This window comes from Periplaneta americana, chromosome 4, assembly GCF_040183065.1.
Source record: "Periplaneta americana isolate PAMFEO1 chromosome 4, P.americana_PAMFEO1_priV1, whole genome shotgun sequence".
Taxonomy (NCBI): Eukaryota; Metazoa; Arthropoda; class Insecta; order Blattodea; family Blattidae; genus Periplaneta; species Periplaneta americana.
In genome coordinates this window covers 58,938,659-59,515,374 of record NC_091120.1, presented here as the reverse complement: position 1 = coordinate 59,515,374, position 576,716 = coordinate 58,938,659, and the positions used below count along the sequence as shown (strand labels likewise).

Sequence of the window (576,716 nt, the reverse complement as noted above, 5' to 3'; positions counted from 1 at the left end):
GGAAAAATAAATAAACGAGTTTTTGTACGGTCGAGAATCAGCGACAGGTTAGCTCCGGCTTGTTGAGGCTTCTGGCATGCCTTGCACATACGCTTTTTGGTAGATAGGTAAACAAATTTATCATGCACCGAAGAAAGGAGTGTTTTCCTGCGTAGTGCTTAGTGGTATTATAGATGGGGGAGGGGGAGACCTGGCATGTGAGCTGTGCGAAAGAGAAAAGAATGAGCCATCTAAAAGAGAATTTGCTTCATGATGATTAATATAATACCAATCTACTGACATCTCAGACTAAAACATACCTTCTCCCTCCACCCCACTGGTGATATAGCTACAGCACAGGACAAGTACACAGGACAGGTCTTGCCTCCCCTACTGTACTACTGGGTTACGTGATAATTTAGTGTGAAAATATTTTAGAAAATTAGCGCTCGAATATATGTATAAGAAACGAAGGTATTTGGGAGGTTAGGTGGGTTTCTATCTTTATTAGTGATATATTATATTGCCTTTAGAGTGGTGTGTTGTTGTCAATGATTTAAGTAGCCTACTTTTTTCCTTCTCCTGTGTATTGCGCGTAGCGGGATCTAAGATTAATGAAAAAACTATAATTAATATATGTCCCGCGCCGTGAAGTCGTGGTCTAGAGCATGCTGCCTAGGACTCGCGTTACGGAATGCGCGCTGGTTCGAGTCCTCATAGGGGAAGAAATTTTCTCATAACATTTCGGCCAGTGTATAGGACCGGTGCCCACCCAGAATCGTGATGCACTTGGGGAGCTACGATAGATAGCGAAAATCCGGTTTCGCAAACCGGCTACAACGGCTGGGAGAATCATCGTGCTAACCACACGATACCTCCATTCTGCTTCGGCATGTGGACGTGAGGCCAGCAGCCGGTTGGTCGGTCTTGGCCCTTCATGGGCTGTAGCACCACGGATTTACTTACTTTTTATAATTAATATATGAAAAAATCCTCTCATTAGGGTAGAAAAACTATTTCTCGCCTCTTCTTCAGTCACCTGTATTTTAGCCTATTGGAAAGTAATAACATTTTCTAACATAGTTTAAATTAAAATTCATGCTTTGTGGGACAAAATACGACGAAATTACGATAAAATGTTTTGCAAGTTAATGTTACAATAATAATAATAATAATAATAATAATAATAATAATAATAATAATAATAAATTATTATTACTAGGCCTATTATTATTATTATTATTATTATTATTATTATTAGGCGTATTATTATTATTATTATTATTATTATATTTCAGAAATAAATTTCTAAATAGGTACCGTATCATAAAATAAGAGTAAACCTTAAATATAAAATAAATAAATAAATAAATAAATAAATAAATAAATAAATGAAAGTGGGTAGTCATTAGGACTCGAACCATTATTATAGTACTACTTTGAAACTTCTTAATGTCCAAGTCTAGTCGACCTGGTTGGCGAGTTGGTATAGCGCTGGCCTTCTATGCCCAAGATTGCGGGTTCGATCCCGGGCCAGGTCGATGGCATTTAAGTGTGCTTAAATGCGACAGGCTCATGTCGTAGATTTACTGGCATGTAAAAGAACTCCTGCGGGACAAAATTCCGGCACATCCGGCGACGCTGATATAACCTCTGCAGGTGCGAGCGTCGTTAAATAAAACATAACATTTAACATCCAAGTCCAGCGCCTTCGTTATAAACTACCGCAACGTCTGTAGCAGCTGTCTCTTTCAGTGTGAGACAATACCTAACAAATATAAGAGCAATACATTACTCTTCTAAGAGGTTCGAGCCATTTCCCCATAGAAACGCTCACATGTAAACCCCGCTGGAAACAAAGCGAGCCGAAGCTCCAGCCAGACGGACAATTTTTTTAAGTAAAAGACAGTGGCACGTTTTTTCTGTCCTAAGCTGTGCATATTGTTGAATACACGTTAGGAATAAGACTACAACAACTTTAAAACAAAAACATATCCGTACCAATATAAATATCACATACTGTATCAACAATTAAACACATTTTATGGTATACGCATAAGATATCTTCTATTGCACTGCAACAACTTTATAAACTCAGCAAGTACTATTTCAATTACAATAGCAACTTCACCATAACTACAGCACAAACTGACGTAACGATTGTACAGAACTATCCGCAGAGTCGTTATGGTAAAACTTTACGTACAAATTCTAAAGTGGGTAATGGAGAATTAACGAAGTTTTGAAGTTCTTGTTCTTCCATTTGTAGAACTTCCACGAAGTACTGGGGTCTACAGTCATTAGTTGGCACATCGTAAAAAAAGATGTAACAGTCTTAAATCTACACCATATTTATGTTCAGTACAGAAGTAGCGCAGATGACATACAGTATCTAATATCATCGGAAAAATATAAGATGTACGGGTACACGCTTACACAAACGACGATTGAATTGAAGCTTTGAAGCACAGTTTAAAAATATATACAGGGACATCATTTTATTTTTACAAACATTTCTAATATTAACCTGGCTATACCTTTGGATCAACGATTAAGAACCGGAAACACCGTTTGCTACCCCCTTCCACGACTGGAATTCGATGATACTGGTATAATATACAAACAAATCACTTTACTAGGTATAGGAGGGAAGAAAAGTAGTTCATCCACTTACGTAAACTAGGAAATATCGCGATTTTGAGTTTGATAATTTTCATTAGGTTTTTGTTTAATCAAAATACAGTACAATATTAACAATGAGTGTTTTTACTCACGAACTGAGCTGTCCATGCGGACGTATTCATTATGCAATGTATATTATACTGTCTACAACACATTAGCGTACAATATAGAGAATGAAGTTAAATTGAAAAATAATCATAATATGGATATTTAAACACATTTTTGAAAATGGTGGCCGTTCATTTCGATACAGGCTTCAGTTCCAATGTGCATATTATCGGACTATAGACTATTGTACGTAATTCCAATTACCAGATTTGTACTTCGTATCAGTAACTCATGTTGAAATAATTCTGTACTTACTCTATAAAAGAGACCTCACGTACTGTAAATTCAATCTTCATTTCTGCCCGATCCGAAAAGATAAAATTACTCAGATCTGTTATCTACTGTCCGTCCAAGTGGTTATGTCGCAGCGTCGTAGAAAAGGAGGAAATCACGTGACAGTTAATTACTTAACGAGGCCTTTTTATTTAAGTATTTTAAACAAATGTATGGGTATAATATTACGTAGACGTCCAATTCCTAACAGAAATTAATGTTCTCAGAAAAGAGCTGAGACAGCCCAGCCACTAGCATTTACAGAGAGGCGAAGAGAAGCAGGAGGGGGAAACCGGGATGCAACGTAGGCAAATGGAAAATGATGCAATGTTGAAAGCTCTTTCGCCACTGGAAAACGCGAATATATTTTTGGAACGTAATGTTTACTAAGGCTACTATGACTGTATATGCAGTCTTGGATCTGTGTGGAGAACGGTTGAACTTCATTAGTAGAAGGGGTGGGAGTGAAGTACATTAAAAAACTAAGGTACAATAAAAATTGAAGTAAAAATAAAATGATGTTCCTGTGTAAGAAAAATAGTAGGCCTACATCTCAAGACTAATAACTTTTAAAATTATTAAGTTCGATTTGTGGCAGATTCTGCGAGACCTTTCGTGGGCACACGAGACAATTTTCTCTTCATTGTATATCGCATATTCTACAAATTGTCATTCCAGCAATATCATAAGATTCTGAATTTCTCTGAAGTTAAAATTAAAGAATTGATTTATTTGCTAAGAGAATTTAATAGAAATTTCTAAATTACGAAAATCAATTTGGTCATACTATATCGTAGTCATACATTTCTACCAAACTTCCGAAATAATAAAAATCCTTTAAAACTCAAATATTAATTAATTAATAATAATAATAATAATAATAATAATAATAATAATAATAATAATAATAATAATAATAATAAAGTGCATACATTTTTCATTTTTATCTTTCCGCGCTCGCACGTGTGTAGCTTCTTTGAGCACTGCCGCGACCTCTCTATATCCGCTAGTGTGATAAGATGAAGTTAAAGCCTTACAATTTATTATTATTATTATTATTATCATCATTATTATCGCTATCATCGCCACCACCATTAGCCCTCACGGTGTTCCGAATTTCAGCGATAACATCACTGATGCTCCACCGGTGTCGCACCAGTTCCATCACCTTGCAGAGGTGGCAGTATCCACCAACCACCATCAGTGAATCTGATTGGTTCTTATATAGGGCGGGAAATAGCAGACGAATAATGACATCGTGCACTGTTGTGTCAGGGCGGTGTGTTCTGCTGTATTGTTTGTAATGAGCACAGCGTAAAAAAATGTGTTAATGGCTTAGCCTATAAACGAACATGTCAACGGACCAGTTATTACTATTATTGGTTCAAGAAATAAATTGTTTATGCTCTCTTTTCTTTGAGCGAGATGACAGTATGCAAATTTCGAAAAATCTTGGTAGCGTAACACAATAACAACTTGTACAGTCGCCATGATAGCCATTGAACCTTCCAGCAGTTTTGTTCCTATTCCGCTGCAGCGTGATGTCATTGGTGAGATTCGGAATACGCTGCCTATCATTATAATCAAATGTGGTATCATAATAAGGCGCCACTTAAGAGAATATTTCTTTGGTTGTTTATAATAAACATTCGAAAGTAACAAGACCTCATATGCAGGTGGTTAGCTTGATTCAAGAAAACCATTCATGAGAACACCTAACACAAGCCCAGATGTGCACATTCCGCCTCGATAATTCAAGAAGACGATCACTCCAAAATTGTCTAACTTTTTTTTTTCACAAACGACGACTTTACGCTCCATTTTCGAAAGGATAACAGAAAAAAATTTCGGAAAACCATAATTTCGACTGTAACCTAACATAACTTATCATAACCTAAACTAACCTAACTTTAACTAACCCTAACTAACCAAAGTTAAAGTAAGCTAACCTAATCTGAGCTAACAAAACATTACCAGGTTAGGTTAGATTAGGTTAGTTCAGTTTACCTTGGGTTGGTTATGCTTATGTAAGGTTAGGGTAGTTTAAGTTGTGATAGGTTATATTAAATTACAGTCGAAATTGTGTTTACGAATTTTTTTTCTATTATCTTTCGAAAATAGAGCATAAAATCGTCGTTTGCGAAAAAAAATTCGAAAATCGTGGAATGGTCGTACTCCAGAATTACCTCAGTCTCTATAAAGGTAGATAAACTTTTGTTTTCAAACATATTTATGTTGATATGTTACCTCCTGTAATACAGTGGAAGACAAATCTGGATTTCTTTATTCAACGTTCCTTTACAACTACAGAGGATGTATAGAGGCAATGACATTATAATGCTAGTGTCGAGTAATTCTGAATAGAGAAGAGTAGGGGAAAGCATGGTACTTGGGGAATGCATAATCTATCAAAGCTTTGTCCATCATAAATATAATATATTTCTACAATCGAATCCAGATTCCTTTGGTGAGTGTTGTCAACTGAGTTGCTAGTTTTGCACCTCCCTGAATTTATACTTCTTCAGGAAGCCGAAGAATTGTTTTAGATATATAATAAATACCAGTAGACCTATCAACGTTAACAGTTCTCAACAAAGTCTCGAAATTACGATAAATATACAAAAGCTTAAATTTTAATAAATAACGTAGTAAAACAAGAGAATTAATGGTCAATTAACACTTCTTCAGGGAGCCGAAGGTTTGTTTTGGCTGACTAATAAATATCTGGTGTACTTTAATAGTTTCTAACGAAGTCCCGATATCACGATAAATGTACAAAAGTTTAAAGGTTTTATAAGCTACTTGGTAAGACAAAAGAATTGATAATGAATTTATACTTTTTCAGAAGACGAAAGAATTGTTTATACTAAGTAATAAATATCAGTTTCAATTGTTTTTAACGAAGTCCCGAGGCAAAGGTAAATGTACAAAAGCTTAAAGTTATTTATAAACAACTTGATGAAACAAGAGAATTCATAATGAATTTGTACTTCTTCAAAGGCCGGAATAATTGTTTAGACTAACTAATAAATATCTGTTTTAATAGTTTTAACGAAGTCCCGATGCCAAGATAAATATACAAAAGCTTAAAGTTTTTATAAACAACTTGATAAAACAAAAGAATTCATAATGAATTTATACTTCAGAGGACGGAAGAATTGTTTAGACAAACTAATAAATATCTGTTTTAATAGTTTTTAACCAAGTCCCGATGCCAAGATAAATATACAAAAGCTTAAAGTTTCTATAAACAACTTGCTAAAACAAGAGAATTCCTAAATAATTTATACTTCTTCAGAGAACGGACGAATTATTTAGACTAGCTAATAAATATCTGTTTCAATAGTTTTTAACGAAGTCCCGATGCCAATGTAAATATAAAAAAGCTTAAAGTTTTTATAAATAACTTACTAAAACAAGAGAATTCATAATGAATTTTTGCTTCTTCGAAGGCTGGAAGAGTTGTTTAGACTAAATAATAAACATCTGTTTTAATAGTTTTTAACGAAGTCCCGATGTCAAGATAAATATACAAAAGATTAAAGTTTTTATGAACAACTTGCTAAAACAAGTGAATTCATAATGAATTTATACTTCAAAGAACGGAAGAATTGTTTAGACTAGCTAACAAATATCTGTTTTAATAGTTTTAACGAAGTCCCGATGTCAAGATAAATATACAAAGGCTTAAAGTTTTTATAAACAACTTTCTAAAACAAGAGAATTAATTCATAACGAATTGATACTTCTTCAAAGGACGGAAGAATTGTTTAGACTAACTAATAAATATCTGTTTCAATAGTTTTTAACGAAGTCCCGATGCCAAAATAAATATACAAAAGCTTAAAGTTTCTATAAACAACTTGCTAAAACAAGAGAATTCCTTAAAGGATTTATACTTCTTCAGAGAACGGACGAATTATTTAGACTAGCTAATAAATATCTGTTTCAATAGTTTTTAACAAAGTCCCGATGCCAATGTAAATATACAAAAGCTTAAAGTTTTTATAAACAACTTGCTAAAACAAGAGAATTCATAATGAATTTATACTTCTTCAAAGGACGAAGAATTGTTGAGACTAACTAATAAATATCTGTTTTAATAGTTTTTAACAAAGTCCCGATGCCAAGATAAATATACAAAAGCTTAAAGTTTTTATAAACAACTTGCTAAAACAAGACAATTCATAATGAATTGATACTTCTTCAGAGGACGGAATAATTGTTTAGACTAACTAATAAATATCTCTTTTAATAATTTTTAACAAAGTCCCGATGCCAAGATAAATATACAAAAGCTTAAAGTTTTTATAAACAACTTGATAAAACAAAAGAATTCATAATGAATTTATACTTCAGAGGACGGAAGAATTGTTTAGACAAACTAATAAATATCTGTTTTAATAGTTTTTAACCAAGTCCCGATGCCAAGATAAATATACAAAAGCTTAAAGTTTCTATAAACAACTTGCTAAAACAAGAGAATTCCTAATGAATTTAAACTTCTTCAGAGAACGGACGAATTATTTAGACTAGCTAATAAATATCTGTTTCAATAGTTTTTAACGAAGTCCCGAAGCCAAGATAAATATACAGAAGCTTAAAGATTTTATAAACAACTTGCTAAACATGATAATTCATAATTAATTTATACTTCTTCAATGGACGGAAGAATTGTTTATACTAACTAATAAATATCTGTTTTAATAGAGTTTAACGAAGTCTCGATGCCAATGTAAATATACAAAAGCTTAAAGTTTTTATAAACAACTTGCTAAACAAGAGAATTCATAATGAACTTATACTCCAAAGGACGAAAGAATTGTTTAGACTAACTAATAAAAATATCTGTTTTAATAGTTTTTAACGAAGTCCCGATACCAAGATAAATATACAAAAGCTTAATGTTTTTTATAAACAACTTGCTAAAGCAAGAAAATTCATAATAAATTTATACTTCTTCAAAGGACGGAAGAATTGTTTAGACTAACTAATAAATATCTGTTTTAATAGTTTTTAACGAAGTCCCGATGCCAAGATAAATATACAAAAGCTTAATGTTTTTTATAAACAACTTGCTAAAACAAGAGAATTCCTAGAGAATTTATACTTCTTCAAAGGACGGAAGAATTGTTTAGACTAACTAATAAATATCTGTTTTAATAGTTTTAACGAAGTCCCGATGCCAAGATAAATATACAAAAGCTTAATGTTTTTTTATAAACAACTTGCTAAAACAAGAAAATTCATAATAAATTTATACTTCTTCAAAGGACGGAAGAATTGTTTAGACTAACTAATAAATATCTGTTTTAATAGTTTTTACGAAGTCCCGATGCCAAGATAAATATACAAAAGCTTAATGTTTTTTATAAACAACTTGCTAAAACAAGAGAATTCCTAAAGAATTTATACTTCTTCAAAGGACGGAAGAATTGTTTAGACTAATTAATAAATATCTGTTTTAACGAAGTCCCGACGCCAAGATAAATATACTAAAGCTTAGCCTAAAGTTTTTATTAACAACTTGGCAGAACAAGATAAATCGTAATGAATTCATACTTCTTCAGGAAGGTGAAGGTTTATTTGAACTAACTAATAAAAAGCTACTTTAATAGTTTTTATTAAATCCAGATGCCATGGTAAATACACAAAAGCTGAAAGTTTTATAAACAACTTGGTAAAACAAGAGCGTTTATAATTCATAATTCGGGGGACCGATGAAATGTTTCAACTAATAATAATAATAAATACTTTAATAACAAAATTGTTAAAGTATCGATGCCACGATAAATATTAAAAAAAAAAAACTAAAGTTTTAATAACCAACTCTGTAAAACTAGAGAAACAAAACAAATAAAATGCGTTGACTCACCGCTTGTCACCATGACCACGCAGAATATGGCGCGAAGAGCCGTCATATGCCGCGGCCGTGGACACACACACCTGAAGAGCAATACTTCGGGGCTGCCGCCGATCAAGCGGGGCATCAGTGATTGACTGATGCTTTCCGGCGACGGAATGAGTGAGTTCATCTCAACGCCGCGCGATCCCGCCGGCACAGCGCGCAGGTTCCAGCCGAGCGAGGCGGGCTACCACCCCCTTCCCCTCGTTGGAGGTACAACCAGATTCTCTACCTCGCACTTTATTTGTTTACGTCTACGACTTTAAGGCTGCTATACCAGCGAGAATTCACTTGCTCAGCGTTGTGTATCTGCAGAGAAAACAAACCACAACAAAATACAGAAATTAATTGAAATAATTAGTTATTTAATTATTTAATTTTAAATAATCAATGAATAATTTAATTCACATTCTTTGCTTGACATTACACGCTGAATAATGACGCAATAAATTCAAGTTTGTAATACGCTGGAGCATTTTACAACAAATTAATCAATTTTTATTGCAATCATATTAAAAAAAATAAATAAATTTTCTCACAGTGATATAAATGTTGTAAACGTTAGTGGTTTTTCACTAGTACACTCCTGTACCTCCGTATACACTCACTTCAGTACAAAGGCAAGTTACTACTTACAAATGGCTTTTCAGGAACCCGCAGGTTCATTGTCGCCCTCACAAAAGCCCGCCATTGGTCCTTATCCTGAGCAAGATTAATCCAGTCTCTATCATCATATCCCACCTCCCTCAAATCCATTTTAATATCTTCCCATCTACGTCTCGGTATCCCCAAAGCTCTTTTTCTCTCCGGCCTCCCAACTAACACTCTATATGCATTTCTGGATTCGTCCAAACGTGCTACATGCCCTGCCCATCTCAAACGTCTGGATTTAATGTTTCTAATTATGTCCGATAAGAATACAATGCGTGCAGTTCCGCGTTGTGTAACTTTCTTCATTCTCCTGTAACTTCATCGCTCTTAGCCCCAAATATTTTCCTAAGAACCTTATTCTCAAAGACCCTTAATCTCTGTCCCTCTCTCAAAGTGAGAGTCCAAGTTTCACAACCATACAGAACAACCGGTTTTATAAATTCTAACTTTGAGATTTTTTGACATCAGACTAGATGACAAAAGCTTCTCCACCGAATAATAACAGGCATTTCCCATATTTATTCTGCGTTTAATTTCCTCCCGAGTGTCATTTTTATTTGTTACTGTTGCTCCAAGATATTTGAGTTTTTCCATCTCTTAGAAAGATAAATCTCCAATTTTTATATTTCCATTTCATAGAATATTCTGGTCACGAGACATAATCGTATACTTCGTCTTTTCGAGGTTTACTTAATCCCATCATATTAAAAATAAATAAATAACTTTTCCCACAGTGGTATAAATGTTGTAAATGTTAGTGATTTTTCACCAGTACTCTCCTGTATCTCCGCCATAATGTATACACTCACTTCAGTATAGAGGTAAGTTACTACACGTAAATTAAATCAAAACTTGATCGATTTTCCCGAACTCTATCTTTTACAGAGCGTCAAAAAAGTTCGTTTACAACGTTTCAGGGATGATAGAGGACGTGAAAAACTACTTTTTTATGTGACAAATCTGGCAGACGTATTATTTTACCAGCAGGTGTTCTAAAAGGGTAGGTCGCTTGGCTTCCGTCAGACCACTGTTTGTACTGTTTTGCCTGCAGCACGTTGTAAGGCGAATCGTGTTACAAACGCAGTAAGTGGATTTCTAAGAAAAGTAAATTTGCATTCTGCTAGTAGTATCGTGGCCACCTCGATCGCCAGACCTAAACCCTATGGGTTTCTCTGTAAGGGAGATATGAAATGTCTGGTTTATGACACCGCGATAAATACAGCAGAAGAGCTGGTTGCTCACGTCGTTGAAGCTGCAGCGATTATTCGACAAACTCATGACATTTTTTAGCGTAGCCTATAAGACAGAGAGTGGTACGTAGAAATCAATTGTGCATTCGGTCAAAATGGTAGGTAGTTTGAATTACATTTCTGAACAACACTTTTTTCACTTAACTGCATTCAGGTAACAGCGTCTGAACACAAATTTGTCACATCACTTATTAGCTCGTACCTCCTCTATCATCCCTGAAACGTTGTTAATGAATTATTATTACACCCTGTATAAGCACCCACAGAATTGTACTAATTTGCTGCTACGCGATTGCTGTTTTCTTCTTCAGATGCCCGACGTGATCACTTCATAACCTGCCCACCACTAGCGTACAATAACAGTAGCGATCCATTTTTCCGGAAGCGTCAAATTCGTAAACAAACATACCAACAAAGAATCGGACAGCACATCATGTTTTTATTTTCGAAAGAAGCTGACGCTTGAGTGGAAGGGAGGTTGATCATTTTGATACGAATTTGAAAACTCACCTTAAGGGAGAAAAATATGTAACGGACAGACTTCTCTACTGCTGTGTACCGACTGCTATGAAGGGCGCCTACACAGAGAGATTATTTCCTTTAGTGTATGCCAACCACGCACAAAATATCTGCTTATCAAGTGAAATTTTGACATTCTGCACTTGCTAGTCCACTATTACACGAATAGGATAAATTTAACATAAAAAATTAGTAATTAAATTTATTAAGCATAGGCAAAACATTTCATCAGTTGAGCTACACAAAAATAAGCAATGCATAGCAAGTAGATTAATTCAATTTATAAGCACATATATAAAATTGTACAATAAATATCAAGTAGATTAATACAATTTAGAAGTGTGAACGATTTACGAGTTGAGCTATATAAAAATATACAATATATAGCAAGGAAATTAATTCGATTTAAAGAACGAACAATTCATCAATTGAACATTACAAAAATATACAATTTAAACAATTCGTCAGTTATGGTATACAAAATTGTACAATAATTATCAAGTAGATTCATTCAATTTGCAAGCATAAACAATTCGTCAGTTGTGTAGGAAGTAAGCCTGTAGTATTAAAGAGATTAAAAGAAGGAGAAGAAGAAGAAGAAGAAGAAGAAATGAGAAATTGATAACTCGGCCTCCCCAAAGGCCTTTTTCGCTCAGGTCTCCCAACTAACATTCTATATACTTCTGGATTCACCCATACGTGCTACATGCCCCGCCCATCTCAAACCTCTGAATTTAATGTTTCTAATTATGTTAGGTGAATAATACAATGCGTGCAGTTCTGCGTTGTGTAACTTTCTCCATTCTCCTGTATCTTTATCCCGCTTTAGCCCAAAATATTTTCCTAAGCATCTTATTCTCGAACACCTTTAACCTCTGTTCATCTCTCAAAGTGAGAGTCCAAGTTTCACAATCATACAGAACAACCGGTAATATAACTGTTTTATAAATTCTAATTTTCAGTTTTTTGGAAAGCAGACTAGATAAAAAAATCTTCTCAACGGAATATTGACAAGCATTTCCTATAATTATTTATTCTGCCTTCAATTTCCTCTCGAGTTTCATTTACATTTGTCACTGTTGCTCCAAAATATTTGAATTTTTCCACCTCTTCAAAGGATAAATTTCCAATTTTTATATTTCCATTTCGTACTATGTTCTGGTCACGAAACATAATCATACACTTTGTCTTTTCGGGATTTACTTCCAAACCTATCTCCTTATTTGCTTCAAGTAAAATTCCCGTGTTTTCTCTAACGACAGATAAATAAATACTAGATTATATATTTTATAATAAATTCTTCTTCGTAAAAACGTAATTTTGTATACGATTTAAGAAATAAATCTGAAACATATCTTACAACACAAGACAAGATCTAACAGAAAACGAAGAAGACTTCAAAAGTAAGGCAATAAGTGACGTATTAAATTGATGGAGAGTAAAGCGGATAGACACTTGCAAGGACGTGTACAGGCGTAGCATTACCAACTGGGAACGACAGGACCAATTAGACGTGAGGTAACGATCAGAGCTGAAACTAGTCTTGCGGGGTGTGTCTGATCTTGTCTTGTCTAGCTCGTGGCATACAAGCCCTGCAGCTGCGAGCTTTATAACAAGACTGATGGATCAGAGTTAAGCAGCTAACACACACAGACTTAAGTTCTTGTACTTCATGTTCAGTGCATTCCCTTCCTTTCTGTACTGCATTTGGATTCTCTACTGCGGATCTGGTTTAATGCGACAGATCCCGGTTCTATTCCCTGATGTGGAAAGTGAAGATTTGGGGTTCTTTCGCAATAAATGAGCTTTTACTTGTTTTGTGCTGTCTCAACCAGTGGTCTGACGCTATGTTAACATTATTGCGAAGTGTAGTGGAACTTAATACATTTTCATTTGAAAGGAACGGGTCAATTTACCGTACGCTCGAAACTGCTTATTTAAAAAGATCTCCGTGGGATAAAAAAAAAAGTCAGTACATGTTGTTTAATGATCCTAACTTGAGTGGAAATTTTGTTTAATAACGCCACGGAGAGGAGGAAGGAACTGGCCACCCTATCCCATTATCTCCTGGCTTAGTTTCCTCATGAAGGATGCCTTTATGAGCAGAGCTGCGATTCCTTTAACCAAAACATTGAAAATAGATTAATGGTGTCTAGACTAGGCCTATAGCTGCAGTCTCACGTACAGAGTTAGGAGCGTACAGTAGTGGCAAAAAAAAACCGGACCGACCCTTGTAGCTGATTTCAGAGCCTTGTTCACTCCGGAGCACGATAGACTGGTAACTAAAACTTTCGCGGTTCGAATCCTGCCTGAAAAGGAATCTTTTTTTTTCCCCCTTATTCAAATTTATTCCCAATACTTCTAGATTGCTGGTAAAATTCATGTTCTTGAAATAATAAGTTAATTAAGGAGCAAAATATCGCTACAAAATATCGTAGTAGCCCTCTCCTTCTGAAATTCAATTCAATTCAAATCCCATCCCGAAAGACGTATTCAAACATAAAACTTGCGACTATATTTCTTCTCTTCCTTAATTATTTTCCTTCTTTCTTGATTTCTTCTCTTCCTTCGTTACTTTCCTTCTTCCTCGTTTTTTTCTCTTTCTTCATCACTTTCCTTCTTCCTGATTTCTTCTCTTCCTTCATTATTTCTTCTTCCTGATTTCTTCTCTTCTGTTACTTTTCTTCTTCCTTATTACTCTTCTTACATCTTATTTTTCTTCTTTGTAATGTTTTCTCTTCCTTTGTCACTTTCCTTCTTCCTGGTTTATTCTTTCTTCATTCTTATTTCTTCTCTTTTTTCATTACTTTCCTTTTTCCTGATGTGAGGTTTTTCCTCCAATTCTTTTATCTTTTTTCTTTTTATCTTAACTCGCCTTTTCTTTATCCTTCTTTTTCATTCTATTTTATTCATTTGCCCTGCTTTTCCCTCTATTTTTTTATTCGTACTTCCTTCCTATCTTTAATTCTTCCCTTTCATTTCTCCTTTCATTCATTATCTCTATTCGTTTTCTTTTCTTTTTAGTATGTTATTTTACGACGCTGTATCAACCTCTCAGGTTATTTAGCGTCTGGATGAAATGAAGGTGATAATTTTTTTAGTTGGTTATTTAACGACGCTGTATCAACTACTAGGTTATTTAGTGTCGATGAGGTTGGTGATAGCGAGATGGTATTTAGCGATATGAGGCCGAGGATTCGCCATAGATTACCTGTCATTCACATTACGGTTGGGGAAAACATCGGAAAAAACCTAACCAGGTAATCAGCCCAAGCGGGGATCGAACCCGCGCACGAGCGCAACTTCAGACCGGCAGGCAAGAGTCTTAACTGACTGAGACAAGCCAGTGGCTAAGGTGATAATGCCAGTGAAATGAGTCCGGGGTCCAGCACAGAAAGTTACCCAGCATTTGCTCATATTGGGTTGAGGGAAAACCCCGGAAAAAATCTCAACCAGGTAACTTGTCCCAACCGGGAATCGAACCCGGGCCACCTGGTTTCGCGGTCAGACGCGCTAACCGTTACTCCACAGATGTGGACTTTCATTTTCTTCGTCAGTACCTTGTTTCTTCCTTTTTTCTCTTCTTGTACATCCTTCCTTATTTCGCTCTTTCCTCCATCCATCTATCCTCGTTTTATTCATTTCTGTCATTCTTTTATTAATACATAAGTTATCCGTTTTTAAAGTATTTTCAAACGCTATATAAGTGTATAATAATAATAATCCGTGGCGCTACGGCCTACGAAGGGTCAAGACCGACCAGCCGGCTGCTGGCCTCACGACCACATGCCGAAGCAGAGGAGGATGATCATCCAACCAGAATGGAGGTATCGTGTGGTTAGCACGATGAGCCCCCCAGCCGTTATAGCTGGTTTGCGTAACCGGATTTCGCTACTTATCATTAGCTCCCCAAGCGGATCACGATGCTGGGTGGGCACCGGTCACATACACTAGCCGAAATTTTATGAGAAAATTTCTTCTCCCATGAGGACTCGAACCAGCGCGCATTCCGTAACGCGAGTCCCAGGCAGGATGCCTTAGTCCACGACGCCACGGCATGGGACATATAAGTGAATAGGTTATTGAATATTAAATGATAAACACAAGGGAATAAAGAAAACATAAATCTATGAGACATTCTAATAAACAAAACATTAGGATTATATGACAGCTAACTCTTGACAATCTATTCGGGAAGAACTGTCTGAACTAAAATGTCATCTGCAATTACTTGATTTGGTGCACATTTCATGTAACATTCATCCTTTCGTTAGGAGCGCTATGACGTAATGTGATAGGGAGAACTCGCGCGTCTTCAATCTGAGGCACAGAATTGCCCCAGGCGTCGCTCTTCTAGTAACTGATTACTACGTAGTGGTGTCTGAGGGTGGCGAGGTATTCCAGTATGCAGATTATTAACAAGGAGTATCAGCTCACTTGGATATTCAGAACAATTTCTTATACCAGTGGACCGCCTCTCGTATATCTGCATCCTCCGTCAGTTGCTGTCATCCTTCCATTCTGAATCCCGCAAGCTCGCCCGCCGTGCGTGACTACAGCAGTTAATTAAGTAAGCTGAGAGCAATGACGGATATTTCTAGGTGTACGAGGGCAAAGAAATAAGTAGGCTTCGTAATTCAGCTACCTGTAAGCTGAAATGAAGTTGCTTGATTCGAAGTATATGTGACGTCACAGCGCAGGTATAGTTATGTTCATATACAAAATACTGGGTGTTCAGTTCAAAGTGTGTCATGGCTCGCTGTATGCCGTCATATGGCTAGTCGATGAGCCTAGAGAATTCAATCTTCCTACACTTCCGCAGAGGTGTATAACCTATGTGTCAGAGAAATTGCATAGCAAGTACGGCGTTCATTCTGAAGAGTACTTACTGATATGTACGGTAACGACGGTAGTGGCAGGAATGTGAACTGTTTGGAAACATGTACCGCGGTGGATTTTTTTTCTTACTGTCGGGATATGTGGAGAGGGTTAAGACGATTACTTACGTATTTGTTGACATTAACTTTGATCGATGATAACAAATACCCTGCGTACGACTTGGCCGCGCAAAACACAGTTCGAAAGAGGTTATGGTAGCACACAGACAGTACAGACCGCCATCTGTTGCTACGACGTTCAAGTTATACCGTACACGTTCTCAAGTTCAGATTGAACGCCTTGATTAATAGGCAACTTCTCTGACATAAAAGCTGAAACTCGCTTCAAATCGCTGACTCACAACAGTGACGTCATGACACACTTTGAAATGAACACCCAGTAGTTACGTACGCTCTGCCTTTCGCTATAAGTCGAAACCGGGACGCAGTCATAGTGAGTAGTCTTATCGATCACTGCTCTTACTAGTCGTATTATTTAAATAACTACGTCTTTGTGGCTGATTGAAGGTTCATTGCAGAGGTAAAATGCTCAAGCGTGTAATATTGCAGGGTATAGTTGAGGATATCTGAACTAATATTTTCACTGTCAATATAAACAACATTATATATACATTATGTAAAATAAACCTAAAAGTGAGACAAAAAAACAGTGCACTAAAAGACACTGCAATTTTATCAAAAGGCACGAAAGTATGTTGAACATAATCCAAAAGAACCAGTACCATCAAAATCTGAAAATTATTAGGATATTAACTTGGCGTTTAGCATGAATTTGTGTGTGTTCAATGCCAAGATCCCAATTAACAAATTAAATAATCTACATTTCAGGGGATTTCTAGAAAAATACATAGTAAATTAATGAGTTTTCAGTGATGAGCGATATATGCAATATCCTAATGAAACATGAAAAAATATCAGGCAATAGGAGTATCTTGTACTAAATCATGCATCAATAACGTCATGTGCTATTGAAAGAATTTCTTACAATATAAAATCATTTCAAGTTCCGTAACTTACGAATGCACATTATTATTCACTGCACAAAGGTCACGACGAAAATGAACATCACGGCTCAAGCATGTGTTTACTAGTGGGCCTATAGCTTCAGAATGACAGGAGTGGACTGTACTCCACGAACACGAAGCGAAGACCTGTTTGTTTATATACTTATCTGTTGCATCACCTGTGTTCGGAGTACTATGTACCCAATGTGTCTTTAACTTCAGTCTTTAGGTAGCTGGAATACGAAACCTAGAAATAAGAGTTACTATGCTCCCATGACTAACACTACCAATTAGTTGTGGTCATCACCATGCTCCGGTTGTCTCTTGTCTACAGAAAGATTCGGTTCTTAGTTTGTAGTTGGATACAGTGTACAAAAGGAAATCAATAAGTTTCCGCACTGCCCTGAATGTAGGCAAAACACAGGGCATAGGAAACGAAGACATCTAGAACCATGGAAACGCCTGGAATCTATACCAAGTGCATCACTTGAAAGGCAGAGAAGACTAGCTAAAAAGCGTATATGGAGATATTCCAAGAAAAATCACTATAGGTCCTTGACATGTTTGCACAAAATCACGTGTAGGAGCTCAGTTCTTAAAGACAATCTGACGCTGTTTGATAGACTGACTAAACACTCAACAGGCATGGAAGGAATGATTTTTAGTGGCACGCCCATGTATGTTTAACGGTACAATAAATACAGTGCAATTCGAAAATACAGGGTGTTTAAAAAATACGGGGCATAATTTCAGGTATGTATTTACCACATGTAGACAATCAAAATAGTTCATTACAACATGTGTCCGGAAATGCTTCATTTCCGAGTTATGGCCTTCACAACATTGAAATTCACCGGAACGTTTTTCTTTCCGCAGGTCGTTGTCATTACAGAAGATGTTCAAAAATGCCCACCTCCTGCTTGAATACAGATCTCACATCGATGTCTCATTGACCTGCGAACACGATCCCAAACTCCAGGAGTATTGCGTATGTCCTCAATTCGATTCCGAAGGGATTCCAAACCAGGCACCGGAGACGAATAAACCAATGATTTTAAATGGCCCCACAAGTAGAAATCGAGAGGGTTCAGATCAGGTGAGCGTGGAGGCCAAGCAATTGTCCAAGTAGGGTCGTCCCCTTCCCAAACCAGGAGAGTTAAATTTTCCATACTCGCACAGACGGTAATGGAGACGTACAAATGTCTTCCGATCTGAACATTGTCGCTGTGGGTACCTCTCCTGGTACAAACGACGAGCCAGCGCAGCATTGCCGTCCGCCTTACCGTACATGAAGTGTATCTCTACCAGCTCTTGATTTGAATACATGTCGCACAGTCTAACGCCTACACAACACTGAATGTAACCTTCGCCTCGGAATGTACTGTCAGAGTGCCCTCTTAATGTGTCCTTTGACGGCAACGACCTGCGGAAAGAAAAACGTTTCGGTGAATTTCAATGTTGTGAAGGCCATAACTCGGAAATAAAGCATTTCCGGACACATGTTGTAATGAACTATTTTGATTGTCTACATGTGGGAAATACATACCTGAAATTGTGCCCCGTATTTTTGAAACACCCTGTATATATGATGCGGAAATATGAAAATTGAACATTTATCCTTGATAAAGTGTAAAATTTCAAAACCTTTGAGCAACAGTAACAAATATAAATGATATTCGAGAGGAAATTAAACGCAGAATAAATATAGGAAATGCGTGTTATTATTCGGTTGAGAAGCTTTTATTATCTAGTCTGCTCTCGAAAAAACTGAAAGTTATAATTTATAAAACAGTAACATTACCGGTTATTCTACGTATATAGTTGTGAAACTTGGACTCTCACTTTCAGAGAGCACCAGAGTCAAGGGTGTTCAAGAATAAGGTGCTTAGGAAAATATTTGGAGCTAAGAGGGATGAAGTTACAAGAGAATGGAGAAAGTTACACAACGCAGAACTGCACACATTGTATTATACATCTCACATAATTAGGAACATTAAATGCAGACATTTGAGATGGGCAGGGCATGTAGCAGGTATGGGTGAATCCAGAAATGCATATTGAGTATTAGTTGGGAAACCTGAGGGAAAAGGCCTTTAGGGAAGCCAAGACGTAGACGGGAGGATAATATTAAAATAGATTTGAAGGAGGTGGGATATGATGGTAGGGACTGGATTAATCTTGCTCAGGATAGAGATAGGGACCGATGGCGGGCTTACGTGAGGGGGGCAATAACGTAAGAGTTTCTTAAAAGAGATTTGTATGTAATATTATGCAGGGAGTTGCTTTGTTACTTACGATCGCTACATGGAGTTAAAAAGGCGATGACGATGGCGACTTGGATGCAATGACTACACGACGACAGAAATAACTACAGCAGGTGATACGATGATGATAAAGATACTATGATGACAATGCTGAAAACTACGACTACAAAGACAGTAACGACGGCGGCGATGACAACTGCAATGATGATGAAGATGATGATGATGGTGATGGTGGTGATGGTGATGGTGGTGGTGATGATGGAGAAGATGATGGCGATTGTGGTGGTGGTAGTGGTAGTAGTGATGGTGGTGATGCTGGTAGTGATGAAGATGGTGGAGGTGGTGATAGTGGTGAAAATGATAGTGGTGGTAGTAATGGTGGTGATGGTGGTAGTGATGGTGATGATGGCGAAGATGGTGGTGATGGTGGTAGTGGTGAAGATGGTGGAGGTGGTGATAGTGGTGAAAATGATAGTGGTGGTAATAATGGTGGTGATAGTGGTAGTGATGGTGATGATGGTAATGATGGCGAAGATGGTGGTGATGGTGGTAGTGGTGAAGATGGTGGGGGTGGCGATAGTGGTGGTGGTAATGATGGTGAAGATGGTAGTGGTAGTGGTGATAGTAGTGATGGTGATGATGGCGAAGATGATGGTGGAGGTGGTAATGGTAGTAGCGACGGTGGTGATGGTGGTAGTGGTGAAGATAGTGGAGGTGGTGATAGTGGTGAAGATGATAGTAGTGGTGGTAGTGATGGTGGTGATGGTGGTAGTAGTGAAGATAGTGGTGATGATAGTAGTGATGGTGATGATGGTGGTGGTAGTGGTGAAGATGGTGGTGATAGTGGTGAAGATGATAGTGGTGGTGGTAGTGATGGTGGTAGTAGTGAAGATAGTGGAGGTGGTGGTGATAGCAGTGATAGTGGTGAAGATGATGGTAGTGGTGGTAGTGATGGTGGTGAAGATTATGGTAGTGGTAGTAGTGATGGTGATGTTGGTAGTGAAGATGATGGTGGTGATAGAAGTGATGATGGTAGATGTGTTTATGGTGATGGTAGGAGTGATGGTGGTGAAGATGGTGGTGGTGGTAGTGGTGATGGTGGTGGTGATGAAGATGATGGTTGTGGTATTAGTGATAGTGGTGATGATGGTGAAGATGGTGGTAGTAATAGTGATTGTGATGATGATGGTTGTGGTGAAGATGATGGTGATAGTAGTGATGGTGGTAGTAGTGATGGTTGTGATGGTGGTTGTAGTGATGGTGAAGATGGTGGTGATGGTGGTAGTAGTGGTGGTGGTGATGAAGGTGGTGGTAGTGGTGGTGGTGGTGGCGTCAGCGAGGCGACGATGGCAACGAACTCCTTTTGATAATAGTAATAGGTTTATTTTTTTGAGTTTATTTTTATTATTTCATATTTAGATTTTTTCATTGCTGAAAGTGTAAGTTATTTACATCTCTTAATAGAGTAGGCCTATCTTTCTGGAGCCATTAGAAATTACAAGTTAATAAACTTGACGTCACAACTTTGGAATTGTATTAATGTTTGCAGATTTTCTTATGCATCTGTTCCACTAATTCACCACTCGAGTGACGTGTTCTGCCAACTCTTACTATTCGTACATGAAATACTACTGTAGGTGGAGGCGGTGACATTTGCGGGATTGTATTACATAATGCACGAAGTAATTAAATAGTGGAGACCTTTCAGTTTGACAAACATTACAGCGAAGTGCTTTTACAGCTACTAAGTCCTCAAAGAGGGTATTAAGATCTAAATCTTACATTTGTGTAAGAACCATGACAAATTGAAGTCAAGTCTTGTGCCAGTCGCTCAGATAGCGGAGTGTCTTACTCGAAGCTGGCTATTTGGGGATTAAACGTCGTCTGCTTCTGCAAGACACCCACGAGGAAGCCAATGCATGTAATCGCTACATTTACAAATTAGACGTCCTACACAGTAACAGACTGGGCAATGGGTTCAAATACTGCTGAGAGTGCATGGAGCAATGATGATGATTACCCTCCATGCTTTATACGGCAAATGTAACTGTCACTGAAATAAAAAATAACGCAACATAACCCACAACTATGTACAATCTACACACTCTCACATATATTTACTTATTTATTCTATCAGTTATTATACAGAGCGATCAGTTTTGCTTTACGCCTGAGTGTTTTGCCTATGGGCGAGCGCGCCGCTCGTTAGCCGGTTAGCCAGTTAGCCGGGTCTCAGTGATTAGCGGGAGAGTAAAAACAATAAAACAAACCAACCATACAATAATACACAAACAAATTTACGCCACGTAAAGATTATTATTTTTTTGGTCCTACAGAATATATCTGTTATAGTAACAATATTAATATTACAGGAGAAAAATTCGCTCCGGCGCCGGGGATCGAACCCGGATCCTTGGTTCTACGTACCAAGCGCTCTCACCATTGAGCTACGCCGAAGTCCAATCCACAGCACCGGCTCGAACTCCCCTCCTCCAGTGTTCGCCCCTCTTGGTGGCCTGACTTCAAGGACCAATAAAATAATAAGCTTCAGTAAATTATTCTAGGAACAGTGCATATTTCTGTACACATTATTGTGCATATTACTGTGGAATCCCGGCCACCAAGTCACTCAGCTGAGTGCGCTCCTCGTATAATGGCAGTTGACTTAATAAAATCTCAACATACATGCCCAACTTGGAGTCAGGTGAATTTAATATTATTATATGTTTATACTTTGGCATTATATTTTAATAATAGAAATAATGATGACAAAGAATTTAATTACGATTTTTTCAGTATTTCATCATTTTCGAGAAGTTTTGGATAGTAGGCCTACATATTTTCTGGGTTATTAATGCATATTAGTGTCCTGCAATGTTCGAACATGAGAGCGGAAACCAAGACATTAAACATTTCTTCTTAATTCATATGAAAAACTAATCGCAAGATGTATGCTAAAATTCTTAAAGGCATTAAAACATGAATGGAGAAAAACGAATATTTTTATAATAAGGTGGAAAAAACACGACAGACCTCCTTCTGCAAAGCCAACGAACATCGGCGAATATCGAACTTCACCATACTCGACAAATTTAAACCAAACATAGCGCCTGTGATGCACGACGCTAATGCATATTTCCCTGATTTAAATCGCATAATTACATACTTATTTTTCACTCTTTAATGCATAACTTTTCGAGCCTGAGCGTGAGGCAGCGTCGCTTTGTGGATAGACGACTTTAAACCTACATGCTTGCCGTTTTTACCGCCAAGAATAACACCCTGATATTCATTTCTGTTACGGCTATGTAGACCATGGCCATAGTCCTTCCGGAAGAATTAGTTCAATTAAGAAAACATTCCTCTATCGAGAATCGAACTCACTCCGTCAGCTTCGTAGCGTAGCTACCGCATGCCAATATTTAAAATGTATGATAAAGAATCAAATTAAGAAATTTACTTTCTAATTGAAGGCTTCAGAGCCATAGTGGGCCAAGCGCCATTTATTAAAAATGGAGAAAGCAAGGGTTAAAGTTAAGTGAATACCAAAGTTTAATGAAGATTGACATACCATTTAGTTTTAATGTGCATACCTCATATTACTTGCTATATGTTTCATGGAATTATGGCATTCACTTAATTTTAACTCTTGTTTTCTGCATTTTTAATATATGGCGCTTGGCCCACTATGTATGTATGTATTTAGTCACACTGCAAATGGGTATACACCCGGTGGCAGTGGCAACTAATTACACTCAATAATGACAATAATAAACACAATTATTAAAAAATATAATTAATAATAAATTAATAATAATAATAATAATAATAATAATAATAACAACAATTGGGAGAACCTAAATTAAATGAAGCACGGTCACTTAAAATAACATTTAAAGTAAATCTAATTTGTATCTTAACCCAAATTCGAACTAAAACTCACGAATATGATATGTTCATACCTGCACAAGTACCTTTCAGCACTACACTCATTTCGCTTACAACACACTCACTGCACTGGAACTGCGACACATTTCACTGATTCTTTCCTGATTTCACTAACACTTCAAAAACATTTCACTATTCAAATACTTTGCACTGCCACTATAAACTATAAAGCTTCACTGACAGAAACACACTTCACTTACACAACACACTTATTTACTGATATAACACTTCAATAACAAATATCAATTACACCCTTTAAATAGTGTGTATAATATACTACCATCTATTAGTAAAGTCCTTAAGCCTATTTTTAAATACATTTTTAGTTATTGGTAAAGCCTTTAGTAAGCCTGCAGATATAGCATTCCAGTCCCTGATAGTACGATTGAGAAAAGAAAGCTATGGCTCTGAACCCTTCAATTTTTCTACTCAGAACATCAGAACATTACTGCTCTTCAAAATCAATAATTATTAGATTATTACAATGGATTAAGTAAGCAAAACGACTTAAATCTGTGTGTGCTTGTGTCTAATGCCTACCCACTTCACTTAACGTGATTCGGATCCCACACACTGTGAATAGATGGCAGGACTGACCCATTTTCAAGTTTCACGCCACTTCGGTGGGCCACGTTATGCATGATGTGTATCTGTGAAGAGTTATGTCGTGTACTAGGTAAGTGTATGTGTAAGTGTAGTGTAGGGAATGGGTGAGAATAATGATGAAGGTGAAGAAGGGAGAAGAAAAAACCCGATGCCGGCACGTAGCCTACTCCTGTCGAATAGCACCCAAGGGGCCGCCAAGCTTAACGTCCCCATCCGACGCACGAATCACTATCAACAGTGACATATGCCTTCTCTTCATATGCACTGCGGAGAGATTTGGGATTTAACCCAGGCATATTGGTGCACAATTTAGTGATTAGAAATTGTGCACCGCCACCTCTCCTAGTCCCGAGGTAGAAATGCTACATGAAAATTTCTGACCGCACCGGGAATCGAACCCGGGCCGGCTAGTCTGAAGGCAGACGCGCTACCACAGAGCTACCTCGGCGGACATGACTTAAAACTGAAATACTATAGCATGATAACAAATGACAACTGAGCAACGCCAACCTACGAAACCGGACAGCAATAGTAGATTAAAAACTGTATTCACAAAGATAATCAAATACACAGAAATGCATTCACAGCAATATTAGGCTACAGCTTTGTAGTCGCTACAATATACTGAACAGATAAACGTTTCCTGTATGATCATTTTAAAATTTAAATATTGAGTGAAATATTGCACACTGACTGCACATGAAAGCAGATCCAGACATCCTCATTAATTTTCAATGCATGCACATTCAAGGTAAATTCAGGTCATGGTTGTAGTATACCCTTGTGTTGCATGTAGGTCTACCAACCTTAAATAATTGTGGTATTGTATTCATTCCTTTAATGGCAAAAATAAAAAAAGACAGAAAATTCATAGCATCCCTTTAATTGCGTGAAACTTTTATGCTCTTGGTTCAATGTTTCCGTAATACTAACAATAAAATTTCCATTTGTTTCATTTCTAATGATAGTGTATCAGATTCAGAGTGCAATAAGTGTAATGCTATTTATGTGTTGTATTATTAATTTTTATTACATTATATCCTTTCTTTCTTCACTGAATATATATGTACAAATATCTGAACATATCTGTACAAATGCAAACAAGACGAAGACTTGTAAGAAAAATAAAGAAGGTAAACTTGCGAATTCTAAACGAGGCAGTAGAGCAAGTAAATAGCTTGAAATACTTGGGATGTACTACTATAAGCAGTAACATGAGCTGCAGCCAGGAAGTCAAAAGGAGATAGAAATGGCAAAGGAAGCTTTTAATAGAAAATGGAGCATCTTCTGCGGGATCTCTGGAAAAAGTACTAAGGAAGAGATTAGTGAAGTGCTTTTTGTGGAGTGTGGTATTGTATGGGACAGAAACATGGACATTACGACGAAATGAAGAGAAACGAATAGAAGCATTTGAAATGTGGATATGGAGAAGAATGGAGCGTGTGAAGTGGAGAGACAGAATAAGAAATGAAATTGTGTTGGAAAGTGTTGATGAAGAAAGAATGATGTTGAAACTAAAGAGAAAAAGGAATTGGTTGGGTCACTGGCTGACTGAAGGATGCACTGGAAGAAATGGTGACCGGGAGAAGAGTTCGGGACAGAAGAAGATATCAGATGATAGAAGACATTAAAATATGTGGAGCATATGCGGAGGTTAAGAGTAAGACAGTAAATAGGAAAGATTGGAGAATGGAGTGAAAAACCTGCTCATGGGCAGAACACTTAAATATGTATGTATGTATGTATGTATGTATGTATGTATGTATGAATCATTCTTTAGGCCTATAGATCAACCAGCCTGTCTCAAAAGTATTACGTTGTTTTTTATTATTTTTTAGTTGGTTATTTAATGACGCTGTATCAACTACTAGGTTATTTAGCGTCGATGAATTGATGATATCGAGATGGTATTTGGCGAGATGGGGTCGAGGATTCGCCATAGATTACCTGGCATTCACCTTACGGTTGTGGAAAACCTCGTAAAAAACCCAACCAAGTAATCAGCCAAAGCGGAGATCGAACCCACGCCCGAGCGTAACTTCAGATCGGCAGGCAAGCGCCTTAACCGACTGAGGCACGCCGGTGGCTTTATTATTATTGTAGCCTATGTATAAAGTATGGTGATCTCCATCGTATTGTATTGTAGTATTGTATTGCTTTGTATTGTATTGTATTAATTGTGTTATATTCATAGCAATGTAGTAATTTTCTATCATACTGGTTGAGTGGAAGAGAAAGACGAATGGCCTTAACTCTGCCAGTTAAAATAAACCATTATTATTATTATTATTATTATTATTATTATTATTATTATTATTATAGTAAACGCATTCTGAGCATTCCGGACACAGAAAATCCGGTTTTGTGGTGTACCATCTCTCTGTCGGTGCATTTGTGTACCTTCTTGTTCTACTTACTGCAATACAATAATTATTTCATCTGGTAAATATTAGTATGAAGCAGGGATGCAGGTCTGTGGAAAAGAATGGTGGAAGCATGGAGAAAGAGTTTGTTCCCCTCCACACTTCCCGGCCTTGAATTACGTATCTGTGACGTCCGTAAGCACAATGAATACATATTTCCTCTCCCACTACCATATCCAGTGACATGTGGGGGTGAAAGGACAGGATGATTCACGTGTTCCGGCTTGTGACGTGTGCCACAATTGGGGCACAGTTTTTATCCCTGATATGGAGTAAAATAGTAGTTACGCGATTGAAAATTGTTTACTTAAAACAGCATAAAATGAGTATAATTACTCGAAATAAACTGTAACAATCGTATGTTACCTTTAAAAGAAGAAACTACGAAATCGCACAATATAGATTGTAAAACGCACAATCCAGAGAATTATTACAAACCAGAAACTTACTAGTAGTCGTCAAAGTACTAAGTAGAAAGTTCGTCGATGACAGCAAGCTTCCTTCGCGCAGTCCAGACCGTGACAGGCTCATCCTGACAGGCTCGTCCGTTCCTCTTTCCCGAAGTAGCAGGCAATGCAACGCAGTGATTTTTATTCAACGTGCCTTTTAAACTACACAATATATCAAGAGACAATTATGCGATTTCATGGCAATAATGACACAGTCTTGGATTGGAAAAAGCGAAGCCCAAATACCGGAAGAAAAAAAAGAACCCTACTGTCGCTCTGTACAGATCGGAATTAAAATTTAGAGCGAGTCTTGATGGGAGTCCACCTGTATGTAGGCAACAATTTCGTACGCCTGCCCAAATTAGCACATACACAGGGTCTCTTGATTACTGCACATACCCAGTGTGTTGTAAGCGAAACTTACACAATGAGGGAGCTCCAAATTTTATTTTCGTATCTGTATATCACAAACCCCAGATGCACTACTTGGTATAGATCCTAGGACAGTTTCCTGAGAAACTCCATGGTTGGCTAGCTAACTGTCTCTCTGTGATCTTACTGTGATGTGTGCCCGTTCTAATTCACACTTTTTCTGCCTATGTTTCGCATTCAAATTTTCTGTGTCTGGAGTCCCTATCTCTATTCTCTGCGGTGGCTGAGTGGTCAGAACTTCAGCCTGTCACGCAGGCGGTCCGGGTTCGAGTCCCGGTCAGGTATGGAATTTTTCATTGAAAAATCCATAGCGACACTTCTGGCGGACAAGATCGCAGTCGAAGTTTTACTGAGGACTCTCCCGTTTCTCCATTTCCCCATATTAGGCATCGACATCATTCCGTTAACATTTCTCCATTTCGTTATCTTTCCATAGCATTCCCCAACGCCGGCTGGCGACGCACGGAGGAGGCTGGCTTAGGAACGAGTACGTCCAACCGTTGCACCTCGATTGCCCCCACACTTTTCTCCTGACCCTTCTGTAAAGGCTAGTGAATAAGCTGTTAGGCTTTTTCCTGAAATTAGTTGCTGTACGGAATTAGAACTGTACGTAATATTATACAACTGTTTATAATAATTTAAAGAAAAGAGTCCTGTTAAGTAAGTAACTGTCACGTGACTTCCCCCGTTTCGACGACACTGCGACATAACCACTCGGTCGGACAGTAGTGTGGCTTGCTGGAAACTTGAGTAAGCAGGAAACCTTAGTGTAGTAAGCTGATGTGGGTTTGGGAATGCGCCTAGCTTGAAGGTTAGCGCAATAAATCGTAAAAGGAGACATAGCTGGGCCATAGTGTCCTTTCCCAAAAATTCCATTCGATTCCCTGTCTGTCTGTCTGTCTGTCTCTCTGTCTATCTGTGAGGACTCACTTACTCTGTCTATTTTTGAACTCGTTAACTGTATTTCTCTTTCTTGACTGTAAATTTCTAGACTCACTCACAGTCTGTCTGTTTCTAGACTGACTGTCTGTCTGTTTCTTGTCTCATTATTTGTCTGTTTCTGGACACACGGTCTGCCTGTCTGTCTATCTGTCTGCCTATTTCTGGACTCACTGTCAATCTGTCTGTTTCAGGACTCACTATCTGTTTGTCTGTTTCTAGATTCACTCACTGTCTGTCTATTTCTGGACTCACTGTTTGTCTGTCTGTCTGTCTGTCTATTTCTTGTCTCACTACCTGTCTGTCTGTTTCTGAACTTACTGACTGTCTGTCTGTTTCTGGACTCACTATCTGTCTGCTTCTGTAATCACTGTCCTTCTATCAGTCTGTATCTGGAATCTCGATCTGTATGTTTCTAGACTCGCTCTCTGTCTGTCTATCTGTTTCTGGATTCACTATCTGTCTGTCTGTTTCAGAACTCACTATCTGTCTGTTTCTGTAATCACTGTCTGTTTGTCTGTATCTGGAATCAAGGTCTGTATGTTTCTGGACTCACTGTCTGTCTGTCTGTCTGTCTGTTTCTGGATTCACTATCTGTCTGTCTGTTTCAGGACTCACTATCTGTCTGTCTGTTTCTACTGGACTCACTATCTGTCTGCCTGTCTGTCTGTTTCAGGACTCACTATGTATGTCTGTCTGTCTGTTTCAGAACTCACTATCTGTCTGTCTGTTTCTGAATTCACTATCAGTCTGTTTCAGAACTCACCATCTGTATGTTTCTGTAATCACTGTCTGCTTATCTGTCTGTATCTGGAATCAAGGTATGTATGTTTCTGGACTCACTGTCTGTCAGTTTCAGGATTCACTATCTGTCTGTTTGTTTCAGGACTCACTATATGTCTGTCTGTGTCTGACTTACTGACTGCTTGTCTGTTTCTGGAATCGCTGTCTATCTGTCTGTACCTGGAATCAAGATCTGTATGTTTCTAGACTCACGGTCTGTCTATCTGTTTCTGGACTCAATGTCTGTCTGTCGGTTTCTGAATTCAATGTTTGTCTGTTTGTTTCTAGACTTACTGACTGCGTGTCTGTTTCTGGAATCACTGTTTGTCTATCTGTCTGTATCTGGAATCAAAGTCTATATGTTTTTGGACTCACGATCCGTCTGTCTGTTTGAGGACTCACTATCTGTCTATCTGTTTCTGGACTTACTGACTGCTTATCGTTTCTGGAATCACTCTCTGTCTATCTGTCTGTTTCTGGACTCGCAGTCTGTCTGTTTCTGGACCCACGGTCCGTTTGTTTCTGCATTTACGGTCTGTACTCTGTCTACTTCTGCCCAGCCACACTCGCTGTCTCTTTGTGGTCTGGATTGACTGTCTGTCAGGTATACACTCGTTTTTTTCTTTCTTTGGACTCAATGGTTTTCTGACTGGACTCGCTGGCTGACGACTTGTTTCCGAAGTATCGTGGTTATGGAGTGATTACGAATTTATTGACAGAATGGAATTTGAAAAGAGGTCGCTACAGGCGATTCATATGACCAAAGTTTAAAATATAAATCTAAATGGTCTCTTTGTAGAATATGTGATGAGAAATATGTTCAATTTACAGAGCACAGTTTGCTATATGTTGTTTTTTTCTAATCTGGTATTCACAAACCTCCGGGATAAATTTATTTCCTATTCTCATGTAGTTCATTTGCTCCGCTAATTTGCAAGATATAAAAAGTTACCTAATAGATTGATTTTATCGCATACGCGAAAGCTGCATCGTTTATTTTATATCTGTCCAAATAATTTACATAGATTTTTGTTAATTTTCAATTCTTTCTCTAAATTCTGATCAACTGTATAAGTCTGAACGTTGTGCGGTGAACTCGCACGAGCGGATGTGCTCTATCGCCGATGTAAATTCAAGCTGTGAATATTCATTGTACCGATCAACATGCTTCCTTTTTTCCAGATGAAAATATAATAATTCATTCTGTTCCTCACGGCGGATGATGTAGTGCAGAAGTTGAACTTAGTTGTATGACAGGCCAACCAATCCGAAAACTCAGAGTTCAAATAAGTTTCACTTATTTTGTCTGAATATCTATAAATTTAAAACTTTCACATTCGTTTTCCGAGCACGGTTAACACAGTCTCTTTTTCACTGGAACATTTTAGAATTCCGGAACACTTCATACGAACGTGGTGACGTGCGGTTTCACAGACTCTTCTGTCTTTTAACTACCGACTTTAAAATAATAAAACCCCTTCCAAAAATTAGTAATTTTATTATTTTTGCTTCCCAACTTTTTAAAAATTGAATGCTGATATATTGCACCGCTTTTTCTAAACTCGTCCTTTTCATTGTTTTGTCAAATGGAGCTGTACTAATTTCATCACTACCACCATCGCCCACTCAAAATTTAGAACTAACCCAACAATAAAACGATTTTAAACCACACAATAAATAACTACAATAGAATTTTCAAAGATATACAGAATGAGTACTAAATACTGTCTTCGAAGACCGGAGTGTGATAGAGGATATTGTGGCGACCGAAATTCGAGACAAGAACCATCATGGTATGATGATTATTTATGGAGATATTAGAGACAATACCCAAAAGTCAAATGGGTAATAGTTACTTTTTATCCATAGCTCATAGGAATTGGGGTTAAATGTCAAGAAGACAACAACGCTGTGATGTGTACTACATGTACATCTCTGAAATGGTCGAATTTCTTGGTTCAGCGAAAGAACTGCGAAGAGCTGGTTTGTTTTAAAGTACTGTACTGTGAGTTCCCTGTGCAATGTCCCAGTTCAAACTGATGTTACAATATGTATCTGTTCCGCACGTGATGTTTGCATTGCGTACGCCAAGGAAGCGCCGGTTTTCAAAGCGTGGTGCGTGACCTATCGTTGTCCGGCATTGACCTAAATTCTAGAAAACCTGTGTGCGTGATGCTGGGAGTGAAAAAGTGCAATTTGTAAGAGCGGAATGTTCGAGGACATGTGGGAGTTACTGTCTGAACTTAAACCCGTGGATACAGAAATGTTTCTCACCGATATAATAATTGTCCCATTATATATTTGAAAAAATTACAAGATAGAGCATCAATTCCTACCTTATTTATGGATGTTTTGATGTGGTCTATTATGCCCTAGTCTTCGAAGACGGCATTTACTATTCACCCTGTATATTAAAACTGAACTACCGAAACTAAATAAATCCTATGCTTTACTGGTCTTATTCCAATAGAGTTTTTGTTTTTATTAGTAAATAAAATTAAAATATCATTAAATAAAGAAAAATATATTAAAATATCAAATAGAATTTTTATTCAAAATGAGAAGTAACTAATATCAATAGAATTTAAAAAAAATAAACAGTGAAACTAAGCCATCAGCATCTCTCAAAAGTAATTTTATTATAATAACAATAAAAGTCTGAAATTTGATAATAAAATTCATAAGCATAAAATTCATCATTACTGAGAATTACTTAACAATAATACACTGTCGAAAATCAAATAATGCTATTATCCAAAAATGAGAATTATGTAGAAATATAATGTTAAAAATAAAATATGCCATAAAAATCATCTTCCAAAGTGAGACTTACGTCAACATTTTCATTATCATCATCATCATCATCATCATCATCAACATCATCATCATCATCATCATCAGCTTTATTTCGTGATTCTTAATAGTTCCGTCCCTTTTAAGCCTTGTGTTCTTTAACCTCTAGATAGCAAAAGACTGAGTTGTAAGTGCTGTAGCAAACCAGACAAAAGAGAGTGGCACGACTCTTGCTGAAGTTATTATGTACTCATGAGGAATATATTTTCTAAAGTAAATAAAAGTACTGTTGAAATTCTATAAGACGGTGGCCGTACAAATTCTTTTGTATGGCTCAAAATACTGGACGTTAACTGAAGTAAAAGGAATGCGGAGAGGCGAGTTGTCAGATCGATAGTGGGATATAGATTAACAGACCATAAACGGAATAACGATATTAGAAAGAAATTAGGGCTAACGGAAATAAATTAATTAATTCAAAGTTGTAGAGAAAAACAGAATGACCACTTAAGAATGCCACTAACAAGATTCCCAAAATGAATGTTAAATTAAAGGCTTCAAAATAAAAGACTGCACGGAAGACCTCTTAAACGTTGGAGAGACAAATTGGATATATGGCCATGTGAATCAACTTCGCCTAGTGCAGCCATCGGTTAAAATTGTCACCTAAGGGCTCTTTCACACGGTATGGAAATTTCTCGAAACGGGCATTTATTCAAATCCACTTTTATGCGAATAGCAGCGTACGCACGGAGTTGGATTGTGATTTTTATCCATATCGGTAGAAAATATAACAAAGAATAACTTATCCCTCTGTCGTATTTCAATAACGTGAGCGGTTTTCGTGTAAATTTAATTTAAAAACCACTAATTTCAAGCCGCTGAACGATGCAATCACATCGCAACGTTGTAGCTAGAGAAAGAGACGCGAGGCAATTTACGTACGCTGAGGTCCTTGACATCTTACATCTGTATTACGATACGAAAGGTGACATTTAGCGGCGATGTTGCCAGACTGCTGGAACTTGCAACTTAATTTTTTAATTAACCGTTCATTTAATCACAAAATGTAATATAGGTTATCTGTTCATTTAAGTGTATCCTATCGTTCCTTTCAATCTGCAGGACTATTTCACTTCCACCTTGTATATTTCTACACAATATTGGTTTTGAAATTGAAGATCTATTCTTTTATCTTGTCATCTTCAAAAATTTTACTTGACCTGACTAATCTGCTCTAAAAGCTTGGTCGTATTATTTACATAAAATCTTAAAGACATTTTATGTACTTTTCAACGTTACTTATCTCTTTTGTTGGCCTCACGATTCACTGTCAAGTACTGTTCTACTGACATATTATGTATTCTAATTCTCGTTGCAACTGGCATGTGTTTACCGAAGCTTCTCTTCATTAATATATTCATTTTAATATATGCATCGCAGTTTCTATGGCGTGGTGTTTTTTAACATTATAATGATATAAAGAGATACAAATCATAAAATTCTCAGATGTCAGTTTTACCATGTTAAGTATGTAGTAGAGATGAACAAAACTAACTGCCGCTCTCGCTCGCTGTGTTCGTTGCACTTGTCTTTCGAGTCTCGTTTCGCAACTCTCGTGGGCTTTGAGTCTTGCTCATCATTCTCGAAATAGCATTTGGTCGGCGTAGAAATATTTCGTAACTTTGAATAACATACAATATTGTGATAAATAACATTGTTGTTGTTTAGTCAATATTTAGAGACGTTTAATTGAAACAAAAAGACAGAACAAAACAGTATCACAGTTATCAAAATGTTCTGGTTCTATTATTAGATATTACTTATGGTTATACATATAAATAAAAAAAATTCTCAAATAAGTTTGCATTTCTAAGAAACATAAAACATAGCGTTAAATAAAGTGTTAATTTTTTTTACTTGAGATTGTACACTTGATCTCAAACATACGAAAAAAAATCCTAGCCTTTTAATAAGGGCCTAGTAGAAATTGCAGAACAATAGGCAGATCTACAACAGCTGCCTTGCACCTGTACTTCTATATGGGGCGCAATCCTGGTCACTCACCAAGATACAGGCATTAAAATTAGGAAGATGCCAAAGAAGAATGGAAAGGAAAATACGCGGAATAAGCCTGAAGGACAGAATCAGAAACGAAGAAGTACGGCGACGAAGCGGCGTAGAGGACGTGGTAACACTCGCTAATAGGATGAAATGGCGCTGGGAGGACACGTGGTACGAATGCAACCTACCAGATGACACGTGGTACGAATGCAACCTACCAGATGGGCACACACGGCGACACTGTGGGATCCAAGAATTAGCTGGAGAAACCGTGGACGACCGAGAACCAGATGGGGGGGACGAGTTCAAGTTGCAGCTAGGAAACTGTGGACCAGAATAGGACGCCAAAGAACACGGTGGAAGGACGCAGTCAACCAACTTTGAGCGGGAGCAACAACCAGTGCTAGTGAAATTGTGGACAAAGAACTAGGAATGCAAATAGACCATCAGGTCGGCTCTTCTGATGGTCAAGATTTGAGCCACCCCTGCCCAAACAGGAGGCCTTGCCCCACTGGGGATTTATGGCTTTTATTATTATTATTATTATTATTATTATTATTATTAGGCGAATTAAATAAGGATTGGAAAATGGATTATGGATGTTTCATACAGGCTATTTGAATGTTTATACCTGTGTAATGCTTGACAAAACATAAAAGTTCAGCCTGGTATAAACAACTGTGACGATTCAAGGCTGTTTGACGTTCGAGAGTTGACCACTCTCGATGTCTTGATTGTTCGTTACAAGCAGTCAACGACGTAGGCAATATTGTTGTGAGGGTTTTCGGCTTTGCGGGCGCTGTTGGGCTTGATTTCTCGATAGTTGTTCAATTCTACTATATAGGCCATTCAGAACCAATGAGAGGAAAATACGTAGATAGAAGAGCAATGGTGAAATTAAAAGTACTCTGTGAAAATGTGTGTCGCAGCCGCTTTGTCCATCATAAAACTCACAGAAACTGACCAAATGGTACTCCGACATCTAGATCCTGAACTGTTCACTAATCTGTAGCTAAGCCTTAAGGTAGATAGAAGACACGCAGGCCTAAGTAGAAACACATCTCTATAATCTCGGGACTAACATGAATAACTTTTATTGGTTTGTTATTCAATAACGCATGCTGATCTCTATTTTATATTCATACCTTTTACACAATCTCCGTCACATGAATTTTCAAATCTGACTTTAAAGTCACATTTTATTTATTGATATTATTTCTACAACAAAGAGGAAAGTGAAATGGACTCTCTGTTTTGTATAGCGTACACTGTGGACATGTTTTAATATCCTTTTCTAAATATTTCAATTTCCTCTGAAGGAAATAACACAAAGCAGAGGATATTTTCATTATATTTCATAACTGTCGACGGAAAAAGCCGAGCACAAGCGTGATTAATTTTTGTATATATTACTCCATATCTCCATTTATAGACTCAGAAAATTAAAACATAAGAGAAGGGATGAAAAGGGGGATTAAACATGCCACCTCCCATGGTCGACGCGGAAAATATTACATGGTAACCTTCACCTTACTTCCACGATAATTAAAAAGTGAGCGAAAAGTGCCTACGTAGATTCCACTCGAGCAAAATAATATACGTAAGAACTGAATATACTAAATGAAGTTCTAAGGTTTGTTTTGTATACAGGTCGAGCGGCAAGTACCTGTGTGAATATGTGTTGTGATTATGGGGCATTCAAGAAGCAGGACAAAAGGCTGTTATTGAATTGAAGGAGTGCTATTTCAGCTTTCAAAAATTCATTTATCATTGATTTATATAGGCCAACTAGCTATGTTATCTATAGGCTTACCTTTCAATAAAGGTATAGAGCACTGCACTCTTTCAAATGCATTCAATTAACCTCACGTGTTTTCGTTGCGTGTATGTGTGTACGAGAGAGGGAGAGAGAGGATGTGTGTTTGGGAGATAGAGTACCCGACTATATGATTGTGAGTGTCGGTTTGATCGATAATCTACATATCCTATCTTTAAAAACTCTTCTAACCACAACCGAAATTGAGCACATACAGAATGGAAAATGTTCGGTGACAATAACCTCACAGATATTTCCTTTACCATTTTGCTAGATTTCTTCTTATTTAGCGGGAAATCGATTTTGTTTCTAGAAAATATTGCAACATCACAATAAATTTATTAGCACTACCCAATGCAAGGAAATATCACTTCTCCGCAGCAGTGAGGGCGGTTTTGTAGTTATTGCCAACATCATATGAATACATAACTGGTTTATTTTAAAACAACTTAGGGTTTACAAATTAAATTACCATTTACATAAAATGAAAACTTTTTCCAAGAAATAAATTTCTGTTTGTAATCATCTTACATAACAATAGTAAACTTAACTCATGCTGCTCGGGTTTGCCTCATTTCATAAATCTGTATTTATAAGGAATGTTTCTTTTCATCGGTGACAAATTTTCCCTCAATTCTGCTATCTTATTTTACACAGGGTGGAAGTGAAATAACCCTACAGATTTTCAGAGCAAATAACTCATGCTATATGTAACAAAAAAGTGTAATAATACCATATTGGTAGAAAGTTTATAGTTTTCTCACAAAAACAATTTTTCCTCAAATGCCCAACAACCTCTGATTTGGTATGTACTGCGAGTAGAATTGTAATTTTTTGTCCATATCGATAGAAAATCTAATGTAGAATAATTTATCCTTCTGGCATATTTTAATAGCATGTACGGTTTTCGTGTGGGCCTAAATTTAATTTAAAAACCATTAAATTCAAGCCACTGAACATGCAACCAGCTTGTAACGTTGTAGCCAAAGAGAGAGGTTTGCATAGCGAGGCAGACCTGAGTTCGTTGACTTCTTACATCTGTATTACGAGAAGAAAGACAAATGTGTTAGCGGCGACGTTGCCTGACTTCTGAAACTTCCAACTTAATTTGCAAATTACTGTAACCTTGCATTTAATCATAAAGCGTAATACAGGTTTTCTATTCCTTCAAGTTTACCCTATAATCCCTTTCAATCTGCAGGATTATTTCACTTCCACCCTATATACTGTTTCAAATCACCTAATTGATGGAGACATGTATAATTTCATAAAACAATTGAATTGAGAAAAAAAGCGAAATACATGATAATATAATGTCAATACAAAAGAAAGTGAACGGTATACCTAAGACAAAATCAAAACAGAAAAATATATGCATAAGCCAGAGGATTATCGAACTTAAGTACTTAGTCTACTTAAACTAAGGACAAATTACTTACTTTCTTACAAATGGCTTTTAAGGAACCCGAAGGTTCATTGCCGCCCTCACATAAGGCCCGCCATCGGTCCCTATCCTGTGCAAGATTAATCCAGTCTCTATCATATCCCACCTCCCTCAAATCCACTTTAATATTATCCTCCCCTCTACGTCTCTACCTCCCCAAAGGTCTTTATCCCTCCGGTCTCCCAACTAACACTCTATATGCATTTCTGGATTCGCCCATACGTGCTACATGCCCTGCCCATCGCAAACGTCTGGATTTAATGTTCCTAATTATGTCAAGTGAAGAATACAATGCGTGCAGTTCTGCGTTGTGTAACTTTCTCCATTCTCCTGTAACTTCATCCCTCTTAGCCCCAAATATTTTCCTAAGAACTTTATTCTCAAACACCCTTAACCTATGTTCCCTCTCTCAGAGTGAGAGTCCAAGTTTCACAACCATAAAGAACAACCGGTAATATAACTGTTTTATAAATTCTAACTTTCAGATTTTTTGACAGCAGACTAGATGATAAAAGCTTCTCAACCGAATAATAACACGCATTTCCCATATTTATTCTACGTTTAATTTCCTCCCGAGTGTCATTTATATTTGTTACTGTTGCTCCAAGATATTTGAATTTTTCCACCTCTTCGAAGGATAAATCTCCAATTTTTATATTTCCTTTTCGTACAATATTCTGGTCACGAGACATAATCATATACTTTGTCTTGTCGGAATTTACTTCCAAACCGATCGCTTTACTTGCTTCAAGTAAAATTTCCGTGTTTTCACTAATCGTTTGTGGATTTTCACGTCATCCGCATAGACAAGCAGCTGATGTAACCCTTTCAATTCCAAACCCTGCCTGTTATCCTGAACTTTCCTAATGGCATATTCTAAAGCTAAGTTAAAAAGTAAAGGTGATAGTGCATCTCCCTGCTTTAGCCCGCAGTGAATTGGAAAAGCATCAGATAGAAACTGACCTATACGAACTCTGCTGTATGTTTCACTGAGACACATTTTAATTAATCGAACTAGTTTCTTGGGAATACCAAATTCAATAAGAATATCATATAATACTTCTCTCTTAACCGAGTCATATGCCTTTTTGAAATCTATGAAAAACTGATGTACTGTACCCTTATACTCCCATTTTTTCTCCATTATCTGTCGAATACAAAAAAATCTGATCAATAGTCGATCTATTACGCCTAAAACCACATTGATGATCCCCAATAATTTCATCTACGTATGGAGTTAATCTTCTCAAAAGAATATTGGACAAAATTTTGTACGACGTCAACAAAAGTGATATTCCTCGAAAGTTACCACAGTTGGTTTTGTCCCCCTTCTTAAAAATAGGTACAATTATGGACTCCTTCCATTGTTCTGGTACAATTTCCTTTTCCCAAATAGCAAGTACAAGTTTATAAATTTCGCTTCCACCCTCTTGTATTAATTCTGCTGGAATATGATCGATACCTGGAGACTTGTACTTTTTCAGATTTTCTATCGCAATTTCGTACATAATTATTTTATAAATTAAGTTACAATTGTGAATTATAATATATGCCCTGGGACACTGTGCGTTCTAAAATAATATGTTTCACTTTGGACTTGAAAGTGTTTAAGGTTAGGCAGCCCCTAACATCAGTAGATAACGAAATCCAAGAACGGATAATGTATATTGTAAAGACGAAGAATGCGTGGCTTTTCTGTGGAGAAAGATTGACAATAGAATGTCTTGTTGTGACCGGATGTACAGATTACGAAGTCTGGATGTATTATGAAATCGTGATGCAAGGTATTCAGGAGTTTATGTATGAAAAATCTGATACAGAAGAGAAAAGCAATGCGAACTGAGTCTGTCAGCCAGCCAGAGCCAAGAAAATTCATTGAAAGACGCTGAGATATAATCATACAGACGGATATTACATACAAACCGAACACAGGCATTAAGTACACGCTGTAATTTTTGGGTCAGGTCATATCTGAGGTCACTTAATAGAACGTCGCAGTAGTCGAACTGTGGCATGATAAGTGAACTAAGGTTTGTTTTAATTTAAAAGAAAGAACATTTTTTATTCGTCCAAGTGAGTACAGTATGGAAAATACTTTTGTACATACATGTTTAGTCTGTATGGTCCAGTTTATGTGACAATCGATATGTCTACCCAGATTTTTCACATTTCTACTAAACAGAATTTCAGTGTTATTTACAACTACTAATTTCAATAGAAGTCTCTGATTCCCCAGTAAGATAGCCTGTGATTTTTTAGGGTTCTGAATCAATCCAAATTTCTATAACCAGGAGGTTAGAAATTTTAAATCCGAATTTAATTTAGTTATACTGTCATTACCGAATTGGTACTGGCGTGGATATACAGTTGTAGATCTTCCGCATAAAGATGGTACCGACAATGTATTGCCTCTGAGACATTGTTTATATATATTGAAAATAGAAGAGGCCCTAAAATAGAACCTTGGGGAATCCCAGTCTCCGCGATGCACCATGATGAAAACCGATCATTAACAGAAACACTTTGCAAGCGATCGCGAAGATAAGGTTCCATCCAGACGATACTGCTCTCAGAGCAGTATAATACACAAACTTTCCCAAGGATATCTATGCCAACTGAATTAAATGCCTTCATGAAATCAAGTAATGTTAATATTGTCACCTGTCAATTGCTCATTGTTTCGCATGCATCTTCAGTAATTTTGAGAAGGGTTGTAGTTGTGCTGTATCCTGAAGCCTGACTGGAAGAGAATCATAAGATTATAAGAATTAAGATAATGTGTTATTTGCTTGTGAACAATATTATTACAAAACTTTTGAAACAGCAGGAAGGATGCTGATTGGTGTAAAGTCACTCGAGCAGAAGGGAAATTAGTTTTTTTTTTTAATTTTAGGGTAAGTGGCAGTTATATGTAGAGTGGCTAAATGTCAGCAATAAAATGCGTGAGTTAAAAAAGATATGGCGAAAGCAAGCGTGAAATGAAGAATATGTTGAGTATATTGAGTATCGTACAGTCAGTGAACACAAATTTGTGCAATTGACAAAGTCAGTAAAATATATAAGATAAACAACAGAGACATAAAGAACAATAAAATTGTATCAGAAACACTCAACAACATTAACATTAAAAAAACTCATTAATATCATAAAAGGATTTGTTGAACAACCAAGCAGAGACAAGTCTGTTAAAATACTTCCTTTCCAGATTGAAAACATGTGTCGGAAATTCATTTGCAATTTTTAAAGATATAATAAAGTAATTATTCATTATACATCTTGATTACACAACTTTTAACACTGTATCACTTCGGAATATGTATGATAAGAACTTTCTTATGTTAAATATTAACGTACCTTGTTAACATGTTTCGACCTATTTTTGGTCACCTTCGGAACTGGTCGTTGTTGGTCTTGGCGCCTCTTGTTTCCTGTGTGGGTGCGTTCGTACTGTAGAGTCAAAGAGTGTGTTGAGAATATCGTTGGGGTGTGTTTTCGTGTTTCTGTATATTTCATATTGTTCTAGTGTGTTGAGTTTCTGGCTTTTTGGTTGGATGTGCAGTATTTCCATGTCTGTGTTGATGTCTCTGTAGGTGTGGTTGGCATTTGTAATGTGCTCTGCATATGTGGAGGTGTTTTGTAATTTTGTTATGGCTGTGATGTGTTCTTTGTAACGTGTTTGAAATGATCTGCCTGTCTGTCCTATGTAGAAGTTGTTGCAGGTGTTACATTTGAGTTTGTATACGCCTGTGTGGTTGTATTTGTTTGTTTGTGTTGTTTGTGCGTTGAGATGTTTTTGTATAGTGTTATTTGTCCTGTATGCGATGTTGTAGTTTAATTTCTTGAATGAGGTTACAATTTCATGTGTGTTTTTGTTTTCGTATGTTAGTGTGATGTATTTTTTGTGTTCTTGTGTTTGTGTTGTATTCTTCTCTTTTTTGTGGTTTTGTTTTGTCTTACGTATTATGTTGTCTATCATGTTGGGGTTGTATCCGTTTTCTTGTGCTATGTATTTGATTGTGTTTAGTTCTTCGTTGTAATCCTGTTGGTTCATTGGTATGTTGAGTAGTCTGTGTACTATTGTTCGGAATGCAGCTTGTTTGTGTTGTGTGGGGTGGTTGGATATGTTGTGTATGTGTGTTGTTGTTGTGGGTTTTCTGTATACTATGAATGTGTGTTTGTTGTCTACTTTTGTTATTGTGATGTCTAGAAAATTTATGGATTTGTTGTTTTCAATTTCTAATGTGTAATGTAGCTTTGGGTGTACTGTATTTTGTTTATGTGTTGATGTAGGTTTTGGATCTGTCTTTTGTTTTCTTTGTATAGTATTAGTATGTCATCCACGTATCTGTGCCAATATATGATGTTGTCTGCGTGTTTGTTATTGTCTTTGTTTAGTATGTATGTCTGTTCTATGTGGTGTAAGAATATTTCTGCTAGTATGCTGGAAATGGGTGATCCCATGGGTAAGTCTTCGGTTTGTGTGTAATATTTGTTATTGTATGTGAAGTAGTTTTGTTTTGTTATGATGTCTGTGGTGTGGATGATTTCTTTGATTTGCTCTTGTGGTGTGTTCTTGTTTTTGAGCATTTGTTCTAGTATCTGTAGTGTATCTTTTATGGGTATGTTTGTGTACAGGTTAGTTATGTCGAAAGTTGCTAATGTTGTACTGTGTGGGATATGTTTGTCTTTTATTTTATGTACTATGTCTATGTTGTTTTTTATTGTTGTTTGTTTTTCGAATTTTATGTTGTTCCTTATGGTTTTGTCCATATATGTGGCTAGTTTGTGTGTTGGTGCATTTCAATGATTGACTAATGGTCTGAAGGGGTATATTTTCTTTATGTATTTTCGGTAGTGCGTTTAGTTTTGGTGCTTCTGGTTTGATTTGTTTTAATTGTTATTTCATGTTGCTTGGAATTATGTGTTTGTTTTTGTTTATTGTGTTTTTATACTACGTTGTGGTATTGTGTAATGGGGTCGTTTTTGAGTTCTTTGATGTTGTTTTCCTTGAAATATGTTTCTATTTTGTTGTGTAGGTCTTGTTTGTGTAAGATGATAGTGCAAGACCTGGTAAGTTTTTCATATTGGATCAGTGCTTTTTCTTTTATTGTCATTTTGATGTCGTTAATATTAGTGAGGAATTTCATAGAATCTATTGGAGTTGTTTTGATACCATCAGTAATGAGCCTGAGAGCTTGGTTTTGAACACGTTCTATTTCGTTTATGAAAGGTGAAGTAATTAAAATTTCTCCACAGTACGTCAGAAAAAGTTAATTTCCATTACTATATCAAAATAATGTTTTATACCATCATGTTTTATATAATGAAAAAGTAGAAATGGTACGGCAACAATCCTAAAAGTTTGGACGCTTTTAAGGCTCTAAAATAGAGATCATTATGTATGTGTATATTAAATTTATAAAGTATTTTCAAGGATCAGGAATTCGTAACCTCAATATACAGTAGCCTATATTTTGCTTCTCTCTGTAACCATTCAAAATATCTTCATTCTTAAGGGGGATATTTCATTCCGAGAGGCACCTGTAGCTGTGAACTGCTGCCCAGTTCCACCCCCAACCGTGGCTGCTACTTTAAAGTGCTAAAGGTTTATTGGATCAAAGGACTTGATTTTTGACAAGGACTAATCACCCTTGGATGTGACTTGAAGCGTTGCTAAATCCAGCCATAGAACACGAGTTGTGTGGCTTGGGAATTCAGTGCTTTCACACAAGTCTTTTCTCATAGATTGCCTTTGCTTCGACTTCATTAAGCTATCAAAATCTGATTCAAGAAAGGTGGCTGTCACCTACAGGAGCCGTGGGAATGCAAATGGAGCAATCACTTTGACGTCCCTTCTCTTACACCCGACAATTTAAATTGTGATATCAAGTCTCTGGATCCACTGGGACTTAACGCAACCATATATCTAAATTGATTTATCATTAGCCGAAGAATTAAATGTCGGATTTTAATAGACGAGACTCTAGTTCAAATACCGGCAAGTTTAAATGAAATTCTTGATAAACAACGAAGGTTTTAGGGCTAATTTTCTCGGGGTACTAATATTTACCCTGCTATTTTGTACTATCTTCCTAAAAACTGTCACTCATATAATGAAGTTTTGTAGTCTGAATATATGGGACTTGGGATTTAGGAAATTACTATCGAATAAAAAAGAGTTATTTTTAGGAAATTAATTGTTATTAGACAGTGGATACGGGATGACTTATTGTTGAATGTAGGTGCATATTTACTATATGTTACATTTTTTTATTCAGACCATTCTCTCAACAGGTTTTAAACGTAAACAGGCGACGTCAACATGCTACTGTATCTCCATACAGCCAGAAGGAAAAGAAAAATAACGTACTGTAGTAGTGTAGCACATACCTTGCAAGTTCAGTCCTCGTCATCACTGATGCAATTACCAGCGTTGCAATAAACGACGATATATTCTCGTAAGTTGTCGAAGCTGAATCGTTTTCGCCTATCGCTTAAACAGTTTTTGTATCGAGAGAATTTCTGAAGATAAACTCTAAAATGGGGATCACTCAATTTCTTTAGAGGAATATTTGCACTGAGCATCATGTTGCACGTGTCGTTTAGACCCGCACAACATGATGATGATGATGATGATGATGATGATGACGACGACGAGTCCACACCTGTGGAGTAACGGTCAGCGCGTCTGGCCGCGAAACCAGGTGGCCCGGGTTCGAATCCCGGTCGGGGCAAGTTATCTGGTTGAGGTTTTTCCCGGGGTTTTCCCTCAACCCAATACGAGCAAATGCTGGGTAAATTTCGGTGCTGGACCCCGGATTCATTTCACCGGCATTATCACCTTCATGACATTCAGACGCTACATAACCTAGATGTTGATACAGCGTCGTAAAATAACCCAATAAAATAAAAAAAAATTATGACGACGATGACTCCTCAGATTTCATTTCAACGCATTTCTTGTGCGATGTACTGTTGCAATGTTTCTCTATAGCCTGAGTTGTTCTGGTTTTTATTTCAATTTCACATACATTACACACGATATCGTCTTCGTTAGTACATAAAATGTCACTCTCATACTTCTTAATTGGAATTCGTATCTCTAAGCGAATTTAACGTTTTGACTTCGAGATTATGAATGGATCAGCACTACAATATTCAACTCTTACTAAATACTTGAGCAGGATAACACAACTGCACACATTGCGTTGCAATGTGGACCGGGGTTCCTTTGTTATGTACGCTGCTGTACTCGCCAGGTACACAAAAGACGGACGACGCGGCACGTGCCATATACTCCGATACGAAACAACTTCACTTTTTCTTAAGTCATCCCGCATTCACTGTCTAATTATTATACAATTAGCCTACTTATCGTTGCAAATTCTTTAAGTATCGAAACGTCCGACAAGAATGAGGTAGCGGAGTAGGATTGAGGAAATTGTCTTATTGTTTAAAGGATTACCGTAGTTGTAATAATTATTGTTACAAATGAGTGAACCACTGAGATAACGATTAATACATTTCATCCACTTTGATTATGTAATGTGGACTTTACATCACTAATACAATATTGTAAACATATTCATTACGCAATTCGTTAGGTAATGATCTTCTGTTACGCAACTAGTCAGGTAATTATCATCAAATAACGTTTGTCATCTGCTTCCAGTAGGAATCTGTAAATGTCCTCTTTTGAAAAGATACTAGATTTCTTAGACTGGTAGTCTTCACCTTTTCGTTTCAAAAACGCGTACAACTGCATATACTTACTTATGTTGACCTTCATTTCAATGGTACTAAATATTCAAATGCAGAATTTGCAGCATTTTCAATATTTTAATCCTCGATTGAACCCATTTTAACAATGTTTGTTATTTCTTATAGTACTGCTATTCTTCTGTAATAAACAAAAACCTATCGTATTCAAAACTAATAAAACAAACATAAACGAATCGCCTCTAGCATGAAGAAACTAATAATAATACAATCGCCTCTTCATAAAAGATACGTTCAAAACTGATAAAAACAATGCAATTAGGTTTATTAAAATATTAATTTTTATCAAAGTGGGTAAAATATCGTAACTTCATATTACAATACTCGACTGGTTATGAAACTCGGCCTGCGGCCTCGTTTGACAACTTTCCAATCTCGTATTGTGATATGAAACGTTACGATATTCATATCGTAAATAACTATTATGTGTATTACTCCAGAAAGATGCAATTGGCATATCATCGTTGTTCCTGCAATAACTCCTATGTGCAAAACAAAAAATTTGTCATAGGAAGCAAAGACACATTTATTCATCCTATGGCAGCCGTACATAGGAGACTGTGAATTCTTACATTTTTTAAAAAAAGAAATATAATTACATATAGGAAATTTTATTATTTGCTGTATCACTATTTAAGTTATTTAATAGAGCAAAAATCTGAAAATCGATAAATATTTTACATAGGAGTTATTGCAGGAACAACGACGATATATCGCAAATACATAGGTCTAATTCGACTAAGAACTTAGATAAAATCGCTGTACATAGATATAAAGACAGACAGAGAGACAGGTAGACAGACGGAATTCCTAAAATGTGTGCCAAGCGCTGTTACTTACTTAAAAATGGCTTTTAAGAAACCCGCAGGTTCATTGCCGCCCTCACATAAGCCTTCCATCGGTCCCTATCCTGTGCAAGATTAATCCAGTCCCTATTATCATATCTCACCTCCCTCAAATCCATTTTAATATTATCCTCCCATCTACATCTCGGCTGTTACTTTGTGAAAATATAGATATGTAATTTTTTCTAAATCTAGGCACAGTAGACTCTCCTAAGTTCGACAGAAGAGAATTGAAAGTTCAGTCGAATAAGGGTAGTGGGTGTGGCAGGTGAAATGAATACAAATTCTTATTGGTTGTCTATCAACGAATACAGTACTGTACTTGCATTTCCTGCCCGCCACGAGACTTTATGTATGCGCTTCTAGTACACAGTCGGTGTCGACAGTTCCGTCTCACAAACGGCACAATTCTCAAATAGAAAAAGAAGAGTTCATTAATTTAAAATCATGATCAATATGGCTGTCCTAATCAGTAAAATATTCTGTTTTCCTTTAACAAAAGTATCATTACAAGACACAGATCCAATTCCCAATCAAATGGCAAACCCATTTCTTAGTGCCCGTATAGGGGCGTGTCTAATTCCGGTTCCGGACAATTGGCCACAGAAATTTGAGAACTGGGACAATTGGCCACAGAAAATTGGAAACAGGGACAATTCGCCACAAATAGACAATTAGCCACAAAGAGACAATTTGCCACAGATAGACAATTTGCCACACTGAGGTACAAAAATAAATCTATGACTTCCAGAAGCTCTATATTGTGCGAATGGATACAGAGATTAATAATTGCAAATTCCACTAAGTACGTGAATTGCTATGTACATGTAATTTTGGCTTCAAAAATGACCTTCTACGTTGTGGCCTACAGCTCTCAAGTACCGGATGACGGTGCCTTCTCCTTGTACCGTGGGTATTCAACTATGCGTGATATTCGTCTGTCCATGTCAATGTACTTCCGCTTCTTTTTGGTAGGAGAATGACCACCTTCCAATCTCTCTATGTATCTGTCGGCTATAACGTTCAGTTCGTCAATATTCCTTGGTTCAGGTGGTAGGTGCAGCTTCCTGGCACGGCGCACAGTTTTTTAATAGATATTTTCTTCGGTAGATTCGCATTGGCTTCGCTTGCAATACGCTGAAACTCATTTTTAGTAATGACAGACGTTGGTTCTCGGGCAGTCCCAGCCCTTGCCTTCATGTTCTCTACACATTCCTTTGCCTTAATCCTTCCCCAGTCTGCAGAATGATTCTTGTGTTCAGACGGTTCTTTGACGACACTGCTTCCATCTTCTGATAACGTGACTGTTGCATTACACACGCCACGCATGTCACAGCGCCAAACAACTCCATTCTTATTTTCTCTAAGTCTCGTGTACATGTAGCCAAGATATATCAATTTGTCAGAGCCTCTTTCTGATTTTGTGAAGCGAATTTCTTCTCCCATAGTTCCGAATTAGTTTACAGCTTCTGGATTTGTCTTGTGTTAAGAAATATATTATAAATTGTTGCGAATTTGAGTATTGCCTTGACTTTTAATGTGTGGCTAATTGTCTTTGATACGAATTTCAATTATGTGGCGAATTGTCTTTGATACGAATTTCAATTATGTGGCGAGTTGCCTCTGTGGCCAATTTTCTGTGACGTGTTGTCCCCAACCCGTCTAATTCTCCTACGTAAGCAGTCGAACTATAGAATGTCGAACTTGTTTTCTATCGAACTTAAGAGCTTCCACTGTATTTACTAATCATTGCAACATTGTAAAAACGAGGCGCAATAAGCTTTGCAAAAACTGCGGCAAATTGAGCAGGATTTATGTTCAGATTGTGCTACAAGAAATATTATTGTGGTGAACAGATAAGTTGGCAATAATGAATCAGTGATGAAATTAAAATAGGAGAGGAAACCGAAGTAATCGGTGAAAAACCTGTCACATATTCGCTTTATCCACTACAATTCTCCTCGCAGTGTTCGTTAGGAATCGAACCCTGGTTTCTGCGGTCAGAAGCCGTCAAATAGCTATCTGAGCTACAGCTGGGCCAGCCAGCTAGTAATTATCTCCATTTATAGCTAAAATATATCGCAGTCCTCATTCCCCATTGATGTACACGGAATTTTGAGGTTAATAAATCTGCGGTAAAATTGATTTATGCAAATCCTCTGATTTCAAATCCACAGTTTCTCCATCGTTCATTATGGTCACATATTGCTAATCCCATCATCCTCTTCCGCCCTCATTATAATTCAATAATATGCGTTGTTGAATTTGCTACGCCTACTCCTGTGACCCGCAAGATCCCTGATCTTGGAGCAGGGATACGATAACAATACAACTGTATGTGCTAGAGCAATTCTCATGGGTCGCTCTACTGTATTCGTTAAGTATTAACAAGCGAGGGCAAGCAGAATACTTCCAAATTGTAGCTTCAAAGGGTTGGATCCAGTCTTTATTTAGCGGTGCTTCTGAACTGTAGATTTCAAGCGTTTGTGAAACTACGACGTTAATGACAAAACTAAATTTGAGTGGAGGCTAAAATACTGTAGCTGCTCTTACAGCTCTAAGGCCTGGTCCACAATAAACCAGAAACAGAAACGAGAGCGCGAACGAAGAATTGTTAAAGTACATATATTTAAATGTGAGCATTTGCAATTAACGAGAAGTTTGCCGGGAACGGGAACGTGCAAGTTAGCGAAGTTTTAACTTTGCCGCTCTCGTTTCCGATCACAGCCTACTAGATTCTTTCTGTTGCCATCATAAAGCTAATTGGTCGTCGTATATTTTGTAGCACAGAGAGGGTTCGGAATTGAACGGTTTATATTAGCTGCTTGTTTATGCGGATGATGTGAATATGTTAGGAGAAAATCCGAAAATTATTAGGAAAAACACGGGAATTTTAATTGAAGTAAATGAAAAGACAGGTTTGGAAGTAAATCCGAAAATGACAGCACATATGATTATGTCTCGTGACCAGAACATAGTACGAAATGGAAATATGAAAACTGGAAATTTATCGTTTGAAGAGGTGGAAAAATTCAAATATCTTGGAGCAACAGTAACAAATATAAATGACACTCGAGAGGAAATTAAACGGAGAATAAATATGGGAAATGCCTGTTATTATTCGTTTGAGAAGCTTTTGTCATCTAGTCTGCTGTTAAAAAATCTGAAAGTTAAAAGTTTATAAAATAGTTATACGTGTATTACCGGTTGTTCTGTATGATTGTGAAACTTGGACTCTCACTTTGAGAGAGGAACATCATCTCATTACAGCTCCCCAAAATATTGTAAAAAAAATTGTAGAAAATTACAAAATTGTAAAACTGTAAAAATTGTAAAATATTGTAAAATTTTAAAAAATTTGTAAAAATTGTAATTGTAATATTGTAAAATTTTGACTTGTTCCACATCTTAAAGCTTCATTCCTCATGTAAGATCTATGGAATATAATAAATGAAATGAAAATGAAAAAATGGAACAGAGGTTAAAGGTGTTCGAGAATAATGTGCTTAGGAAAATATTTGGGGCTGAAAGGGATAAAGTTACAGGAGAATGGAGAAAGTTACACAACGCAGAACTGCACGCATTGTACTCTTCACTTAATATAATTAGGAACATTAAAGTCAGACGTTTGAGATGGGTAGGGCATGTAGCACGTATGGGTGAATCCAGAAATATATATAGAATGTTAGTTGGGAAGCCTGAGGGAAAAAGGTCTTTGAAGAGGCGAAACGTAGATGGGAGGTTAATATTAAATAGATTTGAGTGAGGTGGGATATGATGGTAGGGACTGGATTAATCTTGCTCCAGGATTGGGTTAATGGTGGGCTTATGTGAGAGCGGCAATGAATCTTCGGGTTCTCTAAAAGCCATTTGTAAGTAAGTATATGATGTAGGAAGGAGGCCGTGACAAGAATAGGAGTTCGCTTGCACGTCTTGACCTCATGGGGAATAGAGAATGCGAACAAAAGACTGGATTGTTCCTCTTGAAGGCGAGACAGATTAGAACTTCAGCTGTTGAAGTTCATTATGCGAACTGACGAAGGGATAATGAATGGTAAACACTGAATTATACACTTATATGCCTGTCTGTATGTTAGGTTAGGATATATTATATAATGTGTTTTGTTTGTGCCATTTTTATATTAATCTGTGTGTTCTTTTGGAGAGTGGTTGGATCTAATCATAGGTGAAGGATATGAAAACTACAAAGTAGGACTTGTTTTACACAGCACGTACAGTCAGAAGACCCGTGCTTTGAATTTAAGAGAAAAGTCTGATAATATAGTACATCTGTACGTATGATACTGCACAATAAATCCATCTAATTTCTTATTCATACATCGTGTCTAACTAAAAACCTTAGCAGAATCACGTTCAATATATGCTACGTGTATATGTGACCATTATCGCAATTGCAATTATTAAATATTCTGTATCATAAATTTTGAAGTTGGTTAATCTGTATTTTATGTTGGCTGGCTTGTAATTATGAGAAAAAGTCATTGTCAATTATACACGAATAACATCAGAATACGTAATATCGACTTTATGTATCGCTATTGACATGCATATCGATATGAATAGTCATTTCCGTACTCGCTTTATTGTGAATCAAATATCTTCACGTTCGCGTCCTCCGCTTCCCGTTCTCGTTCTGGTTCTCGTTCCCAGTTTATTGTGGGCCAACCTTAAATCTCATAATACTTAGTCGCCGAACTAGTGCTGTTAGACATTATAGAACAGAGGTAAGGTGTATTATAGCTCTGTTATCATTTTCATTTTTAACATTGTTATTGCTGTTATTGTTTGCAATAGTTATTAAAAATACATGAAAATTAATAAAATTATTAATTGCAGCAGACCCCGTCTAAAGTGGAAAGAGAAACACTCTTCGTGTAGCATTGTTACGCATTTCTAAGATCTATCTATCTATCCATCCATCCATCCATCCATCCATCCATCCATCCATCCATCCATCCATCCATCCACCCACCCACCCACCCACCCACCCACCCACCCACCCACCCATCCATCCATCCATCCATCCATCCATCCATCCATCCATCCATCCATCCATCCATCCTTCCATCTATCTATCTATCTATCTATCTATCTATCTATCTATCTATCTATCTATCTATCTATCTATCTATCTATGTATCTATTTATTTATGTATCTATTTATTTATTTATTTTGTTGCCAGTAAGTTTGAAATGAATACAAATTAATAAATACAATGAAAGATAAACTAGCCCACTCCTGAATGAGTAAGACTCGTGCTCAGAAGGGGATTCCAATACAGACAAAAATAAAATTAAAATTGAGAGTGAATACAGATTAAATAGTGTTTAATATGTTTAAACCCAAACTATAAATCCATTACAAATTTTGTTATTTTTTATTAATTTTGAGAGGATTCGTGGTTAAAATAATATTGAAATAAAATTTGTTTAATAATCTGGGACCTTGACTCATGCAATGATAAAAACCTGCGTTGGTTTTACATTTTGGTTCACACAAACACAGAGAATTCATATTTTTAGTTCTATATTTATGTACATGTATTTGTTTTTGTTTTTAAATAAAACATGAAATTTGCGGAATGAAGCTATAAAGTGAGCCGTTTAGAGCAGAAGTGTTGTAAGTCAAAATTGGGTAATGAGGTTTAAAGTAAAATTTCTGTAAAATACATCGCAAAGTAGCAATTAATATGTCCTTCATGCTATCCACTGACTACTAATACTTTAAATAAATTCAATATTAATTGCTACCTTGCGCTGTATTTTACAGAATGTTTACTTTAATCCTCATTACCATTTTTGACTTACAGCACTTCTGCTCTCTACGGCTCAAGTAAAGAAAGTATTAAATCCAAGGAAATATTTTGATGACAGACACTTGACTCTCGTAATTCACTCAAGGGGCGAAGCGATGAATATGTATTTTTGTTATTTTAATAGCCGCCCATAGGCGTTGCCCTGAAGGCAAACTACAAAGCATCGCATGGGATTATGATTATTGAAACAATGATGGACTGCCGGTAAGGAACACGGGAGTACCGCGCGAAAACCTACCACCAAGCATAACATTTGTCCATCATAAATTTCACAAAAAGCCACCATAATTCCAAGCGGGTTACCAGCGACCACAGCCAAAGCTCTGGCCGTTCGGCTAACGGTGCTCCCCATGAAAACATGTTTCAAACAGTCGGTATAACAAGTGACAGATCGATATATTTTGTCTTGTTTTATTTTTCGTAGAATGTACTACATTCGTTACACATCCATCTATCAGGTTTTATAATAGGCCTATACTACGAGTTCACTAGTTTTAATCTCTCTAAGTCCTTACTTACCGGATTTTGCATTGAATATTATAAAATACGCATTTCCTGTATTCCCATGTTTTAAGTCTTACTTATTTTGTATAGTATTTTTTTTCAAATTCTGTTTCTTTGCAAATCTGAAAAATGTCAATACCTTTTAAATATTTACATTAACTTATCTTCATTTCCTCGAATTCATCTATACGAAATACGAAAAGTCTGAAATCCCATAGGGCAGCGGGCTCCAACAGTAGTGTAGGGTGAGCTGAAGGTCTACTACACTTGGGGAGCCAGTCCAAGAGAGCTTACACTATACTTACAAACTAAACACATAACTAAACTATACCAATTAAACACGAAAAACTATACAGACTAAACACACAGATTATGCAAACTAAACATCCGCAAAAAAATATGCAAACTAAACACATAAACAAACTATACCAATTAAACACGAAAAACTATACAGACTAAACACACAGATTATGCAAACTAAACATCCGCAAAAAATATGCAAACTAAACACATAAACAAACTATACCAATTAAACACGAAAACTATACAGACTAAACACACAGATTATGCAAACTAAACATCCACAAAAATCTATACAAACTAAGCACATAAACAAACTATACCAATTAAACACGAAAAACTATACAGACTAAACACATAGATTATGCAAACTAAACATCCACAAAAAACTACACAATCTAAACACATAAACAAACTATACCAATTAAACACGAAAAACTATACAGACTAAACACATAGATTATGCAAACTAAACATCCACAAAAAACTACACAATCTAAACACATAAACAAACTATACCAATTAAACACGAAAAACTATACAGACTAAACACACAGATTATGCAAACTAAACATCCACAAAAAACTACACAATCTAAACACATAAACAAACTATACCAATTAAACACGAAAAACTATACAGACTAAACACACAGATTATGCAAACTAAACATCCACAAAAAACTATACAATCTAAATACATAAACAAACTATACCAATTAAAAATGAAAAACTATACAGCCTAAACACACAGATTATGCAAACTAAACATTCCACAAAAAAACTATACAAACTAAGCACATAAACAAACTATACCGATTAAACACGAAAAAAATATACAGACTAAACACAAAGATTATGCAAACTAAATATCCACAAAAAAAAACTATACAAACTAAACTCATAAACAAACTATACCAATTAAACACGAAAAACTATAAAGACTAAACACATAGATTATGCAAACTAAGCATCCACAAAAAACTGTACAAACTAAAGACATAAACAAACTATACCAAATAAACACGAAAAACTATACAGACTAAACACATGGATTATGCAAACTAAACATCCACAAAAAACTATGCAAACTAAACACACAAACAAACTATACCAATTAAACACCAAAAACCATACAGACTAAACACATAGATTATGCAAACTAAACCTCCACAAAAAACTATGCAAACTAAACACATAAACAAACTATACCAATTAAACACGAAAAACTATACAGAATAAACACATAGATTATGCAAACTAAACATCTACAAAAAACTATGAAAACTAAACACACAAACAAACTATACCAATTAAACACCAAAAACTATACAGACTAAACACATAGATTATACAAACTAAACATCCACAAAAAACTATGCAAACTAAACACATAAACAAACTATACCAATTAAACACGAAAAACTATACAGAATAAACACATAGATTATGCAAAATAAACATCCACAAGAAACTATGCAAACTAAACACATAAACAAACTATACCAATTAAACTCGAAAAACTTTACAGACTAAACACATAGATTATGCAAACTAAACATCCACAAAAAACTATGCAAACTAAACGCATAAAAAACTATACCAATTAAACACGAAAAACTGTACAGACTAAACACATAGATTATGCAAACTAATCATCCACAAAAAACTATGCAAACTAAACACACAAACAAACTATACCGATTAAACACGAAAAACTATACAGACTAAACACATAGCCTAGATTATGCAAACTAAACATTCACAAAAAACTATACATACTAAACTCATAAACAAACTATACCAATTAAACACGAAAAACTATAAAGACTAAACACATAGATTATGCAAACTAAACATCCACAAAAAACTGTACACACTAAAGACATAAACAAACTATACCAATTAAACACGAAAAACTATACAGACTAAACACATGGATTATGCAAACTAAACATCCACAAAAACTATGCAAACTAAACACACAAACAAACTATACCAATTAAACACCAAAAACTATAAAGACTAAACACATAGATTATGCAAACTAAACATCCCCCAAAAACTATGCTAACTAGACACATAAACAAACTATACCAATTAAACACGAAAAACTGTACAGACTAAACACATAGATTATGCAAACTAAACATCCACAAAAAAACTATGCAAACTAAACACACAAACAAACTATACCAATTAAACACCAAAAACTATACAGACTAAACACATAGATTATACAAACTAAACATCCACAAAAAACTATGCAAATTAAACACACAAACAAACTATACCAATAAACACGAAAAACTATACAGAATAAACACATAGATTATGCAAACTAAACATCCACAAAAAACTATGCAAACTAAAGACACAAACAAACTATACCAATTAAACACGAAAAACTTTACAGACTAAACACATAGATCATGCAAACTAAACATCCACAAAAAACTATACACACTAAACACATAAACAAACTATATCAATTAAACACGAAAAACTATACAGACTAAACACATAGATTATGCAAACTAAACCTCCACAAAAAACTATGCATACTAAACACATAAACAAACTATACCAATTAAACACGAAAAACTTTACAGACTAAACACATAGATTATGCAAACTAAACATCCACAAAAAACTATGCAAACTAAACACATAAACAAACTATACCAATTAAACACGAAAAACTTTACAGACTAAACACATAGATTATGCAAACTAAACATCCACAAAAAACTATGCAAACTAAACACATAAAAAACTATACCAATTAAACACGAAAAACTTTACAGACTAAACACATAGATTATGCAAACTAAACATCCACAAAAAACTATGCAAACTAAACACATAAAAAACTATACCAATTAAACACGAAAAACTTTACAGACTAAACACATAGATTATGCAAACTAAACATCCACAAAAAACTATGCAAACTAAACACACAAACAAACTATACCGATTAAACACGAAAAACTATACAGACTAAACACATAGCCTAGATTATGCAAACTAAACATCCACAAAAAACTATACAAACTAAACTCATAAACAAACTATACCAATTAAACACGAAAAACTATAAAGACTAAACACATAGATTATGCAAACTAAATATCCTCAAAAACTGTACATACTAAAGACATAAACAAACTATACCAATTAAACACGAAAAACTATACAGACTAAACACATGGATTATGCAAACTAAACATCCACAAAAACTATGCAAACTAAACACACAAACAAACTATACCAATTAAACACCAAAAACTATAAAGACTAAACACATAGATTATGCAAACTAAACATCCCCCAAAAACTATGCTAACTAGACACATAAACAAACTATACCAATTAAACACGAAAAACTGTACAGAATAAACACATAGATTATGCAAACTAAACATCCACAAAAAACTATGCAAACTAAACACACAAACAAACTATACCAATTAAACACCAAAAACTATACAGACTAAACACATAGATTATACAAACTAAACATCCACAAAAAAAACTATGCAAACTAATCACACAAACAAACTATACCAATTAAACACGAAAAACTATACAGACTAAACACATAGATTATGCAAACTAAACCTCCACAAAAAACTATGCATACTAAACACATAAACAAACTATACCAATTAAACACGAAAAACTTTACAGACTAAACACATAGATTATGCAAACTAAACATCCACAAAAAACTATGCAAACTAAACACATAAACAAACTATACCAATTAAACACGAAAAACTTTACAGACTAAACACATAGATTATGCAAACTAAACAGCCACAAAAAACTATTCACACTAAACACATAAACAAACTATATCAATTAAACACGAAAAACTATACAGACTAAACACATAGATTATGCAAACTAAACATTCACAAAAAACTATACAAACTAAACTCATAAATTATAATCTGAACACACAACTACCCACACTAAACACACAAAACAATACAATTGAACACAAAAATTATACTAACTAAATACACGAACTATACCAACTATACACGGACTCAAACTATCCAAACTAACACACACAAAAATAACTACATATACAATACACAACTGTACACAGTTTACACAGTGTTCGTAATTTTTTCAGTCTTTTACATGCCTGCCTGTCCCTCGCTGTTCTCGTCCACTGCGCTCCACTTTCTCTCCGGAACGAATTCATCTACAGGCCACTGTTAATACCAGCAGAGTAGAGAATGAATTTTCATATATCCTAGCTAGGCTAAAAAATCGGCTTCATTAAAAAAATGTCCACATATTTTCCCATCTCATTTTCTTATTTTTATATGACAGTATTCACATTCCTGCTGTTTTAGAGGCCGCAGCAACATTTTTACGCTTCTTTGAACTTAATTATTCTGAAATTTCAATGAACTGTACAATTTATAATTCTCGGATGTCGTCATTTCCACCATTCATTTTATATAGACCTGAATATTTACGTCGTTTTTAGCATTCTCTCTATGAAAGGAGATAAATGGAAGTTACGGTCACTTTTCGTTATTCATAATGCATAATAATAATAATAATCCTCGACGCGACAGCCCACACAGGGCCAAGGCCGACAGTTTGCCTTACGTCCACATGTCTCATCAGAGAGCAAAGATTATCTGATTATCCAACCAGTAGGGCAGTATCTATTATGATCAGCAAGATGATCTCGCCAGCCGTTACAGCTAGTTCGCGAGACCGGATTTGCTACCTACTGCAGCTCCTCAAATTAATCACGATTCTGAGTGGGCACTGGTCCCATACACTGGCCGAAATTTCACAAGGTAATATCTTCCCCTACAAAGACTGAAACCAGTGCTCATTCTGTAACGCAATTCAAGGCATGACGCCTTAGACCACGACGCTACAGTGCAGAACTCGTTATTAACAAGCATTATTAAATACCGGCATTGCTATTTCCGTGTGTCTTCACTAATAAAAACCGAATATCTTGAGCCGAGTATGTTGATTTCTGTGTAAGCTTAGCAGCAGTTTCACAATATTGATGGATGTCTCCATTAGGTTTATAATTATTATCATTATTATTATTATTATTATTATTATTATTATTATTATTATTATTTTACCCTTACAATTTATAAAGGCTATTTCGCTGCAAAACAGCCAATGTCATTCATATTATATCGTTATTGCCTAAGTCTCTAATATACTTCTATGCCTAATTGTTTGAAATCTTATTAGTAAGGTTCGGATAAAGTAGCTGTATCGGTATAGGCATCCTTGGTCCGTGCGTTTTGTTTACAGACGTTAACTAGTTGTCGCGTGTCCCCCAGCCGAAATTGGTGACGATGTTTTAGCTAGGGGATAGGGATCGCTCTTCCCAGCAGTTAAAGTTTTAGCTAGTGTAATGGAGTAGTGTTTACTTAGTCTGAAGCAGTCAATACAGCTATATAGCTTATCCTGACACAGTTACTTTTTCCGAACCTTATTTATGAGTTAATCTCAGTACTGATCCCCTTTGCTATTTTTTTTAGGTAATTTGTCCATATTTTTTTAACTTAATTTAATTAATTTATTTAATACTTTACACTTGAGCTACATTAGGCATTGCAGCCCGAAAGAGCAGAAGCTCGTGCTCGGGCGCAGTTCAGATCAGTTATACAAAAGATATCACAAAATTAAAAGAGTTCATTGAGCACAATAACATTAATAAATGATAAAATACATACAGCATGTAATAATAGGGTCTATATACAAATAGAAAATACAAAAGTACATAAATATTAGAGTATCAATTTTTAACTCAATTAGCTTAAACAATTAAATAATTAATCTGACTTGTTTCTTAAATCTATGTATTAAGTGTACTCAGCTCAGGGTAAGCTCTAATTAATGCATTATATATTTTGGGTCCAAAATTTCTGCTGTGAATTAATTTGATCTTTCTTGTGTATGTCTCATCCACTTGTGCAATCCACTTGTCATCTTAATTTTTATATTATACATGTTTATTACACCTCCATTTTGTTTATTACTTTATCGACTTCAATTGGACACTTTTAGTACCTAAGGTACATATTTAATTGAACATTTACACATATTTTCATGCAAATTTTAGTATTTATGGTTTATTATTAATCCGGTTCCCAATGTTTTTCATACGAATGAACTACACATAAATTTTATTCATTTACTCATTCATTCACTCATTCATTCACTCATTCATTCACTCGTTCGTTCGTTTCTTTATCTATTTCTCTGTCTGTCTATCTGTACACCTCTTCCTGTTTGATTTTTGTTGGTTTGTCTACTTATCTATTTAATTATTGATCCATTTATTTTTTTACCCATTTACGTATTTAGTTATGTTGTTCCTAATTCATTTGAATCGGGGATTGCAGAAACAGCACATATCATGAAAACTAAATTTTTCAGTAGACACAAAAAACGGTATTACTGGTGGTAGACCACATCATTGGTTACCGTTTTCTACCAAATTTATTGGAATCTAACGAATAATTGTTAATGAAATAAATCAATAATTATATATTAGCTTGACATGTACTGTTTCTGCAAGGTATCAAAATTGTAGTATAATAATTTCAGTTCAACTAAAGTTTATTTGTCAAATTAGGGATATAATATATGCATAGGCCTACTGTGTACTTAATACATAAGTTCAGCATATAAATGAACTTATTTTTCCACAATAGGCCACTGAAGAATATTATTGTAAAATTCTTGATATTCATGTGGTATGTAACGCATTTGTTTGCGTATATAATCAAGCTTCTCTCTTTGAATTGGTATGATTTTGACTGGATATGCGAATGACGAAGGTAAATATGGTATTCTCCTTTGTACATACAAGTAAACATTTTCATGGGGGCAGATAAAAAAAATATTTTTTTTTTCTTCCATCATTTTAATAATGTCAAAAGAAGTGCTTGCACAAATTTTGGCCATTCGAGCGCAGTTACGAAGGCCGTAAAAAATAAGTTTCCCAGAAAAAGAACAAAATTTCATGGAAAGTTTTATTGGAACAGATATAGCAATATTGTTGAGTTATTTTTCAACATATTCATCACCTGAGTTGATACATTTGTCATTCAGTAGGATCAATATTTGTATCCTTGTGTCATAGATGTCCGCCGTCTGAAATCGGAACCAATGTGTCGGCACATGTCTTTGACATGAGTTGTTTCTGCGCGCTTCCAGGATTTCACAGTCTCCAAATTTGAGACGGTTATGCTGACATATGTGGTTACTGCATGGAATGATAGCCCTGTATTAACAGTTCATAAAACTCGAATAAACTCATTTCGCAACAAATAGTGACATGCTGTTCCTGTAATTCCTGATTTATTTACTTATTTATTTACTTATTTAATTACTTATTTACTTATTTATTTACTTATTTACTTACTCATTCATTCATTCATTCATTCATTCTCGCGGAATTAAGGCCATAAGGCTTTCTGTTGCACACAGATTATCAAATATGTAAGAATTTGTAACTATCCTGAGATGAGAAACCGAAATATAGCATTAAATCCTGAAAAATTGTACAACGAACATTGTGGATGGTGCCGTCAACTTTTCCAAGACGCTTTTAACATATCGCCTCCTAACGACGTCACTTTCATGTTCAGAGCTTTGGCTTAATCAAGATAAGCTCTGTTTACCGATAATGACTCGCATAATGGGAGTGACTCAACAGGCTCTCAACTTGAGTGTCATTAGCGAGATTAGTGGTCTATATTTTATGACGTGAGGACATTTTAAAATCTGGAACGGAAGCTCTGTTTCAATAGAGTAACATGAAGTGGACTACCGCCTAACTACTACGAAGCAAAATTGTCGTACTGCAATATGTCAAAGTTTTCAGTTATCTACAATTGGCTTCACCGATCACACAAGAAGAAAAATTCACTCGAAATAACGGAGTATGATGTTATTACCGATCCTACTCCACCTAGTTTTCTTGTCTGTTGTCGCTGAGAAGGAAAATAGCGAGATGAACTTGAGTGACGGCAATAAACTTGTATTTACTAGGACTTCAGATATCCATGTAGTCATCACCATCATCATCATCATCAACCATCAACCATCAAGGTATGGACCATTGATCCGTTTTTACTCCAATCTCAAAGCTGCTAACTCCATCTCTTCCAATGCCGTCTCTGACTTCTTTCTCTAGGGATGTACTTAAAACTTTTTTAAAGGTGTTCTTTCACTATCCATTCTACGGACATGTTTATTAAATTTTTCCTGTATTTTTGTACGATGAGAATAAGAAGAGAATAAGACCATGAGAAGTAAGAAGAGAAGAAGACGACGAGACTAAGAAGAGAATAAGACCATGAGAAGTAAGAAGAGGAGATGATGAGAATAACAAGAGAATAAGACCATGAGAAGTAAGAAGAGAAGAAGACGATGAGAATAAGAAGAGAATAATACCATGAGAAGTAAGAAGAGGAGAAGATGATGAGAATAACAAGAGAATAAGACCATGAGAAGTAAGAAGAGAAGAAGACGATGAGAATAAGAGAATAAGACCATGAGAAGACGATGAGAATAAGAAGAGAATAAGACCATGAGAAGTAAGAAGAAGAGAAGACGATGAGAACAAGACGAGAATAAGACTATGAGAAGTAAGAAGAAGAGAAGACGATGAGAATAAGAAGAGAATAAGACCATGAGAAGTAAGAAGAGAAGACGATGAGAATAAGAAGAGAATAAGACCATGAGAAGTAAGAAGAGAAGACGATGAGAACAAGAAGAGAATAAGACCATGAGAAGTAAGAAGAAGAGAAGAAGATGAGAACAAGAATAGAATAAGATTATGGGAAGTAAGAAGAAGAGAAGACGATGAGAATAAGAAGAGAATAAGACCATGAGAAGTAAGAAGAGAAGACGATAGAATAAGAAGAGAATAAGACCATGAGAAGTAAGAAGAGAAGACGATGAGAATAAGAAGAGAATAAGACCATAAGAAGTAAGAAGAGAAGACGATGAGAATAAGAAGAGAATAAGACCATGAGACGTAAGAAGAAGAGAAGACGATGAGAACAAGAAGAGAATAAGACTATGAGAAGTAAGAAGAAGAGAAGACGATAAGAATAAGAAGAGAATAAGACCATGAGAAATAAGAAGACGATGAGAATAAGACCATGAGAAGTAGGAAGACGATGAGAATAAGAAGAGAATAAGACCATGAGAAGTAAGAAGAAGAGAAGACGATGAGAACAAGAAGAGAATAAGACCATGAGAAATAAGAAGACGATGAGAATAAGACCATGAGAAGTAGGAAGACGATGAGAATAAGAAGAGAATAAGACTATGAGAAGTAAGAAGAAGAGAAGACGATAAGAATAAGAAGAGAATAAGACCATGAGAAATAAGAAGACGATGAGAATAAGACCATGAGAAGTAGGAAGACGATGAGAATAAGAAGAGAATAAGACTATGAGAAGTAAGAAGAAGAGAAGACGATAAGAATAAGAAGAGAATAAGACCATGAGAAATAAGAAGACGATGAGAATAAGACCATGAGAAGTAGGAAGACGATGAGAATAAGAAGAGAATAAGTCTATGAGAAGTAAGAAGAAGAGAAGACGATGAGAATAAGAAGAGAATAAGACCATGAGAAGTAAGAAGAGAAGAAGATGAGAATAAGACCATGAGAAGTGAGAAGACGATAAGAATAAGAAGAGAAAAATAGGATGAGAAACAGGAAGAGAGAATTAATTATTCCCTATTTGAGACAGAGCGAATAATCAATTATTTTAATGCAACTCAAATGTTGTACTCAACTACTATCCTCTGATGCTCATAGCAAAACGACGAGAAGCCATGAATCAAGAAGAGGAGTGGAAGATGAAAAGTAAGACAGTAGAAGATTATGGGAAGGAAGACAAAGAGAAGACTGTGCAAGCAAAACCAAGAGATAGCCGTGAGAAGCAAAAAGAACAGAAGGCGATGAGCAGAGAGAAGAGAAGGAAATAGTGATAAGAAAGGAGAGAAGACGATGAGATGGAAAAGATAATGCAAAGGAAGAAGTGAAGATAATGAGAAATAAGAAAAGGAGACAATGAGAATGATGAAGATAGAGAGATGAAGAGAAGGAGATGAAAAGAAGAAAATAAGGAGAAAAGCAAAAAGAGAAGCGAAAATGGGACTTAACAGAAACAAGAAGAGAAGACGATGAGGAAGTTAAAGAGGTAAGGAGTTTACTGAAGAGTAAGACAAGGAAGAGAATATAGTGCAGAGAAAAACGAGAAAATGGTCAAGTAGAAGAGAATATCATGAAACTAAGGAGACGATGGTAAGGAAGACTGAAGACTGTTGGAAGAAGAAGAGGGAATACAATAAGAAGAAAGAAGACAGTGAGGAGGAAAAAGAGAAGATAATATACACATTTCTAGAGATATTTTACCTTGTAGAGTGCCATGCATTTTGTAAGGAAGAGCTCATATTGTTTCCTATAAAACTCTGATCACAATAAACTGCATCGCAGCCGTTTTCTAGCCACTAACTCAGGCTAAATCAGCTATAATCCTCTTAGCGGCAGTATGAGACACTAAGCTATAGAAACAAACAATAAATTACTTGAGTGAAGAGTATTGATTCTTCGGATTGAATCTTGTGCAAAGTCCTTATAAGAGGCCATTCAGCGCAGGAGTGAAGCGGTTATATAACTCACCCTTAAAGTAATAAAAACAGCTTTCCCTCGTCATTTATTTGAAGGGAAGTAAGAAAAAGGAAAAGAAAATTGCTTTGGAGTGGTGTGTGTTCTTAAGCAACGCTCTGTACAATGAATGACCTCTGCTCTGGTCTTTTTTGCTGCGGGTTCGGCGCTCCGGGAGATTGTTTGTTATTAATGTGCGGTCGTTTGCTATGATGGCGGAATTAATCGACAGTGCGGGCTGCTGTCCGACGCCTGCAGGCGCGCTCTACAGTAATTCCCTTCAAACCTCCGTGTCTTCATTGACATATTAACCGACATGGATAAACAGGCCATGACACCATTCAAGAAGCCAACGTCTGATTGGAATGAGATTTATTTCCACATGTTTCAAATAGATGTTACGACATAATTTCGATCCTGTGATGTGACTTCAAGCGATAGAGTATTCTGTAATAAATACAGATGATCAGAACTCGATTCTAAGAAACAGTATCGAGATAATCCCACTACCCAAGAACTAGTAATGTAATATATGTATATTATTTCATCTGTGTTTTTATAAGCGATGTTTCCAGAGACAGACAACATCTCATTCAGGCCTGCCCATAACTGTTTACCTTCTTGAGTGGGCTTACGCATGGTATCGCCTGCCGTCAACCTTCCCTCACAAGCAGGCAGGCAGTGTGGTTGCACGTGACTCTCAAATAGTCCTAATAGTGACCCGAAAGCACTGTTTTATTCAATAGGCTATTGCTGGGTTGCAAGAAACCTGTTCTATAAATTGCTATTCTCTCGTTAAGTAACGGACTTTTAAATTATTCCAGTCTTTAAAGTATAGGTCGTTGCAAATGTGATATTTAACGATCTGTTAGCTATTCCATCTTTAAACGGAAAAGATTCAAAACGACAGAGCCATCGTAGCCGGCGCAAATAATTCGCTTATTATACGTGCATGTTGCTATGGTAATATTGTGTTTTTTTGATAGACATTGTTTTCAAACTTTGCACAAGACAGGCATCAAATACTGACCCAGGCCAACATGCATCGATTCTTGGTATAGATTGTTAGGGAAGTAACCCTTCCGGTTTCGGTACATCTCATTCAAGTATCCATTAGGGCTTTGAATTTTCATATGGCTACAGTCTGTGCACCAATAACATTTGAAAAATTGCAAATTGAGAAGGAATCCTGTTTTACTGTTTGCACAGAATTTCCTTGAGGCATAGTAATGTATTGTTCTCTCATTCTTGCAATGCAGTCACACATCTTATTATTCTACAAACTGTAGATTTATAAACATGAATATGATCCACTATCACATTCTGAAACGCTCCTATTGCGTAATAGCGCAAGATAATTTACTGTGTGCGATTTGTTTTCCAATATAATGCCCTATTTCATGCAAGAGAGCCATGAATGTGTCTTTCGATAAACTAAATCTAACCTCAAAATCAATAGTATCGTATTCTTCTAGAGGATTCGAACTGTCTCTCAGTATTCTTGGTCTTGGTAGATGTTGTACCATATCAAACATAACCTCTATATCAAACAATTCTACAAGAGTAATAAAATTGTTTTATTCACAAAACTTTTCCTATACACACATGAATCTCGAGTTCACTGTGATATGTATATTACATTTCACTTACTTACTTGTGATGATAACATAATCACGAAATTACTTAATACTGTCAGATACAAAAACAAGAAATATACAGTCGGACACTAAAGTCTACATACACCCCAATTTTTTAGCATATTTTGTACAACCCTGAATGCACAGATGTTAACGTGAAACTCTACGTCTGCGTCCACTTCCATAACAACAAAAACCAAGGTATTCAGACCAGTATCTTGCACTACAAGCTTGATAGATGCAACTGTTTGTGTTTACTGAAGTACAGAAGTGAACATACACTGCGATTCTTTCGTCAGTTGTAGGAGAGACGTTGCAGTGAACATAGTGAAATTGGTGCAGTTTGTTAAAACAGTAGATGTGTATTACAATACATAATTTGATCGCGTATCATGGATCCAAAAAGAACTGAAATATCAGTGGAGGTAAGAAAAAATATAATTGAGCTCAATAAAAAGGACTTTTCACTGCGTAAAATTGAGGAAATTGTTAGAAGGAGCCATGCAAGTGTCCAAACCGTAATAAGGAACAACAATGAATGAGGTAGTGTAGAAAACAAAGCCAGATGTGGAAGACCAACAAAATTATCTAACAGGGAGCAACGGCACATCATTAGAAAAGTGAATTCAGATCCCAAAATTACAGCTACGGAGTTGGCAGTAGATGTCGCAAATACTATTGGAAATATTGCTCATCCCATCACAGTACGAAGACTTTTGAAAAAGCATAAGTTTCAAAGTAGAATAGAAAGGAAAAAACCATTCATAAGCATTGTAAATGAACGGAAGCGCCTAGAATTTGCAACTCTGCATCGAAGTGAAGATTCCACATACTGGAATACAGTGCTTTTCACGGATGAGAGTAAATTCAACATATTTCAATGTGATGGAAAGCAAAAGGTGTGGCGAAAAAGGAATGAAAGTTTGAAAAAGCAAAATCTTGTTCCATCAGTGAAGCATGGTGGTGGAAATATTCTTGTATGGGGTTGCATGTCTGGAGCTGGGGTTGGGAATTTAGTATTTATTGAGGACATTATGGATAAATGGAAGTATCTCACCATATTAAAGGAGAATTTGAAACAATCTGTTGAGAAACTGGGACTAGGAACAGACTGGGTGTTTCAGCAAGACAATGACCCCAAGCATACGGCCATTGTCATAAAAGAATGGCTACTTTACAATGTACCAAAACAGTTGCATTCGCCTCCCCAGTCACTAGACATCAACCCAATTGAACAGCTTTGGGGAGAAGTAAAGCAGAGGATAAAAAAATACAAAAGAAAAAGCAAGAAGGATTTGAAAGCCGCCTTAGTGAAAGAGTGGAATAAATTTACATCAGCGGACACAAAAAAATTGGTGGAATCTATGCCTCGACGTTTGGAAGCTGTGATAGAAGCAAAAGGTGGAAATACAAAATATTAAATGGTGCCTGAAAGTGAAAATAATCAAAATGTATGTTGACTTTTGTAACTGATCGGTTTTTCTTTTGTGTGCTTAAGATGTTATTATATGGAACTGTCATTAATAATGCAGTATATATGTTGTTTTTCATTTCCTAAAATGTCTGTTTATGTCACAGAAAGTGAATACATAATATTTTCCTTATTGATTTTGAATTTAAGTGTTATTTTTAGGGTGTATGTAGACTTTTGTGTCCGACTGTACGTACAATATGGCGGCTAACGATTCGTTAACAGTTTATAGCTCCGATTTTCGATCTATAGTTTACAGAGTGCTTTAACGAACCAATAGCTTTAAAGGTCGTTCTTGCACGCTTACTGACGCTAAATGAACAATTATAGGACCAATAACATTTAACGAACCTATAAATGCTTTCTTGCAACCCAGCATATGGCTGATAGATACACAGTCAGCTCTGTACTAGTAGGTGCAAGAATTTTAAATTAGAGAACCGTGTGATAAACGATAGTGTACTTGTACACTTTCATCTCAATCGTATTATGACTAAAAGAGCAATAATCTTGATCATCGGGGTAAATAATACTAGTGCAGAGAGGGCTAGATGAACTTTCTCTGCAAAACTGGAACCCTAGTCAGCTGTGGTGACTATGGCAGCCATATTGATAGACATATAAAAATACTTTACATTCGTCCATATTAATGCTTTCATGTGTTCAAATGAACTTTTCGCAGGCCGAAATACTATTAGCATTAGTAGAGCTCCCAAGAATAAAATATTCCTTAACTGACGACATAGAATCTGAAGTTGATGACGAAAATTATGCTTGAGGTATTCGAAATTGTCTTTGAAAACACATCATTTATCCTAATATGTCATAGAAAGTAGAACATTTATTGTAAGTTACGTAAATAAAACGCCAAATTTGTTTAACTATTCAGATAATATTGTAAATTGATTTACTGTGGTCTATATTATTATTTAAATCAGTTACTTAGGCCTATTACCAGGCTTAGGATCTGAGACAACTTAAGAATGAAGTGAAGTTACAGTGCAACGGAGTATAGATGGAGTGAGGTGGCGCGTTGAGTTTTGTTTACCTGTACGTTAGTGTACAATCAGGTTCGTGATCAGAGGTACATTATTCTTCCGTTTCTCCTACGAAACGCACTCAGGCCATCACAGTGCATTTTAAATTCATAGTGAACAGTGTTTACAGTAGCTAGTGGCAAAGAAAACCGGACCGACCCTTGAAGCTGATTTCAGAGCCTTGTTCAGTCCAGAGCACGATAGACTAGTAACTAAGACTTTCGTGGTTCGAATCCTGCTTAGAAAGGAATTTTTTTTCCTTACTCAAATTTATTTCCAATATTTTTCGATTGCAGCGATATTTTACAACTTAATTAACTTATTATTCCCAGAACATGAATTTTATCAGCAATCGAAAAGTATGGGAATAAATTGAGGAGCGTTTTTGCTAAACTCGATAGATGCAAAATTTTGCGAAAATGAGTTACATATCACAATCATATGATGTCTAGCTTCTGTATCACCCTATGGAGTCAGAATTTGGATAACTCGGTTCATAACTTACGTAGAGAATGACTATAAATATCTCCTTCCCACAACATAAATGGAGTATACAATAAAACTCGTTTTCTGAGAAAAGTAGTTTTGTGCATCTATCGAGTTTAGCAAAAACACTCCTCAATTTGAATAAGGAACAAAAAAAAGTTTTCTTCCCAGGCAGGATTCGAACCACGAAAGTCTTAGTTATCAGTCTATTGTGCTCTGGAGTGAATAAGGCTCTGAAATCAGCTACAAGGGTCGGTCCGGCTTTTTTGTCACTACTGTACGTAGTTGTTTATTGTAACGCTAACAGTATGTCTGCCTACGAGGTATGTTCAAGAAACTCTATAGTCAAGTTGTGCGTATATTGGTTGCTAAAGTGTCCCGGATCCTAAGCCTGCTTATTACCTAGGTATAGTTTACGAAACAGTAATGCTGTAGGGTTGCATGTCGATATTTATTTGAATCAGTACTAACAGCCAGATAACTATAGACCGAGACACATTTACCAGTTGAAGCAAAGATATATATAAAGATGACGATAAGTGTTGTTTTGGAAACTCATTTCAAACATATCAGCACGTTAAATCGTAGATAACTCTGTAAGTACAGGTAAATGTCTTTCCAGAAACCGGGCATTAGATTGGCAGGTCTCGGAATTTGAGCCCAAGCCTCCTGAATGCCAGTCCGAAACGATACTACCTCAACCAACCGGCTCGGTTGTTGATTAATGTTAAGGGGATAAATTAATTTCTGAAAGATACGACAAAAACACAAAGCGCTTTTAGTAGGTCTATATATCATAAATGAACAGATGCATTTAAAAAAAGTCACAGTTCTAAGTGAATGAGAAATGAGGTGGAGCAGATATCCATTGCGTCCACTGTAATAATTCGCAGCTCTAGCCCGAGGTCTCAATGGAAGATAGAGGACCGCAATTCGGACATCGGTCCGCCCCCATTATGCCTTGTCCTCCGTCACTTTCCTAATTGCATTCCGCTATACTTGAATAACTTGTGAAATATGAACTTTCCCCTCCAGCACCGGACGGACCTATCTAAAGTTCAGCGGAGACATTTAGTGTGACCAGAAACCCTCGCTTCGGGTATTCAAGTTGTCACCAACAGACATGAATCCCACCGTCCTTGCTCACAACTTCTCCATCAATGATTCAAGCATGTATGGGCCCTAACGACAGCGTCGCAGCGTCCTATAGTCAACTGCAATGTTACAGATTATACCACGGTCGTTAGCTTGAATTCAGAAATCGTCTACATATTTATATTGTCAGAATACACGAGGATGTTTAGACGCTATGCCAAAGAAACTTGTGCAAAAATGCAACAGCTACATATTAATGTTATGTTTTATTTAACAACGCTCGCAACTGCGGAGGTTATTCAGCGTCACCGGTGTACCGGAATTTTTCCCAGCGGGAGTTCTTTTACATGCCAGTAAATCTACTGACATGAGCCTGTCGCCATGGATGAATATATAATAGCATGCGAATCTTACTGAGTTTCCCGTAACACATGCTAGAGACGCTAATGTAGAAACTGATCTTACTGCCATCTGTTGGACGGTGGAGAACTTATTACATCTAGCAGCGCACCAAGTAGCGAAAACAAAAACTAATTACTCAATGCATTTAGCAGCGCACCTGGTGACGGAAATGTTAAACTATGCAGAAAATATTCCTTTCCTCCCACCCCCTCGATATTCTCAATTAACCCAATTTAAAATAAAACATTTACATTTTTATTTCCCACACCATCTTCCACTGAAAATTCTTAACGGAGCCAACAGGAAGATAAAAAAGACGATCTAGTTTACACTACCCAATTAAAATATAGCCAAACAGAGACAGAAAATAAAGCAAAAGGTTAGATAATTGGGATTGTATTCTTTGGGTATTTAGTGTACAGCGCAATGGAAAAGTCTGCAAAAACTTCTTAGATAGTTCAATTTATTCTATTACTATTACTTTACAATACATTCAACAACACTATTTTTACAACGTCCATAAACATCACTGTTTAACATTCACTGCTTAAGTTATACACACACGTAGTATCACTTTATGTCCACTTATTAGCAAGTTTCTGGCTGCCATCTTGTCTTCTCGAGCAACGTCTCGAACGAACGGATAAATAGAGAACTCTGTGTAATCTACCAAACACGTAGTTCTAATGTTCACCACATACGACGTCGGGCGCTGATCATCTTATTTGAACCCCCTTCCGTCAGATGGTGCTGACCGCAGTTTCGCATCCTATTATATATTCATCCATGCTGTCTCATTTAAGCACACTTAAATATCAACGACCTGGGCCGGGATCGAACCCGCAACCTCGAGCATAGAAGGCCAGAGCTATACCAACTATAGCTACATATACTGATTTTTCATTCATCAATAGTCCACAATTATTATCATTTTCTTTTCCTTCTCCATGTTTGACCTTCTCTATACCATAAATACTTGCAATGTAGGAGTGGTATATACAAGGTATTTTAAAACTGGCGCACAAATGCTATTAAAATAGAATAAGAGGATTAGGAATAAAAATCTCACACACTCCAAACTTTGCGTTTACAAAAGAATACTTTTATCAAAACAATATATTTTTACGACTACTGTTGTGCGAGTTATGACGTCATCGAGAACATTTTTAAATGACACCCTATAGCTTTTGACAGGATACCTTGCGTTTAGAAAGGAATATTTTTATCAATAGTAATCTCACTAGAGAGTTTGATTTATTTAGAGAAAATCAAAACTCTAGTGGGATTTAATTGACTATTACACGATTAGAAGAAGGTATACAAAGATTAGAAGAAATATAGTACTCTAATACAATACAATATTAATCGACTTACTAAAATTCTATTCGACTAATGTTAGCTTTACCGAAACGTTTGAACGGAGCCGCCATTTTCAGTTGACTATATATGCGGTAAACAAATGACGATCGCAAAACATGTTTTATAGTACCGTAAAGAATTTTCAGTTTGACATGTTGCCAAACAAAGAAACAAATGGTAAGAAGGTTTTAAAAACAGAAGAAAGTATATGAATATTAGAAGATATAAAGTACTCTAATACAATTAAATAAGTATTAATTGACTTACTAAAATTATATTTCACTAATGTTAGCTTCACCAAAACGTTTGAACGGAGCCGCCATTTCAGTTTACTATCTATGCAGGAAACAAATGACGATCCCAAAGCATGTTTTATAGTATCATAAAGAATTTTCAGTTTGAAATTTTGGCAAACAAAGAAACAAATGCTAGAGAAATGATAAAAACAAATGCTAGGGAAGTGATCAAATTGTGCGATAAGCAGCCATGATTGTTTGAAAGACGTCCTTTCGTACCGTTTTATTGGTCAAAAGTAGTATGACGTAGTAAAAGTGTAATAGTCAAAATAAATATATTTTTACGACTATTGTTGTGCGAGTTATGACGTCGTCGAGAACATTTTAAATGACAGCCTATAGATTTTATATGGATACGTCTATTCATTCGGTCTTAGTTATGGATGGTAGTATGAAAACGACACGCGACACTTTTCGACATGTCGTGGTCAACGCTTATATCTCAGAAAGTAAGAGACATAATTATACCATCGTGTAGAGGACATAATTATGCATCCTGATATATAACAGATTGATCAGCCTAATGGACTTTCTCTTTTCACTCTTTCACTCACAATAAAATAAACTGCCATGTCTTTATTGGTTCCATTATAGTACTATTTTTTTTTCGATAGTTATAGTCCCGTCGCTCTAATTTCCGGCAGCCAATCGCGTTGCAGGTCGGCTACATTTAAACTTGGGCGTCTTGTGATTCGCTGATGATGACGTCATACATTTCCTAAAGCTCGATAAATACTTAATATAATCGCCCGCCATTTTGACTCTTTCGTTGGTCTTCGCAGAAAGGACACGAGGACGTTATTTGCCGCTCAATTATTTGCTCAATTACAGAGCGTTTGATTTATTGTCATAGGAGCTACGACATGATCATGTTTAACGGTGTAGCAAATAGATTCCTCATCTGGTAGCTCGGCAACGAAAGAATAAAAATGGCGAACGATACTCCCTACCTAGACTTTATAGAGCCTTCACTTCCTATGACGTAATCAAAGAGGAGGAGTCACGCCGGGAATAACAGCGTCGCGACTATAGTATACAACGAACTTGCACAAGGAAAAGAAGTAAACTCTACAGGAGCTGCACAGCGACAAACTCATACACCCCTTTTTTCCTTATTAGTATGAAATGGATTTGCCTGGTTTACTCAGCAGAATGTTATGAACAGCCAAGCTATCTAAACACAGCAGAAGTTATTATGCGTCCAAGGGACGAGCAGTGCTGCTAGCCGGGCGCTGTTGTCGGATATCTTGAATAATAGCCTATTCGATTTACAAGTACTAAGGCTAGTTCACAATAAACCGGGAACTGTAACGACGAGAACGAGAACGGAAATATCGCTAAATACATTTATTTTAACAATATTTCCGTTCTCGTTCTCGTTGTCGTTTCCATTCCCGGTTTATTGTGAACCAGCCTTTAGCCCACGACTTCCGCTTTCCGCTTGATACGAAAATATTAGTAGCGACTTTTTCTCTTGAAAGAAAAATGCATGGACAGATTTACTTGGATACTTAGATTTTTGTTGTTAGTTTCTTTCACCATTACTCCATTCTCGTCATCGCTCATCTCTGAATACTACTTGCAGTATAAAAAGAACTTTGAATAAAGAATAAATCGTATCTTGGTTATCACTGCCCACAGACAGGAACTTCGTTGGTGAAGACCTCATCCATTGGCTGTCACGTTAGTTACCCGTGATATTATAGCCCCCGCTACTATTAATTATTAACGATGTTTAACGTCATTGACAAACTTGTACATGACAAGAGAGAGGGAAACCCAAGCAAACACAAAGCAGCCGATCTCCGAGCTACACGCGAGTGATGCATCATCCCTGTCAACACATAAAATACTGAACAAGGCCATAGCACAATTCAGTATTTTAATATTTGCATTCAAAACTCTTATGCTTTAGTTTTTGGTTACACAAAGGACTAGGAAAGTATGGTGGACACAGGGTGTAACAAAAGTAGACGTAACAGTTCCTATGAGATTAAATGTGTTGGGCAAAGCGGCTGTGGGGTTGATTTTCTCTTACTTAGTGGCAGTGATCTAGAACAGGTCTAGAAAAATTTCGTCACAAATTTTTCGTTACCATAACGAGGGCTATCCAGAATAGAGTTATACTGACATGGCGGGACATTCCCGATTTTAAGAGAATACCCTCCTACCATTTATTTATTTCAATGTATTCTATTGCTACCTTGAATCTGGACAATTATGTCATTTCCACTATGTTCACAGTATACAGAGTGATTCACGAGGATTTACCGTCCTTTACGGAGCTTATTTCTGAAGACATTTTGAGCAAAAAATGTTGTCATATAAACATAGTTCCTATTCTCAATATTTTCAGCGTTACACTAATTTAAAGTTGTTTGTAAAATACGTTTCTTCTTTAGTTTGAAGGTAAAAGAGTAATACAAATGGAGAATGAACCATTCAGAAGTATCATTTCTTTAATTGGCAAGTATTATGAACGATGAAAGAGTAATGGAACGGAGAAAAATTCTCTCCGGCGCCGGGATTTTTACTAGTCACTCAAAACGAGTGCAGCTCAGCACATGTGTGGACTTCAGTCCTATGTTCATAGACATCTATGACGTAGTACAGAGGGCGGCCACTAGAGGGAACCCAAGAGTTGGAACTTAATCTGAGACGATTCTGTCCGACGCCGGGGTGGGTATCCGTGTGGATTAGTGGATAAAGCATCAGCACGTAGAGCTGAAAACCCGGCTTCAAATCCCGACGCCGGAGAGAATTTTTCTCCGTTCCATTACTCTTTCATCTTATGATGACGCAGAATATCTGCATGGAAATATCATAATACTGTATGTACTACGGTACATTAAAATAATATATAAGTATTATGAAGCTAAAAATGTGCTGTGAACTCCTTAGTTGCTTCGTACAGACACCTTTTTCTATTTTTAACTAGAAAATTATATTATTCTTACGCACTTATCACAACAATTATTACAAGTCACACCACTTCCACCGACTTCATTATTTGCAGTTCAATTTTGCATCCTAATTTACAGTCTTGGAGAGTTTACAACACATTTTAAAAAATGTCGCCGTCCGCTTGAGTACATTTGGCCGCAAGCTAGTGAACGGCACTCGTCGCTCTACGTAACTGCATGCGGCTATCTTTGATTTCAGTAGCGCTCGCGCTGGCTGCTAACTGCACGCTGACCAAGATCACGCGTTCACAGCAATGCGTTCCAATAACGAAACGTAACTCTGTAAATATTGAGAATAGGACCCATGTGTATATGACATTTTTTGCTCAGAATGTCTTCGGAAATAAGCTCCGTAAAGGACGGTATATATAGCTGTCCCCACTGTTACTGTTAAATTAAATTATGATTTCAGCAGATAATGAAAATGTATTTATGTTCTAATAATAAGAGAAAAGTGCAGTACATGTAATTAACATTGTTAAACCTGTATTTCGCTTTTCGCAATTGGTATAACTGAATAATAACATCGAATTTCTTATTACAGTAATCGATATTCATCTACGAGTATTTCAACTTCACAATGTCTGAATAGGTTAAGTATTCGTTAATATACAATTATTAACATTTTGTGATCGAATTTTAGGGATATATTATTTAAATTTTTATTTGATTCATGAAATAGTCCTAATAAATGTCACTCGAGGTCTGAGATTTCCCAGATAAATCTCAGACCTCTCGTGATATTACTACAGAAAAATCTTGACTGTGTTTATAATATATTATCGAAAATCATTATTTTGGTATGAGTACAGTTATTTAATTACCGATAATAAGTAGCAATATTCGGGATGTTGATGTTGGAATTTCTGATTAGCATTATTAAAGATTCTTAATTTATCAATCACATTTTGCCGAGAGTTCTTTCGACTATTCCTCCGTGTTACACTGTATATCCTTTGACTATCATGAGAGATTATTTTAAAAGGTGCGCGTTTAGAAGCATGGGTAGATTTTTTCTGTAGTGAGAAGACGAGGATGGAGTAAGAAACATGAAATACGGCCACGATTTTGAAGGTAGAAAAGAAAAATAATAGCCGTGATGCAAGAGGAATGGTCAAAAGGTCATTTCCTTTCGTCTCGCTTTTCTTGTGTAGCGTTTTACTCGTAGCTTAGCAACGCACACAGAACTTTAAAAGATAGACTTTCCGGCCCATCATCGCATTAGCAGTATATATACACTACCACGAGTTCAGAGGTTACAAGTTCGTATGGATCTCAGTTTTTAAGGAAAAGTTTCGGAACGTGTACGCGTGTCCCCTTACTAGGTCGCAAAAGTTCAAGACGGAGCGACATATGAGTCAAATACAAGTGTTGTTTATTTAGTAAAGGTAACCCTTCACATGCCATGGAGACAATTGGGGGAGTGGAGGTAGAGCCACGTGCTTTCTTGACCTCGGCACTATAATGAGTTGATGTGGTCGGCACCACGCTACGACCGCCTTTTGCCTCCTGATGAAGCCGCAACGGCGAAAACGTTCGTCTTCCACGCTTCCATAAATATTTTAAATATTTGACCAAACTTATACAGTAGTCGAGTTATATGTAAGATAAATTACAGACTAAACAATTCATCAATACATTTCTGATTACTTGTAACTTCTTCTTCTTCTTTTTGTTTAGTCAACTGTCCGAAGACAGGTCTGAATCTCACAAGTGATACCAAGAAGACACCACATATGAAGCAACTAGGCCAGGAGATAATGGGGGTAGGGTGGCCAGTTCCTTTTCCCCTCCATTGCATACATCGCCGACTAGCTACATATTACACTAGTCACACTTCAGATACTTACAAACAATTATTACTCCTCTGATACATATTACTTGTAAATTATCGTATTAAAATGTTTAACTATTACTCTGAAATAAACCTTTCTCAGAGTGTGTGTCATCGGATGTTTTTGTCTCATTGTGACTTTGAAATCACGCTCTTAACATGTTTACGCTAACTATTTTTAACATTATCATGTATACTTTAAATAGGCCTAATATTTAAGCAATGAATGACATTATTAGACTTCGTGTAACTACATTACACATAATATATGTATAGGCCTATGTAAATTTACATATTCCTTTGCACTAATGTTAGTAGTTGCATATTGCTTATATTAATAACTGAAATATTGTTTTATTATTCTTACGATCGTCATTTGAGCACAAACATAGATTTAGCAGGCAGCCTAAAATATCTACTCAGTTGTATTTAACAATTATCTTCTTTTTATTCCGTGGAACAACAGACCCTGAAGGGCTAAGGCCGACCAGCCAAATGTTAGCCTTGCGTCCAAATGCATCAACAGAGGTGAACGATCAACCAACTAGAACCCTCTCGTTACCCCCCTAACGTGTGGACAGCTCGTTGATCTTCCGTGCCTTTATACAGGGTGAGTTTTAAGTCCACCGACAAACTTCAGGGGGCGATTCCTGACTTAAAATGGAGCACTAAAGTTCATATCATCTTGTGTCCGGAAATGCAAAGTTCCCACGGTAGATGGCACTGACGCCATTCTCTCATAACTTGCAGTGTGCGTTTTGTGTGTTGCAGATACTGTGATTTAAGCAACGTAGAAGCACAATGATCCGGTATTCATTCCAGAAACAAGCCGAGATGGTGTTCGTGTATGACCAAGCAGATGGAAATGGTCGAGAGGCAGCACGGATGTACCGAGCCAAGTACCCTGACAGACAGCACCACCCACATCACACAACATTTGGAGCCATTTTTCGATGACAGCGTCTCGCCATCCTAACGGCAAACACCAGCCATCTCCTCCTCGTCCCGTTCCGTGATCACTTGATCAAATCTCAGTCCCCCTCGCGTATGTGGTACCTAAGAGGTTACGTCCAATTTCGGCTTCCCCTTCAAAATTTTCTAGAGCTCCTTCAGTGGAGCAGCGTAACCCGGAGTGGGACTAGTGGCCAACAGGCTTGGAGCTCACATACTTAGTTTTGTACAGCCCCCAACCCCTTGCAAGGACGCGTTTTGCGTACCTTTTAAATTTGTCCTCCCAATTATCTTTCGATTTTTAATTTTCATTTTCATTTTCGGCGTTTGCAACCGCCTTGCATGTTCGTCTGTCTCAAAGGACCCATGCTCACACAAACGCCGAAAAATGGCTCCAAATGTTGTGTGATGTGGGTGGTGCTGTCTGTCAGGGTACTTGGCTCGGTACATCCCTGCTGTCTCTCGACCGTTTCCACCTGCTTAGCCATACACGAACACCATCTCGTCTTCTTCTTGTAATGAATACCGGACCATTGTGCTCCTACGTTGCTTAAATCACACTATCTGCAACACACAAAACGCACACTGCAAGTTTTGAGAGAATATCTTCAGTGCCATCTACCGTGGAAACAATGCATTTCCGGACACAAGATGATATGAATTTTTTTTATCCATTTTCAGTCAGGAATCACCCCCTAAAGTTTGTCGGTGGACTTAAAACTCATCCTGTAGATTGGTCGTCAGCACTCGCTGAAATGTGCAATGGGTACGCGGTGCCGTCCCGTGTGCACCGTCGTGCAACAGGGAGAGATAGAGAGCATACCCGCTAGCAGCTACGCGAGCACTATAGTGCACTGCGTTTTCCGCGGGTAACAGGGGCTAGCCCCAGCGTGCTCTGGGCTGACGACCCCTGCTGTAGATGGACAATTGCCTTAATCATTACCATTATTATTAGGTCTACACTTACATTATTACTTAAGTGGCAAGTGAGATTGCAATCCAGCAGTGCATCCGTATTCGATTCCTGTGAAGTAAGTGAATATTATAACTAGAATCCCGCGTTTGCTTATCTAAATCCTCCGAACAGCGCTCAACAGTGTAGGTATGTATGCTCAGAGCATAGCGCGGCGTACACACTTCAGGTCTGCTGCTGTTCAGTGAACCATGTCTAAACAAAACAAAGCTAGACGGTTGGAAATGAGTGCTCCAATACAAGAATTTAGTAGCGAGCATTTCATTAGGAAAGAAGAAAACTTATGTTATCAGTAGGCCTGTGACATTGGAGCATGTTTACAGTGAAAGGAAGCCAATTCACTACAATATATACACAGAGTACGCAACTGTATATGTGTACGTAGACGACACAACCGCCGCGGTACAGTTCATTCAATGTAATACAAACTGTCGTGAAGTGTAGTGCGCTCAGAAGGAAAGAAACAAGTCTTGGAAATTAGAATATTTAGTTTCACATTATGGTGCAGATGTATTTTGCATTCTAAATAACAATCTGTATTGCAAACTTTGCAATGTCAGCATTACGTCTGCTACAAACAAGGAATATAACGTTCAAAGCACGTACGTACAGGGACATCATTTTATTTTTACTAACATTTCTAATATTAACCTAGCTATACCTTTGGATTAACGTTGACAACCAGAAACATCGATTGCTACCCCCTTCCACGACTGGAGTTCAATGATACTGGCGTAAAATACAAACAGATCACTTTACTAGGTATAGGAGGGAAGAAAAGTAGTTCATCCATTTACGTAAACTAGGAAATATCGCAATTTTGAGTTTGATAATTTTCATGAGGTTTTTCGTTAATCAAAATACAGTACTATATTAACAATAAGTGTTTTTACTCTCGAACTGAGCTGTCCCTTCGGACGTATTCATTATGCAGTGTATATTGTACTGTCTACAGCACATTAGCGTACAATATAGAGAATGAAGTTAAGTTGAAAAATAATCATAATATGGTTATTTAAACACATATTTGAAAATGGTGGCCTTTCATTTCTATACAGGCTTCAGTTCTTTTTTGCATATTATCGCACTATAGACTATTGTACCTAATTGCAATTACCAGTTTCGTCCTTCGTACTAGTTTTTTAAGTAAGTTATTTTACGACGCTTTATCAACATCTTAGGTTATTTAGCGTATGAATGAGATGAACGTGATAATGCCGGTGAAATGAGTCCGGAGTCCAGCACTGAAAGTTACCCAGCATTTGCTCATATTGTGTTGAGAGAAAAACCCGAAAAAACCGCAACCAGGTAACTTGTCTCGACCGGGAATCGAACCCGGGCCACCTGGTTTCGCGGTCAGACGCGCTAACAGTTACTTCACAGGTGTTGACTTCGTACTAGTAATTCATGTTGAAACAATTCTGTACCTATTTATAAAAGAGTACCTTAAATGCTGTAAGTTCAATCTTCACTTCTGCCCGATCCGAAAAGATAAAATTACTCAGACATCCTATCTACTGACCGTCCAAGTGGTTTTGTAGCAGGGTTGTAGAAAGGAGGGAAATCACGTGACAGTTAATTAATTAACGATGCCCTTCTTTAAGTTATTTCAAACAGTTATATAATATTACGTAGACGCCCAATTCCTAACAGAAACCGGGATGCGACATAGGCAAATGGACGACAGTACTGTGCGAGAATATGATTCAATATTGAAAGCGAACATATTTATGGAACGTACTATACTCACTAACTTAGTACTGTTTGTGTTTACTATGACTGTAAAGCGACTTTGGCTGTATACGCTTGGTTCTGTGTGGAGAACGGTTGGAAGTTTACTAGTAGAGGGAGTGGGAGTGAACTACATTCAAAATCTCAGGTACAATAAAAACTGAAGTAAAAATAAAATGATGTCCCTGTACAATGAAACATAAACGGCTGGAACAAGGAAATGTGTAGAAGGACCCTATATCAAATTCAACATTTTATGAAGACATGTGTAAGGCATTTATATCTGCCGACATACCATTTAACAAATCCGCAAATACGGCGTTCCGCGAGTTTTTACAGAAATACACTTGAAGAGAAATTACACATCAGACAACGTTACGGAAATACTATATCGAGAATATTTACAACAAATGCATTACTGAGATCAGATGTAAACTAACAAACCAACACATCTGATGTCAATTGATGAAACGACGGATGCTGTTAGACGGCATGTATTTAATGCGATTGTTAGGGCTCTGGATCCGGAAGGCCCAGCTGGATTATACAGGGACATCATTTTATTTTTACTTCAATTTTTATTGTACCTGAGTTTTTGAATGTGCTTCACTCCCACCCCTTCTACTAAGGAAGTTCCAACTCCACACAGAACCAAGACCGCAGATAGTAAGCAGTACAGAGTTACTGGGTATAGTACGTTCCAGAAATGTGTTCGCGTTTTCCAATGACGAAAGAGCTTTCAATATTGAATCATATTTTCGCACAGGTACTGTCCGTTTGCCTACGTCGCATCCCGATTTCCCCCACCTGCTTCTGCTCGGCCCTCTGTAAAAGCTGGGCTGTGTTAGCTCTTTTCTGAAAACATTAATTTCTCTTAGGAATTGGACGTTTACGTAATATAATACAGCTGTTTAATTTAACTTAAATATAAGGGCCTCGTTAAGTAATTAACTGTCACGTGATTTCCTCCCTTTCTACAATCCTGCGGCATAACCACTTGGACGGACAGTAGATAGCATGTCTGAGTAATTTTATATTTTCGGGTCGGGCAGAAGTGAAGATTGAATTCACAGTACGTAGAGTAGGTACAGAATTATTTCAACATGAGTTACTAGTACCAAGGACGAAACTGGCAATTGGAATTAGATGCAATAGTCTATAGTGCGATAATATGCATGAAAGAAATGAAGCCTGTATAGAAATGAACGGCCACCATTTTCAAAATTGTGTTTAAATATTCATATTATGATTATTTTTCAATTTAACTTCTTTCTCTATAATGTACGCTAATTTGCTGTAGACAGTATACACTGCATAATGAATACGTTCGCATGGATAATTCACTTCGTGAGTAAAAACACTTATTCTTAATACAGTACTATACTTTGATTAAAGAAAAACCTAATGAAAATTATCAAACTCAAAATCGCGATATTTCCTAGTTTACGTAAATGGATGAACTACTTTTCTTCCATCCTATACCTAGTAGAGTGATTTGTGTTTTACGCCAGTATCATCGAACTCCAGTCTTGGAGGGGGGAGTAAGCGGTGTTTCCGGTTCTCTAAAGGTATAGACAGGTTAATATTAAAAATGTTAGTAAAAATAAAATGATGTCCCTGTACTTACTGTCGTGTGATGTGACAAATGCTGTGAACAATTCTACAATATGTGAGATTTTTCAATATGCAATGCAGTTATTATGGTCATCAGGTATAGAGCATAACAAAGTACTTATAATAATTGTTACCGATGCAGCATCCTATATGTTGAAGGCAGTAACTACGTTGAAAACAACATACACATCACAGTTCACTCTGTCAGGTAGCTAATATTCTGTCGGGTGACAAATACACTGTAGATAATTTAGATGTCGAATTGAATGATGTCAAATATTTCACATATGCACCTGTCGTTTCGCAGCTTTCCTGCATTCAAATCCATACTAGACAGTAGTAGATACGCATTCGCTTTCGAAACTTTGAGAATGCATCTTGTTGTTCACTGTAATTACAAACTATACACGTAATAGACAATACATCTAAGCCCACATGTGTTGAATGGAATTTTCCAATAGTTGAAATGAAGTTAAATAAAGATAGACAGTAATTCAGGGGGATGTGTATATTATTCTCTTCTGCAGACTGTACTGTACAAGACGGAGCGGTACTGCATACTCTGTGTATATCCTGAAGTGAGGTGGCTTTCTTTCACTGCACACATGCGCCAATATCACAGGCCTAGTTATCAGAAAGAAGGATAAATTTTCCTTTTAAAACACTTGAAATGTTTACTGTTACTCGTTGTGATGTATAGACTCATAAAGCAAGTAGTCAGTGTAAATAATTTTGATTTTGTGGCGATTTATTGTATTATTGTAATTTCCATCATTTATTTCCATAGAAAATATTACCCCATCACGTAATAAACATTTAAAAATTACACCTCATTCTAATCACTACAAAAGAATCAAATCCTACAGAAATAAGCTGTTATACTGACGGATTGAACTTACCTGAGACCAATATGCTTTCTTTGCCATTAAACTGACGTCGCAAACTTTAGTAATTTTAATGATGTCAACTGTACGTACATCCACAACGAAAGACTTTCACTTAGTAACCAAAAGAGATGTCTTGATTCTTGAGTGCACGTGTGCTTTATAGCTACTCATCTGTGCCGGAGGGAGTTTTGAGAGGGGGTGAGGGACTCTACCTCAGCAGCGATTTTCAAACTCTGACGGAACGCGTTCGTCTTCCTCTATTCAAATTACGTCCATTAAAACAAATTTTCCTAGATCATATTTTAAAAGCGTTAGCCATTTCAATCGGGTACTTAAAATGTAAACTATGATTCATTCCAGTGTCTACTAGATACAGTGTAATAATGGACTAAATCCAGTTTTAGTTTAAAATAAAACCATATAGAGACGAATACTTCATATATTTAATTACGAAACTGACTGAAATTCGTAATTAAAATTATAGAAAAATCCCTTATATTGTAAAATATTAATTTAAAAACTAATGAATATAATCACTATTGAATGAAAATCAAACTCCTTAGAAATGGAGAAAAATACTCATTCATTACTTATACTTAAGATTCGTATTTTTATATTTTAAAATCTATCATTTAACGAGACTATCTGATCTACAAAGATTGGGTTAGTGATATAAATGGTTCTTGACGTTATGAGACCTGAGACCTAGTATTCGTCGTAAAATTTCCTAACATTCGCTTTGTAGTTGGGGAATCCTTGAATAAACTACAATCAGATATCGACCCAAGCGGAATTCGAACCCAACACCCAGCGCAACTTCTGGTGAAGAGTCACAGTTTTTACCTCGAGACGACAGTGGTGACCATGTTTTATAATACATGTGTATCTAATTTAGAGATTAAATTTAGTGAAATTCAAACACTACGAACAGATACAGATAGTCATTTAACACTATAGAGACAGATATCCATTAAACACTTTAGAGACATACAGATATTCGCTAAACATTGCAGAGACAGATAAAGATATCCATTACTAGACAATGTAGAGACATACAACTAACCATTACTAAACACTGTAGAAACAGATACAGATATCCGTTAAACACTTTGGAGACCAAGACATCCATTACATGCTAGAGAGACAGATACAGATATCCGTTAAAAACTGGAGACAGACACAGATATTCATTGAACACTGTACGAACAGATACTCATTAAACAATGTAGAGACAGATATAGATACCCATTAAACACTGTAGAGACAAATACAGATATACGCTAACACTGTAAAGACAAATACAGATACCCGTTTAACACTGTAGAGACAAATACAGATATCCGTTGAACACTGTAGAGACAAATACAGATATCCGTTAAACACTGTAGAGACAAATACAGATATCCGTTAAACACTGTAGAGACAGATACAGATACCTATTAAACACTGTAGAGACAGATACTCATTGGCCATTGAACACTGTAGAGACATATCCATTAAACAAAGTAGAGACAAATACAGATATCCGTTAAACAGTGTAGAGACAAATACAGATATCCGTTAATACTGTAGGGACAGATACAGCTACCCATTAGCACTGTAGAGACAGAGACAGATATCCATTAAACTGCAGAGACAGTTACAGACATCCATTAAACACTGTAGAGACAAAATACACAGATATGTGTTAAACACCGTAAAGACAGATACATATATCTGTTACGTACTGTAGAGACAGATACAGATATCCATTAAACGTTGTATAGACAAATGCAGATATCCATTATACAATGTAGAGACAGGTACAGATATCCATTAAACAAAGTAGAGACAAATACAGATACCCATTAAACATTGTAGAGACAGACACAGATGCTCATTAAACATTGTAGAGACAGACACAGATACCCATTAAACACTGTAGAGACAGGTAAATCCATTAAGTACTATAGAGACATGTAGATATCCATGAACATTGTATAAACATAGAAATAGCCTTTAAGCAGTCTAGATACATACAGATATCCTTAAACATTGTAGATACATACAGATATCTTTATATGTAATTTAACGTATTTGTTTTTTAAACATGTAATTTAATATTGGAACTTTGTGAATTTCGAAATGAAACTGCATATAACTTAATACAAAAATACAAACTTTACATTATTCAAAATAATTTAAGACCGAGAGTGATGTCCCAGTGGTAACGCACTAGACTCGAATTCTGCGGGATACGAGTTCGATCCCTGTGTTGAACAATTTTTTAGTTTTTTTCCAAGGTTTTCCTCGACTGATTATAACTAATTTTCAGTTCAATGAAAGCGAATGTCGGATTTGACTCCAATTACCACTAAATAATAGGCACAGTACAACAGCAACAAGTATTTCCAATAGTAAACTACAGGCAATCGCGATATGACCTAGGAGTTATAATGACTATAAATAAAGTAGGCCTAATAAAAATAACAATTTTAAAGAAATGCAACCAATCAATTATGCGCTTTTATAAGTTTTAAAATAAAACTATACAAAGAAACATAAATTATTACTGTATAATATTCTTATAAATATTTGTTTCTCTAACACACATTATGTAACTAATTTAGTCATGCAATTTAGTGAAAGTTAAGATAAACAGCATAGAAACATCTGAAGTACGAATATTTATCCTAATTTTTTATGAACACACGTAACAAGTATATTTTATTTTGTGAAATTCAAGATTAATCCGCACAGTAATGGACACAAATTGCTTTGAAACACTGATATACAGGGACATCATTTTATTTTTAATATTAACCTGGCTATACCTTTGGATTAACGGTTGAGAACCGAAAACACTGTTGCTATCTCCTTCCACGACTGGAGTTCGATGATACTGGCGTAAAATACAAACAAATCACTTTACTAGGTATAGGAGGGAAGAAAAGTAGTTCATCCATTTACGTAAAGTAGGAAATACTGCAATTTTGAGTTTGATAATTTTCATTAGGTGTTTGTTTAATCAAAATACAGTACAGTATTAACAATAACTGTTTTTACTCACGAACTGAGTTATCCATGCGAAGTATTCATTATGCAGTGTATATTATATACTGTTTGCAGAACAGCGTACGATATAGAGAATGAAGTTAAATTGAAAAATAATCATAATACAGATATTTAAACACATTTTTGAAAATGGTGGCCGTTCATTTCGATACAGGCTTCAGTTCTTTTGTGCATATTATCACACTATAGACTATTGCATCTAATTCCATTTACCAGTTTCGTCCTTGGCACTAGTAACTCATGTTGAAATAATTCTGTACCTACTCTATAAAAGAGTACCTTACGTACTGTAAATTCAATCTTCACTTCTGCCCGACCTGCACAGATAAAATTACTCAGACATGCTATCTACTGTCCGTCCAAGTGATTATGTTGCAGGATCGTAGAAAGGGGACAAATCACGTGAAAGTTAATTACTTAACGAGACCCTTTTATTTAAGTTATTTAAAATAGTTGTATAATATTATGTAGGCGTTCAATTCCTAACGGAAATTAATGTTTTCAGAAAAAAGCTAAGACAGCCCAGCCACTAGCATTTACAGAGGGGCGAGCAGGAGCAGATGGGAGAAATCGGGATGCGACGTAGGCAAACGGACGACAGTACCTGTGTGAAAATGTGATTAAATATTGAAAGTTCTTTCGTCACTGGAAAACGTGAACATATTTCTGGAACGTACTACTCCGAATTATCTGTTATCGCACTTTCAATTTCTTACAACTCTTCGAAACCGACATCAAGCACTTCTTTCTATCCCTCATCATAGAACGTCTTTATACTCATCTTCCTATACTGTAGAAATACCTCGCCTCTGGAATTCGTTACCTAATAACGTCAGGGACTGCCGGACTTTATCACAATTCAAAATTCAATTGTAAAATTTTGTCTTAGTTAATGTTTCTAGGTATTGATTTGTGTTTTTTTTTTCTTTTTCTTTTTTAATCTAGATTAAAATTGCAAGTTTCTTGTTTATGTTAGTTAATTAGTTAGGATACAATTAATTAATCATTTAAAGTTTATGTATAATTTTGTGTGGCTTTACTTTGTTTATAGTGTTTTTTTCTCTCTCTTTTTATTTCTTGTGTAGCTTTACTTTGTATATAGTGTATTTTTTTCTGTATATTTTTATTATTGTATTTGTATTCCTGGTGTTGTGGAAGAGAAGGCCTGATAACCTTAACTACACCAGAATAAATAAATAAATAAATAAATAAATAAATAAATAATACTCGCTAACTTTAGTACTATTTACTATATGCGGCCTTGGTTCTGTGTGGAGGACAGTTGGAACTTCATTAGTAGAAGGGGTGGGAGTGAAGTACATTCAAAAACTCCGGCACAATAAAAATTGAAGTAAAAATAAAATGATGTCCCTGTACTTCATAAAATTAAGGAACTTTTCGAAACGTGCTGTATTTTATACGACCCATCTAATGAAATTTACATACCATAGCATACGATTCGTTATAAATGTACACTTTGTTAGTTACATAAAATGTAGAGAAAATTGTAATAAAGCTAACATTGTTTAAGCTAATATTGAACATGAGTGCAGCAGTGTATTATTCAGAGTTATTCAGAAAATTATAATTGGAAATAAATCCGGACAGATCGCGTCAAGGGCTTCGTATCTCTGAACTCCGGTTAGCAGAGGAAGACCCGGCCGATATTAAACGAGCCGGAGCCAGGCAGAAGCTCCTCTAGTGAGGCTCCCTGGGGACTCGCTAATCATCCAGCAGGCCGGGCAACGAACGCCTGGGAACAACCCTATACGGTCAAGATTCAAACTCTCCGTCGATTAAGGGAGGAAAATATTGTTACCAGATTCCGCGCCTTGCGATCTGATTTTGAGGCGCTAATAACAGAACAGGGCCGACCGTTGAGTTAGTTTATAGCCTGAACTCTGTATGGAAGCCACAGTCGTGAGTTCAAAACACATCTAACGTATGGTTTAATGGTTTCTATTTCAGTCATTAGACAATTACAAAAACAGCAATGGACACTGTCCTATACAGATACTGGGTGTAAGGGGTATAAGTGCCATTACTTTAACTGATAATTTTTCATGTCATAAGGAAGAAAAAATTATCTCATAATTTTTCTTATAATTGCAATATTTAACTAATTATTCAAGTTTACAATATTAGGCGTTTGGCAACGTTGCTGGGTGGGGAGGAGGGAGTTTTTACAAGCCGGGTAGCTCAGTTGGTAGAGCAGCTGGCTACGGACTGGAAGGTCCGGGGTTCGATCCCAGGTGATGACAGGATTTTTTCTCGTTGCCAAACTTTCAGAACGACCCCAAGGTTCACTCAGCCTTCTATAAAATTGAGTACCGGGTCTTTCCCGGGGGTTAAAGGCGGTCAGAGCGTGGTGCCGACCACACCACCTCATTCTAGTGGCAAGGTCATGGAAAGCATGGGGCTCTACCTCCATGCCCCCCAAGTGCCTTCATGGCATGTTACGGGGATACCTTTGCCTTTTACCTTTACAGTGGAACTCCACAAATAGACGCTCACTCTCGTATACTTCACGATACAAGGTAAGTCAACGCATCCTGTCCCGCGCTGCACAGTGATAACCAGTTGAACCAGTGCAGTAGTGTGCAGATACTCGTACACGTTGGCAGCAAGGCAGGGAATAAAAATGTGTACTTATGTTGAAGCAGAAGTTACAAATATTGGAACGGTTTAAAAAAGGTGAATCAATCAGAGCCATCCCTCAAGAATTTGACATTTCGATCAGAACAGTGCATAGGATAAAACAAACTTCGTCTAATTACGAGGCATTCTGTAGTGATTATAAGAAGCTTTGTTATTATCAGTTGATTGTAGGATGAAAACACAGCTTACTGTCCACACCTGTGGAGTAACGGTCAGCGCGCCTGGCCGCGAAACCAGGTGGCCCGGGTTCGAATCCCGGTCGGGGCAAGTTACCTGGTTGAGGTTTTTTCCGGGGTTTTCCCTCAACCCAATACGAGCAAATGCTGGGTAACTTTCGGTGCTGGACCCCGGACTCATTTCACCGGCATTATCACCTTCATTTCATTCAGACGCTAAATAACCTCAGATGTTGATACAGCGTCGTAAAATAACCCAATAAAATAAAAAAAACACAGCTTATTTTATGTATTTCCTAAATTTAATTAATAGGGATGATTTATGTTCTCTCTTGAAGGGTATACACAATTTTAAAATAATTTAATACACAAACATAACTATTACAATAGATGCTCAATAAGTATTTGTAGCTTTATTCTCTTCGGCTCTAATCTAACATAACAAAAATCCAGGTTATCAGGCGACGATAGAAAAGAAAAGACACGAAAACAAATGAATGTGGTGTATAAACAATATTGAATGCTCTTTCCTATTCAAGTATAAAAATATAGGGGTGCCATTTAAAATTTCAAAGTGGGAGTGGCTGGGGGTGGGCGGTGAAATATAAAATGCAATTAAGCTTTATTTAAGACTTCCCCCTTGATATCTAAATTCACGTGGTTTTTTTTTATTTTTATTTTATTTTTTTATTTATTTATTTATTTTTTTTTTTGTTTAAGTTGAATTCAATTTAATTAACTAGTTATTTAGAGTGAGAAGTTTTGAAATGAAAGCCCCCTATGTAGATATGTTTAGAGAGTTTTTCCTCCAGTTTTTGTTTTATGTTTCAGATGTATCACGTATATATTATACTTCATCACGGATTTGTTTTGTTATATTATATTTTGCATATACTACAATGTATTATTTAAAATTATGTACGTTAATTATTTATGTTTCGGTCCGCACGCCATAAAAACATTGTACAGCCCTTATGTTTACCAATGTCCGCAGTACTCCGTAGAAAGACAGCGTTCGTACCTCGTCTCGCACACGGACCATTGCTGTGTCTATTTGTGGAGTTCCACTGTACACGGTACAGTTCAAACGGATACAGACTTACCGGTACAAAACAGATGCTCTGTTCTAATGCAGGGGCGGACCGTTGTTTACATAAAACAGCAAATACAAATTTTCAATCTCATTAATAGAACTTCATGGTAAATTTCCATTTTATTTAACAATATTGGCAATATTAGTTCATTTTTTAATTGTGCATCTAAAAAATAAACAATAATGGTTTACTGCACAAAATCACACGAACTTTTTTAAATGTAACATTTTAATCTCTCCCGCTTCCATAAAGCCATACTATTTTTAAAGAAATTTCTGTTTGTGTGATTTTCGAAACGAGGTAGGCCTAAGAGACTCCAGATGCACTTGGGGAGTCACGATAGGTTGCGAAATCCGGTTACGAAAGCCAGATATAACGACTGGGGGGATCAATAGTAGCAATAATAGTAATAATAGTTCTAGTAATAGTGCTGCTTCTTTATGCGAATGTAGTGAATATGTTAGGAGAAAAATTAACAAATTATTAGAGAAAACACGGGAATTTTACTTGTAGCAAGTAATGAAATACGTTTGGAAATAAATCCTAAAACACGCCGTATATGAATGAGTATGTCTAGTGACCAGAACATAGTACGAAATGGAAACTTAACCTTTGAAAAGGTGGAAAAATTCAAATACCATGGAGCAACAGTAACAAATATAAATAACACTCGAGAGAAAATTAAACGCAGAATAAATATGGAAAATGCTTGCTATTATTGTGGTGAGAAGCTTTTGTCATCCAGCCTGCTTTCAAAAAAACTGAATTTATAAAACAGTCATATTACCGGTTGTTCTGTATGGTTGTGAAACTTGGACTCTCACTTTGAGAGAAGAACGGAGGTTAAGGGTGCCGAGAATAAGTCGCTTAGGAAAATATTTGGGGCTAAGAGGGATGAAGTTAGAGGAGTATTGAGAAAGTTACACATCGCAGAACTGCACGTATTGTATTCTTCACCTAACATAATATTAATAATAATCCGTGGCGCTACAGCCCGTGAAGGGCCGCTGCTGGCCTCACGCCCACATGTCGAAGCAGAGGTGGACGATCATCCAACCAGAATGGAGGTATCGTGAGGTTAGCACGATGATCCCCCCAGCCGTTATAGCTGGCATTCGCAACCGGATTTCGCAACCTATCGTAGCTCCCCAAGTGCATCACGATGCTGGGTGGGCACCGGTCCCATACACTGGCCGAAATTTCATGAGAAAATTTCTTCCGCCATATTACTCGAACCAGCGCGCATTCCGTAACGCGAGTCCTAGGCAAGATGCCTTAGACCGCGACGCCACGGCGCGGGACCCGAACATAATATTAGGAATATTAAATCCAGACATTTGAGATGGGCAGGACATGTAGCACATATGGGTGAATCCAGAAATGCGTATAGAGTGTTAGTTGGGAGACCTGAAGGAAAAAATCTTTGGGGAGATCGAGACGTAGATAGGAGGATAATATTAAAATGGATTTATATGAGGTGGGATATGATGCTTGGGACTGGATTAATCTTTCTCAGGATAGGAACCGATGGCGGGCTTATGTGAGGGCGGCAATGAACCTCCAGATTCTCTAAAGCCATTTTGTAAGTAATTAAGTAATAGGCCTAGTATTTCATTTAACGATGTTATTTTAAGTAGGTTATTTTACGACGCTTTATCAACATCTTAGATTATTTAGCGTCTGAATGAGATGAAGGTGATACTGCCAGTGAAATGAGTCCGGGGTCCAGCACCGAAAGTTACCCAGCATTTACTCATATTGGGTTGAGGGAAAACCTCGGAAAAATCCCAACCAAGTAACTTGGCCCGACCGGGATTCGAACTCGGGCCACCTGGTTTCGCGGCTAGACGCGCTAATCGTTACTCCACAAGTGTGGACTAACGATGTTATCAACTGGTGTCCAACATAGGCTAGAAATTATCAATTTTGTTTGAAGCTATCAAGAAGAGATTCTTTTACATGCTTTAAATCAACATGTCAGACCACAACATGTCAGAGACTGTCGGACATTGTCTAGTTTCAAAAATAAATTTAAATTGCACTTTTTGAATTAGATTCCTTTCAGTTATAAGCCCCTTTCTCTGCCATAGTTTTGTAAAAATATAGGGTATATATTTCTTTTTCCTTCCTTTCCCCTTTTTGTTCTCTTTATCAGCCGATGAATTTATTATCATAGCCTTTTTATCGTGAATTTTATTTAATTTTCGCATTTCTTTTCTTTTTTATTATTATTTTATTACATTCCATTTTGATATATTCTTCCTTACGTTTTTCCATATTAACCATTTGTACTAAATGATTTGCTTTCACTATATTCCAATGTATTTTACTTTCTTTTTTTTTTCTATTATGGTATTATTTTCATGTTGTTTAGTGTCGATTTTATTATGCTATTATTATTATTATTATTATTATTATTATTATTATTATTATTATTATTACCTTTTTCTTTTTTTGTAATATGTTAGTATTCTGTTCTTTAACTTTTTGTTAAATTTTAACTGCTTGTATGCTTTGTGACCTGGTAAAGTGTAAGAGAAGGCCCTATGGCCTTAACTGTGCCAGTATAAATAATAATAATAATAATAATAATAATAATAATTATTATTATTATTATTATTATTATTATTATTATTATTATTATTATTAAATCTATGAGACGGGACCCCATAGTATTACTCCCCGATCTGACTTTAAATCAACCACCTTTGGCCAGGTTTGAACCCGCAAACTCGTATCCAATGGCCAGTTTAGTAACAGCAAGGCTGCCGAGGATGACAAGGTTTACAGTACTTTGTTCACAAAAAATTGAAATACAAAATAAAATTTGAATGTCAAAGTTAACAATGTGAGAGTAATATTTAAAAACCGGGATATAGCTATCTAATTATTCCCTTCCCAGAGATGTGAACTGAACTAAATTAAGTTGAAAGTTCTTCCCAACTTGACTTGCAAAGCCGACGAGCGGGCGTTCTCGGCCTTGTGTGTATTTAACGTGATTACATTTCACTTTCACATGTTGAAACAGCCCGAGTCCCCTCGTTCGATAATGGTTCAGAACTCGCACTCAATAAGCATGAGTCGTTATAGTCGATAGGACGGAGTATGGGAGAATGGAGCACTGAAACGGACTTCACACGTACCCCGTGATTTAACCCGCTCTGCTCGCAATTACAACACTTCATTATAACTATCAATTCACAAGCATTGAGTGCCAAAGTCGCACTTCTGAGGATAATTTAGCTCTCTTGAAGTTTGCGACGTTATTTACCAAGTCGCTAATACGTGTCATATTTTCTTCGAGAAAAATAATCGCATGAATCTAGCTAATTTGATATAAAGTTCTGTAACTAGCTTCCTTTCTATTATCCACCTCGGCTTTTCTTGCTTCTTCATATCCAATCACACGTTTCTTCCCATTTTCACTCCTACTCACCCATTTTGAGTGTCTCCATAGTCTAATGAAATATCAGAAGTGTTGTTATAGTAATATGCGTTACAAGAGCGTTATGTTGAAGTTTTCATGTTCGAGGAAAAGTTTGAAAAAGCGAAACGTAGTTGAGCTTTTTTAATTTCCGAAATTGAAAGAAAACATACCGCTCGTGTATCGTAGATTATTTTGTGCGAAGATCGCTTATTATATACCTGAAAGAGGAATTTCTAATTAGTTGCAATGAAATCTCCATCTTGGTTTCTTTTCAATAACGGCAAATTTGCAAAACAAAAATATCTATCTTCAACATTGTTGCTTTAAAATGTTTTCTGTGTTTACTATACTCCAGCAGGCCGTGATGTACGTCTGTCTTTTTTTTCCCCCAGTCTATGATGAGTCTGGAATCTTGTTGATTTTTTCACGGCTTCCTTAATGTTATTTGCATCACGAATGCAGTAACTTTAGTGGAGTTGTAGAGTTTACTTAATTTTTGCAAAATATTTAAAAACAATAATTAACAGTGCAATTTAGGTGAAATTGCAGTGGTAAGTTTCCAATTTATAATTATTACTATATTGAACGTCTCTAAAAATAATATGTTAAAAGCCTAAAGCAGTAAAATCAATATGTCACTTAAGCGGTAAGAAGAGGAAAATTGTTGTGTGTGTTAGGTTGGGAATACTGAATGTGAATTTTAGACTTTCCGCGGATTGGTTTTGTGCGGAAACCAAGCAAATACGCACGATCTCGCACAAATGTAATTTATTGAAGAGGAATGTGGGAAGTATGAAGAATAATACACTACAGTATGTCCCTAAAGTAATGAATGTACGGTATGCGCCAAAACAAACAGTACTGAAATTATTGCTCATCTGCTGGCCACGTTTCCCTAGCAATGAAGTATTCATGTTTTGTATACAAGAGTCTGACATATTGTGAATTCAGTGTTGTGTTGATTTCTGTAATTATGGTTCTCACAACAAAGGGGAAGGTGTTTATCATCGAGTATCATTTCCTGCCATACGGAATGGGGTGTCAGAATGGGTCGAACTTGTGTCACGTTAAAGAGCAGCACCAGGAACGATTTAACAATTCGGCACGAAATAATACAACAATTTTAGCTATCGCCTAGAAGTTCCATCGTACGGGATCAGTTTTATATCGTGCATGTTATAATGACATCTTGATTTTCAGAGTATGTTTGTAATTTCAGTACTCCATATGACCGGAAATAATGCTCGACAATAAACACCTTCTCTTCTGTTGTGAGAACCATAATTACAGAAATCAGTATAACACTTTATTCACAATTTGTCAAACTGCTGTATACAATAAATAAATACTTCGTTGCTACGGAAACGTGGACAGGCAGATGAGCGATAATTGCAGTGTTGTTTTCCCGCATACTGTACAATAGTACGAGGCGCATCCAGAAAGTAAGTTTCCCGATTTTTTCCCCTTGAAAGTAAACGTAATTAGTCGTGTCAATTGCGCATTCGTAACAGATCTATGACGTATCAATCATATGCCAGCCGGACAGGTCCCGCCTGGTGCCAATAGCGTGGCAGCAGTGATCCGAAATGGAAGCTCTTATTCCTTCTCCCACCGCCTGCGAGGTTCGGTCGGTGATAAAGTTCTTTAATGCACAAAGCATTGCACCAATTGAAATTCATCGGCAGCTCTGTCAGGTCTATGGGCTGAACATCATGAGTAAGCAGATGGTGCGTCGCTGGTGTAGGCAGTTTTCCGAAGGTCGTCAAAGTGTCCATGATGAAGAGCGCAGTGGGCGACCGTCCCTCATCAATGATGATCGTGTTAATCAGGTGCGGCAGTGCATCATGGAGAACCGTCGCTTCACGATTACGGAGCTGAGCAGCCATTTTCCGCAGATATCGCGATCCTTGTTGCATGAGATTGTCACTAAGCACCTGCTGTTCAAAAAAGTGTGTGCCAGGTGGGTGCCGAAAAACCTGACACCCGAACACAAAATGCAACGTTTAGGAGCAGCACTGACATTTCTGCAACGGTATCACGATGACGGCGACGAGTTCCTCGACAGGATCGTCACGGGCGATGAGACTTGGATTTCGCACTTCACCCCGGAAACCAAGCAGCAGTCAATGCATTGGCGGCATAGTGTATCTCCGGTCAGGACGAAATTCAAACAGACGTTGTCGGTACGGAAAGTGATGTGCACGGTGTTCTAGGACAGGAAGGGCATTCTGCTCATTGACTTCCTTCCAAGAGGTGAAATAGTGAACGCTGACCGTTACTGTGAAACACTGCGAAAATTGCGACGTGCCATTCAAAACAAGAGGCGTGGAATGCTTACTGCAGGTGTTGTGCTCCTCCATGACAATGCTCGTCCACATACGGCTCGGCGCACAGCAGCTGTTTTGACGGAATTTGGCTGGGAGTTGTTAGATCACCCACCCTACAGTCCTGATCTTACTCCCAGCGATTTTCACGTTTTCTTGCACCTCAAGAAATTCCTGTCCTCCGATGAGCGTTTTAGCAACGACGAAGAGCTGAAGACGTCTGTCACACGCTGGTTCCATTCACAGGCGGCAGAGTTCTACGAGAGAGGGATAGAAAAGTTGATCCCACGATAAGACAAGTGTCTCAATTCTGATGGTGGCTATGTTGAAAAATAGCTGAAACATTGCTGTACCTGTTGCCAATAAATGTTTTCCTGAAAGTGTGTGTTCTTTTTTTTTAAAAATAGGGAAATTTACTTTCTGGATGCACCTCGTAATAAAACATGATAGTGATCTGAAACAGGCACTGAATGAAAAAAAACAGCTATAATAGCACGAAAAATTTCTGTAAAAACACAACCAAGAACGTCAGAAGTGAAAGATGTGATAGTTTCGCTCTTTCAAGTATTCGGGTTACTAAAGTGTACAAGCCATCGGCGTCGCTCAGTCGACTAAGGCGCTTCCCTGCTGCCGATCCGGAGTTACGTCGGGCGTGGGTTCCATTCCCATTTGGGCTTATTACCTGGGTGGGTTTTTCTCGAGCTTTTTCCCAACCATAAGGCAAATGTCAGGTAATCTATGACGAATTCTCGGCCTCATCTCGCTATCACCAATCCCATCAACGCTAATAACCTAGTAGTTGATACAGTGTCGTTAAATAACCAACTAGAAAGTATTCACTGTACACTCTTTACTTAATATAACCCCGTAAGTAAAAATCCAGAGATAAATCCGGAGATCGTGATGGCCGTGGATTCCGTCCGCCCCTTAAGATCCATCTATGTGGAAATGATTCATTTAGGAATTCCTGAAATACACCAGAAGTACGTAGGAGCAACGGCATTCATACATTGCTATTGGGAATTCGGGGTACAGTACCTTAAATAGCTCCAGCATGCAGAGATAATTCTGTGAGATTACAATGAGTTCCGTGAAGAATAAAAAGGGACAATATAATTTTATCTCTTGCAAGAGCACACAATATTATCGGGCCATTGCATTGCGCTTATGTTGAAGAATGTCATGTGAGCTATGAGTCCATATTTTCACATTGTATCGATGAACATGCATGGATACATGAAAAATAGTTTTCATCACTGAATACTATCACAACTAAAAACAGTAACTGTTCGGTATATAACCATGGCAACCACATAGGACAAAAACGTACTGGTAAAGAGTTTTTTATACGCTCTCTAACATCTTTGGTTATGTCGCATGTGTAGGACCTTTGGGTATATCAGTAAGCCAGGAACTATTGTGATTTTGTTTCTATTTTCGTGTGTTATAGATGACAAAAAAGTTGAGAGTATTTTTTTTTCATTTAGTGCCTATTTTTCATCGCTATCGTGTTCAATTCCAACTGTAAAGTCATTAAAAACCCTACCATAATACGGGTGCAGTGTGCTTCAAGGATTATTATTATTATTATTATTATTATTATTATTATTATTATTATTATTATTATATTTCTGGAAATTATAACAGCGACACACACTTTAAATTCTGTTGGTCCCATCTGTTCAATAACCCTTTCCAAAGTCTTGGAACAGAATATTGTTCTTAAAGATAAAGCCAAGTTTCAAAGAGCAGTTAGTATGAACATTTGCATTCACAAGTACACAACCACAGAGACAATGTTAGATAAAATCCTATCTCGTAACTGAATATGTTTACACACTCGAGACTGCACATATGGGTGTCAGGGGACAACAAAGAGTAAGTCGGAGCACAACTGGAACTTTTGGAAATCACGTGAACCCATATATTCCCTGAAAATGTTACGAGAGAATTTTCCTTAATCTGATAACAACTACGCGGGAAATAATTACTCGTTCAGCTTACCAAATTAACAATTTTACTATAATCTCTAAGAAAAAAAAAAGATTGGTTGGGTCACTGGCTGAAAAGAGACTGGAATGCACTGGAAAGAATTGTGAACGGGAGAGGAGTTTGGAGCAGAAGAAGATATCAGATGATAGACGACGTTATGATATATGGATCATATGCTTAGACTATTACGAAGAAATAAAGTAGGAAAGATTGGAGAATGCTGGATTTGCAGTGTAAGACCTACACTTGGGCAGAAAACTATGAATGAATCTGTCTATCTGTCTGTCTGTCTATTTGTAGTTCCCTTGGCTACAATGATGGACAAATTCCTCCGGCATGACGGAGCCCCTATACATTTTAGCCATCAATTGACACATATCTATCTCACATTCTCCGAACGAGGGATCGGTCACAGTGGTCCCATATTTTGTTTTTAAGGTATATCAAAGGCGAAATGTACAAAGCAAAACAAATACAAGGAACGCATTGGTCGCTCGCATTGTGAACATTGCTGCCCTCATAAAAGAACGACAAAAGGACTTCAAAAGAGCAACACTTACTGTTGTCAACAGAGTGGAAAATTGCACTAAACTGATGATATGTACTGATACAATGTAAATAATCATACATGTAATCATTAAGTAATGTGTATTTCTTTCTTGCCACTTGTTGACATGTTATGCATAACATTCAATCAATTGTAACTTTACACCCGTTGAAAATTGGACAAATGTTTATATGAACTTTTGTACTCAGAGTACTACCAGTCCCTAAAACACTTCCCACTCCTGTCTAATAAAACATTTATCATACTTGTAAGATTGAAGGTAGGAAAGGAATTTCATCTGATCATAAAATGTCATTCATGCAAACATGTTCCTGTACAGGCCATTAGGGTAACGAATCAATCCTATAATTGGAGGTTGATAGAAGGCAGGAAAAGCTGGATATAAAATATGCCCAGTCTTTCTTGCCGTACGGCTGAATTTAGACGTTGGTTTGATTTCTGCTTCGGTTGATTATATGGTTTTTTCGAGGTTTCTTCCAAGCGAAAGGAGAAAGTCAGGTAATCTATAGCAAATCTTCGGCCTCATCTCTAAAAATACCATCTCGCTATCATAATTTCCATCGGCGCTAAATTAATAATCTAGTAGTTGGTACAGATTCTTCAAATAACCAAATAAAAAGGAAATAAAATTGTTCTTGTCATTATTATTGAAAGTTTTACGGGTAAAATGTCAGGGAAAGACAAAATCTCTAATTTAATACACAGTGTTGACAGTACCAAGTTTGGAATAACCATGGACGTAAAGCAATGTCCAACTCCTCTGAAAAATTAATCCTTCTACTCATTCTATAAATAGAACAGAACTCAAAAAGATTTATTGAACCCTTTTAGAGTTTCAATCAGTGAATGAAATTCAACCTCGCAACTGAATATGTCAAATCGCTCGAAACTATTATATGGGGTCAAGAAACAAAACAAATTAAGCTGGAGCATAATTTAACGCAATTGCTCAAATCCTTGTGAGTCCATGTTTTTGTTGAGACTACTACAACATAGTTTTGATTAACCAAATAGGAACTACAACGAAATGGGGGCATTGATTCAAAGTTCAGCAAGCCAAATGAACTTTAACGAATGTCACACCAGTGGTCTCTCGATATAATTTCGAATATTTTATCACCATCTAGTTCTGTCAGTCTGTTCACAAAGTAGGTCAAACATGAAATCTTAAAATGTGACGTAGGATTTGTCGTTGACAAGACATACTCCGCATCACGGCTTCATGAGAAAACAATGAAGTCACAAATGAAGTGAGAAATAAATTTTAAATACTTTTTCATGAAAATTAAACCCATACCTTCAGTACAGTTTCTAATATCTTGTCATCATTTATTTTCGTAAGTCTCTGGATTTCGACAAACATAAAATCCTGAAATGTGACACATTTGTTTTTGACAAGGCAGATCTCTCAGCAAATTAATAAATACCCCATAGAATACTACTGTCCAATTACATGAGATAAAACTAAATTGAGAAGGAAGAAAGAATAAAATCGGTGTTGGCTGTATCGGAGACACAGCTGAAAGTTTGATGCATGAATACACCGCTGATAAAATTGCCGTTAAAGTATACGTCAGCAGTGACAATCAACATCTCTTGTTTCCAGATACCCTGAAAACACGATATACCTTCACTGCCCTGGAAGTAGTCATCTTATATGCATTGAGAGTAAACATGTCGATTGCTATAGTAACCATCGTGCTCTATCGCTTGCTTTTCATTGCTTATACTTCCGCTTCCATTTGCATTGCATATGACTCGATTGGCATATCATGAATTTTCTTCTTTGAGCCGTGCACGACGGCTCAGCTCTTGAAACAGCCTACGACAGCGCCGCGACAGTCGACTAGAGTTATCTTGACGTGAGAGCCCTCTATTCTGAGTGCATTTCCTTCTTCCCTTTTTCATTGGTCAGCAGGAATTATGGGTATCTGAGAGAGGAAGAAGCCGAGTTTAGCTGGAAAGTCGTCACAAATAGATATGTTACTCGGAAATCTCCAACGATATAGTGAACATTGACTAGGGGAGCGTATTTTGGGTTGTAACAACGTTTGGTTAGATTCGGAAATCTCCAGCGAAGTAGTGAACAACTAGCTTAGCATCAATTAGGTTGCTTATACTCCCGCTTTCATTTGCATTGCATATGCCTCGATAGGCATATTGTGAATTTCCTTCTTTGAGCCGTGCACGACGGCTCAGCTCTTGAAACAGCGCCGCGACAGTCGACTAGAGTCCATCTTGACGTGAGAGCCATCTATTCTGAGTGCATTTCCTTCTTCCCTTTTTAATTGGCCAGCAGGAATTATGGGTATCTGAGAGAGGAGGGAGCCGAGCGTAGCTGGGAAATCGCTTGAATACATATGTCACTCGGAAATCTTCAACGATATAGTAAACATTAACTAGGGTAGCGTCTATAGGGTTGTAATAACGTTTGGTTATACTTGGAAATCTCCAGCGAAGTAGTGAACAACTAGATTAGCATCAATTAGGTTGTTTATACTCCCACTTCCATTTGCATTGCATATGTCTCGATAGGCATATTGTGAATTTGCTCTCTTGAGCCGTGCACGACGGCTCACCTTTGAAACAGCCTACTACAGCGCAGCGACAGTCAACTAGAGTTCATCTTGACGTGAGAGCCATTTCCTTTTTCCATTGGCCAGCAGGAATTATGGGTATCTGAGAGAGGAGGGAGCCGAGCGTAGCTGGGAAATCGCTTGAATACATATGTCACTCGGAAATCTTCAACGATATAGTAAACATTAACTAGGGTAGCGTCTATAGGGTTGTAATAACGTTTGGTTATACTCGGAAATCTCCAGCGAAGTAGTGAACAACTAGATTAGCATCAATTAGGTTGTTTATACTCCCACTTCCATTTGCATTGCATATGTCTCGATAGGCATATTGTGAATTTGCTCTCTTGAGCCGTGCACGACGGCTCACCTTTGAAACAGCCTACTACAGCGCAGCGACAGTCAACTAGAGTTCATCTTGACGTGAGAGCCATTTCCTTTTTCCATTGGCCAGCACGAATTATGGGTATCTGACAGAGGAGGGAGCCGAGCTTAGCTGGGAAGTCGCCATAAATAGATATGTTACTCGGAAATCTGCCACCGGCGTGGTTCAGTCGGTTAAGGCGCTTGCCTGCCGGTCTGAAGTTGCGATCGGGCGCGGGTTCGATTCCCGCTTGGGCTGGTTACCTGGTTGGATTTTTACCGATGTTTTCCCCAACCGTAAGGTGAATGCCAGGTAATCTATGGCGAATCCTCGGCCTCATCTCGCCAAATACCATCTCGCTATCACCAATCTCATCGACGCTAAATAACCTCGCAGTTGATACAGCGTCGTAAAATAACCAACTTAAAAAAATACTCGGAAATCTCCAACGATATAGTGAACATTAACTAGGGTAGCGTCTGTTGGGTTCTAATAACGTTTGCTTAGACTCGGAAATCTCCAGCGAAGTAGTGAACATCAATTAGGTCGTAAAGTAACATATTGGTTAGACTCGAAAACTTGTAGGGATATAGTCGGTCAGTGTAAATTGCGATAGTGGTAGTAATCCGCCAAGACGTAGTGAGATGTCGGAAACAGCATTGAGCTTATTTAGAAATCTGACTCTCGTAATTGTGTGTGTTAAGTTATATTCGTGAGATAGGAATATGGTTGTACGAGTATTCTGGTAAAGCAATAGTCGTCGTGGAATACGAGAATATCGTCGTGTTGGTTATAATTTCGAGAAATAATATATGAGTATTGTGAAAGGTTATTTTGGGGACGTTATAGTCGCTGAGAATAATTATGAAAGTACTATGAGAATACTGTGAGGATATATTGTGGTATTTGGTGAATATTAATGTCGTCGTGGAATTGTATTATAATATACTGGGGACCAGTGAGTGGGTATATTAATGATTGTAGTCGGCGAGTTTAGATGGGGAATATTTTGAGGTTCGACGATTGTATGGGTATAACGTCGCGAGTAGAATTACGCGGAGTTTAGACAGAATACTACGTAGTATTGAGAATAGGCGGAACGCATGAGAATATTGTTAGTTATGATATAGAAGTTTCTAGATCGCAACGAAGTAATGGTAATTGAAAAGAGTAGTCAATATGGGAAAATAGATTGACTAGGTGATTGGATGTATGAGTATTTCTTTCCTCCTCTCGTCATGATGTACTAGAGTTGTAAAGTTTATTGTACAGATGTGTGGACATAGTTAGGAATGTCCGTAGTTAAAATAGTATGATCCATATTGTACGATAGTCAAAGTTTATATTGTATGATCGTGTTGTATAGGAAGTTATTTCAAGGACTGAATTGTATGAATGTTTTTATAGCAAGTTCACTGAAAATAATATTGTAACAGGATCATATTGTATAGGAACTTATCTGAAAGGAATATTGTGAGAGGATCGTATTGTATAGAAGTTGATTGAAAGGACATTTTTGTAAGAGTGGTGACCATTGGATGTATTAGATTCAGTATTATTCTATGTTAACAGTTTCATTGTTCAATTATACGCACCCTTGTTATTCTTTGATCAACTCGTACATTGTTGTTGTAATTGTTACTCATTCAATTAGATTATATTTATTATGTTTCTAGCCGTACCCGTGCGCTCCGCTGCACCCGCTAGAAATAAATATAATGTAATTACATAATTAAAATAGGACACTTGATCCAGGGAACATTAGTGTTTGATAGAAGGATAAATCGTTAATATGTTATTTAATTTAAATTGTATTTAAAAAAAATAAAATGCGATCATTTTGATCCAGAGAGCACTCATTTTGTCCATGATAATTCCTTTAACATGTTTCTTAATTGTTATTACATGCAACCATAGTTTAATGCAGATTGACATATCATTTAGTTTTAATGTGTAAACTTTATATTATTACTTGCTATATGTTTCCATTGAATTATGGTAATAACTTAATTTTAACCATTGTTTTTTACGTCTTCAGTAAATGGCGCTTGGCCCACTATGGTTCTGAACCCTTCAAATAACTTAAATAGTGATATAGCATATATTATAGTTATAAATAATTATAGTTCTTTCTTCCGAAAATGTAAGAATTCACGATCTCCTGTGTACCATTGCCATGGAATGAATAAATGTGTTTTTTCATCCTACTCAAAAATTTTATATTTTGCACATAGGAGTTATTGCAGGAACAACAACTCTATAATCTGAGGTGGCGGTGAAAATGTATTGTATTGTTACTTTAAAAGTCTTGTATATAATTAGCTTTCGATATTACTTCATACAAAAACAGAAACATTCTCTGTAGGCTATGTTTAATAGCTTTCGATTGTTGTTGTCCAAGACCCCTTATAGATGAAGTCATTTGTTTCCATTTCATTACAGGCCAATAGGTGGCATCGTTATTTTAATTTTAAAACTCATTTATCTCATTAAATATCAGTCCTATCAAAATTTTTCTTAGAGTAAAACTTATCGGAAATCATTTTTGAAGAAACTTTTGTTATGTAACATTTTTCACGAAAATCAATAATAAGGGAGATATTTCGATTTAATTCAAGCCCCCTTATAACCCCCTTTTAAATAAAGTATTTTAAATACCATATAGCCTAAAATCTAAGTTACAACGAACTTAATTTATATTCCAATTTTCATATAAATCGGTTCAGCGTGAAAAGGTAACAAACATCCAGACAGACAGACAGACAGACATATAAACAAAAATTTCAAAAAAGCGATTTTCGGTTTCAGGATGGTTAATTGTACATGTTAGGACCAATTATTTTTGGAAAAGCGAAAATTACCAGAAAAATTTCGGCTACAGATTTATTATTAGTATAGATTAAAACTACTGCATTTATTGTTTATTGCTTCCACTGAGCAAACCAACGAGACCAGTACACCAGAAACATCTGATTTAGCAGCCTTAGGAAGAAAGACGTATTAATGGAATCTATGGTAGATTGAGACATGGTAAAACATCGGTAATCGGCGGTCCCGTGTCACCCTTCGCTCAAATTCACTCGCAAATTTTTTCATTTTAACTTGTCAACTGCTCATTATTGCTCAATTGAGATTGTAGCCTGGTTAGTTACGAATCTTTTGACATCGCTGCGAACGTTCTATTGCTTCGAATTTTCGAGTTACACTCCCTCGGCTGACGCACGACCCGCCATTTCTACATCAAATTCCCCCCTCTCACTTATCACTAGATGATGTCATCCGCTCCAACCCGATACGCTGATTCGCCTGTCGATCGTCGTTTACTTCAATCGACTATGTCGCGTAGTTTAGAAATAATATGCACGATAAAACTAGCTGAAAATGCGTTGGTCAAATTTCTGGGATGGCATCCTAGTACTGGACTTAACTTATATACGTATTCACGTCAAAATATTTTATGTAAGAGCTTAGCGAATAAAATAAACATAAGCATTTGTTAATTTAAATGAGTTTCAAAATTACTTTCACAAAAAATGTGTAATTCTTTCATAATTAAAATTAAACTAGAGTAAAAAGCATTATAACAATTACGTACTACATTTTTTTGCACAAATAATACACGTTCTAAAAACCTGTTAAGCATTTCAGTTCATTTGTCTCTGTGAAACTCATTTCAACTCATTATTTTCATTAATCCTATTTTTAATTTTATAATAATAATGAAAATTCGCAGAAGTTTCTGGCGTCCGGATATCAAGGCAGAATGCTTGATGACAATGCTAACAGCTGGGGCCAATTACAGGCACTCTCCATCCTGCAATTCATCTCAAGTCCGTCCGTCTACCGTCTTCCCCCCTCTTCTCGTCCCACCAAACTAAAATGTAGACTGAGGGATGAAATTGGTCCAATTATCACGCGAACACGTTCATCTAGTGTACAGACAGTATCATAAAACAAAGAATTTACTCATTTCTTTGTAACTTTAAGGATAAGTGGAGCTGGGCAATCACGTATATATCCATTACTAGACCTAAAGGAATGTAACAATTTAAGAATCAATAAATGATCGTGAAATTATTGTCTTACGGACTGCCTAGTTCACAGAAAAAATGGGATATCTGCTAATAATAATAATAATAATAATAATAATAATAATAATAATCATCATCATCACCAGCTTCAAGGGTTAGACCCTTCGTCCTGTTCCAGTTTCATTTCAGTGCAGGTCTTCCTGTTTTTCTTTCATCTGGAATTCAATTTGCGACATTTTTGGGGATTATATTGTAATCTACCCTGTGTAGGTGCGAATATCAGTTTTACTGGCACTTCTTTGTTTTATATTTGACATTTTATCTACCTATCTACCAATCTATCTATTTATTCATTTATTTATTTGCCTATAACAGAATAAAACCCCAATTAATTACAACAGACAGCACAAATAGTTGCTTATAACTAGAGTCGTGTGTTTGGTTACCCAAAGCCCCCAAGCGATCCGTAGTAGTGTAGAGTCGACGGCAATTCGGAAGGCAGTAGTCTGCTAGCGTTTGCGTCGAGAAAGACAGATAGAGAGAGTAAGGCGGCGTACAACATTGCCACATCGTACTTCACGCGCACATGCGATATAAATAGCACAGGAGAGAATTTAAATTCTCAAAAGACGATAATGACCTTAGTCGTTGACTACAGTAAGCATGACACCAAACAAACCCTCTTTCCTTCACTAACAATATTCTTTGCACGTTTCTCAATCCCACACCACATGCTTCTGCAGTCGTTTCTTGCGCGTTGGCAACGTTGCAACCAGCATCAAGATGGCCGACAGCATTCTGCTCGTCAACGTTTTAAAAATAATTTTATACCTTAAAGACTATTTCCCGCGCCTATCTGTGCAATACTTGTCTTTTTACAGTCTCTTCTTCCATTTACGTATAAGGTAAAGTACCCAAATAAGAGACACTGTTTTTAACTGCTTAGGCCTATAAATTAGGATGGGAATAGACATTTTTAATCTGAATGAGTAGAAGACATACAGCATTTCGTCTATTTTTAGAATTGACAATAAAAAATTTTAGCCAGTTTTTATTATTACTTTAAATTATAAAAAGAAGTAAAACTGGGAAAAATGATGTTTTGGAAATGGGCTCCAAATAAGAGATAGGTGTGTTATTTAAGTTTATTTTAGAACATGGACAAAAATTATTATCATTTGGCTGAAAAATGAAGCAATATATAACATTGTGAAGTCATGTAGATACTTCAATAAATTCAGGAACATTTTAAAATTGAAAGGGTCAGTGCAACAGTGGTCTAACTCCTCTTAACAGAAATTCTGTTGTTTATTTGGCATTTTTCCATGTGAAATTAAGATGTTTTACGAAAAGAACACAAAGTCGGTCAAATCGGACATGAATATACTAATATTATTTCGGCTACTATTGCTAACGTTAATATTTTGCTAGAGAAAGAAAAATTATAGAATAATAAATTTCGAGCTCCGTATTTTCATTTTAAGTTGATTGCACTTATTTTGCCGACCCCTTTAATTGACACAATTCTTATTTCGGTGTACTGAGCAAGTTGGACAAATGAAAGGTACTTCATCAGTACTGCAGTCTTCGTGTGCCCAACGATGACATTTTGAAAACTGGATCTATTTCTCCCCCCTGGGCCCTGATGTCCTCTGAAAAAAATTCAGTGCAAAACAAACACTCTCTATCAACATAATTTTCTCCATATTCCGAGTCACTAGAGTTAATTAATTCCATTTCCACATCGGATTCTTCATCACTTGACGCACTCAAGCAGTGCTTCTTGGATTGAGTTTTTCTGTGGTTTTTGTTGTTTTTCGAACAACTTCTTGCGAGCTCCATTTTTTTTTTCTTCTCTAAACTCTCTCTCATTTGCTTCTGTTAAGAGTTGATATTATGATAGCTAATTTTTCTGTCCTGGATGACTTTACATGCGACTACCCACTGGTTGAAGCTTGCGGCTTTTGAGGTTGTGGATGTTGTGCTGCTTCTGTAGGCATGACTGTGGTATAACCAAAGTCACCGTTTCTGACGTGTGAAGTAAGTAATGGGAACGTTGAGAGCGAATAACTTATCTTTGCCACAGCCTGTGGGCATTAAAGCTGACAACTGTGATTGGCAGATTGCTTACGTCACATCTGTTTAGGAGGTGGTACCACTCTCAGCCGAAGTAACAACAGATGCCACTGACTGGTCAATGTACTCAAGGACACATCCCTGAAACGCAAAGTGCGATTGTCTTGCCTTTGACGCAGTCAGACTGACAACTGTGATTGGCAGATTGCTTACGTGAGGTGTTCTCAGCTACACTGGCAACAAGTGCTCACTGACTGGCTTTTTACTCAAGAACACGTGCCACAAACGCTGTCACTGGCTGTAATGGCGACATTTAAACGGGTCCAACGAAGTTTTCGAAACCAGGAATCACAATGAAATTTAATAGTTTTAATAATTACACAAGATTTTTATTAGAAATGTATAGAGAATATTTTACGAATTAAGGACTTATGTTTTGATCTTTAAGTAAGGTAAATATTGTCGGACTGGCCAATTTTAATTGACTTTAGTTATTGATATTATTGTCATCTCAATGAATAATTAATTTTAGTCATTAATAATAATAACTTAATCATTTCAATTAGTAATTTTTGTAATGAATAATTGAGGACAATGGATAATTAATGATTGGCCTAATTCATAATTAATTTTAATTAATAATTCAATTAATCTTTAATTGGTTCTTATGTAGTTACTGGCAGACAAACTGACACGGCTGGAAGCATTAACGCTTTTCGTAAACTCTCAAAGGTGAGCATCCTAATAATACCAAATAAGGATTCTAAATTAGAGACACTATCTCTTAATAGGACCTCTAGGCATCTCTTATTAGGGAACAGAGTAAGTAAAAGTGAAATAGCTACCCAAGGTCATAACAATCTTCCTTATTATGTGCAACATTTTGCCAGCAATTTTATAAAAGTAATAATAAATGTGTTGTAGCTTACATTAACTGCTGTTCTCTTCCTCAACAAAACCCAGTAAAAAGTTCAAAGCATAAAAATTACTTTGCTTGCTCTCAGCTTCGTTGCTTACTTTCAACTGAGGTTAGACAAAGAACACGATGCCTTAGCAGCACAAACATTGATTTATCATAGTTGTCGAGAGATGGTAAATTATACCGGAGAAGTTAACAATGTATCTCTTATTAGGGCCCTGCCTCTTATTTGGGTACTTTACCTTATACACACACAGTAAATGTTAGTTTTACTTATTCAAAGTATTAAAACTACTCACACATGAACAAACGAACTCGGGAAGTACTTGTTATAGACTGATTCTGAGTGGTTCTACTGTACAAGTTTGTGACGTCACATACCAGAAATGTTACGGCGCATGTAGCAGCTGACCTCTTTCCGAAATGCCGTATAGTCTAGGTATATATGAAGTATAGATCGGCGGCACTCAACCCTACTGCACAGTTCAGGTCTGCTCTTCAGTGAACATACGAAAACAAAACAAAACTGGGCGCTTGGAGATCAGTGCTGTAATAGAAGAATTTGGTAGCCAGTACTTCGTTAGGAAAAACGAAATGTACTTTAACAAAATGAAGGAGAAAAATTTTATTTGAAACACTTAAAATATTTGCAGTCATTGATTTTTATGTGTAAAGGCTCGTAAAGCACGCACTCATAATTTGTTTTATTTCAAGTTCGTGCTGACAATTATGTTTCTTCAATAATTAGCCTAAATCTGAAGTATATTTATGAGTTTTATTTATTATAAAAATCAAAGGTAGACAAAATCCGGCTAGCATGTAGTCATGGTGACTAAAACATTTTATGTGGTGCTTGAATTGTTTATACAGTTTAAATTTGTTTAAGACTCGATTTCTTTCACGTCACTACGACTAATACATAGCCTAATGTTAACAAAAGCGGTTGTAGGAAGAAATTCGAATCTGCTTAATGTTGTTAAATTTGTTATGCAGCTCAAGATTTTATCACTACACTGCTTCAGTGAAGAGCACAGAGCGTTTCCGAGAGTGTGTGTTTGCACTGCATAGATATGCAATATTGTTTAATATATTTCAGGAAGTGTAGGCAATATTTATTTTAGCTCGAATGTTTTTGTCATTGCATGCGTATGCAAAATGTGCTGGCTCCCGAAAATAAAGGACTGGCTCCTAAAAATGTTTAGTTTTGTCTAACCGTGATAAAAAAAATATCTTTCATTGCATATAAGTTGCCTTTAAATAAATACTTCGTTATTTTTGTTATTAAAATCAAGTGATATTTTGTACATGAGTACTATTCCTGTTGTTCACCGACTTGTGTACATAAATACACGAATAAATAGATGTAAGCACACGGTACCGTAGCGTGCGCATGGAGACAGCAGCGTGAACTGTTCACTCGCAACTTGCTCTCCGAACTAAGAGTATGCTCGACGTTCATCTAACTTGTATTCAAAGTAACCAAACGCAGGACTCTACTGATAACGTTATGGTAAATCTATAAACCAGTTTCATTTTTCACAGCAATGACATGTTATAATATAAAATAACATGGTATTTATGTATTTTCTGATTATATTCAAAAGCTAAAACTTAAAAATATTTTGGGGGTCCGCCAAATGAAATATGTTCTTCAAAGGGTCCGTGACACTCAAAAGATGGGGAACACTGATCTAACGTTTACTAATATGCACAATTTCGTAAAGATAAGGCTGGTTCACAATAAACCAGGAACGAAAACGACAACTAGAACAAGAACGGAAATAATGTTAAAATAAATGTATTTAAATGTGAGCATTCACAATAGTTAATTGTGAATGTTCTCATTTAAATACATTTATTTTAACAATATTTCCGTTCTCGTTCTCGTTTCCGTTCCAGGTTTATTGTGAATCACCTTTTACGGTAATTCACTACAAGAAAGTTTTTCCTGGTACTCCTTTCTTCTATAGCAATTAAATAAAATTTTAAGTTAGATTTCTTAATTTTGTCTTACGCTTTGAATTGAATTCAATTGAATTTACGGGAGGGGGGCACTATGGCCCAGCACTGCGACCTGTTACGATCTATTGCGCTAACCCTCAAGCTAGGCGCACTCCCAAACCCACACCGGCTGACTACACTAAGGTTCGCTGTGTACCCAGGTGTCGAGCAAGCAAACCCCCTCGTCTCTAGGCCAGCCCCCTCCGTGCATCGCCAGCCGTCGATCGGGGAATGTTATGGAATGATGACGAAATGGAGAAATGGTGACGGAATGCCTAATATGAGGAAAAGCGGGAGAACCCCGAGAAAAACCCCAACTATGACCTTGTCCGCCACAAGTGTCACTATGAAAAATCTGAGACATGACCTGGTCTCGAACCCGGGTCGCCTGCGTGACAGGTCAGAGGTCTGACCACTGAACCACCGCAGGGGTTTCTCTTAAGCTTACTTTGTTAGTATTTGGTTCAAACTTTGCAAATATTCTTAAACCACTTCCATGCTTAGGCCTACATACGGATGACTGTGTCAGATCATTTACATTTTTTGGTAATCGATGTGAAAGAATTGAGTACAAAATCAAAGAAAAGTCGCATTTTCTTTAAATAGCCATGCTTCCCAGCATTTCACTTACGATTCGGAAATACATCCATCCCTACAACTTCCATTCTTCACATTAATTTGCAATATTGCTTCACTCCAGTGTACTGAATATGGTTCCCGCTGGACCAATACTCTTTGAAAGGGAAGCCTATATCAGTGGGACTTCCCAACTCTTCCATTAGAAAATGTGATTGGTGGCCTCTTTCAAGTGTTGCACTCTTCAAAGGCTGACGTAATTTTCAAATGCTTTCCGAAAGACCAGATTTTTCCTAGAGGTAAAATAAATCAACAGTTTTCGCCTATCACTAACCAGGTTTAGCAAATCACTTTGAGTTACAAATTCTTGCCTGCGAAGGTTCATAGTATATAAATCAAATACGTTTTAGCATAATGCAATACGTCTTGATAACAGCGATCAGCTATATGCCATCCAAAATTGAAGAGGTGGATTCCAAACTGGCCTAAGTCCAAATGATAAGTTATGTGGACAACGACAAAAACTGTTAAAATAAATTTTACGTACTTATTTTCTGAATATATTTTTTTTTCAAAGGGATCTAAGACAATACTTAGGATAATCTGTTAAATAAACTTACATAGGCTTGAAAAGGATAAATTAAAACGTGAATAATAGTACATTATGCAACGAGCCTATAATGGTAGTAATTAAGACGCAAGTATGATTGTTTATGAAACGAGCGCAAGCGAGTTTCATTATTTTCATACGAGCGTCTTAATTACCATTATAGGCAAGTTTCATACGACTTTTTATGCTCGACCATATTTCTAACTTGAAAGTATTGAAAATTAGGTCTTTTTATGGTTATGTGCGAACTGACCTGAATTGTGAGATGTGCGCAGACGCGAAAGTATTGATTTTTTCCGAGGCCGAATGTCATTGACCTTGGCACAGAATAAGAATGAACATTAGTCTGATATAACCTGGAAATTGATTTAGAATTGAAAAACGAGATGACAAATTGAATTTATTTGAATATTATTTACAATTAACGCTCATTATTATAGTAACAGAACATAACCTTCTGCGACAGTATTGGATTTCCAGCTTCCGTGACTTTTCGCTAATTGTCTGTAGATTGCATATCCGAGAATAATCGATATAACGGTACAAAGCTGACTTGTGATTGGCTGAAGACCTGTACTTTAATGAGTAGTTGTACTTTAATGACATGCATTAAATGACTGCTACCAGGTGTATAATTACTACATTTCGGCATGGTCGAGCATAAAGTAAATTAAAATCTTAAAAAAGAACTTAGGACACTTTGGAATCTACCTCTTCAATTTCTTAATACATTTCGTTATATAATATTGAAAGCCAAAATTATTCTGTAGAATAATGAACGTCAAAATCAGAGCTTATCACATACAGCCAGCCACTTATTAATCAAACAATAAATAACACTCTATTGCCTTCCAGCTTTTTTCTTAAGCATTCACATGTACAGTACATTTAAGAAATGTTAATACCCAACTGACAAAAATGATGCAAAATGTGCTATACCTTCATTTTAAATGCTGCAGGGTCCGGCAAGATGATCTCCCCGATTAGGGACATAAATAACAAGGGCAACATAGATCCTATTCAACATTTTATTTTACCATCTTACAGAAGAATGTTTGCCATTTTGACATCACTTTGTTTTAAAGATAATAAGATAATATCGTCCAAATCTATGTCCATTGTTATTGCTGACATTTACCTTAACAACAATAAAATTCTATCGGCGACGTATTCATGCGTAAAACTTGCGACTGTATCTCCAATACACACCACCTCGAATTTTTGTCATAACGAATGTAACATTTGCTATTGTAACTTCTCCAAGAACAACTACAAAAGTAATAATTCGCATATAAATGGCCAAACCTACGTATCAACACACTCATACAGAGTGAAACGTATTCTTTAAGATACTTCAAACAAAAAAGTTTAATACAATTTTGTTCGTTTTTTCTTCCTTTTCGAGACAAAAATTATTTTGTATGGAACATTTCGTAGCGTGTTTTGGGAAAGCCATTGATTTAATTCCAAATATATTCAGTCAATTTAAGAAAGCAGTGTATTATGATACATCATTGAAAGAACTTTAATTTTGTCCTTTAAATGTGTAGAAATTCGATTTCAACAAATGTAATTTTTCGTTCTGAAGAGGAAGTTTAAAATTTTACATTTGTTGTGATTAAATTTCTATCCATTTAAAGGACAAAACTAAAATTCTTTCGATAATTTATTATCATAATACACTGATCTCTTAAATTGACTGAGCATATTGGGAATTAAGTCAATGGCTTTCCAAAAACACGCTATGAAATATTTCATATAAAACAATTTTTATCTCGGAAAAGAGGCAAAAACGAGTAAAACTCTACTAAACTTTTTGGTTTGAAATATCACAAAGAGTAACCTCCTGAAATTAATAACGTTACTTATGTTTCAGACAGTATTTTCCTTTATATCTAAACATATTTTGTACAATTTATCTTAGAAGAAAGTATGGCAAGGAGCTTTTACTTTAACCACTTCTCTTAAACGATGTTTAGATACAAATAATAGATCTACTTATGTAGGCCTATTGAAATAGCTCTTTCGGCATACCCTGCACAGAACATGGAACAAACAAAAGGAAATCGCGCTCTGCTTTAAATGTCAATATCTGCATAATGTAATCCGCCCATCTTGTGTACAATTGTAAAACTGACTACATTAACTAAGTAAACTGATGTGGTCAAATGGTATAACTGTTTATGTTCCTGGTATGAGAAGCAAACCGAACTGAATTAGCATCAATAAAAATGAAGAGGAGAATAAAAGAAAATGTTTTCCGAAGTACTGGTAACTTGCCGTACTGTTTATTTTCAAGCAGAATATGATCAAGGATCCGCTATACGGTTTTAATAATGAGATTTTAGAAATACAATACCGATTAAAATTTTGAGCAATAAACAACCACCATTTTAAACCAAAATTCGTGAATGACAAATGAAGCTGGTTTCGTCTACAAAGTCTGAATTCAGGATGACGTAATGATATAATTATAATAGCTAAGCTGCGGATTTATGCCTATATGCCTATTTTAACCCTTAACCTGAAGGCGTAAGAGTTTAGGTTACATATCCATTTTAAGACATTGAGTGTATTATATGCGAATTCTATAGTGCCTATAATTGCCTATTTCACTAGTAAATGCCTATTTGCTTATAAATGCCTAAAAGTTGCCTAAATATCCGTACTATATACAGTATTATATATTATTTGTTTCTTTTTTATCCAGCAGAGGGAAGTGATCTAGAACTATCGATAATTCTGTGTGTTACGTTTTACTGCCACCAGAGCGCGGAAAAATCGAATAATTTAAAATCAACCAATAAGGAAAAATGTATTTCGAAAGGCACATGAATCATTGTGGTAGTTGATTTGGGTAGTTATTTTAAACTGTGTATCCGTTTTGTGAGTTTTTGAATTGAGTATGGAGTTGAGTTTTCTGCTATAATAAGTGACGTATACCGTGGAGATATGCCAAAGCAAAAGTCATCAGAAGCACTGATTGGAAAATACGTTGACATTACTGCGTTCCCACTGGTTTGATCCCCAGCTGAGATTGGATCCCTGAAGTATTGCCCCATCACTTCATGTGAAGCGGAAGGGAGTTTCTCCCAATTTAAGAACATTCTTACAGACAATAGACATCAGTTCTCATCACAACATTTGGGTGAATATTTAATTATTCACTGCCATAATGACATTCCTATAGAAAGTAGTAGCCAATATAATGCTACGCTATGGTCGTGTTAGCCATTAAGAATTAGAAATTTGTTAGTGCCTGTTTAATGCCTATTTTAGAATTTTGAATCCCTATTTTGCCTGCCTATTTCAACTGTTTTAGTGCTCAAAAGTTCGCAGCATGATAATAACTATAGTATGACATTTATAATACAGAAAGATGAATGAAGTAAATGTGGTATATTATCAACAGGCTTCGGCCTAGGGACACAGAGTAACCAGTATGAGGTTTAGAGTACACGGAGTATAAATGACGTCATGACCCGTGTGCAGTCACCCGACTGCAACAGCACAGGTCGGTTCGTAATGTGCATTACCGTTGTGTGTATTGCTGCTTGGCTGCGGTACGTGAAACAGGCTTCGGCGTAGGGACGCCTGATTGAAGGTTACAACTCACGTTAATACTTTAATGGTAGACATTTATTGTCTACACAAGGAATGTACTGTATATACTGCATCTGTACAGGGTGAAATATATTTTGTGCCATACTGTGACGGACTGTTTACATGTTGAGACACGAAGTTACGGCGCGCTCTATCTCCCACTACACTCGACCAACACAATACTATCCTCCGTGCGTTCTGAACTTCATGCATTTCTGTGCCCAGGACCGAAGCCTGATTATCAACTTCACTACTAGATTTTAACTTCTCAACTTGAAGTCAACTCGGAAAAGCAAAACTATTTTTAAAATAATATAGTGACAAGTATCACCTCAAAAATTTAGAGGTAATAGGGCACTAATTAAAAGATGCACGTGGAACAATTCCTCGACTTTCTATGAGCTTTTGCAAAGCACTCTGTCTAAGAAAGAAACACAGACCTGCAGATTTTCAGAGCGAAAAGCTCATGTTGTATGTAACAAAAAAGTGTCATACCATATTGGTGGAAAGTTCATACTTTCTCAGAAAAAATGTTTTTATCCTTAATGTTTAACACCCTCTTATTCGGTAACTATTGCGAGCAGGATTGTGATTTTTGTCCATATCAATAGAAAATTTAATAGAGAATAATTTATCTCTCTGGCGTATTTCTATAGCGTAGACGGTTTTTGTGTAAATTTAAAAACCACCAATTTTGAAGCCACTGACCGATGCGACCAGCCTGCAACACTGTAGCCAGAAATGGAGATGGAAGATAGTTCACTAAGGTAGACAGACCTGAGTTCGTTGACCTCTTACATCTGTATTACGAGAAGGAGGTGGACTGTGTTAGCGGCGATGTTGCCAGATTACTGAAACTTGAAACTCAATTTTTTAATTAACTGTGCATTTAATCACAAAACGTAATATAGGTTTCGTATTCATTTAAGTGTACTCTATCATCCCTTTCAATCTACAGAATTATTTCACTTCCGCCCTATATTTAAGACATAGGGCTCAGTGCCTTTACAAGTTCGTTATTCATATTTTGGAATCATTGTTATTCTATTACTATTTAATTGTGTTATTATACTACTTTTATATTATTAAAAGAAAATTAGTGTAATTTCTAACAGACAAAGTAATTTATTTTGTTTCTTATGCTTTATCATACTTGGCAACCCATTATTATGGAAAGGTGTTGGTCTCCTGAACAAATTATCGTCACATATCTATAAGATAAAATGTAAAGTAGGTTATTTACGACTCTTTATCAGCATCTCAGGTTATTTAGCGTCTGAATTAGATGAAGGTGATAATGCCGGTGAAATGAGTCCGGGTTCCAGCACCGAAAGTTACCTAGCATTTGCTCATATTGGGTTGAGGGAAAACCCCGGAAAAAGCCTCAACCAGGTAATTTTCCCCGACCGGGAATCGAACCCGGGCCACCTGGTTTCGCGGCCAGACACGCTAACAGTGTGTGGATGATAAAATGTAAATTATCATAGGTAATGGTAGAAGAGGTTTCGGTTTTACTGATAAATTTAAGAGCAATTTTGGCTGCGAATAAATTTACGTAGGGAAAATCAAAACCCCCGAGCTCTAGAATATTTTATTAGGATCACTTAGGAATATAATAATTACAAATTATTAATAAAATGGAGATAAATATTATTATCAAAAATATATTTAGATTACTAATCTAGAATTAAACTGCATTTGCTTCCATGACCTACCATAAATTTTTAAAGAAAGAGTAAACTTATAATTAACTTATAAGTTATATTTACAAACGTGATCGTTTAATGTTAACTATGCCATATCACTGAAGGTAATCGATAGAAATAAAAGAATGGACAGTAGCGACGCTGGTTTCTATTAGGAAGACAATTACATTTATGCGTAAAAACTATTAAATTAATGTAAGAATATCACTACATAAGAATGTTATTGAAATTGAACGAGGATTTAATTAAATGTGAAATTATTCAAGTTACATTTCCTAAAAGAAAACTTCTTTGATACGTTTAACATAATTAATTATTTTGTCAATTTCTTACTCGCAAGCTTCACGAAATTTTTTTGGGCCTTCATCCACTGTGGAAATGTTAATTTTACATATGCCTACGTACTATTAGCCAGGTTTTTGTAAATTATCAATGCTTGCTTACTTACTTACTTACTGGCTTTTAAGGAACCCGGAGGTTCATTGCCGCCCTCACATAAGTCCGCCATTGGTCCCTATCCTGAGCAAGATTAATCCAGTCTCTATCATCATATCCCACCTCGCTCAAATCCATTTTAATATTATCCTCCCATCTACGTCTCCGCCTTCCCAAAGGTCTTTTTCCCTCAGGCCTCCCAACTAACACTTTATATGCATTTCTGGATTCGCCCATACGTGCTACATCCCTGCCCATCTCAAACGTCTGGATTTAATGTTCCTAATTATGTCAGGTGAAGAATACAATGCGTGCAGTTCTGTGTTATGTAACTTTCTCCATTCTCCTGTAACTTCATCCCTCTTAGCTCCAAATATTTTTCTAAGCACCTTATTCTCAAACACCCTTAACTTATGTTCCTCTCTCAAAGTGAGAGTCCAAGTTTCACGACCATAAAGAACAACCGGTAATATAACTGTTTTATAAATTCTAACTTTCAAATTTTTTGACAGCAGGCTGGATGATAAAAGCTTCTCAACCGAATAATAACAGGCATTTCCTATATTTATTCTGCGTTTAATTTCCTCCCGAATATCGTTTATATTTGTTACTGTTGCTCCCAGGTATTTGAATTTTTCCACCTATTCAAAGGATAAATTTACAATTTTTATATTTCCATTTCGTACAATATTCTCGTCATGAGACATAATCAATGTAGTAAGAAAAATTACCAAGCAGCGGCGATAAAGCAATTATCTATAATTAATTATATTATTTCAATAATAGATTGCTCTGATTAGTTGAAATCCAACGGATTCTTATATTATATTGGTGCATAGGTATTTGAGTGAAAAATTTAACCTTGTAGGAAAATAATAATTTTGTAAAATTTTTAAACCAAAGATTTAATTCTGTTTCATAGTCGAGTGATCTGCAGGAATACGCTTACAACGTAGCACATAGCAGATCGGTAGCGAAAAATCTTATCGATTTTACAGTTTCAGCTAGTTGTTTCAAACGTAGCTAGTAACTCATATTGACAGATCTGACTACGGAGTTGATGTGTTTCAAACTCATCTTCTCCTCCATGAGGAATGGTGAATTATTTATTACATGCCTTGCATGTGAAAGTTTCTAACACATAAAATATTAATCATTGAACACTGAAGATAAACTGTGACACAAACTCACACATATCAGCATATTGGGTAAGACTATCGTGTCAGATATTGGAGGTGAATAGGGATTTGACCAACATAGTTCAGTGGAAACATGCAGAAATAAACCAACGCTGGATATGATTTAGTTTGTAATAAAATATAATTCAATAGAAAATACAAACGTGTATAAATGTAATATATGATGCTGTAATAGCAATAATTAGACAAACTATAATTGAGAAAACAGAATATAAATAACGTGACAACGGCCGATCTGCACAGAACATGCCTGAAGATACATTTAACTGTGCCACATGCAATACAAAATCTACTATTGGTTTGTATCAACTACGAGGTTATTTAGCGTCGATGAGATTGGTGATAGCGAGATGAGGCCGAGGATTCATCATAGATTACCTGGCATTCACCTTACGGTCGGAAAAAACTCAACCAGGTAATCAGCCCAAGCGGGGATCGAACCCACGCCCGAGCGCAACTTCAGATCGGCAGGCAAGCGCCTTAACCAACTGAGCCACGCCGGTGGCTACAGTATATATATCCTATATCTTTATCTGTATATAGCCTATAAAGTTATCTAATATTTTCTCTTAATAGACAGAGTAAAAACTCGGAGAAACCTCAACCAGGTAACTTGTCCCAACCAGGATTTGAATCTGGATCCCTTCCTTCCACGGTCATACATGCTATCTACAGGAACATCATTTTATTTTTACTAACATGTTTAATATTAACCTGTCTATACCTTTAGAGAACCGGAAACAGTGCTTGCTCCCCCCTACAAGACTAGAGTTCGATGATACTGGCGTAAAACACAAATCATTCTACTAGGTATAGGATGGAAGAAAAGTAGTTCATCCATTTACGTAAACTAGGAAATATCGCGATTTTGAGTTTAATAATTTTCATTAGGTTTTTCTTTAATCAAAGTACAGTACTGTATTAAGAATAAGTGTTTTTACTCACGAAGTGAGTTATCCATGCGAACGTATTCATTATGCAGTGTATACTGTGTACAGCACATTAGCGTACAATAGAGAGAAAGAAGTTAAATTGAAAAATAATCATAATATGAATATTTAAACACAATTTTGAAAATGGTGGCCGTTCATTTCGATACAGGCTTCAGTTCTTTTGTGCATATTATCGCACTATAGACTATTGCATCTAATTCCAATTGCCAGTTTCGTCCTTCGTACTAGTAACTCATGTTGAAATAATTCTGTACCTACTCTACGTACTGTAAATTCAATCTTCACTTCTGCCCGACCCGAAAATATAAAATTACTCAGACATGCTATCTACTGTCCGTCCAAGTGGTTATGCCGCAGGATTATAGAAAGGGAGGAAATCACGTTACAGTTAATTACTTAACGAGGCCCTTTTATTTAAGTTAAATTAAACAGCTGTATAATATTACGTAAACGTCCAATTCCTAAGATAAATTAATGTTTTCAGAAAAGAGCTAAGACAGCCCAGCTTTTACAGAGGGGCGAGCAGAAGCAGGTGGGGGAAATCGGGATGCGACGTAGGCAAACGGACAGTACCTGTGCGAAAATATGATTCAATATTGAAAGCTCTTTCGTCACTGGAAAACGCGAACATATTTCTGGAACGTACTATACTCAGTAACTCAGTACTGCTTATTATCTGCGGTCTTGGTTCTGTGTGGAGTTGGAACTTCCTTAGTAGAAGGAGTGGGACTGAAGTACATTAAAAAACTCAGGTACAATAAAAATTGAAGTAAAAATAAAATGATGTCCCTGTATTACGCCACAGCGGTGGACTTAGGTGTGTCTTACAACTTGGGATTATAATATGAGTTGTGTTGAAGTGAATTGGATTAGAGCTAGTGTCCGAGATACAGACGGTCGAACGAATTTAGGACAGTGGCCGGTGATATAGTTAGAACAGAGTTTTTCACAATGTGTTCCGCGGAAAGTGTAGGCCTCACGCGAGTCCTAAATGAGTTTTATATTTCATTTTATATTTACAAGCACAAAATACTCTAAAATTATTGTAATTATTATAAGTAGCCTAACATTGTCACTATTATTATTATTATCACTAAACACCTGCGTATGTGTTCACCAAAACAAAATACAGAAACGGAATAAATGCAGAAGGTCACAACTTTCCACCATAAAATTAGATATAAAAAGAATCTGCAGGCTTAAAAAAACAGATAAATTCATTAAACTGAACAGAACTATTGAGGTACTGGTTTTCATATGTTTGTTAAATATTAATAAAAATATAATAAATTTTACATCGTAAATATGATTGCATTTTTATATTTTTTAAGTTCTTATAAAACTAATCATAGCACATCTGTAATTTCAATAAAACTAGATATGAACATTTAAAAAATGTATATACATTAAAATTTAATGGACTCGTAATTAATTTATTTAAATCCCCTACACTCAGATTTAATGTCCGTTTGCGGATGAACTAGCAGTGTGTTATAAAAATAATGATAAGAAATAATTACGCAAGATCTTTTATGCAGAAATTATCAGAGGCCAAAATTTAAACTTCGCAGTTGCGCCCATTTCAATAAATGTAATCCATGGCGCTACAGCCCGTCAAGGGCTAAGACCGACCAGCCGGCTGCTGGCCTCACGTCCATATGCCGAAGCAGAGGTGAACGATCATCCGACCAGAATGGAAGTATCGTGTAGTTAGCACGATGATCCCCCCAGCCGTTATAGCTGGTTTGCGAAACCGAATTTTCGCTACCTATCGTAGCTCCCCAAGTGCATCACGATGCTAGGTGGGCACCGGTTCCATACACTGGCCGAAATTTCATGAGAAAATGTCTTCCCCATGAGGATTCAAACCAGCGCGCATTCCGTAACGCGAGTCCTAGGCAAGACGGCTTAGACCACAACGCCACGGCGCGGGACTCAATAAATGTAACTTATAATAATAATAATAATAATAATAATAATAATAATAATAATGATAATAATAATAATAATAATAATATTAATAATAATAATAATAATATTAATAATAATATTAATAATAATATCAAACCAAGAAATGCATTACAATAGTTACGCGGTGGAAATAGCTTGAGAAACACTGGTCCAGAAAAGTCATGGACAGAATGATATGCTATGGAAACCAATCTTAAATAGCAACCTTTCAAGTCAATAACTCAGCGCAAGGACTTTGATTTCTTCTCTTGTGGAGACTCTCCCCATTCGCTGCCCAGGATGTTAACGTCTTCGGCAATTTTTTTATTTATTTTATTGGGTTATTTTACGACGCTGTATCAACATCTAGGTTATTTAGCGTCTGAATGATTTGAAGGTGATAATGCCGGTGAAATGAGTCCGGGGTCCAGCACCGAAAGTTACCCAGCATTTGCTCGTATTGGGTTGAGGGAAAACCCCGGAAAAAATCTCAACCAGGTAACTTGCCCCGACCGGGATTCGAACCCGGGCCACCTGGTTTCGCAGCCAGACGCGCTGACCGTTACTCCACAGGTGTGGACACGTCTTCGGCAAACCTGTCCAGCTGCTATTCTGTCGGTCTTTCAATTTCTCTCCCCTTAATGTGGTAATTACTATGGAACGACCATTTTCGGCTTTCCTCTTCCAAAAGTCTCTAATATTTTTTCAAAAGGAACGGCGAAAATCGGAGTGAAACAAGTGAACAATAGACTTGGAGATCACACAGACATTTCCTCTCAGTCCAAATTTATCTTGCAAGGACAAATTTTCGCATACCTTTTAAACGTTTCTCCTCCAATTTTTCCATTTAATCACTGATTTTAGTCAACAATATATAAAGTTTAATTTAGGACTACTGTAGGCCTATTTAGTGTAAATAGAATATAAATAATATTGTATGCGTTTGGGCAAGCTTACGACAGCGATCAATCTCGGAAATTGGCTCGCCTTGTGAGACTACTTCGGTAAGCCCTACTATTGAGGTAGAAGGCCCTTAAGGGGCAACAGGCTTATCTTATCTCATTAATATATCAACAAGTGCTTGAACTGTTTTTAAAATTCTGTGGCCGGGAGGAAAAAGGTCTTAAGTAAAAATTTTATACTTTTCAGGAAAGCAGTAGAAAGATTGAAATTGGTGTCAATTATAGAGTTTTTTTAATTAAGAGATTTTTCCTGGATATTAGTTGTTTACATTTCTTCTGAAATAGGTAATGCTGCTCATTTAACAATTGTCTTGATTATTTCCAAAAATAAACGCACTTAAGCCCTTTTAAGACTAGAAGCCAAACTGAGTAGAAGGGATTATTAAACATAAGACCTTTTTCATGTCAAAATAAATGAGAAATGTAAATTATTATGAATGAAAAATGGGTCTTAAACAAATGTAGGACTGTTTACCCTGGTGCTTAAAGTTTTAAAAGGAAAGGACATCAGTATGTGATAAACTGGCTAAAATACAAGTTAGACCTTTTTGATAGGGAAGCATGGAAAATAAACATGTGATGGTTTGTAGGGAATAAAGTATTAAATATTCTTAATCCTTTATCCTGTGTGTGCTCGATTCAAATAGTACTTAGGACATTTGTTAACGCTCTATAAATCCAGTCAGGAGTCTTATTTCACTTTAGCCGTTTTACCAGATTATAGGGAATTATTTCCGCTTTCAGAATATATAAAAATCTCATTTTCACAAAAAATTGACTTAAGACCTTTTTCCTCCCGGCCACAGAATTATAATCATGTAAATTCTTATTCTTCATTTATTTTTTTCTGTCACTTTAACAATGTTGTATTCTTAACTTGGTATGTTTATGTATACTATAGGCTATGGTACCATTGGTTTGTTTGTTTTTTTTTTTGTTTTTATTCTTATTCTTTTTAAACTTCATGTATAATTACATTTAACAGTTTTATCACAGTTGTGATTATTATTATTATTATTATTATTATTATTATTATTATTATTTTTACTACTACTATTATTATTATTATTATTATTAAACTATTATTTTATTATTATTTTTTCTTCTATCCAGTTTTCATTCTTTGTCACACACGACCTCAAGCATCTTGTTTTTTCGGGTGTGACCCAGTTATATTGTATTTATACAATAAATTGCAATATGTAGGCTATTTTACTATGAGATTGGTAATCAATTTCGAGTTTATTTATTCTTATTTTATTGGGTTATTTTACGACGCTGTATCAACATCTAGGTTATTTAGCGTCTGAATGAAATGAAGGTGATAATGCCGGTGAAATGAGTCCGGGGTCCAGCACCGAAAGTTACCCAGCATTTGCTCGTATTGGGTTGAGGAAAAACCCCGGAAAAAACCTCAACCAGGTAACTTGCCCCAACCGGGATTCGAACCCGGGCCACCTGGTTTCTCGGCCAGACGCGCTGACCGTTACATCAATTTCAAATTTTGAAGAATATTCATATACGAGTATTACAATAATATTGTAAAATATTTGTTATTTTATGTAATTTTTGCTTGCAATAAAATCTTGTCTTGTCTTCTCCCGTTTGAGTACCTTGATGGACAAGATTTAGAACACAAAAAAAAAATCATTCACAACCTAATAAAGGAATAGAACTGTCCCGCAACAAATAAAACGCATAACGAAAAAGCATCTGCCAACTTGTTGCAAATAATTTTATGACTAACCATCAAGCTTGTAACTTAGTTGTTAGTCTACTCTCCAGACCCCACAACTCGATATGAATTTCGTTAAAATATTGCATTTCCCAGTCGCGACCTTCCCTTGCCCGTCCCCTTGGCAAGCAGATGAAATCTCATCTTTTCTGCCGGGAATAGAATCCGGCTCCACTGGATTTGTAACTAGGAACGCTACCGCTTGAGTCACCGAGGAAAACCATTAACTATTCCATGAATAATAAATAGTAACAACACATGGGAGTATCACTGATATTCCACCATGCCGAATTTATTTATTACTTTTGTTTTCCTCCTCATCAGTATGAAGTTTCATTCGAAATCTTTGTAAGAAAAATAGACAAAAATTTAAGATTAAGTATTCAAGTCTGGAATGAAAACACTAATTATCCTTGTTTGTACAAAATGACGCAAGAAGTTTACGATCAGCATTACAAACTAGAATTTGTCATGAATAGATACTCCCCACTGCAACGCTTCCCTCACTGACAAGAACTGACACTTGTTGGAGTCTTCAACAAACAGAATGAAATTGGATTCAACTGTCGATTTTCATAAATCCACACTCAGGGGTTAGCAAAATCGTACCAACAGCGGCAGTGTGCAAACATTTAGATTTTTGCCGGAAAGAAGCACATTTAAGACCACTATACTAAAAGCCAGGTTAGAGGGGTAGCCTGTGCAGCGATGACAGGTTGAGTATGGCGGGGCGGAGAGGGCAAGGAGAACGGAGCTTTTCAGTGGACCTCATGTGAAAATGTCGTCTGCTAACGAAAATCTGGCAACGGAATCACGGAGACAGTGTAGCCAAACTTCCCAGTTCATTTGCAGTACCACGTGCATTACGAGTCGCATTTCGTACCAGTGTCATTAACTCGTGTTTTCTTAAAAACAGTAATTTTAATTACTAATATTGTTGATAGTATTATCGAGAACTGTAGACAGTAGTTATTTTAAATATATCGGTGACAAACGCTGAACACGCTTTGAATCTCGCGCCACTATTTGGCAATAGAGCTCAGAAAGAGAGCAACAGAACGTTGCTTCCGGTTTAGTCGGTTCATAACCTGGCTTTTAGTATAGTGTACGAACACATTGAAACAGCATTAAGAATCTCCTATATTAAAACTTCAGATGTACAAAAAGTTGCAACCATAATTTGATGCAATTAACTGATATATTGTATTGGCTATATGCACATGAGATTATCCCGTAAAATTATTATTATTATTATTATTATTATTATTATTATCGGTATTATTATCATCAGTATTATTATTATTATCATCATCAGTATTAGTATTATTGTTATTATTATTATTACTATTATTATTATTACTATTATATCCATCTGTATGTGAGTAATGCCAAAGTTATTCATTAATTTTTTATAATATTATGCATCTATTATGCTCGCGTTCATGTCAAAGTACAACTCAATATTTTTCTTTTTAAATACCCCCATGGATTGTAATAAACTCTTCCAAGAGGTTATGTATGCAGAAAGTTCTAAAATGTCATGCCCAAACTTCTACGGATGATGAAGAAGACCAAAACAAATATTTTTGTTAAATAATCAATGGTCGGAAACTCATAATGACTGAGCACTGGGAAAGTACAGTTTAAATGCGATAGTGAAGGGGTGACTGAGAATAAAACGTTACCTTTCTTTCGTATTAATTTATTATGATTGTAAGTTTTCAGTTAATTTCAGCGCCACTGTACAGCCGAAATCGGCGCATTAGTGTTCAGTGTTCGCTGAAAAACAATGTGAGCTGCGTTCGGTATTATGAATTCATACAAAAAATTACATATCTGAGTTAACAAGGAAAGAATATGCTGTGGTTTTCATGCAGCTCCACAGAAAGAAGTCCAACTGGGAGAGGTCCGGGTATATTGCAGGCCAATTTACAGGTTCTGCCCGGCCGATTCATCGATTGTCTAAAGTGTTGGTTATTACCAAAGCTCGGAACTGGGGACTTGTGTCTTTGAACGTGGCTAAGCGACCGGACTTCAATGTCAACAAACTCCCGCTTCCAGCACAGAGGTACTGTCATGTCTGCTATAAAAGTGGTTCCTGGCAGGAACAACATATTGATAATATTATGGTAGGTTGAAACACGTAATTTTATAGCATATATATAAATAAACATGCAAAATACATCAAAATTTACAGTTCTGCTCTGTACATTTTATTATAGTGTATGACTACATACATTCGAATATTTTCGAACCCATAAATTCTTCGTCTGTTAGTTAAACATGATTTGAAACGAAGGAAACTTATTTCCACGTCACATGAAATGACGGGAGCAATCTTAATTTATTTTATTTTATTTATTTTAACTAGCTACCTAGTGAGTACAAATTGCATTTATAAAATAAAAGTGTTTCTAGCCACTACCGTAACAGCCAGGCTCGTGTACGGTGTGGTCTTAGTCAATAATACAACATAAAATTTACAAGGACACTTTACTAAAGACAGTAAGTAACTTAATTCAAACCAATAAATACAACACAAGAGCAAGAATAAAGAAGAAAGAGAAAACGAGAGAAAAATACACATTTAATATAAATTGACAATCCGACAGAAGCTAGTGATATTCAATAAAACATAAATATAGTCGATAGAAATAAACGGTAAAAAAAGTACATTTGTTACTATTATATATCATGGATAATTTTACAAATTTCTTTTTTAAAAGTTTCAATTTTAAAAAATTTCAAATTTGGAAAATGGTTTGAAATTTTATTATAAAGTCTTGGGCCTAAATAAAATACTGAATATTTTCACTGTCACTGTTTCGTGTTCGATTTTCAGCAGATCTCGTATCTGAGAAAGATAAATGTATCCTAAATTTTTCTCGCAATTAGTTTTCAATTAGTGTATCACTACTAGGGAAGGTCCCTCTACGACTTGATCCATGGCTATGGACAAATTTTCCATCAATTTAAAGGGCTGCAATGTCTTTCAATGTATGCCCGTTTCCAGCTCTAGTTTATGTGTGGCACAACTTACAAAATATAAACTCTGCATTAGAAGAAAATAATGTATCTCCTCAGAATTTCTCCACGAAATTCTGCACCTAAAATTTAAGAAATGTATTTTCAAACTTCCATAACACCCATTCGAATAACACGTATTTTCTCATTCCTGTAATTCTCTTAATGTCATTGGCTTCGACATGACACAGTTTCTTCGTTCGTCTTCTTGCCATCCGATGTGACCACTTTCTTAGTACATGCGACTGTCCCTGAGCACTTGCAGCTTGAGCTTTGTGTACGCTGTACCTGTAACCTTACTCAAGCGCACGACACACAAGTCCCCAAGTTCCGAGCTTTGGTTATTACTTCACGAACTCGCTCCGCAAAACGACTTGGTAACCATCAATGTGCCGATCTCTTCCAGTCGATGGTGGATTGCAGAAAATCTGCGATAATGGGAATATTTTCATTCAGGGAAACAATTGCGGTACATTCTCATAGAGACACCATAAACAAAGCGCATGTCCCTAAATTTTCTTCATATGTAGCGCTCCCTACTGACACTCAACTGTGACTGAGTTACAAGTAATACACACTATTTATTTACTTACTTCGTGAAATATAAGAGTATGACATCAACGTAATACGTAAATCAAATCAGCATTTAGCATCACGATTTGTAAACATAATCATGTGTTATGGTCTCCTCCAGTCTCGTATTTCATTCGCGCATACTCAGTACTCACCCAATATGGGTTTACGGCCCATGAGATTGAGCATGGATGTTTTTAACACACTGTATATGCGAAATCTCCATGTATATAGGAATGGACTCGTTCACATTGTTGAATTTATCGGATCTGACGTAAAGATTTCCATAACAACCAAAGTCGAACGACGTCAGTGAAAATTCCGTTCCACAAAAAAAATATTTCACTTTTTATTACTGTAGGTCAAATATAGAAGTTACACGTCAGAATATAGAAACTACTGGTTCGGAATATATCATTCAAAAGAGTAAATAATTTGATTATATTCTTTACTTTGAATTTCTAATTTATTTATAAAATATATTTGTGTCTTTTACAGTGCATGTTTGAAAACATGTGATTAGCAAACCTTGTTTTTACTTAAATACAGCCCAGTTACTTTATGGTGACAGCTCGTCGACGCGAGAGAGAAGGTTTGACTGTGGGAGGGAGACCGATCCGAGACGGAGCGAATGGAGGGAGGGAAATACAGTCATATTAGAAATGAAGTCTCACGTTGATCTCGCACGTTGCGGCGTCTGCATAATTTTGAGCTCCTGTCACTGTGTTCACTTCATACTCCGGAACAATAGTCACTAATAAACACTAATGTGGAAATAAAATGAGCAGCAATCGAATCATTATATTTAACAGTTAATCACTAATTAACAATTAAATATACTCATGCGGAAATACCGGTAATGTTCATCAGTGCTTCACTGTTACCTTTCCCATCATCATCATCATCATCATCATCATCATCATCATCATCTTCAATGTGAATGATGGGGCGGCCTTCTTCTCTGTATTTCTTTATTTTCCTCAAATACTGCAAACTTTTGGCCCTAATGCTGTGATTCTCCATCACAATTAGGCGATTATTTTGTGTTTTTTTTTCCAATGAAATCCTAATTTGAAAATAACTTTCCTTAAAGTCGAGATACCTTCCTGAAAGTCGATAGTCTTTTAATTTCAATTCTTGTATCGTCTCAAATGCAGGTAGTAAGGCCGTAAAGCATTACGAGAGGGCTTCGGCCGGCGCCGTGTATCGTGTCCCGGCATATCTCAGTTGGAAAGAGCGCTCAGCTGAGAGGTCCTGGGTTCGATTCCCGGTGCCGGTACGAACTTTTCTCGTATTAAATAGTAATAACGGTAGGTTTTGTATACTCTATAACAGATTAGAGTGAGCACATTGTCCAGCAAATAAAATAGTATTAGAACTAAAGAAAATGTAACAAATATAATTTAAATAAATATATGATATTTTGTATGTAATGCATACTTACATACAAGTGGCTTTTACGGAACCCGGTGGTTCATTGCCGCCCTCACATAAGCCCGCCGTCGGTCCCTCTCATCTACGTCTCCGCCTCCACAAAGGTCTTCTTCTCTCCGGTCTCCCAACTGACACTCTATAGGCATTTCTGGATTTACCCATATGTGCTACATGCCCTGCTCATCTCAAACGTCTGGATTTAATGTTCCGAATTATGTCAGGCGAAGAAAACAATGTGTGCAGTTCTGCGATGTGTAACTTTCTCCATTCTCTTGTTACTTCATCCCTCTTAGCCCCAAATATTTTCCTAAGAACCTTATTCTCAAATACCCTTAATCTCTGTTCCTCTCTCAATGTTTCACAACCAAACAGAATAACCAGTAATATAAGTGTTTTATAAATTCTAACTTTCAGATTTTTTGGCAGCAGACTAGATGACAAAAGATTCTCAACCGAATAATAACATGCATTTCCTATATATATTCTGCGATTAATTTCCTCCCGAGTGTCATATATATTTGTTTTGTATGTAATGCAACAAAGAAAACATATCTTATTATTCGGTTGTAAAGTTTTATTTGAAATGAGACTGTTAAATTTTAATGGAAAATAAACTCTAAAAGGAATATGTGTAATTCGCTAAATAAGAAAGTGGATTGTTGGGAAAAGTGTAAAACATTTCAGCTTCGTGAAAAAATAAATAGGGTGTACAAAACGTACTTGTACACCCATTCGAAAAAATTAGATCTTTGGTTACTATGTAACATAAAAAATGTTCAACAAATATTTGCTGTCAATTGCATCCCATTGCACACTGCACTTTTCTATCGTTATGTCCCGTTGCTGCAGACACTTGAATACTTTCGGTGCCAATATTGACAATCCACAGTACTGTAGGCAGAATTAAACTATTCTCAGGGTATCCAAGGAATGTTTTGTATCCGTTACGTTTGAAATTAGTAGCAGGAAGTACAAAAAATGCTCACAATGGGGAAACTCGTTGAGTTCTACAGGCTGGGTTCGTTCATAAGAGATATTCATGACTTTGGTCTCTTAGGTGTAACCCAAATCATACACAGAAAAACAGACTTGTTTTTCCATTTTGTTTCCCTACCGAAAATGTAAATTTTTTCGCTCCAAGTTCCGCAAGGATTATGTAATATCAGAGACCCGTTATTGAGAATGAATGATACTACATTAACAGACAGTAAACATTGATGTTTAAGCGCAACTTTAATTGACTCGGTCATTGCAGAAAGGGGATAAGTCATATAATCTTACTTTTGAGATAATGAATAAAAACTGTTTTCTTCTTCCAATACTGCAGTAATCATTATAAATATATTTTCTTACTTTCTTTGTGAATAGTGAAGTATAATACATCATGTTAGACATCTCACATCTCAAGCACTTTTCTTTAAAGTTGTTTAATAGAACCATGACTTATTCCCTTTCTGCAAGGAATTGTTAAATATAAAAAAAATATATATATAATTTACAATTTTGGGCTAATGTAATATTTGAAAACAAACTAAATGTTAATAATTACAATGATAACGATGTTTTTGTGTGTAATTACTACATTACTGTCACCATTTAGATAATTATTTTTGCATTTTAATCATTATTCCTACTACAGAAATGTGATTTTATATCACAGTTTTAAATCAAAACTCTACTTTTAAACTAATACTTAAAAACTGCATATAGGAGAGCACAATAAAAATACACTAAATCACTACACAAAATCATTTGTTTCAATTGTTATAGAGTGTATTGTTAGACGTTGGCAGCCATGTCATTTGTAGATTCCTTGTCCCAAGGTTCAGGATCTCTTCGTAAAAGAAAGTGTGTTCCAATGGAATTTATTGCCTCACATTCGATACATCTCCAAGTTTTTTTTTTCATATTAATGGGAATTTTCCCATTGTATGCTTTTGTGTAGGCATTACTATGCGTCCAGAACCTGGTTTTTTCATACGGAATCTGTGTTTCCTCAATTCACTCACACATCCTGGATCATCTTCAGAGTGAACAAATTCACTGAGTTGTGCTGAAGAAAACATATTCTTATCTTTCCCTTTCTTTCTCAGTGTGTCTAATGAGCAGGTGGTTTTCCTGTAAAGCTCTGGCCACCAGTGTTTAAAATTCAAAATATCATCAGTAGTAACTGATTCTACAGAAAATCTGTTGTATTTGTTTGCATGGTGAATTTATTTTACTTTATTGAGTTATTTTACGACGCTGTATCAACATCTAGGTTATTTAGTGTCTGAATGAAGTGAAGGTGGTAATGCCGGTGAAATGAGTCCGGGGTCCAGCACCCAAAGTTACCCAGCATTTGCTCGCATTGGGTTGAGGGAAAACCGGAAAAAACCTCATTTAGATAACTTGCCCCGACCGGGATTCAAACCCGGGCCACCTGGTTTCGCGGCCAGACGCTCTGATCGTTACTTCACAGGTGTGGACTGCCTGGTGGATCAAGGTATTGTATTGGTCTGGCACATATACCCTATCTTCCTTAGTTTGTGCTTCACTACACCAAAGTTGCGGTCACAGGGAAGAAATGAATGGCCTGTTGTGGAAAATAATGAATGATTTTGTTAAATCTCCCCACTTGGGTCAGTGCAAGCAACAATCGAATTAAGGTGTGATTTTTATTTTGCCCTGCACACTTATCAGAGAAAAGATATAATTCCTTGACTGAAGAAGGGACATTTTCAATGTGGTTCAGAAGGAACACACTTCATTTGAAGATTTGTGTCCTATACATTCATGATACGAATAGAAGTGCACCGTATGGTTTTTGAAATTGTGAATGTTGAAAATTGATGACCCAAAGTTGCATCTAAACAAACAAAGAATAGTTTCTTACCCACATTGTTCTCCTGTCGTACGGGCTGCTACAGCCTTCCCAATGGAATTGACGTTTCAAAGCCTTCAGTTTACTTTTCTTATTTACATTTCTGCAGTAGTTAATTTCATTGCGTTTACATTTACCACTAATAACACAGTTTTCTTCCCCTGGGTCACTTACTACTTCTAGCTTATCTGTCATTTTCCTTATCAGCTGATGGGCGTGTAACTTATTAGATCCGTGATACTCAGTTGCGTCACGTCGTCAGTCAGTGCAGAAAGAAGGAAAGTCGCTGACTTGTCCCCTTTCTGCAATGACTGCACTGCTCATGGTACTCTGCTTTGCGTTGAGAATGGACAAATTTGTCCCATTTCTGTATGGAAATTTGTGTGTAGGTCTGGAGAAAGCAATGGCACTCTTAACTCATTTTCGCGTTTTTGATGACATCCCCTTTCTGCAATGACCGATTCAATTAAAATCACACAGCTCACAAGACATTTGCGGAAATTGCACGGACTCATCCTGATATTGGCATTGGATTAATTAATGTTTACAGAATTTAAAGCATGCATATTAAGAACTCATGATCTCAGATTGAAACTGTTTTATAATATTGATAACACGTGTAATTTTATTCATATGTAGAAGAATGTGTCAAGTGTCCAAGACGAAGTCTGGCATCTGTGTAATTCTAAGTGAAGCTCGAATTAAGGAATAAGAAGTTATCAACACAATAATTCTTTAATAAACATGTAAATTAATCACATAAGTATTTTATTACAGTCACTGCAAAATTTATTTTAAGAATAAATATTTAATCAATTCATAGCGAACTTAAATTTTGCCAGTAAATCGTTAATTTCTTGAATGTGTTACACCGCCGCATCTCCGAACTGTTACTCCGCCGCTTCTCACAGCTTTTATTCCGCCGCATGTCTCAACTGTTATTCTGCCGCTTTTCACAGCCTTTACACCGCCCTATGTATCAAGTGTTCTTCGCCGCTTCCCACAGGTTTTACTCCGCCGCATGTCTCAACTGTTACTCCGCCGCTTCTCACAGGTTTTACTCCGCCACATGTCTCAACTGTTAGTCTGCCGCTTTTCACAGCCTTTACACCGCCATATGTATCAACTGTTACTTCGCCGCTTCTGACAGGTTTTTCTCCGCCGCATGTCTCAACTGTTACTCCACCGCTTTTCACAGCTTTTACACCGCCCTATGTATCAACTGTTACTTCACCGCTTCCCACAGGTTTTACTCCGCCGCATGTCTCAACTGTTACTCTGCCGCTTCTCACAGCTTTTACACCGCCACATATCTCAACTGTTACTTCGCTGCTTCTCACAGGTTTTTCTCCGCCGCATATCTCAACTGTTACTCCGCCGCTTCTCACAGCTTTTACTCCGCCTCATGTCTCAACTGTTTTCTGCCGCTTCTCACAGCTTTTACACCGCCACATATCTCAACTGTTACTTCGCTGTTTCTCACAGGTTTTTCTCCGCCGCATATCTTAACTGTTACTCCGCCGCTTCTCACAGCTTTTACTCCGCCTCATGTCTCAACTGTTACTCTGCCGCTTCTCACAGCTTTTACACCGCCACATATCTCAACTGTTACTCCGCTGCTCCTCACAGGTTTTACTCCACCGCATGTCTCAAATGTTACTCCGCCGCTTCTCACAGTTTTTACTCCGCCCCAAGTCTCAAATGTTTCTCTGCTGTTTGTCACAGCTTTTACACCGCCGCATGTCTGAACTGTTACTCCGCCGCATATTTGAACTGTTACTCTGCCGCTTCGCACAGCTTTTACACCGCCGCATCTCTCAACTGTTATCCGCCCCTTCTTACAGGTGTTACTCCGCCCTAAGTCTCAACTGTTACTCCGCCGCTTCTCACAGCTTTAACTCTGCCGCATCTCTGAACTGTTACTCCGCCTCTTTTCGCAGATTTTACTCCGCCGCTTCTCTGAACTGTTTCTCCCCCGTATCTCTGAACTGTTACTGAGCCTCTTACGCTGAAGTGATACTCCATCACATCTCTTAACTGTTACTCCGCAGCATTTCTGAACTGTTACTCGGCCCCTTCTCTCAAATATCAGTTCGCCGCATCTCTGAACTGTTACTCCGCCCATTCTCTCAAGATTTACTCCGCAGCATCTCTTAACTGTTACTGAATCTCTTCTCTCAAGTGCTACTTCGGCTCATCTCTCAACTTTTACATTGCCGCTTCAGGCTACCGCTGCATCGGAGCATCTGGTAACGCCGATTCCGTTGCCTCTGGCAACACAGAAGCCGCTGCCTCTGGTAATACCGAAACAGCTGCCTCTGGTAATACCGAAACAGCTGCCCCTAGCAATAGCGAAAAAGCTGCAGCTATCAATAGCGAAAAAGCTGTAGCTAGCAATACCGAAACAGCTGCCCCTAAAAATACCGAAACAGCTGCCCCCAGCAATAGCGAAAAAGCTGCAGCTAGCAATAGCGAAAAAGCTGTAGCTAGCAATACCGAAACAGCTGCCCCTAGAAATACCGAAACAGCTGCCCCCAGCAATAGCGAAGAAGCTGCAGCTAGCAATACCGAAAAAGCTGCAGCTAGCAATGCCGAAAAAGCTGCAGCTAGCAATACCGAAACAGCTGCCCCTAGAAATACCGAAACAGCTGCCCCTAGCAATAGCGAAAAAGCTGCAGCTAGCAATAGCAAAAAAGCTGCAGCTAGCAATACCGAAACAGCTGCAGCTAGCAATACCGAAACAACTGCAGTTAGCAATACCGAAACAGCTGCAGATAGCAATACCGAAACAGCTGCCTCTTGGAGTACCGAAAGAGCTGCCACTAGGAATACCGAAAAAGCTGCCTCCAGCAAAACGTAAACAGCTGCCTCTGGCGACACCGTTGACACTGCCTCCGGGAACACCGACACCGCTGTCTCTGCCAACTCTGGCACTGTTGCCTCTGGCAAATGTGACATCGCTATCTCTGGCAATTGCAGAACCGCTGTTTGGCGCAAAGGTTTCGCCGCTGACTGGAATTGAATTGAAACATGTGTTGTCACTATCTCGAATTGAAACGTGTGTCATTGTTCATTTGAACTTAATTGAAACATCTTTGTCGCTGGTGACTTGAATTGAAATATCTGTCTTTACTGACTCGAAGTGGAACATATGGTCGTTGCTGTCTCGAAACACAAGATCTCTGTTGTTGCTGTTTCGACAGCTCTCTCTTTGCTGTTTCAGAAGATCGAACAAGAAATAGTGAAAATAACCACTAGAAATAGACACTTCAATCTTGTAGAGTTTGAACTAAATATGTTATTTTATTTGGGCTGCAAGTTCTACGCGCTTAAAATAACTCTGGAATCATATTAGGACAACTCATTATTTAACAAATCTTTTATTCTGCAAAAATAAGTGTCAAGAAATGTTGTGGGAACAGATGCATTATAGGACCCACCCTTAATATAAGAATATGCAAAGCCAGAGAAAAATGTTAACGGAAGTAGTGTTTCGATCAATTAAATTATCGATATATATCGTTTTTATTATGTTGCCAACCAACGAATATGGTTGTAATTAGTTTGATTTTAATCATGGAAGCAATTTTGAATGCTATAGTTAAATATCAAAAAGAAGTGGATCAAATTCTTCCTGTTGGCATAAAATGTAACCTAGAATTTGAAATTATGGAATTATAAAGCGAACCTTTTTACTTGGTTTATCCATGAATATAAATATGTTCTATGTTTTTTATATGATTGTGGTTTATTTAAGAGTGAAATGTTCTGTGAAACATGTAATTCCGGGATGAGTTTGAAGAAATGTAAAAGTAAACGAGATGCACTCATGTGGAGATGTCATCGGAAATTACAAGGTATTAAATGATAAACAGAGAAACACAGTATCGTAGTACTTTGTGAAATCACTTGGATAATGGAGAAAATGAAACGGAACATCTCCACTGAGGTCCATGGTAAAATGATAATTTTTAAAACAATTTGTTATTTAAATTTTTTGGTCCAGGGAAAATAATTTTTAAAACAATTTTTATTTACATTTTTTGGTCCAGGGAAAATATGTTTTTAGAAAGACTAGTATTTTCTCAGGGCTAAAAATGCAGCATAAATGGAGTAAAATTAGTATTTTACGTGGACCATATTAAATTTGTGGTAAAATGTATTAAATTTAGCTTTGGTTTGTTTCTTTAACTTTATTTTGAATAAAATATAATATATTGTATAAGAAAGGTGACAAATATGCGCTTAATTTCATTTTTTTTGGTTTTATTAAATGATACATGTTTGTAGTATGCTTTAGTTTTGTTAAGATGGCATACTTGATATAATAATCGAAACTATATAATATATAATCGATGCTATGGAATACTCGGGGTGGGTTCTATAATGCATCTGTTCCGTGTTGTGTTTGTTCCATTAGGTAGGTAATGATCATATGTTGACTTAGAAGGAATTCTTGTAGAGATTTGAATTCAAGTGCCTAGATGTGAACAAGTGATTGACTATAGTCCAAAAATATCGTAACTGTATAAATATATTCGGAAGGCTTTTTTATTTTTATCAAGTTCTTGTCACCATTGTGGCATTTTTTGATTTGGAAATATTTATCGTCTTGGTATTGGACGACCATCGAGTCACCACTGCGCCCGCCTGGGGCATAGCAGAACGAGTGATGTATTTGTAAGCAAAATGTGCCCTGGTTCTGGAATTTCGGTAGTATCGGTAGTTGTTGTTTATGTAGTCACGGCCACCACCAATTTTTTATTAATCTTTTTTGGTGCAGGTTTTCTTTACATTTTTATTAGATATAGACAAATTTGAATGTATTGTTATAGTATTTATTGTCATTTTTGCGATATTTATGAGAATATTTATTACTTTATATTATATTGATTTCCTTAATATTTATTAACAACAGACTACCATTTACGCAGGAATACTTACGTAATGTGAGACGAAAAAACATGGAATCAAATCTAGGTTGTTGGTCTGCGGAGTACAATTCACTGTGAAAATGTTTAAATGTGAATAAAATACAACTTTTGGGAAAAGAAAAAGAAATAGAAAGAAAAAAAGTGTCCTGGTGCCAACTCTCCTCGAAAAATATACCTTGACGCTGCCTGGGCCAACCAGATCTGAAATACATCCCTAAGTACAACTAATGATGTCCTATCAGTGTGTTAATAAATGCTTACTTACTTACTTACTTACTTACTTATTGGCTTTTAAGGAACCCGGAGGTTCTTTGCCGCCCTCACATAAGCCCGCCATTGATCTTGAGCAATATTAATCCAGTCTCTACCATCATATATCACCTCCCTCAAATCCATTTTAATATTATCTTCCCATCTACGTCTCGGCCTCCCCAAAGGTCTTTTTCCCGCCGGCCTCCCAACTAACACTCTATATGCATTTCTGGATTCGCCCATACGTACTAATCCATCTCAAGCGTCTGGATTTAATGTTCCTCATTATGTCAGGTGAAGAATACAATGCGTGCAGTTCTGCGTTGTGTAACTTTCTCCATTCTCCTGTAACTTCATCCCTCTTAGCCCCAAATATTTTCCTAAGAACCTTATTCTCAAACACTGTTAATCTCTGTTCCTCTCTCAAAGTGACAGTCCAAGCTTCACAACCATATAGAAGAACCGATAATATAACTGTTTTATAAATTCTAACTTTCAGATTTTTTGACAGCAGACTAGATGACAAAAGCTTCTCAACCGAATAATAACACGCATTTCCCATATTTATTCTGCGTTTAATTTCCTCCTGAGTGTCGTTTATATTTGTTACTGTTGCTCCCAGGTATTTGAATTTTTCCATCTCTTCTAAGGATAAATCTCCAATTTTTATATTTCCATTTCGTACAATATTCTGGTCACGAGACATAATCATATACTTAGTCTTTTCGGGATTTACTTCCTACCCTATCGCTTTACTTGCTTCAAGTAGAATTTAGGTGTTTTCCCTAATCGTTTGTGGATTTTCTCCTAACATATTCACTTCATCCGCATACACAAGAAGCTGATGTAACCCGTTCAATTCCAAACCCTCTGTGTTATCCTGAACTTTCCTAATGGCATATTCTAGAGCAAAGTTAAAAAGTAGAGGTGACAATGCATCTCCCTGCTTCAGCCCGCAGTGAATTGGAAAAGCTACCCTGTAAAATGTAAGATTAGTGAATTAGCATGTTTTTTGCGTGGATCCTTCAAATTTAAAAGTAATGGATAGAGACTGGACAGTCATCGCCTTCCGAAAGCAGTACTGGAAGTATCAGCCTAAAACTAGTTTAGGAAGGTGAAGAATGTTGGACCAGAGTCGGCCGCGTGGTCTAAGTCAAGATGGCGGCGGTGGTTTACCGATACCCGATCGTAACTAGAATTTAATAATGTGAGGAACTCTAATGTAGCCCCATGGAGAGAGTTGAGTGGGATGACGGGTAACTCACCTTCTATAATATGAAATTAGCGATTTTTCTTGATTGTCTTCCATGAACATCACGCCTCAGCTTAAGTTTGTCTTGAAGTTTCCATAGAAACAGCCGGCATTGTGAGATATTTATTATTACGAATGATTGATATGGAAACATTTGTCATTCTTTACACACACGACACACACAAATCCGTGTAGTTTGACTTACTTTTAGTTTGTTACAGTACGAAGTGACAGCTTTGATAAAGTGAAAAATAGCTAGTTATTATATCAGCATTGCTTTGTTAGAAACTTACCACTGTTTTGTCTTTGTAAATTGACTTTAAGTGTCATCACAACTAACTAATTATAGACGTTAATTTCGGAGGATTTTCTTCGTGAATTTGTTATGTCGTGCAGAATAAACTGACAAATATGAATGATAGCTTAATTATGGAATATTCATTCGCGGAAAACAATTGATTGGTATTAATTCATGAATCACTTTAAATCACAATTTAATTACTAATAAATTCGCAGAAAATTGTTTATGATTTGGCAAGTAATAAAATAAAAAAGAATTAATTTTATATTAAATAAAAGCGTACCGTAATATACTGTATTATACAATATTATGAAATCTATAAATGTTTAATTTTATTGGATGAAAAGTGAAGTATTGTCGTGACTATGAAATCTATTTGTCATGTAACAATATCCCCATATTTATTTAAAATTTAGAAATACAAATAATTTTATTAGAATGTAGGCTACTAGTATAATGTTTGTTACCGAAAATTAGGCGGAAATTGCGTCAAAACATGTATAGAACCTGAAGATTAACTTTATTTTAACAAAATATGTTCAGACAACTATTGTATGTGTTAAATTTTATGATATCAATGGTTACTGTAAACCTGTGGTCAGCGAGGATTAAGTCATATAAAGTACAGCCCGCAACACACAGCAAAGGGGAAGATAGGAGGCAGAGTATTCCCAAACTGCGTAACGTTGAATGAACAAGTGACGGCTAAGGGGACGGAGACCATGCCTTACTCCTCCGCCCTGCTGGCGTAATGTGGGTTTGTCACGCGAGTGAAGTAATGCCGACCACTGTTGTAGAGCTATATTTAAATGTGAGCACTTTATGAATTGTAACTCATTTGTCTATCTCTTTATACCTAAAAATAAAGAAAAATAATTCCTTCATTCATAGAGTTCTGCCCACGGCAGGTCTGTCTTTCACAGCAAACCCAGCATTCTCCAGCTTTCCTATTTTCTGCGATCCTCTTTGTCTCCCCATTTGACCCATATAACTTAATGTCGTCTACCATCTGGTATCTTCTTCTGCCCCAAACTCTTCTCCCGTTCACCATTCCTTCCAGTGCATCCTTCAGAATGCAGTTTCTTCTCAACCAATTCCTTTTCCTCTTTCTGCTCAGTTTCAGCATCATTCGTTCTTCATCCATTCTTTCCAACACAGCTTCTTTTCTTATTGTGACTGTACATTTCACATGCTCCATCCTTCTCCAAACTCACATTTCAAATGCTTCTAATCGCTTCTCTTCACTTCGTCATAATGTCCATGTTTTTGTTCTATACAATGCTACAATCCACACAAAGCACTCCTCAATCTTAGTTCTTTCTCCAGGAATCCGCAGAAGATCTCTTTTTTCTATTAAAAACTTCCTTTGTCATTGCTGTACTCCTTTTTACTTCTTGGCAGCACCTAATGTACTACTTGTACATCACCCCAATTATTTCAAGCTGTCAACTTGCTGTACTGCCTCATTTAGAATTCGGAAGTTTACCTTCTTTACTTTTCTTCCTATGGCCATGGTCTTCGTCTTGTTGGCATTTATCTTTATTCCATACCGCCGTCGACCTCTGTAGTGCAGTTGGTATGGCGCTGGCCTTCTGTACTCGAGGTCCCGGCCCAATCTGTGCTTAAATGTGACAGGATCATGTCAGTAGATTTACTGGCATGTAAAAGAACTCCTGCGGGACAAAATTCCGGCACACCGACGAGCTGATGTAACCTCGGCAGTTGCGAGCGTCCTTAAATAAACCGTAACATAAAATTGTCCATACTGCCGACAGCCATCATTTAGCTCTAGTAGCATATCCCTTAGTATCATCTTCTCTTCTGCTAACAACGCCATATCATCAGCAAATCTTATACACATCATTCTTCATCCTGCTACTATCACTCCTCCCACGTTCTGAAAACAATTCTTCACTAAATCCTCCAATTAGATGTAGAACAGTGTAGGTGATAAAGGGCATCCTTGTCGTACTGCTGTCCCTGTTTCACTTCTTCTGTTGTCTCTTCTCCTACCCTGTGAATTGCTGTGTATAGGTTTGATTAAAGTAATTGTCTTTTCAGTTTTCTTAGTTTCGAAAGACTGAGGCTGTAACACGTTAGGTTTTACATCACATATTCATTTTGTATGAGGTCTCGCCCACCTCATTGAATACTACACGTCTACTATGAAGTAGCCAATATGTATTATTACTATTTAATACGAGAAAAATTCGTACCGGCACCGGGAATCGAAGCCAGGACCTCTCAGCTCTGCGCGCTGAGCGCTCTTTTTGCAACTGAGTAGTCATTTAAATATGCGCTCCTGCATATATATTATATATATATATATATATATATATATATATATATATATATATATATATTTTTTTTTTTTTTTAAGTGTGGGCCGCCATTTCTGTGAAATATAGAACTCGTGCTTTAGTTCGTCTTATGACAGCTTCATTAAAGTTGTCCACAGTTGATTTCGGCTCCGATTATCAATGTCTTTACTCTCCCTTATTATTTAGCTAACACAGCTCTCAGACAGCGGTAAACTCTGCTACAAGTTTTCCAACATTTGTTATGTTTTTTTTCTTCCGACGCTATCTTCATAAAGCGCTACACGTTGCTCATGACTTCTCGCGACTGCGAATGCAGTACCCGACCTTTTAGTTTGCTTCTAACAGGCAGCATTTTCACAAACAGAACATAGCATAAATACTACATACTAAACAATACAACACAGAAGAACTACAACTATTTAAGTAACTAAATGAAATGTACGTAACAAACACACTAAATTGCAATATACAAGACAGTGGTGGTGTAGTACGTCCTTAGCGCGACTGTACGCCCACACTAACGCTCCCGAGATGTGACCGCTAGCGCAGCCAGGGGAAGACTAAAATGAACACCCCTTCGAACAAACAGTGAACTCGCCCAAACCACTGCGTCGCCAGGCCAGAGCTGTCACCATAAAGTAACTGGCCTGTACAAAGAAGACGAATGAAGCAAGAGGAAATGTTTCTTGCGTTTACAGCCTAGATCATATATACTAACAGATAACTCCTTTATATAGACTTTCGACTTTGCAGTTGGAGGCCGACTCGATGTAGTTCAATAATCGTTAAAGATGGCACAATGACCAACACCATCACGAGACACGAACTCTGAACCGGTCTGGTCGGTCTAAATCGATTATTTCTTGCTTACGAGATAATCTCGTAAGCAACGGTATGTACTGTCGACAACTGATGACCATGGATAAATATTATTGGCCTATATGACCTTGGCAAGTTCGGAACGATGCAGCTAATTATAGTTGTCACGTGGGCGAAGCGAAGAGATAAGATAAAGTACGCCTTTGTATTGAATAGAATACAATACAGTCTCTCGGCGCAAAGCCAGTGTAGCCTACCTATATAGAATATAGAATATGTAGACCATGTTATAAAGTTATCGGTCGGCTAAATTATGATTCGTTATCTCTTCTGTTTTTATATATTTGTCGTGAATATTATTTATATTATCAACTGAGTGTATAACATAATTTATCCGTTAATTGATATTTTACTAATGATAAATCCAAATAACAATGGGAAATAAGGGACCAAACACTGAAAAATAAATAAAATAAGAGAATTTGACGTTCATAATTATAATGTTGTCGGAGTTTCGTTATACTTTACTTTGAATTATTTTAACTTGCACCACAAAAACGTGTGGAAATTAATGTTAACATTACCTATCTAGTTATGATAGTAGTATATTGGAAAATTTGTGCATATAGCCTGATTACAATATATAAGTAATACTATCCTAACCTAAGCAATAGTAGTCTTGTTTATTTCATACATGTTCGTATAATTATACAAAAACAAGAATAATCTAGTTTGCAGCCTGTGATGTCTCGTTTACAGTATTATATAATATACATATTACGATATTTACTAGGTACTTTAACAATATATAGTTAATAATATTATAAAATATACAGGCCTAATCCATTACCAAGAAATACCTCTTCCCTCACATTTTCAATACTGTTTACCTCAAAAGGCCTTCAAACCTTAAAAACATTCCAAAATATAAACAGAAAATCTTAATGAAAAAGAATAATTAATAATGTAAAAAATATGAAATATTATATGGTGTGACGAACATTTTCTTGCCACTTAATTTATTACCAAAATGGAAAATGTTCATATTATTGTGCCAAATGACATAAATAGTTGTTTTCCAAAGAATTAAGACACTTGTGTAGTATATGTAACTGCTGACATACTTTAATAAAAATAACAGTGCCATTAACAAATAAAATATTACGAATTATATTGTGACACACGAACATTTCTGCCAAGTTGATTACTATTTTTTTCAGATGCATATCGAGATTTATACATAGTGCCTACAGTTCTTATTATACAAAGCAACACTTGATTACACTAAAATACACATTCAGATTTAAAATGTCCTTGGTTATTTACAATCATATGTGGTGATATCTCCTGTGTAATATCCTAGAGTAATATGTTATGAATACACCAATATAGGCTATCTACCTTTCCTCCCATTTGTAGTACTTTCCTTTCTTGAACATCACGGAAACTTTAAATTCGCCACCACAAGCTTTTGTAACTTCCTCTGCTTATCTGACGTCTTTTTTTTTAAATTGATTATTTAACGATGTTGTCTCAACTACTAGGTTATTTAGCCTCGATGGGATTGGTGATAGTGAAATGATATTTGGCGAGATGAGGTTGAGGATTCGCCATAGATTACATGACATTCACCTTACAATTGGGGAAAATCTCGGAAAAAACCTCAACCAGGTAACTTGCCCCAATCAGGATTTGAACCCGGGCCCACTCATTTCACAGTCAGATGTGCCTACCATTACTCCACAGCAGTGGACTGAACATGGGTTATGTACATTAATTCTTTAGACTTTCGGTTAGCTTTCTTAAGAATACGCATAAAGAAAATGTAGTGCTTTCCAGGCTATCCTTGTAATATTAGTGACTTATTTCAACCAGTTTGACAATTGGAGAGATAGAGAGAGGAGAGTAAAATATATTTCAAGGGAGAAAACAAGGGGTGGGGTGCATGGCCAATAAAAAATTACCATGACAGCACTGATCAAACCTAACCTGTTACAGACTCATGTATGGAAGGTGAAAAAGCTGAGTATGAAGGAAACTACCTCAGCGCTAGTTTAACTCTTATAGATGAACTATATATATATATATATATATATATATAAAGAACTTTAAGTGTCAATATTGTCTCAAAGGTTTCTGTGTAACAAACTTCATTTAGGAATGTCCATCTGCGATTATGTTAACTGCAGAAGAAGGAAGAAATATTGTCGTAATATGAAGTTACTCAAATTTCCAATTAAGGACAAGAAAAGGCTACAAACATTATTTTTGATTTCACCCTTATAAATTGAACGATTTTCACTTCAGAAATCACCGTAACTACCTCAGCACTAGTTTAAGTAATTTAAGGACCAGTATAAATGAAATTTGATTAAAGTGAGAAAGAAATTCGTAAGGGAGGCGGTCAGGAGGGATTGAGGTTGTCTACTAATTAGTTACAAACAACTATTATTATACCCTATTTCATTTGACTAACGATGATTTGTAGAGAGCAAAATACCTACAGTAGGGTAAAGATTCTAAATCAGTACATTTATGAGAACGGATATAAATGTGTCAGGAAAATAACAGAATTACCGTATATTGCAATTAACTCTGCATTGGCAGAGAAACCGCACAGGGTATCGTAAATCTGCTGAAAATTAGAAAATTGTGTAAAAAAATGCATTCAGAGCGAATTTTCCAGCCTGATAATATCTCGCCCACGTTATGGACATAATTCAATACCGTAAGACTGATATGAAACGAATACTAGAACAATTTGTTAACCAAAGACGATGTTCAGTAGTTATTTAACAACATACAGAGCAAATAAAAACACAAACGCATATTCTAGCAATAGTTCAGATGGAAAGAAAATGATTAGTACGACCGCTTATTCGTAAAAAGAACACTGCCAGCTGTGTAGCCTACATGAAGCAATGTATCAGGCCTACGTTATGAACACGTTGAATTTAATGTGGACGAGAAACGTACAGTTATTACTTATCTGCTTCCATATCGCATCATATAATACACCTGTAAAATGAAAACATGTAGGCCTAGCAAAGAGGAAACATGTTTGGGGGGGAGGGAGTTGTAATTCTTCCCCTATCGGATAAATTTCAGAAGAGGGATACCTGCTTTTCCTTCGTATTCAAAAATTGTAATCTTGTGCACACAAAATAAATTAGTGCCTTTTCGTGAGCATCATGATGTGCATTCAACAAACGCAGACAATCTGCTCTTTTTAGTATTTTGTCATAATTGTTGCTAGTGAGGTCTAGTGGTCAGAGCTTCTGGCTATAGTTCATGAGGTCCCGGGTTCGATACCCGGTGAGAGCACAGGAATTTTTCCTTAAAGGGAATTATTCCTGTATTCGTCCATGGTCTGGAATTTAGGTTAAGTTTAGATTTAAGACCTCTCCTGGCACCACATCATCATAATCATCCTATCACATCATCGGGGTAATGTAACTCCGCCTTCCAGGCGCCCCAACCTCAGAAGTGGGTTACAACTAAGCCATGGCCAGGAGAGAAGACCAGAAATGTCGAAAAGACAACCTGAAGACAACCTGGTGGCATTGGATAAAAAAAATACTGAAAATTAAAAACAATTAGATATCGTACATCAAATGATGACAGATTATGTATTGAACGCAAACAACATTATATCAGCCATGTACCAAAATGTCATCTATGTGTGTTGATGAATTTGGGTAAAACAAGCTTCTGTATGCTACAATTTAGCGACACATCAAAGTAACATAACCTCACATTACAATGAGAAAGAAATTTGGAGGTGGCATGACGTAAAAAAGTCATCCCACAGTCGTATTACTCTATGTACTTTTCAGGTACTCTGCCATCTAGTGTTGGTTATTGCAAGCTCATTTCTCGACACTAGCGACGCATAGCGTCCGTTATTTTCCAGTTGCGTCCAAATTTAATATAAGCTTGGCTGATCTGTTTTATATATGATCTAGGGTTTACAGTAACATATCTTCCATCAGAAAGACAAGCCTATACTTGCCTTCGCACACTGCTCTCAGAATACCTTTTCATCTCCAAGACAACCAAGGACACAGTTACGAGACCCGGACAGAAGATCTGATTCCTAAGTCGGGATTGCTTTCTCCGTCAGGTGACTGCTGCAGCTCAGCCTCATAGGCGGAGAGAGAACAGTTTCCTTGGGGGGGGGGGGGAAGCAAAACCACAGAATCCCCATATAACGGGGTTATGGGGGGGGGGACATCATTTACTTTCCAACCCTGTTATAGCTTGACCGTGGTACAGTTTATCGGAATATCATTTAATAAAGGTATTTTCCGTTGGCATGTTTCTTACAGTGTTACATTCATATCCGTTATGTTTCGGACCGAATTATATAAGCTTGAACTGTAGATCTACTACAAATTAAATAGGACATAATTTAAAACAATCTCCCTTTTTTATCTCTCGTACAGAAACACATATACATCAATAAAACTACATAACAGTGCTAACAGAAACTTTTTTATATCAAGCTTTCCTGAAGATATCATATGAAATGTAAGAGTGCTGCATTGGAGTTAAATCGCTCGCTTGAACTCGGTCGAATGTCGCACCCTCGAGCGAGATAAGATCGGTCGTGATACTCTCGTAATAAATAGAAGCACAGTACAAGGTCACCTCACCGACATGTCTTATCTTGTATGGAAGGCGACAGATAAGATACACATATGTTTTGCTCACACGGTAAAAATAAGGCTTTATTAACTGCGTTTATGACGAACGTCAATGGAACAGTCTAATGGAACGTACCAAAACAGTAACATGAAGTTATAAATAAAATAGTATGAAAAACTTCGATATGCAGTTATTATTGCTAATTAAAATTATTCAATATTTTATTTACCACATATATAATTATGATAGGTCCATACATAGTGTTCAGCCTATATACTGAGACAATGTAGAAACGTTTTACAATAGTAATATACGTTGCAAGAGCGGTATGTTGACGTTTTCATGGTCGAGGAAAAGATTGAAAAAGTGAAACATAGTTGAGCTTTTTTAATTTCCGAGAACATGAAAACAAACATACCGCTCGTGTATCGTACATTATTTTGTGCGAAGATCGTTTATTACATACCTGAAAGACGAATTTCTAATTAGTTGCAATGAAATCTCCATGTTGGTTTCTGTTTAATGACGCCAACTTCGGAACACCAAAATATCTTTCTTCAACATTGTTGCTATAAAATATTTTCTGTGTTTACTATACTCCAGCAGGCCGTGATATACGTCTGTTTCCCCCCCCTCCAGTCTATAAATGCGAACTTAAAACAAACGGTACGGTTATGTAATGATTTATTTTTCATTTTAATATTTTAACAATATTATTTATATAACATATTGCAGTAATAACATCGGCATCTGGAATCTCGTTGATTTTTTCACGGCTTCCTTAATGTTACTTGTATGAGGAATGCAATAAGTTTCGTGGAGTAGTAGACGTTACTTAATTTTTGCAAATATTTAAAAACAATAATTAACATTGCAATTTAGGTGAAATTGCAGTGGTAAGTTTCCAATTTATAATTATTACTATGTTAAACGTCTCTAAAAATAATATGTTAAAAGCCTAAAGCAGTAAAACGAATGTCGCGCTTAAGCGGTAAGAAGAGGGAAATTGTTATGTGTGTTACGTTGGGAATACTGAATGTGGTATTTCACACTTACTGCGTATTGGTTCTGTGCGGAAAACAAGCAAATACGCACGATCTCGCACAAAATATTATTGATATAGCAGTAGATTAATAACAATATTAGTACAGAGATAACGTCACAGAAAATATAATAAAACGAATAATCATGCTGCACAACCGTTACAGACGCAAAGATTGATACACTAATTATTAGAGATTATGATTATTATGATTATTATTAATTATTATTATCATTATTATTATTATTATTATTATTATTATTATTACTAGAAATCTTGATACGGTTCTTGCATTATCGTGATTGTGTTCTCCGTTTATAATAATTACATTTACATCTAATAACATCTATCAGATGTGGCAAAAACAAAGTCAGTCCTGTTTGAAAAAAAAACATTTATATACAACATTTATATTACATTTAAAAGCAAGTTTTGTAGTTGTACTATGGAGAGGTTAGTTAAACACTGCAAAATTTTGAAATGATAAACATTTATGATGTTACTACACAGTTCACCACTGTAACAAGAACGAATGCCTAACGCTCGGCTTATACCGTTCGAGGATTTATCGCTCGCGACAATTTTACCCATCATGCATGTGCGCTACCTATCGGATTATGCTATGAACTACTTGGCGCTCCAGCGAAAATGTCCGATGCAGACCTCTCTAAACACTAATTATTTTAATTAATCTCGTCTTTAAGAGCATATATACCGGGATAACTTTTCTTTTTTCTGCATTGTTGTGCAGTATGTTATTCATATTTCTCCAAGTGGCGGCCTGAACACCTGCAGACTTCTAACACATGAGTAGGTATAGGCTGTTACAAAAGAAACATAGTGCTTTCATTTCTCATGAGGTATAGAAATACTTATACATTCAAAAATTTAAAATAAATATTATAGTCCAGACACATGATCTGAAGACATTAATTAATCAATTTAAGCACAGAAACTTAATCATAAACAAAAGCAAAAAATATCTTTTGAATTCAATATTTTCTAACGTTAATAAAAGAAACAGAGTTCAGATAAGTTTGGGGGGAGGCAGTCTCCCTCATGTCCCCCCCCCCATAACTCCGCCTATGCTCAGCCTTCGTAACGACTGAATCGGAAGCATAGTGATGAAACAACACTTTCTTATTGGCCATACCCGGCCACCTCTCGAAAATTTTGCCTTCCAGTTACTGCAGGATATAACTTCTGCGGTATTAATCCAGATATATTTAAATATTAATGTAACGTGTATTGAAGAGCTACTTCGAAAATAAATGCATTCATGGCATCATTAATAAAATGCTATAGAAGATGTTTCAAGATTTATTTAGTTGTACGAGTAATATCTGAACATATGTAAAAAATAATGTTTTTCCCTTCTAATCTAGTGCAACATAGGCTATTAGTTCCTTTTAATCTAACGTCAATTCAGCAAATGAAGTTAATTATGTGGCAGCTGTCATTTTCACGATATAGAATTACAATGTTCTCTAGTCTAAACACTTGCATAATTGCACTGGACACTTTTTTGAACACAACGACTACTACAACTGTCGCTATCTAAAAAAAACTAGATACCGGTACATGGCTCATTTGCGGAGACTAAGAGGAAAGCAGAAAGTAGGAAAGATTATAGAATTCTGGGTTTGAACTGAAAGACCTGTCCTTGGGCAGAATACTATGAATGAATGATAGTGTGAAGATGAAAAAAATAAGAAAACTGTCTTGTGATTAATCCTGACAGAGCTAGCGAAGTTAAGACCATCAGGCCTTCTCTTCCACTTAGCCAGTACTTACAACAAACTTTCAGAAAATATGCATGTATAATACAAACGGCATTTTAGTTGTATTTCTTGAAGAAAAATACAGATGTTTTCTTATTAACGCAATTCTTTGTGGATCTTTTCTTTTTTGTGCCGGAAGTTAAGGAATTGTACCATTTATGACCCAGAGGGTCGTTCACAAATAGTAATGCCCCACATTTTTACGCAGAATATGTTTAATGAAAAGTGTTGCAGTTTGGTACAATGTAAATGACTATTTCTTCTTCACGTACTATTTTTCTACAAACTCTCCCTCACGTTGTACGGCCTTACGCTAGCCTGAAACAAGTGCATGCATTCCGGTACCAGCTCGTCCTGCTTGTTTACCCACTTGCTCACTGAATCAACTACGAGTCGACCTGGTTGGCAAGTTGGTATAGCGCTGGCCTTCTATGCCCAAGGTTGCGGGTTCGATCCCGGGCCAGGTCGATGGCATTTAAGTGTGCTTAAATGCGACAGGATCATGTCAGTAGATTTACTGGCATGTAAAAGAACTCCTGCGGGACAAAATTCCGGCACAGCCGGCGACGCTGATATAACCTCTGCAGTTGCGAGCGTTGTTAAATAAAACATAACATTTCAACTACGATGTTGTCACTTTCAAAATGAGTTCCACGCAAAGCATCTTTAACAGACCCAAAGAGATGTAAATGTGACGGTTACAGATCTGGGCTGTAGGGTGGAGGGGACAGCATGGTCCAACCCATTTTGGTGATATGTTCTCAGGTTCGCAGACTAGTGTGAAGGAATGAATTTTCGTGCTGGAGTAACATTTCTGCTGCATTATTACTAGGCTGAACTCGATACCTTGGACGACCAAGAAAACGGTGGAGAGACCAGTTTTCAATCAGCGTTCAACTTGAAGCGGAACAGACCAAAAGGCTTAATACAAGATTGATGATGATTATTTTTATTATTTTCGTGGTGGTGGTGGTGGTGGTGGTGATGATCAAAATGTCTTCAAATGCAGTACTTATTCAGCGTCGGTGAAATGAAATGAACTAAAAATTACCTCAAAATTACGAATCAGCTCGCATGATAGATTTCCTGAAAAACAGAACAGCACAATATTCCAGGCTTGGACGTCTGAATTCTGAGAATATAGCTATTCATAGACTAATCATGACTCAATTATTTTGTTAATTTCCAAAGCATGCGAATAATAACTGCAATTATGTTTATATTTATTTTGTTCGAACCAAATGACAAAAGGGTATTTGTGACATTGTAGACATATAGCCTGCAATATTGTATACAATCTACATTTTCATACAAGTCTGTCCTGTTTATTCTTATGGAGGAAAACAAACGATCCTCGCAAAACAATAAATATTTACATACTACATTTCCGAGCTGTCCGTCAATTTATTGTTATGCACTGTAAAAACCAATGATGTTTTATCATATACATTTCCTGGCCACCGCTCGATTTTTATTCGAAGCGCTTAATTAAAGTTACATGGATTCATTAATTGGTTCCGTCAAATTTACGATGAAATATGCATTACCTGGACTTCCCTGCCGTTCATACGTGTGATTCACAGCTCTGATTAAGGACAATCATATCGCAATATATTCCATAAAATATGTATTGCATATTAATTGTGCAATTTTTAATATCAATAACAGCAATATGTTTCTCACTTTCAGAAATCGTAACTTCTCCATTGTGGCTCAAATCGGTAACCACAACCCGGCTTATCCGAGTTATGATATATTTGTAGCAGGAAAGAAAAGCTTGATTTCACTTCAAAAAATATATATCCATATATATAATGTGAACTGGTAATGGAAATTACGGGAAAACGGCTCAATGGATTTTAATGAATGAACCACCATTTTGGAGCTTAGCATCCAAGGAGTTGCAGAAAAATAGTAACTTTCAGTGAAGCGTTAGTTTTCCTACAAAATTTTCCTATTTTCTAAAATCCATCTTTCGTCAGTCTTGAGAACTAATTGCATTTCCGAATAAAACAAAACACACACTACAATAAACAATAGGCTATTACACCAAGGCCATGGCCTGCAAGATTGCTGACATATTTAGACTTAAAATTCAATTCAAGACTTACTAAAAATAATTTACAGCTGTGATTCTGCGGTGTGTAATTTTCTGAGTACACTGTGTATTGGATATTAAAATGTACAAAACTTGAGGTGGTTTGATGACATTATTATAATTAGAAATGAAATATTACTATAGTTAGTGCCGTGATGTGACTATTTTTCATTAATTATACATATTAATGCAATATTGATGATATGAAAGTGAAACGTTTTGGGGTTATGTAAGTAGATGTAGAGAATAGATCTTCACTTCTATAATTTACTGAGTGGCGGGTATTATAACTACAAAACTTACGTAAGATAATAATATTGTTATTAAAAATCAAATATTTTTATAGTTATTAATCAAGTGGGGTTAGGTCTTTTCCATATACTTAATGGCGATGTGGTGTATATATTTATATACGTTATTCTCTTCTGTATTGGTTCGAGAGAGCGCAAAAATTACAGTTCCTAAGGAAAGACCAAAAGGTATTACTTACTGATAAAATAAGAGGCCTACAAAATTTTGTACTCTTCCGAACATTTCAGTAAGATCTCTTAGCAAGATGAAATGATTTTACCCTTTACATTTCAAGCTCTACATGCAGAGCTATACCAAGATGTTATGTCTATTGTTTGAAAGCATAGCAAACCTGACTTTTTTTTTTTTCAACTTTCATCTACAATCCACAATGACCTGAAACAGCCATTGCTTTACTCCCACATGAAAAGCCCACTGATCGTCCTGACATTGTTACTTGTATTTTCGCGTTGAAACTCAAAAACCAAAGTGGATAGGTTCAAGAAAAAGTATTTGGCATAAAAAAATCATTCAGAACAGGTATGTTTCATTATTATGGAAGCAAAAAACTTCCAAAATGTCTGGTATTCTTTATTGAAGATACATCTGAACAATTTTTATTTGAACGTCTAATGAACTTAGTTTGCAGCATTTGCTGCACAAGCCACTAGTATATAAGGTGGGTGAGCTATTTTCCGACATGGTCTTAATTACGACAGTGGGCTCTGCTGAAAAAACTTGTGGTCTAAACCGACAGAGGACTGCAGTTTCTTGAAGCAGTCTTAGAGCAATATCAGTTCCGTAATAAACAAGTTTGCAGAAGCGTTTCTCTGCCGGTCAGAGCGTGAATAGACATTTTGCGTGATGGAAGTATTATCTGAAGGAGGCATATTTTTCTCAGTATTCTGCTTTTGACAAAGGCATATAATTCATATTGGACATCATTCACAGTGTAAAGTATTGTAGTTTGATATGACGTTCATTAATTTCAGAATCTATCGATAAGGATTGTGTAATAGCGCTATTAGTAACAGCAAACGAGGTGCTCTTAAATCCGACACATGTCGGAATTATGAACCCTGTTGCACTGACTTCAGTTATGCCTACTACAGGATTTATGATAAAGCATCCCAATATAAATTCGAGTTATTTAATGCTCTTTAGCATTGGAACGGCATACTTAGCAGTATTAATGCATTTTACCAAAACTACTGCATGTTTAGCTCAGAAATAAGGTGCAAAATTCGTTATCTTTAATACCTCTTCTTTATTTTATATTTAGACGTACGAAAATTTCTGAGGATGTAATGGCACGGGCTGTTGCAGCTGTGAAGAATGGTATGCCTCTTATCACAGCTGCTACACGCTACGGTATAGCTAGGAACACCCCTAGGTATCATGTCAATGCCGGGGCTGAGAAGAAAGATATTGGTCGTCCCGCAATTTTGAGCTCCGCGCAAGAAAGAGAATTGTGCAGCCGACTTTTCCGACTTGCAGATGTAGGGATGCCGTTGACTAGTGAACTTGTGAAAAGAACTGTTTTCACATTTCGTGAAATAAAAGGCATGAAGAATAATTTTAATAAAAACTTAGGGTTAGCTGGTAGGAAGTGGATGAAATTATTTCTAAAGCGGCATCAAGATGTGTCAAAAAGGAAAGCGCAAACTTTGAACCAGGGCAGGGCAATGAAACTAAATCGTGTGATTGTGAAAGACTATTTTGATAAACTGGAAGCCATAATGGTCGAACATGGATTTATGGGAAAACCTGAGAATATTTACAATATCGATGAGAAGGGGTGTCGATTGACTCTTCATCATACACAGGAAGTTTTTGCAGTTTTCGGACCCTTCGAACAATACTGGGATCCGGCAGTTTTGCGGTACTGGAGCAATCATGGCGAAAGAACTATTACGAAAGCAAGATTTGGGAGAATTTTTTCCGACGTTTGGTTGAAGTCCATGACACCTAACAATATCATATCTGGGTTTAGGGCCACTGGGATCTGTTCATTTAATCCTGAGATAATACCAGATAGTGCATTCGCTCCCTGTGATTTATATTTTCTGCAACCATCCAAAAAAGATAGACAGGGGTTAGAATTCGACAAGGAGAGTGACTGTAACAGTGAGCTTTGCAACTTGCAACTCATCAGTCACTGAATGTGCTAATGATAGTGGAGCTCCTGTTAATGACGAAAAGCTGTCAACAAGCTTCACAGAAATTTTGACTTCACCCAAACTTAAGGAGAAGATAACCAAGCCAAGATGTCCCGCTATGAACGCAAAAGCTCAACGTATAGTGAAATCCTTATTGACGAAACGAAGAATCTTCCAAAGACTATAGCATCAAAATTTCCAAAGAAAACTTCCGAATGTCCCAGTAAAATTACGTCTGTGCAGGATTATCAAGAAGCAGGACCAAGTGGAATGCCTTCAAAGAGAAAAGAAAGCTGGTTTTTCACAATATGTATGGTGGACAGAGTCGCCGATATGCGATTGTGCTGCAAGTGTAAGAAGCATGTGCATGAAGAATGTGCTGACATAAGTGCTGATTTTCGAGGATCCTTCGTTTGTCCTGATTGTGGAGAACACTGATAATGTATTTCTCCAGTCAAAGGATTTTTCTACCCAGTTTCTATGTACCAAAGTTTCAATCAAGAATATGTGTTAATATTTTCTACTTTGTTTTTTTTTCAAATCATCCTGCTTGTATTGTGTCACCATATTGAACGTGTTTAGCTTTATTTAACTTTATGATTATAGTAATAAATATAATGAAAATGGTCTAGAAGTAATTAATTTCACTTATGTAAGGCTGCCTTAATGTTTCATAAGGTTATTGTTAAATTTGTTTATGTGTCGGAATTAAGGTACATCATGTGTCAGAATTAGGACCACAGGGTCGCAATTCCGACACTTTGTAAACTTTTCAAATTCCTTCTACTGTTTGAATTTCACTGTACGTATGTACCTGAAATTTTTTTTCTAAGTATTTGTGTAAATATACTAAACGTATACAAATTATAAAGTTTCCACGTTGAATGAAAAAATAAATATAAATTTTCAAAGCTTAGAGTGTCGGAATATAGCTCATGTACCTTATATATTTTTTATTTTTTATTTTATTGGGTTCTGTATCAACATCTAGGTTATTTAGCGCCTGAATGATATGAAGGTGATAATGCCGGTGAAATGAGTCCGGGGTCCAGTACCAAATTTACCCAGCATTTGCTTGTATCGGGTTGAGGGAAAGCCCCGGAAAAAACCTCAACCAGGTAACTTTCCCAGACCGGGATTCGAACCCAGGCCACCTGGTTTCGCGTCCAGACGCTCTGACCGTTACTCCACAGGTGTGGACTGTATGTGTGTGTGTATATATCACAGCCACCGGCGTAGCTCGGTCGACTAAGGCGCTTGCCTGTCGATCCGCAGTTGTGCTCGGGCGCGGGTCAATTCCCGCTTGGGCTGATTACCTGGTTAGGTTTTTTCCGAGGTTTTCCCCAAACATCAGGTAAATGTCAGGTAATCTATGGCGAATCCTCGGCTTCATCTCGCCAAATATCATCTCGCTATCATGAATCCCATCGACGCTAAATAACCTCGTAGTTGATACAGAGTCGTTAAATAACCAAGTAAAAAAATATAATCATACAGACTGGGGAAAAAAATCGGTAAAACACTATCTCGTACTACATACCGTTATTTCAGTCACTATATTCTGTCACATGGCATTAGAGTATACCGTATCAATAAACACGTTCTTGCAAAAACTAATTACTTAACCGCTCGCACACGACCGGTTAAAATGTCATACACTACAAGAGCATTTGTGAGTTATATGTCTTTGTTACAAGTACACAATATATATGTAAACATTTGAAATGTATATATTTTTTTACTTGGTTATTTAACGACACTGTATGAACTACTAGGTTATTTAGCGTCGATGAGATTGGTGATAGCGAGATGATATTTGGCGAGATGAGGCCGAGGATTCGCCATAGATTACCTTGCAGTCACATTACGGTTGGGGAAAACCTCGGAAAAAACCCAACCAGGTAATTAGCCCAAGCGGGGATCGAACCCGCGCCCGAACGCAACTTCACACCGGCAGGCAAGCGCCTTAACCGACTAAGCCACGCTGGTGGCTCATTTGAAATATTTGTTTGTGTACTGAAATAACTTCTATACCGTTGGAGTTTGTCACACCCCACCACAGGAGCGAAGTAAATTTTATTCACCACAGTAACGCAGGGCTAACGCGGTCCAAAATCACCTGCCATGACAACTGAGGAAAAAGTGCAGAAGAAGGGATTCTCAACTAGTTTATATCTGATTTTGAGCCGCTAAAGGAATACTACTAGAGGCCAAGTTACAGATAAACTGTTTTATTTATAGACGTCGTAGTGTTGATATGAATGGGAATGGTCTTGACTAGCTGCGTCAGTAGCCTATAGACCTACATGTCGTCTTGGCGGTAGAAGCGCGGTCTCCCACCGGGTAAGAGGCCGGTCAATCTTCGCGGACATATGGCCCAGACGCACTGTATTACGTTGTTGTTTACTCCCCAAAGGCTTGAATCTCTCATTTTAAAACAAATATTTCATCGCTAAGGAGAACTGGAGATCTATCAACTGAAGTTCCACACAAGCAGCTACAGTAAAACCTCCCTAAAACGAAACGCGATTGTTCCAGATTTTTTTTTTTTTTCCGTTTTCACAGGTTTTCGTTTTACAAAGGGTTGAATAGACTACTGCAATATGCTCACTGTATGAAGAATACAATGAAGAAATAATGTAAGTAGAAGTTACTACAGTACACGCAAAGTGAACTGGGGCCTGTTTCACAATGTTTACAATCTTTGTAAATTGTAAACTCTGCTTGTAAATTGTAAACTTCTGTTTCACAATCTTTGTTTGTAATGTTGAACTTTACAAAGGAAATCAAATCTTCACAAATTAAATTTTGCTCACTTTACAAGTATTCTGTTCCACAATGAAGAGTAATTTTACAAACGTGTAAATTTTACTTGTAAAATTAGCACATTTTCTACAATACCTCTGAGATGTGTAAAGTTTGATATTGCAACAAATTATGAATAAATACAATAAAGAAATACTTATTAAATTAATTTTTTTGTAACTGGATAATATTAAGAATTAAACTAAAGCAGTTTTGATGTTATTAAGGAGTTCTAATTACTCAGACGAAGATATTGAATTTAGGTCTAATCAAACGAAGACGTATACGTAAAATTCCGGGCAAGAATTAATAACAACACGTTCGTATCATTGTATAAATTTAATGAAAGGTTTCGAATGAGTCCCGCGCTATACTTCAGAATACCGGGTAAATATTTATATACGAAGATTGTACTTAATAAATACTCGCACTTAATAAAGAAGTTCCCTGCACCAAAAATAAATAATTCAATAATGCAATAACGTCACTACTTACACGGTATTCTGACGTCGTTTCGAGTCCCGTTTCGCTGGAATCTCTCCTACAAGATATGGGACATCATATCCAACATCGAAAAGAGAAAAGTGAAGACCTAGCCCCTAACCTCAAAGCGAGAACTGTATTGTTTTGCATTGGATGCATACTAGCTGTCAGTTCCGTGGGTTAGCATATAAGCACGGAATTTCTAAGATATCAGTGTGCAAAAGTGCCCACAGGGTAGTTGATGTTGTTAAAAGAGTTAAATTCGGGGCAGGTTTTTGATCACCAAAATGTTATTTACTATAGCACAGAATTTTTATGCTGCTGATGGGATCACTAATGTTTGTGAGGTTATGGATGCAACATTAATAAATACTGATGGATCAACACTAAAAATTAACTTGATTTTGTGGTTAGACATCGTAATTATTTTATCAATTGTATGTTAGTACGTGGACCAAATCTGTTATTTACTTATTTGACTGAATTTTGTGCTAACTTTGTTCATTTAAGTAATAGACGTATTGGTATACTCGACCAATCACATCACATGAAACTCCATTGTCGCCAATATATAAAAATGTAAATAATTTTAATTTTTTTAACAATACATTATATTTTCTGTTGGTGAAATATGAATCCGCAAGCTTAGAATAATCTATTTTAGTACAAAATATAAGCATATGTATCGATAGTAGTAAAATACAGCGACTTTAGCTCTGCTCCTTAGCGATTTTTGTAAACTGTCGTTGGCGATATTGTGTAACCAATAATGCGTATTAGTAAATTTCTTTAGCTGATTTTGTAAAGTTCGTCAGACTTTACAAACTAATAAAATAGCATTGTGAAACACAATTTACAAGCATTTGTAATCTTTTACTTGTTATTTGTAAATTGTTAATTTGTAATTTGTAAGGATTGTGAAACGGGCCCCTGGACACTAGGTTTTTTTATTAAATCGCACAGTTTTACTTTATTCGCACTGTATTGGAGTATTAACACAAAACTCTGAATAAATAAACGGAAATGTGAAACTAAATTGACACTATACTACAGTTATTCACAGTTTTATTCTACTCGCACTGTCCTTTATCACTGTATTGGCTTGTTAGCACAAAACTGAGAATAAGTGAAAGAAAATGCAAGAGGGCTGGAAGAAGTAACGGTACAGGAGGTCAGTAAACTACTCGGGTCCTTGACAATAAGCACAGAATAGTGACATGGTTTGAGAAGTTTCACCCCCAACGCCTGACAAAGAAAAGCAAAAGTCTTCCAGATCATTGCATGTAGAGTCACACAAAAAAGTTATGTCATGCTTCGTACAGTATTATCGAAAAATTGAAAACGGTTTGAAAGGTTTCAGCAACAGTTACGTTTAAAATTATCCGTTTTAATCAGGTTTTTTTACCTAAATGGTACCCAAAAAGATTCCGTTTTCGTGTTAGACAGTTTTCCGTTTTAAAGTATTATTTCACATAGGAAATCATTCCGTTCCCAAATTTATTTTTCGTTTGTGCAGGTTTCCTTTTTATAGAGGGTACATTTTAGCAAGGTTTTACTGTATATTATTCTCTTGAATAATTTTTATTTTTCTGAGTAAGTCCACACTGGATTTAAAAGGGTTGTACACCATGAAATACGAGAAGGCGTATCAGGTCTCTAATATATTATAATGGATAGGTAGGAACAATATTAGTTCCGGTACGTACAACAAAGTTTAAATTGAAAACAGAACCAAAAGAGCATTCGTGCTCGTGAGCACATTTTAACTCGCATGACGAGAGCACCAAATGTCATTAAAAGAGCACCATGGTGCTCGTGAACACCACGTTGAGAACGACTGCTTTAGTGGAATAGGACCCTGGTGATATCTATTTTGCTCTGATGATGGAACGTGTATGTAGTCCCGAAACGTTGGAAATGTTAAATTCCATGACAAGGTGGAGTCCCAAAGTCTATTTGTAAAAGTAAGAAAGTGTCAAACATCGCAATAAATGAATACTCATTTTTACTTTATCGAAGAAGAAGATAAAAAAAAACTTATGTTACGTTGCGTCGTGAAGTCGTTAAGAAAGTGCAAATTTTCACAATTTTCTTTTTATAAAAATAAATACAAATGTCATTCAATTATGTCGCAAAACTTGACTCGGCAGACTCCTCAGACTGCAGACATCATTAACAATCGCAGTCAGCGACCCATTCAGCAAAATCCCTTTGCTTTTCCTTACATCATTATTATCATTTCACAAGTATAAATAGATCGGAGCAAGGCGCAAGCAAAACATTCAACCGAACGCTTAACTAAGTTTTATGATCGAATCTGTACATGCAATTCAAGCAAAAAGCTGAGTCGACAAAGTTTGCAAGAGAAAAAGAGAATAAGAAAATCTCTTCCCCTCCGCCTTCCTTCATCCTCTGTGTGTAAAGGTCTCAGTTCCGTCCGTTATTGAACACAGATTCAGGAGAATAGCGTCCTTTTCCTCGCCACACAGAGCCTGCAACCATGGACACGCTACCGGGCCGACAGATAGTTTAAGATGTTTGTTTAGTTCTACACAAATTATAACATATCCTTTCTCCTTATTGTGTATAATACACTAACTTACTTACAAATGGCTTTTAAGGAACCCGCAAGTTCATTGCAGCCTTCACATAAGCCCGCCATATACTGACTATTAAAAACTCCAAGACTTACTAAAAATAATTTACAGGTTTGATTCGTGTGTAATTTTCTGAGTACAGCTGTGTATTGGATATTACGAACTATAAAACTTAAGAATGTTTGATGACATTATTACGATTAAAAATGAAGTATTAATATATATTATATAGTTACTACCACGACGTGAGTATTTGTCACTAATAATAATTATTATACACATTAATGCTATATTGATAATATGAAACTAAAACCTTTTGGGATTATATAAGTAGACGTAAAGAATATCTTAAATTAGGTTTTCATTTCTATAATTTACTGAGTAACGGCTATATACTATATACATGTATGTTACTGAAAACTACAAAACTTACCTTACTTGAGATAATAATATTGTTATTAAAATTAAATATTTTTATAGTTATTAATCAAGCGGTGTGGGTATTTTTCATATATTTAATGGCGGTTTGATGTAGATATTTATATGTATGCTTCTCTAATTTTCCTTGATGCGGAATGCAGTATCATGGAAGAATCATTAGTAGGCCTAATTGCGTCAGCTTCCTATTTCTGTTGCGTTTTTTAAACTACATCAAAATTAATTTCATATTCTTTTGGTTTAATCTATTAGATTTGTTATCGCTACCAAGCATATCATTTTGTTGTAGGGAGAATAGCAGGTCATTTCACTTCCTGCTGCCGTGATGAATTAGTTTATTTCTCGCAACCAGCAATGAATGAAACACTGAAATTGCTAATGATTTGCGATGAACAATTTTATTTACGGCGCATACAAGATTTTCCTCATTTTCCACATCTCAGCATTAGATTCTTCACAACAGCTGAAAATATATGGGATTGGAGAAAGCTGGGTTTGCAGTGAAAGACACTAACACAGAACACTAAATGAATGGAATGAAATGAAATACATAAATGACTTAAGTCTTTGATTTTCCGACATTAACAATTCATTACGAGCTGATGGCCAATTTTATTATACGTCATTCATTCAACATCTTATGTTAACATACATTCATTAGTAGGCTCCGTATTCCAGCTACCTAAAGACTGAAGTTAAAGACACATTGGGTATATAGTACGCCGAACATAGGTAAAGCGACTGATAACGATATAAGCAAACAAGTCTTCGCTTCGTGTTCGTGGAGTACAGTCAACTCCCGACATTCTGAAACTATATTAGTAAACACATGCTTGAGCAGTGTTGTTCATTTTCGTCGTGATCTCTGCAGTGAATAATAACGTGCATTCGTAAGTCACGGAACTTGAACATATGCGGATGTAACTTAAAATAATTTTATATTGCAAGAAATTCTTTCAATAGCACATGGAGTTATTGGTGCATGATGTAGTACAAAATATTCCTATTGTCTGATATTTTTTCGTGTTTCATTAGAATATTGCATATATCGCTCATTACTGAAAACCCACTAATTTTCTATGTACTTTTTCTAAAAATTTCCTAAAATATAGACTATGTAACTTATTAATTGGGATGTTGGCACTGAACATTATGGTAGGCTACACAAATACATGCTAAACGTGGAGTTAATATCTTCATAATTTTCAGATTTTTATGGTACTGGTTCTTTTGGATTAAGTTCAACACATATTTTGGTATTGCAATGTCCTTCAGTGCATTGTTTTTGTCACTTTTAAGTTTATTTTAAATAATGTATATGTAATGTTGTCTATATTTACAGTGAAAATATTAGTTCAAATATCTTAAACTATGTCCTACAATATTACACTCTTGAGCGTCTTACCTAAGGCACTTTACCTCTGCAATGAACCTTCAATCAACCACAAAGATGTAGTTATTTAAATAACACGACTAGTAAGAACAGTGACCGATAAGACTACTCACTATGACTGCGTCCCGGCTTCGACTTATTATAGCGAAAGGCAGAGCGTACCTGTACCTGTACCTGTGCTGTGACGTCACATATAATTCGAATCAAGCAACTTCATTCCAGCTTATAGGTAGCTGAATTACGAAGTCTATTCATTAGTCACACAAGTTAATCCAGCAATATTTGGTAGACCAATATTGCCTGGAGGAAGCGCAAAAATGACAATTCCTAAGGAAGACCTAAGGTTATTCGAAGAAGACTAAGGAAGATACATGGACCATATGAGGAGACCAAGAATGCAAACATTTAAACGTTACATCAGTGTTCTGGTTGGCAATATGCGAAAATCGCACCATCTGAGAGAAGTATGGAATCATCCTGAATATTCTATTCTCATATCTCACCGGTTGTTAGGGTTAAAATTCCAATTTACTCTATCCAATTTATACTGACCGTGTTCTGAGAATTTCATGACAAAAGTTTTGCCGCTCGTGCAACGGAAAATCAACTGTAACAGTTGGAAATGAATGTTGCTTTTTGTTAATTACTACTGTTTATTCCTAATATTGTTAGAATACCCTTATCTTTAATTGTTTATATACTTAGGACTGATAAAAAAATATATCAGGCACCCACGTCGGAACAATTCTGTGAAATGAACGAGTGGTAAATACATTTCCAATTACATCGTCTGTTTTAATGTAACTTTGTAAAACACTCAACCGTTTCACGTACTGTCTACTGAAACGACCATTAAAATGCTCTACAGCCTTATTTAATTAATTCTGAATTACACTCCCCAACAAATTTAACTTTTTTTCTGTTTCAGACAAGAAAATGTGTGATTAAGGGATAATCTCACCTTCTGAACTGGAAAAATGCATCAGTTTTACACTCTGGGGTCACGTTTCTGAGATATGTGCTAGAATCTATAGTACAGTATGTTTCTCTTCATTACTGCTTTCTTAAACTGACAATATTATGTTATCGAAATGATACTATTTCCTTAAGTAACATTCTACACAATACGGATAATATCAAAGAAGAGACATTAATCTAAGTACATAAGCACTCTATAAAAGAGAAGTCATTACAAAATATTTACCACAGCATAAAAATGCGTTATTATTAAATTTCTCTTACACGACGAATAAAAACTTCCCACATTAAGTGAAGTATCCGAAACATTAGGCATTAAATTTGTGTGACTTTCTACGAGGGATTCATTCATTCATTCATTCATTCATTCATTCATTCATTCATTCATTCATTCATTCATTCATTCACTTATTTATTATTTATTTATTTATTGATCGATCGGTCCATCGACTGCCTTAGTTATTTTTACTAAGTAATTTACTTACTTATTTACCTATTTATTTATTTATTTATTTATTTATTTTTATTTTTTTACTTATTTATTTATCGATCGATCCATCGACTACCTTAGTTATTTTACTAAGTTATTTACTTAATTATTTACATATTTATTTATTTATTTATTCATTTATTTATTCATTTCATTTTTTCAATCATTCATTCATTTACTCATTAATTCATACATTAATTAATTTATTCATTCATTCATTTATTCGTTTAGGCTATTCATTTATTTGTCAATTTATCTACTTATTCATTTATTTATTTACTTTTTACTTATTTATTTACTATTTATTTATTTATTCATTCATTTATTATTTATTTACGTATTTTTATTTTTTATTTACTTATTTATTGAATTATTAATTTATTTATTACAATTATTCCATTGTATGTATCTCAAAAACTTATACAGACTTTCCCCTTTCTACATATTGTACGAAATGGAAATAAAAAAATTGGAAATTTATCCTCTGAAGAGGTGGAAAAATTCAAATATCTTGGAGCAACAGTAACAAATATAAATAATACTCGGCAGGAAATTAAACGCAGAATAAATATGGGCAATGCATGTTACTATTCGGTTGAGAAGCTTTTGTCATTTAGTCTGCTCTGAAAATAGTTTAAAGTTAGAATTTACAAAAGAGTTATGTTACCGGTTGTCCTGTATGGTTGTGAAACTTGGACTCTCACTTTAAGAAAGGAATAGAGTTTAAGGCTATTTGAGAATAAGGTGCTTAGGAAAATATTTGGGGCTAAAAGGTATGAAGTTACAGGAGAATGGAGAAAGTTACACAACGCAGAACTGCATGCATTGTATTCTTCACCTGACATAATTAGGAACACTAAATCCAGACGTTTGAGATGGACAGGGCATGTAGCACGTATGGGCGAATCCAGAAATGTGTATAGAGAGTTAGTGGGAAAGAGATTTTTGGGGAGGCCGAGACGTAGATGGGAAGATAGTATTAAAATGAATTTGAGGGAGGTGGGATATGACTGTAGAGACTGGATTAATCTTGCTCAAGATAGGGACCGATGGCGGGCTTATGTGAGGGCGGCAATGAACCTCCGGGTTCCTTAAAAGCCATTTCTAAGTAGTAAGTAAGTATATCTTCCATATTTCCCATTTCACTACTCTTTCTTATGTTTTTTCTGTTTTTAATGTCGTTTTCTCCATTCTTCCTTCTCTCCGTGTCTTTCTTCTTTCTCTCCCGTCCCCTCCTTCCTTCTCTCCCATTTCTCATCCTTCTCTGCCGTTTACTTCTTCCTTCTCTCCCGTTTCCTCCTTCCTTCTCTACCGCTCCCTCCTTCCTCCTCTTCCGTGTCTTTCTTCCTTCTCTCCCGTCCCCTCCTTTCTTCTCTCCCGTTTCTCATCCTTCTTTGCCGTTTACTTCTTCCTTTTCTCCAGTTTCCTCTTTCCTTCTCTCCCGTCCCCTCCTTCTTTCTCTCCCGTTTCTCATCCTTCTCTGCCGTTTACTTCTTCCTTCTCTCCAGTTTCCTCCTTCCTTCTCTCCCGTTCCCTCCTTCCTTCTCTTCCGTGTCTTTCTTCCTTCTCTCCCGTCCCCTCCTTCCTTCTCTCCCGTTTCTCATCCTTCTCTGCCGTTTACTTCTTCCTTCTCTACCGTTCCCTCCTTCCTTCTCTTCCGTTCCCTCCTTCCTTCTATCCCGTCCCCTCCTTCCTTCTCTCCCGTTTCTCATCCTTCTCTGCCGTTTACTTCTTCCTTCTCTCCCGTTTCCTCCTTCCTTCTCTCCTGTTTCTTCCTTCCATCTCTCTCGTTCCCTTCTTCCTTCTCTCCCGTTTCTCATCCTTCTCTGCCGTTTACTTCTTCCTTCTCTCCCGTTTTCTCCTTTCTTCTCTCCCGTTCCCTCCTTCCTTCTCTCCCGTTTCTCATCCTTCTCTGCCGTTTACTTCTTCCTTGTCTCAAGTTTCCTCTTTTCTTCTCTTCCGTTCCCTCCTTCCTTCTCTCCCGTTTCTCATCCTTCTCTGCCGTTTACTTCTTCCTTCTCTCCCGTTTCCTCCTTTCTTCTCTCCCGTTCCCTCCTTCCTTCTCTCCCGTTTCTCATCCTTCTCTGCCGTTTACTTCTTCCTTCTCTCCCGTTTCCTCCTTCCTTCTCTCCTGTTTCCTTTCTTCTCTCCCGTTCCCTCCTTCCTTCTCTCCCGTTTCTCACCCTTCTCTGTCCTTTACTTCTTCCTTCTCTCCAGTTTCCTCCTTCCTTCTCTCCCGTTTCCTCCTTCCTTCTCTCGCATTTACTCTTTCCTTCTCTCCCGTTCCCTCCTTCCTTTTATCCCGTTCCCTGCATCCCTCTCTTCCGTACCCTCCTTCCTTCTCTTCCGTTTCTCTTTTTCTTCTCTCCCGTTCTCTTCTTCCTTCTCTCCCGTTCCCTCCTTCCTTCTCTTCCGTTTCTTTCTTTCTCTCCTCTTCCCTCCTCCTTTCTCTCCCGTTTTCTCCCTCCTTCTTACCCGTTTTCTCCTTCCTTCTCTCCCGTTCCCGCCTTCCTTCTCTCCTGTTCCCGACTTCCTTCTCTCCCGTTCCCTCCTTCCTTCTCTCCCGTTCCCTCCTTCCTTTTATCCCGTTCCCTCCATCCCTCTCTCCCGTACCCTCCTTCCTTCTCTTCCGTTTCTCTTTTTCTTCTCTCCCGTTCCCTTCTTCCTTCTCTCCCGTTCCCTCCTTCCTTCTCTTCCGTTTCTTTCTTTCTTCTCTCCTGTTCCCTCCTCCTTTCTCTCCCGTTTTCTCCCTCCTCCTCTCCCGTTTTCTCCTTCCTTCTCTCCCGTTCCCTCCTTCCTTCTCTCCCATTTCCTTCTTTGCCTTTCGTTTTCTTATTTGCCCCTTTTCGTCTTCTCCCTTTTCCTTTTTTCCGATTTCCTTCCAGAGAGCAATGCATATTTACAGACAATATACAGTGGAGCACGTTGAATTGAGAGTAGTCAGTGAATACAAATATACGTGATTAACCCCGTCGCACAGTTTCTTTGAACACTGATAACTTTCGAGGATAAACCAGAAACCGAACTATTGCCCTTTTGTTGAGCTATAGCCGTGTTTTTAGTAAAACTGACCAGCAGTACTAACACAGAACTTTGTAGTCGCATTAGTAACAGTTAAATCCACCATTTTTAATGTCATTTATGTTGTAATTTAACTACAAATCCCAGAACGAGAGGAATTTACAACAGTTTAAGTAATTTTCTGTTGTTAATATTTTATACCAGTAGCACATACGTGCTTTGCATTAAAAAAGATATCGCTCTGGGCTTAATTGCGAGGATGTAAAGGAAATTGCAGCTAGTGTCATCGTTACTATGCCAACACGCGTGTGAAAACTTCGTGTAATGCGTATTACATCGACAGTAATTTTGTACGTATGTCAGCTGCCAGTGTTGAAATTTTCACCTCGTATTCCGGAGACATGACGCGTAGAGGAAACGGAATTGGAGCACAGTTTGATATCCCGGTTTAGAATGGATTTATTTTTAAAACTGTTGCTTTTTTCACATTAAATCGTCTTTTATTGCTCCTCAACCAAACGACTAGAGCAACAGTTTTCCACGGCAAAGACCCAGGTTCCCAATTCGCAGAGACAAAGTGGGATAGAAAGGTAATGGGGACAGGTATTACTGAGGTGTATTTTCTAAGCTTCATCAACTTGAAAAATATGAAATACTCTTATAGACGTTGGAAATTAATCTAAAGAAGAAAATTGTCAAATACACTCTTTTGATACTTCTTTAAACCCGAGCAGAGCGCCCGTGTAACTTCTCTTTCTGCACAACGGAGAAACAAAATCGGATTTCGACGCTTTCTATTGGGAAACAATCAAAGCCTACAACGCATCAAATCTTTAACTGTTCCTTTCTTCGTTGATTCTATAAAATTCCTGGATAACAGATTTCCGCTTAAAACATGTGTCAACGTCGCTGAAACTTCACAAAAGAATTTTACAGGACTGAAACTTCACAACATTTCCAAAGTCAATCTTTAACATAATGTGTTTTTGAGTGAAGTAAATTATATGGAATGGAATGGAATTTAAGTGAGGGGGGCACGGATGGCCCAGCACTGCGACCTGTTGAGATCTATAGCGCTAACCCTCGATATGGAATGAGTTGCGTGCCATAGATCCCCTACGCGCACCAACCCAACCGCACGACTCCCTAACGACTAGTCTCTACAGCCAACAGAAATCCATATACCATTCCTGCGTCGGCAACTTCCCCCAAGGCTCCCCCCCCCGCCGTCGGTCCGAGGCGAAACTCCTCCCCCTAATAGGTCCGCCTCGGGTGCTCGTTGCAGAAGCCATCCAACGTCGGTGAACTACATTCCACGGAGGCCGGTCGAGAGAGCCAGTAGTTCCGGGAGGCCGCCTGTAGAGTGATCTGAAAAACCAGAAACGGGATGAGGAAAGGATGACGGGGGAGGAAAGGAAGGGTTCGTTCCTCGCGTCCAGTATCTATTTAATAAAAGCAAGTGCAATTTTCGAGATACTTTTTTTACGCGTCTCCTTCCTTAACTAGTCTTACTACGCTGTTACTTTTATCAGAAATGTAACGTTACAGATTTGAGATTACATATTTTAAGAATAGCATGAAACATAGAGACATATTTTAGTGCTTACAAGAATTAATCTTGCAACTACATGAGTAATTAATACCTTAGAACTAACTTAGATACAATAATTGTTAAAAGATACTTGGTAAGCATAAACGTAAGCTGTTTTGGAGACCGACAGGTAGAAATTCGACGGTGGAAATTATTTCTCTAAAGATAGTGTAATATAATACAAGAATGATAAATTAAAGGGCTTGAATTTTTATATGTGCCTAAATAGTGTATAGAGTCATAGGGAAATTGTTTTAATTTCATCATCAGCAACATTATCAGCAATAATTTAAAACAATAAAAACATTATTTAAGCACTTATTTTAAGGTAAACTAATAAATTACATCTGTAATGTAATGTAATATAATAATAATAATAATTATTATTATTATTATTATTATTATTATTATTATTATTATTATTTATTTATTTATACTGCCAGAATTAAGGCCATAGGGCCTTCTCTTACACTCTACCAGGTCACAAAGTATACAAGCAGTGAAAATTTAACAAAAAGTTAAAGAACAGAATACTGTACTAACATATTACAAAAAATAATAATAATAATAATAATAATAATAATAGCGTAATAAAATCGACACTAAACAACATGAAAATAATACCATAATAGAAAAAAAAGAAAGTAAAATACATAGGAATATAGTAAAAGAAACTCATTTAGTAGGTCTACAAATAGTTAATATGGAAAACGTAAGGAAGAATATAACAAAATGGAACGTAACAAAATAATAATAAAAAAGAAAAGAAATACGAAAATTAAATAAAATTTACAATAAAAAGGGTATGATTATAAATTCAACTGGTGATCAAGAGAACAAAAAAGGGGAAAGAAAGGAAAATAAATATATATATAATTTTACAAAACTATCGCAGAGAAAAAGGCTTATAACTGAAAGGAATCTGAATTTAAAAAGTGCAATTTTAGTTTAATTTTTTAACTACACAATGTCCGACAGTCTCTGACATGTTGTGGTAGAGAGTTTCAGAGATATATAATTCGCGAGATTTTATTGCCGAAAGCGGATGCGCTAAATCACCGCTGGCGGGCTGTTGCTAGCCCACGCCACTTTTCGAACGGCGCCGTATTAAGAGAAATCTGTTTTCAGGCGTACACCCGCTATTTTATTCGTACACGATAAATGAAAAATGTCACATGCAAGGTACTGCAGTTCGTATTAATTTATAAATTTAAATTACAGTATACTTGAATTTAAAAAAAATCTGGAGATAATCATAAAACATAATTTATTGGACGTTATACACAGACAGCGGATTTTCGGTCCCGATAGCTACTGAATGTTAGGTCTACGTCAGTTGCAGAGTGGTCATTGAACTCATTGCTATGCGCCGTCTATAGGCACCGTGCAAGCTCCTCTGGCGGCGACTGTTGTTACTAACTGCAGGACAGCAGCGATAGAGTTATGCTTGAAACGTATGAATGTACTTTAACGTCTCAGGTTAAATGATTAGAAATATGGATAATCCTAAAAAGCGGAAAGGTAACACAAATTGCTGTGTTCTTTGGTGCAGTAATGCTTATAGGAATATTCATTCCCAAAACAGAAAACTGAAGCGGAACAACGTTAATTGTGGATCCAAGCAGTATGCAGACGAAAGTAAGTAGGCTACACTGCTTGTAAATAACCATAGTATTATCATATACTAATGTAAAATATAGAATCTATATTTATGTTTATAAATAACCATTAAGTCAACAATGACGGGAATTTATAATTTAAATTTTAATGCTGTATGTGCTATTATATTAAAAAAAACATAGTACATAATTACCGAGTTCTTTACATATATATTATGTATAATATTAGAAACAATAATATATATTTATTTTTAAATGTATTCATATCGATATTTAATTCTTGACTTCAAGTGCTGATGATTCACCTTGGGAACCAACACCCACAACAAGAATCTGCAGTATTCATTTGATTGGGAACGAGATCAGGACACTTCCAAAACCAGCATACCGTTCCCAGTATTTTTCCACAAGATTACAAGAAAAAGTTGCTTCATCTCAACTAGCTTAGAAAAGGTATGAAAGAGACGCAAAAAGAAGAAGAAAAGATGAAAATTTAAGTATTATGGAAGGTGAATGCTCAACAAGTGTTATTTCGAAAAATGAAGTAGTCAGCCATAGGAAGAAGCAAATGAAACCATTCTTAGTGATTTTGGGTTTTCTTTCACAATTGAATTGTGAGAATTCTCTACTCAAGTGTCTATTCCATTACATCCCGAACTGATGTCACATAAGAAAAATGTTATGACAAGAGTTCAGGAACAGATTATATGTTTAATGAAATGCAAGGTTTCTAAGATTATTCTTCAAAAAGAGATGAGACAGATCTACCAGACTTAATGGGAGTGACATTTGTGGTTTTGAATATATTGTTAAAATTGCTGCCAATTGAAACACAATCATATAGTAAGATTAGTGAAGAAAATAGTCTACTCATATTTTGACATTAAATTGAAAACTGGATTGTCGTATTCTGCTATGACGGTGATGTTCGGAGGTCATCGTACAACTATAATTATGATGTATTTTTACCACCACTTTAATGCTGTTTGTTACTGTAGTTTTGTGTTTTGGCCTAGCAGAAAAAATATTCAGGAAACAATGCCCGCAATATTGCAAAGAAAGTAGACTACCCAAAATCCAGAGTGACAACTGATTGTACTGAAGTTAAAGCGGAACAGCCACGTAACGTGGAACAAATGGTGGCCTTCAAATCTAAATGCTACGGTGGCAGATCGAGTGACACATTCATAACAACTGATTGCGGATTATTTACTCTATTAGAAGGTGGTGATGAAGTCGGGTTTTCCCGGAATAAAAACAAACCTCTCCGATAAAGTGATCATTGTTGTTACTTCACCGTATCTGCATGATAACAGATTAACAGCTGAAGAAGTCGAAACTACTCGGCAGTTTCGAGCGTCGTTAAATAAAACATAACATAAAAATGACTACTTTTAGAATTAAAACACATTATAATACGTAATTTGTAGAGATATTATACACATATAAATATTGCACACATCATGACATCATAAATATATCATTGTTTTCGTAATACGACTATTCCTCCCTCATTCAATAGTCTGAAATCTAATTTAAATGCCAAACGACTACACTGATATTTCAGGAACTATGTAGTTACATTTTTACACTCCTAGAGTACTGAACTTTCGACTGCGTCTATTAAATAATTAAAGATTGTACAATGCTGGGTTTGCAGTGAAAGACCTGCCCTTGGGCAGAACATTATGAATGAACGAACTTATTCTTACTAATATTACAACTTTTTATCGGCAGAAAGCCGGATGTAATTTCTATATCACACATGACTAGTGAATGAATGAATGCTAGCCTGTAGTTAATTACGAATTGAGACACTGCGCGGCGCCACCAGTACGATTTCTAGACCCATGCACGGTGCCTATACGTCTTATTGATGAATAGAGACCAAAAATCCGCTGTCTGATTACAAACATGTAAGTACTGTTCTCTAAAAAGAGAACTATCCTGTGGAGTGACAAATTTGGTCGAGTAAACATTCAGAATATTGAAGAATTTGGAGACCTAGATCTCTATTCGAAATTCATGAAGTTCCTTTGCTTACAGAACGAGTCACTCACTGCTTGTTGGGGCTTGTCGAGTAGTTTTATCATTGACCCGCCTTTCTCTGAAGAGACGGTAGTCCGAGAGCCAAGGGCGTGTAAAAGCTACAGGCGAAAAATTACTGCTAACTGCTACACCAACGTGCAAGAAAGATATGTTTTAAACACAGCAACTGTATTTTTAAACACTTTTAATGGAGTTTTCTGTTCATCTTTTCCTTCCGCCTGCCCAACAAAATATTTATATAAAAGTTCCACGTAACCCCGATCGATAATTTTCATCCAGGGCTAGTTACGTAGGCGTGGTACATTAATGTCCAACTGGTATGTCATATCAATTACAAAAATTGAAAGTCGATTGTGAAGGGTAAAATTTTTTTGGGAATGTGCTTGATAAGACACAGGTTTCTACACATTAACGTGAAACCGCCAGATGTAAGTTTTATTCTTGTATATTTTTCAGAAGTAGTAGTAGATAGGGGCCACCGGAGTGGCTCAGTCGGTTAGGGCCCTTGTCTGCCGGTCTGAAGTTGCGCTCGGGCGCGGGTTCGATCCCCGCTTGGGCTGATTACCTAGTTGGGTTTTTTCCGAGGTTTTCCCCAACCTTGAGGTGAATGCCAGGTAATCTATGGCGAATCCTCAGCATCATCTCGCCAAATACCATTTCGCTGTCACCAATCTCATCGACGCTAAATAACCTAGCAGTTGATACAGCGTCGTTAAATAACCAACTTAACAAAAAAGGAATGGATAGGTACTATAATACATTTATACAGTGGTGAATGAATAAAGTAACGGAAATATGCCACGGAATGCAGAGAAATTTTCAACAAGCCTGAACCGGATAAATGTTATTAAAGTAATGTATGCTTTGACGTGATTTCTAGTCACGTGTCAGTTTAAAATGTTCGCATTTTACTTTCATTACAATTAGAAAAGATTTTTTAGACAACAACTCCTTAAAGTAGATCTTTTAATGCCGGGCAAACGTGTTAAAAATTGATTATAATACGGTAGAGTATAAAAAAGTTCTTTCAACACTAGTGCGAAAAATAATTTAACATTCACCCCCCTAAACACCCGCAATACCGCCAAATGCCGCACAACTGCTGGATTAAAACACAGCAGAAAGTTTGGACCCAGGATATATAATGCATTAATTAGAGATTACCCTGAACTAAGTACACTGAACACACACAGATTTAGGAAATAGATTAATTATTTAATTGTTTTGTCTTTCTTTAAGCTATATGAATTTAAAATTGTAATCTAATACTTGTGTACTTTGTATTTTCTATATCTGTATATGTCAGTACATGATCTGTATTTTACTACATATTGATATTATTGTGCTGAATTAACACTCTTCAATTTTATATAAGCAGACTGAACTGCGCCCGAGCACGAGCTTCTGCTCTTTCGGGCTGCAATGCTTAATGTAGTGTAAACCTTGTGTATTAAATAAATAAATTTGAATTTGAATTTGAAATTGACTTTTCAACTGTTTGCGCCGACTGTCAATTGTTTGCCACCAGATGTCACAAGGCAGCAATCGCAATAAATCGATTCAAATAATCCCAGACTTACTTTTAGGAACGACTTTTTGGTTAAGAAATATACATAAATTAAAAAATTACTTCAATAAATATTTTACTGATAACTACTTGTATAATAACAATAAGAATTAATATAATTATAAAAAATTGGAAAGTACCCTGATACCAACAGGGGAACTTTCGATCTGCAGTTAAATGCTCAACAACTGACCTACCGGTACATCACCGCTTGCTTCAATGTGATAAAGTTTAGCTATTACAATGAGGAGGAATACAGCAGTAGAGAAATTGGAGGAATTGTTCCGATGTGAACACGGAAGAACGGCTGTTTAAAAAATAGTTTTTGCACGGTAGTGTGTTTTTTCGTAGTTACAGCAAAGGATCGCCGCTATTGGAAGTTGATTTTACTGAATTCAGAGTTTTCAACCTAGATAAGTATATTGCAATATTACAAATAACTGCTCTAAAGTTGTAATTACAGTGTAATTAAAATTACTCCTGCCATCTACCGACACCTATGAAAAACTTCTTGCAGACAATCAGTCAGCTATCTATTTTCTAAAGTACATAGGTACTGTATAGGCCTATTATTTACAAATGGCTTTTAAGAAACCTGCAGGTTCATTTCCTCCCTCACATAAGCCCGCCATCGATCCCTATCCTGTGCAAGATTAATCCAGTCCCTATCATCATATCTCATCTCCCTCAAATCCATTTTAATATTATCCTCCCATCTACGTCTCGGCCTTCTCAAAGGTCTTTTCCCTCCGGCCTCCCAACTAACACTCTATATGCATTTCTGGATTCGTCCATATGTGCTACATGCCCTGCCCATCGCTCTGCTCGTTTTTCAAACTTATCCTCGATTTATACAAATCTGGCTTTCAGGTGGTAGCTCCCTGTAAAGCAGGTTTGAATAATTTCAAGGAAATATTGTTCCGGAGCCGGGAATCGATCCCGGGACCCTTCGCTTAGCGCGCGAACGCTCTTCCGACTGAGCTACCCCAGCAACTATACACGACACCGTCACAATTTTTCCTTTGTATCCACACAACTCACATGAGCTGACAAGACACCAGAACTCAACTGTAAGTGCACACAAATATTGTGTGACTTTAAATTGTGGCTTTCTGTTAACGTACCTCCAGTAACGAATGTATTACACAAATCTGGCTTTCAGGTAGTTATCCTCTATTTTGCAAAAAGCACTTCCCAGTCTTGTATCTTAATATACTATTATGACACACATGTTAAAAATAAAGTTATATTTCTTATGATGAAAGAGAGATGGAACGGAGAAAAATTCTCTCCGGCGCCGGGATTTGAACCCGGGTTTTCAGCTCTACGTGCTGATGCTTTATCCACTAAGCCACGCCGGATACAATCCCGACGCCGTTTAGAATCGTCTCAGATTAAGCTCCATCTCTTGGGTTCCCTCTGGTGGCCGCCCTCTGCACTACGTCATAGATGTCTATGAACGCAGGACCGAAGTCCATACATGTGTTGAGGTGCACTCAGATGAGTGACTGATTGGCCGGGATCCGACGGTATGGGCGCCGTCTTAAATCACAAAGTGATTTATTACGCATATCATATATATGTATTGATGTACCGAAGTACATATGATATTTCCATGCAGATATTCTGCGTCATCACATGATGAAAGAGAGATGGAACGGAGAAAAATTCTCTCCGGCGCCGGGATTTGAACCCGGGTTTTCAGCTCTACGTGCTGATGCTTTATCCACTAAGCCACGCCGGATACGATATGCGTAATAAATCACTTTGTGATTTAAGACGGCGCCCATACCGTCGGATCCCGGCCAATCAGTCACTCATCTGAGTGCACTTCAACACATGTATGGACTTCGGTCCTGCGTTCATAGACATCTATGACGTAGTGCAGAGGGCGGCCACCAGAGGGAACCCAAGAGATGGAGCTTAATCTGTGGGTGTAATCGTTGTTGAGTTCCCACGTTGGAAAGCGCCATTTGAGGGTGAGTGGTTATTGTGACCACACGTTGGGCGCCATTTGAGGGTGGGTGTGTCTCGATGTTGCGTGAGATTCACTCAGGGTAGCCGAGGTACGGTTGTGGTGTAGGTTGATGTCGGGAATAATACCAAGCCGGCTACTTAAATAAAAGGCAGCGTAAACTTCAAAACGATAAGTTTATTGTCGTATCCACTTGGTAAACCCTAGAGTATGTATTTCCGGCTGACTTATAATTCAATCGTTGGTCGCACTTCTGTATTGACTCTATGGCGGCTCTGAATAAGCTCTATCCGATACTACAAATTCAATACTCTGTCCAGTACACTATGACACGAAGCGAAATAGTAGTCCTGTCGACACCAAACGAAGTAGTTATTCTGCCCTGTATGTAGGGCCGCCGACACGATGTAAAGTCGTTTTGATGATCTCCGCTCCGAAGCGGAATAGTAGTCGTCTTGATACCAAACGAAGTAGTTATTGTGCCCTGTATGTAGGGCCGCCGACACGATGCGAACTCGTTTTTATGATCTCCGCTCCGCGGCGGAATAGTAGTCGTCTTGATGATCTCCGCTCCCCGTCACCCTTATTTATAAAAACCTATCCTACGCTAAAACTAACTATCCTATTGGTTAAAAACTACGTCACTAACTGGCCTAAAATCTATTCCCTATTGGTCCAAAGTGACCTCATAAGCTGGACCAAGATCTCTTCTTATTGGGCGCGAAATATGTCATCTCTAAATTTAAACTTTGGATTTCCCATAACATCTAATTAGTTTGTATATCTCACAAGAATACCCGTTCTTTGGAAAACCCAAGCTTGGCAGTATCTTTCCCACGGGTCCAGTCTAACTCCGGCTTTAGAATTTTATGCTTCATCGAGTCTCTATACGAAAACCCCGCTCAAGGTGGCCCTAAATCTGTCCGATGCTGACAAGTGAAGAAACACCTGTGTGAGGTAGCTAATTCTAACGAAGTCGCCAGAACATCCCCGCGAATACATGTAATAAAAATATGGAGATATCACTTCGCTAATAAATCGGTCTCTCCCCCTCCTAATTACTGCTTCAAATCTGAGACGATTCTAAACGGCGTCGGGATTGTATCCGGCGTGGCTTAGTGGATAAAGCATCAGCACGTAGAGCTGAAAACCCGGGTTCAAATCCCGGCGCCGGAGAGAATTTTTCTCCGTTCCATCTCTCTTTCATCATGTGATGACGCAGAATATCTGCATGGAAATATCATATGTACTTCGGTACATCAGTACATATATATGATATGCGTAATAAATCACTTTGTGATTTAAGACGGCGCCCATACCGTCGGATCCCGGCCAATCAGTCACTCATCTGAGTGCACCTCAACACATGTATGGACTTCGGTCCTGCGTTCATAGACATCTATGACGTAGTGCAGAGGGCGGCCACCAGAGGGAACCCAAGAGATGGAGCTTAATCTGAGACGATTCTAAACGGCGTCGGGATTGTATCCGGCGTGGCTTAGTGGATAAAGCATCAGCACGTAGAGCTGAAAACCCGGGTTCAAATCCCGGCGCCGGAGAGAATTTTTCTCCGTTCCATCTCTCTTTCATCATGTGATGACGCAGAATATCTGCATGGAAATATCATATGTACTTCGGTACATCAATACATATATATATTTCTTATGTTTTGTTATACAAGGCTTGCGGCCTCGTTTTACAAATACAGTGGAAGCTCTTAAGTGCGACAGAAATCAAGTTCGACATCCTATATTCGACTGCTTACGTAGGAGAATTAGACACGCCCCTATACGGGCACTAAGAAATGGGTTTGCCATTTGAATTGGAATTGGTTCTGTGTCTTGTAGTGATACTTTTCTTAAAGAAAAACAATATGTTATTGATTAGGACATCCATATTGAACACTGACTTTAAATTAATGAACTCTTCTTTTTCTATTTGAGAATTGTGTCGTTTGTGAGACGGAACTGTCGAAACCCACTGTGGTACTAGAAGCGCATACACAAGTCTCGGAGCGGACAGGAAATGCAAGTACAGTGCTGTATTCGTTGATGGATAACCAATAAGAATTTGCATTCATTTCACCTGCCACACCCACTACCCTTATGGGACTGAACTTTCAATTCTGTTTTGTCGAACTTAGGAGAGTCCACTGTATAACTATTCACAAATTAAATTTCAATTTTTAACAGTTGTATCGTACAAACATTTTAAATTTTCAGGTATAAATGAACCGTTCAGAGCAGAAACGGTGTAAGTCAAAAATGGATAATTAGGGTTAAAGTAAATATTCTGTAAAATACAGCGCAAAGTAGCAATTAATATTCAATTTATTTAAACTATTAGTAGTCAGTGGATAGCAAGAAGGACATATTAATTGCTACTTTGCGCTGTATTTTGTAGAATTTTTAATTTAAACCTCATTATCAAATTTTGACTTACACCACTTTTGCTCTGAATGGCTCAAATTATGATATATCCTATCTCCCACTGTAAGAACAATAATTGGTACCAAATATCTGTCGTCGATTTGCAAATGAGGACATGTCCAAAATAACGAAGTGTTGGAAAATCGCAAAAACTACAACTAAGTTAATAAATTAAAATGTATATATATGTATATACTTACTTACTGGCTTTTAAGGAACCCGGAGGTTTATTGTCGCCCTCACATAAGCCTGCCATTGGTCCCTATCCTGAGCAAGATTAGGCTAATTCATTCTCTATCATCATATCCCATCTCCCTCAAATCCATTTTAATATTATCTTCCCATCTACGTCTCGGCCTCCCTAAAGGTCTTTTTCCCTCCGGCCTCCCAACTAACACTCTTTATGCATTTCTGTATTTGCCCATACGTGCTATATGCCCTGCCCATCTCAAACGTCTGGATTTAATGTCCCTAATTATGCCAGGTGAAGAATACAATGTTTGCAGTTGTGTGTTGTGTAACTTTCTCCATTCTCCTGTAACCTCATCCCTCTTAGTCCCAAATATTTTCCTAAGCACCTAATTCTCAAACACCCTTAACCTATGTTCCTCTCTCAAAGTGAGAGTCCAAGTTTCACAACCATAAAGAACAACCGGTAATATAACTGTTTTATAAATTCTAACTTTCAGATTTTTTGACAGCAGACTGGATGATAAAAGCTTCTCAACTGAATAATAACAGACATTTCCCATATTTATTCTGTGTTTAATTTCCTCCCGAGTATCATTTATATTTGTTACTGTTGCTCCAAGATATTTGAACTTCTCCATCTCTTCAAAAGATAAATTTCCAATTTTTATATTTCCATTTCGTGCAATATTCTCGTCACGAGACATAATAATGTATATATATATTTTTTTCTAATAGATTACTATGGGTACATACATTCAGGATCCATGAACATTTTAATTTTTTGTAAGTCTGTTATGTTTTTTTGCGATTTCCCAACACTTTGTCTTCTTGGACATGACCCTTTTTGCAAATCGACGACAGATATAATCCATGCACGTTTCCCGTTTTTATCGCCGTCGGCCAGGTTTGAACCAGAGAGTAAGATATGTAATATTTGCGAGCACAATAAGAATATCACAGAGGGGAAGCCTGTAGAAACTAACTCGACGTCTTGTCTGCAATACTTGGTCAATTTCTCGGAAGTACAATCGGCAGCGTCTTCTTATACATAGTGAACTTCTATATGCTCCGCTCCCTCCTTGGAATGTAGATAACAACAAAGACAATAGAGTCAACTCCCATTTCTTCCTACTTCGGTGTAAAGCTGTAAGATTGGGACATTGCCAATGCGTCGGGTGAAAACACTGAATTCAATTTGTCTGATTTATCGTTGTTTGAGGGACTGTAGTCAGTAAGTTATGCCACAAGCAATGATGTTCAGTGTCAATAATGAATTGAATTACCGCCAGAGTCTGTGGGCTTGACAAGGGGCGCTGTCATGACAAATCGCACAGCTCTGTACGCTGCTCGCTAATGTATTCACAGTAATGCCACTGACACAAAAAAGAACCCCACGTCGAAGCCGTAGAACAGTATGCGGTATCTGTGTAGTCGCGATTAAATGAGGAAGTTTCGCTTTGATGAAAGTCGAAATTAGAAATGGTATTATTTCGCTCTCCCGTTCACACCTCTTCCATAGCCTTCAAACTAGATAAACGCATGCAGTCATCAATGGTGAATTCTATGGTACCTCGCAAAACTAGTATGTGTTTTCTGACTCATGAAAGACTTCACGAAAATAACTTACAAGGAGAGGACACGCTCTGTATATCACCGAATTAAATAAAATTTTATGCTCGACCATGCCCAAATGTAGTAATTATACACCTGGTAGCAGTCCTTTAATGCATGCCATAAAAGTACACCTACTCATTAAAGTACAGGTGTTCAGCCAATGACAAGTCAGCTTTGTACCGTTATAAAACCGCAAGTATCGATTATTCTCGGATATGCAATCGAAAGAGAATTAGCGAAAAGTCACGGAGGCTAGAAATCCAATACTGTCGCAGAAGGTTATGTTCTGTTACTACAATAATTAGCGTTAATTGTAAATAATATTCAAATAAATTCAATTTCTCATCTCGTTTTTCAATGTCGAATTCAATAGTCAAGGTTATATCAAGTTTAACGGGATTACATCAAGGTCAATGACATTATTGTTCCTCGTCTTTCGCGTCTGCGCATATCTCACAATTCACGACCTAGAAAAAGGTCACTTCCGATCTTGTCAGATACAAATAAAATGTATACATCTGAATAATTTCAAGTTAGAAATATGGTCGAGCATAAAAAGTCGTATGAAACTCGCCTATAATGGTAATTAAGAAGCTCGTATGAAAATTATGAAACTCGCTTGCGCTCGTTGCATAAACATCCATACTCGCTTCTTAATTACTATCATTATAGGCTCGTTGCATAATGTACTATTGTGACATAAAAGTACAAGACGTACTGTTTAAAGCCATACCTGGTATGGTGGCCAATGACCCCTCGTTTTGAAAATACTGGCTATTGTTTGTGACATACTTCCGTTAGGTGCCTAATAGGAAAACATTAGCCTGTGTAACGGCGTAGCTTATATGGTTGGATGCTGAGTTCGAATCTTGGTGCCTTCTCATTTTTAAAGCTTGATATTATTATTATTAGTATTATTATTATTATTATTATTTCTTTTTTTCTTTTTTTATTCACTTTCAGTTGTCAGCTCATATATTCAAAGCCATGTTGAAATATGCGTGCTATGCATCAAAATTAATAAACGGATGAGAAGTGTTTGTGAATGTGAATGATATCTGTTTCGCAGTAGAAGTGCGGAAAATGTGTGCGACTGTGAACAACCTTCTTTCATTAGCTGTGCATGGTGCAGGAAATATGTATGTTTTGTGTGTTTTTATAACGTTTATCATAATGAATCGGGTACAAAATGAAGTGGAATAGCTGCTACAAAAACAGAACAGACACCAGTGACACATCTTACCTGCCTACATGAGTAATATTTCATTGTTTATCCTTTACAATATAATTCTAGTTAATTATAATTTGTTTAAAACATGATGAAGCGCTCAATACATTGAGAAATATGATATATGTAAATAGATAACTGTGATCACAATATTAATCATTATTAAAAGAAAAAAATATAGGACCAGTTAAGATTCGAACTTAGGTTGTCTGGATAGCAACTCAGCATCCAACCATATGGGCTACGCTCTTACACAGTATAATGCTTCCCTATTAAGCACATAACGGAAGTATGTCACAAACAATAGCCAATATTTTCGAAACGAGGGGTCATTGGCCACCCATACCAGGTATGACTTTAAACAGTACGTCTTGTACTTTCATCTCACACAATCTTATTCCATTCGGTGATATACAGAGCGTGTCCTTTCCTTGTTAGTACATTTTGTTATAAAATATACTACTAATAAGTCTATAGGAAAATAAGTGTCTGAATTTGTTTGCAAACAGTAATATAAGCTGTGTTCAATTTAACATTATTATTATTATTATTATTATTATTATTATTATTATTATTATTACAGTAACTCTGGCCAACGTCTCAAATGGAAATGGGATGGACACGTGATTAGGATGGACTGCAGTAGATGGACCTATGCCTCGACCATGTGGGACCCGCGCTTTGGGAAAAGGAGTAGAAGACTTCCAAGCAGAAGGTGGTCGGGCACTTTCCGGAGAGATGCTGCAGCGCAGTGGACGGGAACAGCAAGGGACAGACAGGCATGGAAAAGACTGGAAGAATTTACGAACACTATGCAGGCCTAAACTATGTATAGTCGTGTATTGTTTATATAGTTATTTTTGTGTGTGTTTACTTTGGATAGTTATTTAGTTGTATAGTTTTTTGTGTGTTCAGTTTGGATAGATTGTGTGTTTAGTTTGTATAATTTATGTGTTTAGTTGTATAGTTTTTTTTGTGTTCAATTTGGATAGGTTGTGTGTTTAGTTTGTATAATTTGTGTGTTTAGTTGTATAGTTTTTTTGTGTGTTCAGTTTGGATAGGTTGTGTGTTTAGTTTGTATAATTTATGTGTTTAGGTGTATAGTTTTTTTGTGTGTTTAGTTTGTACAGGGACATCACTTTATTTTTACTTCAATTTCTATTGTACCTGAGTTTTTGAATGTACTTCATTCCCACCCCTTCTACTAATGAAGTTCAACTGTCCTCCACACAGATCCAAGACCGCATATACAGTCATAGTAGCCTTACGGTTATAGTAAATAGTACGTTCCAAAAATATGTTCGCGTTTTCCAGTGACGAAAGAGATTTCAATATTGCATCATTTTCCATTTGCCTACGTCGCATCCCGGTTTCCCCCACCAACTTCTATTCGCCTCTCTGTAAATGCTAGTGGCTGGGCTGTCTTAGCTCTTTTCTGGGAACATTAATTTCTGTTAGGGATTGGACGTCTACGTCATATTACATCCATACAATTGTTTAAAATTACTTAAATAAAAGGGCCTCGTTAAGTAATTAACTGTCACGTTATTTCCTCCCTTTCTACGACGCTGCGACGTAACCACTTGAACAGACAGTAGATAGCATGTCTGGGTAATTTTATCTTTTCGGATCGGGCAGAAGTGAAGATTGAATTTACAGTACGTAAGGTCTCTTTTATAGAGTAGGTACAGAATTATTTCAACATGAGTTACTGATACGAAGTACGAACCTGGTAATTGGAATTACGTACAATAGTCTATAGTGCGATAATATGCACATTAGAACTGAAGCCTGTATCGAAATGAACAGCCACCATTTTCAAAAATGTGTTTAAATATCCATATTATGATTATTTTTCAATTTGACTTTATTCTCTGTAGTGTACGCTAATGTGTTGTAGACAGTATAATATACACTGCATAATGAATACGTCCGCGTGGAAAGCTCAGTTCGTGAGTAAAAACACTTATTGTTAATACTGTACTGTATTTTGATTAAACAAAAACCTAATGAAAATTATCAAACTCAAAATCGCGATATTTCCTAGTTTACGTAAATGGATGAACTACATTTCTTCCCTCCTGTACCTAGTAAAGTGATTTGTTTGTATATTACGCCAGTATCATCGAACTCCAGTCGTGAAAGAAGGTAGCAAACGGTGTTTCCGGTTCTTAATCGTTGATGCAAAGGTATAGCCAGGTTAATATTAGAAATGTTACTTACTTACTTACAAATGGCTTTTAAGGAACCCGAAGGTTCATTGCCGCCCTTACATAAGCCCGCCATCGGTCCCTATCCTGTGCAAGATTAATCCAGTCTCTATCATCATATCCCACCTCCCTCAAATCCATTTTAATATTATCCTCCCATCTACATCTCGGCTTCCCCAAAGGTCTTTTTCCCTCCGGTCTCCCAACTAACACTCTATATGCATTTCTGGATTCGCCCATACGTGCTACATGCCCTGCCCATCTCAAACGTTTGGATTTAATGTTCCTAATTATGTCAGGTGAAGAATACAATGCTTGCAGTTCTGCGTTGTGTAACTTTCTCCATTCTCCACCCATGTTAGTAAAAATAAAATGATGTCCCTGTATAATTTATGTGTTTAGTTTTATAGTTTTTCTGTTGTCAGTGATAATGAGGAAGTTGTGATACGGAAAAAGGAATGTCAGAAATAAATCTACTTAAAAGTCTTTCCAGTTCGCCATGAATTTTACTGAATGGCGGCTCAAAGTTGAAGAACGGTTAAAACTGTAGTCTAATCTTTCAGCTAACGTCTATATAATATTACCTCTGTACAACAGTAAATGTCAAACATACAAGTAATTCTAATATTTATTTCCAAAATCTGATCGTCGCTCAACATTATTTCCAGATATTTCTTATAAAATTACTCGTTTGGAATCAAGCCCTTTCATGACTTACAATTTATACGTTTAAATTTTCTGATAAACCGAGGCTCAACTGCAAACATGCTTGTGAATTATCCTATACTTACAGCCATCGGAATGTAGGTAATGCTATCGTTGGTGAATGCAGATATATAAAAGGGTCAGAACAATTTTAATTACACAGGCCACGTCGGGCATTGTGAGCAGAGATTGTAATGATGTAATGGTGTGCCGATGTACCAGCGTGGAAATGCTGGAGGGACAAAGCGTTTTGATTCGTCATTGGTAGACTCTTTTTTATTGTCCGTACGTGTATGCATCACACACTGATAGCACACTTTCCCGATTCTCACCTCCGCCATTGGGTTGTTTTAGTGCCAGAGACATTGCCGTCGATAGCGCCACGAGTAACGATTGTTGACGGGGCCCATTTGCCTGTAGAAAACGGAAACTGAAATACGTTTCGTTTGCTACGAAAAGACAAATTTAATGTTGAAAGACTCCATTTCACTTCTCGCGTCACATTTCTCTTCACCTCAACTTATCTGAACCGAAAGATGATAAAAGTGCATAAGTAACAAACTTTAATTTTCTGATTTTTTAGTAGTTAAATAGCAGACGCTTCATAATACGCAGGATTCGACATTCACAATATTCTGTCACTGTTTAATCTTCTTCTGCAACAAGCAGCAGGCTTTTCAACCTGTAGCAACTCCTTTGCAACCTATCCTTTCATATTTTCTTTGGTCGTCCTATGTTTCGTTTGCCTCAAGTTTTGTATTTTGATATTACTTCAGGGAATCTCTTCTTATCAAATCTAATCGTTTATTTCTATATTAATGTATTTTATTACACATATTTTCTGAATGACACTGTTCTTAAATATATATATATAATTTCTGTTGTTTATCTAAGAAATCTCAATACTGCTACTTGCAACCTATTAGTTGTCTTAACTAATGTTTCGCTCCCACAAAGCAATTTTGGCACCGGCATTATTTCATCCTTTTTTTATTACATAGGCTACAGGTTTTATCCTTCGAAGAGGTGGAAAAATTCAAATATCTTGGAGCAACAGTAACAAATATAAATGGCACTCGGGAGGAAATTAAACACAAAATAAATATGGGAAATGCGTGTTATTATTCGGTTGAGAAGCTCTTATCATCCAGTCTGCTGTCCAAAAATCTGGAAGTTAGAATTTATAAAACAGTTATATTACCGTTTTTCTGTATGGTTGTGAAACTTGGACTCTCACTCTGAGAGAGGAACATAGGTTAAGGGTGTTTGAGAATAAGGTGCTTAGGAAAATAGTTGGGGCTAAGCGGGATGAAGTTACAAGAGAATGGAGAAAGTTACACAACACAGAACTGCACGCATTGTATTCTTCACCTGACATAATTAGGAATATTAAATCCAGACGTTTGAGATGGGCAGGGCATGTAGCACGTATGGGCGAATCCAGAAATGCATATAGAGTGTTAGTTGGGAGACCGGAGGGAAAAAGACCTTTAGGGAGCCCGAGACGTAGATGGGAGGATGATATTAAAATGGATTTGAGGGAGGTGGGATATGATGATAGAGACTGGATTAATCTTGCACAGGATAGGGACCGATGGTGGGCTTATGTGAGGGCGGCAATGAACCTTCGGGTTCCTTAAAAGCCATTTGTAAGTAAGTAAGTAAGTAAGGCTACAGGTTATCGTTGTACATAAGTTATTAAATTTGTTGTTTAATCAATTGTCCGAAGACAGGTCTGAACCTCACAAGTGATACCAACAAGGCAACATTTTCATTAAGTTTGTCTAGATTATTATTAGCCCTTAAATTCACAATGTATCCTATAGGATACAACAGGTTAATTGGCTATATGCTATAATTTTAATAGAACAATAGAAAAATATTGGTTGGAAAATTAAATTTAACCAAAATTCCATAATACTATAATATTGTACAACATATAAAATATGGCCATTGTGATATTTGTTTTCTGCTCGACCATGCCGAAATGTAGTAATTATACACCTGGTAGCAGTCCTTTAATGCTTGTCATTAAAGTACACCTATTCATTAAAGTTCAGGTTTTCGATTATTCTCGGATATGCATTCGAAAGACGAGTGAAACGTCACGGAGGCTGAAAATCCAATACTGTCGCAGAAGGTTATGTTCTGTTACTATAATAATTAGCGTTAATTGTAAATAATATTCAAATAAATTCAATTTGTCATCTCGTTTTTCAATTCTAAATCAATTTCCAGGTTATATCAAAATTAGTTCATGTTACATTACATCAAGGTCAATGACATTATTGTTCCTTGGAAAAAATCAATACTTTCGCGTCTGCGCACATCTCACAATTTAAGAGCTATGAACAAGGTCACTTCCGATCTTCTGTCAGATACAAATAAAATGAATACTTCTGAATAATTTCAAGTTAGAAATATGGTCGAGCATAAAAAGTCGGATGAAACTTGCCTATAATGGTAATTAAGACGCTCGTATGAAAATTATGAAAATTATGAAACTCGCTTGCACTCGTTTCATAAACAAACATACTTGAGTCTTAATTACTATCATTATAGGCTCGTTGCATAATGTACTATTCTTCACAGTCCGACACGGTTTAATAAACTATTATGAGAAATGAAGTTATACCAATTTAAGGTTTCAACTTATAACTGTCCGAAAACTCATTATTGTTCATTTTAACAAGTTTATGCATGAGCAACAGCCACAAGAGGTGTGTCGTGAAAAACAAGTCATATATGAGCCTTGTTGTCAGCTTCTCGGAGCACAATACCACATCACACATTGGACAGTTTTTGGACTCATGTTCGGTGCCCGTGACACGATCCCACGAGAAACTTTAAATCAACTTAAACAATTTAAAATTTCTGATGCAACGATTGATGCCATAGGATGTCATTAGTTAAAATCATCCTTAGCTATAATTAGTAATCATTTGTACCCAACAAACTTTTATTGTAAATGATTTCCTATATTTTCGTATAATTTATCTTAATGTTTTCTTTTTCCTTTCAAATTGTCACACAATTGGTTTCAATGATTATTCCTTATGAATTGATTAGCAGGCCGATCTATTCGAACCTTATTTAGGGCGGCTTTTTTTGTTAAAAAAATTCTCCCTTGTTACAATTTATATTTATTTAAGGGTTAAGGACATTATTTCTATTAGAGCGGTGGTTCCCAAAGTGTGTATCGCGACCCTCTGGTGAGTGTAAAGAGCTAAAGGGGATTGCGAGATGATTTACAAAACAAAACAAAAACGTCTTATTAACTTAGGTGTACATTTATTGACTTATTTTTAATTAAATCCAAAGATAATGATAATTAAGTACATTAAACTACTAATTGTGAGTCATTAACAAATTAATTATTGAAAATCTTAAGCAAAATCGTAAAAAATAACATTGTTCCATATTATAAAATCAATGTACCGGTATGTTACATCAAAACTGTGTTCCGAATTAAAAATAAATAAAATTATATATATATATATATAGAGAGAGAGAGAGAGAGAGAGAGAGAGAGAGAGAGAGAGAGATAGAGAGAGATAGAAACTTCAACTTCCTGAATCAAACAACATGGTAAAAGACATTTACTTGACAAACCCCGTGACAAAATGATTCAGCCTTGCTCTTGTTTCATGTACTAATTAATTTAAGTTCCAGTTCTCAGTTTCTAGTACTGAAAAATACTTTGATAAAGAATGTTAGGCTATAAAAGAAATATTCTTACACTACTACGGTGGCCAAAACAAGGTATATTTATTAACTTTCTTGAACAGCTATAATAGGTTCTGATTAGCACAACACTTACTTGCAGTCATACTGAGAAATTAGCTTTAAAGAAGTGTTGTATGCCATTCAGATCAGATCATCTAGAAAAGTGAAAAGTGAAACTTTACTGTGCATTCATTCTCTACCTCAAAATATTTGTATAGGTGTCGCCTATAGACTACAGTAGACCCCGATTATGCGCCACCCTATTAACCGATTGACGGATTATCAGATTGTCTTTCTCTCGGATTTTTTTTTTTTTTTTTTTGCTACAGAAATACACTATCTACCAAAAAGTAATTGGGCACTGTTTCTGTCCCTTTAGAACCTCGTGGTACCACCTCTTGTTGCTATAACAGCAGCCACCCTGTCAGGCATGCTCTCCACTAGTTTGTGTAGGATATCCACTGGAATGTGTCGTCATTCCTCTTGCAACATGACACCCAGTTGGACAATGGAAGTTGGCCGCATCTCCCGAGACCTCAATCGCCGGTCCAATTCGTTCCAAAGGTGCTCAGTGGGATTGAAATCAGGACTCTGTGCAGGCCAGTCCAACCGGTGAACATTATTGTCTACATACCACTGTATAGTAGTCGCCGAAACACGGGGCCAACTTCCATTGTCCAACTGAGTGCCATGTTGCAAGAAGAATGGCGCATTCCAGTAGATATCGTACATAAACTAATGAAGAGGATTCCTGACAGAGTGGTTGCTGTTATTGCAACAAAAGGTGGTACCATGAGGTTCTTAAGGGGCAAAAACAGTGCCCAATTACTTTTTGGTAGATAGTGCCTATGAAGTATTGTATATTATATTACCACGTTATTTTTCTAGAGAGGGTTATTACAAGATTTTAACCTTTACACAGTATGGTCTACTGTTTGAGGTGTCGTACTGTATAACTTCTATATTAAATGTCTTCCACGGTATCAAAAGGAATCGTGTTGTGCTAAGTATAAAAAAGTACAAATAACTGTGTGGTTTAGGGAACGAGAAACTGTAGCTCATCTTAGAATAAAGCCTGGCGTCACAACTGTGTGCAGTTTAATAAAAATCAGGGCTAAAATGTATAAAGTATGTAAATCTACAACTTGAGGCCTCCACTATTCCTTTCTTTCCACAGTCATTACAAAGAGTTTTCTTGCCCGTTAAAAACCGTCGTTAACAACCAGACATAAATCGGTGAACTTCTGATACACTGCCTAGCCGCTAGCGTGTTGAATACAACGCCATAAAGAAAATTACGTTAGTGTAAGCATTATTCACTAAATTTACGAAAATGTTTTATGATACGGATTATCCGATTTTTCGATTAACTGTTCAGCCCGCCCGTTCATTGCCATGGATAATAGAGGTTCTACTGTATTCCCATAAAACATTGCACTGTCATTCTGAGTCACTCTATACAGCACTTAATTTCATCAATAAAATGTTAGGAAATAGTTTTGCTTCAATAATTTGGCCACTCTATAGAGCGGATGAGAGATGAAATAAGAGGAAGACCGCAAAAGAGATAAGTATCGGAAGTTTAGACCTTGTAGTGGAGGAGGAGAAGCTGTAAGCAAGAGAAAAGCGGAGAACACCAACACTACTATTTGGCTATCTGGTTTATATGGACAGTCTGTTTTATGGTAGTCCGGTATTGGGTCATCTGTTACTTGGTTACGTCATCCCTGTCGCAATAAAATCGCCCACCTGATCGTCGTCTTATTTCCTGGAGCACGTGACGACGCAAGAGTTCTGAGACTTTACACGCTAAGACCCAGATCTAGTGCTCAGCTGGAGCAAACATACTCAAGCATGTTGAAACACGAATGTAGTATGCTGCTGCATAGTAGGCCTGCATACATGTAGAAATGTCATGCAAAGTTCTTGCTCAAATTTGTAACACTGAGAATAAAAGCAATGCTACTACTGCTACTACCACTTTATTATTATTATTATTATTATTATTATTATTATTATTATTATTATTATTATTAAAGAATATTTATCAAGAAACAAAGATAAATGGATACTTAACAGTATAAAGGTGCAAAGTGCCAAGTTTATGAACAGTATTTTACTTTTGATCTCGAACAATTTTAAGAAAATATTTTTAGAATTAAATTGATAGTAATTACGACAACTTTTCACTAACCTTTATCAATAGTTTGATGATACTACTAAAATTAACACAATGAGATACAAACAAACACCACAATTTATGAAAGGTGTTAAATCCCTTAAACATTTCTTAAGTACTGTGATCCATTTATTATCCACAGACCTGTTAACTTCTGCGAATACATCCATTAAAGTGGTTGTGTAGACTTGAAGCAAATCACCCTCACCACTAGGAAGTGAATATCGCGACTTTCATCATGATTACCTATCATAAGTTCTATATTATGGATGTCCAAACGCCTATAGAACCAGGAGATACTGCACGTCAAGCATGCTCTGCTAAGGTCAATAACTTTCCATATAAAATAGGAAAAACGAGCTTTAAAAATATGCGCTGCGGGTTGCTTACGCCAGGGGTTACCTCGTAAGAGTTACAATTGGATATCTATGTTCTATGTTGACATCGTTGTACTGGTACGATAGTAAAGAGATCCAACAGAAATGTTGATAGTGTTGATGAATCTTGATCATCTAATCGGATGTCAGTTCATTGTATTTTATTCTTCATTTTCATGGCATTTACAATAAAGAGAAACGTGCTAATTTAATTATATTTCCTCTATTTTCTGGATTTTAACACTAGAAGTTGAAAAGTTTAAAAAAAAACCAGTTGTGTCATCTAGATGTAATACATTATGTTTCTACGTAATCCATAGCCCTACATTTCCTACGTAATATGTTGTTTATAAGATTTACCTACGTTGATATTCCTGTTTGTAGAAAACATCACGGTATATAATCAATAATGCCTTTCGTCATAACTTCACTATTAACAGAACAAATAAACGACGGAGAGAAATCAAAACGAATGGCATATCCCACCTTTTTGTGAAAGAGCCCTGGTAACTTTGCACCACTGCCATCTTTTGGCGGTCTTAATAACACTCTATAATCATCTGTGGACCTAGCCCTGTTGATATGTAATGCCCCTTGGCAATTTGCACCATTCTAGTGAAATACCACTTTTTTATTTTGGCAGTTAGCATTTTTCTACTGTTAAGTAGGCCTATCCAAATATTGTATTAGGACATGGACGGCTATCTCAAGATATTATTTTTTTTAATATGGTTTATTTAACGACGCTCGCAACTGCCGAGATATCAGCGTCGCCGGTGTGCCGGAATTTTGTTCCGCAGGAGTTTTTTTACATGCCAATAAATCTACTGACATGAGCCTGTCGCATTTAAGCACACTTTCCTACAGCCAGCGCTATACCGACTGCGCTACCCAGACCAACTGATATGATTATTAACAGTGGCTTACGACAAGGATGCATCTTGTGTCCGCTATTATTTAATATTTATATGGATGATATGTTCTCTATTGAGGTTCTGGCTGATATGTACATCTATTATCAAGCAGTACACCTCACTTGACGGTGTCAGAGGAAGAGCAATTGTTTGTATGCATCTTAAGTCTGACTAATGTAATATGTAGCTAATGGGGGATGTATGCAATGGAGGGGGAAAGGGACTGGCCACCCTACCCCATTATCTGCTAGCCTAGTTAGCTCATAAGTGGTGCCTTCTTGGTATCACTTGTGAGGTTCACACCTGTCTTCGGACAGTTGACTAAACAACATGGGCGATATTCTCCGAAAGTTAAAAGAAGGAATACCACTTGGAATTAAGTTAAATAAAAATAATGCACATAATAATCTTTGCAGATGATATGATGTTAATTCAAAAGAATGAGAATAAATTACAAGTATGTATAAATTTAACCATATTATGCAAGGCAAGTTTAGTAAAATTAAGTTGAATTTAAAGGAAAATAAAATATTCACAAAATGACTCTCATATTTATCAAATTCGTATTATTTGGAATATCTTTTACCCAAATATTGAATTCATAAACGTTGCATAATGGGAGAAATGAAAATATAAAATGGAGAGATTTAGTAGGATGAAAATCTTGACATTAAGGGAAACGGAAATACTTCAGGAAAACAAATTCCTCTCTCTTGTTCATTATAAATATCATTATAGTACACGCCGAGGATCGAAGTCGAATTCGCGAGCTAACACCGGATGGACCTCGTAGGGAATAGAATTCCAGATATTTCTATTACGAATCCAGTACGCCTTCCCTTTGTCTGTCATTCAATCACCAGTCCAACTGCAGTGAGTCTATATAAATATTGCACGTTCAAAATTTATGCTGATAGATGGGGTAAAATGATATTTCTAGTATTATCTAATTATCCGTTATGAAACTTCTCCTTCCATGGACACGAGGTTACCTACGCTTCAACCATACAGTGTGGGTGTCTCTGAACTCTGCACAGCGGTCAGATGTAAACAAGAGCAGGTTACAAGACATACAAAGTATACTTCGATGGCTCATAAACGTTGCGCACTAGGTACCTGTTCGGAGTGAAATATAACCAATGTAAAGTTGTTACTCTTGGCAGTCCTCTATGCAGTGTACAATTCAACTAAATTTACTAAAGATTATTATTTGATTGGTCCTACAGAATATATCTTTTATGGTAACAATTAATATTAGAGGAAAAAAATTCGCTCCGGCGCCGGGGATTGAACTCGGGTCCTTGTTTCTACGTACCAAGCACTCTCACCATTCAGCTACGCCGAAGTCCAATCCACAGCACCGGATCGAACTCCCCTCCTCCAGTGTTTCCTCCCCCCTTTGTGGCCTGACTCCAAGGACCAATAAAATAATAATCTTTAGTAAATTCTTCTAGCAACAGTGCATATTTCTGTACAGATTACTGTGCATATTACCGTGGAATCCCGGCCACCAAGTCACTCAACTGAGTGCGCTCCTCGTATATTGGCAGTTGACTTAATAAAATGTCCACATACATGCCCAACTTGGAGTCAGGCCACAAAGGAGAGGCGGAAATCAACTAAAGCCTACATATACTGTATATAAGAATGACTTAATATATAAAGTAATGACAGTAACACTGCACTACAGATTATAAATCGACTCGCTCACTTTCTACCGTACTGGACACGTAGCACCACAGTTCAGCACTGTTGCTGTAACCAGACGGTACAGAAAACAATTCTAATCGCCTTCCCTCTGACGTCACGTACAGTAGTGGCAAAAGAAACCGGACCGACCCTCGTAGCCTTGTTCACTCCAGATCACGACAGACTGGTAACTAAGACTTTCGTGGTTCGAATCCTGCCTGGGAAGGAATTTTTTTTTTTGTTCCTTATTCCAATTTATTCCAATATTGCTGGTAAAATTCATGTTGTGGGAATAATAAGTTAATTAATTAGTAAAATATCGCTGCAATCGAAGAGTATTGGGGATAAATTTGAATAAGGAACAAAATTAAGTTTCCTTCCCAGGCAGGATTCGAACCACGAAAGTCTTAGTTACCAGTCTATCGTGCTCTGGAGTGAACAAGGCTCTGAAATCAGCTACAAGGGTCGGTCCGGTTTTTTTTTTTTTTGCCACTTCTGTACAATACTCGAGTCAAATATCGTGTTTACGAAGAAATTGTTTCATCTCTACTAGTCATACAGTTCTTATATTTAATCCCATGTCCATTGCCGGACCTAGTTTGAATTTTGAAACGAATGGATATCAGAATTTGTTACAGCTCTCTCCAATAAATAATTTCGAGTCCGAATGTAATGTTCCAAACGCTGGGTGAGTAACTATTAAGATGCTATGAGGACACGCGTGGAATAACGTTTTGTGCTACATTTCAATTCGAAAAAAATACAATAACACTTTCACAGTTATTCAGAGAAGTTTTAGAAATCGAAAACACACATATATAAAAAGAGATAGATGGAGTCGTTGAACTGTGAAGACCATTGAGCCGCGAATGTTTCGAAGAGTAAGCTGGAACCGTACAATTCAATTTACACCGGAATTTAAAGCCGCGCCATGGTTACAGCAGTTCTGTGAATTATAACGTCGAATGCTCCCGCTTCTTCATTCACACACAATATCCCGTTTTGCAGGAGACGTAAATATTATTTGCGTACATGTCGCAAACATTAAAAAAATACTAGAGGCAGAGTGATATCTAATATACAACAAAACTTTCAAGTAACAAACATCATGAACACGTTCTGAAAAATAAAACGATTTTTTTTTACTTCTTTCTATTTACACTAGTGGCTTGTGAAGCAAATACTGCTGCAAACTAAGTTCGTTAGACGTTCAAATAAAAATTTTTCAGATTTATTTTCAATGAAGAATACTTGTCTTTTTGATAGTTATTTGCTTCCATAATAATGAAACATACTCCCTCTGAATGGATTTTTTTAGGCCAAATACTTTTTCTTGAACCTATCCAACTTCAGTTTTTTAGTTTCAACGCGAAAACGCAAGTATCAATGTCAGGACGGTAGCAGTAGCTATTTCAGGTCATTGTGGATTGTAGGCAAAAGTTAAAAAAATGTCAGGTTTGCTAAGCTTTCGAACAATAGCATTTTCGTGTAGAACTTGAAATGTAGAGCGTAAAATCATTTTATCCTACTAAGAGATCTTGCTGAAATGATCTGGAGACTACAAAATTTTCTAGGCCTCTTATTTTATCAGTACGTAATACCTTTTGATCTTTCCTTAGGAACTGTAATTTTTGCGCTCTCTCGAGCCTATACTGAAGACAATGACACATATCAAATCTACACTACACCGCCATTAAGTATATGAAAAAGACCCAACCCCACTGGGCTAATAAGTATAAAAATATATGATTTTTAATAACAATATTATTCTCTTACTTAAGTTTTGTAGTTATATATAGCAGCCACTCAGTAAATTATAGAAATGAAGATCTAAATTAAGATATTCTCTACATTTACTTACATAACCTCAAAACGTTTCACTTTCATGTCATCAATATAGCATCAATATTATGTACAATTAATGAAAAAATAGATGCATCATGATATTAACTATGATAATATTTAATTTCTAATGGTAATAATGTCATCAAACCACCTCAAGTTTCGTAGATTTGAATATCCAATACACAGCTGTACTCAGAAAATTATACACTGCAGAATCAGTTTTTAATAACAAATTGAATTGAGCTCTAAATATGTCGGCAATCTGCAGGTCATGGCCTTCGTGTAATAGCCTATTGTTTATTGTAGTGTGTGTTTTGTTCTGAAATTCAATCAAGTCGGCTGTTATTGAATAAAACTAGTTCTCAAAGCTGACAACAGATGGATTTTGGAAAATAGGAAAATTATGTAGGAAAATTGACATTTCACTGAAAACTACTACTTTTCCGAAAAACTTTGGGTTCCAAGCTTCGAAATGAGGGGCCATTTATTAAAATCCGTTCAGCCGTTTTCCAGTAATTTCCATTACCAGTTCAAATTATATATATATAGATTTACGGGAGAAATTCACTGTAAGTTATGTACAGACTGGTAACAAAGTCTCGATCCATATTTATATGAGATGAGATGCATCAGTAATCACTGACATGTTATGTAGACCCACACAATTTGGATAATAATGTTAGCCATATCCCAGTGTGCTATTTACCTGTAGAGGACAATAGCTTATTTACTTTTTTAGCAATCATAATATCCTAATTATGCTAACTGTGTGTATCATGTTATAAACTGAACTGTTTTGATGTACGACATAATATTTTGAGCTTGGTTTATTTTTTTTTTTAGTTGGTTATTTAACGACGCTGTATCAACTATGAGGTTATTTAGCGTCGATGAGATTGGTGATAGCGAGATGGTATTTGGCGAGATGAGGCCGAGGATTCATCATAGATTACCTGGCATTCACCTTACGGTTGGGAAAAACCTCGGAAAAAACCCAACCAGGTAATCAGCCCAAGCGGGGATCGAACCCGTCCCGAGCGTAACTTCAGATCGGCAGGCAAGCGCCTTAACCGACTGAGCCACGCCGGTGGCGGCTTGATTTCGATTACAATTTTATTTTATTTCATATTTTTTCTTCACCCTACGCAATTGTACTTCGTATTATAGCCTATCACTGCCAATATCATCCGAGATTTTGGTAATGTAATTACTGTTTTGTGAATATATGTAGCAGGTAGTTTAGTGTTTCAATCTAATATACGGAGTGTATACAAATGATTCATCAGGTTTTGACACCGTATGGCTTAAAATTTATAATGACCACTCATTTGTACTCACAGCCAATAGAAAGAGCACATTCTTAAATTTGGTATCTCATTTCAGATTTCATTCTGACTCTTCAGTGACTCACTTTTGGCGATTGGTAAAATGGTGACTGATCAACAGAAAGCATTTTGTGTTTTGGAATATCAGAGTACTCAATCCATCATCACTGTGCAGCGTGCGTTCCGAAGACAGTACAGAGGAGACCCACCAACCCACAAAGCATTCTGCGGTGGTATCGACAGTTGAAAGACAAAGGGTGCTTGTGTAAAGGATAAAGCTCAGGTCTACCAGGTGTTTCAGCTGAAAAGGTGGAGAGCATCCGAGAGGCAGCAAACGATCTCGTCATCAGAAACGAATTTTGTTATCGTTTCCAGGCAGCGTTGGAATATGACGAATTTGCCTCTCGACTCATGTTCAGCGATGAGGCGACGTTTCACCTGAGTGGGAAGGCGAATCGTCACAATGTCCGAATATGGAGCACAGAAAATCCCCGTGTTACAGTGGAAATTGAAAGAGATTCTCAAAAATTGAATGTTTTCCGTGCTATCTCAAGGAGAACGGTTTACGGACCCTACTTTTGTGCTGAGAATACCGTGACGGGTGCGACGTACCTACAAATGTCGCAAGACTGTTTTTTCCTCAACTGACAAATGACAACCCAAACTTCATCTTCCAGCAAAATGGAGCTCCGCCTCATTGGCATAGAGAAGTGTGTCGATATCTGAACGAGGAACTTCCAAACCGGTGGATTGGGCGATGTGCTCAGGATGATTTGGCACTCCTCAGGTGGCCCCCTCGGTCTCCTGACCTCACAGTTTGTGATTTTTTCTTTGGGTGTAAGTGAAAGATAATGTTTACATGCCATCTACGCCGACAACATTGGCTGAACTCCGGGATCGCATCACTGCTGCGCTGAGGAACATCGACAATGACATGCTGCAACGTGTATGGGTCGAACTGGACTACCGCATAGATGTGTGTCGGGTAACACGAGAAGGGCACATAGAACATTTGTAATGATTAGACTTCGTTGAATTGCCACACGCAGCATGCAATCAGGTTGTCGATGTACGGTAGTATAGAGGAGGTGAGCGACCTCCCGGTCTCGTAGTATAAGCAGTTCATGTTAAGAGATGTGACCGGTCCAAATAGATAGAGCAGTTACAGTTAATATATACCTATGTAAGCACTTGTTTATGAATTACTGTGGTTGGAATAGTCAAAGCTTAACATTTGTTCAGTGCAGACAAGAATTCAATCAAACGTACAACAATGAGAGTGTTACTGTTACAAACAATTGCCCCTGGAATACCTTTACCTCCGCAGCTAGTCTTGACCCGTTGGGGAACGTGGTTGGATTCTGTTAATTATTATGCAGAACAGTACGGAAAAATAATGGAGGTAATTGATGTATTGGATAGCACAGACAGTTCCGCTGTTGCAGCTGTAAAATCATTGCCTTCTGAATATTGGAAGATATTGTGTTCATTGACTCTAATTTTAAAATCGTGTCCAAAAGCATCACCCTGTTAGAATCGTCTAAACTACAACTCTCAGAAGCCCTTAATATAGTGGATAAAGTATCACAAACTGTTATCTAAAATAACAATTCACTAATTTCAGAAAAAGTGAAATGTAAGTTGAGAAACATTATTGCTAAAAATTCTGCCTATTCACAACTTCGTATTATAATTATGTATCATCAGGTCACGACATGACGTCTGAAGTTGGTGTACTAAAACGTAGTGACTTTCCGTTCTTCAAATATGCACGTATTACATCGTGTGATGTTGAACGTACATTTCCCAATATAAAAACTGTTTAAGTGACCATCGGAGGAGATTACTTTGCAGTCGCTCAAAATGTACGTAACTCTTCACTGTAGTGCACATATTCAAGAATTATGTATCTTACATCACATTTTAAAGTTAATATATCTCACTACAAAATAATTGCATATTTACATTAGCTACTTCAGTGATCATTCACTATATTTCTTGAATGCAGGATACAGTTTTCATTGTAACCGCAGTATACTGCTCAGTGTTTACATCAGAGGCATACTCCATCCTTTGCATGCCCCTTCTCATACAGCCTATACCGCGTGCGCAGTAAACCTTGCGATTCTCGTGGCAATTCCACGAAGTCTAGTTATGATATGTACAGAACTTGAAAATGTGCTCTTTCGATTGGCTATTAGTACAAATGGATGGACATTACACATTTGAAGATATACGATGTCAAAACCCGATGAATCATTTGTATACACTCTGTATAATCGTTATCATCAACAATGCTAGCTGACTCTGACAACAATGCAAATATTGGTGTCCTCTAAATAGGATGCTGGGATGAAGTGTAATATAATATGACACTCCTCTGACGGCATTCCGTTTGTTACGAACTTATGACTACCCAGTATTTAGTGATATTATTATTATTATTATTATTATTATTATTATTATTATTATTATTATTATTATCATTATGTTGTGGCGGGGTGTGTTCATGATTGTATCGGAAAGAGTGTGTGTTCTGAAATTCAATTGAGAGACTTAGTGGAGAACTTTATTAGATGTCTTGTTTTTATTTTAATCGATCGACAAATTATGACACCGTAAATCTCACAGTACTGAAGACCTACAATTCCCACATGGAGGTGTTGATCATCAAGACTGGCTAGTAGGAAAATACGCAATTGGTGTCCGAGGAAAAAAAGTATTACTGGTCCATATTTACAAGAATGATAAACGTGGCACTGGTGAATGCATGACTCCTATATAGACACGTACATGGGGTATGTGCACTAGATCCTATATCTGATAATAAAATCACCAACGGTTTTAATATATCGCTTAGTAATTAAACATTCATCAAAACAATAGTAATTCTTTACATTTTTTTTCCATGATTACTTATTAAAAATAAGGATTCGTACTAATACTAATTCATAATGCATGTCATTATCGCCTACTTCAAGTACTTAAGCACAGCTTCTTCAATGTTTCATATTTCCTCTGGAGTTTTCAAAGAGAAAAAAGCAAGGCTATACAGTTTTTGCCTCATTATGCAATACTTGGAACCGTTCATCGTTATTAAATTTCCGAGGTAATCTTAGCACATCCTACAAAATTTTCCTTAAATCTTAATATCCGTCCGTGACCTTAGGGCGTAATCAAATAGCATAGAAAAGCACAGGGCATGTCAGAAATCGGTGTACAATTTGCAACGCAATGGTATCGTGAGAAGTGAAGTGGCATTGATCCAGTGCAGCACTCGCTTCGTGACCTACCATGTCGATGAAGGTGTTCCTTGTTGAAGCTCTTCTACTTCCTGGACATACGCTAACGTTCAGAGTTAGTATCAGAGTTTGCATAACTATGTACAGTCTTAGAAAAAAGTTTTATTGCACAAATACTTTATAAGCTCCAGAAAGTAGGCAGTGCGCATAGATACAATTTCCTCCAGAAGTTTGTTTTATGATTCAGATGTATCACGTATATATTATACTTAATCACGGACTTTTTTGTCATATATTTTGCATATCGTCGTCGTTCCTGCAATAACTCCTATGTTACATATTTATCGATTTTCAGATTTTCGCTCTATTAAATAACTTAAATAGTGATATAGCAAATAATAAATCTCCTATATATAATTATATTTCTTTCTTTCGAAAATGTAAGAATTTACAATCCCCTATATAAGGCTTCCATAGGATGAATAAATGTGTTTTTTCCTCCTACTGAAAAATTGTATATTTTGCACATAGGAATTATTGCAGGAACAACGACGATATACTACAATATATTATGCAAAATTATGTACGTAAATTATTTATGTTTCGGTCCGCACGCCATAAAAAACATTGTACAGCCCTCATGTTTACCAATGTCCGCAGTACTCCGTAGAAAGACATAGTTCGTACCTCGTCTCGCACACTGACCATTGCAGTGTCTATTTGTGGAGTTCCACTGTATTATTTTTTTTTTTTTTAACTTTTAGTATGTTATTTTAAGACGCTTTATCAACATCTTCGGTTATTTAGCGTCTGAATGAGGTGAAGGTGATAATGCCGGTGAAGTGAGTCCGGGGGCCAGCACCGAAAGTTACCCAGCATTTGCTCATATTGGGTTGAGGGAAAACCCCGGAAAAAACCTCAACCAGGTAACTTGCCCCGATCGGGAATCGAACCCGGGCCACCTGGTTTCGCGGCCAGACGCGCTAACCGTTACTCCACAAGTGTGGACGTATTATTATTATTATTATTATTATTATTATTATTATTATTATTATTATTATTATTTATTAAGGACGATTTACAAAGGTCCATATACAATTTGAAACCCATAGCAGGTAAACTCTATGGAAATTTCTACCGACAAAACTAAAATTGCTTTTTGTGACAAAGAGCAAGATTTATATTAATGGAAGTGTTTTGGAAAGAGTTAAACAATTTAAATATCTTGGCTACAAATTATCTTTCTTAGCAGATTTAGACATCCATGACAAAATTTTACAGTAGGCCTATAATAAGTCAATGGGGATCATAAACTGAATCATGAAACCATCTCCAGTTCAGCAATATACCTGCACTCGTCTGTATAAAACCTTCGCTATGGAAGTGAAGCATGGACTCTAAGGAAATGAGACGCAAGTAGAATCACTGCTAGTGAAATGAGATTCATGCGCCGAACAGCAGGCTATACTAAGTGGGACCATAAAAGAAATGAAGACGTCTTAAAGGCACTTGAAATGAACTCTATACTGGCAGACATATATGTCACTATCAAGATAACTGGCATCAGCATGTGAGGCGTATGTCTAGGACTAAAATCCCTCATGCAATCCTGCATTACCAACCTAGAGGCAGGAGATCAACTGGACGTCCAATGAAGGGATGGGCTGAAAACTTTTGTGGACCGTAACAGTCCTTCTGGGATTATAGCCTGTATGGCTGATGATGATTATTATTATTATTATTTTATTATAATAATTATTATTATTACAATTAATATATCCTCTGATTGAGGTTCTGGCTGATTTGTATATCTATTATCTGGCAGTACATCTCACTTGACGATATGTGTCAGAGGAAGAACAATGTTTATATGCATCTGAAGTCTAGCTAGTGTAATATGTAGCTAGTCGGCGATGTATGCAATGGAGAGGGAAAGGAACTGACTACTCTACCCCGTTATCTCCTGGCCTAGTTGCCTCATGAGTGGTGCCTTCTTGGTATCACTTTTGAGGTTCAGACCCGTCTTCGGACAGTTGACTAAACAACAATAACTATTAATATTTGTATTGTTGTGCTTTCGATTTGTTGTAGATACTTTAATCAGTAGTACTTTCGTATAGAATATATTTTCCAAGAAAGGCACCAGTTTACAAAATAATGAATGACACGGGGGTCCTCGAAACAGAAACGAGAATGTCTCACAATTTACAAAAATAATTCAATAAGGTCCTATGTATATATAAATATATAATTTATTTCCAAGAAATAGTCTGCCCAGGCATCCTGGGTTGCCAAAAACACAGAATAATACACATATAAGAATAATAACGATTACAGTAAATAGAAGAGTCAAATTTAAATGTGAACTTAGAGCTTAAATTTAAGAATTAATAAATGTGTACATATATTGTAACAATCACACAGTAACGGATAGAAAGGGGGGGGGATTATGATATTCCGTATAAATGATTTTTGAGAATTGCCACAGACCCTTTAATGCTAGAAGTAATTATTTTTGGAATGATATCATGGATTCCAAATGTTTTGATAGTGTTTACAGTTGATCGTGGTATGGTGCCCCTCGCTCCGATCATTAAACCATGTACTTCCCAGGTGCCTTCCATCTGATATTTTTCTCGAAAATACGGAATAGTAGGCTCATAAATATGTTGTTTCTCTTTGTTGACCTCAGATGGTTGGGTTTGACTCATCTCAAATCTAACAGTTGGGTCCAGTATAAAACCTTTACTATTAGTCTTGTCTAGAGCCACGATGTTCGCTCTTCTAATTCCGCCGCCTTCAGACGCAACGCAGTGCACCTCTTCATGGACCTCGAAGGATCTTTTTCTAAGGGCCTGTACTATTAGTTTTCGGATGTTATGATGGCGTGAATTTCTCAGGAGTTCTTCATACTGACAGGATCCTAGGACGTGTGCTAAGGTTTCAATCTCGTTGCCGTATCTGCAACGGAAACTGTCCAAGGATCTCTCATGAAGACTTCTCACTGGTGCTACGTTAGCATTCATCTTAATTGCGTCACGCCATTCAGAGGAAGACAGACCCTCCTTAGAAAAAATACATTCATTTCCGGGAGTATATTCTTGAAATAAAAAAACACTTTTTCCTTTATGTGGAAGCGCACACCATTTATCGTACTCCTGTTTCCTAAGATTTTGTCGTAGTTTATGGACAATGATGTTACTTATATGGGAAGAATAATTATATTTGTATTAAATTTCTTTCGATATGTTGTAGATATTTTACTCACAGTCAGTAGTAGTTCCAAGAAAGGCACCAGTTCACAAAATAGTGAATGACCCGAGAGTCCAGAAAACAGAAACGTGAATTTCTCACAGTTTACAGAAACAGTTGCATAAGGCTCTATGTCAAAGTTTTTGAGCAGAATAATTATATTTGTATTGAATTTGTTTTGATTCGTTGTAGATATCATTCTGAATTATAATTCCGTGTTTGTATTTGTAGTGTATTTATATTTGAATCTCTGATGGTGTAGAAGAGAACGCCCGACAACTGTAACTCCACCAGTAAAATTAAGTAAATAGATAGATAAACAAACAAATAGCCATGCAGATTTTCAGAGCGAATAACTCATATTTTATGTAACAAAAAAGTGTAGTACCATGTTGATGGAAATGCCATAGTTTTCTCAGAAACAAATGTTTTTTTAATTATTTTTAACACCCTCTTATTCGGTAACTATTGCGAGTAGGATCGTGATTTTTGTCTATATAGACAGAAAATCTAACAAAGAACCATTTATCCTTCTGACGTATTTCAATAGCGCGAACGACTGTCAGACTGCTGAAAACTTCCAACTCAATTTTCTAATGAAGCATGCATTTAATCACAAAACGTAATATAGGTGTTCTATTCATTTAAGTGCACCCATAATCCCTTTCAATCTGCAAGACTATTTCACTTCCATACTTTATTAAGAAATTTCGACTGAAAGCAGTAGCGGCTCGCCGTAAAAAAAAATAGGTGAAGTGCTGTTCACATACACAAATGCATGAACAGTTTTACCAATATAATGAGTAGGCCTACTATTCGTAAACTACGCACAATTTTAATAGTTCTAGAACATATGCAAACAGGAAATTAATTTATTTCAGGACTAACCCAATTTCTTGCATACCAAGTCAATCCTCCTACATGTTAAAGCAACAAACCTGTCGATGATGTCTTCATAAAATTTCTGAGTTTAACTGAAGGTGGACAGTATGTCTCTATGCAAAGCTATGGGACTAATAATGAAAGTCTCTCCTGTGATTTAGCATTCTGAGTGAAATTTTCAATCTTTTCAAACAGAAAAGCTTCTTTCATCGGAAGAATTTTTTTAAGTTATTTTATACAACTTCTCTATTTTCTTATCACTTTTTAAAACAAATAACAAATGGAACTGTAGGTCGTTCAGAATTTAGAACATCTTCTTTATCGTCATATTTAAGTCTACAAAATGACATTTCTAATAAATTACAAACTGTGTCATTTTCGGGATACATATTTCGCACTCATTTATCAAAATTTTCTATGTACTAGTACCTAAGTATTTGTATAATAGCACTATAGTGATTAAACATATAATATACAGTATGATGTAGGATTAATACACTATATACACTTATCGCTAATATACTCTAACAGTCTTACTAATAAACAGTGTATAGTTTTTATACTAGACTTATGCAGAGTTGAGACAGAAAACTTTACTAATAAACCATGCATAAGCGATGGACGTATAAACAGCCTGTAACTATACAATGGGAATTGCTTTGCAGTAGTTATATATACGAAACCCCTTGTTTAAGCGTTGTATATAGAGAAAAAATGGCCGCCCCTCTAACAGCTGTTCGTATCGACTGTCATTTTATGATGATGGTTGCCTAGTAACCAAAGAAGAACAAACCAAAGAGCATAGTAGAATAATTAGAATAATATTACTGTAACTTGTACTCTTTGACCAAAATATGGTATGGTAATCGATTAGAGCCAGTTGTACTATCGATACTTAACACGCCACTCTAGAGCGCTCTACCGGATGCAATAGAGAACCTCAGATATTCTATTATCTTTCGTAACGAAGTAATGACGAAACTATGACGTAGCTGTGTAATAGTTATACAGTTATACACGACGTATGTAGTGATTATTAGTAAGGAATTTACACACGACTTATAAACGAGCTACTCATTGTATAAGTATAAGACAGTTAAACGTCTGTATATAGAGTTTTTATTAGTAAGACCGTAAGTACATTAAATAAAAAGTTAATATATACGTACACAGTATTAAACTACATGTGTACATTTACGCGTGCGTTAAACTTTCAAATACAAGAGTTGGAACAAAACTGGCAAGGTCATGAGCTCACGAGAAAAAATAATACACGCGGCGGAAAATCAACTTTTAAACTTTGCGAATGTATGTGGGGTGTATTCCTGGTAAAATAACATACAGCCAGCTAATTTACCACTGCAGGGGTGGCTGCTTGGAAATAAGGAATGAGGATACTATTCTCGAGTCAGGTAGTAGATACTGTAAAATCTCACAGCCCTTAAACAATAGCCCTCGGCCTTGGAGACCAGCTTCAACCCTTCTCTATTATTAGTACCGTTAGATCTGCAAACTGGTTACTCCACCTACAACGAGTCTGACAATTCTCCGTAACTGAAAGACTCAGAAACGCACTTCACTCATACAATCTTTCTTTAGTGCGTGACGTCACGTTTCCATGGAAACCAAGTGCTGTATGAGAATGGGAGCCCAAATAATTTCACCTTTACAGTATTGTAAGTTCCAATAGTCACCGCTCGGCGCTCGTAACAGTTGACATTATTCTATTCAGCGGACGGTTACAGGTAGTATTTATACAACTAAACACTGTTTATACCGACTGAAAAGATTTTTTTTTATTTTAGAAATATGGTATCGGCAATAACTAGAATTAATTATTAATATGAGATAAAATTGTGTTTTACACGTAAATACGTGAAGTGGCACTTCACCTACTTCACCTGAATAACCGCCCCTGACTGAAAGATACTTCTTCAGAATTCTCTACTAAAGAATAATACTTCAAGCCTACCATCCTTACCTTCCTTCTCCTCCACGATTCTACTCGCAATAGTTACCGAATAAGAAGACGTTAAACGCTTGAGAAAAGTATGGACTTCCAATCAATATGGCACTACACTTTTTTGTTACCACTTCCACTCTGTATATTACTTACTGAAATACTCCCTACCAAAAATAAAGCGGAAAGCATCGAATACGAAAAAACTAATTTTGATATCAACATCGGACAGAGAGCATTAAAAAAAATGGATTCCTCTCAACTCACGTCAGCCTATGACACAAGTTCGCTCAGCGACACTTTGAGTGTTGGCCGGCGGTGTTCTCTGATATTAGGCAGGCCTTCATTAATACGCAAATACGTGTAGCCTATACGGTGACATGTTCAAAGGCAAGCAGGAACACGCGCCTCGAGGGGATCCCAGGCAGCTATTCCAGTTTATGTCCGACATTATCCGACCCAGAGGACTTCTGGGGTCGACTAATTCCAGTATTGATTGAGTAAATAAAAGATTGTCCCTCCCTAAGAATATTGGAGGCACTTCCAAAGCGCCTCCGCTCCGTTTACCTTTCATAAATATTCATTTCGAGTCCTGTGAAAAGAGAATGGTTAGGGAAAAGTCTTCAGTTCTAGATTAGGAAACTTATCTTCTTAGTCAGGCCTCAACTGGTACTTCATCGACGGTCAGCGCGTCTGGCTGCGAAACCAGGTGGCCCGGGTTCGAATCCCGGTCGGGGAAAGTTACTTGGTTCAGGTTTTTTCCGGGGTTTTCCCTCAACCCAATACGAGCAAATGCTGGGTAACTTTCGGTGCTGGACCCCGGACTCATTTCACCGGCATTATCACCTTCATATCATTCAGACGCTAAATAACCTAGATGTTGATACAGCGTCGTAAAATAACCCAATAAAAAAGTTACTTCATCGTTTACATTAAGCGGTGCGCCAATATTTAGTTTTTCTTTTGGTTTGCAAATAATTCTTTTTGTTGGTACTCTTTCTATAGGCCAATTTATTCTTGAAATATATTTTTTCCAGATTTATTTATTTTCCCGAATTCTTATTAAATACTGAACACACAACTTTTACATGGCATATACCCAATTGTTCTTAAGTGTTGACTTCGAATTTTATCTAATTTGGAACATCCTGATACCATTCATTCATTCATTCATTCATTCATTCATTCATTCATTCATTCATTCATTCATTCAGTGTTCTGTCCAATGGCAGGTCTTTCACTCCAAACCCAGCTATCTCCAGTCTTTCCTATTTTATGCCTTCCTCTTTGTTTTCTCATATCTTATATCATATATCTCAATGTCGTCTACCATCTGATATCTTCTTCTACCCCGAACTCTTCTTCCGTTCACAATTCCTTCCAGTGTATTCTTCAATAGGCAGTTTCTTCTCACCCAGTGACCCAACCAGTTCCTTTTTCTCTTTAGTTTCAGCATCATTCTTTCTTCACTCATTCTTTCCAACACAGCTTCATTTCTTATTCTGTCTGTCCACTTCACACGTTCCATTCTTCTCCATATCCACATTTCTAATGCTTCTATTCGCTTCTCTTCACTTCGTCGTAATGTCCAGGTTTCTGCTCCATACAATGACACACTCCATACAAAGCACTTCACTAGTTTCTTCCTCAGTTCTTTTTCCAGAGGCCCGCAGAATATGCTCCTTTTTCTATTGAAAGCTTCCTTAGCCATTGCTATCCTCCTCCTGACTTCCTGGCAGCAGCTCATGTTACTGAATATAGTACACCCCAAGTATTTGAAGCTGTCCACTTGCTCTATTGCCTCATTTATAATTCGCAAGTTTATCTTCTGTATTTTTCTTCCTATGACCATGCTCTTCGTCTTATTTGCATCCTGATATCAAACATTTCATTTCGGATGAGTGTATCCTGTTAATGAATGAGATGGTTTGGCCAGAGTAGTTTAAAGGCTGATTCACAATAAACCGGGAACGGAAAGGACGAGAACAAGAACGGAAATAATGTTAAAATAAATGTATTAAAATGTGAGCATTCACAATAGTTAATTGTGGATGCTCACATTTAAATACTGTACATTTATTTTAACAATATTTCCGTTCTCGTTGTCGTTTCCGCTCCCGGTTTATTGTGAACCAGTCTTAACTCTTATGTTGAAAGTTGTATACACACAGAAGTTCCTTATTTTGCCGCACTGAATCGAAGTATGATAGCTTTGTTCCGATGGGGATGATGGGAAGAAATTGGTTATAAATGTTGCCAACCTGACAATCTTAAACAGATATTATGAATAACTATTATTTACAAGTTATTTAAGTTATATGACATTGATATTCTTATTGAACTATAAAAATCGTATTTTTATATAGCTAATTAGAATGTCACTCCGAGAAAAAGTAGCTACATTACATTTGTTCAGTTGGTTAGTGATAAGATGTTGCCAAATCTGTTAGGCTTGTATATTAAAGACACAGTCTGTTGATATGAAAGATCGGATAGCAGAGGGAATGTGTTGTCAATGGTTTTCAGTTTAATGTGCAACCAATATATTAAAATCCCCTTTGGGGATTAGGCCTAATATGAAGAATATTAGTAATAATAGTTCGCATAATGGGTACCTGTACTACCGTTTGAGTTATGCAACGAGATATAGTTCCGGTTTTTGCCACCATTGGCTTGGCTTTAACATTACTTCAACAGTCTCTCGAAAATACACATTGAGTTGGAGGTCTTTCCATGTTATTTGCCTATGGGTTTGGCCACGTAAATAGAATGAATAGAAACTTGAGGGCTGGGGGAGGGCTAGAACGAAAAGAAGTAAAAGAAGAGAAATAACTAAAATAGAATGGAGAGGGTATATTGAAAAATTAATAAACTGAATAGGAAATACGTTACAGAGACAAAAATACTAACACAGGATACGGTAAAATATATAAAATAGCATACAGCTAGCTGAGGGAACCCAATGTCTGAAAGAGTGTAGAGGAAAGCTAAAGAAGAAAAAGTTGAAATATCCTCGATAGATATACTGGGTGTTCAGTTCAAAATGTGTCTTGGCTCGCTGTATGCCGTCATGTGGCTAGCTGATGAGCCTAGAGAATTCAATCTTCCTACACTTCCGCAGCTCAGGTGTATAATCTAAGAGGCAGAGAAGTTGGCTAGCAAGTACGGCGTTCATTCTGAAGAGTACGTGCCGATACGTACGGTAACGCCGGTAGTGGCAGGAATGTGAACTGTTTGGAAATACGTACTGTCGGGATATGGGGAGAGGGTTAAGACGATTACTTACGTATTTGTTGACATTAACTTCGACGGTCAACATGGACACGGAGCATTTGATTTGTGTTGTGGAATGTTACCGTACGCAACCGATGATAACAAATACCCTGCGTACGACTTGCCGGCGCAAAACACAGTTCGAAAGAGGTTATGGTAGCACACAGACCGTACAGACCGCCATCTGTTGCTACGACGTTCAAGTTATACCGTACACGTTCTCAAGTTCAGATTGAAGAACGCCTTAAATAATAGGCAACTTCTCTAACATATAAACTGAAACTCGCTTCAAATCGGTGACCCAACAACAGTGACGTCATGACACACTTTGAAATGAACACCCAGTACTGTAAACCATGTACTTCATGGTACCCCAAATGAAAAAGTTACACGGTGTCAAATCAGAGCAACGTAGAGGCCATAGCCTACTATTGGACCACCACGTGCGATCAACCTTTCGTCAAATGTTGCGGTTAAGTGATTTCTGACTGCACAAGCAAAATGTGGAGGTGCGCCGATAGGTTGTAACTAAAGATTTTGTCTGCAAGTGGCATAGTAAGCAAGTAAATAACAAAACATAAACAATGATTATTGTATTCCCTCCATGCAAGTATCCCATGCCGAACTGTTACATCGTCCGACATTCATTTCGCTGGCTGTACGAGTACAGTAATTGTTTATAAACGTATTTCTCAAAACTATTACCTCTTCAATGTTGACACGTAGATACTGAAGCGCCTGAGACCACTTCTTCCTATTACTATTAAAACAGTTTTGTGTCCTCTTCCTACTCTCGAATTTATTGTGCGTATTTTTCCCCCACCCTGTATATCTTGATGTTCATTACCCAGATTTTCGACGGAGTCCTCATGATTCGACAAAAAGTTTCAAAGCGTTTTGATCAATGTCGAAACTCTTAAGAGGTTTTTGAGAATGAACCCACCCAAAAACTTCAAGTAATTATAGTTAGTAACAGCAGACCTATAAGTTCGTAATAACGATGTATCGTAACATTTAATTTCACTCCGATTCTTCCATACAATAAGTTCACTGTTGGCAGTCATTCCAGGATGGAGAGTTCAGTGCGAGACGCTTGTTGTAGAAGTCTCTAAAGACGGCTACGACCTTGACTCGCAAGCTTGAGGGTATCGATTTGCTACATCTCGGTACTAAACGCAGCTAACCACAATACCTTCGCTATATTGGTGTTCTCTGAATCCGCTGAGTTGTTAAATTTTAATTTAATCAAATGTCCATGCACGTGCATGTTACATATTATTAATTTTGTCTAAAATGGCTCATACTGAAAGAACACAGAGTCATTATTTGTAGAATTAAAAGAGAAGCCGTTTTCAGACTGCACGTATGAAACAAAAAATATGCTTAAAAAGATAGGTCATCAACACTACATTTACATATTAAAATAGCGGATGGAGGAAGACAAATTATAAATTTTCAATTTCCATAGTATAAGAAATATCCTTAAATAACAACTTGCTCTCAGACAAAAAGTTATATTGTTATTATAGTTTAACAACAATCGAGAAGGCAAGACTAACAGCGCCCGCAAAGCAGAAAACTCGCACGACAATGTTGTATACGTCGCGTCGTTGATGTAAAGACTGTTTCTGAGAGTTGATCACTCCCGAAGTCCCGAACGCCAAGCAGCCTTGAATAGCCACAGTTCTTTATACCAGACTGAACTTTTATCTACTTTAGCAACTGTTATATATGTATAAACAATCAAGTAACATCTCTAACTTTCAGTGTATAATAATCCGTTCCCCAATCTTTATTTAATTATTGGGCTAGGAATTTTCTTTTGTATGTTTGAGATTAAGTATACAATCTCAAATAAAAAATATTAACGCTTACTTAACGTTATGTTTTATTGATAAATGATATCTATTCAGTCAATACTTAACATATGTTAAGTATTGACTGAATAGAACTCATTTATCAATTAACATTGAACTTAACGGAACCAATATGCCTTTAAAATTAGTTGTTTTATGTTCTTAGGAATGCAAATTTATTTGAGAATTGTTTTTTCTTTATTTATATAACCATAGGTAATATTATATAATAGAACCAAAATATTTTAATAACTAAGATACTGTTCTGTTTTGTCTTTTTGTCTCATTTAAACATGTATAATGTTATTTATTTCAATTATGTATGTTCGAAGTTACGAAATCTTTCCACGCCGACCAAATGCTATTTCGAGAATGATGAGCGAGACTCGAAGCGCACGAGACGAGACGAGGCTCGAAAGACAAATGCAACGAACACAGCGAGCGAGAGCGGCAGTTAGTTTTTTTCATCTCTAATTGTTATACCTGTATTCTATCTGGGGGAGGTGGAAATGAGTGGTCATCTTCTTCTTGTGGGATCTGTATCACAAAAAAAAATGTAGATTAAAAAGCGGAGAAACATCTGTTCTATAAAAAAAAATAAAAACAGATTTTTTTTAGCCTACCCAGTATACACCTTAGCTTCACCACTTGCGTTTTCTAATACTTCTGTTTTATCTTTTAAAACCATATGATAATTTTGGGAGAATCAACAAAGAGCAAAAGAGGATGAGAATGGAGGTAAAATATGAAATCAATGACGTAGAAGTATCTTTACCATGTGTGGAATGCACATGGAAATTCACCAACTCCTACTCCTCTTCGGTACCTCGCCGCAGTAACCACAGCTGCGTGCCAATAATCTGTTGCGGGAATTAATTCCGCTCCATCAAAATGTTTAACATATTCTCATTAAGCTAATGCGACACAGTTAACCTATCACGCACCTGTTCGAAGCACTTACACTGTTTTGAATAATACAGCACATTGTCCAATGCCTCTCTATTTTTGCCGGTAATTTAACGACTCTGTATCAACTATTACGTTACTAAGTGTCGATAGAACTGGCGAGTTAGTAATCGGCGAGATGAGGCCGAGTGTTCGCCATATGATTTCAGACATTTGCCTTTAATTTGGGGAAAACCTCGGAAAACACTCAACCAGATAATCAGCCGAAATGGGAATCGAACTCGCGACCGAGCTCAGATCCAGATGGCCATCTATTTTTTAAGTAGGTTATTTTACGACGCTTTATCAACATCTCAGGTTATTTAGCGTCTGAATGAGATGAAGGTGATAATGCCGGTAAAATGAGTCCGGGGTCCAACACCGAAAGTTACCCAGCATTTGCTCATATTGGAAAACCCCGGAAAAAACCTCAACCAGGTAACTTTCCCCGACCGGGAATCGAACCCGGGCCACCTGGTTTCACAGCCAGACGCGCTGACCGTAACTCACAGGTATGGACCGCCATCTATTAATTTCATACAAGACAACATAAATATATTATTACATTACTATTATTACTAGAGACCCAGGGCGTATGGAGGTAAGTTAGTTTTCATAGACAATATTGGCGTGACGTCATTATTTGGCGCGTGGCACAAGTACTATCAGATAGCACTTGCATCGTCTTTGTACTGCAGTTGAGATTCTATTCATGATTCAAAACTAGACGTCGAAGACTGTTGAAAATGTATTCTATTGATAAAGATTGATACTACGATGAACCTTCCTACAATATAAATTATTTGCTCATTCATTTACTTCATTTATTTTTACTGTTACTGGCAGAGTTAAGGCCATAATACTTTATCTTCTATTCAACTAGTAGGCCTATAAAAATACAGGGTGATTCAAAACCTCTGCAACAAACTCTGAGGGGTGATAGATCTAACAATAAGGAACATTTCTGTTAAGCAACCTATGTCTTTTGACGTGTCGTTTCGAAGTTACCGTTGAACATGTTTTTTTTTTTTTTTTTTTTTTTTTTTTTTTTTCGCGGGCGTGCGTCAATGTATGCGAATGTGTGTACTCCTGTTTGTTTGTTGAGGTGTTTATAAGAGAAGAGAAGGGTTGTTGTTTGTTTACGTTTAATGTTCAATCTCTTTTCCTTTCAGTTCAGTGTAATCATCAATTGAGAATGGTGTCTACGCGGTCTTCCACCAATGCGCCAGGGACGAAGGGACCCATCGTCTCGAAGGCGCTGAGAAAGTCGAGCAAACATTGTGTGGTGAGAGTGATTTCTGTTTTGAAACTGTTGCTGGTACATGTGGAGAGCTCTTCTTCCGTTTCCGCGAGCCTCCCCATAACACATTACCATGTCGGCTAACTCGGAAAAGTGTAGACATCCATTCTCAATTGATGATTAGACCGAACTGAAAGGAAAAGGTATTGAACATTAAACGTAAACAAACAACAACAACCCTTCTCGTCTCTTACAAACATCTCAACAAACAAACAGGGGTGCACACATTCGCATACATTGACATACGCCCGCGCAAACACATTTTCAACGGTAGGCTAACTTCGAAACGACGCGTCAAAAAAACATAGGTTGTGTAACAAAAAGAGTTCCTTATTGTTAGATCTATCACTCCTCAAAGTTCGTCGCAGAGGTTTCCAATCACCCTGTACATAGAAAATATAAATAACATCAATACAGAGAACAAAGAAATAATAATAATAATAACAATAATAATAATAATAATAATAATAATAATAATAATAATGAGAAAAATATAGGTGTGTTTAGTTCCTAAAGAGTTAACGAAATACAATTTAGTGTTATATAAGGCAATTTGGATTGAAGGAATGATTAACATAATGAAGGAAAATTGATAAATTAAAAATAATTAAATATTCTACAAAAGTAATATTTAAAGAAAGATCACATCCTAGAAGAGAAAAGAAGTCTTTCTGACAATCGGGTTTTGAAAGTAGTTCATATCTGACAGACCTTTACACTATGTAGGCCTACACTAAAATACGCTATTTTCACTATTTACACTGTCATAAAGAATAAAGGCTGATATTGATTAAACATTATGTGCACTACTGTACACTATTTATAAGAATAAGTACGCTATAGTATTATGAAATAAAATACCTTTCATTACAATACACAAAACTGTACATAAGCTTGATATAAATATATATATATATATATATATATATATAATTATAGTGTAAATAGTAAAATTAGCTAATTCTAGATTACATAGTGTAAATAATAAAATTTAAATTTTAAGTGTTAGCACAGTCTAGTGTAAACAGTCACGAAGCTTGAGTTGTGAGGGTGCTAGAAACAATAGACTGTGCCGATACTTTTTCGCATTATCTGTAATGAGGCGATTTTAGCGATCCTAGTGGTTAGCAACTATCTATGGATCCATATATACTACGTATTGAGCTTCGTGACTGTATATACTAGACTGTGGTATTAGTTCAATAGTTAAAGTGATCCACGTTTTGTTCTGCCCCACTTCACGAAACAAGACTCGCGTGGGACGTTAGTCAAGTACTTCTCTTGCTAGATGCACGGGCGCCGTTCACATAAAAACTCCAGTACAGTAATACTTACTTTAGAAGCTCCTGGGACATTGTACGTCCCTAATTATTATCATCATCATCATCATCATCGCCACAGCTCAAACATTTCTAGCTTCAAGTTCGGTATACCCGGGTTTGATTCCCGGTAGGAAAGAGGAGGTGTTTCTTATATTGTGTTTGTTCCACGATGTTTTAAGGACTTTTCTGTTGTAGAAAATAGCAGTTTGTACACATATACCAAAGTCAAATATACCAATATTGGGACATATTTACAAAGAACCTGAGTAGAGATGCAGCTAGAAGATACACATATACAGGGACATCATTTTATTTTTACTAACATTTCTAATATTAACCTGCCTATACCTTTGGCTTAAAGGTTGTGAACCGGAAACACCGTTTGATACCCCCTTCCACTGGGGTTCGATGATACTGGCGTAAGATACAAACAAATTACTTTACTAGGTATAGGAGGGATGAAAAGTAGTTCATCCATTTACGTAAAATATGAAATATCGCGATTTTGAGTTTGATAATTTTCATTAGGTTTTTCTTTAATCAAAATACAGTAAAATATTAACAATAAGTGTTTTTACTCTCGAACTGAGCTGTCCGTTCGGACGTATTCATTATGCAGTGTATATTATACTGTCTATAGCACATTAGCGTACGATGTAGAGAATGAAGTTAAATTGAAAAATAATCTTAATATGGATATTTAAACACAATTTTGAAAATGATGGCCGTTCATTTCTGTACAGGTTTCAGTCCTTTTTTGCATATTATCGCACTATATACTATTGTACCTAATTCCAATTAGCCTACCAGTTTCGTCTTTCGTACTACTAACTCATGTTGAAATAATTGTGTACCTACTCTACAAAAGAGTACCTTACGTACTGTAAATTCAATCTTCACTTCTGCCCGATCCGAAAAGATAAAATTATTCAGACATGCTATTTTTTGTCTGTTCAAGTGGTTTTGTCGAGGATCGTAGAAAGGAGGGAAATCACGTGGCAGTTAATTACTTAAGGAGACCTTTTTTATTTAAGTTATTTTAAACAGTTGTATAATATTACGTAGACGTCCAATTCCTAACAGAAATTAATGTTTTCAGAAAAGAGCTAAGACAGCCCAGTCACAAAGGGAGGGCAGAAGTAGGTGGGGGGAACCGGGATGCGACATAGGCAAACGGATGACAGTACCTGTGCGAGAATATGATTTAATATTGAAAGCGAACATATTTCTGGAACGTACTGTACTCACTAACTCAATACTGTTTGTGTTTACTAAGACCGTAAGGCGACTTTGACTGTATACGCTTAGTTCTGTGTGGAGTGCGGTTGGAAGTTTACTAGTAGAGGGGGTGGGAGTGAAGTGCATTAAAAAACTCAGGTACAATAAAAATTGAAGTAAAAATAAAATGATGTCCCTATACATCTTGTATAGTTACCAACTATAAATATGCGCAACCCCTGCGGTGGCTAAGTGCTCAGACCTTTGGCCTGTCACACAAGCGGTCCGGTTTGAGTCCCCGTATGCCCTGAGATTTTTCATAGTGAGATTTTTCAGATCCATAGTGATACTCGTAGCGGACGAGGTGGCAGCTGGGTTCTTTTCTCGCGGTTCTCCCGTTTCCCAATATTAGGCATCAACATCATTTTGCCCGCTCTCTATTCCGCCAACATTCAATAACATTCCCCGAACGGCGACGCACGTAGGGAATTGGTCTACGGACAGGTGAGGTTGCCTGCTCGAAACATGGATCAACAGCGAACCTTAGTGTAGTCAGCCGATGTGGGTTGGGAAGTATTAGCGCAATAAATCTAGAACACAGTGCTGGGTTATAATGTCCCCCTTTCGAAATTCAATTCAGTTCATGAAAAGGTTAAGAAATTAAACATGCTGAGATACAATATAGCAGCGGTGACCAAAACGTGTAATCACAGAAATTCAAATGGGTGCAAGGAGTTTCCTGTACATTGCTGTGTGTTTCATTCAAATACTGAAGGCAAACAGTGGCGGTATCATGTCGCTCTACAAACTCTGTCTCTAAAAGAAGTAAGAGGTGATTTCGTAAAGAATGAGAAGGAGAACTTTTTTGTTGTTCTGTCGGACAAAATTGCTCAAGGTTCAATTAGGAGTATCTATATAGAAACATTGTCACGCTGAATAATAATAATAATAATAATAATAATAATAATATTATTATTATTATTATTATTATTATTATTATTATTATTATTATTATTATGTATTACTGACCACTAAATATGTGTTTCTATAATTCTTCTGTACGTGTATGAATATTGATATTTTTAGATCTTCTCCCTAGAAAGATAAAATTATTAGGTTTTATCTCAATTTTAATTTTCTTAGTCTTTAGATGAGGGTACTATTTATTAGTTAGTCATTTAATAATAATATTGTAGAAAAACTGATTCAATATTATGTGTCAACGAACTGTTAAACGCCAGGAATTGACATGTCATAAATCATAGCCAGGAAGAGAAAGATGAGATAAATAAATGTAAGGAAGTCAGCTACCTAATGGGGTTTGAAATATCTCGTGCTCTAAAGCCTTTTAATACAACAGCATTTTTCAAAAGAGTAATTATTAAAATAGCTTAAATAACTTGTCCATAAGAAGTTTTTAATTTTGAAAAACTACGAATTTCTCGACCAAATATCGAGAGAAGAATTTAGAAAATTCCTGATTATACTCAACAGGAAGGTTAAACAATGAAGCAAGAAAATCGCATATTATTCACTGGCTCTTGATGACAGCAGTTAGAAATTTTTATACGCGGGACTGATCAAGACATTAGTACAGGAACCATCACTGGTTGTAGTTTCATGCCAAGCACATTTCCTCCGTCTCCTTATTTCATAGGCTGTCTGTCGCATGTAATTACTGCAGCTCGAGTTTTGGTCACCGCTACAAAGAGAAATCAACTTTGGCAAAGAGATAATTTGATGCATATGAAACCATGTAGCGAAGAACTGATACGCACGATACAAAGTACACAGAGTGGAAATAATATGTGTGCTGATTTAAGGAGGCGGTAGAATACAACGAAACAAGCACATAGTTCCTAACATTTTTTTCTATCGTCAATAAGTCACTAATAAATTCGGTCTAAAGATTTGTAATTTAAGTTTCATGTGGCAACGGCGCGGATAAGCTGAACCTCAGGTGAAATGACCTCTCGAGCTCTGTATTGAAAGAGGATTGCCAACCGCTGATATAAACGAAATAATTCGAAGTAAAATTGCGTATACACATTCATACAACAATTATAATTTATTATATTTAATAGCAAGAAATACAGGGACATCATTTCATTTTTACTAACATTTTTAATATTAATCTGGCTACACCTTTCTATTAACGATTGAAACAGGAAACACCGTTTGCTACCCCTTCCACGACTGGAGTTCGATGATAGTGGCGTAAAATACAAATCAATTTACTAGGTATAGGAGGGAAGAAAAGTAGATCATCCATTTATGTAAACTAAGAAATATCGCAATTTTGAGTTTGATAATTTTCATTGGGTTTTTGTTTAATCAAAATACAGTACTGTATTAACACTTAGTGTTTTTACTCACGAATTGAGCTATCCATTCGGACGTATTAATAATGCAATGCATATTGTACTGTTACAGCACATTAGCGTACAATATATAGAATGAAGTTAAATTGAAAAATAATCATAATATGGATATTTAAACACATTTTTGAAAATGGTGGCCTTTCATTTCGATACAGGCTTCAGTTCTTTTGTGCATATTATCGCACTATAGACTATTGTATCTAATTCCAATTACCAGTTTTGTCCTTCGTACGAGTAACTCATGTTAAAATAATTCTGTACCTACTCTATAAAAGAGTACCTTACGTACTGTAAATTCAATCATCACTTCTGCCCGATCCGAAACGATAAAATTACTCAGAAATGCTGTCTACTGTCCGTTCAAGTGGTTTTGTCGAAGGGTCGTAGAAAGGGGGAGAGAAATCACGTGACAGTTAATTACTTAACGAGGCCCTTTTATTTAAGTTATTTTAAACAGTTGTATAGTATTACGTAGACGTCCAATTCCTAACAAAAATTAATGTTCTCAGAAAAGAGCTAAGACAGCCCAGCTACTAGACTTTACAGAGGGGCGAACAGAAGCAGGTGGGGGAAACCGGGATGCGACGTAGGCAAACGGACGACAGTACCTGTCCGAAAATATGATTCAATATTGAAAGCTCTTTCGTCACTGGAAAACGCGAACATATTTCTGGAACGTACTATACTCAGTAACTCAGTACTGTTTATGCGTCCTCGGCTCTGTGTCGTGAACGGTTGGAAGTTTACTAGTAGAAGGGGTGGGAGTGAAGTACATTCCAAAACTCAGGTACAATAAAAATTGAAGTAAAAATAAAATGATGTCCCTGTACAAATGGCCAGATCGAATATATTGTAAATCCTCGTTACACGTCAAATTACATTTACTTACTTACTTGCTTTTAAGGAACCCGGAGGTTCATTGGCTCCCTCACATAAGCCCGCCATTGGTCCCTATCCTGAGCAAGATTAATTCAGTCTCTCATCCCACCTCGCTCAAATCCATTTTAATATTATCTTCCCATCTACGTCTCGGCCTCCCCAAAGGTCTTTTTCCCTCAGGCCTCCCAACTAGCACTCTATAAGCGTTTCTGGATTCGCCCATACGTGCTACATGCCCTGCCCATCTCAAACGTCTGGATTTAATGTTCCTAATTATGTCAGGTGAAGAATACAATGCGTGCAGTTCTGTGTTATGTAACTTTCTCCATTCTCCTGTAACTTTATCCCTCTTAGCCCCAAATATTTTTCTAAGCATCTTATTCTCAAACACCCTTAACCTATGTTCCTCTCTCAAAGTGAGAGTCCAAGTTTCACAACCATACAGAACAACCAGCAATATAACTGTTTTTCAGATTTTTTGACAACAGACTGGATGATAAAAGCTTCTCAACCGAATAATAACAGGCATTTTCCATATTTATTCTGTGTTTAATTTCCTCCCGAGTATCATATATATGTTACTGCTGCTCCCAAGTATTTGAATTTTTCCACCTCTTCAAAGGATAAATTTCCAATTTCTATATTTCCATTTCGTACAATATTCTCGTCACGAGACATAATCATATACTTTGTCTTTTCGGATTTACTTCCAAACCTATTTCTTTACTTGCGTCAAGTAAAATTCTCGTATTTTCTCTAATCGTTACATTAACAAAGTTGGAAAATTAACCCCACATTCATTTCCATTAAAGACTTTTGCATTTAATTTAGCAATAACTGTCTAATAACTTACATGTGCTTAAGACTTACCAGAACATCAGGCACTATACAATCTTCAAAGAAAATTTTCAAAGTCAAATTTTCTCTTCATGCTTCAGATCGTCTCAACCAGTTTTGACGTTTCACGTTGAAAGCAATTCTATTTTTTTTTCTTATTTCCTGATTACTACGGTAACGGAACCTTACAACCGGTAAAAAGAACTCACTGACACACTGAAATGAATGTTCTTCAATTTTAAATAGTCCTCCCTGAAAATCTTTCACTGTACAGAAGTTGTACTTTACGTGAATTGCAGTTATTTTCACTATAAATTAGAACTCTGCCTAAATACTCATTTATAAACTTCTTAATTTTCAGATTATTTGTTCGCTCCGCTGAAAAGATACGTCTTGCATTGACGTCTTGCGTTTAGGATCTGAACTCCTGACGTCTGAACCATCCCCCACCCTGAACTTTACTGCAATGTGACCGAACCTCTTTACCCGAACGTAATCACAAATGTTATTTGTCTATTCACTCAATTTCTGCTAAACCGACTACAGGATAGCAAAATTCCAAAGGAAAAAATTATTCCATTTCAACTCTCCTAACTATTCTATCTGTGTAAAAATGATTTTCCAAATCACTGCGGGCTAAAGCAAGGAGATGCACTATCATGAAGAGGGGCGAGAATATGTCCTCTTTGCGGTAGAGGCGAGACATCACACCACATTTTGTCGGAGTGTGAAGCCACAGAAGCTCTGAGGAAACGATTCCTGCCAGAGTCCTTCATTACATCTAGCAGGGGGCACTTGGCGACATACGCTGTATTAAATAACGTTAAATCCTATGACAGTGTGGGAAAATTTTTGGCAAAAGTTCGACAGTTGAGGGTGGAATTGGCCGAGGGGGAGGGAGCCGATGGATAAGAGAAAGATTTATTAGTGTTGCAATGAGTAATATTAACATTGAGCGAATGATAGAATTAGGAGATAATGTTTTTTTTTTTTTTTTTTTTTTTACTGTGTATTTTGTATTTTATTGCGTGTGTATGTTTTTATTTATATACTGTATTACCTTTATAATTATTATTTGGATTATTTGGTGCAGCTTCAACAAGAAATTGAATTGTTTATACTGTATATATATATGTGTGTGTGTGTGTGTGTCTGTGTGTGTGTGTGTGTGTGTGTGTGTGTGTGTGTGTGTGTGTGTGTGTGTGTGTGACACTGTGCGTGTCTGTTTTTCATATCTCCCTTTTATTTTATTTGTATTATTTTTGTGAAGTTTGGTATAAAGTTAGATTAGTTATAATAGTGGTAATCAATGATAACGGTAGTAATAATAATAACTGTTGTTTCACTATTTTATTATTAGTAGGCATTATTTTCGTTTTGAAGATTCAAACTGTGCATAGTTACAGCACGAATGGCCGTATGAGCTCGTGCGAAGGATCTTGTGTACATGAGTTTGTATAATTTATTATGCATCAATAAATGCACTTATCTATCTATCTATCTATCTATCATCTATATTTTTTAACTTTGCTCTAAAATATGCCATTAGGAAAGTCCAGGATAACAGAGAGGATTTAGTATTGAACGGGTTATATATCAGCTGCTCGTCTATGCGGATAATGTGACTGTGTTAGGAGAAAAACCACAAACTATTAGGGAAAATATGGAAATTTTACTTGAAGCAAGTAAAGAGATAGGTTTGGAAGTAAATCCTGAAAATACAAAGTAGACTATATGATTATGTCTCGTGACCAGAATATTGTACGTAAGGGAAATATAAAAATTGGAAATTTATCCTTTGAAGAGATAGAAAAATTCAAATAGGCTATCTTGGAGCAAAAGTAACAAATATGAATGATATTCGCGAAGAAATTAAACGCAGAACAAATATGGGAAATGCCTGTTATTATAAGGCTGCGCAACTTCTGCCATCAAGTCTGCTCTCAAAAAAACTGAAAGTTAGAATTTATAAAACAGTTATATTACTGGTTGTTCTGTATGGTTGTGAAACTTGGACTCTCACTTTGAGAAAGAAATAAAGGTTAAGGATGTTTGAGAAGAAGGTGCTTACGAAAATATTGAGGCTAAGAGGGATGAAGTTACTGTACAAGAGAATGGAGAAAGTTACACAACGCAGAACTTCACGTATTGTATTCTTCAGCTGAAATAATCAGGAACATTAAACCAAGATGTATGAGATGGGCAGGGCATACAGCACGTACGGACGAATCCAGAAATGCATATAGAGCATTAGGTAGGAGACCTTTGGGGAGGCCGAGACGTAGATGAGGGGATAATATTAAAATGGGTTTGAAAGAGGTGGGATATGATGGTAGGGACTGGATTAATCTTGTTCAGGATAGGGATGGCGGACTTATGTGAGGGCGATAATGATCCTCCGGATTTTCTAAAAGCCTATAAAGTTAAATAATGAATAGAAAATTAATCTGAATATGAATTAGTCTCAAAGACAGAAGCATAAATAAAGCTAATATATTTCTTTGTGTCATTCAAACGGTGCTGACGCTGGAAGATACTACTTCAATTAGTTAAACAGTTCTCTCCATCATACCTTGTAAAGTAAACATTACACGGAGCAAACATAACTCACATAGTAACTAAATACGAAATCGTGACGACACCTCTTTCTGTTTTCTCAGATTGATACTCCAGATTCAAGGCTAATATTTGTTCTAGTAGTAATTCATCAAACACGCACCAGTTTGTTCGCACAATCCAGACCTCGCCGACTATGTAGATGTGTGTTCAACCCCTGCAGTCTAACCACAGATATCGCTTCCATCTGTCCGTCCGGAGTTCATCCATTTGTCACCCATTCCAAGCTGTCTAAAGGTCAGCAGGACAATGCTTCCGAGACGTACAACATATCTATTTCAGAACTTGCGAATCCTGGCACTGCCTTCTTATTCTGACGTTCGAAATACGTTTCCAGAATCTAGCACACTAGTTTTGAGATGACAGGAAATCGATTACAGCGTCTTTCATTGTTCTCAAAAGGTTCGAAATCGATTAAAGAGTGGATACAGATACAGAATTAACAGTTTCATAAACAAGTACTGTTTTAAACACAGAATATCACGACATCGAATTAATAGTCCTGTAGACCAGTATTGGTTTACGGTAGATCGATTACAGACAATCCTGTCATCGAAGTAACAGCCTTGTATAGACGAGTACTGCTGATATTTTCAGAATGCAGGCATCGATTTCAAACCCTGATAATAAACTGACAATCTTTTAGACGATTACTTCCTTTGTTTTCAGAATGCAAAACATATGCAGGCATTGAACGGACAATCTTCTATAACATTTAAATATTTTATACTCTACTTCGCTCATTAGTAAATCCTTTTATGGCGTACAATATTTTTTTATTCTGAGTTTTATTGCTGTAGTATAAGATTGACAAGATCTATAACATTATTTTGTTCTATGACTGTCCCGTAAATAAATAAATTATAGACGAGGACTGACAGAATACAAGGCATCCATTCCAAACATTCATCCATTCATTCACTTTATTTATTTATTTATTCATTTATTTATTTATTCATTCATTTATTTATTTATTTATTTATTCACTTTATTCATTTATTCACTTTATTTATTTATTCATTCACTTTATTTATTTATTCATTCACTTTATTTATTTATTCATTCACTTTATTTATTTATTCATTCACTTTATTTATTTATTCATTCACTTTATTCATTTATTCATTCACTTTATTTATTTATTCATTCACTTTATTTATTTATTCATTCACTTCATTAATTTATTCATTTATTCATTCATTCACTTTATTTATTTATTCATTCACTTTATTTATTTATTCATTCACTTTATTCATTTATTCATTTATTCAATTATTCATTTATTCATTTATTCATTCACTCACTCACTCACTCACTCACTAATTTATTTATTTATTTTTTCATTTATTTATTTATTTATTCACTCACTCACTCATTTATTTATTTATTTATTTATTCCTTCATTCATTTATTTATTCAGTCATTTATTCATCCATACATCCATCCATTTACTTAATTTATTTAATTTATTTATTTTATTTATCTATTTAATTTATTTATTTTATTTATTTATTTATTTACTTATATATTTATTTTTATTTATTTATTTACATATTGTTTACTTATTCTTTATTTATTTATGTATTTATTTATTGTATTTTTTATGAATTTATTTATTTGTCCGTCTGACCGTTTATGTATTTATATAGGTATTTATTTATTTATTTATTCATTCATTCAACATAGTTATTCATTCATTCATCTTATTTATTAATTCATTCGCCTTATTTATCATACATTTATTTACCGGTACCTTATTTCTTCTTTCGTTCGTTCATTCATTCATTCATTAAACTTATTTCTTCATTCCTTCATTTTATTTCTTGATTTTCATTCATTCTTCTTATTTCTGCATTCATTCATTGATTGATTCATTCATTCATTCATTTCATTTCTTCATTCATCTTATTTATTTATCCATTATTAATATTTATTTATTTATTTAATTATCCATTATTAATATTTATTTATTTATTTATTCATTCATTCATTCCTTTATTCATTCATTCATTTATTTATCCGCCCTCCCACCCACTCATCCACTCATTTATTTCCAAAGGTGCTTCTGAAGTTGAAACCTACAAGATATAGATCTATTTAAGAGTGAGCTCTCAATATGTTTTAAGAACTTACGGAAGAAAAGGGACAACTTAATACAAAATATTAAAAAAAAATAAAAAACGCACAAATACATATTTTAACAAAGAAGAGAAACTGATTGGAACTGAATAGTCAGCAAGCCTCATTCGTGACATCAATGGTGGTGGTGGTGGCTATTTTTATTTACTGCATTGTTGACAACATTATATTCTTTTTTACTTTCTGATTCGTTGCCTCTATTTCACAGTTTTTATGTCTGTCACATAATAATTATCTCTTAAACCTTGTCGCTTGAAAAATACAATACAAAACCACAAACTCGTCGTTATCGAATTTCGATCCCCGACGCTAGCAATGCCAACTCTGCTTCTCTTGAAGTATATCGATGACGTCTAATCGAAGCGCATTACCATTATAGTCGCTTGTTTTGACGAAGCTAATTCACGATCCTTTTATTTGTTTAGGTAAAGTGCGTTGCGAGAGAACTACCTTTAATTGAAACGAACTCGGGCAGATAGCGAGGTGAGGGAGGAATGAGAAAGAAAGCTCTTGAATACAAGACACGAAGCCAGAGGTGAGCTGGGATTATATCTGTACAAGGTGTTCATCAATACTCCAGCAAGAGCTGGAATCTACATTATTGTGTTTGTCTATCCGTCATAGGGCTGATTTTCATAAAATTTTATTCAAGTAATCAGCACTAATTTCCTGGCCAGCACTGGAGTTATTATTATTAGTATTATTATTATTATTATTATTATTATTATTATTATTATTATTATTATTATTTGTACTTTTCATTTCACAGAATCCAAAATTTCAACGGCTGCTGGTATGAAACATGGCTTCAACTATGGCTTAAAATTATAGTACAGCAAATTAATTTCTCAGTACCCTGTTTCATTTAACATAAGCACGATTAAATTTAAGCTTAAAATTAAAGAAACTATTAAGGGAACTTAAGAAAAGGTTAGATATTAATTGCTTAATATTATTCTTATATACTTGTGAATATTGGTTATAAACGTTGTGATCGCTTTTTATCATAGCCTATAGGTTCTTGTTATTGTAATCTGTGTTATTTTATTGCTCAAATTAATTGTTCATTTTGTCTTCTTCTTTCTGCTTATCTACAGTGCGGTTTTGAACTCCCGACAACGAGTGTTTGCTTATACGAGGGTAAATTCTTTAATTTATACTTCTGTTTTCTTTAAATATTTGACTTGTTCATTTATAATGTAGGCTATACAGGCTGTTTCAAAAATACGGGGCATTATTTCAGGTATGTATTTCCCATATGTAGACAATCAAAATAGTCATTAAACATGTGTCCGGAAATGCTTTATTTCCGAGTTATGGCCTTCACAACATTGAAATTCACCGGAACGTTTTTCTTTCCGCAGGTCGTTGCCGTCAAAGGAGACATTAAGAGGGCACTCTGACAGTTCATTCCGAGGCGAAGGTACGGCTCGCCGGTACTTGAATCGAAGGTTTCCTGATCGACGGATAGGTAGAGGTGGCCCAATTGCTTGGCCTCCACGCTCACCTGATCTGAACCCTCTCGATTTCTACTTGTGGGGCCATTTAAAATCATTGGTTTATTCGTCTCCGGTGCCTGGTTTGGAATCCCTTCGGAATCGAATTGAGGGCATACGCAATACTCCTGGAGTTTGGGATCGTGTTCGCAGGTCAATGAGACATCGATGTGAGGTCTGTATTCAAGCAGGAGGTGGACATTTTGAACATCTTCTGTAATGACAACGACCTGCGGAAAGAAAAACATTCCGGTGAATTTCAATGTTGTGAAAGCCATAACTCGGAAATGAAGCATTTCCGGACACATGTTGTAATGAACTATTTTGATTGTCTACATGTGGGAAATATATACCTGAAATTATGCCCCGTATTTTTGAAACACTCTGTATAAAAGCTTTTATCCTCGACCATGCCGAAATGTAGTAATTATACACCTGGTAGCAGTCCTTTAATGCATGTCATTAAAGTACACCTACTCATTAAAGTACAGGTGTTCAGCCAATGACAAGTCAGCTTACAGGTGTTCAGCCAATGACAAGTCAGCTTTGTACCGTTATAAAACCGCAAGTATCGATTATTCTCGGATATGCAATCGAAAGAGAATTAGCGAAAAGTCACGGAGGCTGGAAATCCAATACTGTCGCAGAAGGTTATGTTCTGTTACTATAATAATTAGAGTTAATTGTAAATAATATTCAAATAAATTCAATTTGTCATCTCGTTTTTCAATTCTAAATCAATTTTCAGGTAATACCAAAGTAATTTTCATCTTATTCTGTGCCAAGGTCAATGAAATTCGGCCTCGGAAAAAATCAATACTTTCGCGTCTGCGCACATCTCACAATTCAGGTCAGTTCGCACATAACCATAATTTTGAATACTTTCAAGTTAGAAATATGGTCGAGCATAAAAAGTCGTATGAAACTTGCCTATAATGGTAATTAAGGCGCTCGTATGAAAATTATGAAACTCGCTTGCGCTCGTTTCATAAGCAATCATACTTGCGTCTTAATTACTACCATTATAGGCTCATTGCATAATGTACTGTTAATGTATTTTGTTTCTATTATATTTAATATGTATTATATTAGGGCTTATAGTTTCTTTTGCAATATAAATATCACTAATACAACGACTATTAATAATATAGTTAAGAGACGATGATATAGCAGTAGCTCTGATATAAACTGTTTTAAACACAACATATTTCTTGTCATAGCGTCTTCATGATATTGAATCGTCCTTTCTTGGGACAGAAGCTACTAGGACTGTATAATTAATTTTGTTACACTTTTAGCAAGTATCACCTTCCAGTGGCATAGTATTGTATTTTGATAGTAATAAAAGCGCTATGAGACACCCTGTGGGGAGATGAGAAAGGGATGTTGTCCTGCATGAGATCTACACAGACAGCAACAATAAGAGAAAGATAATAAGGCAAGACCGTCTGGGTACTCCAGTCTATTGTCCTTCCCCGTCAAATGGAAAGAATTCCTGCTGCTCCAGACTGAATGAAGAAAACACACTGCGCGAGAAATTCCGTCTGTCTGTTTCTCTAAGACGCTAACATTATTTCGGGATGTAATTACAGAAGAGCGAGACAGACTTCAAGCATTATAATAATGACTACCTCTTTATTTTAACTGAGTAGCTACAATATTAGCAAACACTTACTAAACTAACGGTCAATTCAACTGATTTCATTACCGGCACTGAAGACAATCCTTACTGCAGAGACTGCTGATAAAGCATTACATTTAACTCATCGCAGTCACCAATACCGCCATATTCATTTATTTCTCTTTCTCCTTACCCATCGCAATAGTCGTTCTTCTTCTACATCATGGAATTAGGCCTTAGGCATATTTCCACATCAAGAGATCGAGTCTCTCTACCTTGTCATCGGACGTCCAACATTCCTTCTATCTTTAGCTTGGTAGTGGAGTAATATCAGTGGAAGCCTGTTGGGTGGCAGTCCAGTTCACATATAGATTGCTCATTCCTATGTTAAAATCGGTTGCACTTTGAAGAGAACAACCGCCAGGATCGCCACCCGTCCGCCGCAAACGAACACGAAATGGCAGTACAGTCGCTAATGCAATTCAAATGGGAGTTATGACGTGACTCCTTATGTAACAACTAGATGGCAGCATAGTAAACCTGACAAAAGTTGTTACTGTCAAAACCTATAACACAGAGCAATCTGGATATACAGGGTGATTAAAAAATACGGGGCATAATTTCAGGTATGTATTTCCCACATGTAGACAATGAAAATAGTTCATTACAACATGTGTCCGGAAATGCTTCATTTCCGAGTTATGGCCTTCACAACAATGAAATTCACCGGAACGTTTTTCTTTCCGCAGATCGTTGTCATTACAGAAGATGTTCAAAATGTCCACCTCCTGCTTGAATACAGACCTCACATCGATGTCTCATTGACCTGCGAACATGATCCCAAACTCCAGGAGTATTGCGTATGTCCTCAGAACATGCCACAATTCGATTCCGAAGGGATTTCAAATCAGGCACCGGAGACGAATAAACCAATGATTTTAAATGGCCCCACAAGTAGAAATCGAGAGGGTTCAGATCAGGTGAGCGTGGAGGCCAAGCAATTGGGCCACCTCTACCTATCCATCGATCAGGAAACCTTCGATCCAAGTACCGGCGAGCCGTACGACTGAAGTGTGCAGGAGCGCCATCATGCAAGAAGTGAATGTGTTGACGATTGATCAGTGGAGTGAGTGTCTTCTAAAACATGAGGTATGGTGTTTTCCAGGAAGTTTGTGTACGCCTGCCCAGTAACTCTGTTTACAAGTACATGGGGTCCAACTAATTGATCACCAATGATACCGGCCCACATGTTGAGGGAGAACCGCACCTGGTGATGAGATGGAACAGTTGCACGTGGGTTTTCATACGCCCATACATGCTGATTGTGGAAATTTGTTATGCCATCTCGTGTGAACTGTGCTTCATCTGTAAATAATACTAAGGCAGGAAAGTTCGGATTTACACCACACTGCTGCAAGAACCACTGACAGAACCTAACTCGTGCAGGGTAATCTGCTGGTGACAGGGCCTGTACACGTTGCAAATGATAAGGATACAATTGATACTCTTTCAACAGTCTCCAGACAGTCGTATGAGGAACATTGACTTGCAATGCTAACCTTCGTGTGCTGATAGAAGGAGTCATATTCACAGCTCCAGAATCTCCTCCTGTACTTCTGGAGTTGTAGATCTTGGTCGTCCCCTTCCCAAACCAGGGAGAGTTAAATTTTCCATACTTGCACAGACGGTAATGGAGACGTACAAATGTCTTCCGATCTGGACATTGTCGCTGTGGATACCTCTCCTGGTACAAACGACGAGCCAGCGCAGCATTGCCGTCCGCCTTACCGTACATGAAGTGTATCTCTGCCAGCTCTTGATTTGAATACATGTCGCACAGTCTAACGCCTACACAACACTGAATGTAACCTTCGCCTCGGAATGAACTGTCAGAGTGCCCTCTTAATGTCTCCTTTGACGGCAACGACCTGCGGAAAGAGAAACGTTCCGGTGAATTTCAATGTTGTGAAGGCCATAACTCGGAAATAAAGCATTTCCGGACACATGTTGTAATGAACTATTTTGATTGTCTACATGTGGGAAATACATACCTGAAATTATGCCTCCTATTTTTTAAACACCCTGTATATGATCTAGGGTGGCAGCTATAGTCATTATTGCCATAATTATTTTATAACCATGTAATTTTATTGTAATCATCTAATCATTATTATGCAATGCTTTCTTCTTCCTTTCCTTCCTCTTGTTTCCTTTTCCTCCTTTTTCTTTTTCAATATTCTTTCTTCTCTTCTTCATCTTACACTTTCGTTCCCTTTCCACCTTCTTCTCTTTTCTCCCCTTCCTCTCATTTTCAAATTCTACACATTTTCCACCAGTTCTTACTTCTCTTCGTCTTGCTTCTCTTCCTCTGTTATTTTGAACTTTCACCTCTCTCTTCTACCTTCATTCTTCTCACTTTCTCACTTCTTGCTTTCCGTTTCCTTTCCTTCTTCATTTTTCTTCCATTCATCATCGTCTTCCCCAGTTCTCCCTCTTCCTCTTCTCAATTTTTACCGCTCTCACTCTTCTTTCACTCGTATAATTCATCTCACTCTTCTTTCCCTTCCTCTACTTCATCTTACTCTTCTTTCCGCTTCTCTGCTTCTTCTTACTTTTCTCTCCTTTTCTCTACTTCCTTTCACTCTTTCTTCCGCTCTTCTGCTTCCTTTCACTTTTCATTCCGTTCCACTGCTTCATCTCACTCTTCTTTTCGGTCCTTTGCTTCCTTTCACTCTTCTTTCCGTTCCTCTGATTTCTCTCACTCTTCTTTCCTCTCTTCTACTTCCTCTTACTCTTCATTCCGCTTCTCTGCTTCCTCTCACTCTTCTTTCCACTGATCTGTTTCCTCTCACACTTACTTTCACTGATCTGCTTCCTCTCACTCTTCCTTTCGCTTCTCTGCTTCCTCTCACTCTTCCTTCAACTGATCTGTTTCCTCTCACTCTTACTTTCGCTGATCTGCTTCCTCCCTCCCTTCCTTTCGCTTCTCTGCTTCCTCTCACTCTTCCTTCAACTGATCTGTTTCCTCTCACTCTTACTTTCGCTGATCTGCTTCCTCATTCTTACTTTCGCTGGTCTGCTTACTCCCACTCTTACTTCCGCGTCTCTGCTTCCTCTCACTCTTCCTTTAGCTTCTCTGCTTCCTCTCACTCTTTCTTCCATTGATCTGTTTCCTCTCACTCTTCCTTTCACTGATCTGCTTCCTCACTCTTCTTTTCGCTTCTCTGCTTGCTCTCACTCTTCCTTCCACCGATGTTTCCTCTCACTCTTACTTTCGCTGATCTGCTTCCTCTCACTCTTCATTTCGCTTCTCTGCTTCCTCTCACTCTTCCTTCAACTGATCTGCTTCCTCTCACTCTTCCTTTCGCTTCTCTGCTTCCTCTCACTCTTTCTTCCATTGATCTGTTTCCTCTCACTCTTCCTTTCGCTTCTCTACTTCCTCTCACTCTTTCTTCCATTGATCTGTTTCCTCTCACTCTTCCTTTCGCTTCTCTGCTTCCTCTCACTCTTTCTTCCATTGATCTGTTTCCTCTCACTCTTACTTTCGCTGATCTGCTTCCTCACTCTTCTTTTCGCTTCTCTGCTTCCTCTCACTCTTCCTTCCACCGATGTTTCCTCTCACTCTTACTTTCGCTGATCTGCTTCCTCTCACTCTTACTTCTGCTTCTGTGCTTCCTCTTAATCTTCCTTTCGTTTCTCTGCTTCCTCTCACTCTTCCTTCCACTGATCTGTTTCCTCTCACTCTTACTTTAGCTGATCTGCTTCCTCTCACTCTTCCTTTCGCTTCTCTGCTTCATCTCACTCTTCCTTCCAATGATCTGTTTCCTCTCACTCTTACTTTCGCTGATCTGCTTCCTCTCACTCTTCCTTCCACTGATCTGTCTTCTCTCGCTCTTACTTTAGCTGATCTGCTTCCTCTCACTCTTCCTTTCGCTTCTCTGCTTCCTCTCACTCTTACTTTCGCTGATCGTCTTCCTCTCACTCTTCCTTTCACTGATCTGTTTCTTCTCACTCTTACTTTCGCTGATCTGCTTCCTCTCACTCTTCCTTTCACTGATCTGTTTCCTCTCACTCTTACTTTCGCTGATCTGTTTCCTCTCACTCTTCCTTTCGCTGATCTACTTCCAGTCACTCTTCCTTTCACTGATCTGTTTCTTCTCACTCTTCCTTTCGCTTCTCTGCTTCCTCTCACTCTTCCTTCAACTGATCTGCTTCCTCTCACTCTTCCTTTCGCTTCTCTGCTTCCTCTCACTCTTTCTTCCATTGATCTGTTTCCTCTCACTCTTCCTTTCGCTTCTCTGCTTCCTCTCACTCTTTCTTCCATTGATCTGTTTCCTCTCACTCTTCCTTTCGCTTCTCTGCTTCCTCTCACTCTTTCTTCCATTGACCTGTTTCCTCTCACTCTTACTTTCGCTGATCTGCTTCCTCATTCTTCTTTTCGCTTCTCTGCTTCCTCTCACTCTTCCTTCCACCGATGTTTCCTCTCACTCTTACTTTCGCTGATCTGCTTCCTCTCACTCTTACTTTCGCTTCTGTGCTTCCTCTTACTCTTCCTTTCGTTTCTCTGCTTCCTCTCACTCTTACTTTAGCTGATCTGCTTCCTCTCACTCTTCCTTTCGTTTCTCTGCTTCCTCTCACTCTTCCTTCCACTGACCTGTTTCCTCTCACTCTTACTTTCGCTTCTCTGCTTCCTCTCACTCTTCTTTCCATTCCTCCGCTTCCTCTCACTCTTACACTTGAATTCCATCGGCGTAGCAAGCTCCTTAACATGTAAATCATGTTTACCCGAAAACACCATTTTTCGTTATATGTCCTTACTCGGGCCATGTCCTCAATTTATCATGAAGTTTCAGGTCAGTGTATTTATGATCCTTGCCCTTTTCAAGAAGTACTGATATTATATCTAATAGAAAGCTATTTCTCAACAAGCTAGACCTACACGTTAGAACACAGATGGCACTACGATAACAAACACTAAATGCGGCAAGTTAATTATACTTACACGCTGATGTGAATGTGTGGGGATACATTAATTTGAGGATGTTGAATTTTCGCTCAGAGCAACATCAAGTTTTAATGCCAATTTTATCGTCGACTACATCTGCTATAAATCACTCCGTTATCAAAATTGTCAAAGTGTTCTCATTGTAATTATATTAGTATAAGATAAATTGAATGTGTTCAGATTCCAATTGCTGGCCGTGTTCGCTACTGCATGATATTGATGGAGGGTACAGCCACTGTATCCAGACTATAGGTCCCTTCCAAGAGGATTTGTTCTGTTTTCTAGATGGGATGTTATTGGCGAAACGTTGGTTTTCAGACCCAGTGAGCATCAATCGAAGTGGAAATGCACTGGATTGCTAATACGACATGCGTACGGTTGGAATATTATTTCTGACTCTATGACTGCCTTCAGCAAATTTCTCAATGTTTTCTGGGATTTACTCGACTGCTATTTCACAACGTCATGACCCTGGTACACTTAACTTCTTATTCCAGAAGACTGGGATCCTGAATGTCATCTATTGCAGGTCCTTTGTAATGTCTAAGACATACTTTTTTCTTCTTTTCCGCTTACACATACGCAAAGTACACACAGTACAGTTCCTAAGACATTTCGTAGTAGCTAAACATGGCATTTATGTTGCATCTGCATGTGCCCTTAAAGAAGAAAAAATTAATAACTATATTTCTTGTCAAAAATAAACATGAAAATGGTGACAAGAGAAAGAAACCTGCATTATTTACGGTGGAAATTTATTTACATCTTTAGAGCCATCTTCGAGGTTCTAGGCCAGTGATGTCAAAGCAAACGCATTTTTCTGACCTTGATGTCGTGCGCGGGCATTATGTGCTAGGTATGCTAGGAGGAATAAGCAGCCTGTTGGATTAGGAAAACAGTGGTGCACAAACTTCAAACGGGACGTAAAATTTTATGTCGTTATTTTTATATGGCTTCTTTCTGTTTGTTATTTTCTATATTGTCTGTAAAACAAAAGTACTAACACCTATTTCTTAGCCTAATATTGCAGTTGTGTTTTAAACGTTAATAACATCATAAAGAGTAAAGAAGGAATATTCACACAAATTCCATAATAACTACAACTGTACTGTACTAAGTGAATTAAACACATCATTCATAAAGAAAGTGTTATCCCAAAGAAAGACACTGAATATGACATGATAAGTTGAAATTGATATTGATTGTATCTATAGCCTTATAAAAGTAATCAAAACAATATTATAGTACAAAGCAAAGTTGTCTTGGTATATGTTTTAACTGTAACTAATATTACATAATAAAATTCTTATCGCATTATGTTTTTAGGTGATATTGGTGGCAACTTTCTGTTATGAGAATATTAAATTGTCTCGAAATCTGCTGAAGCTATAGAGCTGACGTTTTATCAAAACATAGGCACATATCTTTTGTTTGTGATGTAACAGTATTTGCTTTGTTAATTCATTTCCTTACAAACATTTTCCATGCGAATATTTTCAAACATTTTAATATACTCTCTTCAATATTACGTATTTACGATATATTAGATTTACGAAAACATTGTTTTAGTATCTGTAAGGCTACTAAACAAACATATCTGAAAATTTCACTTTTCTGTAAAAAAGTTGAGAAAATATTCCTTTTGAATGAAAAAGCAAACTTGTGAAAAATGAAATTTAAAATTAAAACTTACATTCTTATAATGCACTTATACTTCTCAGACAAATCTAAAAATTAACATGGACACAGTTTTAATAAGTTCTCTTCCCTTTATCCATTGAATCAGTGCTGGCCATCACTGTATATAGCTCGACCAAGCGGCATATACTACCTCTTTCGTCTGTCTCTTTCCTTTCCGCTTTAAAGCGCTCAGGCTCTCCTGGGCTCTAAAGCGCGCGCTTGCTTCTATAGGCATCAGTTGACATCACTGTTCTAGGCATATATACCCCACTTAACTTATTTGAGAATCCGTGGTCTTCGACTGTCTCTTTTCTTTTGCCTCCCCCTTGTAAGTATGGGTGAAAGTGTTCCATTTTTCCTAAAAGTTCAAGCCAATTACCTCTGGTATTCGACTCTTCTACCAATAAAACCCTCATTGCTCCTTTCTTCCGGTTTTTCTTGCTCCTACTCCTTCTCTCCTCATTTTCTCCATATTTTCTTGCTCTTTCCACTTTTCTTCCTATTTCTCATCGTTTTTCTTACTTCATCTTCCGTTTGTCGTTCCCGTTTTTCCTGCCCCTACTGCTTCTCTTCCTCTTTGTACCTGTTCTTTCTGCTGCAACTCATTTTCCTATTCGTTCATCTTTTTTCTCACTCAGTGGTTCACTAAGTGGAAAATAAAAATAGATGGTGAAAAATCACATTTTGTTGTCTTCACTAAATGCTTCCTCCGTGTTTTAACAAACCTCAGTATTCAGAATCAGACTATTCCATTCAATACATCAACTAAATATCTTGGGGTCATATTGGACAATCGTCTCACCTTCAGACATCATATTCAAGCTGTGAGAGTTAAGTCTTTTCAACGATTTATGGCACTATATCCATTATTCAAAAGCAGTTTGCCAATGAACACAAAATTACTGTTATACACGTCTCTGATTCGTTCCTATATGCTTTATGCCTGTGAAATTTGGGCACAAAGTCACATACGTTATCTGAAGAAACTAGATGGCATTCAACTTTCAGTTTGTCGAACCATCACAGGAGAGGACACATAACTTTATGAAGATTTGAACATCAGCTTATTTAGTGACCTTATAAAGTTAAAGAAATCAGTCTTTCTCCATTCCTCAAGATCTCACATCAATCCATTGATAAGAGAACTCTTTCCTAATACTTGATTTTTATTTTATTTATTTTGTCTAATGCTCATTATATTTTGATCAAGTTGCTAATCTCTGTCTCTGATAGAGTTCTTGTCTTAATTTCTCGCTTTTGTTATATATGTGTACCATTTGTTTTCTTCTTCTGTTATTTCTCATTGTTAAAAGGCAAGGGTCCTTGTGATCTGGTACTTACAATAAATGTTAACTTGTAAAAAAATAAAATAAAAAATAAAATAAAATTGTCTTATGAGCAGACAGTATAAGCAGACATCGGATGCGTTCAAGCAGACAATGATTGTATACAAAAAACTTCTTGGAAATAACAGGCAGTGATGTCATCAAAAGTTAAGCTAAATGCACATACCGATTTCCCTTTCTTTAAAGATATTCTTCCGGTATATCGTAATAATCAGTCCATTGAAAGTCGGTACATATTGTTATCAAAAAATTAGGTTTGCACTTATCTTGCATTGTACTATCAATTTTTAAAGTATTAAAATCTGGATGTAGGAAATACGAGAAGTGCGATATTTTAAATTGAATTCATTTTGATGGCATGTTGCTGTTACTGTTATAATATTGTGATCGAAATTATTGCGTTTAAAGGACCTTCATTTTTTCTAAAGAATGTAAGAGGGATTCCACGGGTAAGTGTTTGAATATAAGAATACCAGGACTGTAAATTTTTGTTCGGATTTCTTAACGTAAAAATTATAATCTTCTTCTCACATTTAGTACATTTTCTTAATTGTCCACATGGCAACATGGCATGATAACAGGAAGTTGAAGAATTTTCATTTAATACAACAATTGAATTCGCTTGAGAAGGTATTTGTAAAAGCCGTTATTTATTTTTATCTTCATTCGACATGGCATGAAGTACAAAATCTTGAAGTATAAGAATGGTATTCATATAATTATTACCGATAACCACAAAAACATTTTAAATTTAAAATGCCTAGTTTTTAATATCAAACACAGCTAAAATGGACAACCAACAAAGAATGTTACTAACAAACATCCAACAAAGTATTGTGCCAGCAAACACCCAAAGGAGAGTGGTGCAAACAAACACTCGTGATAGTATTTTGCAGGATCCTCATTTTCAATCAGCTCGCCAGATTTTAAATCAATCTCTGCAAGACTTTAGAAGAGCGGCTGCAAGATTAGGCGTTCCAGTCATGGCAGGTCCAGAAGCCATGCATGAAATGTTGAGTTGTATGGGTATGTATTAACGACTACAACGGCTGTAATTCAATATATTAAAAATCGTGTCAAATTCATTCGAATAAAATATTATATTACAATATTTTCAGGAAGCCAGCTATGTTACCAGCCTACTAGTACTACAAGTCGTACCGGTAACCTAAATCCTTTGAGCATTACTATGCACACAGATAACATGGAATTCAAACCTGAATGTTTTCAGGTAAGTGAAATAATATTGATGTCCCCCTCTCACTTAAGAACGCACGTTTGAAACCCTATCAGGGGTGTAGCGTCTATGGATGTGGTGGAAGCATTGCTTCCCTTCTCATTTTTAAAAGAAATATTTTTATGTGTATACGGGTGAATTAATTATTATTCGTTTTTTTTTTCTTATATTTCGTTATTGTGTGATTATACTGTAAGCTTATAACGTTCGACTCGGGATGAATTTGAACGTGCGGTCGATGTAAGATATTAGCTTCCGACTACCTGGCTTGTGACAATAATTTGCTGGGAAGAAAAAGGGAGACAGAGAGATACAGAAGCATAATGCTTTCCTCCTCTTTAAACCTCTCACGGTATGTAACTTCGGATTAGCTTCCAGCCTCGTTTCTGACATTCCTTCGCTATATTGACAAGAATCTACAAACAGCATGTGGTAGTCTTCATAACGCGATGTGTAGCGTTTCAAAAAGTAAATTACTACGTCATTAGTACTCGTAGTCACATAATATTAATACAACAACTATAAAAATATAACATTACCAGTACTAGTAAATAATAATAAAAATTAATACATAACTTAATTACTAAATACAAATAAGTGGTTTTCGTGATTCTGTCCGTCCATCTGTCTATGCCGATAACACCAAATTTATTCAATGATTTTAGTCCTATTTATTAGTATGTCTTGGATATTTTAACTCTGAAAAAAGCACGTTTAGACACCTAAAGAAGATTTTAAAATATTAAAATAGACTCTAAAATACTCTTTTTAGGCATTTTATAGGCACATCAGAAGAGGACAGCAATGTTAGAATTGTTGTTTTGCCAACTGTCCGAAGACAGAGTTGAACCTCATAAGTAACACCAATAAGGCATCACTCACGAGGTAATTAGACCAGGCGATAATGGGGTAGGTTGGCCAGTTCCTTTCCCCCTGCAATGCATACATCGCCGATTAGCTACATATTCCACTAATCAGACTTCAGATGCATACAAATAATATTATTCTTCCTCTGACTCATATCGTCAAGTGAGATGTACTGTCTGATAATAGATAGCCTATACATATCAGCCAGAACCTCAATCAGAGGTAATGTTAGAATTAAGATATGGATAACTAAACTTACAGTATGTACCTAAATATAATTATGCAAATTTTACTTCATTATAGGTACGGTACTTTAGAAGGTGACAGCAATGTTAGAATTAAAATATAGACAGCTAAAATTATACATCTACATTTAATTACATAAATTTGACGTCATATAGCCTATATTAGGTACTTTAAAGTAGGACAGTAATCTTTGAATTAGGAAGGCAGGAGATTGGGGGATCGTAGAATCCCTGTAACTGCGTACAACGTGGCTGCTCAAGCCATTAGTAATGTTCTGATTGTAATGTATCCATTCATTCATTCATAGTGTTTTGCCCAAGGACAGATCTTTCACTGCAAACCCAGCATTCTCCAATCTTTCCTATTTTCTGCCTTCCTCTTTGTCTCCGCATATGATCCATATATCTTAATATCGTCTATCATCTGATATATTCTTCTGCCCCGAACTCTTCTCCCATTCACCATTCCTTCCAGTGCATCCTTCAGAAGGCAGTTTCTTCTCACTCTGTGACTCAGCCAATTCCTTTTCCTCTTTCTGATCAGTTTCAGCATCATTCTTTCTTCATCCACTCTATCCAACACAGCTTCGTTTCTTATTTTGTCTGTCCATTTCACACGCTACAATCCTTATCCATATCCACATTTCGTCGTAATGTCCATGTTTCTGCCCCATACAATGTTACACTTATATAGAATGATAATAATCAAACTCCATTTATTTTTGCAATAATATGTTGTGATTTGCATCAGCCCGCTTCCCCTAAGGAGCCATGATATGTTGTGAGTTGTAAGGAGTATTACAGAAATGGCAACAGTTTTTTTTCCCGAACAGGCGCACTTAAAATTTCCACGATAATAAATAAAAACTAAAATTAAAATTATATCCCTCGATTTAATTAAATTATTAATATTTGAAAAATGTGTATTACAAAAATAATTAAAATATTAAAAAGTATCATTCATAATATATTTAATCAAAAATCCTAGTAAGAAACTATATATCGACGATTTTCAGGTAAAAAGGGCTTATCCCACAAAAGAATTTTTTTTCAGAAACAGCTATAATTAAATTTTTGCACATTATTATTATTATTATTATTATTATTATTATTATTATTATTATTTACTTTATAAAAGAGAATGTAAATATAATTGTCAAAAACATATCTTCAAGTTTTCTAATTTTAACTAATTACACTAATTACAGCAAAAAAAGTCATATTTAAATAATGAGGGTTAAGCCTTTTTACCTAAATATCATCGATATGTAACTATTATATTATAAGAAAAACATTTACCGGTACCGGTATGCATTTCGATGGATATTGTAAAGGATTATAACATAATTGAAAAAAAACACCTACCTTTTAAACAAACATTTAAACGTGATACACTGCATTATAAACGATCAGGTAAGACTGCTAGCAGAGTATTACTTTACTTATTCAAACATCTGTGATGTTTAATTATTGATTAAAATTATATACTTATCTTTAACGAATATAAGTATTTGCTACTAAATTTTGGTTGCTTCTCCTGCTTTGGAAGCTACGCTATACCACTGAATCCTATGGAAATGTGAAGTCTGCAAAATGCTTAAAATAGCCTATATAAAAGAGAGGTACCTTGCTCACTTTTCCTTTATTCTGTATCTAAATCCTGACACTATTTGAAGGCTTTCAGACTTCTTATCTTCCTGTCCACACATTGGAAGAAAATTTTCAAATGGATCACAATGAGTTCCTACGATATAACTTCTAATGATGTTCAATAATATTAATATTAAAAGTGTCATTAAATAAAACAATAATGCTCAACACTTTACATGAATAAGCTTACAGTCAAAGTTTTTATCAGTGAGTAAAAAAAAACAGACCGCGTCTGTGATTCAAGTGCTAGTGCGTTGGTCTTTCGTTCAGGCAGCCCGGGTTCGATCCCCCGCCAAGTCGTGATGGAATTTGTGGTAAACAAAACAAACGTTGTAAATGGTTTTTCTCTGGGTACTCCCTCTTTATGTAACTCCAAAAAAAATCAAGGGATGTTAAATCTGGAGACCTGGCCGGCCATTCTACTGGTCCACGCCGACCAATCCAATGTCCAGGGAACTGTTCGTCCAGTCTGCTGCAACATTCCTGTGGCTTAACCTATCAGAATGAAGAATGATATCAATTCTTTCCTCTTTCGATAATTTCATCATAAAAATCGGGAAATTTGTTATAGGAAAGCTTTAAATATTCACAACAATGCATTGAAACTGTCACAGGTTAACGAAACAGTAAAGCAGGAAAAGTTAATTACCACAATTCCATAAAAGTACCTTTTCAAAAGCCTCTTTAGTACTGTACCATATTACAAAATATCTGTAGATGCAGTAACTAATGTTTGTGTCATTATGACAGTTATCTTTAAATAACTTGAAAACGATTAGATATATCTCAAAACGGATTGCACCATTGATTTTTTCAGAAAATTTCGCATGATTTTGAGTACCTACATGACCCCCTTTTCATTTAAAATTTCAAAGTTGCATCCAAAATGGCTGCTTTTGAGATAGCTGAGAGCATTTGTCACTGGTAGAGCATTTGGTCTTACTGGTAAAACCTATAGTAATCGAAAATCAAGCATATGGAAGATATGTATATGGTTCCAGACTTTTGATTCACTCTGTATACTAATTTCTTTCAGGCGAGATTATGTTGCGCAGAGGGAAAAGAGATTTACCTATTACAATCCATAAGGAATAATTTCAAGTACTGCGGAACAAAAAGTGACATTTTATATGAACTATGTGATTATGTAAGCGTACAGAGAAAAAATTTCATTACAGGAGTGCAGTGTTGCTAGTGTTAAAGTTACCAAAAATACAAAAAAAGATTGTATGTTTTTCGGAAGTTCTGAAAACAGCTGAATAGGAATTAACATATATTTTTAATGAAACACCAAGTCTGGTTAAATTGTTTAGTACAATTTCCTACTAGTATCACATAGTTATAGAAACTACTTTATGCCACTGAGGCTATTCTTCAAAAGTAGGAAGACCGTGTAAATCTTTTCATGAAGGTAGTGTCAAATGTGTCAATGTTAAGTACAGACTGATAAAATTCCTTACCAGAGAAATTCGAAAGATTTTTTTTTTTTTTTTTTTTTTTTTTTTTTTGCAAGTCAGCTGGCTATGCTACCTTTAACTTCTGTTCAGTTTCATAAAAATTTGTTAGATAGAAGTCATTAATTTTATCTAAATACACCCCTGATAAAGGGCTTGTTCCTCTTATACAATCGTAATCTAGAGTTTGTACACACAAAAATATAATATGCTACCAGCAACTTCACAAAAATCAGTTAGATAGGAGGCAAACTATTAATTTTGTTACATTCACACCTATAAAGGGATAGTTTCTCTTATACAATCGGAATCAAAGTTTGTACACAAAAATATATTAACGCAGTGAAGAATTATTGTTAATCAGTGATTATACAAGTGTTAAAAAAGTGTACGAAACAATGAAGAAAATATATTTTATCTGTAAATTCTGTTCAAAGTTTCATAAAAATCTGTTGGCTACGAGGTAAGTTTTTAACTCTGTATAAATGCACCCCCAGTAAAGGAGTAGGTAGTTCCTCTTATACAGACGTAACCAGAGTTTATAAACAAAAAAAAGTATGCTCTCAATAATTTCTGTACAGTTTTTCATAAAAATCTGTTAGATAAGAGAGAAGTTATTTTGTCTAAATACACCCCTGTAAAGGGGTAGTTCCTATCGTATACAAGAAACTAAGAGATTTCACACAAAAAATATATGCTACCTCTAACTTCTGCACTAAGTTTCACAAAAATCTGTTTCATAGAAGAGAAATTACTAATTTTGTATAAATGCACTCCCTTTAAAGGGGTAGTTCCTCTTTTAGAAACGTAACCACTTTGCATACATAAAACATACGTACCTGTAACTATTGTACAAAGTTTCATAAAAATCTGTTGGACACGAGAGAAGTTATTAATTTTGTCTCGCTAGATTTGCATTCTGGCCCAATGTACAACGGTCCCAATAATGCTTGAACAATGAAAGACTATTACTTCAAAATAATTAGTACCTACTACATAAAATTAAATACTAAGTTCGTTTTTTATTTGGAAATTACAGCAATATTTATATTTTCTTCAATTACTTTTAAAAAAATTCTGTTAATAACCGATGCTTTACAAACTATTGCTTTGTGAAGTATGACTGAGTAAGCCTAATGTTTGTGTTACAAATGTCAAGTACAGACATTGACAATAATTGTGTCCTTTACCTTCCGGTAAGTGTATTTTTATATAATGTCAATTTAATCCAACTCCTGTATCTTATATAAGAGACACTTGACATAACATTAGCACTATGTATTACTACGCCCAGCATGTGTTTTTTAAGTACATGTGACATCAATCCTACCGATGTTTGCATGTCAGCCTTACTTTCATGATTAAAAAAGAAAAGTGTACAATAAAGAATTTAAAACATGCAGTTACTGTATATCACAGACAATAATAAATTAATTTAAAGCAAATATTAATATTATCAACTTACGAGTAGGCCTACATCATTAGGAGTCGCTATCGCTTGTAGGTAATGCAGGAACACCCATATCTGTTTCCGAATCAGAACTCTCCTCCATATTAATAAGTAGACGATCGACCATTCATTTGCCACATTCTCTCTTCCTCCTTCACGATGTGATGAATATCCGATTCGGCCGTGATTTGGGTTAAGGCTCTGTCTTGACGCACCTCTTTCAGTTTTAAAAGTCTTGTTTCTTGCGACGTAATTAACCTTAAACACTACTCCACAAGAGTTCAATAGGCGATAAATTACTGTGATAAGGTAGCAGTCTTCATACAGTATAACCTGCTTTCTTTGCCATGTCGTCTATAACATACTTTTGTCAACTATACTTTGAGCTAACTGCAATAGTTCAACTTTAACAGGGGAAGCATCAAACGACACACCATGTGATTTTAACCATCCATCATTTCTTGCTTTCGCCATGCAGAATTAGGGCGACGTGATAACCTTACACTGTGATAGGAAGCGTTGTCCATCACAAGCACACTCCCGGGTTCGAGCTTTGGCAAGATACTTCACCAGTCATTTCTTCATGGTAGTCACCGGTTTTCTTAGACTCAAAAAGAAGAGCATCACCGTTCACGAAACCACTATCACTACCGTACCGATGTGAAAGTCTTCTACCTTTACCAGTCGGATTTCGTAACTTCTTGGATTTATAAAAATACCAGACGAAAGGGCTTGCTTCTTGTTTTCTACTGTAGTATCAGTCCATATAAGTACAATGGTTCTCATTAATCCAAGTCTCGTCAAGATAATAAATCTTATGTTCTGTATTCCTGTACTGCCGAATTTGCCTCAAATATTTCCGTCTCCATACAATAATATCGTCCCTATCTAATATTACGTTAACCGTTTTTCTTTTTACAAAACCGAAACCTATTACTAATAAAAGACTGTGAAAGCTTGATCATTTAAAGGCACGTAAATCAGGATCACTATTTAAATCACTTAAACACTTTGTCTAAAGTTGACGATTCATTCTTGAAAAAGTATGCATGCACTTCAGATCGGATAGCACATTTAACAAAATCGTCCACTTTTCCCAAAATAGTCCCAGGTTTGTTTTTCTTCTTACAAGGCGTCCTTAAATTACCACTTCCTTTAATTCTTTGCGAACATTCACAACACTATGTTCAGACACGTCTGTAAGCTCTGCGGTTAATTTTACTATATCATTTATTACATCAGAATTCTTCTCTGTCAACTTTTCGAACACATTTAAAACTATTTGTCTTTCACCACCCTTTAGCAATTTATACATCAGACGGTTCTTACAAAACTGGTCTCACGTTTTCACATAGCAAATTTGAAATCGATCGCGTTCAGTCACAATCTTGTTTCTCACTAACGTTCGTCCACTCCCACTTCTACCTCCAAACCATATGCCATGGCAAGTTTCATTAAATAATTTTTCTCCTGTCCTTGAGGAGGAAACTACACAGTTATGCAACGTGTTTTACTATTAAATTTTGGTAAAAATAACAAGTAGCAATAATATTTAACAACTAATGCAGTGGTCGTCAGCACTTGCAAAAATGGGTAAAAGGTAAGCGGGGCCATCCTGTGTGCCCTGTCATGCAGCAGGAAGAGGTAGAGAGCATACCGGCTGGCAGCTACAATTGCACCATAGTGCAGTGTGTTCTCTGCAGGTAAGAGACGCTAGCCCCAGGGTGTTCTGTGCTGATGACTGCTGAACTAATTGATCTATTTTGTCGCTTATACTCAGCTGTACGCAGAAGTCCACATGCATTTCTTTAAGTCAAGTGCCTTTCTTGTATTGCGTGGATGGATGTCTATCGGGGCACATTTTCTGCTGTTAAAAACTTGATCACAGCACGCTGCTTCCGACATAGTGCTGATACACGCGACCATGTTTCAGGCTATAACTCAGAGCTCTCTATTAACGGAGATACAAAACTTACGTCACTGAAAAGCAGAAATTTCACTGAATACAATGTACTATCACTAATATTTTTAACTATATTCACAGTGACAAAAAAAATTGGTTAGCATTACTTTTCAGCATTCCTCATACTTCTGACATGGATGCAGTAAGAGATGGACGGAAAATTTCTTGCAGACCATAATGATTCTTTCAGGACAACATAAAAGGATGATGACATTGCATGTGAAAGTCTGAAATTATAAAAATTCATCAAACTTTGATACCATCAACTCATGATCTACAATCTATAGCAGTGGTAACCAACTCACTTTTATGAATGTGTGCACTCACAAAATGAGCAACATTGGCATTACAAGCAAGTTTTATGAAAGAAGCCACTCAATGAAATAATAATTATGCGCGCAATTAGAAACAAACAGCTCTGTGTATTATCGCTCCTACCCATAGTCGAACATTTCAAATACGCAATTCGAGTTTCATCTTTGTTGCAGCAACATGTGGGAGCAGGCATAAAAACATGGACCATCGGATCTGTGCCCCAGTAAGATATGCGAACAGAACCCTAATTCCTTCTCAGCCTCGGTAATTCATTTCTCTCCCAACATTCCTCTCTCTCTCTTCCCCACTACTCACAATTTTAGCCTTCTTGCAGGACAGTTTATGTGCACTTGCAGTCCAGTGTTGTCAATTCAACATGAACACTGTAGCAAGGAGTGGTAGAAGAAATATTATTAAGTACGTAATAAACATTTTGCGATGAAGAGAAACAGATCAATATCTGTTTCCTATAAATCAGGCAATGAAAAGAGCAGCTGCGATCACAGGTGAGGCTTATTTTATTTCAATTGATTACATATTAAAATTACTTAACTAATACTGATAATACAACTTTGTTATGTAATTTATATAGGCAGGTCAGAGCGAATAATAAAGAAAATCAGGAGAGAGGGAGTTTGTGCAGGAGATGAAAAGTTAGAATCTCTAGGGAAGAACAGACCAAGGGATCCTTTAATTCTTGTAGATGATATGAACTGATGTATTTTAAGAAAGATACAAGAATTTTATACCATGCAGAAAAAAGTTCCAACATTGAAGATATTACTGAAGGTTGCGAGAGAAGCAATAAATTCCAAGGTTGGAGAGAAACGCTACGGAAAATGATTCAAGACGTGGGATTTAGCTTTAAAAAATGTAGAAATACAAGATGTATTTTGATTGAAAGAAATTATAGCATCGAGGACCAGTTATTTATGACACAGTTTGACGGAAGTTTGGCAACATCCCTATTCGGCAAGGTTCGTGGCCTGCTGTTTGAAGTGGTGGGAGGAAAGCGGGTGGAATGGAGTACACGCATTAACTTTTCTAAGAACGACGACAGCGCTGAAGGGGCACAGATCCGATGGTCAGACAATACTTAGTGCAGGAAGCAATAAAAATGCAGTAAGCAGAGTAAGCTCGAGTTATCAAAGAATTACCGATGTTAATCATTTGAGTAGGATATGCTCTTGCACAAAGAGCACAAAATCGTCTACATTACAGAAACTCTTCAGATCAGAGGAAATGATCTCTTCAGAAACAATTCAAATTTTCTGCAAGCAAGCATTAAATTTCATAATCCTTATCTAGTGTAATATGTAGCTGATCAGATATATCCAATGGAAGGGAAAAGGAACTGGCTACTCTACTCCATTGTCTCCTGGCCTAGTTGTCTCATAAGTGGTACCATGTTGGTGTTACTTGTGAGGTTCAGACCTGTCTTCGGACAGTTGACTAAACAACGAACCCTTACCAAACAGAACAAAAAAAACATGTGCAAAACTAACTTTTTTTTTTTTTTTTTCAGATCGTTATGGATATGAAGGGCTTTACTCCTGAGGATATTACTGTAACACTCCAAGGTAATGTCCTTGATGTATCTGCAACAACGGAAGTGCAAGGACCTTCATCAATTGAACAGAAAGCCATGCAGAGACGTTACTATCTACCTCGCAATGTACAAGCAGATGCACTTCAAAGTAATCTATCCAGTGATGGCATTTTAGTGCTGTCAGCACCTTGGCAAAATGCTTTACAATAACTCTAAACAAAAAAAAATGATAATAAATAAATGCCTCTTGCCAAAGTATTAGCCACATTCCATCCAATAAAATTACCTACAACAAAAGCTATTAAAAACATAATACATTGTAAATCTTCATAATAGAAACAGACTAGTATCAAAGCAATGTATGGGGAAAATAAAAAAATTCAGTTTTCATTTTATACCAGTTTTATTTCTCAACCATATTTCAAAAATTTACATTTTATTTCTTAGGAGGTGCTGCTGCTGCTGGTGCTGGTGTTGCTGGCTTCTTGGCTTCCTTTGCTGGTGCTTTTGTAGCCTTAGCAGGGGCAGCTGCAGGTTTACCCTCCTTCTTTACTTTAGGTTTCTTAGGTTTGGCTGCTTTTGCTTTCTGCTTGGCTGCACGTCTGCGCTCCTGCATCTTTGCATATTTCACTTCAGATGGAGTTGGAGTCAGCGTGATCTGAATATAAATATGAAAATACAAAGTATGAGCAGAATTCTTTTCATGTTCTTGGTATGCATAAACCATTTCACATAACTTACAACTTCCCATTTTTTTTTTTTTCAAAATCCCTTTAAAAGTGTAAAATAGACTATATACTGAAATTGTAATGGTGATCAGAATGTCAAAATAATCATGGTTATATATCATAACCCAATGCTCTGTAAAAAAAAGTATCATCATTTCACAACTACATTTGCACTTCTTCACTGTCAGAACAATGAGATTGCAAATATTGCAATTTTTTTTATCCCAGCACTAGACAAAAACAATATTTATATCTTATTAATATTTATCATAACGAAGTTAATCTGATTTAAAGCACATTTAATACCAGTATATTTCCCTTCCTTCAAGTAATGTCCACACGAGGACTCGGAAGTTTATTAAATTTTTTTTTTCTGAGACATCGCAGACAATGCAGGATGCAATAAAAACTCGCTTCACTTCAACATGAACTAATATAGCCTACTTTTATTTTGCATTTTTCGGTCTGTTATTGTCTGTTGCATTTTTGTCCTTTTCTGGTTCAGTATAGCCATAGTCTATATTATTGAGAACATATTGCAGATTGCTTCCATCCATTCAACGAACCACAGTACCTGCAGTCAGCATATTGTACCACAAGTGAAGATATAAAAATGCCGAGAGTAAAACAAAGACAATGATTCTTTGCGACAGTTAGTGTGAGTTTGGTGACAATGTTTTTTATTTTATTTTAATTGGTTATTTTACACTTTATCAACTGCTATGGTTATCTAGCATCTGAATGAAAGGGTGATAATGCAAGTAAATTGAGTCCATGGTCCAGCACCAGAAGTTACCCAGCATTTTTGCTCTTAATGGGTTGAGGGAAAACCCAGGAAAAAACCTCAAGCAGCAAGTTGTACCAACCAGGATTTGAACCCAGGCCCGCCTATTTCATGGTCAGATATGCTAACCATTACTCCACAGAGGTGGACAACGATGTATTTTCCACAGATGGAAGTATACTATAATTTTGTATTTGACTATTAAAATCAGGAGTTTTTTTTTAATGTAATATTTACTGGCTTTTAAGGAACCCGGAGGCTCATTGCTGCCCTCACATAAGCCCGCCATCGGTCCCTATCCTGAGCAAGATTACTCCAGTCTCTACCATCATATCCCACCTTCCTCAAATCCATTTTAATAATATCTTCCCATCTATGTCTCGGCCTCCCAACTAACACACTGTATGCATTTCTGGATTCGCCCATATGTGCTACATGCCCTGCCCATCTCAAACGTCTGTATTTAATGTTCCTAATTATGTTAGGTGAAGAATACAATAGTTCTGTGTTGTGTAATTTTCTCCATTCTCCTGTTACTTCATCCATCTTAGCCCCAAATATTTTCCTAAGAACTTTATTCTCAACCACCCTTAATCTCTGTTCCTCTCTCAAAGTGAGAATCCAAGTTTCACAACCATATGGAACAACCAGTAATGTAACTGTTTTATAAATTCTAACTTTCAGATTTTTTGACAGCAGACTAGATGACAAAAGCTTCTCAACCGAATAATAACAGGCATTTCCCATATTCTGTGTTTAATTTCCTCCCGAGTAGCATTTATATTCGTTACTGTTGCTCCCAGGTATTTGAATTTTTTCACTCTTCAAAGGAAAAATTTCCAATTTTTATATTTCCATTTCTTACAATATTCCCGTCACGAGACAATCATATACTTTGTCTTTTCGGGATTTACTTTCAAACCTATCTCTTTACTTGCTTCAAGTAAAATTCCCGTGTTTTCCCTAATTGTTTGTGGACTTTCTCCTAACATATTCACGTCATCCGCATAGACAAGCAGCTGATTTAACCCTTTCAATTCCAAACTCTCTCTGTTATCCTGAACTTTTCTAATGACATACTCTAGAGCAAAGTTAAAATGTAAACGTGATAGTGCATCTCCTTGATTTAGCCCACAGTGAATTGGAAATGCAGCTGACAGAAACTGGCCTATACGGACTCTGCTGAATTTAATGTAATATTTTCAGAAATTTAAGGTCATTATATAGGTGATTTTTCTGTGATTTTTATGTCATCTTCCGAGCCCTAATTCACATAATCTAAAGAATCTTTCTTCCAATTATCTTGATGGAAAAAATTTAAACAGTTATGTTCTTACTGGCAAATTCTGCACTGTTTCCTTGTCATTACACTATTACTTAGATATAGAAACCATACTAACCCCTCTCTTCTTAGCAAGCAGTTCATCACGCTTGCGCTTGCTCTGGATTGCTGTCAATATTGCTTTGCGCTTCAGGACTGCTGCATATGGGTTCAGTTTCAGCATTGCACGTGTGTTAGTTAGTGGGTTCAGTTTCTTCACACGACGCTTTTGTCTCCTGAAAAATTAATACAATGGTCAATCCAAGTATCAGCCACACAATAAATGAAATAGTTGTTACTAAACACAGTGCTTGTGAAAAGATTGTGCGAGACAGGTTTACTAGCACTGGCTGAGTACTGTACAGTAAAACCTCTATTATCCGTGGTAATGAAGGGGGTGAGCTGAATGGTTACTCGAAAAAATCAGATAATCCGTACTATAGAAGACGTTCATAAATTAAGTGTTGCATAATGCAGTTTCGTAATTCTCTCCGTGGGCATGTGTTTTAACACATCAGGTAGTGGATCAGAAGTTTTAAGTACAATAGCTGTGTTGGAAAGAGTGGGTGAAGAAAGATTAATGCTGAAACTGATCAGGAGGAGAAAAGGAATTGGCTGGGTCACTGAATGAGAAGAAACTGCCTACTGAAGGATTCACTAGAAGGAATGATGAACGGGAAAAAATTTTGGGGCAGAAGATGATATCAAATAATAGACGGCATTAAGATATATGGATCATATGCGGAGACTAAGAGGATGGCAGAAAATAGGAACGATTGGAGAATACTGGATTTTCAGTGATAGAACACTATGAATGAATGAATGTCAATGACGGGTTTCTAAGAGTCGAGGAAACTTCCTATGATGAATTTCAGTGAAAAGATATAGACTTAAGTAATTTATACACTTTATCCTTGTTTTTTATTAAATCTCGCATAGTTAACTCTAATCTCGTATTCCGATGTGAGATGAACCACAGTTCCTTTTTTCCAAAACCACCCAATTATATGCACTTCTCTTCCATACTTAGCACAACATGTATTCTTTTGGCACTTCTGGAAGACGTTTTGCAGAGAAATTGAACAGGTCAATCGAACAGTAGATCATAATGCGTAAGGGAAAAGGCTTATAATACCACCCTCTATAAAAAAAAAAAAAAAATACGTAGCCTACTAATGTATTGTGCACTACTCAATACTTTTTCTGCAACAAAAATAGGAGAGAATGACGGACGGATAATCCAACAATCGGTTAATAGGGTGACGGGTAATCGGGGTTCTACTGTACTATGTTGCCACATAGTCTCAAGTGCAAAGTTAGCTTTGATAACGACAAATTTCAGCAACACTGTACTACAATTTTTAAGATTTGTAGACAGAATAAAGTGAATGTTTTCATCTGTCTCATACCCTCTAATCTTGCCACACACAATCTTTCGCAACATTGCATTTTATCTGATCAGGCCATTATAAAATAATCATGGATTTTCATAACCCAATGCTCTGTAAAGATTTTTTCATCATCTCAGATTTTAAGGCCTATGAAGATTACTCAATGAATTTTGAAGACAGCAAATCATTTGCAAATATTTTTCATGACAGTTAACATTAATGAACACGATTTTAAATAATGTGATTTCTATATTTAAAAAAAAAAAAAAAAAAAAAAAAAAAAAAAAAAAAAAAAAAAGAATTGCCACTGGCAACAGTTTATTTTACTGATTGCAGAATTGACACAATGAAAATATTCTCGCCGAACAAAGAATCAACTCTTCATACTGGTAATGTAATGTATTAAGCACAGATGTGCAAAAACGAATCAACAAAACTGAAAAATATCAGTAAATAATTAAAGCATTCCTCTTAACCAAAATAAGGCTTAACCGAAGTAGTGGAGTAAAAATACTGTATTTTTTGGATCACAACATGCACAAATATTTTTTCTAAACAAAGAAAAAAATAAAAATAAAATGCAAATAAAAAATGTATAAAATATTATCAGTCATTGTTTGTAGTAGACAGAATTTTTACTGTAGTGTATTTTTGGTGACACTCTTATGCACATGCGCTAATGCAAGAAAAGTGTATATGGAGGAATGTTTTTGCTGTGATATTTTACTACAGTATAATACTTGTTTTATTATTAGTTCTTTGTTATTCTGCATTATCCTACATTTTCCCTTATCCGACCTTTCCAGATCCAGTTTAGGTCGGATAATCGAGACTACTTTATTAATACTGTACTGTCAATGTAACTGTATTGATTTCCAGTTTATATTAAACACTTACATTGGAGCACGAAGGACAGAGCGTATCTCTTCGGATTTCAACAAACGAGATAAATCTGTATTTGCCATTTTGGGCATAGGTAAATTGTATCCCTTCTTCAGTTTGGCAGATTTACGCCAAGAACCATAAAGATCATCCAATTTGGCAAATGCAGATTGAGTCCAAATCACAAAACGTCCAACATGACCACCAGGAGCCAGCTTTAGCAAGTTCAATTTTGATACATTGATCAAATCAACACCAGGGATGTTACGGAATGCCTTTGATAAACCCTGAAAAAGAAAAAATAAATAACATAAATATGTACATCCTCAAAGTATATTTAAAACAAACGGCAAAGGTTTTTAGAAGGCATATGAGTTCAGCCAATACTAATGCACTGTTGCCAAACTACTAGCGGAAAAGAGAGAGAAAGACAAAGAGAATTCACTACATGTCGAATATTCAATTAATGCATATCCACGTCACACTCCTATCATATGTCAGTCATCCTGGACAAGCTCTACCAGTTCCTGCCCAATGTGTCTTCTAAAAGTATATGAACTATTGCCGTTAACAAATGCTGAGTTCTTGGCAATAAAGCCATTGACTCTCCTGCTTTCCAATATAGGAGACATATAGCAAAAAGTATACCATTTTATGTTACAGCATTTATATCATCTACACACAACCCGCCAAACTTGAGTATCAAACACTCCATTTCTATACCGCAACATTCTAAAGTTACAATAGAAAAATGTGCTGATAGTTTCAATACTGTACTCTAGTCAAAATTATGTGTAAATGAAATGATAGCAGCTTGTCGAAGTAGCTAGACAACTTCTTATTTAAATTAATTCAACTTCGTTTCTTACAGCAACAGAGGTCTATTTTACCATTTGAAAGTAGAACACTTTTTTTCTTCATTAAGTAGGCCCTATTTGAGCAGAAGAATTGATTAAAACTCCATAGTGAAAAAAGAGTCGAGAAAGACAACATAATTCCCAAGTTAAGTTGCCGTATTATTGTTCGAATAGTACAATCCAAACAAAAATAACTTCAATATTGATAATGCCATGCACATCTTATGCAACAAAAACATGTCAAAATGAACAAGTTTTCAGCCATGCACAAAGCAAAAAAGCAGTTATGTTTTTCAAACGAATCTAAGTCAAAACTCAGAATAATCTGGAAAACAAACTTACACAGGTATATATGAGCTTAAAAAGGATTAATTAAAATTTGAGCAAAACAGCTTAAAATGTTCTGAGAAGGAGCAAATTTCATGTCCGAAATCATTTCTTTTACATTTTCACAAAAGTCATAGCTTTTTAACACTGAACTTACAGAAGGAAGATAGCATCTTGCACTATTTTTTCCTGCCATAACGGTTGTCCCGACATTACAGTTCCGAAATAAATGCAATGATCAAATCTGAGACGTGCACATCACTTGTAGTTACTCTGCAAGCCTCATTCTTTCTATCTACTGTGACCTTAATTCAAGAAATACCTACAAAAAAGCATTTATTCTCTTCATTCAACTTGGGTGAACGATAAGAATATTTTCAAGCAAACAGTAACAATTAGCCTCATACAGAAACTGTTTCGTAACTGTTTATTTTAAAAATATGTTACATCATCCTTTGTCAAATTGCTGGAATTACAATCATGTGTTTATTTATGAGAATAGGTTACGATCGGTTTTTTTCTCTTACATCTGAAACTGAACCATTTCCCGCATACTTAGAGCGATTTCCACTGTACACCAGTCAAAGTCATTTCTTACTGGTACTCTTCGAGATTGTAAAACAGCATCACACATTCTTCAATATAAATTTCATTCATATTTCACGCATATCATGTGTGTCCTAGCCAAAAGTGAAAGTGACAGTTTTATATACAGTCTATATTGCGTGTGTGCATACATGCCGACTTAGATCAGTTTGGAAGCAATAAACACAATACTTAGGATGGAATAAATTTAATATTTATCACTGCATGTAACGAATGATTTATAGCATTATAAAATATATATTTATATCCTTTGATAGAAGATGAAACAATAATTCTGAACATTGAATAATTTCAAGGGAAAAATTGTTCCGGGGCCGGGTATCGATCCCAGGACCTCTGGTTGAACGTACCAGCGCTCTTACCAACTGAGCTACCCAGGAACTCCACCCAACACCATCTCAACTTTTCCCTTTATATCCACACAACTCGCGTGGGCTGACAAAATGCCAGAGACACACATCGAGTGTACACAGCGAGTTGTGTGGATATAAAGGGAAAAAATGAGATGGTGTTGGGTGGAGTTCCCAGGTAGCTCAGTTGGTAAGAGCGCTGGTACGTTCAACCAGAGGTACTGGGACCGATACCCGGCCCCGGAAGAATTTTTCCCTTGAAATTATTCAAATTGCTTTACAGGGAGCCTTACCTGAAAGACTAGATTTGCATAATATATATGTCACTGTGTACGTTAACAGAAAACCACAATCCCAAGTCACACAGAGATTGTGTGCACTCTATGTGGGTCTCTGGTGTTTCGTCAGCCCACACGAGTTGTGTAGATATAAAGGGTAAAGTTGAGACGGTGTCAGGTGGAGTTCCCGGGTAGCTCAGTTGGTAAGAGCGCTGGTACGTTCAACCAGGGGTCCTGGGATCGATACCCGGCCCCAGAACAATTTTTCCCTTGATATTATTCAAATTTGCTTTACAAGGAGCCTTATCTGAAAGACTAGATTTGCATAATATATACGTCACTGTGTACGTTAACAGAAAACCACAATTCCACGTCACACAGAGATTGTGTGCACTCGATGTGGGTCTCTGGCGTTTCGTCAGCCCACGCAAGTTGTGTGGATATAAATGGAAAAGTTGAGACGGTGTCGGGTGGAGTTCCTGGGTAGCTCAGTTGGTAAGAGCGCTGGTACGTTCAACCAGAGGTCCTGGGATCGATACCCGGCCCCGGAACAATTTTTCCCTTGAAATTATTCAAATTTGCTTTACAGGGAGCCTTACCTAAAAGACTAGATTTGCATAATTCTGAAGATGCCTTCAATCTTAAAAAAAATTTGACTTTGGACACTTTGGAATCCACTTATTCAATTACCAAGGCAAAATTAATCATTCAAATAGTTAGAAAAACCACTGCACTGCCACTCTACCTGACAAAGTCAGTTTCTTTTATTTTATTGGGTTATTTTACGACGCTGTATCAATATCTAGGTTAACGAAGTCAGTCAATAATAAAATTGTGACGAACAATACCAAGTACCACTACAACAAAACTGCTGCTTTAAGCCCATATTCCTACTATAAATGTCAATACCAAAGACATTTCATTCTAACTCACAATAAACAATTAATATGACCCTAATTTCTCTTAAAATGAAAATTGTGATAGGCCAGATATGCTAAATACTGCACTACCAAAACTTCTGTGGCTTTGACCTAAAAAATCGAGCACTAGTGCAGTACTTATCACCTACCAGCTGGGGCTTACAGTGCCAAGCTACTTGCAACTGGAGTACGATTCTCACGATTGTGTCAGTTACTGTGTTGCCACAACTGATAAAATTATCATTAAGGATGGTGAAAACTATTTATGTCGACAACTAATCGAGAATAGGTAACACTGGAGACACTGAAGAGAAATTCAACAACCTGACAGCTCGACCAAGTTAAGTCTGCGAGCCGAGAGGGGAAGTTGGAGGCAGTTCTGGAGTGAAAGGAGGCTGTAACGAGAGGAGACCAGTACAGTCTCATATGACAGCAAAGTTTTCCTACTGCATTTCAGTTTATAGAGCGGTAACAATTTAAGACGCTTTGAAATAGACTGTACTTCTACTTCTGCTTGGCAGTGAGGTTTGGCATTCTGATTGGCAAGCGTGGGCGTAGGAGAGAAAGTTGCATGAGGGGGGAGGCTGGGAGACAACGTAACTGTTGCCTTTATCTGAAGACAAGGACAAAAAATTCGTGCGCTCCGTAATGTATTTTAAACGATGTGCACACGTTGAAATCTGAGCGTCAAGTGACCTATATGGCAACTGTGTTTTGCCCCTACATTCCATCCCGATATCCCTACTCGCAGACTTGTCTTGGACAAGCTGAAGGACGAGTTTGAGACTTAGCGGCTGGGTGAAGCCAGATGTCAATCGATCTACAGTAGTGGTTCGCGTATTTTCAACATTGTCAGAAGTTTGTCGCATCAGTATAGCTGGACACCTAGGCTATATGAAAATTCCACGAAATTATTTTGCACCAGGAAAAGCTCCTCATGCACGGACTTCAGTAAACACTTATAATCAAAAACATATACACATGCTTTAGAAGCTAATAAAGTCATAATTTGTTCCCAATAAGTACACCCTCAATTTTAAATGTACGGCTTATTTTTGAAGTACAAGCACATTGCATTAAATACGAAAATAAATTTTACAGAACATTACAAATGTATACATCAATTTTCCTACCTGGTCTTGTCCATAGATGATGAGTGGACCTCTTCTTTGGATGCGACGACGGTTTCGCATCTTTCCCTTACCAGCACGGAACCTCCTAGACTTGTATACCTAATGAGAAATACAAATTGAGATATCTTAACGTTTTACTTACATCCCTATGCTGATATGAGTTGTTGATCAAAATAAAATCAGATTTTAAATAATTATCAGTGTACTATCAAAAACACAGACCAAAAAACAAATCATCACATTTTCTTTTAATTAGAGCAAACATATGTACCACATAAAAACGGAATAGACTTGACTGCAAAACAAATTCAATCGAAATTATAGGCTACTTTACTATCTTTTAACACACATTTGAAAGTACTTCTAGTAAAATAAAAAAATATTGCATTCAGTTGATTAACTAAAAATACAATATATAATACGACTTAAAACATAATTTCTTAATTACAGAATGAAATGTCTTACAGGTGAAAGTATCAGCTGCAGATATCTAGTAATGAGGAAATTCCAATAGGCTTATTAATAAGTAAATCCAAAGGAATGACAGTTCTTACTTTGCTGTAAGTAAAATACCTTCTGAATATCAGTCCAAGCCTTGATGCGGCGCAAGAAGATGACAGCTTGCTTGGTCTTTGAATACTCTTGTATCTTGTCCTCAACAACAAGGGGCAACTCAGGCACATCTTGCACCATATGGCCTAGAATAGCAAAATACAATATTGTTTTATTTCTATAAGCATCATATTCAATTTCTTAATATCTGTTGTCTACGAATTTCCTGCCACCAGATTTCCCTAAACCATCTTTGTGTAACTGATCAGGTCCATTTGTACTATTGATACTCAGCATGGCACACTATCAGATGCAATAGAAAATCCCAGTTATTCTGTTACCTTTCGTAATAAAACTATGACGTAGCTGTGTAACAGTATTCTTATAAACGACGTATGTAGATTATTAGTTAGGAATTTATATGTGACTTATAAATGAACTATACACTGTGTAAGTATAAGAGAGTTGAACATGTGTATAAAAGTTTTCATTAGTAACATTTATTTACCATTTCGGTCTCCTCTGTGTAATCAGTCCTATATAGGATTATATTTCTCTCACTTTGACAGAAATGATTTTTTGGTGGAACAAAAGAATTTCTATAATAGTTACAAATTAGAAACATAGTCAACATCACCTGAAGACAGATTACAAAATTAGTCCTCATATGATTGATGTGGATACAAACAAGTATATGACTTGTGGCTTACCTAGAGATCTCTACAGCAATAAGAGCATGAAGAGAATGCCAAGGTAATCCAAATTTAATATAGCACATTTCAAGGAACATCCAAGCAAATTATTCTTGCAAAGATGTGGACATTTACAGTGCATCATGTTAACTAAAATACACCTCTAATTGACACTTTCCAGCATGATGTACGATAAATACTGCGTTATGAACTGTATTCATTTTTTAGTTGGTTATTTAACATCGTATCATCTACTGGGTCATTTAACGTTTATGAGATTAGTGACAGCAAGGTGGTATTTGGCGAGATGAGGCCGAGGATTTGCCATACAGTTGGGGAAAACTTCGGAAAAAACCCAACCAGGTAATGAGTCCAAGCAGAAATCCCACGCCCGAGCACAACTCCGGATCAGCAGGCAAATGCCTCAGCTGACTGAGCTACGCTGAGCTCTATATATATATATATATATATATATTTTCCAATGCCAGGGACAAAAGTTTATAATACAGAATTTATCGTGCATATATTTCAAAGTAAATTACAAACAGTTCTACCTATACAAAGTCTGTTACTTACAAAAGAACTTTCCACACTCAACCAATTAATATCATAAACAGAACTGGCATCAAATTTTTAGTGCTTGCCAGCAGGTATTAGTTTCACGTGCTGATTGCTCCAATAGCTCTAATCTCACTGTTCATTGTAGTAGACTAGATGGAACTTCGAAGGCGGTCAGCTGCTAATGCGCCATAGCATTTCTGGTATGTGACATCACAATCTTGTACAGTAGAACAAATCGGAATAAGTCTATAACAAGTACTTACAGAGTTCTTTTGTTCACGTGTGAGTGTTTCAATACATTGAATAAGTAAAACTAACATTTAATATGTGTGTGTATAAGATAACTAAGTGTAAGAAGAGACTGTAAAAAGATGAGTACAGCGAAAAATAGTGTCTAAGGTGTATAATTATTTTAAAAACGTTGACGAGCAGAATGCTGCCGGCCATCTTGATGCTGGCAGCAACATTGCCAATGAGCAAGAAACGACTGCAGATGCATGTGGTGTGGAATTGAGAACCATGCAAAGAATATTGTTAGTAAAGGAAAGAGGGTGTGTTTGGTGTCATGTTTACAGTAATCAATGGCTAAGGTCATTATTATCTTTTGATAATTTAAATTCTCTCCTGCGCTATTTGTATTGCACGTGCGCGTGAAGTACGATGTGGCAATGTTGTACGCTGCCTTGCTCTCTCTATCTGTCTCTCTCGATGCAAACACTAGCAGACTACCGCCTTCCGAATTGCAGTCAACTCTAGTTAGACATAGAATCTATTTGTGACAATTCCCAAACATCGTGTTGTTTCCGAACCCTGTAGATACTGTGTAATTAGTTGATATTTCTACACACGCTAAACAATTTCATTTATTTTTATCACAGGGAAGTTGTGCCTTTTAACAACAAATTACAAAAAAATCAGCTACTCCTCCAGAAGGCAACATTTAGTTAATAATTAATCTAAACATTGAACTTTTCTATAACCAATCTTTGTTCCGATACACTCGACAGAAACTGGTAATGCCAACAAACACATGGCCAATAATGTCACTTAGACTTTCGTTGGTTTCCAATACAAAACATTTGACAACTAAAATGTTAGCTTTTCTCAATTGATTTTGGATAGACTGATAAGTGATAACCATTTACAATATGTAAAATTCTCACATGTACATATGCAGGTATCATGAGACACAGAATACAGTGAATGAGAGATATTTTGAATAGACATATTTCTACTTTCTTCTACCAAATAGTCTCTTAACTATCACCTTCACTACAGTTCTGTGACTTTGGCAAAATACGACACAGTAAATACTGTGTGTTATTTCTTGCAGTTTTTCAGGAGCGAGCATTTTAACAACCGTATATCATCACAGTAATCATGTTTTGCAACAACGAGTTAGAGAGAAAAATAATAGATATATGCATGACATCTTTTTCGACAATAAAGATACCATTAGGATACACAACATATCAAAAAAAAAAAAAAAAAAAAAACTCATTTTCGTCAAAAAATTGACCTTCTACTGTAGTTACCCTCGCCACAGAATTTTAAAGTGGGTGGGAGGGGGGGAGATGTTACTTGGTTTCAAATTCTATGGTCCTTTTGACCACATCTCACTGGAGACCTTACCTTTAGACATTACAAGAGCAGGAACACCACTAGCAGCAATTGCAGACACCAAGGCATAACGTTTTTGATTCACATTTATACGTCTATGCCAACGACGCCATGGTTTAGTTGGAGCAAACATTCTACCACCTCGACACATGTTTCCAAAAGCTCCCTGACCAGATCGATGGGTGCCTCCACCTCGCACACGAGGAATACGTGCAACAGCACGTCCAGTTCCCCATGACTCTGCACTGGTCTGATGACCTAGATGTACACAACCATGTTGATATGAATCATCTCTTTAGAATACAAATGGAGAAAATGGTGATTCTCACAATCAAAAGCACAAATGTAGAATTTATGATCAGAAGAGAATACAGTCTTACATGTAAACTATGTTTCATTACAAAATGAATCCATTAAATTATTATACGATAGACCAGGGTAATTGTAAACACTTTGCACTGATTTCCAATATATTTCAACATTATACAACCCTCAGTAATGGTAAGCATGACAAAGGAACATTGTGTGTTATTTTTAGATCTTTCTTTTCCCTGAAAATGGGTTTAAAATATTAAGGTTGACTTTTTTCTTCTTTTAATTGCTAGTTTACATTTACCCCTTTGAGACGGGTAATTGTAAACACCAATTTTCGCACGGGCTATCAGACACTGAACGTTCTGTTTCAGAAGAAAGAGTTGTACTCCTTTCAACTAAAACTTTGGTCACTGGTACATTTCGTCCCTTTAACCTATGACATATGACGGATATAGGAACTCAGCACCTCTCCTGAGCTTCATGCTAACTGTAGTTACTATTTTTCACATCTGTGACAACCCTCTCTAAATCCTCTACAGTGTATAATTTCTTGACATTTTGATTACTGAAAAGTACGAAATGTAATCATAGTAAAACATGTTTTCAATTACCCCCAAGCAATTAAAACTAATGTAAACACGTCATAATTTAGTGAACTGAGGTTATGGGAGATCTCAAATAAATGTTAACTACTATACATTACTCATACAAACAACATATTCTTAAAAAATAGCACTGAATGTTTACTTACAATGCCAAAAAAAAAAAAAAAAAAAAGGTAAAGCAAAATTCTTTCTCAACTTTTTTTTTGTAGAATCTTACAAAACATTCGTTCACAACTAAGAAGTTACTTCTATTTGGCACCAAACTGCTTTGTAGGTTAGCCAACATGTTCATTTAAATATTCCCCGAATAAAAATTTTTTATATAGACAGTTTTGTATTTCTCACAGCATTTGTTTACAATTACCCTGGTCTACCCTACCTAAAAAGATCAACAGAACAGTAATACCAGGGCATTTGAAAAATAATGGCAACACAGTTACTGTTTCACACTAAATTTATTTAGTTTACTTTTGGTATTACATACTTCAAATACTTCCTACCATGTTAACAATACGTTACTAAATTCTTGGGAGATGGCAGACTCCATCTCCAACATCATTTCTGGATCTCTCTCTCTCACTGATTGATCTAAAGCTCTTTGATTGGAAGTAAATGCCTCACTTCCACCCATCTTGCAACAGTTCATAGTGGTAGGACTTCTCTCCCATAAGCTTCTCTTAATACTCTAAAGCACCAATTTGGATTTTATCCCTCTTGCAACTTGTATTTTTATGAAGCCTCTTTGTTCATATCTACTGAACATTTTTAGGGCAGTATTACTTAATACAAACAGACCCTGTATTCACAAAATATGGTTACTTAAAGACTTTTAATATTCACATTTATGCAACAATCGCTCCTCTATTACGTACTAAAGATTCTGATGCTCACCACTAGGAGCACTGATTTACAGTATTGTTGCCATTGCTTACTGAATGCCCTAGTAATATACATAAATAATACTGTATAAAACAACAAAGATTGGGGACAAAATCCTTTATGTACACTAAATTATCACCTAAGTTCTTTGTTTTAAAAAATCAAATTAGGAGAACGAAAATTAAGAAATTGTAAAAGCAATAAAAATAACTTGAATAAAGACTTAATATCTTTACCTGCCAATAGTAACAATACTCTCCCATAGGTATCTAGTATCAAATCCACAGAACAAAATGGATTATGAATGAAGTACTGGAATTCATTAAATGTTTTCTTTCTATACTAACTTTGTACGCAGTATTCCACCACTGCCTTGGGAAAGTAACAATGCATCACTGCTGGGCAGAAGGATGAATAAGCTCATAGTACATTTAACAAGAGGTCAGAATCATGGTCTAGTGGTCAGAGCTTCTGGCTATAGTTCATGAGGTCCCGGGTTCGATTCCCGCTTAGAGCACAGGAATTTTTCCTTAAAGGGGATTATTCCTGTGTTCGTCCATGGTTAAGTTTAGATTTAAGACCTCTCCTGGCAATACATTATCATAATCATCTTATCACATCATCGGGGTAATGTAACTCCGCCTTCCAGGCGCCCCAACCTCAGAAGTGGGTTACAATTAAGCCACAGCCAGGAGAGAAGACCAGAAATGTCGAAAAGACAACCTGGTGGCATTGGATATATATAAAAAAAAACATTTAACAAGAGTTCGAATTCTAAGCTTATAGTACATTTAATAAGAGTTCGAATTCTAAGCTTATAGTAAATTTATTAAGAGTTCGAATTCTAAGCTTATAGTACATTTAATAAGAGTTCGAATTCTAAGCTTATAGTACATTTAATAAGAGTTCGAATTCTAAGCTTATAGTACATTTAATAAGAGTTCGAATTCTAAGCTTATAGTACATTTAATAAGAGTTCGAATTCTAAGCTTATAGTACATTTAATAAGAGTTCGAATTCTAAGCTTACAGTACATTTAATAAAAGTTCGAATTCTAAGCTTATAGTACATTTAATAAGAGTTCGAATTCTAAGCTTATAGTACATTTAATAAGAGTTCGAATTCTGTGACTAAGGCTATACTCATAATGCAAACTCAAATATAAATATAAAAATCTGGCATAAACACTTTAGGAAATATGAACATTCAGAAAGAAGAAAATACAATACATAAGGAACAACCAATTTTATTGTTTCCCAAGTAGTACAGTAAAACCCCGAATATTATTATTAATTTATGTACGTTATTTATTATACTTTTAATCAAAGTTGCATGTTGAAATTGTAATTCAATATCCAAATAAATTTCATTCATTTTCTTTTCGGCGGAAATTTAAATTAATCTCTGGTTTATTATTCATCTGCACTGTCACTTTCCATCTCAACCTCAATAATGTAAAGAGTTAATCATGTCTTTCTTCAGTATCCAGGGATGTTTGTGAGTCTATGCGCATGTGAGAGACACTCACTCATCAGACAAGCCTCAATCTGCTAACTACATCTGACCATTCCGGACCCGTGTCAAAAGTTTGTTGGAACGCCCGACTGCAGTACATGTTTCCAGTTCACAACTGGTTTGAAGTATGTTGGAACGCTTTTCCTGTACTGCGCATGCTCACAATAGTTATGGACGGTTACTGACTATTATTAGCCTTTGCGCTAACATGAAAGCATGGGCTACCAATCTTATATGTCGTTATGGCAAAATTCGTACCAAATTATTATGCTGATATTTAAATTTGCACTCGTGTCCACCACTTCAGAGTAGTGGTCACCATGTCAGACTGCGAAACTAGCAGACCTCAGATCGAATCCTGATTGGGACAAGTTGCCTGGTTGAGGTTTTTTCCAGGATTTTCCCTCTACCCATTAAAAGCAAATGCTGGGTAACTTTGAGCACCGGATCCTGGGCAAATTTTTCGTTATCATCACCTTCATCTTCATCTATCTTGCCTACTTCCATATTCATGTCATCCTAACATACAGGACTAACAGAATCCAACCTAATGGGTCCCCTAGCCTCAAGTACAAATGGCTATGGGCGTTGTTAGAAAAAATTGAACTGTAAAAGAGAGATCTTACAGTCACAGGTTTGAACTCATGCTGAAAGACCAATTAAACATTCCAGGACTTCATTCACTCTTCTGTCCAGCAGCGATACTTCATTGCCCATTGGGCAAATCTGGCAGCAACACAAATATATGTGTTCGTGCATATGATGAGGGGTCACTTGGTGGCTTCTAGTTTCAGATATAATCTTAAAAAAATATAAAAACCAAGGGAGGATTTATGTCTTTGATGTGATCACATCCTAAGCAATAACCTGCATAAATATAAAGTCCTGCATCAACTGAATCACGCTTAAATGACGACTGTCTATACCTGAAACTAGAAGCCGCCATGTGGTCCCTTTTCATATGCATGCACATATATGTATATTTAAAAATGTGAACTGTTCAATAGCTAACTAATATTATATAAAAATTATATTTTAAATGTTAACACCAATAATAATTACAATGTTGCGTAACACTGCCCTCGCCCAATCATAGGTGACTGGAGGGGAACGCCTAGTCACGCACTTATTATTGCACTCCCCAAGAACACCAAAACAAATAAAATGTAAAGGCGAGGATATTAGAAGTGCAAATATAGCTTAACAGAACCATAATTTTACATAAAAACTCTGCAAATCATGGAAGCAAAATTAGTCAAAATATGATTCTTAAATGAATGTCAAAAAAACGTTTGCACTAATCAAATGATGAACAGATCTATTAGGCTAACATATATGAGGTCAGAAAAAAAACAAATTAAATTTCTATTTATACTGGAACATAAATAAGGTTGTGATTGACACTATGTGGGCGAACTCAAATGTATGGAGCTCAGCATTAACTTGTCCAATAACAGTATTCATGACCCGTGGTGATGTATGGGGGTAATGAACTGTTTGTTATTGGGCAAGATAATGCCAAGCCTCCACACATTTGATTTCACTTACACAGTGCCAATCACAATCTTACATCTCTCTTAGTTTAATACTTTACCTGCATCTTTATTCACACAATATGGCTGGCGACGGTTCTTAGCCATGTTATCATGCACGAAGTTAACAACATCGGGCCGAATTGGAGCCTTGAAAACTGCAGGAAGTGCGAGGCTTGTTTCCAAGGCTTCATTTTTGTCGCTATATATACTAACAAGGGGGCGGGCTGCCGATAGTGACTGAAACAGAATCAACACATAGGCTACAGACTCGTCTTTCTTTTTTAACACCTCTGCACCTCTTGAATGACCTCTAAATGATAACCAATTTTTCAAATATGTTTACTTCCTTAAATTGAATAAAATGGAGTAAGAATATGAAATTTATAACTTTCATCTTTTTGCGGACCACCCAAATGTACGTATTGTAACGTGTTTATGATGTTAGTGAGACCAGATTTTCCCATCCCATCGTACCTCCTCATACTCATCCTCTTTCACAATAGCCCTGCCAAGACTCTGGAATTCTTTACCTGCTAGCATCAGTGACAGTCGAAATAAAATTGAATTCAAACACAAACTTACTAGGCAGTTGGTCAATAATTGAGACTCGTTCAGACATGGTTTCTTGTAAATAGTTCTCTTAATCTATCGCAAAATATTTCCATATCCGGTAATTTCATCACTATAGATTTTTGTTATTGTAGGTTTAATTTGTAATTCAGTAAATACAAAAATATTCTTTGTTCTTAACTTCTAGGATAAAATGTCTAGCTTTCACTAATCAGGTAATCTTGTCGTACTTTAATTTTTATTGTAATTGTAAATTTAATATTAATTATAATTTTATTCATATTATAGTTGTAATCCCTCGGTAGAGGGGCAGAGAAGGCCTGACGGCCTTATCTCTACCAGGTTAAATAAATAAATACTAAATTTTCAGACACAAAAAACAGAACCCAATCCTAAAAGTGTTCCTTTTAAGCATGGCCTGAGTTTTTGCAATTAACCTCACAGCAACCAGTTTTAATATATATGTAGACTAATAGTATAGTATACAACTGCAGCAAAGGAAATAATGCATCAGTAATAAAAAATATAATAAATTTTGAGTTGTAAATTGATATATATATTTATTACTCATGCTCACTATGAACTATTTTCTAACATTAATTAGAAAAATTCACATAGCCTACACAATGTAGCTGCTGTAGCATGATTATTCTTCAGCATTTACCGAGCAACTACACATTTCTGATTTTAATGTACAGTATTACTTTCAGAAACTGCTGCTGTCCAAGAAGGAAGTTACAGAATTCAACACAGATATAATTCAGATACACTTTGTGATCAACAAATGTTTCAAAGTTTCCAGTTTCAGTGTAGATTTTTCATCTGTCCACGTATCGTCAAGTATTTTCTGTTGTTTTCCTCTCCATTTATTCTCTCAGAGAGAACAGAAAACAGAAATTTTCACTTAAAATTCTAATTTTGCAGGACTTTTAGCATATAAACTTAAAAAGCAGGATATTTATAGGGATTTCAACCTTTTACGCAGGCCACAGGATAAAGAACTAAAAAAACAGAGTATCCTGCAAAAAGTAAGACTCTCATCACCCTAATGATGTAGAGATGAGTCAACTAAAGAAGTAAGAATTAACAAACTATCCGAAAGTGAATGCTAACAAAAAGTTCATTATATAATAAGTGTTAAACAATAAATTTCAACACATATATTCTTACTGAGAATAAATTGATAATGGGCAAGTTCGGAATGTTAACCTAGAACAGGCGTTCTCAACCTATGCTCTTTTAAATGGTATTTGGTGCTCTTGTCATACGAGTAAAAATATAACATTCTGGAGGTCCTTTTTAAATTCAAAATTTTCTATATGTGCCTATCCGTCCATTATAATATCTGACATGCCATCTCATATTTATAGTGTAGAAACCTTTCAATTCGTATGGATGTAATCAAAGAAATCAAGATTATTCAAGAGAATAATATGGCTGCTCTTGCTGAACTTTAATTGATGGATCTCAGTCCTCCTTACTGCTGAAATATTTGTTCTAAAAGGAGAAATTCATATTCTTTGGGAAATAGAAGATACAAAAAGACTCCAAATACTGCTAAGTTTTTCTCTCAAATGTATGGCTATGTTTGGGACAATCTACCTACCGGTATAGGAAGAAACTTCCTCACTTACCAAATACCTCGAAGAACAAATCAAGATCATGAATAACAAATTCACATCTGCAGGACTGTTTACATGCAGCTATAAAAGAGACTTCTCCTGATCACAACAGAAATTCTGAGTAACATTCAAGTTCAAGGATATCATTACCCAGGTGATTGTTTTCAAAATTTATTTAGGTTTGTTTATTTATTTTAATTAATTTTATTTATATAGGCCTATTAAACTTATTCGAATTCATGGTGCTCACTTACTTAAAGTATTACATGTGGGCGGTGCTCACAATCTTCGAAAGGTTGAGAACTCCTGGTCTAGAAAGTCTGCACATGCCTTGGTAAGAAAATGATTTCTAGGCAAAAAAAAAAAATAAGGTTGTCTGAAGATAGAATTATTAGTGTTGGATTATGGCCTCTGCATTGAACCTACATTGACCCTAAAAACAATCCTTGCACACTGTAGGAACTAAAAGTCAATATTCAGAAGGATATACCATAAATTTCGAACAATGATATTTGCTGTGTGGTTTTTTTTTTTTTCCGAAGATGTCAAGAAAGTGTACATGCGAATGGACAGCATTCCCATCAAAATCAACTACAGCTAAGTGTCGATGTAACCTATATCTGTTCAATTTATTGAGTCCACACAGTCAGTGTTTTCAGCCACAAGGAAGCCATTGGCAACAGTGCAAATGGACAGCATTTCCAGCAAAATCTACAATAGATAGATGTTCATGTATCTTGTGTCAGGGTAATTTTTTACTTCAGCTGATAGGGCGTTTTCTCGACAAAATTTATTCAAAACTCCTTGAATTCCCTTCGGAAATAGGTACGAATGGGCGTGCTTCCAAACAGGGGCAGCAGCATTTCCTCTAAGGTTTGAGCCCAGTTTAGGTGTATTAATTGAGAATTAGGGACTAGAAAATATTGAGAATAGGACGCATGTTTATATGACATTTTTTTTCGATTAATACACACACACCTAAACTGAGCTCTAACCTTAGAGGAAATGCTGCTGCCCCTGTTCGGAAGTGCGCCCATAAGAACTACTGAAACTGAATGGAAAGCAATAACTAAATCTAACTAACCTTGTCAGAGCGCTCGGTCTCCTGACACTTATCCTCATCTAACCCACTCTAACCTTGTCATAGTTCTCGGCCTCATATCACATAGCCATCTTCTAATTCAACCCACTCTAACCCTATCACAATCCTCGATCTCATGTCACTTAGCTATCCCCTCATCTAACCCTTCTAACTTTGTCATAGTCCTCGGCCTCATATCAATTATCTATCCCCTCATCCAACTCATTCTAACCTTGTCACATTCTGCGGTCTCAGGACACTTAGTTATTCTATCATTCAATTTAACCTAACATTTATCTCATAATATTTACGGAAATATACGCCAGCGGAGGGTATTACTGCTTTCCTCTCAATTTTAATAGTTTCTATGTATTCTCAAAGTCAAATCAGGTGAAGTCCTTAATAAATCTTGTCGATTAAGTAAATTAGGTACCAATTAAACCCCGACTCGAGCGCAGTTCGAAGCAGCTGGTAAGAGCACCTACCACTTAAGCTATGCTGGTGCCTATAAAGAAAAGAACTCACTATATTTCGTAATATGTGCAGCATGCATTTTGCATATGAATTCGTGATGCAAACTACTTAAAACTTATAGCAGATAAATAAAATCTTGCATTTTAGGCTAAATAAAATAAAACAATCACCGTGATACAATTCACATAATAAATGCGGTAACACACCAATACCCACTCTTTACAAAACATTACAGGGAAATCTTAATATGCCAGTGTTGGTTACCGTGAGATCCCTGACACTGTGTGAAAGAGAATGCCTTGGTAACCTGATGTAATTTAGCACATTTCAGGAACATCCAAGCAAATAGAATATGCAAGAATGTGGACATTCTACAGTGCATGACAAAGTATACAATATCTTCACAACATCTAACACAAACAACAATAAATAAAGAAAATATTGAATCTTCGATCTCGCTACACATCATACACTGAACTGACATCCAATTTATGTTGCGTTATTTCATGATGAAATAAAACAGTTTTTGTAACTTCACAAATCAACAAATTTTGGAGAAAAAAAAAACGAGGATCAGTACCAGGTTAGTCTGGTTTTTGGTATGCCTTACATATACGCTTTTTCATAAATAGGCCCTATGTAAAAGACAGAAAGCGAGTTTTCGAACAGTAAGGTCTAGGTTCAGTAACAGGTTAGGTTTGCTTTGTTCAGGCTTTTGGTATACCTCGTATATACTCCCCTTCTTTTGGTAAATAAGTACACAGATTTACTCTGAACTGAAAAAACGAGTGCTTTCCCGCATAGCGCAACATTATTGTGATATCACAGAGTTATTACGTGATCATCGTGAAAGTGTCTGAGAAAATCAACAGTCGGGTAAGTTATATAACAAACGAAGGTCCTATTTAGGCCGGGATGGCTGAGTTTATAGATTTCGTACCGATCGCATCGTCTCTCTAGAGAGGTGTGATAGAATTGAGTATTTTAAACGATTTCAGTACTTTTTTACATGTGTAATGCATAGCGGGATCGAAGTTCCACCAAGAAAATCAGCACTTAACCAAAACAATTTTCTACCATGAACTACTGTGTTCCTTAAGTTCACACCCCCCCCCCCCAATACTAAAGAGCTCTTAAGAGGGCGTATACACCTTTCCAACTGTATAATTGTATAGCCTGCTCAAAACATTCATATTCAAGTAGCTACCTTTCAGTTCTCTCCCCACGCTGCTGCTTGTGTTATTTTAAGAGGTATTGAATGCGCATTACTAGTGAGTGACTGTAGGAGAACTAGCAGCAGCAATAGATATTGAGTTTTGGAGCATTCAATAAACATGATATGCATGAAATTTTTCCCTCTTTGTTTTTCCTAGTTTTAACTTTTTTTTTTTTTGGATAAACTCCAGAACATGGATTGAACCCTTTCCCTCTTACTTCAAAATTCCAACCTTGTGCACACAAAATAAATTATTGGCACTGAAACGTGCCTTTTCGTAAATATAATGATGCGCATTCGACAAACGCAGACAAATCTGCTCTTTTTAGTATTTTAAGACATAATTTGGTAGGTGCAATCCGTGTTCTAATTTTTTTTTTCAAAAGTAACGCATAGCCCAATTGCAATTAAAATTAAATTAGGAAATTTTGGGCAAAAGGCTCAGACACATCAAACGTATATTTGGAATGGAATATTTTTATGGAAACAAAATATTTGAGACTATTGTGAGAGTTATTACGTCACAGAAAACATTCTGAGAGAAAAACATTTGAAATGGAACCTACCCTCTAATTTTTAATATCCCACACTTCTCATTCTCCTCTATCTGTCCACGATTTCCTTGAACAGCAAATTGTCACTTTTTAATACCGTCCGTTAACCTATCTTTACTTAATACGTATGCAATGCCCAAATCACTTCTAACGGTCACTACTAGCGTTCTTAAAACTTTCCAAATTGCTATCACTTTTAACGGTTAGTACTAGCGTTCTTTAAACTTTCCAAATTAAACTATCTTAATTCCCGAACTTGATAATTCCATACTGTTTCGTATAGACGCCGAAATTCAGCATTTTTATACAATAAATCTGGAACAAGACACTAATGCTGGCAAGTAGCACGTGGGAGACAACATAATACTAAATCTTACAGGTACTAAATTAATTACTATCTGCAGTCATACACTGAATTAACATTGTTTTAATTATTATAAGTAATGTAATACAAGAAATGATATTAACTTACCATCTTTAAAATAGCTTTCTACTCAATCTCTTACAATTCTCTGCCCGGTAGGCAGTTCCGCCATACCACAAAAGATCAACGGGCTGGATTACACACGTCGGAACAGTTTCCCCATCAGGCTTTCGTCTAACACCAACATTTGAACATGAAATAATCATAATAATGTTGAAGAATAAATTGATAATATTAACAAAGCATAATAATTTTAGTGTGAACAGTGAAAGTATATGTTCCGACTCTTTCTCTTGTTGTAATTAGTATGCATATAGTTAATTTTTATTGAATTTTAGGTCCAAACAATATAGTTATTTATTAAGAATATTGCCAACATTGTTGTAACCGTATATCCTGTTTCTACGTTTATACGGGGTCTACAGAACTTTCGCCAAGGTTTTGGCTGATTTCCATTAGGTATGCTCAATTGCTCAGCGATGCTTTGTTCGAAACTTCGAAATCATTTTTCAAACTTGTCTACGACTAAAATCAGCTGTTTGCTCTGATGATACTAGCGACATAGTTGTGGAAAAACAATAATGTATGGACCGTAAAATCACAGTCTACTATATACAATCACGAAGCTTGAATTTTGAGGGTGCTAGAAACAATAGACTGTGACGGTACTATTTTGCATTGCCTGTAATGAGGGATATTAGCGATCCTAGTCGTGAGCAAGTACCTAATGTTTGCATATTTACTACGTATTGAGCGACTGTATATACTAGACTGTGGTGAAATGATAAAATGGGGGAGCCTGGGTTCAAATCTTGAGGTTTTTTTTTTTTTTTAAGGGTTTTCCCTCAATCTATTACGAGCAAATGGTGGGTAACTTTTCGGTGCTGGACCCTGGACTTATTTTGCTGACATTATCACCTTCATTTCACTGACATTAAGATAGCCATGGCAGTTGATGTAAAATAAACCAATAGTAGACCTATCGACATTGTTTTAATGCATTATTGAGAATTGACTATTATCCTTAGCTTATAGGCCGAGACGTAGATAGGATAATATAAAAATGGATACATCTTGATTACAAAATAAATGGATTTGAAGGAGGTGGGATATGATGGTAGAGATGGATTAATCTTGCACAGGATACGGACAGATGACTGACTTATGTGAGGGTTGCAATGAACCTTTGGGTTCCTTAAAAACCACAAGTATGTATTTATTTATTTATTTATTTATGTACAGTACATATATGTACTCAAAATAAATGTCGATGAAATACTTAAATCTCTTATTATTTGTAATGTCTCAACTCTAAAGTCCCTTTGTAATGAGAGTCGAGACATTTCATGAACTCTGATCGCATCTGCAATTAAAATATATAAGATATTGAAAATTGAAAAACAAATCTATGAGTATGAGTAGCAGTAGTCTGTGTATTGTATGCAGATATTAAACAAATTTGACACAATTTCATAATATATATTTATAATATAATTTATATTACAATTATATTTATAATATAATTTATAATAGGCCTACATAAAAAATTATTACAGCTAGTTTTTATCACTGAGGAATAAGAAAAACCTGTTAACTTGTATTTACTAGAAGCAAAGCCACAATAAATATGCCCCCCCCCCCAAAAAAAAAGAAGGTAGGTGATGTATGGATCCTGTTTCCCAACGTTTATATTCAATTATCATCAACGAATTCCAGGCCATTCGGCCATATCACGTCATCTGTTGTCGATCTGTGAAACTACTCATTGTTGCCAAGAATTCTATTAGAGTGGTCAATCTGTTATATGTCATCAGGGTTAAAAGAAAAGTTAAAATTAAATTAATATGATTAGGAATCTTGGACTACAAATAGGAAGTAAGATATTTATTAGGGTGCACTTATTCAAAATACGTCGATAAAAATTTCTGGAATAAATATTGAAGTCAGAGGTAAGAGAGTTGAAAAGGATACAAAATACAGGAAATTCTAATAAAGGGCCCCTTCAATGCAAGAATACAAAATGAGCATATTGAAGGTTTCAAAATACTGGACAAAGGTAACAATAAGGTAAGATGCAGTAAAGACAAAATATTAAATGACAAGTGAAATTTATTATTAACGTTTTTTTAATGAACAGAGTTCTCAGTTATTTTGTAATTTTTTTTTTTTAGTTTTCTTTTCTCTGTTGCAAATAAGATGGCATGGAAAAGCCTGTCTCATCATAATGTAGAAAACAATATACGATATTAAAGACAATGCAATGAAACAAGTTACAGAAAAGAAGAGCGTGAAAGGAACTAAAAAGAGTGAATCATTTCTCTTTGCACCATCAACAAACAATATTCTTGTTGAAATTTGTCAGAATCACCTCTTCCAGGAGATAGCAACATAAATACAATAGAGTCATTCCACGTCAAATCGCACACCAATAAAACACGACCTTCTCGGAAATGGTCGAATTTTTTTTCATGAATTCCAGATATCAAATAAGGAGACCCGTATTGTTTTATTGTCACAATTATTAATTGTGTAGTTATGACTATTTGAAATTACGCAAATTATGCGCGCACGGTTACATAAATTCACTTGGAACTCTGTGTCTACATGTAATTGAGATTTGCAGTTTGGCACATTTGAAAGACTAAATACAATACTTTTTATTACTTTACGCCTATCACAAATAAATTTAAAATTTGGCCTATTTTTTTAATCATTTCTTTTTCAAAGCAAAATTACTATATTAAATAGCCAAGTTAAAAATCTGAAAAATATAGACTTATTCGCTGATGTATTATCTGTAAACTACTGCATTTATAAATGTGGGATCGGCACCCATACATTTGTAACAATTTATTTTTCGGAGGCATGCACACGCTTGCGATGCCCAGCTAATGAACTGCTTGCAGCCGTAGGCTAGAAGGCTGCCCACGGAAAGATTTAGGAAATTCTCCGTTGCATCTGATGTCACCATACTAATCATCAAATGATTAATACCTTAAGGAACAGTAAATATCTTATCTAAAGTTATTTTATTATTGTCAGCTCAGCTAAGAGGGGAAGCCCTTCACAGTACTGTATGTTTATACTGTAATATAGCCAAGTGTTTAATGATAGCAAGGCTGGGTAAGGCAGTAAACTTTATGACAGTAAACAGATGGCAAGAGACAAAATATAGAAGAGAAAAAATAATCAGTTTGGGTTTGAATTTCACGGAGTGATGTGACTTCTATACAACATGAGTGATGGTAAAGATCGCGTAATATATAACAAGTGTTTAAATCCATTTACCTTCCTAATCACGCTTTTAAAAAGAAAAGTACACTAAGACGCGTAAGTCGCGACTTATTGATAAAGCTCAATTTAAAGGAGTCTTTGAATGTGCAAATATGTGATTCGTCCCGTAAAAATCAAACAATTTCCGGATAGGTCAGGTGAAATTATATGTGAAGCCGGTAGTTCTTGTGATATTAATAAACATGAATCAAATGAAAGTGCGGACAGAGAAAGTGATTATCCCAGTTCTTCTTCTAGCAGTTCTATGGATACAGTGCTAGAAATCACTAATATTGAGGAATTAAACAAGAGTTTTATGTCAATAGAATCCCCTATCAAGAAAAGAAAGCTACAACAAAAACGATACTCCCGTGAAAAGTTTAAAAAAGTAAAAGGCTCCCTAGCATGTAAAGTTTTTCATGTAGAAGATGCATCGTCATCCCTTCAAAAGTCAGCCATATTTTATTTTTGACGGAATGCAAATAAATGTACAATCTGAAAATTACATAGTTATTGCAGACTTTTCTGAAAATTATTCATTTGTAATGCAAGATTCAATACAAGGTGTGCATTGGAACATATGCCAAGCCACAGTACATCCCTTCGTAGTATATTTCAAGGGAGATACAGAAATTCGTCACAAAAGTATTGTCATCTCAGAAACCATGAAACATGACACCGATCCCTTTCACTTTTTTCAATCCGAGCAATCAATTTCTTAAAGCAAGAATTCAACGATATGAAAAAAATCATCTACTTTTCCAATGGATCAAGTTCACAAAAAAAAAAAAAAAAAAAAAAAAAAAAAAAAAAAAATGCTTACATGAAGACGATTATGGAATTAGTGCTGAATGACACTTCTTTGCAACGTCGCATGGTAAAGGTCCATGTGATGGCATTGGAGAAACTTTTAAAAGACTTGCCACGAGAGCCAGCCTATACAAGATCCTATAACAACACCAAAAAAAAAAAACCATTTGGTCACAAAAAATATTTCTAACCTGTCATTTATATTTTGTCCATTGAATAAGCACAAAAACCACACTGAAAAATTTGCAGGCCAGATACAATCTAAAACCAATAACTGGTACATTAAAATTACATTCTTTTATTCCGTTGTCAAAAACTGAAGATTTATCAAGAGAGAAGGTAGGCAAATGAAAATTTAAAGTGTGAATGAAAAGAAACATTTAAAAAGCATAATGAACAAATATTTGAAGATATCATAAGTAAATTAGCAGCGTTTCCTCGAGTGACTTGATCCGTACTGGATGTAATGTTGCAACGTTCAGTCAATCATCCAGCGCAGATAAACCTCCCAGCACGCTGTAACGCTTCCCGTCCACTGCTGCTGCACTGACCGCTACACATTGTGTCGTAAGTAATTAAATTTCAATTAAACTATTGAAGATCCCATTCTGATTTTTTCTTGGAATTATTAAGAATACTTCAGTGCACCTAGTAGGAATTTTTTTACATTTTTAATAGGGCTATTTCACATTGATATATAACTTTTAAAAATTGAATTATAAAAAAATATTTGTAATGATTATATTAAAATTAGTTATTAAATATTTAATAAAAGACAGTACTTTAAGCTTTTAAATGCATTTTTCAAAAACTTTTTAACATCAATATCATCAGAAATATGACGCTTTAAATGTTGCATTGTGCAACATTTTTAACGAATTTTAACATGGAATATTTTAAAAACATGTGGACTTAGGCGGAAATAAAAATACACTTGTTGGTTTATTAGACCCATAGAGTTGGTAAAAAAAATATAAACGCAATCAGAAATATGAAGGTCAAAATTTGTATAATTTTGTTCGATTTGACGTGGAATGACTCAATAGGGTCATCTTCTTCAGAAGAAAATATTAAAATGAAACAAGTAATATAAAAACCAACTAAAGGAAAAGAAAGCATGGACTGCATCAAATAAACCTAAGAGAGTTATAAACTCAGCTTCTAAGAAAAGAAAATTACTGCTCACACATGCTTTCATATTGAATTAAAATTGCCTGAAATCGCCATCTCCAAAAGATAATAGTGAAGTAAATAAAACATATGCAATTACTTCATCACTGTTTTCAGACGAAAATACAAAGAACATTGAAATCACTGATAGCAAAAGAAAGCTTTGATTGTCCATGTTGAAGAGAGCACTGTAAGCTTAGCATCTTGGAAATGAAGTTCACTATTCAACAACAATGCATTACTTTAAATATAAATACATAAAATTAGAAGGTACATCCATTTTATGTTACTAAAATGGGTTTTCTTTATTCCTGAATATATTACGGAGAATTTATTTACAGTCCAGTCTTCAATAATTTTTTATGTACTTTGATTCACATTTTATGTTACTGTTTTGAACCTGATGTAACAGTTTCTGTACAAAATATTTTATCACTAAAGAACGTATCTAGATCAGATTCATTTTTATTCATAGATTTGGTGTTTTTGGAACACGATTTTTGCTTAGTTTTTCGGTTTGAAGAGAGGGTTTTTCGAACAGGGCTGTCAATGGTGAATTCAAATGCCTGACAAACTTTCGAGAGTGATTCACGCTCAGTTACAGTACGTTTTGAACGGAGATTTCTATGAGTAAGAGGTGATGCCTTTTTCCTTGCTGTCCGTACAGACTTTCTTTCTTTCATATTACTCTTTCGAGCTTCAGTTTTTTCATTTGTGACAGGTGAATCCTCATAGATAGTCACTTGTTTTGATTGATTGCGTTTTGAAACACGAATCTTCTTCTGGACAGATTCTTCTTTATTCTCTTTTTCTTCAATCTCGTCTTCACCACCAGGCAGGAACAATTTTCTTGGTTTTCTTATCACTGGACGATCATCATCTTCATTTGAATTATAAGTAGACGAAGGTACAGGAAATATTCTTACTTCCGACGAACATGGATTCAAGGGGGTCTTTGCAAATTGATCTGCAAGTTGAAGATTTGTTGAACTGATGTGTGATGCACACTGATCTTCGTCTTCTACTGAGGGAAAAAGGAAAGAAATCATTAACAAGGATATAAATAACGGAAGTGAAAACAAGCAATTTATTAGGATGTAACTCCCAATTTTGTGAAACTAACAGGAATGCACAAACATTTGAGATAATTATTAATTAACTGAAAGTTTAAAGGAAACTGTCCTACAATTATATTCAGAGTAGTGTGCATGCATGTGTACATTTGTAAATACACACTTATTTCTATGTTTTGAATGCGTTTCCTTTTTGTTTTGTTTTGTCCTCGGTCTCACTTCATTTCATGCCTTTGGTCTGATTACCTGGTTGGGTTTTTTCCGAGGTTTTCCCCAACCACAAGGCAAATGCCGGGTAATCTTTTGGCGAATCCTCAGGCCTCACCTCATCTCACTACATCTCGCCAAAATATTGTAAAAAAATTGTAGAAAATTACAAAATTGTAAAATTGTAAAAATTGTAATTGTAAAATTTTTTCGGAATATGTATGGTAAGACTTTCCTGTGTTAAATTTCAACGTACCTCGTTAACATGTTTCGACATATTTATGGGTCATCTTCAGAACTGGTCGTTGTTGGTCTTGGCGCCACTTGTTCTGTTTCCTGTGAGGGTGTGTTCCTGTGGTATAGTGTAGAGTCAAAGAGTGTGTGTGTTTTGAAGTTGAGTTGTGTGTTGAGAAGTTCGTTGGGGTGTGTTTTTGTGTGTCTGTATATTTCATATTGTTCTAGTGTGTTTAGTTTCTGGCTTTTTGGTTGGATGTGTAATATTTCCATGTCTGTGTTGATGTCTGCATCTCCTTGCTTTAGCCCACAGTGAATTGGAAACGCATCTGACAGAAACTGACCTATACGGACTCTGCTGTATGTTTCACTGGGACACATTTTAATTAAAGTCAGAAACTAAACACACTAGAACAATATGAAATATACAGACACACAAAAACACACCCCAACGAAATTCTCAAAACACAACTCAACTTCAAACCACACACACTCTTTGACTCTACACTATACCACAGGAACACACCCTCATGTTAACGAGGTACGTTGAAATTTAACACAGGAAAGTCTTACCATACATATTCCGAAGTGATAGTGTTAAAAGTTGTGTAATCAAGATGTGTAAAATTTTGACTTGTTCCACATCTTAAAGCATCATTGCTCATGTAAGATCTATGGAATATAATAAATGAATGAAATGAAATAGAGTTCTTAAGAGTAACGACAACTGATCCTAGCAAAAAAAAGAAAGAAACATTATCTAGTGGGATAGTAGAGGAAAGGAAAAGAAAATTAACAGAAACAAACTCATGCCAGTGAAATGTGATTGTGATTATGATGATGGCAGTAAGAGTAAGTATATTCTGAACAGACGGTCAAGATAAACTGGTAACTAATTGGTAACATTGTTTTCATTTTACCAAGGAAATTATGTTACAACCTCCAAAGCAACACAAAATAATTTCGTTGAATTCTTTCTGGATGAAGTAATATTGCATATAATCATCCAATGTAGTTTATAATTTAAAATTTAAATCAATGACATCATTTAATTCTTCTCCTAATACGAAAAAGATGTGTTAATTACTTTAATAATTTCATAAATCAACTGACTTACTTTTCTTTGTAGCTGGTCCAAGAACTTGAGCATGTTTAATACATAATGTCTGATTCATAACATCTACTACCAAATGAGGGTACATAATTTTCAATTTTTGCACCTCTTGCAAAGCTTCAGAATTTAGTTTCAAAGCTAAGTCATAGGAACTGCTTGCACCCAAAAAATCTGCGTAACTTTTTGTCACATGGATGTAGCCTGAAACACAATTAAAATATTAATTTAATTTTGTAGCAAAACTGCATATTAAAACAGTAATTTACTACACGCACATTTGCTGCCGTGTGAGTTGTAATAACTAATTAAATTGTGCGTCTAATCATAGTTTTAGGCGTACTAGATCAACTATTGATCAGATATTTTGTATTCGACAGATAATGGAGAAAAAATGGGAGTATAAGGGTACAGTGCATCAGTTATTCACAGATTTCAAAAAGGCATATGACTCGGTTAAGAGAGAAGCTTTATATGATATTCTTATTGAATTTGGTATTCCCAAGAAAGTTCGATTAATTAAAATGTGTCTCAGTGAAACATACAGCAGAGTCCGTATAGGTCAGTTTCTGTCAGATGTGTTTCCAATTCACTGTGGGCTAAAGCAAGGCGATGCACTATTACCTTTACTTTTTAACTTTGCTCTAGAGTATGCCATTAGGAAAGTCCATGATAACAGAAAGGGTTTGGAATTGAATGGGTTACATCAGCTGCTTGTCTAAGCAGATGACGTGAATATGTTAGGAGAAAATCCACAAACGATTAGGGAAAATATGGGAATTTTACTTCAAGCAAGTAAAGAGATCGGTTTGGAAGTAAATCCCGAAAAGACAAAGTATATGATTATGTCTCGTGACGAGAATATTGTACGAAATGGAAATATAAAAATTGGAAATTTAACCTTTTAAGAGGTGGAAAAATTCAAATATCTGGGAGCAACAGTAACAAATATAAATGCTACTTGGGAGGAAATGAAACACAGAATAAATATGGGAAATGCCTGTTATTGTTCGTTTGAGAAACTTTTGTCATCCAGTCTGCTTTCAAAAATACTAAAAGTTAGAATTTATAAAACAGTTACATTACCGGTTGTTCTGTATGATAGTGAAATTTAGTCTCTCACTTTGAGAGAGGAACATAGGTTAAGGGTGTTCGAGAATAAGTTGCTTAGGAAAATATTTGGGCTAAGAGGGATGAAGTTACAAGAGAATGGAGAAAGTTAACACAACGCAGAACGAAACGCATTGTATTCTTCACCTTACATAATTAGGAACATTAAATCCAGACGTTTGAGATGGGCAGGGCATATAGCACATATGGAGGAATACAGAAATGCATATAGAGTGTTAGTTGGAAGACCTGAGGGGAAAAGATCTTTGCGAAGATCGAGACGTAGATGGGAGGATAATATTAAAATTTGAGAGAGGTAGGATATGATGGTAGGATCTGGATTAATCTTGCTCCGGATAGGGACGATGACGGGCTTACGTGAGGGTGGCAATGAACCTCCATGCTCTGAAAGGTCATATTCAAACTCACTGCAACAAATTACTACAGTATAACCACGTTAATGTGCTTATCAATGGACTGTGGCCTTCAAGCATGATAGGCAGGACAGCATTATAGATGAGAAATGGTTTATGAAAAGGGGAGAACAATTTAAACACCATTTCATAGAAAACCAATGACCAAAATTGAAGATCAATTTAGTGAATACAAATATATTGATATAGGTGTACCGCAAGGAACAATTTTGGGACCTATTTTATTTCTAATATATGTTAATGATCTGCTAAATATTAATTTAGAAAAATTTAATGGGTCTATATATTCATATGCGGATGATACAGTAGTTATTTTCGGTGGTTTTTCTTGGCAGGAAGCATACAGAAATGCTAATATAGGTGCTAACATTGTTAAAAAATGGCTTAATTCCAACTTCCTTTCTTTAAATATATCTAAATCAACTTTAGATCCTTTTTCGTTAACAGCTGCCAGTGTTCAAAATTAAAAATTTAGCGATAAATATAGACTAATAATACACAGTGAAAATTGTTTAGATCCCAAAAGTTGTAAATGTCCACCTTTGAAAGAAGCCACGTATGTCAAATATCTGGGTATCATTATTGATCAGAATTTAAAATGGCCTCATCACATTACTTATCTTTGTAAGAGGCTTCGTAAAACAATTTATAAATTCGTTAATCTTCGATGCTACTTACCTATTAGAGTTCTACGAAATGTTTATTTGGCCATTATTCAGTCTATCATTCAATATGGTATAATTGTTTGGGGTGGAAGTACAAAAATTAATCTTAGTCCGTTAAATTTACTACAAAAACGAATAATTAAAATTTGTTTGAAGAAACGTTTCGATTATCCAACTAAATTCATTTATTCTGAATTTAATGTATTTAATATTGAACAAATTTATAAGTATACGCTGTTAAAATTTTATCATAAAAATCGTAATAAGTTTGTATTACAGACACACAATTATGACACAAGACGAAATATTAATTCAACATTAGTAGAACCTAAATGTCTCACATCTGCTGGTCTAAAGCATAGCATAAATTTTTGGCCCTCGGTTGTACAATGCTTTAACTAAATTACACCCAGAACTTCTAACATGTAACCCACTAACATATAACAAGAAAATTAGAAACGTGTTAATATCTTCAATTTGATTAAATAAATTTATAGCCTATGTGTATGAATTAATCAACCTCTATTATATTTGTATTCTATAATTTTGAAATATATATTAGTCCTACTTTTCACGTGCGATATTATTCTTCTCTAGTGTTAATATTATATTATATAATTCCATTGCCGCTGTAATTATATTTTAGTTCCTGTTTTATTTTACTTATTTATTTTTATTATTATTATTTTTATTTTACTATTATATCTGAACTGCGACCGAGCACGAGCGCTGCTCATTCGGTCTCAAATTTTGTTAATACTACTGTATCTTCTTTTTATATTGCTTGTATTATTTTATTTGTATTTCTCTTGTTTGTTTTGTAATTATATTCTTTATTCTGTATATTTAAATTTAAATAAATAAATAAAATAAAAATAAATACAAAGTGTCCAGGGACCATATAAGAAGATATTGAACAGGATAGTGTTATAAATGGAAGCATATTAACGAGGTTTTACCAGTCTAGTATATACAGTCACGAAGCTTGAGTTGTGAGGGTGCTAGGAACAATAGACTGTGCCGGTACTATTTCGCATTGTCTGTAATGTGGCGATATTAGCGATCCTAGTGGTTAGCAACTATCTATGGATGCATATTTACTATATATTGAGCTTCGTGACTGTATATACTAGACTGTGGTTTTACTGTATATTATAATAATGTGTTGTCATCCTTGATGATCAAATACACAATCTACCAAAAAGTAATTGGGCATTGTTTTTGCCCCTTTACAACCTCGTGGTACCACCTCTTGTTGCTATAACAGCAGCCACCCTGTCAGGCATGTTCTTCATTAGTTTGTGTAGGATATCCACTGGAATGCGTCGCCATTCCTCTTACAACATGGCACTCAGATGGACAATGAAAGTTGGCCGCATCTACCGAGACCTCAATCGCCGGTCCAATTCGTTCCAAAGGTGCTCAATGGGATTGAGATCAGGACTCTGTGCAGGTCAGTCCAACCGGTGAACATTACTGTCTGCATACCACTTCACAGTAGCAGCCGAAACATGGGGCCAACTTCCGTTGTCCAACTGAGTGCCATGTTGCAAGAGGAATGGGGACGCATTCCAGTGGATATCTCACACAAACTAAGGGAGAGCATGCCCGACAGGGTGGCTGCTGTTATAGCAACAAGAGGTGGTACCGCGAGGTTCTAAAGGGACAAAAACAGTGCCCAATTACTTTTTGGTAGATAGTATAGTTTCAATGCTTGTCATTAAAAACGATTTAAATCCCAGTGTAGGTTATAAAAATATTCAGCATTGCTTCCTTTGGCATATAAGTAAAACCTGGAGGTAATTGTAATACATATTTTATAACATTATGATATTTAGTCAACTGTCTGAAGACAGGTTGGAATCTCATACATGACACCAATAATGTATCACTCATGGGGCAACTAAGACATGATGATCAATGAATAGATAATGAAGGACAATATTTAAAAATATTGAAGTTGGAATCATGCAAGAATTGAAGATTGGACATAAAAAAAACTACAAGGGCCAAAGAGAGAAACCGTAGAAAACAGAGCTTTCTTGTGCAACTAGTAATGTAATATCATACATTTTGCACGTCTATGGGAGAAGCTAGGGCTAAATAAAATTACAATGGGACTTGTCATTTTTCTTAGTGGATTGAGTCAGGGACATAAACTCTTTTATTTGGAAAAATACAGCTTTTTTATGTCCAGTCTTCAATTATGGACAACTAAAGTTGGTCATAATAGAAATTTACAGCAATATGGTGATATGATAAGAATCAGATTACATCAGTATTACCTATTTTTAAAGGATGAAGAAAAAGTGACAAGTAGTCTTTGTTATCACCCTGATCTAGTGTCAGTTCCTCAACTTCATACATCAGCTTGTTTATGACCTCCTTTTGTAAATCCAACAGTTGCTGATAGAGTCTTATTCCACCTTCAAAGAACTCCAGAGCTCTCTCTAGTTCTGACTGATTTCTGTACAGCTGAGCCTATAAAAAATTAGTAGTTGGCGAATATTTACTGGCACTGTATCACATATATGTTTAGAAAACTTTAATAAAGAATTATGATTATACATATTATTAATAAAGTACACATAAACAAATGCAGGAACAATACAAAATAATTTGTACATTGTTTTCATAATATTTTAGATGAATTCATAATTTAATATTCTCACCTTTCTTTCTTCTGTTAAATTTAGATTATATAGAATATAATCTAAATTTAATAAAAGAAATACTGAAATCAGAAGTAAACATTGAAATAATGAAACAATTGTCTTTAGAGACAATTAATGTTAGGTATCCTCCACAAAACTGGCCTCATTTATACACTGACGGATCCTTGATTTCCAGGGAACAAGGTGCTTGTGCAGGTGTTATGTGCTGTCTCTTCTCACTTTATAGATCTCTGGGATATGGAACAAGTTTTGATGGAGAAACCAATGCAATAAGTGAAAGTCTCAGGAATCTTCTATGCCACATCAATAAATTTAAAAATGTAGTTACAGTAGCGTGCAAATTAATCTGAACACGACATATTTTTACATTTTCTGTCATTGTTGGCCTCACAGCTACTCATACCGCTTTAATTGACATCTGTAGTACGTGTAATTCCATTGTTGAAGGTCTGTCATTATTTTTTTTATAATATGTGACATTTTGCCTGTCATTTTGTACTTATAAGCATTTCAGTTGTGTTGAAGACTTAATACTGCAATCCTGTGTACATTCTGTCATCTTCACAAATGGATACAACTCCACGAAAACGGTCTAAAATTATAACATTAGCAGAGCATTCTTCTATGACACAGAGGTAAATTGCTGCAGAATGTCACATCGGTTTGGCTACTGTTAATTCGATCATAAAACAATACAGGGAGACTGGATCCATCACACCCCAGAAAAAAGGAAACTGTGGCCAGAAAAGGAAGACTTCACCTGCAGATGATCATTTAATTGCCAGGAAAAGTAAATTAAATCCTAGACTAACTGCTGCCGACTTAACCTGCGAGTTAATGGCTACCACTGGGGCGAATATTCACGTCACAACAGTGCGGCATAGGCTTTTGGAAGCTGGACGAAGGGCTCGTAAGCCTATTAAGAAGCAACTGCTAACCCCTGTTATGTGCAAAAAACGCTTAATGTGGGCAAAATTACATCAACACTGGACAGTGAATGACTGGAAGAATGTACTTTTTTCCGATGAGTCTCATTTCGAGGTCCACGGCCACCGTGTTTCTTACGTACGGAAAGAATCCGAAAAAGTAACAGCAGCTTATCTCCAACAAGCACCCAAATACCCCCCTAAAGTAATGCTTTGGGGTTGTTTTACACATGAAGGGCCTGGAGCATTAATACCTATCAAGGGAATGATGAATTCTGACAAATATATTCACTTATTGGAAACCAGAATCGTACCTCAGCTGCAAAAATCATTTCCGGATGGCAGAGGTGTGTTCCAACAAGACCTGGCACCATGCCATACGTCTCGAAAAACTACAGAATTCTTCAACAAGAAGAATATTCAGGTACTCCCCTGGCCAGGCAACTCACCCGACATCAACTCCATTGAGAACTTGTGGTCAATTTGCAAAAGAAGAATGCAAAAAATGGATTGTTCTACAAAGGAGAAGATTTCTGCCCTCATTGGTGTATGGTTTCGCAATGAAGAAATGAAGAATATTTGTGAGAAATTAGTGGAATCCATGCCAAATCGTCTCAGAGCTGTTATTAGGAACAAGGGAGGCCACATAGATTACTGAGGTATGTCTTAGATCCTTTTTTTATATCTCGTTTGAGTGTTTTTGCATAAGTAATTACGTTGTTCGGATTAATTTGCATGCTACTGTATATTGTCAGATTCCAAAGCAGCTATTCTATCAATAGTCTCTAGACACACACCTTCATCTCAAACAGCAAAAATAACTAAAATGCTCTCTCAACTAATAACACTCAATAAAAATTGTATTCCAATGGATACCATCCCATTGTGGAATCCTGGGAAACGAGAATGTGGATGTTTTAGCAAAGAAGGGTAGTACTGCTACTTACAGACCTGTTACTAAATCTACATAGGCCTATTACTCTGTGAAAAGATTTATTAAATCTACATACTTAGACTTTAACAAACAAAATTTGATAACACAATCTCAAGGGAAAAAATGGAACTCTCTGCATCATAATCCACAGTTAATTCCCGATTTACCACGCAAATCGTCTGTAGCTGCATTTAGATTGGCAACAGGCCATGACTGTTTGGCCAGGCACCTGCATAGAATTGGAATATATCAATCCTCTAACTGTCCATTGTGCAATTCAAATCAAGAAATGGATTCGGAATATTTTCTTCAACAACCTCAAATTGCTTTGCTTGTTTCCAATACAGAGTAATTTCATAATTATCCCAAGTGAAGTGCATTCACAGTGCAGTCACTTCTGCCGTTGCTCAGCAAGGAATGCAGGCAAAGTCGAGTTCTAATGACTTCCAAACTGGTTTTTAATTCCTTTTTCATGCCTCATACTACCAGCCATGTCTGGCCAACAGTTTCCCTGTATAGGAAAACTTTCCTAGTTATTATTAAAAATAATGGAGATAATTATTACAGTTGTCTGAACACTATTTATTGATAAAATAAATAAAACTGGTTAGAAACCATACATGTTTCGGGGGCTATGCTCCCCCATCTTCAGTGGTTGTACCACGACTGCAACAAGAGAATGGAATGTATAAAGATCTTGAATATACTACAAAATTATAAAATACTAAGTCTGAGACAGTATCGTTAACAAGTAAAATGACCTAATGTATTGAATTGAAATTTCATTATAAACTTAATAAAAAATAAACTTGAAAATAGTTATTAAATATTTTTAAATGATATCTTATAGAAGAATATATATAATACAATTCTGATGATACACTATATAAATCTTAAGTAATACTGATGGTGACCCAAGAATAATGTTAAAATGTCAAAGTATTATAGAATGTCATCCTATCCTATTTGACCTCTACATCACTTCCGGTTCGAACAAAAAAAGATCAACGTAGTATTGGTTACGTATTCTTTGTCTTGCTCTTTAACATAGTCAGTCCTCTTTAAGATACGACACATGGTAGAACATCTACACCGTAGGTGAGTTCAGCATCTAAATTGTAGTAGTGTCCATTCTTCTAAAGTATTTCTGATTGTACTTATAGTATAAGAACATAAGTTCTTGTACTTATAGTATAAGAACATAAGTTCTATTTTGAAACTTCTTTTTAAAAAAATTTTTAACATCAATTTTTAACTTCACTGATGGTTAATTTTTAATTCCTAATATTTTGGAATGAATAACATTCACATCTTGTCATTGACATTCTATAATACTTTGACATTTTAACATTATTCTTGGGTCACCATCAGTATTACTTAAGATTTATATATTGTATCATCAGAATTGTATTATATATATTCTTCTATAAGATATCATTTAAAAATATTTAATAACTATTTTCAAGTTTATTTTTTAATAAGTTTATAATGAAATTTCAATTCAATACATTAGATCATTTTCTTGTTAACGATACTGTCTCAGACTTAGTATTTTATAATTTTGTAGTATATTCAAGATCTTTATACATTCCATTCTCTTGTTGCAGTCGTGGTACAACCACTGAAGATGGGGGAGCATAGCCCCGAAACATGTATGGTTTCTAACCAGTTTTATTTATTTTATCAATAAATAGTGTTCAGACAACTGTAATAATTATCTCCATTATTTTTAATATTCACTTATGAACACTGTTATATTTTGACCTTTTAAGTATTTTTTCCTAGTGATCTTTGTATGAACTGTGTGCTCTACTAACTTTCAACACACGTGAGGAGTTTTCCACTCTGTCAATAGGAATGCAGTATGATGAAGTCAAAAGACAATTTTTTTTTTTTTTTTCATCTACAGGTATAATGAATACAGAAGCGAAGATTCATGCAGAGTGTACTAAATACTTGAGCTCCAACGTAATTTTATATCATTTTACTTGTAAAATAATCACAATATTATAAACAAAACTAATAGCTCAACTGTACAAATAAAAGTATAAAATCGTCCATACTCCATGTTGGAAGCATGTACGAAGAAGTGTAACTTACCTGAATATATGTAATGTCCAATACAAGAGTTTGAAGTGCTGGTATATTACACATAGCACACTTACAGTCACTTTCATGATTTACAAATTCTGGTAGAACAAATTCACTTTTACGTAAATTAGGAGAGCCACAAGGACTACATCTGTTGCGAATTGACGAATCTCTCAACTGATTCAGCTTCATCTGTTAACATAATATTATAGATGAATTAAAATCTTATCATTAATTACTAAATTTTTCCTGTTATTGTGCATGACAAAATTACATTCATAACCGACTCATTTTAAGTATAAATAATGCAATCAAGAAATTAACAATAAAACCTGCATGGCTACTATTCAGCAACATATCATTCCGAGCGCCTCTTTTTATTTAAGGTATATTTCTGGACACAAAAAAATGATATGTCTACAGTTTCAAACAGCTACCAAATTGCACAGATGTCATCAAAATGTCATTATTGTAAGTTATATTTGATTTTCATGACACTTCTCTCAGATACAAAACTCAGAAAATAACCTTGTGCCAACTATTGCCCCTCTTGCTATACAGGATGAAAGAGGACGGATGCACCAAAATTTAAGAGGAATTCTACATATTAAATGTAACAAAATTTTTATTACACTTTTCCTTTGATCAATCTTCTTAATGTATCCAGCTGTTTGCTGACAACATAAAGTCCACTATATATCACTGTAGTCTATTCAGTTGTTGTTTTTCACGAGAAATGGGGGGTATTTTGATTGGTGTTCATTACAGATGCCTGTTGCTAGTAGCCAGAGATGGGGTGTAGTCAATATATACTGCAGGGCTGTGTCTTCTGCAACTGGTACTGATGATTTTAATTTACTTCTTTTGTGGTTTATGGATGGACAGTATAGAAGAATGTGTTCCAGATATTCATCATGATTATTACACCACAGACAAGTAGGATTATCAGAAATGTGAAATCGGTGTAGGTACAATTGAGTGACAATGTGACCTGTTCTGGCCCTTGTTAAAAATGTTTGAACATGTCTGAGCAAGTTTTTGTACATTTCCAGGTCATTTGGTTTCTTTTGTACAGACAGTAAAATGTTTCCTTTGTCAGAAGAGAGCCAATTGTTGATCCATAGGTTTGTAAAATGAGACTTTACTGAAGCAAAAGCATTGGATAGAGATATTTTCCTTTGATGAAGCACCATTGAACAGGAAATAATTGTCTTTGCCCAATGTTTACAGCACTCTATTACAGTAATGACCCAAGAGAAATGGTTGATTGCTATACAAGCAGATAGGTAAAAATAATTTGAACAGTTAATGTCTTTAATCTTTTATTTGAAAATTAAACCATTTAGCCATAAATTTAAATTGAATTGCGAAAATCGTTAAAATAAATCTTGCAATGCAGCGTACTGTCACGAGTCACCAACTGAGTACAGCAGAGGGGGAGGGGAAGGTAAGGAGTGCAGGCTGTGCTTGCTAGAGTTATTGCAGTAGCCGTGATGTTGCCAAATGTTTCACAGAAACATAACGATTTCTTCTAAAACAGTGAATGTTTGAGAAAAAAATTTATTTAAACTTATCAAATCTCTCCTCATGCTCTATTACTACTGCGTGTTCAGTTCAAAGTGTGTCATGGCTTGCTGTATGCCGTCATATGGCTAGCCGATGAGCCTAGACAATTCAATCTTCCTACACTTCCGCAGAGGCATATTACCTATGTGCCAGAGAAGTTGCCTGGCAAGTATGGCGTGGCATTCATTCTGAACAGTACTTACTGATACGTATGGTAACGCCAGTAGTGGCAGGAATGTGAACTGTTTGGAAACACGTAATGAGGTGAGTTTTTTTTGTTACTGTCGGGATATGGGGAGAGGGTTAAGACGATTACTTACATATTTGTTGACATTAACTTCGACGGTCAACATGGACATGGAGCATTTGGTTTGTGTTGTGGAATGTTGCCGTATGCAACCGTTGATAACAAATACCCTCCGTACGACTTGCCCATGCAAAACACAGTTCGAAAGAGGTTATGGTACATACAGACCACCATCTGTTGCTACGACGTTCAATTATACCATACAAGTTCTCAAGTTCAGATTGAACACCTTGATTAATAGGCAACTTCTCTCACATAAAAGCTGAAACTCGCTTCAAATCACCGACTCTCAACAGTGACGTCATGACACACTTTGAAATGAACACCCAGTAGTTTCATTTTGGTGCAGTGGTTATCATCCATCCTATATACTGTAGTTATTGGCATTGTTAGCAAGTTACAAGATTGCTTTTTAATGGACAACACATTGAGTTTTCTGAGTCAGTCATTTCCCCTAAGCCTGATAATAGAACACTATGTGTGGGTTTTCCTTGTTAACTCTTTTCATTAATGCAAGCTGGCTACACAATTCAGTTGGCACTTTGCATTGTCAATCTTCATTAATGCGTAGTCTAAACTTGATTGAGAAAGACTTATTTTCCATCACAGTTACATAGTACAACAACACATTTTCCTTGTTGAAACATAGCTACAGAAGAAGTCATATGAGTTTCTTCTTGTCGAGAACGAAACCTGTTTCTCGTCACTTCTTTAGTAATTTCACACTGTTTCAATGGTTGTACAGTTTGAAAAACGTCACCAAAACTCGAGTAAACAAAATTCATATTACTGCTTCTTTAGTATATACATTCCGAAGAAAATAAGTTGTATTGTGTAATTATGGTTGAATATACGTCTTTAATACAGTTTAGATAACTTTCTAATGGAGGTAGATAATGCAAAGTGCCAGCAGAATTGTGTCACTGGCTTTATGCAAACAATTAACAAGGAAAATCCACATACTGTGTCGTACACTGGGCTTAGAGGGAACAACTAATCAGGAAAATCCAACGCGCTGCCCATAAAAAATAAGCTCATGGATTGGTAAGAATGCTGGTTACTTCGGTTCGACTCATATATTATACACATGCATTATAGACAGAAGTAATACATAACTTAACAAATGAGTGTTCTAAAACAGAAACAAACAAGCTCCTTTCACTTGTGGCTTAGAAGTTCAAACAGAGTGGACTGTTTGTAACTGTACACAATGTGTGTTCTTAAGTTCGAAACTTCGAAATATATTTCACTATGCTTCTATGTTCGGTGCAGTTGTCTGACAGTCCTCCTGGCTAGGCCATATGGCAGGTGTGGTTCTCCAAACAGTTTGGAGGTTGCGCATACATAATAATGGCTTTATTGCTAAGAATTCAGGATTAGTTAACATATACATTTGGTTCCTATTCTATAGAAAAATTAATAAATTTAGTACAGCAACTGAAATATTATGTGATTTCAAGAAATGTTTAACCAGCACAACTTAATAGACCCAGAAACCTTTCAAATCTGTCAATCTCATTCATCGAGACAAGTGCCAGATTAAAGGTATGGTCACATGTCACTACTTTTGCAGCGATGCAGTACAAAAAACTGCGCAACTCTCGTACTACGATGTGTGAACAACGGTGAACCCGAAAAGTAGCAGCTGCCGAACCTGCTGCTCGCTACTTTTTCATGCTGCGCGCAGCTTAAAAGTAGCGATGTGTGAACAGGGTTCTCAGGATTGCAGCCGCAGCATTTTTGATATTGGTTTTGTTGAAACTTTTGCTGCGGTTGCGACCAGTGTTGCCACCCATATGTGCCAATGATACTTTTATTGTTTGGATGTATTTTAATGTTAGATGTGATGAAAATAAATGATTTGTAACAGTTATTAAATGCACAACACAGTCTGAGCATATTTGCTGACGATATAATTCATTTTTTTAATTTTCTGTAGCGTAGTTTCAAACAGGAGGGTTGCCAACATTGATTACGTAAATATGCTGTTGGTTATCATTTAAGTATATAGGCGTTTTTAAAAGCTTTATAGTAAAAATAATGCCAATTTCTGAATGCTAGTTAGGACAGAAAAGCAAAAAATAGATAAGTAAGCTTTCGCATGAGTTTCTTAATAATGCGAACATAACCACAAAATGTATATTGAGATGTCAACACGGAGATGGAAACCTGCAGCATGACTGCGGCTGCAAAAGTAGCGCCTTGTGTGTGAACAGACTCGCAACCTCCAGTTGCAACTTTTGCTGCACTCGGGTTGCGCAGCACGAAAAGTAGCGTGCAGTGCGCTACTTTTGGCTTACGTGTGAACACGACACGCAACTTTTGCAGCTGCAGTACAAAAGTTGCGCAGCAAAAGTAGCGATGTGTGACCGTACCTTAACATATCCACACAACCAGATCCTTCCGAGACCTTTTTCCATGCCCTTTGGATGATTTCCTCAGAGTTTTCCAGTACCAAAGATAGGTCTGGCCAGTCCATTACCAACCACTGCATTCTCCATCAAATATATTATACACACCAAGTATTAGTTTAGGAATATGTGTACATGTCCTTTCATATAATTTTAGAAGCACGAGAAATATTGAAAATATATTCTATAAGCTGTATTTAACTAAATGGATTTCTTTGACAACCTAACTGAATTTGACTTGTTATTTTTCACAGGTTTCATTTGCATGTGAGCTGCTTGTGCCACCAGGATCAATGACGGAGTTCATATGATTGAATGAAAACAATCATAATTTAGACGACATTAAGATATATCTGAATCACATGCAGAGACAAATAGGAAAGATTGAAGAATGCTAGGTTTGCAGTGAAAGACTTGCCCTTGGGCAGAAAACTATGAATGAATGAATTATAATATATGTTCTTTCTTCTTGTATGTGTTATATCTGGTTGGTAAATCCGGGTGCAAACAGAGCCAATAAACATGGTCACTGGCAGTCAGCAACCACTGCCACTGTGATCCTAATTTTATGCAGACATTTTCTCCAACGCCTGATCACTAGCAAAATTAACTCTGATATGGAAGTATGGATAGCAATACTAATAATACAACGCCGACGTAAAGGATAAAGACACTGCCATTTTTGGGTACATTCAATATTGAGAACTGACAGTGAACATAGTCATTCTGCTACTCTTTTCAAGGAGCTAAAAGAAGCACGAAGATAAATTTTAAGTTTAATGACATTCAATGAATGGAATGGCATGGCTGTCACGAGTGGCTGCATTTGCGCGAAAAAGACGGTGATCAAACGCAGCAGCTAGTAGTGAAACACAGCCACTGCCATAGCATGCATAGGCGGAGTTATGAGGGGTCATGCCCCCCCCCCTCCAATCTTGTCTGAATTCTTTTTTTTTTATTAACATTAGAAAATATTGAATGCAAAAGACTTTTCTTGCTTTTGTTTATGATTAAGTTTCTGTACTTAAATTGACGAATTATTGTCTTCAGATCATGTGTCTAGACTATAATATTTATTTAAATTTCTGAATGTATAAGAATTTCTATACCTCATTTGAGGAATGGAAGCACTGTAATGTTTCTTTTGTAACAGCCTGTATTCCTGTGTTAGAAATCTGCAGCAGCCATCTACTGAATTAGGTGTTAGTGAAAAAAAACACCATAGTCCCAAGTTAAAGGAGTGGAAATTTTCAGTAGTTTTCAAAAACAACTATAGTTCAAAGATTTTTTTGTGAAAACAACCATTTTCGAGGAAAATGGTAAGATGATAGCATTTACAAATAATATCCCAGTCATAAACAAAAGCAAGAAAATTCTTTTGAATTCAATATTTTGTAGGTAATGTTAATAGAAAAAAAAAGTTCAGACAAATTTGGGGGGGGGGGGCAGTGCCCCTACATACCCTCCCATAACTCTGCCTATGGTTATGCCCTATTATAATTTGTAGTAGACCTATAGTTGAAGTCCTATACAACTCGGTCTGAAACATCGTGGATATGGATGCAACTTTGTAAGAAACATGCACCCCAAAAATACTTTTATTAAATGATCATATTCCGGTATACTGTACCACAGTCAAGCTATAACAGGGGAGGAAGTAAATGATATCCCCCGTAACCTCGTTATATCAGGATTCTATGGTTTTGCTTTGCCCCCCCCCAAGGAAACGGTTCTCTCTCCGCCTATGATAGCATGTGGTCCGATGAATAGGCTGTTGTGTGTGCATTGAATCTATTAAAACAGCATACAAAACACAGATCGCAGCTTGTGGCAGCTACTGGTGGCAATGGCTAGTGGCTCCATTTCTGACCAGGCTAACCCTTTCGCTCACTTCAAAGAGTAGTTTTCATATGCGTTTTTAAGTGTTAACGTGGAGTACTCAAAAGTATATTTTTCAGTATTTTTCCTAATACACATTTTTATATTTTAGCTTAAAATGTTACTTGGTGTCAAAAGCAATTAAATAATGACATAACTTTATCTTGTTCACAGGGCATCTGAAATGAATGACATAGCAATAAAAGGAAACAGGTCAATTTTATGTGCCAACTGTGCTACAAATCCAGACATTTAATCAGAATTAGTAATTTTTTGTTCCGAAAGTGTACAAGTGGCCTACATCACTTTTATTCAATATCAATTGCATGTAAGTTCGAAGTATCCTTACTTGCTGTACACATTATTAAAATATTAAATACATTGATTTTTACTTACTGAATCGAGAGTCAGTTGTTTCAGGCGAGAAGAGAGTTCTTTATAAATAGCACTCTCCTGAACGTCTTTGGCTGCATTATATTGCTGGTATCCGCATTTCAGCTGAAGCAAGAACTCTATGCCTGTAAGCTTTACTTGACAGTCATCTACATTACAACACATTATATCCACTTGTGCCAGTAAATTCAGGAACTGCGCTGTCCTGCAAATTAATAAATAAACAAGCAAATAAAATAATCAATATATTAATAAACTAATTACGAAGTACACAAATTGCCTACTATTTTAAAGAAACAATGTACAGATTTACAGTAAAACCCCGATTATCCGTCACCCTATTAACCGATTGCCAGATTATCTGACTGTCTTTCTCTCTCTCTTTTTTTTTTGCTACAGAAACATATGAAGTAATACTACTGTATGTTACATTAGTACCAGTACGTATTTTTTTCTAGAGAGTGTTATTACAAGTCTTAACACTTTCACAGTATGGTCTACTGTTCGAGTCGCCGTACTGTACAACTTCTACTGTATATAAAATATATTCCATGAGCGACAAAAGAAAACATGTTGTGCTAAGAACCGAAAAAAGTTCAAATAATTTAGTTGTTTGAGGAACGAGAAGCTGTCTCATCTCGCATCAGAATACGAGATTGATGTTACAATTGTGCGAGATTTAATAAAAGTAAAAAAGTACGTAAATCTACAACATGAGACCTCTACTATTCCTATCTTTCCACTGACAACCATTACGAGGAATTTTCTTGCCATTTAAAAACCCGTTGTTGACAATCAGACTTAAATGAGAGAAATACTGATTCACTATCTAGCGTGTTAAACAATAGATCATGAAGGAAATGTAAAAAGTGCAAATATTATCCACTTAATTTACGAAAACATTTTATGGTACGGATTATCCGATTTTTTCGATTAACCGTTCAGTCCACCCCCTTCATTACCACAGATAATAGAGGTTTTACTGTACATGGAATTAATATGCAATTTATTGCTACATTACGTACACATTCGCAAGATGGTGTTTATTGTCATTCACCATGGTCACCTGCCCTTCCCCAAAGCACTGCTCCCAGAATTCTACTGTGCCTTTAAATGTACTTATGTGTATATTTTGAGAAATTTATCCCATTACTTCCTTAATGCAATGCTTCAGATTCTCCTCAGTTTCCACTTTAGTTTTGTACTCGATAAATATCTCAAGCAATGAAATCTGAAGGGAGTTAAAATCTAGCTTCTGTAAAAACGAAGGAACTGTAAGTGGAAATAAAGACCACTCTACAAATATATATATACATAGCATAGGAATAAAAAATGTATATTCATTTCAATAAAAATGTTGTTGTTGTTGTTTTCTAATGCCAGGCGTTTGACAATAAAGTCATTTGACCTCTTGCACTCCAATATTTTTCAAAGATATTATCATGACTAGCCACTGAAGCACAGATTTTGAGGCATTCCGAATCCATTTCTTGGTTTGAGTTGCACAATGGGCAGTTAGGGGACTGATATATTCCAATTCTATGCAGGTGTTTGGCCAAACAATCATGGCCTGTTGCCAATCTAAATGCAGCTACAGACGATTTTCGTGGTAAATCGGGAATTAACTGTGGATTTTGATGCAGAGAGTTCCATTTTTTCCCTTGGGATTGAGTTATCAAATTTTGTTTGTTGAAGTCTAAGTATGAAGATTTAATAAATCTCTTCACAGAGTAATACGTAGATTTAGTAACAGGTCTGTAAGTAGCAGTGCTACAGTGATCTCCCAGCTAGGTCCAATGGACCCATCGACCAACAGCAGGTGTGGTCCTCCAGACATTCTGGGGGTTGTGTGTGAATGAAGTAGCCACCAAAACGTTAAAATATGGTGTTCACTTAAATCGGCTACAACTTGCCATTTAACTCCAATATGAAATGAGTACCATTAAGGTAAAATTATCCGGAGGTAAAATAGTCCCCCAATCGGATCTCCGGGCGGGGACTACTTTAATGGTACAGAATCAACTAAACATCTTACAATGGAATGCTGGCGGTAGCACTTCAATAAAAATGTATACATTATATAATTTCCCGAAAATTCTAGAAATTTATATATCAATAAACAAGCTAAAAAAATAAGAAATAAAAACAGAGCATACAGAATATTACTTGCATTCAAAACTGATTGTGTGCGAACACTAGTTTCAACAATTAAAACATTCTACAAATAGAAAAATCATATATCAATGATCCTCAGACTTTTTTCCGGGGTTTTCCCTCAACCCAATACGAGCAAATGCTGGGTAACTTTCGGTGCTGGACCCCGGACTCATTTCACCAGCATTATCACCTTCATCTCATTCAGATGCTAAATAACCTAGATGTTGATACAGCGTCGTAAAATAACCCACTAAAATAAAAAATAAATGATCCTCAGAAGATGAATTACAACGTTCAATTTTTAATTTTAACAAAATTGGAATTAAATATGATATGAAAATCAATAAAGAAAAAACTAAAATTATGACCTTCTGCGGAAAGTACCCTGTGCCTAGCAAAATATGTTTCGATTCAAAAATATTAGAAAGGATAAATTATTTTACATATCTCGGATAAACATTATCTTTTTTCGATGAAGTAGACATTTTACAGAAAATTTCTAAATACACCAAAACAATGGGAATAATTAACACCATTATGTAACCTTCCCTAGTACAAAGGCATACTCGAATTCGCCTTTACAAGACCTTGGTGAGACCTGTACTTTGTTATGGCAGTGAGGCATGGACATTGAGAAAGAAAGAGGAAAGCAGAATAATGGCTAATGAAATGAAATTTATGAGATATACAGCGGGATATACGAAATGGGATCACAAACGCAATGAAGATGTAATGGAAGAATTACAACTAGAACCTGTAATTAATCACGTAAAACATTATCAGAACAACTGGATAAATCATCTGCATCGCATGCATAGAGATAGAATCCCAAAAGTCATGCTCCACTATCTCTCGGTCGTCCAAAGAAGCGCTGGATTGAAAATTCAGCTGTGAGATCATAACAGGCCATTTGGCCTAATACTTGAAGGGAAGAAGAAGAAGATATATCAATGAAATGTTTTCTATTGTCAATATGAAAACGGGGAAGGAACAGTATATTTTGCTCTGGACTGCAAGTGTGATGACAGGGAATCGAAACAAAACTTTGATTTGTACAAACATGTAAATTACCGTAATACTAAATTTTAATGCTACAACAATAATAAAGTTCTATTCATCAGTTTTCAATTTGTAATGTATTACCAAATAATAGCCATCACTGTCTTACCTAGTAGTCAGTCCCAGCTTCTGAGAAAGAACAAGATCTCCTTTCATGAAACAACGAGCTTCACGTGGCCAGAATAAATACAAATTTAATCGACCCAACCACTGGGATATTTCCAATAGTAGGCTTAGCACTTCAGTGTTCTCAGCTGGTGTCACTGCAAATATAGATTAAACATAAAGTCGAACAAAGCACTTCACACACCCTTTATTACTTATCACCAGGGAAAGGATTTATATGTAAATACATATTTACTTATAAAGCTAATATAATTTATATTTTGCATTATCTTTATGTTTCACAATGTGTAGGGTTGAAAAATCCTACTTTTATTTTCCATATTTTTCCATATTTTAGAGTTTAGTACATATTTTCGTTAATTTCCATATATTTTCCATATTTCATATAAAACAGTCCATATTATATTAGGTTTAACAATAAAACAAAACAAAATTCCATTAACTTTTAAAAATACATTTCAACAATAGAGATTTAAACACATGTTCAGTAATCCCTTTAACATCAGAGTTATTTGAAAATTAGCAGTCCTATCAACAATGGGAAAGTAAGTTACAAAACTGTATTAATTTAATTTAAAATTTTTAACAGACTTCAGTTGTGCAGCTCAACAGTTAAATGCCAGTCAGAGTACACATAGGTTCAGTTTTGTAAATCATACTATAAAGACGGTAAATATGCCAAAAGTACGTCATTCAGTCAATTTAAAATCAAAACTAACAAGTTACATTTCAGAATTTAAAGAAGATGGTTTATCAACTGACAATAAAATATTATTTTGTAATTTGTGTCAGTGTGCAGTATCATCTACACAAAAGTTCCTGGTGCAACAACACATTACAACTAGTAAACATCAGGCCAACAAACAACTAAATTCCAAGCAGAGACAATTGTTTTTAACACAACCAACAACATCGAATGTAAGATCTGAGTTTAACATCGACCTGTGCCGTTCTCTCATCTCTGCTGATATTCCTCTCTACAAACTAAAGAATAAGGTCTTCAGGGAATTCCTTGAAAAATATACTCAACATACAATCCCGGATGAGTCAACACTTAGGAAGACGTATGCTCCATCCATCTACGATGAGACAATACAGAAGATAAGAGATGAAATTAAAGATAGTTCAATTTGGGTTTCCATTGATGAGACTCCCGACAAAGAAGGTAGACTTGTTGGTAATGTAGTTATCGGTTTGTTAAGTGAACAATATTCTGAACGAATTCTTTTACATTGTGATGTTCTAGAAAAGTGCAATAACAAAACTATAGTTAAACTGTTCAACGAAGCTATGGGTATCCTGTGGCCAAAGGGTATTATGTACGATAATGTGTTATTCTTTATTAGCGATGCTGCCCCTTATATGGTCAAAGCTGGACAAGCATTATCTGTTGTATATCCTAAATTGACTCATTTTACTTGTGTGGCGCATGCATTTCATCGTGTGGCAGAAGTGGTCAGAGACAATTTCCCTAAAGTAGATTTGTTGATTTCATCAGTGAAAAAAGTATTTCTCAAAGCTCCCAGTAGAGTTAACGTGTTGAAAGAAATGTACCCTGAAATTCCATTGCCACCAAAGCCAATTTTAACTAGATGGGGTACATGGCTAGAAGCAGTTGAATATTATGCCGAACATATAGACTCTATTAACAATGTTCTCCTTGCATTGGACTCTGAAGATGCAGTCTCAATTGATACTGCGAAAACAGTTACCTGTGACATAAGTGTGAAGAATGACTTAGCTCACATTCAGCATACATTTTCATGCATCATAAAAACGCTCAAAAGTCTCCAAAATAGGCACCTTTCACTATCTGAAAGTTTTGAAATTATAAATAGTACTGTGGAACAACTGAATCGTGGTAGAGGTAAAGTTGCAGATGCAGTAAGAGCTAAGGTGGACACTGTACTTTCAAAAAACCCTGGATATGAAGAACTACAAAAGGTTGTTGCTGTGATGAGTGGTGAATCAACAGTGAAGATTAACTTGGACTTATCCCCAGCAGACATTGTGAAATTGAATTATGTACCAGTTACTTCTTGTGACGTCGAACGCTCTTTTAGTCAGTATAAATCTATCCTCAGAGACAATAGAAGAAGATTCACTTTTCAGCACTTGAAAGAAATGTTTGTAACCTATTGTTATGGTAACAGACAATAAAAATTGTGTTTTGTTGAAACTACATTGGAAGATAAGGTACGTCCATTATATTTTTTGTTTAGTTTGATTAAAATGTACCAATATTTAACGTACATAGTCATTTTTTTATAATTTTAAGTCCATATTTAATTCCATATTTTGGTAAAAATCCATATTTAATTCCATATTTTGGTAAAAATAACTACATATATATTTACATATTTCATATATTTTTAGTCCATATAAATCCGTTCCCTGCTTATCACAATAATAACTTCCAACCCATTACATCAAGAAACTTGAGTAGGAAATATTTGAAGAGTTCAGAGCCATAGTGGGCCAAGCGCCATTTAATAAAAACAGAGAAAGCAAGGGTTAAAGTCAAGTGAATACTATAGTTTACTGAAGATTGATATATAATTTAGTTTTAATGTGTATACTTTATATTACTTGCTATATGTTTCCATTGAATTATAGTAATAACTTCATTTTAGCCCTTGTTTTCTACGGTTTTAGTAAATGGCACTTGACCCACTATGGTTCACGAATCTAACCACGAAATGAACTGAAATATCAACACAGAGATGTAATGCAGCATGAAAAGTAGTGCACTGCACACTACTATTGATTTGTGTGTGAACATATTGTGACTTTTAATTCAAAAGAATAATGTAACTTTATTGTCACAACAATAATCACTTTCTATAATTGAATTTAAACACTCCCGTCAACAATGGGAATTCCACTCCACACAGCAACACAGTATTTGTTATTGCACTCCACAGACGACAATGGCAATTCACTTGGACTATTGAGAACAACAATGTACTCGTAATCTCAACTAATGTTCACAAAGCACTATTTACAAACAGAACTGTCAGTTCTCAGTACACAGTTCGTTTGCCTTGGCTAGTTCTTCTAGCTCATTCACTCAAGTTCGCAGTATATCGAACCCAAGACTTTCAGAGACAGTCCACTGAACTTCGAACTCAGGTCCCCCAACTGCAGTCCACTGCACGTCGAACCAAAGACTCCGGATACGCAGCACTCGCTCCCACAGTTGCGGACACACTCAAGTCGAACTCCGGTCTCGAAGCTGGCTTCACTGCTACACAAGACTGACTGGCTTGCTGTCCAAAAACTGAACTCGCTTCTCTTTGCGTCCTGTATTTATTACTAAATTACACGTTCTCGTCTTTTCGATTTCTAGATGTTTCGTTACACAATCGGCTCGCGTAACTTTTCGAAACTTCCAGCTTCCCCCTCTTGCTTCGTGCTGGCCAGTCTTCCTTTACATCCGTCACAGTCGATTTTCTTCCCCACTCGGCATGCAGACATTCCCCTTACGTCCGTGCCCTCCAGACCCGCACAGCTGCAGCCTCCTCACCCTTTCGACGCGCCGCCCGTCCTCTCGCGCACCCCACCCTCTGTGGGACGCGCGATCAACACCCAGCTGTCACAATATGACAAATTTTTGCAGCTGCAATACAAATATGAGCAGCGAAAGTAGAAACATGTGACTGTAGCTGCTTAAGGAAGGCGAAGAGACATACTTAACTTTTCTGTCCACCATGGCTAGCACATATAGTAGAGTTCAGGATAATATAATTTGATTATACCTGGAGATATTAGAAACCAACCATACAATATGCAAATAAGAAACAATTACTTACTTCTCATTTGCTTGAGAAGATAGAGAGCACTACTGTATGTTAGGATTGCTTCATTAAAAGCAGATTTCCTGTTTGGCAATGTTATAGTATGGGGACGAGGCAATAACATGCACTGAGCAATCAGCAACCTTACTCGTACATGAAGTACACTCTGTGAAAAATGTTCAAGCTCCTCCTGTTTGGTGTATTCAATCAATCTCTTCAAATATTCTTCAATTTCCGTAAACTGAAACAGAAAGCAATTTGGATTACATTTTATGTCCTACATTCTCCTCTTCAGATTCAAAATTTATGTTTAAATATTTATAATTCCTAAATTTAAACAATTATGTTTGAAATTATTATGAAGTAGTTGAAAAAGTAGATCTTCCAATAGCCTTACAATAAGGATAACCTCATCTCTGGACTTACCGTTATATCAACAAATCTTATTTTTTCGAAAAAGGTAATAAAGCAAAATAGTACTTTATCTAACAACTTCTTGGCTATAAAGACTAACTGAACACCAGTCATTTTAATTAAATACAAATTAAACTATGTTCATCTGCAAACAAAGATGGTGATTTGTGCTTACTTGGTATTAATTTCAAGTGCCACATACAGGGACTGTCACATAAAAATGGCAGAACATTTTTTCACAGTGGTGTTCCAAATACAATTTTCAAAAACTTTGATTGTTAGAATAAATGTACAATCTCAAAAAAAAAAAAAAAAAAAAAAAAAAAAAAAAAAAAAAAAAAAAAAAAAAAAAAAAAAAAAAAGCTCGACTCTTGAAGATTCTTACAGAGCACAATTCACACAAAAATGATTTAACAATGGTTTTCAACCCAGTATTATTTGAAGGTATTTCACAACTAACGCAAAGAAGCACAAAATTAATCTGAAAATAAGATCAAATTAATGCCAAAGAGCCATTATGTAAAACACGATAATAGTACATTATGCAACAAGCCTATAATGGTAGTAATTAAGACGCGAGTATGTTTATGAAACAAGCGCGAGTTTCATAATTTTCATAATAGCGTCTTAATTACCATTATAGGCAAGTTTCATACGACTTTTTATGCTCGACCATATTTCTAACTTGAAATTATTCATAAGTATTCATGTTATTCTTATCTGACTGGGGAGCAGAACTGACCTTGTGCAAAATCTCGTAAATTGTGAGATGTGTACAGGCGCGAAAGTATTTATTTTTTCCGAGAAACAAATGTCATTGACCTTGATATAATCTAGAGAGTAAAATAAAGATTCATCTTGATATAACCTTGAAATTGATTTAGATATTGAAAAACAAGATGTCAAATTGAATTTATTTGACTATTATTTACAATTAACGCTAATTATTATAGTAACAGAATATAACCTTCTGCGACAGTATTGGATTTCCAGCCTCCGTGACGTTTCGCTAGTTGTCTTTCGATTGCATATCCGTGAATAATCGATACTTGCGCTTTCATATTGCTACAATGGTGTTTTCTGATTGGTGGAACACCTGAACTTTAATGAATAGGTGTACTTTAATGAGGTCCTTTAAAGGGCTGCTACCAGGTGTATAATTACTACATTTCGATATGGTCGAACATAAAATATGATAACCTCAATTATGACAATTATTGAAGAATTTCAATAGCTCTGTGCTAGCATGCTTGCTCGCAGACTATGAAGTTCAGGGTTCAGATACCATTGAAGAAAAAGTTTTTTTGTGAACTAATTATGCAGATTAATTTCTTTTACCATCATTCCATTATATTGCACGATTTATAAATATTCATGTACCATTAAGAATACATCAATTTTCATCACATCTTTTCAAATGCCTTTTAGGTTATGACACCAATCGAAATAAAATAAATTTTAATAATTGCCAAAGCGATTTCGGGTGTACTACTGCCTTGGAGCACTGAACATGCACATTGTGTTGTATCTGGAACTTAGAAAATTCAGATGGGCCATTTTTTTTTCTGGAACTGAATACCTCTGTGGAATAAGGTTGGATATAACACTTGGGCAACATGTTACATCCAACTTTTTTCCACGGAGATTCTCAATTGTACAATTTAATACGAGTTACACATTCAGATCCAAAATGTTAAATAGTTACATATTCTAGTAAATTAGGGGCCAAAGGCTAATTGGGATTTCCCAGAATGTAATCGGGCCAAAAACACTGATAATTTTCAGAAGTACAGAGAGCCTAAGTCAAATCCACTCCTCACCTCCATGCTAAAGCCCTCTGAAAAATTTTATTCCAATATGTATGCAAGAAATAGTACTACCTGTTCATTTCTGTAGCAGTGACGACATCGGGCCAGCAAGTATTTATGGAACAAGAGCTGAGAATTGTATTCCTTATTGTTCTCAAATCTGAGTGTTACAATCAATTCCTCAGCCTTTGTTAGCCATTTACATTCTGATACACCACAAGTACACCATTCCAATATACGACACAGAGCTGTAAAACGTAATAATTTCTATGTAACAAAATATACTCCTCCTTATACCTAAACCTGGTGTTGTGGAAGAGAAGGCCGATGGCCTTAACTACACCAGAATAAATAAATAAATAAATAATAAATAAACAAATATCTCTCCTTCAGTAAGGTTTAGTTACACAGAGCATCGCATATATATATATATATATATATATATATATATATAAAACGGTTTGCCTGCACGTCCTCCAGACTAAAATCCATAACACTTATTTGTTGTAGGACCACTTGAAAACAAATGGTTATTCACAACCCATTCCCAACACTGACTTTGTCAGCATGTCCAATTTATCAATGAACACCTGGTATTTTTTTTTTTTAAGAATACAACAGCCTACAACACAACTGCAGGCTTGCATTCAGGCTAAAGGTGGCCATTTTGCACAATTTCTATTAACAGTAAGCAGACCTCCATAATACTGACATAAGAACATTACTAACTTGGAACCAACATCAAATGAGACAAATGTTTCTATGAACTTTTTGCGTCCATTGATAAATTGGTTCCACATGTTATTAAACATCCTGTATATTAGTCTATATGCACATATTCCAATAATTAATTTTCCTATGTTACACACATGTCTCGTGACGAGAATATTGTACGAAATGAAAATACAAAAATTGGAAAGTTATCTTTTGAAGAGGTGAAGAAGTTCAAATATCTTGGAGCAACAGTAACAAATATAAACGATACTCGGGAGGAAATTAAACACAGAACAAATATGGGAAATGCCTGTTATTATTCGGTTGAGAAGCTTTTATCATCCAGTCTGCTGTCTGAAAGTTAGAATTTATAAAACAGTTATATTACTAGTTGTTCTTTATGGTTGTGAAACTTGGACTCTCACTTTGAGAGAGGAACATAGGTTAAGGGTGTCTGAGAATAAGGTGCTAGGAAAATACTTGGGGCTAAGAGGGATGAAGTTACAGGAGAATGGAGAAAGTTACAACACAGAACTGCACGCATTGTATTCTTCACCTGACATAATTAGGAACATTAAATCCAGACGTTTGAGATGGGCAGGGCATGTAGCACGTATGGGCGAATCCAGAAATGCATATGGAGTGTTAGTTGGGAGGCCGGAGGGAAAAAGACCTTTAGGGAAGCCGAGACGTAGATGGGAAGATCATATTAAAATGGATTTGAGGGAGGTGAGATATGATGATAGAGAATGGATTAATCTTGCTCAGGATAGGGACCAATGGCGGGCTTATGTGAGGGCGGCAATGAACCTTCGGGTTCCTTAAAAGCCAGTAAGTAAGTAAGTATGTTACACACAACTATAAAAACTTACCAAGCAACATAGCTTCTTTGTTGTTAAGAACTTCAGCATACTTGAAATACAAACACCATGTTCTCAGCTTTAGTGTATCATAGCCATACAATTCATACATATATGCAGCCACCTCTATGTTAGGGAGGGATTTCACACCATCGTCAGCATCAAGTCCCTGTAATATCACAGAATTTAAAGCTTATAAAGAGACAGAATATTTTGTTTTAACTTGTTAATAATCCACTGGAAACTGCATTTAAGAAGCGGTAATAATTAGACCACGAAGATCAACTTAATTAAGAAGTTTATACTTACATTTACAAGTGACAGAATCCAAGCACCTACTGCTTTATTTAAGTTTTCCAATAAACGAGATTCATTCTCAAGATTGAGATTTGCATATGCTGGAATTACATTACAAGTTTGCAGAGGATCAGGGTTGTCTTCCTGCTCATCCTCTATCTTAGTTGGAATTATGTTTGATTGCAAGATTTCTTCCTACACACAAATACAATTATTTTAGCACAAAACACTAACTCTTCATTGCATAATTTCAAGCAGAGAACTACAGTAAAACCCCGATAAGACGCTGTTCAAGGAACTGGGTGTAAAACGCGTATTAACCGGGACTGCGTATTAGGCAGGTATACTAATTTTGACTTCTATACAGTATCTATTAGCATTTGTTTTATTGAAATACATGATTCATGAAAGGTAATACAATATTACTCCATTATGTAATTACTGTACTGTACATCAAAGACCTTTACAAAATGTACTGTACTTAATTCTTTCGAAAAAAAAAAAAAGAAGCCATTTATAGTTGTTTGCCGTGTGTGTGTTCTCCAAGTCCTCATGTTTACCACACTTCAGTTTCTGCGATTACATCCTCCCGACATCGCAGCTGTAGTCGCGATTTTTTATTATTGTTCTTAATGTCGATGATGGGATTCCTAATGCATCAGAGAGTTGTTTCTGAGTAAAAGTACTGTTCTCATCGTACTTTCGTAAGATTTCCAATTTATCCGACACAGAAAGGGCTTTTCGTTTAACACTCATTGTAATCAAATTCACAGACACTTCAATACACAAAAGGACAACAAACTGGCCAGCAAAAATTTCCAGAATTTTATTACGGCCGAGTGAGGAATGTTGTTTGAGACAGAGAGGGTTAGCAAGAGGGTGAGGTATTGTAAATGTATGTAGGCTATAAGCACACAGATAAGGAGCCAAATAAGAGAGCGTAACAGGAGGGTGGGGTATACTAAGGTATGAAGTATGAAGGTTTAAATGTGCAGGTAAAGGGTCGAATACCAATACTTTTCAGGCTAATGGCACCAGTGACTTCAATGACCAAGATGTTTCATTGCTGTTACAGTACATTGCTGAAAATTACATCGAAAATATTCCACAAAAACAGCGTATTATGCGTGACTTAAGCGCAACAAACGGGGTATTTTATAAAGGTGTTATATATGAAAAGTGTAGGGACCAGACAAAAAAAGCGTATTACACGGGATAGCATCTTATTGAGATTTTACTGTATTATAAATTTTGCAAGTTTATACACTAACAAATTGTTCCATTAGATAATGAAGTAATGAAAATCTAGGAAAACAGTTCTCTTTTTGGGCTCCAATTTGTTTGGATTCCTTATGTTTTAGTGTAAATAAATTACAATACAATAATTTAAGTACAACAATACTCCTAATTACTGCTAGTGAGAAGCCAAGTCTTTTTAGAAAAAAAAATCACAATTGCATGATACGTCAGGTAAATCTATTATTTACAAGTTAGTGGCAAGAGGTTCTCTTAGATGACTTGAAAATCGAAGTTTGAATATTTTAACAACCAAACTTATAGAATTGGTAGAGCAAAGTTCACTGAATAGGAAAGTCTAATTGTAACAATTTATCGATTTTTTTGCAAAGCCTGGTTTTTTTAAATAAGTCAATACCAGTGCAGGTTTGAGAATCTCACCTAAGCAACATCATGAGGCAAGAAGAAGAAGAACCCACAAAATCAACAGTATGAAACAATTCTTATCAATGAATGATAGCATTACTTTACGATTATTATACCCTAATGACATTATTCTGGCTGGGTCACTGGCTGAGAAGAAACTGTCTACTGAAGGATGCACTGGAAGAAATGGGTGAATGGGAGAAGAGTTCGGGGCAGAAGAAGATATAAAGTAACAGAAGACATTAAGGTATATGCACAGAAAATAGGAGACTGGAGAATGCTGGGATTGCAATGAAAGACATTGTTCAGTGTAATGATAGGAGACAATTCAAATTTCTTAATGAACACGATTAGTAAGATATGAGGGTGGATTGGAAAGTAAATTTAAATCAACACTACAACTGACATGATTATCTGACTGTCAGAAATTCCATGCACTACACGAAACTATTTAGAATCAATACATTCGGTCATGTGGAATTACAGCAATATGGAGCTAAATATGGCAGAAGAGTCTCTCTCAACTGGAGATAGTGAGAAACTGTAATGCAGAATCTTTCTATGCAGACTAATTTAATGAATTTCTGCAATTAAATATTTCACTAATGATGGTGTTTTATTTTCTCGAGGGACATACTTTTCATTGTGTTATCTATATATAAAACTGCAGTATATTGGACAGTGCTAAATTGGCTTCTATTGCATTACTGTTTTAGTTCCTTCTAACGAATGTATGGGATTGCAGTTTCATTGTAAAGAATTTTTTCAATCATTTCTGGAATTGTCTTTAGGAAAGTAGCAGAAGTAATGATGCAAATAATAACGTAAAATCTATTAAATAAATAATAAAAAATTAAAATAGAAGTAAAATTCGAAATTATAATAGTGAGGTTGACATTAGAGCTTATTATAATGCATACACTCCAAAATTAATATTAATGAAAGTAATGCATTTATTTAATCCTATCTTCAACCATCTATGTGTTTGTGCACGCTTATATTGTTAAATGAGCAGAAGTTTACCTCTTGCTTAGATCGCATTACTCTCACTTGACACAGGAAGAACCAGTAGTATAAATTTCCAATGTAGAAGAGCCGCACGCTTTCTTTTTCTGAGCCATCCTGTAAAATAATACAAAATGAATAAACAGCAATTAAAAAACTATAATTTGTAGTTAAACAAAAATTAACATTTACAACAGATGCCCATTGTGCAACTCAAACGAAGAAATGGATTCGGATCACCTCAAAATCTGCGCTTCAGTTGCTGACCATGACAATATCTTTGAAAAATGTTGGAGTGCAAGAGGTCAAATGACTTTATTGTTAAACATCTGGCATTAGAAAACAACAACATTTACAACAGAACCCTAAAAATTCAAAATTTCGCGTGGTCTGAACCAAAATTCCGAAATGGAAAAAGTTCTTAAACTTCTAAAATTCAGAGAAGTAAAGAGGAAGGGGAAAAAAAATAATATTTAGCAACGAAAAAATAGTTTTACTCTGTTCTCTAAGAGATGAAGATCTGATACTATCTTTAAGGAACTATATTACAGTAACACAAGACAAAGGAGTTCATTAACATTTAAGTTTCTTTTCGGAATTTAGCGAACAAAAACTGGGGTGCTGCATTATTTGAAATAAGGTTAGTACCGCTTCGCTTCAAACACTGGAATGCAACAACAATGATTCTTCTGCTAGTGGTGACAATAAAAGTGATGATGAATAGAGGTGAGGGAGCACGTAATCATTTGACTTTAATATTTTATTGCACATATTAACATTATATTGATAAATATTATAATTCGAATTTCTTTTTTTTGCTATTGTAGGTAATCATGGATGCTTCTACAACAGCATGTGAAGATTATGACACATTTCTTAAAAGAAATTGATATTTTATTTAGTTTTGGAGTACATTATCTTGTAGGATTAATTTTTTGTAAATAAAACACAAATTACAGCATTTTTTTTAATTTTCTTTCCTAAAATTAGGGTGTGCAGATTATTCGATGATGTGGAGTATTCACATACATATTGTAACTTATCATTAAAAATACCAACACATTCGTGCACATGCATAATCTGATGTTTCAGTAATGATTTTGGATAGCCCAAAAAATTTCTAAATCAAACAGATTACAGTGCCAATTAGTTCAGATTACTGGAGTTGAACTGTATCGATACTGTATATTCAAGTCTTGTGTAAAAACTGGAGAAGTTCACCTCGTCACACATCTCACCGTGTGGCGATTAGGAAACAATACATAATGGATAAAAATATGCTTAAGCCGTTCACTTCATCATGCATCTCGTCATTCAGCAGAAATCAAACTGTATTATTGTATCTAGGGCTCTGTAAAGACTTTAACAACCAGAGAGTGATCTTCACAGTGTTAAACATTATCATGTCGTAACTGTTATGATAATCAATCACGCTGTAATTTTTAGAATTCATAGATAAATGTCTAAGGAAAGCATTGAAAAAATTCGAAATCAATATTTTTTTGGGAAGTGAGGAAAAAAAATAAAAAATAAAAAAAATAAAACTAACTTCAAAGTGACCCGATCAAAGTAAGCAAAACTTGACCAGTGACACTTTATTTTTCACTTTAGATGGGGGTCAAAGCGAGAAAAATGTTTAGGAAGAATGTAAATTACTTTCAAAAGTGGCTGCTACTGAAAATCCTTACTGGTTTTCGATTTTCGGGGGATTAAAGGAGTGCCTGGCGGACTTCGTATGCAGAGAGACTAAACTTTTGTCTGTTAAAACTGTGGATTCTCATAGAAATAATTGCGCTGGTTTTAAAATTGTTTTCAATGCTTAAGGTTTTCGAGTTCATCGTGAATTTTTAAATTTAAGGGTGCACTGGAAGGAATGGTGAACAGGAGAAAATTTCAGGACAGAAGAAGATATCAGATGATAGACAACATTAAGATTTTTAAATTGTATATGGAGACCAAGAGGAAGGCGAAAAATAGGAAATTACTTACAATTTCTTTTTCAAAGACTTCTATCATGCTCTTAATTGAGTGACCTATATCCTTGCAGTCTTCAACACTGCCATGGATCCAAACAGATGGCACATACGCCAACAAACCCTGCGCTCTAAGGATTCTGTTAAGTGTTGGTATGCAGTTCAATTTGTTGTACACACTTCGTACACATTCCCAGTCAGAAACACTGAAACACAAAATATTATAGTTTTCTTAACTTCTTGCTTATGGACATTCCTTAATATGTAATTTAGAACTTCAAATAAAAATAAGGGAGGAAAACAACACACACATTTTCTTAAACTGAAGTTCACTGACCTCTGTTGACTGTATGCTTCCAATTCCCATAACAGTAACTGTGGACAATTAACTTCTTCCAAATTAACATTTGGAGCCCAAATTTGAATTTTAGCTTCATCTTCTTGTAAGATATCACAGACTGTTAAGCTCTAAGGAGAAGAGAGAGAAAAGAGGAATATAAGCTATATTCCGTACATATGTATGGACAGAGAATAAAACAAAAATGGTAATTTTTTCTGCAAGCTAATTTTTATGACACATTAAAAACACACTTATCTACTTCTAAACACTACTACTAGCAATTGGACACTAATAAAATACAGTGTACATAAATTCAGTAGAGTACATTTCACTTCAATTAAACATAATTAATTCTCGGAAGAGAATTTTTTTTTTTCGGATGAGGGCCCACAGGCAAGTACTGCAGTCTTAAGGTACGGTCAGACGTCGCTACTTTTGTACTGCAGCTGCAAAAGTTGCGTGTCGTGTTCACACGTAAGCCAAAAGTAGCACGCTGCATGCTACTTTTCGTGCTGCGCAACCCGAGTGCAGCAAAAGTTGCAACTGGACGTTGTGAGTCTGTTCACACACAAGGAGCTACTTTTGCAGCCGCAGTCATGCTGCAGGTTTCCATCTCCATGTTGACTTCTCAATATACATTTTGTGGTTATGTTCGCATTATTAATAAACTCATGCGAAAGCTTACTTATCTATTATTTGCCTTTCTGTCCTAACTAGTATTCAGAAATTGGCATTATTTTTACTATAAAATTTAAAAAAACGCCTATATACTTAAATGATAACCAACAGCATATTCACGTAATCAATGTTGGCAACCCTCCTGCTTGAAACTACGCTACAGAAAATTAAAAAAGTGAATTATATCGTCAGCAAATATGCTCAGACTGTGTTGTGCATTTAATAACTGTTACAAATCATTTATTTTCATCACATCTAACATTAAAATACATCCAAACAATAAAAGTATCATTGGCACATTTGGGTGGCAACACTAGTCGCAACCGGAGCAAAAGTTTCAACAAAACCGATATCAAAAATGCTGCGGCTGCAATCCTGAGAACCCTAGTCACACGTCGCTACTTTTAAGCTGTGCACAGCACGGAAAAGTAGCAAGCAGCAGGTTCGGCAGCCGCTACTTTTCGGGTTGCACCATTGTTCACACGTCGCAGTACAAGAGTTGCGCAGTTTTTTGTACTGCATCGCTGCAAAAGTAGCGACGTGTGACCGTACCTTATTGTGCAACTTATGTTTCTTTCAAGCACATGATTCACTCCGGTGTCATCATATCAATTCAGCCACAGCATCCAGTTCTGACTGGAGACCTGATCCTCTGCCTGCATGTGATGTTATTCTGTGGCCTCCTCAGATTGATGGCATCTGTTTGCAATTCATGTGTTTGAATCTGGTGTATCCTCAACCAGAAAAACATGTCGCCATAGAGTCCATGATTCACCAAAGTGCCATCTATCCAAGAGAGCTACACTCCCCCAGTCACCCGCAGTCCACTTATTAAAGTCCCTGCGGCTTCGCTGGATATGTGCAGCTCCCACAGACAGCACAGACTCTATCTAGAATCTGAAGAACAGGATACAGGCTGAAGAGCAAGAAATCAATGATACCCCAGGTTTATTAAAAAGTGTAATGAATGGGGGGGGGGGGGGGGGGGAGCGTATGTTGATGAAAAGTCATCATCTTATTTTTCACATTAGGACAATGCCTATTAATATAGAAATCCCTTCTATGTTAATATCAACGTAAAAAATTAATTTCTTATATTGCATTTTTTGCATTCTTCGACTTTTTTGAACTAACAAGTCATTTTTATATTTTTTTTGGCATTTTTTTTGGCATTTTTAATACTTTGAAGAATTTTTAGATCATTTGGAATGCATTTTACTTTCTCCTTTATCGATAGATCTGTTAAATCTTTTTCTAAGCAAATAGATCAGTAGTAATTACCTACTGAATAAGTGAATAATTGTGAAGTTTGAGTTTTATGGTTTGAAACAAACTGTAAAGACCATTCCTCAATCCACTGAAGGCTTTACCTCACACAACTGAAGTAATATAAAATGCTTGACAACAGCTTAGTTTAAGTGAAAGCTTTGACCGGTACTGTTCTTTTGTCGGTACAAGGGTGTCTTTAACTTTTATGTTTGGAAGGGGAGAAACTTTCACCGTGTCCTAGACAGGACGTTGTGTCCTCATGGAAGGGATGGGACAGCATTTTTAACGCAAAGATTGCAAGAATGCAAGCTGCACCCAGAATTTGTTTTGTCATTCACACTCCCCATCTGGAAGATCTGGTAACAAAAGTGAAGAACGGAAGGAGAAGGCACTTACATGGACACCACCGATTGAAACACATTGTAAAACTCTCATTCAAATCTTTTCCCTTAAAACTTTCATTTTTTGCATGCCCTTTTCCTTTATCTTAGCCAAATTCCAGGAAGTTGCCTCCTCTCTCCGACATTTGCAGGACAGTCATTGAAACAAGGTGACTAATTTTTAAGAAGTTATGGTGCAAGTACTTTGAATAATATTTAAATGTCATTTTCTTTTAATTTTATGTCATTTTTCCATTAGTTTAAGGTCATTTTAATTAACATTTTAAGCAGATTTTTAGGTCATCAACATCCCCCTCCTATTCATGAACAATTTTTGTGTAAGATTACAACAGGTCATAAGATATCACGGGGATCACTTGAAATGTGTAATTTTCAAAAAATGAAGACATTCCAATAAACTGCATTATTCAAGCTACACACTGTGTTATTTTTTAATTTTTAAACCTTATAGTCCCTTTACAACATGTTGAAATTCGTCAGAACCAAATGCCGAACCCTGTATTATGTACTCTACAAACAGTACCAATAACACTTATCAGTGAGAAGCTATAATATTTACAAACCTGAACATTTGTATGCTTCTTAATTTTCACCCATTGACGCAAAAATCTGTCTTTCAAATCAGGCAACATTTTAAGAGCAACAGCTATGATCCTTAGAGCATGTCGATACTTCTTCAGATCTCTATACAACTGCACCAAGTACTGCATGCCAACACCCAATAATCCTTTGCCAACCTGTAACAATACAGTAGAACCTCTATTATCCGTGGTAATGAAGGTGGTGGACTGAATGGTTAATCGAAATAATCGGATAATCCGTACCATAGAAGATTCCGTGGTGTTGTGTTTAATGAGTTTTTAAGGGGCAAGGACATTTCTTGTAATGGCTACTTGCGGAGAAATAGGAATAATGGAAGTCTCATGTTGTACATTTACATACTTTATACATTCTATCCTTGTTTTTTTTATTAAATAGCGCAGTTATAACTCCAGTCTAGTATTCTGAAGCGAGATAAGCCATAGTTTCTCTTTCCCACACCATTCAATTATTTGCACTTTCTTTTTCGACATTTAACACAAGATGGCTAGTGCGTCTGGCCGCGAAACCAAGTGGCCCAGGTTCGATTCCCGGTCGGGGCAAGTTACCTGGTTGAGGTTTTTTCCGGGGTTTTCCCTCAACCCAATATGAGCAAATGCTGGGTAACTTTCGGTGCTGGACTCCAGACTCATTTCACCGGCATTATCACCTTCATCTCATTCAAACGCTAAATAACCTAAGCTGTTGATAAAGCGTCGTAAAATAACCTACTAAAAAAAATTTAGCACAAGACATTTTCTGTTGACACCCGTGGAAGAAATTTTGTATAGAAGTTAAACAATAGGTCCACCGCTGTGGAGTAACGGTCAGCATGCCTTACGTGAAACGAGTGGGCTCGGGTTCAAATCCTGGCTGGAACAAGTTACCTGGTTGAAGTTTTACGGAGTTTTCCCTCAATCTATTAAGAGGAAATGCTGGATAACTTTCGGCGCAGGACTCATTTCTCTGGCGTTATCATCTTCATCTCATTCAGACGCTACATAACTTTAGCAGTTGATAAAGCATAAAATAACCAATTAAAAGAAAATAAAAGTTATACAGTATGGTAATTCGAACAGCAGACCATACTTAATAATGGTGAAGACTTGTAATAATGCTCTATAAAAAAATACGTACGCCTACTAATACTATTATAATGTACAAAACAGCATTTCATACAAATTATATCTGAAGCAAAAGAAAAAAAAAAGCGAGAGAAAGACAGTTGGATAATCCGCCAACCGGTAATAGAGTGACGGATAATCGGGGTTCTACTGTACAAACATTTTAATATTGTGGTTAGTTGCCAACACCAGAGGTCTGCGTGGGTCAGGTTTAGTTGGGTTTGATTCAATATGCTACAAAAGGAATGATGCAACCAGCACAAGAGGACAGACAAGCTTTGACATCACATATTGTTCATATTGCGGTAGGGTCTTGAAATAGTAGGAACCAGTTTGATCTACTGGCTCTAGGTGCAGGACTCCACCATGGTTCCACTCGCTTGGAACTAGGCAGATACTTTTCGACAATATTGTGACCTTGTCTAGCCACACAGAAATTTCACCTTTTGAACTTCAAGAAAGACAAAGCTGGAGAATTAATTGGCATATCCAGCCCGTTCATGAATGAAAAGCAAAATTTGGGATCAATTTTATGTTTTAGCAGACAAAGATGAAACTGTTGTCCAAGGAATTGCTCTGTGTGTTAAATGTAAACATGTATAGTCCGACCATCAGTTCTGTGCCCCCGTAAGATATGCGAACTGAACCTTAATTCCTTTTCAGCCTTGGCAATTCATTTCTCTCCCTGTATTCCTATTTCTCTCTTTTCTATCCCTCTCTCTTTCTCTCCCACTACTCACAATTTTGAGCCTTCTTGCGGGACAGTTTATTTGCACTTGCAGTCCAGTGTTGTCAACTCAACATGAATACTGTAGCACGGAGTGGTGAAAGAAATATTATTAAGCAAGTAATAGCATTTTGCGATGAAGAGAAACAAGTAGGTCAATATTTGTTTCCTATAAATCAGGCAACGAAAAGAGCAGTTGTGATCACATGTGAGGCTAATTTTATTTCAATTGATGACGTATTAAAATTACTTACTTAACTAATACTAATATAATACAACTTTGTTATGTAATTTATATAGACAGGTCAGAGCGCCTAATAAAGAAAATCAGGAGAGTGGGAGTCTGTGCAGGAGATGAAAAGCTAGAGTCACCAGGGAAGAACAGACCAAGGGAACCTTTAATTCTTGTAGATGATATGGACAGATGAATTTTAAGAAGAAGGATACAAGAATTTTATACGATGCAGAAAGAAGTTCCGACATTGGAGAAATTATTGAAGGTTGCGAGAGAAGCAATAAATTTCCAAGGAGGGAGAGAAACGCTACGGAAAGTGATTCGAGACATGGGATTTAGATTTAAAAAATGTAGAAATACAAAATGTATTTTGATTGAAAAAAATGATATTGTAGCATGGAGGGCCAGTTATTTAAGAAAATTGCACATTTCGCAGAGAAGGAAAGCATATTGTGTATTTAGACGAAACATAAATATATCCACATTATACTGTTAAAAAATGGTGGCAAAGCGATGATGTTTCTGATGTAATTTCAATTTAAGCAATAAATATCCACTGTAATAATATAATTATCTGCAAACAATCGTAATACAATGAGCGTCATTAGACCTACTTAAATTAAATTATGAATAGGTAATAAATTAACCTTACATTATTATAAGAAATATTCATGACACTGTTTGACGGAAGTTTGGCAACATCCCTATTCGGCAAGGTTCGTGGCCTGCTGTTTGACGTAGTGGAAGAGAAACGGATGGAAAGGGGTGAGTAGAGGCGTTAACTTTTCCAAAAACGACGACAACGCTGAAGGGGCACAGATCCGATGGTGCGACAATACTGTATTACAATTCCAAGTTGGGAAATACAAATTTGTAGTTTAAAGTGATTCTCTTCAAATTTCTCAGGTGCGATATAGAAAGACTGGAAAATAGTCTCAAATACTACCATAACTGGGGTGAAATTGGCTGCCCAGATTGAAGATCACAAAATGCAGAGAGTTGTTTTGCACTGCTGCATTAGAATTATATCACGTTAAAATTTTTTCGTTTGGGAATTATTAATAAAATGTGTAAAGCATTCATCATCATCATCATCATCATCATCATCGGCTCAACAGCCCAAAGCTGGCCACAGCCTCCCTCAAAACTGATTTCCAGGTGTCCCTATCTCTGGCAACCTTCCTGATCCCCAACCGTTTCACATCCATCTCAGTCTCTGTCTCCCAACACATCTTCTATTGCCCACTCTGCTTTCCATTATCCTCCTCACCATATCCCCTCTCTCTCCTTCCTCTGAACATACATGTAAAACATTACATTTGGGAAAAGATTACTGAAGTAAAACAATCAGAATGCAAAAATTTAAAATAATTTTCCTTTAATCACACACTATTACAGCTTGCAGAACGCAGCACTGCCAAATCAGAATTGAAATTGAGTGTCAGAATTTGGGTGGGTTCAGATAGGTGCATAGCCAATTAGGTATGGATACAGCTGAGCTGTCACCTTTAAATCCGATGGGAAACACCTCCAGATGTGTTCGATTACAGTCTTCCTGGACTTTGCTAGCCAACAATGTGAAATGAAATTTAAGCACCTCAGTAATGTGATGGTACACTGGGGACAGAACATCTAGAAGCTTGGAGACGGTTACTTTTAAGCGGTTCGATCACCCCCTCCTCCCGCACTAGCAGGTACGGTACCATTCAGCTGCAAAACATTTTCTGAACGGAAGTGAAAGCGCAGCTGGATCAGTGAAAGTAAGTGGTCAACGTTTTCAGTTTGTAGTGCAACGAACAATTCCACTGTGTGTGGAATCTTCTGTAGTGACGTCATTGAAGCCTCTAGTTGTTCTGTTCCCGGTGTAAGTATGTATATAGGAAAGTTTAATTTTAAATCTGACAAGAATTATAAACCAGCGGACCAGGGTTTAAATCCAGGTTGATCCACCCTGAATTTATAACTTATGATGGGCAAGCCTGGCAGCACGGGTTTTCTCCAGGTACTCCAGTTCCCGTCACATCCTAACAATTCTCCATCACCATAATCATCATCACAAGTGTAATATGGCTCCACTGTAGTGCACAATGAATAGTGTCTGATGAACTAAGTGATCTACACTTCTCAGCACTAGCAACATCTATTAGCATGCTTGTAGAGACAAAGTAAATAATGGCAAATAAATTGTGACAAGTGTCAACATTTATTTAATATAACAGACAAGACAGTATCTCTTAAAAGTTTCACCATAATGAGTATTCAAAACGAGGCATAAAATTGAATTAATCCTGCAAATATAAATATAATGAGTAGATATACTTTACTTTTCTATTTCAGTAAACTATTCCAATAAATAGAAAACAAATGTTAACTTTATTTATTTTATTGCTAGTAAGTCTGAAATGAATACCAGTTAATACAATAAAAGATAAACTAGCTCACTCCTGAAGGAGTAAGACTCGTGCTCAGGAGGGGATTCCAATACAGACAAAAATAAAATTGAGAGTGAATACAGGTTAAAAAGTGTTTAATGTGTTTAAACCGAAACTATAAATCCAATACAATTTTATTTATTTACTTATTTTTTTACTAATTTGGAGAGGATTTGTGGTTAAAATAATATTAGAATAAAATCTGTTTAATAATCTGGGACCTTGACTCATGCCATGATAAAAAGCTGCATTGGTTTTACATTTAAGTTCAGACAAACGCAGAGAATTCGTATTTTTAGTTCTATATTTATGTATATACCAAATTATACTATGTATATACTAAACTATACTATGTTTAATATATACTATGTTATACTAAACAGAAAAATCACACTGTAATAGTACAGAGCATTCCAGCGATTAGTACTGGTTTATTTGTTGACTGCTAGGTAGCAGCAGTAGTTGAGCAACTGCTAGGTGGCCAGCTCCCCCTTTCTCAGTGTTAAATACCTCACATAATGTTTCAATGACTAGTGAGTCTGAGATCTAACACTGTTAGACATTTATTTATGGGCAACACTAAAAAACAGAGTGTATGCAAATAATCCTCCCACACTTGAACTGAAAGATAACATTTGTGACGCAATTAGACAAATCAGTGCAGTGAACTCATGCATGTGAATGATGGTTCTTTATGGCAATGTGAACTCTCTATAGCGAAAAATGGCCAACACTTCCAGCAGCTACTGTCATGAGGATGAGTACAGACGTGAACAAATTATTAGACTGAAACGTTTTTCTTGGAAACATAATATAATTCGTCATATCAACTATCAGTATAAAGGCGGCTTCACAATTGCCCGGGAATGGCAACTAGAACGAGAAGGGAAAGCCGAGAAACGAGAACGGGAATACTAATATTCACAACTGAACGGAAAGCTGAAGCATCTGCATTATTCTAATGTTTCAAGATGGACGACGACGAGTTAGTCACATATTTTGTACTTATTTTAATATGTGTTTTAGTCGCTCAGAGCACTAAAAGAAGGTAAATATTACTTCCTATAGTAAAATAAAAAGACATTTAATGTCTTACACAAATTTAATACGTATGAAAGTGGAAAATGAGAACTTCATTGCACTGCGTTTCTTAATAAGGTTATGTGCTACTATCTAGTCGACATCATGATGTTCGTTACATTGTATTCCCTATTTTCAGATGGTGGATTCGACCAATGAACCAACAAAGAAATGAGCGTGGTGGAGCATTTGTGAATATATTCAAATATATAAAGGTACATGATCATGAGGCGTTTTACAAATATACAAGAATGGAACCCCAGCATTTCGAATAAATATTATCATTAGTGAAACTCAAGCTACTCAAGAGGAGTAGGCGAGAATGTTTGAGCCCAGAATTTCGATTGGCGATGACTCTAAAGTATCTGGCTCATGGTGGTTCATTTTTAAATCTGAGTTGGGAATTCAGGGTTGGGCAGTCTACCGTTTCGAAAGTGATCGCTGAAACCTGTGATGTCTTATGGGAAGTACTTTATCCTTTATATTTTCCGTTTCCCACCAAAGAAGAGTGGTGTAATATAAGTGAACATTTCCTAGAGAGGTGGGACTTTCCCAATACTCTAGGTGCCATTGAGGGAAAACATGTCCAAATCCAGTGCCCTTTAAGATCCAATAATATATATTACAATTATAAACACACTTTTAGTTTAATATTAATGGCATGCTGCGATGCAGACTAGAAGTTTATCTGGGCTGACATTGGAGCATATGGCGCTGAAAGCGATGGTGGTGTATTTAGAAGAAGTAAAATTGGAAAAAAATTGGAGAATGGATCTGCAGAACTACCCGAACCTCGCACTCTACCAGGCAGTAATATTTTAATGCCATATTTCTTTGTAGCAGATGAGGCTTTTCCTCTAAAGCAGTATATTATGCGACCTTATCCTGGTAAATATTTAGGAGAGAAAAAAAATATTTTTAATTTTAGACTGTCTAGGGCTAGGAGAAATATCGAAAACAGTTTCGGTATACTCGCAAGTAGATGGAGAGTTTACAGACAACCATTGTTATGTTCAGTGAAGACTGCAGAATCAATAATTAAAGCCACATTATGTTTACATAACTATATGAGAACAGAAGCTTGCAGCCAGCACCCATCTCAAAATTTGGGAAACTGGAGAGAAATCACAAGAAATGACACAAATTTCAGATCAGTTGGTCGAATGGGATCTAATATTGCTGCTCAGGCAATTTATAAATTACGGGATAATTTAGCAGATTATTTGGTTCCAGATGCTGGAGCAATATCCTACCAACATAGATATGTAAACAATGGGAGATAGAAGTATGTCAATGTTACTATATTTCAATTGCATTATGGAAAGTATTTATTGAACACAAAAGTAGGAACACAGAGTATTTGATTATTTATAAGTATCCAATAAAATATTACAGAAAATTGTTATTTTTTTAAATTTGTGAATACTTTTATACCAACATCTAAAATAACTTGTCTCAGTTTATAGAATATATTTTTGTAACAGGTCCAACACCTCCTTCTTAAATTTAAATTTATCTTTGTGTGGAATCATTTTCATGTCTTCAAGTACAGATTTCATGAAATTGAGGTCACTTAAAGTATGTCAATGTTACTATATTTCAATTGCATTATGGAAAGTATTTATTGAACACAAAAATAGGAACACAGAGTATTTGGTTACTTATAAGTATCCAATACAATATTACAGAAAATTATTTTTTAAATTTGTGAATACTCTTATACCAACATCTAAAATAACTTGTCTCAGTTGATGGAATATATTTTTCTAACAGGTCCAACACCTCCTTCTTAAATTTAAATTTATCTTTGTGTGGGATCATTTTCATATCTTCAAGTACAGATTTCATGAAATTGAGGTCACTTGGTCCTGAATATTCCCTCATTGCCACAAAAGACGTAAAAGAATCAACAACTTTAGAGAGGGTATCGTGCAGGTTGGCTCTCTTAGGGCGAAATTCCTCTTGGAAACTTCCACCTAAGGAACTTTCCTGCATGGGAGCTGGTGATTCTGTACTCTTACTGGCATCATCGGAAAGGTGTATTGCTTCTGATGTAGCCTCAACACTTGTGCTCGGGGTGACATCTAGTGAGCTTACAGTTGAAGTCATTCTAAGCAAACAACAACGTCATAAGTTACAGACATATTATCAGTAAAATATACATAAGATAATAAAAATTTCAGTGAATTTCTTGATTACAATAATAATGTAATCCAACATGTGTTGGGAAAAGTTTAATAGAATTATCAGTTAACAATGAAGATTAATTAATTTTAATTTGAGTGGCATTTAATAATTTAGATTTTCAATTGTAATAAATTGTAAATTGTTTAACAGACACTTAAAACAGATTGTTAATTTCTCATTGTAATTTCTAATGAATTCAGCAATTAATAATGAATAGAAACCAGATTGTATATTAGGAAAACATTTTTAAAAGGAAAATCAGAATGAACACATATTTAAGCCAACTTATCTTTTCAGATAGTAATAAAATATTATCTGCTTCAAATTGGAATTGAGCTATAGATTGTAAAGATACTGTCATTAATATTTCCAACATTGTTTAGATCATATAGGCCTAAATGCAGCTCAGAAGTCAGAACTCTAAAAATGTGGAGAAATAGCATTCTTTTTTATTTCTTTTGTGCATTGAACATTTTTTCTCCTTTATTGTGATTCTCTTTTAAGTATCTTGATATTTTTAAATTACAGTCCTTCCTTGTTGTTGGGCAATTGGTTACACCCTCTCTGATCTATCAAATCTATCTGGAAATGAACAAATGCCAGAATCTGAAATACCTCCCAAAGTGCAAGATGTACATTATAGATGTTACTACAGGGTATGTCTGTACACTCTAAATCAAATCAAATCAATAACTAACACTTGAGATTAATGATATTACTTACTGACGGTTCACTCTGTATGTATGAGTGTATATATATATAATATACTATAGTTATATACAGAATGAACCGTAAGCAATGTCATTAATTTCAAGGGGTTATTCTTTGAGATATTTCAAACAAAAACGTTTAATACATTTTTGCTCCTTTTTTAGCTTCCTTTTCGAGAAAAAAATTATTTTATATGAATCATTTCATAGCATATTTTGTGAAAGCTACTGAATTAATTCCCTATATGCTCAGTCAATTTAAGAGAGCAGTGTATTATGGTCATAAATGACTGAAATAATTTTAGTTTGTCCTCTGAATGTGCAGAAATTTGATCCGAACAAATGTATGTTTTCATTCTGAGAAGTAATTTTAATACGTAGTGCAGTGTGAGAACGTTGTGAAGGTTATTATACTGCCTGCAGAGAGGCAAATATATGTTGTCGTAGGCCAGGTACCTGAACAGGTGGCGTGTTCGAGACGACGGTTGAGAAATGAAAAATGTACACATATCACATACGATTGATTTTAAAGACGTCTCGGGAAATTTGATTTGTTGTATAAGTTCACCAGTTATTACTTTAAAATGAAAGTGCGAGGGAACTATAATTTCTAATTGCCAGAAGAAAATGTTTGCGTATAACAAATTGAGTTTTTTTTTAATAAGTTGATTTGTGTAACGTAAAAATAAGCTTTTCGTATTGCCTGTGTTCACCGATAGTATAATTAAAATTAAATTGAAAGAGTTTACAAATGAATATTATTTTTAATTTATTTTCGTTTAATGTAAAATAGCATAATATCGTATTTTTATCTTTGCCTGTGGAGTTTTAAATGTTTCAAAATCTTGTTTTTATAATGTGAACTAAGCATCATTATTGTTTTAGTTCTTTAGCTTATTTAATTGAAATGGGAGTGTAGAAATATTTCTTAATGTTTTAAATTTATTTTGAAATAAGCGTAGCCTATCTTATTGACTATATTCTCTGAATATTTCGTTAAAATTAGGTTGTAGAATTTATTTCCAATTTTTCAAGATTTTGTTTAACATGAAGTGAGCAGTGTTCATTCTCATACAGTAGGTATAACATCAGCTGTATTTTTTATGAGTTAAAAACAAGGTACGTGGCAGTGACCTTCAACTTCAGAACAAGCCAGGTGAAGGGGTTGTTCAGAACAACAGAGACTTATGTGCACTCCTCACTGATTACACAGCGTTGCACAATCTCGTAAAATCGTAAACCATTCATTATGAAATGCACATTTTTCTGGAAAACTATTCTAAACACAGCAAAAAGGTATTTGACTTTATTTTTGCTCTTTACTAAAGAAATAATCTACTAGAATTAATGACATTACTTACGGTTCACAAACTATAGTACATAGGAAATTAACAATGCCATAAGAAATGCATGTATAAAAAATTTAAAGTGGAATTTAATGTAATGTGTAATAATTTAATAGGCCTTGTAGAAAAGAAGACTATCTACATGATCCTTTGATAATGTAAGTTTTAGGTTAGGTTTTATTGGTCATGGTATCAATATTAAAATGTTAATGCCATCAAACAGAATTTTAGTTGGAACTATAGTTTGAAATACATAGGGTACTGATATATATATATATATATATATATATATATATATATATATATATATATATATATACACACACACGAGAATCTTAAATTTAATTCGCTTTCAGCTAGAATAGTGGGTGCCAAAAATATTTATACTTACTTCCTCTTCCTAATGTAAGATGCCAACCACAACATAGAATTATAAAGGGAGAAATTATTTTTCTTCTGTTGAGCCCCAGAACCAGAAGGGGGGATAGCTGTAGAATCCCTCAAGGCTCTCACAAATCTGTCCCTGAGGTTGTCCCACTTCTTCTTAACAGTTTCAGCTAAAAATAATGCAATATATTAATATTTTCTCGCCTTTCCGAAAGTAAAATATATAACTAGAATTAATTTATCATCAAATTAACATTAAACATTGAGTGTATGCATTTTATATGAAATAGATAAATAATATCAACATATAAAATGAAATGAAAGGAAATGTACAGTTTCACAAAATCAGAAGAAAAATGTTGTAATATTGCCAACTTACCATCACTATTCAGGATGTCTGCGATTGTACACCAAGCGTTTTCTTTTATTCTTACATTTTTGTATTGAACATTTGTCTTGTCATATAAGAATTCTTTCTCTTGCACATACGAAATTAATAATTCTTCAAATTCCGTAGCTGCCATGATAATCTCGACGAACAATCGACAATCGGAATTGAATAAATGACTGATTTGACATGCGCAGAAGAATCCCGGGAATGGAAATGTTAAAACTTCGTGAAGTTTTGTTTCTCATTCCAGGGTCTACCGTTCCCAGAAAGCAATTGTGTATCCATACATTAAAAAATAAAGCTTCCAAGATTTTTCTCGATTCCGTTCTCGTTCTAGTTGCCATTCCCGGGCAATTGTGAAGCCGCCTTAATTCACAGAGTCTCTATTGTTGCAAATGTGATTGTTTACATTTTCTGGTATATTTTTCCAATGGTTAAGTATATTTTTTCTGGCTGTGTTGGTACTACTGGTGTTTTAATTATATACTGCAGAAGATATTCAACAGTCTGTTCTCCCATGGCCTGCAAAAAGACCGGACATGAACGAAATTTAAAATCTGTGATCTATACTGAAGAAGAAAGCGAACAAAAAGAGGCTTACAACAAAACATGGACTCATTTAAGCACTGTCTGATATCTGGCTAAATGATGCTGATATTCAAAGAAAGTGTCAGATTTTGGTTTCCAGTATCCCTGACAAAATCAATGTGTTAAAGAATAAGGGAGTGTTCACAAAATATTAGTAACCTGAAGACTCAATTTTCTGTTCATTATTTCTGCCGATAAATACAGCTTTGTTGCACATATAATTAATTTTGTCTAATAATTTGTCCACGTCTGTACAATATTCTGTAATTAATATAACATATAATAATTTATGTTAAATGCAACATATTACGGTTAGTAAGTATGCATTAAGTTTTAATTCGGTGCAGTGAGTTTAAGGGCTCGGTTCCCGGCAGTCGCTCAAGCACCGTGCCATCCAGCAGCTGAAGAATAAACCAGTATTTATCGCTGGAATGTTCTGTATAAAACATTAAAATGAACTACTTATAAAGATCCTCTTACAAGAAATGAAAATAAACTATGAATACAGAATAAATATACCAAACCTCTGGAAAAGTTGGTTCTTCTTCCAGCTGAATGCATGTCCAACAGAACTGCGAAAAAACTTCTTTGGCTTCGTGCAATAAACCTGCACTATTGCAGTGAAATCCTAAATTGTATGCTTTTATCCCTAAAATCAAACAACAAAATGTAATATCGGTACTTCACTAAAAGTGTAACATTGACATGCCTGGACCCGAACATTACCATGGATAAATAACATAGAAAGACCTCCAATTCAATGTATACTACTGAAATTTATAAGCTAATGCTGTCAGCAAATTCCGCTCAGGGAGACGACCAGCAATGACGTCACCACAAGGCCAAGTCAGAAGTGCGAAGTTGTAGAAAAGTAAAGAAATAAGCTAAGTGTCAGATGGTAACAGAGCTGAAGAACTTGGAGTTGGAAGGCAGGAGGGAGAAGAATGGTGAATCAACGAAAGAAGAGAGTGGGGAAAAGGGAAGTGAAACAAGTGTGGGGAGTACAAGGGGAAGTCTAGAGAGGTTTAATCGAGTTAGGAGTGTGGAATGAGGGGGCAGTAGGAAAGGAAACACAGTATATAATCTGAGAAAATGGTGTATTAGTGGGATGAAGTAATAGCAGGGTTAGTTATATAATGTAAAAAAAGATTTAAATGGATACACTTTGTCAAGGTTATGGAACTCTTTTGTTTAAGACCAATTTATAAATCAAGTGAAACCAATGTTCTAGGATAGATATGCTGATGTGATTGTGTTAAAACTGTTTCAACGGTGAATTTAATAAATAGATTATGTTTTTTCTGAAATGGTCAACAAGGGTTAGATCTTCTATAATTAACAAGATTAAAGGTATTCATGTTACATTAGGGGAAATTATTTAGTTACTTATGAGAAAGATGGGAGTGAAGTCGAATGAGAAAAGTAGTAGGCTATAAATAGCTATTAATGTAGCTGAGAACGAGAGAAATGAAGTAGGTTAATAACGTGAGATAAATTAGGAGGGATAAGTGAATGTGAAAAGACATGAGACATAGGTAAGAGTAGGTATTAAGGTCATAATTAGTCTGTGTTTTAAGTTATAAATAGTGTAAATAAGGGAATGCTGATCTGAATACAGAAACGTGAAGGATCAGCAGGACCGAATATATTGAAATATATATCATAACCAGACATCGGATTCTAGGGCAAATGCCTATTTTGTTTCTTTAGGAGAAAAGTAAAAATAATTATTAATATTTGTGTTTCATGGAAATTGAAAGGTATTCAAAGAGTTTTACAGTGCCCTAAAATGCCCTAAAACGGTTATTAGAGCCTAATTTGTTAATATTCGCCTAAAAATGCCTAACTCACTGTAAAGTTTCGCATTTTACTCTTAATTTTTATAATTTATATATGCATTCACTGCAAAATTTAAGGCATTTAAAAAGTGGAAAGTTTGCTTCACACCGGCCATGAAACCACTGATAAAGGAAACAACATGTTTTGAATCTCACGACACTCGCAATAGATTTCACCGAATTTAACAACTTTAGCTTCCATTCGGGAGGATATAGGTGATTCTTACATATGGGTCTCTGTGGATGAAACCTCGGATCCTATGAATAGGTATATAGCAAATATGGTAGTAGGAAAACTTAGTCCTGATGGACCTTCGATTCCACACCTCGTATGTGTTAAGGAACTTTCGAAAGTGAATAGCCAAGCCATTGCTTATTTTGTAAATAAAGGCCTACAATCTTTATACTCAGGTAATATAGACGATTCTAAAGTTCTGTTGTTTTGTACTGATGCTGCCTCATACATGGTTGCTGCAGCTCCACTTCTTAAAACATTTTATCCTAACCTCACGCATGTAACCTGTCTAGCACATGGCCTTCACAGGGTTTCTGAAACAATCCGGAATGAATTTCCTCTTGTCAATTCGTTTATTTCTAATACAAAAAATGTTTTTGTAAAGCCCCATCCAGGATTTCAATATTCAGAGAGAACTTTCCACATATCCCACTCCTACCTCAGCCGGTTGTTACACGATGGGGAACCCGGATTCAGTCAGTGGTGTATTATTCTAAGTATTTTAAAGAAGTGGTCACAGTTATTGATAAATTACCTGAAACTGATAGTGCAGTGTGTGTGAAAGCAGTGAAAGATTGTCTGAATGACTCACGAGTGAAAAACGATATTGCCTACATAACATCAAACTTTTCTTTCATACCTGCAAGCATTGAACAATTAGAACGTGAAAAACAATCTCTTTGTAGCCAAATAGCAATAGTAAAGGAAGCTCAAGTGAACATACATTCTGCTTTGGGCGAAACTGGGAAAAAAGTTAAAAATAAGTGGGACAACGTATTAAATAAGAATGTAGGATTTTCATTGTTGGAAAAAGTATCAAGAGTGATATTGGGGGAAAGTGTAAATGTTCCAGTAAGTATTGATGTTTCTATTGTACCTAATTTAAAATTTGCGCCTCTCACATCAGTTTCGGTTGAAAGAAGTTTTTCTGCTTTCAAAATGATTCTCAGTGACAAAAGGCAAAGGTTAACTGTGGAGAATTTAGAAAAAATTCTGGTGGTGTACTGTGCAGATAATTATAATAAAGTCTGAGCATGGAACTGAATTTCAATAGCTTAAAATGAGTAATCTTGATATCAATAATCATTATTTCATTAGTTTCAATATATTAAATTTGTGCAGCTCTGTTTATAAATATAATATAGTATTCTTTTTTAATGTTTAAATATACATTTTTGTGCGTATTTTAGTGTATAACTAAAAATTTCAGTGAAAGAAATAAGTAAGATACCTTGATGTGCCTAAAATGCCTATTTTCATTAAAATAGAGCCTAATTTTACAAATTTTGAGCTTATTTTAGGCGCCTAAAACTGCAATTTTTAGTGCCTAAAAATCCGATGTCTAATCATAACATAAGCTAATGCTGCAGAAAATCGAACTACATCTCATATTACACAGTCCAATCAGTATTACAGGTATGCATTATACCACCCGTTAAGTTATTAGGAGTACTTTTCATATTATTCCCCAAAGAAGCATTTAATGAGTTATCAGTTTAAATGAAATGTTAAACCACAATAAAGGTACGGTCACATGTCGCTACTTTTGCAGCGATGCAGTACAAAAAACTGCGCAACTCTTGTACTGCGACGTGTGAACAACGGTGCAACCCGAAAAGTAGCGGCTGCCGAACCTGCTGCCCGCTACTTTTCCATGCTGCGCGCAGCTTAAAAGTAGCGACGTGTGAACAGGGTTCTCAGGGTTGCAGCCGCAGCATTTTTGATATCGGTTTTGTTGAAACTTTTGCTGCAGTTACAACCAGTGTTACCACCCAAATGTGCCAATGATACTTTTATTGTTTGGATATATTTTAATGTTAAATGTGATGAAAATAAATTATTTGTAACAGTTATTAAATACACAACACAGTCTGAGCATAATTGCTGACGATATAATTCATTTTTTAAATTTTCCGTAGCATACTTCCAAACAGGACGATTGCCAACATTGATTACGTGAATATACTGTTGGTTATCATTTAAGTATATAGGCGTTTTTAAAAGCTTTATAGTAAAAATAATGCCAATTTCTGAATACTAGATACAACAGAAAAGCAAATAATAGATAAGGAAGCTTTCGCATAAGTTTCTTAATAATGCGAACATAACCACACAAAATGTATATTGAGAAGTCAACACGGAGATGGAAACCTGCAGCATGATTGCGGCTGCAAGAGTAGCGCCTTGCGTGTGAACAGACTCGCAACCTCCAGTTGCAATTTTTGCAGCACTCGGGTTGCACAGCACGAAAAGTAGCGTGCAGCGCACTACTTTTGGCTTACGTGTGAACACGACACACAACTTTTGCAGCTGCAGTACAAAAGTTGCGCTGCAAAAGTAGTGATGTGTGACCGTAACTTAAGAATACCACATATGGTTTTTGATTTAACACATGTATAATATGAATGTAATGGTTGAACATTAAACTGAAAACCATTGGCAATATATTCCCTCTGCTATCTGATCAATTCACAACGGCTTGTGTGTTTATTAGATTCAAACATAATAGGATTGCAAACGTCTAATTACTGGCCAAATAAACAAATGTGACAAATTTGGCTACTTTGTCTCCAATTGAAATTCTAAATCAGCTGTAAAAATACTGTTTATAGCTCAATAATAATAACAACAATAAAAATAAACAGTAATAATAAAAAAATTCAGAATCCTTACCATAGACTTTCCACATGTTTCTCCATGCTGGACAGTTCCCTGCCTTCAGTGTCTTTAGCTGAGCAATTATTTTCTCCAAAGTGACCACAGCCTCTCTAACCAGTTTAGGAAAGCCTTCTGTTTTATTGACGACTGATGTTACCGCCAAATTAATGACGATGCCAAGCAGATTTATTGAAGATATCATGTCATTCTGAACTGCACATTCCTCACCAGATGGCAATGTACACTTTATACAGTTAGTTGTCAGAAGTTTCTACAAGAGAACGAACCATAAAACATTTTGGCTTTGAGTGTTCATGCACAGAATGAGGTCTACAACAAATGCAAGACCAGCACAAGTGAAATATGACAAGTTCAATTTTTTCTAAATATTTATCTCTTAAGCATACATCACAAGGTTATGCTTACTGACTTTCCATTATGTGACTGCTAACATGTTTTGCTGATCAAAAACAACTACCTCTGCTTAATGTACAGCTGTCAAAAGAAAAAGTGGCCGCTCTCCTCAAACAAAGTTCCCTTCGGGTATCTTTGCTACAATTCGGAGCCAGGCGATGTTACATGTTGTTGGACCACGTTGCCTGATATCTACAGTTATAATTGAAGTATACTGTGTGTTATTCGATTGCATAATGGTAGCGTTCAGGCCTCTTGTTCATGAGGTCCTGCGTTCGACTACAACCTCGTGCTTTTAATGTCCTTTTTTGTTCTATTTTTGAGAGAGACAAACTAGACATAACGGCTCCTTTCTCTTTTATGATTATTTTAGTAATTAACATCAGGTTCATTAATATATTATGCCATGACTTTATCATTACCATTATGATATTGTGGCTGCAAATGGAAAGAAAAAAGATTTTATTCTCAATAAAATATCTTTCGTGGCATAAACATAACAAATTTACTGGCGTCGGCCTTAAAACATTCAAACAATTAAGCGTTCAAAAAACAAAACAAAAAGCCACAATTCAATATTTAGTCTATCTTCCTCTTATCTCGATCATCTTGCAGTCGAGTGGGCATGGAATTGACTAGTCTTTGCAAATAGCGACTGTTCTTAGACACGATATTCCAGGCATTCTGAACATACACACATAAATGTTCTGTCCATGGGCAGGTCTTTCATTGCAAACCCAGCAATCTCCAATCTTTCCTATTTTCTGCCTTCCTCTCAGTCTCCGCATATGATCCACGTATCCTAATGTCGTCTATTATTCTTTTCAACCAGAGACCCAACCAATTCCTTTTTCTCTTTCTAATCAGTTTCTGCATCATTCTTTCTTCACTCACTTTTTCAAACACAATTTTATTTCTTATTCTGTCTGTCCACTTTACACGCACCGTTCTTCTCCACATCCACATTTCAAATGCTTCAATTCGTTTCTCTTCATTTCGTCGTAATGTCCATGTTCTTTCCCCATACAATGCCACACTCCACACAAAGCACGTCACTAGTCTCTTCCTTAGTTCTTTTTCCAGAGGTCTGCAGAAGATCCTTCTTCTTCTTCTATTAAAAGCTTCCTTTGTTCATGTTTGCAGTTTTCTTGGGAAGAATAGGCCTAAATGCGGTAACATCCCGTTGCTTTCCGCACACCACTATCTCTTTCGCATCTTATTAAATTCCAGGGGGCCCAAGCGTGGAGACGAGGAGAGTGGATTTGACTAATTGGGCCCTCCGGACTTCACCGAAATTCACGGCAAGGGTTAAATATTAATTCTATCAGGGAGTTTGACCCGGTCAGAGACCGGGAAATCTCAATTAGCCTTTGCCCCCCGCATCCTGGACTAGCTTCTACGAATCATCAGAAAATCTTAGAGTGTGATTGGGCCAATTTTTCCGAAAATGTTTCCACACTTTTGCTGTCGTAGCTTAGCGGACGAACGTCGGAATTTAGATGTCAACGTCTCAGGTTCAATTCCTCGTTACTCCTTTTCATTTTATTGTGGTTCAAGATAGTATAATGTAATAATACAAAAAGAAAAACTAATACCAGTATTATGCAACTGGATTTTTCCAAACCTAATATTAAATTTATGTTATTTATATCGCTAAAGAACGATTACAATATAAATAACTTGAATATTATTTATACAGTCTCACTAAAGAACGATAACATAATATAAATGATAAATATCGGTTTGTTTAATTAATATATTGCGAAAGAACAATAACAATATAAATAACTTGAATATTGTTTTATAATGCTAATGAAGGAAAACAGAATATAAATGATAACTTGAATATTATTTAAATCGCTAAAGAACGGTAACAATATAAAAAACGTGAATATTATTCATATCGGAATTTCACAGATTTATTACAGATGTATTTAAGAAATTGTAGAAGAATAGTAATTAGTAACAGTGTCCTATTTATTCTTCTTGGAGCCAAATTTGTAACTTTTAAAAGTGTGGTTACTATGTTGAAGTGTATGTGTTGTAACGGATGCTTGATTTGTTATGTATGTGAGTCAGTTATGGGATGCTTGATGTCGTCGCAATGTCGTAATTATAGTTTGATTGTGTTTGTGTGACTATTGTGTATTAATTTATGATGTATGGTACGGAAAGCTGCATATTTGTGTTATAGAAGTGTTACGTATGTGTGTTGTTAATGTTTTTGTATGTTTCAAATTGATAACTGATATTTGTTTTGCAATCGCAATGCCTAATTTACGGATTGCTTATATTTTGTTTACATCGCGTAAGCTAATTTAATTTTCTTTTCCATTTCTCTTTATGCTTATCTTTTTTGTGTATAAAACTATAGCCCTAACATACATATGTAAAATAGGGCTAACCCCCATTGGAGATACAATAATAATTATTATTCATATCGTTATAATACGATAACAGAATACAAATGATGACCTGAATTTTATTCATATCTCTAAAGAACGATAACAAAATATAAATAACGTGATATCCATAAAGAACGATAACTGGATATAAATGATAATTTGAATATCATTTACATCGCTAAAGAACGATTAAAAAATAAAATGAAAACCTGAAGAAGGCCCGAACCCACGACCTTTGAATCATTAAACAAGCACTCTACCGCTGGTCTACGAGGCGCAGATATGGAACACTTCCATAGTTCCAGAACTGCTTGTACAAGCACATGCATCGTGTAACATCGCCGCGACCCGAAGTGGACTTTGAAAATATTCACTGTTCACGAGTGCGGCCACTTTTTTTTTTGACAGCTGTACATACCAGAGTGTTACATTGGAGTTAAATCGCTTTCTTGAACTTGGTCGAATGTCGCACCCTCGAGTGAGATAAGGTCTGTCGTGATACGCTCGTAATAAATAGGAGCACAGTACGAGGTCATCTCACCGACATGTCTTATACTGTATGGAAGGCAACAGATAAGATACACATATGTTTCGCTCACACCATAAAAATAAGGCTTTATTTTCTGCATTTATGACAAACGTCTAATGGAACGTACCAAACAGTAACATGGAGTTATAAATAAAATAGTATGAAAAACTTCGATATACAGTTATTATTGCTAATTAATAATTATTCAATATTTGATTTACCACATATATAATATGATAGGTCCATACATAGTGTTCCGCCTATATACTGCGACAATGTAGAAATGTTTTACAAAATATTGATATAGCAGTAGATTAATAACAATATTAGTACAGAGATAACATCACAGAAAATATAATAAAACGAATAATCATGCTGCACAACTGTTACAGACGCAAAGATTGATACACTAAGTATCACAAGTAAGAATTTGTCCCACATATCACTCTTCATACCTTCTTTAGGACTTAACTTGTATTCCTTGTTTAGTAGTTTCAACTTCACTACATCTTTTAGCTCACTCTCCATTTTGACATTGTACTTCTTGCCAGTAACAAGAACGAATGCCTAACGCTCGGCTTATATCGTTCAAGGATTTATCGCTCGCGACAATTTTACCCATCATGCATGTGCGCTACCTATCGGATTATGCTATGAACTACTTGGCGCTTGAGCGAAAACGTCCGATGCTGTCCTCTAGTACATACAGGATGATTCACGAGTTACCACCACTTATGGAGCTTGTTTTCAAAGACTTTTTGAGCAAAAAATGTCAAACATGGGCCTTACTTTCAATATTTTCAGAGTTACATTAATTTGAAGTGGTTTATAAAATACCTTTTTTCTTTCAATTTAAGGGTAAAAGAATACTGCAAATAGAGAATGAACTACAATATTCAGAAATATCATTTCTTTAATTGGATAGTATTCTGAAGCTAAAAATGTGAAATAAAAAGATGATAATAGCAACAAGAAAATAGAAATCTTTTTTGCATAATACAAACTTACCTCTGAAAGATGTGATATGAAAACCGATAAACCATACTGGACATCAACTGTCATGTGTTTATTCCACTCTTCAGCAGTTTCAGAATTCCAATATGAACTTACTTGAAGCATTGCATTCATAATAGTTATGGAAGTCCAATTCAAGATTTCACTATCTCCATATCTAAGTATCAAGGTGTTCAACACTTGTGTGCACATTTTCAAACCATTCACAAAGTCACTGGGCCTTTTCAGCATTAAAACAAGAGTTTTCTGAAGTAATTTGACACATTTTTCACTCACCGCATCTGTTTTATTCCACATACCAATACAATCTGCAATCTTATTTACAACACACTCCCCTCTTTGGAGTTGGCTTCCTGCATCAAATAAATTTTTCAGGATAGAAGACAGAAGACACACGTATGACTTGAATATTTGCACTTCACTGATTTTGTTGGATTTATCCACATCTTTGCAGTATGTTAAGTTCAGTATGTCTATCTGCACCTGGACAACTAGCAAACTTTCGTCACTTTCCAATTTAACTCCATAAAGAAAATTTGTAGCTCTGTCCAAAGTTTGCAATAAATAACTTCCAATGCAACATTTCAGGAAGTTTACAGATTCTTTAAAAATTGTAAGAGCAGATGATAAATCATCTTTGTGCTGTAAGTAGCTATTTTTCTTCTCAATCACTATACGATGAAATAGGTAGAAATAGTTGTAATAGATACTGCACGAGTCTTCATCCACTTTACAACTTGTCAGAGATACAAAATTACTCAGTTTCAATGCAGATTCAAGATCCTGTTAAAAAAAATTACTTATTAAACTAAATACAAATTATCATGTTGTAAAATAAATTCTGGAAGAATAAATTAATGCTGAATCATCCAAATGAAGAAAAAAATTTAGGAAAACTTCTCAAAAGATGGAAGAACTCTGTAATGTGAAGCCAGTATCAAGTCTTAATAGATTGAACATTTGACAGGATAATGATGATAATAATGATTACATTATATAAAACTATGGTTTAACTGTTTAACCACAAGTCAGAATGCCGTTTTTTCTGAGCCTTCTGTGATATGGATCTGATGGATGGTTCACAAGAATGACTGATCAGGTGGTGGGCTGATGATTAAAGGAATTCTTGTGAAGAACTATATACAGTAAGATTAAGGAGAGGGACTATGGGCTTATAGCCCAAGGTCTCTGTCCAAAACATTTTTTTTTAATCTCAGTCAAAGTAAAACCTATTTCATATAGAGAAATCCCTTGAGGCTTTATGAAACATATTGTTGTTGTTACAGTGAAATAACAAATTGAAATAGATTGAAACACAAAATAATATACGAAGTAACGTCAAGTAGATGTGAATTAAAGACATGGTCCATGTATATAATGCCTGAAAATAGCTATTGATCCTTTGCATTTTTGTTTTTAAAATAATGTGTTTAATCTGTAACTATAGTCAGTGTATTGATATTAGTATCTCTTTGTTGTTACCTATTGCTTTAAAAAGAATGTGTTTAACTTGCAATTTTAAGTCAATTTTTCTACTATTCCTTTACTGTTTACATTTGTTTTCAAATCTTTTGTATTGCCCCTACTATTATATATTGCACTTCAAGAATTTCGTTATTTGTTAGTTATAAGTCATTACTTGTGTTATTATTTTAATTATTGTACTTGTTCCTGAATCACGTATGTAACTTGTAACCGTAAATCATTGCTTGTAATATCCCTTTATTACTCTTAACTGTTCCATTGTTCATTATGAAGTATTAATTGAAAAGTGAAAGTCAAACTTTGTTATATTATCTTTTAAGGTCGTGTATTTACTCTGAAACGGTTAGACATTCTTGTGTATCTTTTGCATTGATTATTCCTCAAACATCTCATTAATCTTTAACAGGATCCATTCTTTCATTAAGGTGCATTCTTCTACATAATTCATGTGAATTGTAACTGTGACCATAATTTTATATTATAATTTTACTATTGTTTATTGGTTATAAAATATGTATTTTGATGCCAACTATAACCCTAATATACCTCAGGGTGAAATAGGGTTTATTAAATTGGATAATAAAAAAACCTATTTCATAAAAATTCTAACAGTTTTAAAAATGCAAATTAAGTTTAGAGATATGTTTTTAAACTGTGTAATAATTTTTTATGGAACTCAGTTTCTTATTCGGTCTAGGTTTGATATCGGTAATATGTAATATGGGCCTAAATTGCGATAAATCACACAATATGGCAACCCTGGCTAACAAGGTTCATTAATTTATCGTATATCCATCTAATGTCAACACTAGGATCCACCTCCAGGCTGAGTGCTTGCAGAAACCTGTAAAGTCGCGTCTGTTTTTGTTGATTATTGTGGAACCCGTTTGGAATGTTTAAAGTGTACCTGTGGTCAGCAATTTAATTTCAACATATCATGTCTGACTGTTTAATGAATAGTAAAATGTCTCAGGTAAGTAAGAATCAATTTTATGGAAAGGCAATATCCGAGTGGTTACTGGTATAAAAAGTGGAAGTAAAAAGAAGAAAAGGAAGAAACAAGTAAAAAAAGTTGCAAAACATCATTTTCAAATGGAAGTCTACAAATGCTGTAACTTCTGAAGAAACTTACCAGCGAATTGAAATCAACATAGTTTTCTTTTTCTACATGTAAGCCTGCTGCTTCATTTTACGAATATCAAACATGTACCATAGCACGGGGTGAATCTGATAAAATTTTTCAGGTGTATAAGCATTAACCATACAAGGTTACATTCTATCAAAGTGTCGATTTAATTTTATAATCTTCTATTTTTCAGAATCCTATCTACCGAATGTAAATGTCCTCCATTGCAAATCAAGCTTTCAGTTATAACTCCCTGTAAAGTTGATTTGAATAATTTTGAGGGAAAAATTGTTCCGGACCCAGGTATCAAACCCGGGACCTTAGTTAAACATACCAATGCTCTACCAACTGAGCTACCCGGGAACTCTACCAGACACTGATCCAATTTTTCCTCTATATCAACAGACCTCAAAGTGGGCTGACAACCGTCAAGCAACCAACATTGAGAGTGCACACTAACTCTGTGTGACTTAGATTGTGGTTTTCTGTTAACGAACAGTGATGTGTATTATGCAAATCAAGCTTTCAGGTATAACTCTGTAAAGTTGATTTGAATAATTTCGAGGGAAAAATTGTTCTAGGGCCGAGTATTGAATCCAAAATTATATATCTGAAAGCTTGATTTGCATAATACACGTCACTGTTCGTTAACAGAAAATCACAATTTAAGTCACACAGAATTAGTGTGCACTCAATGTTGGTTGCTTGATGGTTGTCAGCCCACTTTGAAGTCTGTGGATATAGAGGAAAAAATTGGATTGGTGTCTGGTAGAGCGTTGATACATTTAACCAAGGTCCCGGGTTCGAAACCCAGCCCCAGAACAATTTTTCTCTCGAAATTATTCAATATCCTCCATTGTTTTTCAACTTCATTTTTCAAAACTTACAGATTTTCCTTCTGCTGATCTGGTTATTGGGCAGAGTGCATTAATGACAGCTTTAGAGATTTGTGAAACTCAAGAATTTAGAAATCACTGATATGGATGATATTATGTAGTATACATGTTGTGCATATTTCATTTTTATTAGCCCTCTAAATCACAGTTACTGGTATCCACAATGAAAAACAGCCAACTTAAATACTTAATACCATATATACTAATGTGTTTTTCAAGATAATACTAGACTTAGACTGCCTTTGTGGTCTGGTGTTCAGCATGCTTGCCTCCAAATCTGCAGATCACAGGTTCGATTCCCAGGCTTCACTTTTGGGGAATTTTCCTTGAAGAAAAGTTTCCTGAGTGTCTAGAGCAGGCCTGCACAAGGTTTGCACTCTCCGAGCCGGCTCACAGCTCATGAGCAGAATGCAGAGATTAGCTGCGCTCTGTATAAGGGTGGACTGGAAGAAGGGGTGATCTCGTACAAAATATACACAAAAGTACCTACTATTACGAGTGCTTATGAAATGAATTCCCGTTCAGTCTTTGGAAAACTATCTTGGTCTATTATTAATTAATAAAGAAATATCTATTTTACAGAAATAATAGAAATTCTATAGCTACTTAAATGTACAATATCATTTTATTATATTTTTATTTATCAGTACATGAAAACGAGGTTTTATGCTGTTGGCAGCTGAAAGGAACAGTAACCTACTGATCGTAATGAAACATCAGTTACAGATGTTCGATATCTGCCTTTATTAAAGTTAATTATAGAAAACAGTCGCTCATAAATATAAATGTTGAGCCAAACATAGCAATCATTTTCACAGCCAGCCTGTGTAGTTGTGGATATTATTGCTAATGTTTAGTCTTGTAAAACTCAACCAGGCTAGTAGTATTATTCAAACGATCTTCAGCCCTTAGGTCACATTGAAGATCAATAAGTACGAGCTGTAAATCGTTAAATGTTATGTTCCATCTTTTAGATCCCTTCATACTGTACTGTAGCAGTAGGTAAGCAACGTGAAACAGTTACTGAGAATAGGCCTACACACTGCACTCCAGTAGATAACTGAGTGGTGTTTTTCCTCTCCTCTATCTATAGCAAGTCTATGTCATTCTGACGTATCTTCCTGTCCATTTCGGCGAGTAGTAAACACCGCTCTCCCACTCCGAAGGAGCGCGCGTGCTCGTTGAGTGCTGTTTGTGCAGGCCTGGTCTAGAGTATGTAAATTTGTATCAATGCTAGTGTGATTACGAGTGTGCCAGTCTTCAAATAAATTACAATATATCAGGACTATCACTGTATCACTGGGTAGAAATCTGAACACATTTCAACGTCACATTGTTGACAAAGTAACCCCGTTTATAAGTCCAACCAGAAATCACTAAGAGCTGTTAGCATGTTAACAATGAAATAAAAAAATGATACTAGCATGCCATTACCTCATTTATAATGTATTTGACTACATGATACACACTGCACAAGAACTTGTATTTGTCAGTAGTGAGATTTTCTACTTCTATTGCAGTGCAGCACATGTAACAAAGTTGAAACACATCTCCAGGTTTTAAATGCTCAGTGGATCCATTACTAGTAATTGTGCTGGAGACTCCGCTGAGCAAAGACAGAGCCATTTTCCCTTGATTTTCATTCTTCAAAAGCACCTGAAAAAAATATTGTTAAAGCAATACATTCGTACCAATATAGGAAAATATTTATCTCAAGACAACTTACAAAATAAGTCATATGAAAAAGAGGACAATAAAATCTAAGGAATTCGAGAAATTCTTTAATATCCAAAGTCTCGAAGAAAATTTAGCAACAAAAAGAATGAAGTGGTATGAACATATAAAACGAATGTAGGGTCATTCCATGTCAAATCAAGTCTCACATACTTAATCTCTGAGGGCCGTATTCATAGACATTTTTAGCACGGGCTTCCGGTGGATGATCAGCATTTTTCGTATTCATAAACCAGTGTTAGCGATAGGATATGATCTGAATTCTGTACAAGTAACCAGTGGATAGCCGGGGCTAGCTTAGTACGCTCGTAGCGCATGCTGCGAAATGTCTATGAATAGCACCCTACAATTTTAAATGATACCTGAGACACTCCTTATGAACAATTATTAGAAATTAAAGTTTACGAAGTTTCATAACTCTCCTACATAATTATTATAGGAGTTATTCATAATTGAAATATTGAAAAAATGCCAAAATTCGCATAAGTCAATTTGTGTAACTTGGGTTCTATTCAAGGTAACCTACAAAACAGATATTTAGGTTATTTAAAAAAAGAAAAAAACAAAAACAAAGGTCGTCAATTATAAGACATCAGAGTTCATTTTCTTTATATATATATATATATATATATATATATATATATATATATACTGCCCGTGCCTCACTTCCTGAGCTGTTTCTTTGTGGGGTGAGAGGCAGAGGGGGTGAGTGGGAGGTCCTGGGTACCGCATGTGCCTACTACCCTACATTCAACACATCGTCCTTTTCAGAATTTCTTTCGTCAGCTATGGAGCAAGATCAGCCATGGACAAGCGAATGTATAGGCCATCCCCTCACAAAACAAATTAAGTCCTTCTCATCAATTCCTGTAACTAAACACTAATACCAGTGGTAGGCTACAGTCTCTACTCGAGATTATCGACCTAATCGCGATTACGGTTATCACGTGTATACATCTGTAAACTCTTTTCTCTATGGCAGTGTTTCTCAAACTTTTTCCACCGCGAAACCCCTTTTAATCTAAAGTGTAACTGCGGAATCCTTGTAATATTTTATTAATATTTAATAGTTAACAGACAAGTGGAAGCTAGTATCTCAATAATTCTGTTCAGTGGGACGAATGTATAATTGTTTTCAAGTCCAAAATCGGTTTTATGGCGGAAAGTCGTAGTCTCATTTCTACTGTACTTATGCATTTTGTCTTTTCGGTATTTTGTTTTAGCGAACACATACGCAGAGAATCCAGTGTTGAAAGTGATAAATATTATGGGTATTTTCCATTTTAGATGTTCATTAAACATATTGTTATTATGCATATTATTGGATTATTATTATTATTATTGTTATTATTATTATTATCATCATCATCATCATCGGTGGTTTCATGTTATTATTGATTAATATTTTCGTAACATTTATATATTTTTATAGTATCCACTAAGTATAAAATAGCCACCGGAGTAGCCCAGTCAACTAAGGCGCTTGCGTTCAGAGTTTTTCGCTCGGGCGCGGGTTCGATTCCCGCTTGGGCTTATTACCTGGTTGGATTTTTCCCGAGGTTTTTCCCAACCGTAAGGCGAATGTCATGTAATCTTTGGCGAATCCCCGACCTCATCTCGCCAAATACCATTTCGCTATCACCAATCCCATCAATGCAAAATAACGTAGTAGTTGATACAATGTCGTTAAATAACCAAGTAAAAAGGGTATAAAATAAAATTTAAAATCATATAGGGCTCATGGAACCCTGGAACATACTTTGAGAAATGTTGCCCTATGGTAATTCAGCAGTTGTCCAGACTGAACGAAGAGTGGCCTAGTGTGTACACACATTTTAGGAAATCTCCGTCAGAGATAATAGCGATAGTGGTAACCACGATTACAATATCCAGTATTATAAACAGCAAAAATCCCTGCACTGACATAGGATAATGTTTTCCGCACATGTAATATGCTGCCTTGCTGCCACACTGCAGCCGCCGTGCCAGTCCGAGCAGACCTAAGAGGCGTGGTTATAAGCACTAGGGAGCTCTCGGTTCAGGACGTGAGACACAGGCAGTATATATAATTTTTAACATTAGAATCAAAGAAAGAGAGAGACTCGCGTTAATACAGTATGAGAAGCTAATCAAATTGTCATCTGTCACCTACTGGTCAGATTATCAACGTTAACCGAGTCAACTCAAAATGCAAAACGGTTTTGTTCAATATATCGATAACAAAAAATCACAGTATTTTCCCATAACCACAGTAGAATACTTATTAACATCCACATCGCCACTACAGCAACTTGATGTTCATCCGAGACTAAACCTCACAGAAATGGCAAGAAAAGTGAAAATAATAGAATTATTTTGAAACAACTGGCATTACAAACTACAGTCAATTTTATCCTCCAGACAACAGCTGCACATATACAGGTGGATCTCAGCTTGAGAGAAATAGTGAAGTCAGCATAGGAGTACACAGCAGTCTGTTCAGCTTCTATCGCACACTAGGAGACTTCCATAAAAACTTCGATGGGGAAATGAAAGCTATAAGATTGGTCTTAGAACAATTAATTTTAAGAATAAACGACTTTGAAAATGCAGTTCTCTTGAGTGACTCATAAGCAGCTTTACAAGCCATAGCCACACCCCCAACCCCTCGATTCAAGAGTAGCAGCTATCCACAGCCTCCTAGGGAAACTACAGCATAACCAAAAGCAAATTTCCTTCCAGTGAATTCCTTTGCGTTGTGGAGTTCCTGGAAATAAAACAGCTGATGCCTTGACGAGGAAAGGAACTCAAATAGTAACTACATCTAATCACATAATATTGTTTAACTTGGATAAACTCTACATCCTCAATGGTCACGATCTTCTGGCTGCTCATCTACATCAGCTTTCCATCCTGCTGTCATCAGTTTGCATTCTGAGCAAAGATGAGAGTTGTGTTATGGACTGGGACCATATATCAAAGTGCTGTGCCTTACAAACCTTTCAGTATAAGACAATACGTGATTTATATTGGGAAGTTCGTAGACAAATGATCACATATCAAGTATCTGGCCATTAAATTAAATTAATAAAATAAATGTTACATGTTTGACCATTGAAAAGCAGGCAGTATATGCAGCCATAGGATGTATGGATGCATTCGAGCAGGCGGTGAGGTGTTCAAACTTACAAACATGGTTCAAAATTGATTAACCGGTTGATTAATCGATTACAGGCATTCAGTTAAACCAGCGTATAGGGAATTAGGCCTATAAGTATGGACATTGCGGATTGATACCTTTGATGTTGTAGTTCAGTGATATTCAAACTAGCTCTATCTGCATCAGCGGGAGGTTCTGCCTTTTTCCCCTAGAACTAGCGCTGATATTCATCAGCAGTCGACAACAGAAATACTTTTCAGCAGACTTGTCAGCAAATCAGGACTCTTGTTCCACCATTCGCGGGTGCACGATTTCACAGACCTCTTGCGTTTGAAAGTAGAATTATACGCTAACGGAACGCATGCGCGCAGAAAAACAGATCAGGGAAATTCACTCAGTGTCCATTCTTTTTAATTCCTATTCGCGGTTAAACATTCGAAAGTTTTAATCGATCAACACCTCTACCGGTAATAGGCTATTTTTCCTTTAGAAATAAGTTTGTAACTTCAAAATGCTTGGATATATTTTCAGATGTTGGAAAATACTGCCTATACAGCCTATAAATACAGAATAGAACAATATGAATATAGGCCTAGTAAAATAGAAATTAAGTGAACATTGCAGCATACCTGTACATCACTTATAACGGTTCTTAAATCTCCAAATTTTATTAGCTTTAGAAGATCTTGTTTATGGATCTCCATATTCATCAGTTTCGTCCTGAAATTACATACATATTTGTTAGTTTAATTATGTTAATCAAAAGCTAACTGCAATGTAAATCTGAAATTTATGTCTTCCCCCAACTTGTGAGGTTGCCATATGACAAAGAATAAAGGAAACAAGATTACAATAGAATAAAACATGACAAGAAATCAAGAATTTTACAATATAGTGATCAATATCAAATTCATGTGATAAAAAAGTGGTTACTAGAAAGGTAATTAAGGACGTGGAATAAATATGTTGGACGTGAATTGATAGCTTCAATGACTGTAAAACAACGTACTAATTCTGAATAAAATACCTTCACTGTGTCAAACTCTTCTAAAATACCCAATCCATGCAACCTATTAAACATAAATGGCAGAAATGAAAACTCCAAATCACAACCACAGTTCAAACACAGACACCCTCCGACTCTTCATGTTATCCACAGAACATCTGTGCTCCAACTTTTCAAATATGTTGCCGAAATTACCCACCAGGGGTCAGGGTTATCTTATTTGTTCAAACATCAAGCGCCAGGCAAACTTAGGCCTAAGGCAAACTCTCATTTCTTCCTTTATTTTAACATAAAAAAATACTTATAAATATAACGAATAACTTAGAATAGCGTACATAGGCAGGTAGTAATTTATTGTCTTCTATCTTTTGAACGTAAAAGACAAAATTTTTATTTTTTTTTTTTTTGTTAAGCTAATGTTCTTTTCTCTCGATAGAGGGGAGAACATACTATGGTTAGCAGTGATCTCAACATGATGGTTAGTTGCAATATTGGTCTGTCTAGTGTCTGTGATACAGACCTAATATAAACACAAAATGCAATTGGAGAGTGTATCTCGCAGTAACTAATTATTTTGAGTATTATCACAGTCTAGCACATACAGTCACGAAGTTCAATACGTAGGGAATATGCATTTCCAATAACAGTTGAATGACCAACATGATCTTGCATGCCAGTGTTGCCAACTATTGATTTAATTGCACAGAGTGCGGCATTTAACGTTTCCCATTTTAAGTTGGCGATTTTGTTCACATTGTTGGTAAAACATGTTTGCAAACACAGGGATTCGGTGTAGCAAAGCCTAGGATTTAGTCAGCCACATCCCAACACAGGGATTCGGTGTAACAAAGCCTTTAGTTAACCATGGAACGTTGGCCGGTGCAACAGCGCATTTTCTGTGTTGAACAGTTTGTTTCAACCAAGTCAATTGTTGCTGTCCAGCGCGAGTTTAGGCGGATTTTTGGTGATAATCAACGTGGAGTTGCACCATCACGAAAAATAATCAGTGTGTGGGTGCGTCAGTGGTGTGAAACGGGATCGGTTCAAAACAAAGCTCGAGTTCGTCAGAAAACGGCGCGGACTCCTGATAATGCCGAACGTGTGAGAACGGCTCTGCAGAGAAGTCCGTATCGTTCCGTGCGGCGTCATTCCCGGATCATGAATTTGTCGGACAGAAGTGTGCGAAGAATATTACACAATGATTTGCACTTCCATCCATATAAACTCCAAGTCGCACAAAAATTAACAGTAGTAAACAAAGCCCTGCGCGTCCAATGTTGTCAGAGAATGCTGCAATTGTTTAACACTCACAATGACTTTCACAGCTGCCTGATAATGTGACGAAGCAAATTTCTGTCTCAATGGTTATGTAAACAAGCAGAACTTTCGTTATTGGGCCCCACAAAATCCACGTGAAATCCTTGAACGACCACTACACAGTCCTAAGGTCGTAGTCTGGTGTGCAGTTGCAGCAGAGGGTATCATTGGTTCTTACTTTTTCGAGGACGATAATGGTGCTGCGGTGACTGTGAACTCTGAGCGTTACAACATAATGTTGACAACTTTTTTTTTTTTTTTTTTTTTTTTTTTTTTTTTTTTTTTTTTTTTTTTTTTTTTCCCACATTCAGCAATTTATTGATAAAGTTCCAAAACAAATATGTTTTCTGCCTTTTCGTATTTTAGTGTAAATTCAAATAACGATGCACAAATATTGTTCATGTCCAGCTGTCAAAACAATTGGGCACAGAAACATTAGTGTAGGTTTAAGGAAGTCAGAGGTTGTGGAAAAGTGCATGTTATTCACTTAAAAAGGATTTTGGTGTTCTGTGTTTCTTGTAGAAATTTGCATTGTATTGACCAAGACGCTTGATGAATGGATTTTCACTTGAATTTACACTGTTATAAAACTTCTTAACTTGTTCACGTAATGAGTCTTTCAGAAATGTCATGTCCAAATCAAAGTGTATTTGTGCATTTGTTGTGTACCAGTCTGAATTATGTATTATTCGGAGCACTTTATTTTGAACAATTTGAAGAGGTTGAAACACTGTTTTTGGAATATAACACCAAGCCGGGGCAACGTAAGTTAGAATCGGTAAAATCAGCATTTTGTATAGCATAACTTTTCTTCTTAGACTGAGGACAGGAGATTTGAACAGGGGGTAAAGATGAGATATTCTAAGAGAGCTCTTAGTTGTTACAGATTTTATGTGCTTGTGCCATAACAATTTGTTATCAAGAGTAATACCAAGATATTTTACATGGTCACTGTATTGAATTTCTTGATTGCATATTTTTACTTTGTCACGAGGTCTTTTTAAACACTTAGAGAAAATTATTGACTGACATTTTTCAGGATTTAAAGAAATACGCCATTCTTTAAGCCATTCTTCTAATAGAAGTACATGGTTTTGAACTGCGGAGACAGCATATTGAGGACTGAATTTAACACTATATATAACTGTGTCATCAGCATACAGAAGTGTTTTAGTTTTGAGAGTAGTAGGAATGTCAGAAGTGTAGAGACAGTACAATATAGGACCAAGTACAGAGCCTTGTGGAACTCCAGCTTCTGCTATATAAGTGGAAGATAGTTGGCCATCTATGAGGACTTGAAAAGATCTCTTTTCTAAGTAGCTAGCTAGAAGGTGAGTTAATGAGCGAGGCAGAAATTTATTAAGTTTATACAGCAGACCTAAATGCCAAACTTTATCAAATGCCTTAGAAACGTCCAAAAAGATGGCTGCTGTGTAGAATTTGTTGTTAAAGCCTTTGGTTATGTCTTCTACGAGAGAGACTACATTGTGAGTTACTGATCTTCCTTTTTGAAAAGCTGTTTGCCAAGGAGGAATAATGGTGTCTGTATAAGGCAACATTCGTTTGAGGATGATCCGTTCTAATAATTTTCCATGTGTATTCAAAAGACATATTGGTCTTCTATTTTGACAATACATAGAGTTCTTGTTCTGTTTAGGAATTGTAATGATTTGTGAATGTTTCCAAGATGAGGGAAAATATCGAGTTTTCAATGCTGAGTTGAACAACTTAGTAATATGGCATATAAGTTTCTTTGGTAGATTTTTTAGAACTAAGTTACTAATTTTGTCTGGTCCAGGAGATTTTGAAGATTTTAAAGTCTTAATAATTTTTTTAACTTCTGAAGGGGTTGTATGAGGAATAGTACTTGCATCATGAACTTTTAAATCTCTATTAATATTGTCAATCATGTCTTGATTTGAGATCATATAGTTCGGGTCAGCAGTTGGTTCGCTAAAATGATCCTTTAGATATTCAGCAACTTTTTTCCTGCCTGAGTTGAGACGCCGTAACTTGGAACATTCAGCGCCTGTGGTTTCAACAGGATGGAGCCACATCCCATACAGCACGTGTTTCAATGAACACACTTCTTGCTGCTTTCTCTGGGCGACTTATCTCCAGATTAGGTGACATTCAGTGGCCCTCTGTTTCCCCTGATCTCACTGCACCAGACTTGTGGGGGTATCTTAAGAGTAAGGTCTACGGTCGTATCCTTCAAGACATCGAGGACCTTAAAACCGCGATTCGTGAAGAAATTTCTGATGTTACACCTGAAACATTGCGGCGAGTAATGGCCGGTGTGCAGGGAAGATTGCAACAATGCATTGACGCCAATGGAGGACATCTTAAAGACATTATTTTCAAAACATAAGATGTACTGTAATTCCAAGATTATAATGGTTGTAAACTGATTAATTTCTTGTAATCTACTTGTAAACTAAATAAGTTATGGGGGTTTGAAAATAGGAAACGTTAAATGCCGCACCTGTAGTACTGCGCACAAACGTGCACCAAAGAGTTTGTAATACTTACATTACAAACTCTTTGGCGTGCACTGATTTTGAGAGTATTTTATTCAGTGTAACCAACTACCTCTCAGTAAAATAAGCAAAACCGGCTTGCCAAAAAGGCTAGAAATGGCTAAACTATCCTTTTTAAACACGTTTATAAAAATTAACGGTGAAACTAGCACTAAGATAGTTCCGGAGATTTCGGGAGTGAAAATCGTTGAATTTATAATAGATTTTTTTGTGGAGATGCAAGTGATCGTATATGCAAGGCTCATTTTATTCCGTAACAAAAATATGATGTGTGGATATTTATTTATGTTTATTGCTCGTAAGTTTGGAATGAATACAAGTTAATAGAATGAAAAATAAAATAGCCCACTCCTGAATGAGTACGACTCGTGCTCAGGAGGGGATTCCAATACAGACGAAAATAAAATTAAAATTAAAATTAAAATTGAGAGTGAATACAGATTAAAAATTGTTTAATATGTTTAAACCCAAACCATAAATCCAATACAAATTTATTTTTTTATTAATTTGGAAAGGATTCGTGGCTAAAATAAAATTAGAATAAAGTGTGTTTAATAATCTGGGACCTTGACTGATGCTATGATAAAAAGCTGCATTGGTTTTACATTTGGGTTCAGACAAACGCAGAGAATTCATGTGCCTATAATACAATATTCACGTAATCCATTACTACAGAAATGAGCCACGGACCTCCTCCTTTCCCTCTATTTTTCCCATATGCTTGGCTCATTCCTCCCGGGCTCTTTCTTCTGCCCATAAATAAATTTATTGCCAATAGTTTAGTAAAACCTAAATCTTTTAACAGGGGAATTAAATATACTGTGAGTCCACAGGGCTAACGGCTTCAAAGCCTGGTTCAAATAAAGCGCACTGGTACAATCATTAACATGGAGGAAAAAAAATACTCTTTTTGCCATTATAATTTCACTTTAATTCATATGTCCCCATTAAAAAAAATTCATTGCTCCACACAGGTTGTAACCAAGCAGAAGCCACGGGCCACGTGTTATTGTTGTGCTGTGAGGAAGCAAAGTCTGCTGTTGCAAACGTTGAAGCATGTGCAATTTCTTTATTATAGAGGCAATTGGATAATGTATTTCTAATAGGTACTGTGTTTAATAGTTTGTGGAGTTAGATTCTTCTTAGATAAATATTCAATGTCTGAATCGTACAAAGTGAAACAGGCCTACTGGATAATCCATTTTCCCAGCTGAAGTACGAAGACATACTTTTAATCGTAAAGAGTAGAATGCCTACTGGGAATCATTAACTGCAAAGTGACCAGAAGGAAAAAAAATAGAATCCCTATGAAAGGTATTTTAATGTAATCACTGATGATCTGAACGAGGGAGAAGAGCCAAGGTCTCAAAGGAGAAACTGTAATGATGAAGATATTCGTGTCATGTATTCAAGAATATTTTGTGAAGTTTGGACACCGCTACGGCTCATGAACTACGTTAATATTTGAATCTCAGAAACACTTGAAGTTTGTGGTGTTTTCAAATTGTAAGAAATAGAAGAAATGATGCCGATGCTCCACGTTCCGGTCGACCTGCCGAGCCCGAGGAGACTGTGGCATAGATCCGAGAAGCCATCGAAAGAAGTCCTCAGGCATTGACTCGTTTAAATAACGAGCTAGATGTGTCCAGAGCAACTGTGTTGAAGATTTTGAGGTTTACATTGAAGAAGCGTACTTATCACATTCAGGTGTTACACAAACTAGACGTAGAAGATTATGCAGCTCGTAGGGCAATGTGCTATGACTTAATGGAGGATGTGAACAACAAAAACTTATTCCAACATATCCTGTTTAGTGACGAGGCCACATTCCACATTTCTGGTAAAGTGAATAAAGACAACTGTCGCATATGGGGTAACGAGCCACCACACGCTATCTATGAATGGCAAAGGGACACCTCAAAAGTGAATGTGTGGCTTGGGCTTACGAAAGCCACTGATTACGGTCCTTTCATGTTCGCAGAAGGTACCATTACAGGCAACACTTACCTAGACATGCTGACAGACTTTCTGAAACCACAGCTAGAGCAGAATGGCATTGTTGACAGTGTTGTCTTTCAGCACAACGCAACACCCCTGCATTGTGCGTTAACTGTTAGAGCGTACCTCAACCAGCGCTTTCCTAACAGATGGATTGGCAGAGGTTCATCATGAGTATGGCCATCATGTTCACCTGACCTGACGCCGTTAGACTTTTTCGCCTGGGGGTTTATCAAGGAAAACGTGTGCAAAACGAAGTACGAGGTCTAAAGAACCTGAGGAATCGTATTCGGGAAGCATGTGAAGCGATTGCAGGCAACATACTGACGATTGTCTTTAGGGCTACAGGTGAAAGGTGGGGACAATGCTATGAAATGGATGGCGGACATGTTGAATTACGATGAATTTCTTATGTACGATAACCCCATATCGATTTCATGTCCGCATGTCCATTATTTCCGTAAAATGGATCGAGACTTTATAACCACTCTGTAAAATCTTACTACACAGATATTAGATGATGGAATATTTTAAGTCGCAATGCTAGACCTACGGTATAAAGCGTTTGGTTCGGCTCCCAGCCGGGAACATGAGCATCACAAACGCTTGCATAGTCGGCACAGATTGCGTAAACGAGTTGAAAGTATAGCCTAATTGTAATAAAACATTATAGATTTATATAAGGGCATAAAGGAATTTAAGAGTGAAGGGTAAGTGTAAACGTGATCAAGGATGAGAATGGTGACTTGCTTGCAGACTCTCATTCAATCCTGAACAGGTAGAAGAACTATTTTGGGCAACTACTAAATATACATAGGCCAAAAAGAAATGATCGGGACGAAATTGAAATACAAACTGCTGACCCATTTATACCCGAACCCACAATTTCTGAAGTCGACATTGCGATAGAAAATCTGAAAAATTATGTCTCGAGGAATCGATCAAATTCCAGCAGAATTAATATAAGAGGGTGGAAGCGCATTATCTAACGAAATTTATAAGCTTGTACTTGCTATTTAGGAAAAGGAAATTGTACCAGAACAATTGAAGGAGTCCATAATCGTACCTAGGGATAAGACTAACTATAGTAACTTTCGAGGAATATCACTTTTGCTGACGTCGTACAAAATTTTGTCCAATATTCTTTTGAGAAGATTAACTCCATATGTAGATGAAATTATTGGGGATCATCAGTGTGGTTTTAGGCGTAATAGATCAACTATTGACCAGATATTTGTATTCGACAGGTAATTGAGAAAAAATGGGAGTATAGGCCTAAGGGTACAGTGCATCATTTATTCATAGATTTCAAAAAGACATATCACTCGGTTAAGAGAGAAGTTTTATATAACATTCTTATTGAATTAGGTATTCCCAAGAAACTAGTTTCATTAATTAAAATGTGTCTCAGTGAAACATACAGCAGAGTCCGTATAGGTCAGTTTCTGTCAGATGCGTTTCCAATTCACTGTGGGCTAAAGCAAGGAGATGCACTATCACCTTTACTTATTAGCTTTACTCTAGAGTATACTATTAGGAAAGTCCAGGATAACAGAGAGGGTTTGGAATTGAACGGGTTACATCAGCTGCTTGTCTATGCGGATGACGTGAACATGTTAGGAGAAAATCCACAAACGATTAGGGAAAATACGGGAATTTTACTTGAAGAAAGTAAAGAGATAGGTTTGGAAGTAAATCCTGAAAAAAAAACAAAGTATGTGATTATGTCTCGTGACGAGAATACTGTACACAGAACTGCACGCGTTGTATTATTCACCTGACATAATTAGAAACATTAGATCCAGACGTTTGAGATGGGCAGGGCATGTAGCACGTATGGGCGAATCCAGAAATGCATATACAGGGTGTTTCAAAAATACGGGGCACAATTTCAGGTATGTATTTCCCACATGTAGACAATCAAAATAGTTCATTACAACATGTGTCCGGAAATGCTTCATTTCCGAGTTATGGCCTTCACAACATTGAAATTCACCGGAACGTTTTTCTTTCCGCAGGTCGTTGTCATTACAGAAGATGTTCAAAATGTCCACCTCCTGCTGGAATACAGACCTCACATCGATGTCTCATTGACCTGCGAACACGATCCCAAACTCCAGGAGTATTGCGTAAGTCCTCAGAACATGCCACAATTCAATTCCTAAGGGATTCCAAATCAGGCACCGGAGACGAATACACCAATGATTTTAAATGGCCCCACAAATAGAAATCGAGAGAGTTCAGATCAGGTGAGCGTGGAGGCCAAGCAATTGGGCCACCTCTACCTATCCATCGATCAGGAAACCTTCGATCCAAGTACCGGCGAACCGTACGACTGAAGTGTGCAGGAGCGCCATCATGCAAGAAGTGAATGTGTTGACGATTGATCAGTGGAGTGAGTGTCTTCTAAAACATGAGGTATGGTGTTTTCCAGGAAGTTTATGTACGCCTGCCCCGTAAGTCTATTTGATTTGAATACATGTCGCACAGTCTAACGCCTACACAACACTGAATGTAACATTCGCCTCGGAATGAATTGTCAGAGTGCCCTCTTAATGTCTCCTTTGACGGCAACGAGCTGCGGAAAGAAAAACGTTCCGGTGAATTTCAATGTTGTGAAGGCCATAACTCGGAAATAAAGCATTTCCGGACACATGTTGTAATGAACTATTTTGATTGTCTACATGTGGGAAATACATACCTGAAATTATGCCCCGTATTTTTTAAACACTCTGTAGAGTGTTAGTTGGGAGGCCGGAGGGAAAAAGGCCTTTGGGGTGGCCGAGATGTAGATGGGAAGATAATATTAAAATGGATTTGAGGGAGGTGGGATATGATGGTAGAGACTGGATTGATCTTGCTCAGGATTGGGACCAATGACGGTCTTATGTGAGGGCGGCAATGAACCTCCGGGTTCCTTAAAAGCCAGTAAGTAAGTAAGTAAGTAAGTAAGTAAGTAAGTAAGTAGTTAAGTAAGTATGTATGTGGAATTAATTTGTGTTCAGGAGAAAGAATTTCTCAAATATTTTTCTGTTATCTAGCCTATATCAAAACAAATTAATATCGATTTCAAAAGGTTATACGATTGACCGGTGGATCACGATCAACGGGTTAAGCACCCCTGACTTAAATTTTCGTCATGTACGTCGGATGCGAGAGAGCTGTGCTTATTCCTCTTCTAAATTGCCTCGTCATGTGAGCTGACTACTACTGTTCACTTCGTATCGATTACGTGGCCTCGTAACCCAAGAAAACGTGGAATGTAGCAAACTTATTTTTTCGTACGGTATGTAATAAAACGTTGTAGGTCACAGTGGTGTCCGTTGATGTTACATGAGGTCACTGAACCTGCTGCGCGTGAAGGCCATATTGATTTTGTACCACATAGTGGACGGATTCGTGGTGACTATGTGCGGATTTCGTCAATTAATTCGAAATTGACAAAACATGCCAATAGATTAGTCTTCTTGTTATCAAATAATATTATGTTGTTATTTATTAATTGGCAACAGCATGCATATTTTTGACACCTGGGAGACCGAGTGCATAAATCTAACTGTTCCCTGGCGAATTCTCACAGGGGTTCGATTCCTGGCAGATCTTGTCAGATTATGATAGGTACCGAGGTTGTAAAGCATACATGGGCACAATTTTCGGTTACGTGAGGCACTCGATTTGAAATAGTTTGTTTACTAGGAGAGGAGACTGCAGAGTAGGATGGGAAATATAAACTGCTGTGACCTGCGTCACCTTACCGTAATCGCTAAGGCGGTCAGTGGCGAATTATTAGGAAAGCGCTTGGTTAACGTGAGAGACTCGAAAACTTTTATTCAATTTGGCAAATTAATTCGGCAGCTTTAATCATAAACCTCTTTACTATTTCTCCATCATTGAATTGATTTAAATCACAGGCGAGAAATTGCGTAACTAGCCAATAATATTCCATCACGTTGTCTACGTTTATTTTCTTGAATATTCTGGCGTTTGTCAAGGTTACTTAATAGATTTGCACGTTCTCGACCTAAAATAATTTCAGAAAATCATATTTCGTTTTCTACGCACATTTGATATTTTTTTTTTATAAATTTCTTTTGGAAATAATACGTACAAACAACATTTAATTCCTCGTACCTTTTAATGCAGCGTGTTTAAGGTATAATGTCGTATTTAGTATACTATGGAAATGTGAAGATCATAAATTTTCTTCGGAATAGTACGAAAAATAACATTTCATTTGTCTTACCTTCTAATTCAGCATGTTCTTTATGACATAAGGAGTAATGTCGTTGTATATTAAATTTATTAATGCCTAGTAGGATTTTCGAGCATAACATACATCGTATGTTCTCCCCTTCTAAACAGCAGAAAAACTCTTCCTCCCTTTTCTCATGAAATAATCGTTTTCTAACGCGTACACACTGCTTTGATAATGCCATTATGCCACCACTGATATTGCTTATGAAACTGATATAGAACCTGCCCACGCCTAGGAGCTGCGTGAGGGAGAAACGGGGATTGTGAAGATGTTGTCACTCAGAGCGATAAGCTCTGTGAAGGTCAGCGAGGCATTTTTTCTCAAGTGAGGCACGATGCCCATCCTTGTTGTAAAGTATGTAGATGCTATTCGAATATTTTGTTTTATTCCAACCTTTCTTGCAGAATAAGTAATTTCCAATAATTATCATAAGGAATAACACAAGAGGTTTTAATTTTGTCGACAAATTCACAAAAACGAAGGGCATGTGAAATTACACAATGAGAACGGAAATCTGGAGTGATATTTAGTGAGAATATTTCGTGAACAGAATAATTAATAATTAATTAAATTAAAATCACTTCTGTCATTACTTAAATCGTGTTATATTTCATTCTAATTCGCAAAAAGAAATGATAAACACAAATATGACTAGAGCTATCTAGTGTTTATAACTACAACGAAATGACTTCGAGGCAGCAGCTCATGTTACTGCTTATTGTACACTCCAAGTATCTGAAGGTGTCCACTTGCTCTACTGCCTTACTTAGAATTTTCACGTTTATCTTCTTTATTTTTCTTCCGACAAACATGGTCTTCGTCTTGTTTGCATTTATCTTCATCTCATACTGCTCACAGTTGTCATTTAGCTCCAGTAGCATATCCCTTAGTATCGTCTCCTCTTCTGCTAACAACGCCATATTATCAGAACGTCTTAGTGCGCTTCATCCTTGTTCCTCCTACTATCACCCCTCCCATGTTCTCAGAACAACTTTTCATTAAATCCTCCAAGTAGATGTTGAAAAGTGTTAGTGATAAAGGACATCATATTCACTTCCTTCTAACACTTCTGCTCCTATCCTGACTTTGAGTCGTTGATTCATATAAAGATTAATGAACAGCATTCTCTCTTTCCAGTCCACACCAATTTTCTTCACGATCGCTATCAGTTTATTCCAGTCCACTCTATCAAATCCTTCTTTAGGTCCACAAATACACATCTTTATTCTTTTCTTGGTATCTTTCGCCCATTGTTTACAGCAGTCCAATTGCATTTCTCGTACATTTATCCTTCCTGAAACCAAACTACTCTTCTTCAAACTGCTACCCTTCCATAGAATATAAACGTCGATTCAGTATTCGCCGGAGAATATATATTCTATTATCCATGTGCTAAAAAGGATAAATGTTCATCTCCCCTCTTGCTTAAAAAAGTCCCTTGTGCAGACACTTGCATTTCCCTATTTCGACTATGCGGACATTTTACTGACTGACCTCTCCAGCGACAACAAAATGAAACTTCAACGTGCTCATAATTTGTGTGTACGTTTTGTAAGCAATGTTCGTAAATATGATCATATTACCCCATCCCTGGAAGCAATAAGTTGGCTTAAACTAGATAAGAAAAGAAATTTACATTCACTTCTCTTTCTCTTCGAAATCTTGAACTCTTCTATTCCTTCGTACCTGTCGTCTCGCTTCACTTACCTTTCTTCCCTCCATAATCTGAACACACGCTCTCGTCATGAAACAATATTAACAATACCATCCCATCGCACCTCCTCATACTCATCTTCTTTCACAATAGCCCTGCCAAGACTCTGGAATTCGCTACCTGCTAGCATCAGGGACTGTCGAAATAAAATTGAATTCAAACGAAAACTTACTAGGCACTTGGTCAGTAATTGATTAGTTGTAAATAGTTTCTTTAAACTGTCACAAAATATTTCAATATTCAGTAATTTCATCACTATACAATTTTGTTATTCTAGATTTAATTTGTAATTCAGTAAATATAAAATATTCTTTGTTTCTCTATGATAAATTATCTAGCTTTAATTATTCAGGTAATCTTTTCGTACTTTGATTTTATTGTAATTGTAAATTTAATACTAATTGTAATATTATTTGTAATTGTAATTGTAAATTTAATACTAATTGTAATTTTATTGTTGATATTGTAGTTGGAATCTCCTGGTAGAGGGGCAGAGAAGGCCTGTCGGCCTTATCTCTACCAGGTTAAATAAATAAATACTAATACTAATACTAATACTAATCTTCGCCGAGTGCGATATCAAGCTGATAGTTCTGAACTCGTTACATTTCCTGGCATTATGATCCTTCATTTCAATTCAAAGAGTTTGTAATACTTACTAGAGACACATACCCGTGAGTGGCAGGCAAGAAAAATGTCACAAATTGAATCGGCTAGCATCCGCCATTAAAGGGAGTGTTTGCGGCGCGAAATTCGAAAACAATACCATAATACATTGATGTAGCCTGGTGATAAACACTGTTTTAAACATCTTTTACAAAGGATGAGTTGTGATGAAATAAACATGAATGCAGAGGAGCGCTATATTTATTAAAGTATTATAATGATTCATCTTTGGGGATATTCTAAAAAATAAATTAAATCACCCATATACACTCGGGATAAGTATGTGAAATATTGAATAATGGCAATGTCAACATTAATTTTCAGTATTACTAGTATTGTTTTAAGGACACAATAATGGATATTTACTGTAATATTTAAAATGATCTATATTTCAGTCCTTTCATGCAAAGAAAGAGGAAGGTACATGGTGCTTTGAAAATATTTAGTGGTGAAATATGAGATCATAAAAATTCTGGAAACTGATTTAAAATATAATGAGAATAAATTTTATCATAAAACAATCTATTCATTGTGTAGTTAATGACCACCAGGTTTGAGGTCAGTTCAGACTTTTTAATACAATTATTAGCGGTAATAGTAGGCCTAGTAGTAGTGGTAATAATAGACCTAGTAGTAGTGGTAATAATAGGCCTAGTAGTAGTGGTAATAATAGGCCTAGTAGTAATGGTAATAGGCCTACTAGTAATGGTAAGAGTAGGCCTAGTTTTGGTAATATTACTAGGCGTAGTAGTAGTGGTAATAGTAGGCCTAGTAGTAGTGGTAATAATAGGCCTAGTAATAGTGGTAATAATAGGCCTAGTAATAGTGGTAATAATAGACCTAGTAGTAGTGGTAATAATAGGCCTAGTAACTTAGTAGTGGTAATAGTAGGAGTAGGAGTAGTGGTAATAGTAGGTGTAGTAGTGGTAGTAGTAGGTCTAGTTTTTGTGGCAATAGTAGGCCTAGTAGTAGTGGTAATAATAGGCCTAGTAGTAGTGGTAATAGTAGGCCTAGTATTAGTAGTAGTAGTCCTAGTTTTTGTAGTAATAGTAGGCCTAGTAGTAGTGGTAATAGTAGGCCTAGTATTAGTGGTAATAATAGGCCTAGTAGTAGTGGTAATAATAGGCCTAGTAATAGTGGTAATAATAGACCTAGTAGTGGTAATAATAGGCCTAGTAACTTAGTAGTGGTAATAGTAGGAGTAGGAGTAGTGGTAATAGTAGGTGTAGTAGTGGTAGTAGTAGGTCTAGTTTTTGTGGCAATAGTAGGCCTAGTAGTAGTGGTAATAATAGGCCTAGTAGTAGTGGTAATAGTAGGCCTAGTATTAGTGTAGTAGTCCTAGTTTTTGTAGTAATAGTAGGCCTAGTAGTAGTGGTAATAGTAGGCCTAGTATTAGTGGTAATAATAGGCCTAGTAATAGTGGTAATAATAGGCCTAGTAATAGTGGTAATAATAGACCTAGTAGTAGTGGTAATAATAGGCCTAGTAACTTAGTAGTGGTAATAGTAGGAGTAGGAGTAGTGGTAATAGTAGGTGTAGTAGTGGTAGTAGTAGGTCTAGTTTTTGTGGCAATAGTAGGCCTAGTAGTAGTGGTAATAATAGGCCTAGTAGTAGTGGTAATAGTAGGCCTAGTTTTGGTGGAATTAGTAGGCCTAGTAGAAGTGAGACCTAGTTAGTAATAGTGGTAATAATAGACCTAGTAGTAGTGGTAATAATAGGCCTAAGTAGGCCATCAGCTATATTTTCACTAATTTCTTTGCACATAATACAACCAAAAACTAGAAGTAGCCTATACAAAACGGAAATTACATGATTAATTCATTTATTGTGAAACAAAACAGTTTTAGACAGATATAGTCTGAGGATTTTCTTATGCACTCTGTTATTATAATCCACTGTAATGTGATGGCACCTAACCCTAACATACATTGTTGAAACCAAGCTTATAAACCTGATTAATGTGTTTCTGAAAAAACTTTATCCAAGAAATATTCCGACAATCTGTAAATACATTCAAAGGAGGAACTGCATTTGGAACATTCTTCCAAATATTAAGATATGTATGCTTTCCTGAGCATCCTACATTAGTAGCTATGTTCGAACAATTATTTGCAACGCAGTATTTCACCATTTTCTTATTACTTCCCTTCAAGTGTACTTATATTTATTCGTATTCCTCAATAAGCATGAACTGCTCGCACTCCCGACGAAGCATCAACTCCCTTTAATGGCGGCCGAAGAGCGGTTCAATTTTGTACGCGAAACTAGCGCCGTTGGCGTCTCTAGTTATATATTACAAATTCTTTGTTTCAATTATTCCGTTGTAGTTATAGTAGTTAACACTAGATAGCTCTAGTGAGAATAAAGGTAAATAAATATTAAAGGTAAAGGATATAATTAAAGGTAAATTTGCGATTTTAGTATTAAGTGGAGTTTTGTGGGACAAATATATTCACAAGGAAACAAAAACCAAGATATACAATAGCATTATAAAGAGTATAGTTATTTATGGAGCAAAAGTTTGGCCACAAAATGAAAGAACAAAATTAAAATTGAAATTACTTGGTTCAGAAGAAAATAAAATTCTGGACTACATAGAATGAAAACAGTTACAATTGTATGACCACATAAAACGGATGGAAGAGCAACAACTACAGAGAAGCATACTGGAAGGAAAGCGCAAGAGAGGAAGACCGAAAACAACATGAAGGAATGGTTTAAGGAAGGAGTTCTAGTGTAACACCACAGTCTAGTATATACAGTTACGAAGCTCAGTACGTAGTAAATATGCATCCATAGATAGTTGCTAACCACTAGGATCGCTCATATCGCCTCACTACACACAATGCGAAATAGCACCGGCGCAGTCTATTGTTCCTAGCACCCTCACAACTCAAGCTTCGCAACTGTATATACTATACTGTGCTAGAACTACACATGGAGGAGGATTAGTGAAACAACAGAGAAGAATGGAGATGGGCTATCGGAAGCTGAGATTAACATTGTAACTTACTTACAAATAGATTTAAGGAACACGCAGGTTCATTGCCGTCCTCACATAAGCCCGCCATCGGTCCCTATCTGTGCAAGATCAATCCAGTATCTATCATAATATCCCACCTCCCTCAAATCCATTTTAATATTATCCTCCCATCTACGTCTCGGCCTCCCCAAAGGTCTTTTTTCCCACGGTCTCCCAATTAACACTCTATATGCATTTCTGGATTCGCCCATACGTGCTACATGCCCTGCCTATCTCAAACGTCTGGATTTAATGTTCCTAATTATGTCAGGTGAAGAATTCTCCTGTAACTTTATCCCTCTCAGTCCCAAATATTTTCCTAAGAACCTTATTCTCAAACACTCTTAATCTCTGTTCCTCTCTCAAAGTAAGAGTCCAAGTTTCACAACCATACAGAACAACCGGTAATATAACTGTTTTATAAATTCTAACTTTCAGATTTTTTGACAGCAGACTAGATGACAAAAGCTTCTCAACCGAATAATAACAGTCATTTCCCATATTTATTCTGCGTTTCATTTCTTTCCGAGTGTCATTTATATTTGTTACTGTTGCTCCAAGATATTTGAATTTTTCCACCTCTTCGAAGTATAAATCTCCAACTTTTATAGTTCCATTTCGTACAATATTCTGATCACGAGACATAATCATATACTTTGTCTTTTCGGGATTTACTTCCAGCTCTATCTCTTTACGTGCTTAAAGTAAAATTTCCGTGTTTTTTCTAATCATTTGTGGATTTTCTCCTAATATATTCACATCAACTGCATAGACAAGGAGCTGATGTAACCCGTTCAATTCCAAACCCTCTGTGTTATCCTGAACTTTCATAATGGCATATTCTAGATTATTATCATCATCATTATTATTAAATAATCATAATCTTCTCTAAAAATTGTGACGTGTTCATTGCATCCCACACCGTGTAAGTATTGTGAAGCATCATTATCATTAGACATTCTTAAGTAAAGAACTCTCTGGAAAAATAATTTTTCGTCGAAAATCGAAATCGGATCCAGTGGATTTTCAGCTACGGATCTGGCTACTATAAAGGACCTCTTTGTTTACATTTTAGGGAAACCAGGAAATTTTTACGCTGTCGCAAACGCAACATATGAAATCAATCTAGAGTACTATTGAGTCTCACTATTTTAATTCATCCATTGCTCGTAATTCAACATTTAATTTCTTTTATGGTCTCTATACCTCTTAAGAGACAGAATTGCTTACGTGGCAGAATGAATGACATTGACTCCTTTCCCAAGAGAGAAGAGATTTCCTACTTGCCAAGACGTCTGGAACTCTTAAGAGAACAGAAATCCCAATTCATGGGATGGGAAGCTTCAAATGACTGTCGTTAAGCCTTCCCTCGCCTTGTTCTGAAGTTCACATTGCGTTGCGGATCAGCCTTCAGTGATACCAAGATTCTCAGGCTCTTTTCAAGTAAGTACTGAAGTGCCAAAATGTGTAGGTTGAGCTATGAAACGTTACAAATTCCAAGTAAGGAATCGATGTATTTTCACACACATTACATACATCTTTATCTTGGATTGTATGATCTATTTAAGTTATGGAAATCTATAATAACAATGAAATAGTAAGCTAAATTTTTCTGGTGATTTTTTAGTTCAGGAAACATCACTATTTTTAATAGGTTATTTTACGACGCTTTATCAACATCTCAGGTTATTTAGCGTCTGAATGAGAGGAAGGTGATAATGCTGGTGAAATGAGTCCGGGGTCCAGCATCGAAAGTTACCCAGCATTTGCTCATATTGGGTTAAGGGAAAACCCCGGAAAAAACTTCAACCAGGTAACTTGTCCCAACCGGGAATCGAACCCGAGCCACCTGGTTTCGCGGCATGACGCGCTAACCGTTACTCCACAGGTGTGGACCGGGAACATCAATTTTTGATGCATCTGTCTATATGTTTGTCACCTCTTCACTCGATAATAGCTAAACAGATTTCTATGAAAATTAGTATGTAAAATAAGTTAGTTTCCATTTAGATTTCAAGCTATGTGGCACCCAAAATACTTTTTAAGGGGAATTATAAGGAACCCTGAAGTAAGTAATCGAAATATGTCGCTTTTATCACGATGTACAGGGTTGTTTCCAATCTCTGATAACAAATTTGAATAACATCATGTGCGTCAGGAGTCACACGACAGCTGAACTGTGGCTCGAGGTGACAGATCAGTAGTGAGTGATCTCACAGTCAGAGTGCACGGCGACTCACAGCAGAAATTCCCAAGAAAATCGAACGTTTTTGGGAGGGGTACATTACGACCCTTTCCAATGCCAAATACAGTTACGTGGGTAGGTAGGTAGGTAGATAAGTAGACAGACAGGCAGGCAGGCAGGCGGACAGACGGACGGACGGACGGACGGACGGACAGACAGACAGACAGACAGACAGACAGACAGACAGACAGACAGACAGACAGGCAGGCAGGCAGGCAGGCAGGCAGGCAGGCAGGCAGGCAGGCAGGCAGGCAGGCAGACAGACAGACAGACAGACAGACAGATAGATAGATAGATAGATAGATAGATAGATAGATAGATAGATAGATAGATAGATAGATAGAGTAAATAAATAAATAAATAAATACATACATACATACATATACAAATAGATAAATAAACATATAAATAAATACATACATAAATAGCTAAATAAGTAGATAAATAAGTAAATGTATGGATGAATAAATAAATAAAAACTATACAGTATACAGATAACCTATACACAATAGACTATAACTTTATAGAGTATTGCAGCTTAAGCAAAAAGCATTGATCTTATGGGTCTTGGCTAGTATACTGTTGCCGCAAGATGCCTCCGTCAGAAGAAACAGTGAGGTATAGTATCTCTATCTCACTCTCTTCCTAAGACGTACAGCGTTCTAGCAAGTTTATCACATAAGATAGGTACGCTGAGTCCGTTCAAATTATATAAAAAAAAACTATTAATGCCATAATGATGCTTGCAAAAACATTGATTATATTTTATATACATTATAACTATACTTCGGACATTCAGGCCATTAACCAACTTTTAGACATCTCAGTTAGGCTCCTAATAAACGAAAGGAGGCATTAAAATACAGTTTTAGGCACCTAAAAAGTTACTAAAATTACAAATAATAGTACCAGTAATAATAATAATAATAATAATAATAATAATAATAATAATAATAATAATAATAATAATAATAATAATAATAAAACTGTGTTAAACATCAATACAGTTATTTTATTGGGTTAAGAAGTGCTTATAATACAGATTTAAGATTATGTGCAGCACACGTTTTCCGTTATTAAATGTTAAGAAGCGCTTATAATACAAATTTAGGATTATGTGCAGCACACGTTTTCCGTTATTAAATGTTAAGAAGCGCTTATAATACAAATTTAAGATTATGTGCAGCACACGTTTTCCGTTATTAAATGTTAAGAAGTGTTTATAATTCAGATTTAAGATTATGTGCAGCACACGTTTTCCGTTATTAAATGTAAAGAAGTGTTTATAATACAAATTTAGGATTATGTGCAGCACACGTTTTCCGTTATTAAATGTTAAGAAGTGTTTATAATACAAATTTAAGATTATGTGCAGCACACGTTTTCCGTTATTAAATGTTAAGAAGTGTTTATAATACAAATTTAGGATTATGTGCAGCACACGTTTTCCGTTATTAAATGTTAAGAAGCGCTTATAATACAAATTTAAGATTATGTGCAGCACACGTTTTCCGTTATTAAATGTTAAGAAGTGTTTATAATACAAATTTAAGATTATGTGCAGCACACGTTTTCCGTTATTAAATGTTAAGAAGTGTTTATAATACAAATTTAGGATTATGTGCAGCACACGTTTTCCGTTATTAAATGTTAAGAAGTGTTCATAATACAAATTTAGGATTATGTGCAGCACACGTTTTCCGTTATTAAATGTTAAGAAGTGTTTATAATACAAATTTAGGATTATGTGCAGCACACGTTTTCCGTTATTAAATGTTAAGAAGTGTTCATAATACACATTTAGGATTATGTGCAGCACACGTTTTCCGTTATTAAATGTTAAGAAGCGCTTATAATACAGATTTAAGATTATGTGCAGCACACGTTTTCCGTTATTAAATGTTAAGAAGTGTTTATAATACAAATTTAGGATTATGTGCAGCACACGTTTTCCGTTATTAAATGTTAAGAAGTGTTTATAATACAAATTTAGGATTATGTGCAGCACACGTTTTCCGTTATTAAATGTTAAGAAGTGTTTATAATACAAATTTAGGATTATGTGCAGCACACGTTTTCCGTTATTAAATGTTAAGAAGTGTTCATAATACAAATTTAGGATTATGTGCAGCACACGTTTTCCGTTATTAAATGTTAAGAAGCGCTTATAATACAGATTTAAGATTATGTGCAGCACACGTTTTCCGTTATTAAATGTTAAGAAGTGTTTATAATACAAATTTAGGATTATGTGCAGCACACGTTTTCCGTTATTAAATGTTAAGAAGTGTTTATAATACAAATTTAGGATTATGTGCAGCACACGTTTTCCGTTATTAAATGTTAAGAAATGTTTATAATACAAATTTAAGATTATGTGCAGCACACGTTTTCCGTTATTAAATGTTAAGAAGTGTTTATAATACAAATTTAGGATTATGTGCAGCACACGTTTTCCGTTATTAAATGTTAAGAAGCGCTTATAATACAAATTTAAGATTATGTGCAGCACACGTTTTCCGTTATTAAATGTTAAGAAGTGTTTATAATACAAATTTAGGATTATGTGCAGCACACGTTTTCCGCAGGAGTTCTTTTACATGCCAGTAAATCTACTGACATGAGCCTGTCACATTTAAGCACACTTAAATGCTATCGACCTGGCCCGGGATCGAACCCGCAACCTTGGGCATAGAAGGCCAGCGCTATACCAACTCGCCAACCAGGTCGACCCGTTATTAAATGTTAAGGAGCGCTTATAATACCAATTTAAGATTATGTGCAGCACACGTTTTCCGTTATTAAATGTTAAGAAGTGCTTACAATACTAATTTAGAATTATGTACAGTACACTTTTTCTGTTATTAACTTCACATCATAATCAAACAAAAACTTAATTTACATGCCTAATGCCTTTGTTATTTTTCTGACAGTTCAATTTTGTGTACTTTGTATAATAAACGCAGTAAATATTGTACGTGTTTTAACAGTGTAAAATCTTAGTCTCAACTGTTAAATTTATCAGCGGGAATATTTGGCAAGAAAGCGGAAGGCTATTCCACCAATTTAGCCGTCATCCCTTTATTCGTAAATTGAATATATGGTAATTTTACAGGTGTACCACAATTTTAACACATGAAATCGCTCTAGTTGTCAATGAAATTATGTTCTATGAATTAAAGTAAACTAATTAATTCCCAGTTCTCAAGAAAAATACTTATAAATAGTTGATGGAACAGCCCCCATATGTTCAATGCTATTTTCTTAACGTGGAATCCTCTACAGTAACATGTAATAAAAAAACGTTCCGGAAACCTCACGGCAATTCGTTTATTTTTAGGCATTCTGTAGTACTATCACGCTATATAGGTCACAAATATACATACCTTAATGGTCGCCATTTCATGTATTATAAAACGGAAAGACCCGAACACGGCAAGCGGTCATGGGTGTGTACAGCTCAAATGGTTATTAAAATTTCAAGAGAACAAAAATGTTTTTGCTTTGGTTAAACACACAGAAATTGAACTAGAATCAATTTAAATATGTGAACATTTGAAACCGCTTCCGTTCAATCGTCTCTGTATAGATGAAGGCTTTGAAACAGCTGCTTGCGAAGTATCACGGGATTGTTGGGTCAATCTTCTGTGAAGCAGCAACATCTGGCACCGTATATCTTGATATGTTTAACCAATGAGTATATCCTCAAGTAATATCCTGGACGTTTTTCAACACTGGACAATATAGATTGTACCAAATGTCCGATAATCCTTATTACTAGCCATTACTTTGCATTACAACAGTTTCGTTTTTCTCTTCACCCCCAACTAATTTCTTCTACTCACACCTTCATTATAAACCTAATTTAAGCTATTTAAAACCGTCACTTCCACTACTCTTGTCTTGATCCTTTTTTACCACTTTACTTATCTCGGTCTCATTTTACTTACTAGTAATGTTATCACTAATCACTGCTTTATCCCTGTAAAAACAGTTTCGTTGTTAGATATATAACTTTAAATGTAAAAATGAGGACACCATATCAATCGGATATTTTCAACCCCTAAATAACAACTTACAGATACAATTCACACAATGAGGTAAAGTCGTTTGATTGCAAACAATTAAAAAGAAGTAGAATGTTTAATAGTCTGCTGGCTGTGTTTTGAAACCTAATTTCTAAATTATTATAATCTGAGTAAGCATATATAAATACATAAAAACATGAATGAACTTCACTGTTGAATTAAATTTCAGTCACTCATGTTAAATTCGTGCAAAAAGTCTATGAATATTTCTCTGTTGATCTGATTTCCTTTAAAATATCATAAATTTGTAGCAAATATGAATTAAATGCTGCACAACTGAAATAAGTTACTTCACTATAGCTAGTCCTTTCAGTGACTCAACAACAGTGTGATTCGTCTCCTTAGACCACTGCATTTGAATGAAAGAAATAGCAAAATGCTTGGCGAGCGTGGCAAAGAACTCGCTATATTCGTTTGGAAGCTCATGTCAACTTACCATTAGGGGTGCTATTCATACACATTTTCGCTAACCCGCGCTACGACGAGCGTGCTAAACTAGCCCCGGCTATCGACTAGTTACTTGTACAGGATTCATATCATATCATATCATATCATATCATATCATATCATATCATATCATATCATATCTTAGGCCTATCATATATATCATATCATATCATATCATATCATATCATATCATATCATATCATATCATATCATATCATATCATATCATATCATATCATATCATACCATATCATATCATACCATATCATATCATATCATATCATATCATATCATATCATATCGTATCGTATCATATCATATCGTATCATATATATCATATCGTATCATATCATATCATATCATATCATATCATATCATATCATATCATATCATATCATATCATATCATATCATATCATATCATATCATATCATATCATATCATATCGTATCATATATATCATATCGTATCATATCATATCATATCATATCATATCATATCATATCATATCATATCATATCATATCATATCATATCATATCATATCATATCATATCATATCATATCATATCATATATGAAGAGTCCACTGCAAGAATGATGGATGTCATTTGGAATACATTTTTCAGGAGAAGCAATTGCAAGTTTGAAATGCTTAGCGCTCAAAGCTTAACTGTGATTTTCCGATCATTACTGGACAATGACTGTCGGTGTTAATACCATGTAACTCTCTATATACATTCTATGTCTTAAGCTATACATTGACAGTCTTGGTTCATTTTCGACAAGAAAGTGACATTCATCATTCTTGCAGTGGACTCTTCATATCACATATCATATCATATCATATCATATCATATCATATCATATCATATCATATCATATCATATCATATCATATCATATCATATATCATATCATATCATATATCATGTCATGTCATGTCATGTCATGTCATGTCATGTCATGTCATGTCATGTCATGTCATGTCATGTCATGTCATGTCATGTCATGTCATGTCATGTCATGTCATGTCATGTCATGTCATGTCATGTCATGTCATGTCATGTCATGTCATGTCATGTCATATCATATCATATCATATCATATCATATCATATCATATCATATATCATATCATATCATATATCATATCATATCATATAACATATCATATATATCATATCATATATCATATATCATATCATATCATATCATATCATATCATATCATATCATATCATATCATATCATATCATATCATATCATATCATATCGCTAACATTTGTTTATGAATACGAAAAACGTTAATTCGCTGATCATCCACCGGAAGCCTGCGCTAAGAATGTCTATGAATACGGCCCTAGTTTACTAGGTGAGTGCAATATGTATGGTCAGACATATTAACCATTACTCCACAGTGGTAGTCTAGAAAATTTTACGCATCACTTTCTTCACACCTATCCTAAAATATTGAACAGAACTCAATTTTAGTACAAGAATGTTTAATTTTGAAAAAGATTTTTTTACATTTGTAAAGAACAAATAGTATGTGCTACAATAAAAGAGAAGAGTTGAAATATCATTGTATATTTTCGAACAATTACTTAAAAAAAGAGCGGATATTTTTTGTCCACCTTGACATATTTTCGTATTTTAGTAAATCAGTGAAAACGATAACACAATAAGATAGAAGGATTCATAACGGACAATACACAGTATTTTCATATTTTTAATAATTACATTATTTAAAATATAAATTTCGGAGAAGGTGGGCACAAAGTTTATATTGCTAGGGTTAACATAAAATATGCACTAAAACTGTAAAAATGTATGTAACATGCAAGTTAAACTTCTTAATATTCTTTATTAAAGATGTAATCTTAAAAACATGCATTATGAATCAATTTATCCCTAAAAAGGCCAAAGCATATAAATATGCACAGAAAAAGTATACCGTACTTATTTCGGCTCACTAAGCCATGAGACTGGTACATACTTATATCACAGCCTAATATACAGTCACGAAGCTCAATATGTAATAAATATGCATCCATAGATAGTTGCTAATCACTAGGATCGCTACTGTCGCTCATTACAGACAATGCGAAATAGTACCTGCACAGTCTACTGTTCCTAGCAACCTCATCAACTTAAGCTTCGTGACTGTATATACTAGACTGTGCTTGTATTCATATATGAGGCCTCGCCGTCCTAGATACATATTATTGGAGAAAAATTCGTTCCGGCATCGGGAATCGAACCCAGAACCTCTCAGCTCTGCGGCACTGAGCGCTCTTTCCATCTGAGCTATAGCGAGACCCGAGACTGATATTTACAATGTTTGAGTAGTGTAGCAAGCTTATACAAAAACATGCATTTGCATGGAAATCCCGTCTTTAGTGATTATACTCGTATAACAGAAGTTATGTTTTAATACAGAAGGTGTTGAGTTTGTTTGCTAAATTACAATGGTCATTTGTTTTGTGGAATCTGACCACTTAATTTAATGGGTCCGCGTTATATTGAGGGGGTTTAGGTAACAGAAGTTTAACCATATTCGGAAGATGGTGAGTTTGTTTGCTAGTTATGCAGCCTGGCCACTTCATTAAATGGACCTGCTATATATTGTAATTGCACAAGCAACGCAAGTTTAAACTTTATACAGAAGATGTTGGCTAAATTACAATGGCCGTATGTTGAACCTGGCCACTTCATTAAAAGGAGCTCCGATAATGACAAGAGTGCATTGCAAGTGAGTGGAGTTGGTAGTGATGGCATTAATCCATATTCAGCTGTAATATTGGTAAAGCTGACCTGAGCGTGTGCAGACCCAGTGGTGGTGGTCTCCTGTCTCTGTCGCGGCACTCCTCTCTCCTCTCTGGCTATTGATTCTTGTGCCCGCCCGCCATTTCGGTCGACATCGTTTCCACTCCTCAGACAGAACGAACCCTGCGACCTGTGCAGTTGAAATAGAGGGCGAAGTTAGGGACAGACAGAACAGAAAGAACAAAACGTCAACATTCAAACAATGACATTAACTATCACCACTACCACCTACAACATTCATTTATTCTCTCATATTCTACTTTCCAACGACACTTAATTTACTCTAAACACATCAAAATTAAATTTTCTTGCTTTGTTATTGTAAGGACAAATTAAAACACTGAGGGCTCCAGATATTTAAGGAAAATAACTCCGTATGGATTTAAAATCGGGTTCGCATTAAAACACCAACTTAAATAAAAGAAAAACAACTGAATGTGCGATTAAATCGTTATTCTTTATCGTCATTTGTCTTTGTCGTGTTTTTAATACGCGTAAACCCCTTATAATACCACATATTAAATAACTCGGACATAACACTTCGAAAACAAAAGTCAGTCGAATTGCGAATTTTAGTACGCGCTCTGTAGGCACACGCGACAACTACACTTGCACAATAGATAGGAAAAATATTCTACAGTGGTCTTTTTTAGACTCTGTTCTTTGAATGCAGTGTGTGCAAATGGAAGGGTTGGAAATAAAAGAAAGAAATAAAAAACTAAGAGAAGGAAGAAGACGAAGAAAGATGACTACAATGGTTTTCTCTCCATGGCGTGTACTCAGAGCATCAGCAGACTGACTGCCGTTGTCTATTCGCACATTTCATTCCCATATCTCCAGTCGTTTGTTTGCTAGCTTGAGGTAGCGACCACAGGGCGTCCAAAAAATTTGTCTCCTCGGTTATTCGGAAGGTAAGACACACAATAAAAAATTAATTTATTATTTTGAAAGGCTTATTTTTATAGTCGAGCGTGTCTAGTATTTGGTTTTGTAAATATTCAGATGTTGTAGCTATTGTTATCTTTGTTTCGTGGAGTAAGAATTTATGTTTTCGTTTCACACACAATCGTCACACGTTTCTGTTGTGTAGTTACTGCATGTTCTGAAAACAAAACATATTTTAGTGAGTAACTAGATATTTAATTCTGTCTCACGGGTTTTTATGTGTTTTGCATGGATTTGGTTTTGCCCTATGGTCGATCGTTATATTCGTGACTATTGTAGAATTTCGCATTCCAGCGTACCGTTTTCGTAAATGTTTTTCTTTAACCCCAAAACGGAGTAGCCCACTCATCAGCACATTTTTATTATTTACGTCTCATTGTTACATGTTAATTTCTTTGTTGTATTTTGTCGTAATATTATTCTCGTTGCTAGGCGATGTGTTAGTTCATTTCGGTGTTTTCAATCTAAGTGTCGTTTAATTTGTGCAGCCAAATTTTTTTGAGTGATTTGCAGTCTAATACACTCTTCAAGCTATTTGTTTATAATATAAGGTAGGTTTTTATAACAATACTTTAACTCGATACATTATTCACGGTTTCTTTTATAAAAGTGCGTGTGTTTATATGGTGTGTATTTTTATAAACAATTTAAAATGAATACTTTAAATGAAACCGTTCGTTTATTATAATATAAACAGCTTTCAATCCATTAACATACGTTTATGTTAGAACTCTTTGGATATATTTTAATACGCCCATATTAAATTCGACAATCGTTGATCGAAACGTTAAAAATGAAGAATTTTATATTATAAAACATAATCATAAAATTGCTGGTGAGAATAAAAACTTTCATAATAGTTAATATAAAATTAAGTTGAGAAAATACAACATTTCGAAAGGATTAAACTTTCAAGCTACTCTCTCATACTGCACATGATTTTAAAAACTCCTTCACCCGAATATTTTTCTTAAAATTCAGCCTGAATTCACAGCACTTTAATCATAGTAGAGTGACTTGTAATTATTCTTACTGCTTTCTTGCAATTATGAAGTTGAATCAAATTTATTTATGTGGCAGATGTTACAAATATTTCTTTATTAAAAGCACTCATCCAATTATGCACAAAGTAGTAGAGCAGAATTTTAAGTGTGATATTTTTTAAATGGATACATGCTTGAAATATAAAAATGTATTATGTCCTATTACATGACATGACTTGATTAAATAACACATTGTTCTTTGATACAAAATCACGAAGGATAAATTATTTGTGAATTTTTAAAATACTGATCTAGTATTTCATAATGACAAGACTTCAAATAGTTTTTCAATTAAATAACAGAGATAATAATAATAATAATAAAACAATAACAAGAATAATTATAATGATACATTTTCTATCCTGCATTAATATTATTACTCGGTAAAACTTTCATTTCTGGAGTTAAATGTATTCGATATTTCCAAAACGAGATCTTCATAGCATAGTCATGAAATATTTTAAGACTCACAGTTTCCTTCATTTTTTTCTATTAATAAAACGATTATTAGTTACATCAACACAAGTCATTTACTATTACATTCAATTCAGAAATCCCTTAACTTATAATTTGAATTATTGCAATAAATAACTATAACACACACATACACTGAAAATTTTAGTTCACTATTTTGGTTGTCTTATCCAATGTAACAAATTTAAATTAGAAATTAATTTCGTAAATAATCATAAAAACTTCATACTCTGTATAAGCGCTTTATTAAAAAATAATGTATGGCTGTAATTATACACTTTATATGACTTTAAATATGGACATTAACATTTGTACACATATAAAAACTATCTACATGCAAAATTAATTTACTAAATACAATATGTTAAAAATGTAGTTGCAATTCGTAATTACATTAACATTGGAATGTTGAAAACTATAAAAATAACCAACATCGTAAATAATTACATGAGAATGAATAGAATCGCAGTCATTTCAGATGGAAAAACACAGATTTCGAACAATGAAATAGGTAATTAGATTGTTTTAATTTCTCGATTTAGAGCTGACCTTGTGACCTAATTATTTACTTCGTGATGATTATGTGTATTCGAAAAAAATTTGAAATGTACATCCTTTAAAAAGAGTACACTAGGAATAACCTTTTATATGTTACTAGAAGTTCACAATAATTTGTGTAATTCTAATTATTTTTCAAATGTTTGCTAATAATAGTGCAAACCTATTTACAGTCAGACGAAAACTTCATTTCGAGTTATCAAACATGTTTGTCAACAATTTTAGTTTTCCATTTACATCTAAATAAATGAGACACAAAATTTTCAACAGCCGACAATTATTTTTTATCTATTTGCCCGTTCCAATCTGCATCGAAACACAATTTCCTGTTCAGTAACTAGAGACACTAAGTCGTATTTCCGCCGGGATTAAAATATTAACAGAAAACTTTTTCGATTGCAATTGAACTAATGTTAACAAATACTTGTAGTAAATGTACAGAAACAAGTAGAGCTTGCAATAAGTGGTTTAATATCATAAGTCTTGAGAACGGTATTGTTTCTGGCTAAAAATTCAGTAGATCCGTTGTTGATTTCCAGAAAGACGCAAAGAATTATCTCGCCATCATAAAAATTGGTCTTGTATTTATCCTGTTTTATTAGAGTTCAAGTTAATCATTTAATTGTTATATGCGAAATTCTGCTATTACATGAGAATCTGAAGAAACATATTCAACATAATAAATATCCACTGCGATCATTAATAATAATAATAATAATAATAATAATAATAATAATAATAATAATGGCAAATATCACAAAAATTAATAAGTTCACATAACTACCACAAGAAATAAAATATATTTGATAAATAGACATAGCGTTAATCAGATCGACCATAACCTCAAAACAGGTGTCGTATCAAAGTCCCTTCACACAGATCGTTAAATGCTACATATGGAGAGAAATAACATCCATCAAGCTATTAATACAAAATCAGCAATATTTATATGAACTTTCTTAATACTATTTATCTATTTATTTATTTATTTATTTATTTATTTATTCTGGTGTAGTTAAGGCCACCAGGCCTTCTCTTCCACAACACCAGGAATACAAATACAATAACAGAAATAAAAAGGAAAAAAAACACTATAAACGAAGTAAAGTCACACAAAAAATATACACAGATTGCAGTCACACAAACTTTAAATGAGTGATTAAGTATAATTAATTGTATCCTAATTAACTAACATAAACAAGAAACTTGCGATTTTAATCTGGAGTAAAAAAAACACAAATCAACATTTCTAGCAATATCTAAAAAGCATTAAACAAGACAAAATTTTCCAATTTAATTTTGAATTGTGATAAAGTCCGGCAGTCCCTGACATCATTAGGTAGCGCATTCCAGAGACGAGGTATTTCTACAGTGTAGGAGGATGAGTATAGAGATGTTCTATGATGAGGGATAGAAAGAAGTGCTTGATGTCGGTTTCGAAGAGTTGTAAGAAATTGAAAGCGCGATAACAGATAATTCGGAGTAGAAGTATGCATGATTCTAAATAGAAGAGACAGTGAATGTATTGTTCTTCGTTCCTTCAGACGCACCCATGAAAGTAACTGGAGGGAAGGTGTTATATGGTCAAATTTACGAGTATTGCAGATGAATCGTATGCACACATTATGAACACGTTGTAGTCTCTCAGCTAAGAGTGAACTTACATTAGTTAGTAAGGAATCGCAATAATCAAAATACTACTAATACTAGGATATATTCTTTACATAGCTTTACTTGTTATCGACTACAGGCATTTCTAGAACGAATCTAAGCTTTTAATCAATAAGTATAAAAATAAAAATAATAACTTCATATAAAATATTTTGATTAACTTAAACTAAACAAAATACCAGAAATATAAAAGACTACAAGTTATTAAAATGTATTAGAAGTAAAAACAAAGAAATGAACGTAACTTGAGGGACTCTATAACCATTTTCAATGACAATTTCTTGGACTGAACAACCATGTCGATTAATTTCTGGAACTGAATGATTATTTTCAATAACATTACTTCTAAAATAACTGCAATAATTAAAAACAATGAGTAAGTGACAACCATTTAAGAGATTAATTATGAAAACCGAAATAATTGCTTAGAATGTTACTATTTTTAGAGCTGAGAGAGACGAGATGGTTGTGAAAGAGGGAGTTTCGTTATCTGTGAATGAACCGTTTTATTTTTAAAATAACTTCCAAAGTAACCTTGGAGACAACTCATATTATGTACTGCAAAATGAGTGCCTACTATAATTCTTTGGATAGGGATAAATCTGCCAGAACGTGGCGCTACCTCTAAACTTAGATCATCTAGAGACCCGAACATTAAGAAAGACAATTTTGCCGAATTATGAAATGTATTTCTGCAAAAACATAAAAAACTAGTGGCTTGTGCAGAAAATTCCGCAAACTAAGTTCATTAGAAGTTCAAATAAAAATTTTTCAGATTTAGTTTCAATGAAGAATAGGCCTACCAGTCGTTTTAAAAGTTATTTGCTTCCATAATAATGAAACATACTCTCTCTGAATGTTTTTTATGCCAAATACTTTTTCTTGAACCTATCCATCTTCCGTTTTTGAGTTTAAAAGCCGAAACGCAAGTAATACTGTTAGGACGATCAGTGGATTTTTCATATGGGAGTAAAGCAGCAGTAGCTATTTCAGGTCATTGTGGATTGTAGGTGAGTGTTAAGAAAATGTCAGGTTTGCCATGCTTTCGAACAATAGACATAGCATCTTAGTATAGCTGCTGTATGTTTCGTGAAATACCTTGAAATGTAGAGGGTAGAATCATTTTATCCTGCTAAGAGATCTTACTGAAATGATCGGGAGATTACAAAATTTTGTAGGCCTCTTATTTTATCAATAAGTAATACTTTTTGGTTTTTCCTTAGGAACTGTTAATTTTGCGCTCTCTCTGGAGAGAATCACGCATATAAATATCCACACCACACCGCCATTAAATAGGCTATATGAAGAAGACCCACACACTTGATTAATAACTATAAAAATATTTCATTTTTAATAACAATAATGTTAACTGACGTAAGTTTTGCAGTTTTCAGTAACATATATTGTATATATTATACAGCCGTCACTCAGTAAATTATAGAAATGAAGATCTACTGTCTACGTCTACTTATATAACCCCTAAAAGTTTGAGTTTCATAATCATCAATAGGCTATATCCACAGTCTAGTATACAGTATATAGTCACAAAGCTCAATACGTGGGGAATATGCATCCATAGATAGTTGCTAACCACTAGGATCGCTACTATCACCTCAATGCCAAATAGTATCGGCACAGTCTATTGTTCCTAGTACCCTCAACAACTCAAGCTTCGTGATTGTATATACTAGACTGTGCTATATCATTCATATGTATATTAGTGACAAATACTCGCATCATGGCATTAACTATAATAATATTTCACTTTTAATGACGATGTCATCAAATGACCTCAAGTTTCGTAGGTTTTAATATCCAATACACAGCTGTACTCAGAAAATTACACATCACAGAATCAGACCTGTAAATTATTTTAGTAAGTCTTGAAAGTTTTTAATAATCAATTATAGGCCTAGAGACGTTATAAAAAATATACAAATGAAGACTGACATATTGTTGTCATTATGATGTCACAGAATTTGCTCTGATTTGCTCTAAATATGTCATGGGCTTCGTTGTAGTGTGTGTGTTTTGTTTTATTCTGAAAAGCCATTAGTTCTCAAAACTGACGACAGATGGATTCTGGAAAATAGGAAAATTATGTAAAAAATTGACATTTCACTGAAAACTACTATTTTTCTGCAAATCTTTGGGTTCCAAGCTTCAAAATGAGCAGTCTTTCATTAAAATCCGTTCAGTCGTTTTCCCGTAATTTCCATTACCAGTTAAAATTATATAATACATAGATATAGATATATAAAACAAGAAATGAAGGGTTCAGAGCCACAGTGGGCCAAGTGACATTCATTAAAACGTAGAAACCAAGTGTTAAAGCTAAATGAATACCATAGTTTAATGTAGTTTGACATATCATTTAGTTTTAATGCGCATACTTTTTATTACTTGTTATATGTTTCATTAAATTATGGTATTCACCTACTTTTAACCCTTGCTTTCTCCATTTTTAAAATATGGCGCTTGGCCCACTATGGCCCTGACCCCTTGAAATATATAGCCTACCGGTATTTTAGTGCTAAATGTCTTCATTTCTAAAGAATTTGGAGCATATCATTATTTACAAAATAAGTCTCTAAAGATTAGTAGTTTTGTTCTATATTTAATACGCTACCAAATAAAATACAGTAAATCTGGATAATTAAATAATCCGTCATCATCATCAAATCCTTACCTGAGTGAAAGAACTACTTAACTCAATTTTTTATATTGAAGAGAAAAAAATGTTGTTAACATTGACTGGACTCAACACTGGTTACAATACAACACAAGTAACGTTCTACATATTCTAGCGAAATATTACACCTTCTGTCAATTTTTAATATTGTTTTATACGATGAAAACCGCAGCAAATTTGATAGTTGAAACGCGTACAAAACATTAATTTACCTGTACACAAGTATACACAGTAATATTGTAAAGATTTCGATTTCATTCGAAAGAATGAGCACAGTTGGAATAGGAACCACTTACTTTGTTGTGGCTTTTCGAATTTATTTACGCTCCGAGTTCAATGATCCTAAAGGGGAATTTTGAAACTTCACTTGCCCTTGGGATTCTAGGAATTTCAGTGGAATGGGTTAAATGGGTGGTTTGGGTCTTTAAAGTGTTTCCTGGAGGACATCTCTATTATCTCGTTATATTATTTGGAAAGCCCGATTCAGTGGTACTTATAGAGATATTAACGGAGGGGGAAAATCATACAAAATATCGAAAAAAAATAAGATTTTTATTAAATATGAACATTTTATCTTTAACATCTTACCTTTAACAGTACATACCAGCCTCTTCAAGGAAAAAATGTATCTCAAGCGGACTCGGCAGTGTAGAGGTTATGGCATATTTTGGACTAAAATAAGCGGCTTTAATCTTAGCTAACACAATACATTTTTAAGGCAATAGAAATTATGGGTTTGGACTAGGAATTTAATGTCACTACTCTCATCATAATCTGCTCCATATAAAAGTTTCCTTTAATGATGGAAAAACTGTACTTCAATGTGGCTACTATTCTATTTTCAATTGTTGATAAAAGACGTTAAAAAGACGACGATTGTGGAGACTTGTCGAAAAGAGGGGGACAATGTCGAGTCAAAATCTGAATCACAGTATTCTATGAGTAACGACACTTTCGACGTATTTTCACGAGGTACACAAATTGAAAATGAGTATCGATAGCGTGGCAAAGGAAAAAAAAACATCTCTTCATCGAAACTAAAAGCCATATATATTATCTTCAAGTATTTAGTAGAGTAAACATTGGTAATTTCTTGGCAGTGGTTATTTCGTGATACTTTTCCTTTGCTCTTTTGTGAACTAACCAATGGTGTTACGAGATCCAAATTTCCGCCAAGGGATTGCATATGTTGTCCAGTTTCCAGAAACATACAGCTAAGCTTTGTGTGACAATTGTAGCTGCTTCAGTGAGCTTTTATGTTTGGAGAGAGCAAGTTTGCGTCGACTTCTGAGGCGTACAAATTTTGTGGATGTTTGTAATTACATTATAGGCTTATTACTAAAGGTAAGCATATGATATTTGGTACAAAGATTTATTGTATTTTCATTAAATTTTAGGAAATGTTTTTGGAATTTTGGATACATCTGTAGTCGCCATATAGGCTTAGCTTTACTGATAGAAATCTTAGCTGTTTGGGGCGAAATTTTGTTGAGCATTAAGTGTTACATTTTATATTATTTTAAAAATTGTATTACAATAGGAATATTAGAAATCTGAAGACAAGATGTGATAACAAAAAAGAAAACGGAGACGCAATGGGTTCAGTGTAGCTTCTGTTTGATTTGTTATCATGCTAAGTGTCAATGATAAGTGCTAGATTACTTACTTGCAAGAATTGTGACAGAAGATGGAACATGGCTCCACCATTTTGGACCGGAGACAGAGGCAGACAATGGAGTGGCATCATGCAAATTCACCAAAGAAATAGAAATTCAAAAGTACACCTTCGGCAGGAAACGTTATGGCTACTGTGTTTTTCGATTCAGAAGGACTCTTGCTTGTGGACATCATGCCACACGGAACCATAATTAATTCTGACGCGTATGTTGCAACTCTCAAGAAACTTCAAGTTAGACTGAGTCGTGTTCGACGACATCGGGAGAAGCAGGATGTTCTGGTATTGCACGACAACGCACAGCCATATGTCAGTCACAAGACCACAGACCAGGTCAGAAAATTCGGATAGACAACACTGAAACATCCGCCTTACAGTCCTGAACTGGCACAGTGCGATTACCATCTCTTTGGTAAACTGAAGGATCCCTTCGCGGAACGAGGTTAGAAGACGACTCCCTTGTGCACGCTGCTAAAGAGTGGCTCAGACGTGTTGCCAGACTTTTACCGTGCTGGTCTACAGGCCCTCGTTCCTAGGTTACGTACGGCAGTTGAAAGGGACGGGGATTATGTGGAAAAGTGACATTTTGTTCCTTAAGGATGCATCTACATTCTGTGAAAATAGCAAAGCTGTAGGATAAAAATATAATTTTTAAACAAACGTTATGCATTACTTTTGGAGTTACCCTAGTAATATAGGCTGTAGTAAAGTCCGTAATAAAAGTGTTCACCCTTTCAGGGCAAAGAAGATCCCTTTTCAATTTCAATTTTTATTTTGATTTCATTCTTATCATGTGTTTGTATGTATTTTTATGCTTTCTTGCTATGAATATTAGACGGAATTACTATGTTTGAAGTCTTGTAACAATAAATGAGAATTTCATTTGACTTTAATGAATTTTTCCACAATTCTTCTACCTCTCACGAAATTATCAATGCAATATCACGAAATTACCAAGGTTATCACGAAATAACCAACCTTTCAGCTTAAGTTGTAAAAGTGGTTTTTGGCACATATTCAAGAACGTATCCAATCTTTTATGTCTCCAGATTTGTACAGCAAGTTATCGTCTTTTAGATGAAAAAATCGGAATAAGGATGTATTTACACATTTGCATTTTAAATTAGTTTTCATGAAATTATCACGAAATTACCAATGTTTACCCTACTTCAAATTCACGCATTTCTACTTGTCAGTGACTCGTAATTAACCAGTGTCTGTTATATGCCGTATATTCGTCGCATTATAGGCATAACAGCCAACGTAATAATTTGTTAATGTTGCAGGAGAGAGAAAAAAAAACGTTTGAAGAAATCACCAGTTCAATAATTTCTTTAATAAAAGTCTTAAAATGTTGGTATAAATAGCGCAAGGAACGATTACCGAAAAACAGCGGTGGCGTTACTGTCTGTTTTGACATATGTATGTAGGCTCGCCGAGGGAGAAAGAGGTGCGGGACGATAGAAGTACTGCCTCTTCCAAGAAGATGAACAGATGGGGACATCGCCTGTGGAAATTAAGAGCGTAGCAAGATAAAAATTCGAAGCGAATTAAACGCGCAATATTATGTTTACGAATAAAATAATGATACTCTGCGAAGAGAATGCTCCATCACTACATAATAAAATAAACGTAACTTGGAACAAGACACGTATTCACATGCAGTGGAACTGAAGCTGAAACCGTAATGTAACACAATACAAGACTGATTCTATCGATGTCATTTCTCTTCCGACTGTACTCTTGAATATCATTTCAAGTTATCTCGTGACCTTTCCTGTCGCCCGCTCTTTCTTATCGAATTGTTTCGTTCGCATTCCTATCGTCGGTAATCTCTGCTTGCGGGACCTATACAATTTCGTATTTTAAGGAGCTACAATAGCTTCAAAATACATAAAAAGAATGTATTTATTTGAAGAGTCCACTGCAAGAATGATGGATGTCACTTTCTTGTCGAAAATGAACCATGACTGTCAATGCATAGCTTAATACATATAGAATGTACATAGAGAGTTATATGGAATTAACACTGATAGTCATTGTCTAATGATCGGAAAATCACAGTTTAGCTTTGAGCGCTAAGCATTTCAAACTTTCAATTGCTTCTCCTGAAAAATGTACTCCAAATGACATCCATCATTCTTGCAGTGGACTCTTCATTCTTAATTGCAAAATTTATGTAAAACCGAAACCTTAACCTCATTTTTCAAACACGCATTTAAAATCGTAACAATTTAGAGAGCTTATGAATATTAAAAACACATAACTATTTTTTGCATTCATAAATCGTTAAAACGCTTCTAAGTTCAGTGATTAGACTACACGCCTCATACGTGTAGCAGAGAAGTTGCCGCATAATTTAGGCTCACATCTCTTTCTTACAAAGCATGAAGTGAATGAGCAGCCTTCGTATTCGCATTACATGGCAGAAGGCTGGGTTTTTATGACCGCAGATAAAATCCCAGCAACTTCAGAGTTGTATCTGTGGCAAAATTAATGTCAAACCGATATCTTAACTTCAGTTTTCAAACACATATTTAAAATCGTAACAATTTACAGAGCTTCTGAATGTTAAAACACGTAACTATTTTTTTCATTCATAAATCGTTAAAAGGCCTGTAAATTCAGTGATTAGACTACACGCCTCATACATGTACCAGAGAAGTTGCCGCACAATTTAGGCTCACATCTCTTTTGTACAGAGAAAGCATGGAGTGAATGAGCAGCGTTTGTACTCGCATTACATGGCAGAAGGCTGGCTTTTAATGAACGCATACCAAATTGCGAATTGTATTTGTGATATACAAAGCTAAGATTGTGGGATTTTTTCTCGGGTCTACCCATTCTCTCCATCCACACCCTACAATTGTAATTGTAATTTTATTCTTCATATTATAGTTGTAATCCCCTGGTAGAGACGGCCTTATCTCTACCTGGTTAAATAAATAAATAAATAAATAAATAAATAAATAAATAAATAAATAAATATACTAATATTACAAACACACTCCACATCCCTCTTTCATTATCATATTAATTTCGAAAATGTGAGCACCGTTTGTGTTTGCATGGAGCCGAATCGATCGTCCGCTGAGTTGGGTGTTCTCGAGATTTGTCCAGAGATTGTTAGATGGCAGTGATAGTGGATTCTAGGCGACTCATGTTCTGCACAAGAGGCGCCGAAACCCCCCCCCCCCAGGTTCTCCTTCTTCTGATGGGGACATCACGACTCATGAGGTGCAGCAGGCCACCATCAGAGATAATGTACTTATAGGAATTTGATGGCTGGAGAGGAATGCATTGTGTCGTGGATATTGGAGCCGGCTTAACCAGGAAGCACAATTTGCACGCAATTCTACGTCGGATACACAAAAAGCCTACTTGGGTTGAAGTGCTTAGAGATAGTCCATGTCTTGCCCAACAAGTACCTCTACCTCTCTATCTCTAGGTTTTGGAATCTACTCTTCAAACTCTACAAACTTTGTATGAATTTTATTAAAATACCGCGTCATTTGTTCACCATCTCCCTTTTGAGCTACATCTGAACTATGAAAACAATAAATCAGCTTTGTATTACACATTTTCCCACCTTCCTTCTAATTACTCTAAATTTCGTAATTTTATTATGTTACATTTATATGTGATGCTGATGATATAGAATGCTATTCCTGGTAGCAGCAAAAATTATGGCAAGCATCTCTGATACCGCGGAGAGGCTACGATTCGAATCCTACCTAGAACATGGAAATTTTTCTTTTAATGTGAAGTCCCGTGTTGTCTTAGGTAGACATCCGGCGTCGTGTTGATCTCACGACACGAGAGTCCCGCCGTTTGTTTATATGTTTAATGTCAGGTTGCAAAAAATTCTTCTAAATTAAACAAGAACCCAAAAGGGTGGCATAGCAATTGACATTGTTACATGAAATAAAACAATTTCAGGTACATCTCGTATATCTTAACACAAATTGCGGTGCTATCAAAAATGTACAACTTATTTGCTTCATGCTATTTATTTTATAAGCTACTTACTTTCTGAGTTTTAGTCCATACTTTTTACAGTAAGTTACTAATTTTCCTTATAGTCAATGACATTTGAGAGCATAAAATCTAAAGATAATGTACTACGTATGGAAAGAAAAATTACGATTTCGTTATCTTTCAAGAGAGACTAACGAAAAAACGATACAATTTATTGTATCTTTGATTCATAGCAACACATCACGTCGTCTGTTTCTCAACAATTCATAATAGTCATTTATTTACTTATTTTCTTATTTAAGTTGATTTGATTACCCACTTACTCAGTTCCTCTGCATATTATTCTTGCATTAATTTCATTTCTCAATTAATTACTCATACAGTTGCTCAATTACTCAATTGTTGAATTTATCGTTTACTTACTCTACCAACAATTTATTTACTCAATTATCTATTTTCTCAAATATCTATCTTCCGATAATTATTTATTGGCGCGAAGAAGTCTTAGTTCTTGATACAATTTGACAAGAAAATCTAACATTTTTAGCGTAACTCCAAGTTCAAATAGTCTCCGCTAGATATTGCAAATGTCGAAGCGTACGGCGCTGCCATCTGTCGAGTGTTGCGTAATATACTTTCAAGTGGTAATGCAATCACAAAAGACAATTTATCATATCCTTAATAACCAAAAAATAAAATACAATAAAGAAAAATTGATAAGTAATAGGAAAATATCGACCATTAAAACAAAGACGTATTCATGCACTCATACGGATTCTGTAAATCTGCTGTGAAATTAATTAATGGCTTTCTTAGATTTTTTCTGATTATTTACTTATCCGATTGTTTAAAATGTGAAACGTTTATTCCTTGGTGTCAAATTACTAAAAAGTTACGAAACTTTCAACATCTTCAGTTACTTAGCGAACACAATGGGTTACGTCAGACTATTCCGACGTCAGTTGTTTAGCAACGGCAATGAGTTAGTCACACTATTCTGAAGTCACTTGCTTAGCGATGTTCATTCAGATGAAACAGTAATTGAGGAGCTTGGATCAAAGTTGGACAACTCTACTTTTGCGTATTTTACAGGAGAGGTGAAAAAATAGATCCTTGGAAACCAATGTCACTGTTATACGTACATTTTTTTTAAACATTGTCATGGGTCATAGAAACATCTTTTTCAGTCTCAAAATGTAATTAAAATTAATACTCACATCGCAATTTAAGTTTAAAAAGTGGAGTTTTCCATCTCTGAAATTAAGTCATGGAATAAAATTGTCTGTTTTTGAAACCAAATGAAGCCATATTTAAGGTGGAGTTGTCTGTTTTTGAAACCAAACGAAGCTTTCTCGCTTCCTTTTGAGGAACTTCTTTGACATGAACTTCCATATTCTTACTGAAATAACGATGTAACAATTTTACAAAGAAAATTTACGTAAAACAGTATATCTTATTCATCCACAAACCGATTATATAAACAATGTTGGATTCGTGATGCGTGATGGGTGGTGGTACGAATGTGGGCTTCTTATTGGCTGCTGAAGGAATTGTTCTAATTTGAAACCAAGCCACTGTGGAGTTGTCTACATTTTGATTCTAAAGCGCACAATTAAGTGCTATTTTCGCTTTGTTCTGTCCGTTTTTTAACTTAAATAGTTCAAGAATTGCATTAAGCATACAAAATTCTACGAGAAAAAATCGATATCTCGAAATCGAAAAAAATGGAGTTGTGTATCTTTGATAATATGCTCCTCAATTATTCTATTATAAATATTTACATAGATAATTATGGTATATTTTTGATATGGAAATAAATTTAAAATAATCACTAATAATACGTAGGATACAACACATAAAATGCATTAAATTTATTTCTCTCTTAATAATATTCACAATCCTCATAAATAAGAACCAATTCCTTAATAATTAAATATCAAATAACATCCTACTGAGAATATAATCGTTTTAGGCAATTACGGGGATTCTATACAAAGTGTAAACGATATAAACTGCCAATATTATACAGACTGTGTATGTCTGTCTATTAAACATGATGTGGAGCGATTTTTTTTCTTTCTATTTTTGTTTTTATTTCCTACAATATTATGTTTTTAGGATTGATAGTAATCTAACATTTACTGTTCGAGTAAATGTGAACGTCATTGCCAACACACGCTAACACCATCACAATAGAGAGACACCAGAGTACTCTGATTTGTAAACATGGTTATCACCACCTGCAATATACGTGGCGAACTGAAGTAAATAATGACGATTTACTATCATTTCCAAAAACATTAGACTCACAGATAACATTTTTGTAGGGAAATCACAAAAAATGCTGAAAAATTTTATTAGACTTTTTTGTTCAGTAATTTATGCTCTATCACTAGTATTTTTTTGGAAGTTAATATCGTTTACACTCTGTAAATCCCCAGTCACTTTTCTTAATAATTTATTTCATTAATATCCTCTTTATTTCTTATTCGTTTTTCAATTATTTATTTATTTATTCTGTATAGTAATTATTTGTTCAATTATTTATTTTGCTAATAGTTTATTAACCCAATTATTTACACTTGCATTTGCTTATATTCTCCTTCATTTATCCTTTAAACTATTTGTTTGTATTTAATTTATCTTTTCTCAACTGTTTCACGTTTTTCAATTATTTTTCCTATTTATTTATAGGCTCTATTGTTATTTGCTCTAATATTAATGCTGTTTCTTACTTGTACATTTAATATTTTGTGCTTCTTTTATAATTCCAGTTTAGACCTAATTAAAATGCATGCAACTTTTAGCGTCATATACGTAATAAACCATCTAAATTGTGTAATATAGTGCAAAATTACTCCTTGACGTTTATTTTTAATTTAATACTGCGACGTCATATCTTTACACGTATTAACATGTAGGCCTACAGCTGATCCATATCGCCGTGTTTGCGCGCGCACGCTCTGAATCAATTTTCTCACCGCTCACTTGATACGTCTCGCTCTTTATGTTTCTACTTTAAACCAGAGTGTCGTTCCGATCTAATTCCCTTTGTCAGAACGGCTTCGCAGTGATGTGATATTAGACCCAGAGCCATAATAATATCACAGTCTAGTATATACAGTCACGAAGCTTTAGTTGTTGAGGTTGCTAGGAACAATAGACTGTGCAGGTACTATTTTGCATTGTCTGTAATGAGGCGATAGTAGCGATTCCTAGTGGTTAGCAACTATCTATGGATGCAAATTATTACATATTGAGCTTCGTGACTGTATATACTAGACTGTGATAATATGTCTTTCCTCGTTAAAGAACAAGGATGTTGGTGTGAATTGCTATGCTCACATTTGGAGAAAATTTTTATTACGAAGTTAGAGTTTAATTAAACTTTAATAATACATAGTTGGAAATTATTACTAAAGAAATACAGTATTATATACGTTTCTGCATCCCAGCGATAAGAAATACTTACGTTAATAGAATTATATAAACCGAAATTTTTTAAAGTGGATTTTTACGACGCTGTATAAACATCTCAGGTATTTAGCATCTGAATGAAATGAACGTGATAATGCCGGTGAAATGAGTCCGGGCTCCATCACCGATAGTTACACAGTATTTGCTCATATTGGATTGAGATGAAACTCCGAAAAAAACCTCAACCAGGTAACTTGCCTCGACCGGGATTTGAAACCGGGCCACGTGGTTTCGAGGTCAGACGCGCTAACCGTTATTCCACAGGTGTGGACTACAAACCGAAAATAATTAACAGTCTGTTAAATGTAAAGTTTTTTATAGTACGTCGAAAAAACTAAAGAATGGTCCACAATAAACCGGGAACGGAAACGACAATGAGAAAGCAAAAATTGTTAAAATATAAATATAAATGCGAGCTTTCACAATTAACGAGAAGCTTAGGCTACCAGAGCCCGGGAACGGGAACGTGAAAGTTGGCGAACTTTTAACTTTGCCGTTCTCATTTCCGATAATAGTCGGATTTCGTACCTTGTACTTCACAGAAGGATAATCACACCAATATTGTTATATCATTTACCTTTTATAATACACAATTACAATTAATTTTATGTGTAACAACTTCATATACGACACATTAATTAGCTACTTTGAGTTTGTTATATTGCAATTTGAAGGCAATGTCGCCGTAACATAGTGTAATATCCGTTAAATGTTACAAATTTATAATTTCAAAAAGAGGAGTAACATTTTTATTAGCGTTGAATAAATTAACTAAGAAGTTGATGAACAAAAGTGTCACAATTTTGCAATTTTCGTGCTGTTTTGTATGAAATCATTCCTCGTTCTGTTTTTAATATTTGTTTTACCTTATATTCATTTTGTTGCCATTGAAATCTATTTGGTTGTCATATATTTTGCAACAAGGAGGCCGAGACATAGGCCTAATTTCTTCTTCGTCTATTGCTTGTAACTAACTCAGAAATTCAGTAGAATCACTTTCAATATAGGCTATGCGACCTGTATATGTGACCAGACTACCATGTGATTTGAAGTCTTAAATATACCATGTCATAAATTTTGAAGTTGGTTAACCTGTCTTCATGTTGGCTGGCTTGTACTCATGAGAGAAATCCATTGGTCAATAATTATACACAAATAACATCAGAATGCGTAATATCGACTTTACATATCGTTACTGACATACATATCGATATGCACAGTCGTTTTCGGTTTATTGTGAATAAAAAATCTTTACGTTCAAGTCCTCCGCTTCCCGTTTCCGGTTCATGGCAGACCAGCCTTAATGCAGATTACGGACAAATTAATTTGTTTTGATAATAATGTTTTATCATATATGAAACAGACTACGGAAGAAGATTTTGTTAGAAGTTTTGCTTATTAAATAATGAGAAAAAGTACACCTATTCAGAACTTCTGAAAAATGTGAAACATGGCGTATCTTTGTATATGGTAATGGTTTATTCTAAAACTGTTGAACGTATTCTTTTCGTATTTAATACTAACTAGCCAAATCCCTTGAACCTTTTACATATAATTAATAATGCACTAATGTAAGACTATGCCAATAATTGTTTAATAACTTAAAACAACTATTTACGTAAAATTGGATACAGTTATTACATATTTTTTACATAAGGCAAAGTAACAATTTGAATGTAAGAACGCTTGTCTCCGACATATTTTATTTGGGAGGAATTATAAATGCAGATAAAATTGAGATAAATTTTCACGGTTTAAGGAGGTGTATATTAATCAGTTTGATATGTCAATGTAAGTCCTGACGGGTCGGTGCAATAACAGCATATAAGCAGTCCAACATTTTACAAATTTGGCTTTCAAGTATAGCTTCCTGTAAAGCTGACTTGAATAATTTCAAGGGAAAAATTGTTTTGGGGCCGGGCATCGAACCCGAGACATTTGGCTGAGCGCGCCAACGTTCTACCGACTGAGCTACTCAGGAACTCTACCAGACCCCAGCTCAATTAGGCTATTCTCTTTTTATCCACATACCTCAAGTGGGTTGACAAGATATCAGAAACCCAACATTGAGTGCACACTTTCTGTGTGATTTAAATTTGTTGGGTGCTATGAATAGACATTTCGCTAGCCCGCGCTACGAGCGTGCTAATCTAGCCCCGGCTACCGACTTATTACTTGTACAGGATTCATATCATATCATATCGCTAAAACTGGTTTATGAATACGAAAAACGTTAGTTCGCTGATCATCCACCGGAAGCCCGCGCTAAGAATGTCTATGAATATGGCCCGTAGTTTTTTGTTAACGAACAGAACTATGTTGTATCGCACTGAACTTCCTCACGGTACTGCATTTCTTCGGCAAACATATGTTTTTATTAACTTATTTTTTTACTCCTCGAATTTGTAAATTCTCAGTTCTTGAACCTTCTAAGAAGTGTCATCCTCTAGCCCTGAAGAAGATTTTGCGTTGTACACGTATTTAAGATTAGGGAGGAAAAGAAAATAATGATACTGGGCACATCTGTAGTTTGAAAGCAATGTCAATTGTAGATTATTTGTAGTAGAGCAAGAATTGGTGCAAGATGAAACATTCCACTGAATGTACAGCGACATCATTTTGTTTTTACTAACATTTCCAATATTAACCTGACTATACCTTTGGATTAGCGATTGAGAACCGGAACCACTGTTTGCTACCCCCTTCCACGACCGAAGTTAGACGATACTAGTGGTAAAATACAATACAAATAACTTTACTAGGTAAGCTATAAGAGGGAAGAAAACTAGTGCATCCATTTACGTAAACTAGGAAATGTTATGATTTTGAGTTTGATCATTTTCGTCGAGTTCTTATTTAACCAAAATACAGTACAATATTAACAGTAGGCCCTAAGTGTTTTTACTCGCTAAATGAACTATCCAATCGGACGTATTTATTATGAAATGTAAGCTATACGATGTTTACAATATTTACAGTGCATTTAAATTTTAAAAATAATCAAAATATGGATATTTAAACAAATTATTGAAAATGGTGGCCATTCATTTCGATACAGGCTTCAGTTCTTTTGTGCATATTATCAAAACCATTTTCAAGCATATCTTCTGAAATTGAATGTATGATTTCTTTAATGTAATTATTTAATTCTTCTATTTTTGTAGGATGTTTAGCAAACACAACTGTTTCACAGTAACCTCAAAGAAATAATGCAAAGCACTCAAATCAGGCGACATGGGAGAGCCATAATCCTACGCCTGCTGAAATAAATTATTCTGTACCTACTCTATAACAGTGTACCTTACGTACTGTCAATTTAATCTTCACTTCTACCCGATCCACATAGATAAATTCACTCAGATATGCTATCTACTGTCCGTCCATGTGGTTATGTAGGAGGGTCACGTGACACTTAACTAGGCCCTTTTATTTAAATTATTTTAAATAGTTGTATAATATTACGTAGAAGTCCAATTCCTAGTAGCAATTGTTTTCAGAAAAGAGCTAAGACAGCCCAGCCACTAGCCTTTACAGAGGAGCCAGCAGAAACGGATGGGGGAAACCGGGATGCGATGTAACTTAAACGAACACAGTATCTGTGCGAAAATATGATTCAATAGTGAATTAATGCTCTTTCTTCACTGGAAAATGCGATCATATTTCTGGAACATACTATACTCACTCACTCACTCTGTACTGTTTACTATGATCGTAAGACGACTTTGGTTGTGTGTGTGGAAGTTTGCTACTAGAAGGAGTGGGAGTGAAGTACATTCAAAAACCCAGGTACAATAAAAATTGAAGTAAAAATAAAATTATGTCGCTGTATAAAATGACAAACAGACCTTGAGAACGAACTTCAGTTTCACAGACATGTGGACAAATTTCCTTCTTTAAACAAATAATAAAAATAATCACAACATCACGTGGTAAATGCTGCTTACCGAATAAGAAATTTAACTCCATGCCGAAAACATGTGGTGTGGACAATGCGCAGCTCCGACCCGTATTCGAGCGGTATTTCAAATATTCAAATATATGGCTGCAGCACTGGCTTGACATGCAAATCGCTTACCGAATCGTTATAGTACCGGTACACTATGGACTCGTCAGGGAGCGGCTTTAGCTCATGTGAGCGAGCCGTGACTTTCGCCGAGACTGAGAGTGGGTCTGAGACGTACGGTAAGCAGTCAGTTGCCGATAGTAATGTCGCGTTCCGGTCGGGATATAATTCACTCACCGAGTATATAACATAAACAACAACACAACACGGCACAACACGACACAATACAACATATGCACTAGTTATTTGTACTGAATAATTCTGCTTGTACTTTTTGTATGTTTCCTTTCTGCTTTCATTTCCGTTTTTTTCTTTTTCCTTTTATCTTTTTATTTTATTTCTGCTCTTCTTCCTTCTATCTTTCCTACCCTAATTTTATTTTTTCAACTTTTTTTTTCATCTTAATTCGTTTGTGTTTCTTTTCTTTCTAATCGTTCACCGAATGGTTCACGATGTTCACTAATTGACTGAATGCTCGACCTGAATACCGTGGTGATGACTACCTTATGCTTGCATTAACTCGCTGAAGACTCCCATGTAGTTGGCCTTTCGGAAATATGATATGCATTTTATACGGATGATGAGAATTATTAAGATTATTAATTTAAGAACGATTTTGAAAAGATGTAAGAGAAAGCCAAAATGCTTTGATAAATCTATGCATAGCACATTTGACTCACGAACGCGGTCACTTTGTCACGATCGGAAATTGAACCAAGAAACGTAGGAGAGAAACAAATGTGCGACTTTTTACTGGTGTCCCTAAAACTGTTAAAATATCATACAATTTTAAATTACAAACGCTAAAATTTTGTTACTTGATATGAATGATATTAAGTAGCTAAAATTATATATTCTCTTTTAAAGGTCGATGGAAAATTTAATATTCCCAGAGCGGAAGTTGAAAGCGGAAAGTCTTGTAGATATTAAGTGGAGAGAGTTGGGTGGTATCTCACTAGGATATTGAAAACCATCTCTCTCTCCCACAGGTCGATATAATGACAGGAAAATCGCACGGAGACATCCCTCGCAGTAACGATAATCGATAGACAAGCGACTTTCGAACTATGTAGTGAAAGGTCAGCTTCTGCGAGCTGATTGAGCGTTTGGAGTTGGTGCACGGATTTTCAGCCAAACAATTATCTAACATTAACAAGCTCCTCCTTCGACGTCGTCATATCACTTTTCTGAGGAATCAGGAAGTTTAAAATATGTACTGGTTTATACAGCAGATGTTTCTCGGCTCTTCTACCAATTATTTTTTTTTGTGACACAGATCCAACAAGGAGATTATAACCACTCATTTTCACTCCCAAACAGAATCAGGATATAAGTATAACAATATAACTTATTTGTCTCAGAGCACCATGTTAGCCAAGGATATTTCTTATACCAAGACAATTGAAAACGTCTATTTTGTTTTCCTCCATCCACTATTTGAATATGTAAATGTGGTATCGATCTGCTATCTTTATAAGCACATTTCGTTTCATACGTCCAACTTGAAAACGGTTTCTCTTTTAATTCTATAAATATTGACCTAAATGTCCTCTTAGTCTGAGACATTTTACACAAAATTAATATGTAACACACAGACGCATGCACTTTTGATTAAACTAACATTCAACAACGCAGTTCATTCACAGAACACCAACATAACACCAACATAACGCAACGTATTATTATGGTGAGGCTAGCCGTCTTTCGTATCTAGATGTAGCCAATCGATACCCCCTCTCCGGTCCCCCCTCAAGCTTGCGAGTCAAGGTCGTAGCTCGTAGCCATGCCTTTAGATTCTTCTGCCACAAGTCTCGCACTGAACTCTCCAGCCTGGAATGACTGCCAACAGTGAAGTTAATATATGGAAGGATCGGAGTGAAACAAAGTGTTATGATACACCGTTACTGCGAATTTATAGGCCTACTGTTACTAGGTATAACTCAAATGTTTTGGGTGGACTAATCTTCAAAAGCTTCTCAAGAGCTTCGCCACTGGTAGCAGTAGTATTTTATTTAACGACACTTTCAGTTACGGATTATTCATTGCCGAAATTCAAAGCATGCGTGGAGATCTCTCACAATGACAGTATTATATCACGTGTCGTAAATCTACGATACGCAACTAACAGCTTTACTTCCCTTTCGGACGAAGCCGTGCAAAGCATATTATTGTCATATGATGGATGTATAGGACAGAGAAAAATTCTCTCCGGCACCGAGACAAGAACCTGGGTTTTCAGCTCTACGTGCTGACGCTTTATCCACTAAGCTACACTGGATTCCAGTTCCGATGCCGGATCGGATCTCCCTAGTTTAAGTTCTATCTCTCAGTTTTTTCCCTTTGGTGGCCAACCCTCATGTACTGTGTCACAGAATGTGTGACAGTGGCACAATGTCCAACACACTATGTACAGAGGTGCACTCAGTACGAGTGACTAAGAGGTAGAGCTTAAAATGAGGGGATTCGGTCCGGCATCGGAACTGGTATCCGGTGTGGCTTAGTGGATAAAGCGTAAGCACGTAGAACTGAAAACCCGGGTTCAAGTCCCGGTGCCGGAGAGATTTTTCTCCGCTCCACCCATCCTTCATCATATGGCAACGCAGAATTCCTGCACGGAAATATCATAATATGTACTTCAGTACATCATAATACAGTAATATTATATGCGTAAGCAATCATTTCGTGATTCAAGACTGCGTTCATCCCGTCGGATCCCGGCCACTTAGTCACTCGTAATGAGTGCACCTCTGTAGATAGTGCGTTGGACATTGTGCCACTGTCACATACTCTGTGACACAGTACATGAGGGTAGGCCACCAAAGGGAATACTGAGAGGCTGAACTTAAACTGAGGGGATTCGATCCGGCATCGGAGCTGAAATCCGGTGTGGCTTAGTGGATAAAGCGTCAGCACGTAGAACTGAAAACCCGGGTTCGAGTCCTGATGCCGGAGAGAATTTTTCTCCGTTCTATCCATCCTTCATCATATGGTAACGCAGAATTTCTGCACGGAAATATCATACGTACTCCGGAACATCATAATAATACATATTATTGCCGCCGACCGAAAGCGTAGTACTGTAGCTAGTAGGCGACAATGATGACTTTTTTTTCCGCAAGTGATGTTTCATTTCACGTTTATACAACTGAAAATTTGAAATAAACTTAAAATAAATTAATCTCATGGCTTTACATAAACGAATTCAATGTCAAATCATTTATGAAATGCAAAATGACAATTTAATGATCTAAAATAAATACCGTATAGGTCTACTCGTATAATCTTTTGACGCTTTTAATTTGTTTGATTACGATGTTATTCGAGAGTGACAATAATGACACAAAATATTCCCATATAAATATACACGATATATTTCAATGTGTGTTATCCACTGATATACGCCATTTCTCATGGAATGTGCCAATCTGTTTGATAAATGAGCTGTCTCTGACAGTTTCCGATGTTTATAACAGGTAGAGGTGCGAGGGAAACAAGAAAATATTGATTAATGGATGCATTTTGCATACACTTCGACAAACAATATAGTTAATACGCGGCACTGGTGGTAGGCCTATCTATGCAATACATCTATTGAAGTTTGTTGATGCATTTCGGTTAATTTTGTTCGTGATTTCGTGAGGGAATTTATGAGGCTGAGTGTATGAATTGTAAAACCATCAACGCTGTTTTACCAGAGTAAACATATAGCACCATAATATAATTTGTGTTGCTAAGTTTTATACAAATGTATTACAAATTATGGTGGTTTAAAACATCGTTATTAACTTTATAGACTTTAACTGAATGGTTTGTTCCTGCGCTTTCCAAGACTCAAACCATGGTTTAAATCTGTGTGAAAACAAATTAAATTTGTTTACCTTAGAAGTATTGTATGATAAGTTCATTTTATCAACTCTAGGATACAGACAAAAAATACATTTCAGTATTGCTTTTCTTTCATAACTAGTAAAGTTATTATCTATTTTTTCTATATTTGATATAGTCCTTATATGCCAGTTTCTATTTGACGCTTTTCCTATTCACTGCGGGCTAAAGTAAGGAGATACACCATCACCATTGTTTTTTAACTTTGCTCTAGGTCTAGAATATTCCACTAGGAAAGTTCAGGATAACAGAGAGAGTTTGGAATTGAACGGGTTACATCACCTGCTTGTTTATGCGATGACGTGAATATGTTAGAAGAAAATCCACAAACTATTAGGTAAACACGGAAATTTTACTTGAAGTAAGTAAAGCGATAGGTTTGGAAATAAATCCCGAAAAGACAAAGTGTATGATTATATTTAGTGACCAGAATATTGTACGAATTGGAAATAGGTCCTATAAAAATTGGAAATTTATCCTATAAAAATTGGAAATTTATCCTTCGAAGAGGTGGAAAAATTCAAATATCTTGGAGCAACAGTAACAAATATAAATGACACTTGAGAGGAAATTAAACGCAGAATAAATATGTGAAATGCCTGTTATTATTCGGTTGAGAAGCTTTTGCCATCCAGTCTGCTTTCAAAAATATTAAAAGTTAGAATTTATAAAACAGTTATATTACCAGTTGTTCTGTATGGTTGTGAAACTTGGACTCTCACTGTGAGAGAGGAACAGAGGTTAAGGGTGTTCGAGAATAAGTTGCTTAGGAAAATATTTGGGGCTAAGAGGAATGAAGTTACAGGAGAATGGAGAAAGTTACACAACGCAGAACGAAACGGATTGTATTCTTCACCTAACATGATTAGGAACATTAAATTCAGACGTTTGAGATGGGCAGGGCATACAGCACATATGGACAAATACAGAAATGCATATAGTGTTAGTTGGAAAACCTGAGGGAAAAAGATCTTTGGGGATACCGAGAAGTAGGTGGGAGGATAATATTAAAATTTGAGGGAGGTGGGATATGATGGTAGGATCTGGTTAGGGACCGATGACAAGCTTAATTGAGGGCGGCAATGAAGTTCCGGGTTCTTTAAAAGTCATTTGTAAGTAAGTAAGTAAGTAAATAGTGGAACTATAATATACCTTGAAAATTGACACGCATATAAGTGAACAAAGTTATGTGGGTATTTCTAATATGCGATCATGTTGTATTGAAAAAAAATGCATTAAATCCGAAATCAGTCGTCCCAGGAATTAACAGATGATACCTTTAGATAGATCTCACCCTAAGGAATTCAGTAGTGTTGTAATATCAAAATTGCCAAATTTGGGGTTACATTACCGCTGAGGTACAGATTTTTTTTGTAAACGAAGTGAAGACGCAGTAGGGCTTATACATTACTCCTGTGACGAGCGGTTTTAACGTCGCTTAAAAACCACGGTGAAGGGTGAAAATTCCGTTCAAAATGTGGATGTTTGTTATTAAATCTATTAATTTCGACTAATGATGCCAAGTTCTCTTCGGTTTTGGAACACAAAATTGTGAACATACGCAATATTTTATCACGAGCCGCCACTGAGTTTACGTGTTTGCAATATTTGGTGCTATTTTTTATTTATTTATTTTATTGGGTTATTTAACGACGCTGTATCAACTACTAGGTTATTTAGCGTCGATGAGATTGGTGATAGCGAGATGATATTTGGCGAGATGAGGCCGAGGATTCGCCATAGATTACCTTGCATTCGCATTACAGTTGGGGAAAACCTCGGAAAAAACCCAACCAGGTAATCAGCCCAAACGGGGATCGAACCCGCGCCCGAACGTAACTTCAGACCGGCAGGCAAGCGCCTTAACCGACTGAGCCACGCCGGTGGCTGTCCTATTTTCACTATCTTCCCAAGCCAATTTAAGAGGATGTGATTTTGTTTCATAAGGCAGCTTTTATAGTCAGTAAAAAGTATTGTACCAGGAAAAATCTAAAAACTAAATCACTTTCAGCAGAAATGACGAAGAAAATTACATATGTGACTTTTATTTACAAAACAAAATACAAAACATCCAATTCTTTGGTTTTATCACCCGAACAGTATGAACTCACAGAAATGGTGAACATTAGAGTTAAAATATGGACACCAATTATTTATATTTTTTTTTATAAAACGTAGGTTACATAAAGTTTTGTATAATCCGCATGTAACTTTGGATAATGTATAGTTTTTAACCCTTCGTTAAAGCCATGGCTGATGGTTCTAATCCCGTTTAAGCCATTAATGTTCATAGATTGTCAACAACTTATGTCACGAGTTTCCTGCCCGATATACTAATTTAGCCTATAGTTGCCCCTGAGATGTAGAGACAAGCGTAAATATTTATTCATACTCTAATGAGTGGCTGTACGTACATATACATGCGAACAACTGACCTCCAAAACCAATCCAGAGTCAAGTCTGAGCTGCCAGTTTACCCTCCTATAGCCATGGCTTGTTCCGAGGAGTGGGTTAAAGGGGAGACAGAAGGCGTAAGTCAGGGATGTAATATACATGACCAATATCCTGCACAACTAATCCCTGCCCACAACGTTTGACCTAACGAACATCAGCAGTAAAACGCAGAAATTACGACTCTCCGGGAGCTGCTCTATTTCCGGAAATCGAAAACGCGGTGAGCCCCAGGGAAACATAACAAATGCACACACAGCATTACTGAAACAGAAATATTTTAAGTGGTTCTGGCGTATAGGCCTCTGTAAACGCAATCAAATTTCAGCTATATTTGCAGTGGTTGTATATCCTTGTTTGCAGGTGTATTTTGAATGCTGGCTATCCGAAGTTAATGATTTACGTTTGCTTTGAAATCTATGTTCACAGAAATTATTCACAGTTCATTCTTTCAGAGCGTTATAATCTATAATAAATAAACGGTTGGCCGTTAAATAGTTCAAAACCATTCTATTTGTTTAAATCTTAATAAATGAAGTATTCAATTATAAACCAGTCATATGACTTATCATAACAAATGTAATACTAAAATAGTTTACATTACATATATTTATTTTTTAAACGTTTTCGCCTTTGTGGCATCTTCAGACACTGGGTGATACGGCATCAAGTAAAATTTAAAAATTGCATAAATGTACATTGGAACATACAGTATGTGTAATGAAGTTATATAATCTAAAATGTGTTGTATTATGTAGTTATAAATTAATCGCAAATAAGTCCATAGTGTTCATAGTGAAATTGTTCAAATAAAACAGGAAGAAATTGTTTGCGGATTATTAAAACAATATGACGCCATGAACAAATAAATCTATACAGTGAATGGATCGAAATCACATCCATGCAAGTTAACATTTTTAATGCATGTGGAGACTGGAGAGAGAGGTACAGAAGAATTTCTATTAGAAATTCTAAATTCTAATATATCTATCTAAAACTGGTTTAACAATGTATACACACCTTCCAGTGCCCAATATTCTAGTTTTTTTTTTTAAATCAATTTTAAACATTCTCTCAAATCTTCTCTGTTAACCCACTGTTCTTCCTCCAATTTTCCTTCCCTCACTGCTGGCTCAATTCCATGACTCCATGTAGTATTAGGGGTAACCAAACAAACACTTTTTTGTAATCGTAATAATAATAATAATAATAATAATAATAATAATAATAATAATAATAATAATAATCCATGGCATGCGCGTCCTCACGTTGCGGATAGAGGAGACGGCCTCCAGATATGGCTTGTAGCTGCGAATACTGTTCTCCAACCAGGAGATCAACCGTGAAAGGAATGTGCTTACTATTGCGTCATCTATTGGAGCGAAGTAAATAGATAATATTATCGTTATAACGTCAGTTTAAAAATCATGCGCTCTCCTACATATGTTATTTCTTGTATGGAGAGATTAAAAGACCAGGAGATTAACAGTGATCTAATTTTGTAACTAGGGTAGTATAAATATGTGTGTGTCAATGTTATTGTTTGTGCTGTGAGAGCTAGCCAATAGAGATAGGACTACCCACGTGTGTGACCTTATGACATCTTATGACATCAACAATCATTCACAGCATCACCCCGCTCCGTTTCATTCCGCAAAGACTTTCTCGTGGTTGGAGCACAGTATATTGAATAAGCAGTCGCGGATAGCCGATGAGGGGTGGTCCTCCAGCTTGGGTGTTGGGCGAAGTTCTTACAACCTTTCACCGTAAAAAAAAACTGCTTGTTACGAAACCCAAAAATAAGGAACATTAAATCCAGATATTTGAGATGGGCAAGGCATGTAGCACGTATGGGCGAATTTAGAAATGCATATGGAATGTTAGTTGGGAGGTCGGAGGGAAAAAGAGCTTTTGGGAGGCCGAGACGTAGATGGGAGGATAATATTAAAATGGATATGATTGTAGAGACTGGATTAATCTTGCTCAGGATAGGGACCGATGGCGGGCTTATGTGAGGGCGGCAATAAACGTCCGGGTTCCTTAAAAGTCGTAAGTAATAATAATAATAATAATAATAATAATAATAATAATAATCTTAATAATAATCTTAATAATAATATTGGCAATTATAACAATAATAACACATACTGTGACTTAAATAATAGCAAAAACGACTGAAGTTTTGCCGCAACCAGTTTCGATTTTCGTCAGGCATTTATCTCTTCCTGTATATTTGTCATGTACTCTATATATAGGTTACTATGTTTTTTCAAGCTGTAGCCTTGCATCGTGCTAACCAAATGACTAGAGAGTTCCGCTACTTGTGATCCCATAATCCTTGAAGTAGACATAATAACAGACTAAGATAGTAATTTCTTGTTTTGGTATTGTTTCTAATCTTGTATATGTATTTAAATAATTAGATTATGAGTAATAATTTCGTATTTGTTTCTTTACACGCTGTAATGGGGACACGACCCATATTTTAAAACAAGAAGAAAATACCAGAGGCAGTTAATGTCAAACACCTGTTACACTCTAGGTCTAAATGTCTCTATCCCAAACATTTTTAAATTCCTTATTGATAACATTTTTCGGAGATAGAAGTAAAATCATATCACAAATGAGGGAGTCAGAAGCAAAGGAGTATAAGTGCACTTTATTTGTGAGAAAATGCGGTTGAAAGTACTTAACATTTCGTAAAGTCCGTGAAATTTTTTATTTCAATTTTGCCTATAGTGTGTGGTATGGTTAAAAGATGTATCCCTTTGCCACTAGAATTTTAAATGTTTTAGCTTGCTCTGGTTGCACTTAAGGGGTTAGGTACAGCTTACAGCAGTAAAATTTTCGAAAATATTTTACATTTTTATCCTCCATTACTGTATCTTGTACAATAATGAAAATTGGTATGTGTAAAACACTGTCCTTCTGCTATATGAAAAAAATATTTTTACGATTTAAAAAAATTATATATATATATATATATATATATATATATATATATATTGTTTTCAAAATTCAAAATGGTGGCAGTTCACTGTGCAGTGACGAAGTGTTTCCCTCATAACTCATAAACTTGTTAACTTTTTCATGTTCTCTCTCTTTTATATTATTGCTGAAACTCATGTTTACAATATCATGCTCTTTCAACTACATTCCTTAATAAGCAATATTTTTTTTTTAATTTTGTGTTAGAAGAAAATACTGATAAATTCATTTAAAAATGGTCTTATATTTTTTATCAGACAATCTATCAAAGGTAGAGAAGAGATCTTGCATAATATTGTAGATATGACATGCATTAATACACACAAAAAGTTTCATCACAGAATGTTGGATAGTTTTTGAGTTCGTGGGAAACGCTTCATCACTGCACAGTGAACTGAATTTTGAAAAAAAAAAATGTAATTTCTATTAAATCGTAAAAATATTTTTTTTTCATGTAGCAGAAGAACAGTGTTTTACACATACCAATTTTCATTATTGTACAAGATAAAGTAATGGAGGAAAAAATGTTGAATATTTCCAAAATTTTACTGCTGTAAGCTGTACCTAACCCCTTAACTCATGTTCTTAGAAATGTCACTTGTATCCCTTTGCTTCTGTCCCCCACAAATACAATCGATACTTTTATTGTATATCTAAGGAGAATAGCATTCTCTCATAAAACAAAGACAACTCTAATGATTAAATGGAAAGAATTTAATGTACGCCGTTGAGATGTGTTTCGAGTTTTGACATAATTAATTCATGCATGGAGACTTTATTAAAGATGACACACGAACATTTGTACATACACGTAACATTGATATAGGAGTACCTCAGGGGACGATTTTAGGTCCTGTTTTGTTTTTAATATATATCAACGATTTACTTAAAATTGGCATTGAGAAATATTCTGGTACTCTGTATTCTTATGCTGATGATACTGTGGTTATATTTAGCGGTTCGAGTTGGAATGAAACTTATCAAAATTCTAACAGTGGTATTAATATTATTAAAGAATGGCTGGATGCTCACTTTCTTTGAACTTTTCTAAAACAAAATTAATACCATTTTCATTAACATCACATGCCCTTGAGCAACTAAAAATGAATAATAACAGAAGTATAACAATACATGATTGTAACCTACCTACTTGCTCATGTAACGCTTTGAGTATATCCTCACAAGTTAAATATTTAGGCATTATTATTGACCAACATTTAAAATGGGACAAGCATATCTCCTTCCTGTGTAACAGATTGCGTAAAACAATCCACAAATTTTCCATTCTACGCTCTTATTTGCCTGTTTATGTTCTACGTACTGTGTACTTAGCTCTGTTTCAATCAATAATTCAGTATGGTTGGGGAGGAATGGCAAAATCGACTCTCCATCCTTTAAATTTGCTCCAAAAAAGAATTATCAAAATTTGTCTATATAAACCTTTTGATTACCCTACAAAATTAATTTTTCAGGAATTTAGTGTATCAAATCTAGAACAAATTTATAAACAAACATTGCTGATTTACTTCCATAAAAACCACAATAAATTTAAATTTGATCCTCACGAATACCATACGAGACAAAATTACAGTTTCTTTCTAAATACTCCGAAATGCCACACAACTGCTGGACTGAAACACAGCAGAAGTTTTGGACCCAAAATATATAATGAATTAATTAGAGCTTACCCTGAGCTAAGTATACTTAACACACATAGATTTAAGAAACAAATCAGATTAATTATTTAAGCTAATCGAGTTAAAAATTGATACTCTAATATTTATGTACTTTTCTATTTGTATATAGACCCTTCTGCTTCTGCTCTTTTGGGCTGCAATGCCTAATGTAGCTCAAGTGTAAAGTATTAAATAAATAAAATAAAATAAAAAATAAACATTATATACACATATATACATATATATATATATATATATATATATATATATATATATATATATATATATATATATGTATATATATATAATAGTCAAGTGTAGTTCGCTGAACAGAATTGTCCGTTAGAACAGAGAAGGTAAAAATTTATTTTCCCACAAGCTTCTTTACCTTACTTGAACGTAGTCTAAAAATACACGAGTAATTCCGAATGATATAATTGGAGCGGATCTTGCAAGAGAGGGAGGGACGCGAAGGCGTTGTGCAATAAACGGCTTAGTGTAGGAAGTGTCGTCCTACGCATGTTTCATCATCGAACCAAAAGTGGTTTTGTTCAGACGAGATAAGGAAGGAAGTTAGAACAAGAAAAGAGAAACAGGCATTTTGTGTCTTATATTCTGAAGAAAAAGAGTTTCACGAGAAGTTTAACTTTCTTATTATGTTTTATGTGTTTCGCAACAATTTAGCCACTTTGTCATTTCGCGAATGACATTACCGTCTGTAGTTTATTTCCGTGATCTTTTAATCAAAGCACACATAATTTACTAAGATCCCTAATAAGTAAGCTCCGTATTCAGCTACTTATCAACTGGAATGAAGTTGCCTGATTCGAAGTATATGTGACGTCACAGCGCAGGTGCGCCTCTGTCTTTAACTACGTCTCAGAGTTGGAGTTAACGCAGTGTCTTTCGTTCGTTTGAACTCGTGCTTATCATCACGGGAAGTTAGTCCTCAGCATTTGCGTGGTTGAAAGCCACTCCTTTGACTTCGAAACACAACTATCTGCTAAAGAAAAATTTAAAGGCATAATTTTATTTGTTAAAGAAAGATTGCACTATTTTAAAGACATTTTTATTTTCTGTCTGTAGAAAATACACCTAATATAACATTGACAAGTATCAGCCTTATTATTTCACTATATTAATATAATAGTGTATTACGTTTTTGTTTTACATAATTTTTCATTTCATAGCTGGCTACGAACTGGAAGGTCCGGGGTTCGATCCCAGGTGGTGACAGGATTTTTTTCTCGTTGCCAAACTTCCAGAACGGCCCCGAGGTTCACTCAGCCTCCTATAAAATTGAGTACCGGGTCTTTACCGGGGGTAAAAGGCGGTCAGAGCGTGGTGCCGACCACACCACCTCATTCTAGTGCCGAGGTCATGGAAAGCATGGGGCTCTACCTCCATGCCCCCCCCCCAAGTGCCTTCATGGCATGTTACGGGGATACCTTTACCTTTTACCTTTTATATTATTGCAGTGAATAACAAACCACATTTTCAAATTTTCAAAGGAGAATGATTACCTGTTGCTAGAAAACACAGCCTTATATCTAGAGAAACTTCGTTCCACTTCTACGGAAACATTGGGGACATATTTGAAATATTTTACAGGAGCATTATCTACCTCAAAATCTGTATCATTATTATAAATTTCCTCATTTGAAATTGTCACAAATTTTACATAGACCTAATATCCATAACGTTTATCCAGTATTTTTTCATCTTGTTTGCTACACTTTTTTTTTCTATTTCGTGTTCCAACTATTCGGTTCGTCACAATATCATTGACTACATGCTATTTTTTGTCTGTAGAAAACACACCTAATATGACATTAACAAGTATCAGACTTATTATTTCACTATGTCAATATGAAAGTGTATTACCTTTTTGTTTTACATAATTTTTCATTTCATACATTGTTGCAGTGAATAACAAACTACATTTTCAAATTTTCAAAGGGGAATGATTGCCCGTTGCTAGAAAAGACAGCCTTATATCTAGAGAAACTTCGTTCCACTTCTGCAGAAACAATAGAGGGAATATTTGAAATATTTTACACAAGCATTATTTACCTCAAAAATCTGTATTATTATTACAAATTTCCTCATTTGAAATTAAGTCACAAATTTCGTTCTCGGCATCTTGCTATTATTCTTCCTTACAAGACGTTGAATTTTGCCTGTTACGAATAGCAGTATTCGGTCGTAATGTAACCGATCAACTAAAGTTCACTGCTGAACGAAACACACTCCCACCCCAACGCAATTACGTACCGATATCTAAAGTCAGAGACGCATGAAGACCAATGTAACGGCATACAACTCTTAGCCCTAGATGACATCGTTAGCTTTAGTAGAGGCCGGAGCATGTGTCGCGACACAGGTTTTTGGCGATTATTATATTACAGCAAGGAAAAAGTAAAATAGGGCGTTGTTTTACATACGTTTTTCTTAAACAAATATTAAAATACGCAACTGCAAGAGTAATATTGTTCGAATGGTCGCCTAAGCTATCTTGTCAGTTATGCTTATCTAATGCAAAGAAATGGACAGAACATAAAGGCTGGTTCACAATAAACCGGGAACGGAAACGACAACGAGAACGATATCGGAAATAATGTTGAAATAAATGTATTTAAATGTGAGCATGTAATAATTATTGTGAATGCTCACATTTAAATACATTTATTTTAACATAATTTCCGTTCTCGTTGTCGTTTCCGTTACCGATTTATTGTGAAACCGCCGTTACTCTGATGATGGAGCCTGTGATCAGACTCGAAACATTAGAGGCATTAAGTCTGAAAACGCACAATTCTTCGGAAAAGTATCACCTTGGAAGCTAAGGTGCCAAACGTGACGATTTATTATTGTTTTACATACGTTTTTCTTAAACAAATATTAAAATACGCAACTGCAAGAGTAATATTGTTCGAATGGTCGCCTAAGCTATCTTGTCAGTTATGCTTATCTAATGCAAAGAAATGAACAGAACATAAAGGCTGGTTCACAATAAACCGGGAACGGAAACGACAACGAGAACGATATCGGAAATAATGTTGAAATAAATGTATTTAAATATGAGCATGTAATTATTGTGAATGCTCACATTTAAATACATTTATTTTAACATAATTTCCGTTCTCGTTCTCGTTGTCGTTTCCGTTACCGATTTATTGTGAAACCGCCTTTACTCTGATGATGGAACCTGTGACCAGATTCGAAACATTAGAGGCATTAAGTCTGAAAACGCACAATTCTTCGGAAAAGTATCACCTTGGAAGCTAAGGTGCCAAACGTGACGATTTATTATTATTATTATTATTATTATTATTATTACTTAATTTTTACAAGCCACTGTTGTTCTGCTGCTCAACATATTCAGTCAGATGTTAAATGACATTAGCTTACACATTCAGAATTAGTGAACTCCCTGAGGAGTGGTTACGACACAAGCGCAAGACAGGGGAACACACCCAGTCCCTTTGGTAAAGCTTCAGAGGTCAGAGTACACGCCATCGAGGAGTATACGAGAGAGAGAAACGAACAGTTCCCATTATGTCTGGAGCTCGTCACTTAACGAGTCGACGAGATCAGCACTAGGCTGCGGCCGCCATCTGCCTCCAGCTGCAGTGCAGCTGCACACGAGAGTGTGGAAAGATAAAATGTATGCACTGTATTTTAGTCGATTATTTAACGACGTTGTATTGACTGCGAGGTTATCTAGAATCCCTGGAACTGGAGATAGCGAAATAGTATTTTGACACGATGAAGCCGAGGATTTGATATAAAGTAATTAGTACAAGCGAGACTCGAACCCATTCTTGAGCGCAGCCTTAAATGAAGAGTCCAGATCGCTACCATTTAAGCTATTTCGGTGACCTATTGTAAAATTATGGAAAGATGAGATATTCCAAATCTTTCCATGTTTCAGCTCCTGGTTCTCAATTATCCTTCCAAGTAGTGCTGAAAATTTTCTGAAACATGTTTCGTTAAATTAAGGAATTCTTTTTAGTTTATTGATTTCGTAAATGTTATTGATACAATTAGACCTATGAATTTTCCTGAAAATTGTTCCCTTATTGAGCAATTTTTTAACTCATTGTTTTTTTTTTTTTTGTTTAATTTTGTTATTGTACTGGTGTAACTGAGGAGATTGGTGAAATAAAGGCAAAATTTCGAAATGATAGTTGTCAGTAAATTGCATTGGAAATATTTAAATCTAGAAATTTCTGTTCTTTTTCAAGATTTATCCATTTTAATTATTAAATTTATGTTTCTCCAAAATTCTTTTTATAAAATATTTAAACGTTGAAGGACTTTGATGTGTAAACAAATTAAGATAATCGTGTAAATTTGACACTAAAAATTATCCTTGTCCCAAGGAATGAAAAAAAAAACATTGATGAAATACCCTTATGCTAATGATTCTTTTAAATTAACCAAAGTACTAATACGCGTATATTTCTTAAAACAGTTTATGAATATAAAAACTCGTCTTGTTTAAATATAATTCTTGTATGCTGCCACATTCATATTGGAAGCACACTTTCTTCTTCTTCTTCTTCTTCTTCTTCCTCTTCTTCATTATCAGTCAATATTTTTTTCCAGGATGCATTGAAAAAATGCACTTCATTTTGGCACAGATATATTCTTAAGACAATCATTCATGCAACACTCGCTAACGGACCTGAATGCTTTAGATGGAATTTATTTATCAGAGTCAGTCACATATATTATGGCTTATCACTGTCTTTTGTTAATTTTACAAACTTCTTCTTCCAAAGCATTTCCGTTTTGCTCTTACTTTTCTTCCTCTTAATTGATGCAATCAGTTCACTAAACAAGAGTGCTCTATTTACTCGTAATTCAACATCTGTGATGGCAGAAACATTCACCACATCCAGACTGAGACAGACACCTCAGAACTGATGTCAAACAATGTAAGAATATATTAAAACCATGTATAAATATATAATAGGATGCGAAACTTACTGAGTTTCCCGTAGCACATGCTAAAGGCGCTAATGTAGAAACTGATCTTGCTGCCATCTGTTGGACGGAGGAGAACTTATTACATCTAGCAGCGCACCAAGTAGCGAAAACAGAAACTAATTACTCCATGCATTTAGCAGCGCGCCTGGTGACGAAAATGTTAAACTATGCAGGAAATATTCCTTCACTCTCACCTTCATCGATATTCTCAACTAACCCAATTTAAAATGAGACATTTACATTTTTATTTCCCACATCATCTTCCACTGAAAATTCTTACCGGAGCCAATAGGAAGATAAAAGATACGATCTATTTTACACTACCCAATTAAAATATAAACAGAGACAGAAAAGAAAGCAAAAGGTTAGATAATTGGGATTGTATTCTTTGGATATTTAGTGTACAGTGCAATGGAAAAGTCTGCAAAAACTACTTAGATAGTTCAATTTATTATATTACTATTACTCACAATACATTCAACAACACTATTTTTACAACGTCCATAAACATTACTGTTTAACATACACTGCTTATACACACAAGTAGTATCACTTTATGTCCACTCATTTAGCAAGTTTCTGGCTGCCATCTTGTCTTCTTGAGCATCGTCTGTTCGTCTCGAACGAACGGATAAATAGAGAACTCTGGGTAATCTACCCAACACGTAGTTCTAATGTTCACCACTCACGACGTGGGCGCTGATAATCTTATTTGAACCCCCGTCCATTAGATGGTGCTGACCGCAGTTTCGCATCCATGTTAAAACACTCATTGTCGACTTGACCAACTATAGTCAATCTGTTCAAAGCAATTAACAACGTATTTTCAGCTTCAGAACACTAGCCACTTAAAGAAATGATACTTCTGAATAGTTCATTCTCTATTTGTAATATTCTTTTACCCTTAAAGTTAAGGAAAAAAAAAATATTTTACTAACAACTTCAAATTAGTGTAACTCGGAAAATATTGAGATTAGGATACATGTTTTTATGACTTTTTTGCTCAGAATGCCTTCGAAAATAAGCTCCGTTAAGTGGCGGTAAATCCTCATGAATAACCCTGTATTTACTATTTTTTGTTAATAATACTCGTAATTATCCTCACCTTACATTGATAAATGATTTTCGGTTTAAAAAGGAAGTGTACAAATTATTTTTTCCAACTTTAACCTAATATAAAAATGAACTCTTAAGAATAGTTCCTGTATTTTTATATTATAATTAATCTTATTTCGTTTTTAAAGCACACCGTTTTGTACTTATTTGTATATTATCTTAATGTGCTTAATGTAGGGCTATATAATTTTACTTTTACGTTTCCTAGAACACTTCCGAGCACAAGCTTTGTTTTTTTCGGGAGTGAGGTAATTATAAATTAGGCTATATAATTTTTAATTTATACAGTTTAATTGAAAAAGGAAGAATATAAAGAAAAGTGGAGAACCCATTTAAACCGAATGAGTAAGAAAGAATCCCAGCCCTAGTATACAGAGTAGATAGTAACCTCTGCACCAAAATGAAACTGGTAATAAGTTTAGATCACGAGGAAAGATTTGAAAAATCTAAACCTCTAACACTTACCGTTTTAAAGGAAATCGTTATGTTTCTATGAAGCATGTGGCAACAGCACGGCTACTTTAGCAAGCGCGGTCTGCTCTCCTTACCTTCTCCTCTCCCTCTGCTGTACTCAAGACGTGTGACAATGCCCTGCGTTGCAAGATTTATTTTAACGATTTTCTCAATTATTCAATTTAAATTCATGGCTAAACGGTTTAATTTGCAAAAAAAAGATTCAAGACATTAACAGTTCAGATTATTTTTATCTATCTGCTTGTATAGCAATCAGCCATTTCTCTTGGACCATTACCGCAATAGAGCGCTGCAAACATTGGACAAATATTATTTTTTTCCTGCTTAACGGTACTTCATCACAGGAAAAGTATAATAAAAGTTTTGATATATTTAACATGTAGAATCAACTCTTAAATATTGATGTATCTGTCCCTTCCACCCTGTATACATATAAACCTATAGGTAGGACAAGTGTCCGGTATCCAAAGAAAAGATGGACCTGTAACATTGTAGAGACGAAACAAGCATCATTGTCTAATGCCTGTTATGAAGATGGTAATAATTTTAAATTTCGTATTAAAGAGCTCAGTAAATTTATGAATACTATTTATTATTAATTTGGTAAACAAACTTGAACAGCTGGCGTTATTTTGAAGTCAGTATTGACACAGTTATCGAAGGTTAGACGATTTACCACTTAAGGGGTTAGGTTCAACTTACAGCAGTAAAATTTTGGAAATATTCAACATTTTTTTCCCCTCTATGACTGTATATTGTACAATAATGAATATTAGCATGTGTAAAACACTGTCCTTTTGCTATATGAAAAAAATATTTTTTTTTTAGATTTAAAAACAAAGATTTACATTTTTTTTTCAAAATTCATTTCACTGTGCAGTGACGAAGCATTTTCCAGATAACTAAAAAACTATCCAACATTCTGTAATGAAAATTTTTGTGTGTATTTATGCATGTCATATCTACACTATGATGCAAAATCACTTTATCTTTGATAGAGTATCTGATAAAAAAATAAATTCATTTGCAAAAAAAGATTCAAGGCATTAACCGTTCAAATTATCTTTACCTATCTGCTTGTACAGCAATCAGCGTTGACACTCTAGCTTCATCTCACTTGCCGAATACCTCCAGACGCGCAGCATCTGCTGCTGAATTAGCCGTGAAGAATAAAGTCAATAAATATGCTCATCTTTTAGATAATTATATCTTTGTCCCATTTGCTGTGGAGACCTTCGGTCCTTGAAGTCATGACGCTAAAGTTTTGGTATCTCAAATCGGCCAAATTTTGCTCTCCATTACTGGTGATCGTCGTTGCATTACTTATTTGCGTCAACGCTTAAGTATTGCTATTCAACCGGAAATGCAATGAGCGTTTTGGGTACTCTTCCAGAGTCCAGTCCTTTGGACGAACTTTTTCTCCTGTAAAATTTATTATCTCTATGTAAATGTTTATATTTAGTTTTTATATATGTGTAATTGTAACGGTGAAAATATTGTTAATCAAATAATTTTTTATTTATTTATTTATTTTTTCATAAGTGAAGCCTATATTATTTTTGGGAGTGTTTTTTGTAAGTAATTTTATGAGGTTGTTATTGATATGCTGATAAATTATTTGTACGAATTATGATGCACATTGGGAGCGTTTTAAAAATGGTCAAATATCAGTATTTTCTTCTAACACAAAATAAAAAAAAAATATTATTTATTAAGGAATGTAGCAGAAAGAGCATGATATTGTAAACATGAGTTTCAGCAATAAAATTAAAGAGAGAGAACATGAAAAAGTAAACAAGTTTATGAGTTATGAGGGAAACTCTTCATCACTGCACAGTGAACTGCCACCATTTTGAATTTGCAAAATATATATATATGTAATTTTTTCAAATTGTAAAAACGTTTTTTTCATACCAATTTTCATTATTGTACAAGATACAGTAATGGAGGAAAAAATGTTGAATATTTCCAAAAATGTTACTGCTATAAGCTGTACCTAACCACTTAAGTCTGATAAGCTAATAGCTAAAGATAATACTGAATGAGGAGTACATGTGTAGTTCTTGAAGCTATAAGCAAGGGAATGAAGAAAGAAACAATTTGGTTAGACAGAAAATTATCCGGAAAAATAAAGCCTAACATTATCCAGTTCAGAACATTTTACTTCTCATATCACTAATTTCAAGTCCTCTTAAAAAGGAGATAAATTTATGTTTTCTACCGAGAATCGAACTCAAGTTCACTTGACTTGTAGACTGAACGTTACCACTTTAGCCACAGAGGAAGACACTTATTTCTATTTATGAAATAAAGGAGTAGACCACAGTAGTCTGTGTTGAGTGTAGTAAAATATAATTAAGTTGTGAAGGGAGGACACCTGGATGGTGCCGTCTTGTTTGTAATTGAAAGTGAAATTCGAGTCCGCCGGTGATGGCCGGGTTGCAGCGTGCTCGCCTTCACGAGTATCGATCAGCGCCGCGCGCTGTGGGTGTGGCAGCCGAGCTTCAATATTTCAAATTCGATTTACCGTGTTCACGACACGACGAATAAAAAAAAAGGAAATTGGACTATAAATAAAACTAAAGGCTAAAGAAACAGTTACTAAAAAAAAACTGTACCATCATTCACTCGGTTGTGAAAGGTTAGAAGACCATATTTCTTGTAAGAGCGACGTATGTGTTCGTTTTGGCATTTATCTCCGACGTCGTCTTGCATCTCGTCGCTGTAATCCGCTATGATATTCAACAGTTTCGTATCAGTCGGGGCACTGACTCTGTTGTCCGGATTTCAGAGTCGATTACCGCTGACGAGGTGGAACGACAGGTTACAGAATGGAACAGCCTGGATTAAATCCAGGTGAAAGTGGAAACTTCCAGAACGGCTCCAAAGTCGACTCAAATTCGTGGAAACTGGTTAATGGGGCGACAAAACCGTGGCGCTTACCACAACAGTTCCTCCTATATCAGAAATGGCCATTCGTATGTATTTGTACCGCGTGCACCGAGTGCTTTCAATCGCCTCTGTTCTGTTGTGAAGATTGCCTAACCTCTAGGCGTTCTTAACTCTCGCCAAATTCAATGATCGAAAAACATCGATTGCAGCACTTAAAAAGCGAACTAAAATAAGTAATTAATCAATGTGGTATATAAACAGTGTTTTTGTGAGTCAGAGTATGGCTTCCACGGTGATAATAAACGACGGCCAAAGTCTCAATCGACTGGTCGTCAGGGTGTCAGCAGTTAGGTCGGTTCGGCGTAGGTGGGGGTCGGTGGGCATGCAGTTCATCCCAGGGGCGCACAATAGACTTCAGGTCGCGGTGCATGGGATGTTCCCCTCCCGCCCTTATAGAGGGGAGAGAGAGAGAGAGAGAGAAAGAGAGAGAGAGAGAGAGAGAAGGTCTCAATTGAATTCTCTGTGGAAAGAGTTATTTTTTATTATTTTCTGAGGTATAAAATGGAGCGCAGTGGTAAACTCAATTTAGAGAACCTTACTTACTTATGGCTTTTAGAGACCCCGAACAAAAAAGAATCATCCCAATTATGCAGAAATAAAAAAAAAAATAGACTACATACATTAGGATCAATAGTTCAGATGCTGCTAACCTAACCCTGCCAGTGAGCCACATGTCGCTGTTTCCATTGTGTAACTTACCTTCTAAGAATTTCCTACGCATCTGATCTCCGTAATATCTATACAGTGCACGCAAACATAACATTTTAATCGGTTATTTAACGACACCGTATCAACTACTAGGTTATAGGCTATAGATTGACAGAAAAACAAGGAGTAAAAGAATCAAATAAGGAAAGTAAAGAAAAGAACAGCACGAGAAATAGAAGAAAAATAATGAGTGGAAGAAATAGAAGAAATAATTAAGGAAAAACATGAAGATTAAAGAGTACAAGGAGCAGAAGAAAAATGAGCAGGAAAAAGATACCAGAAGAAACAGAAAGCGTGAGTAATAGAAAATAAAATACGATGCAGAGGAATAGAAGAACAACAATACGAAAAATAAATAGTAGGTCTATAAAACAGAAGAAAAGTAAGGATAAGAAATACGAGCAGAAAACACTTAAGGAGTAGGATGAAAGTTATCAGAAGGGAAATATACGTATGAGAAGGAACAGAAAACGAGGATAAATCGCAATATAGCGAACGCCAGTAGGAGAAGTTATCCCCACCCACAGGAAATGTGCATTCGATACAACACTCGCCTATCACGTAGTGTGTCTGATGAGCTAGTAGGGGAAAAGTAGAAGGGGTCGTGGGCGGAGCTTCTACGTTCGTTATATTGCGAGTTGCCCGAAAACGATAATTATTATAACGAAAGTCACCGTTTTTGGCGTACGAAATAATTAATGGGAACGTTATGAGCGAGTATCTTACCTTTGCCTCAGTTTGTAGGTGAGAAAGTCGACAATTGTGATTGGCAGATTGCTTAGGTGACGTGTCTTTGGGTGGTACCATTCTCAGCTGCACTGGCAACAAATGCTCACTGACTGGGCCTGTACTCAAGAACAGCCGCCAAAAACGCTGACTGTAGATAACGGAATAAAATAAGATACATAGGAATAGAAGAAAAGATGTAAGAAAAAATTGAGAAATACAAAACAGAAAAAGGAGAAGGAAGAGAAGATAAGTGAGAAGCAGAATAATAGTTATCAGGAAAAAATGAAACAAGCAAAAAGTATCAAAAGAAATAGAAAATGAGTATCAGAAAGCAGAATAAAATATACGCATAGGAACGTATGAAAACAATACAAAAAGATGTAAAATGGGGCAAATCGCAATATAGCAAACGTAGAAGCTCCTCCCACGACCCCTTCCACGTTTCCCCTACTAGCTCACCAGACACACTACGTCTACGTGATAGGCGAGTGTTGTGTCGAATACACATTTCATGTGGGTGGGGATAACTTCCCCTACTGGCGTTCCCTATATTGCGATTTATCCGTAAAATGAAAATTAAGAAGTATAAAACAGAAGAAAAATAACAGAAATCGAAGACAAGTACAAATAAAAATGAGAAGAAAATAAGCATGATAAAAGTAACAAAAGAAACAGAAAATAATATGCAGCAGAAAACTGAATAAAATTAACTTGAGAAGAATAGAAAAACAATAGGAAGAAGCGTAAGAGGAAATTAAAATATAAAACTGAAGAAAAATAAGGATAAGAAACAGAATATAAGTAGGGAGCAGAATAAAATAAAAAGAAGAAATTGAAGAGTTATAAGTAACGAAAAAACGGAAGAAAATCTGCGGTGATATAAGAGCATTAAGAAGCAGAAGAGGAAGGAGAGAGAAATAAATGTCAAAATAAGCAGAAGATGATCTATATTAAACGGCAGGAGAAAAGCACAGACAAATAAGAGTAGAAAAAGAGAAAATTAGACAAAGCAGAAGACGGACAATAAAACTAGAGAATAAGTAGAAGGAATGGAGTAGAACAAGGAAAAAATACAAAAGAAGCGGAGAAGTAGAACAGAATTAAAAAGCATAAACATACAGCAGTAATTTAGGAACAAATGAACATATTTTAATTCTGTTTGCTTCGTTAAATTAACATATTATGAGCCGTTCAGAGCAGAAGTGGTGTAAGTCAAGTATGGGTAATGAGGGTTAAAGTAAACATTCTGTAAAATACAGCGCATAGTAGCAGTTAATATTCAATTTATTTAAACTATTAGTAGTCAGTGGATAGCACGAAGGACATATTAATTGCTACTTTGCGCTGTTTTTTTTTTTCAGAATTTTTACTATAAATCTCATTACCCAATTTTGACTTACACCACTTCTGCTCTGAATGGCTCAAATGTCGGATTTACGAACCAATAATTCACTATTACAAACAAAAATATATAACTTATTGTCCATCAAGACGGTAGGTTCAATGATAGAAGACGCGGCACAATTACTCGCCTCTTTGTAACTTTCTGTCGCAAATTTGGTCTCCCTTCCGATCTAATGACAACTTTAGCCATTGTTACTGTAAAAGGATCTCTTGAAATTTTAAATACCATATGTATTCTAACGTAACCAATGTTTAAATGTTTCTAGTTTCTATACATTTTATCTTATTACATTGCTTTCTTTTGCGCCAGTTGTAATTACATTAATTTCGAGTTCCATTATCATAAAATTATATAAAATTGTTTATTATTGTTATAATTTTTGCCTGTATTGAATATGCTTTGTCTGTATAGGCAGCACCTGATTGGGGAAGCTTGTGTAGAATAAAGTTTATTCTTTATATTTTATCAATGCCACAATTCGTCGCCTTCTAGACGAAGAGACGCAACTCCATAAAATCGATTTTAGAGATACGCCCGTCTTGAATACTTCCGTAAGTTAACTACATACAGATGCATTCAAATCCAGCGTAGGCCTATGTCTGAAGTCGATTTTTTGAAGTTGCATCTCTTCGTCTGCAAGGCGATGGTTCGTCATTTTGATCATATTCTTCTCCTGCTCCTCTGAATTCGTAGAATAATCTCGATAGATTATTTTGTCTTCCCATTTAATGTCTTTATGTACTTTCTAGATTGTTGTACCTTCATGTTAGTTTACCATCTTTGGTATTTTCAATCTCATACTAGGAAGAAGGATGAGGATTATGGAACTCTCTCAACGTAGCATAGTCTCGATGCTTGGTCTCCATCAAAAGTAAACAAGTACATGGAACATTCATACTCTTATCGAGGTGCATGCTGAAGTCTGCTTTAGACTTTTTCAATCTAACACTAAACAGGCCTATATAATCTGAGGGGCTCCCTTGACTTGGGGTCGGTACAACACTGGACATCCAACTAAGACAATATTACATCGCGCTCCCACTAGAAGAGTGTTACGCCTATGAAATTGTCGCTTTGAGATAACACCATTTTCTTATGCAGAAAAACGTATTCTACCATCTGAATTAATGTTGTAACTCTAGTTGGTCGTACTGGGGAATTGACGGAAGAGCGACTATACTTGTTTTTTTGAAAGATGGGACATGACAATTAAGCGGCCTAGCTTGGAACTACAGTGCTATGTTGCCAATACGGACTACCATGGAAGCTAGCAATTGTCGTTAAGATGGTTGACGTTAAAACATTAATTGACAATTGACGCGAAGGTAAGAAAACAATACAAAAATCGTCAGAGAACCAAAAACGAAACACGCCAATGCTAACATTGTGTGCACAATAAATGTCGCCATGCTATTAAGCACTCGCCAAGGGGAACGATAAGTTTGGCAACTCAATCGTTGTTACCATAGCAACAGGCCTACTACGCTATGTGACATTCAGTTGTTTTTCCGATCGCAACGCTCCTGTCATGTCCCATCTTTCAAAAAAACAAGTATAGTGTTACATTTCGGAATAACTCAGTGTTTTGCTAGTTTTCATGATTGTGAGGTGGTTAACAGCGTTACATGTAGAGTTACAACAGTCTTCGATTTTGGATGAGTTGCTTTTTGTATTCCTTATCCCAGATGACTGTTACATGAGGAGATACAACTGTCTTCAGCTGTATAAGTCTATTCATCTCGCATTGATTGTTTAAAAGCAGTGTTACATGTTGAGATATAACAGTCTTCGAGTAATTAAATCTCACTTTGCCTTCATTGTAGTCTTCTTAAATTTGATTATAAATAAACATGTAACTGTCATCACTTATATAGTATGTACATTTTTTTTTATTGTAACAGCTTATGATGTAACATATTTAATTACACATAATTAAGCAATATTATAACCGTTTGCCTCTTCATTTTACTTTCTAAAGATAAATCTAGACTGGGATGGCAAAACGTGATATGTGCACTTTTCATAATTTTACAGGAGAGCAATTTTAAATTTTTAGTTTAATTTAAAAATACTTGCAATTGATATTAATATAAAGACAGTAGTATTATAATAGATAATTTCCTCGAGATGTTGAATTTAAATTTGGATTTGATATTTTTTCCAATCGACACTTTGAAATTTGAAATTTTCCGACATATCATCTTTTGCCCAATTATTTTAATGCAAATAAAAGAGACAAATCAGAAGGTGGCAGTACTTTCAATTTTACATAATATAGTATAGGCCTATTTGCTTCATCAACTCTTCGGAAAGATATGATATTTGTAGATTATTATTATTAATATTATTATTATTATTATTATTATTATTATTATTATTATTATCATTATTATTAATATTATTATTATTAACTGAAACAACTGTAATCGTAATATTAAATAAAATGTTTCCTTTTGAGCGCACAAGAAATTAACTCAGAACTATATTAATTATGTTTTGGATATATGTTAGTAAATTGTTTTATGTAGATAATACTGTAGTTTCTCTCCTCACTGTTTTTAGTTTTTGGATCACACTTTCTTCTACTGTCAAGTGTAATAAATCCACATGGAAAAACCTTCTTCTTGTGTATAAGATTATTAATATGACATCTCGATTATAGGCCATGATTATGTGAAAACATTTTTCTTTTTAAAAATTGAATTGTTTAATCCCCTGCAATTTGTCAATGAATAATTTACAATAATTTTTATGTATGCTGGATATATTTTGTCCTCTATTTTTGCTTTAACTTTAGTTTTGGATAAGATTAAGTTCTGAAAGTATTTTTCAGATTTCTTTAAAATTCTGAAGATGATTTTGTTTTTCTTGATAAAGTGATGTAGCTACAGTACATTCTTCTACGGCATTAAACCAGAGGTCTAAATGTTAATATTATGTTATATTTAATGACGCAACTACCGAGATTATATCAGCGTCGCCGGTGTGCCGGAATTTTGTCCCGCAGGAGTTCTTTTACATGCCAGTAAATCTACTGACAAGAGCCTGTCGTATTTAAGCACACTTAAATGCCATCGACCTGCACCGGGATCGAACTCGCAACCTCGGACATAGAAGGCCAGCGCTATACCAACCAGGCCGACCAGAGGTCTAAAAGTTTTAGCAGGAACTATTTCACTTTTTCTCGTAATATACTCCGTCCCACATTCCTTCTTAATTTTCTCTTTTTCTGTCTTTGAATGTTTTGTTTGTTTTACTCTCTTACTTTCTTATAGAATTTATTGGATCTTCTTTTGTGATTATCCTGCGCTTGAGTTTCTTTATTTACTGTAGAATTCATTCAATCTCCTCTTGTTATTATCACGTGTTTCTGAGTATCTTCATTTTCTCTAAAATTGATTTAATCTTCTCTTGTCAATATTAGCCTATACTCTGTTCCTCAGTGTATTCAATCCCTGTTGAATTGATTGGATCTTCTCTTGTTGTTATCTGTCTCTGTGTTTTCTCACTATCCATTACCTGCAATGTTTGAGGATTTACATCGGAAGTATCTTTCTATTATAGCTTTCGCGTGTATCATATGTTGATAATAAATTAAAATTCCCCCCTTTTTCAGATATAGATTTTCCAGGGCTTCAGTCACTATCAGCAATTGAATCACATTCTTCATTTTCATTATTTATGAAAGATACTTCAAATAGGTCAAATTCTTGACTTGCAAATGCATTAGTAATTAATCACGTTAACTGTGATTTCCTTTGTATTTTCTTCCAAATCCATAAAATTATATTCTTGCTCACTTGTAGTAAACTCCATCGCACTTGACCGCGTTGACTGTGTTTCCATCATTTTTCCTCCTAAGTCCATAATAGTTTGTTCTCCTATATCTGTTGTGACCTCCATGCAGTAGCGGCCGATGATCGAAATCCTGGGTGAGGCCAGATGCAACTAGTTTTAGTGCCTCCGATAAAAAATATTTATTTATGATATTAATTATTGTTATTATATTATTAATATCATTATTACTGTATTATTATTATTATTATTACTACTACTAATAATAATGAATAATAATAATTTCACTCACCAAATAAGCTGTTATGCTGCGAGTTTCAGTGATTGTTTCAGTGTGATGAAGCAACCCACATTATGTGTTGAAATTTCCCTTTCTTTTTTTTTTCCTTTGACAGCAACAAACAAGGCCAACAGAGAAGTTTATTTTGCACCACATTACCACTTAACCATTTATGTTGCCCGTACCAGGATGCAATAGAAACTCGCGTTTTAAGTTTATCTGTCAGAAAAATTGTCAGCGATGTCGTAGGCATCTCGATAGTCTCTCTCTTTATTTAAAACTTCCTTTCTTTCAATATTATTTCTTCTCGAAAAAGGACACTCTAACAATGAATTAACTACACCAGCATTATTTCTGGCATTTGTTTCTGTTTATATTTTCCCGAAATACATAACAACATTGGCCCAGATTCACTACTGTACTACGAAGTACAATAGTACAACACCCTCGCTTAAGTCACAAACTAAGACATAAAAGGAGAGAATAGTTGGATCTCTGCCTGCCAAAGAGCTGGAATGTTTGTTATTTATGGCCTATTTAGGAAGACAAGTCACCCTATTCCCACCCCACTCTACCATTGAGGCCGGCCCATGGTTGGGAGGAGTGAAACCTGACCAGGCCAGATGAATTGTGCCTCAGTTACAACGTTTAAAGCGCAACCTCAAAAGCTCGCGAAGACACATGAAAATGCAAAAGCAGACCTGGCACGAGCGATCCTGGCCTCAGGAACAAATTTTATTGCAAAATAGGTCTATATACAACACAAGCCAGACCCGGCACGAGCGATCCTGGCCTCAGGAACAAATTTTACTGCAAAACAGGTCTATCTACATCATAAAGTTTTCAAATGCTTCTACAGCGATATATGCTTCATTCAAATAACTAATACATTACATAACAACAAAATTTGATTTCAGTTCAGCCAAGTGACTGAGGCCCGGCCTCACTTGCCTCAGTCAATCAGCCGCCACTGCCTCCATGTCTTCTAATTCACATCAATTATTAAAATTTTACTACACTGAGATGAGAAGGAAGCATATAAATATAATATTCCTGCTCTAGTTACATTATTTCACACTTGTTCAGGGCTTTGTGTATCATTAAAAAGCTTTTTCTTTGAAATTTCAAACCATGCATATCACATCAAAGCATTTTGCTCATATAAGGCATCATTGATTTTCGCCCTAAACTAGTGTAATCATTTAAACTGTATAATAAATTAAAATTTCAAACAGTTGTTAATCATTATCTTGCATTGATAAGAGTACCAATACACACGTTTTAACTTGGTAAGTTTCCGGAATAGCAGCTGGCAAAACATGTTATGTCAACATATCAATGTTTGCCACCTTACAAATTCTAAGAACAAACATGACATGTACACTTATCAAATTCTGCCACCTCACAAAATTGAAAGATTTCACATATCATGAAATGACTAGACTTAATATTACTGTAATTATTCACCTTAGACATATTATGCTTTACCAGTATATAGATCTTCATGAAACCTACCAACTGAGATGAAAAACAGAAAATGGCCAAAAAGTGACATCATGTTTTGCCATCCCAGTCTAGAAATATAATTTAGGCTTAATCCCTTGTACGATACCGGTGACAGAAAGCTCCTGAAATTTCAATTTCATAATTTTGGAATGCGATAATTTTTTATTTTAAATTTTTTTAAATTACATACCTACTCTAAAGTCCTATTTCATATTAATTAATTACTCTAAACTGACAGATTCAGACAATGGAAAAAGGTAAGCGGTTAGTAAAATGATAATCAATGGAACCACCAATAATCAGAATAGCGAAAACTTAGGCCATAAGCCTATATGCAAAATGGATGAAAACAAAAATGAGGAGCCTAAAGTTTGTCGCAGAAGAATATTGGGAACCACTGCCTTTCCAATATGGCTCTTATCTTCCATTTGTTGATAACCATATTTTGAAAGACATATTGAATAATGTTTCTTCTTTAGAGTTCCTACATAAAAAGAGCTATTTGAAGTCGCTTTCCAACAAGGAAAATCACCCCTGTAGAATTTTTCAAAAAGCTACTCAAAATCAATCGCTCGATTTCATTTCTGTTCGAAAGAAGCAAGATATGTCTCTTTTGAGTTGTGAAAGCATTCCACAGGTTTATTACAGTTTTTACGCCTCTTTGTAATGCAGTATCACTTAGACTGAAATAATATTTGTTCCAATGTTTGTTTTTTTTTCTGAATTTATTTTAATATAGTCAATTGTTTATGGACAAACATCAGTAAATAATTTGTACCGAACTATATAAGAAAAAAGAGAAAATAATAAATAAATTTACCATGGTATCTCAGGGACTATGAACATGAAGAATGGCATTAATTTGAAGATAAATAATCTAATTAAATAATTATTATTGTAATGAACGACTTTATTATAAATAATTGTAATGCTTAACTGTGATAAATGCCATTTCGGATGATAAATAATTATAATAGATCTACCTATAAAACTACTGTCCAAATTTCAGGAGAGGACCTCTGTGAGGGGAGTACGGTCCATGCGGGGTAAGAGGAGAGCGTAAGCCAGTAACTCGCGTTCTTGAAGAAGCAAGTGGATGGGAGTGGTGTCATTGGCCGGCTGGGACAAACAAGGTTCAATCAATGGCCGGCCGGTTTCGTGTCGTGGATAGATTATAAGAGTGGGGGAAAAATTCGCATTCCTTGCTCGGATCTTCTCGTGAAATGCGGACTGTACACACACACTTCAGTGCCTCCTTTTTCTGAGAAAATAACTCAAAGTTAATAGGAAAAGTTTGTTTTCCATTATTATTTCCTTCAGTAATTCATTAAATCATTATAAACAAATACATATTTTCAATAACATAAATTGATGATAATTATTTTAAAATACCATTAATGGTATTAACGTTACATCTCACTAAAATGCGAAGAAAGTCTTTCTCGCATATGGTTACATCATATGAAATTATATTTTAAAAAAGTTTAAAATCACAATTCCCTTCAAAAAAGTCAATTATTTTTAAAATTGAACTCCCATCTTGTCCACAGTAGTCACCAGCACGATTCCAAAACTGACTAAATATCAATCTCCATTTCTCGAAAGTAAGATATTTTGAGATGTAACACTCTTCTAGTGGGGGTGCGACATTATTGTATATTGATGAAATCCGATCTTAGGCAGGAATTGAATTACGACCATGATTTCCACGAAGCATCAAAACTAGTTGTTAACTTCTGCTTTTTATTACCAGAATTGTACCTGACATACAAAACTTTGGCGTGGTGCTGAGCTTATAAAGTTGCAATAATTTTCAGTCCACAATTCAAACAGAATATTACTCATCCCGCAAAGTGTTTGCCGACCATATTAATTAACAGAAATTCTCCCTGTGAATCAGATTTGATGGTGAGCCATATATCACATTTACTAGAGTTATTCCTCTCCACAACGGCTGCCTACACATGTTCGTCTATCTGGCCTTTGTTTGGATTCCAGCTGGAGATGAAGAGTCATTAACTGATAAGCAGTTTGCTACAAATGTACATGACATGTTCATGTTGAATTGGCCTCAGTGTTTAACACAAACTGCTACATGAAACTGCTACAGTCCAAGGCTCAATATCCGAAATCTATTCATAAATTTCTATGATAGTTAAAGGTCAGAATTTTTATTTATTCGATATTCATTCAGTATTCTGCCCAAGGGCAGGTCTTTCATTGCAAACCCAGCTTTCTCCAATCTTTCTTATTTTCTGCCTTCCTCTCTGTCTCCTCATATAATCCATATATTTTAATGTCATCTATCATCTGATATCTTCTTCTGCCCGAACTCTTCTCCCGTTCACTATTCCTTTCAGTGCATCCTTCAGTAAGCAGTTTCTTCTCAGCCAGTGACCCAACCAATTCCTTTTCCTTTTCCTCTTCCAGATCACTTTCAGCATCATTCTTTCTACATTCACTCTTTGCAACACAGCTTCATTTCTATTGGTGTTTAATTTTTACTGCTATTTTTACTTATATAACCACTACCGTTGCATTAGACACGTTTTGATATTTTTTGCGTTAAGTGGGTTATTTTAATGGAGTGTTTTTTATTTTATTCCTATTATTATTATTTCTATTATTATTATTATTATTATTATTATTATTATTATTATTATTATTATTATTATTATTACGAGTAGTATTGTCTGAATAATTGTGATTATCAGATTTTAGAAAAAAGAAACCTTGCATATAAAATAGACTAATTAGACACGTCTCTTTTTTTTATCACGAACAATCCGACAGCCATTTTGCAGACCTATATGTTAGTGATGCGTGTCACGTCCCCTCACACGTTAAAAAGTTTCCACATAAAAGCATTAACGCCCGTTCGGAACATTTTCGCCGACTATCACGTTATATCCATTCAATTTCATTTCAGACAGATTGTTGGCGTGCGCACTAATCAATAGTATTGTTTTCCGATAGCTGCGTTCCGTGTATTTACCACATCTTCCCGTCATCCATTGCAGCAACACCACAAACGCGTTATCGGTTTCCACTGTATGTGATAGCGCGGTTAAACTTTATTTTCAACAAGTAGAGATAGCTCAATATTTTGTATTTATTCTACAATTATACCTACAACATTGTTTAGTGGTCGCAGATGTGGCTGATGTTCCACACATCCCAGGCCTAGTCTTTATTAGCAGTGCTCATTTCTTCTTTAGTAGTGCAAAATGTAATTTCTCAAGAAAAATTGAATTCGTATATTTTTTTTCACTTCGCCGAGTGTTAAAACTGAATTACTGTGATGCTATAAAAATAAATATTGCGATTATTATGGACACACTTGTTCAGCTATTGGCTTGGCTGAGTTATTCGAGGATCGAACCCGGGACATATCTATTTGACACGATGATGTCGGTCGAACTTCGGCATGGCTTTACGAGGGCTGAACCCCTATCAAATCTGTACTCTCAGGCACGCTTTGGCTCACAATAAATTGCACAAGTCTGCAATGTGTGGCATTCGTGAATCCGATGATGATAGGTGAGTCATCCTGTGAAGTCACATTTCGCGAACGAGTAGCCTAAGCCCCAGGGCCCAGAGACCCAAGCTTCAATCTTAATCTTATCGAAGTTCACGTGATAAAAAGTTGATTGATCTGCCTATCCTGAAAATTCCATTGCTCGCTAAATAGAAAACAGTTTTTGTGCAACTTTATTTTTTCCGACTTCTTTTTAATTCTTTAAAATACCTTATAGCAGTGGTTCCCAAACTTTTTGAAGGCGCGACCCATTTTTGGGTGAGACTCTTGTTTGCGACTTCCAACCCCACTACCGCACTGGTACTTGACCCCATTCGAAAAATAGGCCTACAAGTTCCTGTAAAATTGAAAACAACGATAATTTTACTCAAAATCAGCAGATTGCACCCAACGAACGACAAAAAAAAAAACAAGTAACTTATATTATGCAAAAATGACATGAAATATTGCGTACAGTCCGAGTTCGAATCCTGATTGGCACAAGTTGCTTGGTTGAGGGTTTTTCGCAGCTTTTCCTCAACCCATTAAGAGCAAATGCTGGGTAATTTTTGGCGCTGGACCCTGGATTACCCAGGATTCATTTCGCAGACATTATCACCTTCATCTCATTCGAGCGCTAGACAACCATAACTAGGCTTCGTAATTCAGCTACCTATAAACTGGAAAGAGGTTGACTGATTCAAAGTATATGTGACGTCACAGCGCAGGTATAGGTGATTTAAGTTCCACAGAGTTAGTGTGCACTCATTGTTAGTTGCTTGACGGTTGTCAGCCCACTTTGAGGTCTGTGGATACAGAGGGAAAAATTGCATCGCTGTCTGGCAGAGTTCCCGGGTAGCTCAGTTGGTAGAGCGTTGGTACGTTTAACCAAAGGTCCCGTGTTCGATGCCCGGCCCCGGAACAATTTTTCCCTCGAAATTATTCAAATCAACTTTACAGGTCGCGCCTTCAAAAAGTTTGGGAACCACTGCTATAAGGTATTTTAAAGAATTAAAAATAAGTCGGAAAAAATAAAGTTGCACAAAAGCTGTTTTCTATTTAGCGAGCAATGGAATTTTCAGGATAGGCAAAAAAGTATTCTCATTAATCCACTCGTTTAGGCGATTGAAGAATTTTCTACCCTTTTCCATGAAAAAAATGTTAGTGCAAACACTCGTGATGCCCTACTTCGATTACTGTGATATTCTGCTTACTGACCTAAGCGTTACTTCGGCGCAGAGACTACAACGTGTTCATAATATGTGCGTCCGTTTCGTCTGCAACATTCGCCGGGCTGATCACGTAACACCATCCCTCGAAATGTTGTCCTGGCTCCGTCTAGAAGATCGTAGGAAAATCCACTGTCTTTCCCTTCTCTTTCACATATTGCATTTCTCCACTCCTGTCTATCTGGCGTCTCGTTTTCAAACTTTATCCATCCATCATAACCTAGACACACGATCACAACACTCCTCAATACTATCCATTCCCTCCCACCGAACACCCTCATATTCATCTTCTTTCACTGTGGCTGTTCCTCGACTTTGGAATTCCCTATCGAGTAATGTCAGGGACTGTCAGACATCAAACCAATTTAAGAATAGGCTAACGAAATATTTTTTTAACAATTCTTGCTAACAATAATAGCTGTTTCAGGTTTCTCAATGTTTAATGGTTATATATATATATATATATATATATATATATATATATATATATAAATATCTAAATTATCTCATTATTATTATTACTATTATTATTATTATTCTTATTATTATTTATTATTATTATTATTATTATTATTATTATTATTATTATTATTATACCTGAAAGCTTTATTTGCAGACAGGATCATCTTGGCTGTCTGCGTATGCGCGGACTTGGTTAATAAAAACCTAAACTAACCAAACCTAACCTCCGGTTACACATAGCAAGAATAGATCTTCTTGATTTGATCTGGAATGTACACACGAAAATAAATTCAAGTAAGGATCACGCTGCCACTGCAGAGGTCCGCGCATGCACCACAGCTTGTAGCGAGCCTCTCATCTAAGACACGTAATCTACACGTAATCTACTCGCAATACTTACGCAAATACATCTTGTCGCTAACAGTGGTGCTATCCTTCAGTAATTTCAGAACAAAGGAGGTAGAGAGAAAAAAAATTCTCCTTCCAACGACGTCGCAGATCAACGTCATGTCGTCATGTTGGCGACATTGTGTATTTAGTTAAATTTGGTCGTAACTGTAACGGCACGGTTCAAAGCTACCGGGACCGTAGCAAATTCTCCAGTTTAACGAATACATCTGGTTATTAAAAGAAGCTCTTAAACGTTTGATAATGTTCGTAATCCTGTATTTATACCAAATAACTTTCTCGTCTGTGATAAGCACCACAACAAAAGCGAAAAATCTCCTTAAGCTTGAAAATATCACTGTGTGTGTATCGACTACAGACCCCAGATTTCAGAAGCTCTTTCTGAAGAACAGGCATGTCTATTGCGTTAATTTTTTTACTTAATTTTTTTTATATTTATGTTCAACGTTGTTTATGTTTATATTTCTAAATTGTAAACAAATTTACGTTACTAAGGCGTTTTTGGTTTTATTTTGTAAATCATCATGCGATCTTCTTCAGCTCTCTACACTACCCTTCCCCAAGGGGTCGTGACCTCCAATTTGGTAACCACTGCCTTACAGTAACTTAGGCTATTTCCTAAAGGTGATCTGAAGTTATAAAAAAAATATATAAAGTATTGCAGGGTATAGTTAAGTCTATAATCATAACTCACGATATCCAAAAACTTCTTTTTTTTTTTTTTTTTTGGAATTAAGCAAAAACTTACATCTCACTAATTATTGACAGTAGTTATTTTAAATATGTTATCTAATATAATTCTAAATGTTAATGACTGTTTTAAGGGGTTAGGTATAGCTTACAGCGGTAAAATTTTTGGAAATATTCAACATTTTTTTTCCTCCATTACTGTATCTTGTATAATAATGAAAATTGGTACGTATAAAACGCTATCCTTCTGCTATATGAAAGAAATATCTTTACGATTAATTTTTTTTTTTTTCAAAATTAAAAAAGGTGGCAGTTTACTGTGCAGTGATGAAGCGTTTCCCTCATAATTCATGAACTTGTCAAATTTTTCATGTTCTCTCTCTTTTATTTTATTGCTGAAACAAATGTTTACAATATGATGCTCTTTCAACTACATTCCTCAATAAATAATATATTTTTTGTGTTAGAATAAAGTACTGACATTTGACAATTTTTCAAATGAATTAATTTTTTTATCAGACAATCTATCAAAGATAGAGAAATGATCTTGCATCATATTGTAGATATGACATGTATAAATACACACAAAATATTTCATCACAGAATGTTGGATAGTTTTTTAGTTATGTGGGAAACGCTTCATCACTGCACAGTGAACTGAATTTTGAAAACAAAAATGTAAATATTTTTCATATAGCAGAAGGACAGTGTTTTACACATACTAAGTTTCATTACTATAGAAGATAAAGTAATGGAGGAAAAAAATGTTGAATATTTCCAAAATTTTACTGCTGTATCTGTAGGCCTACCTAACCCCTTAAGTAAAATCGTTTGTTCTACATAAGCTAATAAATTATTGAAGAATAAATTAATAATTTTTTGGATATTGTGAGTTATGATTATAGAGGATTCAGTTATACTCTGGGGCACAACAATATATTTCTTGGATGAGACTAGTAGATTATTTAGGATCTTCCATCTCCAGCAATTTTGTCTTCCCAGCGTATCCCATTTTACCTCATCTTCTTTCGCCATAAGGTTTATATGCGAGGTTCATAATTTCAGTTACTTTTTCCAGAAAAATGGAAAAATCGAATATACACGGTTTTCAATTACTAGGATAGTTATTTACTCGTTGCTGCAAATATTTGGAAGAAAACCTATATGAATTCACAAACAGCGATACATATTCTATACGTTAAATTCAATAATACATCAAAATGTACCTACGATGTGTTTATATGTTGAACGTATATGTCTCCTGTAAATTTTACCATTTTGCTTTCATTGGTTTGTGAATTATAGGCAAGAAATTGGGTTCGTTTTTATAAGAAACACTCTGTATTATTAATTTCATGTGACACACTACCCCATCACATCAAGTGCTGGAAGTAACGGCAGTTCTCCGCTACGCACATTTCGGCGAGCCGTTTCACTTCTTTTTTTACGAGTGCCAACATCACACCTCAATGTTCCTGATTTCCCTAGAGATGTTGTCTTGCAGCTATTCCGGGTGTGGGATCTTTCATGGAAAAACATATATTTAAGATAGCCTCACAAGAAGAAATCAGAATTGGTAAGATCGGGCGAACGTGGTGGCCACTTATCAGCAGAGTTCATTCGGTTATCGAAATGAATGGAAATTATTTTCACTGACTCTTTGGATGCATAACAGATCGCCCCTTGCTGAAAATATCTTGCGTTTCACGTCATTAAGTTGTTCCACAAACTCTGTGAATATCTTTTGTATGCATTAGTGTCAGTTATATCCTAGATCATGTAACAGATAACTCCTCGCTACGTTAAAATCGGCAGCACTTTGAAGAGAACAATCGCCAGGATCGCCACCCGTCCGCCGTAAACGAACACGAGATGGCAGCACAGTCGCTAATGCAATTCAAATGGGTATTATGACGTGACTCCTTATGTAACAACTAGATGGCAGCGTAGTAAACCTGACAAAAGTTGTTAACCTCAAAGCCTATAACCCCGACATATCTGTTACATATATGATCTAGGGTTATATCCAGGGGAAAAAAAAATTGACCCCATAATCCTTAAAGTAGGTTTGGCGAGCCATACTCCCACTTTCACTGGGATTCGTGTATTTCAAATTCCAAACTTCGTTCTCAACTGTTGTATGGTTTTAAGGAAAGATTTATCATTCAATAAGTACGAACAATAAGCACATACTTTTCGATGGAATACGCCATCTTTAATATCTTCGTTTTTTCAATTGTTCTCGGACTGCTATTGTCATCTGTTGATAACGTACGTATGATGGTATTAAGTGCGCTTGATTATTTTGAAAGTGGTTTGTAATGAATCAGTGTTATAATTTTAATTTTGTAGCTAGTTTATCGAATTCCGTCTATTACCAAAATAATTAAAGAAAATATAATCAGCAAAAATCCAAAGATGTGGAACTTCATGACCTTCAATATTATTTCTACTGTAAATTCTCTATATTGTTGGTGTCCAAACATAGCAAAAGAGAAATAATGTATCTAAATGCAAATATGGCCGTTATCATTGTTAAAAATTGGTTAGGTACAAATCTTCTATTACTCAATATTAATAAAACTGCCGTTTCTCTTTAACAATGATAACGGCCATATTTGCATTTAGATACATTATTTCTCTTTTGCTATGTTTGGACACCAACAATATAGAGAATTTACAGTAGAAATAATATTGAAGGTCATGAAGTTCCACATCTTTGGATTTTTGGAAATGGACACAAAAAAGTTCATGACAGAATGTTCGATAGTTTTTTAGTTACGTGGGAAACTCTTCATCACTGCAAGTGAATTGAATTTTAAAAAATGTAATTTTTTTTTAATTCATAAAACTATTTTTTTCATATAGCAGAAGGACAGTGTTTTAAACATACCAATTTTCATGATTGTACAAGATACAGTAATGAAGGAAAAAAAGTTGGATATATCCAAAATTTTACTGCTGTAAGCTGTACCTAATCCCTTAAATAAAACAGGTCTTCACTCAAGCAAAAATAGTTTGAAAATATTTTTACATAACTGAAATTGTTCAAATAAGCTTATCGGTTATCCAACAAATTTCATATATTAAGATTTCGAAGTTTCAGACATTAAAAAGAATTATGAATATATATTATTAACATATTACCACAAAACAAAAGTAAATACTTGTCCAACTATCATGGCTCATTTTACAAGAATATAGCTATTTCTTTCCCACTAATTGAACATAAGTCTAACACCGAATCTTGTCAGGCATAGTTATAATTTTGGCCCAAGACTATACAATTTCTTTTCCAATAATAACCACACATCCTCTGATTGTGGTTCTGGCTGATATGTAGCCTACATCTATTATCAGGCAGTACATCTCACTTGACAATGTGTGTCACAGAAAGAACAATTGTTTGTATGCATCTGAAGTGTGACTACTGTAATATGTAGCTAGTCGGCGATGTATGCAATGGAGGGGGAAAGGAAGTGGCCACCCTACCTCATCATCTCCTTGCCTAGTTGCCTCATAAGTGGTACCTTAATGGTATCACTTGTGAGTTTTAGACCTGTCTTCGAACAGTTGACTAAACAACAACAATAACCACACCTAATATTAATGAACAATTTTGGTTTTAAAAGAAAGTCTATAAATTCATTTATAAAACTTCCTCTAACAGAAAAATGAACTCTTAAAAATATTGTCCTCTTTGTTATATTATAATTAATATTATTTCATTTAGTAATATACCTCCTTTATATTTTTACTTTTGCTTTTCAAGAATACTCCCGAGCATAATCTTTGACTTTTTCGGAAGTGAGATAATTATAAATTATATGATTTTAGTTTTTTGTAAAATAGCTCAATAAATTACTTTTCTACACAATGTTCTTGTCTGGGGATATTATTCTAGTTGCTCAAGAATCAGTTGACGAGCATTCACAGTTCACTGATGTAATGTCTTTAACTCATTGATTGGCAAGTAACTCAGCTTCCCGACTGAATGATGCACAATTGGACGGAGTTACGCAATAATAGACCAACCGACAATTTGAAAAAAATGTTGATGGCTGGCTAATTTAACTCGGAAAAAATCAAGAATGCGATATCTGAATTTTGCTGCTATTTATAAGCAAAAATTCGTTTATTGCATAAAATGCATTTATTTATTTTGCTTTGAAATATTAATTCAACTGCTAGTCTCTTATAAACAAAATCGGTTGGCCCTTTTTTGGTATTATTTGTGCTATTTTTTTTTTGTAGTAGTATGAATGTTATAATACTTTTTGCATAAAATGTTTTATAAAAAAACAGATTTATTTCAATGGCCAATAGCCTATCTCGAAACAGGTTTTTGGCGCTTGGTCTCTTATTGCGTAACTCCGTCCAATTTGTGTATGTTTAGTCAACAGTCATAATAGGCAAAAAATTACATGACGCATGCAGTAATTTTCGGATCATTTGCGAATTTTAATGGAAATTTCTAGTAAGTGAAAACTAACCGTTAACAAAGATACCTACAAACTCTAAATCTTAAGTATTTTATGTCCTTCTTGAATAGAATATTCCTGAAAATGTGAAATGTTAAATTATTCCGAAAAAACATCGTATTAGTTCTAATCCAACTATTATGAATCTGTAAGTCTTTAATTTCGCGTACTATGCATTTAATAATGGTTATCATTTTTAACCTATTCAGGCCTGATGTATAGGCATATTATAGCGTGCATTGTTTCTTTTTTTCTTTTTTTTAGAATGTCTTCGATACTTTTAAATATTTTGAAAAATTCAATGTGATAGGAATGGAGAATATTATTTTTGAAACATTTCTATATCTGAATTAAAAATAAAATTTAAAATTTTGGAGTCCCAGAGGTCAAAATTGTCCTCAAATTGTTATTTTCTGTGAAGACTTGATTCGGGAATTTTGGCTCCCCAGAGTGATTATGTTACCAGTTTTTTTTTTTTCAAAATTTTTAAAACATAAATTCAGGACTGAAGGGGTTAAATTATGCATTTTATTTCTAATTATGAGCTGTTTCTTGTAATATCTCTTTATTACTATTTATTGTTAGTAAATAATATATTTAATTCGCAAATTTCAAGTCATCTCTTAATATTACTAGTTATTGCTTTTAAAATAATGTGTTATTGTTTTTAAAATAATGTATTTCATAGATAATTATTGTTTTTAAAATAGGCTAATGTGTTTAATCTGTAACTGTAGTCAATTTATTGTTATTGTTATCTCTCTATTGTTAACTATTGCTTTCAAAGCATGTGTTTAATTTGTAATTTTAAATAATTTCTTCTATTATTCCTTTACTGTTTACTTTTGTTTCTAAACCTTTTGTATTGCCTCTACTATTGTAGCCTATATTGCCCTTCAAGAATTTCGTTATTCGTTAACTGTAAATCATTACTTGTGTTATATTTTATTTATTGTAGTTGTTCCTGAATCATGTATGTCATTTGTAACCGTAAATTAACGCTTGTAATATCCCTTTACTACTTTTAATTGTTTCACTGTTCATGAATTAAGTATTAATTTGAAACTGAAAGCCAGACTTTGTTTTATCAGTCTACTATTGATTATTTTTTAAGTCATGTATTTTTTGAAACGGTGAGACATTCTTGTATATCTTTCGCATTGATTATTTCTCAAACATCTAATTCATATTTAACAGGAGTCATTCTTTCACTAACATACATGCTTCTACATAATTCACGTAATTTGTAACCGTGAGCATTATTTTGTATTATCACTTTACTAATGTTTATTGGTTATAAAATATGTATCTTGATGCCAACTATAACCCTAATATACCTCAGAGTGAAATAGGGTTTATTACATTGTATAATTTAAAAAAAGTGAAAACTATTTGGTTACTAACAGTCTTTCAGAATTACCAGCATTAAACATCACACTATTTCATCCTGTCTCTTTCACGAAGTGCTGAGACAGAAACAAATTGAAGAGTTCAGAACCATAGTGGGCCAAGCGCCATTTAATAAAACCGTAGAAAGCAAGGGTTCAAATGAAGTTATTACCATAATTCAATGGAAACATATAGCAAGTAATATAAAGTATACACATTCAAACTAAATGATATGTCAATCTTCATTAAACTATGGTATATGCTTAACTTTAACCCTTGCTTTCTCAGTTTTTAATAAATGGCGCTTGGCCCACTATGGCTCTGAACCCTTCAATTAAAATAATTCTCACAGAATTGAAGTTCTGCTAATAACTATTTGTGATTTTACATTTAAGGAAAATATTCGAGTTTCCTAGAGGTTAAAATGTACAACATGATAAATTACTAAATAAAAATTACAATGGATGACTGAAATAAACTAGAATGCTGTCCAATTTCATTTGAATAGCTCGTTTGATGCTGCGCATATTTCAAACAATATGCATTTAATCAGCTTCATTATGAAAGATAAAATACCGTTTTGTTTGACAGTCGGCACTATATTACAAATTTATTTATGTAAATATTTCCATGTATGAAATTTCGAACACTGCAGTCAAATTACATAGACACACAGCGTCATTGTACAATACATACATACAAGAGAGATTTCATTGGACCCTTTTTCATTGCTGATGAAATACAATACCACTTTCTGAAGGGAACAAAAACACAATGTCCACTTTATGATACCCATAAACTATGTGTTCATTATTTCACGCCCACTACTTGATTTTCCACGAAATGAAATCAAAGATAAAAGTCAAAATAGAATAACAGAATGTGCATAATTCCTGAAGTTCACAGAAGAAACTAATTTAGGGATGTTTATTATGTCCATTTCTGAGCAAGGTAATAGATAAAAATAAGTTAATATTAATTATATATGTAGGGTATCTATGTACTGACCTTAAGTACGTTTTTGTTATCAAGTTATTTTATCAAGAAATTATACATACAAATGTATTACATTATCAAAATTTGTCCTTAAATCCAGGGCACGGGTCTTTCGAGCGTACGTGTTTTGCACAACCTTTGTGGGTTTCTCCCTCCTCACCTATGATTAAAATCCAACCACTCTCCATAAAACACACAGATTAATAAGCAAGTGGTACAGGGACATCATTTTATTTTTACTTCAATTTTTATTGTACCCGAGTTTTTTCCATCTTGAATCTTGCGTACACTACATTTAACACTTAAATACAAATGATTGATAAGATGGCAGACTTACTAGTGTTAATTATGTAAGCACGTGTGGCTTACAGCTGTTTCGGTATATACTGTACACCATCATCAGAGCCTACTAGATCTTGGCATCACACACCCTAATCAAATTCTCAACACACAGATCAATTTCAGAACACACTCACTATTTGACTCCACTTTTCAACACGCAAACACACCCCTACAACAGGTAGCGCTATCAAGATGGCGCCAAGATCTAGTAGGCTCTGATGATGGTGTACAGTATACACCGAAACAGCTGTAAGCCATACGTGCTTATATAATTAACACTAGTAAGTCTGTCATTTTATCAATCATCCGAGTTTTTTAATGTACTTCACTCCCACCCCTTCTACTAGTAAACTTCCACCCGTCATCCATACAGAACCAAGGCCGGATATGCAGTCAAAGTCGTCTTACGGTCACTGTATACAGTACTGAGTGAGTGAGTATAGTACATTCCAGAAATATAGTTTTTTTTCCAGTGAATAAAGCGCATTCATTACTGAATCATATTTTCGCACAGGTACTGTGTCCGTTTGGTTACATCACTTCCCGGTTTTCCCCACCCGATTCTGCTGGTCCCTCTGTATAGGCTAGTGACTGGGCTGTCAGCTCTTTCCTGTAAACAATTGGACGTCGACGTAATATTATACAACTGTTTAAAATAATATAAATAAAAGGGCCTCGTTAAGTAACTGTCACATGATTTCCACCCTTTCTATGACCCTGCGACATAATTACTTGGACGGATAGTATATAGCAATCTGAGTAAATTTATCTGTGCGAATCGGGCAGAAGTGAAGATAGAATTTACAATAGCCTACGTAAGTAAGGTACTCTGTTATAGAGTAGGTACAGAATTATTTCAAGAGGCACAGGATTATGCCCCACATGTCGACTGATGTTTTATATTATTTCTTTTGGGGTTACTGTAAAACTGTTAATTGTTAAACATCCTACAACAATAGAAGAATTAAAGAATTACATTCCAGAAACAATACATTCAATTTCAGAAGATATACTTAAAAACTTTTTCGATAATATGTCTTTTGTGGAGAGGCGATTTCATTATTATTAGTTTTATTTTTCCTGCCAGAAGCGATTCGTTTATATTTGTTTTATTAGTTTTGAACGCGACAGGTTTTTGTTTATAACAGAAGAACAGCAGTACTTGGGGAAATAAACTTGTTAAAATGAATTCAAACGAGGATTCAGATATTTAAAATGCTTCAAATTCTGCAATTGAATGTTTAGTACCATCGAAATCCCGTGTAAGATATGAAGTGGAACATAAAAATTTTAAGATTGGTGTTCAAAGAAAAATATATAAAGTGTGTCGGAGAAGATAATGCTGGCATACTTTAATGAGTATCATTACCTAACTAGTTGCGTAATAGAAGTATCATTACCTAACTAGTTGTGTAATGAATGTGTTACAATATTTTTATTAGTGATGCAAAGTTTACTTTACATAATCAAAGTGGATAAAGACTATTTATAATGCTGCTATACAAAACTGTTATTTTATAACCCCTTCCTTACCGTTTTTAAGTTATTGAGTTATTTTACAATTAGGCAAGTCATTTTCTGTTAGATGTGTTACATGTAGGCCTATCTGTTACTGAGCAATTTATTGGCAGTTGAAGTCGGCGTAATACTGGATCTTGCTTTTACATTACGCTTATGCAATTTTTATCGAATCACATTTTTTCATCGAAGCATTTGCATAAAGAAAAAGATATCCTTTAAAGATATAATAATATAATTTTACCAATTTCGTTTTAGCTTCGCTTATTCATTAAGCTTCAGACGATAGCTAATGATTTTCAGACAATTAACTTCATTCTGAGATGGCATAAAACAATTTCTACATGAGTAGATATGCCTTTTTATAGTGTAGGCCTACTATATTCGTCACAATACGGATATACTCAAATGTAAAAATTATATGAAACATTAAAACAATGTTGAAATATCATCACTTTACACTATCGCTTACGATTTCGTATCTTGTTAAAGTGTATGGCGAGTTTCGATTTTATTTTCTCAACAAAATGAAGGCCAGTTGCCTGATTCTCACATTAAAATTTATTGTTTCTATGCGATCGTAGATTAGACATACTATTTAAGCAAAGCGTGATTTATTCCAGTACTTAGCAAACATGTCAACAAAATTATCATCACTCAGATAAATTCAGCTCACACAGTTGCTAATTCAGATATTCCGTACACCAGTGCTTACGGAAGATTGATATTCCTCTTTCCTCGACTCGTTGGAACATATGCAAACGCCACGATCTTAATTGAAGCATCTATTCCACAGGTTATACTCAGCTGTCTGTGGCGAATTTAGCAGCTACATAGTTTATGAGGTCGATTTCTATTGCTTGCATACCAGTTCCTGCATGAAGTTTTCATGTGTTGCCTTTCTCACAAATTGATTTTGGCACAAATTGTTCATTACATACATTCCTCCATATGTGTGTAAGTTAGTGGTTAAAGGTGAAACTGAATCACTCCCTGCCAAGTCCTGTATGAGGGTCAAGAGTCAACCTTAAGAATACGTCGGAATATGTATGATAAGAACTTTGTGTTAAATTTTAACGTACCTTGTTAACATGTTTCGACCTCTTTTCGGTCATCTTCGGAACTGGTCGTTGTTGGTCTTGGCGCCTCTTGTTTCCTGTGTGGGTGCGTTCGTAATGTAGAGTCAAAGAGTGTATGTGTTTTGAAATTGAGTTGTGTGTTGATAATATCGTTGGGGTGTGTTTTCGTGTGTCTGTATATTTAATATTGTTTTAGTGTGTTCAGTTTCTGGCTTTTTGGTTGGATGTGCAGTATTTCCATGTCTGTGTTGATGTCTCTGCAGGTGTGGTTGGTATTTGTGATGTGTTCTGCATATGTGGAGGTGTTTTGTAATTTTGTTATGGCTGTGATGTGTTCTTTGTAACGTGTTTGAAATGATCTGCCTGTCTGTCCTATGTAGAAGTTGTTGCAGATGTTACATTTGAGTTTGTATACGCCTGTGTAGTTGTATTTGTTTGTTTGTGTTGTTTGTGTGTTGAGATGTTTTTGTAGAGTGTTATTTGTTCTGTATGTGATGTTGTAGTTTAATTTCTTGATTGAGGTTGTAATTTTATGTGTGTTTTTGTTTTCGTATGTTAGTGTGATGTATTTTTTGTGTTCTTGTGTTTGTGTTGTATTCTTCTGTTTTTTGTGGCTTTGTTTCGTCTTACGTATTATGTTGTCTATTATGTTAGGGTTATATCCGTTTTCTTGCGCTATGCATTTGATTGTTAAGAATACGTTGTTCATTCATGGAAAGTAGACTATAACAAACAATTACTTACTTACTTACTGGCTTTTAAGGAACCCGGAGGTTCATTGCCGCCCTCACATAAGCCCGCCATTGGTTTTTTTATTTATTTTATTGGGTTATTTTACGGCGCTGTATCAACATCTAGGTTATTTAGCGTCTGAATGAAATGAAGGTGATAATGACGGTGAAATGAGTCCGGGGTCCAGCACCTAAAGTTACCCAGCATTTGCTCATATTGGGTTGAGGGAAAACCCCGGAAAAAACCTCAACCAGGTAACTTGCCCCGACCGGGATTCGAACCCGGGCCACCTGGTTTCGCGGCCAGATGCGCTGACCGTTACTCCACAGGTGTGGACCCGCATTGGTCCCTATCCTGAGCAAGATTAATCCAGTCTCTATCATCATATCCCACCTCCCTCAAATCCATTTTAATATTATCTTCCCATCTACGTCTCGGCCTCCCTAAAGGTCTTTTTCCCTCCGGCCTCCCAACTAACACTCTATATGCATTTCTGGATTCGCCCATACGTGCTACATGCCCTGCCCATCTCAAACGTCTGGATTTAATGTTCCTAATTATGTCAGGTGAAGAATACAATGCGTGCAGTTCTGCGTTGTGTAACTTTCTCCATTCTCCTGTAACTTTATCCCTCTTAGCCCCAAATATTTTCCTAAGCACCTTATTCTCAAACACCCTTAACCTATGTTCCTCCCTCAAAGTGAGAGTCCAAGTTTCACAACCATAAAGAACAACCGGTAATATAAGTTAACTGTTTTATAAATTCTAACTTTCAGATTTTTTGACAGCAGACTGGACGATAAAAGTTTCTCAACCGAATAATAACAGGCATTTCCCATATTTATTCTGTGTTTAATTTCTTCCCGAGTATCATTTATATTTGTTACTGTTGCTTCCAGATATTTGAATTTCTCCACTTCTTCGAAAGATAAATTTCCAATTTTTATATTTCCATTTCGTACAATATTCTCGTCACGAGACATAATCATATACTTTGTCTTTTCGGGATTTACTTCCAAACCTATCGCTTTACTTGCTTCAAGTAAAATTTCCGTGTTTTCCCTAATCGTTTGTGGATTTTCTCCTAACATATTCACGTCATCCGCATAGACAAGCAGCTGATGTAACCCGTTCAATTCCAAACCCTCTCTGTTATCTTGGACTTTCCTAATGGCATACTCTAGAGCAAAGTTAAAAAGTAAAGGAGATAGTGCATCTCCTTGCTTCAGCCCACAGTGAATTGGAAACGCATCTGACAGCTATAACAAACAATACCGAGCAAAAATCATTAAATGTTCCAATTACTCATAACTATCGAATTGTTCCATAATTTGAAAACATAATTAATGAAATTATTCAGTTTACAAATGAGATGGAAAAATTACAATCGAGTTAAAAGTTAAAATTGTTAAATTATTTGATAATTACATTCTGCAATTAGTGGATACTGCTCATGACGAACATCGTGTTGTTGAAAGTCAAAGCAGCACAACTGGCATGGAATTGTCGATTGCTAAATATATTTCTTTTCCTACATTCTGGAATCATTGAACCTCAAGGATTATTGTGACTGCCGGAATTGGTTACAGCGAGATGATAGGCCTATTTGACAAGAGGAGTTAGAGAATTCGCCATGAGATTCCGTGATATTTGTCTTGCAAATGGGGAATGTTTCAGAAACGAATCAACCAGGAGCATTTCATTAAAACAACATTGCTTTTGACTAGTGACAAGCTGACAAGGAAACCGGAGAAAATGATAAGTTGAATACATTTTATTTCTTAAAATTAGAAAGGCATGTTGGTCCGACAAGTTAACAAGTAAATGAAGATAAATATCATAGGTCCTTCAATAACTGTCTATTATTGGCCCAATGCATAATACAAAAGATTAGGGGAGAGTCGGGTAGTTTCGAACATCGGGTAATATCGGACAGTGAGTTCCTTTCATCTACCACACGATGATAGCACCTGATTGACATGGTTACGTTTCTGTGATGTCGCATAGAGAAACGTAACCATGTCATTCAGGTTCTACCATATGGTGGTAGATGAAAGAAACGCACTGTCCGATACTACCCGACTCTCCCCTACATTAGGTTATACACATAAAACTTATACTGGGTGTTCAGTTCAAAATGTGTCATGGCTCGTTGAATGCCGTCATGTGGCTAGCTGATGAGCCTAGAGAATTCAATCTTCCTACACTTCCGCAGAAGTGTATAACCTATGAGGCAGAGAAGTTGCCTAGCAAGTACGGCGTTCATTCTAAAGAGTACGTAGTGGCAGGAATGTGAACTGTTTGGAAATACGTACTGTCGGGATATGGGGAGAGGGTTAAGACGATTACTTACGTATTTGTTGACATTAATTTCGACGGTCAATATGGACACGGAGCATTTGATTTGTGTTGTGGAATGTTACCGTACGCAACCGATGATAACAAATACCCTGCGTACGACTTGCCGGCGCAAAACACAGTTCGAAAGAGGTTATGGTAGCACACAGACCTTACAGACTGCCATCTGTTGCTACGACGTTCAAGTTATACCGTACACGTTCTCAAGTTCAGATTGAAGAACGCCTTGAATAATAGGCAACTTCTCTGATGACATATAAGCTGAAACTCGCTTCAAATCGGTGACTCAACAACAGTGACGTCATGACACACTTTGAAATGAACACCCAGTATACGACTAGCGCTTTCGCTATTAAGATAGCATCTTCAGGTCTGGTTAGCATATTATGAAGATTTTTACATAAAGACATAGATGGAATGCAACATAATGAAATGTAATAAAATACACGACGTGAGAAAAAATTACAATGTTAAGATAACTGTGCAAACGAAGGCAAAGTAAAATAATAACTTGAAAAACAGGCAAATGGTTATAATAATTCAAACTTCTATAAGGTCTGGATATTAAAATTATAAAAACTATACCTTGAGATAAAAGTCTGCAAAAACATGTGTGCAGCTTATAAAATATAACAGAGACGGTTACAAGAGTAAAAAGTTGCAACAGTCATCACGACGTATAGAATGGCAGACTTTTATCTCATCTCTTCCCACTGCTTCAAAAATCTCATAAGTGTTTTATCGTTACATAATCTTTTTGATCCGTATAGGTTCCTTTATTAAAAGATTTCTTATTGATTCTTGCAGATTCACTACACGGTGCCATTCTATACGTCGTGATGACTGTTGCAACTTTTTACTCTCTTAACCGTCTCTGTTATATTTTATAAGCTGCACACATGTTTTGCAGACTTTTATCTCAAGACATAGTTTTTATAATTGTAATATCCAGACCTTATAGAGGTTTGAATTATTATAACCATTTGCCTGTTTTTCAAGTCATTATTTTACTTTGCCTTCGTTTGCACAGTTATCTTATTATTGTATTTTTTTCTCACGTCGGGTATTTTATTACATTTCATTATGTTGCATTCCATCTATGTATTTATGTACAAAGCTTCATAATATGCTAACCAGACCTGAAGATGCTATCTTAATAGCGAAAGTGCTAGTCGTATATAAGCGTTATGTGTATAACCTAATGTAATCTTTTGTATTATGCATTAGGCCAAAAATAGGCAGTTATTGAAGGACCTATGATATTTATCCTCATTTCTTAAAATTGTTTGACAAGCTTATCAAGTGACTGTCAATTGTTGACATGTGTGATAAGTAAGATTGTCAACAAAACCACAAATTATGATAAATTGCAATGAATTTACATTAACACTAATTATGGCTAACAGTTCTCTTCCGCCCCTAAGAATGCAAGCGTCAGACTATCTCCTCGTGACTCTCGAGAGCATTCAGGGAGTTTCCCCTCTGTACAGTATGCTCATTCCTTTCCATCAATTCTGGGACGGTGCGAGGTTTGTCTGCAAACACATGATCCTTAACAAATCCCCATAAAAAGAAATCCAGGGGAGTTAAGTCTGGACATCGTGGCGGATAATTAATTGGAAACACTTCGTCAAGCAAGATTCAAATATCCTGGGGGAAGAGCCGCTCATTTGTTATACCAATTCAAACACGCATGGATTAGAAATGGTGCTTTCCGATGGACACATTTGTACGAGCAAACGCGCAACTAAATCGAGTGTACAGCGCCGGAAAAGGTCTTACTAGCAGAGATATACAACACAGCCAAAAATCGAAAAAATTAGTCAATTTTTCGAGTGATAAGTTACCGTACTTATGAAAGACCCCATATATCTATATTTGATATAAATATATATATTAGATAAATTAAAATTATTAAACACATCATATTAAGGAATTCAATGTAGAACTACTGTATGTCGCCCATCGTAAAGTGTGCGATATGGTTATGCTTACATGATTTTTATTTCTTAGTTGGCATGACGTTTAGAACAAATACTGAATTTCGCCAGCATTGAAAACAGTTTTATTTTACGAGTAGGATACTAGATATAGTGTAGTCGAAACGTAATTTAACCAGGAATTAAATTATATCTATCCTATGAAAATATAAACTAAATGAGTTATCAAGATAGCTCTTTTCCTCGAGTTTTAGCATGCAATCTCGTCCATCTCTGTCCCTTTATTTCGATGGGAGAGCCGTGGAAATGTAAACAAAGTTCATCAAGTTTGAATAATTCAGTACGCACTAAACAAATGTGTTATCACAGCTGTCACTTCATTAAAATATATTTTGTGTGATGAACTGAATTTTAATTATGGCTGCAAGAATATAGGTTAATCGATATTGTAAATAGAAACAAAAACAGAGCTTCTCTCCGAGATACAGTCCATATGGGAATTCGAGAATCGAGAAGGCTGTGACGGTCTGGCTTCATCTCGTAGTTAGAGAGATGTTATGAATAAATCAGCATAGACATTGGAGCACGCAATCTGCTGTCCCGCACGGTTCATAAATGTGTAACCATCTTGTTACACACGGCAGTCTGCGTTATATCATACATTTTATATACAGACTTTTGTTCACGCTGGTAAATTTGTATCGGGGAAGATGGCACCCTCGCTTGGTTTACACATGTAACTTGTAAGAGTAACTAAGAGCTCCAGTTGCATAACAATTCCGCGTTGCTCTATGAAAAAGGACAGGTGATAGGTGATATTTTAAAGTAGTACTTAAGTGAAATAACCCTGCAGATTTTCGGATTGAATAGTTCATGTTATGTAACAAAAAAGTTTCATACCATATTGGTGGATAGTTAAAAGTTTCCTCAGAAAAAACTATTTTTTACCCAAATGTTGAACGCTCTCTTATTCGGTAACTATTGTGAGTAGGATCGTAATTTGTGTCTATATCGATACTTACTTACTTACTGGCTTTTAAGGAACCCGGAGGTTCATTGCCGCCCTCACATAAGCCCGCCATCGGTCCCTATCCTGAGCAAGATTAATCAGTCTCTACCATCATACTCCACCTCCCTCAAATCCATTTTAATATTATCCTTCCATCTACGTCTCGGCCTCCCCAAAGGTCTTTTTCCCTCCGACCTCCAACTAACAGTCTATATGCATTTCTGGATTCGCTCATAAGTGCTACATGCCCTACCCATCTCAAACGTCCGGATTTAATGTTCCTAATTGTCAGGTGAAGAATACAATGCGTGCAGCTCTGCGTTGTTTAACTTTCTCCATTCTCCTGTAACTTCATCCCTCTTAGCCCTAAATATTTTCCTAAGAATCTTATTCTCAAACACTCTTAATCTCTGTTCCTCTCTCAAAGTGAGAGTCTAAGTTTCACAGCCATACAGAACAACCGGTAATATAACTGTTTTATAAATTCTAACTTTCAGATTTTTTGACAGCAGACTAGATGACAAAAGCTTCTCAACCGAATAATAACACGCATTTCCCATATTTATTCTGCGCTTAATTTCCTCCCGGGTGTCATTTATATTTGCTACTGTTGCTCCAAGATATTTGAATTTTTCCACCTCTTCGAAGGATAAATCTCCAATTTTTATAGTTCCATTTCGTACAATATTCTCGTCACGAGACATAATCATATACTTAGTCTTTTCGGGATTTACTTCCAACACTATTGTTTTACTTGCGTCTATATCGATAAAAAATCTAATAAAGAATAATTTATCCCTCTGGCGTATTTCAATAGCGTGGACGGTTTTGTGTAAATTAAATTTAAAAACCACTAATTTCAAGCCACTGAGCGATGCGAAGAGATTGCAACGTTGTAGCCAGAGAGGGAGGTGGGAGGTAGTTTACTTTGGGAGACAGACCTGAGTTCGTTGATCTATTACATCTGTATTACAAGTAGCGGCGATGTTGCCAGATTGCTGATATTTCCAACTTAATTTTCTAATTAACAGTTCACTTAATCACAAAACGTTATATAGGTTTGTAGGTAAGTGTACCCTATCGTCCCTTTAAATCTGCAGGATTATTTCGCCTCTACCCTGTGTATTATAACAGAATGCAAGTTCAAGGAAGTACGGCATAGGCCTACTATTAAAGCTTAACAACATGATGTCCATGTTTATTTATTTTCAGTTCGCTACTTAACGACGTTGTATTAGGTACTGAGTTAGATCGCTCGCTTAGTCCAAGGGTTCGGATTCTTTGTCTAGCGAGGAAAATATCACCCCTTCTCACCACTTTCACTGCCCAAGCATTTAATATCTTCAGCCACCTGTCCTGCTGCTGTTCATCCGTGCTACGGGTTGTGATCTGCGACATTCCTCCCCTCCTGTGCTATCTATTAAGGTTACGGTTAAGTTCATTCAACGGAACACTGAAAACGGAGTGAGATAAGTGGCCAACTGGCTTGGAGCTTACATAGATTTTTTTCCCCAACAGCTGTTCAGTTGTTTGCAGTATCCAGACATAACAGAATAGCCTACTCCTCTGATTATAATACTAATGATAGAACCTGTATGCAGTTCTGAAACTTCAGAAGTATTAAGTTCCAAGACACGGTGGGATATCCAAAAGTCTATTATTGAATTCTCTTTTCAATTTATAACCTTTTCGTTCGTACTCTATTACTCTAAAGATAATTTTTATTCTAATAAATTTCGAATGTTTTTATAACTATTATTTTACTAATATTCTACTAATTCTGCAATGCTTGGGAAAAGTGGCATAACTCAGTTTCCACAAACATTTTTTTATTAATTTATTGACAACTTAGGGAACATCTGCTCGCTTGGGAAAAGAGACATAAGTATTTCTCCCATTACAATAATTCATACAAAAGAAAATCAAATCGACATAAACCAGTGTGAAGACAGTTTTGTTCCTTCTTTTGTAAAATTAACATTTTTGACTTGTTCTACTTTTCCCGAGCACTACAGAATTATACGACAGAAAATTTTAAACATAAACACTTTTAGTCAACTGTCCGAAGACAGGTCTGGACTCCACAAGTGACACCAACAAGGAATCATTCATGAGGCAACTAGGTAAGGAGATAATGGGGTAGGGTGGCCAGTTCCTCTCCCCCTACATAAACACTATAGAACGAAATTTAATTTCAGTAGTAGTTATAATAATTTAGTGTGGCATGTTATATAGTCGCGACGCTGTTATTCCCGGCGTGACTCCTCCTCTTTGCTTACGTCTTAGGAAGTGAAGGCTGTATATAGTCTAGGTAGGTAGTATCGTTCGCCATTTTTGTTCTTTCGTTGCCGAGCTACCATACGAGGAATCTATTTGCCACACCGTTAAACATTATCATGTCGTAGCTCCTATGATAATAAATCAAACGCACTGTAATTCAGCAAATAATTGAGCGGCAAATAACTTCCTGGTGTGCTTTCTGCGAACGTCAACGAAAGAGCCAAAATGGCGAGCAATTATATTAAGTATTTATCGAACCTTAGCAAATGCATATTGTCATCATCAGCAAATCACAAGACGCACACGTTTAAATGTAGCCGACCTGCAACGTGATTGGCTGCCGAAAATAAGAGCGGGGGGGCTATAATATTATACATCTTATTTCATACAATCAACAATACTTACAATGCAGTGATAGGATAAATAAAGTAATCTAAAATTACCTTTATTACATTTAACAGAATTTAACTATGATCTAAAATATCAAAAATTTTTGTGCATCATAGATCAAAATGTATTCCAAACAAGATATTATATTGGAAAAGTATTAGTAAGCTATTCACATAATATTTTGCCTTCTCCCTTTCTCACCTTCATCATCATCCTCACCCATACCCTACACTACACTTACATATACACTTACCCTAGTACACGACATATGATAGATAAAAGAAATCAACAAATGAGAGATTATTAACATACATTATCATGGAACGTAGTGTTGTTGGAATTACATGAATTTACATATTCTGTAACTGATATTAAAACCATTTTCCTGTAGCCAATTCAATGCACTAACACATTAATTGTGCTGCCTTTCATGCATATTTTTCATACTTACGAGTTTATAAACAAGATTTCTTTACAGAAACATTTTTTTTGAAGTAGTACTCAAAAAGAAACAATTCACCCACTACCGCCATTACAACTGAAACTGCTACGTTGTCAGACGTAAAAGCGTTGAAATAAGTAAGCATATTATAATGTATGAACATATTTTATTAAGAAATAAAATTTTACAACTCTCTCTAATAAAAATAAAAGACAGTCGTAACTAAGGCATGCTCTTGGAATAAAAAAGCACGTATAAGCCTTGTTCAAATGAAAGCCATGTCATGATTCCTTTGGGAAATAGCATCCCTTTAAAAATGCCACTGAAGGGACAGAGACGCGGATCTCATTAGAGCACCAGATGCAGATTCATAGGAAACCACAGAATGTTGTTAGAGTCACTAAAAACACAGTCTGGATGCTATATAACTGTCTTTACAACTCTAAGATGTTTTCATTTTTAAAGAGAAAATTAGTATATGTTACGCAGTAACCGGTTAGGGCTGTATGAAGGCTGTTCTGATACAGTGAATACTATGGAAAGTAATGTGTCTCTGACATTTCTGATCTCAAGAATCAAAGTTACTGAATGAAGTAGTTTCAAAGCTCTTCCAACAATTATCATTCTCTTCAGAGGTCTGCATCGGACGTTTTTGCTCGAGCGCCAAGTAGTTCATAGCATAATCTGATAGGTAGCGCATATGCATGATGGGTAAAATTGTCGCGAGCGATAAATCCTCGAACGGTATAAGCCGAGCGTTAGACATTCGTTCTTGTTACAGTGATGAACTGTGTGGTAACATCATAGATGTTTATCATTTCAAAACTTTGCAGTGTTTAACTAACCTCTCCATTAGCACAACTACAAAACTTGCTTTAAAATGTAATATAAATGTTGTAGGTAAATGTCCCCCCCCCCCCACAGGAGTGATTTTGTTTTTGCCACATCTGATAGATGTTATTGGATGTAAATGTAATTATTATAAACGGAGAACACAATCACGATAATGCAAGAAATGTATCAAGTTTTCTAGTAATAATAATAATAATAATAATAATAATAATAATAATAATAATAATAATCTCTAATAATAATTAGTGTATCAATCTTTGCGTCTGTAACAGTTGTGCAGCATGATTATTCGTTTTATTATATTTTCTGTGACGTTATCTCTGTACTAATATTGTTATTAATTTACTGCTATATAATAATATTTTGTAAAACGTTTCTACATTGTCGCAGTATATAGGCGGAACACTATGTATGGACTTATCATATTATATATGTGGTAAATCAAATAATGAATAATTATTAATTAGGAATAATAACTGTATATCGACGTTTTTCATAATATTTTATTTATAACTTCATGTTACTGTTTTGGTACGTTCCATTAAACGTTTGTCATAAACGCAGAAAATAAAGCCTTATTTTTACCGTGTGAGCAAAACATATGTGTATCTTATCTGTCGCCTTCCATACAAGATAAGACATTTCGGTGAAATGACCTTGTACTGTGCTTCTACTCGTATTTATTACGAGCACATCACGACCGATCTTATCTCACTCGAGCGTGCGACATTCGACCGAATTCAAGCGAGCGATTCAACTCCAATGCAGCACTCTTGTTTCTCTTATACTGTGAAATAATGAGTCTGTGTTAAATTATTAAGAATATCCAAACACAATGACAGAGATATTGAAAAATATTATTGTTTATATTGACTGGTTTGTATTCATGAAAGAACGCCATTGGTCAATTATATACGAATGACATCAGAATTTGTAATATCGACTTTACATATCGTTATTGACACGCATATCGATATGCATAGTCGTTTACGTTCTCAGTTTATTGTGAATAAAAATCTTTACGTTCACGTTCTCCGCTTCCCGTTCTCGTTCTGGTTCTCGTTCCCGGTTTATTGTTGACAGTGTTGCCAATTCAGCGGTTTTCCCGCTAAATCTAGCTTTTTTTGGATAACCGTCTCGCGGATAAAATTATATTATCCCGCTTAGCGGGAATACTGGCGGTTTTTAATCTTTAAAGTTTCTGAAATGAAATTCATATTAGCATTATAAGCGGCTTTCATAATTACATTTAATTCGTTCAGTGTGTGTTTTGTGAAATAATGGATGTGTTAATGTAGTGATAATTCCACATTATATACGTTACCGTTAAAACCCGAAATCCGTCAAAACCAATTTCAACTCGTAAAAACTAGTTTAAACAAATGAAGATAGATAGAAAGTGAGTTTTCGTATGATCTAGAATCAGTGTCAGGTTAGGTTTGTTTTGTTTTTAGGTTTTTGTTTGGTAAAAGCCTAAAAAAAAACTATACAAACCAAACCTGACCTGTCATTGATTCTAGATCTTACGAAAATTCGCTTTCTATCTAAGTTATCTATATTTTAAAACTACTTCTTACTAGTTGAAACTGGATTTGTCGAATTTTGGGTTTTAACGGTACCATATCGTGCAATAAGAATTTAAATATGCTGTGTCTGTGATAAAAGTGTTCAAAATTGCTTTATAGAACCACATTGGCAATGATAATAGTGTGCAATATTCGTTACATTGGCGGGTGGATACTCTATCTTGACCGTTATTATTATTATTATTATTATTATTATTATTATTATTATTATTATTATTATTATTATTGAATAATAAGTAACTTATACATTAAAATCTAGAGATATTTGTTAGAAAATCGCGGGTTTCGAAAGCCATCTAGCGGGATTATACGAACAACTGTTGGCAACACTGATTGTGGACTCTCTCAGTCCTATATCAATGCATTCAAGATTAGCACGCGACACCACTAGTTGTCGAAAAAATTCCTGCCGACATGTCGTTGATACTAGTTGTATGGATTCTGCAGCTGGTAACAAAGAACTTGCATGTGCCACGTGCAGTCCTTTGTGCTGCAGAGCGCCATTGCTATTGCACAATGCCTTTACAATTCCAAACTACGGTGTTTGATAGTTCCGATTCCAATTCAACATGCTCTCTCTTGTATTAACAGAGTTTAGTTTAGTGATTACTGCTAAATACACGGTTAAAAACATTTGTTGAGCCACTAGCAAAACTCTGCCAGTGCGTTTGCTGCGCTTGGCGTGGGTTCGATTCCAGTTTGGGCTGGTTGGGTTTTGTGATCTGCGACATTTCTCCCCCTCCTGTGCTATCTACTAGGTTACGGTACGTCACCTTCAAGATCTTCTTAAGTTCATTCAACGGAACACTGAAAACGGAGTGAGACAAGTGGCCAACTGGCTTGGAGCTTACATAGATTTTTTCCCCACAGCTGTTCAGTTGTTTGCAGTATCCAGACATAACAGAATAGCCTACTTCTCTGATTACACTGAACAACAAATTTTTACTTTTTGTCTTGCTCCGAAATAAAAATAGGTGAATATTACTAATGTGTGTGCCCTAAATCGAAATTTAAAATCCAAATTGCCCCATCACGTACCATTTTCCGGGGAAAATGAATTGATTTTTTTATGACAAAACTTATATGTATGACTTGAGGCTTTCCCGGCGTTTGATGTAGAATACCTCTTCTCGGGTTCTCAGCCAGGTGAGTTGGAGATTAGCTTCCAAGCTTTCGACGGCTAGCTCTGCCATCTTCTTCAGGGACGAAGTGGCTCCTGATTGGCTGACGTGTCCACCAACCAGAATGCGCCTGGCGGTCGGGACTAGGAACTAGCTCCTGATTGGCCCGCAGCGGGAAGCCCTACTTTTGCATATATACCGGCTAGACGTGGTCCCACATCACTTCGTCCCTGAAGAAGATGGCAGAGCTAGCCGTCGAAAGCTTGGAAGCTAATCTCCAACTCACCTGGCTGAGAACCCGAGAAGAGTTATTCTACAAAACTTATATGTTTTTAATTTTTCACTGCTACTGATAAAATTACAACACACTAGGAATTCAAAATGCCTCATAATATCTCACAAATGTGTACTGGATACAAAAATGATGTTACATAGTTTAAAACACAACAACAATAAAAATATTTCATGCGTATAGTGAGAAAAAATCTCGGAATTTGAACTTACATTTAAAAGAATTTTCTGGACGACTTCTGTTTATAACTAGACCCGGGACTGTATTTTACAAGGAGCCAACAATAGTCTGCAAGCTTGCTGGATTATGGTCTCCCTTTATATCGCCTTTCCATTTCAGATATTTCTTGATGAAATCTTTCCCCATGCTCCTCGCTTACCGCTACAAAGTTAGGAGGAAAGAAATCCAAATGAGAATGTAAAAAGTGTATTTTGAGAGACATAATTACACTCCATTTTGTCATATGCACTTAACATGGTTTCCACAACAAGTTCTATGCCTTAGAATTTCCAAGGAAATTTGAGCAAACGTCTTTGAAAGCGCGCCATGCCATTCTTTCTGTAACGGAAAGTTTTTCCTCAAACAAAGGATCAGCCATAACTTTGAGAATTTGTGGATCGATGAAAATGCCTTCTTTTACTATGTCTTCACTCAAAAGGTAAACTTTTCTTTTGAATACTGACAACCATATCCTTCTTTCTTCATTGCGTAGACCTGAAAATTTAGTGAATAGAAGGGACCAATATCTGTTTATTTATTAGAACTACAAAAGAACATGCCAACAACCATAAGAAACCGGAAATAGGTCATAAACTCATCAAATGCATTGGTTTTTGTTTTGGTTTACAACCCTCAACCCGCGCCAGATGTTTCCTGAGAGAGCTCTTATCGAAAAGTGAAATCATAGTATATCTTAATAACCTTACGTGATACGAAGAAAACAGATGCATTTTCGGATTCAGCGCACACCAAACCATAAGGGACACATTGTTTTAAGTCGGAGCAAAATTGTTGTTGTTGTTGTTATACTCCTAATGATAGAACCTGTATGTAGTTCTGAAACTTCAGAAGTATTAAGTTCCAAGACACTGTGGGATATCCAAAAGTCTATTATTGAATTCTCTTTTCAATTTATAACCTTATAATTCGTACTCTCCTATTACTCTAAAGAAGATTTTTATTCTGAGAAATATTGAGTGAATTTTTTATACCTATTATTTTGCCAATATTCTATTAATTATAGTACTATAGTACTAATTTTTATACCTATTATTTTGCCAATATTTTATTAATTATAGTACTACAGGAAATTTTAAATATAAATACTTTTTTTTTAGTCAACTGTCCGAAGACAGATCTGGACCCCACAAATGACACCAACAAGGCATCACTAATGAGGAAAGTAAGGCAGGCCATAATGGGGTAGGGTGGCCAGACAAATGTCAACCAGGTAACTTGTACCAACAAGGATTTGAACCCGGGCCCACTCGTTTCAAGGTTAGACAAGCTAATTGTTACTCCACAGCGGTGGACACCAGAAGTTTACTTTAAGACTTTAGAACGGCGTTCCCCATCTTTGCTTCCCTTCTGAAACAAGGCGCGCTATAGATTGTATCTATCTCTTTCAATTAGGCTTAAACTCTTGAAAACTCGAATTTCATGACAAGTATGTGAAGTAATATTAGGGAAAGGAATATTGTGAAAGTGCTGGAGTAACAAATAAAATATGAATACAATTTTGTTTCGAGATACATTGCTCTAAATACTGAACCAATGTGAAATATGGAACTCCATAAGAATAACAAAACCAATTCATTAAATATAAATTCACAGTAACCACTCGACCAAGGAACACAAAATTAATTACAGAAGCAAATTCATATACAGAGTGTTAAAAAAAGTATCCAATATTTTAGGAGGTGATAGTATATGCATCAAAACAAGAAAATAATGTCTAATGAACATGGGTCCTACGACACATATTTTCTGAGTTTTGAACACTTGTTCATAGGAGGTGCTCAATGTGACGTCCATTCATGGCAATGCATTTTTCAGCCCTATAATATAGCAGACTATCAGATAATCATACCGTAGTTGACACTCCTGGCATGGAATAATGATACGTTGCAAGGAATACTGAAAACAAAAGTCTGGTTGCGGAAATGAGCGGGGTTCAGCAGAGATGGTGTCGTGAATTTTGGTAATCAGCATGTGTAGGCTGTTGAAAATCCCCATGCAGTTGAAGAAACAAGGCATCAGCACCGATTCTCAATCAACTTATGGGCAGGCGTTCTTGGTGATAGATTAATAGGGCCATAAGTGTTACCACATAGATTAACTGGGGATCGTTATCAGGACTTTCTTTTTAACGTATTAAAACAAATTTCAAAGATGCGTGATTCCTTATGCCGTAGGACAGAGGAATGCATTGTCATGAATGGACGTCACATTGAGCACCTCTTATGAACAAGTGCTCAGATCTCAGAAAGTATGTGTTGTAGGACCCATGTTTATTAGGCATCATTTTCTTGTTTTGATGCATACTAACACCGCCTAAAATATTGGATACTTTTTTTTAACACCTATATATTACCACTGAAATGGGGACAGAATAGGTAGGAATTAACTATCTATCTTTCTCACATCGTTGAATAATATTTTGTGCACATGGTAGCGTAAAAGAAGGATTGTATTTCCTTTCAAGTAGCATCATGTCTTTAAAATCTCAGGATATTTTACCGAGTGACAAGTTGCAAATTATTCCAGGGCTTGGATTAGCGTCGCCTCGGTCAGCTCTCTGAATTGACTATCAATCTTCAGGCGCTTTAGAATCTGTAATCGATAGAGACATCGGCTCCATTGTTGCAAGATTGGAAGTGCATAGCGGATAAAAAAGAGGGCCGACATCTTTTTCGTTTTAAAGTTAAAAAAACAAGTTCAACTTTTCTCGGAGTCTCTTTCGGGAGAAACAAAATGGTTTCCATTTCCTTGCTATATAGAATGCTTCTTGTACTAGCTTACAACTCACTCGACTATATACTATGTTCTTTTTCTCCATTCCTTCTTTAACATTTCTCCGATTTCTGTGTCACGCGACCCATATTTATATTCGTTTACACTGGAATATTTTTTATAATGTCACCAAACAAACAATTCTTATCGCTTTATGACCGTCACGTTGGAAGAGGCCTCATTTTGAAAAGGTCCCACGTGGTGTTATTTGAACTAGTATGTGAATCAGTTTCACATTGTCAATTGTTAGTGAATTGTTTGCTGGCGATGATGAAGACGATAACTGTGTCAAGAATGGCAAAAAAACAATAATTTTGATAGTGGAAATGCTGACGAAGACAATAAGTATGAGCACTGATGATATGTGGAAATAATCACTCTGACGGTGACGACAATGTGGAAATAAGAATAAATTATGACGATGGAAATGTGAAAATGACAATTATGAAGATGATGACAATGTAAAAATGACAATTATGAAGTTGATGGCAATGTGAAAATGACAATTATGAATATGATGACAATGTAAAAATGACAATTATGAAGTTGATGACAATGTGAAAATGACAATTATGAATATGATGACAATGTAAAAATGACAATTATGAAGTGGATGACAATGTGAAAATGACAATTATGAAGATGATGACAATGTGAAAATGACAATTATGAAGATGATGACAATGTGAAAATGACAATTATGAAGATGATGACAATGTAAAAATGACAATTATGAAGTCGATGACAATATGAAAATGACAATTTATTATGAAGATGGTCACAATGTGAAAATTACAACAATAATGTGACAATGTAAAATAACAATGATGAAGACGGTGACAATGTGAAAATGGTAACAATTCTGAAGGTGATGACAATTGAAAATCATAACTATAAAGATGATGACAATGTAAAAATGACAAAATTGATGATTTCAATGTGAAAATGACAATTGTGAAGTCGATGACAACGTAAAAATGACAATTATGAAGATGATGACAATGTGAAAATGACTACAATTATAAAGATAGTCTAGTAAGTGTGAGAATGACAACAATGAAGAAAATGGTGACAACTTGAAAATGGCAACAATTATGACGGTGACAATGTGAAAATGACAATACTTACGACGGTGACGACAATGTAAAAAGGACAACAATGAAGACGGTGACGACAATGTGAAGATCACAAACAATAAAATTATGACGGTGATGAGGATGTGAAAATGGCAACAATTATGACGTTGATAGCAATGTGAAAGCGAAACAGTAACTTTGATAGTGACCACGGCGTGAAAATGAAGACAGTAAATGTGATGATGATATGATGATGATGATGGTGGTGGTGGTGGTGGTGGTGGTGACAATGTAAAAATGAAGAAAATAAATAACTTACTACGCTCATGCCTGAGGTTGTATCCCTCTTAGACTGGCAACTTGTTCCAATTTTTTTCCGAAGTTTTTCTAAATTCTAAGATTATTATCAATTAATCCTATAGCGATATTCAAACTCAACTCGTCTAAATACCATCTCACTATCACCAATTTCATCTACTCTACATCGTTCTCGGTAGTCTAGTAATCACCATGATGATTATTAAATTCGAGATTCGCGGGTTGAAACCCAACCGAGAGAGATGGATTTTGAAGAGTGATGAAAATCCTGACATAGCTTCCCCCAGGAATGAAGAATAACAGATTGGCAAGAGAGTAATTATTTCATACTTACGTGCATATAAAAAGCTGTAAGCTCCTAAGTCTAAATCATTAGAAGAAGGATTGTTCACTGCGTTTGGCTCAGAAAAGTTTCCATCTACACCTTCATACGTTCTCATACTCATTTATCCTTTGTAAGCTTCGTAACGAAATTGTGTTAACTTCTCGCTTTTTAATTGAGGTAATTGCAATTCCGGTTGCCGTATCTACATTAAATCTCCCTTGGTATAGGGCACTGTATATTGTTTCAGTTCTCTACTTCCTGTCAGAGACTCTTTGTTGTCACGTACAGGACCAATTTAAAGTTGAAAAACTAAATTGTGCACGAAGCATCCCCTCTTGTAGCACAATTCGTATGTTTTTAAAAACTTGTTCAATTATTTTGTATGATTGCCGGAACAGCAACAAACTCGATGTATACAGAGTGAAAATTGTTACATGAGAATCATTTTAAGGGATTAATCCTGAGCATATTATGAATGGATGAGTGAATTAATTAATTTATGAATTAATTAATTAATTAATTAATTAATGGTTTACTAACTACGAATTGATTCTGATTCGGTGATAGTAACTATACAGGGCATATCAAAAGTCCGGTAACACTTTCAATATTTTATTACACAAAAACTACTAATGATAGCACTTCCAAACACACGTCAGTTTAAAGTCAAACTCTCAAAGTTCGTTTTACATCTTACAGAGATTCAATGTGTGAACCACGAGTGACTCGGCAGATGTCCAAACGATAATCAAACTCTTCCCATACCCTTTTAAACATATCGTCTGTGTCCGTGGCGGCAGCTTCTCGAATTCTGGATTTTAGTTCCTCTAAATCACGTGGCAAAGGCGGTACAAACACACGGTCCTTTAGGTACCCCCATATAAAAAAGCCACATGCAATCATATCGGGTAACCTTGGTGGCCATGTCATGAAACATCTGTCCCTTACTCCAGCACGTCCTATCCAACGATCAGACATATCCCTATTCAGGTAAGCACGAACTGCATTGTGGAAAGTTGAGGCACCAACCATTGCTCCGACATTCCATACGAGTGGGAAAATTAATAAGCACAACTGTCGTGTTTGGGGTACACAGAAACCTCACAGAATCATTGAACATGAGCGTGATTCACCAAATGTGAATGTTTTCTGCGCATTGTCAAAACGAAAACTGTGCGGACCTTTCTTCTTAGACAAGATCTCGATGACGATTTCATCTTTCAGCAAGATAGGGCTCCGCCACATTTCCACAATGCAGTTCGTGCTTGAATACGGATATGTCTGATCGTTGGATAGGACGTGCTGGAGTAAGGGACAGATGTTTCATGACATGGCCACCAAGGCCACCCGATATGACTGCATGTGACTTTTTTCTATGGGGGTACCTAAAGTACCGTGTTTTGGTACCGCCTTTGCCACGTGATTTAGAGGAACTAAAAACCAGAATTCGAGAAGCTGCCGCCACGGTCACAGAGGATATGTTTAAAATGATATGGGAAGAGTTTCATTATCGTTTGGACATCTACCGAGCCACTCGTGGTTCACACATTGAATCTCTGTAAGGTGTAAAACGAACTTTGAGAGTTTGACTTTAAACTGACGTGTGTTTGAAAGTGCTATCTTTAGTAGTTTTTGTGTAATAAAATATTGAAAGTGTTACCGGACTTTTGATATGCCCTGTATATTACAAAAAGATAAATAAACAAAAAAAGACAAATAAACAAAAAAGATAAATAAACGTGGGAATAAACATAGGCTACAATGGGCGTTGGGTCCCAGACACTTTCAATATTTCGATAACCTCGATAGTGAGCATCGATAGCGATCGACTATTTCTCGGAAACGACTAGATATTTTTTCGATACTTACTACTTTTTTTCTAGTTTCTAATCGCGATTTCTGCAATATTAACCCTTTCCAACCAAACGGGACACGTGTCCTTTCAAATATTTCAAAATATTTAATGGGACAAATGTGTCCCACGTTGCCGTGTCCTGAACGCTTATCTTTGTATTTCCAAAGTTGGCAGCACTTACTGATTTTCAACACGTTTTACTGGATTATACGTTCATTCTTTTCCTTTATGCTGCAACTATTAGGACATACTATGTGACTCATGCTATAGGCCTAATAGGACACGCCAAAGTCAAATATTCAGAATTGGGTGCAGAAATATAATTGTTTTTAGGTTATTAGGATGCTATAAAAATGCAATGCCACAAAAAAAACTTCGTCTAAAAAAATCAGTATTGAAAGGGTCAAAGTGATACTGATAACAGACACTCATGATATGCTTCGAGCGAACCATAGTGAAAAATTCGTTTTCAGGTGGTGCTATTATAATATCGCTTCATATAGCTTATTAAGAGAGAATTGATGTCTTAGAGCAGCGTTTCTCAAACTATGGTCCGCGGACCACCTGTGGTCCTCGAGATCTGCCCTTATGGTCCTTCAAAAACGACGGAAGAAAAAGTGAAATTCAAACGAATTGCGTATTTACTATAGCTGAAAATCTCACAGTTTGGAAATGACAAATGGCAATCGCCTTTCACTTTTTCTCTCAGTATTGACATTTAATGGAATTTATTACTCTACCTGTCTACTGACTTCCCACTCTACTCTCAACAACCAAAGAGGGATTTAAAGCACTATGAACATGGTGTTTCTCGCCGTCTTTCCCTGCAAATCTGGCGCCTGTAATCCATCCAGGGACCTCCCGAATTCATAAAGAGGACCAAAGTTCCGAATCTTTTCATGTGCTTAAGATTTTCTTGATAGTTTTGCCGACACCCAGTCTGCACATTGAAATGGTCACGTATTATACGTCGTATACAAATAATACAACTCTGAGGTCACAATTTCAAACTTATTTTGCAAGTAAATATGACGATTCCCCTGGTAGAGAGGAAGAGAAGGCGTGATTGCCTTACCTCTACCAGGTTAAATAGTAGGGCCTAATAAATAAATAAAATAAATAAAATTTTCATGAATTCGTGATTCCTCTCATTGCAATATTGAAAATAACAAACTTTCATTGAGTGAAAGAGAACAGTTAATTGAACTCTCGAATGACACCGGACTTAAAATGAAATTCGAAGCGGAAGATATGGTTAATTTCTGGACCTCATCACAAGTGAAAAGAGAACATAGTGAACTGTACAATGGTGCTTTAGAGATTATAATTCAGTTTGCTTCTACGTATCTGTGTGAGAAAGGGTTTTCACAACTAACTCTAATAAAAACAAAGTACTGAAATCGACTTGATGTATGTGACAATCTTCGACTTAAGCATCTGTGCAAGAATCGGCAGGCTCATCTATCTCATTATTGGGAGTAGGGTACCAACATTTATTTATTTTTTTAATCAATTAATTCTATTTTAAAATATAAGTTAAGTATACAAGTATTAAAATATGCTACAAAAATTATAAATTTTCTTTCGAAGGGAACAAGAGTGAGGTGGTTCGCGGAATTGTTCTGACATTAAAAAGTGGTCCCCACTTCAAAAAGTTTGACAAACGCTGGCTTAGAGCAAAGATATTGTGTCCAATTTCTCTGACATCCGGGAAACTTTGAAAGAAGTGTTAAGTGTTTCCTTTTGCATACAATTATCTTATACAAATAATACAGCAAAACATAATTTTTATAGTAATAACGTCACATACAGTAGAATGCAATACAATACTTGTGTAAAATGAAGATTTAGCCTCATATTATCACGTATCACCATTATCTTAATGTTGACCGAAAATATACATATAATATCTAAGTAGCTCAACCGGTAGCGCGTTTGCCAGCTAATCCAGAGTTGCGCTCGGGCGTGGGTTCGTTTCCCGCTTGGGCTGATTACCTGGTTGGGGGTTTTCCGAGGTTTTCTCCAACCGTAAGGCGAATGTGAGGTAATCTATGGCGAATCCTCGGCCTCATATCGCAAAATACCATCTCACTACCACCAATTCTATCGACGCTAAATAACCCAATAGTTTGAATAATTTCAAGGAAAAATTGTTCCAGGGCCGGGACCCTTCGCTTAGCGCACGAATGCTCTACCAACTGAGCTACCTCAGGAACTATACATGACATCGTCACAATTTTTCCTTTATATCCACACAACTCAAATGGGCTGACAAGACATCTGAACCTAACTTTGAGTGCACACAAATTCTGTGTGACTTAAATTGTGGCTTCCTATTAACGTACCTCCAATAACGAACATATTCCTTGAAATTATTCAAACCTGCTTTACAGGGAGCTACTACCTGAAAGCCAGATTTGCATAACCCAGTAGTTGATACAGCGTTGTTTAACAACCATTTTAAAAAGTCTGTGCTCTAGGCCATCGATAATATTGCTTGTCCATCATTAATTACTTCTCTTATCATAGATCTGTACTTTTCTTTTGTAAACTGAAGGAAAATTACTGTCAAATATAACACAACAACGGTTTCCCGAAACTGTTTACGTATTCTTATGCCGAAGTATCCTTGATATTGCGCAGAATTTATTTTAATTTTGAAACGGCACTGCGCAGAATTTTTTAAATTTTGAAACGGCAAAAGATGTACGGAAACAAAAATGACATTTCTAGTTACGAAATAAAAGACTTCTCACTTGCCAGCGAAACGACGCAACTTTTGACTCATTCTGTACAAGAGCACATACGGTATCTCAAATCGGAAAACAAATTCTCGCATGTGAATATAAACGTGCGGGAGAGGAGAAAGGGGCGATGACCACTAAACTGCAGCTCGCATTGTGTCAGTGGAATTTAATGAACGGTTAATCCGCGCAGGTGTATTGCGCGACTAAGTGATTCCACAAAGCCTCTGGCGCAATTCGGTGGATTACGATGGCGAGGCCATGCAAACGTGACAAGAGGGCTGTGAGAAGTTCGCAGCTGCAGTGTCACGTCAGTCATCATAATAAAAGACAAGACACTCGAAACTGGAGACGAGCTTACACAGAATACACAAGGACCGGACACCAATACCGATCAAAGTCATGGCTTCCGATGCCATTGATCGTGAAAGATGGTGTCGCTATAGTTCTGCAACTTAGAACAGAACCCACGCAGAATCGACTGTTCTTTGGTGCGTAGGTTGCTAGAGGAAGAGATCAGTTTCATTGAAGATCCTGTGCGTTAGTTGCTTGTCTACATTAGTGTCATGGACCATTTTAAGTTCACACTCCATTTTGACGGATATCCTAAAATGTTTTTACATAATTTAAGCCTATAAATATGTCCTATTCATTAAATATTTGCAAGCATACATACATAGTGTTCTGCCAAATGACAGATCTTTCACTGCAATCTCCAATCTTTCCTAATTTCCGTCTTCCTTTTTGTCTCCGCTTATGATCCATACATCTTAATGTCGTCTGTCATCTAATATCTTCTGCCTCGAACTCTTCTCCCGTTCACCATCCCTTAAAATGCTTCCTTCAGTAGGCAGTTTATTCTCAGCAGTGCAGTGACCCAGCCAATTCCTTTTCCTTTTCCTGATCAGTTTAAGCATTATTCTTTCTTCAACCACTCTTTCCAACACAGCTTCATTTTTTATTCTGTCTGTCCATTTCGCACGCCCCATTCTTCTCCATATCCGCATTTAGAATGCTTCTCGTCCAGGTTTGCAGGCCTGGGGAAAAAAGGGGCGGGAACATGGGGAAAGAGTTTGTTCCCCCGTCCACAAGGCAGGAGCCTTCAATGACGTTCTGTGACGTTTGGCAAGCATACTGAATACATCTCTCTTCTCCCCCTACCCTACAATGACGGGAGGGTTGAAGGGAAGGGATGAGTTACGTATTCCGGCTTCTGACGTCTACCTCAATTGGAGCACAGTTTTGCATTGCTGCTCTAGTCGTTTCTCTTCACTTCGTTGTAATGTCCATGTTTGTACTCCATATAATTCCACATTCCACAAAAAGCACTTCACTAATCTCTTCCTCAGTTCTTTTTCCAGAGGTCCGCAGAAGATGCTTCTTTTTGTATTAAAAGCTTCCTTTGCCATTGCTATCCTCCTTTTGACTTCTTGGCAGCAGCTCATGTTACTGTTTATAGTATAAACCAAGTATTTGAAGCTGTTCACTACCTCATTTAGTATTTGCACGTTTACTTTCTTTATTCTTGTCTTCTTTGCATTTATCTTCACCCCATATTGCTCACAGTTGTCATTTAGCCCCACTAGCACATCCCTTAGTATCGTCTCTTCCTGTGCTATCAACGCCATATCATCAGGAAATCTTACGCACTTTATTATTATTCCTCCTAATATCACCCCTCCAATATTCTGAAAATAGTTCTTCACTATATCCTGGAAGTAGATGTTATAAAGGGCATCTTTGTCGTACTCCTCTCCCTATTTTGCTTGCTTCTGATATTTCTTCTCCTATCCTGACTTAGACTCGTTATTTCATATAAAGATTACTAAACAGCCTCCTCTCTTATTACAATGTTTCTCACCTGATCTCTTAGGATATAATCTGCAAATGACCTTAAGAACCGCATTTCGTGCTTTCAATTCGTTTGTCACTTCATACCTTAAAACTGACAGTCACCACTACACTTACTTATGTGCTAAAAATGATCAAAATATACATGCTTTTATGTTGACAAAATCTTTCTTAATATGTATAAAAAATATGCACTAAAATATGCCAATATGAATGAAATAAATACACTGCTTGGCAAAAGTCTCTCCGCAGTGAACTCAGAGTCTCGTGGGAACGTTTAAGTTGGCAGTACTAAGATAAGGCGAGGAAGCAGTGGTGCAGGTCTTGACCTAGAGCTGGTAGTATCTAAATAGCATTCTACATACGTATAGCTGAGCGTAGAAGTTGTGCTTGTAAGCGGAATTCGTTGCTAACGTAACTGAATATAACTTAGTGTGCTACGCAATGCTTCGCTGCGGAGAGACTTACGCCACGCACTGTATGATTTTCATATCTACTCACACTGAATGTTCCTCCTTTTCCTGGAGGCTATAATTTGAATTGCAGTACAGTATACAATGATGAGTGTCTCCAAATATTCAGGAGTTAATGACGTTTATCGGTTAATATGAGATTGTGGGCGGAGAAGGACCTTCTCTTTATTGTACTCTTGACAAAAAAAATAACTTTGCCGTCTGTAGTATAATCCAACGATCCACTACCTTAAAAGCGCTCTCTTAGTAGTTCTATTGTATTTCGGCATTACAACACGCACACGGAACTCACACCGTCTTGCCGCTCCCAACTTTTATTTTGGTCGGTCCTGTACGTCTTCCACATTCACTTCTCGTTCCTCCATCGTCCTTGCTATATTGTCGCCTTACTATTTACGTGGTTGGTACATTTATTTTCTCTTTTTCTACGAGCTTCCACATATATAGAACATTCAACCACATTCTTGCTTCTACACATAAAAACAAGTTCATACCAGTTGAAACTTAGCTTTTCTGCGCTCTCCACAACGCCCCCTCTCGTTGCGTAATTACAGTGGAGAAGTAAATTAAGTTAAGCTAATGGGGTCATACCCCATTCATAGAGAAAATCCTCTCTTTTCTAATGCCTTCTCCTTATCCCTTCATTCGCTACTTTTTAAAGTCTTGATAATCTTACGAAGCTTCACAATAGTACATCTCAGATTACGAAGTCGACTGTTTTCTTGGTTTATTAAAACCAAACTCACTAGGCGGACTCTACCAGTGATTTTCCAGTCTATAATTTACTGCCCTCTCCCCTCCAAGCTGTAAGGCCAGGAATTTGCTATCAATGTTACCTTTCCTATCCCTGCGGTAGCTGAATGGTCCGACTTTCAGCCTGACACACAGGCGGTCCGGGTTTGAGTCCCGGTCAGACCCGGAATTTTTCTTTAAAAATCTATAGTGATACTTGTAGCGAACAAGGTCGTAGTCGGGGTTTTTCTAGGGGTTCTCCCGTTTCTCCATATTAGGGATCTATATGATTCCGACAAAATTTCTCCATTCCGTCATCATTCCATAGCATTCCCCGAACGCCGGCTGGCAACGCATGGAAGGGGCTGGCCTGTGGACGAGGGGGTTTGCCTGTTCGAAACCTGGGTACGAAGCGAACCTTATTGTAGTTAGTCGGTGTGAGCTTGAAAATGCGCCTAGCTTAAGGTTTAGCTTAATAGATCATTGAAGACCGCAGTGCTGGGTCATAGTTCCTTCCTCCATTCCATTCCATATCTTTCTTTTTTTTAGGTTATTTTACGACGCTGTATCAACATCTCAGGTTATTTAGCGTCTGAATGAGATGAAGGTGATAATGACGGTGAAATGAGTCCGGGGTCCAGCACCGAAAGTTACCCAGCATTTGCTCGTACTGGGTTGAGGGAAAACCCCGGAAAAAACCTCAACCAGTTAACTTGCCCCAACCGGGATTCGAACCCGGGCCACCTAGTTTCGAGGCCAGACGCGCTGATCGTTACTCCACAGGTGTGGACCATATCTTTCTCTAGCGTTTGATGACACGAGGTTTTTACATGCAAGACAGCATGAAGATTTATTGAGGCGATTGAAGAGTGCTATGAAATGATGACGAAATGAAGAAATGGTGACGGAATTATGTAGATGTTTAATATGGGGGAAAACAGAGGAACCCAGAACGTCCCAAGTGTAACTATAAATTTACCAACAGTAATCTTACTAGAGGGTTTGATTTATCTAGAGAAAATCAAAACTCGAATGGGATTTAATTGGCTATTACACGATTAGAAGAAAGTATATAAAGATTAGAATAAATAAAGTAGTCTAATACAATAAAATATTAATTGACTTACTGAAATTCTATTTCACTAATGTTAGCTTCACCAAAACGTTTGAACGGAGCCGCCATTTTCAGTTGACTGTCTATGCTGTAAACAAATGACGATCGCAAAGCATGTTTTATAGTGCCGTAAAGAATTTGCTGTTTGAAATATTGGCAAACAAAGAAACAAATGGTAGTAAGGTGATAAAAGCAGGAGAAAGTATATAAAGAGTAGAAGAAATAAAGTACTCTAATACAATAAAATAGGCATAGATATTAATTGACTTACTAAAATTCTGTTTCACTAATGTTACCTTCACCAAAATGTTTGAACGGAGCCACCATTTTCAGTCGACTATCTATGCGCGAAACAAATTACGATCCCAAAGTACGTTTTACAGTATCGTAAAGAATTTGCAGTTTGAAATGTTGGCAAACAAAGAAACAAATGCTAGGGTAGTGATAAAAAAACAAATGTTAGGGAAGCGATAAAATTGTGCGATAATCAGCCATGCTTGGTTGAAAGACGTCATTTCGTACCGTTTTATAAGTCAAAAGTAGTATGTCATAGTAAAAGTGTAATGGTCAATTGAAAGCCCAGACCTGACCGGAACACGAACCCGGACCGCCTGTGTGACAGACGAAGGCCGCAGCAGATCCCTTCTTTATACTTAGAAGGATGAGAATTGCTAATTCTATAACATTAAATTTTTGTCATTTTTTCACAATAGCTGTCTGATTCTGCCCCCATATACAGAGTGTAATATAGGCCTACTTAATATTAAGAAATAAATTTACTGGTCTCATCCACACAACTAAATGTTTTTCATTAGGCAATGACTGGCAGATTGTGCGTTGTTTAGACAGTAGGAACATGACTGGTTTTTCGAGGACCAAATCGACTGCGCGCCCTATATATGCGTTGATTATTCCTGTCTGACAGGTGACTTCAAGGACATTCATGAATCCGATATTAGCAGGAGGGCCATCCTGCGTCAGCAGTGACAGAACCAGATCCCATCCACAGACGAGTCCTGATAAACCTCAGAGCCCGGAACCCCAAGTCCTTACAATCTTTATGAGCATCGGAAACCCATCCTGCCCGAAGTCCTCATCCCGCATATTTTCAGCAACATAGGTGACAAATGAAATAAAGAGGAAATTGAGACTGTAGCTTGTATGAAAGAGGGTAACGAGAGTAGCCTACCTCGAGAAAGTCCTCTACAATGTCCCTTTTGTCTATCACAAATTCTATCACAACCAGACAGGTGATCAAATCCAGGGCATCTGGAGCGAAGACCAGCGTATTAGAGCTAAACCACAGATGCGGTCAGCAAGGACATACCAAGTACCGCAATCACGACAGCGCGTGAAGGTTAACGTGGACGTGGATAATGCGCTACATGTTGCGGGTTGTCCCAGCGCAAAGGGTTGAAGAACATTGAAATCAGTGAACAGAAGTTCCAATGAGAATCAAGATGTTTATTAAGGCACATTTTCTCTTCTCTGAGCAAGTATTAGTGGAGTGAGAGTAGAATTACAAGCACTTGTCGATCCTAAAATTCCATGTACTGAGGAATAATTTGAAATGAAGCTAAATAAATTATTCGTAAAATATTAATTGGTAAATACGACAGAAACATAACAAACAATAAAATGTTTTATACTGTAGTCCACGTCACCGTTTTTGGCATGTGAAATAAGTAATGGGAACGTTAAGTGCTAGTGCCTTACCTTTAGCGTAGTCAGTCTGACAACTGTGTTTGACAAATGGCTGATGTGTCGTGTATAGGAAGTGGTACTATTCTCAGCTGCACTAGCAACATGATCACAAACTAGGCACTATACTCTAGGACACACGCCAAAAACGCTGGCGCCAGCTGCAGAGTTACGCTGTATGTTTATAGGTGTATTCTATTAAGTCTATAATTTTGTAACATTTGGTCTGCATCCTGTATTCTCTGTTGATAAGTGTTGTCTCATTCAAATACTGGTGCCAAATTCAGAACACTACTGACTACTTGTTTGGTAGAACATATTTTGCGGTACAGTAGTGCACTCTTCTGGCGATAAATCATGCAGGAGGATAACTATTTTCTCTGCGCCGATGAGAGAGATTATGATGATAATAATAAATTAACGATACGAGCTAATTACAAAATAAGAGTGCAGAGATTTTGTTAAATTTATCACTCTTCAGAATATTTATCTACCAAAAATATGTAGGCCTACTTGATCTCGACGGGACTCGAAATTGTGTTTCATGAAAAGACGTTGAACCGACTTCTTTCGGACAATGATAAAGCAACTAACATCCACTATTTTATACGATGTAATAAAATATTTGAATAAAATGATCAGCTTACATCATTACTATTTTTTTTCTTAACTTTCATTTGCTGAAGAAACTTTCAGAAAAGTTTGGGTGTCTAGAAAATGTCAGGTCGTGAAAGATCAGAGTTTATAGCACAAACTTCGCCATTAAATAATTTGAAGTAAGAATTTCAAGTAACTTGTTTATTATCAAATTCTGCCATGTAGATGGCGGAGAAGTGCTGCAATGAATGGAAACTTGCTAATGGACGGCGTTAAAGAGAATACTCCAAAGTCTTTGAAATGAACTGCTACTTCATTTCAAGGAGAAGTCTGTGGACCTTCATAGATAAAATTCAGAGGGCAAACAAACTTCGAATATTCCCGTATTCCTAATGTATGCGTCACTACCCTGCGATCTCTGTTGAGAGCTACAGTTGTTGTTATATTGCTGTTTCAACTACCCTCGAGGTTCATATTCATTATTTTTCGAAAGCAAACTTCACTCGCTTCAACCGTTTTATGAATGGAAAATGTAAAGTTATTTAAATTAACGTTTCATAAGAAGGCTACTTTAAAGGAAATTTTGTATTTTAAGTAAGGGACTTTGAAGAGTAATTTACGGTAGGAATTTCATTTGTAGTGATTGTCCAATCTGGAGTAAACGCCCGTTGGAAATTTTCTCAATAAATGAGGCCCGAAAATCTCTTTAGGGTACGAAACTTTTGTACTTGCAGCGATTACAAGAATTTAATTGATGAAAGAGTAATGGAACGGAGAAAAATTCTCTCCGGCGCCGGGATTTGAACCCAGGTTTTCAGCTCTACGTGCTGATGCTTTATCCACTAAGCCACACCGGATACCCACCCCGGCGTCGGACAGAATCGTCTCAGTTTAAGTTCCAACTCTCGGGTTCCCTCTAGTGGCCGCCCTCTGCACTACGTCATAGATGTCTATGAACGTAGGACTGAAGTCCACACATGTGCAGAGGTGCACTCGTTATGAGTGACTAGTTGGCCAGAATCCGACTGAATAAGCGCCGTCTTAAATCACGAAGCGATTTACGCATATCATATCTTTCATCGTATGATGACGCAGAATATCTGCATGGAAATATCATATTTACTTCGGTACATTAAAATAATATATAGAATTTAATTGGCTTTTTTTTAGCTAGTCCATGTGAATTAATCTTAATTTCAACCAAAGGTATTGAATATTCGTTCATCTTATAAGTGCTAGCGGTGATTTTTTATTTTTTATTTTAGTAGGATATTTTACGACGCTTTATCAACATCTCTGGTTATTTAGCGTCTGAATGAGTTGAAGGTGACAATGCCGGTGAAATGAGTCCGGGGTCCAGCACCGAAAGTTACCCAGCATTTAGTCATATTGGGTTGAGGGAAAACCCCGGAATAAACCTCCACCAACCAGGTAACTTGCCCCAACCGGGAATCGAACCCGGGCCACCTGGTTTCGCGGCTAACTAGCGGTGATCTGGTTGTAGAAATGAACTAACGACGTTTGATGACCTGAAGATACGGTGTACTATTCTGACATATGTTGCAAGAGATATCCTCTTTCACATGTCACCCGCAGCCACATATAGTGTGTTCATTTCAGAACTTCTCAACTTGAATAATCTGAGAACATGATTTTGACGAAAAACGTATCGATTTAGTTTTCGAGGCTGAAGTTCACATTCCCTGCCGATCGCATGTTCTGTTCCACCACTTAACCCCAACCAGCCCATAGTGATTTTCTATTTGTCAGGTTAGATTTCCTTTTGCCAACTTTGTTTCGGATTTCGGTACTGAGAAATACTATCACTGGCAGTTACTTTCTAATTGTTAAGTTGGCTGCATCATTTGCCTTTGAAGATGCTGCCAACACTCATGAAACAAAAGTTACTAGCAAGTGTTATTTAAAATTTCAACATATTAATTAATATAATGGTAATAATTAATAAATAAATAGTATACATATTTAAGTGGTTAAGTGTTATTTGATTTTCAGAGTTCGAACTAATTTCATGTTGTCAGAGAAAATAAATTTTTAGGTTACGTCTCGTGAATCGTAAGTTTTTTGGTCATACCAATTAATGTTTTGTTTCCAGACAAAATACAGTATATTTTAATATTAGATCAAAATGAATGAATGAATGAATGAATAAATAAATAAATAAATAAATAAATAAATAAATAAATAAATAAATAAATAAATAAATAAATAAATAAATAAATAAATGAATAAATAAATAAATAAATAAATAATATTTCGGTACACAGCATTCAGATTTTACCAGCTTTGGTGATATCTGATAATGGTTGATAATACCCGCTAGTCCGAACTAATTGAGACCGGGGTCTGTTTGGATTAATTATCGAAATTCGGTTTAAGAGCGCAACAGGAATGCAAGCAGGGAAACCAAGCCTTATTCTCTCCCCATTCTTTACTGTTCACTGTTTTGTTCAGTTTTGATGTCTGGTTATTATCTGTTCTTTGCCAGAAGACGCTGACAGATTACAACTTGTGCATGTATAAACATATCATACGAGTGAGTTTTAGTTCGAACTTAGTGTTAAGATAGAAATTAGATTTACTTTAAATGTTATTTTAAGTGATAGTACTTAATTTAATTTAGAATACTCGTTATTATTGTTATTATTATTATTATTATCATTATTACTACTACTAATTATTATTAGTATTAATTATTATTACTAATATTATTATTAATTGTATTTTTTATTAATTGTGTTTATTTATTGAGTGTGATTAGTTACCACTGCCACGGGGATTTACCCATTTGCAGTAAGAATATAACATACAAACATACATACATACATACATACATACATACATACATACATACATACATACAGTACGATTATTTAGTCCACACCTGTGGAGTAACGGTCAGCGCATCTGGCCGCGAAACCAGATGGCCCGGGTTCGAATCCCGGTCGGGGCAAGTTATCTGGTTGTGGTTTTTCCCGGGGTTTTCCCTCAACCCAATACGAGGAAATGCTGGGTAACTTTCGGTGCTGGACCCCCGGACTCATTTCACCGGCATCATCACTTTCATATCATTAAGACGCTAAATAACCTAGATGTTGATACAGCGTCGTAAATTAACCCAATGAAATAAAAAATAAAAAAGTACGATTATTTAGTCCTGACAGTCGCCGGAGATGTGCGCGTGGGACAGGCGAGTCCATTTAGTTACGCCAAGAGGTGTTTGGATTATTCGCTCGCTTGCCTTTACCGACCGCTCGCCCTATCTCTACTCCGGAACTCTCCCCACTCCTCCTATTACTTCCCCTCTTTCGCGTCGCTGAGCTGTCAGGACTAAATAATCGGTCTATACATACATACATACATACATACAATAGCAGCCTTTAGAAAATAAAGGGTAATACATCCATTAGTAATGAAGTAAGTTTGAGCTATTATATTGCATATTTTGAAATTTTTAAATAATGTGACATTAAACTGAGTTTCAGTTCAAATACTTTTTCTCCTTTCTGTCCTCTCTCTCTCTCTCTTTATATGTTCGGATTATCCAGAATTTCGGATTAGCGGGGTTCTATTGTGTTGAAAAGACGGCCATATTAGCATTTTAGAAACCAATCTTACATGAACTCCACTATACCACCGCAGTCAAGAGACATCGTAAATACGGAAAATATGGATGAGGGGTAGTTGACTCTTGCCTTTGACGATAAGAAAGGAAATATGGTGAACCGAATATAGCTAGAGACTTTATCATGCGGAAAATTACATTCCGTGATGTCTTTGTAAGCAGAAGACAGCATAATCTGTACTGCACTCCGCTTTGAATGTAGTGCGCTCCATTGTAGGAGAATGCTTCGCAACTTAAGATTTTAATCGAGGTTGTCAAATATTGATAACTGCATAAGAATTGAAATATGAGATTATGCTCGGGCAAATAATACCGAGGATGCTTGCTGAAATGCTGTATAAAGTTTTGTGATGATTATTTCGATTATCTGTCTAGTGTCAACAGAGCTCCATGTCTGATGGAGGAATGTTGAATAGTTCTGTTCGTGCATCAGAAATTATTAATAGAGGAAGATAACAGCAGCAGGAGAAGATGAATTTTCGTAGTAACTTAGGTTACACTTCTGACTGAGTGCAAATGTTCAACTAGCTCATCTTATTTACATATCTATTCTTCTTTCTCTAATCCCTTTTCTTTTCCTTTCTCTTCTTTCCCATTTCTCCCCTTTCTTTCCTTCTTTCCCCGTTTTCTATTTCTTTTATATATGATTTAAATTCTTTTCTGTGGTTTTCTCTCTTCCGCCTCGTTTTCACATTTTTCCGTTCACTTTTCCCTTTCCTTTTCTTTCCTTCTTCCGTTTTTTTCTTTCTATCTTCCTTTATTTTTTATTTCTTCCTTTGTTTCTTTCTTTCTCTTTTCTTCTTTATTTTGTTTATTTCTTTCTTTTTTCTTTATTTTGTTTATTTCTTTTTTCCATTCTTTCAACTATCTTTTTTTCTTTCTTTCCTTTTTTACTTTCTTCCCTTATGTCATTCTTCCTTTTTTCTTTCTTTTCCTTTATTTTTTATTTCTTTCTCTTTCTCTCCTTTCAATTCTATTCTTTAATTCCCTTCCTTTTCTTATTTTAAAACGTTTCTTTTTTCCTTCCTTCTTCTTTTCTTTCTTTCTTTTTATTTCCTCCCTATTTTCTCTCCATTTCGTTCATTCTTTTCCCTTTCCTTTCTTTATTTCTCTTTCTATCTCTTTAATTACTTTTTCGTTTTTCTTTCTTTCTTTGCTTTTCTCTCCTTCCATTTCTATTATTTCTTTTCCTTCCTTTATTTTCAACCATTTCTTTTTCTTTTCCTTCTTTCTTCTTTTCTTCCTTTGTTTTTATTTCCTTTCTATTTTCTCTCCATTTCGTTCATTCTTTTCCCTTTCCTTATTTCTGTTTGTTTCTTTTTTTTTTAGTAGGTTATTATTATACGACGCTTTATCAACATCTTAGGTTATTTAGCGTCTGAATGAGATGAAGGCGATAACGTCAGTGAAATGAGTCCGGGGTCCAGCACCGAAAGTTACCCAACATATGCTCATTTGGGTTGAGGGAAAATCCCGGAAAAAACCTCTACCAGGTAACTTGCCCCAATCGGGAATCGAACCTGGGCCACCTGGTTTCGCGCCCAGACGCGCTAGCCGTTACTCCACAGGTGTGGACCTCTTTCTTTCCCTTTAATTACTTTTGCGTTTTTCTTTCTTTCTTTCTTTCTTTCTTCCTTTCTTTCTTTCTTTCTTTCTTTCGCTTTCTCTCCTTCCAGTTCTATTCTTTCTTTTTCTTCCCTTCTTTATTTTCAACCGTTTCTATTTCTTTTCCTTCTTTCTTCTTTTCTTCCTTTCTGTTTCTCTCCATTGGGTTCCTTATTTTTTCTTCGCTTTCCTTTCTTTATTTCTCTTTCTTTCCGTTTAATTACTTTTGCGTTATTCCTTTCTACTCTTCCTTTATTTTCTTCCTATCTCTCTCTAATTATACTCAATTCTTTCCCTTTCCCTCCCTTCATTTTTCCTTTTTCTTCAACTAATTTTCCTTCCTTCACATGTTTTTTCTTTGTTTATTTCTCCTCTTTTCTTTTGTTCTTGTCCTTTACCTTTTTATGTCTATTTTTTAATTTAATTACGTTTTTCTTCTTCCTTTCTTTCCGTTCGGTATCTTTCTATTCCTTTGTATTTTTTATTTCTTTTTCTTTATTTACGTTCTCTTTCTTCAATTATTTTTCTTTTCTTTCTTTTTTGTATCTATTTCTTCACTTACCCCAATAATTTCTTTCCCTTTCTTTATCTTCGATCACTTTTCATTTCTTTCTTTTCTTTCTGTCTCTTTTTCTCCATTTCTTTTATCCCTTTCCTTTTTTTCTCCATTCCTCTTTTTTCCATTAATTATTTTTTCTTTCTTCATTTATTTTCTTTCTGTCTCTTCATTTGTTTTTTCTTTTTCTTTCTGTACCTTTCTCTTCCTTTCATTTATTATTTCCTTGTTTTCTCTCTCTTCATTTTTCTTCAATTATTTTTCTCCCTTTTCCTTTCTGTGGCTTTCTTTTACTTTCCTTTTTCCCTTTCTTTTTCTATAATTATTACTTTCCTTTTCTCTTTTCTTTTCATTCTGCCTTTCTCTTCTTTTTTATTATTTTCCTCGGTTTTTTCTGTCTTTTTCTTTAATTATTTTCTTCCCTCCTTTTTCTTCCCGTCTCTTTCTCTTACTTTATTCCTCTTTCTATTTCTTTAATTATTTTTCGTCTCTTTCTCTCTCTTTCGCTCTATCTTCACTTTCGCTGTACTACATTCATACATTTGACTTGGAAGGAATTTTTACCTTTATCACTATATTTATTATTTTCTTAGTACAACAAATGATTTATTCTCACGTTTTCCTTATGTTTATTAACTTACGTACCTAAATTAAAAGAAGTTCAAGCTTCTTTCTTAAAAATACATTTTTGTAAGCCTTTTATCTTACCATACTTCTTCGCTTCTCTTCCTTCCTTCTCTCCCACTTCTCCCTCTTCCTTCTTCCACCTTAAATATTTAACAGTCCATGAATAATTCGAGAGCCTACATATTCGGCAGAGCGCCTATCTAAAGATAAAAATTTTAGTCACCCGGAAGCAAAGCATTTCTTTGTTATCCACATCCGCTTGAAGGCGCACCGTTATCTGAACTGCTATTTCAATGCGGATTCGAATCCCGGCAGGTCAAAGTGTAATTTGTTGTGGACAAAGACAATAGTAATATGCGTTACAAGAGCGGTATGTTGAAGTTTTCATGTTCGAGGAAAAGTTTTAAAAAGCGAAACGTAGTTGAGCTTTTTTAATTTCCGAGAATTGAAAGAAAACATACCGCTCGTGTATCGTACATTATTTTGTGCGAAGATCGTTTATTACATACCTGAAAGAGGAATTTCTAATTAGTTGCAATGAAATATCCATCTTGGTTTCTGTTCAATGACGGGAAATTTGCAAAACAAAAATATCTATCTTCAACATTGTTGCTTTAAAATGTTTTCTGTGTTTACTATACTCCAGCAGGCCGTGATATACATGTCTTTTTTTTCCCCCAGTCTATAAATGCGAACTTAAAACAAACGGTAAGGTTATGTAATGATTTAGAGTTTACTTAATTTTTGCAAATATTTAAAAACAATAATTAACAGTGCAATTTAGGTGAAATTGCAGTGGTAAGTTTCCAATTTATAATTATTACTATATTGAACGTCTCTAAAAATAATATGTTAAACGCCTAAAGCAGTAAAATCAATATGTCACTTCAGCGGTAAGAAGAGGGAAATTGTTATGTGTGTTAGGTTGGGAATACTGAATGTGGAATTTTAGACTTTCCGCGGATTGGTTTTGTGCGGAAAAAAAGCAAATACGCACGATCTCGCACAAAACAAAATGCAATAGCTTAACACTTGTATCGTAAATGATTTTGTGCAAGATAGTGCGTATTTGCTTGGTTTCCGCACAAAACCAATCCGCGGAAAGTCTAAAATTCCACATTCAGTATTCTCAACCTAACACACATAACAATTTCCCTCTTCTTACCGCTTAAGTGACATATTGATTTTACTGCTTTAGGCTTTTAACATATTATTTTTAGAGACGTTCAATATAGTAATAATTATAAATTGGAAACTTACCACTGCAATTTCACCTAAATTGCACTGTTAATTATTGTTTTTAAATATTTGCAAAAATTAAGTAAACTCTACAACTACACTAAAGTTACTGCATTCGTGATGCAAGTAACATTAAGGAAGCCGTGAAAAAATCAACAAGATTCCAGACTCATCATAGACTGGGGGAAAAAAAGACAGACGTATATCACGGCCTGCTGGAGTATAGTAAACACAGAAAACATTTTAAAGCAACAATGTTGAAGATAGAAATTTTTGTTTTGCAAAATTGCCGTCATTGAACAGAAACCAAGATGGAGATTTCATTGCAACTAATTAGAAATTCCTCTTTCAGGTATGTAATAAACGATCTTCGCACAAAATAATTTACGATACACGAGCGGTATGTTTTCTTTCAATTCTCGGAAATTAAAAAAGCACAACTACGTTTCGCTTTTTCAAACTTTTCCTCGAACATGAAAACTTCAACATACCGCTATTGTAACGCATATTACTATTTTCTAACATTATAGGTAATATTATTTTATCTTTGTACCTGGAATTATGAAAATCGTGAAAGCATTTATTCCAAAATATTTTCTTTTTTTATTCAAGAAATCCTACCACCACTATTCAACAGTTTTAAAGAAGTCTGTCTAGAGTAGCCCTAATTTCCGGATCCGTTCTTTATCAATTACTTATTTTCTCATTACTAATTGATTTTACGTTGCTTTCGTTCCAAAACATACTCGTAATAATTACTTTTCTATTCTGAACAGTTGTAATTCACAATCTTCGTTGAATGATAACTGACATTCTACATGTGTTTATATTCCGCAGTGGACATTAGCATGAGGTGTACAACATGCTCGTCTGTGTGGGCTTGCATTTTAATTTTTGTGCGAGTTTGTACTCATACGGATGGACACGTTCGTCCTCCCCGAGGTGCCATGGTTAAGAATTAGAGAAGCGCTACTCCCCTCCGTCCCTAGGGCGCCCCTCTGGGTGCAGTTCACCGAAGTGATTTGTACCAACTTCCAATTTGAGTCGAGGGTGGAAGAGAGCTTCTAAGTACCATAGCGAATTCACTTGATTTCAGAGGAGTTTCACTTTCACTTTTTTATGGGAAGGTCGAAAAAATAGGTTTTCTTTTTAGTTTCTAACAATTTGGTCAATTGCTGCAATACGTACACTCTGTGCATTTTACAAACACACAAAATACAAGCAGGCACGTAGCATCATAAGCGCGCCTAAACACAAACGCATTTTAACATACAAACATAATTTAATTTAATTTATTTAATTTAATTTATTTATTTTGCTAATAATTGTAACATAAAATATAATGTATACAGAAAAACTTTAGCTCGCCCCTGAAAGAGTAGAACTCGTGCTCAGGGGCGGATTCCTGAATTGAAATTAAGAAGTATACAATACAATTTGTTTTATGTTTACTGTGCAATTAGAATATATAAATTTAAATTTACAATTTTTCAATTTTTATAAAATCCATACATAACTTTTTTAATTTAATACTAGAACTATTAGAATTGACAAGATTAGGATATTTAAATATAAATTTGTTATATATTCTTGGGCCTAAATTACTACTATAAGCACACGAACTTACAGACGTGTGCAAATAATTAGACTCAGCACCACATTTTTTACATTTTCATAATTATCATAAATTACTACCCACAAAATAATTCTGTAGTATTCTATGCGACTGGATCAGTTCGAAAAAGTCCTAGAAACCCGAATTTTTCCACAAATGAGGGATTGGTTCCCTGTTGGTGAATGTGTTTTCAAGCACTCCATCACAAAGCCAGATCAGTAACTAATTTTCTGGCTGAAAGTAATGTAGACGTCCTTCCCTGGCCAGGTAACAGCCCAGACGCAAATCCAATTGAAAATCTTTGGTCTATCATAAAGAGAAAACTAAAAAAAGACGATTACCACCAAGGTGGACCTCATAGAAAACACTTATCCAAATACGGCACAGGGATGAAAACATAAAAAAACAATGTGAAAATCTCATGAACAGCATGTCAAACCGCATAAAATTGATGATAAAGAAGAAAGAGTTTCATAATAAATAACAATTATTGCAAACAGTATGTAATAAATCAGTTTTGTAGAATAAGTGTTACTTGAATCGTATATAATAGGGGAGAGTTGGGTAGTATCGGACATCGGGTAATATCGGACATCCTTCATCTACAACCAGATGATAGTACCTGAATGACATTGTTACGTTTCTGTGATGTCGCACACAGTTACGTAACCACGTCATTCAGTTACTACCATCTGTGGTAGATGAAAGAAACGCACTGTCTGATATTACCCGATGTCCGATAATACCCAACATTCCCCTATCGTTTGAGTCTAATAATTTGCACAGGTCTGTACACGAATACAAAGGAAATGAATACGAAGAACGTTTCACATGCTTCTTAATTGCACGTTTCTCATGCTTTGGAGATATTAAATCATAACTTCAATTACATCATATGACTACTTCATTATTCACCTATTTCTGCTGCTCTGTTTCTTCAAAATAGCCTACAATATACTCCTCCTCTTTTCCTATTATAGGCTACAGAGAGATCCATATAAGCCTTTACAATTTTAATGAGTTATAATTTCCCTCTGGAAGCTAGTATAAACTTGAAATTGAGTTTAATGATATCAGTAGCTCTGGGAGAATGCATATCTGTACCCCTACCATCCATTATTGATTATTATGACTTTACTGGTTATTAGTAGGCTAATTAGTTCGCAGTCTCTAGTTTTTGCAGTCATAACAAGAACATGCATTTCTCAATTCGGCAGAATGTTTTATTGTGAAAACGTATTGGAAGACAAATTCCTTGATTCAAACACAGAGGGAATTTCGAAGAGAATTCGGTGTGCGCAATGTTCCAACCAGGCCAACAATTTTATCGACGGGAATAAAGCTGGAGAGACGTCAGCGAGAGTGGAAAAACACAAACCTGCAATGAGTCGAGAGTGTGTTGATGATATTCCAGCGATTCCATGAAACTTATAACCAACTTCTTCAGTAATCGCCAATCTCAAAAAATCTGTGGCCCACCAGGTCACCTGACCTAATCTCTCCGGATTTCTTGTTATGGGGTTAATTAAGGACAGACCACACAAGAATAGACTGCGGTCACTTGCTGAACTCCATGAGGTCATTAGGAATGAAATCGGCAACATTGACGAAGATACATTTCGGAGAACGTCATGGAATATGGTGTGACGAATACAGTTGTGCATGGATGCAGGTGGAAGACATTTTCCACATTTACTCTGAGTAATCTCCCACAGTTACTCTGTAATTCAGAACAGATTGTACACGTTCGTTATTATTGTTTCAGAAGTTATGAGTCATTAAAATTTTAGAAAACCATATGGATCAGTCTGTATTACCATTTTTTCATCCATTATCCACGACTGCATTTTTTTAATGTTGCTTCAATTACTACTTGCTGCTTCTTTTTATACTGTGTTACTGCTTCTTCAGCTACTATGTACGACTCTTTCTTCTTCTCTGTCGTAAGCCAACTTTTGGTTCCAAGATAATTTCAGAAACTCTTTTTGTTTTCTTGTGCTATAAAGATGTATTTATGTAAGTACAGTTGTTCATTGATCTTGCATATTGAAATTCAGTGGGTTTGCTTTTTTTTCCCTTATCGCTGAAATTCGTCAATTAATTATAGCAAAATATGAAACCATTACTAGAGAGATGAGACATTTCGAGAAAACCTAACAATATTATCTTTTGCTAATCTGGCTTCCAGGTTTGGCTTCCTGTGAAGCTGATTTGAATAGTATTCAAGGGAAAAATTGTTCCGGGACCGGGTATAGAAATTGGGACCTTTGGCTAAGCATGCCAACACTCTACCACTGAGCTATCCAGAAACGATACACTAACACGGTTCAATTCTTCCCTTTATTTGACATTGTCAATCCATTTGAGGTATGTGGACATAAAAAGAAAAATTGGATCGTGGTTGTGTATCGTTCCTAGATAGCTCAGTGGTAAAGCGTTGGTGCGTTTAGCCAAGGTCCCGGGTTCGATACCCGGTCCCAGAACAATTTTTCCTTTGAATATTATTCAATATTATCTCTGTTCATAACTAGATCTTGGATTTGTAAGTTCGAATAGGTTACAACAATTTTATGTAAAAATCCCTAAATGTATGCAACACGAGAAACTCCCGAGCGATGATATTGCCTAAGACTAGAGGCATTAAAGAACGTGTGTTTCAGCCTACGCTAAAATAGCCTAAAATCCGAGGTCTATTCACAACCAACTTCAATTAGATTTTCAGATTATGAAGGATCGGTGGAGCGGAAAAAATCCTCTCCGGCACCGGGATTCGAACCCGGGTTTTCAGCTCTACGTGCTGACGCTCTATCCACTAAGCCACACCGGATTCCAACTCCGATGCCGGATTGAATCCTCTCAGTTTAAGCACCACCTCTTAGTTTCCGTTTAGTGCACTGTGTCACAGATGTGTGACCGTGGCACAATGTCCAACATACTAAAGTGCAGAGGTGCACTCATTACGAGTGACTAAGTGGCCGGGATCCGACGGAATGAGCGCCGTCTTAAATCAGAAGTGATTATATACGCATATTATATTATTGCGATGTACCGAAGTACATATGATATTTCCGTGCAGTAATCCTGCGTTATCAGATGATGGAGTCCACACCTGTGGAGTAACGGCTAGCGCGTCTGGCCGCGAAACCAGATGGCCTGGGTTCGATTCCCGGTCGGGGCAAGTTACCTGGTTGAGGTTTTTTCAGGGGTTTTCCCTCAACCCAATATGAGCAAATGCTGGGTGACTTTCGGTGCTGGACCCCGGACTCATTTCACCGGCATTATCACCTTCATCTCATTCAGACGCTAAATAACCTAAGCTGTTGATAAAGCGTCGTAAAATTACCTACTAAAAATGATGAAGGATCGGTGGAGTGGAGAAAAATTCTCTCCAGCACCGGGATTCGAATTCGGGTTTTCAACTCTAAGTGCTGACGCTGTATCCACTAAGCCACACCGGATTCCAATTCCGATGCCGGATTGAATCCTCTCCTAATTTTTCTCCGCTCCACCGATCCTTCATCATATGACAACTCAGAATTCCTGCACGGAAATGTCATACGCACTTCAGTACATCGCAATAATATAAGATTTTCAGAGCTTTAAACCTGAATCTTGATGTTCAATTTCACAAATTTGGTGTGCTGTAGTTCACTTTTACATTGACAACATTTCTACGCACTCGCAGTTTCTCTGCACAGTTGCTGCGTCTATAAATCTACCTTAGCCCTAGAAGGAGTTTTATATAGTGTGTTACCTAGAACGTGTTCCTGGCATGGGGACCACGCAATGTATACAAGATGCGTTATATATCATCACGGATATAAAAGTAGCAGCCCAGACCACGCTCATTAGAGGAAGTAGCCGACCGAGGCGGCACTCGCAAACAAATGACTGCTTCGTCTGCAACGTTCCCAAATGCTGCCGGTTTTCATTTTCGTTCAGCCAGTAACTTGTCTTAAAAATTTATGATCCGACTTCCACGAGTCCGTCTGTTATTACGTAACAATAAACACGATCGAACATATGCGTCCAAGAAATGAAGTGAGACTATCGTAAACTTTTGGTGGCCATGAACGGATCGAAATACCATGGATTCTTTTATAGTCAATAAATAAACAGTTCTATTTATGCATCGAGAGTTTCTGATACATAATTGAATATACTTCCATGATATTCGGTACTAATACTTTTCCTCCATCTAATAGAACAGAAAACATCACATTTAAAAGGGTAACAAATGAGTTCAAAACGATGATGATATATACGGTACTTTCTCATTACACGTTCTATTCTTTCGCACTATTTCAGTTCCTATTTTCAAAACTTACGTACAAGGTAGCAATTTGATAACCGATTTCTTGTTTTAAAGCAATAACAATAAGAGTGGATAAAACTTCACTTTAATCACTGATGAATAATGTAGTAAAGATTTCCAATGCTTTAGTCACTAGTGATTAAAGGTAAGATGTTATCCATCATCATTATTATTATTAAAGCTGCAAATTCTTCCGAAATTTTAACAATAATGACGGAAAAAATTTTACTTTAATCACTAATGATTAGCTAGTGGACACAGTGGCGAATTATTTCAGCTATTTAAAAATAAGGAGGATAAAATTTTACAATAATCACTAAGGGCCGTATTCATAGACATTTTTAGCGCGGGCTTCCGGTGGATGATCAGCGTTTTTCGTATTCATAAACCAGTGTTAGCGATAGGATATGATTTGAATTCTGTACTAGTAACCAGTGAATAGCCGGGGCTAGCTTAGTACGCTCGTAGCGCGTGCTTCGAAATGTCTATGAATAGCACCCTAGGTGGTGAATAAAAACATTAATTCTTCCAATACTTTAACAAGAAGGATGAATAAAATTTTATTTCATCAGCAGGTAGTGAATAAAAACAGCAAATTCTTCCAAAGTGTTAACAAGAAGGATGGATAAAATGTTACTTTAATCACGAGGTAGCAAATAAAAACAGCAAATTCTTCCAACGCTTTAATCACTAGGTAGTGAATAAAAACACCAAATTCTACCACTAATGAATTAATGTAGCAAAGTTTTCCAATGCTTTATTCACTAGTGATTAAGGCAAGATGTTATCCATCATTATTATTAAAGTTGCAAATTCTTCCAAAACTTTAATAATAATGACGGATAAAATTTTACTTTAATTACTAGTGAATTAACTAGTGAATACAGTAGCGAATTCTTCCAACGCTATAACAAAAAGAATGGATAAAATTTTACTTTAATCTCTAGTGAATTAACTAGTGAATACAGTAGTGAATTTTTCCAACGTAACAACAAAAAGAATGGATAAAATTTTACTTTAATCACTAGTGAATTAACTAGTGAATACAGTAGCGAATTCTTCCAACGCTATAACAAAAAGGATGGATAAAATTTCACTTCAACCACTAGTGAATTAACTAGTGAATACAGTAGCGAATTCTTCCAACGCTATAACAAGAAGGATGGATAAAATTTTACTTTAATCACTAGTGAATTAACTAGTGAATACAGTAGTGAATTTTTCCAATGCTATAACAAAAAGGATGGATAAAATTTTACTTTAATCTCTAGTGAATTAACTAGTGAATACAGTAGCGAATTCTTCCAACGCTAAAACAAAAAGGATGGATAAAATTTTACTTTAATCTCTAGTGAATTAACTAGTAAATACAGTAGCGAATTCTTCCAACGCTATAACAAAAAGGATGGATAAAAATTTACTTTAATCTCTAGTGAATACAGTAGCGAATTCTTCCAACGCTATAACAAAAAGGATGGATAAAATTTCACTTCAATCACTAGTGAATTAACTAGTGAATACAGTAGTGAATTTTTCCAACGCTATAACAAAAAGGATGGATAAAATTTTACTTTAATCTCTAGTAAATTAACTAGTGAATACAGTAGCGATTTCTTCCAACGCTATAACAAAAAGGATGGATAAAATTTAACTTCAACCATTAGTGAATTAACTAGTGAATACAGTAGCGAATTCTTCCAACGCTATAACAAAAATGATGGATAAAATTTTACTTCAACCAATAATGAATTAACTAGTGAATACAGTAGCGAATTCTTCCAACGCTATAACAAAAAGGATGGGTAAAATTTTACTTTAACCACTAGTGAATTAACTAGTGAATACAGTAACGAATTCATCCAACGCTATAACAAAAAGGATGGATAAAATTTTACTTTAATCTCTAGTGAATTAACTAGTGAATACTGTAGCGAACTCTTCCAACGCTATAACAAAAAGGATGGATAAAATTTTACTTTAATCGCTAGTGAATTAACTAGTGAACACAGTAGCGAATTCTTTCAACGTTATAACAAAAAGCATGCATAAAATTTTACTTTATTCATTAGTGAATACAGTAACGAATTCTTCCAACGCTGTAACAAAAAGGATGCATGAAATTTTACTTTAATCTCTAGTGAATTAACTAGTGAATACAGTAGTGAATTTTTCCAACGCAATAACAAAAAGAATGGATAAAATTTTACTTTAATACAGTAGCGAATTCTTCCAAAGCTATAACAAAAAGGATGAATAAAATTTCACTTTAACCACTAGTGAATTAACTAGTGAATACAGTAGCGAATTCTTCCAATGCTATAACAAAAAGCATGGATAAAATTTTACTTTCATCGCTAGTGAATTAACTAGTGAATACAGCAACGAATTCTTGGAACGCTATAACAAAAAGCATGGGTAAAATTTTACTTTAATCGCTAGTGAAGTAACTAGTGAATACAGCAACGAATTCTTCCAACGCTATAACAAAAAGCATGGATAAAATTTTACTTTCATCGCTAGTGAATTAACTAGTGAATACAGCAACGAATTCTTGGAACGCTATAACAAAAAGCATGGGTAAAATTTTACTTTAATCGCTAATGAATTAACTAGTGAATACAGCAACGAATTCTTCCAACGCTATAACAAAAAGCATGGATAAAATTTTACTTTCATCGCTAGTGAATTAACTAGTGAATACAGCAACGAATTCTTGGAACGCTATAACAAAAAGCATGGGTAAAATTTTACTTTAATCGCTAGTGAAGTAACTAGTGAATACAGCAACGAATTCTTCCAACGCTATAACAAAAAGCATGGATAAAATTTTACTTTAATTGCTAGTGAATTAACTAGTGAATACAGTAGCGAATTCTTCCAACGCTGTAACAAAAAGAATGGATAAAATTTTACTTTAATCGCTAGTGAATTAACTAATGAATACAGCAACGAATTCTTCCAACACTATAAAAAAAAGCATGGATAAAACTTTACTTTAATCGCTAGTGAATTAACTAGTGAACACAGTAGCGAATTCTTCCAACGTTATAACAAAAAGCATGCATAAAATTTCACTTTAATCACTAGTGAATACAGTAACGAATTCTTCCAACGCTGTAACAAAAAGCATGGATGAAATTTTACTTTAATCTCTAGTGAATTAACTAGTGAATACAGTAGTGAATTTATCCAACGCTATAACAAAAAGAATGGATAAAATTTTACTTTAATCACTAGTGAATTAACTAGTGAATACAGTAGCGAATTCTTCCAACGCTATAACAAAAAGGATGGATAAAATTTCACTTTAACCACTAGTGAATTAACTAGTGAATACAGTAGCGATTTCTTCCAGCGATTTAACAATAAGAATGGATAAAAATTTACATTAATCACCAGGTAGTGAATAAAAACAGCAAATTCCTCACGCGCTTTAACAAAAACGATGAATAGAATTTTATTTTCATCAATAAGTAGTGAATAAAAACAACAAATCATTCTAAAGTTTAATAATAGAGAATGATAAAATTTTACTTTCATCGCCAGGTAGTGAACAAAAGAGCATATTCTTCCAACGCGTTAAAATAAAATTTTAGTTTAACCACTAAGTGGTGAATAAAAATAGGAAATTCTTGCGAAATTTTAGCAAAAACGATGGCCAAAATTTTACTTTAATCACTAAGCAGTGAATAACAACAGCAAATTCTTCTAACGCTTTTACAATAAGGATGAATAAAAATTTACTTTAATCACTAATTTTTTACATTTGAATATTATATTTTTCTGAAAAGAGGATAAATAATAAAACACCATAATTCATGCCTGTAATGTTTTTTAATTTTTCCAGCCAGAAAGCTCATATACTCCATTTAATAATATTATGCGTGGATTTTTATTTTTCCGGCATTAAATTTAACAAACGTCCATAACTGTATCTAATACAGTCTGTGGCATGAAAATATTTTCTTCATTACTACCATCAATATTTTACAACGAAACTTCATAAAACTTGACACGTTAATAATGATAAATAAGAAAACAGTAGCAACAATGTAAATAAGTTCCTATCAACGATCTTACTCGTTTTTATTAGTAAGATCGAGTCAAACATCTGTCAATTAATCGTTAAGTTTATATATCTATAAACTTCATTTTCTATAAAAAGAAATGTTAGTGCGTTAATTACAACATTTTAAATTTTAATTAAAAACAGGTCTTTGGTTTCTTTGCCGGTGCTAGAGAAATTATTGTATGTTACAATTGGATCAAGAATAAAACATGTCTTCATTGCCTAGTGCCATAAATAACATGTTATATTGTAAATAACATAGTTTACAGTTTATTTTCTCGACCTCTTGTTGAAATAATTTAATATGCGATGATATCCCATTAACTGGATTATCCATAAAAGGATTATGTCGGTGGTCTAATGGTTGCCATTAGCCTTTGTCTCTCAAGTCGTGGTTTCAAAACCAGCAGAGGGCGATGGAAAACGGTAGTGTTTTCAGCATGGGATGAAAGTAAAGCAATTGATCCTCCGTGTTGTGGATTACTGTAAAAGAATCTTTTCGCTGTAGAGTTGTTTATGAAAATCGACATTTAAACGTTTCTAAAATTATATTAGTAGTTTCCTGGGATAATTTTGTACTTACATATTCAATTGCGTAATGACAAGCTGTAATAGTCTAATAATTCACACGTATTACAAGATAACTGAATCATATGTACTACCTCTGTGCCATAAGGATTTGATACGTATTACATAGTTGATTTCAAATAATACCATAAAATATTTTGATCCAAAGCAAAACGTATTGGAAGGAACAAACTGAGAGGAATATATGAATTTCTGTGCGGTAGGCTACACGCAAAGTAGTAGTGAATTAGCAATACACTCGGTCATTGACTGGAGAGGTGTGGCCCCTTATTCACAACACGCGACGGGGACTCCATGTCCCAGCATGAATGACAGGATGGCGTGAAGTACTAGCTATTTTGTGAGGTCTTACGCCAGACTGTAGTGGCATTTACATACAATTGTCTTATCAACTGATGAAATGCGATAAAAGTAACATGCTTAATACATAAAAACATACAAAATTGGAGGTTTACTTTTCCCAAAGTAAATAGGGGTGAGAGAAATTGCAACGCTGTCAAAATATAGAAAAAAATTGCGCACAATGATTATCTTTTGATCTTTATATAGTATTAATATGAAATAAAAAAGAGAAAGAAAACGGAAAAGGATATTTCGAATAAAGGAAAAGGAAAGAAGAAAAAATTCAAATAAAAAGTAAGTAAAACGAGGTACACATAAAAAAAGACGATATGATATGTTTCATTATACAGAAAATATAATTTAAAAAATGAAAAGACAAGTATTAGACATAAATGAAGTCATGAAAGCTTAAATAAATTACAGAAAATGACAAAAGTTGGGAAGATAGAAATATAATGAATGAAGGACTAAACTAATTTTCAGCAATGTAGAGAAGTTTTGGAGATGTGGAAAAACGTCAGAAAGTTAGCGAAGCATCTTAAAGGTAGTAAGGTGTCGGAAAGGCAGCAGGATGTCGGAAAGTTAGCAAGGTGTCGGAAAGTTAGCAAGCTGTCGGAAAGATAGCAAGCTGTCGGAAAGGTAGCAAGTTATCGGGAAGGTAACAAGGTGTGGGAAAGGTAGCAAGATGTCAGAAATGAAGTAAGATGTCGGAAAGGTAGTAAGGTGTCGGAAATGTAGCAAGTGTCAGAAAGGCAGCAACATGTCGGAAAGGTAGCAAGGTGTCGGAAAGGTAGCAAGGTGTCGGAAAGGTAGCAAGGTGTCGGAAAGATAGCAAGGTGTCGGAAAGGTAGCAAGTTATCGGAAAGATATCAAGATGTCGGAATGGTAGCAATGTGTCGAAAAGATAGCAAGGTGTCATAAATGTGGAAAAGTTTCAGATTTCTTAGCAAGGTGTCGTACTGGAAGCAAGGTGTCGTACTGGTAGCAAGGTTTCGTACTGGTAGCAAGGTTTCGTACTGGTAGCAAGGTGTCGGAAAGGTAGCAAGATGCCAGAAAGATGGCAAGGTGTCCGAAAGGTAACAAAGTGTCGGAAAGGTAGCAAGGTATCAGAAAGGTAGCAAGGTGTCGGAAAGGTAGCAAGGTGTCAAAAATATAATGAAGTGTCGAAAACATAGAAAAGTTTTAAGAAGGAAATAAAATGCCAGAAAGACAACAATGTGCCAGAGAGGCAACAACGTTCCAGAAAGGCAAAGGAGTGCCAGAGAGGCAAAAGAATGCCAGGAAGGCAACAGAGACAACAAAGTGTAAAAGGCGAACAAAGATTCAGAAAGCCATTGAATTCCAGAAAGACAAAACAGTGCCAGAGAGGCAACAGAGTGCCAGAAAGGCAAAGGAGTGCCGTAAAGACAGCAGTATCAGAAAGGCAACAAAATGCTAGAAAGGCAACAAAATACTACAAAAGCCAAAAATGTGCCAAAAAAGCCAATGATATGCAAAAAATGACAGGGAAGTGTCAGAAAGAAATAAAGTGTCAGTATGGGAACGAAGCACCAAATAGGTAACAAGTGTCAGAAAGGAAATGAAGTTTCAGTAAAGGAACGAAGTGTCAAAAAGGCAACTTTGTGTCAGAAAAGAAACGAAGTATCAGTAAGAGAAACATTTGTCAGTAAAAGTATGAAGTGCCAGAAAGGAAACATCATGTCAAAGAGCAAGCGACTTAGATCAGATTGCGTCTGCTAGTTCTTGGTTATCTACGATCATTACACCATTTGTCCACAGTTTCTTTGCCTGCTAAGGCGAAGTTATGGTACCTCACACACCCCAAACCTAAACTTCAATAAGCGTCGATATCCCGCCTTAACATCACTTAAAACACACTCAATACAAAATTTTATATACCGGTCCAAAGCAGTTAGATGAAAATTATTCTCTATAAAATACGAGTGTGTGCAACATAAAGCAAACTCGGTGACAATAAAGCGACGCTACAAACGACGGAGTGATGGCCTCGACGCGTAGCTTTTAGCTCTGTGCATCAGAATTCCCACACGTGTCAATATTGGATTTTGATAACTTACTGGAGGGACTCGTACAATAAAAATTTGTCGTGTTTAATTTTCTGCTTTTAAAATAACGTTTTATATTTTTTGTCGCACTAAAATTCTAAAGCATTACGTGTCGAACAAACGTTTTTTTTTATTACGTTTTGAATTCTGTAAATGGAAAATATAGACGCTCTAAAAGAAGTAACTTCAAAGGGCGAATGTCAGTGTATTTCTTTTTTCTCGCATGTCCAAAAAGTAGCTTAGTTTTCCTATAGTTTCTAAAAAAATTTAATCAATAACTTCCGGTATAGTCTGTTATACGATTCCTGTTTCTAGATGAGCGAAATACTATTTGTTAGCCTTCTTACTGTGGGTAGTAGAGTGGACTGACAACTCTCGTTAAATATCGTTTCTATGGTCAGATAACATCGATCTGTTTGGCAATTATAACGCATTTACATACACAACAGAGTTTCTTGCGTACTGACATACAGTCGATACGCATAGTTTATGCACGTTAAACTTAATTACGAACATATGTTACACTTGTCACTAGGGAGTGAAAGTTCATATACATGCATATTTTTTTTCCAGTGGTTATTTATAACAAAAATTATAATTCGCAGAGATAATCGGGTTACATTATTAAATATGCCTTTATTTTCACATAACTGCAAATTCATTTCTTGTATTTCAAATACATTAATATCCATAAGGCGTATAATAGTCCTCTGACTAAGCAGATTATATAGAATAAAGTATTTATTCATTTATTTATTTATTTATTTATTTATTTATTTATTTATTTGTTTATTTATTTATTTTTTTATTCTGGTGTAGTTAAGGCCATCAAGCCTTCTCTTCCACAACACCAGGAATACAAATACAATAATAGAAATAAACAGAAAAAAATACACTATATACAAAGTAAAGCTACACAAGAAATAAAGAGAGAGAGAGAGAGAGAGAGAAAGAGAAAGAGAGAGAGAAACACTATAAACAAAGTAAAGCCACACAAAAATATACACAGGTTGCAGTCACACAAACTTTAAATGAGTGATTAAGTATCATAATTAATTCTATCCTAATTAATTAACTAACATAAACAAGAAACTTGCAATTTTAATCTAGATTAAAAAAAAAGGAAAAAAAAAACACAAATTAATACTTCTAGCAATACCTAAAAAACATTAACTAAGACAAAATTTTCAATTTAATTTTGAATTGTGATAAAGTCCGGTAGTCCCTGACATCATTAGGTAACGAATTCCAGAGGCGAGGTATTTCTACAGTATAGGAAGATGAGTATAAAGACGTTCTATGATGAGCAGGGAAAGGATTTATATGTAAATACATATTTACTTATAAAGCTAATATAATTTATATTTTGCATTATCTTTATGTTTCACAATGTGTAGGGTTGAAAAATCCTACTTTTATTTTCCATATTTTTCCATATTTTAGAGTTTAGTACATATTTTCGTTAATTTCCATATATTTTCCATATTTCATATAAAACAGTCCATATTATATTAGGTTTAACAATAAAACAAAACAAAATTCCATTAACTTTTAAAAATACATTTCAACAATAGAGATTTAAACACATGTTCAGTAATCCCTTTAACATCAGAGTTATTTGAAAATTAGCAGTCCTATCAACAATGGGAAAGTAAGTTACAAAACTGTATTAATTTAATTTAAAAATTTTAACAGACTTCAGTTGTGCAGCTCAACAGTTAAATGCCAGTCAGAGTACACATAGGTTCAGTTTTGTAAATCATACTATAAAGACGCTAAATATGCCAAAAGTACGTCATTCAGTCAATTTAAAATCAAAACTAACAAGTTACATTTCAGAATTTAAAGAAGATGGTTTATCAACTGACAATAAAATATTATTTTGTAATTTGTGTCAGTGTGCAGTATCATCTACACAAAAGTTCCTGGTGCAACAACACATTACAACTAGTAAACATCAGGCCAACAAACAACTAAATTCCAAGCAGAGACAATTGTTTTTAACACAACCAACAACATCGAATGTAAGATCTGAGTTTAACATCGACCTGTGCCGTTCTCTCATCTCTGCTGATATTCCTCTCTACAAACTAAAGAATAAGGTCTTCAGGGAATTCCTTGAAAAATATACTCAACATACAATCCCGGATGAGTCAACACTTAGGAAGACGTATGCTCCATCCATCTACGATGAGACAATACAGAAGATAAGAGATGAAATTAAAGATAGTTCAATTTGGGTTTCCATTGATGAGACTCCCGACAAAGAAGGTAGACTTGTTGGTAATGTAGTTATCGGTTTGTTAAGTGAACAATATTCTGAACGAATTCTTTTACATTGTGATGTTCTAGAAAAGTGCAATAACAAAACTATAGTTAAACTGTTCAACGAAGCTATGGGTATCCTGTGGCCAAAGGGTATTATGTACGATAATGTGTTATTCTTTATTAGCGATGCTGCCCCTTATATGGTCAAAGCTGGACAAGCATTATCTGTTGTATATCCTAAATTGACTCATTTTACTTGTGTGGCGCATGCATTTCATCGTGTGGCAGAAGTGGTCAGAGACAATTTCCCTAAAGTAGATTTGTTGATTTCATCAGTGAAAAAAGTATTTCTCAAAGCTCCCAGTAGAGTTAACGTGTTGAAAGAAATGTACCCTGAAATTCCATTGCCACCAAAGCCAATTTTAACTAGATGGGGTACATGGCTAGAAGCAGTTGAATATTATGCCGAACATATAGACTCTATTAACAATGTTCTCCTTGCATTGGACTCTGAAGATGCAGTCTCAATTGATACTGCGAAAACAGTTACCTGTGACATAAGTGTGAAGAATGACTTAACTCACATTCAGCATACATTTTCATGCATCATAAAAACGCTCAAAAGTCTCCAAAATAGGCACCTTTCACTATCTGAAAGTTTTGAAATTATAAATAGTACTGTGGAACAACTGAATCGTGGTAGAGGTAAAGTTGCAGATGCAGTAAGAGCTAAGGTGGACACTGTACTTTCAAAAAACCCTGGATATGAAGAACTACAAAAGGTTGTTGCTGTGATGAGTGGTGAATCAACAGTGAAGATTAACTTGGACTTATCCCCAGCAGACATTGTGAAATTGAATTATGTACCAGTTACTTCTTGTGACGTCGAACGCTCTTTTAGTCAGTATAAATCTATCCTCAGAGACAATAGAAGAAGATTCACTTTTCAGCACTTGAAAGAAATGTTTGTAACCTATTGTTATGGTAACAGACAATAAAAATTGTGTTTTGTTGAAACTACATTGGAAGATAAGGTACGTCCATTATATTTTTTGTTTAGTTTGATTAAAATGTACCAATATTTAACGTACATAGTCATTTTTTTATAATTTTAAGTCCATATTTAATTCCATATTTTGGTAAAAATCCATATTTAATTCCATATTTTGGTAAAAATAACTACATATATATTTACATATTTCATATATTTTTAGTCCATATAAATCCGTTCCCTGATGATGAGGGATAGAAAGAAGTGCTTGATGTCGGTTTCGAAGAGTTGTAAGAAATTGAAAGCGCGATAACAGATAATTCGGAGTAGAAGTATGCATGATTCTAAACAGAAGAGACAGTGAATGTATTGTTTTTCGTTCCTTCAGACGCGCCCATGAAAGTAACTGGAGGGAAGGTGTTATATGATCAAATTTACGAGTATTGCAGATGAATCGTATGCACACATTATGAACACGTTGTAGTAGTATGGCGCATATTGGAGAGCAAGAAGTTTGATATGTAGAGATGTCTAAGATATCTAAACAAGGCATCACCATTATAATATATAACAACGTAATAATATATGCTCAGGCCTACATTCTGCAACATTGTTCAAAATATCTGTACTTCCTGGTTTCCGAAGAATATCGCTTTTTTTTTACAAAGTAACAAAGCGATAAATGTAATCATTAAAGTGTTTAATCATGCTAGGATTTATTTTTGAAGGACTCAAATTCTGTCATCATACATTAGTTCCGGAACTTCCAAACTGTTGTATACTTCACGTTGTCGTGTGGATTTTTTTTTCTAAGTTGTATGCCTGATTGACAACATACATATTCTTAATCGAATTATCTTCGATAGCTTTTGTATTTTTATCAGACATTTAATACAATATACTGAATATAGGTCGCAGCTCGTCGTTTCATCGAGATCTGAACATGTTTGGCCTTCACGCTCACCAGATCTGAACCCATTGCACCACTTTCTGTGGGACACTTAAAGTCACTGATGTATTGGATTCCTGTGGATAATGAAAGAACACTTCGTCAGCAGATTCCGCAGAACAATAAGAACTATGCCATTTAGGAGCAGGTTCGGATCTCGATGAGATGACGAGCTGCTGCCTATATCCAGGCAGGAGGTAAACATTTTTAACAGTTCATCTATAGAATTGTAAACAGAATGTATCAAAATAATTCCAGCAAACAAACGCACTGGAGTGCTCTATGATCATAATTGCAAGTCCTACTCAGAAACCAAGCATTTCCGGACTCATGTTGATGTAAACATCTCTTCTTCTAATATGTATGAGGAATCCATTCCTGAAATTTTGCCCACTTTTTTCGTTAATACATCTGAGTATATTTTCTTTCTGAATCCTTGTGTGCTACTGCTCCTGAAACGTGAATATCTTACATCGTGTGCAATAAATGTTCATTTCTAAAACTTTCACAATGTTCAGAGGAAACGATCCTCTATCGATAAAGATTTTTAGATACTTATAATTGAGACTAATTCTGAGAAGAAATTATTGTCGTGACTGAATTTATGTTGTTACGAAATTGCTCTTTATTTTTTTCAGTTCGATAATTGTCATCCGAGATGGGTATCCTGCCGTCAAAGATGTACCCTCAATTTCCAGAAGAGCTTCATCGGAAATCTTACGCATTCAGTAAGAAAGGGATACGGAGATACTATGGGGTAAGTGTTTATTATTATTATTATTATTATTATTATTATTGTTATTATTACTATTATTATTATTACTATTATTATTATTATTATTATTATTATTATTATTATTATTATTATTATTATTATTCACTACTACTGGCGTAACGTGCTGAATAAAGACGATGTACGTTGAACTGTTTAACACGTTGGAGTACATTACAGCAAATTAAACAATGAAACAATTGAGGGTATAGTTTCAAAATACGACTTTTCCACTTTTCTACAAAAATAAGATATAGGTGTTCATAAGGAGTTTGTTAACTTTTCTCTCATTTGTTGAAGACGGTAGGTTGGAAACTGTTTTCAATTAGCATGTTATTTTCAAAGTGCGGCCTTTCCATCGGTAACTTACTTTCAAAAAGCGATCTTTTCAGTTGACCAATCAAGTAGGACGTAGGCTATTTAATCACATGGCGCTTCGCGCCAAGATCGAACTTCTGATCACATGTTGCTGATTTCATTAACTTAGAAGTGAGAAGAGTTTTGCTATACGTCGATATTATCAATTATATTTTACAATATTTGGAAATTCAATAATGAAATTTGTTGAAATGTTTGGAGTTGGAGAAACCGATGAAGAGCCAGCAGGACATGAACCATAAGAACGATATGATGAACGAGTAAGGGTCCATAAACTGCGAGATAATCAATTTTGTAGTTTCCTTAAGAAACCAGAAGCAAATATGTTCTTACGTTAACCTGTGAGTGTCAGAAAAACCTACTAGGTACTCCCCTAGGTCCCAGTTCTGTACACAACTGTACAAATATAATTTTGCTATTATTCAGCGAGACTACCATTTAAATCTTAATTGTGACAATGCGCAATATACATACTTGGACTGAGGATGAAGATGCAAAGGGATCAAATGAAACACAACACCTTAAAGAACACTGTAGCGACTATCGATCCCGGTAAACACTAAAGCCTTGGTTTTTCTGAACTGACGAATGCGAGATGCATAAATCTGGACTACAGGAGAGATGGTGAGTGGTTTCTATAACCGCGAGATGCGAGGTCTGTGCGCCTTGCAGCTATAGAAACCACTCACTATAGCTCTTGTGGTCCGGATTTGTGCGTGCCTCGCACCTCGCATCTCGCATGCGTCGGTTCAGAAAAACCAAGACTTAAGATAGTTCGTTTTGATAGCTGATGGATGTGGCGGTCAAAACCGCAACACGACGATGGTGGGTATGTTACTGAAATGATTGACAGCAGCCCTAGCTAACAAGATTTAACTTACGACCACTGAAATCAGAAACTATACAGTTTAAAAAAATGATGTATGTAGAATATGTAGATTACATACATTAAAACACAGTATATTCAAGTATGAATCAATGATAGAGAATGATTCTGAATAAAAGAATCTGCGTTAAATAAAGACTATCCCCAAACATAACTTTAAAGATAGTGTTAGCCTTAGAAATCTAGTATTACCTTACATGTTTACAGAAACAAATAAAGCAAATCGCTTTGTGAAGTACAAAAATACTAAAACAAAATCACGAAAAATAAATCTTTCTATCGAAGTAATGAAATTAACTAAAAATACAGAATAACTTCAACCCTTTCATATGTATGTCTATATATTCCACATTTAAGACTGTTGGTCAGAACACAGAGCATAGGCCTATGTATTATTACGAAACATGATTCCTTCTGTTATTAGATATCATACACAACAGCACTCCTAGTCGTATACCAAGTACAAAGTATTAATAAAACTGCACAGTAGCGAAACGAGGTTATTCTGTTGCTAAATCGATTACTATTCAATACCGATAGCTGTTTCGTTACTGGATATGGACGAAGTTAACGCAATTGTAGTTGAGATAAAATGAAAAGCAATTGCATTATCTTCACTCGCGAGCAATGAGTAGCATCGCAATATGTTTATAACGCAAGCAAAATAATCTATCTATGAACAAAGCAATCTTCCATACGGTATATACGAAGTATTTTTACCTGTTTCACTGATATCTAGAATTTTATTTTGGCATGATATCATTGCTATTGTTTAGTCAACTGTTCGAAGACAGGTCACGACCCCACAAGTGAAACCAACAAGTCATCACTTATGAGGCAACTAGGCCTGGAGATAATGGGGTTGGGTAGCCAGTTCCTTTTCCCTCCACTGAATACATCGCCGGCTAGCTACATATTATACAAATCAGACTTCAGATGTATGCAAACAATTGAAGGGTTCAGAGCCATAGTGGGCTAAGCGCCATTTATTAAAAACGGAGAAAGTAAGGGTTAAAGTTAAGTGAATACCATAGTTTAATGAAGACTGACATATCATTTAGTTTTAATGTGCATACTTTATATTACTTGCTATATGTTTCATTGAATTATGGTACTCACTTAATTTTAACCCTTGTTTTCTATGTTTTTAATAAATGGCGCTTGGCCCACTATGGCTCTGAACCCTTCAATTGTTCTTTCTCTGATACATATCGTCAAGTGAGATGTACTGGTTGCTAATAAATATACATATTAGCCAGCACCTCAATCAGAGAAGATGATATTATTGATCTATTAGTTAATAAAATGAAATTTAAATAAAGAAGATAGTAAAATTTGAATTTATTCCTAATTTATGCTTAATTTTCATTTTTTGTATGCAGATATATAATTCCTACAACAACTTAAATTCTAGATGAGTTAAAAAAAAATTGGGGCCCAAATTTTAAAAAAGAGACATGAAACAGTAATTCACTAAAAAGAATATATCTCAACTATTTTTCAAGATGAATTCAAAATTTATATGGCATTTTATTCCTAAAAACACGCCCTTCTAAAAGTCTACAGCACAATTTTAATATTGGTTTTCATTATAGTCTAAAGAATATGTATACCAAATATGATGCCTTAAGCATTAATACCTCCGAAGATATGTAACTTTTTGTATGGAATAAAAAATTAAAGTTACGGGAATTAGCTTTTAGTTTAGTGCCATTTTAAAACCTTATGCACCATATCTTTAGAAAATGGCGTACAGCAGTTGGCCATAAATGCTTAATAAATTATACAGCTCGACCAAGTTAAGTCTGCGAGCCGAGAGGGGAAGTTGGAGGAAGTTCTGTAGTGAAAGAAGGCGGTAACGAGAGGAGACCAGTACAGTCTCATATGAGAGCAAAGTTTTCCTACTACGCTTCAGTTCAAAGAGCGGTAACAATTTAAGACGCTTTGAAATAGACTGTACTTCTACTTCTGCTTGACAGTGAGGTTTGGCGTACTGATTGGCAAGCGTGGGCGTAGGAGAGAAAGTTGCATGAGGGGGGGAGGCTGGGAGGCAGCGTAACTGTTGCCTTTATCTGAAGACAAGGACAAAAAATGCGTGCGCTCTGTAGTGTATTTTAAACGATGTGCACACGTTGAAATCTGAGCGTCAAGTGATCTATGTGGCAACTGTGTTTCGCATCTACATTCCATCCCGATATCCCCACTCGCAGACTTGACTTGGGCAAGCTGTATGTATATGTGCATCAAAATATATTACAAAGGGAAGGAACTTTAAAGATAAATAAATAAATATAAATAAATAAATAAATAAATAAAGTTATGGAAAACTTCCATCAAAGTTAATATCATCACATTGCGCAACAGAGGATTAAAAATTTACTTGTTTTTCACCATATTTAATCATCTTCTCTCCTTAATATTTATGTAGGCCTATATGTGCGTATGTGTTAGAAATTTTAAATTAAGTTTTATTTAACGACGCTCGCAACTGCCGAGGTTATATCAACACACTTAAATGCCATCGTACTGGGCCGGGCTGAAAAATAGTGTGAAGACGGAACAAGCAATTTTTGTGTAATCTCTGGAGTGAAAGGAGAAGTAATTTTCTGTTATAAAGCTTCCAGTATGAAGATTCTACAATGTAACTTGGACAAACCTGGAAGTTGGGTTACTTACCAGGATTTTACTGCAATATCGAGACCACTTTCTGCGATCTAAAAATAGCTCTCAGAAACGACACTTCGAGAGGTAGAAACGAGGAAACGGAGCAGAAAGAGGAAAGAGAAAGACAACAGTCTAATAAGCTGGAAAGCACATTCGCATACATCAAGTCTGTGCAAGGAGAGAGATTGTCGAGCACCTAATTTGGAATCTGCCCGCATGTTTATTCTAGAGAAGGTCCCATCTGGTGTGCTTGCAGCTTCCCGGAGTAATTAGGGTCGGAGGAGAGTGCATGCTTTTCGCGCTAAATGGTTTCGATTAAAGGAATCGTTTCCACGTATTCTTGGCTGTTTCAGGCTGTAATCCCGCAGCTTGGTCTTGTATCGCGCGTCCGTCGATTTTACGAATCTGTTTCTCGAATACAGTCACACAGAACGTATGAGATCATGAGTAACTTTTCGGCAGGATTCATTATACTGCGAATATCCGGTAACTAAAACATTTTCTAGTCTATTTCATTCTATATGTTTAGCTAACTTCCTTAAGCTTGGTTTCTAGAAAGTATTGTTTGTTTGCTAACGAACTGTTAAAGGCTGGTTCACAATAAACCGGGAACGGAAACGACAACGAGAACGAGAACGGAAATATTGTTAAAATAAATGTATTTAAATATGAACATTCATCAGGTCTAAAATAGGTAGCCTATTACCAGAATTATGATGTAAGTAATAATAATAATAATAATAATAATAATAATAATGGCTTTATTTAACCTGGCAGAGTTAAGAGGCCTTCTCTTACACTCAACCAGGATTAAAACTTGCTTACACAGTTGAACATAAAACTGGATCGGAATTAAGTAATTACATACTGATACAATTTAGGTACATAATGAGATAAAAAGAGGTAGTTACATAAAATTTACCTCCTAAAATAAAAATAAACATAGTGAAATACATATTAATGTTGTTAGAATCAAATACGAATCACATAAAAACAGAAGCCGATAATTCAATAAAAAAATGTACACAGTAAAAATAAAAATAAACACATTAGTATACATATTAGTATTAGATTACAATTAAGTAGGATTTACATAATTAAACCAGAAACCGATAATTGAATATAATGTACACAAAAAATAGATTAATAATAAAAAACAACAACACAGTGGGATACATACTAACTCTTTTTTTTTAATTGGTTATTTTACGACACTTATCAACCACCATGGTCATCTAGCTTCTGAGTTAGATGAAGGTGATAATGCCAGCGAAATGAGCCCAGAGTCCAGCGTCGAAAGTTACCCAGCATCAGCTGTTGATGGGTTGAGGGAAAACCCCGGAAAAATCTCAACCAGGATTTGAATCCGGACCCGCTCGTACACGGCCAGGCATGCTAACCGTTACTCCACAGCGATGGACACTTAACTCTTGTAATATACGTCCATTCAGTGACAAATAGCCCACTTATATCATAAACTGGGTCGATAATATAGGAGAAAAATGGTGGCGTTAGGTACATGTAAACCTTGTTACCAATGTTATCAACATTTCAAGTTACAAAGGTTAAAGGTCGGAAGAAAAGAGAATTACTAAGTAAATGTATGATGTTGATGACATAAAGACTGAATAGTAATGGATGTATGACATCGGACTTCTTCACGCGAAGTTAATCTCTTCAGTCTGTGTATATATGCATATAATATAATATATTATATGTGTATACTTACACAGAGCGTAAAATAAATACGTACTTATACTGGGTCCGGCAGAATGATCTTCTACTACTACTGGGTTCTATAGCGTCGATGGAATTGGTGACAGTGAGGTGGCATTTGGCGAGATGAGGCTGAGAATGAATGTATTACCTGGCATTAGCATTACAGTTGAAAAAACCCAGAAAAGGCCCAGACAGGTAATCAGTTCAAGAGGGAATAGAATTCATGCGTATCAGCAGGCAAACGTGCCTACCGCCTGGGAGACGCTGATGGCTGCCATTAAGCTATCGGTGGTCCCACTTTTTGAAAAATTGGTTGTTTCTTATAAGTAACTACTTGATTGTCTTCAAATATGAAAGTACAGTAAAACCTTATATTACGATAACTTGATTTGCGAGTGTTTTGAAAAACGAGCGAACAATGATGAAATATTTTTGTTTGATAAACGAGCGATATCTTGCAATACGAGCAGCATGATTTGTATGTAACTTGCTTCACTCCCGAGTAACAGCAAGATGCAATGGAGGGGATCTCGTCTGAGGAGGAAGAGGAGAAAAGAGAGGACGAATTTCTCGCTTTAAATGAGATTAAAGAGGTGTGTAGCATTTCCGCAAAATCCTCAAAATGAGGCAAAAGCAGGTGTCATTGGATAGGTTATTAGTCAAAGCAGAAGATGCCAGTCAGTCAAGTAGTCAGAAGTGATTCCGTTAGTTACAGTGAAAATATTTTATTTAAATGTTAAAGAACTTTACTAAGCAGTAAAACAGGTGAAAGACACCCAAAAACAAAATACAGTAAAGTAATTTGTGTTGCACTACTGTATTGAATTTTACCTAAATTATACTGTATTGTATATGAATAAAAGGTTGTGAAACGAATTAACCTAAGTTTGCATTGTTTTTTTTTATGGAGAAAGTCGCTTTGATGAGCGAGTGTTTTGGATTAAGAGCACGTTTTCAAAACGAATTATGCTCGTAATCCAAGATTTTACTGTAAATTAGTGGAGGATTTGCAAAACGACTTAAGTCCACATTTTGGAGGCTTTGAGTTCAGAGCATGATTATGTTACTGTGTGCAAGGAGCATCGTTTAGTAGCAGAATGACTTTAATCCACGACTTTTGTATAGTTTTATTAGCAGCAGAATATTTGGTTAAGGGGTAAAACGACTTTAGTCCTGGACTTAAGTTGTTTTTACTGTCAAGTGCTGAAGAAACTTACATAATATTTAATGTTAATCATACACTCAGCTGACAAATTGATTTTGTCTGTTGTCATTGGTAATTCTTTCTGAACTTATCTCACGTTTACCATTCCTTCCAGTACATCCTTCAGTAGGCAGTTCTATTCAGCCAGTGACACAACCAAATACCTTTCTACTTCTTGATCATTTTCAGCATCATTCTTTCTCCACACTTTCCAACACAGTGGTTTATCCCCGATCAATGAAATCAAAATTCAAGATATTCGTAAAATGCTTAAGTACATTCGTGATGAAGAGGACGTGAATATATTTTAGGAAAACATTATAGCATGGGAGACAACAAATAATTGAAAGAAGAAACTAAGCTGTGGTCTCGTTATAACACTCCATCAGAGGTCTGTGCTTTTGTGATTAACAAATTGTTCAAAATAATGTTGTTCAACAATTGCAATAGGCCTAAGGTTATTTTATGATTTTGGTATAAATATATTTAGTTAAACATGTTTATGTGTCAGTAACCTAATAATTATGATGCAGGATTGAAGTTAATTTGCAGAACAACTTAAGTCCTGAAGATAATTAAATTTTTTACGACCTGAAGAAGAATACAAAAGTATGAATTTTTATAATAAAACTATTTCTCTTACATATCTCTAACATATAAAAACAATACTGTAACAATATATGATTCAGCGAGGCTAAAAACAGTTTTCTTTAATTTTCTCAAAACTACTTCTAGGGTCTTAAGTCGTTTTGTAAATTCACCATTCAAATATAAATCCTTTATTCAATATAGCAAAAGATAGAGCACACTCCAGACTATTACGCAAAAAGAATCACTAGTTCAAAACCGTATATTATGGCCAAGATTGAATATCAGACGGCATCTACAAAGTCCCCGCGAGACTCGTTATGTGTATATGAATATGAAAGCGATGTCACACAGTCAAATCGACATAACAGGAATATTTATTCTGAGGGAAGCTCCCCTAATGTCACGAGACGTCTCGGTCACGCCCAAGCAATCCCGAGTGACACATCAACCAACAGGGCTATCACTCTCTGAATACTATATTTACCTAGTTAAAAACAGCAGAGACGTCATCGATCAGAAAACTTTATATATTTCTATTTATATTATCCCAATTAATCACAATAGAATTTGAACATAATTTTGAGGACAATACCACTGCCTTTGTACCACAGCAAGAGTACGAGAAGTATAATTTATTATGACCGGTGATAAACTTTGACGATCTTACTAATAAACCGTATTTGATTTTAATATGAGACTTATGCAGAGTTGAGACAGAAAACGTTACTAATAAATCATGTATACAAGCGATGGATGTATAAACAGTGACATGACAATTGCTGTAGTTACACACGAAACCCCCTATTTAAGCGCTGTATACGGTGAAAAAAATGGTCACCTCTTTAACAGCTGTTCTTATCAATTGTCATTTTATAATGATTTTTTTTTCTCTTGTACGGAGGAGCGAGCCGAAGACTTACACAGAATTATTAGAATAATATTGCTGTAGTTGTACTCTTTGATCAAAATATAGCGTGGTAATCGATCAGGCCCAATTGTACTATCGATACTTAGAGCGGTAGGCTCACGCTATCGAATGTAATAAAGAATCTCAGTTATTGTTACCTTTCGTAATAAAATAACGACGAAACTATAACGTAGCTATGTAATAGTTGTATTGTTATACACGATGTATGTAATGATTAAGGAATTTACACAGGACTTATAAACGAGCTATTCACTGTAAAAGACAGTTAGGTTCTAAACGTCTGTATAATAGTTTTTATTAGTAAGATCGTTAAGGTTTATTGGATATATGACATTAGATTAAAAATAAGTAATTTTGTAAATTATGAATATAAGTAAAATTTGACATCTTCCTACATAGGATTATGATTATATAATTTGTAAAACTATATGAAAAAAATACTTTATGACAATCGAAGGATCTTACCAGTGCGATGTTTGTTCATTTTAAATAGTATAAATATTATATATATATAATATTTATAGTAACGTTTAATATTTATATATACATATATATAATATTTATACTATTTAAAATGAACAAACATCGCACTGGTAAGATCCTTCGATTGTCATATATATACATATACATATATATACATATATATATATATATATATATATATATATATATATATATATATATAATTCAAACCATATAAACTTTGAAACTGATTATAGTGATTATGGTCATAATTACCATGGCCATTAATATTTTCCCCTTCTATCCTTTTTCTTCAACTCTGTTCAAGTCGTTGTCAGACCTCGACAGCCTCTAGGTAATGCAAGACAATGTCGAAGACGATACGTGTTCATCCTGTGTGCATGGACATTTCTATTTTTACTCATACCCACCGCATATTAGGCCCATAACACACTTGAAGAGTTTTCGCTAGCGAGAAATGTGTTGCGAGAAAATTCAAAGATTGATAACCTGGATTCCACACACTGGAAGAGATTCTCGTTCGAGGCAAAAACCTCAAGCGAATTTCTCGCTGGAATCGGTACCTCAGCGAATTTTCTTGACACATTTATCAAAGATATTTGACATTTATACTCTTTATGACGATTGAATGTAGAAAAAGATATCACAGGTGGCGATGTATTGTATTGTTTTTATTTGAAAATGAGGAAAGATGGCTGATAATAATTGCAGTCAGAAACTTATTGAACTTGTACGATGTCACCCGTAGGCCTATTTATATGATACAAGGGATGAAAACTATAAAAACACGAAACATAAAGAAGAAATCTGGAGACAAATATCAGATTATCTGAAAACAAATAGGGCTATATTTTATTTTGATGAGATTTAATAGTATTAATTAAACATTTGAAATTATATATATATATATATATATATCTCTTAACAGTTTACGTAATTTTAATCAGAACATAGTAAAGAATCCTCTATCATATCATAAATAGGAAAAAACTGAAGTCCATTCAACTTGAAATAACGTCTAAACGCATCATCATTCAAATCGAAACCAGTGTCCAAAATTCGCCCTTATTTTCGTAAGATACAATGTGATTTTCAGATATTTCTGGCTTTAATTTTACGCCTACTTTTTCTTTTCATTAACAAAATATGTTCATGTAACTCCATTTCCTCATCATCTGAATACTCAGATTCAACATAGCGTTCGTACGTAATTTGTAAATACGACAATATACTTACAGGTTATATATTTACGTAAATACATAACCTATAATATTTCCCCCAACGAGTGATTACTATAATCAGAAAAATGATTTCTGCATGAAGGTAGTGCATAGATGATCATAGCGAGGTGTGATCTGTGATAACGAGAACTCGCTAAGTGTGTGGAGGAAGGCTCCTCGCCTCTTTCTCGCAACACATTTCTCGCTAGCGAAAAGTCTTCAAGTGTGTTACGGGCCTTATGCGGGCATTTACAGTATAGTCACAGTCTACTATATACAGTCGCGAAGCTTGGGGTGTTTTTTTGCAAATCTCGTGATAAAGCGCTCCAAGTGGTTAGCAACTAGAAACAATAGACTGTCCATGGTCGACTTTGGACTGTGTCGTATTTCTATCGAGTGCTAGTTCGTTGCGTATTTCACATTGATGCTTATGAAATGTTCGTTATTGGTTGTAATGAAAATGTTAATGGCTAAAATATAATAATTTGAATAATAATATGGGACAAGGAGGAGACGTTTGTAGTGCTATAAACTGTAGCAACAGTAAGAGAAAGAGGCCAGAGTTATCCTTTTTCCGATTTCCGAAAGATTCAGAAAGGTTCCTAGGTTTCCACAAGAATGCTGTGCAGAAACAAAACTCTTAATTTTGAAGTTCTTTGTGACTGTTAGAATACATTATATCCTTAAATTTCACAATGAAATGTTTCAGTCTAACCGAAAGGACATTACATACCGGTTAAAGTTCTGTCACTTAGGCTGCTAAATTTCCAGAGAAATGAAGGTTAGGTCTACTTTTTTTCAGAGGATATATTTTTAATTGTAGCTATTAATTTTGTTATTATTTTTATGTGTTATTTTACTAAAGACGTAGAAAAATTAAGTTTGCTTTAATGAAATTTATTGATCACGTTTTATTTTCAATTCTGGTGGGATTATTATTGCTTAGGCCTACTTTTTTTTCAAAGGAATGTTTTTCATTATAGCTGTTAATTTTGTTGTTATTTTTATTTGTTGCTTTAATAGAGACGTAGAAAAAGTCCGTTACAATAAAATTCATTGATCACGTTTTATTTCCAATTCTGGTGTGATTATTATTGCTTAACCTCATCCCACTTTGTTAACTACATAAGCTTACACTACAAGTACCGGTACACGTAAGTTACTCCATTAATTCATATTTCCATTATTATTGTTGTAAAGGGAAATGCAAATTAATATTTATTGGTTTCATAGTTCATTATCGCTATAATCTTGAATGAGTGAAGCTATTATAGTAAATTTCAGTTCGTTTTGCACAAACAAAAATTATATTAACTTATTTCTTGCAGGTATCTTCGAGTTTATGGTGGAATTTAATATACTTCATTAAAATAATAAATTAACTTTATGCATTTAATATTTCAATAATGGAAGGAAGGTGTTAATTTTTCCAAAAGAACACGACAACGAAAGTGTTTGTCATCTGCTAGGCGAGAGATCTGCGATGATGAGGCGATAGTAGCGATCCTAGTGGTGGGCAACTACCCATGTTTGCATTTTTACTACATATTGAGCTTCGCGACTGTATATAGTAGACTGTGGTATAGTAATGGTAAATAAAAAATCTTCTCTATGTACAAGTTACACGCCTTAATGAGCTGTGAGAGTACATAGTATGTTCAAATCTCTGAAAATGAAATTTGATTTATATTGACTAAATTCATCACCCCAAGGACAGTTTCCCGGGTCGTTTATCTTCTGCCGTTTGTACCGTTGTGAATTATGAATAATACGTACCAGTGTGACTCATTTGACCTACTTTCATACCTTCTGAAGCAATGCTGCGAGAGAACGAGGGGAAACCCCAAACTTGTAATATCACTTCGATCTGCTCCAGCATGAATCATACGCGCCTCATGTTAGTCTAATGAAGAGAATATGAGGGAAAACCGGCACACGCCTATAGCTAAGTATCGGATGGATAAAATAACGCTTTTTAATCGCATTGACATACAGTAGATCAAATATGAAGATAGTTTTTCGATTTCGTATTAGGCCTAATGATGATAAGGTGATAAATTCTGTATTTTTTCTCAAAGCTCCCAGTAGAGTTCACATTTTTAAAGAAATATGCTCTCAGATCCCATTTGCCACCTAAAGCCATTTCTATCTATGAAGGTACGAAGCTGCAAGCGGTTGGATATTATACCGGACACACATTATTTTAAGAACGTTCTGCATGCCGTGAACTCTGAGAATCCAGCCTTAACTGAAGCCGATGATAAAACACATCCCTTGAACTTAAAATATTTATTTACTTCCTACCTAATATCTGCATTATACAGGGACATCATTTTATTTTTACTTGCATTTTTATTGTACCTGCATTTCTGAATGTACTTCACTCACCCCTTCACTAGTGTCCTTGCTCCCGTCAGACACAGAAACTTACGGCCGCTGTTGCATTCGAAGTCTTCAAGCAGTGAAGTAAACACTGCAGTGTATAGTGTGTTTCATAAATATGACTGCGTTTTCTATAGAAGAAAGAACCTATATTAATAATATCGTACTAAAAAATTATATTCAAGAAACGATAAATTCAATTTCAGAGAATATGCTTCAAAATGTTTTTAACAATATGCGTACTGAATTGAAGCCTGCATTGTAATGAACGGCAACCATTTTCAGTAACTTGTTTAAAAATTCAGATTAGCTTTTTTGAATTGAGAAGGCTAGAAGCAAAGGAATGCTAGTGACATTTGTAATAACATGAGTTAAGTGCATCCAGTGTAAGCAGAAGTATTTAAAATTTTAGTGGCAAAGGGATATTTTAATCGCATCACACATTAAAATTTAAATAAAAAATTTCACCGATTTTACGAAAGCTTAAATATTTAAACCCCATTTTCTCAAAAGTAACTTAAGTGCACTTACAGCCCTTTACTTATGACCCTCTCAATTTAAATGCACTCTCTATATTGTATGATAACATCAATAATTAATATGCTAAATAAAGTAGACATTACATAACGAACATAGCCGCCTGAAAAGTTGAGTTTTTGAAAAAAAATGTTACTACTCTACTGTATTTTTATAAATTCCGTAAAAGTAATGATCAAACTGAAAATCGTAATATCGTATTTCCCTACAACATAAATGGATACACTACTTTTCTCTCCTCCTATACCTAGTAAAATGATTTGTTTACATATTGCACTATAACATCAAACTCCTGTAATGGAAGGGGGAAACAGTGTTTCCGAGTATAGCCAGGTTAATGTTAAAAATGTTGGTAAAAATAAAGTGATGTCCCTGTATTTCTTACCCGATAGCGTACAGTCACAGTATATACAGTCACGAAGCTTGAGTTTATGAGGGTGCTAGAAACAATAGACTGTGCAGGTACTATTTCGCATTGTATGTAATGAGGCGATAATAGCGATCCTAGTGGTTAGCAACTATCTACGAATGTATATTTACTACGTATTGAGCTTCGTGACTGTATATACTAGACTGTGGTACAACTTTCTATACGCTCCATAAATCGAATCACTTTGTAGAAGTTAAAGGGGCTCATACAGTAGCGGCACAGTCTAGTATATACAGTCACGAAGCTTGAGTTGTGACGGTGCTAGGAACAATAGACTGTGCCGCTATTTCGCATTGTCTGTGATGAGGCGATAGTAGCGATCCTAGTGGTTAGCAACTATCTATGGATGTATATTCCCTACGTATTGAGTTTCGTGACTGTATATACTAGACTGTGGCCTTTTGGGAAAAAATAAATACAACCATTTTCAAATACCCTACTTATATGCTATTTCTGTAAATATATCTATGGACTTTTTGCAGCATGCCAATACTTTTTCTACGCTTCGCATAACAGGAACGAACCTAACATTTTACAATTAAAGTTGTGAATGTCGAATAAAGTTGTAACTAGAACCATGAAGAACGTATATTGAAAACTTTCCTGCAATAGAATGTTGTGAAGTTGCCACTGCTTTTCCAACTGTTGAACACGTGTATTTATAAGCTGGAAATGAAGGCCTGCGTTGAGTAATCACATGCTACCGTTTCCTGCCGTGAATTACTCGTCTTTATCATATAACCGTGGCACAAAAGAGGCACTTCTGCACGGAATACGTGGAATAATAATAATATTAAAGCAATGTATTCACTTGTAACAAATTATGTATTTTCTGACACAAATTTATGCCATGTCCATTTGAGTTACAGGTAAAAATAACGAAACACTTATAATTCAGGCTATTTCCATGTTTATTTTTCGCTTATTTTCGGAATAACTAGATGTAGCGACGAAAGCCACCTGAAAATTTTATTCAGTTTTCTCAATCGTTACAAGTAGGCCTATAGTTAAATGCAAAAGTTTATTCACCTGTCTATAACGCTAGTGGAATGCAATGTAATTAAATTAAATTATTAACTTAATGTCTACTACAAATATTTGATTTATTAAGGCGATGGCTTGACGTTTCGGCTATTTTAGATTCAGATTATGTTTGACGGCAGAAGGAAGTTCCTATGTAGGTACACAGGCGTTCGAAGAAATCTGATCTACAATTTTCTGATCGTGTAAGCGAACTTTCTAACCACAGGATAAGTCAGAACCAAAGACATAACAAATTGGCAAACTTTGAAATAGTTTCGCTAGTTCTCAATAGGTGACACTTTTATTGAGAAGGGTAAAAATAGTATTGGGGAAAACGATTATGTAGATTAAGTATAAATTATTAGAGAGGGATGAAATTTTGAATTCTATAATGCAAGTAACCTATATTTATTAGAGATGAATAAAACTAACTGCCGCTCTCGCTCGCTGTGTTCATTGTATACTTGTTTTTCGAGTCTCGTCTCGTACGCTTCGAGTCTCGCTCATCATTCTCGAAATAGCATTTGGTCGGCATGGAAAGATTTCGTAACTTTGAATAACATACATCATTGAAATAAATAACATTAGAGATGTTTAACTGATACAAAAAGAAAAAAAAATCATAGTTATCAAAATGTTTTGGTTCTATTATCAGATATTACCTATGGTTATTCTAAATAGAAAAAATATTCTCAAATAAATTTACATTTCTAAGAAACATAAAACATAACGTTAAATAAAGCGTTAATACTTTTTTACTTGAGGTTGTACACTTTATCTCAAACATACCAAAAAAATTCCTAACCTTTTAATAAGGGCCTAGTAATTAAATAAAGATTGGGGAACGGATTATTATACACTGAAAGGTAGAGATGATATTTGATTGTTTATACATATACAACAGTTGCCAAAACATAAAAGTTTAGTTTGGTATAAACAACTGTGACGATTCAAGACTGCTTGACGTGCGAGAGTTGATCATTCCCGATGTCTTGATCGTTCGTTACAACCAGTCAACAATGCACGTAGGCAATATTGTCGTGCGGGTTTTCGGCTTTGCGGGAGCTGTTAGTCTTGATTTATCGATCGTTGTTCAACTCTAATATTTATGTACTATTGGTGACAGTGACTAATATCTTCGCCATCTACTCAGAGAAGTAATAATAACTAAAGAAGCCATACTTACACGAATGAATTATCGATCACTATCAATTACTTGGGGTTAGGTATCTCTGAACGCCAGAGTACGTACAACAAAGTGTTCTGTTTGCTCGCCCTTGGATACACAACACTATTAACTCAATTTAAAGCTCTGCTCAAGTTTTAATGACATTGTAGAAGTTCTCAGACTTTCAGAACAATGTTAGAATCTGATTTATAGTTTTCCTGATTCAAACACGAGACAATGACTGAAGTAGTCTCACAGGCCTGCAGAGACGAATGACGGAACTTGGATGAGAAAAGAATATCGATAATTTTGTAGTGTTTATTTAGTCTGAAAGAATTCAAGGTCCTATCCTATACAACTACACAGCTTATCATGATACAGCTACTTTATCCGAACCTTAGGGTACGCGCAAGACGGAGCCTGGTTGGTAGTTGGTAGCCTGACCGGTTACCTAATCGGAAGAATGCCCGAACGTTAACGACTTCTACCGACCAGGCCTCGTCTTGCACATCTCCATTGCTTAACGTTCGGGCATTCTTCCGACTAGGTAACCGGTCAGGCTACCAACTACCAACCAGGCTCCGTCTTGCGCGTACCCTAAGTCATCAGAATAGAAGATGGACGTATTCCAGAACTAATTCTAAACTCGAAACCGGGTGGCAGAAGGAATGTGGGACGACAAAAACTGAAATGACTGGATGATGATGAGTCCGATCTGAGAGCCCTGAAGAAGGTGGAGATGGAGGTCTAAAGCATATGAAAGAGAGGAATGATCGGCTGTTGTAATGGAGGCTAAGGCTTGACTAAAAGGGAAGTGACGGCGAAGAAGAAGAAGAAGAAGAATGTTATACTAAGTCTTGCAAGATGTAGGCCTAGTAATTGATCTATGTGCGTTATGTAGAGAGGTCGGATTTTAATTTTAGGTGAGGGCCGCAACCTACTAAATAAATATATTATTTAATGTACCGAAGTACATATGATATTTCCATGCAGATATTCTGCGTCATCATATGATGAAAGAGTAATGGAACGGAGAAAAATTCTCTCCGGCGCCGGGATTTGAACCCGGGTTTTCAGCTCTACGTGCTGATGCTTTATCCACTAAGCCACACCGGATACCCACCTCGGCGTCGGACAGAATCGTCTCAGATTAAGTTCCACACTAGTCACTCATAACGAGTGCACCTCAGCACATGTGTGGACTTCAGTCCTACGTTCATAGACATCTATGACGTAGTGCAGAGGGCAGCCACTAGAGGGAACCCAAGAGTTGGAACTTAATCTGAGACGATTCTGTCCGACGCCGGGGTGGGTATCCGGTGTGGCTTAGTGGATAAAGCGTCAGCACGTAGAGCTGAAAATCCGGGTTCAAATCCCGGCGCCGGAGAGAATTTTTCTCCGTTCCATTACTCTTTCATCTACTAAATAAAGTTTCTTGTGCAAAGCACGTATGGTCAAAAGACCCGTGCACTGGATTTAAGGATAAATTCTGTGTGTATATGTAACTATATTCAAAATGTTTAATGAAAAAATGTATATTAAGGATAAATAGCATATAATGAAGGACGAATTTTGCCTTTTGGCCAGCAGACAGCAGTAAGCTTGCGTGGAAGTCTGTTGTGATTAGGGTGGGCATCGCGCCTTTTCTTTTAAGAAGTGGAGGAAATAAACGTAGTTGGTGCGATCACGTAATGCTAACATAGGCGTGGTCACAAAAGTACAGGGCTTGAATTCCGGTTGTTGAAAATCGTTATGTGCAGCCTGTAACACGCGGAGCAGACCGTAACGCGATGTCAGGATTACGTTAAGTGCTCCCTACGTGCGGCAAGAAACCAGCGGACAGCGAGAAGGAAATGGGCTCGAGTTCACGTAAGTTTATACATTTGTGTACTCTAAAGCTTTCTATTATTACGCTAGTTAATTTTATTATTTCGCCAACATCACATGTGCATGCGAATTTTGATCTTGAGGGCCTTTCCGAAGCTGGTGAGATCATCTTCGTTCCCGTTTTGCGCTGTTCTCACAATTTACTTATAATTAAAGGGTGTCCTTAATATTCTGTATCATCCGTCTTTCACACATTTATCCTTCCGGAGGATCTATACAATTGAAGACCTCCCGGGAAAAAAAGTATGTACAGTGGAAGCTCGTAAGTTCGACAGAAATCAAGTTCGACATCCTATAGTTCGACTGCTTACGTAGGAGAATTAGACATGCTCTTATACGGGCACTAAGAAATGGGTTTGCCATTTGAATGGGAATTAGTTCTGTGTCTTGTAGTGATACTTGTGTTAAAGGAAAACAGAATATTTTATTGATTAGAACATCCATATTGATCACTGATTTTAAATTAATGAACTCTTCTTTTCCTATTTGAGAATTGTGCTGTTTGTGAGACGGAACTGTCGAAACCAGAGGTCTGCATCGGACTTTTTCGCTCGAGCGCCAAGTAGTTCATAGCATAATCCGATAGGTAGCGTACATGCATGATGGGTAAAATTGTCACGAGCGATAAATCCTCGAACGGTATAAGCCGAGCGTCAGACATTCGTTCTTGTTACAGTGATGAACTGTGTAGTAACATCATAGATGTTTATCATTTAAAAACTTTGCAGTGTTTAACTAACCTCTCCATAGTACAACTACAAAACTTGCTTTAAAATGTAATATAAATGTTGTAGGTATTTTTTTTTTTTTTTTCCACACGGGAGTGATTTTGTTTTTGCCACATCTGATAGATGTTATTGGATGTAAATGTAATTATTATAAACGGAGAACACAATCACGAGAATGCAAGAACTGTATCAAGTTTTCTAGTAGTAGTAGTAATAATAATAATAATAATAATAATAATAATAATAATAATAATAATAATAATAATCTCTAATAATTAGTGTGTCAATCTTTGCGTCTGTAACAGTTGTGCAGCAGGATTATTCGTTTTATTATATTTTCTGTGACGTTATCTCTGTACTAATATTGTTATTAATCTACTGCTACATCAATAATATTTTGTAAAATGTTTCTACATTGTCGCAGTATATAGGCGGAACACTATGTATGCACCTATCATATTATATATGTGGTAAATCAAATATTGAATAATTATTAATTAGCAATAATAACTGTATATCGAAGTTTTTCATACTATTTTATTTATAACTTCATGTTCCTGTTTTGGTACGTTCCATTGACTGTTCCATTAAACGTTTGTCATAAACGCAGAAAATAAAGCCTTATTTTTACCGTGTGAGAAAAACATATGTGTATCTTATCTGTCGCCTTCTACACAAGATACGACATGTCGGTACTGTGCTTCTATTTATTACGAGCGTATCACGACCGATCGTATCTCACTCGAGGGTGCGACACTCAACCGAATTCAAGCGAGCGATTTAACTCCAATGCAGTATTCTGGTCGAAAGCCACTGTGGTACTAGAAGCGCATACACAAGTCTCGGGGCGGGCAGGAAATGCAAGTACAGTACTGTATTCGTTGATGGATAACCAATAAGAATTTGTATTCATTTCACCTGCCATACCCACTACCCTTATTGCACTGAACTTTCAATTCTTTTTTGTCGAACTTAGGGAGTCCACTGTATTTGATTAAAGTTGGCTTGTGATTTGTTCCTGTCACCTTCTTTAAATTATAGAAGTCTGCAAAATGAACCAATGATTTTACATATCTAAATGGGACAGTTGGCCTGTTTTGTGGACGTCATTCTTTACGTTAACTGACTTTGTTTTTGTTTTTCGACATTGTAGGATAAATTTATCAAAATTCCTTAACTGAATTGTTTTCTTCAAATTCGATTTCTTGTTGAATTGCAAGTATCACGTTGTAACAGTGTCTGTCAGAGTACGGACTATAGAATTGTTCACTCAAACGCATGCAGAAAGCTTCTTGTCTGTAAGTTTCGCCAGCCCATATGCTCGTGGAAATGACAAGCGTTCTGCGATGTTGTTGTCAAACATGCATTCTACTAACATAGCGGAGTTTAAATCAAAATATTATCGTTTATGATTACAAAAACTACTACCAATACCGATTTCATGTAATATCGTTAATGGGAACGGGATATTTCCAACTATAGCTTGGGTAACAAAAGGAAACACAACTGTTCCAAACGTTGTATAGGCTCTGGTATCTAACAAGCTGTTATTCATGCATAAAACTACTCGACCGCACGAAACGTATTAAAGTTGTTCCCGTTGAATTGTGGAGAGCAATTCCTTATCATGTCTACAAAATAGAAAACCTATATAATTTAAAAGGTCGAGAACAGAATGTTTTGATTTGGTCTCCAGGCATAGCAAGTGTTACACTGCGTAACAAATTTTAACTTTTTTTTTTGCGCTGGGCATATGATACATGTTTTATATATAATTTGAACGTTTTGAATACGAATATGATAATAAAAAAACAGTTGTTGGTTACGGTTTTTGAGAAATCTTCGAATTTATATCTATTCAAAATACTTCTTCTTCTTCTTCTACGTCACGGTTTAGGCCTTTCATTAGCCTGTTCCGGCTCCAAATTGTTGCTGCCTCCATCTTATTCAAAATACTGCTTTATATAATGACAATAAGGTTAAATAATCACTGTTCAGAAGAATACAGCTGTCTTTTTCTACATTTTCTTTTACACTGGGCATCAGGTACATCACGAACTAAAGTCCAACAATAGTCTGCTAGCATATTGTTACTCCACTGTCCTTAGTATCTTTCTTCCATAGCTGAAATTTCTTGATGAAAGCACTTACCATGCTCATCACTGAAATCGCCACAATTTTCGGGGAAAAGTCAAGATGGGAGTGAAGGAAGTGAATTTTCAGGGATATGTTATAACCCATAGTTTCATACGCCAACAATAAATTTAGCACTAGTTCTTCATAGTTATCACCCAGAAGATTTAATACGCCTCCTTGAATGTAATCCAGGCGGCTGTCTCTTTTCCTTCCAACAACGATTTGAAGTGATTGTCCATTATTTCTCTAATTTGTGGTTCATAGAAAAATCCATCTTTTATTTTTGCGTCACTAATAGCAGAACATTTTTCCTGGATATATTTAAATGGCTCAGTTTCATGATTCATCCTTTTCACAAAATTATTTATTAACCCAAACTTAATGTGTAAAGGGGGGTAAAATTACTTTACTTTGAGGTACAAGGAGTTGATGTATAATATTTTTCTTCCCTGGCTCTAGTGATTGTGCCATACTTTTATTTTATAATGCTTATTTCGAGCACGACTGTCCCTTTTGCACAGAAAGCAGCAAAATTTTGTGTAGCCTAATTGCATTCCAAAAAGCAATAATACAACCTTCAAATCCGCTCATATAAACCATTCGTACTTTGAATATTATCATTAAAGCACACTTTAAAGAAATATACGTTTTACACAGAATACTTAACACCACGGAAATCTCCTGGTAAACTGAAGCGATTTCATACGGCGAACCTGATTCTCCCTCTCCAAGTGTAACCGAAAAGGGCAATAAAACAATTTCCGCTTCTAGAAGTGGTCTATTGCAAAATATAAACTACAGTAATGTCGTTAAAACTCATAGTGAAGGAAATACACATCTCAAGTAAAATCAGGTAAACTCGAGCAAATTGATACCTTGAACCTGTTTCACTTCTTCCACATAAACTCGTATAAAAGCAATAAAACAATTTCCGTTTCTACAAGTGCTTTTAACACGGTGGCCTACTTATATTAATATTGTGTTCATATAATGGGTCATCACATTTGTAAAACAAAATAGTTACACGCGAAATACGGTGATTTTTTTAAATAAAATGCTTGCAAAATGAATTATATTGTGCATCTCGAAAACCCGAACTGATGGAACATTTTGCTTGTTATTTTTTAATTCAGGAGGTCGAAATTAGTAAGAATTTGTTAGTTTTATGTCTGGCGCAAAATGACTGTTGACAAATGTTACAACATGACAAAGAAGAGATTCAAACTCAGGATCTAAGCTGTTTTTGTAAAGTGTTTTTCGATCTTATCGTATTGGCATATTTATTTAACCCTTTTTGCAATACCTCTCCAGGTTAGAATTTTCAAGTTAGAGATTTATCTACTATATTTGATCATTTTGAGAGGTCCGCTCGTAAGAAATTTCATTTCTAGAGCTTCTAGTTTTTGGTCTATCTTTTACAGAACTCCAGTTTAAAAATGAAAAAGAATTGTTAAAACTGGATTAATACTGTATATCAGTATTTTAGCATAATAATGATAATAATAATAATAATAATAATAATAATAATCATCATCATCATCATCATCATTCGTGGCGTGACAACCAATGAAGGACCAAGGTTGATCACCCGATTCCTGGTCTCACGTCCACGCCTCAGCAGATGTAAACGTTCATCCAATGTGAGCTAGAAGAACTAGCTAAGGCAAGCGAACTGTGAACCGAGAACTGACAGTTCTGTTCTGCACATAGTGGTCAGTAAACGGTAATTTCCCTAAGTTGTTACAGCTGATTTTCGAAGCCGGATTTCGCTACCTATCGTAGCTCTCCAAATTCCTCACAAAGCTGGAGACAGCAGTCTCATACACTGGACGAAATTTCATGAGAAAGTTCATTCCCCATGATGACTCGAACCAGTACGCATTCCATAACGCGAGTCCAGACATGATGCATGGCCTTCGTGCTGGTCGCGCGCAGCTTAATCAACCTACATTAGTATATAAGCGAACGCTCTGTAGTTTTAAAATTACGTATATATCTTAAAACAGTAACATTTCTTCCACTGAAGTATATTTTTTATTATTATTATTATTATTATTATTATTATTATTATTATTATTATTATTATTATTATTATTACGAGGGTTGTTTGAAAAGTTCAAAGCCTGATATAAAAATTAAACTAGGTTTATTCTGAAATAATCTTTATTTCTAACATAATCCGTTAGAATAAATCAGCACCACTATAGTTTGACAACCAAGTGAAACCCCGTAAAACACGCCAACTTCTGGAATCTCTCTCTTTCTTTCTTCTCTCTCCCTCGCTCCTCGTCATTCAGGCACCAATCACCACGTAAATATCTGAGAGGGTGTGTGTGGGCATCGCGACCAATAGAAGAACCACTCTCCAGTATTACCACAATAACGGATTCTTCATTTTGCCTCGACTGTCGGCTAGGAAGATTTCCTTATGCTAGCATTCCAGGCAACTAGTCAACCTTTTAATTCTTTTGTTAGCAGGTTTGACAAACTGTGAGTGGACCTGCAAGTACATAGTGCATAGTGCTCTCTCCCTGTCCTCTATGCTTTCTCACTTGCTCCTCCCCAAGACAGCCAGCGCTCACGTAGAAACTCGGTCAGGGTTTCAGTTCGATTTGTCAATCTATACTACTACCTATTACTACCGCCAGAATCATCACCACCACTCGTTATTTAATTCACTGTCAAATGAAAATTATATTACATGTAAAAACATTTAATAAGACAAACTGACATCGCTACAGCACTTCAAAGCGTTATTTACGTTTCATTTCATGTTTTCTTGATTACTCTTCTTTTTACCTTTCCACATTAATATTTCAATAGTTCAGAGCTCTTAAATTTTACTAATCTTGCAGTAACGGGAAAATGGGTGCAATAAGGGATATAGACCTCAGTAAATTTTCTAGTAAATATTTCACAGACGGCATACGTAAGAGAGAAACATTACATAATGTGTGCGGTAGCGCTACGAACGAAGACTTCTCAATAATTCAGTCCCAGAAGCTACTCACTGCTCTACTCTACTCATGGCTTCTCAAAAAGGGGCAGATTCTACAGATTTGTGGGTAATGGAACACGTTCCGTCTTAGTGCGTCCGGTTGTTCTGTTATTCTCTTTGCACCATTGCCTCACAGTATCCGCGTCATTGTGCCAGCCTCTTTAAATAACGTCCATAGTTTAAAATGTATGTTAAGGGTACACTCATGTGAAATAATGGTATTTTTCACGGAAAGTATCTCGATGCTTTGTATTGTACTGTATTTATTTACATTCTATGACAGTCATGTCAATTGATGCCCATAGGAGCAAGCGCGCGCTTTAGAGCTCAGGAGAGCCTGAGCGCTTTATAGCGGAAAAGAAAGAGACGGACGAAAGAGGTAGTATATGCCGCTTGGTCGAGCTATATTCAGGGATGGCCAGCATTGATTCAATAGATAAAGGGCAGAGAACTTATTAAAACGCTATCCATGTTAATTTTTAGATTTGTCTGAGAAGTATAAGTGCGTTATAAGAATGTAAGTTTTAATTGTAATGTTTAATTTTTACAAGTTTAATTTTTTTGTAAAAAAGAAATATTTTCTTAACTTCCTTTATAGAAAAGTGAAATTTTCAGATATATATCTATTTATTTAGTAGATTTACAGAATGTGTTCGTTAATCTAATATACCGTAAATACGCATTACTGAAGATAGTGTATTGAAAATTTTGAAAATATTCGCATGGAAGTTGTTTGTAAGGAAATGAATTAACAAAGCAACTACTGTTACATCATAAGCAAAAGATACGTGCTTATGTGTTGTATAGCTTCAGCACATTTGGAGAAAATAATTTAATTTTATAATCTGATTCTAGTACAGACCCTTGTAATGCCTCACTTTGACTATTGTGATGTTTTATATAGTGACCTAAGTGCTGAACTTTCTCAAAAACTTCAACGTGTACATAATGTCTGCGTCCGATTTATTTTCAATATCCGCCGACATGATCACATATCGGAATATTTTCTACGACTCTCCTGGCTCCGCTTGCAAGATCGACGATTAGTACATTCTCTTTGCCTGCTATATCGAATTATACATGATTCCACACCCAACTACCTTGCCTCTCGGTTTACTCTACTAGCTTCACATCATAATCGTAATACACGTTCACAGCACAATCTGTTGCTATCAATACCACGTCATCAGACATCTCTGTACTCAAGTTCTTTCTCAGTAGCCATGGCCCGCTCATGGAATTCGCTGCCGCTGGAAATCAGGGGTAGTCTTAGTCCCCAGTTGTTTAAAATTAGGTTGTTTAGAAATATTTTAAATGCACAGAACTAGTTTTTAGGTATAATTTTTATTTATTATTATTATTATTATTATTATTATTATTATTATTATTATTATTATTATTATTATTAGTTTACACAGTCATTACTTTATTTTTCCATTAACACTAATATCTAGGTAATTGTCATTGTCTCAATGTAACACGTGCTGTGCTGATCATACTAATTGTACTATTCCTTTAGTTGTGAGATTATATTCATATGTATTAATTATTTTTTTTTCCTTTAACTTAATACTTGTATACTAGAATGTATTTTTCTGTTTGTGATTATGTATTCAGTCTCTTTTTTTTATTACATATATATTTTTTTATTATTGTTATTTCAAAGTTAATACTGATTGTGTATATGTATTCAATCTCTCTTTTCTACTTAATTATGTTTATTATTATTTTTAAATTCATATTTGTATACCGGTATGTATTTTTTCTGTATGTGATTTGATCCTGGTTGAGTGGAAGAAAAGGCCTGATGGCCTTAACTCTGCCAGGGAAAATAAAACTATTATTATTATTATTATTATTATTATTATTATTATTATTATTATTATGATAGGAAGTTGCTCACCAATATCACCTTAAAAGCATAATGCGATGAGAGTTTTGTTATGTAATATTAGTTACACTTAAAACATATAAAGCACCTAGGTAACATTGTTTTGTATCATAATATTGTTTTGATTAGTTTATTGATTACTTTTATAAGGCTAAAGGTACCATCAATACCAATTCCAACGTATCATGTTATACTCAAAACCTTTTTTTTTTTGGGATATCACTTTCTTTATGAATGATGTGTTTCATCCATTTAGTACAGTATAGTTGTACTACTATGGAATTTATGTGAATATTCCTCCTTAACTCTTTATTATGTTATTAACATTTAAAACACAACTGCAATATTAAGAAATTGGTGTGAGTACTTTTGTTTTACTGACAATATAGATAATATCAAATAGAAAGAAGCCATATAAAAACGACATAAAATTTCACGTTCACTGTTTTCTTAATACAACAGGCTGCTTATTCATATACACAAACCTTCCTCTTTCCATACTTAGCGCTTGATGCCCGCGCTCGACGTCAAGGCCAGAAAAATGCGCTTGCTTTGACATCACTGTTCTATGGTATTCGTACATCACTTCGCAGCTAGAATATGGAACATATAAAAAAAAAAAACTTCACTAGTATTACAAAGTCTTAATTATAGTCACAGTCTAGTTGAAATACTGTATACAGTGTGTAAGGGGTGTAAGTGACGTCCTTTTCACAGACGTCGGGGACGGTCTGCAGGATCAAAAAATGTCCATACAACATAGGGTCAAATCTTGATACTTTTCCCAGAAAAAAATTATTTTCTTATTTTATTCGCGTTATACTGCTTATAGCGTTAGTAAAATTACGAAAACAATTACATTGGTAGGTATATCTAGCAAGGAATTAATATTAGTTTAAATAAATCTTTGTGTGTTCTATTACGTTTTCGTGAAATCAAATAAAATTGCATGCTTAAGGGAAGAGGATGGTATTTTTTGGTGAAAAATGAGTAAATTTCCAAAAACAAATTCTTTAAAATACTCTGGGATATGTGTGGAATGCATAGCATAACATTTTGTGGGTATTTGTGCCCTTATCGGATGTTGAGTCGCCATTTTTAAACTTCCTGCGTTATGGATTTTTAAATCACCCGCCCACTTTTATTGTTGTCTCCGGTAAATTAAATTAAAAAAAAAAATTCTTTAAAATGGCCTTTGATATGTGTGTAATGCACTGCATAACATTTTGTGGGTATTTGTGCCCTTATCGGATGTTGAGACGTCATTTTTAAACTTCCTGAACTATGGATTTTTAAATCACACGCCCGCTTTTATCGGTTTCCAGTAACTTCATTTTTTTTTTGCTACATTACCAGACAAAAATGGATATAATTTCTGAACTGTTAAAGATACAAGCATGAAATTTAGAACACACATTCTTTAGACTATTAGGAAACTTTTCTCTGTAATAGAATTTTGTTAATTGATTTCATTTTAAAAATACGTACGTTTGTTTGCAAGAAAGGAAATCAGAAAATTTTTATTAAATTTTAATTGTTTGTTTTACAAACGTAGGGACCAATATCAAAATTCTGTTACAGACAGTTTGTAGAACATGCTTTTGCAAATACATTGCAAAAATCTGTTTGAATCTATCTTTAAAAATGGTTTAGATATATCGGTTTTAGTACAATCCTGCATTGGGTATATATATATATATATATATATATATATATATATATATATTTTTTTTCAAATTTGGGTCCCCACATAATTTTTTTTTTCAAAATATTTTTATTTGGTTGAGTTGCCACAGCTATGAGCTCTCTACATAAAAAATTAATATTTTACACCAAATAGGAAAAAAGTAAAAAAAAAATACCATCCTCTCCCCTTAAATTTGTTAATATTCTGGCGTGAGAGACTGTTTCTTGCATTTTCCAACAAAACTGGACGTCTGGTGACATAACTTTAACAGATATCAGCGACACTATATCGGCCTAATTTTATACTTTTTATCGGCTATTTAGCGGCGCTGTACTAAATACTAGGAAATTTGGAGTCGATGGAATTGGTGATAGTAAGATAATATTTAGCAAGTTGAGGCCGGGGATTCGCTATGTAACTATACTGTTTTCGCTGTAAGAAAAATCCTAACTTAAACATAAGCACGTGGCTGTCATACCCGTGATTGGCTCCCAGTCGAAACACTCACACGACGCAGAAAAATATAGTTCGTATTTGGAAACCATAATCTTGTATTATTTCAATGTAAAAAATTGAATTCTAGTTGTTAAATACGATGAAACATATAACTTCACTCATATGTAAAACGATATGTAAAATAAATGCTACTTTTATATTTTGTTATGCACTACGAACGCGGATGAATACCAACAGTAATACCGAGGTAGTCTGTTCTTGTAACAAGCTGGCGTCACTTGAGCTCCTAGTTGTTCAACTAAGCACATGGTACTGTAGTATGGCTTCTGCACCCTCAACTGTCCATTGTGAAGACATAAGACTTAAAAATAATTTAATTGCAGTAATTATAAAGTAAATGTTTCCTAAGCAAACGAATGATAGTAGTGAGGTTAGGTCTACTTGACAAGTAACGGGAAATGTTTGACATGAAACAGAATGTACAACAGTAGGCGGGAACACGTACTGAGAATCTATGGCGCCAAACATTGGCCAATGTCACGTGCTATTGTTTACATTGGGATTTTTCTTACAGCGAATAGATTATACATGGCATTCTCTTTACAGTTGGGGAGAACAGAAAAACAAATAAGTACCCAGCTCAAGTGGGAATGGAACCCAAGCCCGATCGCAGCTCCATAACAGCAGGCAAATGCGGTACCACCTGAGCTACTGAGCTACGCCAGTGGTCAACTTCATAGCCTCTTTAAATAACCGATTTAAAAAATCCCAAATTCGCGTTAGCATTCTGTTACCATAGATTAGTGAAAGCTTTACAGGAAATAAACGAACGTCGCTAAATCCACAGACCCAGTTTTCAGTTATCCGACTGCTTCTGCTTGAAGTGAAATTGCATGGAAATCGCAACCACGCGGCTGGGAAGAAATGAATGATTCTTTTGAAGCAAAGCTTCCGTGCAAAACAATTCGGTCACTCGGCTGTTGCCACGCTGTTCGTGACAATGCTTTCACGGTCGGGGGTGGATTGAGAACACGAATCCTGCTCCAATACGGACTAATTGGACTTTATTGTTCGCACACCGACCACACCCTGCCTGCCACGTCATGGCTTTCCAAACAACCGGATTCTCTTACTTTTTTCTAGGAAAAATGAAAATTCCCCATACTTCCAAACATGGACTCCACTTGTGTGCATCGAATCTGAATGTCATTTCCACAGACAAGACCTTTCATTCATTACTTAGATTTTTCATTATATTGAAATGTTGAACGAAATAAAATTTAATAAAACTGGTAATAGGAAATAAATTAAAATCTTGTTTGTAATTTCTGTTGTACGCAGATTTAAGGCTCCGTAAAGTTACGATTCGAGATGATTCTCGCACATTATCTGTGCTTTTGTCCGATTTTTAGTAAAATACTCGACTGACAAGCAAACATTCTGATGAGGGCAGATAAAAAAGTTATTTTTTTTCTTCCACCATGTTAATAATGTCAAAACAAGTGCTTACACAAATTTTGGCCACTCGACCGCAATTATGAGGCCGTCCAGAAACTGGTTTTTCCTAGCCCGTTTACAGAAAAGAAGAAGAATTGCAAGGAAAGATTTATTGAAACAGATACATCAATTGTTGCGCTATTTGTCAACATATCCCCCACTGGAATTGAGACTTTTCATACCATGAAATCAATTTTTGTATCCTTGTGTCGTAGAAATCAGCCGCCTGGGATCGGAACCAGCGTTTGACAGCCGTCTGCACCTCTCTGTCGATCCCGTGATATCACAAATGTTTCAATTCCAATGGGGAATATGTTGGAAAATAGATATAATTGATGTGTCCGTTCCAGTATTTTTTTCTAATGAAATTGCGTTTCCTTTCTGTTAACGGCCCCTGGCAAACTTAATTTTTACGGCACTCGTAATTGCGGTCGAGTGGTCAAAATTTGTATAAGCACTTCTTCTGACATTATTAACATGTTGAAAGAAAAAAAAAACTTTTTTATATGCCCTCATCAGAATGTTTGCTTGTGAGATCAACTCTGACAGGTGGAGAAAGTAAGGCCTGCAGCACTATTTTCAGTGGTCGTAGTTCACTAGAAGTTTAATTGTATGATCCATCATTCAGATTTGTGCATTACCTACCAAAAATATAGAGCGAGTCAAACACAAGTTACCGGCATTGCTACCGGTTAATTCAATTAAGCCCGTCGCGAAAAACAATCCTTGGGTTTTTCTTATTAATTTTTTGCACTAAGCCGGCGACGCAATTCCACTGGAACTTTGAATTATCAAATTTCGTTAGTGAGTCGTCGAAACTGTACTGAAAAGACGCATTTTCAGCCGCAGTTACATATATAGTACAACAATGCAATTTCCTCTTTGAAACGTATCTGTAAAGTGAGAATGAATTGGTTCAAGTAAGTTTTGGTGACGTTCTCCAAAGGCTACACAGCCATTGAAACAGTGAGTTAAATAAGTTGCGAAATACAGGTTCAGTTTTAATAAGAAGAAACGTTTTTCGAAGACGGTATTTGGTGAGACGTTGTCGAAGTTTCGCCATGTGATTGTCTGAAATTAACTTTACATATGGGAAAGCCTCAGGGAAAAGAACGCAAACAGGTAATCATTCGAAGTAGGAATCGAACTCATGTCCGAACGCAGTTCCAGATCAGCAGGCAGATATAATAAGATACCTTTCGTTATAGATCTTTCTTTTATTCCAAAAAATCGCTTTAATTTTGAAAAAAAAAAATATATATATATATATATATATATTTTAACTTGGCTAGACTCGATCTCATATACTGAAAATACAATCTTGAATGTTGTCGATTAGCATTTTCAGGCCAGAGTGGGGTCTAGGGCATTTCATAACAGGAAATTTCGTCACCGTTATTGTTTGTCACATATTTTTCGTCATTAGTTTTTGGTCATCAAGTACATTTTGTCATACCGTTTGTCACTGAGGAGATTTTGTCACCGAAGATATTTCGTCATCATATACTTTTTGTCATCTTTTTTCGATACTGAGGGGATTTCGTCACCAAAATAATAATTGTATATCGTTGTAAAATAGATGACGTAGCTTCCGCTGAAGTTCCAGCTTCAGCTTTCATTGCTTCTACACATTCCGCAGCTCTAATTCTACCCCAGTTTGCTGAGTGGTTCGAATGCTCTGTAGGTTCTTTTATAATGGTTCTCTTATCTGAGGAAATAGTCCTCAGAGAATTACAAGTGTCGCTCTGATTATATCTCCATACAATCCCGGTCTTCGTAACTTTGTGCTTTGTATACGTATGTCCATTATAGATTAACTTATCTCTTGCTCCATTACTTTTTACGAATCGAAATAATTCCGCCATACCTTAATTTGAAGATTTTGAAACCTGTAACTTGAAGATTTCGAATCCAACAAATCACTGATCCTTGAAAACGAAATTAACAATATGAACATAAGAAAGTAGGAGGTTTTATATTACGTATCATTTTATATAGGCCTACAGTAGGTATCATAAAGGGAAGCGACATGAAGGGGGAAAAATTGTGGTGGAAAAAAATAGTGACGAGTAAATTAAATTGGTGACAAAATAATATGGTGGTGACAAAAATGAATCGGTGACAAAATATTGTAGTGGCAAGATGTAATATGTGCCGAAATCACCGGGTGACGAAAAATCGGCGACGAAAATTCGGATCCTCCAGAGTGTTGTCCAATCGGTTTTCGAAACGATTCGGTTGTGGGTGGCGCTGACCATCATATTTATCCGGTCTCAATTCCTCTGATTAATTCTTATGGAGTTTCCTGAAGGATTCCGTGTACAACGATAATCCACATAATACTGAAGAATTAAATATTGCAATTTCGACACACTACAAGACAAACTCTTATTGAAGTTATGGACAACTTCCTAAATCTGTTGCAGATGGGCATGGGTGGCAATAGGGTACATACTGGACATCTTTCACATGATTTATTTATTTATCACTAGAGACCAGCACAATATGGAGAACATTTTCACAAAATATGATAATATAAAATAAAGATTTCAATGCTAAAATATCTTCGTTCCTAAAAATATACTATACTTTCAGGACTCAGGAGACTATACATGGAATTTGTTTTGAAATAGTTACAAACACGAAATCCCCTGATTCAGCGTTGTATACAGAGAAAAAATGGCCGCCTCTGTAACAGCTGCCCGTATCGATTGTCATTTTATGATGATGATTGTCTTATAACCACAGAAGAACAAATCAAGGAGCACAGAATAATTAGAAAAAATATTGCGGTAGGCCTACTCTTTGATCAAAATATAGAGTGGTAATCGATCAGGTCCAGTTGTACTATCGATAGTTAGCGCGGCACACTATCGGATGCAATAAAGAATCTCAGTTATTCTGTAACCTTTCGTAATAAAATAACGACGAAACTATGACGTAGTTCTATAATAGTTGTATTGTTATACTCAAAGTCAGAAATTTAGACACGACTTATTCATTTTATAAGTAGGTATGAGACAGTTAAACGTCTGTACAAGATATTTTATTAGTAGTAGTTCTGTCTAAATTTAATACGCTATCAAATAAAATAGAACGATTAAACAGTTCTTCAGCGTTATCAAATCCTTACCTGAATTCAACAACTAGGTAACTCAAATTTTTACAGTGAAGAGAAAAAGAGTTCTTATATTGGCTGGACTTAACAGTGGTTAGAATAATATAATGTAGGCCTATCTTCTGTCATTTAAAATTACTTTGTGCAAAGAAAATCCCATGAAATTCAAAAAGATTAGAAATTAATTTGACAGCGAAATTAATAATTGAAACCCGTTTAAAATATTAATTTATGTGTAAGTATGTGTGTGTGTGGTGTATGTGTGTGTCTAGACATGGCAACACTAAGAAGACTTCTACTGGATTTGAAAGAATGAGCAAAGATGGATTAGGGACCACATATTTTGTTTTGGCTTGTCGAATTCATTAACACTATGAGTTCAATGTCTTTAAAGGTACATTTGGAGATTTCACTTGCCGGAATATCGGTGGAGTGAATAACTTGAGTTTTTCAAGCGTTTTCTGGGAAACATCTCTGTTATCGCATTACGTATTCTGTCGCAGTATTAACATATAAAAAACTACTGTAACTAAAAATGCATATCATGGTACTGTCCAAATTTCACGAGAGGATCCCTGCGAGGGGAGTATGGTCCTTGCGGGGTAAGAGGAGAGAGTAAGCCAATAACTCAGCGTTCTTGAAGGAGTAGGTGGATGAGAGTGGTGTCATTGGCCGGCTGGGACAAACAAGGCTCAGTCAATGGCCGGCCGGTTCAGTGTCGGGGATTGGTTATAAGAGTGGGGGAGAAACTCGCATTCCTTGCTCGGATCTTCTCGTGAAATTCGGACAGTATCAGGCTATGTGTCCCTAGACTTAAAAAAGGCTGTTTTTTATACCCGAGTTACCCCAACCCACCCTATCATTTGCAGAGATTAATAAAGAACTGTTTTTTTCGAAACGTGTGAAAACTATAACGAGAAAACATGAGTCATCTTCATGAGACAGCCCCCTTGGATTACGTGTAGTCGTAGCCTTCACTGCAATGTGTTCTTCTGTTCGGTTATCTAAAGGAATGAGATGTTGTGAAATGCCTATCTGAGCTGCTGTGTGAGTTCTCTCTAACGACTTATGAATGGCTGAACCGGCTTCAGCAAAACTTAGTATATTTATTGCTCTTCAGAGAGAGATTGCAACGTACCAAGTCCATCGAAAAGAATGCCCTGGAGACACTATCCCAACATTACTGATTTAAAGACAAGATTTGCGTATGACGCTTCGAGCTTCGGTGTGATTCAGTATCCTAGCAACGCTTTTCATTCAACATAAAAGTTTACTACGACGGCAATATGAGAATATAATGCGGATTCAGAAGAGAAATCTGTGTTGACAAAACAAAACAGATATTGTGCCTTAAAACTGTTATTTCAAAAAGTCGTTATGTTTTGTTATAGACAGCTTAAAAACAACCTAAAAAGTCAATACGCTAGGCCCTATTCTAGAACTGCGTGTGTATTCCACAGTGTTTTTCTACCTGTGTTAAACAGATCTTTAAGCTCAAGTGGCCTTCTATCCAGGCGGTCCGTGTTCGATCCACGGCCAGGTCGTGATGGAATTTGTGGTGGCCAAAGCAGAGTTGTAGGGTTTTTTCTCGAGATCCTCCCATTTCTCTCTACCATTTCACGAACACCCTTCACTTCCCCCTCATTTCAACTATGATTTGCAATAACAAAAATAGACTGTGTCGGGTTTCCATGCCGGAGACTCAAATTCAAATCCGGGTGATTATAAGGTCTTATGGCTAAAATTAGATGTTTGCGGCAGGCGTTTTCTAGAAGATATTCTTGTTTTTTTTTTGGTGATATTTCCATCATTCCTCTTTTAATAATTATAATATTATAATTATTATGGTTATTATTGTGCCCATCTCCTTCTAAATTATATCTCTGAGGCATATTTCTTCTTTGAATTTTACTTTATATCTTCCGATATGAGTTTTGGTTGGCCTTGTCTACGAGTCATTACGCTGGCAATGTTAAACCGCTTCTATTAATTATACGAAAAGAGATCAAATATAACATTTTATTTTTAAAATATAGCCTATACCAGGGAAACCGGTTAATTCACTTCATGGGTCCAACATAATATCTAAGGAAGATGTACAACAACAATTATTCCATGTGCGAGTAATGGTACAATTCTACTCGACGACATGGAAATATAAATTTCTCGCATAAGAATCATGGGGAAGTACGAGTAATTAGCCATACCAATGCCTATGCTGTAGGGTATAGTTATTTATGATGATTATATTAATCAGTATGAAGCCTCCCCTTAAATATATTCCTTACCATTTAATTCTATCTGTAAAGCCTTGGTTTTTCAGAACCGACGCATGCGACGTGCGAGGTACGAGGCCCGCCTCGCACATTCGGACTACATGAGAGATAGTGAGTGGTTTCTATAAATGCGAGATGAGAGGTTTGTGCTCCACGCAGCCATAGAAACCACTCACTATCTCTCGTGTAGCCCGGATTTGTGCGAGGCGGGTCTCTTACCCCGCACGTCGCATGAGTCGGTTCAGAAAATCGAAGGCTTTAGACGATCTATCCGTTAATTTGAAATTGCTTAGTATTTTCTGATCATCTATTCCATAATCATTTGAGCAGTTTGTATAAGTTTTTTTATTTCTTTCTATGATTCTTCATGCATAGCTGCCTGATGTTACTGTCGGGTCAGTTACTGACTTACACTTTCGTTTCTGTTTCATTCCTATCGTTCTATCTATCGCTTATTGGATTCAAGTATTCTGAACTCTACTAAATTTACACAAGTTATTGCATTTTTTATATTAGTTATTCAGTGTATATTCTTAAGTAGTTCAAGAGGACTTTCTAAAATGTTTCGCTTCCAGTAGCTCAGTTCCAGAGGGCGAACTATCATTCAGCGATCTTCCAGCATTATTTGAAGGATATTCTGGTAGACAAACTTTGAGGTTATGAGTTCCTCCAGTTTACCTTAAAATTCATAAATGTAATTCCATCAGCACATCTCATTTACCTCCATCTTTCCCTCATTTATGGTCCGTCCTAGGAATCTATGGAGTAACTTCGCGCACATGGGGGCGGAGTCTATCCGTGCCGGAGTGTATTGCGGGCAGCATCAGCTCAAGTTTCTAAGGAGTAAGATGCTCGTTGTAGAAGGTAGAGTAGAGTTCAGATAGAAATTATCCTCTCCTGCAAGCGATTGCTCGCTTCGTTGAAGCAATGCCTCACCCAGCGCGGTCATTGGTCCTAGCCCTCCCACATACGACTTGCGCAGAGGTCTTGTTTCGTCTTTTTACTCTACAGATACCTGGGACGGATCATAGTACTATTTAATTTTATACAGTTATTGTTTATTGTTTTGTTTCTAATGCCGAAGACATGACAACCACATTCTCCGTCATAAGATAACAACTCAAATATAGCCATCGCCAAAGCCAACATATTAATTATAGGCACTCCAAAGCAAATACATCAATATTACAGTCACCGCCAAAGTCAACACATCAATTTCAACTACTGCCAAAAGCCAACAACTCAATTATAGCCACTGACAAAGCCAACAATTAAATTATAGCCACCCCCAAACCCAATAACAGAATCGCACACACCGCCAATATTACAACCACAACCACTATCAACACTACAATCACAATCACCGCCAACACAACCACATCCACCGCCAACACTGCAATCACATTCACCGTCAACATTATAGCCATATTCACCGCCAACACTACAACCTCATCCAGCAATATCCACCTCCAACATTACTGCCATTGGACTAATGACTATTGTTTCATGGTGCACACAGCATGTGAAGATCACTGGACTAAGTCTACATCTAGTCTTTGTTTTTATTCAGCTCCGAGACCAACAGAAGGCTAGACTCAATAACATGTCAAAGAATACAGCGCCTTCACGTTGGATATGGCATTGACAATAAATAAACATACATGTCCGTCAGATTCGAAGCGATTTTTAGGACATACACGTAACATTAAACTGCGCCTTAGCTGCTGCATACATCGCGGTCAGCAACTAAAGACGATTTTCTGAACTTGAAAATGGAAATAAAGCTGGTTTCCGAAATGTAGATTCTGTGCGGATATGATATAATTTATACCACCACTTAAGTGGATGATGATCTAGAACTATAGAAATTGTGATGTGACGACACTTGCGTTTGCCATCAATTCTGTTCGTTAGATATACTGTAGAATGGTTAAATAATAACAGCCGAGCATCTCAACAGAGATCCCGTTTCAACTGTCGAGGCACCGAGAGCAGTGTCGGAAGTCCCTTCACCTCTCCCCGTCGCTATGAATCTATTTATAGTTTCAGACGATCGCACTTAATTATTACTTCCTTGAAAATGAGTCGATTTATCACTTGACGGAAATTGCACCTAACACCTGCCGACACTGATTTTCCTCCAGTCATGTCGAAGTCTCACCTTGCTGCAGTCTTATCGATTCCAACGTGGGAAAATTCTCAAAGCTTCAAGTGTATCTATCTAGTTTTGCAGTGTGGGCAGTTCTTTAAGTATGCATCGGTAATGGAACGTATTTAATGGTACGTAGTCGTGGGTTCAAATACCACCTGAAATTTATTTTCTCCCTTACTTACCAATGTGATGTTCCTGGATCATGGAGAGTGCAGGTTTTGTCTAGAATATGATTGTCCCGGAAATCTGTGGAGTAGAAAGGCGAAACAAGACCTCTGTGCAAGTGGTATGTGGGAGGGCTAGGGCCAATGATTGCTCTGGGGGGAGGTATTGTTTGAACAAAGCTACCAATCGCTTACAGGAGAGGATAATTTCTATCTGAACTCTACTCTACCTTCTACCACGAGCATCTTACCCCTTAGCGGACTCGAGCTGATACTGCCCGCAATACACTCCGCCCCCATATGCGCGAAGTTACTCCACAGATCCCTGGAACGGACCATAAGTATGGTCACAATGTTATCGCGCGGTCACGTATACATCAATCCTTCATTTTTCCCTCCATAAATATTCTGTCTGCGTCCACGTACAGCAAGCAGAGGTTGAACTCTGTACCGTAGCTTTCTAATAAGGGATGTGTAAAGTGGTGGAATATAACGAATAAATTGTAGGTTTCGTTTTAATTTCCAAGAAGGTGGTGGTACACAGAACTGGTATAAATGTTGACGACAATACAAATAAATAAAATAAAAATAATTTCCAAGAAATATGGGAAACTAGACTATTTTGTTATTATGAATGAAAGTAAAATTCAATGCCTCAACTGTTCAGTTAAGATTTATATCAAACATTACATCAGACGGCACTTCGATCATGAACATAAGAAGGATGTTGGCGAACATGAACATATAGGCAAGAGTTTAAACAGGATTGTTAAAAATCGTTTACTTACTTACAAATCGCTTTTAGAGAACCCAGAGATTCATTGCCGCCCTCACATAAGTCCGAAATCGGCTCCTATCCTGAGCAAGATTAATCCATTCCTTACCATCATAACCCACCTCCCTCAAATCAATTTTAATATAATCCTACCATCTACGTTTCTGCATCCCCAAAGGTCTTTTTCCCTCCGGCTTCTCAACTAACACACTATATGCATTTCTGGATTCGCTCATACTTGCTACATGCCCTGCCCATCTCAAACATCTGGATTTAATGTTCCTAATTATGTCAGGTGAAGAATACAATGCGTGCAGTTTATGATTTATATTAATAAAATAGTTGTTACACGCGATAAAACAATCTGTTATTTTAATGTAATTTGTTGTGCAGGTTGAAATACTGGGAAAGTTTTCAAGAATCTACAAGAATAATTTGTTAATGAAAAAGCCAACCTACAATCACGACTAGTTGAAAAGCAGTCCGGTCAATTTATCGCATTTCAAACACGTAGACGAGTCATAAAGGAAAATACTCTTTTCTAAATGCCAGATAAAACCAGCAAGAAATTGTATGAATTATTGGATAAATCGCAATATAGCGAACGCCAGTAGGGGAAGTTATTCCCACCCACATGAAATGTGCATTCGACACAACACTCGCCTATCACGTAGAGTGTCTGTTGAGCTAGTAGGGGAAAAGTGGAAGGGGTCGTGGGCAGAGCTTCTACGTTCGCTATATTGCGATTTGCACAAATTATTACTTAATGACAAACCGCATAACTTATGTAATTTCGCAGTTAAGATGCTAGCAATCTTCGAATGCACTTATGTTTGCGAAAATGTTTTTTTCTAAAAGGTACCCGTTGAAAAATATTGCGGGTACACGTCTAACAGGCTATCATCTCGTAATGCTAATATAGACAGACTCGTCCTGGCCAAACAATATAGGCGATCTTGAGCTTATAAGTGATTATTTATGAATGCTTGTATTACATATTCGTCTTATTTAATGTAATGACATGCCGTATTAGATTTGTACAGCCCTAATCGGAAGAGGAGCCAAGTTCATGTGATGTAAACACGTCTGAAATATTGTGGAAGTGGTTAACTGTATCACATTTACCTCCCCTCCGTTATGCCCATCCCTGGTCTATACTTAGGTTGAGGAAAAAAGACCAGATACGATTTAAGTCATGGTGAGGCTAAGACTCAGCATTAACTCTACGCGAATGCCAAGAAATCGAATTCTATTTAAGACGTCGAATCCTATCTGTTGTGAATGTGATCTTCTGTTTTTCTTAGGTTGAAATGAGTAAATATCAAGTCTGTAGAATGAAAGATCATTTATAAAATTTGATAGCGTAGGTATTTTCTAAGCCAGTGGTTCCCAAACTTTTTGAAGAAGCGACCAACGTTTGGACGAATTTCTTTGCGATCCCCACTACCATACTGGTACTTAATTTTAAAATATTAAAAAAAAAAAAAACGAAATATCAATAAAAATGAAAACAACGATGAATTTACTCAAAATAAGTGGATACCACCAACTTCAAATGTATCGGCACCTGCAAGATGATAAATCTGAATATGCATTCCCATTTTCCAATGTAATTCTCGTTCGCTTCTTAGGCTGGCCTTCCTTGCCGATATATTTCTCGAATAATTAAACACATATAATAGTAGTTGGCAAGGATAAGATGTTAACATAATAACAGCCAGCGATACAATGGACGAATTTATAAGGAAACTTGATTTCTGGTCAATATCATTTGACAAAAAGAAATTTGATTAATTCCAATGTATTAAAGAACTTGTGGAAATATAGCTACGTACAGTAAGCGTATGATACGACAAAATACTGAGTTTGTTTTGCGGACATCCAGTTAAATTTTAAACAATAGCTTTTTGAGTTTTTTCCGCAAGAAACTCAAAACAATACGACTATCACAGATGGATACTGAATTCGTTTTTAGACAGTTTCGTTGAACTGGCTGAAATTCCACAAAAAAGACTTATTGAAAACGTAACTTTGAAACTATACTTTTTTCGCAGACCACAGATCAATTTCGAATCAAAAGAATGGAAAATATACCCCGAGCTTGCAAAAGAAGCTCTTAAATATTTGACAGCATTTGCTTATGCAAAATAAGTTTCTGATCTAGGATTGCCAACAAAACAAAGGAGAAATCTCGTTGAAATTCAAAATGATATCAGTGTGTGTGTACCGAATATAAGTTCAGATTTCAGAAGTTACTTTCTCACAAAAGGCACATTTATCCCATTAATTACTTTTCACTTTATAACTCATGTTTATTTTCCTAAATACAACATAAGTGTAAGTTATATTAATAAGACTTTTTTTATTTTGTAAATAATTTTGCGACCTCTCGTTTTTTTACACGACCTCTCAGGAGGTCGCGACCACCACTTTGGGAACCACTGTTCTAAGCAATTATTTAACAAATAATCAATGTAAACATCTGAATGTTGTTCTATTTTCGCTTTAACAATTTCTCGACCGGGTTCATTAGTACTTCACTTAGCAAACAGAAAGAGGTTAGGTTCCTGGACCAAAAATGTCCTATTTTAACTATGTAATTACTTTATATTTATTTCTAACAAGTGCAGTGAAGCGTACGAATATGGTTAGTGCAACATAAATTGTATTAAATTTATTTCATTCTCAGTCATGTTCACAATGTTTATAAATAAGAACCAATTTCTTAAAAAATCTAGATAGTCATATGACGACAAAACACAACCGACATCAAAAAAAGTTTTACGCAAACACAGGGATCCTTTAAATCCCATGTTACTTTTTTTAGTTTAAATTAAAATTAAGTAAGAAAATGTTCACTTTTGAATTCAGATTCTTTAGCGTTATGCATTTTCCTAGATTTTATACAGGGACATCATTTTATTTTTACTTCAATTTTTATTGTACCTGAGTTTTTGACTGTAGCCTACTTCACTCCCACCCCTTCTACTAACGAAGTTCAAAAAATATGTTCGCGTTTTCCAGTGTCGAAAGAGCTTTCAATATTGCATCATTTTCCATTTGCCTACATCGCATTCCGGTTTCCCCCCCACCTGCTTCTATTCGCCTCTCTGTAAATGCTAGTGGCTGGGCTATCTTAGCTCTTTTCTGAGAACATTAATTTCTGTTAGGAATTGGACGTCTACGTAATATTATACCCATACAATTGTTTAAAATAACTTAAATAAAAAGGCCTCGTTAAGTGATTAACTGTCACGTGATTTCCACCCTTTCTACGACGCTGCGACGTAACCACTTGGACGGACAGTAGATAGCATGTCTGAGTAATTTTATCTTTTCGGATCGGGCAGAAGTGAAGATTTAATTTGCAGTACGCAAGGTCTCTTTTATAGAGTAGGTACAGAATTATTTCAACATGAGTTCTGATACGAAGTACGGACCTGGTAATTGGAATTACGTACAATAGTCTATAGTGCGATAATATGCACATTAGAACTGAAGCCTGTATCGAAATGAACGGCCACCATTTTCAAAAATATGTTTAAATATCCATATTATGATTATTTTTCAATTTAACTTCATTCTCTATATTGTACGCTAATGTGCTGTAGACAGTATAATATACACTGCATAATGAATACGTCCGCATGGAAAGCTCAGTTCGTGAGTAAAAACACTCATTGTTAATACTGTACTGTATTTTCATTAAACAAAAACCTAATGAAAATTATCAAACTCAAAATCGCGATATTTCCTAGTTTACGTAAATGGATGAATTACTTTTCTTCCCTCCTATACCTAGTAAAGTGATTTTTTTGTATATTACGCCAGTATCATCGAACTCCAGTCGTGGAAGGGGGTAGCAAACGGTGTTTCCGGTTCTTAATCGTTGATCCAAAGGTATAGCCAGGTTAATATTAGAAATGTTACTAAAAAATAAAATGATGTCCCTGTACAACACATCATGTATAACATACAGCTCCTCAAAACTTCACGTGCAAGAAAATATCTCGACTTGACGCAACAAACAGAAAAGAAATTCGATTGGACAGAACCAGAGAACAAGAGGTCAACTGATTGTTCCTACACCGGTGATCAATCTATGAGACATTCATTCGTACAGGGAGCAGCATGCACTGGGGAAGGTGTCCAATCTCGTCCGAAATGGAAGTCATTAGGGCATTCTACAGGCCACTGTATCAATCACACCTGCACTGGTTTGTTAGTCTTCTAAGAAGATGGATTACACTGTCACGCAGTTACTGGAGGGGAAATTGTAAATCCTATACAAAGCATTCAAGAGCTTTTTTATTTCTCTAGATCTATAAAATGCAAATTTATTAACTATATGTCTCTACTTTTAAAGCTGAAATTTGACCTCATACGAAGTGTACAGGATTTTCTGTGATGAGAAGAACACCGACCATCAAAGTGTACACAGAAATGCTTTTTTAAATACCCACATATCCACCCACCCACCCAGCCCGATCGGCGCTGATGGCAGAATATAGGAAAAGATTGGAATTTTAATCATTGGCAAAAAGGAATGTATTGAACTTGAAAACGGTACAGAGTAACTACAGTTCAAAAGGGAAATGACTCAAAATTTAAAGTTTTGAGATAACGGCTTTTAAAGTTTCATATTGCTGTGAAAAATTCAATTAACATAAATCTAATTGGAACTTATAGTACAAGGCAAAGGCCCGGTTTTTGGATAGATTTTTTTTGAATGGACATTTTCTTTATTGTACAGATCAATTCTAAAAGATCAACGTCGTTTGTTAACAAAGTAATGAAACTTTAAGAATGAAAGAGTGTTGTTAATAATTTGACAAAAAAATCAGAATATTACTCAAAATCTGGCACGGGTGCAAAAAAATTAGATAATAATAATAATAGTAATAATAATAATAATAATAATAATAATAATAATAATAATAATAATAATTCTTTATTTATACTGGCAGAGTTAAGGCCATAAGGCCTTCTCTTACACTCTACCAGGTCACAAAGTATACAAGCAGTTAAAATTTAACAAAAAGTTGCAGAACAGAATACTAACATATTACAAAAAAAATCATAATAATAGCATAATAAAATCGACACTAAACAACATGAAAATAATACCATAATAGAAAAAAGAAAGTAAAATACATTGGAATATAGCAAAAGCAACTCATTTAGTACAAATGGTTAATATGGAAAACGTAAGGAAGAATATAACAAAATAGAATGTAATAAAATAATAATAAAAAAGACAATTAAATAAAATTCACAATAAAAGGCTATGATAATAAATTCATCAGCTGATAAAGAGAACAAAAAGGGGAAAGGAAGGAAATGATATATATAGCCTATATTTTTACAAAACTGTTGCAGAGAAAAGGGCTTATAACTGAAAGGAATCTAAATTGAAAAAGTGCAACTTTAATTTATTTTTGAAATTAGACATGTTGTGGTAGAGAGTTCCAGAGATGAGCTGCAGAGACGGTGAAAGATGAAGAGTAGAAGCATGTTCTGTGTTTAGGAATGGAGAGTGTGATATGGTGTTGTGAGCGAGTATCTATTTCGTGATATGAGGACAAATGTTGAAAACGAGAAGCTAAGTAGCTAGGGTTAGAGTTTTGAAGAATATTGAAGAGTAAAGTGAGAGAGTGAATAGTTCTTCGCTCCTTGAGACGGATAACTGAGATGATTGAATATTTAATAAATTTGGCTACATAGCCCAATGTTTTTCAAATACAATTTTAATAACCGGAGGCATAAAGGTTCAAGGACAGAATTATTATGATTTTCTTTAAATAGGCGTCACATGTACCTAGTTTTTGATAGAAATTGTCAATTTATAACAGCTGTCTACGTTCTGCACTTCATACAAATAAAATTCTCAGGATTTGCAGAGTTCTCATGATTCTATTGAAAAAAAATATTGAAAATAGACGTGTCTAGAAAGAACGTATCAAAAACCGGGCTTTTACCTTACTTATATGAAATATCATTAACAGAATTTGGAGTAATTTCAGTGATGCTTGGATTTTTCACAGCAATATTAAAGTTTAAAATACAGTTTCTCAAAACTTTATATATTTATTTGTTTCCCTTTTGTACCGGTCCGTCGATATGTATGTTAGACAGCAGATTTCATTTCATAATTAAGTAAATTACAGGTTCGGTGAAGCGTCTTGCAACCCACTCGACTAACAAGTTGAAATATCATTTAGAAAGTGTTCAACCTTTCCTATATATTTGTTTTCTTAATGATGAGATGCTTGTTAATTTGATATAGGAGACATTCAACCCTCGAAACATAATCGTCGCATTATTAGTCGCAGTAGCAATTAGTAAGTACAGAGAATTCGCCAGGAAACAGATTTCGCTCAGGTAAATGTCGTCGGCCTTTTACCGTTATAAATTGAGAGCGATCGTCAAGGAAATAATATGTACATTTCCCTTGCAAGAATTTGTGTTGCGTAGCATTGACAGATAACACAGGCTGAAGGGAAGTCAAGGTTAGAGAATTAGTATACAGCCGACTTCCGTTCAGTGTAGTTCAGTTTAGTTTGTAGCAATGCAGTACACATTAGAACAACGACTCTTCGTGTATGGCATGTACATTTAAAAGAAATCGTACACAATTGTCGTGCTATTATTTCTATATTCTGCCGTTCAACAACTACCTGATTCAACAGTCCAGAATTTAGTGAAAAAAAGGAGAGAAATGATCTAATTTTTAAAATAGAAGAAGCATAAATTTCTGACTAAAGAAAAACTAGAAGACCTAGAATACAGACTGGAACAGTTTCCCATGAGATCGTTAAAGAAATTAGCTCAACATGCAGGTGTACGCTAGACGTGAGCCTGGAAAGCGATGACATTTTTAAAACTATAGCCTTATGAACAATCGTTCATAAACTTAATAAAACTTAAAAAGTGATGTTTCACTCCTGTCACTGATGTTTTATGTGAAATTCTCTGAAGTTTATATAGGGATCCAATGCCTGTGAAAAATAAAGTTTTTTTTTTTCCATTGTAAACCCAGGCTCTCTATCTTCCAAACTGTGGGTTATATAACAATTTTTCTGTTATGAAAACTGATTAAAAAATTACATTTTCGTATGGAAACATTAATTACTCCATAATGAGTTTTCTTAGATCAATGGATTTTGGGATAGAGTTAGATATATCTGAAAGGTTTCTTGTCCAATTATTACTTTTTGTTTAAAAAATTTGTGACAACTCATTCACGCATCATAATCCACATTTTTCTCCTTTTTTTTTTTTAGGAAAAATTTTCATTTTCTAAAATTCTCTGTGTTTGAAATTCGCAACAAATTGACCCTGGACTGCCACTGCCATTTACATCATAATATTGGGAGTTGGAAACATTGGTCACTCAGCTTATTCTTTCCATTTTTAGTAATAAGCTGTGGAGTTTGCTACAAGTGTGGAAGGTTAGATTTCTTCCTTGAAAATGGGTCAAACCTCAGTGAGTGGCAGATTATTGGAATGTTGAATGACTAGAGATAATATCTAACTCCATCCCAAAATTCATTAATCTAAGTACACCCATTCTGGAGTAATGAATTTTTTCCTACACAACATGTGATTTTTCAGTAAGTTTTCATAATAGAAAAATTCTTATATAATCCACAGTTTAAAGGCTCGAGAGATTGGATTCGCAATAAAAGACTTCATTTTTCATGGGCATTTGGTCCCTGTATAAACATCAGAGGATTTCATATAAGTATAAGGACAGTATGGATGTCTTTAAACATTATGCTAGAAGCTGTATACCCATATTTAAATTCTATCGATAGAGATGAAATCCAGCGTGTAACTAGAAATCTTTAAAAAAAAAAAGTGAAATGTGCATTAGAGAGTTTCAGCATTTATTGTAAGATAAACCAATAAATTACATCTTCCATGATGTAATGTATGAGACGCGAGATTTTACTTCCGAAAGCTGAGAACTGAATCACCGCTAAACGGGCTGCTACTTGCCCATCTCACTTTTCGAACGGTGCTGTATTAAGCGAAACCTGTTTCCAGGCGTACACCCGTTATTAATAACCAACATAACGATGATGTTTGTTAAGATGATCGTGGTGATAATCATAATGCTACAGGAGATTGTGGTAGTAATTATGGTGACGATGCTAGAGGTGGTTGTTATTATTGTGATAGCGGTGGTGGTGACGGTATTAGTTGTGACACTAGTGATGAAGATGGTGATTGTGGTAGTGGTACCAGTAGTGAAGGTGTTGATGACGATGCTAATGTTGGTGGTAAGAGAGTGACGATAATTCTGAACCGACGTGCGGGATGCGAGGCCCGCCTCGCACAAATCCGGACTACACGAGGGATAGTGAGTGATTTCTATAACTGCGAGCGCACCTCGCCGCCATAGAAACCACTCACTATCTCTCGTGTAGTCCGGATTTGTGCGAGGCGGACCTCGCATCCCGCACGTCGGTTCAGAAAAACCAAGGCTTAAGAAATTCTTGGCGAGAGCTTCTGTTATATTCATACATATTTCCATAAGAATTGGCAATGATGATAAAGAATTAATTGTAACGTTTAAGCTGTAAAATGGTGGTATCTAAAACTGGAAAAAAGTCCCTGTAAATGGCGAAGTTTGTACCTCGATCAATATTCGACGACCGACCGACCTCCCCCGAGACTCGTTATCATGGGGAGAGAAAAGAAATATTAACTGCAGCGCGAGACCCGCTTTTTATGACCTTAATTTGATTTAAGTATACCTTACTGTTATAAGAAACAAAAAAGTGCACCGATCGTGGTGTACGAAATAGTTAAGGCGTATTTTTAATGCTTTCTGGAAACCAAGGTCTTGATATCGAATCGATTGCAGGAGATGAATTTGGTAACCATGTCCTGTGTAGGCCTACATACAATGGAAGCCTACTGTCATTTTCTAATTATAATTATTTATACAAGGTAACGTAAAATGAACCCAAGATTTTGAGATCTTTACTGCTCAGAAACCTACCATTAACATTTATTGAAAGACCTATCAATTAGAAGGCAAAAGTTTGCCATTTTTATAGAGCACAAATTCAAAGTTAATTCGTAAAAATAACGCCCTCCATGTGTCGTACATTGACACTGATGCACTCTCTCACCCGAGTCATGATATTTTCCATGACGTGCAGTAGCATATCTGGGGGAATTTCATCAGTTTGTTCCCTAATTCTCTGCTTAAATCTTCTCGACGAGTTTCGTACACTTTTCTCTTTAAATAACCCCACAAAAAAGTGACAAGCAGTATCGCTTGTTATGTTTATTTACAGACGTGGACAAATTATTAGCAAAATTGAAGATTTTTATTATATATTTTTTTACAAAATATGATTCTTCAATTTAGACTACAGTTGACATTTTTGCGTGTTTCCAAATTATTAGCAAAATTGAAGATTTGTATTGTATATTTTTAGAAAAGTTAACTCTTCAATTTGGACTACATTTGATATTTTTGCATATTTACAAATTATTAGCAAAACTGAAGGTTTTTATTATATATTTTTACAAAATTCGATTCTTCAATTTGGAATACAGTTGACATTTTGGATATTTCCAAATTATTAGCAAAACTGAAGATTTTTATTTTACAGTTTTACGAAATTTGACTCTTCAATTTAGACTGTAGTTGACATTTTTGCTAATTTACAAATTATTAACAAAATTGAAGATTTTTATTATATATTTTTACAAAACTTAATTCTTCAATTTAAACTATAGTTGACATTTTTGCATATTTCTGTCTATTGTAATGATAGAAATATGCAAAATTGTCAACTGTAGTCTAAATTGAAAAATCAAATTTTGTAAACAGAATTATCATAAAAATCGTCAATTTTGTTAATAATTTGTCCACGTCTGTACATTACCAGATAATTCAAAGTGGACTTCGTGTGACATTATTAAGTGTAAACGTAAATGTATTTATTTTTGCTAATAATTGTAACATAAAATATAATATAAACAGATAAAAATTTAGCTCACCACTGAAAAAGTATAACTCGTGCTCAGGAGCGGATTCCTGAATTTAAATTAAAAAGTATATTATATAATATAATTTGTCTTACGTCTACCACACAATAAAAATATATAAATTTATTTATAAAATCCATACATAAGTTTTTTTAAAATTTAATACTAGAACTATTAGAATTGACAAGATAAGGATATTTAAATATAAATTTGTTACATTACATTCTTGGGACTAAATTACTACTATGATTAAATACTGTAGCAGTGTTGCATTTTGGTTCAAATAATCTTAAACAATTCATACCTTTGGTTTCATAACTATGAGAATACAATTATTCAAAATTATTCCGATTTTTATGTATGAATTTTATTAATACAATATAATAAATTTGTCTTATTTTAAGAACATTAAAGTCTAAAAAACAATTTTTGAGATGAAAAATCAATAGGCTCACGAAGACATATTTTAATTATTTTCTTCAGTAATAAATAAAGTGGATTAAAATTGGTTTTAAATAAACTACCCCATCCTATAATTCTATACATAATTACCGATTGAAGTAAAGTTAAGTATATTGTGCGTAATACACTTATTGACAAGTAATTACTCAATAAAACATAATAATATATTATTTTACGTAATTTATTACAAAGGTAATTAATGTGTTGGTTCCACCTCGCAGCCATAGAAACCACTCACTATCTCTCGTGTAGGCCGGATTTGTGCGAGGCGGGCTTCGCACCTCGCACGTCGCATGCGTCGGTTCAGAAAAACCAAGGCTTTAAGGCCAGCGTAGGACGCAATGCGTGGGTTTTCCATAACAGTTGTTGCACCAGGCTGACGACATAACTCTGCAGAAATTTTACACTGTCAATCTCAGTCAGCTGTCTAAACTCTATTGAGAAATACGTACTTTTTGTACTTGGTTATTTAACGACACTGTATCAACTATGAGGTTATTTAACGTCGATGGAATTAGTGATAGCGAGATGATATTTAGCGAGATGAGGTCGAGGATTCGCCACAGATTACCTGACATTTTCCTTAGGGTTGGGGAAAACCTCGAAAAAACCCAACCAGGTAATCAGCCCAAGCGGGAATCGAACCCGCGCCCGAGCGCAACTCCTGCCGATCCGGAGTTGCGCCTTAACCGACTGAACTACGCCGATGGTGAAATGCGTACTTGTAAATATTGTTAAATACACAGTACAACAACACACTTTCCTCGTTGAAACGTATCTAGTGAAGAGGAAGTCGTACGAGGTGTTTACGGAAGTTTCGGCGACGCTTTCCAGAGACTAAACAGTCATCGAAACATTGTGTTGTTAAATTATTTAGTACGTACTAAAACGCAATGTTAGTGACAATGCTTCTAGCGAGTGTTCCAGAATTTCATTCATCACTGTAGCATGTATACAAGACGTAATGGAGGACATATTATTTTGCAAAGAATGTTGCTATAAAGGGTTTGTTAATTTTGTAAGATTCATTTTTGTTAGATGGTAGATATTTGTACACATGTATAGGTTATGTCTTTGTAGCTAGTTATTTGTAAATGTTTGTAGAATTAATATTGCATTAATTATTCCGATAACCATGATCTTCGTCTTGTCTCCATTTATTTTCACCCCATATTGCTCACAGCTGTCATTCATCTCCAGTAGCAAATCCCTTAATATCGTCTCCTCTTCTGCTAACAATGTCATATCATCAGCAAATCTTATACATATGAAGATTGAATCCTCTCAGTTTAAGCTCCACCTCTTAGTTTCCTTTTTAGTGGCCAACCCTCATGCACTGTGTCACAGATGTGTGACAGTGGCACAATGTCCAACACACTAATGTGCAGAGGTGCACTCGTTACGAGTGACTAAGTGGTCGAGATACGACGGAATAAGCGCCGTCTTAATTCACTAAGTGATTATATACGCATATCATATCATCCGGCACCGGAATTGGATCCGGTGTGGCTTAGTGAATAGAGCTTCAGCACGTAGAGCTAAAAACCCGGGTTCGAATCCCGGTGCCGGAGAGAATTTTTCTCGCTTCACCGATCCTTCATCATATGATAACGCAGAATTCCTGCACGGAAATATCATATGTACTTCGGTATATCGCAAAAATAAATCTTATGCACTTTATTCATCTTCCTCCTACTATCACCCCTACAATATTCTGAAAACAATTCTTCACTAAATTCTCCAATTTTAAGGGCATGTTGGGTCCGATAAGTATGATATAAGTATCAAATATGTGTAGGTTAATTACAGTAAAATTACTTATCAATAGTACACGCGTTGAACCATTACAATATTACATGAAATGGTATAGGCTATAAAAGTTTTTGACAAACGTTTTCGCCATAACCATGGCATCTTCAGGTCATATTAAAAAAGAACAGATGAACACTTAAAATATTCAGGTTAAAACAATCATTAAAAGTTTAAAAACTGGTGTGGTAGACAGTTAGAACATATGCTATTAAAAATTATTACTTGTAGCATGAAATTAACACCATGAAGAACATAGCATAGGCACTTATCAATTAGTACAATAGGGATATCTTATGCGAAGTTTTACCGTTAGATGGCAGGAGCGGTCCATGCGTCGCAACATGTTGTAGTGCTATGTTATGTCATATGCTACAGTTGATTACGTTTTCCCGCTTGTTGGTTTTCTGTGCGTGTCAAAATTATATTTACAGTTATTTTGTATAACCCAGTATAATTTAATATAATTCAATATTTTCTTACCTCATAATTTAATTTAATTTACAATAAATAATAACGTAAACCTGTATAATATTGAACGATTCCCCGAGATGGGTGGGGAAATCTGCAGTATGCAGAATATAGATACGAGTAAATTGAATGTTCATGAACCTAAACGAGAACTTTGAGAACGATATGCACGAATAAAAAAATATGAAATATGTCGAAGGTGAATATTGCCCTCTTTAATAATTAGTATTTAAGAACCGTACGCTAAAAACAGGATATGCAGCCACCAATGTGTTTTTTTTTTTTTATATAGGGAAGAGACTATCGAGATTGAATTCCTTGTATTTTTTCTGTAGTTGCAGAAAGATGAAATGCAATTTTTAATAGGATGATATAATATGATCGCAATAGTATCACGATTAGTAGTGTGTTTTGTAGGTTAAGGACATGCAGTTTTGAATACTGTGTGGGATGATTTTGAAAATTTGAAGTTAAAACATGGTTTTAATAATTAGGGTACAGTACATTAAAAACATAATTCACGAAATGGATTTCACTAGGGATCGTACTGGATAATAAACATCCCAGTTTATCGAGAGTTTACTGCAGGCGTAAACTTCGGGGACTCCTACAACTACTGCATATAATCTAAGCTAACATAGCTCGCTGTCGAGGTTGCATATGTTTTTATTAATTTTTCTTTTTCCTCTTCCAAAATGAAACTATAGTCAACAATTCCTTACTTGAAGTATTTACTTTTATTTAACAGCTAGCACTTTCGAGGCCCAATTTAATTACTTATATTTTTTTAAGGTTTAAAGCATATATTCAGAATATTTCGGGACCTGATTGAAGACAAAAAGCTTTCCCTGGTTTTTACATATAGGAACATAACAAAAATTTGTCATTTTTAGTTGTTTTTAAGAGTATTTACTATACTAATACACTACGTATATCCCCAATGTTTATATACCGAAAAACAAATACACATGCAAAGCGCATCCCTCAAAGTACACGTGCGCTATCTGTTGGTGCTAGTTCAGGATATCCCTATTTCTATCATCTACCACCTGTCGTCTCGCTTCACTTACCTTTCTTCCCACCACAATCTGAACACACGCTCTCGCCAGGAAACAATACTAACAATACCATCCCATCGCACCTCCTCATACTCAGCCTCTTTCACAATAGCCCTGCCAAGACTCTGGAATTCGTTACCTGCTAGCATCAGGGACTGTCGAAATAAAACTGAATTCAAACGCAAACTTACTAGGCACTTGGTCAGTAATTGAGACTCGTTCAGACATGGTTTCTTGTAAAGAGTTCTCTTAATCTATCACAAAACATTTCAATATCAGGTAATTTCATTACTATAGATATTTGTTATTGTAGGTTTAATTTGTAATTCAGTAAATACAAAAATATTCTTTGTTCTTAACTTCTATGATAAAATGTCTAGCTTTCATTAATCAGGTAATCTTGTCGTACTTTAATTTTTATTGTAATTGTAATTGTAAATTTAATGTTAATTGTAATTTTATTGTTCATATTATAGTTTAATCCCCTGGTAGAGGGGCAGAGAAGGCCTGACGGCCTTATCTCTACCAGGTTAAATAAATAAATACTACTACTACTAATAAATACTACTAATCTGAGGCTGTATAAGACGAATAATATAAAGATGTCTTGTGTCAGCAAGTTGTTGTGATGAGACCTGGTACTTAGCTGTGTATAGATGCACGCAATATCCAAAGCCAATTTTTCAGCGTGAGGAATGCTTAAAACGCGTATTTTCGTGAGAATCAAGAACCATTTTTTTTTTCATTATCTCGGCACTTCATTTCATTATGATGAAAAAGTAAAACGGGGGTGAATAGGAAACAATGCTGCATTCCAGCACCCCTGCACTGTACTGTCGGCCGCGGATCAGGTTCCACAACATTGGAGCCCGTATCTGTGAGGATTTACTAGAAGGTGGGATCTGGCAGTGTAGTTTTTCTGGGTAAACACGACGGGATAGGAAACCCCGACTACACAGCGAGAGAGCCTTCGCAGGGAGTATTGATCTGGCAGGCGGGGCCACTGTGTGCCTGCCGGGTAGCAGTCTGCCGCGATCACTACCAAGAAATGTTGTGCACATAGTTCTGCAGGTAATCTGCTTTGATTGATCCTATCTCTACAACACCGCGAAAGCCTCAGAATCAATGCACTGCTAGATTAAGTATAAGTGGCTGTGACGTAGCGAGGAGTAAAATGACGACAAACACCTGATCAAAACGCGAATTTTTGAGCGAGTTTCAAGCTTTACGTGTGACATGTTCTTTAGTGATTGAACATGGAGTATAGACTTCAATCTGCACGTAGGCTAAACAAATTATTAGACGAAAATTGAGGGGACTAAATAGCTATGAAGTTTAAATGATCGTGTAAGAAGAAAAAATAAATAAAAGAGGGAAAATACAGAATGGAAACAGATAAAGAAATGAAGGAAGAAACAAGTTGGGAATGAAAAAGTAAGAAGTAAGAAAAATAGGAAGGAGGAGGGGGAAAAACGAACGAAAAAGACAGGAAGAAAGGGAAAAGGAAGGAAAATAACGAAAAAAGATTCATAAAAGGAAAAGATGAAGTAAAAATAAAGATAGAAATAAAGAATAATGAAGGAAGGGAGAAAGAAAAGAAAAGTATGAAATAAAGGAGGAAAGAAAAAGGAAAGACAGGAAAGAATAAATAAAGGAGGAAAGAAAAAAGGAAAGAAAGGAAAGGAGAAAAGGAAAAGGAAAGAAGAAATAAAGGAGGAAAGAAAAAGGAAAGAAAGGAAAGAAGAAATAAAGGAGGAAAGGAAAAGGAAAGACAGGAAAGACGAAATAAAGGAGGAAAGAAAAAGGAAAGGAAAGAAGAAGTAAAGGAGGAAAGAAAAAGGAAAGGAAAGAAGAAATAAAGGAGGAAAGAAAGGAAAGACGAAATAAAGGAGGAAAGAAAAAGGAAAGGAAAGAAGAAATAAAGGAGGAAAGGAAAAGGAAAGAAAGGAAAGACGAAATAAAGGAGGAAAGAAAAAGGAAAGAAAGGAAAGAAAGGAAAGAAGAAATAAAGGAGGAAAGAAAAAGGAAAGAAAGGAAAGAAGAAATAAAGGAGGAAAGAAAAAGGAAAGAAAGGAAAGACGAAATGAAGGAGGAAACAAAAAGGAAAGCAAAGAAGAGATAAAAGAGGAAAGAAAAGCGAAAGAAAGCAAAAGAAAGAAGAAAAATTAAAATGGAAGGAAGAATTGAGCAAAGAAATGAATAATTGGAAGTATTCGAAAGACAGAAAAGAGAGAACTGAAGGAATAAAGAATAACGGAGGAAATTAAAAAAAGGAAGAAAAAAAAGAAAGTTAGAAAGGAAAAACTTGATAGGAAGATGAATTTTATTTATTTATTTATTTATTTATTTATTTATTTATTTATTATTTTGCCAATAATTGTAACATAAATTATAAAATATGCAGAGAAACTTTAGCTCGCCCCTGAAAGAGTAGAGCTCGTGCTCAGAAATGAAAAAGTATGTAGGAAGGAATGAAAAATTGAGAAATAAATAGGAAAGAAGGGAGAAAGAATGGAATAATTAAAAGAGAAGGTAAAAAAGAAAGAAGAAGGTAAGAAAAAGAGAAGGAATAATGAAAAAGAAAAAGGAAGAAAGCAATGATGAAATGAAAAGGAAGAACAGAAGACTCTGGTGGTGATAGAGATGACTCATGGTGACTTGCGTTAGTAGTAACGGTCACAATGATGGCGATGATGATGATGATTAAGTACCGTACTTTGTGCCACGAGGCTACAAGATTAACCATTACTGGTGTTTTTAAGTTTTCGACGCACGTGTATCTAGCAAGCGAAGCATTTGACTGACAGCGCACGCTACATTTGTTTGGTCAAGTTGTACAGAATAAAACATGGACCACTTTAAAAGTTACAGTACAGTAGAGCGTCTCGTTTAGGCACAGTGAAAACGTAAACAAAATGCAGGTAACGTGTGGGAGGAGGAAGAGCGGTACGATAAACACAAGGGATGCACAAGGTTTTAGTTGCAACATTTATGGCGGAGCATGAAATGAAATTATATTTTCCAAAAGAACACAAATTGCATAACATTATCATATACACATTTTAACAAACAAGCAATTGTAGCGTTGAAATAATTCAACATAACAAATCAAATTTTGCTACTTATATGATGTTGCTTTCAAGCAGCATTTTTACGGTCATGAATTTCATTCTCTGTACGACTAACATAATATCACCGTCTTCTGTACTGTACCTGAATAAATTGAACTTTGAGAAGGGATAATTATGTTTAGGAAATAGCGTTGTCACTTCAGAAATATACTGTAGTTTTGTTAATTCGCCACAGAAGATGGTGATATTATGTTAGTCATACAGAAAATGAAATTCATGACCGTAAAAAAATGCTGCTTGAAAGGTTACAAATTGCTTGCTTGTTTGTTGTTTTTTTTTTGTTATTTTACGACGTTGTATCAACGTCTAGGTTATTTAGCGTCTGAATGAAATGAAGGTGATAATGCTGGTGAAATGAGTCCGGGGTCCAGCACCGAAAGGACCCTAGCATTTGCTCATATTGGGTTGAGGGAAAACCCCGGAAAAAACCTCAACCAGGTGACTTGCCCCGATCGGGATTCGAACCCGGGCCACCTGGTTTCGCGGCCAGACGCGCTGACCGTTACTCCACAGGTGTGGACGCTTGTTTGTTAAAATGTGTATATGATAACGTTGTGCAATTTGTTTTCTTTTGTTTTGTGTGTTTTTGGAAAGTATAATTTCAATTAATGCTCCGCCATAAATGTAATTAAAAACCTTGTGCATCCCTCGTGCTTATCGTACGGCTCGTCCTCCCCCCACACGTTAACTGCACTTTGTTTACGTTTTCACTGTGCCTAAACGAGACGCTCTACTGCAATATATATACAATTTATATTATTTACACTATGTACATTAGAGTACGCTATTTGTAATATTTATACTATCATAAAGAATGTAGATCTACATTGATCAAACATTATTTACACTATTAGTCTAACCTTATGTGCGGTGTTGTGTATTGTAATGCAAGGTATTTTATTTCATAATACTATAGCCTACTGATTTTGTAAATAATGCACAAGGTGTAAATATGTAAATATGTTTGATTAACGTAAGCGTTCCTTGACTGCTTTCAAAAGCCGATTATTTATCAAAAGGCTGGTTTTCGTCTCTAGGATATGATCTTTCCTCAAATATAACTTTTGTAGAATATGATTTTTATTTTTAATATATCAATTTTCCTTCATTATGTTAATCATTCTTTCGGCTTAAATTATCTTATTTAACACTAAATTGTAATTACATGTATCTAAATACATCTACATTTTGCTCTTATTATTATTATTATTATTATTATTATTATTATTATTATTATTATTATTATTATTATTATTATTATTATTATTATTATAAGAAGATTCAAAAACGGGCTCTCAAGTATTGTCGGAAAAATTCACCATTAAAATGGGACACACTCACGGACAGGAGAACGCGAATTCTATTATGCGCACTGTTCAAAACATACAGAGGTGAGCCTGCCTGGAGAGAAATAAAAAATAGGTTGCAGCCGCCAAATTACTCTTCAAGGAACGACCACTCATATAAATTGAGGGAAAGAAGACAGAGGACGGACACTGGAAAGTTTTCTTTTCTCAATCGTACTATCAGGGACTGGGATGCTTTACCTGCAGACTTAGTAAAGGCTTTACCAACAACCAAAAATGTATTTAAAAATAGGCTTAAGGACTTTACTAATAGACGATAATTATACACAGTATTTAAAGGGTGTAATTGATATTTTGTTATTGAAGTGTTCTATCAGTGAAGAATTATGTTGTGTCAGTAAGTGTGTTGTGTCAGTGAAGAGTGTTGAGTAAGTGAAACGTGTTCCTGTCAGTGAAGCTTTATAGTTTATAGTGGCAGTGCAAAGTATTTGAACAGTGAAATGTTTTTGAAGTGTTAGTGAAATCAGGATAGAATCAGAGAAATGTGTCGTAGTTCCAGTGCAGTGAGTGAGTTGACAGCGAAATGAGTGTAGTGTTGAAAGGTACTTGTGCAGATATGAACATATCATACTCGTGGGTTTTAGTTCGAACATAGGTTTAAGGTACAAATTAGATTTACATTAAATGTTATTTTAACCGATCGTGCTTCATTTAATTTAGGATGTTCCCTATTACTATTATTATTATTATTATTATTATTATTATTATTATTATTATTATTATTATTAAATTTCTAAATTATAGACATCAGCTCAAAGAATTTTGAGTGACCACAAGGGTCCTCAATACAATAAACATGTATAATAATGTGATGTGATATATTAAAGAAAAAAGAAAGTTAATTGTTGAAGGCAAATGTAAGTTGATTAATTGAAATAGAGATGATGATGTAATATTTGAAGAGAATCCTTGATAATATTTATAAGAATAGACATTACAGAATCAAAAGGAATGTGAAGTTCCTTAAGATAATTCCACGTGAATTTTGTGATTGAACCTGTACTGCCAAACAGCAAACCAATGACGGACCATTGTTTAAGAGGGACGTTGTACTTTTGAGAAAGATACGGCAGACAAGGTTCATATATGGACTTCTTCTCAATATCAACCTCGGTGGCCTGATTTAGGTTTCTTTCGAAACGGATAGTAGGGTCAAGAACAAGAGCCCGTTTTAAGCGTCCGTTGATAGCAATAATGTCTGCCCGTCTAAAAGAACCATCTGATGATACACAATGTACTTCCTCATGAATGTCCCAATTTAAAGTTTTTAACGATATCGCCAAAGCATGTCGTACACGATGATGTCTAGCATTGATCAGCAGCTCGCCTTTGGGGCATTGTCCAAGCACGTGTCCAAGTGTTTCAAGCTCGCTACAGTCTGGATGACGGCAGCGGGTTGTGCTTAGAGTTCTGCCCGGTATTGCGCGAACCGCCGAAATATTGCTTGACATTTTTAAAGCATTGGTCCATTCTGAGGAAGATAGGCCCTTTCGATTGCTTACCCATGAGTTAGCCTTGGGGAGATCACTACTGTGTATAATTATCGTCTATTAGTATTATTATTATTATTATTATTATTATTATTATTATTATTAATTATTGTTAGTATTAATTATTAGTATTATTATTAATTGTATTTTTTATTAATTGTGTTTATTATTGTCTTTATTGAGTGTAATTAGTTAACACTGCCACCGGGTATATACCCATTGCAGTGTGAATAAATACATACAATATTATTATTATTATTATTATTATTATTATTATTATTCCATTGTATTTGTATTGGTGTTATTTATATTTGCCATGTATTTTTATACTGGTTAAGTAGAAGAGAAGGCCTTAAGACCTTAACTCTGCCAGTAAAAATAAGTCAATTAAATAAATAGACAAATAATTTAAAATTAGAAAAGCTCATCGTAGTATCAGTCTTTGTGACTAGAATTCATTATGAACAGTCTGCGAAGTCTAGTTTTGAATCATAGATAGAACGTCAACTGCATCACAAGTATGATGCAACTGTTTCCTGAGAGTACCTGTGCCACGCACCAAATATGACGTCACATCAATATGGTCTAGGAACAACTAACCTTATCTCCGTACGCCATGGGCCAGAATACGGTCCATATTGATTATTGTGTCAATGTTCATAGTGGTGATTATAAAGACGACCTCAAGCTTAATTACAATATTTTAATGAGTCAAGTGATGCCAAATCTCTTAAAATCACGTCTGATTTCAGCTCTTCATTTCAAGGCCAACATTTAATCTGTGGTCTCTCTTTCCGAGAAATTAGCCACTTCGATAACTGGCGCTTGTCCTGTACAATCAATACAGCTTAATCCTGGAATTCGAGGTAGCAATTGCTGGAAACGCCGGTGCCGGTCATGGTACAAGTGAATGCATGCACCTGGGACATTAAACCGAGGTCATATCATAGCTAATTGTTCTATTATCTAATCCGAAATGGTTAGACGCACTCGTGCGCACGCGCCCTCGAGGTACAGTGATATCGTTCTTGATGTCGAAAAGAGCACTGAAACCTTGTTCTTTAGTGGGAGCATGCATAGCGCCAAGAACTCACTTCCCGCTTCCAAACTCTTTCCAAAAGTTAGAATGTGCGTTTCATTAAGGCTATGGATAGGCGAAAATAACGAAAAAAAAAAAATTAAACAATGAAAATTTTGTTTTCGACTCTAAAAATAAAATAATGTTTCAGTTTTCTAAATCTGTGCTTATTTTGGCCCTATGAAAATTTTAAGCCCCTCAGGGTGAATATAAAGGAACCAGCGCGTGTTTGAAGCTGCAGCCCTTTAAACTTACCTCAGCTGTCATTCTGACAGACTTCGTTCTTCATTCTAACTAATTTTACTTTTCATTCAGTTCATATTTCGCACTATTATGTAGGAGAAAAATGTGTATGGTATAGAAGTATAACAATACATGATTGTAACCTACCTACTTGCTCATGTAACGCTTTGAGTATATCCTCACAAGTTAAATATTTAGGCATTATTATTGACCAACATTTAAAATGGGACAAGCATAGGCCTATCTCCTTCCCGTGTAACAGATTGCGTAAAACAATCCACAAATTGTCCATTCTACGCCCTTATTTACCTGTTTATGTTCTGCGTACTGTGTACTTAGCTCTGTTTCAATCAATAATTCAGTATGGTATTTTAGGTTGGGGAGGAATGGCAAAATCGACTCTCCATCCTTTAAATTTGCTCCAAAAAATAATTATCAAAATTTGTCTATATAAACCGTTTGATTACCCAACAAAATTAATTTTTCAGGAATTTGGTGTATCAAATCTAGAACAAATTTATGAACAAACATTGCTGATTTACTTCCATAAAAACCACAATAAATTTAAATTTGATCGTCACGAATACCATACGAGACAAAACTACAGTTTCTTTCTAAATACTCCCAAATGCCACACAACTGCTGGATTAAAACACAGCAGAAATTTTGGACCCAAAATATATAATGAATTAATTAGAGCTTAGCCTGAGCTAAGTACACTTAACAGACATAGATTTAAGAAACAAATCAGATTAATTATTTAATTGTTTAAGCTAATTGAGTTAAAAATTGATACTCTAATATTTATGTACTTTTGTATTTTCTATTTGTATATAGACCCTATTATTAAATGCTGTATTATTTTACCATTTATTAATGTTATTGTGCTCAATGAACTCTCTTAATTTTGTGATATATTTTGTATAACTGATCTGAACTGCGCCCGAGCACGAGCTTCTGCTCTTTCGGGCTGCAATGCCTAATGTAGCTCAAGTGTAAAGTATTAAATAAATAAATAAAATAAATAAAAAAATACCTGTATAGGAAGGAACAATTATCGATAGCATAATATCATGTAGCCTACATGCTCTACTTTGATACTCGTTTTCCCGATTTTACAATTTTCAACATTAATTAGTAACATTCAAAATGCTCTAATGAATGCAGTTTTTCTCCAATCTCAGTGAAATTTTGGACAGTAATCCACAAAAGCATGTGAAGTAAGCGCACACATTCTACTACTAAAAGTATTCAAATAACCATGTGTTGAGGATGTTATGAGTTTTAAAAAATTGAAAAATTAACAACTAAAATGGTAAATATTTCTTTTTTCTCAAAAAGTAATTGGAAAAATACGAAAAGTATGTGTCATATTTTACATACATCTATCAGGAATAAATCAGATATAAATTTAAAGAAAGATTATGTAAGCTTTGAAAATTGGGACAATTATAATTTTTTTCAACAATGCAGACCTGTTGTGGATCAAAAGAATGCATGAATATCTCGAGCTTGCAAAAGAATCTCTTAAATTTTTTGTAGAATTTACAAAATTGTATTTAAGCAAAGTAAGTTTCTCATCTGTGATTGTCATCAAAACAAAGACGACAAATCTCACTGAACGTGAAAGTGATATCGCTGTGTATATCGAATGCAGAGTTCAGATTTGAGTAGCTGATTACTGAAAAACAGGCACATTTGTCGCATCAATAAAATTATTTTTTACTGAAACTTTTTATTTTTATGTTAAATGTTGTTTATGTTTCTGAACACGCAGTAAGTGTAATATGTTAATAAGTCTTTTTTTGTTTTATTATGTAAAAAATCTCGTAACCCCCCTCAGCTCTTTATACAACACCCCTGGGGGTCGCGACCCCCAGTTTGGGAATCACTGGGCTGGAGTGATGTCTGGGTGTATTACCGGTTTCCGATGCTGATCTAGATTCTAAAGGCTTGGGGGTCTGTATAGGCCTATCTGAGGGATCCATCCCTCATGAAATCAATAAGTGATAGTAGAACAGAAAGTCCAATGAAAAGTGCAAACTGAATATTGAAAAGTTTAATGGTGGAATAGAACCCAGATTGAGATTTTTCTGGGGTTTTCTTAAATTATAAGGAGAATATCTGAGAAACTTTTAACATCCAGTCTACTGTCAAAAAATCTGAAAGTTAGAATTTATAAAACAGTTATATTATGGTTGTGAAACTTGGACTCTCAATTTGAGAGAGGGACATAGGTTAAGGATGTTTGAGAGTAAGGTGCTTAGGAAAATATTTGGGGCTAAGAGGGATGAAGTTACAGGAGAATGGAGAAAGTTACACAACACAGAACTGCAAGCACTGTATTCTTCACCTGACATAATTAGGAACATTAAATCCAGACGTTTGAGATGGGCATGGCATGTAGCAAGTATGCACATAGTGTTAGTTGGGAGGCTGGAGGGAAAAAGACCTTTGGGGAGGCCGAGACGTAGATGGGAAGATGATATTAAAATGGATTTGAGGGAGGTGGGATATGATGATAGAGACTGGATTAATCTTGCTCAGGATAGGGACCAATGACGGGCTTATGTGATGGCGGCAATGAACCTCCGGGTTCCTTAAAAGCCAGTAAGTAAATAAGTAAGTAAGTAAGTAAGTATGAAATAAGGAGAATATCATCAACCAATCCAGGAAAGTGGAAATTTGTGCATTTACTAGCCTAGAATGTACTTCACCTTGAGATATTATGTTAGGGTGATTCTGGTATAAGAGGAGCTGGGAAGGGTCCTGATTCAGTAACTCGAACAGCCAATATTTGCTTGCCGCAATTTTAATTTAAATTTCTTCAGTCTTCATGAAAGTTCCTTCAAAACAAGATGCTCGACGTTGATCGTTTCTTTAATTCTATTTTAATTATAATTTGTCTCAACGGAAATCGGAAGCTGTATTAACATTTATGGAACAAATTCAGCTTCCCTACCTACAGATTATTATATAACACGCCATTTCGGCATTAAGGCTATGGATCCGTGAAATTTCTAACTTCTACACTTTTACACCAACTAATCTGAAACTTTTACCACATATTTCCTACAATGTTGACATGCAATACACAAATTTTCACTTTGATATTCTACTTAGTTTATTTATAATTAATTTGCATTGTTTTAATACTGAATTATAATTATGCAAATCTGGCTTTCAGGTAGTAGCTCCCTGTAAAGCAGGTTTGAATAATTTCAAGGAAAAATTGTTCCGGGGCCGGGTATCGATCCCGGTACCCTTCCCTTAGCACACGAATGCTCTCCCGACTGAGCTACCCCAGGAACTGTACACGACACAGTCACTGCATGCACTGGAAACTTAATTGCATATTCCCCAAAAACAAACTCAGTATTTTCTTATCGGGCAAATCGCAATATAGCGAACGTAAAAACTCCGCCCACGACCCCTTCCACTTTTCCCTTACTAGCTCAACAGACACTCTACGTGATAGGCGAGTGTTGTGTCGAATGCACATTCCATGTGGGTGGGGATAACTTCCCCTACTGGCGTTCGCTATATTGCGATTTATCCTTCTTGTCATAGGTAGCTAAATTTTCCACGAGTTCTTTAATGTACTGGAATGCATCACATTTCTTCTTGTCAAGTGATGTCGACCAGAAATCAAGTTTCTTTACAAATCTTTTGACTTTAACGCTGGTTGTTAAGTATGTTAACATCTTTGTCTTTCAAAGTATTCGAAATAATAGCACATTAGGCTACTAGATATTATGTTCGTGTAATATTTTGTGTTATTATTGCATTACATTCTTACATTATGGTGGTTCTTTGTGTGGTAATCACTAATTTTGAGTAAAGTTACCGTTGTTTTAAATTTTATAGGGACTTGCATTTCCCGAATGGGGTTAAGTATCCTAAGTAGTGGGGGTCGCTTACAGAAGTCTTGTCCAAAAGTAGGTCGCAACTTCGAAAAATTTGGGAACCACTGGTCCAGCTTATTTTTACTATTACAGATGATAGATGAAATGAGGAGGAAGTGGAGAATGTTAGGCCTATATTACACTATCAAATTCCTGTGTCACAGAATATGATAAAATTTTTGATATAATGAAATGTAAGATTTAGACTATATTACACTATGTCAAAACTTTTATCATATTTTGCATCACAGTTCTAATAATGGATCCACAATAGTTGTATACTTCTTGTAACTGTAAAATATACAGTAATAGTTATTGCATTAATACTAAAGAATCAATCAAAGAAAAAATGTATTTCGTCGGCTTAGAGTGTAAACCTGCTAACTAACAAAATGAAAATTTTATAAAGGAAACAAAAACACTGAGTATAAATTAACTCTGAAGCTTTAGGGTAAAATTCAAAGTACAGGTGATGAAGTTTCAGAGTTTATATATACTCAGTTTTTTTATTTCCCCTGTAAAATTTATTTTTTTGTTAGCAGGTTTACACACTTAAGCCGACGTTTTAGGTTAGAGATTGGGGTAGGGAGAAAAGATACAAAAGGACTCCATGAAACTCTACTGAGAGAACTTCAGTGTGAAGGTCTGAAATTATATATATATATATATATATATATATACTAAGTATTTAATAATGAATGATGAAACATTTCATGTGACTCATAATGTGATATTAAAAGTTTTGTGGTTTTCACAGTCCATGTATACTTAACGTCCGCCATTTTCTTTCTTCTCAGTCACAGATTTTATCAAAGGTATGATGATGACCATAACTTTTATCACAGAATTGTGTCACCGTTAGATGTGATCATATATACTATATTACACTGTAAAAGATTTTATCATATATATTTTATGCTCGACCATGCAGAGATGTAGTAATTATACACCTGGTAGCAGTCCTTTAATGCATGTCATTAAAGTACACCTATTCATTAAAGTTCAGGTTTTCGATTATTCTCGGATATGCAATCGAAAGACGAGGGAAACGTCACTGTCGCAGAAGGTTATGTTCTGTTACTATAATAATTAGGGTTAATTGTAAATAATATTCAAATAAATTCAATTTGTCATCTCGTTTTTCAATTCTAAATCAATTTCCAGGTTATACATTCTCTGCATTACATCAAGGTCAATGACATTATTGTTCCTTGGAAAAAATCAATACTTTCGCGTCTGCGCACATCTCACAATTCACGAGCTATGAACAAGGTCACTTCCGATCTTCTGTCAGATACAAATAAAGTGAACACTTCTGAATAATTTCAGGTTAGAAATATGGTCGAGCATAAAAAGTCGTATGAAACTTGCCTATAATGGTAATTAAGACGCTCGTATGAAAATTATGAAACTCGCTTGCGCTCGTTTCATAAACAAACATACTTGCGTCTTAATTACTATCATTATAGGCTCGTTGCATAATGTACTATTATCAAACTTCTGTGACACAGAAATTTGATAGTGTAATATAGGCCTTAGTGAAATGAAAGATAAAATGTGAATACTCCGAGAAAATCCTTTGAATCATTTGTTTTTCCCACCACAAATTTCACCCAGACCTGACCAATGATCGAACCTGGGTCGCCTAGATGTAAAGCCAGCAAGCTAGCACTGTAGCCACAGACGCGGCTTAATAGCATTATTAGTAGCAGTAACAGTAGTAGCAAACATCTTCCAAAATGCTGAGAAGTCTGACGTTTTACCTAATATATTTAATTTAATTCACAACGCGCTTCTGTATCTCCATACCCCACGTCCCAAATTGGCCACCACTACAGCGACATTATTCAAATGTAATCACTTGAGCCCTGATCTTGTCTCAAGCGCCGCAAGAAGTCCATAGAGCTTATTCATGGCGCCCCGCCGGACAGGGCACACTTCTCACAGATAACACGCTCTAGCGGGCTCGATAAGTGCTGTGCGGCGTGCTCGTAATAAATTTGATCCAGCCGCACTTCCATTAGCACGGCGCGCCCTCTCTGCGGGCAACACGGGTACAACACTCCACGGATTCGTTAAAACCACACCAACGAGTTGCGTTTTCATCTTCCCCTCTGTTTTCTGCCTTCTCTTCACATTTTCATCTTTACCTCCTCCTTCTACTCTCTCTGCTGCTTTCCTCATCATTTCCTCTTCCTAAAATTTTATTACAGTAGAGCAGCGGTGGCGAAAATGTGATCATGCGCCGAGCCACTGTGTAACCTGCAACGTGCATAGCACCTATGGAGGGAGGCGGACACCCGAAGGGGAAGTGAAGCAACTGTCTGACTTATTAACGGATTTTCATTTTCCTTAAGTCAAGCACTTAAATATAATTTTATACAGTACAAGGCTACAAACTAATGTTTAGTACGTGTAACGAAGAAAGAAATGCACAATAAATGAACAATCTCACAACCTAAAATTAACTGTCTACAGAATGTCTCTGTGACAAAGTTTCAAAATCAGGAATTATGTCACTTACTGCCAGTCGTAGTTGAAGGTATTTGTCTGTCAGTCGTGATCTAAATTTGGTTTTTACTATTTTAATTGTTGAAAATAATTTTTCACAAACGTAAGTTGTAGCGAACATGGCTTCAACAGAGCAAGCGAAAGAACGAAGCTTCGGATATTTATTTTTTGGCAAAGATTTTAAAAGTTCAACATTTGTCAAGTCCTTACATCACATAGTAAATCAATGAGTTCAAATTGAAGAGCTAACCGCATTATTCGTACATCTGCTGAAAAAGGGTCGACGTACAGAGGAGATGATGATGTTGATGATGATGATGATGATGATGATGATGATGATGATGATGATGATGATGACAATAACACAACCTTTTAATGTTTCATCAGTAACATTTAGTATAATGCCGTTTTATGTTGTACAACCGTTTTCCTCGTAATACTTGTGAACAAATCCTACATTTAATATTCTCATCATATTGACAGCAAAAAAAATGCGTCCTCCCATCCTACTTGGAACTTTCGTACATGGTTTCGAGAGAGACATATGCCACTCGCAGGTCAGAGACAAATACAAATGGAACGGAGTTTGACTCCAGTGAGTGAGAGGGTGGGGGTTGGCGGAGGTTAGAAGCAAGCGAAATGCGCAGCTATCACTGCGAGCCACAATGTCTCGCGATTCACGTTCTCGCCACGGCTGCAGTAGAGTCTCGATTAGCCGACCTTCGGTCATCCGATATTCCGTGTTATCCGTCACTGTTCGTGGTAGATCTCGCAGCGAGAAAACGTCAAGCAAACATTAAATGACACAGTTTTTCTTAAATATTGTACTGCAAACATTTATAATTACAGTGGGCATACTGTGTTCTCATTGTCCATTAACGTTTTGTTCTACTTTTTTATTCCGTAAGTAAAATATTACACTATAACACTTATGTTAATATATTTCTTTGTTATTCTGCGTTATCCGACATATTCCCTTATCCAACTCCTTCCAGGTCCAGTTCAGATCGGATAATCGAGACTATACCAGCCGTCGGCAAATTTGTACTCACGATGACATCACTGTGTCGTGTCCGTAGCCCTCGGGTTTCGAACAGTCTGAAGTTGTAGGTTCGTTGCAGGAACTAAGTCCTCAGTGCGTACGTAACAGAACAGCTTTATTACCAGATGCCGGCAGGCAAGCGCATTTTACAATGTGTTAAGAGTTTATATAAAATCCCGGAAGACTGATAAAAGAGGATGCTGGCCACGCTCATGTAACCTCTGACCGTCGTCTTCCTTGACCTTGGGGTCAGGCTTTACTAGAAGTCTTACATTTGGTTGTTACTTCTTATAGTTTCAAAAATGGGCCGAATCGGTTAAATGAAGCAAAGGTTTTTAACCTTTGCTTCATTTAACCGATTACATTACCGTTACAATTTAACTGAAGCAAGACGAACTCAGAAAACAAAATAACTGGAACATATATTTTGGGAGGTCCAGACTTCAGTCTAAAGAAATTCTTACATATTCTGACGAAATGAGTTCAATTACACAACTTAAATAATACCAATAAAATTGTTACTTATAATTACGACTGAACGCAAGTTGAAATACATAAGATGTAATATCAATCGAGGAGTATAGAGTACCTCGTTCGGATCCCAGTGGCGGACTCTCAACATAAACATCTGACGTAGACTACACAATATTGATTTATAGCTGGACAGATTATATTTTATTTCACCTTTATTTTTACTGTGTTACAACAACCTAGGAAAATAAGTAAAAAATTTCCACTCTTAACACAACTCGTAAATTTTCATCTGCTAGTCACGATCTTTGTTTAGATATTACAAGTTTTCGTTAAGAAAACAAGTGTTCCGAAATATATTGGATATAGAGTCAAATATATAGTAACAGTTGATAAAGCGTCCTCTTTAATTGAGTATTTTACGACGCTTTATCAACTGCTATGGTTATCTAGCGTCTGAGTGAGATGAAGGTGATAATGCCAGCGAAATGAGTCCAGGGTCCAGTGCCGGAAGTTACCCAGCATTTGCTCTTAATGGGTTGAGAGAAAATCTCGGAAAAACCTTAACCAGGTAACTTGTCCCAACAAGAATTTGGACCCGGGCCTGCTCGTTTCACGGTCAGGCACATAAAGCGTCATAAAGTAACCAAATAAATTAGTTTTAGCAACGACGCCTACTGCTTAAGCAGAGGTTGAAGGACAAAGACTTACATTTCATGGTGTCTCAATATTCTTATGTATAACAGAAAAACTATCAGTAAGTAATAGTAAATCGCTTAAAATGATTTTTTTTTAATTTTAACAGTGGACATTTTATTTTGGTGCATATGATCTGGTTTTTAAGTGCACACGTACTTATGTATTTTGTTGTTTTTAATGCATATGACTCTGCTTCTACTCATGACACTACTGTTGTCCTTGCCATAAAATCACCATTTTCCGGCAACTTGAATATGTAACAACTATTAAAGCAGGGCATACAAATTACAACATATTAATGAAAAAACAAATTCAACATAATCTCGCTGGGATTCGAAATTATTTTATAACTCTCGTAGTTTCTAAGTTGGTTATTTTACGACGCTGTATCAACTGCAATGGTTATACAGCGTCTGAATGAAATAAGGTGATAATGCCAGCGAAATGAATCCGGAGTCCAGGGCCAAAAGTTACCCAGCATTTGCTCTTAATGGGTTAAGGGAAAATCCCGGAAGAAACCTCAACCAGGTGACTTGCTCCTTACTTACTTACAAATGGCTTTTAAGGAACCCGAAGGTTCATTGCCGCCCTCACATAAGTCCGCCATCGGTCCCTATCCTGTGCAAGATTAATCCAGTCTCTACCATCATATCCCACCTCCCTCAAATCCATTTTAATATTATCCTCCCATCTACGTCTCGGCCTCCCTAAAGGTCTTTTTCCCTCCGGTCTCCCAACTAACACTCTATATGCATTTCTGGATTCGCCCATACGTCCTACATGCCCTGCCCATCTCAAACGTCTGGATTTAATGTTCCTAATTATGTCAGGTGAAGAATAGAATGTGTGCAGTTCTGCGTTGTGTAACTTTCTCCATTCTCCTGTAAATTCATCCCGCTTAGCCCCAAATATTTTCCTAAGCACCTTATTCTCAAACACCCTGAACCTATGTTCCTCTCTCAGAGTGAGAGTCCAAGTTTCACAACCATACAGAAGAACCGGTAATATAACTGTTTTGTAAACTCTAACTTTCAGATTTTTTGACAGCAGACTGGATGATAAAAGCTTCTCAACCGAATAATAACACGCATTTCCCATATTTATTCTGCGTTTAATTTCCTCCCGAGTATCATTTATATTTGTTACTGTTGCTCCAAGATATTTTAATTTTTCCACCTCTTCGAAGGATAAATCTCCAATTTTTATATTTCCATTTCGTACAATATTCTGGTCACGAGACATAATCATATACTTTGTCTTTTCGGAATTTACTTCCAAACTTGGTGATTTACTTGCTTCAAGTAAAATTTCTGTGTTTTCCCTAATCGTTTGTGTATTTTCTCCTAACATATTCACGTCATCCGCATAGACAAGAAGCTGATGTAACCCGTTCAATTCCAAACCCTGCCTGTTATGACTTGCTCCTACCAGGATTTAAACACGACCGCTCGATCCACGGTCAGGCGTTCTAACCGTTACTCCACAGCGGTGGACAACTCTTGTATTAAAAGGAGATGATACGAGTAATAAATTTAATACGTACAGAGTCCTTATGTCCGATTTACTGAGCACAAATCTTTTGATGAGAAGCCATCAACTGACTCAGCACACGGATAATATGTAGACAGACAGATAACGAGATAATGCCCAGTAAGTGGGGACACAGTCGCGCCTGTAGCTATAATGGCGAAATGGAATAGTAACAAGTCATGTTAGAATATGAGTTGGGGGTGTGGCAGAGTTCCCTTGTACTGATGTAGGTGTAGTGTAAACAAATTGGAAGGAGGACGATCAATTTGCCTAAGCAAGAGAAATAGCCTGAGTCACTGAAGTGTAAATATTACCTCACTCTGTGGCACTGGACGTTTCGAGAAATTTTATTTCCTGGCTTAAATGCCTGTTTGCATTGGAATTGAAAAACAGAAACATTATCAGCTTAATAAAAGAACGAGGTTAGTTGATTCTCTACACATTGTATTTACTTTTGATGTGTGATCTTAATCGTTTAATTATGGTCTCTCAATGCTGTAGTAAGCTCATAGGGGACGGACGTTAAAACAAAAGTTGCAAGATAGCTTCCAGGACGATACGTCCACAACAGTACGTCCATCAGACAATTTGTCCACTATCTCACGTCCACAGCTATTTTGTCCAAGGAAATTAGTCCAGCAAACATTTTGTCCACCAAAAAATTTACCCATTAATATTTTAGTTAAGAATTATTGTGACCATAATTTTTTCCCAAATTTTCTTTGTCCACTAGTTTCTGTGCCAACTAAATATTTTGTCCTCTAATATTTTGTTCATTTTTGGGTAAAAAGTACTTCCAATATGCAATTTAAAAAAAGAAGGGTTGCTATGGAAATGTATTTAACTATTATCCTATATCATATATTAAGAACTAGACTATATTATATTATCAAGGAGAAGAAAAGAAGATTATATAACTGATAGCTCATCCCCATGTTAAAATCGGCAGCACTTTAAAGAGAACAATCACCAGGATCGCCAGCCGTCCACCGTAAACGAATACGAGATGGCAGTACAGTCCCTAATGCAATTCAAATGGGAATTATGACGTGACTACTTATGTAACAACTTGATGGCAGCATAGTAAACCTACAAAAGTTGTTACCGTCAAAACCTATAAGCCCGAGCTATCTGAGTATATTATGATCTAGGCTATTATGTAGCATAATAATATTCATTTCTATGGAAATACGTAGTTCATTAGTTCAGTATTAAATTTTGAAGTAAGTGAAAACATTTAAAATGGCTTATATGATAACAACCGTAAGAGGACGGGACATGCTAGTCCACAACAATTATACTTACCACTTTCATTCACATTATTATTATTATTATTATTATTATTATTATTATTATTATTATTATTATTATTATAGTGGTAGTGGTATAGTGGTAATAGTGTATTAGTTTTAAACCATTTATGCAAATGGACAATCAGGAATATTGAACATAGTGTATTGGACGAGACAATAAAATTAACAACTTAATAAAGAGAACAAAGATAAATGTAGGACATAATAAAATGTGGACCAAACTTTCAGAGAAGAAAATAGCATAATGGACATTTAAACTGTGGACGAAATAATAGTGGATATAAAACACCAGAAGACGAAAAAATATAGTGGACAGAATATCAAAGGGACGTGCGAAACAGTGAACGAAATATCCGTGGACATAGCATTTGGGAACCACAAGATAACATTTTGGACTTCAACACACCATATCCTACAATATGTAGTTATTTCCGGCAGCCAATCATGTTGCAGCTTGGTTACATTTAAACGTGCGCGTCTTGTCACTGGTCGCTGATGACGTCATGCACTTCCACTGCTGCCACATTAGTAAACAGCTGTTAGTATACTGTCCTGTTCGGCGGCAAGCAGGTATATAGAATGTGCAACAACGCGAGCAGTTTAAGACGTAAACAGAGAGGAGGAGCCACGCCGGAAATAACAGCGATGCAACTATTTGCTGATATTTTTAGATATATAGTACCAAGGAAGGCCGACTTGTGTAACTTAGGGCTAGTAATCTATTGTGATAATCGATAAAAACACAACAAACTTGATATAAATTTTACATTAAATAAGGTCAAATTTAATTTACAATGGAAATGCAATATCCCGGTTTATGGATCACTTACAGTTAACGTGCAGAGTCTCAAATAAATTGTGACTTGATCAGAAATGTTAGTCACAAAGTGTAGATCTAAGAAAGTAGAGATCGATACACTTACCCACCTAAAAGTCTTCAGTGATTGCATACCCATGGGCGTGTGCAATGAGAGGCACAAAGTTTGTGAAGCAAGGAACATTGGATTGAAAGTGGGTAAAATTCTGGAAGGGAAATTGTTACGGTGGTAAATATCAAAGCAATCAATGCAAATGACTATCTGTGACAAGCTTGGTGAAATTCTTGTACTTTCGAAAGAATCAATTCTAATATCCATGAATAGGACGCTCCTGCCAGCACTTTCCCAGTACATCGCTCTTATTATAACCTTCCGTCTGACAGTAACTAGGCCTAGTAACCATATAAACTTTTGTTCGTATGCTCATAAATTAAAATAGTTACTATTAATTATCTTTGCGTCCCTAAAGTTTGTAACAAAGTTACTTATAAACACCCTATATGGAGAAGAATTACTTTAAATAATGTTCAAGAAAGAAAGAAACTTAGTTCTCCTTATTTATCATGAAGCAAGATTAACTGAAGTATAGTGCAACTTACATATTTATTATTTCATTTTTTTCCCTGTATTTTTGTAGTAATGAGTAGCTACTTCAAAAAGTTATTACTCGACCGAGGCGAGTGGAGCCGCGGGCGTAATGTGAACTGTTGCGATGCGGTGTTACGAACGCAGGAGCAGCAGCGACACGGCTCCGGGCTGCAGGACTTCACTGGCCTTGGTCGAGTAATAATAAAACTATTTAATGATCTCTGTATTATCTGTACATCTCTGTATGTTAGACAACTCATTATATTGGATATATTTTCTTAGAATCGGACAAATTTCTGTGGTTTTTCATGTCCAATATATCCTCTCTGTTGGACACCCCTCAATCCTGGAAGTTGGACACTCATAATTCTATGTTGGACGATTCTCTTGTTCTATTGTGTATTTCTGCTACCTGTTAAGAGTGGAGTTTCATTGAACCCTTGTGTTATGCAAGGACCATTAACACAATGGAATGAGAGGGGGTTTTCCTTGTATAGTACAGCAACTGTGAACCTCTTTCTACATTCCTGGAATTATCCACTTTGTTCTTTTTGCAACTGTATAGTGGCTAAATTTTAGTATGGAGTGAAGGGGCATTATTTTTCATAACAGTAAAATTTATAATGCGAAATAATTTTAGTAGGCCTGCAGTATAGAAATTATTTTCTGATGAGGTGTTTACCTGTGAGAGTCAGTTTGTGCAGTTTGTACAGTGACTCAATATGAGTACGCGTAAGTTGGTGGAATTAGCCATTGAAATGAAGAAGTTATTGATCGTTTGCGTTATTGTGTTAGTTGTAGGGAAATTGCAGAAGAGACTGGAATTTCTAAGACAGCAGTTTCAAACAATAGGAATAATACGACCTCAATATTACTGTAAATGCATGGGAACAAAATTACAGTGAGGAAAGAAAACTAGTTCGAAAAACTGTTAATGACGAACTAAATGGCAAAGTGTTTGAATACTTAATTCCTTAAGGTATATGTATACCTTTACATACAAAAAATTTTGTTTTGTATAATTTTGCTCTGTAAATTTTCATACAATTGAGAATGGTACTAGAAAGAGAATGAAGTGAACAGATCCCTTGAAATTATGTCTAAATTGTTTATAAAATTATTTTGTTTATAATTTTGACATACAACTTGAAACATGATAGCGCATGCAGTTTTTAAGATAGAGCCACATTTTTTTCACTGTTTTATAGCTAAAACTATTCTTTAGTGCCTGACATAGAGCTATTTCTTATTTTCATTTACATTAATTAAATATTACCATATATGTAACTTATACTAATATTTTATGTTGCATATATCATGTAAAAATCCATAGATAATTATTAACTACATTAATGTTATTTTACTCATTGTCAGGCATTAGGGGACATTTCAAACTTCAAAATGACACCAATATCTTCTTGTATCACCATATTTGACTGAGATATCATATTTAAAAGAATTAAATATTCTAAAATTACTATTTACAGGAAATGAACCACAAACTTTCAGAGCCTAGAAGACTGCATCATCATATGTCACCCCTTAAGCAGCTTCATGTCGGTCCTGTTTCAGCTTCTTTCTGCCTCTCAAACACCTCCTTCTTGTTTTAACTTCAGGTGCTGAATGTTTTTTGGTATTTATGTCCTTATTTTCCATTGATGCAACAAATCCCGCGATGGTGTTCGTCCCAGGGTTTATGCTTATCCTCCTCAGAATTTTAATTTCTACTTTTGGACTCTTATTAAAATGACGTACAACATCAATGACACACAAATTTACAGTTTTATGACTAACAGTAAAAGATTATAAATTACTTCATTATGTAAAAACGTGTTTTCAATCTAATGATCATGCCCTGATATATATACATTTATTTTGGGACTAGAAAGAAGTTTATTTTACAAGCACTGCTGGACGAGGGGATTGACAGCTACGAGGATCACTTAAAAGTAATCCACAATATTTATTTAAAAATTACATTTTTATTCTACAGCTTTGCTATTTTCATAGAATGTAGATACATTCTTCAGGAACAATACGTCACTTTTCCACATAATCCCCGCACCTTTCAACTGCCTTACGCCACCTTGGAATGAGGGCCTGTATACCTGCACGATAAAAGTCTGAACCAACACGTCTGAGCTACTCTTTGGCGCCACTCACGGGAACGACTTAAATTAAATTTGAATACAAGAGGGAAGGATGTATCTATGACCTCCATAAGGTTTAGAATAAAAAATAAATTTTAAAAAGTGTTGTGCATTACTACGCAGAATAAATATGGGAAATGCCTGTTATTATTCGGTTGAGAAGCTTTTGTCATCTAGTCTGCTGTCAAAAAATCTGAAAGTTAGAATTTATAAAACAGTTATATTATCGGTTGTTCTGTATGGCTGTGAAACTTGGACTCTCACTTTGAGAGAGGAACAGAGATTGAGAGTTTTTGAGAATAAGGTTCTTAGGAAAATATTTGGGGCTAAGAGGATGAAGTTACAGAAGAATGGAGAAAGTTACACAACGCAGAGTTGCAAGCATTGTATCCTTCACCTGACATAATTAGGAACATTAAATCCAGACGTTTGAGATGGGCAGGGCATGTAGGACGTATGGGCGAATCCAGAAATGCATATTGAGTGTTAGTTGGGAGGCCAGAGGGGAAAAGACCTTTGGGGAGGCAGAGACGTAGATGGGAAGATAATATTAAAATGAGGGAGGGATTTGAGGGAGGTGAGATATAATGATAGAGACTGATAGGATAGGGACCGATGCCGGGCTTGTGTAAGGGCGGCAATGAAACTGCGGGTTCCTTAAAAGCCATTTGTAAGTAAGTGAGTAAGTAAGTAAATATTTATTTTGTAGTTCGATTAAAACTCTTCCGTTTACTGTTGAATAGTCGCATCTACTTACATGATACTTCATGTAATATTCAATAGTTGAAACTCTTTTATTTTAATTCACTTGGTAACTACTTCTGATCATGCTGAGTTCCACGGATAGTCATCATTTTCAAATGCTTGTTTGTTGTGCAGTCGTAGCTCCAATCACTTTGCCTTTGCTGCGGCGGCAGTTAACTAATCGAGATGTTGTTGTTGCAGGTACGTGTTTACTGAGTGCCGAGGTGGTAAGTGGCTCGACCTGTGTGCGCGTGAGTGAGTGTGCATCCTCTCCTCTTTAGATGGCCGCTAGTTACACCATTAGCTTAATGTACAGTGCGATCTGCGTAATTACCACATAGAAATAGACTAGGAATGAAACTCCGTATCATAACACCGCGAGATCGAAGCTTTGTTTCCAGTAAAATCACGTGCATGCGTAAGGGAAATTCAGTTTTTTTTTAAGAAGGATACAAAGACATTTCAAACGCTTCATTATTTTTTAATAATAAATAGCTGGCAAAAAATATTAACGATTAGAAACTAATGGCTTAAAATCCGTTTAACTCTTTCCCAATTCACCTATTCCGTTGTTTAAAATAAAATATACTGTATATTTGTACGCATATTTCAACCTCAGTATATCTCTATGAGAACTAGACATGATAAGAACTATATATTCTATATCATTCTCATTAAATGTTACAATACCTTTTATTTTTTAAATTTAAACTATATCAATATATTCCTCTAGCGCAGGAAAACAGAACTGGCGAGAGAGGGGTGGAAAGCATGGGGAAAGCGTTGGTTCCCCGTCCACAGTCCACCGGCGTTGAATGACGTAACTGTGGCCCGTACGCAATCACATAAGACAGACAATGAATACAAATCCCCTCCCCTACATAGTCAATGACACGGGGATGGAAGGAAGGGGTGAGTGACGCAACGCCACAATTGTCGTCGAGTTCTCCAAGCTTGTTCTAACCTAAAAACTAGTATATGACAATCGTTGGTACAGACATCATTGTGGTTTAAGCATAATTTAGCTGTTTCTTAACTCCGGAAATGACTTCCTTGTAAAAGAATTCGTTTAACTCAAATAATTTTAAAGGAAATTAAAACTGGTATGCAAGAATTATGCTTTACTTACAGTGTTTTAAAAGTGCGCATACATTATATGTATACCATAATTGTGTGAATCTGTGTATATATATATATATATATATATATATAAGAGAGAGAGAGAGCGCGCGTATGTGAGCGTGTGAATGTGACGAAATGTCTATGGTATGAGTTTTCGGGTACAAAATGTCCTGGAATCCCTCAGCAGACGTGAAAGATCATCCAACCAGTACGGGGTTATCATGTGGTTACCAAGAGATTTCTTCCCCAGTCGTATCTGGTTCTCAGAATTGGATTTCGCTACTTACTGTAACTCCCCAAATTATCACGATGCTGGGTGGGCAATGGTCTCACATATTGGCCTAAATTTCACGAGAAAAATCTAACCGTTACTCCACATATTATGTGGACATCCTATTGTGGAAGAAAAATTAAAAAGAATAAATTTTTTTAACAAACAAATAAATACCGGTACATTGATAACTAAATAAAAAAATGGGTATACATGTAAATAGATGCATAAATGAATAAAACATTTCCTTACTGTCTTGATAATCCATGTTGAATCTTTCGTACACTACTTTTAACACTTGAATATAAATAATTGATTAAATAGCGATCTTACTCGTGTTAATTATGTAAGCATGTGCGGCTTACAGCTGTTTCGGTGCTATTCGACACCATCCTCAGAGCCTACTATATCTCGGCGCTATCTCAACTTCACTACTCAACTCAACACACTAGAACAATATGAGATATACAGACACACTAAAACACACCCCAATCAAATTCTCAACACACAGGTCAATTTCAGAACACACACACTATTTGACACAACTCTTCATCACACGAACGCACCCACACAACAGGCAGCGAAGTTGAGATAGCGCTGAGATCGAGTAGGCCTAGGCTCTGAGGATGGTGTCGAATAGCACCGAAACAGCTGTAAGCCGCACATGCTTACATAATTAACACGAGTAAGATCGCCATTTAATCAATTATTTATATCCTTACTGACTCTATTAGGTATCTATCAAGTTACACTCATTACTTTGAGACTTTGTGTTCTCGAACCAACTTCCACAAGAATGTGCGAGGCGCTTTTTACTCATATTATGCAATGATGGATTGCGAAAGTAACCTTAGAGTTGACTCTTAACAATTTATAAGATGGTAATTCGCTCTCCCTTTCTTACACGTTCCATGAGGTATTTCAGAGCTTCCGCAGTTTGGCAAAACTTTAAACAAAAGTGAGGCTATTCACAAAGTAACGAGCAAGCGTAGAACTTTCATCGATTAAGTAATAACTCTGCAAGTCACGATCAATTAAGTACTCGATTGGCTGTCAGTTTCTTGCTGAATTACTGGTTAACTACTGTGACTGGCTACTTGAGTGATTTGCTGAGTTACTAGTTAATTGGCCGAGTGACTAAATGGGTGAATTACTTGCTAAGTTACTGGTTAACTGATTAAATTACTAGCTACTTGAGTGATTTAAGTTACTAGTCTCTCGACTCGATAATAGGGATATCCTGAACTAGCACCAACAGATAGCGCGCGTGTACTTTGAGGGATGTGCTTTGCGTGTCTATTTGTTTTCCGGTATATAAACATTGAGGATTTACGTAGAATATTAGTACATTAAATACTCTTGTAAAACCCAGGGAAAGCTTTTGTCTTCATTCAGGTCCCGAAATATTCTCAATATATGCTTTAAACTGTAAAAAATTAACTAACTAAATTGCGCCTCGAAAGTGCTAGTTATTAAACAAAAATAACTACTTCAAGTAAGGAATTGCTGGCTACAGTTTCATTTTGGAAAATGGAAAAGAAAAATTAATAAAAACATATGCAACCTCGACAGCAAGCTATGTTAGCGTAGATTATATTCAATACTTCTAGCATAGGAGTCGCCAGCATTTTATGCCTGCAGTAAACTCTCGATTAACTGGGATGTTTATTATCCACAACGATCCATAGTGAAATCCATTTCGTGAATAATGTTTAATGTGCTGCAGACGAATTATTAAAACTATGTTTTTACTTGAAATTTTCAAAATCATCCCATATAGTATTCAAAACTGTAACCTACAAAACATAGGAATAATCGTGATACTACTGCGATCATATTATATCATCTTACAAACATTGCATTTTATCTTTCTGCAACTAGAAAAAAAATACGAGGAATTCAATCTCGATAGTCCCTTCCCTATAAAAAACACATTGGTGGCTGCATATCCTGTTTTTAGCGTACGGTACCTACAATACAAATGATTAAAGAGGTAATAATCACCTTCGACAAAGTTCTTATTTTATTTATTTATTTTTATTCGTGCACCTCGTTCTCAAAGTTCTCGTTTAGGTTAATGAATATTCAATTTACTGTATCTATATTCTGCATACTTCAGATTTCCCCATATCTCTTAAGGGGAATAGCTGAGTATTATATAAGCTTACGCTATTATTTATTGTAAATTAAATTAAATTATGAGGTAAGAAAATACTGAATTATATTAAATTATACTAGGTTGTACAAAATAATTATAAATATAATTTTGACACGCACAGAAAACCAACAAGCGGGAGAACGTAATCAATTGTACTCAATCAATTGCACGTAATCAATTGACATAATATTGCCCTACAACATGTTGTGCCGCATGGAACGCTCCTGCCACCTAACGGTAAAACTTCGCATAAGATATCTTATTACATTGAGTTGGAGGTCTTCTAAGTATTTGTTTATGCTGGTGACTAACATACTGAATGACCGGAATTTGATTTTAGGCAAGTCTTGCGAGACTGGGAGGGAAGAAAGCTGTTGTTGAAAAAGTCTTCTCCGAGTACTTAGTTTTCCCTCCCATTTTGATTTCTCCACTACTTCATTACTGCTGCATATCACTTAATCACCTCCGAAAAGCTTCAATGGTTGACGAAAGGACCGCCAAAGAATTGCCAATTACCATTTCAATTCAAAGAGACAATCGAGTATGGAAATCAAGCTGCCTTCCACGAAACAGCAGCGTTGAATACAAGGGAGTGGAAGCGTGGCTATAACCGTAGAATTGAAAAGGGTGAGGGGATGAATGGAGAATTTTCCTGGAAAACCATTATGGATTACCGCCATAAACCGGAACAGGGAAATACCAGATACGAAGAAGGGGAGTTATCCACGAAAATGGGAGAAGGGCGGTGGGGAATTGGTGTCTGGACTGCCGCAGGAGCTTCCAGGAACGGCAGACAGAATATTGCAAGTCCTCTGCTTCAATACATCCACTCTTAAGTTAATTTTTCTTGTTTCAAAATTGTACTCTGGTACCGCGCTCAAACGCTCCAGTAAGAGAAGACATGTTTTGTACTTTTGTGCATAAAGATTATCTCTACCCAGTCTCGAGTCTTAACGTGAAACTTGTGAATAGGTACGTCATAGCAACAGGAAGGACACTGCACTCAACGTTAATGGTATTTCATTCATTTTATGATCACAGAATGAGTAACAGCGAAGGTGTGATCAGATAAATTTCATGTCAATAATCTTTATTGTGAGTATATTCACTAAAACCTGAATGTTTAGTATTTGTGAACGACGAGTACATTGATTTGGCGACTGATATACAGACAGAGGGCTAGCTGGCTGGCTGGCAGACAGACAGACAGACAGACAGACAGACAGACAGGAGGGCGATCAAACTGTCTAATGGGCGATAAGCGGACAACTATTTACTCGTAGAAGCAGAAAGGTAAGTAGAGTAACAGACAAAATGATAGGAGAAGCATGTTGGTTGTTTCACAGATACACAAAGACAGGCTAGCTGATTGACTGACAGACAAAGATGGACTAGCTGATTGCCTAACAAATAGACAGACAAATAAAGCCGGGCCGGCTGACAGATGGAGAAATAAACAAAGAAGCCGCCCCGGCTGACTGACTGACAAATATGTGCTGTCTGACAAGACACAGACGTGCCAACTGACAAGACACAGAAGTGCCAACTGACAAGACATAGACGAACTGACTGTCAAGACAAACACATATTGACTAACATGACACAGATGTACTGATTGATAAGACAAAGACGTACTGACTGACAAGACAAAGACGTGCTGATTGACAACACATAGACGTGCTGACTGACAACACACAGACGTGCTGACTGACAAGACAGACGTACTGACTGACAAGACACAGACGTGCTGACTGACCAGATACAGACGTGCTGACTGACCAGATACAGACGTGCTGACTGACAAGATACAGACGTGCTGACTGATAAGACACAGACGTGCTGACTGATAAGACACAGACGTGCTGACTGACAAGACAGGCGTGCTGACTGACAAGACACAGACGTGCTGACTGACAAGACACAGACGTGCTGACTGACAAGACACAGACGTGCTGACTGACAAGACACAGACGTGCTGACTGATAAGACACAGACGTGCTGACTGATAAGACACAGACGTGCTGACTGACAAGACAGGCGTGCTAACTGACAAGACACAGACGTGCTGACTGACAAGACACAGATGTGCTGACTGACAAGACACAGACGTGCTGACTGATAAGACACAGACGTGCTGACTGATAAGACACAGACGTGCTGACTGACAAGACACAGGCGTGCTGACTGACAAGACACAGGCGTGCTGACTGACAAGACACAGACGTGCTGACTGACAAGACACAGACGTACAGACCGATTATTTAATCCTGACAGCTCAGCGACGCGAAAGAGGGGAAGTAATAGGAGGAGCGGGAAGAGTTCCGGAGCAGAGATAAGGGCAAGCGGTCGGTAAAGGAATGCAGTACAGCTTAATTGTACTAGAAACATACCGGTCTACCGCACGCATGACATCCAATCGCTCCGAAGGCAAGCGAGTGAATAACCCAAACGCCTGACCCAGGCGCACATCTCCGGCGACTGTCAGGACTAAATAATTGTACTGTACTGACTGACAAGACACAAACGTACTGATTGACAAGACACAGAGGTGCTGACTGACAAGACACAAACGTATTGTTGACAAGACACAAACCTATTGAACTACGAATCCCTTGTCACTTCTTCTTAACAAATGTCTCGATCGATAATGTGCAGTGAGTGTTCCACAGGATGTCTTTCGAGACTATGAAGCTCTCTTGTAGGGAAAATAGAAACTATTACGATTGATACAATAAGCTAAATGTATAATCTTAGAAAAAAAGACTTACCAGCTGTAATATGCTAATTCCCCTTAATGAATTTGCTATAGAGCGGCATAGTTCCAATTAGCATATTTGTTGTGAATGCTTCAAATGATGCTGTTACTTTGAACGTATGGTCTAGGATTAATATGGTTGCGAAGTAAACGAGGAGTTACGAGTTCAAGACTCTGCTCTGTTTTTTTATTTGTTTTATTTTCTGTCTGTTTATAAATCAAGTGTTTATAAATAATAAAAAATATAGTTTATTTAACGACGCTCGCAACTGCAGAAGTTATATCAGCGTCGCCGGTATAACGGAATTTTGTCCCGCAGGAGTTCTTTTACATGCCAGTAAATCTACTGACATGAACCTATCGCATTTGAACACACTTAAATGCCATCGACCTCGGCCGGGATCGAACCCGCAACCTCGAGCATAGAAGGCCAGCGCTATACCAACTATGCTACCGAGGGCGACAAAATAATAATTTATAACAAAGATATATACAAGGGTTAATTAGGTGAGACATAAAAATCCTCTATCTTAATGGTTATAATGTTGTTTAGTGAACTGTCCGAAGAAAGGTCTGAATCTCACAAGTGATACCAACAAGGCACCACTTATGACGCAATTAGGCCAGAAGTAAGGTAACCAGTTCCTTTCCCCCTCCATTGCATACATCGCCGACTAGCTATATATTACACTAGTTCAGATTTCAGATGTATATAGGCTTAAACAATTTGTTCTTCCTCTGAAACATCGTCAAGTAAGATGTGTCTGATAACAGATCAATCAGAGAATGAATTGTTATAAATAGGTCTACTGCAGATTTTTCCTCGTGTGAACCAGGCTCTGTCAGAAGCTGGACTTCTTAGACAAATCTACGCTGCAGGAGTTCGGTCATTTTTTGTGTGCAAGACTGTAGTGTATCCGGACCTGGGTAGCGGATATACAGTGTGGAAGTGAATTAATCCTGCAGATTGAAAGGAACGACAGGGTACACTTAAATGAATAGAAAACCTATATTACGTTTTGTGATTAAATGCACGGTTAATTAGAAAATTAAGTTGGAAGTTTCAGCAGTCTGGCAACATCGCCACTACACACTTTTACTTCTTCTCGTAATACAGATGTAAAATGTCAACGGACTCGGGTCTGTCTCCCTAGGTAAACTACCTCCCACCTCCCTCTCAGACTATGGCGTTGGAATCTGCTCGCATAGTTCAGTAGCTTGAAATTGGTTGATAATTTAATTAAATTTACACGAAAACCGTCGACGCTATTGAAATACACCAGAGGGATAAATTATTCTTTATTAGATTTTCTGTCGATATGGACAAAAATCATGATCCTACTCAAAATATTTACCGAATAAGGGCGTGTTAAACATTTGGGGGGGGACATTTTTTTTCTAAGAAAACCATAAACTTCCCACCATACAACATGAGCTATTCGTTCTAAAAAATGTGCAGAATTATTTCACTTCCACCCTGCAAATATTTATTTATTTAATTAATTTATTTATTTATTCGGTTGGTTTATTTATTTATATTATGTTAAAAGAGTAGCTGGGTGACACAACGTCTCTGAATTATTAGCGCTTCCTTTATAAAAATTGATTTTCGTTATAAGCGTAATTTGCTGGCTGAAAAATATTCCACCATGCTCTGAGGTAATGGTTCTGTTAGTACACGCGATGCCGAGCTTATTGAATACAACGCTTCGTCATGTGCGAGGTGACACACTATTAAATGTTTCTTAATGGCTGAGGATATTAACGTTTCTGGAGTCATGCAATTTGCTTCCTTGTGTTGCTCTGGCGCCGTATCAGATTAATTTGGATAATTTTCCCTTTATGTGATCTACGACCCGATACCGTCCATTTAGGTATCAGGAAGTCTGTGTAAGTATTATTTAATAGTCGGTTGAAGTGTACGCAGAAGATAATTCTGACACTGTATGAAAGCCATGGTCGTGGGTTTGAACCTCGCCTGAAAGGGCGTTTTTTTAAGTCGCCCTACTTGTTCGCTGATTCTAAGTTCTCGGGTTTAAATCCCGCTGAGGTAATACACTTTTAAGGGTAGATACGGCTGAAAGTTTGCAATTTTTCGTTGAAAATTTTTATTTTTTTTATTTCATCTACTATAATAAGTATATTTTAATCTTTCCTCTTAAAAAAATGCAATCATTTTGCCAATCTGCCGTGTTTGAAGCCCCTCGTGGACAATTTAAAATGACAGCGGTGCCGCATTTAACTGGTTAGTGCATAAAACTTTTATCTAATTTTTTTTGCTTTCCAATTTTCAAGTGACACAGTTCTTATTTGATTCACTTTAAACCTCGCCTAAAATGGGTATTTGTTAAGTCGCCCTAATTGTTCGCTGATGCTAAGTTCTCGGGTTCAAATACCAGTGAGGTTCATACACTTTTAAGGGTAAATACGGCTGAAAGTTCGCAATTTTTCATTGAAAATTTTTATTTTTTATTTCACCTGCAAAAAAATTTAACTTTTACTCTTTAAAAACGCCATCATTTTGCCAATCTGACTTGTTTGAAGTCCCTTGCGGACAATTTAAAACCAAAGCGCTTCAGCATTTAACTAGTTAATACACAAAATTATCTCACTTTTCTCGTTTTCGAATTTTCAAAGTTTTCCCTTATATAAAACGCTCCTTGTAACACGTTCTTATCTAATTCACACGAAACTTAAGATAATTGTAATACATTATAGAGGGACATCATTTTATTTTTACTTCAATTTTTATTGTACCTGAGTTTTTTAATGTACTTCACTCCCATCCCCTCTATTAGTAAACTTCCAACTGTTCTCACAGAACCAAGCGTATACAGTCAAAGTCGTCTTAAGGTCGTAGTAAACACAAACAGTATTGAGTTAGTGAATATAGTACGTTCCAGAAATATGTTCGCGTTTTCCAGTGACGAAAGAGCTTTCAATATTGAATCATATTTTCGCACAGGTACTGTCGTCCGTTTGCCTACTTCGCATCCTGATTTCCCTCACCCCCAACTGTTTAAATAACTTAAATAAAAGTAATTAACTGTCACGTGATTGCCCCCCTTTCTACGATCCTGCGACATAACCACTTGGACGGACAGTAGATAGCATGTCTGAGTAATGTTATCTGTGCGGGTCGGACAGAGGTGAAGATTGAATTTACAGTACGTAAGGTATTCTTTATGTAATAGGTATAGAATTATTTCAACATGAGTTACTAGTACGAAGGACGAAACTGGTAATTGGATTTAGATGCAATAGTTTATAGTGCGATAATATGCACAAAAGAACTGAAGCCTGTATCGAAATGAACGGCCACCATTTTCAAAAATGTGTTTAAATATCCATATTATGATTATTTTTCAATTTAACTTCATTCTCTATATTGTACCTAATGTGCTGTAGACAGTATAATATACAATGCATAACGAATACGTTCGCATGGATAACTGAGTTCGTGAGTAAAAACACTTATTGTTAATACTGTACTGTATTTTGATTAAACAAAAACTTAATGAAAATTATCAAACTCAAAATTACGATATCTCCTAGTTTACGTAAATGGATGAACTACTTTTCTTCCTATACTTAGTAAAGTGATTTGTTTGTATTTTACGCCAGAATCATCGAACTTCAGTCGTGGAAGGGTGTAGCAAACGGTGTTTCCGACTCTGAACCATTAATCCAAAGGTATAGCCAGGTTAATATAAAAAATGTTAGTAAAAATAGAATGATGTCCCTCTACAAGTATCTTAAATTGATCTGGATTTCAAGTCGTCTAAAATTAAATACAAAAACAATAAACTAAAGAATTTCATACACTTTAAAAATGGAGCCATTTAGTCAATGTAGTTCTCGTACTAACAACTTCGACAATAACAAATAAGGTTGCTAAGTCATAATAGTACACAATAATATCGCTTAAAACACATAACAAATAAAGGATAGTCCTATTGAAAGGAGATAAATCTTTACTTCTCTGCCGGAATTCGAAACTGGACCCATTGCATTTGTAACCGGATGAACTCAACCGCAGAGGAAGGCTTTCGAGTTTGATTCTATTACAAAAATATTCTACATTCTATGTTTATACTTACAAAACTCTCAGGAACACAGATTCGGTACAGGTGTAAAATCTTGTCTGGAACCCTGATGCACTGTTTCTGAAATCTCTTAAAATTTCACAAATTTCTTCTCATTATTGTCCAAGCTCTATTTTAATCCTTTAACTAAGTCCATATCTGGATACATGTAGCGCATGGTGGGATACATAGTGTCAACACTACGTTGAATTTTCATTTTATGTAACACGTAACAACACACAGACAACGAACAAATAACCATACGCAACACGGGGCCCAAACCCACGACCTAAATTCTACGTAAACCTTGAATTGCGTTTTATTTCTTATTTATATAGGTTACTATAGTAAACACTTCACTAATTCATTAATATAAGATTGCTGAGAAGCTTCGTTAGCCCGCTTAATTAAGGACTACTTGACAGAAAGACTGAAGAATCACCGCTCACCGTAGCCAACACGTTCTGCTCGATGCTCTGTAGATCACTGCATACTAGACTTGTGGTGTTTGCAGTGCTGTTTGTGAGCAGTTTGATTATCGACGATTCTCTTTCCAGTAATATTCACATGAGTGATGTACAGTATTTGGTTAGTTCAATGAGCACAGTAAAAAAGAATCAAGTAGTGAAGGGTTGCACACAGCTGTGCCGTACTCGTATTTGTTCACTCTATGCAGGATCTTCAAAATGCGTTATTCTGAATACGAATTGTACAGTGTTCTAGCCTCTCTCGTCGCAACAAGGGGAATAAAAAGAGAAGAGGAACAATATAAGGAGAACAAGGGAAATAAAAGGAAAACAAGGAAAACAAGGGAAACGGCGGGAATACAAGAACAGGGGAATGCAAGGACAACAAGGGCAAGATAAGGAGAACGCGATGAATAAGAAAAGGGAAATTCGAGGAGTACAACGGGAATACCAGGAGCATACAAGAAGAAGACAAAGAGATCAAGGGGAAGTAATGAAGACAAGGAGAACAAGGGGAAGTAATAAAGAACAAGGAGAAGACAAGGAGATCAAGGGGAAGTAATGAAGAACAAGGAGAAGACAAGGAGATCAAGGAGAAGTAATGAAGAACAAGGAGAAGGCAAGGAGATCAAGGGGAAGTAATGAAGAACAAGGAGAAGACAAGGAGATCAAGGGGAAGTAATAAATAACAAGGAGAAGACAAGGAGATCAAGGGGAAGTAATGAAGAACAAGGAGAAGACAAGGAGATCAAGGGGAAGTAATGAACAAGGAGAAGACAAGGAGATCAAGGGGAAGTAATGAAGAACAAGGAGAAGACAAGGAGATCAAGGGGAAGTAATGAAGAACAAGGAGAAGACAAGGAGATTAAGGGGAAGTAATGAAGAACAAGGAGAAGACAAGGAGATGAAGGGGAAGTAACAAAGAACAAGGAGAAGACAACGAGATCAAGGGGAAGTAATGAAAAACAAGGAGAAGACAAGGAGATCAAGGTGAAGTAAAGAAGAACAAGGAGAAGACAAGGAGATGAAGAGGAAGTAATAAAGAACAAGGAGAAGACGAGATCAAGGGGAAGTAATGAAGAACAAGAAGAAGACAAGGAGATGGAGGGGAAATAATAAAGAACAAGGAGAAGACAACGAGATCAAGGGGAAGTAATGAATAACAAGGAGAAGACAAGGAGATCAAGGTGAAGTAAAGAAGAACAAGGAGAAGACAAGGAGATGAAGAGGAAGTAATAAAGAACAAGGAGAAGACGAGATCAAGGGGAAGTAATGAAGAACAAGAAGAAGACAAGGAGATCAAGGGTAAGTAATGAAGAACAAGGAGAAGACAAGGAGATCAATTGGAAGTAATGAAGAACAAGGAGAAGACAAGGAGATCAAGGGGAAGTAATGAAGAACAAGGAGAAGACAAGGAGATCAAGGAGAAGTAATAAATAACAAGGAGAAGACAAGGAGATCAAGGGGAAGTAATAAATAACAAGGAGAAGACAAGGAGATCAAGGGGAAGTAATGAAGAACAATATAAATACATAGGGAGCAGCGAACAAGAGGAATAGAGGGAGGACAAGGAGAATTATACGGAGAACAAGGGGAATATACCGAAATCAAGATAAAGACAAGAAAAATAAGATTAAGAGGACAAAAACAGGAATACACGGAGAACAAGGGAATACAAGGACGTAAAAATATGCAGTATAGTCAAGCTATGCATCTGTTTATTTTTAATCGATTTTTTAACGACGCTGTATAACCAGTCCTCTTCATTCTCATGAAAACGACCGACCGAAGCGCACCAGTCAGTCTTCGGTTGTAAAGAGGGCAGCAGGGTAATGATTCGCTCGAGGGCATAGAGCCGAGTATTTATAATCGATCGGTTGATGCTTTTATTCCGGTCGGTCGCGAGCGCTCAAGGTTTTTGCAACACCTTTCAATGCCTGATACCCAAAACAGCCTATATAAGAAGCTTAGCATTGTGTTTTTATTTCAGAAAAGCAGGAAGTATTTTAACATTTAAATTAGGAAACATTATCTCTAAATAACACAATTTGTTAAATGAAATACTGCTTTATATTATCAATAATATTACTCAACATCCTTCTTGTCAAACCCATTATATTAGGAATGAAAAGTCGGCCTGAGTAGCGTAGCTGGCCTTCTGTGCTCGAGGTTGTGGGTTAGATCGCGGCCCAGGTTGATGGCATTTAAATGTGTTTAAAAGCGACAGGCTCATGTCAGTAGATTTACTGGCATGTAAAAGAACTCCTGCGGGGTAAAATTCCGGCGCACCGGCGATGCTGATATAACCTTTGCAGTTGCGAGCGTCGTTAAATAAACCATATATATTTTTTTTTAGTAGTGAAAATGTTTAGGCTAATGTAGTTCAGTAAATATGTGATTGCATATGAAAAAGAACAAAGCTTTTGTGTTGCGTCCCAAATTTCTTCAAAAGCAGACAATCTACTTTAGTTACAGTACTTAATAAAAATAGATCAAATCTACATGTTCACTCTACTTAAAATGTTCACAATAGCGTACATTAAGAGATGTTTAATCGCAGACAATGATTGACATTGGACCTACTTATGGTAAGGTGGATGCATATCATATTATTCCACATTCAACGACCATATCACGAAATATCAAGGATGGAGCAAACAAAATTCGTGCTGAAATTATTTAAAAAATGAAAGAATCAATGGAAATATCGCCATTTGGTTTCAAAATTAATATATATTTTTTTTCAGTATTAACTACATTTTCCTCCTGGGTTTCTTTAATGTAGCTTATTTACTTTTTCCTGTGCCGTTACGAATACAACACTAAAAAAATACAGAATTATAACTGTTTCATTTAGCTAGAAGATAAAGACTAACATAAAAACACATTAAGTCAAAAATATTACGTCTGAGAAAAAGGCGTTTTTGACAGCTCTTGGCAAAACTGAATCCTCAAAATATTTTTAGTGAATTGGTTCTCTTTATGTGTATTTAATTTTCCAATTGAAGAATCCACTGCAAGAATGATGGATGCCATTTGGAATACATTTTGTAGGAGAAGCAATTGAAAGTTTGAAATGCTTAGCACTCAAAGCTTAACTGTGTTTTCCGATCATTACTGGACAATGACTATCAGTGTTAATGCCATATAACTCTTTATGTACATTCTACATGTCTTAAGCTATGCATTGACAGTCTTGGTTCATTTTCGACAAGAAAGTGACATCCATCATTCTTGCAGTGGACTCTTCAATTTTAAGTTTATACATATAAATAATGTAGCCTACATTATATAAGCTTTTTTCTCAGAAGTAATATTTTCGAGTTAATGTGTTTTGCTTATAAACCGACGTTATATTATAATTATTTTAAATTGGTTATTTTACGACGCTTTATCAACTGATATGCTTATCTAGCGTCTGAATGAGATGAAGATGATAATGACGACGAAATGAGTCCAGGGTTCGGCTCCGAAATTTACACAGCAACGTTACATTCTTATAAACAACATATCTTATTAAAATTTTATTATTTATGTATTAATTTATTATTGCTTAAATATTTAACTGGAAATTATTTATTAAATCTTACAACCTGTATACCTACTAGGTTCACTAATCAGGTGATAGAGCATGAAGCAGTTTGACGTTTTCATAGCGCATACTGTAAACACATCAGTGGAAGGCAGTTACTTGAAAGAACCGAGACCGACGCTTCGGTTGGGTGTTTTGTTTTCATTCGAAGTACACGCGGCAGCCAGTCTACTGCGTACAGTATTCAGCTACCGACCGCGCGTACTGTATTGACCCGCGATCGGTTGTTTTTATTGGAATGCCTATCTCTAGTATCAACTGGTGTTGCTGAATTGGATGATAGCGTTAATATCTGCTATGTGATTAATTAACATTCGCCTTATAGTTTCAGATAACCTCTAACAAATTCAACCAGAAAATGAGGTCAAGCGGGAATCGAATCCAAATTCGAGTAGTCTCGAAGCACAAGTCCCGCTCGCTAACTAAATTCTGATCAGGCCAGTTTCCGTTAACATTTTCATTCCACTATTGGTCCTTTATTATTTTACTGTCTTTGAATTGCTTATGAAATCAATTGACAATGTTGTACAAAGAATTATGAAGTTGCTGAACATTTTAATTTGGACCTATTGGCATTCAAACTTGTGTATCCGGTGTGGAAATCCGATTTCCTATCAGTTAAATTAATGAAGTCGATTAATGGAAAACCTAACTAAGAAAATGAAGTAGTTTGACGGAAAGTAAGGGCCACGTTTATGTCTAATCCCAGTTACACTCAGTGTAATTACAGTGTATTGGATAAATAGTTGTAAAAGAGAAACAGAGATAACAGAATGACGTGCCCGCATGAAAATGTCGGGATAAACATCCGAGTTTTTGTTCGCTTCTGTCCTGCTTTAACTTCCCGTCATATGCACTGGCACAGTGATTGATAGGGCTGTGGAGTGAATTATAAATTGCTGGAAATTAGAGAGAGAAAATTCGAATCAAGACCATAACGAACAATTTTCATCATTCACTAACTTTCTTTCCTCTTCCCAGATCTGGTTGGATACTCCACTGAGTTTCACCAGATTGGCACATTTTACATAAAGGCACCATTTGGGTGCACGCGACAGAGACAAGCGACCGAGACAGGCGACAGAGACATCTCTCGCTAAATTGATATTGCGACCCAGACAAGCGACACAACAACTCTCTCAGTATTCTAGAAGAGTTTTTTCAGAAAATACGTGCAAATATTCTGTGAAATATGAGAACAAAAGTGTTTAATTTCTCAGCAATATCCTTCCAGATATTATCACGGGTATTCCCATCCTTAAACGACTCGACCTCTGGATCAAACAATAGTGGGTTTTCTGCTACTAAATCTACCAAATTACCAAATTTACACAAATTCTAGGAATAATAAACAATACATTAAAAGCTAAATTAGTACAAAAATCTACAAGAATAAAAATATATAATACACTAGCATTACCCACCCTTCTATACGGAAGCGAGATTTGGACATTAAAGAAAAAAGACATGAACAGAATCAAAGCAACGGAAATGAAATTTTTCAGGAGAACAGCAGGATATACTCTTTTAGACCGAAAAAGGAATGAAGAAATTTTAGAACAATTAGAAGTAGAGTCAGTAGAAGAAAAAATCACCAGATACAAATTCAATTGGCTAGATCATGTAAGAAGAATGGAAAATTCAAGAATCCCAAAAATTATGATGCAATATAAACCTAGAGGACATCGTCGACCAGGAAGACCGTTAAGAAGACTGCTAGATGGGGCCGAAACAGGTCTACAGAGGCCTAATTCGTGAAGGATGATGATGATGATGATGATGAAATCTACCAATTGCTCGTCTTCTTCGTCAGTGAATTTAATTTCTGACATTTTGGACCGGTATTTTACTCCACAAAACACGGGCTGCACAAGACTGTCGCGGGACACTACTGGTCCGAAAGCGGTCTCGTGCGCTTTGTCTCGGTCGCTTGTCTCTGTCTCGCGCTCTCAAATATACTTCATATAATTCTATAGGAAGCAGACAGAAGGCGACTAGTCTCGGTCTCTCGTCTGTGTCGCCTGTCTCGGTCGCTTGTCTCTGTCTCGCGCTCTCAAATGTACTTCATATAATTCTATAGGAAGCAGACAGAAGGCGACTAGTCTCGGTCTCTCGTCTATGTCGCGTGTCTCGGTCGCTTGTCTCTGTCTCGCGCTCTCAAATGTACTTCATATAATTCTATAGGAAGCAGACAGAAGGCGACTAATCTCGGTCTCTCGTCTATGTCGCGTGTCTCGGTCGCTTGTCTCTGTCTCGCGCTCTCAAATGTACTTCATATAATTCTATAGGAAGCAGACAGAAGGCGACTAGTCTCGGTCTGTCGTCTATGTCGCGTGTCTCGGTCGCTTGTCTCTGTCTCGCGCTCTCAAATGTACTTCATATAATTCTATAGGAAGCAGACAGAAGGCGACTAATCTCGGTCTCTCGTCTATGTCGCGTGTCTCGGTCACTTGTCTCTGTCTCGCGCTCTCAAATGTACTTCATATAATTCTATAGGAAGCAGACAGAAGGCGACTAATCTCGGTCTCTCGTCTATGTCGCGTGTCTCGGTCGCTTGTCTCTGTCTCGCGCTCTCAAATTTACTTCATATAATTCTATAGGAAGCAGACAGAAGGCGACTAATCTCGGTCTCTCGTCTATGTCGCGTGTCTCGGTCGCTTGTCTCTGTCTCGCGCTCTCAAATGTACTTCATATAATTCTATAGGAAGCAGACAGAAGGCGACTAATCTCGGTCTCTTGTCTATGTCGCGTGTCTCGGTCGCTTGTCTCTGTCTCGGT

General features: G+C 35.8%; 4 protein-coding genes across 11 annotated transcripts in view; 1 reads left to right on the top strand and 3 right to left on the bottom strand.

Moving 5' to 3' along the window:
* Window positions 1–9,162, bottom strand: part of LOC138697829 (neuronal acetylcholine receptor subunit alpha-10-like) — a 562,189-nt gene extending 553,027 nt beyond the window's left edge. For 2 of the 5 annotated variants that reach the window (XM_069823380.1, XM_069823379.1), the window contains exon 1: window positions 8,918–9,161. In XM_069823380.1, the coding sequence (XP_069679481.1) occupies window positions 8,918–9,077 (160 nt within the window). In that variant the 5' untranslated portion in view covers window positions 9,078–9,161. Of the gene's footprint in view, window positions 1–8,917 lie in introns of all 5 variants that reach the window. The other 3 variants (XR_011331620.1, XM_069823382.1, XM_069823383.1) reach the window with 3 other exon arrangements.
* Window positions 9,163–234,099: 224,937 nt separating this feature from the next.
* LOC138698915 (uncharacterized) lies at window positions 234,100–244,338 on the top strand. The gene is made up of 3 exons (XM_069825111.1): window positions 234,100–234,424; window positions 234,517–234,629; window positions 244,105–244,338. Exons 1-3 carry the CDS (start codon window positions 234,187–234,189, stop codon window positions 244,336–244,338), a joined length of 585 nt encoding a protein of 194 aa, XP_069681212.1. The 5' UTR covers window positions 234,100–234,186.
* A 174-nt stretch (window positions 244,339–244,512) lies between these two features.
* Window positions 244,513–268,108, bottom strand: RpL4 (ribosomal protein L4). The gene is made up of 8 exons (XM_069823375.1): window positions 267,969–268,108; window positions 262,039–262,216; window positions 257,143–257,388; window positions 254,279–254,403; window positions 253,706–253,804; window positions 249,250–249,521; window positions 247,041–247,197; window positions 244,513–244,786 (listed from the first exon to the last, which is right to left on the bottom strand). Exons 1-8 carry the CDS (start codon window positions 267,969–267,971, stop codon window positions 244,565–244,567), a joined length of 1,302 nt encoding a protein of 433 aa, XP_069679476.1. The 5' UTR covers window positions 267,972–268,108; the 3' UTR covers window positions 244,513–244,564.
* Window positions 268,109–272,252: 4,144 nt separating this feature from the next.
* LOC138697825 (uncharacterized) lies at window positions 272,253–570,317 on the bottom strand. 4 transcript variants are annotated; one of them, XM_069823372.1, is made up of 21 exons: window positions 569,895–570,317; window positions 365,116–365,257; window positions 339,637–339,727; window positions 335,569–335,790; window positions 330,622–331,410; window positions 326,281–326,536; window positions 322,059–322,183; window positions 310,312–310,485; window positions 307,398–307,528; window positions 307,077–307,266; window positions 305,106–305,204; window positions 302,433–302,615; window positions 302,136–302,292; window positions 300,622–300,797; window positions 298,343–298,568; window positions 294,514–294,667; window positions 291,192–291,393; window positions 284,643–284,825; window positions 280,293–280,488; window positions 275,805–276,002; window positions 272,253–274,197 (listed from the first exon to the last, which is right to left on the bottom strand). In XM_069823372.1, the coding sequence occupies exons 3-21, from the start codon at window positions 339,715–339,717 to the stop codon at window positions 273,560–273,562; spliced, it is 4,380 nt and encodes a 1,459-aa protein (XP_069679473.1). In that variant the 5' UTR covers window positions 339,718–339,727; window positions 365,116–365,257; window positions 569,895–570,317; the 3' UTR covers window positions 272,253–273,559. The 4 variants fall into 4 exon arrangements, with proteins under 4 accessions (XP_069679473.1, XP_069679472.1, XP_069679474.1 ...); XM_069823371.1 differs by lacking the exons at window positions 365,116–365,257; window positions 569,895–570,317 and adding an exon at window positions 340,035–340,181; XM_069823373.1 differs by lacking the exons at window positions 365,116–365,257; window positions 569,895–570,317 and adding an exon at window positions 340,035–340,181 and having other exon boundaries at window positions 272,253–274,194.
* Window positions 570,318–576,716: the final 6,399 nt, after the last annotated feature.

What these genes read in the sequence shown, in the direction of transcription:
- LOC138698915 (XM_069825111.1), top strand. Translation starts at nt 234,187, where the DNA reads ATGGACAACCAACAAAGAATGTTACTAACAAACATCCAACAAAGTATT. An exon ending in TGAAATGTTGAGTTGTATGG is followed by an intron (nt 234,425 to 234,516) that starts GTATGTATTAAC and finishes CAATATTTTCAG; the next exon opens with GAAGCCAGCTATGTTACCAG. An exon ending in TCAAACCTGAATGTTTTCAG is followed by an intron (nt 234,630 to 244,104) that starts GTAAGTGAAATA and finishes TTTTTTTTTCAG; the next exon opens with ATCGTTATGGATATGAAGGG.
- LOC138697825 (XM_069823372.1), bottom strand. Translation starts at nt 339,717, where the DNA reads ATGAATATGGAGATCCATAAACAAGATCTTCTAAAGCTAATAAAATTT. An exon ending in TCAAATACATTATAAATGAG is followed by an intron (nt 331,411 to 335,568) that starts GTAATGGCATGC and finishes TTTTTTTAACAG; the next exon opens with GATCTTGAATCTGCATTGAA. An exon ending in TCATATCACATCTTTCAGAG is followed by an intron (nt 326,537 to 330,621) that starts GTAAGTTTGTAT and finishes GTTCTCTTGTAG; the next exon opens with AAACTTCTGACAACTAACTG.
- RpL4 (XM_069823375.1), bottom strand. An exon ending in TCATCTATGGACAAGACCAG is followed by an intron (nt 249,522 to 253,705) that starts GTAGGAAAATTG and finishes TTTCTTTTTCAG; the next exon opens with GGTTTATCAAAGGCATTCCG. An exon ending in TGCTTGCTAAGAAGAGAGGG is followed by an intron (nt 244,787 to 247,040) that starts GTTAGTATGGTT and finishes ATTTATATTCAG; the next exon opens with ATCACGCTGACTCCAACTCC.